This window comes from Bos indicus x Bos taurus, chromosome 19 (assembly GCF_003369695.1).
Source record: "Bos indicus x Bos taurus breed Angus x Brahman F1 hybrid chromosome 19, Bos_hybrid_MaternalHap_v2.0, whole genome shotgun sequence".
Classification (NCBI taxonomy): domain Eukaryota; kingdom Metazoa; phylum Chordata; class Mammalia; order Artiodactyla; family Bovidae; genus Bos; species Bos indicus x Bos taurus.
The window spans coordinates 7,905,155-8,481,870 of record NC_040094.1 but is presented as its reverse complement, the minus strand read 5'-3'; the positions used below and the strand labels follow the sequence as shown (position 1 = coordinate 8,481,870).

The following is a 576,716-nucleotide window of genomic DNA, read 5'->3' as shown; positions in this document are numbered from 1 at the left end:
GTGGAAGTGCAGAGACTCAGGGCGCTGGATCCGGCAAACAGTACTGAACACGATCACATGCCTAGAACTGTGCCAGGACCTGCAGAGGGGGATGTAGGATCCTACAGAGGGGGATGAGCTGCTGCCTCTGCCCAGGAGGGTCTGCCAGCCATGATCACCCCACGCCTCTCTGCAGAAAGTCTCACTTTAAAGACAAATCTGATGCACCTGCTTGAATGATGCTGCGAGCTATATTCAGGACTTTCTTTCCTGAGAGCCTGACAGTGTACACATGGTCAAAACCTCCCAGATTGTCATCTCTGAAGATCTAATTGCTCCTTATCAAGCCCATACTTATCTGAGCTCCTTAGAGAGGAAGCCTGAGCTTCCTGAGTCTGTCTCTGCTTTGCTAAAAGCCACTGCATGCACCCTGGCTTTGTCGCTCATTGTCTCTGTGATGGGAGGAAAGTCACTCTTTGGGGCCTCTTCTTGGTATTAGGTTGAGCTGTATGAAATTTGCTGTTTTTTGGGGTTAAACATGACCTAAAATGAGATGAAGGGGCTGATCTGTTTTTGCAAGTCCCTTCAATCACTGACATTTTAGGCTCAGTGCTGGTGATGCCCATTTCCCCCACCTCCACCTTCCACAAGTAGAGGTCACCACCGCTCCTCACTTACCAGCAGGGTACCCGCCTAGCTGCACAGCCGCCCCCTTAAGATGCACTTACTGTCTCAATGACTTTAAGGCAAGTCCCGCTCCAGGCTTAGGGGGTGGCTTATCTTTTCTGGGTCCAGATGCTCCTTTGCTGGAGCACTGTTTGCCCTTCAGTGCCAGCTCCATGTCACCTGCCTTCAGGCACTTCCTCCTTTCTTCAGGCTGTACGAACCGGTCTCATATTTTCTGTAACATTTTTTCTTGAAATGTAAACATGCGCTTTGCAACGTATTTGGAGCTGGAAAAGATATAAAGAGGGAAATAAGAATCATATGCCATCTGCCAACATCTAGTGTCAGCGTTTGATACGTTTCCTTCCAGTCTCTTTTTTATGCCTCGATTAAATGTGTTTTTTCCTAAACCGCCATAGCCCTTTATAGTAGGTTGTATTTTTAGACTTTTTTAGAGCAGTTTCGATTCACAGCAAAACGGAATGAAAGGCAGAGATTTCCTGTGTAGCCACAGTCCTACTGCGTGCGTAGCTTCCTACAGTCAACACCCTCGCCAGAGCGGCGATTTGCTGCAACCGATGAATCAGCATCAATCGTGATTATCACTCAGCGTCCACAGTGTGCATTAGGGCTCACTCTTGATGTACATTCCATGCTGCTGCTAAGTTGCTTCAGTCGTGTCCGAATCAGTGCGACCCCAGAGACGGCAGCCCACCAGGCTCCCCCGTCCCTGGGCTTCTCTAGGCAAGAACACTGGAGTGGGTTTCCATTTCCTTCTCCAATGCATGAAAGTGAAAAGTGAAAGGGAAGTCGCTCAGTCGTGTCTGACCCTCAGCGACCCCGTGGACTGCAGCCCACCAGGCTCCTCCGTCCATGAGATTTTCCAGGCAAGAGTACTGAAGTGGGGTGCCATTGCCTTCTCCGGTACATTCCATGGGTTTGGGTCAAACGTGGAATGACATATATCACTTATTATAACCTCATTCAGAGTAGTTTCACTGCCCTAAAAATCCTCTGTGTTCTGCCTATTCATCCCTTCTTCCTTTGAAACACTAATCTTTTTGAGTGTCTCCAGAGTTTGGCCTTTTTCAGAAGATCCTAGAATTGGAATCATACCGTAAATACTCTTCTCCTTTCACTTTCCACTTTCATGCCTTGGAGAAGGAAATGGCAACCCACTCCATTGTTCTTGCCTGGAGAATCCCAGGGACGGAGAAGCCTGGTGGGCTGCAGTCCATGGGGTTGTACAGAGTAAGACACGACTGAAGCCACTTAGCAGCACTCTTCTCAGACTGGCTTTTTTCACTTAGTAACGTGCATTTACACTTTCTCGGTGTCTTTTCATGACAGTAGGTTGCGTTTGGGGGGGGGCCCAATTCCTTATCCTCTTGATATTTATATCCTTTGTCCTGTGACCTTAGAGTTTCTCCTACTAACATGGGGGTGGAGTATATCCCCCTACCACCCCTTAACCTTGAGTCTGGCCATCTGACTTGCCTTGGCCAGTGGATTTTTATGGCTTGTTTACTCTGTCAGTGATAATGCCTTTATTATCATATTTATTTAGGTGACATAATGATCTGCTTTACTAGCTGACTCACAGACTGAGGGTATCTAGAGGGCATACAGTGCATCTTATTCATCATTTCTTTTTCCTTAGAGTCATTGTCACAGAGCAGCTGTTCAATAGGATGTCAGACAACCACATTAGTTATCCATGCAGGTATAATAAATGATCCCTACACTTAATGCCGGACGCAGCACACACTCATTATCTCACAGTTTCTCTGGAGCTGGCCTCTGTGTGTGGCTTAGCTGAGCCTTCCGGCCAGGCCCTCTGCTTCTGGGGCTACAGCTGGGGCTACTAACAACTCAAGGCTCAGCAGGGGGGGGTCTGCTTCCAGTCTCACCCAGGAGGTTGCTGGCAGGATTCGGGTCCTCACAGGCTGTTGGACTGAGGGCCTCAGTTCCTCCCGGACTGACGGCCAGAGGCTGCCCTTCTCCATAAGGCAGCTTATAACATCCCTAAGAGCAAGCTTGCAAGAGAGTTGAAGAGGCCAAACAAGACAGAAGCCAGGATCTTTGGAAACCAAATCTTGGAAGGGACATCCAGATTCTACCCACTGAAGAGAGTTACTGGGTCCAACCCACATTTAAAAGTAGGCAATTATGGAATACCACTAAGCCATAAAAAGGAATGAAATAATGCCATATGTCGCAACAGGGATAGACCTAGAGATTAACAAACTAAGTGAAGTGAGTCAGAGAAAGACACATACCGTATGATATCACTTATAGGTGGAAGCTAAAATATGACACAAATGAGCTTTCTATGAGACAGAAATGGATTCACAGACATAGGGAACGGACTTGTGTTGCCAGGGGGAGGGGCGTGGGGGAGGGTTAGGCTGGGAGTTTGGGATTAGCAGATGCAAACTATTAAATATAGAGTGGATAAACAACGTATAGGATGGAGAACTATATTCAGTATCCTGTGATAAATCAAAATGGAAAAGAATGTAAAGAAGAATGTGCATATATAACTGAATCATCCTGCTGTATAGTAAAAATTAACACGACGTTGTAAATCAACTATACTTTGATAAATTAATTTTTTAAAAAAGAAAAGGAGGACTTCCCTGGTAGTTCAGTGGTTAAGACCCCGCACTTCCATTGCAGGAGGCTCGGGTTTGATCCCTGGTCAGGGAACTAAGATCCTGCGTGCAGCATGGTGCAGTGACTGCAAATAAATAAAATAAAATAATAAAAAAAAAGAGGAAGGAATTAGATTAGGGAGTGAGTTCTAGGAGGCAGGGACCCTTGGGAGCCTCCTTAGAAACTGCCTACTACACTCTCAGAGGATGGGTCAGAGTTTATGTAACTTTGGAGAGCCCATCTAACACACATCTTATTGTTTAATTATCTGACAGTGACAAAGAGAAATGGGAGCAGAATCAACCATCTGAATCATTCACATCCTAGATACCTGGGCTATGAAGAGATGACACAGCCGAAACAGTGAATTTGCCAACAGTAAATAAGATCAGGGGGTCTTCAAAGGGAGTCTCTGTGTGCATAATTTTGTGTTTATGTACACTGGGGGCCTGGGGTCAAATAAATAGCTTTCAGCAAATTCTCTTAGGGTTCCCTGACCTCCAAAAGGGGACTTCCCTCAAGAGCTGAAGTAAAGGGTGGGTGAAGCAGGGCAGGGGAATACCAAGGCCAAGAGCTAGACTGGCAGCTCACTGGGATATTGCCCTCATGTGATTTGCTTTTGGGTCAAATAGTCTTCATGCCCTGTCTGACCCAGACCCAAACATCTCTGGAGAACAGGAGGTATTGGTTGGAAAATTCCAGAAAAGAAATGTGATGCATCAAGGAGACTGAATGAATTAGCAAATATCAGAAAGCCAGTTGCACGTGCCTGTGTCCTTGAGCAGGGGGTGGGCCCCCTTCAGAGTTGAAGGTGAGCAGGCCGGGCTGCAGTGGCCCCTGGAGAAACGCTCAGCCAGTTCAGTATGTCAGGGCTGTGGACAGAGCTTTGGGTCAACTCAGGCAAACTGAGACTGGGATCCTGGTTGGCCCCTTCTGAGCTAGAGGAGCTGTAATCTTGCATAATATTTAACTCACAGAGCTGGTGAGAGATAGTTTACTTGTTGAAACCTCACTTTGTTTACAGAGGATTTAAGGCAGCACTTGGGAAATTTAAAGGCATAAACACAAAAGTATCTACTACAGAATCTAGCATTTCACTCACCCTCCCACCATTTATCCACCCGTACATCCCTTAACCCATCCACCAGTCCAGCTGTCCACCACCCACTCCCCAACAGTTCATTCATCTACCCACCACTCACCCACCCTTCTGCACATCCCATCCACCTACCTGACACATCCATCCACCTACATAGATAATTATGCATCCACTTAGCCGCTTGTCCACTCCTCTATCCCTCTATCCATCCACCTACAGTTCGTCAGGATAAACTGAATTGGTTGGTTTGGTTTCCTTATGCTCTGGGGGAACAAGACAGCTTTGGTCCCTATTCTCATAAAGCTTACAATCATTTAACAACAAATGTTTTTCAGTTGCTCCAGCAAACCCTACGTGATAAAAATTAAGCGCTTGTTTGAACCACTGTGAAAGGATAGAAGGGTCCCTGGGATCCAGCACTGAGTCTCTCTGTGCATCACGCCATCTCTCCTGCGGGATTGGCCTGACCCACAGGTGGGCAGGTAAACGCTTTCTGCCTTTGGCCCCCAGCACCGCCTCCCCAACTACTCTTTGATGCCTGGAACACCACCAAGTGGAAAGTGTTTCTTGAGCTTAAGGCTTTGATCCCTGTGAAAATGAAAATCTCTGTAGGAGGGTCACAGTCTAAACTGGTGCTGGTTATTTACTCTTGATTGTGAATGAGTGTCACTTCTTTCAACGGAATTAAATGAATGGGCATTCATTGAGTGGGCTTTAGATCAGACTGGGGATGGTACTTGCCAATGCCAAGGCATGTCTGGAGCGAGGCCTGGATGAAGAATCAGGAGAAGCTGGTGATGATTCTTGCTGGGCTGCATTTGGGCTACCGAGACGTGTGTGGTCAGCTCCCCCTCCTCTGAATGGGTGCAGAAAAGGGGTGCTGAGGGCTGGCTTCACGGGCACATGGCCAGAGCAGTTGCACAGGGCCCTGTGCTTGGTTTAATGCTCTCCTGAGTCTGTCTTATGAAAAATAATTTTTGAACATGGACCCCGATATTTTCAGTTTGCCCTGTGTGGGCCAGTTAGAGGGTTGGTCTTGGTGGAGAAGGAGACCCGAGGATAAACACTGCTGCGTGTAGAAGGCAGCCTCCAGTCGCCCCTGCTCCCTCCTTCCCAGTGGGGCTCAGGACTCGCCTCCCTGAGGAAGCCATTTCTGACTATGCCCACCTGCCTGCATCACTCAACTCTCTGCAAGCCTGCAGACAACAGGCTCCACTTGGCAGATCATTCGTCTGTTGTCAGGGAGGAGCTGGCTGGACAAGCGTGTGTACCCATTTTCCTCCAGCACCCCGAGGCACCTGTCCCTTGCAACCCATGTCCCTGGCGCTGTGGCTTTGGTCCTGAGTGAGGGTTCCAGCCTCACCTCTTGACAGGTCGCATGCTGATGTCATAGGTCAGCAGGGTGCCCAGCTCCCACCGCCCTTCCTGGGTGGCTGCGAGGGTCTGCATTGCTCCTGGAAGGTCCTGGGCACACGGTAGGCAGCGATGAAATGCAAAGGTCTTCTGGACTTTCCTAGCCTCCTTCCTGACCCCTAAAGAAGAGAAGCCACCCTCATCCCTGGGGAGTCAGGCGCAAGGGCACCTAGATACATTATCAGCTAAAAATACCTGGACCCCCAGCACCCGCCCCTGGCTGCAAGGGAGCCACACCCGGGGGCAAAGCAGCATCTCTGGGGCAATCGTGCCTTGCGAGTTTCTAGCGCCTTTGAGCCTTTTGAGGTTTGAGTTACATTTTCGCTTGGCAGCGCCTAGTTCTCTGATTCAAAGAAAAAAGCTGTCAGAGACGGGAGGGTTGCGGACTGGGCGGGGCTAGAGGAGTAGGGGCGTGGGTAGAGGGTTGTGTTAAAAAAAAAAAAAAAGGCTCGCCGGGCTTCTCGGACTTGGAATGGAAGGGTTCTGTGAAGCCCAGGGGGGTGCGTGCAAATCAGAACCACACGTGCTAGGCGCCCCTCCCCGAACCCGCAGCTCGGAATGGAGGCACCGAGCCCTGATGCGGCAGAGGGCCCTGCCAGGCTTGGGCTGGGGGCACCTGTGTTCTCCCACCCAATCCTGGGTGAGGGGGAGAAATGGGAGCAGCGGCTGGTTCTGTGGGTCTGCTCGTGCACTCTGGAAGGACTTGAGGCCCCGAGACATCCTGGGTCAGGAGGCCAGGAGAGGCCAGAGGGGCCTTATAGAGACAGGACCTTCTGGTGGCAGTAAGCAGTGGGAAGAGCACAGACTTTAAATGTAAACTTTAAGCTTGATATTTAAGGTCAAGACAACTTGGGTTAGCTTCCTAGTGATGTCCCTCACTAGCCGTGTGACTTTGGGTAACTTACTTAATCTCTCTGTGCCTGGAATGTCCTCATCCCCAATGTGAGGACCATGATCACTATCCCAATAGGTTTGTGTGAAGATGAAACCAATTTTTTGCATTTTATTTATTTATTTAATGTCGGATTGATTAGGTCCCACAGGCTTCTTTTCTTTCCAGGAAGGATATTAGCCAGCTCCCTAAATGAGATGCAATAGATTAAAGAAATCACGACAGAAAGAAAATGAAATGAAGAGAAATACGAAGCTGGGGCAGTGTCAGTTCCCCAACCTGCACAGCATGGAGTCTTGCATAGTTGTTAAAATTGGTTAGTAAGTTTGTCTCTGAGCTTCTGCCTGGGCAAAGGAAAGCAGAAAATGTTCTTTGTAAGATTCATGTTGTGTATTTTAAAAATGTTTTCTCAGGAGGGCAGCTTTCCTTGGCACTGAGGCCACAGTTGTTTTTCCCAGGGGTCCTTAAAGGGGTCACAGTTCGGGAATAAACGGGCAGCAGCTCTTTGTTGCATTGACCACGCACAGAACCAGAGGTGGGGCGTCCTGGTGCCCAGTAGCTGAGCTCTCCGAGGGGCTGCCCAGGGCATTTGGGGGAGACGTCTCATCACAGGAGAACTGGAGATCTAGGGTCGCTTTTTCCCCACTTCCGGTTACTGGTGGCTTGGTTTCATCTCCTGCAACCCAGCCTCTCCGTCTCCCTGCCTCTGCGGGGCCACCTCTCAGGGTCTGTCAGCTGGAGATGATGTAGATCCGCTGGGCTGCTCTCCTGGAACTCTGCACGCTTGGCTCAGTGACACCCTGCTCTCTGGGTTCTGTCCCAGGGAGGAAACGTGTGGGCACTGTCTAAGGACTCGAGCACCGTTCCTTCCTGCCTTCCTCTCTTTGTCTTCCCTTCCTCGGCAGATGAAAGACAGGGTGGATGAACGTTTCCCTTCTGATGGGAAAGCACACTCTGGTGCTGTAATGAGCTAGGGTAATTGATCTGTGGATGAAAACCGAGGTTGTGTCAAAGCAGCCTGGATCACTTTGGGGAGCTGTTAGGCAGGAGTCCGGTGAGAAAGGGGCTGACTTGGGTGAAACGTGAAAAGGTCTGATTGTGCTGAGGCTCCCCCGCATGGACTACCACATTGGGATCTGGTTTCTGCTCTCCGGATCGAAGGTCCTGGCTAGTACTTGCTTTCTTTCCTTTCTCATGAGGGTAGAGACAGCTTGGCAATTGCCCCACGGTAGCTACTGTTTGAATGTGGATATTAATTTAATCTGGAGTTCTGTTACTCTTTAAACAGTTAGGGGTTTGGCTGAGGTCTTTGTGTTCTTAGGATGCGATAGACAGTGAAAAATGGAATTGGAATGTTTCTAGCTCATTTCAGAATGGAAAAGGATTCTTGGCCTCCTTTTCCCCAAATTCCCCCTCCCCTCACCCTATTCCTTGCTTCCATTTTCTCATCCTCTGGCTAAAGCTTCTGATGTGAATGAACAGCTATTTCAACATTTATGGACAGAGGCCATGGGGTGGAGGAGAGAGAGGATACTTTAAAGTCAGACAGATCCACGGAGGGATAAGTCACGCCCACCAGGTGGGAACTTCAGAGCCCCACGTCCTCATCTGCGAAGTGGGGCTCTGGACACCTACTCCTTAGAGCTGATACGAAGGTGTGCCGAGACTCGGTGAGCACGGAGAGCAACCACCGGAATTCTATTTTATGTAAAATGCCACTGACCTTCAGTACTCTGCTCCTAGAGCTTGCGTGTGGAATTCTGAGTGGCTACATTTCTTATAGGATGAACCTAGTTATTACGGAGGAGCCTGGTGGGTTGCAGTCCCTGGGGTCGCTAAGAGTCAGACACGACTGAGCGACTTCACTTTCACTTTTCACTTTCATGCATTGGAGAAGGAAATGGCAACCCACTCCAGTGTTCTTGCCTGGAGAATCCCAGGGACGGTGGAGCCTGGTAGGCTGCCGTCTATGGGGTCGCACAGAGTCGGACACGACTGAAGCGACTTAGCAGCAGTAGCAGCAGCAGTTATTCCTTGGGTCTTTTGATCTTGAGGAGTTTGTTGCCAACTGGAGAAGTCGAAGGGATTCAGTTCTGTCCTGTTGTCCAGAGAAAAGGCACAGAGAAGGCTTGAGGGTGCTGCCATTTAATTCTTCAAGGGGGTAGGGGCCTAGCTTCATTTGAAAGATGACAAGATAAACTCGGATGCTCTGAGTCGTAGGCTGCACGGGGACACGGAGACCCCAGGTCCAGTCTTATCACCTCCACATTTCCAGTTCTTTTGACTTGACTAAGATGCTGCTCGTGGCTTCTGATGGGGAAGGGAGGTGGGGGTCCTCCTCACCTCCACAAGGAGGCCCTTCCTGGGGACTCATTGTTTCCCTATTGGCTTATTTCCCAGATATTTATTAAGCATCTACTCCGTGCCAAACACTGGGAATTTAGAAGGAGCAAGGCAGAGCCCCCATCCTCAGGAAGCTGACAGTTCATCTAGAGAGACAGACAGACACGTAGACAGTTTTTCAAAAAGAAGAAAGAGGAAAATTTGAGAATGAGTATTGAAGGCTTCTCTCAGCTGCAACTGCACTGTCAAGCCCATGCACATAGTCGGTGTGCATTAAATGTCATCTGAATGAACGCAGTCTCTCTCCCCCATCGTCATTCCCCAGCTGCCAGAAATCTCACGCTTGGTTTCCCCGGGTTTAAGACACCAGGTGCTCGGTGCACGGCCAGCCCGTGGACTGACAGCCCAGGAGCCTTGTTTAACAGGAGCATCAGCTGTGGGAGCCAGGGGGTGCTTCAGCTGAGAGACGCACGAGAACAACCAGCGTTGCTAGCTGTCGGGCCCACTCGGGGTCCAGACGGGGCACATTCATTTCTTCCTCACAAGTGCTGGTGGCATGGGTGTTCTCATCACGCCAACATACAGATGGGGAAACTGAGGCACAAGGAGGTCGCTGTGTACATCTCCAGGCCCCCGACGGGGAGGGGAAGATGGACCTCAGGCCAGGTCCCAGGGGGAAGCTGGTGATGCTCGAGCACCTGCCTGTGGGCCACTAGGCATCTGAGGAGGAGAGAGCCCTCCTGGCTCCAGGAAGGAGGTCAGGAGCAGGGAATTTCCCAGCATCCTTTGGGCTGGCCCTGACACAGCCCTCCCTCCATCTTCCTCAGGCCTGCCCGTCTGTCCCCTGTCACTCCGTAGGCCCAGGTGGTGGTCTCAGAGTGTGCTGAGACAAAGGGGGCTCCGAGGCGCCTTCCTGGCTGAGCCCACACTTCCTGAGCCCAAGGAGCACCCTGAGAACTGCCAGTAAGCTAATGGTCTCGGAGAGGCACAGCCGTTCATCCTGCCAAGAAGAGACTCCTTCCTCTGCGTTTTCTCTGTCTCCTCTCCTGGCAGTTCTTTGACTCACCCACCCTTCTCCTCTTCCTCTTCTGATTTTTCTGACTGTATCTCCTTTTCGTTCTCCTCCTCCTTCACACCCTATTCCTCCTTCTTTCCACATTCTTCTTTTTGCCTCCTTCTTCTCTTCTCTTGGGTTCCAAAAGAGCTGTCTTTTTTTTTTTTTTTAATTTAATAAAGACTCTTTTATTTAATATTTATTTGTCTGGCTGTGCCAGGTCTTAGTTCGGGCATGCAAACTCTTAGTTTCTGCATATGGGATCTAGTTCCCTGACCAGGGATCGAACCTAGGCTCCCTGCACTGGGAGCACAGTGTTAGCCAGTAGACCACCAAGGAAGCGCAAGAGCTGTCTTTTATACACACACATGTGTAAACACATCCATGTAGGTGCATGTATAGGATATAAGATTTACTTCATTGTGTATTGCCTATGTATGCATATCACACATACACACCTATAAAATCAGGACATGTGCACTGCTGAATACGTCCTTCTGTGAAGAACGTGGGAGACTCAGAAGATCTGGGGTCAAAGTCTGGCCAGGGCCACACCCAGGACAGGCCGCAGAATGGGTGGGAAAAGGACAGCTCTGCAGAAGCGTGGGCCTCAAGCGTTAGACATCACTTGGGCTGGTTTCTTCTTTCTGATGCTCAGTTTTCTGGGAAAATTATGTTCTTTCCCTCTTTCTTCTTCATGTGGAAAAGCAGGGCTTCAATACTACACAGAAATGCGGTGATGCTCAAATAAAAGATGAGTGGCAGGAGAAATAAAAATGTGAGTCATTATTTCCATTACAGGTTTTTATTCACACACGCATGCACACACACACACACACACACACACACACACCCCACCCTGCTCCTTATTTGAGCTGCAGGACAGTTGTGTGAATGTGAAGAGGAGGTAGAGACAGAAGGGGAGGACGAGAGCTCCTCTTCATAAAAAAGGAGAGTGGTTTTTACATAATTCCGGGCAGATTGCTCACCCTCAGTGTCTAAGGGAATATTTCTTAATTTTCTTTTTACTCATGCCCAGCGGAACATTTGTTTAACTTTAGTAATTTGTATAATTTTTAAAAACCTATTTCTCTCTTTTTTTCTAAGTATAACGTCATTTTGCCATGTCCACTATGCTTTCTCAAAGTCCCCTTCCTTGACATGTGGCTGAGCCCCGGCTTTGGAAGATAGATAATTCATCCTGAATTGTTGTGTCTGTGGCTTTGGCTCAGCTGCTCACTTTTTCGGAGACTCAATTTCCCTCTTCTGTGAGATGAGGGCCTCCTTGGCACCTACAAGGCCTGTGGTGAGGAGACGAGTCCCTGGTGTCGGCATCCCTCATCTCGACCCATGGGGCTCAGGGCAGGCCTGTGGTGCGAGGCTGGGGGCCCGTGGCGGGGAGAGTTCCTCTCTGGGAACTGTCTCCTGGAGATTTAGTGTGACATTTTTTCTCACTCTCAGGAATCTGGCCAAACTGCAGGGCCGCCTTCATGAGCAGTCTTGTTTGCTTGCAATTTGCAGAGTGGAGAGGGTAAAGGACAGCTTGGACTATTCCATCAGTTGGGTGGGGTGGGAATTGCTGTAGAACAGAGATATGGGCTTTGTCCTCTTAGGAAACAGGGATTCCTACAGGATTCAGAGGAAGTCTGGGAGGAGTGTAATCCTTTTAGGGATGACATTCAGTGCCAGCCAATTCTTGGTGGATGTCCTCCTATTCAACATTCAATCATGCTGTGTGGTGGCATGAATATCCCCATTTCACGGATGGGGCCACTGAGGCTCAGAAAGTGGTACATAATTGTTCCTAGTCATGTGCCCAGCAGGATTTGCACCTACATCTGTGGCCTCTCACAGTTGGAGTATGGGATGGAGGGATGAGTGGTTCCAGGCGTTAAAGGACACATTTCTGAGGGTGTACGTTTTCTCCTCCCTGTTCACCCATTTCCTTGAGCAGAATAAATTTCAGGAGGTGGTGACGACAGTGAGCTGACTCCCAACTGTGTCCATCCAGTGTCCTGTGGGGACCTGCTAAATAGGGAGCCAGCCACTCAGGAGGGGTCTTCTTTCCCAAGCTATGGATGACCGTCTCTTCTAAGACCACGAGTTTGGAGCAGTGGGTTATGTTCCTGCTGGTCTTCTCCCACAGGTTTCACGGGCCTTTATTCCTTGTTCTGGCACACCCAGCATGGTGACTGTAGGGTAAAGGGAGTGAACGCAGGAGGAGGGAGTGAAAAAGCGAGAATCTATAGAGGCTGACATATCTAGGCTCACATCTTGTTCGCCACCTCCCATCTGTGTGGCTTCAGGCAAAACAGGGCGTGCCTTTGAGTCTCCATTTACCCATCTGTAAAATGGGGATGACAGTCTCCTACACAGTAGGATGAACTGAGACAGGGGATGGAGGAGAGCCCGAGATGAAGTGAAGCACAGGGGAAGCACTCAGAAGACGCAAGAGTTTTTGTTTGTTTGTTTTGTGGGAGAGAAGACGTGTGCTCTGAGGACCTTTTAGTACAGCTAAAGTGCCACCCTTCCCCGCCCCAGCTGTTCAGCGTTAATAGCAAGAGACATACATTGCATAAGCACGAAACTTCACTTGGAGAGAGAAAAGACGAGAGAGGGGAAAAGAAAGATAGATCTGCAAACAGTTAGTCATCACCAGAGTGATGCTCAGAGCTGATTCTCACGAAATGACTTTGTGATGAAGAGATTAAGCCTCAGTTACAGATCATGCCCAGAGGTGGCCGGAATGTTCCTGGGTCACCCCAGACTCTGCATGGTGCCTGCCGTGCAGTGGGACCCAGTTCTGAGAAGGGGACATGAGCCCTTGGCCTTCCCAGCAGCAGGGACAGGGTGAGCCACCCAGCCGGGGCTCCCTGCCCACTGCCTGCCGTCAAGGGACGGAGCCCGCTGAGCATTCCAGAGCCGAAGAATCAGAAACTCGCCAAGTTCACAGCTGCGGAGAAACACTTACCCAGTTTGTTTTTAATCAAACACCCCACACTGCCACTTGGGCTCCAATCAACCATTTAAAAAGTTCCGCTAGCAAATAAACACTTAGCCAAATATTTGCCCTTATGTGTTTTCAATCGTAAATGCCAGCTATATTGCTCATCTCCTTACAGTACCCTGATAGGGCCTGTCCCTGGTTGCTCTGGAGCCGAGTAGCTTCTCCAAGGATGGGTGGGAACTCCTTCCCGACCTCCCACTGTGGAGCCAAGAGCAGAGGACTGTCTGGTGGAAAAAGCCCCCTCTTACCTCAAAGGCTAGACCTGCTTAAGACCTTCGCCGGTGATTTGCACTGATGCATAGCTTAGCCTCCAAGCTCTGGACAAGTTTTCCTGTCTCCCTCTCTTTCCCTTGGGTGCTCAGCAGCCAGCCTGCGATTGCGAGAGCATCTCTCAGGAGCAGGTCAGGGTTCAGGGCTGCCTCCAACAGAGTCTTCCGACCCGAGAGGACTTCAGGGGAGTTTGGGAATGGGGGTGCAGAATGAGAGTGAGAGGGCTTCAGCTTTCACAGGTCCAAGAGTTTAAATTATACAAAACACAGTTCCAGAGAGGCATGCATGCACACACACTTTCCCACGCAGCAACCGTGGCACCGGCTAGCATCCCTTGGGTGCGAGTAACAGATTCCTCTGCTGGAGGGAGTAAGAGGGGGCTTATAAGAGGAGAGGCTGGAAACCTAGGTTTGGAAAAGGCAGTGCTGCCACTGGAAAGAATGTTCTATCATATTCAGTCTCGGACACTGTGCTTATGCATCAAGCAAGTTCCAGGGAGGAACCAGGGGAGAACTGGGCACCTTCATTAAAAAGACCCTCAAGTCTCAACTGAATTAGTTTTCAACTTTTTTTTTTCACCTTCCAACACATGTAAAAAGTATTTGCAAGACATAACAGAGTGAAAGAACAAGGCCGGCCTAGGCTGTTAGCCACTGCTCGACGCTGCGGCTTCCCAAATGGGCCCGGGGCTTCAGCAGCTCAGTCTGTGCCCATCACAGCAAGTGCTGGGAACCTCAGCTGTTTCCAGGAGGAGGAGGCAGTTCCTCAAAGTATCATCAGGATGCTATCCCAGCACGCACAAAGGCCTCCGTCACATCCACGGAATGATCAGAGCTGCTCCCCCGCTGTGGCCTCTGCCTCAGCTGCTCTTCATCTCATTCCGGCCACAATATACTGACTCTTCACCCAAGTCCTCTCTCAGTAAAGGGGTGGCGAGGAAACGAACTTATATCTCTGCTCACACATGACAAATCTCCCCTTCAAAAGACCACAGACCCAGCCTATGGGTCATTGGCTTTTCCCACTGGGATCTAGAATAGTGCTCTGCACACAAGACATATTTCAAAACGGACTCCAGACTTAGCTGAAACCTCTGCTCCAGACAAGCAACTTACATTCCCTTCCTCTTCTGTTTAAGGTCCGCTTGGGAGCTCTTTTTCCTTTAAGATCTCTGCTAAAGGAGTCTCTGGATGTATACTTACACAATGAATGATGAGAGAAATCAAGCAGACTCTCCCCAAAGAATAAGCAGGCCGAAGCACCAGATAATCCAAAGGTGTTCATGGTATTCTTTGGTTTTCAAAGCATGATATCTGGATTCTCTTACGAAAACTTAACCAGTCTGCCATATTCTTGGACTGGCAAAACTATAATGTTGTGGCTTTTTGCCAACTGATAACCCATGAGAAATAAAGGCAGAACTGCTCTGAGATGACCATGCACTTTGATGAAGAAATGGGACTTAATTTATAAAACCTTTTGACGAAGTCACAGGAAGCCTCAAGAAAAGAGAAACTAACTTCTGGGGAGAGCTCACCCATGGTAGCTAATTGCACTTGTATCATTTCATTCCACCTCTCATCTTCTCAGCCAACATTTAGGTAGATGTTATAATTCCCATTTTGCAGATGAAGATACTAAGGAGTGACTTAAAGACACGCGTGGGCTTGTGTATTTATTTATTTTTGACTGCACTGGCTCTCTGTGGCGGCGTGTGGGCCTCTTCTGCTGCAGCGCATGGGGCTTGCTGTCCCTGTGGCACATGGGATCTTGGCTACCCAACCAGGGGTCAAACCCACATCCCTTGCATTGGAAGGTGGCTTCTTAACCACCGGACAACCAGTGGGCTTGTTTCTGGGCTTGTTTTTCTAAGTGACTGGTCTGAGGCAGAGCTGGGGCTCAAACTCAGGTGTTTTATGTTTCTGTCAACCCACTCCTGTGTTCTTGCCTGGAGAATCCCAGGGACAGGAGCCTCGTGGGCTGCCGTCTATGGGGTCGCACAGAATCAGACATGACTGAAGCTACTTAGCAGCAGCAGCTACCACTGTAGCTCTTTGCATGCCCTCTCTCTAGGATCACTGATTTTTTTGGAGGTATGGTTTTTGATGGTAGCTGATATCAAAATTACATGACATGCAACGAGACTTCTTGCTTCACGGGAAAAAGAAACCCCTATTTGGTGCAGCTGTTGTTACACGTGATTATGGTGAACCTGGGGCTTCCCAGGTGGCATTAGTGGTGAAGAATCCTCCTGCCAACGCCGGGGACATAAGAGACGTGGCTTCAGTCCCTGGGTTGGGAAGATCCCCTGAAGAAGGAAATGGCAACCCATTCCAGCGTTCTTGCTTGGAGAATTCCATGGACAGGGAAGCCTGGTGTGCTGCAGTCCATGGGGTTGCAAAGAGTCAGACACAACTCTCAGTTCAGTGACTGAACTGATACAGACATACATTTTTAAAAATCATTCAACTTATGCAAATCTATATGTATTAGTGGGATAAAGTGATAGAAGGTTTTTGAAAGGAAAATATCCCACTTAATAATTCATGTGTTTTTGTAGAAAAGTATTGGGCACTACAAGAGGGTGTAAACTCAAAAATGAAGATTTTTCTGCTGCCATCTCCTCAGTACTTCTCTCCAAACGTAACCTGTGTATGAGCTCCAAACTTTTTTTTATGCGTCGGGATTGGGACCAGGGTGAAGCAAAGTGCCCAGGGGGCGAAACATAAGGCGGTGCCCGCTTGCAGGTCTGTGCAGGCGCAGCATCCATACCTCCATGAGCCTGGGTGATGGGGGGTCACCTCCTTACATTTTACTCCCCAGATACCTCGCTTGAGTCCACTCTCCTCCTGGCTTGGCTCCACGCTGCATATATTTATGTGGGTCCTTATACTAATTTTTAAAAAAACTGAAATCGCGTGTTTTATCGTGACTCTCTTTTACTTAATAATGAATCAGGATCCATTTGGGTCCCTTCCTATAAATGTAGCTCAAACTTCTAACACCTGTGTAGCATTCCGTACTATGAACGAACCATAGTTGGGTCATTTCCCTATCGATGAACATTTATATTTTAAACCTGCTATCACGATGTGTCTTAGTCAATTTGGGCTCCTGTAACATAATACCATAGAGTGAGGGCTTAAACAAGAATCTGCTTTGTCGTTTCTGGAGGCTGGGAAGTCCAAGAGCAAGATGCTGGCAGCTTTCTTTCTGGAGTGTCCTCGTGGAGGGGCCAAGCCTCTCCTGTCTCTTCTTAAACCAGGGCGCTGATCCCACCACAGGAAACCCACTGTCATCGTTGTTGTTCAGTTGCTCAGTCGTGTCCCACTCTTTGCGACCCCATGGATGGCAGCACGCTGGGCCTCCCTGTCTGTCACCAATTCCCGGAGTTTACTCAAACTCACGTCCATTGAGTTGGTGATGCCATCCAGCCATCTCATCCTCTGTCATCCCCTTCTCCCACCTTCAGTCATTCCCAGCATCAGGGTCTTTTCTAATGAGTCAGTTCTTCACATCAGGTGGCCAAAGTATTGGAGTTTCAGCTTCAGCATCAGTCCTTCCAATGAACATTCAGGACTGATCTCCTTCAGAATGGACTGGTTGGATCTTCTTGCAGTCCAAGGGACTCTCAAGAGTCTTCTCCAACACCACAGTTCAAAAGCATCAATTCTTCAGTGCTCAGCTTTGTTTATAGTCCAACTCTCACATCCATACATGACTACTGGAAAAACCATAGCTTTGACTAGACGGACCTTTATTGGCAAATAATGTCTCTGCTTTTTAATACGCTGTCTAGGTTGGTTATAGCTTTTCCTTCAAGGAGCAAGTGTCTTTTAATTTCATGATTGCAGTCACTATCTGCAGTGATTTCGAGGCCCAATAAAATAAAGTCTGTCACTGTTTCCATTGTTTCCCCATCTATTTGCCATGAAGTGATCGGACTGGATGCCATGATCTTTGTCTTTTGAATGTTGAGTTTTAAGACAGGTTTTTCACTCTCCTCTTTCACCTTCATCAAGAGGCTCTTTGGTTCTTCATTTTCTGCCATAAGAGTGGTGTCATCTGTGTATCTGAGGTTATTGGCATTTCTGGAAGTTCTCGGTTCATGTACTATTGCAGCCTAGCTTGGAGGACTTTGAGCATGACTGCTAGCGTGTGAAATGAGTACAATTGTGTGGTAGTTTGAGCATTCTTTGGCATTGCCTTTCTTTGGTACCGGAATGAAAACTGACCTTTTCCAGTCCTGTGGCCACTGCTGAGTTTTCCAAATCTGCTGCCATATTGAGTGCAGCACTTTCACAGCATCATCTTTCAGGATTTGAAATAGCTCAACTGGAATTCCATCACCTCCACTAGCTTTGTTCGTAGTGATGCTTCCTAAGGCCCACTTGACTTCACCTTCCAGGATGTCTGGCTCTAAAGGAGTGATCACACCATCGTGGTTATCTGGGTCATGAAGATCTTTTTGGGATAGGTCTTCTGTGTATTCTTGCCACCTCTTCCTAATATCTTCTGCTTCTGTTAGGTCCATACCATTTCTGTCCCAAATTCTGCCCTTTATTCTGCCCTTTATGCAAACATATCTTTGCATGAAATGTTCCCTTGGTATCTGTAATTTTCTTGAAGAGATCTATAGTTTTTCCCATTCTATTGTTTTCCTCTATTTCTTTGCACTGTTCACTTAGGAAGGCTTTCTTATCTCTCCTTGCTATTCTCTGGAACTCTGCATTCAAATGGGTATCTCTTTCCTTTTCTCCTTTGCCTTTCACTTTGCTTATTTTCTCAGCTCTTTGTAAGGCCTCCTCAACAACCATTTTGCCCTTTTGCGTTTCTTTGTCTTGGGGATGGTTTTGATCTCCGCCTCCTATCCATATTAGGAACCTCTGTCCATAGTTTTTCAGGCACTCTGTCTATCAGTTGTAATCCTTTGAATCTATTTGTCACTTCCACTGCATAATTGTAAGGGATTTGATTTAGGTCATACCTGAACGATCTAGTGGTTTTCCCTTTCTTCAATTTCAGTCTGAATTTTGCAAGAAGGAATTCATGTTCTGAGTCACAGTCAGCTCCCAGCTTTGTTTTTGCTGACTGTATAGAGCTTCTCCATCTTTGGATGCAAAGAATATAATCAATCTGATTTCGGTATTGACCATCTGTGATGTCCATGTGTACAGTCTTCTCTTGTGTTGTCAGAAGAGGGTGTTTGCTATGACCAGTGTGCTCTCTTGGCAAAACTCTGTTAGCCTTTGCCCTGCTTCATTTTGTACTCCAAGGCCAAACTTGCCTGTTACTCCAGGTATCTCTTGACTTCCTACTTTTGCATTCCTGTCCCCTATGATGAAAAGGACATCTCTTTTTGATGTTAGTTCTAGAAGGTCTTGTAGGTCTTCATCGAAGCATTCAACTTCAACTTCTTCAGCGTTACTGGTTGGGACATACACTTGGATTACTGTGATATGGAATTATTTGCCTTGGAAACAAACAGAGATCATTGTGTCATTTTTGAGACTGCACCCAAGTACTGCATTTTGGACTCTTGTTGACTATGAATGCTACTCCATTTCTTCTAAGGATTCTTGCCCACAGTAGTAGATATAATGGTCACCTGAATCACCCTCATGACCTCATCTAAACCTAGTCACTTGCCAAAGTCCTGTCTTCTTCAAACACCAACACATTGAGGGTTTGGGTTGCTTTTAAAGGAGACTCAAGGCCCAGAAAATGCCATGAAATGGATAACCTCAGGCAGAGGAACTTGCAAGTGCTTTCAGGTGATACATTTCTAGAAGTGGAAATGCTAGCTAAAGAGATGTTTTACATTCTGAAAGCTGTAACCAAAGCTCCCTTTGAGAGTTTGGCACCAATTTGTACGGCCATCAGCAGTGCAGAAGGATACAATGGTAGATACTTCACATTAGAATTATCTGCAACATTTCTTAAAATAGCCAGCTTTCTTGGTACTTATGACTTCCAGTTAGATTCACGTGCCATTTTCGAGCAGTCACCTTACTGACTAGATCCAGACACGCTGCCTGGAGCGTACGTGCTGGCTTCTGGGCCAGCCCTTTCCCTCTCTGCTGGGGAACTCCATGGGGACATGGTTGCTCTAGCTTTTCCTACAAGGCCTGAGGTGGGTCTGGTCTGGAAATGGGGAGCCAGGCACTCTGAAAGGCTTTCCCACGGGTCTGTATTTCACGCTGGCTCTCCAACCCCTCCAAAGATCAGTGCGGGGTCATGCCGGTCCTCAGGGGCATCAGGAGGTGACAGTCGTAGGGGACAACTTCTTGAACACAGAGGAGCTTGTGGAATCTCGATCTTTGTATTTTGGAAACAAATAACTCAGCCACCTTGGCAAAGAGGCAGGGTGCTGGACGTTAAGACCCTTTGAGATTCTTGAACTCCTCCTCCTCCCTGCAGTTCTGGATGTCAATCTCCATCCATCTACCTTTCAAATCTGTAGTTGGCAAACCCAGCCTATGACTCACGTGTGGCCTGCAACCTCCTGTTGTAATAAGGTTTGTTGGAACAGAAGCAGTGCTCATGTTCAGATTGTCTGTGGCTGCTTTTGCAAGTGTTGCAGTCGTTAGATCGCATGGCTCACAATAGCTTAAATATTTATATCTGGCCTTTTACGGACAGAGTGTGCTGTCTTCTGCTCTAAATGTCTTTTGCGTTTGTCCTCCTTCCTTAACAGTTCAGCCCATCCTGCCTGGGCCACTGCAGTAGTCAGCAAGCTGGTCACCATCGGCGTGAGCCTTCTGAGTGCAGATGGAAGGGTGGCAGGCCTGCAGATGTCTCCATTTCTACTGGTGCCTGCTGTTGGAAGTGGTTTGCTCCCTAAGATCCTCTGAGTCTGCAGGCTGTGTGCAGTCACCTCGCTGCATCATGTACGTGTATGTTCCATGAATACTCTACAGTCCGTTAATTCACCTGGAACATGGAGCTAATGGCATCTCCCTAGTGTTTCGGTTGCTGTCAGCTACTGAGCTTTCTAGACATGCTGCTTGCTGTCTCACCCTTGGCCCTGGACACGTGCTGGTTCCCTTGCCCCAAGGACCTTCCGGGTGTCCCTGGTAAACTGCCACTTTTTCACATGCCTTTTCAATTCTCTCATTAGCAAAAACGCCTTCCTCTTTGCTCCCACTAAACAGCTGCAGGGCTGCCTCCCTCCTCTGGAGCACTCACCGGCGTTACTGGTGCTTGCTTCTTTCCCTGTGTCCCTCTCTGATTTGTGAATTCCAGGGTGTGAGGAGCTGGTCCCATTCTCCTCTACCTCTCACAGGGCCTGGCCTGCACAGGCACTAAGGAGAGGCTAGTGGAACGAATGAACGCCAGTGCTCGCTAAGCACCTGCTGCGTATCCACAGTCAGGGTCTTCACAGCAGACTGTGTCCCACGCAGGGTTATAGCCGCACTTTACAGATGCGGCAGTGAAGGGTGTAGAGAAGCCCGTCTCAGAGCTCGCCAGATCGGAAGTGGGCAGCGAGGCTCCAGAGCGCGTGTTCTCACTCCCGTTCTCACAGGTAGCAAGCGAAGGGACGAATGAATTCAGTGAGATTCTCTGAAGACAGGAAAGGTAAATGTCACGTGGCTTTATGAAACCCACTGTTAAGGTTTCCAAAAGGAAAACACGATGATTCTAGGAGACCTGGCAGGAATGGAGGCTATGGGGGGATAACAGCCCACAGAGTTCAAGGAGAGTTTAACGTACGTGAAAAATCAGACCAGCCTGTGAACTCCTGGGTGTACTTGAAAAACTGAGGGGCCATAGTCAGACAAACAAGGCCTGCTCCTCTGCTTGTAGAGCAAAGCGGAAAACGGCACCAACCTTAACATTTATGGTGGGTCTTCTGCATGCTTAATACCGCACCATCTAACTTCATGTATGCTAGTTCACAGGATGAAAGCTGCCCCCTGCCCACAAAAGCTTTCTGGCTCCATATATCTTCTCTGAGTAGCTATTATGTGCCAAGCCCTTGAAGCAGATGCCAAGAGAACAAAAACAGATGGAACTCTAGGGGTCTCCAGCCTCCCAGGGGAGACAGAGGAGTGTACAGTTCTAGCAGCAGGCTTGGTGTGATCTGAGAGAGACACCCAGGAGTACCGAGGGGACCTGAGTCTGCCTGGAGATGCGGATTTCCAGGGAGCAATGACTGACCCGGATTCTGAAGGATGAATTGAGGTTTACCAGGTGGACAAGGCTGGGAACTGCTTCTAGATAAAAGGCACGGGCAGTGCCAAGGCACAGAGGCAAGGATGTCAGGAGCCTATCAGTACCTCACAGGGGAGGAGTGGCAGGTGGCTTTTCAGGGAGGCTCAAAAGGCATGCCGTGGAGACTAACTGTCTCTTGTGAGGTGGTGGGGACAGGGTGAAGGGATTTAATCAGATGGTAGTTTAAAAATGAGATGGTGTTTGCACAATGGTAGCTTGGAGGAAACAAAGAGGCACAATTGTTGCGGGGGCGGGGGGGGGGCGCCTAGCAAGGAGGCTCTTACCTGGTCCAGGTGGGAAGTAATGTGAGTCTGAGTTGAGGACACAGGGGAGATGAAAAGAGAAGCAGAAGACCAGGAAGTCTTGGCCTTGAAATGCTAGAATCTATACGAAGGAAATGGCAATCCACTCCAGTGTTCTTGCCTGGAGGATCCCAGGGATGGCAGAGCCTGGTGGGCTGCCATCTGTGGGGTCGCAAAGAGTCGGACATGACTGAAGCGACTTAGCATAGTATAGCATATGAAACACCTATTTCTTGAAAAGCTTAGTTATTAGGATCTTCATTTGAGGAGGTTGCACAGTGTAGTGGTAGAGTGGCCTGTATCTGGGGAGTGTGCACACACACACACACACACACACACACACTGCAGATAAATAATAGAAGGAAAACATCCAACAAGGGGAACAAGTACACACAGTGACCACCATGCTCGTCCAGCCTGAGATAAGTGGGTGTGTTGTGCAGGATGGAGAGAGGCAGGAGTAAGTGCTAGGGTACGGGTGGGGGAGGGGTCGGGGAAGGCAGTGGCACCCCACTCCAGTCCTCTTGGCTGGGAAATCCCGTGGGCGGAGGAGCCTGGTGGGCTGCAGTCCATGGGGTCGCCAAGAGTCGGACACGACTGAACAACTTCACTTCCACTTTTCACTTTCACGCATTGGACAAGGAAATGGCAACCCACTCCAGTGTTCTTGCCTGGAGAATCCCAGGGACGGGGGAGCCTGGTGGGCTGCTGTCTATGGGGTCGCACAGAGTCGGACACGACTGAAGCAACTCAGCAGCAGCAGAGCAGGGGAGGGGTGAGATGAATCGAATGCCAGGTAACAAATTATCCCCGAAGTTAGTAGCTTAAAGCAGCAAGTGCTTTTTAATGCAGTGTATTTGATCTACAATGGTTCAGGTGCAGAGCAAAGTGACTCAGATATATATATATATATATACACACACACACACACTCTTTATATATGTATATATATCTATATATATGTATATATGTGTATATATATATACTCTTGCAGGTTCTTTTCTAAGACAGTATGGTTCACTGTGCTACATAGTAGGTCCTGTATTTCTATTTTATACATAGTAATTTGTTTCTGTTAATCCCAAATTCCCAATTTATCCCCCATCTCTTCATCCTTTGATAACGCTGCTTGTTTTCTGTGTCAAAGGAGCAAGTATTTCTTATCTCATAGAATTTGGGAGTGGTTTGGCTGGAGGTTTGCGGCTCCAGATCTCTCATGAAGTTGCAGCCAGGCTGAGATGGAAGTCTTGAGTGGGGCTGGACCACCGATTCTGAGATGTTGAACTCATTTGCTTTGGGTGGGAGGCCCCGGATCCTCACCACAAGGACCTTTCTGTAGGGCGGCTTGAGTGTTCATGACATGCCGCTTGCTTCCCATGGGGAGTGAGCTGAGAGAACACGGCGGGTGCAGAAATATCTACGTGACCTGGTTGTCCCCACAGTGCCCCAGGGGTCATGCAGCCCTGCCCTGCTCCTGGGTGTTGTGGGTGTGGGAGGACAGGGTTGTTGGGGGCCATCTTGGAGGCATAGATGGGCCTGGAGCTAACTGAGGGCAGAGCAGGTGTGGAGGAAAGAGAGCAAGGCTTGGAGAAGAAGCTGTTGACAAATAGTCATCCTGCCTGCGTTCTACCATGAGCCTCGTCTGTGGAGTGAGGCTCACCATCCAAATGCTGGCGGGCAGTAGGGAAGGTCATTTGAGAGAAGGCATACAATTTGGCACCTGCAGGGCACTCTAGTGTGGTGCTGTGTAAAGTGATTGTGCAAGCAGAGATCCTTGTGAAGGTCTGGGTTCTTCTGGATGGGAGGCTTACACTTGCTGAGTCTGGGAGGACCTCACTGAGGACACTTGACCCTTTATTTCTGTGGCCGTGGAAATCCAGCAAATGCCATTTATTTATCGTCTGCTTCTGCATTCCAGGAGAGACACCATCGCAGTTCTGTTTCATTTTTCTCCGTGATGCTGACAAATGGGATCCACAAGCCACACTTTACAGGAGAGGATGCTGAGGCTCAGGGTGTGTAGAGAACTAGTCCGGAAATGGAGGGAGCTGGCATTACAAGCCCAGGCCTGCTGACCTCGATGGCGGTCGGGGGACGGGCTCAGCAGGAATGGCTCCTGCTGTCCATATCTGGGACCTGGGACGTCCTCAGGGTCGTTCTGCAGGTCAGCGACAAGGGAAGGGTGAAGTGGGGGGGCAACAGTGCTTCTCTTAGCTGCACCCCACCCCCAAAGCTCTTGGTCCTGAGCTGACGGCGGGTCTTCATGTATGCGTTGCATGTGTGACCAGCCCACCAGCTGCTGCCATCCCCAAGCTGGGGATTAGGGTGACGAAGCCCACAGGGACCTCCGGAGCTGGCTGCAGGCCAGAGCCGCACGGGGCTGGGGCTCCTGGGAGCTGGGTTCCCAGGCTGCTCTGGGAAAAGCATTTGCAGCGGGGCTGCTCCAGGTGCCAGGCGAGACCATCAATCCCTCAGTCTTTGGAGCAGCGAGTTTATAAAGTAGCAATTAAATAAGAGCTCTGTAAGTGCTTCTGGGAACTGCCCTGAATGCATTTTCCAAACATAAATAACAGGACCTCCACTGGGCAGAGCCCACGCAGACAGGCAGCCATGGCAGCCGGAAGGGAGCCCGGCAGAGCCTGCAGCCAGGCCCTGCGCCCCAGTGCCTGCTCCGGGTGGGTGGCAAGTCCATTTGTCTTGTCCGCCTGGGTGGCATCATGGCCTGTCAGGACAGGTCGCTGTGACGGGATGGTGGTGGTGACGGGCTGCTCGCTTGGGGAGGCCGTGATCACTGGCTGTCCCAGAGATGGTGAAGGCAAGAGAGCAGAGTTAACAGCAGTGACAGCCCCTACTCTGTGCCAAGAGCCCACACATCCACGTTACTGGGAGGTCTGGAGACACATCCAAGGAGACGCCGTGTCAGGTGGAGGGCCCCAGAGGAGGATCTTCAGCATCTCACGTTTACCGGTCTCATGACATGCGTGCTGCTGTTCTAAGCAGTCAACACTTTTATTATCCTGTTTTGCAAAGTGAGCGTGGCCCACGGGATCCCCACCTCGCTGGGGACGGGAGGATGTACACGGGGAGGCACCCAGGGGAAGGGGGTGGGCAGGGAGGCAGGGAGAAACCCCTGCTCTGAACCCCACACTGTGCTGTGACAGAGCCTGGGGCCTGAGCCCCGACACCCGGTGCCCCTCCACCTTTTCTGTCCTGACCGTCTGAACCAGCCCCTGCCCCGGGAGTGGTCCAGAGAACAGTTCTAGCAGCACCCACCCTGCCCGCCCCCTTCCCCTGGGTGCCTCCCCCGGCACATCCTCCCTTCCCCAGCGAGGTGGGGATCCCGAGGGCTGCGCTCACTCTATGCTCACAATCTCACACTCGTGCTCAGGCTGGCCTGTCTTCCTGGGTGCTCTTTCCTCACTTGTCCATCTCAGAACTAAAATCACTGAGGGATGTGAAGTCACCAGAGATGGGTCACTCTCTAAGTGTTTCCTGACCATCTGTCCCACTCCACCCCCACCTCCCGGCTGAACTGCGTGCTCCTCCTATGGGAACACCTCCATCAGGATGCACAGCAGAGTTTCATTCTTGCTGCTTTTCTCATCTGTGTTGATATTGCTGAGTGGGTAGATGGAGCCATTATTCAGAGAGGAAACATCATGTCTGATCCTGGGTTCCTGAAGGCTATTCTCACCCCATCGGAGCAGTGGGCTAGTAAGATGATTGATCTGAATGAGTGACTTTGGCTCTGCCACTGACTTGCTGTGTGACCTTAGCCAAGTCACTTCATGTCTCTGGGCCTTGGTATTCTCATCTGTAAAACAGGAGCAATTATATCTTCCTAGAGCCAGACATCCTGGAATTCTAGTTGAGCTATTTCAGTTCCTAAAAGATGATGCTGTGAAAGTGCTGCATGCAATATGCCAGCAAATTTGCAAAACTCAGCAGTGGCCACAGGACTGGAAAAGGTCAGTATTCATTCCAATCCCAAAGAAAGGCAATGCCAAAGAATGTTCAAACTACCACACAATTGCACTCACCTTATACACTAGCAAAGTAATGCTCAAAATTCTCCAAACCAGGCTTCAACAATATGTGAACGGTGAACTTTCAGATGTTCAACCTGGATTTAGAAAAGGCAAGGAACCAGAGATCAACTTGCCAACATCGTTGGATCATAGAAAAAGCAAAAGAGTTCTGGAAAAACATCTACTTCTGCTTTATTGACTATGCCAAAATCTTTGCCTGTGTGGATCACAACAAACTGTGGAAAATTCTTCAAGAGATGGGAATACCAGAACACCTCACCTGCCTCCTGAGAAATCTGTATGCAGATCAAGAAGCAACAGTTAGAACTGGACATGGAACAACAGACTGGTTCCAAATAGGAAAAGGAGTATGCTGAGGCTGTGTATTATTACCCTGTTTATTTAACTTATATGCAGAGTACATCATGAGAAACGCTGGGCTGGATGAAGCACAAGCTGGAATCAAGACTGCCGGGAGAAAGATCAATAACCTCAGATATGCAGATGACACCACCCTTATGGCAGAAAGTGAAGAAGAACTAAAGAGCCTGTTGATGAAAGTGAAAGAGAAGAGTGAAAAAGTTGGCTTAAAACTCAACATTCAGAAAGCTAAGGTCATGGCCTCTGGTCCTATCTTCAAATAGATGGAGAAACAGTGGAAACAGTGACAGACTTTATTTTGGGGGGCTCCAAAATCACTGCAGATGGTAACTGAAGCCATGAAATTAAAAGACACTTGCTCCTTGGAAGAAAAGCTATGATCAACCTTGACAGCATATTAGAAAACAGAGATGTTACTTTGCCAACAAAGGTCTGTCTAGTCAAAGCTATGGTTTTTCCAGTAGTCATGTATGGGTGTGAGAGTTGGACTATAAAGAAAGCTGAGCACCGAAGAATTGATGCTTTTGAACTGTGGTGATGGAGAAAACTCTTGAGAGTCCGTTGGACTGCAAGGAGATCCAACCAGTCAATCCTAAAGGAAATCAGTCCTGAATATTCATTGGAAGGACTGATGCTGAAGCTCCAATACTTTGGCCACCTGATGCGAAGAACTGACTCATTGGAAAAGACCCTGATGATGGGAAAGATTTAACGTGGGAGGAGAAGGGGACAACGGAGGATGAGATGGTTGGATGGCATCACTGACTCCATGGACATGAGTTTGAGTAAACTCCGGGAGTTGGTGATGGGCAGGGAGGCTTGGCGTGCTGCAGTCTACGGGGTTGCTAAGAGTTGGACACGACTGAGTGACTGAACTGAACTGAACTGATATCTTCCTGGCAGGATTCTTTGGAGGTCTAAATAGGATACAGAAAGCAAAAGCACACAGCACATGATGGGTGCTTAATAAACATTAGTTTCCCTCCCCTTTCCCTTTACCTGCAGAGGCTGGGGGTAAGCAGGGGGGCAGCATGACAGCCCTTTGCAGTGTTTGTCTTGCAGGCTTACAGTTTTTCCCCCACTTCACCACGGTGGGGTCCTTACTTTCTGCACAAGATCCGGTGGGCTCCTTTCTCTGCTTCTTCTGGGGTGATGATGCTGATTTCACCACCAGCCCCCTGTCATGTTCCAACTAAATGCAGTATTTCTTGAATGCTGTCTTCCCCGCAATCCCTCAGCAGAAGATCCCGTCGTAAAAAGCCTGTCAAGAATCCGGCCCCTGTTCATTCCTGAGCTGGGAGTCAGTGATTTCCCTGTCTCAGACGCCATCGGAGTTGCCAGTGATTAAGAAACTCATATATTTTCACACTCATTAAAAGAAACATGATGTTCATGATTCCAAGAAAAGCCATCCTTGTTTGTAGACCCTGTAATATATTGGGAACGCCTCTTAATTGGCTTCTAGGACTCGGTGTCAGAAGTCAGACCCAAGTTTGTTTATTGACACAAGGAAAAAAATAAAACGTCGTATAATTAGTTGAGTGACTGCCTCTAAATTCAGTAACTCCCATCGGTATGTGGCCTTGTCAGGGTTTAAGATTCCATTTCGGGTTATGAAAGAGGCCGGGTCCTAGGTAGTCCAGACGCGGGCCGCCCTTCATCATAGCTATTGTACAAATGGGCTCAGTGTGCTGTTTGTGTTAAGATGGAAAACTTTTACATGTTTGATTTTTATGCAAGTCAATTAACTTGTTTTTTATAACTGTAAGGGCTTGCTTTGCAAATAAGATTACTTACCACTATAAATTATGGGAACATAGGGGCCTATTCAGACAAAATGCTACACGCCCCTGAGCCGTGCACCAGGCTGCATGCCGGCCTTCTGCAGAGGGGACGGCCGAGGCAAGCGAAGTGCAGGAGGACCGAGGGGGTTATTTTAGTGCATCCTCAGGGGCCTTCCAGGAGGAATGCAAGGGGGCCTGGGGGGGCCTGGGGGTGGGGACGGGGGACTGAACCAGAATGCCCTTCTCTGTGCTGCTTACCTCCTACCCCAACTCACCCAGGTCGCACAGAGCTGGCCAAGGCCTTGCCTTACATGGCAACGGAGGAATCTGGTTTGAGCAGGCTTTTTGTTTTTGATTTTTGGGGTTTGTCGCGTGGTGACAGCACACCCCCTGGTCTGAAGTCTGGGGTAAGGCCGAGGCTGGGCTTTCTCCTCCCTGTGGTCCTGTGCGCCTTCCTGCGGCAACAGCACTGTGCCCATCCTGGCATTCGGTGGGCCACCCCCTCCCACAGGGTGAACGGAAGGGGTGAGGGCAGGGTGGAGGGAGCAGAGGGCACTCCTGCCAGCTCAGAGGTGGGGAGGGGGCCAGGCGGAGCAAGAAGGAGCGCCTTGGTTTCCAGTAGGGCGCTGTGGTCCTAGGTGGGAGGAGCTCCAGCAAGTGGAGGAGGGCTCCCGGCTCTCAGGCTCCTTGAGCAGGACAGTTCCTTCCGGTTCCGGGTCCCAGGTGTTTTCTCACCTGTGACAGGGAAACAGCATACCTTCTGGGGCAGGGGCAGCACAGGTGATTCTCCGCAGGGGCCATTCTGTCCCCCCGCCCAGCCCCGTGGGCATTTGGCAACGGCCGGAGGCATTCTGGTCGCTGCCGCCGCAAGCGGGTACTGGCATCCAGGAGTGAGAGGCCAGGAACGCTGCCAGCCCAGGACAGCCCCACAGCAAAGGACTCTGTGACCCCCGGTGTCGAGTACGTCGAGTCTGGAAAATTCTCGTGGGGCTGACCTGCTTCTTCTGGGGCATGTGAGGGAAAAGGAGGTCCTTTGGGCTGGCTGATTCATCTTTGGGATCTATTTGATTTACTGAGGAATCAATAGAGTCTCTGGTCACTGGGGAATCCAGGGACAGGCCATCAACAAAAACAGCAATGTAATTCTCTACACACAAACAGGAGGTCCTTGTGGATTCAGTGCTTGGGGATGCATGTTACTTCTATAAGACCCTCCCCATCCCCCCATCCCCCGCCAGCAGTCTAAGAAATTAGCTAGGGAAAAAGCAAATATAATGACAATAGTCCTAACAGAAGTTAGGATGATCATATTCCTATTCATTCCTGAAGGAAATCTTTCCTGAATGTACATTGGAAGAACTGATGCTGAAGCTGAAGCTCCAATCCTTTGGCCACCTGATATGAAGAGCGGACTCATGGGAAAAGACCCTGTTGCTGGGAAAGATTGAAGGCAGGAGGAGAAGGGGACAACAGAGGATGAGATGGTTGGATGGCATCACTGAGTCAACGGACAGGAGTCTGAGCAAATTCTGGGAGTTGGTGATTGTCAGGGAAGCTTGGTGTGCTGCAGTCCATGGGGTCACAAAGAGTTGAACATGACTGAGTGACTGAACAACAAATTCCTATTCTGCTGAGAAAGAAACTAGGGCTTAAAAGTATGAAGTCATTTGTCTAAAATCACACAGATAAATCTCCAAGTGGTTTACCCTTCTTACATAGTTATGGGAGGAATCAGGATGCATATGATATTCTCATGAAACAAAGTCAGATGTCATTGTCAAATGTCACTGTCAGGCTTGACTTCACCTAATTTGCAAATACTTCCCAAAGGGAGTCCTTCCTTCTTAAGATAATTGCACCCTCTTCCACACACCTTGAATACTTTGTAGCCACTCTTTTTGGGTCATAGGTCATGGCCTCCGTGTCTGTCACCTCTATTGAACTGGGGTCTCTTTGAGGGTAAGGACCATATCTTAATCATCTTGACAGATCTCTTTGAGCTTCAGTTTCCTTTTCCAGAAAATAAGAACAATGGCTCGCACCTTGCCAGGTAGGCCTCCATTAAATGTTTGTGGAACACCTGGATGAAGCAATAATGTTGACTTTCTTGCATGCCCTAGTCTCTGTGTCTCCCCCCCTTTTCTCTTCCTCCTCACTTGCTTGATGTCACATTTGGGTGCCAAATGTCAGAGAAAGCAAAAGTTCTGTGGAGACTGTGAGAAGCATCATTGTGCTCTGAGGGTTTTATTTTGTTTTTGAAAATGTGGTTTATTGGAACACTGAGGATCAATGGTATCAACAGCGACTGGCCTTTGAGAGTCCAGTTTTCACAACAAATAGGAACTGATGGTGAGATTTAAACTTGAGAATAAATTTCTGCTGTGGCTCTTTAGATCATCAACAAATCAAATGTCCCTAAAAGAGATGAGAATTTAGGTGGCCACTTGGCAACCCCACAGAGCTCTGAGTGCCCAGATGGACAGATGTGAATCTTGCTTATGTGCTCCCCGCTGAGCCACTCACAAAGTGTGTCCACTCGATGGAGGCCTTGGAAACTCCTTAGACATCTTGGCCTTTGCTCTGTTCAAGTCTGAGTCTGGTATCATTATGCAATCAGTTCTATTCTAGGTGTTGTGGGGTCAGAGCGTAAGTGACAAGGGCTTTGTTCACTAAATCATTAGTGGTTTTGAGGACACATCACTCATTCATTCATTCATTCATTTGACAAACATTTTTTAGTGCATTCTGTGCAAACAGCTGTGTGTTTGTGGGCAAACTAACCTCTGTGAGCCTTGGTTTTCTCTTCTATATAATAGGAATAGCAAAGCTCACTTCATAAGGCTCAGTGTACAATTTCAGGCATATGGCAGCTACCCAGCAAATGACAGTTATTATTATTAGATTCCAGAAAGCTGTGAATCTCACAGTTATCAGTTAAGGCATAAAAGATATTTATATAAATGTATTCAATGACATACAAATGAGTGTTATCATGTTGAGGACTCCAAACACTACCCCTGAATGATCTTAGAAGGCTCCACAGAGAAGGTTAGACATAAGTTTCAAGTAAGGAACAGCCCAGATCTTAGAGCTAGAATTAAGATTCAATAAGAAAGGTTGTTAGTAAGATCTCTTTGCCTCTAGCCTGGCACAGTACAATTATTGTTATTTTCTCATTTTCAAGTTGAAGAAACTAGAAGTAAATGAGATGAAGAATCTTATGCCCAAGAGTTAGATACTACCAATATTTATTTTCACGAATGAGGTAACTAAGGCAGAGAAAAAATAACTCTCCCCTAGTGACATAGACCTCAAAAGGGACTGCGGGTAGCCTGACTTCAGAGACTAGGATTGTGTGATCCCTGGACTCAATGGGAACAGGGGCTCATAAGAAGAACACTGGTTTTGGAGTCAGACCAACCTAGATTCTAATCTCTGCTCCAGCGAGTACTATCTTGTCAATCTGGGAAAGGCAATTAATCTTCTGGGCTCTGGCTTCCTTTCTTGGGAACTGGAAATGATGACACCCACCCTGTAGGACACTCATAGAATAATAAACAGATATGTGAAGAGTTTTGCATAGCTCCTTAGATAGAGTGGAATTTCCCTGGTGGTTCAGTGGCTAAGACTTCACACTTCTAATGAAGAAGAACCAGGTTTGATCCCTGGGTCAGGAAGATCCCTGGGAGAAGGTAATGGCTACCCACTCCAGTATTCTATGGGCTTTCCTGGTGTCTTGGATGGTAAAGAATCTGCCTGCAATGCAAGAGACCCGGCTTCAGTCTCTGGGTCAGGAAGATCCCCTAGAGTAGCAAATGGCAACCCACTCCAGTATTCTTGCCTGGAAAATTCCATGGACAGAGGAGCCTGATGGGTTACAGTCCATGGGGTTACAAAGAGTTGGACACAACTGAGCGACTAACACTTCATGACTTAAAGTAAATTATATCTCATATTGTCATAAACTCTTAAAGTTTACAAGAACTTTCGCAAACATGACTTCATGGAATTTTCTCAGATGCCCAATGAGGTATACAGGGGAGAGATTTTTATCTCCCTTCTGTGAATGAGGAAAGTGATCCAGAGAGGCAGAGAAACATAAAGGGAACTGTTTTACATTCTCCCAGCTGTTTATATCAGCTAAGCAACACAGATATTCCAGCATTACGTATCTTGAAGGGTATAAAGGATTGCTCCCATTTTTCTGGATGAGCAACTAAGGCTCACGGAAATGATATAACTTGCAATATGGAACCAATCGTAAGGAGTATTGAGATTTACACCGAGGTTTTGTGTGGACCCCAGGCAGGCCTATGGTGGAGTAATTTGCTTCTGGGTCACGAGGCAGAGAAGGAACGGCCAAGGAAGGCTCCCATCTTGGGCCCTCAGCTCCAAGTCTCTTCCTCCTTCACCTTACTGCATGGATTAAGCCCTCAAATAAGATGGATTCCAAATTCTAAGCAAACATTGGGTTATGCAAAAGGTTAAAAAACCAGAACCTCAGAGATAAGAAATATCACCTTCCTTGATTAAATCTGCCCATTATGGATAAGATTTGCTGTCTACAGGAAACCTTCCCAGACATAAACCGTTCCTATCTTCCAGCCAAAGTGATTTGGAGATGGCTTAACTAAAGAGACTTAAGCTGACTCACCTACAAGGTAATCAATGAAAAGGGACCCTGACTTTGGGAAATGTAGCCTGCTAGTAAAGTCTTTGAGAATGATGGGTGTGACCCTATGTTCTGTGTAACCAGAAGGTCTACATGGGTTGTGGGAAAGAGGGCGACCTGGAGCAAGAGAGATAGGTATCAAGATTGGGTTTCTCCACTCTTGGCTGAATCTCTCAATTTCTTTATGTATAATGGTGATAGTGATTTTCTTTTTTTTTTTGCCACCACAGGGTTATTTGAGACTCTGAAGACATAATGAATGGTGAAAGTGCATTGTATAATATCTCTGACATTCTTTCCTTGAGGAAGAGTCACGGAGAATAGTGAAAGGATTGGAGAGTAAAGATATCTCTCTGTATCACTAGTATACTCCAGAGGAGGGAGATACCACTTGGACTTTAGAAAAGAGCAATGCATCCGTGTCCTTGTGACGTGTTTCACCAGATCAGGCTTTATAAACATGATGATAATGATGATGACATAGTACTGGAGTGTTCACAACACACTTCCACATACAGTCATCATTTTCAATTCCCTGAGCTCACCATGCGCTCTCTTTCTTTCTGACCTTTGTACAACGTGGCTACTGCTGCCTGGAACATTTCTCCCCTTTCTTTGCCAGACTATTTATCCTTCAATATCAATTTAGGGATCTTGTTCTTAGGGAAATAGTTTCTGACCTATTCTACTCCCAACCTAGGTGAAGAGCTTTTATGAGTGTTTTTTGATGCCATCACTCATGTTGGAACTGCCTATTATTGGGGGCAAGAGGAGAAGGGGACGACAGAGGATGAGATGGCTGGATGGCCTCACTGACTCGATGGACGTGAGTCTGAGTGAACTCCGGGAGTTGGTGATGGACAGGGAGGCCTGGCGTGCTGCGATTCATGGGGTCACAAAGAGTCGGACACGACTGAGCGACTGATCTGATCTGATCTGGTTATTTGTCTATAGCTCCTCATCCTCTTTCCATGACAGCTGACATTGACCTTTGTTCATCTTAGGACTCCCACACCTCCTAGAACAGGAGTAGGCACATGAAGAGTGGTAATGGATATCGATTTAGGTATGAATGAATAGAGGAGTTTAACTTTCATGATAATCACATCAGGAAGGTAAGTAGGGCTGGAAGACACCTGAGAGGCGGTCCAAGCCAGTTCTCTATCTCAGACGGAGGAACCAAAACCCTCAAATTAGAGTCCTGAAGGCACTCTGCCTGTTAGTGGCAGAGGCACATTAGACACGGCCCTTTGGTTCACAACTGTTCTTTCTGTTCATTCTGAGTCTGGTCTCCAAGCAACCTCGGGATGATGTTAGACATTTAGGTACCTGGTTCTTGGGCTGGGAACGCTCCAGACAGTAAGCAAGGTTATGTAATGAAAAGGACACTGGGGTTATCCTCGACTCCTCCCCTCTCTGTACTCTCTGTAGCCAATCACCAAGACCTGTACATTCTACCTCCCAAGAATTTCTTGCATCAACTGTCTCCTCTCCATCCTAATCTTTCTATGACAAAAGACTACTCGATCTTGAGCCAAGACATTGCCAAGTTTTCTAATTGGTCTCTTCTTCCAATCTACCCTCTCCATGATATACAGAACACTTCCTTGGCTTCCAGTGAACCCTTCTGTGATGGTACATGAGAGTCTGTGCCATATGAACCCTTCAGTGGCTCCCAGTGACTTTGGAGAGCGTCCAAATTCCTAAATGTGGATTCCAAGGCCCTCTATTGTATGGCCCCTGACTTTGACCAGAGTTTTAATTTTCCCATCCTTCTCAGGGACACTCTATGTAACCCTGATCTATATAAGGTTCCCATTTTACACCGAGCTAGTTCAGCTGTCCGTGCCTGTGGTCATGCCATTTCCAGTACCAGGAATGCCTCATCCCTTCCCCTTTGCCCCCCTATTTTGCCTGACTCACTCTTACTCATTCTTTGACTTGTCAAAGCTCCCGGACTGGACGGAGAACTCACACAACAACATTTGCCCACCTCAAGGTCAGAAATCAGTCTTGCCGCCTCTCTATAGCTCCAGCACCTGGCTTAGCAGGTACATAGCAAATTATGCACCTCAGCACGCATGCAAGAGTTAAGATTGGAGTTTTAATCCTATCTTCATACAAGCTGTGTGGCCTTGAGCATATCACTTCCCCTCTTTGGACTTCAATAGTAATGGCCGTGTGTGCTGTGCTGTGCTTAGTTGCTGAGTTGTATCTGACTCTTTGAGACCCCGTGGACTGTAGCCCGCCAGGCACCTCTCTGTCCATGGGGATTCTCCAGGCAAGAATACCAGAGTGAGTGGCCATTCCCTCCTCCAGGGGATCTACTCAACCCAGGGACCGAACCCAGGTCTCCCACATTGCAGGCAGATTTACCATCTGAGCCACCAGGTAGACCTGATAGGAGGTTTCATTTCCTCCACTGTGAAATGGACGTAATCTTTAAGGTCCCTCCAAATTCTAAACGCCATGCTTGCCACATCAATTCCACAGGCATAGTATTACCATATCGTAGTAGTATCTACATGGTGTCCAGGATCAACTGTAGCATGAGGGCCCAGGAATCAGACTTGATCTCAGATGAAGAGGTTGTGAACAACTGATTGGTGTTTTCTTACAGACTCAGTCTCCTTGTCTCAAAAAATGGCGGTAATAAAAGGCCTACTTCGGGCAGATGGGAGGGCGGAGTGAGATGCTGTGTGTGACGTGGTATGTGGCCCCTTGCACGCAGGGTAACTGCAGAGGATGGCTCTGAGCAACCTACCTCACTTGATAGGGTGTCACAAGAGCTGTGAGGTCCAGCATCTGAGGACTGGCATTCTGTAATTCCAGACTTGCAAGGACGGGGCTCAGGTTTTTCATCCGGGGACCTCATCAGCCCAAAAGGCTGGAAATAGCAAGCCTCCCTTACCTGCCGCAGGGGCTGAAGACTCCAAGTAGCGTCACCAGTACCCTTGTCTGGGGAAGGCTCATCTAGGGGCTTGGGGTCTTTTGCTCTGTCTCCATCCCAGACAGAGGATTGTTTTATCTGCTTGTTTTTAAAGTGGAGGTTCTCTAACTGTGTCCCCTTTGCTTCCTCCCTTGGGAAAATGTCCCACTGCCTTTTGGGTGAGGCTAGCCCAGCCCTCCGAATGAGTTTGATGTGATCAGTCTTGATCAGCAAGATAAGCGGATGGGAGAAACAGCAACTATGCCACCTCCGCGTTGCTGCTGGGGTGTGTTGCCATGGCTACCAAAGGCAAGCAAGCAAAAGAAGCAGAAGAAAAACACAAGCCATAATATGTGTATACGTATGTGTCTGCATGTGAATGCTTGCACATGCCTACAAGAGAGCTGGAGAAAGGGGGAAGGTAGTCATTTTGGAAGCGAACAGACATTTTAACAACTGGATTGAAGTTGTCCAAGGTGCATCCAACATTCCCATTCCCTGAGTGAGGTGACCCCCTTCAGGATGCCACATGGTCAGAACAGGCCCCGGCATCCTGGCCCCTGTCTCTCCCCTTCTTCTTCCTTGCCATTTGTCTCAACCCCGTAAAATGCTCTTCTGAAGTCCCCACATATGGCAGGTATGGTGCTGGGCACCTACGTTTCTTACCTGCTTTCATCCTCGCAATACTCCTCCGAGGCAGGGAGATACCCCGCGAGGCAAGGAGATATCCCCGCGAGGCAGGGAGATACCCCTGTGAGGTAGGTGGTGCTGCTCCTGTTGTGCAGATGGGGGCTTAAGGAGGACAGCACAACCAGCTGTGAAGTCAGAAGGTCTGCGGGAACCCTAGATCTGCCTTCTCCTCACTGAGTAACCTTCGGTTGCTGCTGTGTCTCCCAGTTCTTTCATCTGGAAGCAGTGGTACCAGCTCTTCCCTTAGGGATGGGGATGGTTAGTACAGGCTGTGGCACGCGGTTAGCGCCCAGAAGATGACTGCTACTGGCCCTGAGTTTTCTCAAGGACGGACAGTGGGGAAGGAAAGAGTTTTTAATTCACTGTGAGTGCACAACCCCTGCCATGTACGGGGGAGTCGCATTACCATGGTTTCACCTCTGCTGGGGATGGGGAAAGATTGGCAGGGTTGTAGACAGTCGCTTCCCTCATAGCTCAGTTGGTAAAGAATCCGCCTGCAATGCAGGAGACCCCAGTTCTATTCCTGGGTTGGGGAGATCTGCTAGAGAAGGGATAGGCTACCCACTCCAGTATTCTTGGGCTTCCCTTGTGGCTCAGCTGGTAAAGAATCTGCCTGCAATGTGGGAGACCTGGGTTCGATCCCTGGGTTGGGAAGATCCCTTGAGAAGGGAAAGGCTGCCCACTCCAGTATTGTGGCCTGGAGAATTCCATGGACTGTATAGTTCATGGGGTCACAAAGAGTCGGACACGATTGAGAGACTTTCACTTTCAAGTCACTCAGTTGTGTCCGACTCTTTGCAAAACCCATGGACGACAGCCTGCCAGGCTCCTCCGTCCATGGAATTCTCCAAGCCACAATACTGGAGTGGGTAGCCATTTCCTTCTCCAGGGGATCTTCCTGGCCCAGGGATTGAACCCAGGTCTCCCGTACTGTGGGCAAATGCTTTACTGGCTGAGTCACCAGGTTCTCCAGGTGGGCTGCCCATCCAGAGAGCTGGCACTCTAAAACTTAAGCTCTTTCTGCTCGTCATGTGCACCTGACTCAGATGCTGGGCTGACCTTCCCAACCTGGAGAAGGTCGTCCCTCTGGAGACATTTGGAGGAGGAGGAGCAGCAGTGGCTGGTCTCCGAGACCCAGCCTGTGCCTGGCAGGGAGGAGAGTGCTTATCTTGGAAACACCCTGGGCCCCTCAGCAACACCCCCCCACCCACCTCAGACAGCTGTCAGGCCTCTGGAGACTCTAGAAGGGTCTCCTTGACATTGTGGGTGAAGAGGTCTAACTACTGACTAACTGCTTCATTCAGGAACACAGAAAAAAGATAATTATGACTAGTATTTTAAAAAGTGATTTGTGTGATATATATACAATGGAATATTACTCAGCCATAAAAAGGAATGAATTTGAGTCAGTTCTATTAAGGTGGATGATCCTAGAATCTATTATACAGAGTGAAGTGAGTCAGAAAGAGAAAGATAAATATTGTATTCTAACACATGTAGATGGAATCTAGAAAATGGTACTGAAGAATTTATTTGCAGGGCAGCAATGGAGAAACAGACATAGAGAACGGACTTACAGACATGCGGAGAGGGGAGGAAAGGGCGAGATGTATGGAAAGAGTAACATGGAAACTTATATTGCCATATGTAAATAGATAGCCAGCGGAATTTGCTGTATGGCCCAGGAAACTCAAACAGGGGCTCTGTATCAACCTAGAGGGGTGGGATAGGGAGGGAGATGGGGGGACAGGTTCAAAAGGGAGGGGGTATATGTATACCTATGGCTGATTCATGCTGAGGTTTGACGGGAAACAACAAAATTCTGTAAAGCAATTATCCTTCAATAAAAAATAAATTAATTTTGAAAAGTGATTTGAATACTGGGAGGACGGCAATCTGGCATGTCATGGGTTTCACTAGGTTCTAGTTCCAGGTCCAGTGTTAATCAGGTTTGTTACTTTGGGCAAGTCTCTGCACCTCTCTGGACCTTGGTCTCCCCATCTCTAACGCGGGAGGCCTGGAGCAATGGCAGTCACTTGGCCTCTCTAATGTCCCCACCGCGCTGGTCTTCTGCGCCTCTGACCTCAGTTGCTCCTGGTATAGGCTTCTGTTCCTCACTGTTGAATCTTCTGTCAAGTCTGCTTCTCATAAGACAGCAGCATTTACAGAAAAGCATCCCTATCTGGTGTTCACAGGCTTTTCCAATGAGATGCCAGTAATCTCTGGGGTTATCTCTCCCCGTTTTCCTTCTCTGTCTGGGTGGGGACAGGCTGAGTGCTCTTTGGAGAAGCACATATTAATAACAGAGACTTGTGTTTGCTCAGGGTTTTAGAGCTTATGAAGGCATTAATATTATCAGTCACACAGCTGGGATGGGGTAAAAAGCTTAGCGTCAACATCAAAGTCCCTGCTTTTAACAACCCACATTACCTATGTCTTCAAAAGATCTCCTTAAGTTGAAGTTGGAATTAACCAATGTTCATTAAACAAACCAACACATTCTGTTTGGATCTGATTTAAAAAGAAAAAGCCAGAACCCCTTCTCATATCCAGTTACTCAGTTAGTCATTCACCATATATTTATCAGATGCTTAATATGCACCAAACACTCTTTCGGATAACATGGTTAGAAGGTAGAATCAAATACAGCAGTTGCCCTCCAGGGGCTTCGAAATCCAGAGGAGCCACATATGGGTCCATCCCCATTTATCAGTGCTGGACTAATGAGGTGAGATGCAGTATGCAAAATTGGAAAGAAAATGGGTTCGGGAATTTGAATCCTGGTTTTGCATCATGATTTTGCCACTAACAAAGAGTCCATGGGCAGTTCACCAAATCTCTCTGAACCTATCCGTAGTAATACCACTTAGGATCTCGGTTGGAGTTTAAGTTACATGGTGCCCATAAAGTGCCCAGGACAGTGCCTGTCACCTAAGGGCAGTTAATATCTATTTATGCTTATTATTAATCATATGCTCTGTGGGAGGGCAAAGTGTGGCTTGACAATTCCACCCTGGCCAAGGGCTGAGGAGGTACCACGTGGGTTGTGCCCTGAAGGATGAGTGGGTCTTTCCTAGGTGGGAATTCTGGTTCGGGGTGATGGGGCAAGGGTGGGGCAGGGGGCACTTCAGATGTACGGAGAGCATCAAAGGGCTGGCAAGTTCGGGCGGCCATGAGTAAGGTGGTGTGGCTGGTTGGTGGGGGTGGGGTGGAGCAGAAGATAATGACAGATTATCGTGGAAGGTAAATTGGGGTCATAGACTGTAAAGGACGCCACGCTAAGGAAGTTAGCCAGGGTTTTACAGTAAAGGGGAGACCCTGGAAGTTTGGAGTGTGCTAGGGAAATAACGATGCAAGTCGCAGTGCTGAAGGTGGGACAAAGCTGGCGGTGAAGAAAGGGACTGTGAGGGTGTTCAAAGGCCAAGGCGAGAAATGATGAGGGCCTGAGCTATAGCTCCTGGGGGCAAGAGGACGGACTGAGAGGTGACTTGAGAGGTGCCGGTGGATACTTTGTTAGGGAGGAGAGGATGCTCACGAGAGGCAGACCAGGGTGATTGTGTGTCTTTTTTGTTTGTTTTGACCATATACTCGGGTGAATGGTGAGGACATTACTTAAGAAGGAGAAAACTTATTGGAAGGCTTAGGAATAATGTTAGGGTTCTGCTTTGAACTTGTGTTTGGTGTGGTGAAGTCTGGAAGGCAGGTTCAGAGCTCAGGAGAGAAGTGTGGTCCAGGGCAGAGATCAGGATGCTGGCCACCCCGGTGTGGTAGCCCCCATGGTGGGAAACCCAAAGTTTCCCGCTCAGGCTTCGTTTCCCCTATGAAAGGAGAAGAGGGAAGAGGACCAGAACTCTGGGAAGCATCGGTCTCCATGGGTCCAGCCAGAAAGGGGAATCACACTGGACACGGCCCCGTGGGTCCCAGCGGGCAGGGGCCACAGCCCAGGGCCTCCCCGCGGTACTGACTCCGAAGGGAAGATGGACAACAGAGCAGAGCCCGGCCCTTGGGCAGGGCCTTGGGATGTGGGCAAACTGCGGCACTTGAGCCCGCAGCTTAGTTTCCGGTGGTCCCACACCCACCTCGGGGCTTCTCGGCTTGCTGGGTCTCCAACTTGAGATGTGGTCTTGGACCGTGTCACTTCCCACCTCTGGGCCTCAGCTTCCTCCTTTCCCTGGGGGTGATCCCAGGTGGACAGATGCTCCTGGTCGTTCTCCATCCCCTGATGCCGCACGTTGACCCTTGATGAGGCCTTGGCCCTGCTGGCTGTGAGAGTCTCTGTTCCTGAAACGAGGTGAGCGTGATACCAGTCAAAACTGTTTCTAGAAGCAAGTCGTGTCTGGGTGATTCCTGCAAATAACAATGAAATAAGGGTGAATTTACCTGGGCTGAGTTCCTGTCTTGGTTTGTATAAAACAAATTCCCTGGTTTTCCAATTTCCCTTCACCCCGAGGTAACCCTTTTTCTCTCTACTCTGCCTTTGGCCACAGGTTTTCCTCCTCACCCACTCTGGGCTATAATAACATCAAAAACAACTGGCCCTAAATATGCAGCCTTTTCTGAGAAAAGAGGAACCTGCTGGATTCTTTCCTCCAGGAGTAGACCTTGCAGATTAAGACCTGGGAAAGGAGCTGGTCACTGGCTCTGCGTGGTCGGATGTTCACCTTTCCTCCTGACTCAGAAGGGTGATGCTCCGGCCCTGAGATTGGCCAGACGGAAGGGGACTGTCGTTGACTGGGCCCCTGCACCTCACCTGGAGCTGCCTACATGGAACCCACTAGAACACCCCAACAGCCCGGAAAGGTGGATATTACGCCCGCTTTAGATATGTGGAAACTAAATCTCAGGGAAGTCAGGCATCATAACTGAGGCCCACAACTCAGGGCCGTAGACCAGGGCTCAAACCTAGGCTGGTATTCACTTCCAAATCCAAGGGTCCCTCCCTACCCCCACATCAAGCTCCTTTCTCAGGCAGAAAGGCTTTTGCCTCCAGGGCAAGTTATTCTTCAAGCCTCAGTTTCCTTATCTTTAAAACGATAATAAAAATTCTGGCTGTGCACCCCTGTGAGGTCTGAAACAGATAATGGATGTGAAAGTGGTTTTAAACTGTAAAGCACTGGGTCTGAGTCAGTCATTGTGTAATGTTATTATTCCCTGGGCAGGAAAAGATCAAGTTTTAACTGTCCAGCAGATAAGGCAATCTGTCTGATTTTTAAGGATTTCGGATATGGGGAAAGGTGACTTTTCCGCCCACGCCTCAAGAGTCTTGAAATTTTCTCCAGGAATCCCTCATTGCTATCTAGCTCCTGATGGAAACTGTATTTTGGGGGTGGAGTTCCTTTTATTCGAAGTGTCCTTGATTTGGTAAAAGAGTGTATCTGGCAACTTATCCTTCCCCACATCCTCCAGTGAGCAGAGATCTTGGGCATCAGTAGCCTGGGAGTCGCTGTAATCCCCAGAACTGATAGCATCATCTGAACAGTCCTGGCTCCTGGCTCTATATCACACATTGGGGCACATTCTTAAATTTTCCCTGGATCACTATTTAACTGGACATGGACTTTGAGCTCTGGTATCCTCAGAGCCCCAGACAGAACATGGCTGATACCAGAAGCTGATCAGTTACTGCTGCTTCATTTATTCAGTGTGATCATTTATCCCTATGTATATATGAGCATCTGTATCTGCTCCAAACTGCACCAGAGCCCAGGGATACCACGATGAATAAAATGGAGGGAGGTGACAGTCTACTGGAAGAGACAGAGTAAGCAAAGAATGGCAAGTTATAACTACTAGCTGGGGTTTCCCGCCCTGGCTCAGTGGTGAAGAACTCGCCCACCAATGCAGGAGACACGGGTGAGCTCCCTGACTACTGAGCCACAACTACAGAAGCCCGAGGGCCCGAGAGCCCGTGGCCCACAAGCAGACAGGCCGCCGCAGTGAGAACGCCACACACCGCCCACATAACTTCGCAGAGTAGCCCCCGCTTATGCGAAGAGAGACGCCCATGCGCCGCAGCGAAGACCCGGCCCAGCCAGAAAAAGAGATACATGAAATTATGTACAAAAACACAACTAACTACCGATTGGGACTTATCCTGTGACGAACAGGTCCGGAGAGCCGAGGGAGCGTGGAGAGAGGGCCCTGACCTGCTTGCTGCAGGAGGGGGCTCTAAAGGGCAAGGTGGTGTTTAGGGGTGCTGGTGGCAGCGAGAGCACCCCTGAGTTGAAGGGGCAGCGGGGGTGCAGGCCCTGCACAGCGGGGAGCTTGGTATGTGAGCGAACCTGCTGGAGAGACTGTGTGCCTGGGGCGCAGAGGCAGGGGCGGGGGCCTCGGCCTGGGAAGGACTGTGGCCTTTATCCCCAAGAGTGATGAGAAGCCACTGAGAAGTTTTAAGCAGGGGAGTGACAAGACCACATGTGTGTCTTAAGGTCACTTGGGCAACAGCGTGGAGAATGGATTGGAGCTGGGCGAGCGTGGAATCAGGGAGACTGGCTGGGATTATGAACTCAGAGAGCACAAAACCCCTCTGCGTCCCCCGGCAGAGAGCTGAGCGCGGTTTGGATCTTGGAGCCACCATCAGCGAGTGTGCGAGGTCGGGAAAGTCACTAAGCTTCCTGTTTCCCCAGGCTTCCACATCTGTAAAATGGGGGAAGGACGACTTCCCTTGCCTGACTAATCTTTCCCCCTTAATTCCATAAGTTGAATACCAGTTGGGAGTCCTTTGCAACATGGGCTGGGAAGAGGCTGCCAAAACCAGCCACTGCAGGGCCTGTTTGCCTCGGCAGGTGTGCACCACCTGATCGTCCTTATGCCCGTTCCGTAGACCAGCTGCATGGCCACAGATGTGTGGCTGGTCTCCTGAGCCCAGCTCCAAGCAGAGAGAAATAACAGCAGCCGGATGTCCTGTTACTGATGGAGAAGAAAATGGCAACCCACTCCAGTGTTCTTGCCTGGAGAATCCCAGGGACAGAGGAGCCTGGTGGGCTGCCATCTATGGGGTCGCACAGAGTTAGACATGACTGAAGCGACTTAGCGGCAGCAGCAGTCCCGTTACTGACGGCCCCAGCTCGTCCTGCTGCCAACACCTGGAATGAGCCTGGGAGCATCCATCCTTTCCTCCACTTCTGTGAGCTTCAGCTCTCCTATCAGTGAAACAAGCCTGTGCACATCGATCCTTCCAGGCAATATCTGTGACGTGCTGCTATAGGTTAGGCCCTGGGGACACAAGACAGATCTATCTCCTTCCCTTGGTTCACTCTCGTTGCACATAAAACTATGTATATGAAAATGCTCTTAAAAATTCTAATACTCTTTGTGCTTAGAACAACTGTAAAGGGAGGGTTGAGCTAGAAATCTGGAAATTCTGCTTCTGCCCCCAGTTCTCTTCCAAGGTAAGTAGACCTTGAACACACATCAATTGACCTTGAGTTGACAGGCCTGTTTCTGCAGTCGGATGAAGGAGTTTAGATGTTGTAATTCTATCTATCCTTGAAATCTGGATCCTCTTCCCAAATTCTGTACCTGGCTTCCCTTAGCACTTCCTTTTTTCTTATTTTAAAGACTCGATATTTGCTTTTGACTCTCAGTCCCCTCCTTATATTGAGTCCAGGGGTCTCAAATGCGTGACGCCTACAGTGGCTCTGTAGGGAATATGATGAGTGAGGCATGCATGGGGAAAGCTGGGGCTGTGGTAAAAGAAAGGGGGTTTGTGCAGTTTGAAGGGGAGAGCTTCCTTTCAGCTCCAGAAAAATTCTTTTATTCAAAGAGGCGGGCTGGATCTAATTTCCGTTCTCCTTTAAAACATCTCGGTTTTGTCCTTTTCTCCCCCCCCCGTCCCCCATCACACCGTCCTCCAGAGCCAGATGACAGTAGCAGTCTCACGTGTGGCCTTCCAGCCCACTGTTTTACCTTTCTGAATCTCCCCCACTTCCTCCCTTCTTCAAGAAACGACAGTGACTCCCTGTAGACCCCAAGTCAGTTCACTGCACTTTGCCTGGGATTGACTGAACACTCACCAGGATAGGTAAGGTACTGGATGCTGTGGAAACCAAAAGCGTGAGTTAGAATCAATAATTCTGTCACTTAAAAATCACGTGGACTGGGAGAGGGTTTAACCTTTGTGTTACTGACCTTAGAGTCTGGTGAAAATGACAGACTCCACTCCCAGAAAAAAACACAATACAAATAGGTAACTGCAAATCATAAATACTAACTACAGACTGTGACACATCCTGTGAAGAAAAGGTCCTGAGAGCCAGCAGAGGATTAATAGAGGGGCCTGACCTGCGTCCCAACCTGGACACCCCTCTTCTAAGCACCAGAGGTTAAGAACCCCCTTCCTTAAGAAAGTGAAGCGCTCAGGGCTTAGTGTGATGCAGAGAAGGGGGATGCTTCATTCTTGCCAGGGAAGCCCTAATGCAGGAGACACAATGTCCCTTTGAAATCAGAGTCCTGGATTTGAGCTTCCACCTGCTGGATATGTGCCCTTGGGCCAGTCTCGTAACCTTTCTGAGCCTCACCTTCCTCATCTGTATAACGGCAGTAAATGCTCCTCCTTTCACAGAGAGGACAAAACAAGCAAGGCGAAGCGCGGGCTGGCAGCATCACTCCGAGTGTCGGGACCTTCTTTGCTCCTTGGCCTCTCTCCCAGCTTTGCCTGTGCTCCTTTCTTCATATCACCCCCAAATGCAAGTCCCTTTGGTGCTATCAGGACCCATCTGTCTGTTGGGGGAAATCCTACTGCTCCCCAAGCCCAGAATGTTTGTTTATCCCTGCCCTCTTTCGTTTGCTCTGTCCTTACGGTTCATTCATTCATTCACTCACTCATCTCGATGATAGACTGAAAGATTCTCCAGGCTTCTCAGATTCCTCCCTCTTCTGGACAAGCCTGGGATCTCCCTGTGTGTGTGTGTGTGTGTGTGTGTGTGTGTGTGTGTGCGCGCACGGGTGTGTAGGAGGGGGGTGGGGTGGGAGGAAGTGCTTCCATCTTAGATTCCTTGTCTGTGCCTGGTCCCTTGCAGGCCAGACACATCAGGTCTTTCTGACCTTCCTCTCAGTCCTCACTTCAAATCAGCCACCAAATCCTCTCCAGGCCTCTGGCAAATTATCTTTTCATTCACTGGCATTGCTGTTCCTCAGGTATCAACTCTTAACTGATGTTTTTCTGGACCTTGGCAAGTTCCTCCTTAACGAATTTTCCAAGCTGTTATCCCACTTCCAATCCATCCTGGACACAGGCACCAAACTTAATTTGAAAATGACAGTCTCTTAATTTGAACACACAGTCTCCTGTGTCTGGGGCATACAACACAGAGTTTAGCCGATAGAAAGTGATTATGGTAGATTAAAGACAGCCCCCGATTCTTTGTTATTGTTTCTACTGAGCAGTGATGTTCATGAAATTAAAAGACGCTTACTCCTTGGAAGGAAAGCTATGACCAACCTAGATAGCATATTCAAAAGCAGAGACATTACTTTGCCAACAAAGGTCCATCTAGTCAAGGCTATGGTTTTTCCAGTGGTCATGTATGGATGTGAAAGTTGGACTGTGAAGAAAGCTGAGTGCCGAAGAATTGATGCTTTTGAACTGTGGTGTTGGAGAAGACTCTTGAGAGTCCCTTGGACTGCAAGGAGATCCAACCAGTCCATTCTGAAGGAGATCAGCCCTGGGATTTCTTTGGAAGGAATGATGCTAAAGCTGAAACTCCAGTACTTTGGCCACCTCATGAGAAGAGTTGACTCATTGGAAAAGACTGATGTTGGGAGGGATTGGGGGCAGGAGGAGAAGGGGGCGACAGAGGATGAGATGGCTGGATGGCATCACCAACTTGATGGACGTGAGTCTGAGTGAACTCCTGGAGATGGTGATGGACAGGGAGGCCTGGCGTGCTGCAATTCATGGGCTCACAAAGAGTCGGACACGACTGAGCAACTGAACTGAACTGAACTGATGTCTAATTCCCTTCCCTTGGAATCTGTGCTGGTGTTAGACAACACTTGCTTAACCATAGACTGTGGCAGAAACAAGGTCCTGGGACTTTTGAGACAATTTCATAAGAAGTCTTGCAGCTTCCATTTAGATCTCTTGGAACACCTTCTCTTAGAGCCATGGGCTACCATGTACAAAGTCCAATTATTCTGAAGCCACCAGGCTGTGAGAAAACCCAAGCCACATGGAGAAGTCAGTTGTAGGAGTGTTGCTCAGCAGGCCAGTGGAGCTCCCAGCCCCCAGAGAGGTGAAGCCGTTTGGGAGTGGACCCTCCCGCATTCCGATGACTCCATGAGTGTCAGAGATGAACTGCCCAGCTGAGGCCTTCCCAAAGTCCCGACCCATAGAATCATGAGCAAAATAAAATGGTTGTTCGAAGACTGTCAGTTTTGGTGTAGCTCATTACATATCAGTAATAACCAAAATGGGCTTCCCAGGTGGCACTTGTGGTAAAGAACCTACCCGCCAATGCAAGAGATGCTGGAGACACAGGTTCGGTCCCTGGGTTGGGAAGATCCCCTAGAGAAGGAAATGGCAACATACTCCAATATTCTCTCCTGGGGACTCCCATGTACAGAGGAGCCTGGAAGGCTGCGGGTCATAGGGTTGCAAAGTTGGACACACTGAAGTGACTTAGCATGCACACAATAACCACAACAGCGCTCAAAAACTGCTGAGTGAATAAATAATTCTTTTGCTGCAGGGTGCTAATGGCGTCACTGCCCTACTCAAGAGTGCCTCATGGCTCCCTATTGCCTGAGCAATAGTGTTTTGTGCCCTTAGTTGGCATTCAAGGTTCTTCATCATTAGGTTTCAGCCTGCTTTTCAGACCTTACTGTCTGCTCTCACTTGGGGTGGATCCATCCTACAGTTGAAGTTTGAGCTGTTTCCCATACATGCAGACACTTTTCCAGCAATATGTTTTTGCTTATGCATGCTGCCTTTTCCACCTAAATGCCCTTTCCTCTCATGGCCTCACCTCAGTAGGTCCGCAATCAATTGTCCTTGTGAGTCAGATGCCTCCTCTGGTTGCCCAGGCCAGCAGGGAGCCCACCTCCTCTCTCTGGCCCAGGTTCATCTGCTGATTTGTTTAGCTCCTCTTTCAGCGCATACCCGGTTCTTTCTTACCTCCACTCCTTGTTTTGGGGAGGGAGTGAGTGAGAGAGGTCCTGGCACCTAACAGGGTACACAAAAATGTCCTGTGTGTCATCCCAGGCATGGATCCTTGCAGAGCTTGAGTTGAGCCTGGACAGCTTAACTCAATGCAGGAGTAGGTTCTTTACCATGTAATGTAGCAGGCGGCGTCTTCCAAGCCAGGTGTATGTGTGCTTGGATCAGGGAGGGGTATTCAGAGGAAGTGTAGGCTTTAGCATAAGCTCAGATTTTTGAGCCATCACCGTGCCAGTGACTGTATCACTTTGGGTGAAACGCTTCAACTTTCTGAGCTCCAATTTCCTTATTTGGAAACTAAAGACTTCAGATGAGAATGTGTATAAAGGGCCTAGCTCAGCTCTTGGCACATGGCAAGCCATTAATAACTGTTCGCTGAACAGATGCAATAGGATGGTTGATCACCTTCCTGATGATCAGTTACAATTATGGCAATATTGGACAGAACGCTCTCTCACGCCCCTCCCCCACCAATACATAAAAATTGGGGAGGGGGGAAGAGAACAGTGAAGAGGCGCCATGGAGACCGAGTCACCCTCAGCTAGATTAATCTGTGTGATCTTCAGCAAGACCCCCCTGAGGTCTCAGTCTTCTCATCTGTAAATCGAGGGGTGGGCATTGGAATCTAAGCTCCCCTCCAGCTTGGGCATTCCAAGAGCATTAAAGAAAAAGGATGAATCACCCCTTCAAAATACCAGTATGGGCTGGGCCCTCCGCCTGCTGTCCATGTCCAGCACAGCTAAGAGCTCTTAATGCACAGCCAGCCTCCCCCTGCAGCTGCCACCAAACTTCAAGCCCCTTTCCCAGGAGTCTCAGAAGCAAGACTGATAATGGACCCCTGGCCTTCTCCATCTCAACAGGGAACCAGATCCCATTCCCAGACTCCAGGGGCCAGAGGGCCCTCCCCTAAGGGGGCTGGCTTTCCGTGGACATTTGGCCTCGGTGTGCTTGTGCGTCAAGTGTGGGGGTGCTGGAAGGGGGAAGGAAGGGAAAAAAGGGAAGAGTTGAAAACAGAAGAGGGTTGATCAGAGAATTCGGGCAATCGGGGCAGGAGGACTAGGGTGCTGGGAAACCTTGCCATTCTCTTCCAGGATTTTGAAAAAGTAGAAGTGTCTGCATCAGTAATAGTGATAAATCTCCATTCTGGGGGGGGGGGGGGGGGGCGTGGTCCCTCAGCAGCTGCATAAATTCATAGACACGGGCTGTCAAAGCCTCAGAAGACACCGAGATCAATTTTCCTTCTTACAGGAGGTAGGCAAGAGGTGACCGCAGAGGACAGTTTCTGGCCTCTCTGCCCAGAGCTCTCTACTCCTTTCCGCGTTGATGCTATTATTAGTATTATCAACATTAATAATAATGGAGACGTAACCGGCTGTGCGTTAGTCACAAGGTTCCAGGAGCCAGCACCGCCTTCTCTCTCTTGTGGGGCTGGCTGGGTTCTGCTGGATCTTCTCTGCTGGTCCGGAACCCCTGCGGGTCTGCCCTTTGGTTCTGTCTGTCCAGGGGTCTGTCTATTGCTGGTCACTTCTGCAGCCCGGGTCCTCCTAGCTCCCGCGGACTCCCGCTCTGAAAGCCGAGAAGCTCGCCGGCTGCGAGCGGGTTTTCCAAGTGGGCAGGGGTGGGGAGGAGGGGCAGGCGGGCCTGAGGGCGGAGGGAGGAGGGGGCGTCGCGAGGGGAAGACCTCGCATTGTAATCCAATGACATTGCCAACGTGGGGGCGGGGGCGCTGGCCTCGGCGCGCTCTCCGAGTTTTGGCTGCCCGCCCAGCTGGGAATAACTCTCTTCGCATAATTCGCGTGTTTACCAGGCATGAAAATTCTTGCTTTCGGCTCCCCCCGCCCCGTAAGCCCCCTCCTCTCCCCGCCCGCCCCACCTCCCCCGCCCTGTGCAAGAGAAATTCTGTCTAAAAAAATATTGGCCCGGGGCACAGAAAGTTTTGCATAAATTCATAAGTGATGAATGGCTGATTTTAACATTATTTGGGTATTTGTCAGAACTTAACAAATATACATGGGGACGGCGGTTCATAAACTTAAACATCTCAATATCCCCTTTCTTCTGGAAATAAATTACGTTTGTTTGCCGGGCTTGGAGTCTTAAGGTAGCCGACATTAGGAATATTTTAAAAGCCATCATCCATCGAGCATGTCTCCCAGGCGCCAGGAAGATTAAATGAAAGAATCATAAGATGGAGGTCTTTAACTTTTAATCCTTTTACAATGAAGCCTCAGATAGTCGCGGGGGCAGGGTGCCCTCTCTGGGGGGAATAATGCCGTTATTCCTCTGCTCTCAGTTAATGAATACCCTAACGTCTGTCCCACGGCTGACGGAGGCAGCGCCGGGGAGGGGGTCCGGCTCCCGAGCCAGGCTATTGAAACGAGGAGCCACCGAGGCTGCGTCGGGAGGGAAGAAAGCGCCCGGCTGGAGGGACGGGGCGGGCGGGGCCGGGGGCTCGGCGGCTGCGCCGGGGACCAGCGCAGGTTTGAAATAATTAGCATAGATTCCCCGGGACTCCGGCCTGGGGGGCGGGACGCCGGGAGGGAGGCGCGGGGAGGTGGCCAGGGGGTGGGGAGGGAGCACAGGAGAGCGACTGCGGAGTCCAAGATAAATAAAAGGAGTGCTGAGCGGTGTCAGGAAGCCGGCCCACGTGGAGCGGCGCGGATGGGCGCCACCGCGGGCTGAGGCGCAGGGACGCGCGCGAGTCCCGAGCCGGCCTCGGGACGCTGGCTTCTCGAGGGGTGGGGTGGGGGACATGTTTTGCACGTCCCTTTAAGAGGTCACAGGCCTGTTGCCCACTATGGAACCCACACGCTCAAAGATCTGACTCCGATTTCGCCTCCCTATCCCACCCCCATGTGGAGTAAGTGTCCAGAGGGGGGCAAACCCGGTGCCCAGCTGCAGATCCCCGGGGGTGACGTCTTTTCACCCAAATTCGGACTCCTCTGAGCCCTTCTTAGGTCTCAGAGGAGGGAGGAGGAGGTGAGTGTCAAATCTCCCAGCTATCCCACGTAATTCTGGCCGAGGGCCTGGATTTCGGGGCCTCAGACCTGCAGGACCCTGGAGGCTGTGAGTGTAGATTCCAAGGGATCGCCTCCCCATAGCTTCCGGGAGTGCAAAGGGTTAACGCGGGCGGGTTGCTGGAGGGGTGGGGGGGGGGGGAATGTGCGAAGCGGGAGGGGTGGCGGGATCTGGGTGGGCGCGCTCTGATCTCCCTCCTCCACCCCCCCATTCCTCGGGGGTCAAGTTTCAGCGGCACTCCGCCCCCAGGGTAGGTGTGAAAGACACGTGTCCCCATTGTGAAGGGCCTGTCAGGCAGGACAAAGCGGCCGCCCACCCTCCCCCCCCACCCCCGCCCCTCGGCCCAGCCTGGGGTCAGCTCCAGGGGGCCGGCTGGGTGTCGAGGTCATGATGGGCCCGAGCTTTGGTGACATAGGGAGAAAAGGCTGGGAGACTGGGAGGAGGCCACGTGATGCTCAAGTGAGGAGTTTGAGAATAGCCCCCCCCCCCCATGAAAAACTGAGCGGTCACTTCCATCACCCCAGAAGAAGGGATGAGCCCCTTCTCCCAACAGGCAGCGTAAGCACAGCGGCACCCCCTACCCGCCCCTCCCACCCCCAACCCCCCATCAATCACCAACACAGAGAATCGCAGTGTGGAGCGCAGTCGGTTTTAGTGGTTTTCTTTAATCCTGCTCTGCACTTCTTTCTCATTTACTACACGGGATATTATAAAGAATAAATAGCAGATACTCTTAATTTACAATGATTAGTCATTCCATTTGTTCTCTATATTTACAATAACTGTAAAATAACATTGAACTCTATAGCTTCTTCGAGGTCCAAGGAAAACCAAAACACTTTCCGAAGAATGGAAAATAGCTTTTTAAAAGTCCCTCTACAAAAGTTCTCCCCTCTCTTTGTACTTTAAGAAAAAATAACTTTCCCCCCCTCCCCTGCTTCGCCATGCGAAGGGCACTGTAATATAAATAGCAGGTTAACATTATTAGCAACAACCAGAATAAGTCTCTCTTTTCTCTGTTCGTTTTTTCCTTTTGCTTAAAATTTTTTTAAAAATACAGTAGAAGCCGGTAACTTTTAACGTATAATACTGACCTTTTAATAAGTAAATTAAAACTGGGACCGTATATACACACAGATATACATTCCTACACAGTTAAACAGTGCATTACATGAACCAGAAAGCTAGGTCTCTGTAGCAAAAAAAAAAAAATAATAAAATAAAAGTTCATTGAATCCCCTCGCGAGAGGGTGGTGGAACTGGCTGGAGACCGTGCGGGGGGCGTCGGTGGGGATCGATCAAGTGTCCGGGTGCGGGCGGGGGGCCCTGAGTTCTAGCATGAGCACTTGCACTCGGAAATGATGGGGTACTGGATGGGAATCCAGCCGCAGCGCTGGCCCCCGCGCCGCTGACAGCGCCACCGCAGCACCGTGAGGTGCACGGACTTGGACGGCTTGCACACCATGCCCTCGGGCACCGAGCACGAGCGCTTGCTGAAACAGCTGCCCACCTTCACGTAGCGCGGCCAGAAGCGGCTGCCCAGGTCGTTCCACGCGTACAGCACCGGGCAGAAGGTCTGCGACCACAGCCACATCTGTAACTTCCTCCGCAGCTTCTTGCTCAGGCGCTGCTTCTTGCCTGGGGCCAAGCCCTCGGAGAACTCCAGCGCTTTGATCTCGCTCGGCATGGCCCCCGACGGCCGCTGCCGCAGCAGCTGGTCCAGCTCGGCTAGGTCCTCGGCGCCCCCGGCCGCCACCCCGCCCCCGCCCGGCCGGTCCTCGGGGGGCGAGGTGGCCATGAAACCCGGGTCGTAGTGGCCCCCGAGCAGCGAGCGCAGCAGCGTCTCGTTCAGATCCTTCTCCTTGGGGTCAAAGATAGGGTCCGGGTGTTCGATGAGGTCCACCAGGGGCAGGTTGTCGCTGGGAGCCGGGCGGATGTGGAGATAGTGCTGGCCGCCGGCCGGTGCCACCCGCAGCCCCAGGACCACCACCAGGGCGTAGAGGGTGACCCCCAGGCTGGGGCAGCGCTCCATGCCTCCGGCGCGCGCCCGGGGCTGCTGCTTCGTCCCGCGTCCCCGGAGGAGAGCACGCCGAGCCCGCGGCGCCGCCGCGCTCCCCCGTCTCTCCGGAGGCGGCTCACCCGAGGCTGGGCAGGCGCAGGGCCGGCAGCATGAGTCGCCCGCAGAGCCCTTCGCGCGGCGCCGGCTCCCACCCGGGCGGAAAGGAGGCGCGCAAGCGGGCCGCCACTCTCCTCCCGGCTCTACGCGGGCAGGCGGCCGCGGCGGGGCATCCGAAACCACTCCAGGGCGACCGCGGGCGCGGGGGGCGCCGGCTGCTCGCTGCTTTCCCGGGCCGGCGGCGGCGCGGGGCGCGTGGACTGGCCGCTCTCCCCGCCTCCTTCTCCCGCAGCTCGTCGTCCGGCCGCTCGGGGCAGCGCCGCGGCTCGGGCCGGTCCTCGGGGCACTTCCCTCCGCCCGCTCGGGGCTCGGCGGCCGGCTCTGCCCGGCGGACTCCAGCGGCGGCGGCGGCGGCGGCGGCGGCGGCGTCCGCGCACGTTGGCACCGGTTTGTCTGTCTCGCAGGGTCCAAGCCTTTAAATTTCCTGCACTTTCAGCTCCATCACCATGGAAACCACTGACTCTCTCGGCGTTGCCCCCTCCCCCTTCTTCCCCCCAAACAACAACCCCACCCCCCACTTCTCCACCCCCGAGGAGCCGGAGCCGCACAGGCTCCGGGGGAAGCCGCCTGCACTCGCCGCGGAGGCGGCGGCGGCGGCTTCGAAAGCGCCCGGGCTGTGCCCCGCCGGACCCAGATGCCCCGGGAAGCCGACAGCCCGGCTGCCCGCCGGAGCTCACAGGCGGCGGCGGCGGCGGCGGTGGCGCTTGGCAGGTCTCCGCGCAATTTTCTCTCTCCCCCACCACCCACCCCCCTTCTCCTCCTCCGGCAAAATGCACCGCCCCCCTCCTTTCTCCTGGAGCAATGCAACTGGGGCTCTAGGCGCCCCGCCAGGGCCAGTCCCGGGGAAGGCTCGCGGCTGCGCTGGAACCGGGCTGGAGGGTGCAGGGCCGGTTTTGGGGGGTGGTCGAGGCGGGGGTGGGAAGATCCTCACTAGCTGGGTACTCTGCCCCGGGAGGGGAGCTGCGGGGCGGTGCTGGGGGCTCGCTTCTCGGTGTAGTTCGGTGCAAGGAATGTCTCCATGTGCAGGGAGCTTTTTCCCCGGGCGCGTCTCGCCTTCTTCTCTCCCGGGCTCGGTCTAAGTCCCCTCCCCCTCCCCCCAACGCGCGCGCACAGACACACACACTCACACACAGACACACAGACACACACACACAGACACACACACACACACTTTGCGCCGGAGGACTCCAGGAGCCGCAGCGTTGCGCAGCGTGATGCAATTCCTAGGAAGCCTCCGGCCCGTGTGTTCCCCGGGCCCTCAAGGGGGTCCGCTCCTCACCCTCCCCGTCCCCTCGGCCGGGCCCTGCACCCTGAGTGGCCGAGCTGGAGGGGCGCGTCCGGCTTCAGGGGCTCCCCTCGCCCTCCCGGCTCCGCGCGGCCGCGTCTCGGCTCCCTGGGGGCGGCGCGCCCTCTGCCGGCCCTCGGCGAGCCCTGCACCCGGAGCTGGAGGGGGGGCCCGGAGAGGTGGATTTGTTTGCTGTCCACTTGGCCCGACTCGGTTTGTTTCAGTGTCCGCGTCGTTGTGTGGACGTGGACGTGCTGATGTGCGTGTGTGTGCGTGCGCGCTGACGAGTGAGTCTGTTCCGTTCTTTCGAAGAGGAACTGGCGGCAGGGCACCTGAGTCCTGGCAGGGGTCCGCCCTGCTGGGACTGTGTTAACCTCGGACGAGCCACTGTTGTAGCACCGCACACCTTACTTTCTGCGTTAGCGACATAACCACACGACTCTTCCGATCTGCCTTTCCGTGGTTCTGAATAAACCTCCATGATGCCTTCTCTTCCAGAAGTCTGTCTCTTATGGGAGGTGGATATTGAAATGACACTTCTGGTCATTTTTTTCCTTGAATGAGGGGCTGAATCCAAGCTTGAACACTCAAACTCAGGTTCCTTTGAGGGGCTGTGATTGGAGTCTGGAAAAAGCTGGAGAACAGAGACTCGGTGTGGAAGACTCAAGTATTCACAGCGTTCCACGGAGTGGAGTTAGAAGTCTGGTTTTGACAGCCTGAATCACTCCAGTTTCTTTCCCCAAAGACCTGTTTTTTTCCTTTCAACCTGTGCGGCTTCCCTCCCACCCCACCCCACCCCACCCCACCCCACCCCCACCCCCAGGAAATACACAGAAGTTTATCATCTAAGGAAACACACTTTGTTCCGAGGCACAGTATTTCTGGAAAACCCCAGCAATTGGGAGGGATGGCTAGTTTCAGCTGAAAACAGTTCCTTAAACTTTCAGGTCCAGACAGTATCTAGAATTAGACAATCAAGGTACTGCCTACAAGGAAATCTTGCTTTGATGAATACAGGAGATAAAAACAACCAATCGGTTGCGTGAATTGGATTGATTCTGAAATAAGGTGGGACTAGAACCTCGCACACAGTAGGGCTCTTAAACCGCACTCCTTTCTTTTTGATGTGCTTTAGGGGGCTTGGCAGTGGTTTGTTTTCTTAGGAAGATTAAATGTTCCAGAACAGTTCTGCCACTGCTGTGAATTAACTAAGAGAATAATTTTTCAGTAAAGAGTTCAAAAGGTTAAATTCTAGCCCAGCTTTCCCGAGATGGCGGGTTCCTGTTAGTGACGTTCTCTTGTGCTGTCTTCTCTTCCATTGATCTCCTCTCCTTTCCTTCAAATCACCTGTTTTTGTTTGAAAAGCAGCCCAGATCTTTCAGTCCTTTATTTAGATGGGGTAGAATGAAAACAATCCATGTCAGACAATAGATTGGGTGACCTGTTTATAGAATGTCCACCGGGTGAAGACTCTGGAGAGGAAACACAAAGGAGAGAAGGAACTCACAATCAATTGCTACCATCCGAGATGTTTGCAGTCCAGGGAAGGGGGATATGATAAGTGTATGAAGAAAACTTTAGCAGAGTGTGGGAAAAAAAATCTCTAAATTCCCCTAAGAGCATAAGACTAGTGTTTTGCAATCTTTTAAAACACTCATGCCCACTTTTGGTAAATATTGCAATTTCATGCTATCTTCTGAATGTTTGAAATTTTATAGTACATTATGATGATTCCCTGGTGGTTCAGATGGTAAAGAATCTGCCTGCAATGCGGGAGACCCGGGTTCGATCCCGGGTCAGGAAGATCCCCTGGAGAAGGAAATGGCAACCCACTCCAGTATTCTTGCCTGGAGAATTCCATGGACAGAGGAGCCTGGCAGACTACAGTCCATGGGTTCCCAAAGAGTCGGACATGACTGAGCAACTTCACTTTCACTTTCATGATGACCCAAAAGTCGAAACAATTATAAGCTATGGTCTGTTCAAACCACACTTCCTCTTTTTCAATGTGGAGTTCTGAAATGCCCCACTTGGGGCGCCTGCAATCACATCCCCACTCCCTGCCACACTAGCATAGCCCATATACTTAGGTACTGGGTGAATCTGGGCATGCTGTTTATCAGACGCTGCTGCTGCTGCTGCTGCTAAGTCACTTCAGTCGTGTCCGACTCTGTGCGACCCCATAGATGGCAGCCCACCAGGCTCCCCGGTCCCTGAGATTCTCCAAGCAAGAATACTGGAGTGGGTTGCCATTTCCTTCTCCAATGCATGAAAGTGAAAAGTGAAAGTGAAGTTGCTCAGTCGTATCCGACTCTTAGCGACCCCATGGACTGCAGCCCACCAGGCTCATCTGTTCATGGGATTCTCCAGGTGAGAGTACTGGAGTGGGGTGCCATCGCCTTCTCCGCTAAGTACTACTAATACCTTAATAGTGAGCTGAACTTTAGCTGGGCTTGATGAAGAAAAAGGGTATATTTGTCTGAGTAGATTGAGGAGGAGATCTGAGTTTGCATAAAAAAGGGAAGCACACCATATCAGGGACGGCCAAAAGAGCTGGGGTGTGGGGAATGGGACAGTAACTGTCATAAACAGAGAAACTCAGCATAAAGACAACCTTCGCACCAGGTGGATCTCAGTTAGAATTCTGGTCCTGCCACTCACCAGCTGGGCTACCTTCTCAACATGGGCATCTTAACTCCGAACTTCCATTTCCTCCTCTGTGGGACGGGGATCACACACCCCTCTCAGGACTGTGTTCTGTATCCTTTATAGCAATAAAGGAGGCTGTGCTTAGCTCAGTACCCATGGCAGAGTAAACAGTGGATGATAGGCTTCCAACATATATTAGTTCTTCTGGGAACCCCACCGCCCTTGACTGGCCATCTCTGATTTGAGCCAGAGGGCCTTGAAGGGCCTGTGCTTCTGTTGCAATCACCCCCAGCACTGTCGGGCCTGCCTTCTGTCCACTCAGCATGTGCAGCTGAGCTGTTCTCCGTGGCTCCTGGCCTTCAGGAGCTTAGGGGGCGGGGAGCTAGGATTTCTTGCGGGGGACTCAACAGCTGACCCATTTCCATGGCTCTATTTAAGAAGGAGCTTGCCAAGGGGGACAAAGTGGATATGTTTATTTAAAAAGAAGCTGTGAGTGGTGGGGAGATTAGCCGAAGGAGGGATGGTTATCAGTTTGCTGATCACATCCTGGGGTGGGAAGGGGAGCAGGTGAACATTAGTGGGATTGGCCAGGGCCCTGGGCCTTGGCAGCCTATGTGGGAAGAGTCTCGTCAACAGAGTGACTGCAGGTCCATTCTTGGAGATCTGCTTCCCAAGATTCTATCCCTGTCAAGTGCTCTGATCAAGGGAGACTGAGGCAGCCTTCTGAACAATGGCTTTGGCAACTCCAGGTCAAGGCAGCAGGACCCCGAGGACACTGAACTTATGCGTCTTTTCTTATTTTCAGCTGATTCGCAAAAAAAATTCAATAACCTTGTTTTATTCTATTTTTTGGCCCTGGAAGCGTAGCCCCGATGAAGCTGTGGGTGACATGCAGAGGATGTGGGGCTTGACTTTGGAAAACCAGCCACCTGCCAGCTCTGTGACCCTGGGTGAGTCACTGCACCTCTCTGAGGCCCCGTGACACAGAGGGGTCAAGGGACAGGAGGCACCGCAGAGGACAAGGCGTGTCAACAACCCTCTTTTAGGCCCCGCATCATCCCAGGCACAAAATTTCTCACTCTGATTCTGATTGTCTTTTCGGTCCCCTACATGTTGAATTTTATGGGCTTACTCTTAGTGAGACCCCAGATGGCATCTTTGGGCTTGACCCAACTGAGCAAAATGAAGACAAGTCAGCCACAAGGCTTGTAGGGTGGGAGATTGGTGGGCACCAGGTAGACTGCAGGAGGCCGGGGGAACCCTGGCCAGTTCAGGACCCACAACCAGGGTGGGGGCCAGTGCAGCTTGGCCATGCAGTCTAATATTTTGAGCGTGATTATTTCGGTGATGAGATGCTGGCGACAGCAGAGGAGTTCTCAGCAGCATAGGAAGGGGGGAGGGGTGGGAGGCGAGAAAGAGGAGATGAGGAGGGGAAGGGGACTCCAGATTGTGGGCTGCGGGGGGCGGGGCGGGGGCGCCGGAGAACGGATAAATAGATGGACAGTGCGTTTGCAGAGAGAGAGGCAAAGCTAAAGCAAAGGCCGAGGGAGGCAGCGAGAGGTCGCTGGGCCCTGACGGAGCCTCCCTTCCCAGCCTGGCTCCCGTGCCCCCGCCCCGCCCGGCTCGGCTGGGGAAGGGGAGCGCCTCTGGAGCCCGGTGGTTCATTCATCTCCTGATAAACTGTTTATCTGAGTTTTAACGAGGGCGCCTCTCTCCCAGCCCTGGAGACAGCAGCCTCCTCGTGTTTAGCCTGCACTGGCGTGGGGGGCCTGGGGCGGGCGGGGGAGACGCCGCGGCCTCGGCCCGGCTCGCGCTGGGTCTGCCTCGGCCTTTGGCTTTGCAGGGCTGGGGTCTGGGCCTCTCTGGACTCGAGGCTTTTATCTGGACAGGAAATCTTGTTTTATCGTTTCTCTCGGTTCACTGTGTTGTGTGCTCACACACGCACACACGCACGCACACACACATTCCCTCTCTAAATACACACACACATACACAAATACCTTTAAAAATCAAACACCACTTGGTTCTGAGGTGTGGACTTCTACCATAGGCGACCCAAAATTTCAAAAGGGAAATGAATGGAATGCCACCCCTACAGCAGGGGCAGCACAGGAAAGGATTCTCCAAAGTGAAGGAGGGAAATGCTGTTCTGTGAAAAGGCAACTGTCACCCATAACAGAAGCTAAAACCCCAGTTGTTCTAGAACTTGCTTCCCTCTTGCCATTATTCTCCCTTAAGAATCCACACGAGTGCACACTTTAGAGACACTGATACATCTGCTGAGGCGTGCACCTCCCCCATCACAACACACACAGACAGTGCACGCAGACAGACCAGGGTGCACATCCATGCGCGTGCACATCCATGCGCGCGCACACGCACACCACGCATGCTCCCCATCGCCCCCACCCCCCACCCCCGCCGGCCCTCCTTTGCTCCCCAGGCTGTAAGGGTTCCTGGAGACAGTCCCTCTTAGCCACCTACCATGAGGAATTTACACACAGCCCTCCCCCATCAGACACACAAGCACCCATCTCAGTTTAAGCTCACATCTCCCCCACATCCTCTCATCCTGCTGCCTCGATAGATGTTTATTGAGATAATATGGTCTAGCCTCCCTTATCCCCTCAAAGACTCAAGATAACAAGGAGACAGGAACTCAATGGAGTGAAAAATACAGTGAAAACCACTGCTATGTGAGTAGGGTGATTCACAGGTTCCAGCCACTGTTTCTGCCTAAACGCAGAAGTCTCACATCTCTGAATTTTTTCCTAGCCCTTACCTCTGTCTCCTCACCAGCCAAGCATCCATGCAGACTTGGAATGATTTGCTATGACTACCTGCTATCATCCAGGTCTTATTTCTCCATGTAGTCACCAGGCAGGTACCCTGATTGCGGATACTTTCAAAGACCGTTGGGAAAATAAAGAAAAATAAATGCGAGATTACAAGTCAGGATGTCAAGTGCCATGATGAAGCACAGAAATGTTGTAGTGCGGGTGGAGGATCCAAAAAAACCTTTTAGGAAATCTAATGTCCAGTGACCAAAGGGCCACTCCTCAGGCTGAGTGAGGAGGGGGCATGGGCTGGATGACACTTGGGGCAGTGTGAGGAGGGAACACGGTCCAAATTCTGTAACAAGCTGACCAGGGCAAGTGCTGGGGTTTGAGGACTAATGGCTGGAAGACTGGGGGCTTATCATGGGCCATCAAGGGTCTCAAGCAGTTTAAAAATCCAATTTGAACTTATACTTGAGTTTAGAAATACTTGAAAGAATATGGCGATCATTTTTTGCTAAGTCTTTTCAGTCGTGTCTGACTCTTTGCAACCCCATGGACTGTAGCCCACTAGGCTCCTCTGTCCTTGGGATTCTCCAGGCAAGAATACTGGAGTGGGTTGCCATGCCCTTCTCCAGGGGATCTTCCTGACCCAGAGATTGAACCCAGGTCTCCTGTAGCTGCTGCATTGCAGGTAGATTCTTTACAGCTGAGCCACCAGGGAAGCCCTATGGTGATCTTAGGCCCTCAATATTTTAAGACAGATTCTATTGAAAACAAAAACAAAACTTTATTCTGATCAAAGTCTAGACTGGTTCAGCCCTAGAATCCTTGTTTTTATTCTCTATGAAGGGATTATGTGAAGGGGAAAATCTCTAAAATATAACTCATTAATTGTAATGATTACCTCTGAAGAGTGGGGTAATTGGGTGAGGTGAGAAGGGGAGAGAGCTTTTCACTTTATGTCATTTGTATGTAAATCTGCTTAAAAAGAGAGCGCAATCATAAAACATTTTTGCATTTAAGGAAAAGTCAGCGAAAGATTAAAATCAGTGCATTGAGAGGCAACGACTTGCCCCAAAGTGACTATCAGGCACAAGTAAAGCTGGAAATGGCATTTAAGGTTCTTCATGTTGAAAAGAGTTTTGAAGTCAGCACTGGGCTGCAGGGCAGGGCTGACTCCTATTCTAGGAGGATCTTTGTTCCAGGGTTAGTTAAATGATTCAGCGCTCCTGTGTGGTGGTGAGGTGAGGGAGCAGCCAGTTTGAGGAGCTTTTTGTGTGCAGATGGGAGTGTTTGTATGCATGCCTGTAGGTATGTGATAGGTACTGTTTCATGACACTTTAATCTTCCATCTCCGGCATCTACAGAGAAATCAGATTGTTTTCAAAATAAAGTGATACCCTCATCAAAACCACCCACCACTGGGCTGAAAAACAGAACTGGACTAAAATGCACCAAAGCCCAATCTCAGGCTTGATCTAAACCCTGCAGTCTGGAATGAGTTTGGGGTGGGGGCTGGCGACTGGAAGGATGTCACCTCGGTTGAGGGTTTGGGGGACAGAGTCCCCAAGCGAGTACAAGAGAGGGTTTCTCTCCCAGCTGCCGGTCTTAGAAACAGGACTATGAATTTAACACGTGCCAGAAGTTTTTGTTGTTGTTTATTTGCTAAATCTCTTGCGACCCCATGGACTGCAGCCTGCCAGGCTCCTCTGTCCATGGGTTTTCTTGGCAAGAATACTAGAATGCATTACTGTTCCCTTCGGGGACTTCCTCTGTGGCCAAATGGTTAAGACTCCCAGTGCAGGGGGCAGAGTTTGAACCCTAGTTGGGGAAGTTAAGAGTTCATATGCCAGGCAGCCAGAGAATACTGGAGTAGGTTGCCATTTCCTTCTCCAGGGCATCTTCCCAACCTAGGGATTGAACCCACATCTCCAGCCTTGGCAGGTGGATTCTTTAGCACTGAGCCCCCAGGGAAGCCCTCCAGAAGTTTACCAAGTGCCTTATAAATAGTTTCTTATCTACATCTAACAGGCACTTCTGGAGTAGGAGTGATTAAACCCTCATTTTATAGATGGGGAAAAATGAAGCCCATAGAAATGAGGGCGATTCCCAAGGTCATTTTTGATTCTGAGATTATCTAAGGAGGTAGGGAGAGGACGCTTAGCTCAGAGCTGTGGGCTCAATGGGGCCTTCTTCCTAAGGCATGAATCTTCGCTGGTCCATTAATGTTCCCTTAGTCTGACCCATATCTGGCTTCCTCCAGAGGTCATCAGTGTCAACCCAGAAGGCCAGGGAGATTTACTCTGGCCAGTGACTTTTGACAATCTAGTCAGATCGGGTTGAGGGCTCATTTCAAACTCCCCATCCCCCAGCCTAAACACAGTCCCACCCTCCATAATGGAGCATGACTGTAGTAAAATGAGGCTTTTGATCAAGCTTTCTCACATCACTCTCAAGACAAACAATGTCTCTGAAACCCCCAGCTGCTTTTATTTTTCTTATATCTAAGGTTTCACCTTAGAATTGTTACCCAGCTTCATTTAAAAATGCCCTTAATTAAGGGAAAAAAACAGGACATTTCATTATTGTAACTCACAAAACATACCCGTAGTAATGAAAAAGAAGCTTCAAAGTTATAAAAACAACCTCTGTAAATTTATAAAACGGGTTTCTACCTTACCTTCTAACCCATCAGGCATCCCCCACCTATCACAATGATTTTCCAACCTTTTCTTCAGCACAGTTAGTTAAGATTGTAAGTAAACATTAATTAAAATACAAATAAAAGTATATAAGACAGTGGCCAGTCCTTCACCAGCACGGTTGGTGGGTGTATTTGTGTTTCAACACCAGACTTTTCTAAGATATGATTCATTATTTATAGGATTTTTAGGAAAAAAGCGAATTTTAGAAATTATCTACATGCATATATATTTAAAAAATTTCCCCATCCATGGTAGAAAGATGGATAAGGTTGGAGCTAAGTCCAATACTTCGGCCCCTGGGTCTCCTCCCTACCTCGTTACAAAAGGATCTGGTACGCTACAATTTCAGACAAGGGTTTCTCTCCTTACACAAAGGCTTAACCATGTTAACTAGTTAATGTAAAGCTTGATTAAACTTGCAAAGATAATCCCTAAAATGCTGGGAGAAGGGCCCTTGAAGTGCCTGGAGGTGGCAGGGAGAGGGCGGGCTGGTAATGAGGCAAGGTTGTGGCTCCAACCTCATTTTCACTTCGCTGTTTCAAAAGTGACTTACAGCAGCGGTTCAGCAAAATACATTGAGAAAAATGCAAAGCTGCCTCCCTCACCTCCTGGAGGATTTGAGTCACCACAGATGAGCCTTTAAATGTAATAAGAAGCATCGTAATTATCCTGCCACAGGGGTAAGAAAATCCCGGCAGATCCCATTTTATAGAACTCTGCTTTTCTTTCAAGCCCCCAGCCCAGGAGGAGAGGCAGCTACATTCAAGACTAAATGTTTATGGCTTAGGCTGCTTCAACAGCATGAACGTTTACTTCTGAGGTAGTCCTGTTGTTCTGTGTGTGATTTCAATATGCTTTTTCTAAATATTTTGACAGCCAGGCGAGCTTTGAGGTACTTGTCCTCTTTTAGGGACCACAGGGCCGTGACGGGGTGTGGGGTGGGGGATGGGTGAGGTCTCTGACTTATCCCTAATAGCACCTCTTCGTCATCCACAGTCCTGGGGGTCCTTGTCGAGACCCTCATCTCTCGCCAAGTTCCCACGGAGAAGGAGGGCTTGCCAAAAGGACTGGCCCGCCCAAGGCAAGAAGCTTCCTACTGAACTGCACTGAAGTGCCCTTCTCATTTCTCCCAAAGTCTTGGCATTCTTGAAGGAGAAACAGGCTGAAATAAACTCATATATAGAAATGGAATTAGTTACAGTTGGTCAAAAGCTTTTAAGGGATCTCTTGGTTATCCTCTGGATAACTTTACGACGTCAGAGGCCTTTTCCAATCTAACCTGTGCTCTACCTGCTCCCTTCCTGTTTCTCTCCCACTTTCTGCTGTCCACCTTCTATTGAGGGAACTCCTCAGACATCTCTACACATCGCCTGCTCTGTCTCATCATTATAGTTTCTGTATACTCTCTCTCTTTTGCAAGATCATTTGCAGCCTTCTAGATTCTGCTGAAGCATGGCCTCCTCCATTCTCGATTCTGATTCTCCTGGGCCATCAAGGAGCTCTTCCTTGAAGGTTGCGGATTACCAGATGGTAATCCGTTCTAGGCATTCTAGGCATTTGTCTGTCTTGACTACTAGTCTCAAGCTCTTTATGGGAGTTCATCTCTCTCATTCTGGTACCTAGGAGTCAGACACAACGGAGCGACTTCACTTTCACTTTTCACTTTCATGCACTGGAGAAGGAAATGGCAACCCACTCCAGTGTTCTTGCCTGGAGAATCCCAGGGACGGGGGAGCCTGGTGGGCTGCCGTCTATGGGGTCGCACAGAGTCGGACACGACTGAAGCGACTTAGCAGCAGCAGCAGCAGCAGCAGCAGCAGCAGCAGCATTGTGTTTGGCGTACCTACGTAGATGACTACGGTGAATGAATGACTTCCTGAACTTGTGAATTGCTTCTGGGGACAAAAAGCAATTCAGATGGATCCTGGTAGTGCGTAGATGGAGACTGTGGTGGGGAAAACTGTGCCCATCTCTGAATGAATGCAGCAAATCCAGACTGCAGTGGCTTATGTTTGATCTTCTTTATTTATTTGGTCATGCTGCTTGGCTTGCAGGCTCGTAGCTCCCCAGCCAGGGACTGAACCCAGGCCTGGCAGTGAAAGCGCTGAGCTCTAACCACTGGACAGCTAGGGAATTCCCTGGTGGATCTTTTCTTATAGACTAGGTCCCTCGTAGATATCTAGAAAATAAAAAGACCAACTTGTCCAAAATAGATGCCTTATTATTTAACTGGTACACACCAAGAACTTGCCTGTGCTGAACTGGAGACAGCCTGGTTGTTGTACCAACACCTTCAGCAGCCTGAATCCTCACAAATTAGCAGCTCAGTATCTTGAGTTCTGCTGTCTTTGGCAGCACAAGCGAGCCTGGGCCAGGCAGAGGGTGGGGCGAGATTGGCTCCGTCCCAGGAAGCTGCAGCTTGGGCTGGGGGTCGGGAGTAGCTGAGTGATCCCAGCTCTTTCTGGGGAGGCACAGCTGCTATGACATGTCAGGCTGAACTCAGTCCATGCCCTTGGAAGGGAAGATGGTGGAGTCTTCCACCCGCCACCCTTGAGACCCTAGCATCTAGTGCTCCTGGGAACTCTTTTCTCTCCTTTCTGCCCCTACTGCTCCCAGTCCATGCTGTCTTCTTGCAGAGGTAGATTCAGAAGAGTTTCCAAAAGGGCAGAAGAGCACTAATCTCTCTGAAGAGTAGGCTCCCCTTGTATCTGATTCTCCTTTGCGTAGCCAAAGAGCTTTGCACAACATCTGGCTCAGTCAACACTCACTGCGGGTGTGGCTGGATCAATGGCTAGGTTCACTGTCAACACCAAAGAGGTGCAATTCCCAAAACATCTTTTAGGTCCTCGAAGCTGTCACTCCATAGCCCCAACTGTCCAGATAACCTGGTCAGAGGCAGCCTGCCGGGTATTCTTTCCCAGCCTGAATGACACAGCCCGCTGCACAAGTTTCTCAGGGGCAGCTCAGCATCACTCGGGTTCTGTCCACCTGGCACGCAGGGCAACGCTTTGAAGAAGAAATGGATTAAGGTATTGGATTACAGTTTCTGCAGCCAGGCTCAGGGACTGAGCTGAATGTCCTCCCCCGAGTAGGGTGACTTGGCAGAACAGTTCAGGCGTCCCTCTCCTCCTTCCTCACTTTCCTCCAGTTGCCGCCGCTCTCTGGATGGGGTGAGGAGGGGGAAACGGGGGACCCTCATTCTCATAACTTCAATCGCCAGTTTCTTAAAGGGCGAATCTTGGGCTTCTGCAGATGGTCTGTCCTGCCTCATGGCAGCATGAAGATGTGGGCAAGAAGAGTCAGTGGGTGCTCTGTGTGCATGCCAGCAGGGCAGAGGCCCAGCTTGGCAAGAATATTGATGGCAACCTCTTTCTCTTCTGCTTTCTTACCGGAAGAGTTCTTGCTGTGTGCCTGGTACATTGCATTATATTTGTCATGTCATGTAGCCCTCAAAACATCTCAGTGTATAAGCAAGGACACTAAAAGTCAGGGAAGTCAAGAGACTTGACCAAGGTCACCCAGATAGAAAGTGGCAGAGCTGTGGTTTAACTCTGCCCAATCCCAAACTTGTGGTCTGTTCTTGATTACCCCTTTTTGCTTCGTCTCGGATTCTGCTTCTTGTGTTCCCTACACAACTAATAAATATGGAAAGTGGTGGTGAGGAGAGACACAAAAATGGAATTCAAGGTGACTTACAAAATAGTAGTATAAATTATTAATGGATTCAAACATATGTGGTAAAGCTTATAATGGGAATTTATACATACCAACTTGGAGACAGTGGTTATCTTTGGGGAGAGGGAAGAAAAGGGTAATCTGCTTGGTGGGTATTTACATGCATTTTTATTTTTTAGAAAGAGGACGAGAGCTACCAAAGCAAACACAAAACAGAAACAAATCTTTGGTGTCCCAAACCACAGTAAGATATCACTTCGTACTCATTAGGATGGCCATTAAATGCATATACACATAATGAAAAGAAGTGCTGACATGGATATGGAGAAACTGGAACCCTTGTGTACTGCTCGTGGGACTGTAGAATGATGGAAGTGCTATAGAAAGCAGTATGGAAGTTCCTTAAAAAATTAAAAATAGAATCACCATAAGATTCAGCCATTTCATCTCTGAGTATATATCCCGAAGAACCGAAAGCAGGGCCTGCCACTCACATACAGCCATGTTTGCAGCAGCATTACCGACAAGGGATCTATCCCTACAAAGGTAGGGATAGAATCGGACACGACTGAAGTGACTTAGCAGCAGCAGCAGGGATAATCCAAGTGTCGGTCATCAACAGAAGAATAGATAAGCAAAGTGTGGTGGATACATACAATGAAACATTACTCGGCCTTTAAAAGGAAGAAAATTCTGACATATGCTCTAGTGTGGATAAACCTTGAGGACACTATGCTGCATGAAACAAGTTCTATCACAGAAGGACAAATACTGCCTAATTCCACTTACACGTGGTACCTGGAGTAATCAAGGTCATAGAGGCCAAGTAGAATGGTGGTTGTCAAGAGAGAGAGGGAGGAGAAAGAGGGAGTCAAAGTTTAGTGGCTACAGAGTTTCAGTCTGGGGAGAGGAAAAGAGTTCTGGAGACAGATGATGGTGAAGGTGGAACACAGTGGCGATGTACAATGGCTAAGACGATGAATTCCACATGATGAGCATCTGATCACACATGTACACACGTCCGTGACTTCCAGCAAGGAGGGCGTGGCACTTCTTCACACACAGCTCCCTGTCCCGCGCCCCGCTTCTCTGGCTCGGTCCCATCAGGGGGCACTGGACGCTGGGTGGAGGGGAGACTCCCCTCCCCTGGGCACCCCCGGAGGGGCCTTCCTGACTCAGGTACGCAGGCAGCTCCGGGCACTCAGGCTCAGAGGAAGTTCATCCGAAAATAAAAGCCATCCTTCAGGAGTCTGTATGGATTGAAAGGCTCTGGAGGCCCACTGCAGCCAGCCCCCTGGGCATAGTAAGAGCCCTGTCAGCCACGGCAAAGCTGCCCGACCTCAAAATCCCAAATTAGCACCTGGCCCTTCGATAGGGCAACTTTGGTTTACAGTTTAAGTGAAACCTTGACAGTCCTGCTGCTTTGAGGGGAGGCCTTGGGCGGCTCTCATAGGATGTTCTTTCTTCGGAGGAATGCGATGGTGTGTACAGAGTGGTGTCTGCAGGCAGTTCCTACAACTGCAATTAGGGCCTTTCAATGGAGGCGTCAGCCACATTCAAAGGCCGAACGTCTCACCCATGAAATTCATAATGGGATGAAAGTTCCATTCTGGGACTGACAACTTCAAATGGAATTCGGTGTAATCGTTTATTTATTTACGGGGTTGCGGGAGTGGGGGATGGGGGCCATGTACGCCACCCCCACCCCCCCCCCCGCACCCAGCGCCTCCCATTCCACCCCCCCCCCCACCCCCACGTTTCCAAGGATAAAAATGAGGGTTGGGATTACATTTGGAGGGAAGCAAGGCTATATTTAAATAGGCTTTGGAAAGTGTGGCTCCATGTCGGAGGCAGTCCGGAGCAACAGCTCCATCCAGCCCGGTCTGGGACATTCCAGAGAATCGCATTGAGAGACCTTGTGCTAATTGGTTCCAATTTATCAGATGCGATGTGTCGAGGAGCCGGGCCAGGTCTGAATGCTCGGCGATCTGCGAGGACAGCGACCTGGATATACTCCAGGAGCCAGCGGGGCCTTCCCCCGTGCCTTTACCTGGCCCGCTCTGATGGCGATGGCCGTTTAATTAATTCTCGAATGCCTCCTTTTTAACCGAAGCTTACCCAAGTCATTATGCCATTAGCTGCCTCTTGGTAGGCCTTTCAGTAACTTGGGTTCGTCTTATTTACATAAAAGCCGAGGCTTTTTGCGGTATTAAGGGAGCTGGGAGAGCCAGGGCTGGGGGCGGGGGGCGGATTTATTTGTAATTACAGCGGGGTTCTCGCTCAGTCCCATCCCACCGTTCTGCCCATTCACAGGCTCCGGCCAGGGCTGGCGCCAAGGTCTCCAAGTTGCCCTGTGTTTATGTCATTGAGACGAGGACAATATTTCAGTGTGGAGCCAAGCCACAGGGATCCACTCTATAAAACCCTCACTAAAAATAGACGCGCCAACCCCCGCCCAGCCCCCTCCCCGCCTCCGCGGCTCCCTCCGCCCGCCCCCCGCGCGCAGCACCCAGCTTGGCTCTCGGGGAGACAGGCGTGCTAAATCGGCCGCCCCGCGCCGCTCCGGGCTTGGGGGGCTGGGGGGGACGCGAGCTCCTTTCTTCCCGAGGAGTTTGAACGCGGAATAAAAGGCGTCAATTAGCCGCCTTTAGAGCTGACAGGGCAATTAAAGCTAAATTGCAAGAGAGGGAGAGCTGGGCGAAGGAGGAAGGGAGAGAGGCAGAGGGAAGGAGCAGAGAGATCGCCAATGTATTTTTGGTGACAGCTGCATTTTTGAGGAGGGTGAACCTCTACAACTGGTTGTTTGGATAGATTTTCACTTGTGAAGTGATATTTTCAGTGAGCACTGATACTCCCCGTTTATTGCACTTTTCATGTTAGATCTGAGCTGCTTGGGAAAATGAAAACAACGTGAAAGGATCTTGACTTTTCAGTCTCTCCCAACAGGCTGAGTTAGATGCAGGGCGAAATTGTTAAGAGTAGATGGCCCGGTGGCGTGAGGCCACTGCAACAGGCAGCAGCTAATTTGGATTTGGGGGATTCCAGAGTTTAGAACTGGTGATTCCATCATAATGCCTTTGCACACTTTCCATCACCAGCCCAGGACCCGAAGGTTATAACACTATTGGGAAATGGTCTTTTTTGGTTAACTGTGGGGTAATCTTCCTGAAGGAGCAGCCAAGCTTTGGTTTGGGGTTTGGGAGGGGTCTGAGGCTGTCTTACACAGGTGGGAGTTGGTAACAAGGGTGGTATTGATTTTGCTTCACTGTTGCAACAAACCAGGTTCCAGAGAACGGATGCAAGAGGTGCTGTGTCCTAGGATGGACACAAGAGAGAAATACACTGCAATCAGAGGAGCAGGCAGCCTGAGGAAGCTAGAGTTCCATCAGCCCTTCACAAGCAGCCCACTTTCCCCTAGGCCCTAACACACCCGAGGAAGAAACAGTAACCACGGTTCCTGAGAGAATGCTCCCAAAGTCACCTTTGCGTTGCTGGACCTCACATCCCTCATCTGACCCTGTAATCCTGTTCGCTTTATCTTCCCTCACTCATTAAGAACTACCATTCCCACCACACCTACCCTGCTCCTGGCACTGGGTTAAGGACTTGCCAGGCACTGAAGGCAAGATGGATGTTATTCCTACACCTATTTTATGTAAGGGGAAATTGAGGCTGAGAGAGATTGAGTAACACGTTCCAGGTCATTCTGCTGGTCAGTGGGGGAGCTGGGATTGGAACCAGATCTTAAGTCTAGAGACTGTGCTCTTGATCCTTACAGTGTTCTCCCCGCTGTACAGGGCTCCCATGAATCTCCAGGAAAACTTACTTACGTGAGATCAGTGTTCATTTGGTTTGGGCTGAACTCTGAAGCCCTCAGGAAAGGGTGACTTGCAGTCTTAGGACCCTGGTGAGACTGCAAGGACAAAGGTCAACGTGCTTAGAAGCAGCAGTTTTGAGCTGAAGGGGCCTGAGAGTGACATTCAGTGGTTTGTGTCTGGAGCTAGGATCCAGAGCTCCTGGATTTCTTAAATGAGAATATAGTCTCAGGAGCATAATGCGATTATAATATTTTGAGACCATGTCTAGCTCGAGCATTGCCATTTTGACAGCTCAGGAGGGTGAGAGGTCAGAGCAGTTCACACAGCCGGTTATGACTGGTAAAGTCAGAACCAGGATTGCAACCCTGCCCGGGACTATGTTAACAAGTAGCATGTTCAAACACTGAATTTATGGGTCCACTTGTACTGCTTGATTGAAGCCCCTTAGGGGCAAGGACTGGTTTTAGGAGCTTTAATAGATATTTGATGAGCAAATGTGTACAAGCAATTTAGAAGTGGTTACAGGTAGGCAAACACTTGATATGCTAATTACAGACCAGTCTTAGCTGCGCTCAAAAGTATTGGTGTTTGGTCACAGTTTGGCCTCCTCATCTCAATTGCTTAAATCAAGTAAAATTGCCTTTCTGTGTATATCCCGAGTTCTTCTCTGTTCATTCCACATTCAGTAATTTTTTATAGAATGCATAATATGAGCACTGTACATATTACATACTATAAGCATAGTACTGTCCTGGACTTTAAAGAAATAGGCCAGTTCCTCACCCCAGCCCCCATTAACCTGGTCTGGAAGGCGTTGCTGTGCCATATTGTACGTAATTGGGATTTGGTCTGGTGAGGTTTGGACGGTGAGAGGTCTAGTTTAGTTTCTGCAACTTAAAGGCAATGACTGCATCTAATTTTTGTCTGTTTGTTTTTTCTTATTTTCTTCTATGTATGCCTAAATGAGTGGCTTGTAAGCTTTAAGTTTTTTAAATTAGAAAAATGACCAAATAATGCAGTGTTAAAAATTAAAATAATGACGAATACAAAAAGTAAAAACACAGAAGTGTCCCACATGCCTCCCTAGAGTAGCCAGTGTTAATAGTTTGATGGTTTATATTCTCCCCCTGGGGGTATGTATATATAATTGTTCAGTACATTATGTAAACTCATACATACAAGTGAAGAGTACAGAGTTGGGGCAATGCAGTCAGTGGGGCAGGATAATCATACTTGTAATTTTGTGATCTGCACTGTTGGTATCTTGCATAGGCCTCAAGATATCTTTAAGAAATCTCAAAATCAAATTTTAATGATGTTCAGAAAAGAGAAGTCAAGGGCATCCCCTTGCAGCTCCGTTTACTTGCCTCCCCTTTCCTGAAATCATAGGCCCCAGGGCAGCCTGGCCTCTATCTGAGGCCCAAGAGATGGGCCTCGATCTGAGTCTTTTTCCTTTTCTTTTCCCTTTTTTTGTATTTGAAACAAAAGTGGTTGATCCTATTATTCATGTTATTTTCAACTTGCTTTATTTATTTAACAAGTGGATATACCTCCATGACAGTACAAGCAGAGTCATTCATTCTTTTTAATGGCTGCTTGCAGTTTCACAGCATGCACATATCATGATAAAAATTTTTTTCTTTTGGACTAACAAGGAGCATTTTGGTTTTCTCCAGTGTTTGGTTTTTATAGGGAAAGTTGCTGTGGAACAGCTTTGATGCGTGTCCTGTGCTCACTTACCTGACTGTTTCTTTGAGATAAGTTTCCTGGAGGTGAATTGTTGGCTTTGAGGTTTTATACATTTATGATTTTGATACTGTGGATTTCTTTCTTAAAAAATGTTTCAGTTTTTCAATTGCTAAGTGTAGCAATTGACCAGGGACGGACCCCCTGGTGAGGAGGAAAGCAAACCCAGGCTGTCCTTCCCCACTTTTGCGTGTTTTTTTGGCACAAGGAATAATTATGTATTATTCCAGGCAGACATAATTTTGTTCCAATCCCAGCTTTGCCATGAACTTAGTTATATGATATTGGACAAAGTGCTTAACCTAGTTCAGCCTTGGTTTTCTCATCTGTAGAAAAGAGAGAATACTAGCACTTGAAAAGATGTTCAACATCTCTAATTATTAGAGAATGCAAATCAAAACTACCAGGAGGTGTCACCTAACACTGGTCAGAATGGCCATCATCAAAAAATCTACAAATAACAAATGCTGGAGAGGATGGGAAGGAAAGGGAGCCCTCCTACACTGCTGGTGGGAATATAAATTGGTATAGCCACTGTGGAGAACAGTATGGAGTTTCCTTAAAAAGACTGAAAATACGACTACCGTATGATCCAGAAGTCCCACTACTGGGCGTATAATCTGAGAAAACTATAATTCAAAAAGAGGCATGCCCCCCAGTGTTCATTGCAGCACTCTTTACAATAGCCAGGAGACATGGAAGCAACCTAAGTGTCCATTGACAGATGAATGGATAAAGAGGATGTGGTACATATGCACAATGGAATATTACTCAGCCATGAAAAAGAATGAAGCAATGGCTTTTACAGCAACACGGATGGATCTAGAGATTGCCATATTGAGTAAAGGAAGTCAGATAGAGAAAGGCAGGTATCATATGCCATAGCTGAGAGGTGGAGTCTGAAAAATGGTATGGATGAACTTACTTATAAAACAGGAATAGAGTCACAGATATAGAACATAAACTTATGGTTACCAAGTGGGAAGTGGGGGGGGATAAATTGGGAGGTTCAGGTTGACATACACACACTGCTGCTGCTGCTGCTAAGTCACTTCAGTCGTGTCCGACTCTGTGCGACCCCATAGACGGCAGCCCACCAGGCTCCCCCGTCCCTGGGATTCTCCAGGCAAGAACACTGGAGCGGGTTGCCATTTCGTTCTCCAATGCATGAAAGTGAAAAGTGAAAGTGAAGTCGCTCAGTCGTGTCCGACTCTTAGCGACCCCATGGACTGCAGCCTACCAGGCTCCTCCATCCATGGGATTTTCCAGGCAACGGTACTGGAGTGGGGTGCCATTGCCTTACTGTATATAAAATAAATAACTAATAAGGACCTACGTATAGCACAGGGAACGCTACTCAATACTCTGTAATGACCTATCTGGGAAAAAAATCTATAAAAGAGTGGATGTATACATAATATATGTATAACTGATTCACTTTGTTGTACAGCAGAAACTGTACATTGTAAATCAACTATACTCTGATAAAATTCTTAAAAAAAAAGAAAACAAAAGAGAGAATAGTAACTGTCTCGGAATTCTTGTGAGGTTTAGATGAAATGATGGCACACAATGCTATTTCAATGTTTATGTCCCACACAGTGAAGCATTTTAGGTCATCATTTTAGTTGAATGTTAATGATGAGAAGGCAATGGCACCACACTCCAGTACTCTTGCCTGGAAAATCCCATGGATGGAGGAGCCTGGTGGGCTGCAGTCCATGGGGTCGCTGGAGTCGGACGTGACTGAGTGACTTCACTTTCACTTTTCACTTTCATGCATTGGAGAAGGAAATGGCAGCCCACTCCAGTGTTCTTGCCTGGAGAATCCCAGGGACGGGGGAGCCTGGTGGGCTGCTTCTATGGGGTCGCACAGAGTGGGACACGACTGAAGCGACTTAGCAGCAGCAATGACGACAACAGTGAACGTTTTGGTGTGTTCTAGCTTACAAACCCCTTTAAGCATTTCCTTTACTTCCACTTTTATAAGGTGTCATGAAACCGTGTCTCAGGAAGGTGAGGTGACTTCCCCACACTCCTGCAGCTAGAAGTGGGGGGCGCTGCGTTCCTGCACCAGGCAGAATCCCTCAGGCTAATTCCATCATGCTTTCCTGATCCGCCCCCTGCTATGGCTTCAGAGGTCCACGGGCGTTTGTCAAGTTTGGAAGCAAATAGAATCCATCACCTGGGTTGGTGTGAAAGGACCTAGGATTTTCACTAGCCCTAATCCTGCTGAGTTCTACCTGGAGTTTTTCCTTGGAAGACCAGGGAGCTAGCAGAGGGTGGAGGCCCTTAGGTTCACAAGTCTCAAACGAGGGAAGGCCCGTCCCTGACTGAGCGTCCTTTTGAAGCCTGTGGTGGGAGATGATCTCATGGGGGAGAGGCCCCTGGGGAAGAGTTAGTCTGAAGACAGCCAGACGAGGAGTGACCTCTGCGTGCTGGCCTCCATCCATCACTGCCCTTTCTCCCCGTGTCCCCAGGCTCCTGGGGGATGGCTGGCTCCTCCTTTCTTTTCTCTGTAGCATCAGGGAAGATGACTCAAACACTGCCTTAGGGCACCGATGGCACCCACAAATTTGTCCCAGTCCCAGCCAGTCAGGAAGGGAGGGAGAGACAAGCAGGCCGTCCTGAGGCTTGGGCCGTGAGAAGAGGGGCAAGGAGGCAGCTCGCTAGGCCCCTCTGACCCCCACACGGCTCTAAGGCCCAAGCTCCTGACCTGGGCTGGTGGGTCAGGCTTTGCTAAAATGTCTTCTGTTCCAAGATGGTAAATACACAGATCTCTCTCCAGCCGCCCTCCCTCTTTTCACACATGTACTTTCTTACATCAGGTCAGACAGAGCAGAGGAGAGGTGAAGAGCACATCTTCCTGAGTCCCCACACTCCTAGTTTCCACGCCGGCCTGTCCACATGGAGCTGTGGGTCCCAGGATAAACCGGCTGGCCTTGCTAAGCCTCAGTTTTCTCATCTGTGAAATGGATGCGGCAACACTCATTTTGGAGAGCTGTGGAAAGCGGGTGAATTCAGACACGTGAATTGCCTGGGACCCAGTCCTTCAGGAAGTGGTACCCTTGATTATTTATAAAACCTCCTTCTGTTGACACCACGCCTGCCCCTCAACACACGCAATTTAGAGCAGGCAGCTGTAGAACTGCTTCAAGACCCGTTTCTCAGATCATTTGCTTTCTTTTACAATTGAACCTTGTATGACTTCTTGTAGCACGGACACCCTGATCTCCCAGGCTGAATTTCACACCCTCTCTATCCATTCATCTGCCAACGGACATTTACTATATATATATGTATGTAGGCTTCCCAGGTACTAATGATAAAGAACCTGCCTCCCAACGGAGGAGACCTAAGAGACATGGGTTCTTCCCTGAGTTGGGAAGATCCCCTGGAGGAGGGCATGAAAACTCATTCGTGAGGAGCTTGATGGGCTACGGTCCATGGGGTCACAAAGAGTCGACATGACTGAAGTGACTGAATACACATGCACACACACACATATATATTATATATATACACGTACATACATATAACTCAGCCATGAGAAATAATGAAATCTCATTTGCAGCAGCATGGATAACCCTAGAGATTATCATACTAAGTGAAGTAAATCAAGGATATTTGTCATTTGACATTGTTTATATGTGGTATTTAAGAAAAAAGTATACAAATGAACATATTTACAAAACAGAAATAGACCCCCAGACATGGAAAACAAATTCATGGTTACCAAATGGGAAAGGAGATGAGGGATAAATTAGGAGCTGGGATTTACATATACACTGCTGCTGCTGCTAAGTCGCTTCAGTCGTGTCCGACTCTGTGCGACCCAGTGGACGGCAGCCCACCAGGCTCCCCCGTCCCTGGGATTCTCCAGGCAAGAACACTGGAGTGGGTTGCCATTTCCTTCTCCAGTGCATGAAAGTGAAAAGTGAAAGGGAAGTCGCTCAGTCGTGTCCGACCCTCAGCGACCCCATGGACTGTAGCCTTCCAGGCTCCTCCATCCATGGGATTTTCCAGGCAAGAGTACTGGAGTGGGGTGTCATTGCCTTCTCCGTACATATACACACTACTGTATATAAAATAGATAACCAATAAGGACCTACTGTTTAGCATGAAGAACTATACTCATTATTTTATAATAACCTATAAGGGAAAAAGTCTTTAAAAAAATCTCTATATGTGTGTATGTATAACTGAATCACTGGAAACTAGCACAATATTGTAAATCAACTATACCTCAATTTAAAAATAATAATAATAAACACCAGAGAAACTCTTAAGGTCAGGTTGGCTCAGCCCATTCCCTCCAGTGACATGGGTGTGGGGGAGGGAAAGTAAGTAGCCAAATAATAGTCACGAGTGTTCTGAAATCTTCTCCACTAGTTGTGCTTTCCCCCATCACCCTGTAATCTCTTTGCACTTAAGGTGGTCCCCTTGGTTGATAAACTCAGATGATTTCCCTTTTCTTCACACCCGGCTTGAAGTCGGAAATTATGTTGGTAAGACTCATGATGGTGGATGTTATTAATGTGCTTACCGGGCACTCAGGCAGTTTAAAGATCTTAGCTTTTGCGCCGTGCTTTATCCCACCCTGGGGGTGAATAATGGAGATGCTAACGCAGTCTGTAAAGGGCAACCGAGCAGAGGTGGCCTGCCCGCTTCACGGGAAGGGGATGCCTTGATGGCTTGTCTGCAGGCAGGGTGATGAAACCAGCTTCCCTAGTTTTTCTACCCCTTTCAAAAGGCCAGTTCTCCCAACACAACACACATTTCCAAGTCATTTTTAATTTGGCAAGAAAATGTCCCCTTTATTCCAGACTAGAGCCAGTGGAGTTAATGGGAAACACACATCTGGGCAGCTGTGCTCTTCCAAGTGAGGAAGTGAGCGATGAGGGTAGGAGTATGATACGGCATTCAAGATAGCAGCTCCAGACCCCATTCAACCAACCAGGCTTTAAGCCGTCACACGGGAATTGTAAATTTTCAGAGCTATTTAGGGCTCCCATCAGTGGCCATAGTTCCCATCTTTTCCCCTGTGGAGGTGAGGTATGGGGTTGTAGGGGTGTCAGTTAACATTCTGGTGGTCTTTAGTTCCAGGCCCCAGGCTATGGGGGGGGATCTTTCTTTGTTTCTCTACTAAGTGAGTCCATGTGATCTGCTGGCTGGGTCCTCTTCTGCAGCAGATGGCCTCCACGCCTGGCCCTCTGTGTGAGTGCTGAAGATGGGGCACTTGGCAGAGGGATAGTGGGTAACTAAGGCTTTGAGCACACCCATGTCAAACTTTCAGGATCCCTCATGACTTGTTTTCATTCCTTTCCCTGCCCAGATTCATGGTGTGTGAATTCAAATTTGGAATGAACTTGTATCTATGACATGCAGGCAGTAATCCTGGTAGACAAGTGTATATCAATAGTGACTTTGTCTATTAATGCCTAAGATCCCGGGGTGGGGGTGGCGGGTGTTCTCTCTACTTAAACTTATCCCATCATTATTTTGGCTTCAAGTTTTAGGCATACTTTTACCATATTATGGTTTGCACATTATTGTTTTTGATTGCTTTTTAGGGCCGGATGTGTAACCCAAGGAACCCTGGAGTCTGTGAATTCCTTGGGATTGTCTGCAAAAAAATCTGTGTGCTCATGGCTTTCATCAGATTCTCAAAGGGGCCTCAAAGGCTAAAATTAGGGTGATCATACATCTTGGTTTGCTTGGGACAGTTCCAGTTTATACAAGTTGCCCTGGTATAATTGGTAGTAGTGACTCTTTTCACTCATAAAAAAATATCTTGACATGGATGATAAATTACAGTTGATGCTCAGCATGTGTAGATTCTGTATTTGCAAATTCACCTACTTGCTAAAATTTATTTGTAACTCCCAAATCAATACATACAGTGCTTCAGCAGTCATTTGTGGGTGCACACAGCAGCAAAAGATTGTGTTGCCTGATGTGTGCCTCAAACAAGATGATACTTTGCCTTCCTTCTCTTTCAGCTTTTGTAATGTGTCCCTTCTGTGGTCTATTTAATGCCAGATTTGCATCTTGGCTTTTGTTGGTGATTTCATTTACAATGACCCCCAAGCGTGGGGAGCTGAAGTGCTACCCTGTGTTCTAAAGCTCATGAAGGCTGCGATGTGCTATATAGAAAAAATAACCTGTATTAAATATGCTTTGTTTGGTTCTGAGTTATAGCGCTGTTGGGTATAGTTCAACGTTAATAAGTCAACAATATATATTAAATAAAATCTATTTGAGCAGAATCACATCTAAATGGATTGTTTGATTGACAGAAAAAAAAGACTCACAAGAATCTGTGCATTTCTTCAGGAGCTGGGGTTCAGTCTTCAATATTCAGGAGTCTTTATAGGACTACTGTGAATTACACTGCAAGGATATCAAACCAGTCAATCCTAAAGGAAATCAACTCTGAATATTCATTGGAAGGACTGATGTTGAAACTGAAACTCCAATACTTTGGCCACCTGATGTGAAAAGTCGACTTACTGAAAAAGACCCGGCGGCTGGGAAAGATTGCAAGCAAAAGGAGAGGAGATGGCAAAGGATGAGATGGTGAGATAGCATCACCGAGGCAATGGACATGAATCTGAGCAAACTCTGGGAGATAATGGAGGACCAAGGAGCCTGGCATGCTACAGTCCATGGGCTCGCAAAGCGTCAGGCATGACTTAGGGACTGAGCCATGAATAAGCCATGAATAATGACGATCACCTTGGTTAAAATTCACTGTTTTATAAGAAGATAACCAGACTCAAAGTGAACCAGACTTAGTTCCAGATCCCGCCCCGTTTCTTAGTAGCTGCGACACCTTGAGCTCATACTCTCCCTTAGCAGGTGTGTTTTCTCTTGGTAGGATGAGAATGGCATGCTTGGGGTTTCCTTCCTCTTTGCCTTGAGTTGAGGAGCCTGGTACTTCGCTGGAAAAATAGGCTCTCTGTGGAAGATAGCCCCAGATATCAGCCATAGGTGCCTACCTGGGCCCGGGACATACTGACCTCTTTGTTGAGGACTCTTGTGTCAATAACTGGAGTGATCCCCTCCGAGGGCCTCTTCCATGGGGGAAATGGTCATTACACGCTGGAGTGGGATCCATCCCCTTCACTGAGGCTCCTTTCTTGGACTAGCCACCAATCTGGAGAAGTTCTCAGTCCCCCAACAAATAGTCTTTCCATCCTGGGAACATCCTAGTCTGTTTAACAGGTACGCTATAAGCCGAGTGGGGGCCGTCCAGATGAGCCAGGGACAGCCAGAAAGACAAAGGGGTCGGACCTGTCGTGTGCTGAGTGCCCAGGGAGAGTTGGGCGCTGTGCTGTGTCCTTCAATCAATTACCCTATTTCCCATGGCAACTTCGCTGCTTAGACAATTTTATGTCCATTTAAAAACAGATGTGGAAACTGGAACTAGAAGAGGTAGAGCGTCTGCCCAAAGATATTCAGTAAGTAGTTGTGTGAACAGTTCAGACTCAGGACTATCTGACTCTGAATCCCAATCATGTCCACTTCCCTGTGGTGTTTTATGGGCTTCCCAGATGGCACTGGAGGTAAAGAACCTGCCTGCCAATATAGGAGATGTTAAGAGATGCAGATTCAATCCCTGGGTCAGGAAGATCCTCTGGAGGAGGGCATGGCAGCCCACTCCAGTGTTGTTGCCTGGAGAATCCCATGGACAGAGGAGCCTGGCGGGCTATGGTCCATAGGCTCACAAAGAGTCAGACACCACTGAAGTGACTTAGCAGGCACATGGTGTTTTACACTAAAGCCAGCTTTTGGAGGGTAGGGATTTTCCTTTGAAAACCCATGATCTCTGACTCCCCAGGGATCTTTGAGAAAGAAAAAGAGAGGGGATCATATTGCATAATGGAAGCCCCAGGGGTGTCAGTAATTTCTCAGGAACCAGGTTTCAGCGGCCAGTCTGCAGAGCCCCTTGCAAGAGTGACAGCGGACCTCCAAAGGAGTTGTGGCCCATGGGCCGCTGTCTGGGGAAGGTCACCCTTCTCAGCCTCACTTGCTTTTTGCTGCTTTCGAGCACCCTTTTTTCAGAACAGGAGCTCAGTTGCAACTCTCTCTTTTGCTTGGCCCCAGGACAAGTTTTCCACTGTCACCGCCCTGTAGCCTCAGCTGGCACAGAAATTCCAAAATAAATGAACGTGTTGTAAGTCGGGAGAAAATATTGTGTCCTTGCGGTGTTGATGTTGATTGCAGCTCAGCGGCTCAGGCAGCGATGACCACAGCTCAGGCTGCATATTTCTTTACCCAAACACGCAGAGGGCCTGCCGGGGCCAGGAGCTCTGCAGACGCCTCCGTTCAGCGTGCACTTCAGCTTCTAGGAGGTGTGCCTGCCGGGCTGACAAAGTGCCGTTGATCTGCAGCCCCCAGCCAGGCCCGGAGCCCGGCTGTCAAAGCCAGGCTGAGACCAGCCTTCAGGCTCGAAGCGCCTGGGAACAGAGGCCTGACGATAACACTTTGGCAGGAGACAGCTCCCAAGGCAGCGGGCTGCTGGCCTTCAGAGTGGCCCCCTGGCTGGGGTTTGATCGGGGCTGGCACAGCACAGTCTACAGCTCACTGAAGCCCTGTGCTAAGAGGCTTCTCGGGCTGAGGGTGGGACCCAGGCTTGCTTGTCAGGGTCTGGCTGCAGGCTCTGAGGGGGGTTTGAAAGTCTGACCACCCAGCGTCATTTTGGTAGAGACACGAATAAGAGAGAAACAGAATCTCCTTTGAAGAGGCCTACAGGCCGGCAGAGGGAGAAAGTGATTTGTCACAAGGATTTTTTTCCCTCTTAGCTCAAAGATCAGGCCTGAATTTTCCAGGGAGCAATGGGGATTTTTATGCAGAGCACTTTCCAGAGAGCTTTGGAGAAGACATCTGTTATTTTTTTTTCTGTCTGTCCAGAAACCCCCCACCTCCTCCTTTCAGACCTTGCTCCCAGTTTCCAATCACGTGACTCAGTGGGACAGCCAATCACAGTCTCTCACGCCCCTGGATGCAGAGATGGGGCATATTCTTGGTCTACCAATCCCAGAGCTCCACTTTTCTGGTGGGAATGGACATTTGACATTAGCTAGACCCCTCTGAGGGGCTTCCCAGGTAGTGCAGTGGTAAAGAATCCGCCTGCCAACGCAGGAGTAGCAAGAGACTCGGGTTTGATCTTTGGAGGAAGATCCCCTGGAGAAGGAAATGGCAACCCAACTCCAGTGTCCTTGCCTGGAAAATTCCATGGACAGAGGAGCCTGGTGGGCTACAGTCCGTGGGGTCGCCAGGAGTCCGACGTGACTGAGCACACAGACCCATCAGAGTCCTTCTCTGGAACTTTTTTCCCTTTCTCTCTGGGACTCTGGATCTGAAGAAAGTCCTTTGCATTTTAGGTGAGGGAGCTAAAAGCATATGAATGGAGGATGGCTAGTGGGCATCTTCTTTACACTTTGGGAAGGACTAGCTTGTGGAACAGGTGAGAATGAGGCCATACCCAGAGAGTGACAGTACTAAATGATGGGGGAGAGAGTGGGAAAGAAGGTTCTGAGGCTCACGCTTGAATTCCTGAATCTAGGTGTGCTTGGAACCAGGTTCATCCTTCGATTTCATGGTTCAGTGGGTCAGTATATTCCCCTTGCTCTTCTTTTTTAATTCTAAACTCATTTGAGTTGTTACTAAAAGAGTCTTGTCTAAAACCAAGTGGCTTGTGACTCAGCCCTGGACAAACAGAAGTGAGTTTCTGAGGGGAAGCAGAGAGGAACGGGGGAAGGAGTTGTAGCAATCATTTTATGAAGATCAAGCACCAGTCTCACCTCTATGCATTCCCATTCATTTATTCCACATAGAGTTTTTGGATGTCCGCTACACGCCTGGTCTGGGCTATGAAAATGAATAAGGTGAAATCTCTGCATTTAAGGAGCTCATAGTTCAGTTTGAAAAACAAACAGAGACTCTGATGGTGCAGTGGGATACAGTCAGTGCTAGGATTAGAGCCCAATGCTAAGGTGGGAGGCCTGGGTGTCTGTGACTGTGGGAGAACCCCACTAACCCAGGAGCCCAGGGAGCCCAGGACAGACTCACCAGATGGGGCAGCAGCCACCCTGCAGTGGGTGCTGGCTGGTGGGGGTGAGTGGGAGCTGATCTCTGGCCTGGAGCTCTTATTCTGGGCTTCGGGCTGGGTGGACTGGGGAAAAGACCAACACAGAAATCACAGTAACACACGACCAGCGGTGAGGTGATGGGGTCAAACTGATGACCGGTCAACAGTACAGACACTTAGCGGAACTTCTGATACCCTCTCAGGAGATGATCTTTCCTGGCCAGGCACCGTTCACCTGCTCGCTCCTCATTCCTCTCCTGCATTTACTCCCCTCCTTTAGGCCACCGACTTTGTTATCTTCCTGCTCCTTCCAGCACTGGTCTTCAAATGTTTTTGATCATGTTCCTTACTGGTAAAATGGTTTTGATGAGGCATTCACAATATTTGTATATTTACTTTGGTATTTATACATTATATTTATGCACGCCTGCACACACACACACACACACACACACACACACACACACACACACATAAGGCTTCCCTGGTGGCTCATTGGTAAAGAATCTGCCTCCCAATTCAGGAGACACGAGTTTGATCCCTTGGCAGGGAAGATCCTCTTGAGAAGGAATGGTAACCCTCTCCAGTATGCTTGCCTGGGAAATCCCAGAGGAGCTTGGTAGACTACAGTCCATGGGGTGTCAAAAGAGTCAGACACAACTTAGTGACTAAACAACAGCAATATACATGTATATGTATATATAGCTGCTGGGCAAGTATAATATGCAATTAAAATATATTCAGAAGTAAATTCAGTAATTCAGCAGGAAATTTAGAAGAATAAATTAGCAGTGTTTTAAATGTCTCGCTACCTGTACCAGCTAAATATACATTAAACAATATGCTTTTGTAGCGAGGCTAACTGTAAATGAAAGAGGATTTAAAGTTACTCATTTTGCAAATAGCCATCCTAACAATTTGATTTTTTTGGCAATATTCTTGTCATATCTGGTGATACAACCAATGGATAGCTCCATGAGAAGCAAGAAAAGTGAGAGTGTCACTTTCTTATTGGTCACTTGTCCTGGCACTATCAGTATTATCCTCTCTGTTCATGTTCTTTGCAAGAATCCTTTTAAGTCATTTCAATGGCACCCTACTCCAGTACTCTCGCCTGGAAAATCCCATGGATGGAGGAGCCTGGTAGGCTGCAGTCCATGGGGTCCCTAAGAGTCAGGCACGACTGAGCGACTTCACTTTCACTTTTCACTTTCATGCATCAGAGAAGGAAATGGCAACCCACTCCAATGTTCTAGCCTGGAGAATCCCAGGGACGGGGGAGCCTGGTGGGCTACCGTCACACAGAGTCGGACACGACTGAAGCGACTTAGCAGTGCATGTTGTAAAGATGAGTTTGGTTAAAATTAGGTAACTGTTATAGTCTGATCAGACTGCTATAAGAAAATAACACAAAGACCGGTAACTCACAAAAATAGAATCTTCTCTGCACAGTTCTGAAAGTGGAAAGTCTGTGATCCAGTTGTCAGCATGGTCAGCTTCTGGTGAAGGCTGTCGTCCTGGTTTCAGACTGCTGACTTCTTGCTGTCTCCTCACATGGCAGAAAGGTAGCCATGGCCAATTCTGCCTTCGTGGCCTACTCACCTCCCAAAGGCCCCATCTCCAAATACCATCACATGGAGGATTAGAATTTCAACATATGAATTCGGAGGGATGCAAATGTTCAGCCCAGGCTTCCCTGGTGGCTCAGATGGTAAAGAATCTGCCTATAATGCAGGAGATCCAGGTTTGATCCCTGGGTTGGAAAGATCCCCCAGAGAAGGGAATGACCACCCACCCACTCCAGTATTCATCCCTGGAGAATTTCATGGACAGAAAAGTCTGGTGGGCTACAGTCTGTGTGGTAGCAAACAGTTGAACATGACTGAGCAACTAACACAGATACGGTTACAAATGTACAGGCTTTTCTGTAGTACCAGAAAACGTTAGTCTGCAAACTACATGAAGGTGGTCTCAAATCAAGCAAACAAGTGAGAAGACCCTCAGTGTCAGCCTCTGTCCCCTGGGAATCCCGCTTACCCCTCAGTGCTGTTTGCTCTGGTCCATCATATGGACCAGAGAAGACTGCACTGCCAACCTAGGTATTAATAGTCATAAAGCTTAAGTCACTCATTTTTAAAAGAAAATAAACATGTATTGAAATGCCAATATTCTCTTCCAGTTCTGGGGATCATTGTGTGTGTGCCTTCTGGAATGTTAAACATGACTTGGGAGACCATTTGTTACATCAGGGTGAGGTTAGTTAAAGGTGGCTGGAAATTCTTTGCTTCTCGAAAGCTGGATCATATAAAGCCTGGAAGCCCTGGGCTAGACCTCTAAGGATACTCTCTGTGGGATTCCCAAGCAGTCACGTTAGATATTTAATTACCCTGATGCTAGTATGACCAGCCTAGCCTTCTGGCCATACCTGCACAGGTATTAGATGTGACAAAGAAGCTATCTTTGTCTGTCCACAGTCAAATAGCACTGAACTTCTTTTGCTGACATTACGTGGAACAGAATAACCAGTCAGCTGTGCCCTGCCCAAATTCCTGAGATATAATCTGTGAGATAAAATAAATCGGAGCTGTTTTAAGACACTGCATTTGGGGGTTATGTGCTATGAAGTTATAGAGAACCTGAACACATGTCTTTGGGCCAGATGCCTATGCAGTGTCTCTTGGTTTTTAGTGATGACTGCCTTCTTAGCCTCACTTTTCTCTCTGAATGTACTTCCCAGTGATGCCTGTAGATTGTGATTGCCCTCTCTGGGCAGCGGGGGAGGGCATCATCAGCAAAACTCCACATCTTCTCTGATTCACAGGCAGGCATGACCATTCCAATTACTCATGCCTAAGGCTGGATCTGATCTGGATCTTTCTGTGGGTCCAGTTCTGCCCAGTCTTCTCAATCCAGGGCTTTACTTCTTCCTCAGGGTGCTGACCATATGCAGAGATTCGTTTTTCTAAGTTCTCAGTGAACACAACTCCGTTGATGGAATTCACTGGAATTGATGAAATTCCAGCCTCACTTGGAATTTGGCCTTCAGGGCCTCTCTGTCTGATAGTCTCAAGACCACAGTCTTATTTCTTCCCTACACGGTGACTTTCTTAGGCCTGTAACACATGACGTAGGTCTGGTTTGGGCTTAGAAAGTCATTCAAGACCAGTTCCTTGGATTGTTAGTCCTTTAGTGAGGGACCATCAACTTGTCCGTTACAAAGAGTCCCTACCAACTCTTTCTTCCCCAGGTTCCCTTTCTTGCTCCCCTGAAGCAAGCCTGGCTGGGCAGGATTTACTTCCTTCCTGAATGAAAACCAATTAAGACATTGTATTTGTTATCTACCATCACAATGATGCTGTGTAAATTTTGACCCCAAAGCTCAGTGGCTTAAAAGAAGAAATATTTACTATTGCTCATGAACCTCAGGTTTACCAGATGGGTCTTGTCTCTGCTGGGGTCACACATACACTTCTTGGTAGGTCTGCTTAGGTGACTCCTCTGATCTTGGTTAAGCATTCGTATGTTTGGAGATGGGTGTGCTTTAGGCTGGTATCGGAAGGCTGGGCTGGAAGACTGGACTTTAAAAACAATCCCACAGCAGGTTAACTTAATCATCTTGTGAGACTATCACTGTTTCATGGTGATAGCAAAGAGGAACTAGAAACATTCAAGTGGTTTTTCTTTTTTTTTCCACCATTCTTCTTTCCCATTGGCCAAAGCAAACCATATGGCCAAGACCAGAATCAGAGTAGAAGGAGACCATGAAGTTACAGGGCAAAAGATGGACATGGGGAGGCCATTAACTGACCATTAATGAAGGCAGTCTAACAATATGCTAGATTCTCTCTTCTAACAAACAGCTGCTGAAATCTGGAAAAACAGTAAGGCAGTCACTTGGTAGAGGTCACTTTGTAGTCATGAAAGAATGCAGTTATTGGCAGAAACGCAGTGCTGAAGCAGGGAGGAGCAGCAAAGAAGTATCCTACCCACTCTCTCTCTGTCTGACCTCCAGTGTCCTACTGGTGCCTCTCAATGGCCAAATCCAGCCTGAAGACAGCCAGTGAAAGAGTCTGGAAGGCACAAGCCATAGAAGTCAGGCTCCCTGGGCAGAGGGTGAATCTGGGTGTGTGTGTCAAGTAGGTCATTCTTACTTTAATTGTACCACTGAAAAAGAATGGAAAAATTTGATTCATGATTCCAAGGTCAAGAACTTTTGAGATGGGCTCGTTTCTAAACTTGGCCATGCTCAACACCCTCCCTCTCTGTTACTTCCTCCCTCCCTACATTGGTTAGGTTCTCTGAGATGTAGATGCTAAGGGGATGGTGAGGGAGAAAGGGGAGGGGGCCAAAGCAGGTTGGGAGAGCCATTAGACCATGATCCAAGTCTGACATCTGTGAAGGAAAGAGGAATAAAACTTGGATATGTAGAATCTTACATGGCATTGTAGTTCTAAAAGAGTTTCAGCCAGGTCAGTGGGGAGTTCTTGAGCCAAAGTCCACATCAAAGGGATCCCACATTCCACAGGAACTGTGGCCTTAGTTCCCTGACCATGCTTACTCTTTGGCTGAAAGCAGTGATGGGGTGCATGGTCTTGGTGTCCACTCAGAACTCAGCAGCTGCATCTATCAGCTGCTGATTATGCTCTTGGTAGCAGGAGATCTGAGAGGCACATTTTATGGCTTTTGCCCCTTTCCCTTCTACCCTTCCTTTCTTCCTCCCTTTCTCCTTTCCTTCCTTCTCTTTCTCCCTTCCTTCTCTCTTTTTTTTCTGTTTTTTTTTTTTTTTTTTTTAAGTGTTGTTTAAGTTCCAGCCTTAGTGCCAGGTATTGGTGATATACAATGAATATGGCAAATATGATATCTGCTCTTATGGAACTTCATTGTTCATTCTTCTGTAGGACTTTGGGGTAGAGTTCTGTTGAAATAACTGAAAACATTCTTGATTTCAAGGAGGAAGAGAGACTTACCTAGCTCCATGCCTTCCCTCCCTACTTTATTATCCCACAGAGCCTGGTCAGTTGCCTCATACATCATTAAGATGACCGTATTTACTAAGTTCAAAACCAGCCCATTCTTATTCATGACTTTTTTTTTTTTTTGGCAGAAAAAGTCGTAAACAAGTATGAAAGTTAAATTGTATTTTTTTTATAGTTTTAATGAATCCCCTTTCAAGAATTAGGGCAAATTCGTGAAATTGGACTGATCCCAGGAAACCCAAGTTATATGTCAAACATAGCAAGTAGGCTGACTTAATCAGACTTGTTTGGGTGAAAAAAACCAAATTCATTCAAATTATTCAAAAGTTCGTCTTAAGGTTACATGTGTGTGGGAACTTGGGGAAAGTTATTCAATTGGCCTTGGGAAGATCAAGAACTCCGGCAGAATCTGGGCCACACAGAGACTGAAAGTGGAATTGTAAAGTCATTTGGAATCCTGGGTGGTTCCAGGAATGTTGGCCTCAGGAGTGTATGGATCGTGACTGCGGTGTTCCATCGCTTCCATGACTCATCTCTTCTTCATGGCTGTTTTCCTCTTCCTCCTGCCTGATTTCCTCACCTTCTGTTCTTTATATTTTCTTGACTTCCTAGTGTCTGACTCTCATTAGTGCATTTTGTTCATGATGTGTGTTACAGTCTCTCTGGTTTATTTCTGTCTCATAATCTTCTGTCTTCAGCTGCTAAAGGCTTTATTCTCCTGATATTTCTCAGTTTAACTTTTAGAGAGAGAAAAGAAATCTAGTTGGCCCAGGTCTTCTTTTACGACAGTCCATGGTAATTTGTGCTGGACTGGGGACTTTGTTTAGAATTTCAATTGTGTTCCGATCAACTGGGCTCAGTGGGTTTCATATGACTCTGTGTGTGCTGCCTGAGGCCCTCTTTTCTCTTAATCATTATGCCTGTTTCCCTTAGGAGAGAGCCATGACTTCATCGCTGAAGATATAACCTTTTAAAAGTCTTACTTTAATCCTGTACCACAGTCATGGTGAATGAAGTAGTGTTAATATATACCTGCCATTTCCCTATCATTTACATATAAATGAATCTACTCTTCCCATTTCCTAGATTGATGGAGGAGGAGTGGGTGTAAGGTTGATCAACTCTCCGCTACATGCCAAAAATTCTGCTAGAGGTTCTGCATTCATTGTTTTATTAATTGATGACAATAACCCTGTGAGGTGGGTCTACATTTTACAGATGGCAAAACTGAGACTCAGAGAGTTTCAGGAACTTGGCAGAAGTTGTAGAACTAGCAGGGAGCTGGCTCAGAATTCAAACCCATGTTTTTGACTCCATGCCTGTATTGCTTCTTCAACATCCTGCTATTTATGTTATTCCAGAGCTCTATTTCGCCTGGCTCAGACAGCACTCACACACAGGTCCCTCAGGGTTCAGAGGGCATATCTGCCCTGCTCTTTGTCCTTTACTTAGCTAAGGATTCTGGTGACCAGACAGTTCATGAGGTTAGTGACTCTGCTGTCTGCTCCCTCTCTGTGTTGTGCTGGCTCTCTAACTACACAGCTATCTGAGTGGGGATGAGGGTGGGTAAAATAATTTTAGATTAGAGGCTGTCCGAAGACCCGAGTTTGAGTCTGGACTCTCCTACTAATGAAATGGATGACTTTGGGTCCATGTTTTTCAGGTGACAAATGAGAAGGACATTTAAGTTTCTTTCAGTCTCAAGAGGCCATGCTCCAAAGAAAGCCTGGGTTCTTTCTGCTTCTCTCCACCTCTGAGAGCTAAATGATGTAGACTCTGGGTCCCAAACCTCTGAAGACTCAGGCCTTAGGGTAGATAAAGTCTCTTTCACAGTCTGCTGCTGATAGGAGCCACCATATGGAGTGTTTGGGAAGTTAGAGGATGCTTGCCTGCAACTAAAAAGGGCCTGAAGTTTGAGTAAATGCTCCTTGCCATCTGATTTGGGGCCTATTGTGTGGGAGGAATGTGAAATATAACTGAGTGGGAGAGAATAATTCTCCATAGTCTGAATTCATTTTCTCCAGCTGTTTCACAGGACCATGCTTTGGATTCCCCAAAGTCCCAGTTTCACACATATCATCCCAGCCTGCCTGGAATCCTAATCCAGAGATGCAGAAGTCTACCCGATGGGGAGTTCATTACCCTCACTTTCATTCGTTAAATATGGAGTACCACCATATAGTTCAGTCTAATATTCTTCCCTGGAGAATCCCATGGACAGAGGAGCCTGGTGGGCAGTAGTCCATGGAGTCACAAAGAGTCAGACATGACTGAGCAACTTACATGTTTGGTCCACACCATATAGTTCTGGGTTCCAGGTTTACAACAGTGAGCAGAACTGATACGGTCCCTTCTTGCCATTTCTCACATGCTGGAAGGAAAATCAATAAACAATCAATAAGTATGTGGTTCTAATTCCTTTTTTAAAAATTATTTTTTAACTGAGATAACATTGGTTTATAACATTATATAAGTTTCATGTGTACAACATTATATTTCTACCTCTGTATACACTACAGCCTCCCAGCACCAAAATTTTAGTTTTTATCTATCATCATAGAGTCGGTTTCCTTTACTCATTTTACACTCCCCCTGCCCCTTCCCCTCTGGAAACCACTACCCTGCTATCTGTATCTACATGTTTGTTCTGATTTGGTTTGGTTTGTTCATTTATTTTGGGTTTTGTTCATTTGTTTTTTTTATATTCCACATACGAGTGATTCTAATTTCTCAGGCAACCTTCTTTAGAAATCTCACAAGGAGTAAATCGAATAGGGCTAGTGTCTTTTAAAAAAACTGCCTCTGAGTATTATGCGTTGCAGCTAAGATCTCATTGTGAAAAATTCCTCTATGTAGCCAATGGAGTTATCACAGTCAAATTCAAATCCTAACGAAACCTAGTAAATCACAGCTCCATTTTAGAAGCTGATGCTAAAGGATGCTGCTGGTGTACTTTGATAATCACCCAAGAAGCAGCAAGATGTAGTTACACTTTCTTGGTTCTGTAGTCAGCCAGGCTTGTGTTTCGATTCCCATTCCTCGACTTACTAACTGTCTTACTGTGGGCAAGTTATGTAACCTCTTTCAGTATACATGTACCACTTATCAAATAGTTAGGATAACTGTTGTGTAGCTTTGCCTGAGAAATCAAATCAAAATACTTGGCACATAGTAGTAGGGTTCCTGAAGTATCAGTCTTCAATCTTTTCTCTAAGAGGGAACAAGTTAAGTGACAAGATGACCAACAGCAGAAGAAGGAAGCTATTATAGAGGTGGTTTTGAACTCTGCTCCATTCAATTATTAGACAACTTTTGCACTTATTCTAATTATTCATTAAATAATTAAAGGCTTACTTACAAAGCTATGGTTTTTCCAGTAGCCATGTACGGATGTGAAAGTTGGACTAAAAAGAAGGCTGAGTGCTGAAGAATTGAGGCTTTTGGATTGTTGTGCCTTGAGAGTCCCTTGGACTGCAAGGAGATCAAACCAGTCTATCCTAAAGGAGATCAACCCTGAATATTCACTGAAAGGACTTATGCTGAAGCTGAAGCTCCAATACTCTGGCCACATGATGTGAAGAGCTGACTCATTGGAAAAGACCCTGATGCTGGGAAAATTTGAAGGCAGGAGGAGAAAGGGGCGACAGAGGATGAGATGGTTAGATGGCATCACCGACTCAATGGGCATGAGCTTGGGCACACTCCGGTAGACAGCGAAGGACAGGGAAGCCTGGCGTGCTGCACTTCATGGGGTTGCAAAGGCCTGAACACGGCTGAGGAGCTGAACAGCACAAGAGCCTACTACGTGCCAGGGTTAGTAGGTTGTGCTAGGTTATGCGGATGGAGCGGTAAGCAAAAAAAACCTCCTATGGAGCTGTTTTTAAATTGTTCTTCGCCTTTGCTGCCTGTCCCCCTCTCTCACTCCTGCCCCATTCTTTCTCCCCGCCCCCACTTCCTTCCTCTCTCTGTCTCTGTCTGTCTCTGTCTCTCTATTGCTGTCTCTCTGTCCTTTCTTTTTTTTTTCCACCAGTGGGCTTTTCATGTGTGATGATGCTTTGTGAGCATGATTACGATGATTTTTGAAATCCTATGGAAAGTAGTGAGTACAGAGAGGGAAAATGGTGGAAACAGAACGAGAGGGCAGTTTTTCTTTCTCTCTTTCCTCTTGTATAATGAAGAGCCTATGATTAGAATACCACTGCTGCAGAGAGTGACTCTTACATAGAAAGGATCTAGAGAGAGTATTTGTCATATAGGAGCATTAATCACAACCATGTGGGCCAACAGTCTGTCATGGAAATAATCCTGTTATTTACGTAGCTCTTTACAGCAGTGGGATGTACCATCCTGGGAGCTGACCTGTCTTACTTTCTCCTGAGATGCAGGCCGGTGACTATTTACAAGTCTATATATTCTGTAGCTGCTCTAAACAACTGGTGACTGAGGTGATGAAGGGGCCGGGGCTTTGCATAAATAGAAAAGCAAATGTATATTTGTCGGCATTGCTCTCTTCTCCTTTGTTTTATCCTCTTTCCAAAAATAAAGTGCATTGTTCCCGGGGAGTGGAATTTGAAGTGGCAGCTGTCTGCCTGGCTGACTCCTTCCCAAAGAGCAGAACCCAAGGAGGTAACTAGGGTTAACTTGAGTTTGTTCTGTCCTCGACCGACGACACCGGGATTCAAGCTGCCAAAATAGCTGCATTTGTGGGGTGTGTCAGACTGAGCCTCAAATGCCCACTGCTCACACGCTTGCAAGTGACACACAAGCCTTGAGGGTGCCGATGGCCTTGGGTACCGCACACGTGTTGCTCATTGGAGAGCTTGCTCCCAAATAGTGCCATTTCTACGGCCACTGCTCTTATCCTTCTCTCACACGACAGACAAATATGGGCTGAAAATCATCTCACTCAGTCCAGATCAACAACAATTCAAACGAGGTTTGCTTTTGACTGCATTGTCTGTGAGCCTGTTAATCTGAGGGACTAGTCACATTTTGGAAGGTGAACATGTACTGCCTGGCTTTAAGAAAAACTTAGAATTCACTAGATGACAGCTCTAAGGTAGTGTGCCCAGGAGAGGGAACGTTTTGTTCAGAAAATTCAGGTACATTATCAAAGTTTCCTGGAACTGAATTACATTGATATGACTCAATACAATAAACATGGATTAAATCCTTTCGTGTAGTTATTACACCAAGATTTCTGTGTCAAATAATTTATCTTCTCTGCAAATGGCTGTTCCAGTATTTTATGTTAGTAGGGAAATGATGGAGGGATAGTACGTGTGTGATCCTGGGAGCATCAGTCTTTGGTGTGGGGAAAAAAGTTCCCAAGAGGTGGTATTAGCACTTGGGAGAAACTTTCCCAGCCACCTTTTGCCAGCAGGTGTTAACTCAATGTCCTAGATGTGGTTAGTGTCAGAATAACCACCCATTCCATTTAAAAAATTGACCTTATAGTAGATGTTATGGTTAGGTGTTTCTCTAGTGGCTCAGATGGTAAAGAATCTGCCCACAATGCTGGAGACCCAGGTTTGATCCCTGGATCGGGAAGATCCCCTGGAGAAGGGAATGGCTACCCACTCTGGTATTCTTGCCTGGAGAATCCCATGGAGAGAGCAGCCTGGTGGGCTACAGTCCATGGGATCACAAAGAGTCAGGTATGACTGAGTGATTGAACACACGAGTTAGGTGTTAGGGTAGATAGCAATAAATATGTTTCTACCTTCAAAAAGTATTCTTTATGGCAGGAAGCTAAGAGGAACTAAAGAACCTCTTGATGAAAGTGAAAGAGGTGAGGGAAAAAGCTGGCTTAAAACTCAACATACAAAAAACTAAGATCATGGCATCCCGTCCTGTCACTTCATGGCAAATAGATGGAGAAACAATGGAAACAGTGACAGACTTTATTTTCTTGGGCTCCAAAATCACTGCAGATGGTGACTGCAGCCATGAAATTACAAAACGCTTGCTCCTTGAAAGAAAAGCTATGACCAACCTAGACAGCATATTCAAAAGCAGAGACATTACTTTGCCCACAAAGGTCTGTCTAGTCAAGGCTATGGTTTTTCCAGCCGTCATGTATGGATGTGAGAGTGGTAAAGAAAGCTGAATGCTTTCTTTAAGAAGAGTTGATGCTTTTGAATTGTGGTGTAGGAGAAGACTTTTGAGAGTCCTTGAACAGCAGGGAGAACAAACCAGTCAATCCTAAAGGAAATCAACCCTGAATATTCATTGGAAGGACTAATGCTGAAGCTGAGGCTCCAATACTTTGGCCACCTGATGTGAAGAGCTGACTCATTTGAAAAGATCCTGATTCTGGGAAAGATTGAAAGGCAGGAGGAGAAGGGGATGACAGAGGATGAGATGGTTGGATGGCATCACTGACTGAATGAACATGAGTTTGAGCAAGCTCCGGGATTTGGTGATGGACAGGGAAGCCTGGTGTGCTGCAGTCCATGGGGTCACAGAGTCGGACACGACTGAGCGACTGAACTGGCTGACTGAATGACCATATAAAAGAGCATTTATTGGGACTTCCCTGGCGGCCAGTGGTTAAGACTTCAAGCTTCCACTGCAGGGGATATGGGTTGATTTTTGTTCAGGGAACTAAGATCCTGCATGCCGAGTGGTGTGACAAAATTAAATAAATAAATAAAAGCTTTAAAATAGAGCATTTATTGGGTTGAATGGCACAAAAGATATATATAGTACACTCCTAATGTCGGAAACTCATGTATGTGACCTCATTTTAAGAAGGGTCTTGCGTATGTAATTTAGTAATTAAATTACATATTTAATAACTAGAGTTAGTTAAGAACCTTAAGATGAGACCATTCTGGATTACCTGCTGCTGCTGCTAAGTCGCTTCAGTCGTGTCCTACTCTGTGCAACCCCATAGACGGCAGCCCACCAGGCTCCCCCATCCCTGGGATTCTCCAGGCAAGAATACTGGAGTGGGTTGCCATTTCCTTCTCCAACTGGATTATCTGAGTAGGCCCTAAATCCAGTAACAAGTGTCCTTATAAGAGGCAACAGGGTAGAGACACACACAGAGACTAGAAAAAGGCTGCATGAAGATGGAGCCAGAGAAGGAGTGGAGCCTCCAGGAGCTGGAAGAGACAAGGGAGGACTGTCCTCCAGAGCATTTGGAGGGAGCATGGCTCTGCAGACCCCTCCCTTCTAGATTCGTTGCTGTTGTTCAGTCACAAAGTCGTGTCCGACTCTTTGTGACCCCATGGACTGCAGCACGTCAGGCCTCCCTGCCCCTCACCGTCTCCCAGAGTTCGCTTAAGCCCATGTCCATTGAATCGGTGATACCACCCAGCCATCTCATCCTCTGTTGTGCCCTTTACTTCCTGCCTTCGATCTTTCCCAACATCAGGGTCTTTTCCACTGAGTTGGCTGTTCGCCTCAGGTGGCCAAAGGATTGGAGCTTCAGCATCAGTCCTTCCAATGACTATTCAGGGTTAATTTCCTTTAAGACTAACTGGTTTGATCTCCTTGCTGTGCAAGGGACTCTCAAGAGTCTTTTCCAACACCACAGTTCGAAAGCATCACTTCTTCAGCATTCAGCCTTCTTTATGGCCCAAGCGATTTTAGGTTTCCAGTCCCTAAAACCATGAAAGAACACATTTCTTTTGTTTTAAGCCACTGAGTTGGTGGTAATTTGTTTTGTCAGCCCTAGGAGACTAATACAGGGAATAAACTTGTCATTGTATTCTGGAAGTCCATATTGGGAAGCTCTTTCTGAGTTTTCTGTGATCTTTACCATTCATTCATTCACTCCCTCCACAAATGCACAGTCCGAGGCCTCTGTGGGCCGGGCACTGTTCTTGGTGCTGAGTAAACAAAGGCGAGAAAGACTCAGCATGGCCCTTCAGAGACCTCAGAGATGCAAGCAGAGGAATGACTACCCCATGGGGTGAGAGGGCCCCTCCGAGGTGTGCGCTCTGGGAGCAGAGAGCGGCGTCACTGTACTTGTGTAGGGAGATGAGAGCTTTATCGCCACAGAACCAGAAGCCCTAAGCTGGGCCTGTGCCCAGAACTAGGGCACATCTGCTCCCACAGAAAGCACTTCTGCCAGGGAGCTACGATTTCTCTCCCCTAACCTTAGGTTCATTAAAAAAAAAAAAAAAAGACTGTGGCTCATAATTTATGGGGGCCCATGGCGAAGCAGACAAAAGGGTCCTTTCTTGAGTAGCTGATGTGTGGGGAGTTTGTACAGTCCCTCTGACGTCGCCAGCCCCGGCTTGAGTCCTTCTGCGTTGGAGCTGGTCAGTGTTGGTGGTGGATGGAGGAGGAGAATGGGGAGGGAAGCAGGGGGCGTTCTGCCGGAGGAAGACATCCCCGTCAAGAGCGGGGCCTGAGCCCGATGTGAGTGAGATCTCCCAAAGACGCCGTGTTGTCTGTCAGACTTACTCAAGCATGGTCACTGGTGTATTCCTTTATGGAATACTGATGGACCCCCATGAGCTGAACAAGATAGTTCCCTGCTAGGGGGCAAGATGCAATGGTACGAAAAGGCAAGGAAACTCTCAGGAGCTGATGAGTCTTACGTGGGACCCCGTGGAGCGGGGTCAGAGCAGGTGTGCTGAACCTGCAATGTGAACCGTAAAGACAGACACGGAAAGGCTGTAGACTGTTAGAAAAGGGAGGTCACTTAGGCTGGCTTAGTCAAGAAAGGCTTTCTGGGAAGTGAGGAGCTCAAGGTGGGTGCTGAAAGATGGGGAGGACTTAGCCAGATGAGAGCAGATGGAGGCTGGATGGTTCTTTCTTGCTCCTTCCCTTCCTTAAGCCCCAGGTAAGAAGAGGATAGGTACCCAAATATCTACCATCAGAAATGATTGTTATCTGGGGGAGAAGGCACACTTGGGTTAGCTGGTGTATCAAATTCTGGTAAAAAAAAGATCTTGGGAGTCAAAAACATATAATTTTTAAAAACAAAATGTAATCTGTGGCCAGATAGGAGGTTTGCTAAGGTGTTTGTCTGCGATCCTAAAGATGGTGAGAAACAATTGCTTCTTTTTTATTTTAAGGACATAAAGTCTATTTTGCATCCTAAAAGTAATAATGTTCATTACAGGAAGTAGAAGGATTACAGAAAAGAAGAAAAATAAATCACCTATAATCTCCTCTTAAAGAAATGATTGCTGTCAGTAGTTTCCTTGTGTGTAATTTTGTAGAAATCACATATATACTATTTTATATCTCGCTTTTTTATCTTACCATTATAACACAAGCATTTCCTGATGTTATTTCAATACATCAGGAGCACAGTTTTTAATGCCCACATCTAGGAGATGTACATTAATTTACTTAATCTTTCCCCTATGGTTGAATATTTGATTTACTAGCATTTTTCATTATTATAAATCATGCTAGGATGAGCTTCTTTGTGTAATAGTCTTCTTCCATATTTATGATTATTTCCTTTGGCTAGATCCCTAGATGGGGAATCCCTGAATCAAAGGGCATGAACATCTTTAAGGTTCTTTGAACATTCTGCCAAATTGCTTCCTTGGGGGTTGCTGAGCTTTGGAAGTACATGATGAAAGATGAGTCTCATAGCTGAGGACAGGCAGGGCCAGGCCAGAAGAGAAAGAGCATTCCAAGCATTCTAGCAGAAGGAGACATTCCGGAGTCACCGAAGCCGCAGCTTGGTGATACGCTGTCCTGATATGAAAGCATTTCTGGTGGCCCTGCCATTTTTAGAAAGACAGTTTTGAGTTCTTCCCTACATGGATGGGGGTGCTGCAGACACCCTGGCCCTGTGTTTGTTCGTTTGCTCCTGGAGCACCTCAAGCTCGCTTCTGCCACAGGGCCTTTGCATTGCTGTGTCCCTTTCGTGGAAATGTTTTCCCTCACAATTTCTCATGACTGGTGCCTTCTCATTGTATGTTTCTCGGTTCCAATGTCCAATGCTCAGAGAGGCCATCTCCAAAGATCTGCTGTAAAGAAGCCAGACACCCTCTGCTACCAACACTTCTATTATTCACAGCATTTATTATTCCTGCCTAATGTCAATGTTCAATAGCTATCTGTGGAATGATTGAATGAAGTCATCCCCTCATCCATGTAATCTAGAGATATTTTCTGATTGCCACTTTAAAATATTCCCATTTTAAATACAAAGACTAAAATATATCATGTAGCCTATAGAAGGGTTTCTAGAACCAGTTCCTGCCCAGTCTCTCTTATTTTATCCTGGTCCACATCCTGCCTTCAGTTCAGTTCAGTTTAGTTGCTTAGTCGTGTCCAACTCTGCAACCCCATGGACTGCAGCACACCAGGCTTCCCTGTCCATCACTAACTCCCAGAGTTTACTCCAACTCATGTCCATTGAGTCGGTGATGCCATCCAACCATCTCATCCTCTGTTGTCCCCTTCTCCTTCTGCCCTCAATCTTTCCCAGTATCAGGGTCTTTTCAAATGAGTCAGATCTTCCCATCAGGTGGCCAAAGTATTGAAGTTTCAGCTTCAACATCATCCTTCCAATGAACATTCAGGACTGATCTCCTTTAGGATGGACTGGTTGGATCTCCTTGCAGTCTAAGGGACTCTCAAGAGTCTTCTCCAACACCACAGTTCAAAAGCATCAGTTTATCCTGCCGTAGTCGCTGCATTTCAGCCATACTCACTTTATGTACTTAAAAGTGCCACGCTTCTTACTGTCACAGGACCTTCACACACGCTATTTCCTCTTCCTAAGACACACGTCTTGTCTTTACTGTATCAATCCCTCCTCATCTATAAGGTCTTAGATCACTGACACTTCCTTGGAAACCTTTCCTGACCATGCATGCCAGGCCACGTTCTTCTAGTACGCACTCTTTGTGGGAGCTAGTTTCCGAAGATGGCCCCTAATGACTCACACCTTCTAGCATTTATGCTTTGTGTCGTCCTCTCTCTTTGAATCCACTCTGGCCCTGTGGCTCATTTTTTGATCAGTGGAATGTGGCAAAAGTAACACCATGCGGTTTCTGAAGCTAGGTCGTAAGGATCCGTGCCTCTTCCACAGGGGCCTCTGGGAATACTTGCTCTAGGAGGGATGTTGTGAGAAGCCCAGGCTACAGGGAGAGACTATAGACAGATACTGTTGTCAAAAGCCCCAGCTAATGCCTGGCTGAAAGCTGCATCAGCCAACAACCATGTGAAAAAACCGTCTTGAACTTTCAGCCCAGTTGAGCCTTCATGGGACTCTGTCTCTAGTTGCTGTCTGCCTACAACTATATGTGAGACTCCAAGTCCGAACCACCAGGCTGAGCCCAGTCAGGCTCCAGAACCATGAGGGGCAAAAGTAAATGGTTGTGTTAAACCATCAGGTTTGGGGGTATGTTTGTTACGCAGCAATGGATAGCTGAAACACACTTTAGAGCATTATATTCCTTACGGCATATAAATCTTCTCTTTCACTGTAGTCATCTACAGCTGTGGCTCTGATTTTCTTGCCTGATTATTTAATTTATGACTTCTTCCTTAATAGTCAACTTTATAAGGGCAAAGATCATGTTGATCTTTGTTTTCATCTTATTGGCTTACCATTTGTAACCGACAATTGTCACTTTGTGGCCACCAAGAAATGTTTGGGGAAACTTCCATGTTGTGAGCTTCAGGGAAGGCAGAATTAACCTCCCAGAAAGAGATCTGGAAAACCAATACTCTCTGTATCTCATGGCATGTGCCCTGAGCTCAGCTAATTGGATGTTTCTGTGTGGGTGTTTGAATCTTGAGCTACTAACGCAGAGAAGCAGGGGTTTAGGAGTTGTTCTAGCAGCCCTGGTGGTAGCATCTTCCGCCCAGTGGGGGCAGCCTGGACACTTATATATTAGCCATGCCAGACTCTTCTGAGGTACAGCTTTGCCTGGGCTCAGGCTGCCCACCTTCCCTTTGTCCCATCCATCTATTTTGCCAGTTGGTTCTCCAAACTTGCTGCTGATCCTCTGGGCTACTTCATACTCCTTCAGAAATTTTGTTTCTATGTAAGCTAGCTAGAGTTGGGTTTGTCCTGTACAACTGAGAATGCTGACAAGTTACATAGCCCCCAGTAAGGTATTTAATAAGGCAAGAAAGGTATTTAATAAGTACTATTAAGGGAATGAATGAGTGTGCCAGGGACCTGAGAGGACATCTGGGATCCCAGGTTAAATAAATCTGTAACTCAGAGGGGTTTATCTTTTCTTACATACATAAGCAAATATAGCAAATAGAAATTAGCTCTGCAAGAGTGATAGGCAAGTTATGAGAACTAACTGTATCTAGAAGCGGGGAGAGCACCCCCAACTTATGTCAATGACTATAATTAGATGAACAGTAAAGGTTTATTGATTGGATGAATAACAGAATGTAATGGTGAAGAAGTGTATACCAAAAATCTTGTCAATTTTGTTAAGTTCTAACACTTAATTTCTATATTAATTAGGACTATTTATGTAACAAGTATCAGAAAACGCCAAACTGGGTTAAGTAAAAGGACAATTGATTGGCTCCTAGAAAAGGTCAGGGTGTATAATAACTTCAGGGGTTCAAGTGTTATTATTCAGGACCTTCACCTCTTTGATTTTATCTGCATTGGCTTCATTGTTAGGTTCTCCCGACATGGTGGTTCCCAGACGTTCAAGGCTTTCCTGTCTCAGGTTCATGGTCAGAGGAAACAAACACTGTTTCCATAAACTATTTCTAGAAGTTCAAGTGTGGCTCCATGGGTTTGCATGGATTGGCCAAACTTAGTCTAGCATGGCTAATATATTCCTCTCTGAATCAATCACCACTGGAAGTGGATCTATAATATATGAAACTTGCATTGGCCAGACCTAGTTCATGGTCCTGTCCCTGGAATTGGAGTAGAGGTTAGCCCTAACCACTTATGGGCTTCCCAGATGGCTCACTGGTGAAGAATCTGCCTGTCAACGCAGGAGACACAGATTTGATCCCTGGGTGGGGAAGATCCCCTGGAGGAGGAAATGACAACCCACTCCAGTGTTCTTGCCTGGAAAATCCCATGGACAGAGGCGCCTAGTGGGCTACAGTCCAGGGGGTTGCAAAGAATCAGACACACATGTGCGCGCGCACACACACACACACATTAACCACAGTGGTTACAACCATAGCACTGGATGTGGATGGCTTGGATTTGTAAATCTTGCTTCTGCCACTTAAGCACAAAATAGTAAATATTTGTCTCTATTTGTCTCAATCTTAGTTGACACATCTCTGAAATAGGGATAATAATAGAGCCCACATCATGGAGCTAGTGTAAGAACCGAAAGAGTTGATGCGTGCAAAATGCTTAGACCAGTGCTTGGCCCACCGTGCGAGCTTCATGCCCACTCATTATCATTCTTAGGAATTACTGCAGGGATCAAGAATAGGGAATAGGCTCCCAAATGAAATTCAGGGAACCGTTACCAGAAAACCGTACGAATGAATGCTCCAAAGGCAAAAATAACAAACATCCACTACGCTTCATCCCTAAGTTCTCACCAATAAACCAGCGGAGGTGAGAAGCCAATAAGCTCTCGGATGAAGCCAGCTGGGATTCACAGCTGCTTCTTGGTGTCAGGCGTGTCCCCCAGGAGAAGTTCCAAAGCACAGTCATGCCCACCTGATCAACACCCAGGCAAGCCTGAATGTCTCCCTGGCAATCAGTCCTCATTTTTCCAGGCTTCACCTTTGGGGCAGTCTTAGAAAATCCACGCCCTGGCCAGCCTGAGTGCATATTAAACCATTTCAAAATGTTGGAAGAGGAAGTCTGCTTGCTTAATGTGTAATTTAGCTGAAAGAACTGGAACAACTTGCATTTTGGTATGTTCCTTATTTTGCAAATGAATGTTATTTTCGTAATGGACCATAATGGCTCTCTTAGAGTTATTCTGGTCCATTATATTAATGCGGATTGTGATGCTTTAATAAGATTTGACTTTTGACTCCTTCAGCGTGCATCATGGTTGCTTGGCTGCACAAATCATCAGCCATTCTTCTTCTTGTGAATTGATATTTATTTCTTATTTCACGACTTCCACAGGATGAGCAAGAATATGCACGATACAGTAACAAGCACCAAGATACGTCAATGGCTTGAAGAGACAAAGGACTGATTTTTAAGTCCTTACAAAATTCTGGTTGAGGAGGCATAGCGTCCACACTGTCTAACTTTGTCTGAGGTCACTATGTCCCCAACATTCTTTACAGCTCTCTGGAGACAGACTAGAGAGATGGTCCAGACCTCCAATTTTTCCCAGTTCAATTTGTTTCAGGATGGGGCACGGGGAGTGTTCATGCCATAAAATAACTGGGTAAGAAAGATATTCACAGGCAAGAATTCCTGGAGAGCGCTTTTGGCAGAGAAGTGGTTTTGAGCTAGGTTCTTGGAAAGAAAACATAAACCCTTTAAACTTTCTAATAGGAGTGCTGAAAAACCTGCCGACCCCTCTGTGCTTAGAGTCCAACACAGCCGCCTGGGGACACTTAGGTGGCGGCTGTGATAATCTATTGCTGCACAGCTCCTGGGACCCACCCCTGCCTCTGCCCAAAGCACAAGACTAGAGGCTTCCTTTGATCCCTTGGTGCAGCATTCCATGAGTGGTAGACCCGCTTCTAGAAAGTAATTATTGGCTTCCCTGTCTCCTCGGTCCCCAGCCTTCCGTCTTCTCTCTCTCCAGTAGGGGATACAACCCCAAGTCCCCTCCTAAATGACCTGTTTCTTCATGTTGTGCCTGTCCTATGGCCTCCCACCTCAACCCTCTCCTCCCTTAGGGGAATCACTTATTTTACATATTCTGAGGCGAATCCTATATCAGGTGTTACATGGTTTTGTTACAATGGCTCCCCACTCCAGTGTTCCTGCCTGGAAAATTTCATGGACAGAAGAGCCTGGCAGCCTATCGTCCATGGATTGCAAAGAGTTGAACACAACTGAATGACTAACACTTTTCGCTTTCATATAATAAAACTCTCTATCAATGACTAGTTTGGAATATATGATCACACAGTTCTCCCCTCACCAGTCCTGTTACTGAACAGCCCTTGCTTGCTGCCCCGTAGGATAGAAGACAGAGCCTGAAACTCAGAGAGACTTAGGTTCCCATCTCAGCTTGGTCATCTCACTGGCTGTGAAGTTAGAGACAAGTTCCTTCACCTCTCTGAGCCTCAGTATCCTCGTCCGTAAGGTGGGCGCAATCACATATACTCCAGAGGGCTTCTTATGGAAACTGAATGTGATTCTGTGGCTCACACACTGAGCGCGCTGTTTGACATGCAGCAGCCTCTCAGGGAATCGCTGGCCTTGTTATTTTAGACATCGTCCTCCAGACAGGAGGTCTCGTCTGCGGAGGACAGTGGTGCCTATTCTCCTCCTCTGCACTCCCCCGGACTCTTTCCTGTCTCCTTTTTTCCTTCTTTCTTCCTCAGCTTCTTGTCTCCTCCACCTTTTTCAGTCCCACCCACGACTCTGAGAGGAGGGAAGAAGATAGACTTGTTTATCTGGAGACTAAATTCAACATTGACCCTCAGAAAAAACAAGCCCTGCAATACACTCTATTACCACGTAAGCGCCACATTTAAACAAAGCCTTTTGGCCTAAACTGAAAATTACCGCCCCGCTGGGAGGGATATAACTGGAGGGGCTGCCTGTGTGAACCAGGAATGGGCGGCAGCGGGCAGGGCCATGTCTGCAGGAAGGAGAAGCCCAGCTCCTGGCTGTATGCGTTGATTCTACTCAGAAAACTGCACTCTCCTGTTCCTTCCACAGACAAGAAAACAATAGCAATCTGTTAAAGCATGGGAGGGCAGGAGAGCAACTCTCATAGACTGAAACCCATAAAAGCCCCATGTAGCTACCAGCTAGAGAATTCTGTTGGGGCTTTGGATGATACAGTCTGCAAACAGGACACAGATAGGATGACAAAAACTTCCCCCAGGCTCAAAACAGCCAAAGGAGAGTGCGAACAACAGTGGAGCTGAGGACTTTCCTTTCGCTTGGGTAATGATATTAACGCTACTGAAAGCAGACTTTTACTGAGCACTTATTATGTACTGGCACAGAAATAAGGGGATGCTTTACATCCAGGAATTCCTTTAATCCTCACAGCCAACCCATGAGGTAGAGCTACTCTTCCTTCTTTCCTTCCTCCTTCCCTTTCTCCCTTTCTTCCTCTCTTTCTTTCTCTCTCTCCCCCTTTCTTCCTTCCTCTTTCATTCTGACTATTTTAGGATGGATTTAGGTTCACAGTGAGATTGTGGAGAGGGTACAGAGGTATCCCATATACCCCCTACTCCCACAAATCCGTAACCTCCCTTATTATCAGTCCCCACTACCAGCGTGGGTAGATACCGTCTTTATGCTCATTTTTACAGATGAGGAAGGTGAGGCTCCGAGAAGTTTAGTATCTTATCTAAAGTCACACAGTTGATGGCTTTTTGCCCCAGCATTCTGGTTCTCAAGCCCACACTCCTAATCCCCGATCCTGTACTGCCTTATACTGCATGAGAAGCCCTTAGCTGATGACTCCGGATGAACACAAGCGAAGCTGCACAGACCTCTCCGATGGACCCGCCGCTCTATTGCCTTGGGTGCAGGCTGTCTTGTCATTCCCCCCTGAGAAACTGGAAACAGGTAGATGCTAAATTGGGTGATGCTGACTGTAAATGTGATCTGGACATTCAGAAAAGATGGAGATCAGGGAGGGATAGAGAGGCTGTAGGAGGCCTGTGGAAGAGAAAGAAAGGGACATAAGCCTTGAAAATTTGGGTAGAGAGAGCCCTTCAGAAAGGGCACTCAGGGTGGGAAACCCCATGGGCAAAGCACACATAAGGGAGCCCTCCTTCTTGATGTGACAGATGCTGACGGGGAGATCTGGTCAACCAAAGTGAATGCTCGGACTTAATATAGCTGGCCATCACCGGGGCAGGCGGAGGTTCTGGACCTCCTGTGGGGGGCGGGGGGATCATGGGCCAGGCTGTGTTTTCAGGAGACTCAGAGGCCAGTACCGCCCAGTGGTTAAGCACTTGGAATCTTGAGTCAAAGGCCACCTTGGCAATTTCCCCATTGTAGGATTCTGTGCCAGTCACAGGGCGTAGGCACCTCTCAGGGTGCCGAGAGGATTAACTGAGGCAATGTGTGGGACAGTGCCTAATGTCGTCCCACGGTAAACGGTGTCTGCTCCTGTCAGCTATCTGAAGCCTTGAGGCAGAGGAGGGATGGGACTGGAGAGAGACAGAGGAAGCTTGAGCGAGCCTGAAGGCTCTGGCAGTCATAACAACAACAGTGAATTCTGATATTAGGGACTTTTACACTCAGTTTCCTTATCACATAATAATCCAGGGAGGTGGGTGAGTGTGCTGTTAGGAGCTAGTGTCTGGTCTGGCCTCACATGCACTGCGGTTTTGGGGTGATGGCCTTTCCTCCATTATATCCTGCTGATGTGATTCAGGATGTGAAGGAGGAGGAGATTTTACTGGTGGAAACATCCCTGGGCTGTAAATCGGGGGGCATTGGGTAAGTGCCCTAACCTTCTGGAGGCCTATTTGAACTCCTGCCTTTTGAGAAACCCACCAGCCCCCACCCTCCACCCCAACCCCTGGAGGTTCTGCTGAGGCCACCACCCCTTTCCCTGTGAGGACGCCTGTCTCTATGTATCTCTGCTAAGTGTGGAGCATGGTGTCGAGCTTAACTTTCTGTAGTTTGCTTTGTATTTTGTTTCCATTTTTAAACAAATTTATAATTTTTACACATCTAGGACTAGAAGGTAAGCTTGGCCACAGTTTTATCTTTGTCATCTAGAATAGTGCCCACCACATAACAGGGGCTCAGTGAGCATTTGTTGAATGAACGAATAAACAATTAACCCTTGAACAATCTGTTGTTGGGATGGGAACCCTCTGTGTGGTCAAAAGTCTGCATATAACTTGTAGTTGGCTCTATGTAGCCATGGTGCCACGTGGAATGTGGATTCGACTACCAACAGGTCATGCTATACCATAATATTTACTATTGAAAGAAATTTGCCTATAAGTGGACCCATGCAGTTCAAACCAGTGTTGTCTGAGGGTCAACTGTACTTCCTCAAATAACATGTCCTTGGGAATGTCCCTGGCACATGTCCAGAAAATGGTAGCTAGTTTATCGCAATAAACTTGTTTTGCCAACCTCACTTCTCACAGTCCCAATTCAGTAGCTAGACTGTCCATTCTTCCCACTAAGTCCTGGGATCTTTAGGATATTTTACGTCTTCTTTCTGAATTTTGTAAGGGGTACTGCATGGAGTGGGCGTTCCGTCAATGCTGAGAGATTGGTTGGTGGGACAGGTATGTCTTGGGTACGTATGTGTTTGTGTGTGTGTGTGTGCAGGTAGGCATGGGCGTGGTTTTCTTGCAAGCCCCCATTCCCTGGAACTGACGATGTTTGCTGAAGTTAGTCAGAATGGCTGGGACTCAGGACTCTTGGGTCCTCTTCCTATGATTCATGGGCATTCTGGAGAAGTCTGTGAAGCCCTTAAACTACAGTGAGAGCTGGTATTTAAAAAAAGAGGATGACTTCGTTCCTCGTTCCCTTTTGTACATTTTTCCACTAGCACCACAAGCTCCTCCAGGAAATTTCAGATCTTTAACCATCTTTAGAAAAAGTCATTTTACTAGTAGTATTTATTTTGACTACTTTTTTTTTTTAAACTGTCTACTAACTGGGCGTTTGTTCATACCATTCATTCATTCATTGTTTTGACTTTCACTCTGTCCCTACTATGTGCCAAGCACTGGTCGGCACTGCGGAGGTGAGACACATCTTCCTTCACCTCCAAAGAAATCCCGGGGCTGGGAGACCAGCAAGGACCTGGGAGTGGAGATCTGGTAGAGATGTATGTGGGGTCAGGGAGGGAGAAGGTCAGGGAAGATTTCTAGATGAGAGTGTGCTCTCTGAATGAGAACCCACAAGGTGCCAGGAGTCATGCTCAGCACGTTGCAGACATTATCTCATCCGCTCCTCAGCCGTCTATGAGGTAAGCGCTCTTATCCCAGTGTTTGTGTGACCTTGAGTGAGTTCCTTAACCTCTCCAAGGCTCAGTTTCCTCATCTGTAGAGTGGGATGTGTAAAGTCTCAAAGAGTTGCGGTGGGAATTCTGTGTTTAAGATGATAGACAAGAACTCAGCCACGTGCTAAGTCGGAGTTACTAGGTGGCTCATAAGCCACCAACTGTGACTCTTACAGTGAAGAGATGAGGCCTGCAGAAGATGAATGACTTCCCTGAGCATCACGAGTAGCATTTGGTTCCTGTGCTTTTAAATACAAGCCCCGCCGTTATGTATGCATGTATAGAAGCTGGGAGTGGATTTGGAGAGTTTGTCCCGGATGGCAAGGTGTGTTATTGAAACATTTTCAGCAGGGTAGCCATCTCATACTTCCTACTCTGTAACCCCCTTCATAATAGCTATGGAAACCAGGAAGCTGGTAGAAGATCGAGGATTGTCACTACAGAACTCCTGGCCGGCAAATGACAAAAGGAAGTCATTTTAATAGGAGGAGTCAGGGAGGGAAAGAAAAGAGGAGAAAAGAGAAATAAAAGCAATCCATCTCTGACTCAGCACCGCTAACTGAAATTATTTTTTATCCTCTGTACAGAGTCACCACCCAGCTCTTCCAGGAGCCACCTCCCGGGGCAGTCGTAAGGAGCCCTGATAAAGATTTATGTGGTTTGTTTTCTTTTCCTGAGCCTTTGAAGATCAGCGGAGGAGGTAATGTTTATGGTTGGTTGGTTAACCCTACAGCTCTCTGGGGTCTCCTTCTGTGAACCCCGGGCTGATTCTCAAGGCAGGAGACAGCAGGCCAGAGCTGCCCCATCTGGGGAACTGGCCTTCTAAAGGCCAGGGTTGGAGAGGATTTCAGACCCAATAGTTCTGGAGGCCTGACTTACCACAACAGCGTCAGCACTGCAGAACGCCCCCACTGTGTTCGGAAGAGAACCAATTCATCCCACAATTCATCTTGTGTCCACAGGGGAGTGGACACAAGAAAATCGTGTCAAGAGGAAAAAAAAGAGGTTGGGGTGATGCTTGTAAGGTTGGGTTCAGCAGGCCCTGAGGTGCTTGAGCCTGATCAGGTGGAGGCAGAATTGTCTAGAGTTCTTTCATGTCAGGAATGTTATAGGAAGATATGTATATATTTAAAAAATAAATGAATCTCTGCTTTATTTTTTTAAAACTCTAATATTTTCCTGGCACTGCTCTTTAGAATTACTTATTTGTCTGGGTGTCCTGAACTCCATTTCAGGACCCAGCTGAAAACCGTGGACAGCTGGAAGGAAGCAGATACCTTGGAGATCCAAGATGTTTGGTATTCCTTTCTGACCTCATTAAAACAAATGAATCTGCTTGTTTTCTTCACATGTTCCTCCACATCTTAGGATAGCTACTTCAAGAACATTGGAAAAACATGTCTTTTTTGGAATTATGTTGGGGAGGAGAGGGCTTCGGTTCTTTGACTCATCTGGGAAACTCTGGATTTCTAGCTCCAAATTTGTCATTTCTGGTCAGAAACCTAGGAATCAGCAGGGGATTCCTCCTCTGAGTAACAGTGGGCTTCATTTGAAGAAATGTTTATCCATGTTCTCTCTCTCTTTTTTTTTTTTTTTCTTTCTTTAGTCAACAAACTGGCTGCAATCATCTGTTGATAATTTACTCAATAAATTTGTAAAGCATCTGTAAGATCCCTGCTGACCCATGACAGTCCTACCTAGTAAAGGTGGTCATTTCCCGCTTCACACGGGTGAGGAAGTTGGTGCACAGGGAGGCTGAATCACTGGGCTACATAGCATTTCTGATTCTTTTCATTCTTCCAGGTTGTCTCCCCCAGAATCTATAGTGGGGTGATCCTAAATGTGGAAGCCAGAGAGGCCGAGTTCAAATCCTGCATCTTCTTCACTCTGGTGGGGCCTTGGGCAGGTTCAAGCCTCAGTTGGTTCGTCTGTAAAATGGAGATCAAATCAACAATAACACCGTTGCCAGGGCTGTAGTGAGAATGGACACGGACAAGGGGTTCAGAACCCTCTACAATAGTTTCTCCACATGTGGGATGAATATTGGCATTATTAGGCCCAGGTCATGATCCATGCTCTGGTCCTGGGGCCTGAAAGGAATCTTTCAAGTTCACAGAGGAGCCTACCTAAGCCTTTGGAAAGTGTATATCCTGCCTTGGGTGCTGTGTTCTCTGTTCTGGGCAGAGGTGGCCTTGAGAGCAATCAGCTTCGGTTCCTCCACCAGGAGGTAGAAATATTTAACATAACAAGGTGACCTCATCAGGGGCGGACCAGATGCTATCATCCATAAACAGCCATTTATTCGTGCTGAGCAGGCCCCACACGCCACAGGTAAGCTGGGAAAGAGAGATGGAATTGTTCAGGTCTGCAGGAGTGGAGGTCGAACAGAAAGGCAACACAACCCTTACTCATAACTTCCAATTGCTGCAAGTGTGTGTGTGTGTGTGTGTTTAAAGCAGGTTAAACAGGTTTTCCATGGAAAGGTGTAGGACAGGCCGAAAGCAGGACAATGACATAATTTTCTTTTTCACGGAGTCATCTACCTCTCCCGTCTCTCAGTTCCGTCCCATCTTGACCCATCCTGTCCCCTGCTCCCCATTTCAGTCACCATCACTCCTCCTGCTTCCCATCCCAGGAGAAGCGTGTGAGGTTCCAGTTAGGCTGATTGAACTGCATAAAGGCACTCTCTTCCCAAACGAGCAAAAATATTCCCACTTAAAAACGTACATAAAATGTTTATGAAATGAGGGAGGAGATTCTGAAGTTATTGTAGGAGCTGGCGCAAGGCAGGGCCAGACGTGCGTTAGAGCACCTCTGATGGTTTTCTTCGCAATTGCCATTGAAAATATGTAGACACGCTCCTGCTCCCTCCCTGGAAGCCCCCCCACCCCCGCCCCCCGGCCCCACCCCTAGGCCCAGCTGCAAACGCACACAAGAGCTCGCATATATACACAGGCATGCTCCGACCCCAGTAATCCAGCCAAACACGGGGCTGTTCCTCACAGGCGGGAGCTTGTTGTTTTAGCCCGTTGTTTTCATTTCGGTGCACCTGCACCCCTTGCCTAAACCCCCTGCCACACTGCCCTTGCCTTGGCCAACAACACAGGGATGTGTGTTTCTGAATAAGCCACACATTATTCAATTCGGTTTCCCCAGGAATTCGGTAGGAAAACTGGATCCCAGTGAATTGGGCTTAATTGGATCCTTCAGGTCCTGAGCATGCTTCACCTGCCTTGAGCTTGTTCTGTGGACTCCCTCGTCCCCACTGACCTCTTCTTCCCCTCCATCCCCCGGGAGCTGCTTATGTGACATGGCAGAGGTCTCTATCCCAGGCAGGAGCAGGGCAAGGAGCTGGGGGCTATGTGGCTGGTAAGGAAAGCTTGGGCCGTCTGACATTCTGGTGGCTGAAGGGTGGGCGGAGAGGGTGGGCACCAGGCTCCAGGATGATGAAGAGCTATTCCATAATATTTGACTTCCAGCCACTACAGAATCCTATTTGCAAATGTTAAATAACCTAGCCAATATGGTACAAATTATCAATAGCAGCAGGGGGAATGTTGACTGCGGCAACTTGGGCTTTGAAGATATTTCTCTGTTCTGGGTGCAATCCAGGGCCAATGACGTCTTAAATCCAACTTCCACTTGATGGATCTCTGAATCATGGCAGAGATGGCATTGCACAAACAAAGCAAAGGCATCTTCCTGGTGGGGACAAGCCAATTTGGATCTAAATTAAGACCCAGAGGAAAACCATCCTAGAGTTGCCTTGCCACAGTATGAGGGTGGTGTCACTTTCTTAGCCAGAGAGAGGCATGAAGGTCAGGAAATCAATGGTGGCTTATTGGAATATGAAAGATAAAGATGAAAAAATGAAGAATCTGGGCTCTAAGCTCATCCTCAGGCGCCGAGCGTAGACATCACCTTTACAGTATCCCTGAGAGGTGGTGGCGGTCCTCCTGGTTGAACACAGGGAGCTCACTACTTCAGTGGTGGTACCATTCATTACACTCAGACAACTGGGATCATTGTGATTTTTTTTTTTTCTGTTAAAATTAAATTGGTCTCCGTGACAGATACATCTTGCTATTATGTTAGTTATCCAATGCGTAACACATTCCTCCAAAATTTAGCACCTAAAGACAACAAACATTCATTATCTCACAGGGTTTCTAAAGGTCAAGAATTTAGGAGAAGTTTAGCTATGTGGTTCTGGTTCAGAGCATTTCGTGACGTTGTGGCTAAGGCTGCAGTCAGGATTGTGGTCAACGCAGCTTCTATTGGAGGCAGGCAGGCCTGCGTGCAGGTGGTTCCTCCCATGACTGTCTCAATTCCTCGCCAGGTGGGCCTCGCCACAGTGCTCCTCATAGAGCACCATAGTGCTCCTCCACGCATCTTCACGGCATGGCAGCTGACTTTCCCCTGAGCAAGAGGTCTGAGGGAGAGCAAGGAAGAATCTATATGCCTTTTATGACCCAGTCTCAGAAGTCACCCGCTGTTACTTCCTTCACATTCCATTAGAAGGGAGTCACTGAGTCCAGCTCACATTCAAAGGGAGGGAAATAAATTTCCACCTTTTTAAGGGAAGGCATTTGAAGAATTTGTGGATACATTTTTATATTACTACAGTTGTAATCCTCCTAAATGATACCACGGGAAATAAGCCTATTGAATTATTACGGTAGCCTTCCAGATATTTGACTGCACACTCCTGGCTAAATATCCTCAATTCTTTTATCTATTCCGTGCATGACTTGCTGTATATCCCCTACTTTTCTCATGTAGTGTGTCCATAAAGCTGAAACAGGGTACCTTGAATTGGGCAGAAGACCCAAAATATGAATACAGAAGACTACGTAATTGTTAGAACTCATTAGCCCATGCTTGGTACACATAATAGGCATTCAATTAATGTTTGCTACTGAAAGAATGAACACATGGATTACTATAGGATAGACTTATTTGTACTAAAATGGCTGAAGACTGCATTAGTTTACTCACGGGTGTGTGTGTGGGGTCCTTTTTCTTAACAGATTTTCATACTTTTGTTTAATTGGGAGTTTGTTAAGTAAAATGCTTAAATCAACTTTTCCCCAATCCTTTGCCCAGTTACAATTCTCCCATCTCGTCCTTGGATTTTTTTAAACGTAAATAATGGAACTTTAATCCCTACTAAGTGACATCTGCGGATCAAGCTTGTTCTGAACCATGAGCCTGTCACCAGTTCAGGTTGTCTCTCCTACGTTTAGGTGGCCCAAAGCTGCATAGAAACGTTGATTAACTACTGCTTCTTCAGGCTACCAACTTATTTCGTCTGTGGATATTTTCTCTGCCACTAGAGCTCCTGATTTCCGGTCTCTCCTTCTCACTGATCTCTGCATGAAATCAGCGCTCCAAAAAATGGCAAGCCACCCATAACTAACTTGTTCTAACTTCAGTTAATCCAAGCCATCCCCCACAGATGCGCCTCTCTCGGTAAAGACCTTTAGAAAGCGAGATTCCACTTCCTCCCACGGTCACCCGTTTCCAGAGTTCACCATCTGGAGTTTGGGGAGAAAAGAGTGGGGAGAATGATGCATTGGTAGAATAATTGGGGTGGAAAGGATTTATTCTTGGCCTTTTCAGCAGGGACCAAAGTCTTTTTTGATTTGAGTGGGTGGAGGGAGATGTGGGGGTGGGGAAGATGGGCCTCAACTAAAGTCTGAACATCCAGCAGAGATGGCCATTTGGAAAACCAAGGCAGAGTGAGGAGTGGAGGTATTCCACACAGATGTCAGTGTCTGGGGCCAATTAAGAGAGTGCATTTGGATAAAGTCAAAGACGTTAAGGGCAGGAATCTGAGTTTTCTTTGCTCAAATCAGACTTGGCAAAATTCTGGTCTTAGTTTATTTTTTCTTTTATCTTGATCTGCTTTATTATGGTTTTAAATTATAGAAATAATAGGTACTCTTTTTTTAACCAAGTCAGATAATTCTGAAGTGTGCAAAAATGTTAATAATCTCCCGCTTCCCTCTTCTAGTCCAAAGTCAGAGGTTACAATTTATGTTTCTCCGCATATATATGTATCACATATGCATTAATAGAATTTAAAAAATTACTTACAGCAGGCTGGGTCATAAAATACAGTTTACACTTTCACTCTCCTTCCCTTCCCTCCCCTTCATCTTTTTTTTTTTTTCTTCCCCCTTCTCAACCCACCGTGGATATTTACAGGTCAATATAAGTGGCTCTTATTCTTGATAACAACGCTGTGTGTGCCACCTCAATCGTGTCTAACTCTGTGCAGCCCCATGGACTGTGGCCTGCCGGTCTCCGTCATCTATGGGATTTTCCAGGCAGAAAGCTGGAGTGGGTTGTCATTTCCTTCTTCCGGGGGATCTTCCTGAGCCTGGGGTGGAATCTGTGCCTCCTGCGTTGGCAGGTGGATTCTTTACCCTGAGCCACCTGGGAATCTCATAGCAACACTAGAGAAGCAGCATAGTTTGTCCAACGTTTCCCTGTTCACTGGCACTCAGGTTGCTTCTAGTTAGTTTTGCCACGAACAGCAAAGCTGCATTAAGCATCCTGCACAAATATTCTTATCTACTGATGCTTTTGATCACTATTGAGATTTCCCAAGGTGGGATTTTGGTTTTATTCGGTACCATGTCTTATATTCTTTTATGCTGATTAATGGTACAATAAACAATGTACTGTTTTCTCTACCTTAAAGCAACTCTCTAAACCATTTATTTTATTTTATATATGCAGTAGCCAGTTTCTCAAAGTGGCAGTGTGACTGAAGGAAAACCCAGGAAAATGCATCTACTCGTTGTCTAAGTTGGGATCTACGCTAAGTCACTTCAGTCGTGTCCGACTCTGTGCGACCCCATAGACGGCAGCCCACCAGGCTCCCCCGTCCCTGGGATTCTCCAGGCAAGAACACTGGAGTGGGTTGCCATTTCCTTCTCCAATGCATGAAAGTGAAAAGTGAAAGTGAAGTTGCTCAGTCGTGTCCGACTCTTTGCGACCCCATGGACTGCAGCCTACCAGGCTCCTCCATCCATGGGATTTTCCAAGCAAGAGTACTGGAGTGGGGTGCCATCGCCTTCTCTGAAGTTGGGATCCAGGGTAGGCTGATTTCTATAGACCCAGTTTTGAAGTGCATCCATGTGTGCCAGTGAGTGTAGATGTGAAGGTGTGTGTTGTGGTTTAAATGACTTAGCTGGAATGCAAGGAGTGAGCATGTCTAAATAGCATTTCATGTTAAATAAAATAAAGGGATTGTAATACTCAAGTGTGATGTACTAGACAGAGCATAGGATTTAAAGTCAGAAGACCTAGGTCTACATTTTCTGGTTCTCTGCTTACTGGCTATATATATTCTCTTAGACTTGATATCTTCATGAGAAAAATGGGCATCATCTCAATGACCACCTTGCAGGTTGTAAGAATTAAAAGAGAGACCACAATGTAAGCCATTCAGCCCTACGTGTGTGCATGCATGCTACTTTGCTTCAGCTGTGTCCCACTCTTTGGGATGCTATGGACTGTAGCCCTCCAGGCTCCTCTTTTCAAGGCATTCTCCAGGAAAGAGTACTGGAGTGGGTTGCCATGCCTTTCTCCAGGGGATTGTCCTGACCGAGGGATTGAACCTACGGTTCTTATGTCTCTTGCATTGGAAGGCTGGTTCTTTAGCATTAGCTCCACCTGGGAAGCCCATACAGCCCTACACATGTGATTTAAATGCATTTAATGGAGAAGGCAATGGCACCCCACTCCAGTACTCTTGCCTGGAAACTCCCATGGATGGAGGAGCCTGGTAGGCTGCAGTCCATGGGGTCGCCAAGAGTCAGACACGACTGAGCGACTTCACTTTCACTTTTCACTTTCATGCATTGGAGAAGGAAATGGCAACCCACTCCAGTGTTCTTGCCTGGAGAATCCCAGGGACGGAGGAGCCCCGTAGGTGACCGTCTATGGGGTCGCACGGAGTTGGACACGACTGAAGTGACTTAGCAGCAGCAGCAGCAATGCAATCAAAACACTCTAGGGGAAGATGCTTTTTTTTTTTTTTTTTAACAAACAACAAACACATAAAGTCAGAAGGGGCCACAGGGACCTTAGGAATCTTCCAGAAACTCAGGAGTGTACCTGAGATCCCAATGGCACCCAAAGCCTAGAAAAGGTTTGGCTGGGTTGAGTGGAAGATATCATAAGCTTACAATCAATAGTGTGTTTCAAAATAGTCATGCAAAAAAAAAAAAAAAAAAGAAAAAAAAGGCTGCTTTGGCATTTTCTGCATTTGAGGTCCCAGATTTTACCTGGCTGACAGGATTACTTTTGGAGAGCTGTCTGGTTTGGGATATAAAGATTCTTTCTAATAGACTAAAGCTGTTGCTTGCAGTCCTGTACCAAGAAGCCCATGGATAATTCTCAGGCTTCTCGAATTGACAGGAGGATTCTTTACCACTTTCATTAAGGCAACCAACGCAGTGATATGCCTGGGGCTGTCCTCAGTCCTGGGCACGATTAGATAGCCTTGCTCTCGTTGCTGGATCCCTTGCTCTGGGGAAGCCAGGCATCATGCCATGAGGATACTCAAGCAGCCCTATGGAGAGAGATACTTAGTGAAGAGCTGAGACCTCCTACATCTTGATCTTCATTCTTGAATGGCTAAAACTGTTTAAAGAAAAGAAAATATGTCACGATCACAAAAGTTGCCTTCCATCCCTTACTCCCTGGGGGGTTATTCTTGCTTCTTTAAGACTGAGATTCTCAAATGTTGCTCTTATGGAATATTGGTGTTCTGTGAACTAGAATGAGGAGTTTTCCATTAAACTTAAACAAGAGCTTCTTTTTTTCAAATATCAGAAATGAAAAAATTAAAACAGCGGTAGAATTTTATCAATTTTCAATCCTCCATCCAAATATGACATCACTTATGATTATAAGTGATAATATATATTAACACTATAACCTTACGATTTTTAAATATAAATAAAATTATATTTAAAATTACAATTTCATGTGTGACTATCATGGTATGTCATAGAGGGTTGTTACTTCCAGTGGGCTTCATGATATAGAATTAAGTTTAGGGCCATTTTTAAAGAATTATTTTAATGGAATATTATATAGGAACCCTTCAGAAAGTTATGGGAAGGGGGCTCATTTGTTCTAGTTTTCCAGAGACAGTCCCTGGTAAGCCAGTGTCCTAGGCTCTGTCCAGTTAGCATCCACTCTTACTGTCAAAAGTGTTCTGATTTTTATGACAAATTATGTTTTCATCCTAGTTATGGGGGAGAGGTCTTCCAGAAACCCAGTAGGAGGGAATTTTTTGTTATTGTTGGCTAGCTTTTGTTAGACGGAGAAGGCAATGGCACCCCACTCCAGTACTCTTGCCTGGAAAATCCCATGGACGGAGGAGCCTGGTAGGCTGCAGTCCATGGCGTCACCAAGAGTTGGACACGACTGAGCGACTTCACTTTCACTTTTCACTTTCCTGCACTGGAGAAGGAAATGGCAACCCACTCCAGTGTTCTTGCCTGGAGAATCTCAGGGACGGGAGAGTCTGGTGGGCTTCCGTCTATGGGGTCGCACAGAGTCGGACACGACTGAAGTGACTTAGCAGCAGCAGCAGCTTTTGTTAGATAGATGCCAGGCATTGATTTTTCCACATTTAATGCATTTTCTCAATTAACCCTAAGGATCATTAGTAGGTGGTATTAGAGGTAATCCAAGTCCCAGAGAGATTAAATAATTTGTGCACATTCAAAAAGCAACCAAGTGGCAGAGTCAGGATTAGAACCCATGTCCGGCAAACCCCAAAACCTGTGCGCTTAGCTGATGCATACTTGTTTTCATCCTCTGTATTAGCAAGTGGTCTGAGATGTTGGACTTCAGTCCCAGCTGCCTGAAATCCTCAACAATGCCAGCGAAGCAGATGAAACCTCAAGTGGCCAGTGGGGCTTCCTTCTGGGGGAACTCTGTTCCCTGGGTAGGGAAAATAAGGTGTGTGTACTTATCTGAGTATTTCTGATAACCCCAAGGGACACCCTGTCCATTCCTCATTAGTAGAGCTGCCTGTTTACAGCCAGGCTGAGATTTTTTTTTCCCCAAATTAAAGTATAACGAATTCGCTAAGACTTCATTCCACGTTGCCCTGCCAGTTGGATGTTTTGGGGGCAGATAGAATGCAGAAGTGTGAGTCCAGCGGCCTGCCCTAGGGTGAGATGAGAAAAGAGCTGAACTGTGTGCGTCCTAGCAGCCGAGAGCTCTCCCTCTGCTGTGGCCTGTTCTGGGACTGTGGGCCAAAGGAGCTTTGGAATTGCTTTAGACCTGCCTCTGTGCCTTTAGCTGTCCGGGTAAAAACATCACCTCTCTGGAGGCCTGTGCTGGAGCACAAACCCACGTATTGTCTGGCCCCTGGCAGGCTGGTCTGTGGAGGGGACACTCTAAGAGCTCTATTTTAATCTTTTGGAGCTGGGCCAGGGTAGGAATTCAGCTGCCAGCACCAGGCTCCCCACCCCCACCCTCTCCCCCTCGCCCCCATACTGCTACCCCTCCTCCTGGTTTCATTTGCTCTGACCTCCCATCATGAGAGGTGCTGGTGTTCTTTTTTTCTCCCTTTCTCTTTTCTAAACTACCAGGGCTCTTTCATTGATTTGACCTCCCAAAGTGAGGCAGACCAGGGCTCCTCAGTGGGCTACTCGGGGCTCAGAGCTGGCATGGAGCCAGCCCTTGAATCCCGAGATTTACCTCCAGATGTGTGTGCCTCTGTGCTGGTGTGGATGGGTGTGTGTGTGTTGCGTGTGTGGGGTGGGATCTGAGAGTGCTGGTGCGTCTGTGTGTGTTTTTGTATCTCTATGAGTCTTCTCTCCAGATGAAGAGAATGTATCGGGCGGGGAAACTGAGGAAAAGATGGCAGGGAGAGTCAGGGGTGGCCCGCAAGCCCACTCTTCTCCCACGGCCTAAGTCCTTCCCCGGTTGTCTCTCTAGGTGTGTCTTCTTGTCCCTCCCCGGCCTTTTCTGGGTAGGAATGAATGAGCCTTGTAGCCAGATCACATGGCATAGCCAGCAGGGGACTCCTTGAATTCTGGCCTCGGCCACTGGCTGGCTGGGTGATGTCAGGCATGTGATTCCCCTTATCCTGAGCCTCAGTTTGCCAACCTGGAAAATGTGGAGGGATACCACTACCAACTTTCACAGAAGGTGGGGACCCGATGATTCGCTGGCACTCCAAAGGTGGCCTGTAATGCCAGTTCCTTCCCAGCCTACCTGGCCTTTCCCAGGAATAAGTCCGAAAGCACCAGCGGGGCTGGGGCCCTGACCCCAGTGAAGAGGCGGCCCAGCTGGGAAGGAGGGGCCGTGTTCTTCCTGCAGGAGTGGGAGGGGGCGGAGGGTGGGGCCCTGGCTCTCCCCCCGGAATCTCCCACCTTCCCTCACCCCCATGCTGCGGGCCTCTGCCAGTGATGTGCATTTTCCCCTCTGCACCGGCCTCCCAAACTGACTCACTACCTCGACAGGGTAGCAACTTCCAAAACAAAACTTTTTCAACCAAGGAAAATATAACTGTGAAGAGGAAAACATTTCAGTATCAAGCCTCCTGGGACCCGAGGAAATGTTCTGAACGTTTGTCAGGGAACCGTGCTGTCCTGACCTCACAGGCTTTGCTGAGGATGGCAGGAGGACAATGGCTGGCACCTGGCACCAGCCAGGCCGAATGACCCATGCGGGGGCTGGGCTGGGGCTCGAGTTGCCCCGGACTCGAAAGAATCAAGTGTGTGTCTACCATCGTGCCTCAAAGCAGGCCCCACCATGGCAGGACAAACATCCCGCAGGACAGGGGCCTTGAGCTGTCCCATGCCAATCCTTCCACTTCCCTTCCAGCCCAAAGGAGATGCCCACGGCAGGCGTGCTGTCTGGCAGAAGGCCTGCTTGCTTCCCTCCTGGGTTCTGGGAAATGGCTGATGGAGAACATTCCACACTTTATAATAGTGCCCCCTGGAGTTGTGCAGTGCCTTGACCCTTTCCAGGACACTCCAGGGAAGGGATGGTAGGGCAGTGGTTGGGCAGGATCTAAGAGAACAGCTGGTGAATGGTGCTGATGCCAAGTCAGGATGCCAGGGCAACTCCAAGGGCTATTCCAGACCCTATCCACTGTAACTCCACAATGGTCTGGATGATCAGGGAAAGGGAAACGGAAATAAGCAAAGCTGTTTTCTGAGAGGGACTGGGGTCAGAGTGGAGCAGAAGGAGGAACTTGGGGGGGCAGGTATTGGAACGGGATGTTGAGCAGAAATCACTCAGCTGTTTTCCTTCCCCACTCTGCTCTGGGATAGACTCATCGTCGTGTCTACTATCCTCACCCACGTGCTCTTCCCCAAAGAGCAAAGGCAGCACCTTATAAACTTATAAACAAAACAGAGATGCTCAGAGAGGAATCATGACTCATCTCTGATATGTCCCCACTGTGAGTATTTTTTTATTTGAAATTTAAAAATTTTGTATTTGACCAATTTATATTTTTTTATACAACTTTATTTATTTAGCCTTGCCTGTGGCGAGTCTCCGTTGCTGCATGGGCTTTTCTCTAGTTGCGGCGCGGGGTCTACTCCCTATTTGTGATGCGCAGACGTCTCATTGAGCTGTCTTCTTTTGTTGAGGAGCACTGGATCTCGGGTAAGTGGCTTCAGCAGTTGTGGCTTCTGAGCTCTAGGGCACAGGTTCAATAGCTGTGTGGATGGGCTTAGTTGCTTCTCGGCATATGGGATCTTCCTGGATCAGACATCGAACCTGCGTCTCCTGCATTGGCAGGTGGATACTTTACCACCGAGCCCCTCATGAATATTTGAAATTTCAAAGCTGAAAACGATCCTGCGCATTTGATAGATGTCTTCATCTGTAAGTTCAGAGAGGAAAAGTGTCTGGCTTGTAGTCACAGAGTGCCTGGCCCTGAGCTAAAACATGTGCCTCCCGGGAAAGGGTCTGTGTGCTTTGCTATCTGACTCAGCTTCCTTTGTGGTCACTATCTTGGTTCATAATGTCCTCTGTGTGTCTGTCCACACAAGGTGTCTGTTCCAGAGACAGAGAGCTTCCGGTGGCCAATTCAGGCACTGTCCTTCCTTTCTCATAAGACCTAAGTCTACGGCATGGAGCATGCTGGAGAGTCAGGAGTCTTGGGCCCTGGATTTCACTTCATTGAGCCTCAAGTTCCTTATTTGCAAAATGGAGATAAAAGTTCTTGCTGTGATCACTTCACAGGGAGGTTTGTCAATCTCAAATAAAAAGGTGCTTGTGAAAGTCTTTTATAAATATATTGGAGAGTGCAGTTACCAAAAGCTTGGTGGGATAAGTGGTGTGGGCAAAAACGGCCTTTCGGGCATTGGGACAATACTTTTGCAGGTTTTCTGGGTGCTCCGAGGGTGCAGCTGGGATAGGTGACCAGCATGTATCCATCTCCACTGGACAGGATGCTGGGCTCTTGGATCCAATGGGCCGTCTGGACGGCAACGTTTCCCACCGACTTCCTTCAGGAGGCTGACCTCAATCAAAGCACTCTGGAGGTGGCACGTGGAGTTCGTGGTAGAGTTTTTCAGGAAACCCATTCAATGCAGCCTGAAGGAGCGTCCTCTGATCCATTATAGAGAGCCGCAGGCTGGTAAGCATTTGGAAAAGTCCTGGAGTTAATTTCTCTGTGGAGAAGTTAAGCAAACTATGACAATTAACCTGATTTTCAGTGGATCGCTTCATCAGTTTATCACCCATTTAACAAGTCTTTGTACCAGGAGCTACGAAATGTGCTGGGGAGATGAAGATTAAAAAAAGAAAAACCAAACAAAGCCAGGCAATTGCCAAGGGGGAAGGGAGTAGGAGAGGGAAGGACTGGGAGTTTGGGACTAGCAGATGCGACTATTACATATAGAATGGATGAACAAGGTCCTGTTATATAGCACAGGAAACTATATTCAATATCCTGTAATAAACCATAATGGGAAAAAAATAGGCAGTTAGAGATCTGATCTAGTCTAGTATAGACTAGTCTAGTATCCTGATCCAGTCTAGGGTACTGCTGGGGCCTAGCTTCCTCTAGTCTGTGTCTAACGCCAGTCCCTTCTGTGGCAAAATAACAGTACAATGATTGACGGAAGAGGGACTATATGATAGAATAAGGATTATTATTAGTAGTAGTAGTAGTAGTATAGACAGCATAAGAAGCATTATGCAAACGTGAGTGTGCCATGTGCTACCTGAAGAAGAAAATGCATTTGCACAGTCAAGGAATCATTGCAAAAATCTAACTTACTTGACAGATAATACTGGTTGAGAGAATTTCCTGGTGAGTGTTTTTCCTTGCCTGGCAGTCACTGTAAATCAATAAGAAACTCCTGGTTTCAGTTCAGTTCAGTCGCTCAGTCATGTCCGACTCCCTGCGACCCCATGAATCGCAGCACGCCAGGCCTCCCTGTCCATCACCAACTCCCGGAGTTCACTCAGACTCATGTCTATCGAGTCAATGATGCCATCCAGCCATCTTATCCTCTGTCATCCCCTTTTCCTCCTGCCCCCAGTCCCTCCCAGCATCAGAGTCTTTAATTCTCTAACATAATATTCAAAATTTTTCTGGAGAAGAAGAAATTATTTCTCGCTGGCAGATGGAAATACTGCATATTGCTTAGCATACCTTATCAAAAGGGCTAAGCAGTCAATGAAGGCTCACTTCTTACTTGGCTTGAATTTGAAAGACCTGCCCTTCCCAACACCTCCCCAGGAGTGTCCATAGAAGAAAGGGGATATCAAAGAGCCGTGTCATCTGTTTGGTTTGAAAAAGAAGGTAAACTTTTATTTAAAGGCAGAATTAGGGAGAGAAAAGTAATGGTTTGCTTAGAAAGATGACAATTTACATAGGGAAAACAGCACGTTTTATCAGGACAACAGAACAGCCTTCTTAGGCTGTCAGGAAAGCCGACCACAAACATGCCAAAAAAAGTTGAATTTGTGTGTGTGTGTGTGTGTGTATTTAAAAGAATTCTGTAAAACAACATAAGACAAATACATAGTCCAAATCAGTATATTTTCTGTTTTTGGGAATTCAAGAGGACCTTTGTGCAAGTTCCTGGGATTGAAGTAATCTGTTTGTAGTATTCTCAAACACAGAAGATATCTCAAATCTCAGCCAGAAGGAGTAGCGGTAAGGGAAGCGCTTTGTGGGTGTATTAACAAAGGCATAGAGAGGTAGAGATAGGACAGCGCATGCAGAAATGCACTGAAGACATTTAAACATGCACGCAGTGGAGGAGGGCTAAGGTCGAGATGCCTGAGCTCCTGGGTGCAGTCTGATGAGAATATTTGCCATGGTAATTTGCTGCTGTATTTTCATACTTGACACCAACCAACTGTACAAGAGAAATTACTCAACTGCTATTGATCGATAGAGGGCCAACAGGTTAGAGTTTTCCAATAATTGTCAAGACAATGCCCTAAATAGTAACTCTTTCAAAGTTTCAGTGAGATTTTAAAAACTCAGACTGAAAAATCTTTGTCTTCATAGAGACTTGGGAAAAACAGGTAAGGCAAGTACTGACAATTCTATTAGTTTATTATTTAATTGACATTTTTCCACACTGCAGACAAGGGCTTGGAAATTATCCTTTAAACAACAAAATATCTTATGAAGAATCAACAATATTTTTGACTTCTTCCTCCTTGAACTAGGTTTCAACAACATCAAATTAGATATAAAGTATATTAGTAATATTTAATGCTTATGAAATAAAGTCATTCCCTCTGACGGGTAAGATTTCTTCTGTTGACAATTTTTCTTTCAGATACAATTAGGCAGGTAGGAAATTATCAAAAATACTTGCCATTAGAAAAATTATCTTAATTCTTATTAACCCCTGACCTCATATAAATTGGTAGGCTCAAGAGGCATGCATTTCACCAGTGTTGGTTTTGACTGAGGGTACTGGCCAGTTACAATATCTATTTAAAATGCTCAAATAGTCTGCAAAAGTACATTCTACAAAATATTATTGTTTCAAGATTGGAGGTCACATTTAACACACCGTACATGATTCTTCTGTACATTTACAGAGGTTTAAAGCACACAAAATTGTGCAGATAACATACTGAAGTCTAAACTTTTACATAGACTCAGTTGCATATGTAGCAACGAGATACAATAAATTCTGAACAAATAACAACCAATAATCAGCCAAATTACTATGTACACATTAGGCAGAAAGCAGTTAAACATTGCCTAATAGAATGTCACTTAAATTATTTTTTCTATAAAACACTCCTACTCTCCTACCCCACCCCCACACTTCTTTAAATTCATTTTCCATAAAAAACATTAAACTGATGCTGTGATAATATACATAAGTGCTCCCAAATGTCAGCTTTGTCACAGGGCAAGAAGCAACACAGCAACTCAGAGTGACTTAATGCAACAATTTGCTGGTCTTGGTTTTATAAATCAGCTACTGGATGGTGGTAACTGTGAAACCATATTCAGACTTTTACGTCATGGGATGAAGGAAGAGGAGCAGAGTATTAACTAATAGCTTCTTAACATTTGCCACTAAGTTAAATATTGACTTTTCCTAAAATAAAAAAAATGTATATATCTAGAGAGTAAAGACCGGAGGATAATATTGAAAACAAACAACAACAAATCTCCTTCCTTTATCCAAAGAGAATATTGTCACAGTCTACTTACATGATTATTTAAACAAAACCAACTCTCCTGTTGAATAAACAGTTTACAAATTCATTAATAATGGAAATGGAAGAAATAATTAAAAAAACAAAACAAATATAACTACTGTGTGCAGATGTGGTGGAAAAACCAGAGACCTGAAATATGGCAAAATCAGTGCTTCATAAACAGTCAATGGATTTTTCTAAAAATACTTTTTGCTAATGGCAAAGTTCAACACCTCAGAAAAGCTCTGAATTAAGATCTTAGAATAAGTTTCCAAGCTGTACACATAGTTTCAAATACACTACCTTTGTTGTTTGTAAGGCCGCATTGAAGTTTAGCGTAACAGTCATAAGCCATGTGTTTGAACATCTTATGAGAGGAGACCGGCAGAGAAACAAGTTTTTGCCTTGTTCACCCTACTACCTGTGAAGAGGTATCATTGCTTTCCAAATAGCTCCTTTAAAAATTTCCTTAAAGGTATGACCAGAAAAAAGCTCCAATTTGCTTAATTGAATCATCTGGAAAAATATTTAGACTTTATAAAGTGACAATGTAGCACTTTCAATTCTCTGAGAGTGCTCTCTTGTTAATCTATAACTACCCTCTCTAATTGGTATGTTATAGTCCAATAAATAAATACACCAAGAGATGCACATTGTCTGCTGTAGCTCTGCTACATGCAAAGTTGAGTGAGCTGCAGAATAATGCCATCAACTTTCGAACAAGTATCAATCTTAAAAAGCCAGTGAGTTCTGTGTGCTGTTAACAGAACTAGGGAACTGAAACGCCCTGCAGACCCCCTAACAGCTCGAGTTGACGGTTGTCCAAGAGAAAGGGAGTGTATCTAGGGTGGAGCGTGAAGAACGAGACAGCGCCAAGGAGGTGGGGTTATCTTGTATGCCTACTTGTCTAAAACTGTCTTCGAGGGAAGAGCTCAGCGTTCACCAGGGCGCACATTCATGTGGCAGGAGAACAATGAATGAGAGGCCAGTCCTCTTTCCCACTTGTCTGGCATGATCTGCTGGCAAGGATGGCGTAGGTGTTTGCCAGGTGGCTCCAGGACAAGGTCTTTTTAGGGGAGTACAACAAGGCTTCAGTCAGTGCTTTTCATAAAGTGCTTTGAGATCCTTCAGGAATGGGGGCTGGAAGAATATTATTACTAACTGGCTTCAACTTTCAAACCACATGGAACCATTTTCTCCAGTGCAGTTATTGCTTTGAACATTAGTGAATGTTCTTAAAACGGAATGGTTCTTATCTTAAATAATCACTTCTTAAAATACCCACTCCCCAGAGTGGACGTTTTTGATGACTGTCTCCCAGGTACCTTCACCAAGAAAAATGCTGTGATAAGCTTGTAAATGATCACTGAGCCTAGGTATTGATGAATTGCATTTTCCAGGCTATCTTCTTTTATGAATAGATAGCAAGAGTGAAACCAAAGATGTCGAGCCCAACATACACTGTGTGGGCCTGGTTGAGGCGACAGGCTCCCGCTTCTCCTAAGACATGCGTAAGGTAATGGATGATGATGACGGCTACACTCAAAGCAATATGTGAGCTCCCTGCAGCCTGGGAATCTGTTTCATACTTGATAACTTTGTTTTCTGTGGGACTTAGAAGAGAGTCCCAGGGAAGACTTTGACCAGTGATTTTTGAGGGTTTCATAAAGGTGAAAATTAAGCATGGGAGAAACACTGTGGAAAAGAAGATCTGAATCAGGAAAGTTTCCTCCAGAGGCTCCCTGGTTGGACTTAAAAAGAATAAAAGACAAAAGTCTATCACATCCGAAACAAACAAAACAAAATAAAGCTGATAAGACAAAGCAAAAGAAACAAACAAAATATCCTTAAACTTTGTAAAGACTCTAAAATAAGAAGACTGGACAGCTGAATAAAGGACTATGATTTGGAGAACACAATTATTTCTCACAAGAAGGTATTAATTGAAACTAGGCTCACAAGGAGTTGTAAAGTGGAGGTGGAGGTGGAGGGAAGCTCCATGAACAAACAGTGGATTATCGAGGATATAATGTCTACTTTTCTAATAGGAATATTGCTAGGAAAATGCATTTTCAAGTTGATTGAGTATGCCCGCTGAAATCTAACATTCATTTATTTACTTCACCGGCATGCTTCTCTTTTCCTCATAGAAAGTGAAAAAAATCCCCCATGTCCATAATATAAATTAGTGAGTTTGAATTTAATGCCATTTTACTTAATGAGTCATTATTTGGCCTAATATATCAAAATGTGCTGACTGAATGAGGGGGTCAGAGGGATAGGTCAGAAATTGAGTGGAGACAATTCTGCGTTATTTTGTTTTTAAACTGGAGTCATATGGTAAGCAATTTTAAATGCATTTCTCCTGATTAGGTTTTAACTTAATTATAATTAATTAATTTGCTTAGCGGAGAAGGCAATGGCACCCCACTCCAGTACTCTTGCCTGGAAAATCACATGGATGGAGGAGCCTGGTGGGCTTCAGTCCATGGGGTCGCTGAGTCGGACATGACTGAGCGACTTTACTTTCACTTTTCACTTTTATGCATTGGAGAAGGAAATGGCAACCCACTCCAGTGTTCTTGCCTGGAGAATCCCAGGGACAGTGGAGCCTGGTGGGCTGCCGTCTATGGGGTCGCACAGAGTCGAACACGACTGACGTGACTTAGCAGCAATTTGCTTAGATATCTATTGTATGAAATTTGCATTTTCTAGCAACAAGGAGCTCTGTGATATTGGAAATTTGTTAGATAAAGGTGGAGAAAAAGAGTTGAATTTGGAATTAGAAGTAGATAAATGATCTGTAAACTAAGTAAGTAGAATACAGATAATCCAAAGCTGATTAGGTATTTACCAATTACCAATGGGACAGTCTGCCCTAAAGGAAATGGTTCTGGGTTCTGATCCTAACTCTAAGACAAAACTAGCTCTGTGACCTTGAATAAGTCACTTAATCTCTCCGGGCCTTAACTGTCTCATCTGTAAATGCCAGAACTTAGACTAATTTTATGGTTTATTCTAGTTCTAGAATAGAATTCAATCAGAACAGAATAAAATTGCATTTTAAAATCCTTTCAGGCTTGGGAAAGGAGTTGCAGTGATTCTGATCAAGATTCTTTGGGTGTGGGGAGTGGTTCGTTGAGTATAAAATCTCTTAAAACAAAGACTGAGCTGGGCTTTAGTTTTCTAATGACCATAGGCCACAGGCCAAATCTGTACCTATACACCAGGATAATTACTTATGTTTAAATCAAATGTTTTAAAAATGGAAGGGATCAGAATAACATTGTGAACAGGTGACCTTGTATGAATTCCCATGAGAAGGAATGGCAGAACTGTGGGGACAGGGGTAGGACCATAAAGAGCAATATTTAACCAAAGTGCCTGTGAAGCAGAAAAGGACTGTTTAGAGAATCAGTGAACTGAATGGATCTTGGCTCCAGGAAAGGAGAGAAGACTCATGCCTATTTTGAGTGCACAATGTAACTGCTCTTTGATTTGGGTTTCTCCTTTGTGAGAAAGGCAGGTGGGAGTCCTTGAGACCAAAGCAAGGTTTTTGGGTGTCTTTGGGCATAGCCATGGAACCACTGACAAGGCCTTTTAAGATTTTTCCTGAGGCCAATGGGGCAGCTGATCTAGGAGCAAAACTGAGGATTGAAAAAGGGAACGCAGAGTGTCTGAAACGCTGGACAGTCTTTCCGATGACCTGTGTGGGGGTGAGGAGATGTGCCTGAGTCACTGAGAAAATTCCATCCCTGCCTGGCCACGTCTGAAGGGCACTTTCTTGTCTTTCTATCACCTAAGAACCTGCAACAGATCCATTATCATTCTCAGAGTCACAGCCCCCATGGCTTTGCTTATTTTAGGACTGGAAAGGAAATACAATTTTGCACATGTCTCCATCTCCCTCCCCTTGTCTTGTCTCCAATCCAGACTTCCACTTAACTCGGCCATCTCCTTGCACCCAGGAATAATTCATGGCCCATTTTCATGCTTGAATGGGATCTGAGTGGACAGAATGGCCTGCTTCCTGGCCTATTTTATCTTTGCAAGAAAGAGCTAGAAGAGATGCCTCCTCTACTTTCATTTCTGGAGGTTTCCACACAGCACTAAATTGAAGAAAAGGCCTACCCAAGGCCTAATAATCAGATCAGTGCTGATGGACAGATTGGATTTGATGAGCTGCTGAGAAACACTCACTTTGGAACAACTTGGTTTATCTGACAGGGAACCCAGGACAAGGCCACTGACCCTATTCCCTAGAGACACAACTTGGGCTTCTTTCCTCAAACTCTTCTAAAGGTTTGGAATGGGGGGGGGGGTGGGGGGCGGGAAACAATGCTAATCTTATTTTCATCTGTAAAACTCCTTCCTATCAATCACAAATGCTTGAAAGAGACTTAACTCAGGAGTCAGACTACAGAGCCAGCTGCAGAGCTGAGGGTGGCTCTTGGGTTGTCCTACTTCAGCCAAGCCCTTCGTGGATCACAGCCTTGTCATGGTGAAGGGGCTTTCATAATCAATGAAGCTATGAGCTGGGCCATACTGTGCAGTGCCACCCAAGACAGATGGGTCATAGTCAAGAGTTCTGACAACCTGTGGTCTGCTGGAGGAGTGGCAACCCATTCCACTATTCTTGCTGAGACACCCCCCATGAACAGCACTAGAAGGCAAAAAGATATGGCACGGGAAGATAAGCACCCCCAAAGCAGGCAGCCAATATGCAACTGGGGAGGAGCAGAGGGCAATTACTAATAGCTCCAGAAAAAATGAAGTGGCTGGGGCAAAGCAGAAATGATGCTCAGTTGTGAATGTGTCTGGTTGTGAAGGTAAAGTCCAATGCTATGAAGAACGATAAGGCATAGGAACCAGGAATGTTTGGGGCCATGAATAAATTGGACACAGTCAAGCACGAGATCACAAGAGTGAACACGGGCATCTTAGGAAGCAGTCAACTAAAATGGAGAGGAATAGGAGAATTTAATTCAGATGACCATCATATCTACTACTGTGGGTAAGAACCCCTTAGAAAAAAATGGAGTAGCCTTCCTAGTCAACAAGTCTGAAATCCAGTGTTTGGGTGCAGCCGTAAAAATGACAGAATGATCTCAGTAAATTTCCAAGGCAAACCATGTAACATCATAGTAATCCAAGTTTATGTCTCAACCACTGATGCCAAAGAAGCTGAAGTTGACTGATTCTATGAAGACCTACAACACCATCCAGAAATAACACCAGAAAAGATGTCCTTTTCATCATAGTGGACTGGAATGCAAAAGTAGGAAATCAAGATTCCTGGAATAACAGGCAAGTTTGGCCTTGGAATACAAAATGAAGCAGGGCAAAGGCTAACAGAGTTTGGTCAAGAGAACATGGTTTGTTTGTTCAGAGCAAACACCTGTTTCTAGCAACCCAAGGGATGACTCTACATGGACATCAATAAGATAGACAAAACTGAAATCAGATAGATTATGGTCTTTGCATCCAAAGATTGAGAAGCTGTATATAGTTAGCAAACACAAGTCCTGGAGCTGACTGTGGTTCAGATCACAAGTGCCTTATTGCAAAATTCAGGCTTAACTTGAAGAAAGTAGGGAAGATCGCTAGACCATTCAGGTGTGTGTGTTAGCTGCCCAGTCGTGTCTGACTCTGTGTAACTCCATGAACTGTAGCCTGCCATGTTCCCCTGTCCATGGGATTCTCCAGGCAAGAATACTGGAGTGGGTTGCCATGCCAGACAACCAATTCCAGACCCAGGGGTTGAGCCTGGGTGTCCTGAATTGGTGGATTTTTACCATCTGAGCCACCTGGGAAGACCATTCATGTATGACCTAAATCAAATCCCTTATACAGTGGAGGTGATGAATAGATTCAAGGGATTAGATCTGGCAGACAGAGTGCCTGAAGAACAGTAGATGGAGGTTTTTAACATTGTACAGGAGTGAGTGACCAAAATCATCCCCCAAAAAGAAATGCAGGAAGGTAAAGTGGCTTTCTGAGGAGGCTTTACAAACAGCAGAAGAAAGAAGAGAAATAAAAGGCAAGGGAGAAAGGGAAAGATATACCCAACTGAATGCAGAGTTCCAGAGAATAGTAAAAAAAGATAAGGAGGCATTCTTAAAAGAGCGATGCAAATAAATAGAGGAAAACAACAGAATGAGAAAGACTAGAGATCTCTTCAAGAAAACTGGAGACATCAAGGGAACATTTCACGCAAAGATGGGCAAAATAAAGGACAGAAATGGGAAGGACCTAACAGAAACAGAAGAGATTAAGAAGAGGTGACAAGAATACATAAAAATATACAGAAAAGGTCTTAATGACCCAGAGAACCACAATGCTGTGGTTACTCACCTAGAGCCAGACACCCTGGAGTGTCAAATTAAGTAGGCCTTTGGAAGCATTACTACAAACAAAACTAGTGGAGCTGATGAACTATTTAAAATCCTAATCTAGCTGAACTTAAAATTCTAAAAGATGATGCTGTTAAAGGGCTGCACTCAATATGCCAGCAAATTTGGAAAACTGAGCAGTGGTCACAGGACTGGAAAAGGTCAGTTTTGATTCTAATCCCAAAGGACAATGACAAAGAACATTCAAACGACTGTACAATTGGGCTAGCAAGGTAATGCTCAAAATCTTTCAAGCTAGGCTTCAGCAGTATGTGAACCGGGAACTTCCAGATATACAAGCTGGATTTAGAAAAGGCAGAGGAACCAGAGATCAAATTGCCAACATCTGCTGGATCACAGAAAAAGCAATGGAGTTCCAGAAAAATATCTAATTCTGCTTTATTGACTATGCTAAAGCCTTTGGCTATGCAGATCACGGTAAGTTGTGGAAAATTCTTAAAGAGATAGGAATATCAGATCACATTACCTGTTTCCTCAGAAACCTGTATGCAGGTCAAGAAGCAACAGAACCAGACATGGAACAACTGTTGAGGTCAAATTCGTGAAAGGCGTACAAGGTTGTATATTTTCACCCTGCTTATCTAACGCCTATGCAGAGTATATTATGGGAAATGCCAGGCTGGGTGAATCACAAGCTGGAATCAGGATTGCCAAGAGAAGTATCAATAACCTCAGATATGCAGATGATACTACTCTAAAAGCAGAAAATGAAGAGTCTCTTGGTCAAGGTGAAAGATGAGATTGAAAAAGCTGGCTTGAAACTCAACATTTAAAAAACTATGATCATGGCATCTGGTCCTATCACTTCATGACAAACACAAGGGTAAAAAGTTGATGCACTAACAGATTTTATTTTCTTGGGCTCTAAAATCACTGTGGATGGTGACTGCAGCCATGAAATTAAAAGATGCTTGCTCCTTTGAAGGAAATCTACGACAAACCCAGATAGGGTATTAAAAAGCAGAGTGATCTCTTTACAGAAAAAGGTCCATATAGTCAAAGGTATGGTTTTTCTGGTAGTCATGTACAGATGTGAGAGTTGGAACATAAAGAAGGCAGAGCTCTGAAGAACAGATGCTTTCAAACTGAAAGGCTGGACAAGACTCTTGAGAGTCCTTTGGACATCAAGGAGATCCAAACAGTCGATCCTAAAGTAAATCAACCCTGAATATTCAGTGGAAGGACTGATGCTGAAGTTGAAGCTCCAATACTTTGGTCACCTGGTGCGAAAAGTGGACTCACTGGAAAAGACCCTGGTGCTGGCAAAGATTGAAGGCAAAAGGAGAAGACGGCAGCAGAGGATGAGATGGTTAGATAGGATTGCCAACTCAATGGACATGACTTTGAACAAACTCCAGGAGAAGGTAGAGGTCAGAGGAGCATGGCCTGCTGCAGTCCATGGCATCACAAAAAGCTGGACACGCCTCAGAAACTGAACAACAAACCTCCGCCACAGGTGCGCCATCAGGATGGTATGCTTGCACTCTTGTGTCCAGGACTCCATGTTGACACCAAAACTCTTTTATGTCCTTTATAGGCTGAACTGGGTATAAGACTGGCCACTCTTGCCTCCACTCCCAACTCTAAAAAAGAGGACCTTGAACCTCTAACCTTTGGATTTTTAACCTGGAAAGCAGTTTAAATTGGGTGAAAACATGGGTGGAGGCGGACTGGAGTACGGGGATGGAAAATGCAGGGACTCGCAGTGAAAAGAGGACAGCCAACTGTAGACCTCCCTAAAGCATGCTGCTGAGTATCTCTGACACAGGGGAGGTGGTAGGGTCCTCTGGGCTCAACTCTGGGCCCGTGGCGCTGGGCAGGCCCGAGTGGCCTACGATGGCAGGACTCAAGGCGGCCCAGGGTTTGGTGTCCACCAGGGCTGCAGGGTAGGCCTCCACGTAGATGCGGTGCACCGCAGGCCTAGGGTCCTGGAGGCTGCTTTTCCTCTCCTCCGGGAGGCTGGCAGCATGGGCCAGAGGCAGGCCCCGTGGCCCCTCTGGGGCAGGTCCTAGTCGCTCGGCCTCCTCAGGCTCCTGGGCCAGGCCGCAGGCCCTGGACAGGTGCTGTGTGTACACGCCCTCTGACAGCGACAGCGACTGCGTTTCGCCGTGCATGCGCAGCCAGCGGTGATGGCGGCTGAAGCCGCCGTAGTGCGGCTGCTTGGCCGACTTCCGTTTTCCCAGGAAGCCCAGCGGCGGCCGTGCTCCTGGTGCCATCTTGGCGTGGTTCTTGGGCGGGAGGCTTGTGAGGGTCAGGTTGTGCAGGAGCTCGGCGCATGAGTGGTCGGTGTCCTGGCCTGGCCCCGAAGGAGCCTTCATATCGTGCACCTGCAGGACGTCGGGGGCACTGCCACTCAGTCCGTTTCGGGACTGCTGGGCAATGTCGTGCGATGACAGGTAGACCAGGTCCAGGTCTCGGGGGCTCAGGGCGTCACTGGAGTCATAGTCGCTGTCGGTGGGCAGGAAGACTTCTGAGCAGCCTTCTTCATCAGAGCAAGGCTGTGAATCTGCAAAGCCAGAGACTGTGCTTAGAAAAAAAGAGAAACTCCTAGCCAGGGCTCAAGTACGGTCCTATGTTTGAGGCCACACCCCCGTGCCTAGAAGGGCCTACGCTTTGTTTAGTGGTCTCTGCTCATTTCTTGATATTTTAGTAAGTTTTGAGCAAGGGGTCCCACATTGTCGTTCTGTGTAGGACTCTATAAGTTATGTAGTAGGTCCCGTTCTTAGCTAAAAACAGGAGGGAGAGGAGTCTGACTGGACCAACCAGCCTTGCAGCAGCAGAGGGCAACATGCCCTCCCTTGCTCACACCTAATTTTATTATTCACTTTTCCCTGGACTTGTGGAGAGAGGGTGAAACGGGAAATAAAGCTGGATGTCATTCATTTATTCGTTCCCTAACCTTATTTCAGAGGTGATTTTTACAGTTGATAAAATAGCAGAAACTTAAAAGGGGGAAAGAAGAGGAGGTCCTATGGTGGCAGAAATGAGGGAAAGGTGGATTCAAACCCTGGTTGTCCTCCAGATTGCTCTGTGATCTTGGAAGAGTTACTTAACCTCGTTGAGCTTCAGTTTTCTTATCTGCAAAATGGGGGTGATAATAGAACTTCTTACTTAAAGTGACTGTAAAAGAGTCGTTTATGCATATTAATAGTTAACCTTGTTGTCAGTGTTTAAAAAGAAAAAAAATTAAGGCCAAAGGAGAAAATAAAACAGAAGTAAAATCAGAGGCGAAAATCAGCCTCAAAGGGAATGCTATCCTGATCATAAGTGAACCAGAAGTTTAGTTCTGTATATACAGTATTTGTAATTTAATGCAATACAAAATGATTATATTTTTTCCCCAACCAGGTTGTACATTTCTGTAGGACAAAAACTATCTTAAAATCCTTTGAATTTTCCACAGAATTCAGCCCATATTGGGTACTTGGTAAATAAATATAAGCTAATTTTGAAAACATTCAAGTCCTTTTAAAAAGAACAAGAAATCGCTCCTTTTCAAATCTGAGCCAGTCCCATTCAAAAATCCCCATAGGATTATTTATTTATTTGGGTGCACTGGGTTTTAGATGTGGCAGGAGGGACCTTTACTTGCGGCACGCAAGATCTAGTTCCCTGACCAGGGATCTCACTCGGGCCTGCGCCGAGTCTTAGCCACTAGACCACCAGGGAAATCCCTTCCATGGGATTTTTAAATGGAATTTAGTAAGTTGATTTTTAAATTTATCAGGAAAATAAAATGTGTGAAAATAAGGTTTTTTTAAGGTCCAATAGGAAAGAGCCTGATTTATGAGGTGTCAAAGCATATAGAATTTTGGTAATTAAAACTTCTAATAGAAATTGATGTATAATGGACAGATGGACCTGTAAAACAGAAATATAAAGTTCAGGAACTGTCTTAATTCAGTGTGATGATTGAACGTATGGTAAAATAACACTTCAAACTAGGGGAGTGAATAGAGTTTTCAGTATATAGTGTTGGTACAAGTGGTTATCCTTTAGTAAAATAATTTGAGAATGTCCTCTGTCATCTCACATATAAAAGTAAATTCCATGTAGTTTAAATATAGCAAGCAAACTCTACAAGTATTAGAAAACAGTATGTTTGTAATTTTGGGTAGGAAGGTCTTTCTAAGCAAGATAAAACCCCAGAAGTCAGAAAAGAAGTAACTGATAATTTGAATATATGAACGCTTAATACTTTGAAATGATCACATAAAGTAAAGGTAAGGGATAGATTGAAAGAAAATAGTGATAATATGTATAAGAAAAGATTAATTTTACAGACTACATAAAGATTTCCTGTAAATTAGAAGACAATCCAGATGGGCAGAAGATAACCAACACTTCAAAGAATATTTAATACAAGTGGCCAATAAGCATAATAAAGCTATTCAACCTAGGTAGACTATAATTACTAATTAGGTAGTAATTTGGGAAATGCAGTTGAAGTAAAAACAGGGCATTTTTTTTTTTTTGCCCATCAGATTTGCTGAAAATAAATAGAATGATCAACTCCTGTGTTGAGAAGAATGAAGTCAGGGACCCATATAATGGTGGTGGGACTATAAGCTGGTCTGGCTCTTTGGATAGCAGCTTTGTAGAATAGATTAAAAATGTGCATATCATTTGTCCCAGCAAGTCCTTTTTTTAGATATCTATGTTTGAGAAATTGTCACTATGTGTACATGGAAGCATTTACAAATTGTTTACTGTAACATGATTTATAATAGTGAAAAACTAGAAATAACCTTGTGGCTGAGACTCCTGTGAAAGGAAGACTTAGAGACACAGAAGCATTAAGAAAAGAAAAATAGTTTAAGAAAAGAAAAATACTTTACTTGGCAAAGTTCTGCAAGGGAGTCCAAATTCAGTACTGGCTTGCTGATTAAAAAATACAACAGGTATTTGAAATGAAAACCCACAGGGTTATAAGGTTATAGTTAGTCTGTTCATGGTGGAAAATCAGACATGATTATCAGAAGACTATTGCAAGCTTCAGGGGAAAAAAAATGTTTTGTTAATGGAGTGAGTAATTTACACAAATGGGATTAAGGTTTCTTCTATTTTAGGGACTAGAACCAGATGTAATATATATTTTTTGGTTGTTTGTTTATTTCAGGGTCAGGGAGTGAAGTGTTTCTTTTCCTTTTTTTCCTGGCTGTAGAAGATGACATTCCTTACTCATTGGCAGGACAAGATTTCAGTTTTGTTCACTTGCTGCTGGCTGCTACCCAATATCCATTATCCTTTTTTAGTTACAAAATCTTAAATTTTGTTTGAGACAGCAGTGCATTCATGTAAAAGACCACTTTTTTTTTTTTCAGCTTCCTTTGCAGCTAGGCATGGTCATATAACTAAATTCTGGCGAGTGAGATAGAACTGAAAGTATGGTACGAAGCTTTTGGAAGGCTGCATTCAAGGAGCTGGCTTAGCTGGGAGATGGACCATTTTGTTTTTTCTTCCAATTGCCTGTAACAAGATGTGTTGGCTGGGCTCATGAGGCAACCTTGGAAAAGGAAGCCATGTTCTAGGATGGTGGAGCTGAAAAATGGAGCATGGTGTCTGAAGACCATAGAGTCTACGAACTGTCCCTGATTTGTCTTATCTCTGGGCTTCTTTCACATAAGAGAGAAATAAAGTATCTTGTGTTAATGACACCCTTATTTGGGTTTTCTGTAACACAGATTCAGACTTAATCCTAACTGATGCAAATCTAAATGTTTTTTATTAGGGGAATGGTTTAAAAATTTGGGCACATCCCTACTATGGATCCAGCTACAGAGAATGAGATCAACTCATATGTTGTTCTTTAACTAATGTTTATCAAAAAGGACTCCCTTTATTTATTTATTTTGGTTCCACTCATCTATTCAAGGATTCTCTCAAACAAAGCCTTTTTTAGAAAGTATCTCTCAACTGTCCCAGAAAGGATGGCTCATTTCTGCACTTCTGAAATATTTTTTGCTTCTATTATCTTTTGGCACTTAGCTTGTATAGACTTGTATTGTTAGTTATCGTTTTAATGCAAATATAACATTCTGGTTTCCTGGTTGGACCAGAGCCCCCTTCCGGCAAAGATACTTAATTCATCCATTTGTTCAACAATGAAGATTTTGTTTTGCTTGAGCTCCTTCTCTAACAGAAACACCATGTTTAGTGGCTGACTGAATGTAAAATTAATAAGAAATGATCTGTTTCAGGGATTTTACTGTTTTAATGGAAGTGGGGTATATGCATCTATAAGACTGTGGAAGAACATACCTTTTATAAAAGAAGTTTAGCAAGTAAGATGCAGGTTTATAGAATAGATCATATTTTATTGGGACAGGATTGATAAAACACTATTGTGTTTATTTTTTCTCTCCATTCATTCATCTCTGTTTCTATGTATATTAATTTATTTATTCATCTACTTTCAAAAAATTATTTGAGGCAGCTTTTAATAATAAATATACAAATGTTGAGGAAAGGATTAGAAAACAGAGTGAAAGGAAACAGTATAAGTAGTCCTGATGATGGGAATAAGAGTGGAATTTGGGGAAAATGGGGCTACAAAAGTAAGATGCCAGCATTTTCACTCTAGGAATTTATCCTAGAAAAATTAAGGTTTATTTTCATGCAGGAACCTGTATATGAATGCTCATATAACAGTTTTATTGGTATTAACCCCAAACTGGAAACTACCCAAATATCTTTCAATGGATGTGTGATTAAACAAATTGTGATACACCCATTCAATGAAATGCTACTCATAAATACAAATAAAGAATTCTATTTATGTAAAATTCCTGAAATAATTATAGAGATGAAGAACAGATTAGTAGTAGCCAGGGTAGGGGCGGGAGTGGGGTGTGGTGTGTAAGGTATAAAGGGGTAACAGGAAGTTTTGTGGATTTGGTACAATCAACTATGGTGGTGATTACCCAAGACTATACATATGACAGATTGCACAGGGCTATGCAATCGAGCCTACATGCTTATGTGCATACACACACTACACACACACACACACGAATGAATATAACTGGTGAAATTTAGATGAACAGTAGATTGTACCAGGTTCTTGGTTTTGATATTGTACAAGAACTGTATAAGATGTGAACACTGGAGAGAGCCTGGGGAAGGAGAACATGGAAATACCTGTACATTTCTCTGCAACCTGATGTTCTTACAATTATTTTAAATACATGTTTATTTTTTTTAAAAGACAGGATAGAGCCAGAGGAGAACAGTGAATGCCTAGATAAGGAGTTTGTACCTAATTTTGTAGCCAATGGGTAATTTATCAGAAACATTTAAAGAAATAATTAGCAAGATGAGAGCTGAAATTTATAATAATTATGTTGCAGGTAGGATGTAAGATGAACTGAATCAAGAGGAAAGAACAGGGAGGCCAGCTGGGGTGCTGTTGTCCAAGATACGTTTTTTCCTTTAAATATCTACCCTTTTTAGGTTGTGGGGTTGAGCAACACTGGTGATTATGAGGACGAAAATAGAACTCCAGGAAAGTCATTCATTTGAAGATGTTTACCGAGCACCTATTTTATGATAGACGGACATGGTCTCTGCTTTCAAGAAGTTCATAGAGGGTGGAGTAGACAATACGTAAGTCAGAATATACCTAAGATTAATTTCAGAGAGTGTAAAGTTCTATGAATAAAATGAAACTGGATTTCAGCTAGAGAGTGACTTGGGAGGGAGGTTCTTTAAATAAGGTAGCCAGGGAAGGAATCTCTGGAGTCTAGATGAGACTTCAATGATCAGAAGGAACCAGCTTTATCAAAATTTTAGGGAATAGTGTTCTAGGCAACTTGGAGAAGCAAGTGTGAAGGCCCTGAAATGACAAATATGTTTCTAGCCTTGGTGCCTGGAAGATAGGAATAGCATCAAACCAGAGGAGTTTAACTGCAAGAGGGTCGGGCAGTGGAAGACACGGTAAATTTGATTTGGGACAGATTGAACTTAAGCGGTTGGCCAAACCATCCTGGAGGGCTGGAACGGGAACATGGTGGGTAGCACAGTTGAGGGAAGGTGTTTGTGGGCAGAGAAGACACTGTTGGAAAGGGAACGACTGAAGATGCGAGCAGTAAGTTGATGGAAATAGCAAGGAGGATCACTTGGGAGCGCCGGTGCTGTCATCGATCTTTAGTGAAAAAACGTAAGGACTCCTGGTTAGGGAAGAAGGCAGACACAGCTTTTCAAGTTAAGAGAACTGGATAAAGGCTTGGGCTGAATGCTTTTCTTAAAACAATTTTTAGACAGTCCTTTTCCCTATCTTTTAAAATTTATTTATTAAATTGATTAATTAATTTTAATTGGAGGCTAATTACTTTACAATATTGTAGTGGTTTTTGCCAGACATCGACATGAATCAGCCACAGGTGCGCATGTGGAAACAGACAACAGTCTCAGAACTCTTAGCTGTTTTTGATGATGGTAGTGGTAGGTGCCATAGAGCCTTGATGAAGAGAAATTAATTGAAGATTTGACACTGGGCTGGAAGTAAGATCCATGCAATTAACTGGTAATTGACTTTAGTCAAACTTCCTTCTCTATTTGATCACTGACGTCTATTCAGCTATCCATATATACTATTCATTTGTATCCACAATAATAATAATAGTGCTTGATGTTTACTTAGTGCTCACTGTGAGCCAGCCATCATGCTCAGTGTTCTGGGAGCTTTATCTTATTTAATTCTTACACCAGTTCCCATTCGGACATAAGGATACCGGAGCCTAGGCTTATTAAAATTTCCAGCTCATATAAGCTGATAAGTGGCAGAATAGGAACCTATATGCAGATTTGTGTCACACCAAAGACCAAAGACTCAGAGGTTAAAACGTATGCCTGCAATGCGGGAGACCCAGTTTCGATCTCTGGGTCGGGAAGATCCCCTGGAGAAGGAAATGGCAACCCACTCCAGTATTCTTGCCTGGAGAATCCCGTGGACAGAGGAGCCTGGTGAGCTACAGTCCACAGGGTCGCAAAGAGTCGGACAGGACTGAGCAACTTCACTTTTTTCTTTCTTTCAAAGACCTGCTCTACTGCTATTCCCATGGCTTTCTGTGGAAGCTTCCTGCGGGCTGGGACCTAGTTCATGTGATCCACTTGGTGTGATGCCCACACAGTTATGTTAAGCTTTTAGTGAGAGAAATATGTTAGGTTTGTATTAGTTTCCTGTGGCTGCTGTGACAAATGACCACACACCGTGTGGCTGAAAACAACAGGAATGTATTCTCTCACAGCTTTGGAAGCTGTGAGGGTCTGAAGCCATGGGAGTCAGCTGGGTGGCACTCCCTCTGGAGGCTCTAGGGGAAAATATAATGTCTTGCCTCTTACTGGCAATGGCACCCCACTCCAGTACTCTTGCCTGGAAAATCCCATGGACAGAGGAGCCTGGAAGGCTGCAGTCCATGGGATCGCTGAGAGTCGGACACGACTAAGCGACTTCACTTTGACTTTTCACTTTCCTGCATTGGAGAAGGAAATGGCAACCCACTCCAGAGTTCTTGCCTGGAGAATCCCAGGGACGGGGGAGCCTGGTGGGCTGCCATCTATCGGGTCGCACAGAGTCAGACATGACTGAAGCGACTTAGCAGCAGCAGCAGCTGCTGGTGGCTGTGTATACCTTGGGCTGCATCACTCCAGTCTCTGCCTCTGCCTTCACATGGACCCTCTTCTGTGTTTTTTAAGGACATTCGTAATTGGATTTAGGGCCCACCTGGATAATTCAGGATGATCTCATCTCAAGGTTCTGAAATACCTCTGTGAAGACTCTTTTTCCAAATAAGGTCACAGGTTCTGAGAGTTAGGACACAAACATGTCTTTTGGTTGGCCACCGTTTAACCCACTAGGTGTCTGATAGTAAAAATGTCTAGAAGCAAGTGCTAAGGGGGTTGTACCGCTAAACTCTTTCCAGCCTGTAGTCAGGTCAAATGCTCTACAAGAACAGTTTGCACTTTGACACCACAGCATACAGATAGTGACTAGTGAGTATATGAAGGTATGCTTTAAGGGCTGACATTCTGATATTTTGATTGAGAATCACATTTTAAGACTCAGTCTTAGGAAGAGCTGGTGCTGATGTCCCCAGGTTGAGTTAGTTGCTCAGTTCTCTTGGCTCATAAAGCATTTTATTTATATCTCTGTTACTGCATTTATGAAGATTTATTATAAATTATTCTTTTATATTTTTATCTCTCTCATTAAGTGTAAACTCCAGAGGGCATGTACCGTGTCTTATTCAGCTCTGCTTAGTAAATGTTGGAGAAGCCAGTCAGTGAAGGAAAGGACTAAGGAAGGAGTTAAGCTAAGGGACATACATCCTCTATATTTCCCAGATCTGAACATGGACATATGAACAGACCATGAGGAGTAGAGTGTGAATTCATCATCATTGTATTATTAGCCTCTTGTGCTATATCTGATACGTACAAGAATCTCAGTAGAGAATGCTGCATGGAATTGAAACTGAAACAAATATTGAAATCTGAAAGCTTAAAGAGTGAGATTTGATTGCTTCCTAAAAACAATACTGAAAGCAGTCTGAAAAGATCTAATTTAATCTGCCACAGAAATAGTCTGAAAACAATCATCTACATCATTTAACTTCATTTTGTGTTTTTCATTTTGCTTCATATTTGGTGACTCTTAACTTGAGTCAGCAGAGTTGTAGTAGAAAGAACAATTATCTGAAAATTAGGCTGAAGTCCTGCCTTGCTCCTTACTGTGTATATGATGTTGAACAAATCACTTAGCCCCTCCCAACTTAGCCCCTTTATCTGTAGCATATAGGTAATCATGTTACCTATTTTCTATAGGTGCTATAAGGATTAAATTAGTTTGTTAAACATAGTTTAAGTGCCTTACAAACAGAAGGTGTTAATATTGAAATCTTTTTCACTTTTAAATAGAGAATAGCTAGAAAACGTATTAAGAGGTGACTCATTAATAATACAAACCAGTAATAAAGAAACTTCAAGATTTTGCTATGAGAATTACATTGATAATAAAGAACAATAATGTCTTGAATGGTGTCTTGTATTAGTCCAGTACTGTATTTCTCATCCTAGATTTAGCAAAGAATTTGTAAATTATGTAAATTTTTACTATAACTCCCAAGAGCAAGGGAGATAGGAGATAAATCAAGAGAAAGAGCAAGTTATAACTGTGCTAACCCAGGAAAGAGATGAAAAAGGGCTTAAGTATGAAGTGGTAAATATTATATTGTAAGTTCATGGACCTTTGGAAACCCTGCTCTAGTGGGAATCTAAATATTTGACTTCCATGGTGGTTGTCTTATTTATTATAGGACTTAGTGGAACCTATTGCTTAGAGTGGGATACCCCTCCCAGAACAAGCTGGGAAAATCTCCAGGATGCCAGCCAGGGCACCGAGGAGAGTTTCCAGGGATTTTAGGCCACTGCCACTCCCTCCCTTCCTGGAAAAGAATGCAAAGTGCAGCTTCCATCCCCAGATCCAGGCCATATGCTCCATTAAGCATCGTAGGCGCCTTGCCCGGTTGTTATTTTAATAAAGCTGGTTGTGCTCCTCAATTTCCCTTAGAGGGCCCACTGGGCAGACCAGCGCTGGTAGAGCCTCGCGTTTCCCCTCTGCTTGACCCACGAGCTGTCTGATGGAAGTTCTGCCCATAGTATTAGTGCTGGCTCAGGAAGCCTGGCTTTCTTGCCATCGTAATGGGTGTTGCAACTCCTGGCCTCTGCGGACCAGGCCAACAACAGCAGAGTAGAGTTGATGTGGATTTTGAGGGTGTTATGGGGAGATGACACTGCAGGAAGGAATACCTGATTTAAAGCTATTGCTTTTCTCTTAGAGGCAAGGGACATGGCAGGACAGAAAGAAAGGAAAAAAGAAGTAGTATTTGCCCTAAGAATCTATCTGCACATTTTTAATATATCACTGTTCAAACTGGTACTTTCTGTGTGTGTGCTTCACTGAATTTATTTCCACTGTATTTGGGTAGAATTTAGATAATTTAGAAACAAAGAATTTTAATAAATCATCAAGCCTTGAGTAGAAGCTCACGGGTTTGTTCACCTTCTAATTTCCCATCTTCAGATTCCTGTTATTTATTTATTTATGTATTTTTTTGGGCTGTTTAGTTTACACCACAGTGTTCTTAATCTTAACTTCATCTGGGGGAAATCTTACTGGGAAGATTTACATTTGGAAGATCAGGATAATCTTCACATGCATCTGAAGGAAACAACGCCTCCCCTCCCCTTTGTTGCCTCACCCATGCATCACTAGGAGAAATAGCAGTATCGGGAAAAAAAAAAAATTGCTGCTGTCTGTGACCACTATACCCACAGAAAAGGAGTGGGAGAGAAAATACCTAGCCATGGACCAGGCATTCCACCCCCTGCCTTGTGCTGCCTTTGCTAGGAGCCAACTTTCCCCCTTGGGTCTTTGGGAGATGCTTAATTTTAATTGACTCAGAGGAGTTGTACTTTGTGTCTGAAAACCACACAGAAATGGGAAGTAAAAGAGTTCCACTGACCTCCCACCCTGCCCGTCCAACCACATGCACATATACACACACAAACAAATCCAAGGTACTCAACAGCCTTCAAGCGGAATCTTGGGCTGGTACCAGAGTCTAGGCTTGTGACAGGCTTTGCATTTCCAGCAGACTTCTCAGAAATTAGGTGACCCCTGCTCACACTGAATGAAACTGTGTTGTAAACTTTGACCTATGAGCAACCCAGAGGGGATGTACCTCTAAATTGGATTTTCCCCTTTTCATTAATGGTTTCCAAGCAATTAAAAATAGTCACCCTAGTGGAGAGGACAGAGTATGCAGGTGCAGATTCTGTTGCTCTGAAACGCTTCTGCTTTTGTGCAGGGATGCTAAATGTTTCTCCCCGTTCCCATCAGTTTCCCGGTCCCCGGGTTCCATTTTTCACTTACTGCCCTCCACATCTTTGTGTTTCACAGCCCATGGAATCTTGGCTTCAGAGAAATAAATGGACCCAAGAGAGAGTTATATTTTAAGAAACAGAATGATGATCGCTCACATTTTAAGTTAATAATAAAATCCAAGTGTAATTGGCCAGATCTTCCCAGCAGGGAGTGTGTGTAACCCGTCATCTGGGCAACGTGAGAATTTGGCACTTACGTGGCACAGGAGAGAGGCCACCCGCATACAGCCAGGGGGGACCTACTTAGGAGCCTGTGGCTAAGAGAAGATTAAACACTGAGAAAGTTCTGTGAGCAGAGAGGACAGACAACGGCTGTGAAGGTGGGAGTAAAACTGAAGAGCTGTTTGTAGAGTTATGTGAATTGGGGAACAACAGAGGGTATATGTGTCCTGCCTTGTAAACATGCCCTTTCAAGCTCACACCTCCCCAGCTACAAGATTCTGAAAAGGGTATCCTTACTGGTCCCATTTTTTTAACCTCCGGGTTACTCCCTGATCGATTTCTATGTGGTTTCTGTCTCCTTTCCTTCTCAAACTGCTGTCATCAAGGTTACTGACGACTTTCTTGTTGAAAAGACGAAACAAAACAATAGAAGCTGTTCAGTTTTATTTAACCTTGTCTACCATCATTTGACATGTTTTAATTTTTGTGACACTGCTCTCTTTTTTGTCTTCTTCCTCTTGTCTTCACTTCTCAGTTTAAGAAGTTTTGCTGCTCTGTTCCACAGACATCTTTCCTTCTCCTCTCTTACTCTACCTACTCTCTCTAGGGAATATCAAGCATATTCATGGGGAATATAAAACATTTTCATAGGGAATACCAAGCATTCATTTGTCAACAATTATTAAATCTATATTATTAGTTCATTTATCTTTTCTGAACTTCACACCCCATGCATCCTATTTGCTTTTGAATGTTTCTTTTTGCATGGAATGCCCTAAAACTCACCTAAATTCACCATACCCATTTGCTCAAACTTTTTCTCCTCCTGTCCATCTGTTTTTGGTAAATGACATCATAATTTCCTGATGCCAGAAAACTTGCTATCTTCTTTGTTAATAGCTTTCTGATTGATCTCCCTGTTTCCAACATTGGTCTCTTCAAGCAACAGACAGATTTGATTCTAAAGAATAATTCAATCCTTGCTTAAATCCTTGCAATAAATCCATCCTTGCTTAAAAGCTTTCAGTGGCTTTCCATCACAAACAGAATAAAATTCCAGCTTCCTTCCACGCCCGGCCTGATCTGCTCCTTGCCTTTCTCTGTACCCCTTCTCTCACCACCAGCCCCTTTGTTCAATCTACTCCAAAGACTTCCGCCATCTTTTCACCCCTCGCTCACCTCAGGGCCTTTTGCTGTTTTGTTGCTTGGGATATTCCGACTCCAGGTCTTTGCATAACTGGATCCCTTTCTTTTTTTTGGCTGGTTCAAATGTAACTTTCACAGACAGGTCTCTGCTGTTTATCCTAGTGAATTCAGCACCCTTCCTAGCCACCTTAATTGCTGTTTTGTATTATACTTTGGAATTTTCACTATCTGAAATCATCTTGTTTCTATTTTCATTGTCATCCTAGAATGCCAGCTCTGTGGGAGCACACACTATATCCTTTTTACCTTTAAGAGTGCCTGGAACAGAATGGGTGACCAATAAATGCTTTTTAATTGAAAAAAAGAAAAAAAGGATACTATCCTTAGATCCTGAGTTCAGCCAGACTGCTTACAGTTCCCTGAACTACAACACACGTTCACCTTCTGCCTCCTCTGCTTATATGCTTTTTTCTTTTTCAGTTCAAATTCTGCTTATCCTTCAGTACTTGACTTTATCACCTCCTCCAGGAAGCTCTCTTTGATTTTATGAGTTCCTGGTTAACACTCCCATTAGATTCTGTAGCACCCTGTGCGTATTCTTATTATACCAGTAGCACATATGTAGTTAGTTAGTATGAAGTTGTTTGTAATGTGTCTGTCTCCCCCATTAATTCGCTTTTGGTAGGGATAGTGTTTTATTTGCATCCTGAGCTTACTGGGAATCTATAAAAACCTACCTAATTATTTTGTTGAATTATTTGTTAAGTGATAGAACCCTTTGGTAATATAAATAGGTGTCTCTCAAGTTCTTACACTTGCCAAGTTTTGGTTTTTAGACACTGAAGTTTTTTAGAATGTACATAAACTTCCTTATAGAAAAGGTTCATAACCCCGCTAAAGTTTTCTGAAATAAAAATAACATTAAATACTATATTACAATTTATTGTCTATTATGTTCTGTGAGCCTCTGACATAGATTCTTATTCACAAGTAACTTTTCAAGGTGTATATAGTATTATTCTCATTTTACATACAAAGAAGCAGACTCAGATGTAGTAATCTGTTCAGGCGCATATAGCTAGCAAAGCAAAGCTGGAATTTGAATCCAGGTCTTTGATTTCTAAGGCTCTTTCTGCTACACCATGCTGCCCCCTATGGGACAAGGTCACATTTTAGAACTGTTTATTAAAAATATCAATTATTATCATTGTAGAACATATAAAATTGGCTCCTATAAGATATAGAATAAAGATGCCTTAAATACCATTTTTAATTGATTAGAAAAATGGCATTTGTTTCAACATGTTCTAGGCAAGAACATTCATTATATTGCCTTTGACTAGTATGTTTTCTCTCTGTTTATAAGTATAAAAGGGTTTTGCAGAAGTTTGTGTTAACTATGATTTTCAGTTAGTATTTACCACATAAAGTCGAATTTAATTCCTAAGAGTGGAGGAGGCTTGCTAGGCATCTCCTGCAGCTTGTCAGTAACGTTGTCTCCAGATTGTTGTATCCATGATGAGACCAAAGGATTCTAGTTTACCCACGGTTTCTTGCTTTCCCGTCTTCACCCCGGGACACTGGTGCCATGCTGGTGGGAAGTTTGCCTGGACCTCCTACCCAGGCTAGGACCTCCTTCCTGCCTCATTCCTGTTAGTCCCTATTTTACTGGAGACTGGGCCTGTTTTCTTTACTCCCTGGTTTTGGTCAAATTCCTTTTGTATATGGGAAGCTTGAATCAGAACTGGCATGAATCTTCCCCACTCCTAACTGGATATGATCTCGGGTCATTGCCTGAGCTTCCTACCCTCCCCTGTTCTGATTTTTTTCTTCTCTGCTTCTAGACTCTTACTGCTGAGCAATGTTTTCTGCTGCTTGCTGAGTCTAATGACTCAGCACAAACCTCATCAGTGGAGATTAGGACCGAGCACCCGGTGACCGAAACACAGAATTTTGGATCTTATTGCTTACCACTCACTGCCTTTCTTCTGTGCATCTCTGGGGATGGGGATGGTGATGGAAGGCAGTCTATATGTGATGATGTAGAATTGATCTTCTTTAGGTTCTGCTCATCTGAAGTGTCTATCAGCTTAGTGATGGATAAGCCAGAAACAGGTTGCTTGTATCTTGCATAATGTAGAGCATCCATGATCCACCTCATTTCACGCCAAACTTCGTCTATTTGCTTTGGAATAAAATGGTAAAATACACCGAATTAGCTTCCCAGGTGATGCTAGCGGTAAAGAACCTGCCTGCCAATGCAGGAGACAGCAAGAGATGTGGAATCGATCCTTGGGTCACGAAGATCCCTTGGAGTAGGGCATGGCAACCCACTCCAGTAATCTTGCCTGGAGAATCTCCATGGACAGGGTGGTCTGGCAGGCTACAGCCCGTGCAGTCGCAAGGAGTCGGACATGACTGAAGCAACCTAGCATACATGCATGCATTGAATTAGTGAACAGCTTTAAAAAGGCGTTAAGTTTCCCTGAGGGTCCAACATGATACATTTTCTACAGTATCTGGTTTTGAGCATGGGTAAAATATTTTCAACATAGATTTACTAAACCAGAAAATACCTCATTTTTATAACCTTTTGTGTCTTGCATGTTTTTTACCCAAGAGGCTATTTCATTTAAGGCAAATAGTGAAACACTTGGCTTCCAGCTGGGCTCTGCAACTTATTGGTTCTAGAACAACCTTTGGCAAATCACTTGACCCCTTTGAGCTTTAGTTGCCTTATTTGTGAAATGTGGACAAAATATTTCTTTTATACGCCACAGGACTGCTGTGATGATTGGGTGAAATGATAAATTTGAAGGTGCTTTGTAAAACTGCAGGGTACATTTCTCACACATGTAAACTGCTATTAATTCTCAGCATGTAATGAAATATTCCTCATTAGGATTTATGGGGAAGGCATATGATAAAGTCCGAATTTCAGAACAGGTGGAGAAAGAAATGTAGTTGTAGTCTTGTGTGAACTAGTAAAGCATTACTGGAATAAACAGCTTTGCATCTAATTTCATGGGGTGCCTTGAGCAAGCCATTGACTTCTGACCCATTTACCTCGCTGTGAAAAGAAGAAGCTGGGCTGGATGATGTCTAAGGTCCCTTCCAGCTCTGACACTTTATGATTTATTTTTGAAGAACCCTTAGAAAGTTGGGGTTCTCAGTTTCCGGCTAGAAGATGTTTATTGTATGGATACTACACGGTTAGGGTGTCTCTGATTATAGAAGGGACTATCTAATGTTCTATTTTCAAATTTCAATTTTTAGAGTCTTAATATGTACTTCAAGAATACTCTTCAAAGAATATCCACAAACCAGATGCTTCCAATTAATACAGAGTGACTTCTGAAACCGTGAGAGTTCAGAGTGACAGGCAAGTCTGAGTGAGCTAATGCATGGATGGCACTGTGTGGTTGGTTGCCATTTTCCCTTGCTTTCTGGTAATGTTCTATCCTGGAGTGACAGAACTGGGCAGTTTTTAGTGTTGTTAATGAAAGCATGAAATTGAGCTCCAGGCGTTGTCAGCCAGTGAGTTGGGCTGAAGGTTCAACGGTGGCAGGCCCACTGAACATTATATAGGGAAGAATCTGAAGTTCAAGGGGTAAATAGAGTGGAAGTTCCATTTAACGCTTGGACACATTTTCTTAATGAGATTGTTGCTTTCTCAGCTAGCTTTTACTGATCCCACCTCATGCAGCATACTCTCATCTCAAAGTGAGGCACTGCGTGACTATGGACAGCTTTTAGAGGTCCTGCCAAGGCAGGTACTGTGCTTCTGTGCCTTTTACTCTTGGCTGTGCCAAGAATAGGTACTCAGTAAATGATTGCTCAGCCAGTGAAGGTATGAGTGAATGGTTATCTAATACTTGAGATCTCTGTCCTTGGACAGAATTATTATGAGGATTAAGTAAGATGATGTAGGTGAGTGCACATTGTAAGCTGTACGTTCTTATAAAATTTTCAGTCATTACAATGACAATCACGGTTACTGTAGTGGATAGAATGTGACCTCCCAAAACATATGTCCACATCCTAATCCCCGGAACCTGTATTACCTTATATGACAAAAGAATGAATGTTACCTTTCATGGCAAAAGATGTGATTGGTAAGGATTTTGACGGGAGGATTTTATCCTAGATTATCTAGGTGGGCCTTGATTCCAGTGACGAATGTCTGCATGAAGACATCCTTATGACAGTGAGGCAGATGGAGACGTGGCCGGCGGAAGAGGAGGCTGTGTGACCACAGAAGCAAAGATTGAATTGAGGTAGCCCCAAGTCAAGGGATGCCAGTGGCCACCAGGAGCTGGAGGAAGCCAAGGATAGATTCTCCCCTTCTCCAGAGGGAGTGTGGCTCTGCCGACACCTTGACTTTAGATTTCTGGTCTTTAGAACTGTGAGAGAATAAATTCCTGTTGTTTAAGCCACTAGGTTTGTGGCAATTTCTTGCAGCAGCCTTAAGAAATGAATACAATTATTAATAACTCGTCCTCCACTTGTTCTCTTTGGATAGGTTGTTTTAGCCTTACTACTGAGGATGGATAGTGAGATTTAGTATAAAAATTTGAAAACTTATGTGTAGAGACAATGCTTATTTCTTAATTTTCTCAGTGATGCAGTGACGAAGTGTTAACTGAAGAGAAATCAGAAACATAGGTAGAAGGAAACCTATGGACTGAGTTTAACGGACTTAGTTAAGTAGCTCTAAAAGAAGCACAATTTTCACTCATTTTACCTTATACTGTTGATCTAAAAATAACTGACAACATAATCCCCTTGATTTTAAGGTCCAAATACAGCTTCTAAAGACTTGCTGACATGTTTTTAAAAAAGAAAGACCATGAACTCACTAGGTCTGTTGGTTAAAAGTTTTGCATCCATTTCTCACTTTGCCCTTTAAAAATTTTGGTTTTCATCCCATAAATTAAACTCCTTTCTCTGTACTCAGGCAAGATAATATTTTTATTAAAATGTAAAGGTGATTGGTTTTCTCACAGTACAGTTACAAGGTGCTTGAGGGGATGATAGATTGGCTATATTTAATGAGCTGTGTTTCTATTACAGCTTAGGAGCATTTGAAGCATTCCAGTATATAAATTATAGCCTAATTGCCCTTTCGGCTTTAGCAGCTCCAAATATGCCCAGTGCCAAGTCTCCGCACTCTGACATTTCTGCCGCATGTGTTGTCTGTAAAGGCTGTATACCTTATCTGTGATTTTCTACACCTCCCCCGGCCCAGCCCTTCCTCTCTGGCTGCACTGCTTGGCTTCTTTTCCCAACTGTATTTACATAGACTCCCTTGCTCTTTACAATGTTTGGTTTGTGTAGTGCCTTCAACATTGTCTTAGATCTGGAATCACACAAACGCTCCCACAGCTGGCACTTGCCTCTGCCGATTATGGTGTGTGGTGGACTGAGCGGTGGATGCCAGTGGGTGAATGGCTGCAGCTGGTTTTCATTCTGAGCAGGAGAGACTGAGAAGCCCAATCTCATTAAGGAGCGAGATGATCCTGCATTAACTCTAGTCAGTGAAATTATCCATGTTGGATGGAGCAGGGCAGTCCACTGAAGGCTGTGGGTGCAAGATGGTCTGGTTTTAGCCTGGCCAAGAAGTGCTTTCTTGAACTCTTGGAGAACTGGCTTTCATCCAAGTCTCCGTTTACCTGGCTGGCTAGCTGGAGAGTACGTACAGAGGGCTCTCAAGTTACCTGCTTTAGGAAACCAGAGCAGGCTAGAACTTTAAAGAATTCCTGGCCTCGCTTGCCTTCATCCATCCCACTTAATGGTGTGCTGAAAAGGAAAGAGAAGAAAGCAGTGGAGCCATAGGCTAGGTGAGAAGGAAAGGGGTGAGGACTGTCATCTGGAAGTAAGAATGAAGCCAGGGACTCTTGGAGTATGTGGCAGGCTAAAGAAAGTCAGTGTTCTTGGCTGAACGTAATGGATTCAGGGGAGCCTTAGTTGGAATAAAGTGGAAATAGAACCTAAGGTAAAGTTAAAGAAGTGCTTCTATCAAACTAATTATGGCTGTTAAAGAAGCCATGGGATGTTAGAGCCAACTCGGTGCTTGAGAAGTCATCCAGTCCAGTTCTTACAATTGAGGACCTTGAATCAAATGAATTGTCCAATAGTCCAAGGTTTATCAGTGGAAGATTCCAGACTAAAAATGTATGCTAACTGAATTCTGGTCATTCTTCTTCTTACCATGCTCCCCTATTCCTTACATTGGGTTCAAAAGATATGCCAATCTTTCCTATCCTCCTTCTGCTTCTTTCTTCTTTTTCCCACCCCCTTACCCTATCAGTATTTCATTTTTACTAGAAATAAAATAAATGATGGAAATGGTTTTGATTTTTAAATACTGTGTTTTCAGGTCAAGAAAGCAAGTAAGTTCTTGAAAGGTTTATTTTTTTAGTCTAAGAGGTCACCTAAAATATCTCATTTAGGATGAGAGAAGTAGGCTAGGACTTGTCTGGCTCACACTTTGCAAGCATATTACAATATCTTCTTCATGAGTACTTAATAAACCCCTAATCTTGCATATCATGCTTTAAAGTATTTTCCCTTCTTATTAATGAATGAATGTATAATTTATTGCATACTTATGTGCAGGCACTTCAGTGAAATCGTTATATGTATTATCGTATTGAATTCTCTCAGTGACACAGTGACCTATTATTATCATCCCTATTTTACAGATGAGGAGATTGAGATTTAGAGAACTTTATTTGCCCAGAGTTCATAGCATTTTCTCATCTTAGGTCCTCGTAACTTGCTTGGAGGGTTGTGTAATAGCTTTGTATCTGGTTTCCCTGCCTTTAGTTTTCTCCTTAAGTCTAGGAATGACGTGCAAATTATTTAGTAGCCAATGAGAATGAGCACTTACTGTGAACAACCAGTGTGGCCACACCAATGCGAATGGGAGGAATATCCTCTGCTGCTTGAATCTATCTTGAACATCTGTGAGATCCTCTTACTGACTTTCTCCAACACTTTGGCTGGGTACCTATGGCCTACAGCATCAAGTACAAATTTCTTACTATGGTCTCTAATAAAGCCTCATGTGATCTGATTTCATTGCTCCTTTCATTCGTACCTTATTTTTCACTATTGTCCTTTACTCAGTTTATGCCCAAACTAATCTTGATCACACATCATTCCCCAGGTAGGATTTTTCCGCTCTTTCTCCCTTATCTGTTTATGCTTCTTCTTTGGCAGTTCTTCATTCTGTTTCTTGTCACTAGAGACTAGCCTATGCCACTAGGCCAAGCTCACATATCAGTTACATCCTCTACGGCATTTTTTTTATGCCCACAAATGTAAGTAAATTTTTACTTCTTTGTGTCGACACAAAACATTTTTACTTTATTTTTTTATATTTCTCATTTGGTACCTTGGAGAAGGAAATGGCAACCCACTCCAGTATTCTTGCCTGGAAAATCCCATGGATGGGGGAGCCTTGTGGGCTACAGTTCATGGGGTCACAAAGAGTTGGACATGACTGAGTGACGAGGCCAGAAATTTGGCACCTAAATCATTTTTACAGATAGTATTTGTACACATTTCTTGTTTACCCTAATGAATTTTAAACGGAGTTCAAGGACCATGTGTAATTCAACTTTGTATCTCCCTTACAGTGCCCGACACTCGTGTCCAACAAATACTGTATTTATCAGATTGATCTGAATGTATCTCAAAGTGATATTCACGATGGGGCTATTGCTGCTGTAGAAGTCCCCTCTTATTCATGGTTTGCTTTCTGCAGTTTCAATAACCATTGGTCAGCTGAGGTCTGAAAATATTAAATGGAAGATTCCAGAAGTAAACAATTCATAAGTTTTAAATTGCCACTGTTCTGAATAGCAGGATCAAATCTCCTGTCATCCTGCCCAGCATTCCCAGGACGTGAATCATCCCTCTGTCCAGCGTATCCCACCCTTTAGTCACTAAGTAGCCACCTTGATTATCAGATTGTTGTGGTATCATAATTCTTGTGTTCAAGTAACCCTTATTTTAATTAATAATGGCCCCAAAGTGCACGAGTGCAAGATGCCGGCAATTTGGTTGTGACAAAGAGAAGCTACAAAGTGCTTTCTTTAATTGAACAGTTGAAAGTCCTCTACTTAATAAGGTAAGGGAAAAAAACGTGTATGATGAAATTGCTAAGATCTATGATAAGAATGAATCTTCATTCCATGAAATTGTGAAAAAGGAAAAAGAAATTCCTGGTAAGTTTTGCTGTTATATCTCAAATCGCAAAAGTCATGGCCACAGTACATAATAAGTGTTTAGGTAAGATGGAAAAAGACATTAAATTTGTACAATAAGCTATTTTGAGAGATAGGACATTCACATAATTTTTGTTACAATATATTGTTATAACTGTTCTGTTTTATTATTGTTGCTAATCTCTTACTGTGCCTGATTTATAAATTAAACTTAGCATAGGTATGTACATATAGGGAAAAGTAGTATATCCAGGGTTAAGTACTATCTGCAGTTTCAGTCATCCAGTCTTGAGATGTATTCCCTGAGGTTAAGAGGGGACTGTGCATTCATTTTGTGAATTGGGTTATACTGCAGGCATAAAAGGGCTTCCCAGATGGCGCTAGTTGTAAAGAGCTTGTCTGCCAATGCAGGAGATGTAATAGACAGAGGTTCAATCCCTGAGTCAGGAAGATCCCCTGGAGAAAAAGATCCCATGGCAACCCACTCCAGTACTCTTGCCTGGAGAATCCCATGGAGAGAGGAGCTTGGCAGGCTATAGTCCATAGGGTCACACAGAGTTGGACACCACTGTGGCGATTTAGTATGCATGCACGCACAGGCATAAAGATCCTAAGATTTGTCCAAGGGATTTAGGGGCACTTTCAGACCAGATCCATATTCTCTTGATGACTACTCTGTCCCACTGTCTCAAGACCCTGAGACATCACCATAGGGCTCACACATTTTTAAGCCTTTATAGCTATGCATTAAAATATCAGTTCTGCCAGAAAGAAGTCCAAAGAATGAGAAATCTTATGTCTTGAATTTGGGTTTACATAAGCCGATGGATCATTCTGTTCTTTTTCTCTGTGATATTGAATTAATTAATACAGTTTTTCTTCCTCTTGGAATTATTACTGGGCTACTGGGTACTGCTATTCTGATCTCTACTTCTTCTGGCAGTTGTTTTTCTGTTTAACGTAGGAGACTACAGCGACCCACCACAGGGGCCGATAGAGCTCTTATTAACACTGATTTATCTGTAGCTTTTTCTTAAGCCTTTGTTTAAAAACTTGTATTTCCCCGAGTTCCGCATTTTAACCAAATTAACAGTCTATTTGCACATCGTGGTCTTTCGCTCAGACTGCTGTTGTTTCTCATGCTAGGTTCTCCTCACCACCCTGTCCCTTCCTTCTTCCTTTTACCTCCGATAAAACAAACTGTTACCTGAATGAAATCTAAAACTTGCTGGTGTCTTTGTTTGGCAGCTGCAACTTCGCTGTCTGAGATTGCTTCCCTCAGGGACTGTTGGGTATTCAGAGAATCCAGCTCCACGACAGCAGAAAGGCGGCAATACAGACTAATAAATTTCTCCCTGTAGCTGCAAAAATGAACTGGAAAATGGACAAGCAAAATAAAACATGTTAAGATCTGGTATCAAAATAGAGAAATTCATACCTCAGAGAAAACAAGTTGAATGAAAACATGATTTATTAATCCTATCATTGGAAAATATTAGGCCATAAATAAATTATAAATGTGCTCTTAAGGGGCCAGTTGTCTGGCTTTAGTCAGACAGTATTCCCTTTTAAGGTTTACCAAGTCCTGGTAGGGTATGGGGAAGTGGAGTTGGCTAAAGCTGCAGTTTATGTTCAGCCCCTAAAGTTGGGCTACTACTGGGAAAATAAGTTTGCTTACCGATTTAAAGAGAGAAAAATAAAGAGGCAAATATCCATCTGAAACCCAGTTTTGATTACCATGTCTGATGTCTAGTGTGTATCTTGCATGCTCCTTTCCAAGGCCAGAAGTCCCAGAAGATAAAAGACATGTTTTTCTCAGGGTGTGTTTTGTGTTTTGTCTGGCTGGAAAACTTCCTAAGGACCTAGTATGATGAGTTTTGATTCCTCTTCTGCCTCTCAACTCCTCAACTCCTCTGGAAAGATGATGGAGCTAGTGCGCTGCAGACCATTTATGTTTTCCCCTTCTCCTCTTAAAAGATAGTGGGCTAGAGGCCAGTGGAGACAGCCTAACCTTCATCTCTGCTGTGGAGAAGGGAGAGAGGGGTGGGTCTCAGCCTGACGCAGGCAGCCTGAGGTGGTCAGATTTTTCATTCTTCTCTGATCGGCTCTGCTCACATGCCATAACTTCAGAGTCCAGTAAGATGAGGCAAGCATTCGGATTCAGACTTGTGTAGTACCAGACTCTTCCTGGCATTGCTGAGTTTGGAGAGTCACTTCCCAGGAACCTCACTCACTCTCTGTACCTCTGACCTGTATCGGTGTGCTTCAGGCTTCAGAAATAGGGCTGTAATAACTCACCAGATCTGTGGAAGCATTTTTATTCTGGCTTCTTTGGTGAGGAATTCTAGGAAGAACATCTAATTACTGCCCTCAGGCCTCTTTGCTATTGATTCCGGAGACCTAGGCCTGGCCATTTTGGGAAGCTAAAACCACACTACCTCAAAACGGGGCATCTGGTCATCTCCACACCTCACTGAGGAAGCCCTACTTCTCTGCACATTGAGAGATTTTGTGTACCCTACAATTCCCATCTTACCACTGCCTGCTTCCTTGCTTGATTTTCCCTCAGGATGAAACTCAGGTGAGGGTAAGGGTGACCTTCTCTGTTGGATCTCCTTGTATTGAAGGGGTAGAGAAGAATGGAGTGACAGCTCCAGTGGCCCATCCTTAATCCAGCTGGGCACTGTTTCAAGGAGTGGTTTCTGATTTTGGGTAGTTTTGGTTTTGGGTTTTTTTTTTTTTCCTTTCTCTCTTGTATTAGATCCCTCCTTCTACTTCCTTTGCTCTAACACTTCCTTGTCTAACACTGAGAAGAACTGATCTCAGTAAATGCAGATTATTGAGCTCTTCCCAAATGATCTACATTTCATGCTTTCCCTTGATTATACACCTGGAAGGCAATGGCATCCCACTCCAGTACTCTTGCCTGGAAAATCCCATGGATGGAGGAGCCTGGTAGGCTGCAGTCCATGGGGTTGCTGAGGGTCGGACCCGACTGAGCAACTTCACTTTCACTTTTCACTTTCATGCATTGGAGAAGGAAATGGCAACCCACTCCAGTGTTCTTGCCTGGAGAATCCCAGGGACGGCGGAGCCTGGTGGGCTGCCGTCTATGGGGTCTCACAGAGTCGGACACGACTGAAGTGACTTAGCAGCTGCAGCAGCTGCTTCTTGACTCAGGATACAATCCAAACATCACAGTAAAGCAAGCTCCTTGAGATCTAGGATTTTAATATATCTTCAGTCATATCTTCTGTCATGCCTTCCACCCTCTGCCTGCATTGACCCTATGCTCTGGTCAAGCTGAGCCAACTACAGGTCCTTTCGTACTTCCGTGTTTGTGAACATGCCATTTCCTTCTCCTCCAGTACTTTCTCTACCAATACCTTCATGTCAGCTTCTCCTCATACTTGAACATTCAGGTTAAATATCTTCTCCTCAGTGAAATCTTAACTGGTACCTCTTCCACTCCAGGCAGAATTAGTTTCTGTCTTTTGTGACCCTAGACCACTTGTTTTTAAATACACCGGGACATTTATCCTGCTTTATTGTAATAATGTGTTTACTTGACTGATTTCTTTGAGGGCAAAAACCATATCTCCTGTTAATTTTTATTTCCTCAAAACCTGGAACACTGTAACTTCTCAAGTCAAGTGTTAGTTGCTCAGTTGTGTCTGATTCTTTGTAATCCCATGGGCTGTAGCCTGCCAGGCTCCTTTGTCCATGGGATTTTCCAGGCAAGAATACTGGAGTGGAGTGGCATTGAAACATGTAAAATATCATGTATGAAATGAGATGCCAGTCCAGGTTCAATGCACGATACTGGATGCTTGGGGCTAGTGCACTGGGACAACCCAGAGGGATGGTATGGGGAGGGAGGAGGGAGGGGGTGTTCAGGATGGGGAACACATGTATACCTGTGATGGATTCATTTTGATATTTGGCAAAACTAATACAATTATGTAAAGTTTAAAAAAAAAAAAAAAAAGAATACTGGAGTGGGTTGCCATTCCCTTCTCCAGGGGATCTTTCTGACCCAGGGATCAAACCTGGGTCTCTTGCACTGCAGGCAGATTCTATGATGTGAGCCACCAGGGAAGCCAACTTCTCAAAGTTTATTGCCTGAATGAACAACAAAATGTATGCCATGATCTAAAGAGAGCAGACCTTTATTCCAAAGTCTCCTTTCCCCCTCTATTCTCTCTCCTCAAGATGCGTTTGATTTTCCTCTTTCAAAAGGTATATTTCAAGTCTGATATTTACTGGCTGCTCTACAGGAAAGAGTCAGGGTTACTTTTCAGCTTACTCTTGACCCTTGTAGCTCCCTGAATGTGTCTTCATGCCTTTCAAGGAGGAATTATATCCTGTTTGCGCTTGACAGATGTCCTCTCTTGGCTGAAGAGTGAAGTGTCTCACAGTCTGCCTTTCCAAACCAAGTTGCAAAAAAAAAAAAAAAAAAAAATCATCTTTTTTCCCTTCTTTCTAAAATATGACTGGAAGATAGAGGCCCTGAAGAATTTCTTTAGAGGAAATGCTATAAGTCCCGTCTGAATTCTAGAACGCCAGGGTGTCCACAGCTCCCTCTCGCTGCGTCTCTTTGTGGTCAGAGCCTCGGATCAGTGGGTGGTCTCCCAGCTCCCACACGGCCGCGCCACCCGCCACAGTGAGCGCCGAGGACCTTCCGACGACAAGGACGGTGCTTCACTTTCCCACTCTAGTGGTTTTCATCCGGAGCCTTTAATGTCACTTTAACAAATGTGACTTTAACATGGTCTTTTGTGGTTTAGCAATGATACATTTGGTAGCCATCACTGAGAAGGGGAGGATAGACTGGAAGCTTCTAATTTTTTTCCTAATGTGAATCACATGCATTTTGCAGTCAAAATGGTATAAGGATACAAAAATGCATTATCCCAGACCGCATGATTTGTTAGTAATTTACAAAGGAAGACTAATTTTCTGTGGTGTTTTCTCTGTCTTTTTTCTTTATAAGATAGTGACAGACTAAAATGCCATCAGCACCGACACTGGAAGTCAGATTAGGGGTACTGTAGGGCAGAAAGTACTCAGGCTTCGGTATAAGACAGAACTGGATTTGAATTACACTTCTACCACTTATTACCTTCATAATAGGCATATAACCCCAGGGAGCCTCAGGTTTTTTTTTTTTTTTTTTTTATAGCTAAGACGAGGATAATAATGTCTACCTAGGATAAAACAACTGGAGAAGGAAATGGCAACCCACTCCAATATTCTTGCCTGGAGAATCCCAGGGACAGAGGAGCCTGGTGGGCTGCCATCTGTGGGGTTGCACAGAGTCGGACACGACTGAAGCGACGCAGCAGCATCAGCAGGATAAAACAACATAATAATAAAGTGCCTAGACAGCATGTGGCACATATCAGATGCAAAGTGAATTTTTGTTCACATCCTTTCCCCATCCCCCTGGGAAGAATGGGGCATTTAGTAGTTTGAATATTAGAACAGGATTGAGGTTAGAATATTCTTCCTAAAGGTCTCTTACTCAATAGAGTCCCATCAGTCTGGGCCATGTAGCCTAGTCTGGAAGCTAAGGAACCAGTAAGATTACCTCTTAAGGTCAGTTTAGTTCTGTGGTTCTCTGCCAAGGTATCAGAAAGAACCTGGGCATAAGATGCCTCTCTAAAGATTCCTGGTAGTGAACGAGTTGACAGTTGGAATTCAGGAATGGTATCCTAAATCATGAAAAATGGGCATTAGGAATGAGGGTTGGGACTGTGCCATTTCTTATAAGCTTGTGGCCTGGATTCCATTAGGCTCAATGCCTGGATATCCCACAGGCACCTCAAACAAAACTCATCATTTGTCAAACTGAACTAACTCATCATCTCTCCCTTCCCCCAAACCTGTTCCTCCCCTCTTATTTCCTGTTTTGGTAGATGGCAGCGTTATCCATTTCAGCACCCTATTCAGACTCCGTGGCTCCTCCATCTTTCTCTTCAACCACATTGAATCAATCACAAAGTCCTATTGATTTTAACTTCTAAATTCCTCTTGCCCCTGCCTTCTCTTCTGTCCCTCTGCTGTGGCAATCTCCATCTGAGTTCTTATCAATGCCCACCTGGGCCGGTCTCTTAACTGTCTCATTGCCTCCAGGCCCAGCCCTTTTCTCGTTGCCCTGCAATCCACAGAGTGGTTAAAACCCAGTAAGACCATATTATTCTTTTCCTTAAAAATTTTTAATGACTCCTTATTGCTTATAGAATAAAGTCTAACTGGCTTAGCCCTTCGTGATTGTTCCTTTTTTCAATTTTAGCTTTGTCTCCCGTCACACTTGCTCAGATGCTTGAAGCATCTGTCACAGTGAGCTACTCAGAGTGTACTTAAGTGAGATGCGTTTTTCCTAGGTCTCCAAACCTTTGTGCAAGCTATTCCCTCTGCTTACAATGATTTTCCTTTCCTGGTCTACCTTTATTTTTTTCCTGAATGTTTACTTATACTTCAAAGTCTGTCTTAGATCTTATCTCTGTAAGAAAGGATTAGGTGTTTTTCCTCTGAAATTCAGCAACTGACCTCTCACAGAAGAATTTTCATTGGATTGGGACTGTTGGTATAGATAATATCCCCCACTGGGTTCTAGGTTTCCAGTGGGCAGACTGTGTCCTATTAATGTCTGTGTATCCAGCCCTAGCATAGTACTGGCGTATAGTGGAAACTCAGTAACTGTTTGTTGAATGAAGCATGTAGCCGAACACTGAAGTATAAAATGCATACCAGGCTTCAAACTGGCTTTAAAAAATTTCCCAGTTTCTTAATCTTGCTCATCGAGGCAGTCAAAGTCATAGAGTCAATGAAATCGATAAAAGTCAGCTTTCCTCTTCATAGGCCTACAGTCAGCTGTGACTGCCCATGAGGTCAGGGCAGGGTGACCTCCTCAGTATAGGCAAATCCCCAAGAGGCCACATCTCAGGACAGTTTCTAAGGGCTTTTCCTTTTATTTCTGGGGCAGCATGGATAGTGAGCCTTGTTGTCCCCCAGACACATGCTTTATAACTGCAGAGGAGTGCTATCCTCTTCCTCTCCAAAGGGTTGGGGATATCAGCCCTCAAGCTGTGGGGGGCAGTGGGTCTATGATGGTACCACTTTGCACCAGCTCGACCCTGCTCATAGAGTCTCACAGCATCCTCCTGTAGGACCGTCTCTCTCCCCCATCGGTAATCCTAGGAAGGAACACCCTATGGGACTACTGTATTTTGCAGAGCTTGTATTAAAAGTTACTTATACTAAAGCTTATATTAAAAAGTCATGCTACTCGAAAATCTCCATTGGATTTCCAACACACTTAAAATAAAATCCAAAGTCCTTATTATGATCTATGAAGCCATGAATGATCTTCTGATGCTGACCTGATATCATTTCCTCTCTTTGTTGCTCGTGCTTACCTACATTCCATCTATACTGATGTCTCAGCCAAGCACACTGTTACTGTTAACGCCTTTGCGTTTGCGATTTTCATTTCATGGAAATCTCTCATCTCTGCTCAGATTATCTTCTTCAGAAAGGCCTTTTCTCATCATCTTATACAAAAGTGCAGTTCCTGTCCTTTCAGTCTAGTCTTTTATCCTGATTTATTTTTGTTTCCAGCTCTCGTTACTGTCTGACATTTCCAATATTAATGTTTGTTGATTGGTTTACTGTTTGTCTCCCCCACTGGAATATTATTAGCTCCATGAGGAGTTTGTTCATTGATTTTTCAATACCTGGAAGAATGCCTGGCACATAATTAGTTGCTAAGTTTTAGTCGCTAAGTTGTGTCTGACTCTTTTGTGACCCCATGGACTATAGCCTGCTAGTCTCCTCCGTCCATGGGATTTCCCCAGGCAAGAATACTGGAGTGGGTTGCCATTTCCTTCTCCAGGGGATTTTCCTGACTCACGGATTGAACCCGCGTCTCCTGCATTGGCAGCAGGATTCTTTACCACTTAGCCACTTGGGAAGAGGGGCACATAGTGGGTTACTTAATAAATACTTATAAATGAATTAATGAAGAAATGAGTGAAGAGAGGAAATTGTAGAATGGAGAGTAAAGGCGGTAGGATAAAGTGGTTGCCCAAGAATAGTGTGGGAGCCTCCCAGGAAGAAAGATAGGATGCTTGCAGGGCTTGGTTTTCCAGGGTCTTGGGAGTCGTGTACTATCATGATTGATACTAAACTATTGATTGTTCCCACCCAGGCCACTGAAACATCGAGAAATGAGCCTCATGTATTATTTGTCTGTGATCATGGAACAGTGTGGCCTTTTTATGTAGAATGGGCTCTCAGTTCACTCTCCAGTAAAGGGTTTTCTTTAGTTCTTTTCTCTGTCATTTATCTACCCATGGGAAATCACTCACTTTCATGGCTTCATCTGTTATCAGTAGAGTCCAGCCAAATTCCTGTGTTTAGTAACCAACTCTGTCTCCTGCATTTCTACTGCCAGTTGCATATGTCCGCTTGGATGTTGAATTAACACCTGCAGACTCGAGGTGTGTGCATGCTCAGTCATGGCTGACTCTTTGGGACCCTAGGAACTATAGCCCGCCAGGCTCCTATCTATGCCCATTGAACTTTCCAGGCAAGAATACTGAAGCACATGTCCGTTTCCTACTCCAGGGGAAATCTTCCCACCCCAGAGATCAAAACTCCATCTCCTGCTTTGGCAGGTGGATTCTTTACCACTGAGCTCAAGATATTTAGAGCTAAGAGCATCATATTCTTCCCCACAGCATTTTCTTTTCTGATTTCATTATTTCTGGTAATGGTAGCAATATCCTCAGGGTCTTTGAAACTGAAAACCATGGGGATGCTTAGATGTCTCGGAGCTCTGACTGTCCTCATTCAAACAGCTGCCCAGTCTTGTCGGTTGCTTCCCATGCTTCTCACATCTACACTTGCTTCCTTTGTATTTGTTTCTGCTGTGACATCAAAATATTATTATAACCTCTGAATTATCTCCCCAATCCTGCTTTCAGTTCATCTTAAATATATTCCTCAGCCTGATTCTTAAAATACTGCCCAGTATGGCTGCAGCTTGTCCTCACAGGTTTATGGCTACTGTTGCCTCAAGTCCTTTCCCAGATCTAGCTCAACTGGACCACGTGTTCTTTTTCTGATTCTTTCTGAGTTCTTCTATTATGTCTTTGCTCATTCTGCTCCCTTTGACAAAAGAGATTTCATTATCCTTGTTCTTAGCATCCAGTCCATTCTTTAACACCTACAACAAATATCCTCTCTCCAAGGTGGCTTTCTGATACCTTCTTTAAGAAAACGTGCTTTCCTTTCTTTTTTTCAGTATCACTTAATACTTAAGATTTAAGCACATTATACGTATTTTAAAATTTAATTTGTATTTTTATTTCACTCCTACCACTGTACTAAAAAGCCCCTTGAGGGCAGAGTCGTTGTCTTAACTCCTCTCTTAATCTCCACAGTAGACCCCTGATGTGTATGTGTGGACCTGAACTGAAATACTTTGACTCAAAGGATGTTTTGTAACAGCAGTGCAGTTATATCATAGACTAAAAATGTTCACTAATGGGGAACTCATTAAATGGTCACATTCACATCCAGGTATCTCGGGAGTGGTATGACCAATATTATCAGTCATGTGGCACAGAAAAGGTACAGGAAAGCTAACTGATTGCCAGTGCCACACAGTAGGGGACCTAGTACCCTTGAGTCTCCGTCTGCAAGTCCGATTCAGGCTTCTCTTAACAACTTTCCCTCCTCTGGAAAGTAACAATTGCTGTTCATCAGCTTTTGAGCATGTAAACTCCTTGGAGCAAGGGAAACTGGGTGACTTCATCCCTTTATCCTGGAGATAAATTCAAATCCAGATGCCCAGGTCTCAAAATGAAACATCAGGCAGTTGCCTTGTCTCTTTCTAAATCTGGTAGCTGGGGAGCAATCCAAAGAGAGACTGCCTTCATTTCACCCACCCATTCACTCCCACTCCCACAAATCCTACAGTCCATTTGAACTGACGGAACTCTTGTTAATTGCCTCTTATTGGCCTGTTACAAGATGAAGCATGGGGAGGAGACAAAGCCTCCCTATTCACATTTTCAGTGGGCAGCAGGGGTCTCTGTAAAAATAGAGAACCCGGGGCCCAGGCTACCCATTTTTGAAAGTCAGGATGAGATCTTCTACCATTGAGAATCCCACATTATAATCACAATATTGCATCCTGGGAGACCCTGTCAATTTCTCCAATGGTCTGTTAGAAATTTAGAGTCTATTTAATAAGTTAGCACTACTTAAAGTTACAGACCTTTTTCTGCTTTAAATTGACACACGCTTTACATTTTAATTTCAGGTTTTTTTTTTCCCAGTTGGAGGAAAGAGGGGGCAGGAAGAGGGGGAGAGAGGAAAAAAAAGAAAGAAGGGGCAGTGCTTTTCATGAAAACATCAGTTCTTATATTTATGCTTTAGGAAAGCAAGGGGGAGGCAAGAACTGCAGCCTGATAACTGAACTTTCTGTTTAGAAGTCCCTCCTCTCCATTGGGCCTTAGCTAAGTTTCAGTAATTATTGCTCAGGCACATAGTCTTGGAGCTTTGCTTTCTCTCAGACTTGTACACAGTTCTAGGAAGGGTTGTTGCCAAAGCCATCATGTGATTTATTGACCCTCCACTGGGACAAGGGGGAACAGATATAACTTTGTGATTTTATTATAAGGAGGCTGGGTTAATATTTCTAGGTGAAACAAGCTACTATACCAAGTTCAAACATCTGAAGAGGGAGGTTAAGAAACCCTGAGTGTGGGGTGTAAGGATTATTCTGTCCTGGGGCTGTACAGACGTCGTCTGAGGCAGGGAGCAGGAGAAGAAAGGAGACATTGTGACCCATTTCCAACACCTCCTGTGTGTAGAGGCGGAAGTTCCTTGCCTGCAGAGGGACACGCGCGGAGGAAAAAATAGGAGAGTTACAACATGGCACTTACATAAACAACACCAAACTGGCATAAAACATCTAACAAAATTACATGACTTTAAGCTTGGAATTTTTATACAACATAAATATTAGGGTTCAGTCCATTTAATAATGCTATATAAAATCGAGATTTAAGGCAGTAATGTTCCACATAAACTCTGAAAACAACATTTATGCTTCTTATAAAAGCAGAAAATGATTGCGTTCTGTGGGCTTTTCAAAATGATGAATATAATTACATGAAGCAACAAAAATGGATTGAATTAAAAATCCACTAGTTTCAATTTAAGTTGGTTAAGGGGGGAAAATGTAGTTTCTGGCCAAGGACTGAGAAAATTTTACAAGTACCAAAAAAAAAAAAAAAAAAATGTTGTATGTACTCTTAGGCAGTTGGGCAGCCTGCTCCCAATGTATGCGTAGCCCAAGAGTCACCAATGAAATATGAGCTGCTTCAGACCTGCTAAGCCCAAGAAACCCTTTAATGGTATCTACTGTCAGAAGTTGAGCTGGCATTTTTTTCCCTCCTCCTGAGTATATGGCCACCCCTGGAATAATCCAGTTAACTCCCCTAGTGTCTTTATGGCATCTTGTGCAATTTATCCTTTTTCAACGTTAGCTGTTTTGGACTAGCTTTGCAACATTGACTTGTAATCAGAGTAGTGCCTTAACGGAAGAACACTCTTGGAGTCTTTCATCTATCCTCTTGTCTCCTTGGGTCAGAGGCCAATTCAGGTTGTCTCTCTGTTATTTAAAGAGAGCCAGTCACTCCTGTTACCGTCTCCCTGTTTGCAGGCTAAACTTGGCTTATTTTACTTGTGTGTGTAGGAATAGTATGTGTGTGTATTGAGTGCAGAGAGATGGTACATGCAGATCAAAAACAAGAGAATCTAATGCTACATGATATTAGCTCACTAAACAGAGCCTAGTAAACCTTCACTCTTGTCTTCTAAGCCAATGGTTTCTTTTTTTAAAAGTTGCTTATTAGTGGAGGTAAGATTTGCACATTTGGACTTAGACAAGAAAGTAATTTTGACAGCAAATTTTCTGTTTGTGGAAAGATAGCATGGAACAACTTTGGCCACTGCTCTAGATTTATATTACCAGTAATCTTCTGTTCTTAAGGAAATCATTTGCAAATCTAACTATACACTTATTTATTTACTTCCCTTGCTTCACGCTCTCCTGAAGCTAAGAGTCGATGTCTTTCAGGGTGGGTTAGCCAATTTTTCCTTGTTTGACCAGACCACAATAAAGTGGGGTCTGGGAACTTTGGAAGACGTCAGCGTGGAAGAGCTAGAGTAAAGGCACAGAAGTGTACTCAGTGTCCACGTGTAGGCATCAGACTGAAAATGTGCATGTATGTGCAAAGCGACATGTAAATCAATGAACAAAATGTATATATGTGTAATTTTTCACCTCTTGAGTTTTACACCATAATGCAGTTTCCATGAGTCATAAAAAGAAAATAAAAATAATGGTAAAGACTAGTACCTGATATAGAGGTATATTGATCTGCTTAAGGAGAGCTTTCACTGCCATCTGGAGCTCGTAGAAGAACAATTGCATGGGGCAGTCAGAAGTATGATCCACACTTTCCATAGATTCAGAGCCAGAAAGCTTTTGGACCCATTCCCACTCCTCTCTGTATGTTGAGTCAAGTTAAAATTAGAAATACAACAAAAGTTCAGAACACAGCTCAGAACATTTTCAGTGTATATGTCCAGAACCTGAATAACCAATTTTTGGTGGTTAAAACTTGATGCAGTTCATGAAATTTGAACTTTTTGCCACCCAAAGAGAGCTTAAAATGAGTTCTTTTCAAGTTTATTTCACCTATCAAACCACATATACCTCAGAACAGCAGGTCTGATTTGTAATGAATCAGTTTTTGAGATTGGAGCTTTGAAATATTTTGAAATAAGTTTTCTTTCCCTGAAGATCCCCTGTAAGTTCGAAGACCCTACATTCTACCACAGGGGCATCTGCTGGTTAATTCAGCAGTTGGGTAACCGCAGGACTCTGCTCCAACTCAGGCAAGAACCACACGGCACATTTCAACCCTGGCCTGTTGTAATCGTGGGCACTATTTTGGTTTCCTTCCCTTTCCAAAAGCTTGAGGAGAATCACAAACAGGAACACCAGGCAATTCCAATAAAAGGAACCAGGGGCCACACATCCCTGATCTTGTCCTCTTTTCAAACCAGTCATCTGTGTCTTTATTCTGCACGCTCTACCATCCTTCCCGATGAACTTTTTCAAATGTTCTGCAAAAAGGAAGGGGAAAGAAGGGAGGTGGGGGGAAAGCACATCCAATTTGTCCCCCAAAAGCTGCTCTTCGAAAGGATCTTGAAAAGATCAAGGGAAATACCTCTTGGGCAGCACTGCTTCTGTAAGGTGTTTTAGCACAAGTCTCTAAACAGATTCATTTGGCCTATTTGCTCCTGACGGCAAGGAGAAGCAATGTGCTCTCGGGAGCAGGCTAGGGAGGAAAGGAAAGCCCTGTTGTTCTGGGATGGAAAGAGAGGAGGTGCTAACGTGTTTTCCACCCTCGTGAAAATCCTCTGAGGGCTCTCCCTGATGGGTTATAGTCACTGGGGCTCCAAGCTATGAGCCAGAAAATGAAGTTGATTGTGACATAAGCTTTGCATCAGAATACACGCTCTTTTAACCAGCTCCCCTCTTAGAAAAGTTTCTGTTTTCATGATATCAGTTTCATTTCAATTCCCACACTGGAAAAGACTATGGAAAAATATACCCTTTGTCTCCATAAGAGGGAAAAAAAATGAAAATTAAATCCCACTTCAATCTGGGCATACTGTTGGCTTCACAAATAACTGAAATCTTTGAGAACCTGCTTGGGAACTGTATCTTTTCTTCCATCACTGATACCAAACTAGATGAGGGATTCTGACTAGCATAAGTATGCACAAAATCTAAAGGACCACATTGCTAAAATAGTATCTGTAATCAAATTAGAAAATAAATTACCAGGAGGATTACCATTAAACATCTACCACTAACTAATCAGTTTAGCCTTTAAGGATGAGGGCGATGGAACTGGCACAGTGAAGGCTACTGGAATCTTTTGTAGAAATGAAACTTGGGTCCTTGGCACATGGAAATTAGTTGGTACAACCACTAAAAGATAGAATCTAAACCTTGAAGACACAAATCTAGAAAATGGATGAAAGTAACCGTTGCAGAATCCACCCACAAATGAGCCTCTTGGGAAGGCCGGAGATAACTACTGCTGATTGTAGAAGTGGCCACCAGATGGCAGACTTAAAGTCTGGGTGTGTGTGATAAGGGAAAGGAGAATATGGCAGCTGGCGAGTGCTCTAAAGACCTCATGTGTCATCCTCATCGCCTTCACTGTCAGCAAGGAATATTTAGTATATACTGTGAGACACTACAGTTAATAAGTCCTTCGCACTTTAGGGACCAGATTTTAAATGATCAAATTAGAGTCTCCTTTGGTTAAGGAAATTTGTAGGTGCAATTAGGATGATCTCAATTGTCACTGAAGCCTGACAAAGCCTTTTCCAAGTTCTTTTTCTTTTCTTATCTAGTCTTTGCATGTTGAGCACAATTCAGTTCATTTTAGTAGACTTTCAGAGGGCTACTAGAGGGCTAGTTGTAAAGCTGGGTCAGATTACCAAGATTGGGTAGCTTTTCCAAAGTTAACAGGGCAATTCACCATAATGCCAAACCATAGAGAAGTTTTCAGAAACTCAGGCCTTGTTATGTCTTTTCTTCCCTAGAAAACCATGTAGAGCATAGGAAACATACGGAGTCCTTAGGTCAGGGGATTAGGAGTGGGAAGAATGAGAGTAGGGAGGGTCCTTTAAGATTAGGGGGAAATCAGTTACTCTCCTAGAACCCATTCACACAAGTGATTTTTTAAAAATATGACTTTTTAGGTTATGGAGAAAAGATTTTGGAAATAGAAGTGTTGAAAGAAAAGGGCATCTGTTCACTAACCTGAATGTCAGTGGCTGCAGAGAGGAAAGTGAAAGGAGAGCATCCTGTTTAAATGGGTGCACTGCTTATCCTAATGTTAAAACCGAGCTATGCCTTTAACGGTAATGTGGGAGACCTGGCTCTGATCCCTGGGTTGGGAAGATCCCCAGGAGAAGGCCGTGGCAACCCTCTCCAGTCTTCTTGCCTGGAGAATTCCATGGACAGAATTCCAGGAACTATAGCCTGACGGGCTTACCCTAATGTTAAAACCAAGCGATGCCTTTGCCCCAGTGTGCTGGCCCCTGAAGGCGTCTCATCATAAAGACTTCACCCGCAGTCACATTTCAGATTCCTTCTGGCACATCAAACCCATCCCTTCAACCATTGTTTCATCATAAGAAAAACCCAAACTTATAGCTTACTTGGAAATGTTATAGTTTTCACGGATCTTCACATGACAGAGAATGTTAGGCAGCTTTTGGGTAACAAGAACTTTGATCTGGTCCACAGAGCTACACAGCTTTAGGTAACCCAGATATAATCCAGGAGAGAGACGCTGATGACTCCTTTTGTGATAGGAAAGAATATCCTGTAGGATGAAAAATAAAACAAAAAATACAGTAAAAGATAATCTCTTTTTGTTTCTTAGGTACACTGTGTCATGAGTTAAAGGAGCTCTGGCTAAGTGATTAGTTAGAAAACTTGGATATCACCATCATGACTGTTGAGAATGTATTGTGGGTACAGCCATCTTAACCTTCAGGAGAATTAGCCTCCAAGTCAGGTAGGCAGTCAGTAATATTTTCTGCATGCTTATTTTCCTCAGATTTCTGCTCCACAAGTAGATGTGTGAGTTGTGATTTGGAATGGGCTGGTGGTGGTAGAAGAAGGTACTAAAGAAAAATAGAATTCATAATTTCTATCCTTGGAGTGTTTATTGTTTAGCTGGGGCATAACTGTAAGTGTAAAAACTGATAAAGCAGTATAGAAAAGCCTCATTATTTCAGGACAATTGGTGTCAGGAAAAGGGTCAAAGTTTTATAGTAAGTAGGAAAAAAGGAGAATTTGACTGATTATCTTGAAAAATGAAACAAATAATAGCAATATATCTTATTAACACTTGAGTTATAATTGGTCACTCCTAAATTATGTGATAGCTGGAATGTGCTTCCTAATATTTGACTTTCACACTGTGATCATGAACAGGATAATTTTTGCAAAAGGATTTGAAGGCTCCATATATTTTTTTCCCCTCTGGCATAAAAAACTGATCTTCAAGTCAGTCTCTTACATGATCCTTGTTCCTTGTGTGTACTTCAGTTGTTAACTGGCCTGCCTTTGCTAGATTCTCAGTTGTCAGTGACCCTTATGGCAGATAGTGAAGAGGGCCTAAAAAGCCTGTTGATGAAAGTGAAAGAGGAGAGTGAAAAAGTTGGCTTAAAGCTCAACATTCAGAAAATGAAGATCATGGCATCTGGTCCCATCACTTCATGAGAAATAGATGGGGAAACAGTGGAAACAGTGTCAGATTTTATTTTTTGGGGGCTCCAAAATCACTGCAGATGGTGATTGTAGCCATGAAATTAAAAGACACTTACTCCTTGGGAGGAAAGTTATGACCAACCTAGATAGCATATTCAAAAGCAGAGACATTACTTTGCCAACAAAGGTCCATCTAGTCAAGGCTATGGTTTTTCCTGTGGTCATGTATGGATGTGAGAGTTGGACTGTGAAGAAAGCTGAGCACCGAAGAATTGATGCTTTTGAACTGTGGTGTTGGAGAAGACTCTTGAGAGTCCCTTGGACTGCAAGGAGATCCAACCAGTCCATTCTGAAGGAGATCAGCCCTGGGATTTCTTTGGAAGGAATGATGCTAAAGCTGAAACTCCAGTACTTTGGCCACCTCATGCGAAGAGTTGACTCCTTGGAAAAGTCTCTGATGCTGGGAGGGATTGGGGGCAGGAGGAGAAGGGGACGACAGAGGATGAGATGGCTGGATGGCATCACAGACTCGATGGACGTGAGTCTGAGTGAACTCCGGGAGTTGGTGATGGACAGGGAGGCCTGGCGTGCTGCAATTCACGGGGTTGCAAAGAGTCAGACACAACTGAGCGACTGAACTGAACTGAACTGATGCATGTTATTTGATTAGGTCTCCTTGTCTTCATCAGCTTCACAAAATTTTGTAACTTTTACAAGATTTTAAAGTTTATCTTGTAATAGATTTGTGCTGAATTTGCCTTGAATTGCCAATTGTCCCATCACACTGTTCCGTAGGCAGCAGAGACCGAATGAAGTTGGGGCAGCAAGAAGTGCCAGCTTACTAAGGTTGTGACTTTTGCTTCTCTACACGACTGCAGGGACTCAGATAATAAACATTTGGTGATATAGATGCTCCCTTTCCCCCTCCATCAGTAGGTAAGACTTTGTATACATTTGAGCAGTGTGGTGGTGAAATAAAATAGGCATGATGACTCAGGAAACTTATTCTAAGAGAAGGATTCCTATATGCCAGAGTTTAGCCTGTTTTCAAAGGGGGTAAAAAAGGAGGGAATCAATGCTACCTCTAGGAAGGCAAAAAAGAAGAGGAAAAGAAAAGTATTTAGAATGGTGTAGAATTCAGTATGGAACAGAAATGTATGAAGGAGTGACCCCTCCTCTGTAGATGAACCATTTGTAACATCTAACATGGGCTTCCCTCCTGCCTGCAGTGCAGGAGACCTGAGTTCAATCCCTAGGTTGGGAAGATTCCCTGGAGAAGGGAATGGCTACGTACTCCATTATTCTTGCAGTGAGAATAACATATGTCATTTTGTATTGTCTTCTTTGTCACATCCTTATCAAGCATACTGAGATTCAGGTCCTATAGGAGACACTGGGGTTTCAGGTGAACCTGATATAATCCCTACTTTTAAAGAGGTTAAGAAAAACAGGTAAGTAAAGGAATGATTACAATATACTGAAACCCGCTTATAATAGAGGCAATGTAGGCATACAGAGGAAGGAGTATTTAACTTATATTTTTCTTATGTTGTTTGGTTGAACTAGATTATTAAATTAATGGCAGGGCTTTTTTTTTTTTTTTTTAATTGCAGTTTCTTTAGTACCCAGTATTATTTCTGCATATAACAGGTATGCCACATGTGGCAATCAGGCCTTATCTTTAAAACAGAATGTATGTCGTTCTAAATTCCATATATATTTCTCCATCTATTAGTGGAGGATGCATGTTGATGTATGGCAAAACCAATACAATATTGTAAAGTAAAAAAAAAAAAAAAACAGAATGTATGAGAAAAGCAGAAGAGGGACAAAATAAGAATGATCACAATTGGGAGGAGGACGTACCTAGCATTATCGGAAAGCAAATAGATAACTTTTATGATATATGGCAAAAAATAGACTTGAAAAATTTAACTTCATGATTAAGAAGGAAGGAACTCTTATATCAGGTGATTGATAGGCTGAATGTTTTCATCTTGTCTCTTCAGAGCTGATCGCAGATAGTTAACTAGAGGAAGTTCAGTCAAGGTGAAATACTGAGACATGAACAGGTAATCAAAGAGAAAGAAACATTAATGAGAGAAGGAAAAATGGAAGTACTCACATCAGCAGAATTTGATGACATGCACCCTAGGGGTACTTTGTGTACAACATGTGGCCACAGACCATTTTTGAGAAGTAACTGAGAACTGGAAAAGTCCCTAAAGACTGGAAAAGGGCAAATATGCCTATCTTTGAAATAGGAAGGGGAGAAACACAGAATGACCCTGGTAATTAAAGACCACCAACTTATTGATCTTTGGGAAGAATGAGAGTGAGCTATCAAGCAATCAATTTGCAGTCACTAGGAGACCCTGAGACACTACATAGGCGTCAACCTGGTTTTGTGATGGGCAAATCGTATGGACAACTCTAATTTCTAATAGCAAAAGAACAGAATCCATAGACCAGGGAGATGTCTCCAGTATAATCTGTAAGCTGAACACCAGGGTTGAAGATTTGTGGGTGATGGGATATTATGGCGATAGCAGGACATATTGAGTGATGCGCAGTGGAGACTGGTCTTGAGAGCCAGTCTGTTCAGCATATTTATTGATGTCCCAGACAAATAAAGAATGTGTGTATCAAATTTGTGGGTCCCAAATTTGGTGTGGTTTTGATTTTCTGGAAAATAGTAATAAAGCTCTGAATGACCCTATGCATTGGAAAAATAAGCCTATCATAATTAGGGTTGAAACTTAATAAGAAAATGTGCTTGTAAAGACCCAAACCCAAGAGTAAAAATATAGGATGGGTATGAGTATAAGAAAAAACATGGGGTCAGAACTGACCACAAATAGAAAGTGAGTTGGGAACATACTGTGGTTATGTAAAAAACAATGTCACTCTGGGATGGAGTAATTCACTCTTCCATTCAGTTTTGTGATGACTATTACTGAGCATCTACTATATGTTTTCCTGCCTTCACATAGTCATTTATCCTTCGTTAGTCAGAATGTTTTCGGAGTCTGTGAAATGCATGAGAAGAGAAAGAGATGTCCTATTCACATGATCTGAGGTACATTAGAACGGCCTCCTGAGTGAGTGAGTGCAACTCGCTCAGTCGTGTCCGACTCTTTGCGACCTCATGGACTATACAGTCCATGGAATTCTCCAGGCCAGAATACTGGAGTGGGTAGCCTTTCCCTTCTCCAGGGGATCTTCCCAACCCAAGGATCGAACCCAGCTCTCCCACCTTGCAGGCGGATTCTTTACCAGCTGAGCCACCAGGGAAGCCAGAAAGGCCTCCTAAGCCAAGTCAGATAGATGCCTGTGGGTTTATGTATTGCCTGCTTTGACCTCTAATCTCCATTTCTAGTCTCTACTTCCACTACAGTCCTCTTGAGTCTCTTACCTCCAACCAAAATGGATTGTTTTTCCCTTCCTCATATATAGCCTAATCTCTCTTCTTTGATTCTTTATTGGTTCATGAATTCACTCATTCTGCCAACTTTCACTGAGTACCTAGAGAAGAAAATGGCAACCTACTCCTGTATTCTTGCCTGGAAAATCCCATGGATAGAGGAGCCTGGTGGGCTACAGTCCATGGGGTGGCAAAGAGTCGGACACGACTGAGCACACACTACTACTTCTGGGTATCAGGCGTTATGCTAGGATGTCAATGACATCAAGGTCAATAGGACATGATCCTTCCTTTCACGGAACTCGTATTTCGGTTTGTGAGAGTGACATGTAAATTTTTCTTAGCCTGGTGTGATGAAGGTTGTGTAATGTGCATTGTGGACGCAAGGGAGGGTGGGATCTACTTTTCCAGCTTCCACCCTCGTTTCTTTTTTAACCATGCCCTCTATTTAATTACCTATTTAATTTCTTCCCTCCTCCCTTCTTTTCTGTCTTCCTTTCTTCTTCCCTCCCTCTCATCTTCTGCTTTTTTTTCTAACTGCCCTCCCCCCGCCGTCCTTCTCTTTTTTTCTCTACCTTGTGAACTTACACTTCACGGCTCAGCCAAATGTCACCTCTTCTACAAAGCCTTCCCTGATATTTCCAGGTAGAATTAATAGTCACTTTGTCTGTGTTTTCATAGTACACTGTTTGTGCTGCTATCAGGCTCTGGTTTAATTCTGCCTTGTATTACCTTGATTTGTTTACATGTCTGTCTCCCTCCCTTGACTGAACTCCTTGAAAGCAAGGACCTTGACTTAATCATTTGTTTTTTCTATAGCACCTAGAAGAGTTCCTGGCACATAGTTGGTGCTGAAAAAAATGTTTATTAAATATGAAGTGAGAGGCCCAGACGTAGTAAGGGTCTGGGGCTGGACCTTGGGGAGAGAACATGTGGTGCTGGTACAGAGGAGGGGCTACTCATCTTCTCTTCATTGACCAGATAGCCTCAGAGCTTGTTAGAGGAGCAACATTAGTTGCTTGTCCATTAACTTTTGTTTGGTTGGATAAGTCCTGGAAGCTGAATTGTCCAGGGTTAGCAGAGGTCATAAAATGGTGGCCGGTGGCCCAAGATTATACAGGCTGCCAAGAATGTAAAGTTTCTGAATTATTTTCTAACTTTAAAAAAATAAAGAAATTTAATCCAAAATTCTGGACTTTTGACTTCTCTTTAAAAATTGAAAAAGATTTCAACATTGGGACCACTTTCTTCCACTGCAATTAGCTGCGGCTGAATAGGGCTGTTCTTCAGATGAGACAAGGGCTCTCCAGATAACCTTAGTCTTTATTACTTCCACTTTTTTATATTGAGATATAACTCATATACTGTGAAATTCACCCTTTTAAAGTATGAAATTCAGTGGTTTTTTAAAGTCACAGAGTTGTGCAACCATCAGCACTATCTAATTCCAGATTATTTTAATCATTCCAGAAAGAATCCTTGCATTAATTAGCTGTCATTCCACAGTCCCTCCTCTTTCTGCCTCTGGAACCACTCATCTACTTTCTGTCTCTATGGATTTGCCTGCATTGGGTATTTAATTGTGTAGCATTTTGTGGCTGGCTTTTTCTAACTTAGCATAATGCTTTCATCCACGTGAGCATGGATCAGTACTTCATTCATTTTATGGCTGAATAATATTCCATTGTATGAATTACCACTTTTGTTTATATCCATTTATCAGTTACTGGACGTTTAGTTTTATCCACTCTTTGGCTGTTGTGAATACTTCTGCTCTGAACACTGAGGAACAAGTTTTTGTGTGACCCCAGTTGTTTCTTATTCCCAGTCCAGTTGACTCATTTCCATTAATCTTGCTGATTTCAGTAGTGTTAAACCCCTATGATAGGTGATCCTAGGAGGCACAGCAGGAATGTTCAGGAAAATAGCAGAAAAGGACAGAAGAGATAGTTGGTCCTGAGCACCTCAGGTGTAAAAAGAAGATACTGGGTGTCTTCAGGTGCAGGAAATGCCTAAGGAGAACAAGAGAAGGAAAGCAGGGATAGGAGGAAGATACAGGCAAGCTTCATCATAGCTTCTCTAGGACCACAGTTTTAAAAAGGGTCTAGAGAAAAAGAGGGGGACGGTGAGTAAAGCATCCCTGCAGATGGGAAGGGCACCAGGCTAGGAGTCAGAAGACTTGGGTCCTAGGCCCACAGGCTCATTTTTGGCTGGTATGACCTTGGTGAGTTACTTCCCTGAAATCCATAGCTTCATTTATGAATTGGACACAGTTTTCCCACTCAACCTCACTAGGTTTTCATGAGGGTCAAATAGATGTGACAAAGTGTTATAAACTTTAAAGTACAAGCGTGAGAGATTAATCTTCAGAAAAAAACTTCACCGGTGAAGTTTCTAGTTATTGAAGTGATCCCTGAAGATTATGGTCAGAGAAACTCAGCACCCGAGAGAGGCCTTTCTGATGGAAGTACAGATGACCCTTAAACAACATGAGTTTGTATTGTGTGAGTCTACTTATCAATGGATTTCAGTAAATATGCAAATATACATGTGTAGGATAATGTATACATTTGTATTGTACAAGACTTGTATTGAAGTGGATAGCCTATCCTTACATAGGCATAAGGTGAGGAATATTTAATGTAAAATTAGTAATGTTTTAGCTTTCTTACTGGTTTATAATTTTGCTTTCAAAGAATTACATTACCATATAGTATATTTTGTCTCTCATATTTGGAGAAACTGCCTATAAGCCTATCATCACATTAGATTTTTTTTAAAGTAACAATGTTTCCTATATTGTATTATGAATGTGACTGTAATACTGTATGCCATAAAAGTTTCATGACCATTCATAGCCTATAGGCTAAGCTGCTGCTGCTAAGTCACTTCAGTCGTGTCCCACTCTGTGCGACCCCATAGACAACAGCCACCAGGCTCCCCCATCCCTGGAATTCTCCAGGCAAGAATACTGGAGTGGGGTGCCATTGCCTTCTCCGATAGGATAGGCTACTGTGAAACAATTGGATTGATTCAGTTCAGTTCAGTCGCTCAGTCGTGTCCGACTGTTTGTGACCCCATGAACTGCAGCACGCCAGGCCTCCCTGTCCATCACAAACTCCCGGAGTTCACTCAGACTCAAGTCCATCGAGTCAGTGATGCCATCCAGCCATCTCATCCTCTGTCATCCCCTTCTCCTCCTGCCCCCAATCTCTCCCAGCATCAGAGTCTTTTCCAATGAGTCAACTCTTCACATGAGGTGGCCAAAGTACTGGAGTTTCAGCTTCAGCAACATTGGATTGATTAGGCTACCACAAAGCAATCATACTGCTGCTTCTTTATTATCAATGTGTGAATTATTATACTTAATAAATAAATATGAATTTCTTTTTCACATTATCTTTTCATTTTTGATGTCTAGCAAGGACAGGAAAGCCTGGCCTGCTGCAGTCCATGGGGTCGCAAAGAGTCGGACATGACTAAGCAACTGAACATCAACAGTTTGTAATGGGCATAACATCTACAGTGTTTTGTATAAGACAGTGTTTTGATAGGTACTGACAGATGGAGGTTTCATCTTGTAAAGAGATGATATCAATTTACGATATTGATAAATACAGTATAGTACTGCAAGTGTATTTTCTTTTCCTTATGATTTTCTTAATAGCATTTTCCTTTCTCAATCTTATTATAAGAATATACTAGATAATACATATAAAATATGTGTTAATCAATTATTTATGTTATTGGTAAAGCTTCTGGTCAGTGATATGGTATTAGTAGTTAAATTTTGGAAGTTATATGTGAATTCATTGCTGGAGGTGGGCTTATCAGCACCCCTAACTCCTGTGATGTTTGTTCAAGGGTCAGCTGTGCGTTCATCGCCAGTTACTTTGCTCAGGGGGATTCTAACTTGTCTGTACTAACTCCCTTTTCCTTCCCAGGAAACTGTGGGAAGGGTTTCTCTTTCACTTCCAGATACATGAGAGAGGCCTGTTATGAAGGTCTAATACTTGAGAGGGTCGGGAATTTGAATGGGTTAGACCCTGGAAGTTCCCTGGGGCCCTAAAGGATTAGTACATTAGTTGTGGGTCCAGATTGTGTTAAAGCCCTTATTTGTTTTGAAAATTCCATTGTGGATCAGATAGTCTTTATTTTTAGTTTAAATTTATACAGTTTTTCCTTACTTCTATGTAAAGGAGAGGAAGTAGTGAAATACTCCAAGGGTTGAATGAACCAGTACTTAAGGTCTCCTGGGAGAGTAGGGATGAGGAGGAGATGAACTGGGTGTGCCCTGAGGAGAACCTAGTATTGGTTGGATTTTTCTGAGTAGAGAAATAATAAAAATAACTAACAGCTCATCTATTTAGAATACTAAAAGATGATGCTGTTAAAGTGCTGCACTCAGTATGTCAGCAAATTTTCAAAACTCAACAGTGGCCATATGACTGGAAAAGGTCATTTTTCATTCCAATCCCAAAGAAGGACAGTGACAAAGAACGTTCAAACTACCATACAATTGTGATCATTTCACAAGCTAGTAAGGTTATGTTTTAAAATCCTTCAACCTAGGCTTCAGTAGTATGTGAACCAAGATCTTTCAGATGTACAAGCTGGGTTTCAAATAGGCAGAGGAACTAGAGATCAAATAGCCAATATTCATTGGATTATAGGAAAAAAACAAAGGAATTCCAGAAAAACATCTACTTCTGTTTCATTGACTGTGTTAAAACCTTTGATTGTGTGGATCACAATAAACTGGAAAATTCTTGAGAGATGGGAATACCAGACAGACCTGTCTCCTGAGAAACTTGTATTCAGGTCAAGAAGCAATGGTTGGAGCCGGACATGGAACAATAGACTGGTTCAAAATTGGGAAAGGTGTACGACAAGGCTGTCTATTGTCACCCTGTGTATTTAACTTGTATGCAGAGTACATGATTGGAAATGCCGGACTGGACGGCTCACAAGCTGTAATCAAGATTGCCAGGAGAAATATCAACAACAATATGCAGATGATACCACTCTAATGGCAGAAATTGAAGAGGAACTAAAAAGTCTTCTGAGGGTGAAAGAAGAAAGTGAAAAAGAGGACAGTAAAAAAGCTGACTTAAAACCCAACTTTAGAAAAGCTAAGATCATGGCATCTAATGCCAATCACTTCATAGCAAATAAAAGGGGAAAAAGTGGAAACAATGGCAGATTTTATTTCCTTGGGCTCAAAAATCGCTGCAGATGGTGACTGCAGCCATAAAATTAAACGGCACTTGCTCCTTGGAAGGAAAGCTATGACAAACCTAGACAGTGTATTAAAAAGCAGAGATATCAATTTGCCAACAAAGGTCCATACAGTCAAAGCTATGGCTTTTTCAATAGTCATGTACGGATGTGAGAGTTGGACCGTAAAGGAAGGGAGTGCTGAAGAATTGATGCTTTTGAATTGTGGTGCTGGAGAAGACTCTTGAGAGTCCCTTGGACTGCAAGGAGATCAAACCAATCAATCCTAAAGGAAATCAATCCTGAATATTTATTGGAGGGACTGATGCTGAAGCTCCAATACTTTGGCCACCTGATACGAAGAGCTGACTCATTGAAAAAGACCCTGATGCTGGGAAAGAGAGAAGGCCAAAGGAGAAGGGGGTGACAGAGGATGAGACAGTTGGATAGCATCGCCAACTTAATGGACATGAATTTGAGCAAACTCCAGGAGACAGTGAGGGACAGGGAAGCCTGGCATGCTGTAGTTTGTGGGGTCACAAAGAGTCACACACAACTTAGCGACTGATGAATAACAACAACAACAGCATTTGCTAAGCATTCACTTTGTGCTGTTCTTCTAATGCTTTATATATTTAACTCATTTAATCCTCATTAGAGACCCGTGAAGTTGGTTTTATTTTCAGATGAGGAAGGACAGGAGGTAAGAAATTAAATAACTTGTTCTAGTGAGAAGGCAATGGCACCCCACTCCAGTACTCTTGCCTGGAAAATCCCATGGGCAGAGGAGCCTGGTGAGCTGCAGTCCATGGGGTCGCTAAGAGTCAGACACGACTGAGCGACTTCATTTTCACTTTTCACTTTCATGCATTGGAGAAGGAAATGGAAACCCACTCCAGTGTTCTTGCCGGAGTTCCCAGGGACGGGGGAGCCTGGTGGGCTGCCGTCTATGGGGTCACACAGAGTCGGACACGACTGAAGCGACTTAGCAGCAGCAGCAGCAGCAGCAGTGACATAAACAGGAACGGTGGAGTCAAGACTCATCCTGTCAGCCTTATTCGATAGCAGTGCCTCAGAATGTGGTGTGATGAAACAGAAAGAAGCTCAGGCTTCCAATCAGAAGGCTTAGTGGTCATCACTCTAGTGACCCTAAGAAAAAAGAATGGTCTGTGGCCTGTAATTGTGCGAATTATCCAGCCTCCTTTGGTCAATACCATGATCTATCTCTATGTTGAATTGGTGGGGCTACCTCCTAACGTAATTAAATGTTAAGTCTAAGAGTGATTACCCTAGGGATTTTATTCACCCACTTCCTCTTTAGTGTGAGACCTGTGTGGGAAGGAGGGGAGAGAGAAAAAGTAGGAGGAGGAAAAAAGAGAAGTAGGGGGTGGGTGGGAATGACATCAAGCAGGAATGTGCCAGTCAGCGGGGGTAAATTTTCCACTTGGATCCGTGTGGAAACCTGATCTTGCCTCTATTTTTGGTCTCCTTCTCTAACAACTTTTTGCCAGATTGGAATTTTTCTGCACCTGTAACACATTTTTAATGTAATAAGTCTAGGAGAAACCAGGTATTATATCATGCTGGGGCCTGTGATGTGTTTCGTTTTCTAGGAGCAAGGTAGCCCAGACTCCAGTTTATCCCTATAAGGGATTAGTGTATTAGTCACCCTGTAAAAGCCCAATTTATTATGATTTTTAAAATGTTTCTTTTAGCACTTACTTATAAAAGGTGAAAGGGGAACCACGAATGTGTCTGTGTTCTCTGCTCCCACCTACACACACACACACACACACACACACACACACACACACACACACACCATCACCCTCTATAAATTTCATATGAACCCAAATTCCATGAAACCAAATCCAGAGGTATTGGCTTTGACCAGTTAGCTTACCTTTGCTGTGATGGACTTTATCCTGATCTGGGCCAGAGAAGCATAGAAAGATGAGATTATTGTACTAGCCACCCCTCGGTGGAGGATGGACCTAAGTCAGCAGGTTAGGGGTTTAGCTGTTTAGGGTGATCATGTGGGGTTACTGGGTCAAGGCTTAGGTTTGGCTTGTGAGATTGAGCCCTTTCCCATTATTCCAGATTGGCCGTCTTGTGGATATATGCCATTGGTTATGTAGGCCTTAAGGCAGTTGTTTCTCCTAGCTTTACCACACGACTGGAGAGCTCTACAGAACTCGTTCTCATCACTGGGTTTAAAAGAAGGAAAAAACAAAACAAAACCACAGCTTGAAGCCCATGTTCACATAAGAACGTGTGAGGGCACTTCCCTGGTGGCCCAGGGGTTAAGAGCCTGCCTTATAATGCAGGGGATGTGGGTTTGATCCCTGGTCAGGGAGCTGACACCCCACAAGCCGTTAGGGCAACTAGAGAGCTTGCGCCCTGCAGTGAAGACCCAGCACGACAAAAAAGAGAAGAGAGTGTGTGTGAGAGAGAGAAAGAACACCCGAGGCGGTGGGGTGGCATGGAGCGAGCACGGAACTTGGAGCACAAGATGCAGGTCTGCATTCCAGCTCTGCCGTCCAGGTGAGAAACTGGATCTCAGCTGCCTGGTGTTTGCATCTCCGTGACTATTTAGTTCTCTATCCCGTCCCCTACTCACCAAAATCCTAACTCCTGCCCCCAAATGTGATGTTATAACAGCAGGAAGAAGCCTGCTTCCAACAGAAGATCTGAATTCAGATTTCAGCTCTGCCATTTTCTAGCTGTATGTTTAGGGGCAAATCCAAGTCTGATGGGGCCTGAAAATAACTCCATTTTTGATGCTTTCCTTAAGGAAAAGAATAGAAAATTATAAATATGAAGTTGTTTGGGCCTTTGAAGGGGCTTGTAGAAGTGAAGAACTTAAGGATGTTTCTGAATCTTTCCTATGTGTGGAATGCAAACAATGATATGTCTCTGGACCTCTTCGTTCCATTACTGCATATGTAAATGGCTCTTGGTATATTTCACTAGAACCTCAGTTAAGTGAGTTTGGAACTTTAAACGTTTTAGGAAATTGAAAAGACTACATACCTGGATGGTTATCAGTAAAATGTCTAAGGCTGTTGGCTCCTCAGGTGTCGAGAGAGACTTCCTCTGGCTTTGCAGTTTCGAGATCTGCATCCATTTTCCACTGAAAAATGAATAGAGCATCTCCACTTCTCTGATGGTGACTATGAGGATGTTTCCATGTCGATCTTTAATGGGTTCATAGTAAACTCTTCCCAAGTTGTGTGTCCCAAGTAAATTCTAGAAACGAACAGATTTCTGGTAGCTTTGATCATGTGCAAACAAAGCAACATAACTGCAACAGAAGATGTTTCTGAGAAGCTGTTTTGTTGTTGTTAAGCAGATTTAAACTTAGAATATGTAGCATCATAGAAATGTACTTAGCAGAAGCTCAAAGAAAATGTCTTTACCATAAGCCTGCGAAGATTATAGCAAGAGGCACAAAAATTATGTTTTTTTAAGCAAATTTAATGTCTGTAAATATCTCTTACCCACATAGACACACCAGCACATAAACCTCAGTTACCAGCACTTGAAGAGAATCCCAGATGTTTTAAAGAAAAATGCCTGATATTTCAAGTATGCTACTTGTGGAGTTTTCAGGAGATCTACGGTAAGCTGGTATGAAGTGGGGTTGTTCAAAATGAAGAAGTGAATTGACAATGTAGCACATTGTACAGGTCCCCAAATGACTGCACATTCCCTTCAAGATACTTTAATTGGAAGATTGGCCTGGTTTGACTTATCTGCATTTCAGAGAGTTCTATTTATTTAAAATTTTGTTGAAATTGTTTGTGAGCTGGGTCAACAAGGTAGACAATACTTTTAGAAAGGTAAGAAGAGAAGGATGCCACATTAAATTTTGGAGAGGCCCAGGCAGATGTTATTAAAATAAGCAATTTTACAAATATGCAAAGTTTAGACATTTTTAACTTAGAGCAGTGGATGAATAGGATAAAATCCCCCTTTCCTTTGAATATCTATGTTTTTTTTTTTAAATTATTAATCATCTCAGAGCTTAGCTGTGATTTTTGTGAGCTCACATAAGTGCTGACAAGATAGCCTGTTAGCAGGAGAGCAAAAGTAGAACTGGAATTTGTATAAGTAATTAGGATGACCTAAAAATGAATGAGCCAGCTGATCAGTATCCACATTTACAAAAACGTTGGCATGATCCTCATAGGTAGGCACTGTGTCTTTTTCTTCTTCTTAATTTACAAGGACAGAATGCATATTGAGAAATAAGAAATTTCATAAATAATTATTGACATTATAAAAATTTATTTGGCAGGCTTACTATTTTAAAAAATGGCCTAACTACTCAGTCAGATTATTGCTTTCCAACAATTAACTTATATATCATAGGGAAATATTTGGGTAAGGCTCTTACTACAGCCTTATATATAAAGCAGTTTGCTGCAAGGTCATACTGGCTTAATCAGCAATGGCATGCTGGTAAACCAGCCATCAAAAAAAAAAAAGTCCTGATATATAGAATATGCCAATTTTTGTGGTGTAAATACTCTTGCAATATTTTATTTCACGTTACCAAAAGTTTGATAGCAGGCTTTGAACAGTTCTGACTACTTAACAGTTGGCTCTTCTAAGTGAGGACAAGTTGACTCTAGCACATTACTGCTGTTAAGTCTTTAGTTATCCTGGTGTTGAGTTTCAGGCTGGCTGCTGTTCATTAACACTTAGACTTTTGAAAAATGACTTACTCTTTCTGGCCCCGAGCTTCATCAGCTAAAATTAAGAGTCCTTATAGCTCAGACAACCCTTATGCTAATCCTTACCTTAGAGAGTGATGGATTAAATCAAGCAATGTATGAGAAACTATTTTGTACACTCTCAAGCTTGATACAGGTAGGTAGGGTATAGGCTTTCTTTACTGCTCCCACTGGAAAACAACACTTACTTATTTTTAAGATTCATCTCAGGTTTCACCTTCTCTGGGAGGACTTTCTCAACTCTCATAGGTAGAATTTAGCATCTCCTCTTTTGTCCCCTACTGTTTCTGGTACCGACTTGTATCTTAGCATGACCCTGGCTCTCCTGTGGATTGATGTAAATGTCGTGAGATCCATCTCTGTTTCTCTGGGTTCCTTGCACAGTGCCTGGTACGTAGTAATAGCTCAAGAAATTTTTGTTGTCTGAATTCACGTATCATCATTAGGACACTGGAAAATATGATTTGCTTTGGATCCAAGTGGGTGGGTAGACATTGAATGAGATGGTCATTTCATTTAGGCAGAGTTATTATCATTGGTCCACTCTTAGCTTTGGATGTGTTGACTAAGGGATTAAACAGAAAGTGCTAAAAATCTTTCTGAAATTCTATGTTGATAGTTAATTGAATTAGATAGTTAGCTCTGGGAAGAGCCCAACGTGAAAGAAGAATATCCTTGTGAAAGTAAATTGCAGCCATATCCTAAGGGGACAAACGTGGGGTTCTTTAGAGCCTGAAGGAAAAACAGACCATTTAATACCTGTCATGCTATGCAGTCAAGATTAGGAGATCTGGGAGCCCTGAGGATTCTACATGGTGAAGAGAGATAAAAGCCATATGATGGTTCACCAGCAAGCGTCTAGGGTGTAACCACAGCACATCGCAGGGCTGTCAGTAAGCCCTAGACAGATGCACAACACTTAAAGATCTGTATTCAGTTTGGAGTGCCACGGGAAGTTGAAGGAAGTCTGGAATAAGATATGAAGGCCTGGAAAACAATAAAATTGGGGGAAAATCCTTTTGCCCCCACCTTGAAAAATGAAAAAGACATAATATTCATGAATTGTTACCTGGCTTTAGCTCATTAACACTTATTTCTAAAAGCTGTGAAGGAATCTAAAAAATAATTGTAGAAATAAATTTATTTACAAAACAGAAATAGAGTCACAGATGTAGGGAGCAAACTTATAGTTACCAAGGTGGAAAAGATAGGGAGAGATAAATTGGGAGATTGGGATTGGCATTGGCATGTACACACTTCTATATATAAAAATAGATAACTAATAGAGACAAGACCTAGAATATGGCACAGAGAACTCCACTCAATATTTTTTAATGATCTATATAGGAAAAGAATCTGAAAAAAGACTGGATACATGTAAGTATATAACTGGTCCTCTTTGTTGTACACTTGAAACTAACTCAACGTTTTCAATCAACTGTACTCCAATAAAAATTTAAAAAATAAAATAAATGAATTCACAACAATAAAAGCTGTAGAGGAGGGAAGTTTAATATAACCCAATCTATAATGTCAGATTATTATATTTTGAGGATAAGTAGTTGGGACATCTCTCAATGTAGGAGGAAGGTACACCTCTGCCTTTTGGGGCCTCTGCCATTTTCCTAAAAGTAGGGAAAAAACATTGTGGGGTCTTGGTCACTTACAGGCTTTCTAATCTTTCTTCTTCTTTTTTTTTAATCCAAATGTTGGCAGATATGTATCTCTCCTGCTCAGGTAGTATTCATATTTTTTGTGTGTGTGCTCAGTTACTGGGTCACATCTGACTCTTTGTGATCCCATGGACTGTAGCCTGCCAAGCTCCTCTGTCTACGGAATTTTCCAGGCAAGAATACGAGAGTACGTTGCCATTTCCTACTCCAGGGGATCTTCCCAACCCAAGGACTGAACCTGCATCTCTTGTGTCTCCTGCATTGGCAGGTGGGTTCTTTACCACTGTGACCTTCAGTTTAGTTCAGTCGCTCAGTCGTGTCCGACTCTTTGCTACCCCATGAATCACAGCACGCCAGGCCTCCCTGTCCATCACCAACTCCCGGAGTTCACTCAGACTCACGTCCATCGAGTCAGTGATGCCATCCAGCCATCTCATCCTCTGCCGTCCCCTTCTCCTCTTGCCCCCAATCCCTCCCAGCATCAGAGTCTTTTCCAATGAGTCAGCTCTTCACATGAGGTGGCCAAAGTACTGGAGTTTCAGCTTTAGCATCATTCCTTCCAAAGAAATCCCAGGGCTGATCTCCTTCAGAATGGACTGGTTGGATCTCCTTGCAGTCCAAGGCACTCTCAAGAGTCTTCTCCAACACAACAGTTCAAAAGCATCAATTCTTCAGCACTCAGCTTTCTTCACAGTCCAATTCTCACATCCATACATGACCACAGGAAAAACCATAGGCTTGACTAGATGGACCTTTGTTGGCAAAGTAATGTCTCTGTTTTTGAATATGCCATCTAGGTTGGTCATAACTTTTCTTCCAAGGAGTAAGCATCTTTTAATTTCATGGCTGCAATCACCATCTGCAGTGATTTTGGAGCCCCAAAAAATACAGTCTGCCACTGTTTCCACTGTTTCCCCATCTATTTCCCATGAAGTGATGGGACCAGATGCCATGATCTTTGTTTTCTGAATGTTGAGTTTTAAGCCAACTTTTTTAGTCTCCTCTTTCACCTTCATCAAGAGGCTTTTTAGTTCCCCTTCACTTTCTGCCATAAGGGTGGTGTCATCTGCATATCTGAGGTTATTGATATTTCTCCCGGCAATCTTGATTCCAGCTTGTGCTTCTTCCAGCCCAGCATTTCTCATGATGTACTCTGCATATAAATTAAATAAGCAGAGTGACAATATACAGCCTTGACGTACTCCTTTTCCTATTTGGAACCAGTCATTGTTCCATGTCCAGTTCTAACTGTTGCTTCCTGACCTGCATATAGGTTTCTCAAGAGGCAGGTCAGTTGGTCTGGTATTCCCATCTCTTTCAGAATGTTTCACAGTTTATTGTGATCCACAGTCAAAGGCTTTGGCATAGTCAATAAAGCAGAAATAGATGTTTTTCTGGAACTCTCTTGCTTTTTCCACGATCCAGCGGATGTTGGCAATTTGGTGTCTGTGACTTTACCTTCTTCCAAATAAAGTTTCCTGGGTCAGGAACATCTGCTGGAGAATGGCTAGGCTACCCACTCCAGTATTCTTGGGCTTCCTTTGTGGCTCAGTTGGTAAAGAATCCGCCTGCAATGTGGGAGACCTGGGTTCAGATCCTGGGTTGGGAAGATCCCCTGGAGAAGGGAAAGGCTACCCACTCCAGTATTTTGACCTGGAGAATTCCATGGACTGTATAGTCCATGGGATCACAAAGAGTTGGACACGACTGAGTGACTTTTTCACTTCACTTCATTACTAAATAGACTCCAAATGATGCAGAACAGACTTTCACTTTTTCTTTTTAGACTATAATGTAGATAATTTGTTCTTTTCAAAATTTTTGTTTGCTTTTTGTAAAATGAATACACGATAAGATGATGAAATAGTGGGAAAAAAACGCAGGCTGTGGAGTCGTATATGTCAGAGTTTATATCCATACTCTGCTATTTCGTATTTGTGGAACCCTGGGCAAGTTATTTTCCTTTTTTAGGACTCAGTTTTATCCTGTGTTAAGTGAATGCCAATAATAGTACTTTCACATTATGGTGTGGTGACGATAATGAGCTATAGTTTGTAAAGAACTTAGCACAGTGCCTGGCATTTACTCTGTTAGGGAAACGAAAGTTGTTGTTTTGTGATTGTTATTTATTATCATGTATTAAAGAGCCTCCCTATAGAGTACAAACTGGAAAATAAGGCTCAGAAGGCACAGCGGTTTGCATGTGCTATGATGACGGATTCACAGACCCCTGAGGGGGAGAAAAATGGCAAGGAAGACCTGTGCGTACCATGGTCAAATGTCTGGGCCGCTCTCGAGAAAATGGAAGTCATGGAATGACATGGTCAGGACCTTTTATTGGCTACTCTGGCAGGAGTATGGAGAATGGATTGGAGGGTGTGAAGACTGGAAGCAGGAGGATGACTTTGGAAGCTTTTGCTATACGTGGGGTAATGAGGCGGTGATAGTGATGCTGGAAATGGGAGGAGATTAAAACGAGATACATCATAGGTGAAGCAACAGGGTTTATGTATGGCTGATGCCAGTCGAGCTATTTAAGAATGCTGTTTCTCAGAACACTGTAAGAAATGTGAGCTTAGTAAGGAGACCTAAAATATTACATATAAATCTCCCCAAATTTATCCTTCTTCCTATTTTGTGAAGTTTTTCCTGTGCCCTGTCACCCCCTGCTCTCCCCAAAAGAGTGGCTTCACTAAGTCCAGACATTTTCACTTAAAGATCAGTAAGGAACTTGGGCAATATTTCCTACAAAAAAAAGATGAAAGTGACTTCTATTATTTCAGTAGTCAGCGCTTTGGCCTGTGGCGCTGCAAGGGGTAACTATTTTGAATGCTCAAAGGCACTGGTCACTGTGAGGGGCTAGAGAACTATCCAGCTGTTAACTATGGCAATCTATGGTAAACTATGGTAATCCCTTTTCCCTTTGGTCAGATAGAGTATCCTCAAATGTGATTTTAGGGGTACAGAGGTTGGACTGATACATACATTTATCTAGGAAGTAGGTAAAGAGGATCTGCCATGTGCCACACATGGTGGATATAGTGATAACCAAGACAGAGATGTGCTCTCAGGGACTCACAGTCCCAGTTGACACTGACCAAAAATGATATGAATAATTAACAGATGGGATTCTGGTCACCATTCTGAATGAAGAATACAAGGTGCTCTGCGAGTGATTCACTTAATTGGGAGATCAGAGAAAGGCTCCCTGAGGAAGCATAAAAATGAAGCTGAATAAAGCAATTATCCTTCAATAAAAAATAAATTAATTTTAAAAAATGAAGCTGAGATCTGAAGGATATGTAGGAATTAGTGAGACAAAGAAGCAGAAGCAGATTCTAATCGGAGGAAATAGCATTCAAGCTAGCAAAGGAGACTGAGCCAGACCAGAGAGTTGGAAAAATATGGAAAGTGTGGAGTCATGAAAGCCAAGTGATGTGACAGTTTAAAATTTTAAAATGAATAAGACCATTGTATCAAATGCTACTGAGATGTCAGCTTCAAAGAGGATTTAAAAGTGTCTATCGGATATAGTGAAACTGAAATCATTGGAGGGATGGATGCAAGTTTTTTAGGGGCCAGTACCACACCACCCCACCCTTATGGCAGAAAGTGAAGAGGAACTCAAAAGCATCTTGATGAACGTGAAAGTGGAGAGTGAAAAAGTTGGCTTAAAGCTCAACATTCAGAAAACGAAGATCATGGCATCCGGTTCCATCACTTCATGGGAAATAGATGGGGAAACAGTGGAAACAGTGTCAGATTTTATTTTTCTGGGCTCCAAAATCACTGCAGATGGTGACTGCAGCCATGAAATTAAAAGACACTTACTCCTTGGAAGAAAAGGTATTACCAATCTAGTTAGCATATTCAAAAGCAGAGACATTACTTTGCCAACAAAGGTTTGTCTAGTCAAGGCTATGGTTTTTCCTGTGGTCATGTATGGATGCGAGAGTTGGACTGTGAAGAAGGCTGAGTGCTGAAGAATTGATGCTTTTGAACTGTGGTGTTAGAGAAGACTCTTGAGAGTGCCTTGGACTGCAAGGAGATCCAACCAGTCCATTCTGAAGGAGATCAGCCCTGGGATTTCTTTGGAAGGAATGATGCTAAAGCTGAAACTCCAGTACTTTGGCCACCTCATGGGAAGAGTTGACTCATTGGAAAAGACTCTGATGCTGGGAGGGATTGGGGGCAGGAGGAGAAGGGGACGGCAGAGGATGAGATGGCTGGATGGCATCAATGACTCGATGGACATGAGTCTGAGTGAACTCTGGGAGTTGGTGATGGACAGGGAAGCCTGGCATGCTGCGATTCATGGGGTCGCAAAGAGTCAGACACGACTGAGTGACTAATCTGATCTGACCACACAGTTTGGGGGCCCTCTTTAAGATAAAGAATAAAAAAATTACAAACATGAAGGTTAGGTATAAAAGTCACTTTAAAAAAATAAAAGTGAATATTTTAGACTGAGAAAGAAAATCTCCCCCAATACTGGAGTATTTGGAATTTTTGATCTGGGATTTCTTTAGGCATGCATGCATACTCAGTCTCTCGGTTGTGTCCAACTCTTTGTGACCCTATGGACTATAGCCCACCAGACACCTCTGTTCATGGAATTCTATAGGCAAGAATACTGGAGTGGGTTGCCATTTCCTTCACCAGGGGATCTTCCCAACCCAAGGATTCAATGCTGTGTCTTCTGCATTGGCAGGCAGATTTTTACCACCGAGCCACCTAGGAAACCCTTTCTTTAGGTAGTTTACCAGAAATGCTTGCTGGTTGTAACTCAGCTTCCCCTCCCTAAACACTCCACAATTCCCACACCCACAGGGGATCATGCAAGTGAGGGACCCTGAAGCTCAAGATTTATGAACGTCATCTGCCTCTGATTATTGGTGGCCTGAGAGAGCAGTTTGGTAGGCATGACGTTAGCAAAATCAGGGAGAGAGCTTGGAACTAAAGGGGAAGTGAGGACATGAATGGAGAAAGAGAATGCTGGCTACTCTTTCAAGTTTGGGTCTAAGGAGGAGAAGAGTGATTGTGGTTGAAGAAGGGAGGGAAGAACTGAGATCTAGAGCACATATGAGAGATGAGCCTTTGGTAAGAGGAGTGAGGCTTTGTCTGTTGGAATGGGGAGAAGAAAGAGGAAGAGTACAAGGAGGCTTTGCAATTTGGTCATAGACAAATAATTATTTCCCATTTATTTTCTTAAAGAGTTATACAGTAAACTATATCCCGATGTGGGGATGGAAAGTGTGGGGAAGGGGAGGGGATGTGGTAGAATGAAGAAGGTTTCAAATAGTTGCCTTGTAATTTGGGAAAGTGAATTTAGTAGAGAAATGGAACGTGATCAGTAGGTAATATTATACCTGAGAATTGTAGTAATAACATAAGCTATAAAGCCAATCATATTCCCTGTCCCTGTTTAGTAATTTTATTTTTTTTTTAACGCAGCAGTGTGCAACTGCTCCAGAGTAGTGAATGCATGTTGGATTTATCCAGGCTTGGATCTTTTCCAAATAAATAATGTGGAGGGAGTGAGTGGTCAGAAATTTAGAGGATTTTCAAGAGGGTAATTATTATTGGCCAAATAATCTAAGTTAGACAAAGAGGAAAATGACTTCAGAAAAGGGCAGATGCATTATGAAAAGTGATGGGGGCCGATATATCGGGGGCACCAAATCCAAGAGCTATTTCAATGGGAGTAATAGTTGAGTGGTGTTGAAGAAGACTCTTGAGAGTGCCTTGGACTACAAGGAGATCCAACCAGTCCATTCTGAAGGAGATCAACCCTGGGATTTCTTTGGAAGGAATGATGCTAAAGCTGAAACTCCAGTACTTTGGCCACCTCATGGGAAGAGTTGACTCCTTGGAAAAGACTCTGATGCTGGGAGGGATTGGGGGCAGGAGGAGAAGGGGACAACAGAGGATGAGATGGCTGGATGGCATCACTGACTCGATGGACGTGAGTCTGAGTGAACTCCGGGAGTTGGTGATGGACAGGGAGGCCTGGCGTGCTGTGATTCATGGGGTCGCAAAGAGTCGGACACGACTGAGTGACTGAACTGAACTGAACTGAACTGAATTGTTGAGTAGGACACACTGACCATTATGGCTTCTCTCTAGCCCCTCAGTGTTTAAATGCAATCACTTGAGACAGCCTAATCCTTCTCTGATATTAGATGAAGGTGTTCTGGGAAGAGTCTAATAAACATAAAATAAAGAGCCCCATTTGAAATTCTAAAGTTGTTCAGTTTGTAATCTAAACATTCCTGGGTTGTATGGTAGGCTAATGGGAGAGTCTGCTAAGGACTCCTGAGAAAGAACTTTACTAAGGGACCAGGGGGCCTACTGAGAATGAAGTTTATCCTAAACAAAGAGCTGTTTTTGAGGTATAGTGGCTTAGTCCAATTATAGCTGGTCAGTGAGGAAAGGAAAAGCCTCTTTGAAATTAGCACAGTCATCATGGCCCAGCTCCAAGAACATCTTGAGTTGAAGGAGAAGATTATGCAATCAAGAGTGAGTTGAACTTGCACTGGCCATCATCTATTTTACATATGGTACTGTATATGTTTCAATGCTATTCTCTCAATCATCCCACCCTTGCCTTCTCCCACGGAGTCCAAATTCTATTCTGTATGTCTGTGACTCCTTTGCTGCCCTGCCTGCAGGATCACAGTTACTGTCTTTCTAAATTCCATATATATACAGCAGGGCACCCAAAGCTGGTGCTCTGGGGTCAACGCAGAGGCATAGGGTGGGGAGGGAGGTGAGAGGGGGATTCAGGATGGGGGGAACATATGTATACCTGTGACCAATTCATGTTGATGTATGGGAAAAAATCACAATATTGTAATTATCCTCCAGTTAAATAAATTAATGAAAAAAAGAGTGAGTTGAAATTGAGGGCACTTTTTGTTTTTTAGACCTTACTGAAGACACAAGCTGAAGACAAAGGAGAAAAGGAAAGGTATGCCCATTTGAATGAAGAGTTTCAAAGAATAGCAATGAGAGATAAGAAAGCCTTCCTCAGCGATCAATGAAAGAAATACAGGAAAACGACAGAATGGGAAAGATGAGCTCCCTATGTTATACACTAGCTTTGTAGGTAGATACCTATCACGGTAAGTGAAAGTGTTCTTTGCTCAGTCATGTCCCAGTCTTTGCGACCCCATGGACTGTAGCCCACCAGGCTCCTTTGTCCATGGAATTCTCCAGGCAAGAATCCTGGAGTGGGTCGCCATGCTCTCCTCCAGGGGATCTTCCTGACCCAGGGATCGAACCTGGATCTTCTGCATTGCAGGCAGACTTTTTACTGTCTGAGCCACCAGGAATTGATGCTTTCGAACTGTGGTTCTGGAGAAGACTCTTGAGGGTCCCTTGGACTGCAAGGAGATCAAACCAGTTAATCCTAAAGGAAATCAACCCTGAATATTCATTGGAAGAACTGGTGCTGAAGCTCCAATATTTTGGCCACCTGATGTGAAGAACTGACACACTGGAAAAGACCCTGATGCTGGGGAAGATTGAGGGCAAGAGGAGAAGGGGGCGACAGAGGATGAGATGGTTGGATGGCATCACTGAGTCAATGGACATGAGTTTGAGCAAACTCTGGGAGTTAATGAAGGACAGGGAAGCTTGGTGTGCTGCAGCTCATGGGGTCACAAAGAGTTGGACACGACCCAACAACTGAACAACATCACCAACCCATCTCTGATAAAGCCTCATCGATACCTTAAACATCCTAATTCTATGTAGCAGAGGTTTTCTTGTGCTAAGAACCACAAATACAGATAATATTGAAACAAAAACAGAACAATGAAAGGGAAACCCAGAAATGCCTGGCTAGAATTCAATGTCATTTCTAAGAGGAGCTCTGTAACCGACAAAGATTCTTGCAGGGCTTGGAGATATGATCTGATTGGGTTAATAGTACAGAAGGGTTAAATTCAGAATGAAAGATAAGTCTTTAAGAGTTTTTTGTTTTTTGTTTTTTTTTTTGGTTTGTTTTTTAATTATTAAAAATGTATGCAGATAGATTTGTTTTCCCATAACATCAAGCGAAGAAGCTCTTTAAAATATCTGAGGGTCTCTTTTTCCATCTCTGTACACTCATACAGATCCACAGGATGCCAAAACATCCAGAACTCATCAAGAGAGCTAGTCAAACTCTTATCGTGCAAATGATGAAACTCAGATCCAGAAAGCAGAAATGAGTTGATCGATTAACATCAGATCCAGAATTCAGGTCTCTTTACTCCTTGTTTACTTCTAGATTCTTCAAGATAAACCTCTGTTCCTCCCCCAGGAGAGTGTCAAAAGCACAGGTTCACTACAAAGACAGCTGTACCGCTCAGAGTATCCGAGAAGACTTCATACGTCTAAGGATCTAAACCAGCAAGGAGCCCACCCTTTCCCTTTCCAGGTGGGACCGGTAACTTAACTGACATGTGTTTCCAAAATTTCCTTGGAGGTCTGTGTTGAAACCTAGCCCCTCACCTGTAGCTGGGCTGTTGCTGCAAGCATCTTCTGCCGAGTTTGTAATACTGTGGACGAGGACATGGAGATAGGTACGCTTTGCCGCAACCACCTTATATCTTCCCACATACAGGACAGCTGCAAAAGAACTCACGAGGTCACATCATCATCCAAGCCAGCGCATGATTTAGGTTGTGGCATCAAAGCAAAGCAGGGGGAAGGAAACCCGACACCCGATGTTTGTTCTCCAGTCCATTTTCAGATACATGCAAAACAACTTTTTGATCTCTGTCCAATTGGAAAAAGATCTGAATGTTAACGAAACAATCAGATCCCCATTTTAGTCTTTGCCAAATGATCCCATAACTCAGAATAGTGGAGACACAATCTGACAGGATGGAGGCTTCTTTGCTTTGAAAATGTAGTGTAGACACTATTTTAGCATTTTAATGACAAAGGGCATATTGGGCCAGAAAGAGACCATTGAGATGATTTACTCCCACTCCAATATTTTGCTCACTGGAGACTCCTCAACTTCTCAACTAAAGTTTTAGAGATTTATGTGAGGTACTGTTGGTGCAAAGTGGGGAAGAATAAAATTAGAACTCAGGATACCTTTGTGAACCACAGAAAATCTTGTGTAATGGAACTGGTGTGAGAGTCGTCTATTTCAACAATCGGTATTTGATCTTCATTGGTGACTAACATATTGTCTTTGTAATAAAATATAACAGCTATGTAGAGTCCCCTGAAAAGAAAAAGCAAAATAAAAATTGTCCTCAACCATCTTCTCCACGCCTGAATCATGGAAATAATATTTTGGGGCATGATAAATGATAATTTGAAATATACCTATGAAAAGATTCCTGTTAAGTACCACAAATTTACTGGCTAGAATTCAAAGAAATAACTCTTTTGTCCAGATTCTCAGAACAAAGGTGAATTTTATATTCTTTTAATAATAAAACAGAAATATTTACCGGGTTTCCCCTCAGAACCAAAATCAGTAGACTCCTGAGACGCTAAGACTTCCTGGAAAAACTACAAAGGACCCACCGTTTCAAGGTCTTCACAAACTTGTTTGAGGAATGGAATAGGTGTTTCAGGCTCCTGGAGACTGACTGCTTACGGCCCGAGGTTTGCAATTTTGAACTTTCTGGAACACAGAAAAAAATACAGTGTGAATTTCACCGGAAAAAGAGCACTCTCAGAGCCTTCTTCCCATCTTTTGCCTTTCTCTCCCCTGTCCTCTCAGTGTACTTATGTTCAGTTTCAGAGGGACTCAGCTCATTCACTTTGTCCAGAGGCTTCTGTATCTTGAGATGCCAGTAGTTAACTCAGTTAATGAATAGCTCCTCAAAAATGTTGAAGATGAGTAACGTTTATAACTCCAGGGGCAATCACGCAGGTGTTCTGTTTATATCCTCCTTATTTATTATGAGGTGGGATAAAAAGAACCGACTTTTGTCCCCGGCCCATATTGCCTTTTAATATTCACTTCTCAATGTTGGCAAAACTCTTATTAGACTACATATTCCATTAATTTTTTTTTCATTATAAAATTAATATAGGCACATTACAGGAAGTCTGGAGCATAGAAAATGAACAAAACCCCACACATGATATCCAGCCACTTTAGCAGAACCATTGCTAATATTCTGGGGTAGTTTTTTTTTTTGCAGTGTGTATGTTGGCTTACAAAAATAGCTGTAGGCACGCTTAATGTCCTCATTATTCAGAAGAAGATACTGACATAGAGAGGTTAAGTGGTTTGTCTAAAATAAAAGATAAACCCGTACCCAGAAGAATACATTTATTCACTGAACAAATATTTATTGGGACACTACTATATGTTAGGTTCTGTGGTTACTGTGATGAGCAAATCATCCATTGCTTTTGTTTAGCTCTTTTATTTACAATCTGGAGCTCTCACTGATAAAAGTAGTACCACTGAAACCTATACATTACCATATGTAAAATGACAGCTGGTGGGAAGTTGGTGTATAACACAGGGAGCTCAGCGATAACCTAGGGATAGCTTACTGCTACTGCTAAGTCACTTCAGTCGTGTCCGACTCTGTGCGACCCCATAGACGGCAGCCCACCAGGCTCCCCCGTCCCTGGGATTCTCCAGGCTAGAACACTAGAGTGGGTTGCCATTTCCTTCTCCACTGCATGAAAGTGAAAAGGGAAAGGGAAGTTGCTCAGTGGTATCCGACTCTTCACGACCCGATGGACCACAGACTACCAGGCCCCTCTGTCCATGGGATTTTCCAGGCAAGAGTACTGGAGTGGGGTGCCATTGCCTTCTCTGAGTGATAGGTTATCTGGTGCTATCTGTGATAACCTAGAGGGGTAGAATGGGGTAGGGGGTGGGAGGGAGGGGACATATGTATATGTATGGCTGATCCAGGTTGCTGTATGGCAGAAACCAACACAATATTGTAAAGCAATTATCCTTCAATTAAAAAAAAAAGTAGTAGATTACCTGTAACAGTATTTGCAAGCAGTGCTCCCTAAAGCTGAACTAGATGATCACTGATTTAATTGTTAAGTATAATTAATGAAGGGAAGATGAGGTTGTTGGGGTCGTCACCAGGCTCTTGACAGACTTGTTACTGGGGATGAGAACAGTCTATTACTGCTCTTAGACATGGAAACCTGGGCAGATGGCCTGTGCCTGAGGCCCACTGTGGCTCTGCCTATGATCCTATAGGACAAGCTGGGAATGAGCTGACTGATGCAAGCTTTCATGCCAGCTTCAAGCTTGTGCTGATAGTGGTTAGTCCTGCCAGGACAAAGCGAAAGCATTTTCTTCTAACTTCAACATGAATTTGGCTGGCCATATCCTATTTGAAATGCTGCTGGGAGTTCTGATTAAAGGCAGCATACTGAACATATTCATCACATGCTACTCTCTTCCAAACCTTACTAAAAGCAGAGCTGTTGTTGTTGTTCAGTCGGTCAGTCATGTCTGACTCTTTGTGACCCCATGGACTGCAGCATGCCAGGCTTCCCTTCACCATCTCCTGGAGCTTGGTCAAACTCATGTCCATTGAGTCAGTGATGCCATCCAACCATCTCATTCTCTGTCATCCCCTTCTCCTGCCTTCAATCTTTCCCAGCATCAGTGTCTTTTCTAGTGAGTTAGCTCTTTGCATCAGGTGGCCAAAGTACTGGAGCTTCAACTTCAGCATCAGTCCTTCCAATGAATATTCAGGGTTGATTTCCTTTAGGATTGACTGGTTCAATCTCCTTGCAGTCCAAGGGACTCTCAAGAGTCTTCTCTAATACAACAGTTCAAAAGCATCAGTTCTTCAGCACTCAGCCTTCTTTATGGTTCAACTCTCACATCCATACATGACTACTGGAAAAACCATAGCTTTGACTAGATGGACCTTTGTTAGCAAAGTAATGTCTCTGCTTTTTAACATGCTGCCTAGGCTGGTCATAGCTTTTCTTCCAAGGAGCAAGCATCTTTTAATTTCATAGCTGCAGTCAACATCTGCAGTAATTTTGGAGCCCAAGAAAATAAAGTCTGTCACTGTTTCCATTGTGTCCCCATCTATTTGCCATGAAGTGATGGAACTGGATGCCATGATCTTCGTTTTGTGAATGCTGAGTTTTAAGCCAGCTTTTTCACTCTCCTCTTTCATCTTCATCAAGAGGCTCTTTAGTTCCACTTCGCTTTCTGCCATAAGGATGGGGTCATCTGCATATCTGAGGTTATTGATATTTCTCCTGGAAATCTTGATTCCAGCTTTTGCTTCATTTAGCCCGGCATTTTGCATGATGTAGTCTGTGTATAAGTTAAAGCTGGGTGACAATATACAGACTTGATGTACTCTTTCCCTAATTTGCAACCAGTCCAATGTTCCATGTCCAGTTCTAACTGTTGCTTCTTGACCTGCATACAGGTTTCTCAGGAGGCAGGTAAGGTGGTCTGGTATTCCCATCTCTTCAAGAATTTTCCACAGTTTGTTGTTATCCACACAGTCAAAGGCTTTAGCAGAGTCAACGAAGCAGAAGTAGATGTTTTTCTGGAATTCTCTTTCTTTTCCAATGATCCAACGTATGTTGGCAGTTTGATCTCTGGTTCCTCTGCCTTTTCTAAATCCAGCTTGCACATCTGGAAGTTCACGGTTCATGTACTATTGAAGCCTGGCTTGGAGAATTTTGAGCATTACTTTGCTAGATTGTGAGATGAGTGCAATTGTGCGGTAGTCTGAACATTCTTTAGCATTGCCTTTCTTTGGGATTAGAATGAAAACTGACCTTTTCCATTTGAAATAGATGTTTTTCTGGAATTCTCTTGCTTAAGAGATTTAAAAATTTAAGAGATTTAAAAATTTAAGAGATTTTAAAAGAGGAAGGAATGTAAATCTATAAAGACAAAGAGATGGGAAAGGAGATAAAAGCAAGTGAATTTTGATAGCCAGGAAGCAGATGGACAGAGGGATTTAGTAGACTTGAGGAAGATGAATCCTTAACCAACAGTGGAAAAAGTTGAAAAGTAACATGACTCACCCCATGGGCATCATACACTGCTGGAAGTGAATGGTGAATGTGGAGCTAAAATGAGGAAGGTTTGTTGAAATCTGTTTAAAAAGTAGTTAGAGGTCTAGATGGCCTTCCCTATCCCTTCCTCATTCTAGATGAAAGACCATAGCTTAATTTCAGGAAAGAATAAAAACAGAGCTCTCTGGCGTGAAAGACATGATGTGTGGTTATAAATGGAAGAGGAGAGTGGTATGTACTCAAAACAAGTGGATTAAATGAAAGCTTCCTTACAGCGTATTTCCCCACTGGATTCTGAGAACACTGGTACTCAAACTTCTATCCTCCAGGCAGAACACTGGAAATAGTGTCTGTCGAGACTCTGATTAGCATACGAATGCACCTAAAGATTCTGACATTGGCTTTATTACTTTCCTAAAGATAAAGCTATGCCAGATCACCCTACAGTTCAGTTCAGTTCAGTTCAGTCACTCAGTCGTGTCCGACTCTTTGTGACCCCATGAATCGCAGCACACCAGGCCTCCCTGTCCATCACCAGCTCCCGGAGTTCATTCAAACTCATGTCCATTGAGTTGGTGATGCCATCCAGCCATCTCATCCTCTGTCATCCCCTTTTCCTCCTGCCCCCAATCCCTCCCAGCATCAGAGTCTTTTCCAATGAGTCAACTCTTCGCATGAGGTGGCCAAAGTACTGGAGCTTCAGCTTTAGCATCATTCCTTCCAAAGAAAGCCCAGGGCTGATCTCCTTCAGAATGGACTGGTTGGATCTCCTTGCAGTCCAAGGGACTCTCAAGAGTCTTCTCCAATACCACTTAAAAACTTCCAGGGCAGGAAAAAGTAGCTTTCATATAAAACTTCTGGAATCAGAATAGTGTCAGACTTTTTAGTGCTAAAGGCTTGAAAACGATGAATATGAAGGAAAATTATTTCAGTTGAGAATTCTACATGTATCCAAATCCTTAAGTAAATACTAAATAAAATAAATACATCTCCAGACACTTAATGTATCCAAAAATTAGCTCCCAAGGATCCTATGAGGAAGCTACTAGAGGAAAGACTCCACCAATGACAGACAAATCCCAGAAAAAGGAAGAGATGGTAAACAGAGAACTCTAATATTGGAGAGCGGCAAGAACAATCCTCAATAACAGACACGGAGGCACCCAGTAACCAGTCTAGACTGGAGCAGGTTAGAGGACTTTCTGAGAGGTTTCTTTAAGAAGATGTACTTGAAACAATACTTATGTATCTGATTGTACTGAGAAAAAAACTGATGGATCCGGAGAGTAGCTTGGGGATTAATTAGTTATAACATGGAAAGACAAAAAAAACATAATAAAAGTTGAGTATTATCTACAGGGGAAATAAAAGTTTATGTAGGAAAGGAAAATGATCATAAAATTTATATGATCTTTATAGCATTAGCAGTAAATATTGATCTTATTAAAATTACAATATTAGGAGGATGCATGCATGCTTAGTCACTCAGTCGTGTCAAATCTTTGTAACCCCATGGACTATAGCCCACCAGGCTCCTTTGTCCATGGGATTCTCCAGGCAAGAATATTGGAGTGCATTGCCATTCTCTTCTCTGGGGGGTAAGGAGGATAAGGGGGTAGGAATTATATGTGCTTGTAAGAGAGTGGAGGGATAAAAAAGAAATAATTATCTTCCTTAGTGAAATAGTAACTATAATTTTTAAAAATCAGGAATTAGCAATATAACCCTGTTATTTAGAGATAGAGAAAAAAAAATAATTGAGCCTTTAGGAAATAAAAAACAGATGATGGGAGAAATTGCTTTTTCTTTAATACTAAAGCTTTTCTTAATGCTTTATTTATTTTAAGTCATTCAGTTCTCAAATAACTGACAGGTTTACATAATTCTTATTTGCATTTTACAAGTGAGCAAAGTGAGGTATAGAGAAGGTGGGAATTTACTTAAGATCACACAGCTTTGTAAATGTTCAGCCTGTGTTTGAACCCACATAATCTGGCTTCAGAGTACAGTCATATATAACTTAATTAAAAATGAAGACTAAACTAAAAAAAAATTAGGCTAAAAAAAGAGAAAATGAGAAATGCCGCTACTAGTTGGGGAAGGAGCCCATGAAAATGTCAAATGCTCCAGGTCTCCTCCAGTTTGGGCAAACAGTAGAATTACACTTCGTGGAGCTCTTGTGGTTGGGTTGGGGCCATGTGAGTAGTTTTGCCAATGGATTTTGAGTGTGAATGTTAGTCTTGTCCCTATGAGACCTTCCAGCGTCTTTTCCCCCCGTGGGTTCTGACAAATATTTCTAGAAAGAGTATCATGACAAGACTGATAGATAGCCAGCCCTCAGCTCACCAGTGACATATAGTAGTAGCACACGGGAGAAATAAATGTTTTGCAGTTCATTTGGATACCGCAGCATGACATAGCCCATCTTGACTGATGAAAGTGAAAGTGTTAGTCACCCAGTCGTGTCCAACCCTTTGCAACCTCAGGAACGGTAGCCCACCAGGCTCCTCTGTCTATGAAATTCTCCGGGCAAGAATGCTGGAGTGGGTAGCCATTCCCTTCTCCAGGGGATCTTCCTGACCCAGGGATGGAATGCAGGTCTTCTGCATTGCAGGCAGACTTTATTTTTTACTGTCTGAGCCACCAGACTGATACAAGATTTAAGCTCACTTCTCTCCCAAGAACACTGTGGCTGCCATTCTGTTTTTGCTTAGTTCAGAGTTCTGGAGCAATGATTAGGTTTCTGGACTCTGAATGCAGCTGGTCTTTAGCTTTCAAGTGCTTAGAGCATAGAGAGTTTATTTTATTCATACCAGTACATCTAGCACCTAACACGTAGTAGACAATGTTTCAGCTGATGTTTGCCAGTTGAAAAATTGGAAAATAATTGAAATTCACTCCTGTAGGGGACTGCTTTAGTGAACACAGTTGACTCCTTTATATTTCATTATGTATGTCAGGGCATTAACCTTGTGAACAATAAAGGCCATGCAATACCTCCACTGAATTTCCATCTCTAAAGCTGTGAATTAGCTGTGGCCAGTTCTTTAGCCAAAAATAAAGAAATTAATGTGGGTTTTGGTATCTTCTGTGTAGGGCTTTGGTAGGAGAAGGAATGTTTTGTTATTAGTTCTGCATTTAGAATATGCTGTTGTGTTTATTGAGTACTACAGCCTCATTACAATTGGTCAGTGATTCCATTTTAATTCCAGGACATAAAAAGCGCTGAGGATGGAGGGTGCACCATTCTTCAACTGGAAGAACAATGGGAAAAAAGAAGCTAGAGTTTGCCAAGATGAGTTTATGCCACTCTATGCCACATGAGTTTAATCCATTATCTAATTTAACGCTTATAACAATCCTGAAAGATAGATATTATTATGTTGGCTTTTTCTGATAGGGAAGTTATGGCTCGGAGAGGTTAAATGTTCTTCTTAAGTATGCACAGTAAGTGGTAAAAATGGGATTTTTAAATAATTGTTTGTTTCTAATTACGAAAGTTGTAAAGCACATAGTATCAATGTACTCAAATATTTTAAACTAAAGTTTTATAGTTTTCTGTATGCCATACCTAATTATCCTTCATTTATCCTTTTAGACTTAGAAAGATTTATGTTGTATCATCTTGGAAGATCATTTGTTTTATCCTGGAGTATGGCAGGTCAATGTTCCTCAAAGTTTGTGCCTTGGAACACTAATTCTGTGAAAAATGTTTTACAATGGCCAAATAAATTTGGAAAATGCTGGCTTAACCAAATTCAAAATGTCTTTTTATCAGAGTCTTTAATATTTAATGTCTATTTTACATTCCAGTAAAGGGATATATAATGTAACAATTCCCACATTTACTTGACCAGAGACCCTCTTTCAGCTGAGCAAATTATGCAACCACTGTTCTTTGGAACACACTTTAGGTACTGTTTAAATATCCAATGTTCATTTCAATATAAAAATACTCTTCTCTTTTGGGAATTCTACTTAATGCCTTAAATCTTGCTTGATGCTATATGTATATTTACATCCCTGTGGGGGGAAAATATGTACATGATAAAAGTTGAATGGCAACTATAGAAATGACTGAGCTGTCAAGACAATCATTTTCCGATTATTGGACTGTGACCCAGTGGTATTGGAGAGAGCATCTAAATCCTCAGATAATATAAAAAACAATCCCTCATTCCACGAGTAGTGTTAGCTTTGCCCCTCTGATCTTTATCAGAAAACACAAAATGGCTTATGAGTTGCAAAGAAAAATCTATCCAATTGCTTTATCAGTTTTGCATGCCATGCTGGAGCTGAGGGACAGGGAAATGATGGAAAGGCAGAAGAAGAGAAAGGAGCCTAGGTAACACCTGACTTGGTTAAATGGGCCCTGGATAACTGAGAACTAAGGGTATTTTGGCCAGTGTGGAATGTTGAAGGCTCTTTTCTGGCTGAAGTTTTCCTAGAGATCCAAGAATGAAATTCCGCTTGGGTTTCCTTCTCAAAGCTTCCTCCATGCATATTCACATTTCCTAATGAACCAGCCACTCATTAGAACATGATTTTCTTGCAAACACTTGCCCTCATTTCTAGCTATAGCTGGCATTTCTTAACAGCTCTGTTGTCATGGCTATATAGCAATTGGGAACAACTTTTGCTAGCGCTTAATATGATTTCCTTATACCCAGTCAAAACCTGTTTAGCATTTCTTAGTTTCAACCATAGATTTCTAACCTAGCTGGTCTAGCAGTGCCCTCTTCTAGAGAATACAATGCAGTTAGAGTTCTGATGGGTGAAGGAGCATGGAAAATGAAAACTTTATGGAACTTTTAATTCTCCAAATAAAACTAAGTGCCTGCTCCACAAATCATTACACCGATCAGAAACCTGACCCTGTCCCATTTGAACAGCCCAAGTAGAAAAGAATCTTTTTAAAGCTTCGCAGAGATTTTCTGGGTATAGTTAGCTATGTCTAGAGAAGGTGTGCCCTACTTTGTTGTGAGCACTAGTACAGGGAAAGATGAAAATTCAGGGGGAGAGTAAAAGCCAGCGCCCCGTCCTGATGGAAGAGTGGGACACAAATTGAGGTGTCACAAGAAGACTGGCTTGGAGACAGAAAATCTAGGTTGGTATCTTGATTCTGCTTCTTCTTGGCATTTTGACCTTGGTCAAGTCACTTAGCCTCAGGGATAATTTCTAAAATGAGGATGAAAAGAGATATTGAATGTGAAATTGCGTGTAAACTTTATTATAAATACACACAAAAGTTTGCTGATACAATTGGTTGGGCTTCCACAGGATGCTCAGAGAATTTTTGTTGCGGGTGAAAAGTCTGAGGGTGAATGTCCCAAAGACCCAGCACATGGAGAGGCTCTGTGAAGGTGCAGTTTAAACAAAGCTAGTGGCAGTTGCTATTTTTCCTGTGCTTGTCTGCAAACTGTTCCTATGGAGTGAGGGTGCGCAAGAAAGAGGAAGGGAAGGAAGGGAGAGTCTCTTCTCAAGGGTTAAAGCAAGATAGTGCTGTAAAGTGATTCCAGATGTACAAATATTAATATCTCTCTCCCTCCTTGATGAATGAGAAGGTATGACCCAGTTAGGAAGCTGCTAAAATTACCGGCGCCACTGAGACCTCAGTCGATGGCCCGGAGAAGATTTTTATCCTTACCCCGGCAACTATAATGCTGATGAAGGGCTCGGACCTGCTGCAGCAGACCTTCCAAAACTTCACTCTGTCCCTTGTGTCTGGGCGCTCTGTCGTCATAGTCTTTCCAGTCTATTGAACAAAAGAAACAAACAGAGTGAAATTTTCAAGTAGGAGAGGCCTCCTCCCTGCCTTGCCTCGGGAGCTGAGTGGTACTTATACTACCCACAGACTCTGTGGATGAGCACCCAGCACTCGCACAAGGAGCAGGGACTGCCAAGCGTCTGGAAGCTGCCATTGTTCAGGCCCTGTACAAAACAGTAATTGTGGTTGGTGTCTTGTGTTGGGCCATTTTAAGGCAAGAGAAAATGGTAATTGAAAGCCAAAAGAAAATAGAGGATTTGGGAGTCCAGCGTCCCCTCCCGCAGCTCCTTACCCTCCTTTGCAGCATCCGTGTCCTAATCAGTTCCCCTGTCGCCTCTCCATTCAGCACCCCAGGTCATGACTGCATTTCCACAGAAGGAAAGAAAGGGGTGGGAATGTGCAGACTAGATGAAATCCACAGTCCCAATGCTTTTATTGTAGGTTTCACACTTTTGGCCAAATTGACATTTCTTTCCAAGGAAAGAGCCCATGTCAGATGCCAAGAAATGGAAATCTACATTTTAGCTCTAATGAATGTCTGCTTTGGTTAGCTGGCACGGCAGCTCCTGCACATACTCTGAGCCACCAACCACCCTGTCTGCTCAGTCTCTAAATATACAGTATTAGCTTACATGGCAAATTTAAATTGCAATACCCACTGAGATTTTTCTCCCCCTTCTATTTTCATTCCATTTGGCTATGATGATATCAAAAGTAATAATCCGTATGGGACTAATGTCAAGATTATAATTCTGCTGTCTCCAATTCTAGTTTTTTTCTTTCTTTTTTTTTTTTTCAGCAGGTCAGTCATTTCAAAGTCCATCCCTTTCCTCCTCTAATCTCTTCCCCCCTGGCTTTTACTTTCTGGATCTTTCAAAAGCAACAACTTAAAGTGCTTCTTAGTTTAAATGCTTTCTCTAAAATTGGTAGACATTCTTTTCAAGAAAAGCCAGTTAGTTCATGAATATATCTGAGGCTTAAGTTCTAATTGAACAAGTTTCAAGTTCCCGCCACCTAGAGTTATTTTAAAATAGCGAGTCTCTCTTGTTCAGCCTCTTGTTAAGCTGATGCCATGATAGTTGAAAGTGAAGTGAAAGTGAGAGTCGCTCAGCTGTGTCTGACTCTTTGTGACGCCACAGACTATACAGTCCGTGGAATTCTCCAGGCAAGAATACTGGAGTGGGTAGCCTCTCCCTTCTCCAGTGGATCTTCCCAACCCAGGAATCTAACCGGCATCTCCTGCACTGCATGTGGGTTCTTTACTAGCTGAGCTATGAGGGAAGGCCGCCATGACAGTTATGTTCAGTAAAAGCATTCTGGACTGGTCCATCCTAGGCCAAGCAGTTCAGCATAGTCAGAAAGGACTCAGGTTATGGAGTCAGATAAGTCTGGTTTTAAACCCTAACACTTCGGATTCCTAGTTTGGTATCTGTAAGCTGACAGCAACTTGACTCAGTAGTATGAAAAAGGGGTAGAGTATCTATCTGGCAGGATTTTTGTGAGGATTAAATGAGAGGTGTATTATATTAGATATTCAGCAGCGTTACATGGCAAGCCTTATGTAAGTAATAATTTAAAAAGAAGGGGCCTCACTGATGGAAAGTGAACTCCCTGAATGGTGTATATGGAAACATCATTTCTCACCTTAGCAGATAATTCCCTTTGAAGGGGAAGGCCTCGGAGATTTTCTAATCCCTCTTCCTTCTCATCTATCCACCATGTGCCCATCTTCCTTTTGCACCTCTCAGAAAATAAAGGCCCGGAGATAGCCATTCCAGTTCTAAATTATTCAGCTGGTTGGTGGCGTAGCCAGGACTATAACATATCTCATGACCCTCTGTATAGCGCTCATTCCCTTACACCATGGTGGTGTTTTTGTTTTTGTTTTCTGTTGAGAAGGAGGGTGGGAGTCTGGTTGGAGTCTGCGTGCTGTGGCTTAGCTGTGGTCGACTCGAGACAGGGAGCTGGCATAGGTGCTTTCTGTGGACGCTGTGCCTTGTTGGCAGAAACCATGACTTAATTTCTCTCTGCCTCAGGGCCCTTCTCTGTAAAGTGAGCTTTTGAATCTCTTTTTTAGGTTATTTGTGGTTTCAGAGGAATAATGTAAGTAAAGCACTATTCTGGGCACACTGGAGATGCTCATTAAATGTTGGTAAAGCATTGTGACTTGAAACATGATGGTGTTCGTGTAGAATGGGCTAGGAAAGAGCTTTTACTGGGAAATTTAGAAATGTCCGAGGAAATAAATTCCAAGTGGCCCTTGGACTATCTATAGTGTCCCTGGTATCTGGACACAGTGAGAATAAACAATGCTTGTTTTTTCTCTTAGGTGAATGTATCTGAAGTACTCAGATAAGATGAGCAAAGCTGTTTGCTTGAGCAAGACTCCTGGGTGGCTGAATTACTACATGACTCTGAACGTACTCATACATTCTAATGAGTGTTAATACTGCCATCAATGCAGGGGGAGATGAATTAGACCTGGCCCTTTCAGCTGAGCCCTATTACATCAGAGGCGAGCTTGAACTGATGACTTTATGATACATTAGAAAATTGCTAATGCTAAATTGCAGCCTTAGTGAGCACTGGACATGATGCCAAGGTTTTTGGAAAGAATGAGTTTTTCTCATAGATGTTTGGAAGGTTCTGATGACTACATAAAATAGGAGACTTTAGGGATGAGGAAGAAAATTGAAAATATATTAAGAAATCAGGATCCTGACAGGAATAAACTTAGTGTGGTAGGAAAAGAGCAGATTGTGCCACATAATACTGTTCACTGTTCTGGTAACAAGAACACTCCAGTTGCAACACAACGCAGAGCTTACATTCGCTGGCGATATCAGGGCTCTCCTGATCGTAACTCAGACAAGCCTGTCTGGGTCCTGTTCTCTTGGTAGGTACCATGCCGTTTAACATCAGTCTATAAAAACACATTAAGGCCTTTTGTAAAAATATTTTAAAAAGCTTTATAGCTTACTGGAACATATTACCAAATTTCCAATTACTCTGTCATGTTAGAATCCATTGTCCCCTAGTAAATATCTGAATGCTGATATATGTTACATCACAATGTCATACTCTGTTTATAAATAGAACCAGAGTGTTTTTATATTGTTCTTTCCAAGTGACATGGCAAGTCTGCAGCGACTGTAATGACATGTTTCGATTTCAGTTCTTTGCCAGATACCCCTACTAATCAAATGTGCTGTTTTAGAAAGTGTTGCCATTTGCTATGTTAATTACCGAGTAATAAGTAACTCTTCCCAGCCCTGGACAACTGTTCTTTTCATTCTGGAGAAAGCTCTTCAAATGGGCTGTGAGGGAGAGTATCTGAATAGAATTTGAGGTTTGCAGAACCAGGATCCATCTGATGTTTATAAGTAAACACATAAGCCAGAACTTGCGTGGGGTATGCATTTGGAGTGGGTTCCCCCCTGTTCCACCTTCAGGCATACTGTTTTTTCCCTACTTTTTTTGTTTTTTGTTTTGCTTTTCTATTCCTGCTATCCTTCCATCTTCAAAAATACACATCCTTCCTCTCTGTCCCACCCTGGAATGAGATGGGTTCCTTAAGTATCTTAGTATACTAGACAGTATAGTAGTGTCTTATCTTAATCTTGCAATATTCCCCACACGTGTTTCTGGCAAGCCTTCAGTAAGAAAGATGCCCAGGTAAGACTGGAATAGTTAAATCATCAAACGCTGGGGGACTCAGGAGTCTTAGAGATCTTTCGTATTTGTGGTCCAAGGCTTTGTATGGTCTGATTTAGCTATCTGAATCCACAAGAGGCAAGAACACACAGAAGAACTCTACAAAAAAGTTCTTAATGACCCAAATAACCATGATGATGTGGTCACTCACCTAGAGCCAGACATCCTGGAGTGTGAAGCGGGCCTTAGGAAGCATTACTATGAGCAAAGCTAGTGGAGGTGATGGGGAATTCCAGCTGAACGATTTAAAATCCTAAAGGATGCTGCTGTGAAAGTCCTGCACTCAATATGCCAGCAAATTTGGAAAACTCGGCAATGGCCACAGGACTGGAAAAGGTCAGTTTTCATTCCAATCCCAAAGAAGGACAATGTCAAAGAATGTTCAAACTGCTGCACAATTGCACTTATTTCACATGCTAGCAAGGTAATGCTCAAAATCCTTCAAGCTAGGCATCAGCAGTACGTGAACTGAGAACTTGCAGATGTACAAGCTGGGTTTAGAAATGGCAGAGGAACCAGAGATCAAATTGCCAACATCTATTGGATCATAGAAAAAGCAAGAGAATTCCAGGAAAAACATCTACTCCTGCTTCATTGACTCTGCTAAAGCCTTTGTGTGGATCACAAAAACTGTGGAAAATTCTTGAAGAGATGGGAATACCAGGCCATCTTACCTGCCTCCTAAGAAACCTGTATGCAAGTCAAGGAGCAACAGTTAGAGCTGGACATGGAACAATGGACTGGTTCAAAATTGGGAAAGGAGTACATCAAGGCTGTATATTGTCACCCTGCTTATTTAACTTATATGTGGAGTACATCATGTGAAATGCTGGCCTGAATGAATCACAATCTGGAATCAAGATTGCTAGAAGAAATACCAATAACCTCAGAAATATCAATAACCAGGAGAAATATCAATAACCTCAGAAATATCAATAACCAGGAGAAATATCAATAACCAGGAGAAATATCAACCTCAGAAATATTGATAATCACCCAGTGGCAGAAAATGGAGAGGAATTAAAGAGCTTCTTGATGAAGGTGAAAGAGGAGAGTTAAAAAGCTGTCTTAAAACTCAACATTCAAAAAACTAAGATCATGGCATCCGGTCAGATCACTTCTTGCAAATAGATGGGAAAAAATGGAAATAATGACAGACTTTATTTTCTTGGACTCCAAAATCACTGCAGACATTGACTGCAGCCATGAAATTGAAAGATGGTTGCTCCTTGGAAGAAAATCTGTAACAAACCTAGATAGCATATTGGAAAGCAGAGACATCATTTTGCTGAAAAAGGTCTGTATAGTCAAAGCTATGGTTTTTCAATAGTCATACATGGATGTGAGAGTTGAACCATAAAGAAGGCTGAGTGCTGAAGAATTGATGCTTTCTAACTGGGGTGTAGGAGAAGACTTCTGAGAGTCCCTTGGCCAAATAGGAGATCAAACCAGTGAATCCTAAAGAAAATCAACCCTGAATATTCATTGGAAGGACTGATGCTGAAGCTGAAGCTCCAATAATTTGGTCACCTGATGTGAACAGCCAACTCACTGGAAAAGAGCCTGCTGCTGAGAAAGGTTGAATGCAGGAGGAGAAGGGACGACAAGGATGAGATGATTGGATGGCATCTTTGACTCAATGGACATGAATTTGAGCAAACTCCAGGAGACAGTGAAGGACAGGGAAGCCTGGCGTGCTGCAGTCTATGGGGTCATAAAGAGTCAGACACGACTGAGCGACTGAACAACAACAGCAATAATCCACCGCAGGCAGGAGTTGGTATCAGCTGGCTGGCTTTTAGTCTGATTGTCTGCCTGATAGCAGGGCGCTAGTTACTGCACAGAGTCTTGACTAGTTGCGACTTAATCCTGGCTCAGCCATGTACCAAAGTTGTGATCCTGGGCAAGGCAACATCTTCTCTCAATCCTAATTTCCTTATTAGTAGAGGAGGAGAGCGTGATGGTTAAGAGCAAGGGACACAGGGTTTAGACTTGGCTTCAGTGCTTGCTAATTTTGTGTTGTTGGGCTATATGTGTGTGTGTTATGTACATCAACATTAATAGTTCCCTCATCAGTAAAATAGTAAAAATCACCTCAACAGGTTTGTTATGAAGATTGACTTAATCAGTATAAAATTCTTAGGTCAACATGCAGCGTATGAGCAGCTTTAGAAATGTCAGCGCTGGTGTTGGTAGTGACGCAGAGGATAATGGTGATGTTTGTCCACCAGATGGGAACAGCAACTGCTGTTGGGGTTGAGTGACATACCGACTCTGAGAGCTCATAATGTACCACCTGGTTCATGGTTTCTCCCAGGTAAGCACTATTAGAATACTTGAAAAATGCATAAATGTATAAAAAGGAAACCAAAGAGCCTATAATCTTGTAGCCTAAATATCCACTGTTAAATTTTAATAATTATCTGCGGACACGCCTACCTGATTGTGGTCAGACTCACAGTTTAAATGAGAAAAAACTGTGAAATCTGTTTATATAAAACTTATACTATACGAATGTCTTCTATACAATGTTGGTTTTTTAAAAACACCATTTTAAACGGTTGCATATTGCTCTATAGTGTGGATCCCTATACATCGTTTTATTTAACCATGAAGTTGATATTGGAATTTGTTCTCCCCATCACACATGATATTTCACTATATCAATATATTGCTGCAGTGCCCATGTTTGTTTATGGTTGTGTGTCTGCATCTGTTCTTTAGGTTATATTTTTAGATGTATAATTATGGGATAGAAAGAAATGAATGTTCTTTTAGCAGTTGATATAGTATAAACATTATTTTCCACGAAGGATGGAGCAGTTTGCACTTTCACAAGAACATGTGATACCATTTAAAATGATCACATTAGTGAAGATTTCTTTTTAAATTAAAATATAATTCAGAGCAATAGATTTATTATACAGAAAAATCTATCATATTGTGGTATGTCTGGAGATATTTCTTCTTATTAAATTTTCTGGTTAATAGAGAATTACCAAATATGCCACACATAAATTATTAATTTTAAACTAAGGGGCTTTACTGGGTTTTTCTGCCACCATTACAAATATTACAGATTTTGTTTTTGGCAGAGTGTAGCAGAGTACCTGTTAATAAGAAAGCTTTCCTTCTGATGGAATGTAAGTAAGATTTGCTAGATTTTTGGTGAGGGAGGGGAGGTGAGAGCTAAAGTGGATTGCATGTACTCGGGGCCAGCTGGTCCTAGTACGACATTTCAGTACCTCCCCACAAAAGCCCCGTGAAGGGTATGATCCGACCCATTCTACAGATGTTGAATTGAGACCCAGAGAGTTTAAGGGAATTTTTAAGGCCATGCAGCTAATAAAATATATAATGGGTATCAAATTCAATTTTGCTGGCTCCAAATTCCCCCTTCTTTCATTCCACTGAGTTGCCTCCCAGGGAAACATTTCTGCAGAGGACTCATTCATTACGTGGCCAGATGCTACTCTGAGGAGGTCTTGTTAGTCCGAAGCAGTGGGGAGAGGGAATGGCAGTGGCATTCCGAGGATGGAATTGGAGTTGGAGCCTGGCCAGGCTTGAGAGAATTCACAGCCACCACCTACTAGAAGGAGAGGCACATGCTGGCGTCGTGGTCTGAGCAGGTCCCCATCCTTTCATGTTATAAGCCGACACTTGGACAAAATACTGTTGGCCCTGCAAAGTATTGAAACAGAGAGAATGATGCACTGGGAGTTTTATTCAGTCCGTTTTACTCTGTGTCTGATGAACTCATTCATCCCATGACCCACACTTTAACTTTCTAGCTTTTCTTGACTACTATGGTTTTACATGATAATAAATGTGTTTGGGGTGCCCTCTTAATTTCTTTGTGCTTTCTTTTTTCCAAAATTGGAATATCATAGTTGCTTTTCCTGACCTCCCCCCAAATATTATACACCGATTTTTAAGTCATAGTCCTATATGGTTTACCAAAACCTGCAATTTCTCACCCTTTATCTGTTTTTCCTTTTTTTCTCCTCCCTAGTGGCATATGCTATCACCTTTTTCTAACTGATCATCTTGCTTTATAAAATTGACAAGTTGTAATGAACACATTTTCAGATTAATAATTAAAGATCTGCTCCATTCTTTCAGTGGTTGCATAGTACTCCACTTTGGTTAAACACATTTATTTATTTAACCAATCATCGGTGGACAGATCGTTTCCACATTTTACGATACAATAAATAATACTGTAATAAATATTCTTTACTCAATTATTTTTTTAATTAAATCTTTGATGTTACTTCCTTTTAAAAACCATTATTAAAACAATAGTTTATATCTTTAATGTCTTAAGATATCAAGAATTAAGGAGTTGTGGCTGTATGGAGGTTCCTCAAAAAAAAAAGAAAAAGAACTTCAATATGATCCAGCAATTCCACATCCAGATATTTATCCAAAGAAAGCAAAACACTGATTTCAAATCTGAATGTTCATAGCTGCATTATTTACAATAACCAAGGTATGGAAGCAATCTGTGTCCATCGGCATATGAATGGATAAAGAAGATGTGATACACACACACACACACACACACACACACGACAATGGACTCAGCTATAGAGTGAAGTTTTACCATTTGCAACAACATGGATGGGCCCAGAGGATATTATACTTAGTGAAATAAACCAGAAAAAGATAAATACTGTATGATATCACTTATATGTAGAGTCTAAAAAATAAAACAAACTAGTAAATATAACAAAAAGGAAACAGACTCACAGATACAGAGAACAATCAGTGGTTACCAGTAGGAAGAGAGAAGTAGGGAGGAGAGAGAAAGGAGAAGAGAATTAAAAGGTACAAACCACTAGGTAAAAAATTAAGACGATACAGCAAGTATGTAATGTACAACACAGGGAATACAGCCAATATTTTATAACTTTAAATGACGTATGATCTATAAAAATATGGGATCACGACTTTCTACACCTGAAACTAATATAACATTGTAAATAAACTGGACTTCTCTGTATTTATTTATTTTTGGCCATGCCCCTGGCGTGTGGGATCTTAGTTCCCGGTCAGGATCCAACCTGTTCCCTGTGCCGCTGCAGTGGCAGCGTGGAGTCTTAACCACTGGACCACCAGGGAGGTCTCATATGCTTCAATTTTTAAAAAAGAATTAAGTTGTTTTTCGTTTGATTATAGTATTTTAAAATGTTTTGTATGGTTTTATGTTTTCGCTTTGAGGAATATTTTTTTTCCCCCAAAAGGGTATTTCAGAAGTCAACACTTGTTAAAACGTTGCTTGTAAAAATCTGTAAAATAGTGTTTGAAGTTAAAAAAAAAAAAATAGCTATCTTTGTAGAGCCTTTGCTAGGGAGTTAATAACAGTGGCCTTACCTATTATAAACTTAATTTTTATAACATTAAAAGTGGGTCTCTATGTACCTCAGCGTTATGGAGATTCTGTAGAAGTGTAAATCTGCTTCTAGGCTTTTATGTGATTAGGATAGTGTCTGCATTACTCTCATTGGACGGCCAAGTGGAAAAACTTAATCCCTATAAAAATTAGTTCAAATATTAGAGAATCCTCTGTGGAGAGTTTTCCATTTTTATCACCATATCACTTTTTCTTTTAAGCAGTGGAAATTCCCTTGGGTTCTCTCTGGCCCTCTTCCATCGTGTGAGCTGTAGTGTTGGGAATCAGATGCCGATAGCATCTCTGGGGGCCACCCACTCAGGGGTTTGTTTGTTCTGCTAATCCATAGTTTTGGCCCCTGGTGTAGACGTGTAAGTAAGATGAAAAGTTAAGATTCTGTGATGATGACCCAACCACCAAGAATTCTCTTAGAATAAGCTGGTTCAAACTTGAAGAAGTGCAACCTAACACAGCTTTTTAATTCTGGGCTTCAGGATTATGCTTTACAGATAACTGTTTTAGCCTTTTAGAAAAACAAGAAAATTGTCCCTCTTCCTCTCACATTTGAAGGTCCTAAGATATTAATTATTTGAGTTGGATAGAAACTAATACAGGTTCAAGTTTACCTGAAACCTTTTTTAGTTAAAACAAAATTGATGATCCAGTTTAGTTGCATTAATTGTTTGAGGAAATATAGGGTTTGTTCCAGTCTGAACTGAGTTGTTAGGTGTTTTTTATATACTGCATTTCATATGCTCATATAGTTTGTAGTTCTATAAATAATTAACATTTAGATTGGTTAAACAAATAAGCACAGTTTGTTCCAGTTTTTCATTCACAGTTTAAATTGGTTCAAGTTACTGAGAAGTGTAGAGCCACCATATATAATTTCTTTTTTTGTGAAAGCAGATTTAGACACACTTTTTTTTTTTTTTTGGTAATCAGGGGAAAGGATTTCTCTCAGGAAATTGTGTGACTCCAGTTGATGACTGATCTCAACCGAGGCTGTCGGGGTGAGGGTTAGTTGAGGCTGTTATTTTTACCATCAGACAGGGAGTCAAAATTGGATCTTTGAGAGCCTTTGATCCCTCCCCCCAGCCCCAAGATTAAACTGTGATCCAGAAAGCAGCAGCTTTCAAGGCTTGCATGAGGCCAGTCTTTTTCTGATCTCTGTAGAACATGGCAGCTTACAAAGTGGTTCATGCTGTCTGCTCTCTCCTTTGTGGGGTTCAGATTATGGATACCAGACATATCATGCTTAATGAGTGGCAGTTGTTGCCAGAGGAATGGGCGTTGGCTGTTGCTTCCAAAGTAGGCATTTGCTACGAATATCCCAGCACAGACATCAGGGGCAGGGGAGCAGGGAGTGTGACGGGAGGACATGGCGTTTACCGTTGTAAGTCCTGTGATTGTGTATTTCAGGATCTGCAGGTTTTCCATGATGATTTCTCCAGCCAGAGGACAAAAGTCTTTAGACATGCTCCATTCCACTGGATGGAAACGGGAGGGTGGGGGGAAAGAGAGGGAGAGAGAAAAAATAGGGAAAGAAAAAGGAAGAAGAGTTATCTATCAAGAATCTCTCTCAAAAACAGTGAAGTTTATCATCTTTCCCCTATATTGGCAATCTAACAGTTCTCAGGATAAGGCAGTTTCCACGTCCACCATTATTGTTTAAAACCAAAGCAGGAAAAAAGCACTCACTCACTCAATAGTGATTGTGTGCGCTAAGTCATTTCAGTCGTGTATGACTCTTTGTGACCCCATGGACTGTAGCTGGCCAGGCTCTTCTGTTCATGGGATTCTCTAGGCAAGAATACAGGAGTGGATTGCCATGCCCTTCTCCAGGGGATCTTCCTGACCCAGGGATGGAACCTGCATCTCTTAAGTCTCCTGCAGTGACAGGCAGGTTCTTTACCCCAGCACCACCGGGTATGTATTTATGTGTATAGACACGCACATGCTAAGGCATATTATATACAAGTTTGTTGTATATAGAAGATAAGTTATTTATTACATGTTAGAAGATCCCAGGGGTATTCTCACAAATAAGGAAGCCTCCTTTCATGCCCTCCTGCATAATTTGACTCCTCCTTCTAGAATAATTCTCTTTTTTTTAGTGTCTTATGCTCTACTCCTCTGGCTTTGCTTCTCCTCCATGAGAGTGTCTTCCAGGATTTTTCATTGGTTTCTTTTCAGCTGGAGAATTTGGGATTTGTGGCTGACCTCTTCAGTGCTCCCCACACACCTGACATCTCCAGAGCGGATGTTCATTCACAGTTAAACCTAACACTCAAATTGTAACACCCCATTTTACTGTGAGACATGCTCTTTCCTAACATTTTCCACTGGTTGGAAAAACCCATGGTCAGGAGAGAGACATTGTACATCATCAGTAAAAAGCGTCTTAAGTGACCGTTTACACATGGCAGGATTTGAGGCAACCCTAAATGAAGCGTGAGCTTAAGTCACATGGAAGACAAGGCCTGCATATTTCTAAACCTCATGATGACAAGCTATAAACCTTAAGATTTAAATTATATTCTCTATGACACTTAAATACTTCAAAATTAAGCCAAAGCGTCTAAATCCTGCTGCTCCCCCAGACTCAGACAATTCCTCTGATAGTGGAAGTATTCCACTAAGTACTTTTTCTTATAGGAATGTTTCTCTTCTCTTTTTCTTAATTCCCACTCGTGACTTTGCCACACATCTAGTCTACCAACCTAAAACTCGGTGCATCCTTTCCTCCTCTTTTTCTCCAGTTCCTCACAACCGGTTGATTACTATACTCAGTAAATTCTATTTTTAAATGCCTCCCATAAATTTCCCTCTCTTCCCTCACTGAAGCTATTCTAGAGCAGACTCTCATAATCATGAGCATCAACTCTGCAATTGATTTTTTTTTAGGCCTAATTAATAAACTCTCCTAATTGATTTTTCTGTTCATATCCATATCCTTATATACAATCTTCTTATTATAACCTGCATTATAGTTTTAAAATATAGATCAAATTATTTAGTTTCTCTGCCTAAAATCTTTTCTCGGTGTCTAGTTGATTTCAAAGTGAGATGTAATCTTAACAAGGCATTCAAGGACCTTCACAGTCTAGTCTCAACCTTATTGTACTATGCTTCTGTTCTGCCCTTTCCCAAAGCAAAGTCCTTGCTTTATAAATCTCTGTTGCCTGGCTATTATTCTGCATGTTTTTATGCCTCTGCCTTGTGTTCATCTTCCAACTTTGCTTGTCAAAACCCTACTAACCCTCTAAATTCCTCAGGAATAATTAATTAAATACATCTTTTTTTCTGTGTTCCCAAAGTACTTTATTTGTATAGAAATAAGGTTTAATGCACATAATTATGCTTTATTCTAGGCGTCTCTTTTTCTTGTTAGACGTTGGGAAATTTAAGAATAAGAGAAGTGTTAGTCATTTTTTCCCTCTAGATCCACATGTGGACCTGTGTTCTTGGTGCATAGAAGATGCTTACTTTAGTATTTATTTAGTATTTAGTATTTATTTATTTATTTCACAAATCAAATACATATATATTTGTTTTATTGTGTGCATTTGCATGTGTACACATGCTCACACACACACAATTCAGAATAGACTGGTTTTCCAACATAGAGATATTTTTCTCATGTGAATCTTCTCTTTCTCCAAATTCTTGCCCTTTGAAGCTCTCAGGCACATTATAAAGTCTAATTAGAATCAAATGATTAAGGTTTTGTGTGATACCTTATAACACAGCCTATACCTTATTATAAATACATATTCTAAAAATATATCTATGGATGTATTTTGATATATGTGTTTTATATGTGTGTGTATATATGTATAATTTTTTCCCAAATGTTTTATTTTGCTTAGGAGCTCTTAGCTCTTGAAAAAGCCAAGTTTCCTAAAGTCAAATTAGAGAGAGTTTGTAATCAGAGAATAATGTTGCATATTATTTTAAGCTAAAGAAAAAAGAGCAGTCACTGAGGGAATTATCACAAACAAAATGAAAATCAGTAGCACATGTGCAAGAACATTTATAAAGAACAAAGAATATAGGAAAATTCTAGAAACAAAAATATCTTTGGTTGCCATTGAGACATATATGGTTGACTGATGTGGTGAAGCCCCAAGTCCAAGGCTGAGGATCAACAGCTTCTGATTTTGGGCTGAGGATTCAGGGTAATATCCAAAAGAAGGGCTAAGGATTAGTGGGAACAAGAGCAGATTATTTGAGAAATGATTAATGAAAAGTTTCTCAGAGATGCAGTCTTTACAATTTCTGAAGAAACAACAATTTATTTTTGAATAAGTGCTGTCATGTTCTATTGAAATATGTTCTACAAAGCATGTTTCAGATGGAAAAGAGGGCCTGGCTTCTTGAAAAACAGCACGCAAAAAAAACCCAAATAGAAGCAGTTTTGTAGGGAGGTATGGTCCTCTTTAGGAGTTAATAGAAAGGTTTAAGTGTTTAAGTCTAATTTGGTTTTATAATGTGTGTAGATTTCAACAGGGCAAGGATTTAGAGAAAGAGAAGACTCACGTGAAAGGAAAAAAATTCTCCACGTTGGAATGGCCAGTCCATTCTGGGACAACCTAGAATGGACTGGGAAAAAACCTAGTTTTTTTTCCCTCTTTGTACTTCCTTGGGTTGGTGGGCTCTTTTGACATACAGAAAGGTGATTCTGCTCACTCCTGGAAATAGAGTGAGTAGGAATCACTTTGAGAGTCAATTGGGAGTTCTAAGAAGGCAACTTAGTAAGGTCTCTCTGGAAAGTTATGTGCAGGTAGTTTAAAGATTTAATATTAAAGCCATGAGAAAAATCACTTATAAGTCTGCTCTAAATCCCTGAAGAGTTGGAGCTCTGTGTATGAAGTTTAAGACTATATAAGACTTATAATTTTCAGATAAGGATTAGGGCAACTGTTTCTACTTAGGTCTGGGAAATAGAAGCAGGGTTCAATCATGCAATAGCTCACAGCAGTTGAACATTAGTAAAAAAAGTGCCAGACAAAACCTAGGTGTTAGTATTTCTTAACATTTGGCTCTGGCTCAAACTGGGAATCAGTGTATTTATATCAAATAGCTATGAATATTTTAAATGTGATTTGCTATTTTAACAAATATTTCGCTTTTATCTAAGCTTTAGAAATGTCAGCTGGGCGAGAGAGTTCTAGCTGAACCATCACCATTTTCCTGATGACAGTTATGTAAACCACAGACTGAAAGCTTAAGAAGAAAAAGAGCTCCTAATGGTTTGGCCTTGTCACTTGAAGTCTATAATGTAGGGAGAAATGTCCCAGGGAGAAGGGTAGAAAATGCATGACTGGAAGCCTTAGGGTATGCAAGCAGAGAACTTAGTCAAAATGCAGGTCAATTTCATGCCTCATGGTGTGGCTTGAGGGATTAACAAACCCTGGAGTTGTAACAGTGTTATAAATGAAGAGGCCATCCTGAGTCTGCAGGAGCCTCAGTGAGGCATGCTCTACTGTGTAGAAGGAAAGGCATAAAGAGGTAACATTGCAGCAATGTCTAGTTTCTCTTCAATTGATTAAAAAAAAAATCTAAAACTTGCTGTTGTCCAGCTTCTCCCTCAAATCTCACATGACTCAAAGTCTGGAGAAGTTGTTTTACCCTCTTCACACATCAGCAGGGCAGACTGTAAAAGGTATCCTCTTGTCCAGGCCCTAACCAAGCTTTCCGCTTGAGCCTCACCAGCCACTCGACTTCAGGCCCATTGCTTATGCTGTTTTCTCTTTTGGTATGCTCGCCTTCCCCCAAATCTTCTACCCACTTCATTCAAACCCCTGGTTCCAGGACCCTTCCTTTTCACAGCTTTTCTTGGCTTTCCAAGGGAAGCCCCTTTGAAAAGTTCCCCATAGCAATTGTAATACATTGTTACATTGCACTTGCTTTATTATTTTGTATCTAAGAGATCTGTCTCCTCTTTAGTCTATGAGCTCTCTGAGAGCCTGAACCAAGCTGCATTAATACCATGCATCTATCATAGCACCTAGCACAATCTAGGTGGCTCAGTATATATTGGGTGAACTGAACCCTTGATTCATGACTTTGGAATGCTTGAAGACTAAGATAGACAGAAATCTGACCCTGGTACTTAAAGAATAAGAAAACAGTGTTAGAATAGAAAAAATTACACTCAAAAGAGAACAGAAGTTGCTTGAACTGCTTAATAAGTAGTTGAGATGGAGATTAATTCCTGGCTTTAAGATTCCCAGCATCCCAGGCTGTTCACTTGTCTATACTGCCTCTGAGGACCCCCAAAATTAAAGTTTATTTCCTATTCCCTATCAGCGCTTCTATGGAACCAAAACAGCATTTTTACTGGCCACACTCACCCGGTGCCTTAGCTAATGAATGGAATTTGGCTAGACTGCCCAGCCCAGCACCAGAGCATTATGAAATCTTCCCTTGATCCATCTAGTTGTGCAGTTTCTAACCTTTCAGGCCAACCATAGCACAAGAGGAAGAGAGAGGGAGAGAGGAATATGCCTAGAAACCTGGAGAAAGATCAAATATAGTCATTTCTAGAGATGAGAAGATCTGTCTTGCTAAAGCATGAACACACTCCACACTTGTGAGTTTTAAATTGGGAACTGACGTGAAAACTCTGAATCTGGGAATTCTGTTTAGGTCTGGCAACATACGAGATTGGAGCCGCTTGCATTTTTTATTTTAAATTCCCTGGGTAGTTCGAGGAGCAGGGGCATGCATTACTTTCAAACAAGAATCTTTATTGTTTGCATAGCACACAGTCTTCCAGTTAATTAGAAAAACATTTTTTTCCCAAATTAAATTTCCCTAGAAAAACAATGATTTAAATTAAGGGCAAAAGGCTTTTTTTTGGGGGGGTTGGGGGAGACACTAGTAAATCCTTCCTGCACCTATTGCTTCTAGAAGACTAAAAGTACAGTTGGAATTGGAAGGCTATATTCAATTCTTTATTGTGAGATTCTGCCATCCATAAAAATAATATGCCTCTACTTGTATAGCTTATGTACTGTCTTAGTTTCGCCTGCCATATGACAGACTACCTATAGATACAGACATGATGAGATTCTAAATGTTCAGGGTTTTGACAAGTGCGTAACACTGCAAAAGAGTACATGTGTCAGCAACAAAACTCAGCTCTACAATCTGATCTATTTGCTTCTGTATCTCCTAACGGCTTTCCTCTTATGGCTCTCATCTGAATTCGTACTTTCTCTCAATCCTCTTTGCTTTCTAAATAAAATATATAATTTTTGTGAGTCTTACTACTACTAAGAGTTCTTTCTCTTTTTCCAAGCGTGGCATGAAGTGTTTGTTGAAGGAACACCAGTCTTTCAGAGGCCCAGCTGCCATCAGGTTAATGTCTTCAGTGAGATTCAAACAGCTTCACCTCTTGTGCTTTTTTGGTCTCTTAACCAGAGGTGCCTTTAAGCACCTCTTAAAATTTCTTCAGTAATTTCTGCAGTTTGGGGATGAGAAAGTCTAGATGATCTCTACTACTGGAGTTACTAGAAGTATAAGTAAGCCCCCAGTCCCAGATCATATAGAAATCACTTTTTTTTCTTTTCATTTATAGGATCTCTTTCCTTAGTAGAGTCATCTACTGGATTTTCCTAAAACATTAAATTAAGAGTTAGGAAGGTCTCAGATTTATCACAAACTACAAAGTACAAAATCTCCTTATGTCATATCTAAGATTAGGTGATACGATAGGGTGTTTTAGATAGATAGGGTGTTTTAGGTGTTTTAAATTAAAGTTAAATTTTAGATAGAGAGGCAGAAGGAGAAAGTCAGAGCTTGGTTCCAACCATATTTAGATCAGATAATTCCAGTGAGTGCTGGAGTTGACCCATATGGCTTCCAAGAGCTGATTGTTAAAATTTCAGGAATTTTTCCAGCTAGAAGTTAAACATAGCCATCATTAAAAATTAAATTGTATAAACTTATAGTTAAATAAATTGTGTTAAAAAGACAGTAAATAATCAAAACTCATGGCTTCCTAATTTACTGCGTTTTATTATTAGTTATGCTCTTAAGATTATTGATACATGTTTTATCAGTATGGTAGAAATAGGATATAATGATGTACTACTACACTTATCTCCCCAGTCTGTTTACTGACATCACATTGGTAGCTTCAAATTGGGTGTGGTGGGAATATGTGCAGTATAGAAGTCAGCAAATGCTATGAAACCAAAGCTTGATTTTTTATTTTGTGGAATGTCTAAACCAGGTATTGGCAAACTATAGTTAAAAGCCAAATCTTGCCAGAGGTCAGGCTTTTACATTTTTAAAGGACTGTAAATGCGTGCATTCACACACACACACACACACACACACACAGAATATGGGACAGAGACCACATGTAGCTCACAAAGCCTAATATGTTTACTCTCTGGTCCTTTGTAGAGAAATTTGCTGACCACTAGTCTAGACTTAAGAAAGTGATGGAGAGTTAATAATTCAAATTAAAGTTAAATGTCTCTGTGACTGTTATATTATGAGTAAAACAAAATAATTGAGGAAATATTCTTCCAGTATTCAGAACTATTACTTGATTCTCCTCCTGCCCTCACTCTTTCCCAGCATCAAGGTTTTTTCCAATGAGTTGGTTCTTTACATCTGTGGCCAAAGTACTGGAGCTTCAGTTTTAGCAGTAGTTCTTCCAAGAATATTCAGGGTTGATTTCCTTTAGAATTGATTGGTTTGATCTCCCTGAAGCCCAAAGGACTCTCAAGAGTCTTCTCCAGGACCACAGTTTGAAAGCATCAATTCTTCAGCATTCAGCTTGTCCTTATGGACAACTCTCACATCTGTATATGACCACTGGAAAAACCAGAGCCTTGACTCTCTGGAACTTTGTTGGCAAAGTAATGTCTCTGCTTTTGAATATGCTGTTAGGTTGGTCATAGCTTTCCTTCCAAGGTGTAAGCATCTTTTAATCTCAAGACTGCAATCACCATCTGCAGTGATTTTGGAGCCCAAGGAAATAAAATCTGTCACTGCTTCCACGTTTTCCCTTTCTATTTGCTATGAAATGATGGGACTGGGTGCCATGATCTATATTTTTTTAATGTTGAGTTTCTAGCAAGCTTTTTCACTTCCCTCTTTCACTCTCATCAGGAGGTTCTTCTTTGCTTTCTGACATCAGGTTGGTACCATCTGCATATCTGAGGCTGTTGATATTTCTCTGAGCAATCTTGATTCTAGCTTGTGATTCATCAAAGCTGGGATGATGTACTCTGCATAGAAGTTAATTAAACAGGGTGACAATATACAGCCTTGTCATACACCTTTCCCGATTTTGAACCAGTCCATTGTTTCATGTCCAGTTCTGATTGTTGCTTCTTGATCTGCATACAGGTTTCTCGGGAGGCAGGTACAGTGGTCTGGTACTCCTATCTCTTTAAGAATTTTCCACTTTGTTGTAGCCCACACAAAGGCTTTAGCATAGTCAGTGCAGCAGAAGTAGATGTTTTTCTGGAATTCCCTTGTTTTCTCCATGATCCAACGGATGTTGGCCATTTGATCTCTGGTGGTTCCTCTACCTCCTCAAAACCCAGCTTGTATATCTGGAAGTTCTCGGTTCACACACTGCTGAAGCCTAGCTTGAAGGATTTTGAGTATAACCTTGTTAGTATGTGAAATGAGTTCAATTGTATGGTAGTTTGAACATTCTTTGGCATTGCCCTTCTTTAGGACTGGAATGAAAACTGACATTTTCCTGTCCTGTGGCCACTGCTAAGTTTTCCAAATTTGTTGATGAATTGAGTGTAGCCGTTTAACAACATCGTATTTTAGGATTTGAAATAGCTCAGGTGGAATTCCATTAGCTCCTTTAATTTTGTTCAAAGTAATGCTTCCTAATGGACTTTCCTGATAGCCCAGTTGGTAAAGAATCCACCTGCAATGCAGGAGACCCCAGTTTGATTCCTGGGAAGGGAAGATCCACTAGAGGAGGGATAAGCTACCCACTCCTATATTCTTAGGCTTCGCTTGTGGCTCAGCTGGTGAAGAATCTGCCCACAATGTGGGAGAACTGGGTTCAGTCCCTGGGTTGGGAAGATCCCCTGGAGAAGGGAAAGGCTACCCCCTCCAGTATCCTGGTCTGGAGAATTCCATAGACTGTATAGTCCATGGGGTCACAAAGAGTCGGACGGCTGAGCGGCTTTCACTTTCACTTTCACTTTCAATGCTTCCTAAGGCCCGCTTGACTTCTCACTCCAGGGTGTCTGGCTCTAGGTCAGTGATCACACCATCTGGGTTAGCTGGGTCATAAAAACCTTTTTTGTATAGTTCTTCTGTGTATTCTTGCCACCTCTTCTTAATCTCTTCTGCTTCTGTTAGGTCCTTACTGTTTCTGTCCTTTATTGTGCCCATCCTTGGATGAAATATTCCCTTGATATTTCCAGTTTTTTGGAAAAGATCTCTAGTCTTTCCCACTCTATTGTTTTCCTCTGTTTCTTTGCAGTCTTCATTTAAGAAGGCTTTCTTTTTAAAAAAAATAATTAATTAATTTTTATAATTAAGGCTTTCTTATCTATTTTTGCTATTCTCTGTATTCTCTGGAACTCTGCATTCAGTTGGGTGTATCTTTCCCTTTCTCCTTTGCCTTTCACGTCTCCCTTTCTCAGCTATTTGTAAAGCTTCCTCAGACAACCACTTTGCCTTCTTGCATTTCTTTTTCTTTAAGATGGTTTTGGTCTCTGCCTCCTGTACAATGTTATGAGCCTCTGTCCATAGTTCTTTAGGCACTCTGTCTACCAGAGCTGAACTCCTGAATCTATTTGTCACCTCCAGTGTATAAACATAAGGGGTTTGATTTAGGTCATACCTGAATGGTCTAGTGGTTTTCCCTACTTTCTTTAATTTAAGCTTGAATGTTGCAATAAAGAGCTCACGATCTGAGTCACAGTCAGCTCCAGATCTTGTTTTAGAGCTTCTTCATCTGTGGCTGCAAAGAACATAATCAATCTGATTTTAGCATTGACCACCTGATGACGTCAGTGTGTAGAGTCATCTCTTGGGTTGTTGGGAGAGGTTTTTTCTATGACCAGAGTGATCTCTTGACCAAACTGTTAGCCTTTGCTCTGCTTCAGATTGCTCTCCAAGGCCAAACTTGCCTGTTACTCTGGGTATCTCTTGACTTCCTACTTTTGCATTCCAATCCCCTATGATGAAAAGGACACTTTTCTTTTTGGTGTTAGTTGTAGAAAGTGTTGTAGGTCTTCAGAGAATAGGTAAACTTTAGCTTCTTTTTCAGCGTCAGTGACTGGGGCATCAGTTCAGTTCAGTTCAGTTCAATCGCTCAGTCCTGTCCAACTCTTTGCGACCCCATGAATCGCAGCACGCCAGGCCTCCCTGTCCATCACCAACTCCCGGAGTTCACTTAGTCCATCGAGTCAGTGATGCCATCCAGCCATCTCATCCTCTGTCGTCCCCTTCTCCTCCTGCCCTCAATCTCTCCCAGCATCAGAGTCTTTTCCAAGGAGTCAACTCTTCGCATGAGGTGGCCAAAGTACTGGAGTTTTAGCTTTAGCATCATTCCTTCCAAAGAAATCCCAGGGCTGATCTTCAGAATGGACTGGTTGCAGTCCAAGGGACTCTCAAGAGTCTTCTCCAACACCACAGTTCAAAAGCATCAATTCTTTGGTGCTCAGCTTTCTTCATAGTCCAACTCTTACATCCATACATGACCACTGGAAAAACCATAGCCTTGACTAGACGGACCTTTGTTGGCAAAGTAATGTCTCTGCTTTTCAATATGCTATCTAGGTTGGTCATAACTTTCCTTCCAAGGACTAAGTGTCTTTTAGTTTCATGGCTGCTGTCACCATCTGCAGTGATTTTGGACCCCCCAAAAATAAAGTCTGACACTGTTCCCACTGTTTCCTCATCTTTTTCCCATGAAGTGATGGAACCAGATGCCATGATCTTCATTTTCTGAATGTTGAACTTTAAGCCAACTTTTTCACTTTCCTCTTTCACTTTCATCAAGAGGCTTTTTAGTTCCTCTTCACTTTCTGCCATTAGGGTGGTGTCATCTGCATATCTGAAGTTATTGATATTTCTCCTGGCAGTCTTGATTCCAGCTTGTGCTTCTTCCAGCCCAGCGTTTCTCATGATGGACTCTGCATATAAGTTAAATAAGCAGGGTGGCAATATACAGCCTTGACGTACTCCTTTTCCTATTTGAAACCAGTCTGTTGTTCCATGTCCAGTTCTAACTGTTGCATAGACTTGGATTATTGCAATGTTGAAAGGTTTGCCTTGGAAATGAACAGAGATTCTTCTGTCATTTTTGAGATTGCACCCAAGTGCTGCATTTCAGACTCTTTTGTGGACTATAAAGACTACTCCATTTCTTCTAAGGGAATCTTGCCCACAGTAGTAGATATAATGGGCTGCTTAACTAAATTAGCTCATTTCTGTCCATTTTAGTTCACCGATTCCTAAGATGTTGATGTTCAGTCTTGCCCTCTCCTGCCTGACCATGACCAATTTACCTTGATTCATGGACCTAGCATTGAAGGTTCCTGTGTAGTATTGTTCTTTACAGTATCGGACTTCACTCACCATCGGACACATCCACAGCCAAGCATCATTCTTGCTTTGGCCCAGCCACTTCATTCTTACTAGAACTGCTGGCAGTTGCCCTCTACTTTTCCCCAGTAGCCTATTGAACACCTTCTGACCTCAGGGGCTCATCTGCATGTGTCATATCTTTTTGCCTTTTTATACTGTCCATGTGATTCTCTAGGCAAGAATACTGGAGTGAAAAGTCGCCATTTCCTTCTCCAGTGGACCACATTTTGTTAGAACTCTTCACTATAACCTGGCTGTCTTGGGTGGCCCTGCACAGTACAGCTCATAGCTTCATTGAGTTACACAAGCCTCTTTGCTAGGACAAGGCTGTGACCCATGAAGGGGATAGGCTGTGAGGGATTTATAAGGAAGTGTATGGTATATTTCATTATTATTATTTTAAAATTGTGTGCTACATATCCTATCAGTAAAATTTATTAAAATACTGGTGTGTGTATGTGTGCTTTTTTTCCTCAGAGATCCGATTGTTTAACATTTACCATCATACCGCTGGATAAATCCTAGACGGTTGCTCAGATAAAAGTATGAGTGTGGATGTATCCTGACTAGCAGGGTATAGTGTCCATTGGAGGGTAGATTTCTCAAGGATAACTTAGGTAACATTCTGTTATCTAAGATGAAAATGAGGTATGTAAGCCTCTTAAGAGGCAGGAGTGGCACAGTGAGGGAATCTGGGAGAAATGTTCATTTCCTAAGGAATTACCATTTGGGAGGTCTGTCCAGTGGCCAAGACCCAGGCACTGGTCTGTACAGGCGCTCAGACTCCTTGCATCAGTGCTGCTTGCCCAAGCCAGGACTAGCCCAGAAACCAGCACAGCATGCAGCTTGTAGGGCAGGCATCTGTGGACTTGATTGTCATGGACTGGCCAACCGAAACCTCAGTGTTGGCTGTATGTATGGCAAAACATCCTAGCCTATTCCCTCTGATGGCCTGTAAGAGCTCTATGCCTAAACAGGGTCATTGGCTTTATATTGGTAATTATTGGTCATTATTATTATAGTCTTTATTACACTTTATTATTATACATTATTATTATTAATATTTTATTTCATGATTATCTAGGTTTTATGAATGGGCACTTTTAAGACACTGTGGCCTGAAAATGGAAACATTGGTCATTAATTCCTACAAACCTCTCACTTTTCCTTTTTCTTTGGAACACTGCCATATAAAACGCCCAGCAGATTACTGCTTTTTTAATTCATTGATTATTCCTTGCCATTTCTCAACTTCAGCATGGTTGTGACATCATTTCTTGTTTATCGTAGCTATTAGTTTTTATATTCTTTGTTGTATTTTCTGCATCACTATTCAACTGCGTTCCTTTCCTTGCAGCCTTTTCCCGTGAGAAATAGTTATTAGTTTCTCTTATTCTTTAATTTGTGCAAATTGAAGGAGTAGCAATGTAAAAGGTCCTCGGCCAAATTTACTTCAAATTCTTCTCCTTTTCTAATTTTTCTTACAAGATCTCTCTTTTTGCTTCATTCTCTAGGATTAGGGAAAGCCTTTGTTACTTGTTATTTTATTAGCCTTATTAATTTCAGCTTTCCTCAAATATCTGAGATTATCTGTCTCAAATATTTGGGAATTTATGTTATGTATGTATGGGTAAACCTGAAAGCCACTGTTGAGTCAAGACTGTATAATAAAATCAGTACAGTACTTTTCAATGGAATGATTTGTCAAATCAGATTTTAGGTTACTTATAAAAATATTCTAAGAAGATAGTGCACCCATATGTACAAATGTGTGTGATAATTTGTTATTTAAGGGGTATTATGAAAATGAGAGCTTTTTGGTTTGATCTGTTTGTCTCAAATATGAAGTAACTAGTAACATTTTACATCAAGTTTATAAAGTTTGAATTTTTTCTCCATGAATGAAACTAATTTTTATAATTAAATACTGAGTTTTATGAGCTTTCCCCATGGCCCAGTGGTAAACCTGCTTCAGTAATCTTGCCTGGAAAATTCCATGGGCAGAGGAACCTGGTAGGCTATAGTCCATAGTGTTGCCAAGAGATGGACACGACCAAGTGACTAAACAATCCAGTTGAGCTATTTCAAATCCTGGAAGATGATGCTGTGAAAGTGCTGCACTCAGTATGCCAGGAAATTTGGAAAACTCAGCAGTGGCCACAGGTCTGGAAAAGGTCAGTTTTCATTCCAATCCCAAAGAAAGGCAATGCCAAAGAATGCTCAAACTACCGCACAATTGCACTCATCTCACACGCTAGTAAAGGAATGCTCAAAAATTCTCCAAGCCAGGCTTCAGCAGTACGTGAACCATGAACTTCCAGATGTTCAAGCTGGTTTTAGAAAAGGCAGAGGAACCAGAGATCAAATTGCCAACATCTGCTGGATCATCGACAAGGCAAGAGAGTTCCAGAAAAACATCTATTTCTGCTTTATTGACTATGCCAAAGCCTTTGACTGTGTGGATCACAATAAACTGTGGAAAATTCTGAAAGAGATGGGAATACCAGACCACCTGACCTGCCTCTTGAGAAACCTCTATGCAGGTCAGGAAACAACAGTTAGAACTGGACATGGAACAACAGACTGGTTCCAAATAGGAAAAGGAGTACGTCAAGGCTGTATATTGTCACCCTGCTTATTTAACTTCTATGCAGAGTACATCATGAGAAATGCCGGGCTGGAAGAGGCACAAGCTGGAATCAAGATTGCTGGGAGAAATATCAATAACCTCAGATATGCAGATGACACCACCCTTATGGCAGAAAGTGAAGAGGAACTAAAAAGCCTCTTGATGAAAGTGAAAGAGGAGAGTGAAAAAGTTGGCTTAAAACTCAACATTCAGAAAACGAAGATCATGGCCTCTGGTCCCATCACTTCATGGCAAATAGATGGGGAAACAGTGGGAACAGTGTCAGACTATATTTTTGGGCTCCAAAATCACCTCAGATGGTGATTGCAGCCATGAAATTAAAAGACTCTTACTCCTTTGAAGGAAAGGTATGACCAACCTAGATAGCATATTCAAAAGCAGAGACATTACTTTGCCAACAAAGGTCCGTCTAGTCAAGGCTATGGTTTTTCCAGTGGTCATGTATGGATGTGAGAGTTGGACTGTGAAGTAAGCTGAGTGCCGAAGAATTGATGCTTTTGAACTGTGGTGTTGGAGAAGACTCTTGAGAATCCCTTGGACTGCAAGGAGATCCAACCAGTCCATTCTGAAGGAGATCAGCCCTAGGATTTCTTTGGAAGGAATGATGCTAAAGCTGAAGCTCCAGTACTTTGGCCACCTCATGTGAAGAGCTGACTCATTGGAAAAGACTCTGATGCTGGGAGGGATTGGGGGCAGGATGAATAGGGGACGACAGAGGATGAGATGGCTGGATGGCATCACTGACTGGATAGACATGTGTTCGGATAAACTCTGGGAATTGGTGATGGACAGAGAGCCTGCAGTGCTGTGATTCATGGGGTCGCAAAGAGTCGGACATGACTGAGTGACTGAACTGAACTGAACTGAATAGCTAGCATATGCCACCAGGGCTTCCCTGGTGGCTCAGACAGTAAAGAATCTGCCTGCAATGCAGAAGACCTGGCTTGATCCCTGGGTCGGGAAGATCCTTGGAGAAGGGAGTGGCTACCCACTCCAGTATTCTTGCCTGGAGAATGTTATGGCCAGAGGAACCTGGTGAACTACAGTCCATGGGGTCTCAAAGAGTCAGACATGACTAAGTGAATAACACTTCACTACTTTATAGTAGGTCTCTCTCTCTCTCTAGTTGCTAAGTCGTGTCCAATGCTTGTGACCCCATGGACTGTAGCCTGCCAGGCTCCTCTGTACATGGGATTTTTCAGGCAAGAATACTGGAGTGGGTTGCCGTTTCCTTCTCCAGGGGATTTTCCCAACCCAGGAATCGAACCCAGGTCTTCTGCATTGCAGTAGGTCAATAAATATTTATTGAATAGATATTAGATTACTGTTCAGTTAGGTTGTGTGTATATAGAAAGACAAGTGCCATGGCCCCTAGCCTTAAGAAGCTTACACTTTAATATTATCGTCCATTTTTTTAGATAATGACAGGAGATACGGGGAGATCAAGTGTGTCTCAGACCAATGTGCTTACTCCATCACCATGCCAACTCTCAGGAAACAAGTTGTCTTTCCAGCCTGAAGCCTCTCCCATCTCCTTTATCAAAACCTACTTGAGTGAAAGGATCATGCTCCTTCAACCCTGGTTATTCTCCCTGATTCCTCAGAGTAATTTTATCTGTCCTTCTTTCTGACATTAATGCTCTCTATTTTGTATTAGAATGATTCATGGACTTCATGTTCAACTCTAGCTGCACAACATATTTCAAGTTTTTCTCCTTTTAATTTTTTTTAAACTCAATTATTATCACCTTCATCCAAGCTACCACCATTTCACACTGGAACTCCTAGGACAGTCTCAGAGCTGAACCAGATGGTCTCTCCCTCTGTTCATACCTGCTCCCCCTTCCCCCAGTCTACTGAAGCCAGAACAGTCTCTTTGAAACATAAATAATATCACAATACTCTCCTTCATTGAAACCTTATAACCTTATGAAATCTAAACACCTTAACGTAGTCTACAACAGGGGTTGGCAAACTGAGAGCCTGTGGGCCAAATCCAGCCTGCCACCTGTTTTTGTTCTGTGAGCTAAGAATGGTTTTTATACTGAAAAAAGCATCAAAATGTACTTTAAGTTGTGAAAATTATATGAAATTCATATTTCAGTATCCATAAATAAGATTTTATTGGAACACAACCCCCGCTCATTCTTTTACATATTGTCTCAATGGCAGATTTGAATAGTTGCAATAGAGACCATATGGCCTGCAAAGCCTGAAATATTTACTATCTGATCCTTTATAGAAAGAATCTGTAGACCCCTCGTCTACAAGGAGTCATGATCTGGCGCCTGCCTACTTCTTTGGAATCCCCTGTCCTACTTTCTACCCATTTTGCTTCATCTGCACTCTCTTTCTCTCAGTTACTAAGTTATTTCTCCCAAGCTCATCAGCATCTCTCTCCAATACATTATCTTTCTTTCTTTAGGGTTCTTGCTGCTGTTGCTGCTAAGTCACTTCAGTTGTGTCCGACTCTGTGTGACCCCATGGACTGCAGCCTACCAGGCTTCTCTGTCCATGGGATTCTCCAGGCAATAACACTGGAGTGGGTTGCCTTTCCCTTCTTAGGGTTCTTATCATTATCTAAAATCATCTTGTTTAAATTTATTTGTTTATTCAAGAAATACGAGCTTCATGTTTTGTCTGTTTTTCCCCGACTGTATCCCCGGGGCCTAAAAGAGGATCTGCACATCGTGGGCATTCAAAAAACCATGTTAAAGGACTTTTCCCTTAATTTTCTTCAGGGAAGACATTGTATCTGACTCATTTTTGTATCCCCAGTAGTGACCAACATTGTGTCCTGTATGGAATAATAATAATAGTTCCAAAAATAGCTGTTAACTGAATAAACTGCCAGACACTTATTTCCTCTTCCTCCTGAGTTAAAGTGAGAAAACACCTGTAGTCAGCTGGACCCTAAGAAATAATAAAATGTGTACAGCATCTTTTTCTACCTTATCTACAGTGCATTGTTTGAGGGCACATTTTAATGAGGGGCCATGAATTCTAGCATATTTCTCAGAGAACAGTAGCTATAGGTACCTTAAGTGCCCCAAGAAAGAGTATTTTTTGTTGATGGTGAGTTAGGCTCAGTGTTTTCTAATAATGGGAAAGAAACATTGGCAAAAGATGTGTTGGCAGTTTTTCCTATGAAAATTGCTCCAGTTATTTTTCAAAAGGTTATGGATTGCCTTTTAAAATATTGCATGTGCAAAATGCTACACACACAAAAAAAAGGTAAAAAGAAAATCCTGAATTAGACATAAAGAGATGATGGTTTATGAGGAAGCTAATGCCCAGTGATCTTTGGAGGACACTGGGAAGATATTTATTAATATTTATTGGAGTACTTTGATTTATGGGGTATCTATGATCCTGTATCACAGATAATATTTGTCTCATTTTACAAATGAGAAAACTGAGACCCCAAAGAATAAATAGCTTAAGGATATATAGCTTATCAGCACATATAAGCTATATATGGATTTGAACCTCTGTCTGTTTTGTCTTCCTCCCAAGCCCATACGAAGAGAAAGTGATAAATGGACTAATAGCCATGTTGAAGTCTTTTAAGCTAGAGAAAGCCCCAGCTATGAAGAGTTTGTAGAAAGTATTTATAATATTTGACTTCCAGTGTGAACCTAAGACAGGGCTCCAGGTTGGCAGCTCTGTCTTGTTTCCCCAAGGGCCAGCCTTGTCTCCAATCCTGTGATTTCCTTGTTGTGGTTTAAGAGGGACTGAGGATAGTGGGCAGTGACTGCCTAGCAGGACAGGAGCTGTCCTCCTGCTGGGGACTGTGAGGCTCATGAAGGTGTTCTGTATCTCCATGTCAGCCACACGTGGCTGTGGTTGCCATGACACGTACTGATTTAGAAGGAAAAATAGCAATGTAAACTGTCACAGAAAACTCATGTGAGTTGCTGGCATGTATTCTGAGCCTGTTTCATCTTATGTAACCTCATTGGTGTCAGATACTCCTTCACCTCCCTCCCCACCTCTCCACCATGACCTACTCTGTTCCTCCCAAGTCCTGAATAAGGTCCATGTCCTCTTTCACCTGTTTCTCTCTCCTCTGAATAAGACACTTAAGCCGAGATAAGAGAGTGCACGTTATTGATAATTGATTGAAAGTCGTTCAGTCATGTCCAACTTTTTGCCACCCCATGGACTATACAGTCCATGGACTTCTCCAGGTCAGAATACTGGAGTGGGTAGCCTTTTCCTTCTCCAGGGATCTTCCCAACCCAGGGATTGAAACTAGGTCTCCCGCATTGCAGGTGAATTCTTACCAGCTGAGCCACAAGGGAAGCCCAAGAATACAGGAGTGGGTAGCCTATCCTTTTTCCAGTGGATCTTCCTGACCCAGGAATCAAAACCAGGGTCTCCTGCATTGCAGGTGGATTCTTTACCAACTGAGCCATCAGGGAAGCACAACATGGGGATAAACCAACTCCAAAGCAGGAGTGGTTCCTTAGGATCCAGAGGAATTTGTGGGCGAATAGAAATAAGTAAGGAAAGGAAGGGATGGAAAGAAGGGAAGAAAAGAAACAAAAGAGAGAGAAAGAGAGGGAGAAAGAGGACTTCCCTGGTGGGCCGGTGATTAAGAATTGACCTGCAAATGCAAATTCCACATGCCCTGGAGCAACTAAACACTGAGCCACAGCTCCTGAAGCCCCTGTGCCCTGGAGCCTGTGCTTTGCAATAGGAAAGGCTACCAAAACGAGAAGCTTGTGCACTGCAACTGGAGAAAAGCCTGCATACAGCAGTGAAGACCCAGCACAGTCAAAAAGAAACAAAATTTAAAAGAAGAAAGGAGGAAAGAAAAAGAAGGAAGGAAAGGAAAGGAAAGGAGGAAGGACGAAAGGAGGGAGGAAAGGAAGAAAGAAAAGGAAGAATAAGCCACTTTAGGGCAGCTAACCACAGTCCTCCTTCCTTTGTATCTCACCAAGGGGAATGTGTGTTTGGGGTACTTCCCTTCCGTATTTGTTTTCACATTCTACTGTGAATTACTCCACAAGGTGCCTGTATTGATCCTGAAAAATTCAGTCTTTAGATTTTAAGGCAAGAATAAGCCCTTCAGAGATTCTGAGGGAGACAAAGAGCCCTGTCCCCCATCCCCAGACTCAGATTCTGCTTCTATGTGGAGGATCAGGCTAGCTGATGATGAGGGCATGAACCTCAATATGCTCATAGAGGGATTCTTTGCTTGAGTTCCAGAAATCCCAAATGGGCTTCAGAATATTAAAGAAAAACCTTCATATTGTAAGAAACATACATGTATTTTTTTCCCCCACAGCTCCCTCTGAAAAGTTATACATCACAATGTAGAATGTATTCCATAGAATCTAGGTGGAGCTATTTGAAGGGCATAATCCCTTTCCTTGGAGGTAATTGCTCTAGTTATCTTTATTTTGTTTGTTGTCTTTGGTTTCAACATTTCTACTTATATGTGATATCTGTAAGTTGTCAATACTTACAAAACATATTTGAACCAGTAGCTTGGACCTAAAATATGTGTTGAGTGTTTTACAGCTCATCTGTTTAACTGGCAGATTCACCCATGCCTTTTATCTTGGCCCTTGGGGACAAATGGAACTTAGTGGGTTTCCCATAAAGATGTCGGAAATGAATGATTGCGATGATTTATTTAATAGAGATTTTTTCCACATTCACAGTTAAAAATGAGGAACAAGACTGTTATTTTGCAAACATTCAAAAGAGGTCATCCACTTGTAGGGATGATAAAGCTCTCCAGAGTTTGAAAACCCTTTTATCTATTTTAATATAGATAATAAGGCAGGGAAGGAAAGCCATTGGCAATATTTAAATCCATAATAAGATACCTGGCCCATAGATGGTGAGAAAAAGAATTATGTGGATTGATTAGAAGGATACATACATAATTGGATCTCAATAAATACAGTTGAGTTTATTGAATTTTGTATCTATTTGTCCAACACCCAACACCATGATAATTGCTGACATATTTGGGATAAGAAATCAAGTTCAACTTTCAATCTAGTACTGTTTGGCTGATTGACAAGACTTGCAATGCTGCCCTGTTAGACACCAGATGATGTAAAGTGCTGGGGATATGGATGTGAAGAAGCCTAATCTTAAAACTCAAGATAATTACAGTTCAATGGGGGAGAAAGACAAGCCGATAAGTTATAATGCAATGAGTGCTGACATAGAGGCAGGCTTAGAGGGGGGTACCCTCAGAAATCTGAGGAGAGGGTGGTTAGGAATAACTTTCTGGACAAACTGGCTCTGGGCAGATTCCTGAAGGATGTGTTAAAGGCATTCTAGCAGAAGCTTCTGGGTATGCAAAGACACAGAATCACAGCTGGTCAGGGGATGGCAGGGCAGTTATGGAGAACAGAAGAGGTGAGTGGGATGATAGTGTGACTTTAATCAGTGATGAGATTCCATAGGGAGGCAGGAGCTCATCATGGTAACAAGTATCAACATTATTTTGAAGGCATTTTGTAGCTATTGAAAGATCAGGCCTTCATATGATCAGATTTACATTTTAGAAAGCCCTCTATTATGATTTATGGGAGAAAAACTGAAGAGAGGCAAGGCTGTAGTCAGGGAAACCAGAAAGATTCTACTGGTGCTGTGATTCATGTGAGACAGGGTACCAGCTCAGGGCTGGCATTATCTTGCCCTTTGTAAAGAGGAGGACAGTGCCTGACTTCTCGTTAGCCACAACGATATACTTTTTCCTATTCATTGAGACATTTATGAGCCAAATTTTTATGTAAATTCAAATATTTGGCATTTCAAACTCTCATAGGAAATGGTAAATACTGGAGTTCTATTCTTTTTTTTTTTTTTTTTAACTAAGAGCTATTAGCAACACGGTATACTTAAAAATTTCCAAATCAAATATCCTGGTGATATCAAAAACCATGCTCTCCCTTCAGGTATATTTAATGAGTCTCAGCTTGACTCAGAGTTCAGTTGCAAGCAGTAATAAAAACATTGACATCTCATTGCTCTTTCAATACTTATGTAGCTGTCCCCATCTCGTTTTTCCACATGCAAAACCTCAAGAGCTGATTGAATTTGAGGTGAGCTGAAATCTTCTTTGACAGTAGGTTTCTTGGAGGATACTTTCATCCTTAAGTAGCTTTCCAAACAACACTCAGAGAGTGGCAAGAGATCAAAGAAATGCTTTGTTACCACAGGGGCTGCTGAAATTGTTATTTCCCTTGCAAAAGTTCTCCTTTGCAGAGAAGAAAGTAGATCACACTTACTGGGCGCTGGAGCAAATACTCCTCTATGCAAAAGCAGACCCAAGCCCATTGAGATGTATATCCATACTGTGGGTCCTCTGCAAAGAATCCCAGAGAGAGAAATGGGGGAAGAAGTAACAAAAGAAGGTGAGCATGTGGCTGGTAAGTCTACTTCTCATCAGGAGAATAACAACTTACAGTTCCAAAACATTTTTAGTTTGCAATACCTTCTTCCACATTTTTCTCATTTGACTTCCACAAGCCTTATGCATTTTTCTCATTTTAGAGGTGAGGTCAAAGACTCTTCAAGACTGAGTACACTGGCCAAGGCCACACACGGAATGAATGGGAGGGTCAGATTTCAAGCCTGTGTCTGTCTGGTCTCAAAAATCCAGTGCCTCTTTCCCTCATAGTTAAATGAAACTTCAGCATGTACTGAGAGGTGACGAAAACAGTGGCTGTAGCGAGGAAAACATAGAGGTACACAGATCTGTGAGTTTTAATTTTGAGAAAATCAGGGAGATTCCTTCTGAATCTTCAATTACCTGTCAGATGAAGGTATTGTTCCATGGACCAACTCTGTCCCACAATGAAGATTAGGGTGTGCCATGCCTTGTAACACCAAGGGGCTCACCTGCTTATGCACCCACCCATTCCTCTGCAGGGTTGTGGGAAAACGTGTGGCATCTAGAACAAGAAGTGTTCTGATACAAAATTCTGGGGGCAAATTCTCCTTATTGCTCAGATTCTTCACCTTTGTGCATGCGTGCATGCTAAGTCGCTTCAGTCGTGTCTGACTCTTTGAGACCTCCTCTGCCCATGGGATTCTCCAAGCAAGAATATTGGAATGGGTTGCTGTGCCCTCCTTCAGGGGATCTTCCCAACCCAGGAATTGAACCTGCATCTCTTAAGTCTCCTGTATTGGCAGGCAGCCTCTTTACCACTAGTGCCACCTGGGATGCCCTCTTCACCTTTACTAATGCTAATCAGTTTCCAGTTTCAAAACGCCTTCGTGTATTTGCATTTCCATGTACGATTACATAATTCTTTGAGCATCTTTAAGATCGGAAGGCACTGTGCTGGGTGATGGGGATATACACAGGAATAAGACATCACCCTTGCCCTAGGACTCACAAACCAATGGGCAGATGGATGAAGATACAGGCAATTACAGTAAGATGTGATCTTGTAGGTGAACAAAATGTTGTCGAAGTTCTAAGGACCATCAAAGCTGGGAGGGGGTGGAATAAAGGAAGGTGATATTTGGTCTGGGTTTTGAAGATTGAGTGGGATTTTGCCACACAGAGAAGGGCATTCCAGGGGAAGAAATTGAGGGTTGAAAGAGTTGAGCATGATAAGTCACAGCAGAGTAAAGAAGGATGTGGGGGCTGAGGGATGGGCTGATACGTGAAAGTCCTTGATGCAGTTCTGAGGGTTGGATTTTATCTCTTGGGGGCCAGTGAAGGTTAATGAGCAGGGGAATGACATGATCAGCTCATGTTTTAACTTGATGACCAGTGTCGGTGTAAGGAGAGTAATGAGAGGCATTTAGATCTCACAGACTCTGCTTATTCTTACATCTTAAGTAAGAGAGCTAAGTCCTGAGAATGTTTCACTGACTTTCACACAGCTAGTAGGTGCCGGTATTACAACTCAGCTGCACAATTTCTGACTTTGTTCTTACAGAAACTACATGCCTGTGTGACACATGGCCCCCAAACTCTTTCTTTTCCGTAGGGCCTATGGTTTATAATATTTGGAGTGTCTGCCCAGCTCATTCACTACCAACACTGTGCCCGGATAACTTAGATTTCCCATGAAGGTCTGGCATGCCTGAGAACTGTGACCTTTCTATATAGTTCTTCCCCCTCCCCCCACCCACCTCATTTCGACTCAGTTACCAAGATGAATCTACTCGGAGTAACTGTTGAATGGTGCTGACGGATGCTTGAACCACGTCATATAATTGCTGCTGTTCAAACACGCTGTTGCTTTCACCCTCGTAGGCGAGGACCAGGCCCCTGGGAGCCTGGACAACTGCAGCTCTAGACCTGGAACATGTCTCTCCCTGTGGCTCTTCTTAAAGTTCACAATTGCATCACCAGTTTTGCCATTGAGCTTCAGCAGTAAATGAAAGTCCAGTCAGAAGCCAAAAACAATTACACAGCTTTAGCTTTCCCCTCTGGGGAATAGATTCTTCCATTTTAATAGAAACTGCAAAACCTACTGGAGTTGGGTCACAGCTGAAATTAAGCGTTTCCGGCATCTTAAAGATCACCACTCAATTTATTTGGAATCGTTTTGAATGGTAAAGTGTCACATTAAGGTATTCATCATCACTATTTGTTTAAAAATGTCCTACCACTTATTTTATTTTATTTTTTTATAGGTTGAAATACTTTATTATTATTATTTTTAAATTTTATTTTATTTTTAAACTTTACATAATTGTATTAGTTTTGCCAAATATCAAAATGAATCCGCCACAGGTATACATGTGTTCCCCATCCTGAACCCTCCTCCCTCCTCCCTCCCCATACCATCCTACCACTTATTTTATTTCTTTAAGCTTTAAAATAGAAAAGTAATAAGCATCTCATGATTCAGGGTTTTGATTTTTAAATAGCATGTATGATGAACTGATTATTTAGTTACTTTTTTAGTTAATTTTTAGTTATTAAAAATTTTAATAGCACACAAAGAGAAGAAATAGTTAAAAATGCATGTGTGTTGGAGTTGGGGAGGTTTGGCTAAATGCTGCCTGAGACTGGAGAATGAAGAGAAATTTTACTTATTTTAGTATTTACTGTATCAAAAAGTCTGGCATAAAACTGCACAGTCCAATAATTCTACTGAAAACTAATTTGCAAGTAAAAAGCCAAGGATACCCAATAAAACATTTAATTGTTACATATATAAGTGACATATTTGTGAGATACCATCTCACCATGCTGCAAAGATATTTACTTTTAAAATGTATTATTTACCTATAAATTATCTGACTAGCGTTGGGAGATAAGTGATTTTAAAATGATCTATAAATTTGTAATAAAAGCTTTCATTTTCAGAAGACATTGAAAATATTTGATTTTTCTAAGTTTTCCACCTATTGAAAGGGATGAAAATGCAAATTTGAAGTAGGAGATCTGATATCTTTATTATTTTTTTTAAGTGACATCATACACAGAAAATATACAAACACTACAGAAAGTTATATTCTCCCTTAACTTGCTTCCCAGAGGCAACCACTGGTACCAGTTCCTGGCTTTTCCTCTAGGTATTTTCCATATGGATAGTGATAGAGGATATTCTCTGAAAAACCAGGCTGATGTACTACTTCCTCATGAGTAAGACGACAGAATGCCTGATGAACTGGGTTGTTAAATGACATAATGATGCAAAAAACACTTGACAAACTTTGGAACAGTCTGCAAATATGTAGTCCAGGCATGAAGTCCTTAACCTAAAGTTAATGGACTACTATAAAACCTACAAGTCCTGGCTCCACAGTGTCTATGAAAGTCCAGAAGTTATAGATAAAATATACTGGGTATACAAAAAGTGCATTTTTTGGTTTGTTTTGGTCTGTGTTTTTCCTGGGCAGGCAAAGCCATTGTGTCCACGAGGTTTTCTAAGGGAGAATGATATCAAAGTTGTTTAGAACCAGTCTTCTAGAGCCTGAGTTCCATTTTTCATGGGATTGTGCCCTATTCATTGAATGTGCATCAAAGGAAGGAAAGGATGAAGACTGTGAAACAATTTCGAATTCTCCTTGGGGCCTTCTGACTCCCCTTTTCCTGGGTCTCTCTCTCCTGTTCACCCAGAGCAATGTCTATATGTTCCTCACTGAGTTATCCCATTCCTCTAAATAAGCCTACTCTCTTGCACCACTGTGCCAAGCTTCCAAAATCACCACCTTGTCTTCTCCCATCATCCAAATTCTGAACCCAGCTGGCACAGAGGAAAGTTCAACATCTAATAAAAATGAAAGGCACGTCTGATAATAAATTGCTTTACATCAAAGTATGAATGATGGTTAACAGTGTAAAGACATGCTGTGAGACTATTTTCACTTATATATTTTGATTATTCGTTTTTCCCCCAAAGTGTTTTTATTTTAAAATAGAAAGTCAGAAGATAAAACATAGGGCATTATTTCATTATTACTACAAAGTTTTCAGACTTGTTTCCTCTACTGGAAACATAATGGGTTACAGGTATATGCTGCACTCCCATGGAAGTATCCAGGGTTATGCCCAACTACATGCACCCTAGGTATAATTTCACATCTTTTGTGCTCAAGACTCCAACTGCAATATCATAATCATTATTTAAACTATATAAACACCTCGTGGTTGATAATAACAACACTGGCATGATACAAGAAGGAAGCTGAGACTATTCAAATAATAGAGGCTTAATTTTAATTTTTTGAGTGGGGGCTGGAGCTGCTTTAAGATGACAGGTTTTTCTGGTGCTTCTCAAATTATATTCATTCATTCTCTCATTTATTTGCCATTCGTTCATCCATCCAGCTGTCTATTTGTTCAGTCTAGATGTTGGGAGAAGGTGGGAGGGCATGTCTTACAGAGGGAACAGCATGTGAAAGTGCATGAAGGCATGAGATTGTATGATGAACCCAGGGTAAGGCGAGCTGCTCTGTAGTTTTGGCTTTAGAATGCAAGATGATAAGAGGTGGGAGATGCAGATAGAAGGGAATGTTGGGACCAGGTTGTGAAAATATTGTCTATATGTCAAGGAGGATGGACCCATGTCATCACCACTTAAAGCTGGTTGTACTTGAGAGAAACTATATAAAGAGGAAAATCAATCTCTTACATTTATGTTTCTTTTTCAAGTTCTGGAGAGGGAAGGCCAGTGGGCTAGTCCTGTGCATTGGTTGAGGGTTGACCAGCTGTCTGGAGATTCTGACCTGATGTATTGGTTACCATGATCTATACCAGTTAGAAATGCAAGAATCTGAGGCCTGAGATGTAAACTTCTGATGTCAGCAGAAGTAGCAAGCATCTAAGGGCTCTCAGCATTTTACTCTAATCCCAAGGGGATCAGAATTAAACAGGCTCCTTTTGTTGAGAATTCTCAACCTCTGCAAACTCAAGAAATCTCACCTCAGTTCTACAAATTGCTCAGATTATGGGCCAGGTGCCTTAACCCTTGAAGTTCCTAGCTGAGGCTTCAGACCTCTGTGTGATTTCTGGTGATTTTTTCTTGGGAAGTAATATGCTATGGGCAAAATAATAGTGAATTAGGAGGAGGAATCTAGGACTTTTATCTTGGCTCTGCCAGATAGTTTTGTGACCTTCAGCAAGTCTCTTCACCTCTCTGGGTCTCAGTTTCCATAGTTTTAAAAGATTAAGTTGGTCCACATGATCTCTGATTTTCTTTGGTTATTAAATTCCAGGATCCTGGGTTTTTCTTTTATTATGTACTATGCATATCTTATGTGGCTCCTAGTATTTTACTATTTTGTTGCTGTATTTTGGCTCTCACAACATCACCATTTTAAGTAAAACTCTTTTCTAAAATTGATTTTATATATTTTTATATTTATACCTTAAAATCTTTAATTTTATCCTTTTTATCACTCTGTTTTAATGTTTTAAAACAAAGGGTCATCTCTTAAGACCATTAAAGGTATCCAAATCCTTTTGCTAACTTTGACTGGGTTTTGATTTTCCAGAATTAGATCAGAGGATATGAACCAAAGATCCTTAAGTCCAAATCTTTATCCTCTGATCTTAAAGAACATCCAGCCAACACAAACACATTCCTTAGCTTTATTAATTAACAAAGAAATTACTACCACAGTGTTAGGTAGATTGGACTGTTTAAACATGGAAGAATAATATCAGAAAAGAAAGATAGGTATCATTTAAAAGAATATCTTTACTTAGAAATCATGGGGAAGTTTTAGCAAACTATTTCTGTTGGGAAGTTAAAACTATTCAAGTGAAAATCACTGAGATAGAATTAGCAAGAAATTATATTCTCTCTCCCTGATTAACAAACCAAAGTATATTCTGATTCAAGAAAACAGTCATGTAGGAACGGTGAAGCCTATAAGGAAGTGCTCTTTCTCCTTTGGGACAAAGCTATCTTAAGACCTAACTTCTTGGAGAAAGAAAAGATGTGGACTTTGGAGAATTCTAACGTGTGTGCTCAGTTGGGTCCGACTCTTTGTGATCCCATGGATGGTAGCCCGCCAGGCTCCTCTGTCTGTGGGATTCTCCCCGGCAAGAACACTGGAGCAGGTTGCCATTTCCTCCTCCAGGGGATCTTCCCACCCAGGATCAAACCCAGGCTCCTCTGTCTGTGGGATTCTCCCCCACAAGAACACTGGAGCAGGTTGCCATTTCCTCCTCCAGGGGATCTTCCCACCGAGGATCAAACCCGTGTCTCTGGTGTCTCCTGCATTGGCAGGCAGATTCTTTACCACTGAGCCACCTGGGAAGCCTGGGGAATTCTAACAGCTCTCTGGTGATAACAAGCAGATGCCTCAGGGCAAAGAAAATGTCCTTTGGGGCTTCACCTCTCAAAACTGGCTCGACTTTTCTTCTCCTTAATAGTTATTGTGCTTTCAGTTATTTTAGACTGTATATCATTGAAATAATTGTGGATCGATTTTATGACTGAAAATAGCGCAACCATTGCCTTCCTACTTTAGGAAGAAACTGAGGCCAGAGGAATTAAGTACTTGCTCAAAATTTAATTCAGATGAGCATTATATCTACTATTGTAGGCAAGAATCACTTAAAAAAAATGGAGTAGCCCTCCTAGTCAACAAAAGAGTCTGAAATGCAGTACTTGGGTGCGGTCTCAAAAATGACAGAATGGTCTTGGTTCGTTTCCGAGGCAAACTATTCAACATCACAGTAATCCAAGTCTATGCCCCAACCACTAATGCTAAAGAAGCTGAAGTTGAATGGTTCTCTGAAGACCTAAAACACCTTCTAGAACTCACACCAAAAAGATGTCCTTTTCATCACAGGGGACTGGAAGGCAAAAGTAGGAAGTCAAGAGATACGTGGAGTAACAGAAAAGTTTGGCCTTGTAGTGCAAAATGAAGCAGGGCAAATGCTGATAGAAATTTGCAAAGACAACATGCTGGTCAGAGCAAACACTCTCTTCCTACAACACAAGAGATTACTCTACACATGGACATTACCAAATGGTCAATACTGAAATCAGTTTCATCATATTCTTTGTAGCTGAAGATGGAGAAGCTCTATACAGTCAGCAAAAACAATACCTGAGCTGACTGTGGCTCAGATCAGTTCAATTCAGTTCAGTTGCTCATGTCTGACTTTTTGCGACCCCATGGACTGCAGCACACCAGGCCTCCCTGTCCATCACCAACTTCTGAAATTTACTCAAACTCATGTCCACTGAGTTGGTGATGTCATACAACCATCTCATCCTCTGTCATCCCCTTCTTCTCCTGCCTTCAATCATTCCCATGATAAGGGTCTTTTCAGATGAGTCAGCTCTTTGCATCAGGTGGCCAAAGTATTGGAGTTTCAGCTTCAACACCAGTCCTTCCAATGAATATTCAGGGTTGATTTCCTTTAGGATGGACTGGTTGGATCTCCTTGCAGTCCAAGGGACTCTCAAGAGTCTTCTCCAACACCACAGTGGCTCAGATCATGAGCTTCTTATTGCAAAATTCAGGCTTAAAATGAAGAAAGTAGGGAAAACTACTAGACCATTCAGGTTTGACCTAAATCAGTGGAGGTGACAAATAGCTTCAAGGGATTAGATTTGGTAGACAGAGTGCCTGAAGAACTATGGACAGAGGTTCATAACATTATAATAGGAGGTGGTGATCAAAACCATCCCAAAGAAAAAGAAATGCAAGAAGGCAAAGTGGTTGTCTGCGGAGGCCTTACAAATAGCTGAGAAAAGAAGAGAAGTGAAGGGCAAAGGAGAAAGAGAAAGATATACCCAACTGAATGCAGCATTCCAGAGAATAGCAATGAGATATAAGAAACCCCTCTTGAGTGAACAATGCAAAGAAATAGAGGAAAACAATAGAATAGGAAAAACTAGAGATCTCATCAAGAAAATTGGAGATACCAAGGGAATATTTCATGCAAATATGGGCACAATAAAGGACTGAAACAGCAAAGACCTAACATAAGCAGAAGAGATTAAGAAGAGGTGGCAAGAATACATAGAAGTAGACAGAAAAGTTCGTGTTTGCATGTGCTTAGTCATCAGTCATGTCTGACTCTTTGCAACCCCATGGACTGTAGCCCACCAGGCTCCTCTGTCCATGGGATTTTCCAGGCAAGAGTACTGGAGTGGGTTACCATGCCCTCCTCCAGGGGATCTTCCCAACCCGGGGATCAAACCCAGGTCTCCTGCATTGCAGGCGGATTCTTTACTGTCTGGGCCACCAGGAGAAAAGTTCTTCCTGACCCGGATAACCATGATGGTGTGGTCACTCACCTAGAGCCAGACATCCTGGAGTGTGACATCAAGTAGGTGGTTGGAAGTATTACTACACATAGAACTAATGGAGCTGATGGAATTCCAGCTGAACTATTTGAAATTCTAAAAGATGATACTGTTAAATATGCCAACAAATTTGGAAAACTCAGCAATGGCCACAGGACTGGAAAGGTCAGTTTTCATTCCAACCACAAAGAAAGGCAATGCCAGAAATTGTTCAAACTACGGAACAGTTGAGCTCATCTCACCTGCTAGCAAGATAATGCTCAAAATCCTTCAAGCTAGACCTCAATAGTATATGAACTGAGAACTTCCAGAGGTACAAGCTGGATTTAGAAAAGGCAGAAGAACAAGAGATCAAATTGCCAACCTCCACTGGATCATAGAGAAATCAAGGGAATTCCAAAAAAAACATCTACTTCTGCATCGTTGACTACACTAAAGCCTTTGATTGTGTAGATCACAACAAACTGTGGAAAAGTCTTAAAGAGGCAGGAATACCAGACCACCTTACCTGCCTCCTGAGAAACCTTCATGCAGGTCAAAAAGCAACAGTTAGAACTGGACATGGAACAAGGGACTGGTTCAAAACTGGAAAAGGAGTACATCAAGGCTGTACATTGTCACCTTGTTTATTTAACTTCTATGCAGAGTACATCATGTGAAATGCCAAGCTGGATGACTCACAAGCTGAAATCAAGATTGCAGGGAGAAATATCAACAACTTCAGATATGCAGATGATACCACTCTAATGGCAGAAAGTGGCTCTTGATGAAAGTGAAAGAGCTGACTCTTTGGAAAAGACCCTGATGCTGGGAAAGATTGAGGGCAAGAGGAGAAGTGGGTGACAGAGGATGAGATTGCTGGATGACATCACCAACTCAATGGACATGAATTAGAGCAAACTCCAGGAGATAGTGAAGGATAGGGAAGCCTGGCATGCTGCAGTCCTTGGGGCTGCAAAGAGTCAGACACGTCTTAGTGACTGAACAACAGGGTCACACAGCTAACAAGTAGAGGAACTGAGAACAAATTCAAAGACTGAGGAAGGGAATTGTGATTGCATGCTGCTAAAGCTGAAACTCCAGTACTTTGGCCACCTCATGCGAAGAGCTGACTCATTGGAAAAGACTCTGATGCTGGGAGGGATTGAGGGCAGGAGGAGAAGGGGACGACAGAGGATGAGATGGCTGGATGGCATTGCTGACTCGATGGACGTGAGTCTGAGTGAACTCCGGGAGTTGGTGATGGACAGGGAGGCCTGGCGTGCTGCGATTCATGGGGTCGCAAAGAGTCGGACACGACTGAGCGACTGAACTGAACTGAACTGAACTAAAAAAATAAATAATACCTGTTTCTCCTTCATTAAACTCATGTTTTAGAAAAAAAAATAGGGATAATAAGAGAGAGAACATGATTTAGTTATTTGTCGATAACTTGCTGTAAGGAGGAAGGAGGAAAAGCAAGGTCATGAATGAGCTATTTGAATCTCATTGAAAGAGATACTGATAAACTTCCGTAGAGCTCTCTTCATCATAGAGTTGTTAGGATAGGGATTTATTCACAAGCCACTAGGAAGAGGCTTTTAAGTAAATGAGACTATCATTCTTTCCATAGTTAGTTAGCTAGTGTTAGTTGCTCAGTCGTCTCTCTTTGCGACCCCATGGACTGCAGCCTGCTAGGCTTCTCTGTCCATGGCATTTTTCAGGCAAGGATACTGGAGTGGTTGCCATTTCCCTCTCTAGGGGATCTTCCTGACCCAGGGATTGAACCTGGGTCTGCTGCAGATTCTTTACCGACTGAGCTACCAGGGAAGCCCATCGTTCTTTCCATAGAAATATCTAATATTTTAGGCATTCTTAAAAAGAGTTTTATAATCATTAATTATGGAAATCATATCATTCATTGACTTTTTCTACAGCGTTGAAGAAAATATTTATTTTTTAAAATAAGGAACATAAGATTTAAAGAAAATAAAAAGTTGCTCGTGATGTCAACAAATTAAAATAGGTTTAATTTTTTCTATTCCTTCCCATATTTAAGTCCATGTTTCATTTCACCTTAATTTTTGAACAAAGTTTGAATCCTAGAGTAACATTTCTTTTTTCCCCCTCAGTGGACATCCAATTGCTCTAGCACTATTTTTTGCAAACATTATCTCCCCGCTACCGAGTTGCTTTCGCACCTTTGTCAAAAAATCAGTTGAGCATTTTTGTGTGACTCTAATTCTGGGGTCTTTTCTGTTCCACTGATCTTTGTGTCTGTCCTTCCACCAACAACAGCAGTCTTGATTATGGTAGCTATACAATAAATCTTGGAATTGGGTAGACTAATCCCTTCTACCCTTCACTAATTAGTTCTGGGAGAATTATTGTAGCTATTTTAATTTCTTTGCCTGTCAATATAAATTTTAAACAGCATTGTCTACATCTACCAAGAAAATCTTTGATAAGTAATTTTGCTGGGCATAGGATTCTGAGTTGTCAGTTCTTTTCTTTCATCATTAAAAATTATTATTCCACCTCTGTCTGAAGTCCATGGTTTCTGGTGAGAAATCCAGTGCCATTTGAATGCATTTGTTCTTAGTGATTTCAAGAGTTGTTTTCCTTTGTCTTTAGTTTTCAGAAACTTGACTGTCATGTGGTATGGATTTCTTTTGGTTGATCTCGTTTGGGTAGCTTAGCTACTTGAATACAGATTTCCATCCTTTGTCAGAGTTGGGACGTTTTCAGTCATTATTTCTTTTAGTACTTTTTCAGCAATGCCCTTCCCCCTCCCCCTTTCTGTTACTCTAAGAACATAAATATTAGATCTTTCATTATAATCCCACTGGTCTTTGAGACTATTATTTTTTTTCAGTCTGTTTTAAACCTACTTTTCAAATTGGGTAATTACTATTGTTCTGTCTTCTAGGTCACTAACTCTTTCCCCCTCTGCCCACTCCATTCTGCTGTTAAGTATATCCACTGAGCTTTGTATTTCTATAATTGCCTTTTTCAGTTGTACAGCTTGCATTTAATTTTTCTATACATCTTCTATTTCTTTGCTAAGACTTCTTATTATTTTGCTTTAGAATTTCTGTTTTTTGTTTGTGCCAAGCATCTTTGTACCTGCCTTTGAAACATCACTGCTGAAGTAGACACTGTCAGAAAACTCTTCATCTCTGGTGTCCTGATACTGACATCTACCGACAGATTTCTTTCTTTCAGTGAGTGATTTTCAAATGATGACTAGACATTTTTGTATTATTTGATGAGACTTGGGGTATGTTTTAAACTTCTATTTGAGCTGGCTTTCTCGGATATCACTCCAGCAGGGGAAGCAGGGAACTCCCTCTAACTGCTGGAACTCCAGGTTTTCCACTTGGCCTCCACTAATACCCGAGGAGAGGGGGTCACCATCGTCACTACTGCTGGGCAGGGTGGATGTTCCAGCTTCCTATGTGGTCTCTACTGACATGGTCAGGGTGACTTTAACAATGAACAATGGTGAAATTTCCCACATTTCACTAGACCTCTCCTGACTCCACCCCGGAAGAAAAGGGGACCTTGTTACAGACCAGCAGGGATGAAATTTCTGTTTGGTTTTCTCTGACACTACCCTGGCAGAAGTGTGTGGGTTCTTCATTATAGTCTGGCAATGGGGGAAGTCTGGGTTCCCCTCTTGGCCTTTATTGCCAAGGCTGGGGATGGGGGTCACAGTTTTTTCGTATGGTATCTGGTTGGAGTAGAGCCATTATTGTCTAACGTTTTTCTGTCTTGCTAATCTGCCCCTTTCCTGGTTCTTTGGCTAGAGAGAGCTTTTGTTGGGCTTTTTTTTTTTTTTTTTGGTCTGCAGCCAATAGTGCTGGCTTCTTTAGCTCCAAGTCCTGAATAGATAAGTCAAAGGAAAACCCAGGGAAGTGACTTCTGTGTGGTTCTTGAGTCCCAAAGTTCTTAGACAGTCTGCCTTCTTTTCTTTCAGGATCTTCTTATGCTTTTTCTGTAGAGGGTATCTAGTGTTTTTAGTTGTATTTAGTAGGAGGAATTGGGGGAAAGATGTCTACTCTGTCTTTTAAGTGTACATTGTCCCTGGGTGAGATTTAAAGTTTATTGCAGTCCAGTTCCTTCTTTGAAATCTCACAGGAAGAAGAAATAAGTTATATGATGCAAATTAAAAAAAAAAAAACACAACACCTTAAAAACACTTAGCTTTACTGTTTCTAAGTAACATGGTCTCATGACTTCCTCCCAACCCCCAACTATTAGTTATTTGTCCTTTTTAATTCCTTCAAACCCAGTCTGAAGTGGAGAAGCTTTGGTTTTGTATCAGTTTAACTGCCTCCACAGAATCTGTTATGCTGATCTTTCAGAAACTGGTTATGTTTGTAACCAGGAAGGATGTCAATACTAGAGACTACACCATAGGTTAGTTCTCTCTTTACTTTTTTATATTTTCAAAGTCGTAAAAGAAATGAAAGCTTTTGATAACCCAAACATCTAATCTTAGTTTTTCTGACTCCCTTCCCTGTTTTATTTGTGAAAATGAGTCTGTGAATTAAATGTAGTTTTTGAGAATAAAGAATCTGATTGCTGTCTTCGTCCACAACAAAGATAATACAGGAGAGTATCCCTGGCAGGTCTACATAAAAGCTCCCATCATTTCCACAGGTGTCTTTATCCTAATTCACTAGCAATTTAAACCTCTGTTAATTCATAATAGGAGTATAGATTTAACAGAATGTCTCAAAGAAAACAGATGGAGGAAAGATAAATAATAAATGTACATAGGGAGAGAAAACTCCCATAAATACCTATTACAATTTTCAGAAAGACACCCAAAATACTATGGTGGACCAGCTAATTGGTCAATAAGAAATTTAAATATGTAGCTATTTAAGCTTAATAAAATATTTTTTTCTAGAAAGTTCATATTGAAAATAGTTGCAGTAATTACAGTCACTGAAGAAAGCATCCAGGCACTTTGCTAAAATATGGTTCTGAATTTATTCCAGTCTAACATTTCTTTACTGATAAAGGTCTATATAGTCAAAGCTATGGTTTTTCCAGTAGTCGTGTATGGACGTGAGAGTTGGACCATAAAGAAAGCTAAGTGCTGAAGAATTGATGCTTTTGAACTGTGATGTTGGAGAAGACTCTTGAGAGTCCCTTGGACAGCAAGGAGATCCAACCAGTCCATCCCAAAGGAGATCAGTCCTGCATATTCATTGGAAGGACTGATGCTGCTGCTGAAGCTCCAGCACTTTGACCACCTGATGCAAAGAACTGTCTCATTGGAAAAGACTCTGATGCTGGGAAAGACTGAAAGGCTTTTCATGCCATTCAGAGAATGGGATGACAGAGGATGAGATGGTTGGACGGCATCACTGACTTGATGGCCATGAGTTTGAGCAAGCTCTGGGAGTTGGTGATGGACAGGGGAGCCTTGCATGCTGTAGTCCATGGGGTTACAAAGACTCAGACACAACTGAGAGACTGAACTGAATTGAATTTGTTTCTGATATGGACATATGGAATGGAAATAATCTACAGAAAATATAGCCTAAAATTCTTTGTAAGTTCTAAATTGTTTTCTATCTTGAAGTCCTCTGATACTTTGGCAGCTTTGTGCTAGGAATGGTTGATATTCCCTTATTTCAAGCCTATGTTTCAGAAGCCTTAATCAAATACAGAGAATCTATTGATTATGAGTTAGCTCTGACCTACTACAGAGCAATAAAAGCTTGTATATGTTTTAACATAAATGGAGGTCCAATGTGCTGTTATGGGTATGTTGTTTGGAGAAATGTATTTATTCTGACTTTATCACCTATTAGCTGTACAACTTGGGCAACTTCTTAATTTCCCCGCACAAAATGAAGAGAAGAATAGGTCCTACCTCATAAGACTGTTGAAAGGATTAAATGAGATAATACAGATTAACCATTTAGCTTGGCACATTGTAAAAAATTCAGTAAACATTTCCTACTATTAGTGCTACCATTTTTACTACATTTCTTCATAAACCAATCTAAAGGATAACACTTTGTTCAATATGCCGTATATGCTAGATTGGTGGGGGTTTTTTTTGTGTTTTTTTTTTTTTTTTTATCAGATACAAATTTTTTTTTTACTCTGACAGAATAATTAAACTCTTTGCAGATTCCATGTCCATGTCCAGGTTTGAAGGTAGATACTGTTAGACATCTTTAACCCATCAAATGTTTACTTTTGGGATCCCTAAGCTGAAGGATCACCCACTTTTTCTTCCCTTTTTATTTTGCCATATTTATTTGGTCTCATGTCAGAGACTTCTTGGAGGTAGCTCAAATTTGCATCCATTACAGATCAATCTAGAAGAGGGTAATTATTTATTGTCAAATGAATACATGAAACTTGGCAGTTTCAGAAACCATTGTTAAAGTGATCTTATAAAGTTCCAGTTAAATCAACACAGTGACGTGCTAGTCTCATGATGAATTTCATGAAATTACCTCTGAAGTGCTAAGTATTTTCCCACTCAGAATCTCGTTCTGATTTTCCAAAGATAACCCTCTACTTGCTCTTAGCCTTGTAAGTCTTACAAAAGCCCTTGGCCAAAAGCAACAAAATTTGACCTGACCTAATCTTAGATTAGGATAGGATAATGTGTATATTTTTCAATCAATAATTTAATGTGGAAATTAACTGCATGTGTCATATATTCCCTGTCTTAAAGAGAGAGCTTTTACCGTTCTAATGTTACACAAAAATTAAATATGTAAACACTCTTGTCATTTAAGACTCTTCATTTTCCTGATAGCTTAAATAAGCACTACAAAAGACTCCTTTGGAGAAATTTGTTATTGAATAACATGGAAGCCTGCTCCATGGAATTCACCCACTATGGTCATGGAAATGATAGCAACAGATACTTTTCTCTTTCCCTTTAAAAGATTTGAAATAATTTTCCCACTTTGGTTTATGTATTATTCTCTCACGATTGTAAATACATACAGGAAAAACATTGGAAATTTATAGAAAAATTTTGTTCTCTTTCTCATTTTTTAAAGGATTACTTTTGAGCATTTCTTCTCCCAGGTTTGGGGAGAAAACTGTCTCTCTTCCTGGCCTCACTTTTTCCATAAAGGCTATCACTTCATGGTATCTTTTGTCTGATAGGTCTTTTTTCATTGACTCACATGTTTTTCTCTGTATCCCATGAACTTTATTTATTTATTTCTGGATCTTTTTAAAATTAAATTTAATGTTTTGAATAGATTCATGTGGTTCAAAAACCAAAAGGTGTAAACAATATTACAGGGATAAGTTTCAGTCAGTTCCTCGTCTATTATCTTGTCAGTTCCCAGATTTGCCCTTCATGGGTATACACTGTTCTTAGTGTCTTATATAACCTTCCAGAATTTCTTCATGCATATGTAAGCAAATAAGAATATGGATCAGCACCCCACCCTCATTTTACACAAAAGGTAGTATATTTATATGTACTCTTCTAAACTTCTTTTAGGCTTAATTTTTCATGGACATCTTTCCATTCAATATACATTGATTTTTACAATGTATGGTCATTTAATTAGAATAGGTGGCACTAGTGGTAAAGCCCTGGAGGAGGAAATGACAATCCACTCCAGTATTCTTGCCTGGAAAATCCCATGGACAGGGGACCCTGGCAGGCTACAGTCCATGAGGTCGCAAAGAGTCGGACACGACTTAGCAATCACACAGTGCTAAAGAATCTGCCTGCCAGCGCAGGAGACACATGAGACATAAGTTCAATCCCTGGATCGGGAAGATCCCCTGAAGGAGGGCATGGCAACCCACTACAGTATTCTCGCCTGGAGAATCCCATGAACAGAGGAGCCTGGAGGGCTGCAGTCCATAGGGTCACAAGGAGTAGGACATGACTTAGCACGCATGCACATTTTTGATAGATAAGTCTATATTTTACTCTTATAAACTGAATATGATGTATTTACTCTTTTTTTTTTACTCTTACAATCATGTGAATAATCTTGTGCGTATTTTATATTATACATCTTTAAGTGCATCTATAGGATAAATATCCCTAATACGGATTGCTAGGTTAAAAGCATTTGCTATTTGCATTTTGTAATTGTTTGAATTTGTAATTTTGATAGATATTGCCAAATTGCCCCTTATAAGGGTCATAAAAATTTATTATTCCAGCATTATTATATGAGAGTTACTATTTCCTAGAATCTAATCTACAGAGTGAATATTAAAACTTTTGGATTTTTGCCATTCACAGAGGTGAGAAGTGATATCTCAGGTCAGTTTTAAATTCCATTTCTTTAACAATGAGAGAACTTGAACTTCTTATATGCTTAGGGACCATCTGTGTTTCTGTATGAACTATCCATCCTTCATTTTTTCTTACAGATTTTAAAAGCTGTCTATATGTTAGAAAGATGGGTCTGTGTCTATTGTAAGAAATTTTGTATTTTTTATGTTGCTTATAGCTCTTTCTGCTGAAGATTTTTTTTTTTTAATGAGTTTGACTTTATTCTAGATTTTGAGTCATGGTTGTAAAGGCCATTCCTATTTTAGTTGTAAAAAATTTCTCTTATGTTTTTGTCTAGAACTTTTATGATTTCATTTTATTTTTACACTGAAATCTCTGCTATTTTTATAATTTATCTGGAAATAAACTGTGAGATGCTAATTCTATTACATTTTATTTTTCTATTCAGTATCCCTCTTATTGAATTGTGTACATCTTTTCCCCACTGATGTGTGAGACCTGAGAGATCATAGACTATCCCAGTCATTTTATTAAAAAAAGGATACCGAAGTTCAGTGAATCTGTGATCTTTGTGCCCAAGGTCATGAAGTTTCTAAGAAGTAAGGGTCAAGTCAGAACTCAGAGATAGTTGTTTTCACTTGATTTATCAATGAAGAGAAGGACAAAAACACTCTATGTATTTTACTGAAACTATGGTACCACATGCCAACAATTGTGCTTGTGATTGAGTTGATAATAGTGAACTAAATAGGCATAGCCCTTGTCTTCATGGAGATTATGGTCTAGAAAGAGAGATAGATAGCAAGGAAATGATATATGGATAAAGATGTAATTACAACTGGGAAAAGACTGAAGGGAAACTTACCCAGTACTCTGAAAGACCGTAATAGGAAGACAATTATTTAGACTGTAGAGTCTGGAAAACCTCCTGCAGTTCCGCCTGCCCCCAATCCTGCCCTCCCACATTGTCCTGAGGCATCTCTGTGGAGACCTAGGAGTCCATTGGAGAAGGCGATGGTACCCCACTCCAGTACTCTTGCCTGGAACATCCCATGGATGGAGGAGCCTGGTGGGCTGCAGTCCACGGGGTTGCTAGGATTCAGACATGACTGGGTGACTTCACTGTCACTTTTCACTTTCATGCATTGGAGAAGGAAATGGCAACCCACTCCAGTGTTCTTGCCTGGAGAATCCCAGGGACGGGGGAGCCTGGTGGGCTGCCATCTGTGGGGTCGCACAGAGTCGGACACGACTGAAACGACTTAGCAGTAGCAGCAGCAGCAGCAGCAGGAGTCCATGGATCAGTTTGAAAACCACTGGTCTAATCTTATGCCCTCATTTGTTTAGAGGAGATAACTATGGCTCAAAGAGGAGACTTGGCTTACCCAGGGATGTTACCTAGCTAGTCAGAGCAGAACCAGGACTAGAACAGCAGCCCCCTGACTTGCTGGTTAGGGCTTCTCCTACCATACAAGGAGTGACCTATTCATGCAGACTCGTGCTCTGCCACCAGAGTTTGCAAGGACACAATCCTTCATGGATCATGGGCTCCCAGGAGACGGTGTTACTTTGACACTTGACTTCAGTTATACCATGCCATAATCAGCACACTGTAGAGAAGAGGCAAATCAAGATTTTGACAAACGCTTGCCAACAAAGCTAGGTAGTTTTTAGAATATAGCTTGCCTCATTTTCCTTGAGTGGGATATTGATTATTGTACGTAAGAGTGGTGGGATGAATGTCCCTAAACCCAATGCACATTTTTAGAATTTAAGGCACTTCATGGAACATCCTACATCTTTCCTTTGTCAATGGAAAACTCTTCTTTGGCAGTTAGCAGTCTGACTTCAGTTTTCCTGGTGAATTGTTTTTATCCATCAGGGTACTCTGGCAGAGACTTAATCAGAATTAGAAGTGGTTGATGAGAATAGAAAAGATTTAATGCCATTCACTTAGATTTGGTTAATGTGTGGACAGCCCTTCTTGCGTGCCCTACACTCACTGCTCATGGTCGTATCCCCACTTACCACCTGGGACACAGGGACTGAGCAGGGGTGATGGATCCTCAATCTATTTAGAAGCTATTTCTTGTAAACTGAAACTCCTTTTGCTTTGAAGAAGTCCTGCTTTAATCCATACTTAACATTATATGGAATACATATTTTCCTGATTGTTGGCTATTCAACTTGCTTCCAACCATTTCAGTACTATACATGCTGCTGCCATGAACATCTCCTGTTCATGCCAAGCCTTATTATGCTTCCCTCTCGCCCCCCACACTTTTATTTTTCTTTTCTTTGGGGGTGGGGTAGGTGGTAGAATAGGAGAATTTTAATATTATTTCCCATGTCCACAGTTAGCTATTTACAACTTTGTGACTCAGAGGCAATAGAAAAGTCAAGACTGAATTTAAAATGGAGGAAAAATTAGTAGAATTTTGCTTTAAAAAATATTCCAGAGTGCAGGAAAAACTCTAAGTACAGAGATGTTCATGGCAGCAGCATGTATAGTAGTGAAATAGTTGGAAGAAACTTGAATGGCCAAGAATCAGGAAAATATGTATTCCATACAATGTTAAGTATGGATTAAAGCAGGACTTCTTTGAAGCAAAAGCTGTAACACGGGGATGTGAAGTGGAAAAGGCAGTGCAGTATAGTCATCAGGAGTAGAGGCTCTGGGACAGATGACGGAGGTTCCGTTGAACTCTAGTGTGGCTATAAGGACCTCCAGCAAATTCCCCTCTTTGCCTTAGGCTCCCCATTTATGAGGAAAGGGTGATGACTGTACCTATTCCATAGAGTTGTGTGAGGTTTAGGAGAAGCAATGCTCGTAAAGCCTTGACCCAATGCCTGGCACATGGCTTGACAAATGTTCATCATCATCATTATATATATGATATCAGTTTTAATGGATATGCCAAGAAATACTGGGCATTCCTTTAAGGAGGAGACTTCTTTGGGATGTGGGATTAAGGATGAATGATTTGTTTCTTTGTTTAAATTTTCTTTGTAATGTTCTGTAATTATTATGCTTGTTTTCGCTTCTTTCCTTCCACTCTCTTTTCACCCCAGAACATTTTTTTCACCTTTTCTGTGCTGCTCTGTGTCTCTCTAGAGGCTGACCTCTATGGATGCTTCCTCCAGCGCCTTCTAATCAGGCTCATCCAGTGCCTCAGTCAGGGGCTAGTTGTATCCTTTCATACAGCAGCTCCTGCCTGGTGTCCCCACCCTGGCTTTTCCCCTTGCTCTTTCAAGAGTAGGGGTGATAACACCTTCCCAGTGTCGCTAGTCTTGCATGCTTTGCTATTCTTCGTTCACTTATAAACACTGTTCAATTCTATGTAAATAATCCCTTTCTTCAAAATTCATGCTGAGTGTGTTTTCTCCTGGGACCTTGGGTGGTATAAGGAACATATGTTATTTTTATAATTGGAAAATTTGTACTTAAGAAGTACAAAGGACCACCCCCTGCCTCCCACCTCCCAAAAGGAAGCACTCTTTACAGCGTGGAGAGCCCCCTCAGTGTTCAGGCTGCAGGGTGATTATTTTTGTTTCATTTGTGAGCCCTCACATGAAATTAGGCTTCAGGCTACAACACCTATTTCTTAGAAAAACACACTTTCTCCTGGAGAGAAATTCTAGAAAGCAGTCGCGGACTATTGACAAACTATAATGCTGCAAAGGGTTCTGGCCAAAAGCGAATCAAGAGAAAATCTCCGTGGGGAGAGGGTGGCTCAGAAAGTGGCTCATCATCTGTAGTGCCAGCTGTGTGCTTAGTTGGGCAGTTGTGGACAGAGCTGGGCCTTGAGCGGAGACCTGCCTCTGTGACCCCTGGAGACTCAGCAGCCCCTGTGGCGTCTGGGCTCAGCAACTGCCAGGCTCCCGGGGGTAAGTGACACAGTGTGTTCAGTCCAGGGCTGGGCATGGTGGAGTGAGGTGGTGATGTGACTGGTTGAAGGGGGAAGCGGGGCTTGGCACCTAACTGTGCACTGCTCCACTGTTAAATCTCGACTGGTAGGCTGATTTTTCCTCAGGAGGAAGTATGAAGAGGAATCTCACAGTTGCAAGGCAATAAAGAGCTGCCTGGTAGGCTTCACTCTCTGCCAAGAGGTTCATGGCTCCAAAGTTCCTGGAGGGGTGTGTGAGAGGGAGGACGAAGAAATAAACTACAGTACTCAGTAGTGACGTGATCACCTTTGCAGAAACGTTCCAGCAGCGAGTGTGTTGAAGACAGTGAGTTTAGGGGAGACAGCACAGTACAGAAGAATGAAACTGAAGGCAAGGGGAGACGGTAGCTGAGAAGGGAAATATAAACTATATATAAAGCACAGGGTGAAGGGTGAGGCTCAATAACTGGACAAAGCCAATTAAAAACTCCAGCCTCAACACTTTGGTCTATGACAAGCCCTATTTTCTTTATACTGTGAACTGAATTCTTATGTGGGTGAGTTTTATTTTCTCCACTAACCTCTAAGCACCATAAACAAGGGAAACTGTGTTTATTGTTTTCATCATGCCAATGAATTGAGTACCTACCATAAAAGCTTTGAGTCCTGTGCCAAGTTCTAGGAGCACAGAGATGAAAAAAAAGTCCCTGTTCACATGAGGCTTACAGTCTGAAGGGAGGTGCAGATATAAAAAACATGACCACACATTAACAACCAAGCTGCATATTAGAGCCATCTCATAGCTCTTGAAAACTATCTGTGTTTGGGTTGCTGCTGCTAAGTTGCTTCAGTCGTGTCCGACTCTGTGGGACCCCAAAGACGACAGCCCATCAGGCTCCACCTTCCCTGGGATTCTCCAGGCAAGAACACTGGAGTGGGTTGCCATTTCCTTCTCCAATGTATGAACGTGAAAAGTGAAAGTGAAGTCACTCAGTCTTCGACTTAGCAACCCCATGGACTGCAGCCTACCAGGCTCCTCTGTCCATGGGATTTTCCAGGCAAGAGTACTGGAGTGGGGTGCCATTGTCTTCTCCTATCCTTCTCCTTCTCCTGTTTGGGTTCCTATCCTACAAAGACTCAGATTTGATTGGTCTTGAAATCAACCCTGGCATGGACCCTAAAGTGATCCTATCATTCAGCTTAGTCTGAGAATTACTATCCTAAATATTCCCAGGACTTGGTGAAACACTATTCCCATGAAACCTCCAGTGATGCTCAAACTTGGGAAATAATTTATTATATATACTAGATATTAATGACTCTAATGAGTTATACAATAAAGAATAATGAATAAAGATATACACACACACATATATGCATACAAAAGAATGTTGTTGTTGTTTAGTCACTAAGTCATGTCCAGGTATTTTGTGACCCCATGGACTATTGACCGCCAGGCTCCTCTGTGCATGGACCAGACAAGAATAGAGGAGTGGGTTGCCATCTCCTTCTCCAGGAGATTGTCCCGACTCAGGGATTGAACTTACATCTCCTGCACTGGAAGACAGATTCTTTATCACGAATAACCAAGGAAACCCACAATTAAATATTAATAGACCATAAAAGAGAACAAAATAATACCACTTGCAGCAGCATGGATAAGCCTAGAGATTATTGTATGGCGGGAACAAAGTCAGATAGAGAGAGACAAATACCAAATGATATCACTTATATGTGTAATCTAAAATATGACACAGTGGAATTATTTATGAAACGGAAACAGACTCAGACATAGAAAATAAGATTTTGGTTACCAAAGGGGAGAGAGGTTTGGGGAGGGATAAATTATGAGTTTTGTGTTAGCAGACACAAGCTACTATATATAAAATAGAGGAACAACAAGGTTCTACTGTATAGCACAGGGAACTATACTCAATATCCTATAATAAACCACAATGGAAATGAATATAAAAAACAATATATATACAAATATAAATGTATAATTGAATCACTTTGGTGTACACCCAAAACTAACAAAACATTCTCAGGGCCTCAGGAAACCATTATTCCCATGAAACATTCAATGATGCTCAAGTTAAATTTGGGGAATAATTCATTATCATATATAAGATATTAATGACTCTAATGAGTTCTATAATAAAGAAACATGTTTAAACTTAAAAATGTATCACAAAATTAGAGATATTTATAATCCAACACCGTTACTTTGGAGAAAAGGTGAAAGACATAAGAGAACTTACAATAGGCTGATTTATATTAAAGACTAGAAGATGCTTCTCTGAAGAAATTACTTTTAATAGAGACATGAACAATCAGTGGGCAGAGAATGGGAAGCAATGTTCTAGGCAGAGGGATCACTGTTTTTTAAATTATAGTTGATTTACAATGTTTTGTTTTTGTTTGTTATTGAGTTGCGTGGGCTGTTTATATATTTTGGAAAAGAATCCCTTGTTGGCCTCATTGTCTGCAAATATTTTCTCTGAGTCCATAGGTTGTCCTTTTGTTTATTCTTTCCTTTGCCATGCAAAAGCATCTAAGTTTCATTAGGTCCTATTTGTTTATTTTTGCTTTTATTTCTTTTGCCTTGGGAGACTGACCTAAGAAAACATTGGTATGATTTGTGTCAGAGAATGTTTTGCCTACGTTCTCTTCTCAGAGTTTTACGGTGTCATATCTTATATTTAAGTTTTTAAGCCAGTTTGAGTTTGTGTGTGTGTGTGTGTGTGTGTGTGTGTGTGTGTGTGTGTAAGTGTGTGTTTGTGTGGTGTAAGGGTGTATTCTAACTTCATTGATTTACATGTGGCTGTCTAGTTTTCCCAACACCACTTGCTGAAGAGACTTTCTTTTCTTCATCGTATATTCTCGACTCCTTTGTCAAAGATTAATTGACTGTTGATATGTGGGTTTACTTCTGAGCTCTCTACTCTGTTCCATTGATCTGTATGTTTTTGTGCCATTACCATGCTATTTCGATTATTGTAGCTTTGTAGTATTGTCTGAAGTCTGGGATGGTTATGCCTCCAGATTTGTTCTTTTTCTTCAGAATTGCTTTAGCAATTCTGGGTCTTTTATGGTTTTGTATAAATTTTAGAATTATTTGTTCTAGTTCTATGCAAAATGTCATGAATAATTTGATAGGGATTACATTAAATCTGTAGATCACTTTATCAATATTTTATAGTTCTCAGCATATAAATTTTTCAACCTTTTTTTTCTGCTTTCCATTTCTGATATTTCATTATTACTGTAAAGAAATGCAACAGATTTCTGTATGTTAAACTTGTATCATGCTACTTTGCTGAGTTTGTTTATCAGTTCTACTAGTTTTTGTGTGGAATCTGCTGCTGCTAAGTCACTTCAGTCGTGTCCGACTCTGTGTGACCCCATAGATGGCAGCCCACCAGGCTCCCCCGTCCCTGGGGTTCTCCAGGCAAGAACACTGGAGTGGGTTGCCATTTCCTTCTCCAATGCATGAAAGTGAAAAGTGAAATTGAAGTCGCTCAGTCGTGTCCGACTCTTAGCAACCCCATGGACTCCGGCCCACAAGGGTCCTCCATCCATGGGATTTTCCAGGCAAGAGTACTGGAGTGGGGTGCCACAGGGCTATAATGACAACTCTACCTTTTTTCTTCCAACTTGGGAATCCTTTATTTCTTTTTCATATCTGATTGGTATTGCTGAAACTTCCAATACTATGTTGAGTAAAATGTGAGAGTGAGCATCCTTATCTCACACATTGGCAAAGTAATACTCAAAATTCTCCAAGCCAGGCTTCAGCAATACATGAACCATGAACTTCCAGATATTCAAGCTGGATTTAGAAAAGGCAGAGGAACACAAGATCAAATTGCCAACATCTGTTGGATCATTGAAAAATCAAGAGAGTTCCAGAAAAACATCTACTTCTCCTTTGTTGATTATGCCAAAGCCTTTGACTGAGTGGATCACAACAAACTGTGGAAAATCCTTAAAGAGATGGGAATACCAGACCACCTGACCTGCCTCTTGAGAAATCTGTATGCAGATCAGGAAGCAATAGTTAGAACTGGACATGGAACTACAGACTGGTTCCAAATAGGGAAAGGATTACGTCAAGGCTGTATACTGTCACTTTGCTTATTTAACTTATATGCAGAGTACATCATGAGAAATGCTGGGCTGGATGAAGCACAAGCTGGAATCAAGACTGCTAGGAGAAATATCAATAACCTCAGATATACGGATGACACCACCCTTATGGCAGAAAGCAAAGAAGAACTAAAGAGCCTCTTGATGAAAGTGAAAGAGGAGACTGAAAAAGTTGGCTTAAAATTCAACATTCAGAAAACTAAGATCATGGCATCTTGTCCCATCACTTCATGGCAAATAGATGGGGAAACAGTGGAAACAGTAACAGAATTCATTTTTGGGGGCTCCAAAATCACTGCAGATGGTGACCGAAGCCATGAAATTAAAAGACGCTTGCTCCTTGGAAGAAAAGTTATGACCAACCTAGACAGCATATTAAAAAGCAACCTTTGCCAACAAAGGGCCACCTTGTCAAAGCTATAGTTTTCCCAGTAGTCATGTATGGAAGTGAGAGTTGGACTATAAAGAAAGCCGAGCGCTGAAGAATTGATGCTGTAGAACTGTGGTGTTGGAGAAGACTCCTGAGAGTCTCTTTGACTTCAAGGAGATCCAACCAGTCCATCCTAAAGGAAATCAGTCCTGAATATTCATTGGAAGGACTGATGCTGAAGCTGAAGCTCCAGTACTTTGGCCACCTGATGTGAAGAACTGACTCACTTGAAAAGGCCCTGGGAAAGATTGGGAAAGATTTAAGGCAGGAGGAGAAGGGGACAACAGAGGATGAGATAGTTGGATGGCATCACCAACTTAATAGACATGAGTGTGAGTAAACTCCAGGAGTTGGTGATGGATGGGAGGCCTGGTGTGCTGCACTCCATGGGGTCACAAAGAGTCAGACATGACTGAGTGACTGAAATGAACTGAGCATCCTTGTCTTGTTCCAGATTTTAGCAGGAAAGGTTTCAACCTTTCACCATTAAGTATTATGTTGGTTGTAGGTCTGTCATAAGTATCTTGTATTATGTTGAGAGATGTTCCCTGTTTACCTACTTTGATAAGACTTTTTATCATGAATGGATGTTGAATTTTTATAGGTGCTTTTTCTACATCTATTAAGATGATCATGTGGTTTTGTCTTTTCTTTCATTGGTATGGTTTATCACATTGATGGGTTTGCATAAGCTGAACCATCCTTGTGACCCTGGGATGAATCCAACTGGATTGTAGAATATGAGGTGTTTTTTTTTTTGTACTGTTGTATTTGGTTTGCTAATATTTCGTCAAGTATTTTTGCATTTATATTCTTCAAACATATTGCCTGTACTTTTCTTTTTTGTATTGTCACCTTCTGGTTTTGGTATCAGGTGATGGTGGCTTCTTAGAATTGCTTTGGGGATGTTCCTCCCATTTCTATCTTTTGGAAGACTTTGAGAAGGATTGGTATAAGTTCCTCTTCATACGTTTGGTAGAATTTCCCAGTGAAGTCATTTGGTCCTAGATATTTGTTTGCAGGGAGGTGGTTTGTTTGCTTTTAATTACAGATTCTATCTCACTTCTAGTGACTGGTATGTTCAAATTATCTATTTCATCTTGATTCAGTTTTGGTGGGTTGCATGTTTCTAGAAACAAGTACATGTCTTCCAGTGTGTCCAATTTGTTGACATATAATTGTTCATAGTATTCTCTTATTATTTTTTTTATTTCTGCAGAGGTTATTTCTGCTCTTTCATGTCTTACTTTTTTCATTTGGTTCCTCTCTCTTTTATGGATGACCCTGGTCAGAGGTTTGACAATTATGTTTGCCCTTTCAAAGAACCAGTTATTGATTTTATTGATTTTTTCCTACTGTTATTTTTGCATTTAACATCACAGTAATCCAAATCTATACCTCAACCACTAATGCCAAAGAGCTGAAGTTGAACCTTCTAGAATTATTGCCAAAAGAAATGTCCTTTTCATCCTAGGGGACTAGAATGCAAAAGTAGGAAGTCAAGAGATATCTGGAGTAACAGGCAAATTTGGCTATGGAGTACAAAATGAAGCATGGTGAAAGCTAACAGAGTTTTGCCGAGAGAACTCACTGGTCATAGCAAATGCCCTCTTCCAACAACACAAGAAATGGCTCTACACATGGACATCGCCAGATAGTCAATACTGAAATCAAATTGATTATATTCTTTGCAGCTGAAGATGGAGAAGCTCTATACAGTCAACAAAAACAAGACCTGGAGCTGACTGTGGTTGAGATCATAAGCTCATTATTGCAAAATTCTGGCTTAAATTTGAAGAAAGTGGAGAAAACCACTATACCATTCAGATACGAGCCAACCAAATAAAATCCATTATGATTCTACAGTGGAGGTGACAAATAGATTCAAAGGATTAGTTCTGGTAGACAGAGTGCCTGAAAAACTATGGATGGGGGTTCATAATATTGTACAGGAGGTAGTGACCAAAATCATCCACAGGAAAAGGAAATGCAAGAGGCAAAGTGGTTGTCTGAGGAGCCTTACACAGGTGGCGGATTCATGTCAATGTAGGCAAAGCCAATACAATACTGTAAAGTAATTAGCCTCCAATTAAAAGAAATAAATTTATATTAAAAAAAAGAAGAGAAGCTAAACGCAAAGGAGAAAAGGAAAGCTATACCCATCTGAATGCAAGAGTTTCAAAGAATAGCAGGGAGAGATAAGAACACCCTCTTAAGTGAACAGTTCAAAGAAATAGAGGAAAACAATAGAATGGGAAAGACTAGAGCTCTCTTCAAGAGAATACCAAGGGAATGTCATGCCAAGAATGGCATAATAAAGGACATAAATGGTAAGGACCTAACAGAAGCAGGAGAAATTAAGAGGTGGAAAGAATACACAGAAGAAGTATACAAAAATGTTGTTAATGACTTGGATAACCATGATGATGAGGCCACTCACATAGAGCCAGACATCCTGGAGTATGAAGTAAGGTAGGCCTTAGAAAGCATTACTATGAACAAAGCTAGAGGAGGTCATGGATTTCCAGCTGAGCCATTTCAAATCCTAAAAGGTGATGCTGTGAAAGTGCTGCACTCAATATGCCAGGAAATTTGGAAAAGTCAGCAGTGGCCACAGGACTGGAAAAAGTCAGTTGTCATTCCAATCACAAAGAGAAGCAAGGCCATAGATTGTTCAAACTATCCTACAATTGTGCTCATTTCACATGCTAACAAGATAATACTCAAACTTCTTCAAGCTAGGCTTCAACAGTACATGAACTGAGAACTTCCAGATATACAAACTGGATTTAGAAAAAGCAGAGGAATCAGAGACTGAATTGCCAACACCCACTGGATCATAGAAAAAGCAAGAGAATTCCAGGAAAAAAAATCTACTTCTGCTTCATTGACTATGCTAAAGCCTTTGACTGTGTGGCTCACAACAAATTGTGGAAAATTCTTAAAGAGATAGGAATACCAGACTTCTTTACCTGACTCCTGAGAAACATGTATGCAGGACAAGAAAAAACAGTTAGAACCAGACATGGAACAATGGACTGGTTCAGAATTGGGAAAGGAGTACATGAAGGCTGTATAACTTATGTTTAACTTCTATGCAGAGTACATCATGTGAAATGCAGGGCTGGATGAATCACAAGCTGAAATCAAGATTGCTGGGAGAAATATCAACAACCTTGGATATGCAGATAACACCACTCTAATGGCAGAAGGTGAAGAGGAACTAAAATACCTCTTGATGAGGGTGAAAGAGGAAAATGAAAAACCTGGCTTAAAACTCAACATTAAGAAAACTAAGATCATGGCATCTGGACCCATCATTTCATGGCAAATAGATGAGGAAAAAGTGGAAACAGTGACAGATTTTATTTTTTTGGGCTCCAAGTCACTTCTGATGGTGACTAGAGCCACAAAAATTAAAGGATACTTGTTCCTTGGAAGAAAAACTATGATAAACCTGGACTATGTATTAAAAAGTAGAGACATCACTTTGCCAACAAAGGTCCATATAGTCAAAGCTATGGTTTTTCCAGTAGTCATGTACGGATGTGAGAGCTGGACCTTAAAGAAGACTGAGAGGCAAAGAATTGATGCTTTTGAACTGTGGTGTTGGAGAAGACTCTTGAGAGTCCCTTGGACTGCAAGGAGAAAAATCAGTCAGTCCTAAATGAAATCAACCCTGAGTATTCATTGGAAGGACTGATGCTGAAGCTGAAGTTTCCACCTCATGGGAACTGCTGAGTCACTGGAAAAGATCCTGATCCTGGGAAAGTTTAAGGGTAGAAGGAGAAGGGGATGGCAGAGGATGAGATGATTGCATGGCATCTTTGACTCAATGGACAGAAATTTGAGGAAAATCTGGGAGATAGTGAAAGACAGGGAAGCCTGGAATGCTGCCGTCCATGGGGTCACAAAGAGTGGAGGGAGACTTAGCAACTCAGCAACTTTTTAAAAATATCTGTTTTATTCACTTCCTCTCTGATCTTTATTATTCCTTCTGCTGTCTTTAGGTTTTTCTTTTTTTCTTTTTCTAATTCTTTTAAATGGTATGTTAGGCTTTTTATTTGGAATTTTTCTTCTTCTTTTTTTTTTTTTTTTTTTGAGGAAGGTCTGGATTGCTATGAACTTTCCTCTGAGATCTGCTTTTGCTGCGTCTCATAGATTTTGCAGGATTGTGTTTTCATTGTTACTTGTCTCAACATATTTTTAATTGCTCTTTGATTACATCATTGACCCATTGGTTTTTCAGTAGTTTATTGTTTAGTCTCCATGTAATTTTTTTTCTTTGTTTCTCTTTCTGTGGTTGATTTTTAGTTTCATGCTGCTGTGATCTGTAAAGTTGTTTGAAATGATTTCTACCTTCTTAAAGTCATTGAGGGGATATTTTATATTTTATGTCCTTGTATATAGTCAGTCCTAGAGAGGGTTCCATGTACAGCACTTAAAAAGAATATATATATTCTGGGTTTTTTGGATGTAATGTTCTGGAAATATCATAAGTCTAACTGTTCTGTTGTATCACCTAGGATCTCTGTTGGTTTATTGATTTTATGTCTGGAAGATCTGCCTATCAATGTGAGTGGGTTGTTTACATCTTCCATCGTTATTGGATTTGGTAGAGGGATCATCATGTGTAAAGAACTCACAGTGGGGGGAAATGGTTTAGGATCAGAAAGAAGGCCAAGGCTGCTGGAATGTAGGACGTGAAGGGAAAAGTGAAAAACAAGATTTCTGCCTTCAGCAAACACCTCATACATTAGAGAAAAATGTTCCCCAAAGTCATTACTCTAAGGGTCTATCATTTTCCAAATATAACAAGAAGAAGACATCAGTGTTAGGAATAATCTTTCACTAGCTGAGTAAAAACCCGTTTCAAGTTTGTCCTCACCTAGCTCACATAATTTTTTGAAATAGGAGTTATGATTTCATTAGTATGTTGGCTTAGGATAATGTTAGTCTTAGGTCATGTTTACTGAGCATACAGTCTGGCTAAGAAAGAGAAGTGACTTAGAGATTGAGTTAAGATGCTAAACTGACACGTTTGCCTACCCCTTTTCTCTCCAAATCTCTTAAAAGGTAAATAAGTATGCTGCTGCTGCTGCTAAGTCGCTTCAGTTGTGTCCGACTCTGTGCCACCCCATAGACGGCAGCCCACCAGGCTCCTCCGTCCCTGGGACTCTCCAGGCAACAATGCTGGAGTGGGTTGCCATTTCCTTCTCCAATGTGTGAAAGTGAAAAGTGAAAGTGAACTTGCTCAGTCGTGTCCGACTCTTCCCGACCCCATGGACTGCAGCCCACCAGGCTCCTTTGTCCATGGGAGTCTCCAGGCAATAAGTATGCTAGAATATATCAATTCATTAGAAAACCAAAAAGTGAGTCATGCATATTCATTTATCTCCTCCTCATTTCCTCATTAATTCCTGCAACCACTAATCTGTTCTTCACTTACTAATTTTGTTATTTCAAGAGTGCCATATAAATGGGATGATATACTATGAAGCTTTTGTGGACTGGCTTTTTACTCAGCATACATCTCTGGAGATTTACCCAGGTTGTTGAGTATATCAATAGTTTTGTTCCTTTTTATTGCCGAGTATTATTCCATGGCTTGAATGTACCAGCGTTTGTCTAGTCATTCACCTGTTGAAGGACGTCTGAACTGTTGCAGTTTGGGACAATTACAAATAAAGCTGCTACAAACATTACATACAGGGTTTTACATAAACACAAAATTTGCAGGATAAACGCCTAGTAATGCAGTTGGTAGGATGAATGGCAGTTTCATGCTTAGGTTTTGAAGAAATTGTCAAACTGTTTTTCAAAGTGCCTGTATCATTTTACATTCCCACTAGCAATGTATGGGTGACCTGATATCTCTGCATTCTAGTCATTTGGTGCAGAGCTTCTGCTACTGTGATATACATGCAGTAATATTTCATTGTGATTTGAATGAGCCTTTCCCTAATGGAAACCTAATGAGCTATTATTATACAGTGGAACATGAGCAGAGAGTATTCTGAGAGGGAAAGTAAATACCACTCTTGGGAAAATAGATACTACTCTTAAAGGACCATTTGAAATGAATTTTGAATAAGATAATGGTAAACTCCGGGAGTTGGTGATGGACAGGGAGGCCTGATGGGCATGTGCTGCCGTTCATGGGGTCGCAAAGAGTCGGACACGACTCAGCGGCTGAACTGAACTGAACTGAAGTAGGGTAAGAAAGAGAAAAAGAAAATTAGAGAATTGAGAAAAATACATAGAGAAGGAAATATAATCAAATATACTATTAGTACTTTATTTTGGAATGTCAAAAGCTTATAGTGTATATAAACACTGTTGCCTTAACTAAAAATGGAAATATAATTAAATTGAGAGAATAAGAAAGTGTGTGGTATGGTGAGAGTTAAATTCTGTTTTAGTTCTATTGCATACATAAAACCTGCAATTGATAAAAAATAGTGATAGAAGCATACTAATTAAAGAAGACGAGTAACCATGAGTGGAGAAGGCAATGGCACCCCACTCCAGTACTCTTGCCTGGAAAATCCCATGGACGGAGGAGCCGGGTAGGCTGCAGTCCATGGGGTTGCTAGGAGTCGGACACGACTGAGCAACTTCACTTTCACTTTTCACTTTCATGCATTGGAGAAGGAAATGGCAACCCACTCCAGTGTTCTTGCCTGGAGAATCCCAGGGACAGTGGAGCCTGGTGGGCTGCCGTCTCTGGGGTCGCACAGAGTGGGACACGACTGAAGTGACTTAGCATAGCATAACCATGAGTGGTAGAGGAGTTAAAGGTGGCTGGCTCTGAGGGGAAGAAGGGCGGTAAAAATGGAGCAAGTAATGGCTGTTTTTTCATACAAATTTGCCTTTTAATCCTATTCTTATAAGGATACATCACTTGGGACAAAAAAAATTAAAAGTGTATAGAAAGAGACTCTCAGAGTATATGAATTTATTTCTATACTTTTTTACAAGAGACAAAGGTATTTCAAATGTCATGGAAAGTTGAAAATAAAAGAAATACAAAAAGACAGAAGGCAAATGAAAACATAGAAAGCAATATTAATCATAAACAGAAACTGAGGGTATTAGGCAAGACAAATAAAACAGCTTCTCAGAGATCAAAGATCAAAGGGACAAGTACTTTAGAAAAAGACAGGGATTTAAATAACACACACACATTCACACTTTATACCCAATGGAATTGTCTGCATTTCAAACACCAAGTGTGGTACATATATCCACTGATTCATTGGTTAGCCACAAGTAGGAATCAAAAAAAAAAAATCTCAACAGAATACAGTCCACATTTTAAAATGTTCTTATTATAATAGAATAAAATTATAAATTAACAATAAAGCTATAGTAAAAATGTATGGCCAGTTACAAGTTTAAGGTGACTCATCTAAAAACTTTGATTCAAGTGGAAATGAAACATATTACAGATTATTTACAAATAAATGATCATTATAGCCATCCATTTTAAACTTTTTGGATATGGACAAAATATTAATCAGGGGATAAATTATAGCTTAAAATCCATGAATTAGAAATGAAGACAAATAAACAAGTAAATTAAGCTTTCAAATAAAAAAACACCACAAAACTAGGAAAGAAACACTAAAGTAAACCCACAGAAAGCAATAGCACTGGCAAAGACAAAGCCACAAATTAATAAAACAGAAAATAAGCAAGTAACAGACTTTATGAATCAAACAGTCAATTCTTCAAACAAACCAATAAAACAGACAAATAATCAAAATTCCAAAAGGAAACTCACAAATATATGACTTTTGAGGTTCTAAAGGGGCTCTAGCCACAGATGATATTTAAAAATTGTGTTCACCACTATATCAATCATCATAATCTAAATTAAACTTTTATAACTTTGCAAAAGGTATCTACCAGAAAATTACCGTAGACATCATACTTAATAGTAAAATATTAGATACATGTTGACAAAGAAGGTAAGAGAGAAGAATACCTACTATCCTAGTTACTATATGCAATATAGTGGGAACTAGAACTCATATTGATTCTAGTTAATAAAGTGATATCTGAAAAGAAATGAAAAGTATTAGAAAGGAAGGGACAAAATGATTCTTTCTTGAAGATGAAATGACAAAATTCATGAGATGCAAGACAATCTATTGGGACGAAAGAGGCTATCTAAGTTTAGTAAAGCAGTCAACTAAAGATTGTTCTAAAATTAGCAAGAGTTCTTCAACTGTCCCACAATAGCCCATTAGAAAATATCTTGAAAAGAGAGTTCATTTATAATGAACTGTAAAAATACATTCAGCACGAAACTTTACAGGAATGAAGATCAATAAATAAATAGCTATTAAACTTTCCTGAAAATGTAAAATTCAGCTTTGTTGGAAATATATGTCATGGGTGAGAAGTCTCTCCAAATTAATTTAGGAATATGATGCAGTTTAAAAATTCATTTTGGAGGAACATATTGCCATGCTGCTGCTGCTGCTAAGTCGCTTCAGTCGTGTCCGACTCTGTGTGACCCCATAGACGGCAGCCCACCAGGCTCCCCCGTCCCTGGGATTCTCCAGGCAAGAACACTGGAGTGGGTTGCCATTTCCTTCTCCAACACATGAAGGTGAAAAGTGAAAGGGAAGTCGCTCAGTCGTGTCCGACTCTTTGCGACCCCATGGACTGCAGCCTACCAGGCTCCTCCGTCCATGGGATTTTCCAGGCAAGAGTACTGGAGTGGGTTGCCATTGCCTTCTCCATTGCCATACTAGATGTTAAAATATACTATGACATTATTATATGGTATTAGGATAGGTATAGGCAGTGAGACAGAGTATGGGACTATATAAATATTTCCACTTCCAGTTTAAAATCCCAGGAAAAAATATTTCCACAGGTAAAAGAGACACATACAAGGGCTGAAACATTGTAAAATAGGAAAAAAATCAAAACCACCTATATTCAGCAGTGGGCGAATGATTAAATACACTACGACCCCTCTGTCTATGGAATAGGAATATTATATAACTATTTAAAAGGATGAATATTCAAACACACTGACATGTATATTGTTGAACTGAAAAAACATCTAACTGTATGACTAGACAAATAGCATGATATTTATCTTAGAGTACACAAACAATACTATACATCTGGGTGTATATACATATATGTGCACATACATCAAGAAAGGTTTTGTGAGTCTACACATTAAACTCATAACAGAGGATAACTTGGTGATAGAGATGTAACCTTGAGAAAAGGGTAAATCTCAACTTTTTCTTAATTTTTTAAAGTCTTAAACCTTTACTTTTATTTATTTTTTTAAACTTTTAATTTTAAATTGGAGTATAGCCAATCAACAATATTGTAATAGTTTCAAGTGGACAACAAAGGGACTCAGTCATATATATACCCATCCTCCCCCAAACTCCCCTCCCATCCAGGCTGCCACGTAACACCAAGCAGAGTTCCCTGTGCTACACAGTAGGACCTTGTTGGTTATCCATTTTAAATCTAGCAGTGTGTACCTGACGATCCCAGACTCCCTGACTATCCCTTGCCCCCAACGTCCCCCCAGTAACCGTGAGTTCCTTCTCTAAGTCTGTGAGTCTGTTTCTGTTTGGTAAATAAGTACCTTTGTATCATTTTTCTTTTTTAGATTCCATGTGTAAATGACATGACTTGATATTTGTTTGATTTTTTTCTTTTGTATAATTCTGGACTGTGTGTTTTGAAAGTTAGATTTTTTTTTTTCTAAATGAAGACAATGCAGAAAGGATATGATTCATGACATATGTTACTACAGAAAACTTTACAGGTTGGTTGGAGAGTAAACTGGCTGGATGCTGACTACTGAGTTACTAGCAGAGGAATGACGGACTAGGATACAAAGGCTCTCGCAGCTCAGAAGAAATGACTTTTGAGTAGTGTAGGCATTCTCTCACTCTCACGGGATCTTCTCTTTTTCCTCATCATACATGTCACTCAACTTGCTTCCACATTTTCACTTGTGTGCAAAAAGTTAATGCGTTGCATTGCATTGCATGTCCTCTGGATGTAACAACTTCTGCCTCTCTGAGTTGCTTTCATTGCATACTTTAGGCTTCACTTCTGCCCAAGCAAGCTAAATAAAGTTATAAATATCACTTTGTGGGATGACATCACTTCAGTCTAGTAATGAGGGTAGTCCCCTCATGCTTATGATCAGATCAATTCTTCAATTAATTAAACATGGAAAATAAATATATTTCCTATGCAATATATTTTTCTATTTAGACGAGTATCTTTCCAATTACAACATATAGGAGGAAAAAAATAGAAGGGGTAAAAAATAGTATAAAGTACTGAGCAGTGTGTACCCAAGTCCTGTGAAGTCAGATTTTTCTTAAGTCTTATGAAAAGACAGCCCAAGTGATCAAGTCATAATCAAGTTCACACTGTCATTGTAAATGATCAACCCTGAGGGTTTTAATGTGCAGATGCTGGGCCTTCCCTCCTAGAAGCTGCAGTGCCCCCAGACATCTCTCTGGAATCCTTTGGCTTCCTCTCCTTCTGAGAAAGAAACTGGAGGAAGTGGTTGGCAGAAGCACCAGCCTGGTCTTTGAAGAAGCAGATACACTACCAACTCCCAAAAGGTCCTGGCAGTCTCTGCGGGAAAAAGTGCTTTTTTATTTATTTTTGAAAATGCCATGAAATGAGGAGCAGTTAAATAATTTGCTATTCAAGCCTTTGTAGGAAGGAATCAGGGAGGCAGTTTCTAATCTCTTAGGGAACAAGATGGGAAGAGAGGTGGGGAAGGACATCATCCAAACCAAGGTACTGCCCACATGCACTGGAGCAGCTACAGCATCTTGTCATTGGCAGATTGCAAAGTGTCACCACTTCAAGGCCTGCTTTTTTTAAAAAAAAAAAAAGCTAGAAAATGAATCATCCTGTAGATGGAAAACAGATGCTGCACTGCACCTGTTAAAGGATACCGTCCTATCCACCCTCAGCCCTGCAAAGGGCAGTAAAGTCACTTTTGAAAAAACTTTCTGCTTTGGGACTGCTGGGAAATGACATATCCTCTGCAAATGAGAGCTCCGGGTAGGTCACCCAAGGCAGCAAGGAGAAAATGTGGAACGAAGTTCTGGCACTTGTCTAAAGCATCAGAGCATCTGAAATAACTCTTGTTTTGCTCTGTAAGCCATGAAAACTGGTGAGATGGGACCGAAAGATGTAAGCACTCTTGGAATCTAAGGAAGAAATACTTAGAAACAGACTAGCTCTCTGAGCTCCGTTTTACTGTTTTCAAGGAACATGCAGGCAGAGAGTCTAGAGAGTCTCACTCAAGACCGTTTTCTGGGTTTTGAGCTGAAATGGATGACTTTAATCTCCAAGTTGTGATGCCTGTTGGCCTGGTATATAAAGAGATGCTCTATAAAAGATTTCTGGATATCAGTGAACGTTTTTTGAAAACAAAAAACAAAACAAAAAACCACATGTTGGTGCTGCTGCTGCTAAGTCACTTCAGTCATGTCCGACTCTGTGTGACCCCATAGACGGCAGCCCATCAGGCTCCCCCGTCCCTGGGATTCTCCAGGCAAGAACACTGGAGTGGGTTGCCATTTCCTTCTCCAATGCATGAAAGTGAAAAGTGAAAGGGAAGTCGCTCAGTCGTGTCCGACCCTCAGTGACCCCATGGACTGCAGCCCACCAGGCTCCTCTGCCCATGGGATTTTCCAGGCAAGAGTACTGGAGTGGGGTGCCATTGCCTTCTCTGACATGTTGATGAGTTGAATGTAAATAAGAAGCAACAGAAGGATTCAGATTTTCTTTCAAAAACTGGCTTAAGCATGAAGGGGGAAAATATCCAGTTGTCAAAATAGGCTTGAGGTTTTGCTGAACCCAGTTCTGGAGAGCAATATGTTTTTGCCAAACTCTAAATACTGCAGGGTTAAACCTTCCCTCTAACCAATTAGATAATTGTCACTTCATTTTATGGATTTCTTAATGGTTTCTTCTTCTTTTTAAATGCAAAGAAAACAATTAGCCTTGTCTCAGTGTAGTTTTGTTAGTATTTCCATAATTAAATAATTACTTCAACCCTGAATTAAAAACTGTCCTGCTGTCTCTAGGTACAGTAAGCTGGCAGCTGTTTTAAATAACCCTTGAGAGTGGTCAGGTTAAGGACTCAATTTATGACCTTATAAATTAACACAAGGAAACCTACTCCATAATGCAACAGACAATTCTATTTATAATACTTAATTAAGCCTCTCCAGTCTCTAACAAAACCCATTTGTGACCTTTCATTTCAACCTCACCCAAATGCAAGTCTCCTGAGATGATACGTGTTAATATGTGAATGTTGATTGAATTTGCTGGCATTATGGTTGGGCATTAAATAGCTGACAGTCTGGATAAATTAGCTCCTGATAGCTCACTAATCAAATGTAAGAAGAAAATGTCAAGTTGGGCAGCATTGATGAAACTCTTTATCAAAGCCCTGGGCTGGAGGGAGGTAGAAAGAAAGGAAAATGTCATGTCTAACATTGCCTGCAAACACTTGCTCTGAATTTCAGAAAATCTTGGCATCCAACAGAAAGTATCAGAATTGAATTGAAGGATGGCTGTGGGCAGCCATTCTTGGTGGTCTCATTTATCTGCTGTTTCCTCAGGCTGCCCTCTCTTAGCTTGATACAGAAAACCCAAAGTGATAAACAATCCAATGCTGTTTTACCTAAGATATAAAAAATAGTGGAGATATCTGGAAAATTGCAAGTAACTCAGAAAGCTACAAATTGTGGGTAATTTGGAGACATAGAAAGTCCTCCTGGGAACAGGCCCTAGAAGGAGAAAGGAAGCATATACTACGTGGACATTTCTGTGGTCCGTGGGAATTGCAGTGACCTGAACACAGAAATTCAGCCTTGTGGCCTGGCATTTCAGAATATGTGTGGAGAGTCTCATCAAGTTTTAGAATTGTTCAGGGAATTTTCATACGTCTTCCTGAATCAGGAAAATAGATTTCTTTCTTTTTTGTCCATCATATTCAAGAGTCAACATAATGTGATATTTCTGGCTCCACTGTGAGTCTTTAGGTAAGTTCGTCATTTCATTGCTCCAGTTTTCTCATCTGCAAATGGGAACCATAACAGCACCTACTTTATAAGGTTGTTGTGAGGAATAGAGTTAATACATATAAAGGCTTTACACAGTGCCTGGAGCGTGGTAAGCACCATGTAAGCCTTGGCTGTTATCCTCATAGCATCTCCATAAAATCTTTCTCCTGTGGGCTCTCTCCTTTCCCAGGGCCACTATAGCAGTCAGGTCAGGCTGTCATGACCTCTCTCCTGAATAAAATAGCTTCCTAATTTATTTCCTTATTCCAAATCCACATGTCTTCCAATACACTGTATGTGCGTGTGTGCTAAGTCACTTCAGTCGTGTCTGACTCTCTGCAACCCTATAGACTGTAGCCCGCCAGGCTCCTCTCTTCATGGGATTCTCCAGGCAAGAATACTGGAGTGGGTTGCCATGCCCTCCCCAGGGAATATTCCTGACCCAGGGATTGAACCCGTGTATTTTATGTCTCCTGCATTTGCAGGTGGGTTCTGTACCACTAGTACCACTGGGAAGCTACATCACACACATGCTGGAACCTAAATGCTTGAAAAATCTACTTCTGATTTTGTCCCTATCTTATTCAGTGGTCTGCAGAGTTCATCAGATAAAGCCTAAATTCCTTAACCTTGATTTCAAGCCTCATTCTATCCCTCCCTTCTAACCCTAGTTCCACTTTCCAATTGTATATTTCACTGCTTCTTCTCATGAACTCTGTCCTGGAGCCACTTGGAGCTTGCACTGCAAGCTCCCTTGCTCTCCTCTACTTGTTATGGTATGTTTTTGCTTTTGTATGTGCGCTCACTGTTCCCTTCACTTGGAGTTCACTTTTCTTTGAATATCTTCTGGCTCAAATCTCAGCCATCCGTAAAAGCCAGGCCCAGTTGCCACTGCTTCACTGGGGCCTTTCCAGTTCTATCATTTAACTATCCCTCTCCTTCTCTGATCTCCAATATTATTGTTGTTTTAATTATCAACCCTAGTTACCTGCTATTACAGCTACTAATTCATATGCCCCCTATTCAGTATGTGCTATATCTTTAACCTCTGAGCCCTGTAGACAGAGGTGGCTTCTTTAGCGTGTCCTACTCAGAACTGTCGACAAGTGAATGCTATACACAGAGGAGGTGCTTGCTCTGCAAGCAAGAATGAAATATTAATACTATTAGTCTGTGACACTCTCCATCACCTTATCACTCTCTGTGTGAATGCCTATGGAAATACTTCAGCTTGAAAAAGTAAATGGGATGAAAAAAATCTTTTCAGCAGGAAAAACAAACATGCAAAATGTGCAATTGCTCCTCAAACAGCAGTTCGTATTTTGAGGAGAAGCAGTGACAAAAATATTTGGAATCCAGTACCTTTATATCTGGTTACTACAGCTGCATTGACACTGAGAGGCTCTTGAAAGCTGACAGTGAGTGATGTGCTGCTGGTTACCATGAGACAAGCACTGGTGGGTGCTTCGGGGGCTCCTGGGACAGAAAGAGAAACACAAGGATCTTAACAGAGCAAATCCTTTTCAAACAATGTTCCTGTCTCTTCAAAGGATACCCTGAAACACACACGATGGAGACATTTGTTTGTAGAGCCTAATAGCTTTTGCCTTTGAGCATTTTCATTAGAAGTCTCAATGGCCTTTATTTGTTGCCATCGTGGTCTTATTTGAGCATTAGAACATCTTCTGAAGGGGTAAATAATACCAGTTAAGCCTTCTCAAAGTATCTTAGAAACACAATAGAAGATTGGGCTGGACCAGTGGAGAGGAGGTCAGAAAGTGTTAGCAGGAATCAATATTGTAGGTAGAACTACTTTTATGTAAATCATTTCACTGGAGCCTTTTTGCAACCCTGTTGGGTAGAAAGAATGAGTAACCACATCCACACTTTTAGGATGAGGAAACTTCAACCCAAAGAGGCCGAATTACTGGTTCAAGAACACAGTAAAGATATAGCTAGGATGAAAGTCCATGGCTTCAGATGCCCAATTCTGGGCTCTTCCCAGTATGGAATGCTAACTTGACTTGCTCTCACTCTGCCTTCCATGACATCAGATACTATTTTTCTAAGAAAGACTTCATGGGCAAATGTCATGCCCACTAACCCCAGGTTTTAAAGGACGTCTGTTACTCAGGGTACTTTTTGACACCCAGAAGATGTTTTTTAATTTAGAAAAAAATTTTAAAATGGCATCAAGTTAATGATTTGATGATTCTAGTATTAATTCTAGTATTAATCTATCCTAAATGAGATACAATGGTAAATGCATTTATTGAAACAGTTGCTTAAAATAATTTCAACAATTATTGAAATGCTTTTTATTTAAAGCATGTTATTAGCATTACTAAAGGGATTGTTAATATTAAAAGCAACCTTTCATGAATGTTACTTAAGCTATTTGCTTCAAGAGAAAGGATTAGGCCTAGATTTGGTAGTTAGAATACCATACTACAGAAAACAAGAATTTCTCTGCCTTTGGTGTTTATCACGAAGCAGAGGCAGATAGTTCCCAAACTAAGGAACTGAGCTTTTCCTTATATTAAACATTTCAAGTCTAATTTTTTTGTTGTTTAAATAAGATCACCTTTTGGAATAAGAGTTTAATGTTTTACAAGTGTTCAGATTGTATATGAATTTTTATATTAGGGTGACACTAAGCCGTGCCTTCCAATGCTAAGGAGTATTATCCCGAAACAAAGCTTTTCTTGAATTAACAAAAAGAACTGGTAAAGAGAATGGAAGTGCAGACAAAAGCATAATTCATAGGTTGGTTATCCTTCTCTGTTGGCTGTAGTAACTGAAGGTCAGTTTATATAAGCTGTATATAGTAGAGAGTTGAAAACAACTTAATCTTGAACTTGAAGCAGAAACTGGACAGATAGGCAAACAAGTATTTTTCCACCTCCACATCTCAAAATGAAGCCACTTAGGGAATCAGACCATCCAGGCCATTAGACATTAGGGTGTAGCGGGAGGAAGGAGCTAGATGAGTGTGACACGATGGAGGGCAGCCAACAGTATTAAAGCCTCATGGCTGTGGTCAAAGAACCTATCAGGAGCCAGAAAATCAAGCAAGACAAAAGCCCCTTTGACAGCCTCCCAGAACCCCTGCTCAAAGAGGCTGACAACGGCCATCCGTGATCCCTCGAGTGGCAAAAAATCAGCGAAAGAAGTCCTGCTGTCTCAAACCAGGGTTCAGTTAGTTAAACGAACAAGTCCTCTGCTTATACTCACTGGCATGTTCAAAGCCTGTTTTCATGCGTCTGTAGAGTCGGTACCTCCACTCCCAAGCTTTCAGCTGTTTCTCTTTCTCTGTGTTGTCCAGACTGAATCCTTCATTCTCCACCTGAGCAGACAGTTCGCTCACCCTCTCCTGGGCTTCCTGCACCAGTGTGTTGAGGTGTATAGATCGGCTTTCCAGGCTGACAACTGGAAGGAAAGAAATGGGCTGACTCGCTTTTTCTTTCTGGGCAAACGCTGCTTTGTTGACAGGGTATCTGGGAGTCTACTACGAGTTTTTAAAAATGCCTGGGGCAAGTGGAATCTATATTCATTATTAGCTATCTTACTGTGATAAGGTCTAATTGGTGACACAACTAGATTAAATGGTAAACATATCAGTTTAAGAGATTCCCATTGCCCTCTGGCCCAAATAGCTGCCTAGCAGAGGTCATTAGAATGCCGCTGGCAGAGGCCCACTTCTCTTTCATGGTGCACGTACTTGTTTCCGGATCTTCAGAGGTACAAACACTTACGGGCAAAAGATTGTAGGACTAGCAAGGTCTTAAGGAAAGTCATTCATGAGGCAAGTTGCATTCTGCGGAAGATGTGTTTTTGGTTTTTGCTGTGTTTTTGTTTTTGTAGAACCTGATCAAATCTTCTGTTTTTATACTCTTTCTAGCTCATAGGGATTTTACTTAGTGGTAATTTTGTTATTGTTAGTCAATTTATTTATTGCTCACAGAGAGTCGCTCAGTCGTGTCTGACTCTTTGTGACACCATGGACTATATAGTCCATGGAATTTTCCAGGCCAGAATACTGGAGTGGGTAGCCTACCCCTTCGCCAGGGGATCTTCCCAACCCAGGGATTGTTAACGAAGTGTTCCACTATTGCTGCCACAATAGAACCAGTGAGTCCTGATGGTTGGATGACTTGGGTGTGATCTTTGATCAATTCTACCCTTTAATTGTGCTCTGACTGTGCGAATGATTTCTAGAGATGCCCGTGCCCAAGAGAGCAAGTTATACTAACTCCTCTTGCCAAGAAAGGTTGTCAGGCTTGGTATTTTTTTTTAATTCAGTGTGTGTAATAATCTTTATTTGATTCACATCATATTATTTACCCAACCTGTGTGAGTGAACGTTCATGTCAGTGACAGAACATTTCAAATTCTTATGTCAGGTTGGGAGTCTGCTTCTTGCTGTCCAGTCATGGCACTCATGCATGTGAGGGCCTGCCTAGGTGGTCTCTTGGCCACTTCAGTGGAGCTCTTCCTGGTTAGTGATAAATAAGAGAAGAGAACCTTAGCATGCATAGGGTAGAGGATTACACAAATAATATAACAGAGCAGAACCAGGTTCTGCAGATCTGTCACCAAAACGTGTTTGACACCCTCTGTGACCAAAACAATATTTCCCCCTGGTGGGTGGGAAAGATATCTAACCATTTTATTCTTCGAATTAAGAGGGAAAATATTATGAAGATAACACCAAGTGAAAAATTTTAGGTGTATTTTGAAATGGAAATTACGTGGTTATATATTCATATTGTCGTGTGTTCATAGGCATGTTTGCATTAATTACAGGAAATGAATACTAATTTATTATTGCCCCTGCTTACCATCAATCTAAATTTATTTACAGATGAAGTCAATGAAAAATTAGTTGAGTCTTTTTCGTTTTTTCTTTCTTTTTAAAGTTGCTGTTTAGAACACTCAGGACTGTGTTTTGCTGCAGATTTGTCATGGTTAATGCATGTTGCTGTAGCAGTCAATCATGTACTCTAAATACTGTCACACTTTTTTTTAAAGCCTCAGTCATGAGCCATGACAGAAAAATAAACAAACAAATATAGAGCTAAAAAACTCTTTCACTGAGAAGCTACACTATGCAGAACCCCTTGGGAAGGCTAAAGGAGGCCAGAATAAATGATAATGTAAGTGCTGTGGGTGTAGGGAAGCAATGATGCTGTATGAACACAGAGGTTCTGGAGAAAAAAAAAAATACACATTCCCACACGCAGGCGCATACTCCTGTGGAAAAATTGGCAATATTAGTAGCCTCAAGGTGCAATTTCCTGAAGCAGTGAGATTGACAAGTCAGTACTAAATGCTGTTAATTTAACTAACTTCAGATTAATGGTAGAGTCTGCTATGACTGAAGCCCTCAAACACAGTCTCATTATAGCCTTGCTGGGAAGGTCCTAAATATAGGCATTGACAGTTTAAAACAAATTCGTATACATTTGTGTATTTTTAGACATAGGTTAGGCGTCAGAGTTTGTGTCACAGTTTTCAGGTTGATTAATTGACCCAGTAACTGCACCCTTTACCCACTCCCCCCACCTTCTTCCACTCCAAATTATGGACAAAATGGGGGAATTGTCCTTGCTAAGTCATTCAGTGAGCTTTTTATTGTGAGCCTGATGTTTGAATTGCATGCATGCGTCAACACTTGGGCGATAGACACATGATTTATAAAAATAAATTTTTCTAATACTATGAAATCCCCCCTATTAATTTTTATATCCACAACAGTTATTACTGGTGTGAATTCCAGGTGGTATTTCAGATGGACAGCTTCTCTTGAGCTGTGCTTGGCTCCCCCTGAAATTTTTCCTGCTTTTCCTAGCACAACACATTTTGTTTCTAGACTTTTCCTTTATTCCTAGACTGAAGACTTGATGCTGTTTGAGTTGTAGGGGTAAAAGGACTCTGAATCTTTAAAATAAAGCATTCACCTCTTCATAGAATAACAAGAAAGATACAGAGAATTTTATGGCCGAGTAAGTTTTCCAAGATGGTTTAGCTACTTGTGCTTCTCAAACTGAGACATCTAACTTACAACACAGTATGGTGGTGGTATTGTTGGAGTTCAGTGGGTATCTCTGAAGTCTCAGAATAAATATGTCTGTCTTTCAGGAACATTGAAATTTCTAGGCAGATTTTGATGAAAGCAAATTATTTAGAAGTTAAAACAAGCTCTTCTCTTACGGAGAAGAGTGGAACATATTCCTAAAAAAATGAAGATTAGAAAAGAAAGATTATAGATCTCTTTCTCTCTTTTTTTTCCAGGCTAAGTTCCCAGGTGCCCCTGGGAATATACCTACTCACTTGCTTCCGTTAGAGGTAATTTCATGCACGAGTTGGAGAGGCACTAACTCAGCCAGTGGTTTCAAACCATTTCACCAAGCAAACCTTTTATTATTTTTATCCTATGGATTTTTTAATAGTTTAATAAAACACTCTCTCTTGAAAGATTTTCTTTATTGACTGCCAAATCAGCTGACTTAAAGTAATCATTTTTCTCCCTATTAATAATGACCTATATAACTACCAATAGAAGCATCTGTTCGGCATTAGATAATCAAACCTAACAAACTGAGTTAACGTTTTAAGGAAAAGCAGGTAAACATGATAATCATATTTAGACTGTGTAGTTTTATCTTGAGTAATGATGTGTCTGTTCAGCTTTTTGACACCTTGGAGATTGTTTGGGGAATCTCATTCCTATTTTTTCCACCCAGAATGAGAACGTTTTCAACCCCCTTATTTTTAAAGATAAACTGATATCCAGGGAGGTGGGATGATGTTCCAACTTAAAAACCTTAAACTCGGTGAACTTCCGCTAAACCCAAATGGAATGCAGATCAACCTATTCTTTATGTATTGCTCTTTTCTAAGTGCTATCTATTTGGCGCAAGATTGGTGAGCTTATGTTGGTGGTTCGTTTGGACAGAGAAACTAGGAAGGTTAACATCTATTCTGTGATCAATTTTCCTGCCTGTGACTTCCCTTCTTGGATCCATTCTCCCTTTACTTCTACTCTCTGAGTATTTTCCCCTTGAGTCCGGAACTCCGGGACCTGTTTGCGAGGTTTGGTCTTTTCATTCTTCCTGCAGTTGATCCCTTCCCCAGTCAGGCAGCTATCCCTCTGTGCAGCCATAGCCAGCATAATAGAGGGTCTGTGAGTGTGTGGTGAGCGGTTCGGCTGGGGCAAGACCACTTGGCTCCTGAAATAGGCTCCATGCTATTGTGGTGTTTAATTATCAACAGCATTTCTACCACCCAGTGTTTCTGAGTGGGTATTTGTTCTAAGACCTGCCCAGCTAATTAACTACTGGGGTGGGAACGGGGGGAGGGGCAGGAACTTGGTGTTCAAAGAATACAATTACGGTTACTGTTTAAATCCTGAGATAAGTAATAATCAGACCGAGTGGATTTTCTTCACCATCAGAATCTAACCTACTGACTGGCAACTACTTATTAGCCTTACATTTCTTAATTTTTTTCTTTTACCTTGCAATTGGTGAATTGGGGCCTAAATTGCTTAAAGCTTGAAAAATATAAAGAGTAAAATGTAAACTAATTTTAATTTTTTATTGACAATTCCAGGGAATGATTCATTTGGCTTACTTAAAAAAAATACATTTGCCCATTACTAATGATACGCTATTTTGCAATGTAGTGATAACTTTTCTATTGTCATTGGCATTTCCCTTGTTTTCACTGATGAGAAATACGGGGCAATAAGAGAATCATTTAAACTCAGTGGTAGAAGGATGTTTACCACTAGCCTTAGGTGCCTCTTGTATAGTACCCTTGGTTCTGTGTGATTTTCTTCATGAGGGGAACTCATTGCTCACCAGTGATTGTACACGGAAGACTCTCAGTTAGTACAGGTTTATATAATTTTTATTAAACCCATTGGTCTGTGTTATAGTTAAGAGGCACACAAACATAAATCAAATACTTGTTTTTATAAAATACCTTTGTGTTCTTCCATCAAAAAATAAAAATCTCTTGCCCCAGATACAAATGCTCTGTTTTAGCTTCCATTCAAAAAATATATTATATACTCAGTGGTGTCAATTTCAACCCTATCTTTAATTTCAAAGGAGAAAACAAGGTCACTTATGTATAAACCTTGCATTGTAAGCCAATATCCTCTGGGCCAACAAGAATAGCAGTTAATAAAATTTATCTTTGCTGATCATAAATGACTTGTGATTTCTAACAACCTCACAACTGACTTGTTTCCAGCTAGGAATGTCAAAAGAAGTAATATAGAGATATTTTAATAATTAAATGTTTTTTAATTAAAAAAAACTCAAAACATAAGTTGCAATTTCCCTGTCTTAATAAGGTTCAGGGCTCAAAATTCACCTGGGTCTCAACCCATTGTCTAATTTTCAGGTTTTCCCAAGGACTTTGAGAGTGTGATTCCCAAAACGTTTTAGTGATTTGGAGATTGAACGTTTCATTTCAACTACTGTGAACTTTCTTCTCTTAGAACTCATTACAACTTGGACATGGGGCTCTGGAATGTTTTTCTCTGCTACTTTCAGCAGAATGTGGACACACAAAGTCCACATTATATAGTGTATGTTGTAATTGTTGCTCTTTAAGAAGCTAGAGCTATTGACATAGAGATTTTCTGCCCACGTCTCCCAAACTCCAAGGGGCAAATGGACATTTTCTCTGAAACAAACACACAAAATAATTGAAGAACTTATTTAGAATATCCAAAGCAGATTTCTCCATAATGTCATAGAGGGGTTAAAGATGAAATAAGATAGCTGTAACTTCTGCTTATTTTTTAGTACTGTCCAATAGAAATACAGTGTGTCACATCATTTAAAAATTCCAAGGAGTGACATTAAAAAAGCAAAAAGAAATAGGTGAAATTAATTTTCATGATATATTTAACTTAATAGATCCAAACAGTATCATTTCAACGTGGAATCAGTATAAAATTATTAATTATATATATATGGTATTTAAGCCCTAAAAATTCATTGTAATTTTACATTTAAAACACATTTTAATTTGGACTGGACACATTTCAAGTACTCGACAGTCGTATGTCTATGCCTGACAGTGTAGTTTTAGAACACAAAATCCTACAAACTTTAAAAAGTACTTATATTGGACAGTGTTTTCACAGCACAGACCATACAACAGATGGGTAAAATATTTAAATTCTCTACCAGAAAATCCTGGCTTGTTTTATTTTGTTTCTGAGAGTTATATTGGCTAACAATTTATTTGACCATTTACAACGTGCCAGGGAAATGTTTTAAACCTATTGCGTTTGATTCTCAACAATCTTAGATAGGTAGTAGAGGAGCCAGCCTTTAAGAGACCCCTTAGTGATCTCGCTGTCCTAGTTTTCACACCTTGTACCAGAGCTGATCTGCGCTGGGCATCAAGATCAGCAAGATTCAGCAAAAGTGATAACATATCACCTCTGGTGTTAGGTTACAAAAGAGACTGGTGCTTCCATCTAGGTTGGTCTCTCCCTCTCTTAAATAATGTCCTCTAGGGGAAGCCAAGGAGAAGGCAATGGCACCCCACTCCAGCACTCTTGCCTGGAAAATCCCATGGATGGAGGAGCCTGGTGGGCTGCAGTCCATGGGGTCGCTAAGAGTCGGACAAGACTCACCGACTTCACTTTCAGTTTTCACTTTCATGCATTGGAGAAGGAAATGGCAACCCACTCCCGTGTTCTTGCCTGGAGAATCCCAGGGACGGGGGAGCCTGGTGGGCTACCGTCTATGGGGTCGCACAGAGGCAGACACGACTGAAGTGACTTAGCAGCAGCAGCAGCAGCAGGGGAAGTCAATTGCCATGGTAGGGAGCAGTGCAATGCAGAGGCGCATACAGGAAGGAACACAGACCTCTCACCAGCAGTCACTGGAGTAAGTTTGGAAGTGGATCCTCTGGCGCAATCCTGTCTTTAGAGCAGACCAGTGGTTATGTTGGTCGAATTGAGGGACAGAAGCCTGGACAGTGAGTGTGTGCATGTGCACATGTGGTGTTGGGTTGGCCAACAAAGGTATCTTTATACCTTATGCATGTTTTAATTTTGGGAAAGGAGAATACATTCAGTGTTGCAGGAATATTTAAAAATTAAAAAGAAAAGAGTGAAAGAACAGTTATCAACTCTTGAAAAGCAAGTGACTGGAACTTAGGCTATGGACACCTGATGTCTAAAAAATTATTTGGAAGTAAAAGAGGTAAATTCACTTGATATTTAGTAAAATTATTCCCTTCGAAATTAATAAGGTATTCACACCCTTCAAAAGAAGTAGAAGTAGTCTTGGGATTTATTCAGTTCAACTAAACACATATTTATCAAGTGCCTACTCTTTGATGGGGATAGAGTGACCAATGAGACAAATTTTGCTCTTTGGAGTTTACATTCTAAGGCAGAGGAGAGAGAAAATAAGGAAATCAAAACAGTGAGAAAATATTGTATAGTGATTTCAGTGCTATGCAGAAAACTAAAATAAACTAATGTGATCAGAAGTGGTTACTTGCAGAATAAACTCTTCAGACCTATGTACAACTCTATGCCACCCAGTTCCTCTCACTCAAGCATGGAGGTCAACTGCCTAGGGAGGATGGCCTGAACCCAAGCAAGCTTGCATGAGCCATACATAAACCTCTGTGGTAAGTTCACTGAAATTGGGGGAGGGTATTTTTGTTACTACAGCAAAGTCTAGCCTAATACACTTATCTACATAAAAATGAAATAGGTAAAATCTTGTTTAAAAAATTGGCCTCCCATGCCCAAAACAGTGGATATGGAGAACAGTTCTTGCCTTACATCCTTTTTTTTATATACTTTCTATTGCTGCTCCCAACATCTTTAAATTGCTAAAAGAGACTAAAGATCCCCATAAACTCAAGGTGAAAAAAAAAAAAAAAAGAAAGAGACTTTAGACCTTGGACTTGGTGGCCAAAGAAAGCCTCTCTTGAAGATGTGAAATTTGAACTGAAATGTTAAGAAGGAGTTGGCAATGTAATGATCAAGATTAAAAGCACTCAATCTTTTCAAGCATGGAGAATAGCCATACAAAGGCCCTCTAATAAGATAGTGAGGTGTGTTTAAGGAATGGAATGGAGGTTTGCGTATCACAGGTGAGGGCTTAGCAGTATGGGATAAGGTTTGAGGAGGAGCAAGTTCATAAGTCAGGGTGATGGTTTGTACATCTATTTTAATGAAGCAGACAAAAATATCTGGGGACACATTCTAGAGACCTGCTTAAGCCTTGTCCTTTACATAGTTTTAGTGGCTGAAAATCATTGTCTTTTGAGGGTGGATTTGATTTCAGGAAACCTCTCTAAATCATTGGAAGCCACGTCTGGTAAACAGGGAGGGTGATGACGCTGAGCAATGCTGTTTTGGAACAAAAATCAGGTGTGACTCTGAGCAACGAGTCAGATTTTCTCATAAACTGGCTCTGAGGACAAATCTCGAAGTGTTTAGGGCAATGGCAGCACTGTTGAGGCAAGCGTGGGGTCTCCCATGAGGACCCTGTTACAGGATAACGTTCGTGTGGACTGTAGCCTTCCTGGTGTGTTTGTTTACATAAAGCCAGCCTCATTAGTTTATAGTCACACCTCTTAGACGTGCCCTGAACCAGTCCCAGCACCAGCATGGACCCTCGACTACTGCAGAAACGAGTGGTGCATCCTGACAAGGCTGCCAGATTTTGACATTGGTGTCTGCACCACACTCAGATGACAGCTACTCTGCGATCGCATTTTATGAAGTAACGGAACATAACTAATGCTGGGAGACATTTCCTAGTGCCACAGGCAGTATCCAAGGGAAAGCAAGAGAGAGGAGTTCACAGTGGAATGCAGAGAGGGAGGAGAGGGTCGGGGCAGAAGGGAGAATGCAGCTATAGGAAAGGGCAGAAAGAAGAACAGTCTGCCATGTGATTAATCAGTGTAAAAACAAAAAGTCAGGCTATGTCTGCAACCAAATTTCAAAACAGTGCCTGGAAGACACAGTAATAGCAGCAACAGAAGGTTCCCCACAGTGTAAATTACTGGAAGACAAAGTTTTCTTCATGCATTGTGTGTGTGAATGCGCATGTATGTGTGCTAAAATTCAATACCTGTGATTCCCAACAGCATAAGACAGGTCTTAACATTTCACCTGAAAATTTCTCAGCTCCTACTGTGTGCCAGGTGTTGGGATCGAAAGATGAGATAACATTCATGTGAGTGGCCAGATTTGCATATGGTAGGTGTCCAAAAATAACTAGTTTCTTTATGATCACTGTTTATACAGCCTATGCTGTGCTGTGCTCAGCCACTCAGTCAGGTCCGACTCTGCCTCCCAGGCTCCTCTGTCCATGGGGAAAGCCTAAATGATGCCAAGTAGGTAGCAACCTCAGAAAAGCACCGATGATTCAGTAAACTCCTCTGGAGACTGTGGAAGTGTGAGTCCAAGGGGAGGGCAGGATAGGAGTTGGAATAAGGGAGGGGTTTATGACAGGGGACTTTCAGATACGGAGCAAGTCTTTCTCAGATAGCAGTGGTTCAACTGAGTATGTGTTATAGCAAGGGGGATACTGAGCGGGTAAAAAAATCAAAAAGATAGTCCCCAGGTATCCTGAAGTACCTCTGTGCATTAGTTTTCCTAGGTCTGGTCCTTTGAGATTCTGGGCCTGTTTCCTAAGCTCGGCACACCTATGTGGGATTCTACTTCAATAATGGCTCATGTTTTCTTCTAGAAGGAATGAATATTACTTTGTGCTGCTCACCTAAAGGTGGGAGGAACAGAAAAAAGTTGCCAAATAAAGACAGTTGATTCATCTAACGAGCAGGCTGAAGTTCTGTATATATTTAACCTTGGGGCAGTGTGCAAATTTGGGTGGCCGCTTCTGGCGCTTCGCTTACGAATAAGGAAATGTTCATGGCTGAATTTTGAGCCATGTTTATTAAGAACAGCTCCATATAGCTCTATGAATGGAGGGGTTAAAACCTGGACAACGTGCCTGACCAATGGCTTAGGAGGTTAAGTCCCCAAACACATGTGTGTTTTTATGATTCCTGTTTTGAAATGGAGACAAATACAGAGGACTTTCTTCTGAATTATGTCCAAATCTTTGGTTGGCATAATGAAAAGAGTATTGGGCTGTTTTCAGAAGGGAACACACAGGGGAAGGGAAGACAGAAATTTTACCCTGTTAGAAATCCTGAATATTTGACAGGCAATAGAAGACGAACAGGTGGAGGAGAGTCAGGGAAGAAAGGAACTGAATACCCACATTGTGTCAGGAAGTGGGCTAATACTTTTCTACAAACACCTAAAACATTTAATACTAAATACTAAATACATTTAATACTAAATACCAAAGCATTTAATATAGAAGATCTGGGTTCAAATTGTGGGTCCACCACTTATTAGCTTTGGAGCACTGGATGAATTATTGGTCTTTTGTTATTTCGGGCAACTCTCATCTCACAAACCAGTGGTCAGGATCAAATGTAAGCAAAAGCATTTTCGCAATGTGTAAAATACTCTAAGAACTGAAGACCTCATTGTTAGTGGTATTATTTTTACTCTTCTATCCTGCCTCTACTGCTTCTGTGGAACAGTTTGCAACAGGTGCTTGCTTACCTGGTTCTAGCTGCCAGACTGTTTTTCTCATGGGCTGACTCATACTCACGCACAGAAGCAATTTGATTTCTTTTATACTTGATATATAAAGTGAATTAAAAATCCCTGAAAACAGATTGTGTTCTTCTATCCTGCTTTTTTTCCAACAGAAATGGCAGCTCAGGGCACAGAACAGAACAAAGAAACACACAATGGAATTTTAGCAAATAGCAAAAAGGAAAAGGGAAAGGGGCCCAGTGGCCACAGCCTTCCATACTGGTTACTTGCAAAGAGAATAAATTAGCACAGCAGGACCCCAGGTATGGTATCCCACACACTTGGACTTCAATCCTTGACGCCCTTATTCATTTGCTCGATGTGTGACCTTTGGTCAGTCACATAACCTCTCAGAATCACAAATTCCTCTTCTTCAAAATGGAGTTAATAACATTATCCTGAAGGGCCAGTGTGAAAACTGGAGAGAATGTACGTGGAGATTTCATAGGCCCTCAATCAGCTGTCCTTTGCCATTCTCCCACACGTGGGAGTCTATACACGATCCTGTCTCTTTAACTTTTTGGGTGGCCGAGGTGACTTAGGTATCATATTACCCGGAGGCTAAAAGCTGGGTTTCTCTCTCACTATCCTTTACAACTTGGTGATGATAATGTGGTTATCATCCCACAGGGAATGAGGAAAAACCAGGGATCTTTTCAATGAATTTTCTTTTGGTTTAACTAGATATTTAGTACTTGGGTTCTTTTATGGAGATTTAATTATGCACAAAGGGGATTGAGGGGGATTGGGAGTCTTACTGGTTTCGTGGAAAATGCAGACATTTTTTTGTAGCGTCTCAGGTAAGTAAGAGTAATGTTTCATCCAGCTCGGTGCAGGCAACATCTGGATGAATGGTCTCCTTGTTCCTATAGAATGGGGCTCAGTCTGCATTCTCTGTGTTCAGACCCCTTGATTCTCTCTCCACTGCTCTCTCACTGACATTATTGCAACATAAATTGGAAGGCAGCAAATAAACCTTTCTCATTTCTTCCATCCTTCTTTGCCCATCCATCCAAACCCTCCAGTTCCACTAAAAAGAAGCTGCACTTTTGACGAAGGAGCTCTTACTGAAGAGCCCCATGCTACTGAACCCAAGTCCTCATTCTTTTTGACATGGATGTGGTGAGCTTAGCATTTTTAAAAGAAAGAGTTTTCTGATACAAGGATCTGCCTCTGTACCTAGTCTTTGGGTGGCGGGGTTTTATGAAATTTAGGAGCATAGATGTGACCTCTAATTATATATTTCTTCTCTTTCAGCCTTCTGGGTCTCACCACTTGGAAGTGAGTGAATCAGTATTAGTCAAACTAACAATTTGATGAGTTTACTTTTTTCTTTTAGGAAACATAAAAACGGTGGCTCAGAGCCACTGTGGTCATTGGGTCAGAGAGTTTGCACCTAGGGGAATGTGAGTGCCTACCTCAGAATGTTGTGTGAGGATTAAAGGAGTCAATACATGTAAAGTGCTCAGAATAGTGCCTGGCACAGGGCAAGGGCTGTGTGATTTTATCCCATCCACTCCTGGGCAGGGTCGATGGCCCCAGAGCAGCTCCCTTTGGCAAGTACTATCAGCTCTACTTCAAAATACATTCAGAAAGAAGCCATTCACAAAAGACCACATATTAAATGCTTCCATTTATGTGAAATGTCCAGAATAGGCAAATCTATAGAAATACAAAGTAGCTGTCCAGGGCTGAGAGGAGTGGGCAGTTGGGGGTGTGATAGCAGAAGGGTATGGGGTTTCTTTGGGGGTGATGAAAATGGTCTACAATTGATTGTGGTGATGGTTGCACAAGCCTGTGCAACTAAAAATCTTTACATTATACATGATAAGGGGGTGAATTGTATGGCACGTAAATTATATTTCAATAAAGCTGTTAAAAAAGACATCCAGAATTCCACCCCTGCTCACCATCAATGTCACCACTGTGGTAATCCAAGTAACTGGCATCTGTCTCCTGGACCATTAGAATGGCCTCCTAGCTGGTTTTTACAATTTCACAGTTGCTCTCATCACTGTGTCTTCTCTGCAGAGCACTGCAGGGATCTTTTAAAACGTAAAGCAGAATGTCTTTCTTTTTTTTTTGCCACGTCATGTGGCTTGCAGGATCTTAGTTCCCCGACAGGGATTGAACCTGGGTCCTAGCAGTGAAAGTGCGGAGTTCTAACCATGGGACTGCCAGCGAATTCCCCAGAAGGTGTCTTTCATCTGCTTAAACCATTTCCCTATGTCTCTATCACACAATCAAAGTGAAGCATCTCACCATGGCCTCTCTAATCCCGAACGATCTGGTCCTGGTGACGTCTCCCTCGGCCATCACTCTCCCCTGTGTTCATTTTGCTTTAGCCACTCTGGCCTTCTTGTTCTTCAGAAACATGGCAGTCTCATTCCTGCCTGCCTCAGAACCTTTCTACCTGCCATTCACTCTGCCTAGAATTAGCCCCCAGATCTTCTCATGGATCATTCCTTGCTATCATCTAGGACTAGGAGCAAGTGTCACTACATCAGAGAGACTCCTCTTGCCCAATTCTATTAAAATAGTCCCACTCTATCCATCTCTACCCATTCATTCACTTTATTTCTTCATAGTGTTTATCACCATTTGAATTTATATTTGATTTATTTTCTGGCTTGTTGGAAACCTCCTCCACTGGAATATAAGTTCTATAAATGCAGAGATTTTATCTTGCTCACCACTACACTCCAAATACGTAGAACATGGCCTTTCTTTGGTGTTTGTTGATTAAGTGAATAAATGAATGGAGCCACCATATTGACTGTGAATAGAAAGACACTAACACACACACACACTCATTCTTTTTTCTATCTCATTCTTTTCTCTGTGTATACTTCCTGTGCTATATAGCCTTGTTTGGAGTATTTTGCATATCTTAAAACTTGCATTCAATTCTTAAGAGGAAGTTCCTTTGAGGTTCCTGTTCAATACCACTCCGTATACTCTATTTAAAGTGTAACTGGATGTTTAGACATATAAGCACCATCACTATCTGCATGACAGTTTATGAAACGTGTAAAGGATTTCAGAGCCTATGGTTAGTCAATCATTCTTTCCAACGGCCAGTAATGACTACTTCCGTGGTATAAAACTGGGGTCTGGCCTTAATAGTATATGTTTTATTCTCAAGTTTACTTACAGTGTGGACTTTCTCGGGCCCCTGTCTTCAGAAGAATCCTAGCAATGGGTACATTGTTGGTCATGATGGCAATATCCAGAGGTGTCAACCCCTCACTGTTAGGTGTGTTGAGATCTAGTTCTTCTGGTGTGTACTGATACAGGAGGATCTGCACAGCATCCATATCTTGCTGTTCAACTGCTTCAAACATGGCTTCATTGCCCTGGAAGTTCTGGAGAAGAATGAAGTAGGTTAGCACAGTTTCATCAACCAGCTTGTCTTCGTGGCCTGGCTGTTGTAGATTTCAGGGACTGCTTCAGGGACTACATTTCCACTTGTAAGTGGTATGATGGTGGTGGTGGTTTAGTCACTAAGTCCTGTCCGATTCTTGCTACCGCATGGACTGTAGCTGACCAGGCTCCTCTGTCCATGGGATTTCCAAGGCAAGAATACTGGAGTGGGTAGCCATTTCCTTCTCCAGGGGATCTTCCTGACCCAGGAATCGAACCTGGGTTTCCTGCATTGCAGGCGGATTCTTTACCGACTGAGCCACCAGAGAAGCCCCTTTACGCCCAGGTCTCTAAAGCAAACACTGTTGGGCCCTCCCTCCGTCTTTCTAACGAGCACTGAAAAGATCTGTACACTTGGATGCATGGAGACAATTCAGTATACAGTCCATAGATAAGAGCAGACATCAGTTTTTCTCAAACCAGTCTTCTGTGGAATACTGTTCAGGAGGCCATTATGAGGTGTTCTATGAAGAAAGTAACATGTGGTCAAATGAATCTGGTCAATATTAGATTACATCAAGTTATTGCATTATTTTACTGTAAGACCTCTCAAAGTCTTTGCTAATTTTTTAAAATTAATTACATTACATAATTTTCTGTATATTATTATTATTTTTAACATCTTTTAAAAAATAATTTTATTTTATACTTTGGACACCTGATGTGAAGAACTGACTCACTGGAAAAGACCCTGACGTTGGGAAAGATTGAAGGCAGGAGGAGAAGGGGACGATGGAGGATGAGATGGTTGGATGGCATCACCAACTCCATGGACATGAGTTTGAGTAAGCTTTGGGAGTTGGTGATGGACAGGGAGGCCTGGCGTGCTGCAGTCCATGGGGTTGCAAAGAATCGGACATGACTGAGCGACTGAACTGGACTGAACATAATTTTCTGTATACTATCATGTTTTAACATCTTTTAAAAACTACTTTTATTTTATTTTTGGCTGTGCTGGGTCCTTGTTGCTGCATGGGCTTTTTCTAGCTGTGCTGCTGTGGGGGCTCCTCTCTAGCTGTGGTGCATAAGCTTCTCATTGCAGAGGCTTCTCTTGTGGAGCACGGGCTCTAGGGCGCATGGACTTCAGGAACTGTGGCTTGTGGGCTCAGCAGTTGAGGCCCGCTGGCTCTAGAGCAGGGGCTCAATAGCTATGGTGCATGGACTTAGTTGCTCTGTGGCAAGTAGCATCTTCCCGGATCAGGGATAGAACCTGTGTCTTGTGTATTGGCAGGCAGATTCTTTGCCCCTGAGCTACTAGGGAAGTCCCAAGGCCTTTACTAATTTTAATATGCAATTATGATCCTCTCATAGGTGAGAAATATGACCTGTTTCAAATAATTGTTTCCACAGAACATATTTTTCATTGTGTTTGTTTTAACTGTCTTGGAATAATGTTCTACAAAACATAGTATGGAGAATGCTGGCATAGATAACATAGCACGGGTAACTTACATTATGACTAGCTTGCGATTGAGGGTACATGACCTTTCTCTGTTAGCCCCTCCTCTTCCATCCCCATGTCTGGACTGTTGCTCAGACTGTTCCCAGATTATGGCAATGACCTACCTGTTTCTTGTCTGAGACTCCTCCATCACTACTCCATACAAGGGTAATCTTTCTAAAATGTACAATGCTACATGTCCCTTCGCTATTTACACATTTCTACTAGGTCCACACGGCCTGCAGACTGACTCCCTAACTCCTTTGTACTAACCTCTGCGCTTTCTCAACCTGGAGTCACAGTCACTGAATACCTCGCATTTCTGAAACCTCAGATGAGGGAATCAAGAGGTAGTGTTCAGGGAAGGTTTCAGTGGATTAGGTAACAAACTGCTTTGCTGCCTGAGAGGGCCAAAATTTCAATATTCATAGGATACAGATCACCTATAGAAAAAAAATAGCTAGAGACAATATATTTCCTTTGAAAGTTTCTTTCAGAATATTAATAGTAAACAAAGGAGAAAACCTTTAGAATTCTCTCAAATACATTTTTTTATAGCTCATGGAAGAAGAGCAACACATATACTATCCATACATTTATCTGGTATCTTCTCCAGGAATTGCCTGGTGGTTAAACATGTTGAAATACCAGCGGTCCTGACCTAGCGTATGGGTTGTCTGATTAAACCTTTAGTAACCAAATACTAAGGTTGGCAGGTTTTATTTTTAGTCTCATCAAAAATCTATTTTTTCCTTCAAAGGCTGTAGGTCAGCTTAACTGAGTGCATAACACATGAATGAAATTTGAGGAAAACACAGAGTTATGATAAAATACTTGTTTTGACAATGGGGACCCAAGGGGTGGAGCTATTTGGTATGCAGTTCTCTTTGCCACATGGCAGTCTGCTGACTGGAAAAGTGTTTTGTCGACAATTTGCTAAAGCTGAAGAGCCTCTGATGCTTAGGCCATAGCTTAACCAAGTTCTTCTAGAAGATGTGTTTGAAATGAGAAAAATTAGAAACCAAAGTGCAAAGTTAATATGCTTCCCTCTCCAAACAACACAGTTGTGTATTTGTTTGTGATTCTTAGTATGTCTAATTTCTCATATGCCATCGTGTTTGTCTCACTCTTAAGTCATTTCCTTCTCCATGCTTTTTTTGGTGAACTCCAGTATGCTTCTATCTGGGAAGGCTAGGGCTTTTTTCTGTTTTAAGCTCAAACAAATGGTGAAATAAACCCCTGCACAGACATCCTTCCTGATCATGTTAATGTTATGCTCTCAGCTTTTACCGAGGGGCAATATAAGAACCTCCCATATGAGAATGTCTATAACATCCCCAGTACTACTCTTTATTCTCCATTACATAATTCTGCTGCTGCTGCTAAGTCGCTTCAGTCGTGTCTGACTCTGTGCGACCCCATAGACGGCAGCCCACCAGGCTCTCCCATCCCTGGGATTCTCCAGGCAAGAACACTGGAGTGGGTTGCCATTTCCATTCACTGTATCTTATAGAGGCCAGAGGACTTACAACAGGAAGGTATCATTTGCTATACTTTCAATTATTAGCTAATGGAATGCTTTTACCAACTGTCCTTCCCTTTCTTCTTTGACCGACTGGGAACTCAGAGATAAACGTAATGATAAATTTCAGGTACTGTATTTGCCTAGGTTTTTAGTGTATCTATTTCTCTTTCTAACCTCACTATTTTCTTTTTCTAGTTTTTTTTTCTTCCTTCCTTTGTCCCTCTCCTACTCCTTTGCTGTCCCCCATTATTATCATTGATCCATTTATTACCATTATATAATATATTTGCATTTTTTTTTGCCTGGATTTTGTCTTGAAAGCCTTTGGAAAGCATATAGGGTATACATTATAAGTAAGTAAATAGAATATCGTTCATTGTTTATTCAGTATTTGAATGAACACTGGATCTCCCAAGAAAGTCTGTCTGATCTCAAACTCTCTATTTGTCAAATTGCTCTTTTGGGAGTTCTTCGGTTTATTAGAGAGAGAAAAACTAAGGGGAAATAAAGGAAAAGAAATTAAGAAAAAGAAAGGGAAAATCTCCCAGTCAGTCCAACTTTGGCTAAGATATATATGTGCAGTTCCTGCCTTACTTGACTCTCAACATTTATAAACTTGCAAACATCAGGTTCAGAAGTTAATGAGGATCATCTTAAAATCTTCTTAAATCCAAACACAACTGCACAAATCAAACCAAGATGGGAATAAAAAGAGTTTTATTACCACCGAAGTCTTTCTGAGACTCAGCCGGTCAGTTCTTGTCCTAAAATAGGCCTCATCAAATGAAGAGTGGCTGCCTTTCAATTTCTCTGAGAGGTTCCGGTACAGGCGTTTGGCAGCATTGGGAGACGAAGGGGTGCTGTGTTTTTTTGACTGAGAAAGATGTAAATTCTGCATTTGTTGGGTCATCTTCACACGACAATTCCTAGGAGGAGAAAAATCAAATGTTATAATAATTTACATAGTGTAATTATAAGTTGACAATGAATTTTATCATCTCCAGTAACCATCTGGAATCTTAATAAAATATTATAGCTTGAAGGGAACTTAGAGATCATCAGATCCAGCTTTTTCACCTTATAGATGAGAAAGCTGTAACCCCGGGAAGGGAAACAGCTTGTTTATGGCCATACAGCTAATTGGTGACAAGAATGAAATGACAACATCCATTTACTATATAAACAAATACATTCACATACAAACATATGTATGATTTGAGCCTCTACTCAAAATCTTTCGATCTCTGTCCCACTGGGAGGTAATATCTGAATTCTCTAAGCCAGGGTGTCTGTTCAATTCTTCTTGGCTTTATATAATTGGAATTTTGCCACTTATACTTTACATGCTATCTTCTGTTGGGTGTATAAGAGAGTGTGGTTTTTTCCTGAAGATCTTCTTCTCTCAAGGTGTTAAACTGTGCCTGTTATCTGAGATTCATTGAACTACTCTAATGCCCAGACTTTTGGGGAATTTGTACTCATGTACCCATAGGCTCAAAAAACTAAGATCATGGCATCCAGTGTCATCACTTCTTAGCAAATTGATGGGGAACAATTGGAAACGGTGGTAGATTTTATTTTGGGGGGCTCCAAAATCACTGCGGATGGCGACCGCAGCCATGAAATTAAAAGATGCTTGCTCCTTGGAAGAAAAGCTATGACAAACCTAGACAGCATATTAAAAAGCAGAGACATCATTCTGCTGACAAATGTCCATCTAGTCAAATTTATGCTTTTTTTCAGTCGTCATGCATGCATGTGAGCGTTGGACCATAAAGAAGGCTGAGAATTGATGCTTTTGAATTGTGGTACTAGAGAAGACTTGAGAGTCCCTTGGAGTGCAAGGAGATCAAACCAGTCACTCCTAAAGATAATCAACCTTGAATATTCATTGGAAGGATTGTTGCTGAAGCTGAAGCTACAATACTTTGGCCACCTAATGCGAAAAGCTGACTCATTGGAGAAGACCCTGATGCTGAGAGAAGAAGGGCAGGAGGAGAAGGGGACGACAGAGGATGAGATGGTTGGATGGCATCACTGACATGAATTTGAGCAAACTCCGGGAGATACTGAAGGACAGGGATGCCTGGCATGCTGCAGTCCATGGGGCCACAAAGAGTCGGACACAACTTGGTGACTGAACAAATACACCCAAAGGCTCATCCCTAGTCACCCCAGATACTCCAGATAGAGTCCTCCAGGATACTTACTGCTGGCATTCTCCAAGTAGTATTAGACTACTATTCCACATATCTGTAAACAGATCCTCACCAACATCATCAGTTCAGTTCAGTTCATTCGCTCAGTCGTGTCTGACTCTCTGCAACCCCATGAACTGCAGCACGCCAGGCCTCCCGGTCCATCACCAACTCCCGGAGTTTATGCAAACTCATGTCCATTGAGTCGGTGATGCCATCCAGCCATCTCATCCTCTGTCATCCCCTTCTCCTCCTGCCCCCAATCCCTCCCAGCATCAGGGTCTTTTCCAATGAGTCAACTCTTCGCATGAGGTGGCCAAAGTATTGGAGTTTCAGCTTCAATATCAGTCCTTCAATGAACACCCAGGACTGATCTCCTTCAGAATGGACTGGTTGGATCTCCTTGCAGTCCAAGGGACTCTCAAGAGTCTTCTCCAACACCGCAGTTCAAAAGCATCAATTCTTCGGCACTCAGCTTTCTTCACAGTCCAACTCTCACATCCATACATAACCACTGGAAAAACCATAGCCTTGACTAGATGGACCTTTGTTAGCAAAGTGATGTCTCTGTTTTTCAATATGCTATCTAGGTTGGTCATAACTTTCCTTCCAAGGAGTAGGTGTCTTTTAATTTCATGGCTGCAGTCACCATCTGCAGTGATTTTGGAGCCCCAAAAAATACAGTCTGCCACTGTTTCCACTGTTTCCCCATCTATTTCCCATGAAGTTATGGGACCAGATGCCGTGATCTTTGTTTTCTGAATGTTGAGCTTTAAGCCAACTTTTTCACTCTCCTCTTCCACTTTCATCAAGAGGCTTTTGAGTTCCTCTTCACTTTCTGCCATAAGGGTGGTGTCATCTGCATATCTGAGGTTATTGATATTTCTCCTGGCAATCTTGATTCCAGCTTGTGCTTCTTCCAGCCCAGCATTTCTCATGATGTACTCTGCATATAAGTTAAATAAGCACAGTGACAGTATACAGCCTTGACGTACTCCTTTTCCTATTTGGACCCAGTCTGTTGTTCCATGTCCAGTTCTAACTGTTGCTTCCTGACCTGCATACAGGTTTCTCAAGAGGCAGGTGAGGTGGTCTGGTATTCCCATCTCTTTCAGAATTTTCCACAGTTTATTGTGATCCACACAGTCAAAGGCTTTGGCATAGTCAATAAAGCAGAAATAGATGTTTTTCTGGAACTCTCTTGCTTTTTCCATGATCCAGCGGATGTTGGCAATTTGATCTCTGGCTCCTCTGCCTTTTCTAAAACCAGCTTGAACATCAGGAAGTTCATGGTTCACATATTGCTGAAGCCTGGCTTGGAGAATTTTGAGCATTACTTTACTAGCGTGTGAGATGAGTGCAATTGTGCAGTAGTTTGAGCATTCTTTGGCATTGCCTTTCTTTGGGATTGGAATGAAAACTGACCTTTTCCAGTCCTGTAGCCAGTGCTGAGTTTTCCAAATTTGCTGGCATATTGAGTGCAACACTTTCACAGCATCATCTTTCAGAATTTGAAATAGCTCAACTGGAATTCCATCACCTCCACTAGCTTTGTTTATAGTGATGCTTTCTAAGGCCCACTTGACTTCACATTCCAGGATGTCTGGCTCTAGGTGAGTGATCACACCATTGTGATTATGTGGATGGTGAAGATCTTTTTTGTACAGTTCTGTGTATTCTCGGGGCTTCCCTTGTGGCTCAGAGGTTAAAAGGGTCTGCCTGCAATGTGGGAGACCTGGGTTCGATCCCTGGGTCGGGAAGGTCCCCTGGAGAAGGAAATGGCAACCCACTCCAGTGGACAGAGGAGCCTGGTGGGCTACAGTCCACGGGGTCGCATAGAGTCGGACATGACTGAGTGACTTCACTTTTCACTTTCTGTGTATTCTTGCCACCTCTTCTTAATATCTTCTGCTTCTGTTAGGTCCATACCATTTCTGTCCTTTATTGAGCCCATCTTTGCATGAAATGTTCCCTTGGTTTCTCTCATTTTCTTGAAGAGATCTCTAGTCTTTCCCATTCTATTGTTTTCCTCTATTTCTTTGCACTGGTAGCTGAGGAAGACTTTCTTATCTCTCCTTGCTATTCTTTGGAATTCTGCATTCAGATGCTTATATCTTCCCTTTTCCCCTTCGCTTTTCACTTCTCTTCTTTTCACAGCTATTTGTAAGGCCTCCTCAGACAGCCATTTTGCTTTTTTGCATTTCTCTTCCATGGGGATGGTCTTGATCCCTGTCTCCTGTACAATGTCACGAACCTCTGTCCATAGTTCATCAGGCACTCTATCAGATCTAGTCCCTTAAATCTATTTCTCACTTCCACTGCATAATCATAAGGGATTTGATTTAGGTCATACCTGAATGGCCTAGTGGTTTTCCTTACTTTCTTCAATTTAAGAAGCAATGTTCACCAACATCATGCTTCTGCTGCTGCTAAGTCACTTCAGTCGTGTCCGACTCTGTACGACCCCATAGATGGCAGCCAACCAGGCTCTGCTGTCCCTGGGATTCTCCAGGCAAGAACACTGGAGTGGGTTGCCATTTCCTTCTCCAGTAAGTGAAAGTGAAGTCACTCAGTCGTGTCCGACTCTTCGCGACCCCATGGATTGCAGCCTACTAGGCTCCTCCGTCCATGGGATTTTCCAGGCAAGAGTACTGCAGTGGGTTACCACTCATACCTGATGTCAATTTTCAGGTGGTCAGCCATGGATTTCAAAAGCCATCCACCATTATGTCAGTATTGCTATTGAAATACTAATGTTGCCAAGGCTATGGTTGCCTAGCATATATGTATTGGGTGAACAAATGCAAGAATGGCATAGCTGGCTAAGGCAGTTAGTGATGTGCCAAGTGCCTCTATCCTGGTGCAACCTCTGGTGTATTGCACCCAGGTCTCTGGAACATGCTGCTGCCTTCCCCACCACCTGCCCTCAAATTTCTAATAGTGCCTTCTATTTGTATTGCTACCATTTAGCTGTGACCTGGACATCTCCAGCTTTTGAATTTTTTTTAGCCTTATGGACTCTGAAATAATATCTTGTAAAATCTCTTTTATTGACCAAACTCTTCATAGGATAGAGTTCCATGATTCTCCAGTTCCTACAGATATTACCTACCTTCTTCAGCCTGACAAACAAGTGCTTGCCTCTCCAGCTTCATCTGATACTGTACTTCTACTTTTTATGTTTCAGTCTTTCTGACCGCCTTAGAGTTTCCTAAATAGTTCAAACTCTTTCCTACCTCTGGGTCATTGTATGCACTGGTTGTATGTATTAAAATTCCATCTGTGCCTTCATCCCCTGGGAAAACAATTGCTGATCCTTAAAGTGTAGGCTCAAGTAGTTTCTGACACCTCCAGGCAAATGTGTGTGTTTCTTTACTCATTCACTCAGTATATGCCTGTTACAGTAAATATTTTATCCCACCCCAACTGTTTGTTTGGCATTCTTTCTCCCAGCTTGTCTATATGTTTCATAAGAACAAAGACTGCCAAGTATTAATTTTTATCTCCCCACTACTTAAAAGGTGCCTGTCTCAGGGTAAAAGAAATATAACACAGATTAATGAAAGTGAAAGAGGAGAGTGAAAAAGTTGGCTTAAAACTCAGCATTCAAAAAACAAAGATCATGGCATCCCGTCCCATCACTTCATGGCAAATAGATGGGGAAACAATGGAAACAGTGACAGACTTTACTTTCTTGGGCTCCAAAAATCACTGCAGATGGTGTCTGCAGCCATGAAATTAAAAGATGCTTGCTTCTTGGAAGAAAAGTTATAACTGACCTAGACAGCATATTATAAAGCAGAGACATTACTTTGGTGACAAAGGTCCATACAGTCAAAGCTATGGTTTTTCCAGTAGTCATGTATGGATGTTAGAGATGGACTATAATGAAAGCTGAGCACCGAAAAATTGATGCTTTTAAACTGTGGTATTGGAAAAGACTCTTGAGAATCCCCTGGGCTGCAAGGAGATCAAACCAGTCCATCCTAAAGGAAATCAGTCCTGAATATTCATTGGAAGGACTGATGCTGAAGCTGAAGCTCCGATACTTTGGCCACCCGATGTGGAGAACTGACTCCTTGGAAAAGACCCTGATGCTGGGAAAGATTGAAGGCAGGAGAAGGGGACGACAGAGGATGGGATGGTTGGATGGTATCACTGACTTGATGGACATGAGTTTGAGCAAGCTCCAGGAGATGGTGAAGGACAGGGACGCCTGGTGTGCTGCAGTCCATGGGGCTGCAAAGAGTCGGACGTGACTGAGCGACTGAACTGAACTGAAGATGTGAATTGTTCCTCTTCTACCTACTGACTATGTGATATTGAGTCAGTTGTTTTAATGTGTCTGAATCTCATTTTCCTCATTTATAAAATAGGGACAGTAACAACAACTATGTATTATGGTTGTGGGGATTTGATGAAATAATGAATGTAAAGAGCTTAGAATATAAGAAGACTCCTGGCAGCTATCATTTTTGTTGTAGAATATATTCAGTAGATACTTTGGAGAAAATAAATGCACATCTGAGAATCTATTATATATTATATAGTAAGGGTTGACCCAGAAAGCTTATTTCTGCTCATGCCTCTGAATTGGGTTCCATTTCCACTAGTACCAACTAACCTTGACTTATTTGCAATTTAATGAGTGGAGATCCCTCTTCATTACATTGTTGAACGTCTTTAGGCACCTATTAAATCTTGCTTGTAATTTTCTTCAACACAAAGACTTCTTAGTGCCTACTGAGGAGACTAGACTTATTTGATATTAATAGTTTTCATCAGGCCCTACCTAGTCTTAGCTAAATGGCCATATTTACATTTAGAAAGAGGATGTAAAGCATTGTCTGTAGTAATGTATGTACCTGGGGGTGCATTTTCATTCATCTTCAATAATCTTTTAATTTACACAAAAGCAGAAATGGAAAGGGCAGGTGATATGGCACCTTTCTCCTTCTGTCCACAAATCTTTTACCTATAATTCAATAGCAACTATAGCATTTCCTCTATATCTTACCATTCTCACAGAAATGTCAGATATCTGATGTGCAAGCTAGCTCACATGGGGATTGTCTTATTTATTTCTGCCTCCTCTTGCCTCTAGTCATTTCCTTCAGCATTACTGCCCCAGTTCGAGCCATCTGTCTTGTCCTCATCATTATCATTCCCCAAATGAGCATACATTCTTTAGTATCTCTCAGTGCCCAGGAGTCCAGTAAATACATTCTTGTCGATTGATCAAATTCTAGTGGCTTGGCCTCTAACTGATGACACCTACCCACGTGGCCTCTTTTGTCTTTGCTCATTTCCCATCTGTTCCCTTCACTCAGAAGAGACTGGCTTCTTCTCTTTCTTTGACTTCCTTCTCATACCATCCTAGCTGTCCCTTCCTTCCAGGCCATCCTTTAGCATGTTTCCATGTTTCTAGATTTCACCCATCATATTTTCTTTTTCTCCTTTATACATAGAATTTTGTCTGATGAGAGATACTTAGAAGGACAACTTTTTATTATCTGTTCTCATAAACATGTACACCACCACTGCCCCCCTCCCAACTAAATGTGCTCTTAAATTTTCACCATGGAAAGGGGCAAGCATTTGGGAAGCAGAGTAACTTTGGCTCTGGAATTTGGAAGAGCCAAGCTTGAACCATGATATTGTTATCTGTAATTGATGTAACTTTGGACACTTTGACAAAATTCTCTGAGCTAGTCTAATTATGTATAAAAAGATTTATTACAGAGTTGTGAAGATTAAATAAATTCACAACTGAAAGGTTAGCATCCTGTTTGGTGCATAACACTCACTCAATAAATAGCAGCAATTATTAAAGTTACTGCAAGTCTTTTTCCCAAGGTAGAAACACCAAAGTACACTGTAATAATTTAGTTTTCTTTGTTTTAAACATTGTCTTGAAATCTGATTTTATGTACTTATACTGCTGCTGCTGCTAAGTCACTTCAGTCGTGTCCGACTCTGTGTGACCCCATAGACGGCAGCCCACCAGGATCCCCCATCCCTGGGATTCTCCAGGCAAGAACACTGGAGTGGGTTGCCGTTTCCTTCTCCAATGCATGAAAGTGAAAAGTGAAAGTGAAGTCACGAAGTCGTGTCCGACTCTTATCGACCCCATGGATGGCAGCCTACCAGGCTCCTCCGTCCATGGATTTTCCAGGCAAGAGTACTGGAGTGGGGTGCCATTGCCTTCTCCATGTACTACTTAGCCTTTATTGTGATAAAAATACATTTATATATTTTAATCTGTATGTTTATGGTAACTTATGGTAAAACAGAAATAGTAAGTAGAGCTTCAAACTATTAGGGGGAAGGGGGGAATGAAAATAAGTCTAAAAATACTTGAAAAATAAAAAGAAATAAAAGTAGAAAATATAATAAATGACATGTAAAATGAAGGAGTAAGGTTAAGACTGAATATATTATTAGTGAGCACAATACATTCAAATGGTTTACTTTTCCTAATAAAAGATAAAATTCTCCAATTGAGATTTTTAAATTGCCATTTACAAGTGGTATACCTAATTAAACATTTTACAGAGATATTAAAAGCAAAAGAAAAGTATGACAGTGGGACAAAATTAGGACCGCTGAAGATCCTCTTCTTAGCAAAAATTGTCTGAATTAATTTTTCAAAACCCAGGAAATTAACCAAAGTTTTGCATCAATGCAGGAAGTGTTTATTCAAGAAAAGTAACTGAATTTGCTAAGAATAGTGCGCTTTGTGGCATTTTAAAACATGCTTCACTCCTATCAACTCAGCGGTAGCCTTGAAGACTAAACAGTAGTCTGGTAGCCAACGGATGGTGCAGAATGGTGATAGAGATAAAACCCGTCTTGAGAGAACTGTCATTTTTTGACATGTCTGGTGGTTCCCTGAAAGAATTCACTCACAAGGCTTTTTAAAATTTGATCTAACTCAGAGCTCACCAGGTGCAAATAACTTTTCCTCTGGGGCATGTGTTTGAAAACAAACACCCGTGGTGACTTAATATTATAGCTGTCTGAGGTGGCAGATAAGAGTGGTAACAAACAGTAGATAACCAGAAAGCTTAAAATAAAATGTTGGAGAATTAGATGTTCAAAGAAGACTTTGAAGAGTTCTGACCCATTCCTGGGGATGTAGCAGATCACAGGCATTCCCAGATGAGAGGATTCTCGTAAAATACCTGAGAAGGTCCTAAGCTCTCATCTCTGTCTGAGTTTGAGGTCTGTGCCAGCAGGATGTGAAGGCTAAGTGTTGTGTGTGCCTAACTACTCAGTTGTGTCTGACTCTTTGAGACCCCATGGACTGTAGCCCACCAGGCTCCTTTGTTCATGAAATTTTCTAGGAAAGAATACTGGACTGGGTTGCCATTTCTTACTCCAGGTGCTCTTCCTCACCCAGGGATTAAACTCACATCTCTTGCGTCTCGTGCATTGACAGGCAGATTCTTCACCACTGTGCCAGTGAGAATGAAGGCTACCACAGAGCTGCCAACTGCCTGATGAGTATTGAAGGTGTGCCCCAACATACACATAGAGCCACTCTGCCAAGATTGGTTCTAGCCCTTTAATGAAAATTTTATTTGATCATTAGCTGACCACTTTTTCTTGGGCTCCAAAATCACTGCAGATGGTGACTGCAGTCATGAAATCAAAAGATGCTTGCTCCTTGGAAGAAAAGCTATGACAAACCTAGACAGCATGTTAAAAAGTAGAGACATTACTTTACCAACAAAGATCCGTATAGTCAAAGCTATGGTTTTTCTAGTAGTCATGTATGGATGTGAGAGTTGGACCATAAAGAAGGCTGGGCACTGAAGAATTGATACTTTTGAATTGTGGTGTTGGAGATGACTCTTGAGAGTCCCTTGGACTGCAAGGACGTCAAACCAGTCAATCCTAAAGGAAATAAATCCTGAATATTTATCGGAAGGATTGATGCTGGAGCTGAAGCTCCAATAATTTGGTCACCTGATGTGTAGAGCCAATTCATTAGAAAAGACGCTGATGCTGGGAAAGATTGAAGGTGGGAAGAGAAGCGGACAACAGAGGATGAGATGGTTGGATGTCATCACCAGCTCCATGGACATGAGCTGAGCAAGCTCTGGAAGATAGTGAAGGACTGGGAAGCCTGGCATTCTGCACTTCATGGGATCGTAAAGAATTGGACATGGCTGAGCGACTGAGAAACAACAAAGTTAACCAAACAAAGACTTCAGAGGCCACATATGATGAAAATACAGACTTTACAGATTTAGTTCTGGACTTTACAAGTTCAGTTAGGGGACAATCTGATATCTAGAGTTGCCACATTATATTGTTTAAGATGCCTAGTTTTCAACAGAAAAAAGTATTAAATATACCAAAGCTATTTTCCATTCACAGGAAATAAAGCAATATGTTAATATTGCCCTTGAAGAAGTCTAAATGTTGGACTTGTTAGACAAAGACTTAAATTGGATATCTTAAATATGTTCAAGGAACTAAAGGAATGTATGTCTAAAGAAATAAAGGAAATCAAGAGAATGGATGTCTCGCCGTATAAAAAATATCAATAAAAGGTAGAATTTATTAAGCAAAGCCAGAACCAAACAGAAATTCTGGAGTTGAAAAGTACAATAATTGGGACTTCACTGGTGATCCAGTGGTTAAGAATCCACCTGCTGATACAGAGACACATGTTTGATCCCTGATTTGGGAAGATTCCACAGGGCAGGGGATGATAAGCCTCTGCGCTACAACTACTGAGCCCAAGTACTGCAACTTCGGAAGCTCACATGCCTGGAAGCCGTGCTCCCCAGCGAGAGGAGACACTGCAATGAGAAGCTCATACACCACAACAAAGAGTAGACCCCACTCTCTCACGGCAACTAGAGAAAGGCTGTGTGCAGGAGTGGAGACCCAGTGCAGCCAAAGATAAACAGAACCAACAGCAGCAAAACCCCATAAAACTAACAAAAAGAAAAGCACAATAACTGAAAGGAAAAATTGATGAGAGGGACTCAACATCAGATTGGAAAAGGCAGAATAAAGAATCAGCCAACTCAAAGACAGGTCAATTGAAATCAGTTTTAGGAGCAAAAAGGAAAAAATAATGAAGAAAAATTGTTTTGGAGATCTTTGTAACATCATCAAGTATACCAACATACATTTAATAGGAGTTTCAGAAGGAGAAAGAATATTGAAAAAATAATGGCCAAAAGCTTCCTCAAACTGATGAAAAACACCCAAGAATTTAGTGAACACCAAGTTGGATAGAGTTAAAGAGAATCACACCTAGATACATCATAATTAAACTTTCAAAAGCTAAAGACAAAGAGAAAATCTTGAAAACAAGCAAGAAATAACTCCTTATGTACAAGGAATCCTCAAAATGAATTAGAGCTGACTTTTCATCAGAAAATCATAGAGGCCAGAAGGATGTGGTTTTAGTACAGAATCGAAAGTAAGGACTTTGATATAAGTCTGATCTACTTTCAGGTTTTGGCTTTTCAACTTATTAACTGGATGATATTTAGCAAAATATTAGCTTCGATTTCCTCATTTTAACGGTGTTACCATCTCAATTTTAATAGTCATGTCTAAAGGGGTATTAAAGTTTTAAGTGAAGTAACACATACCTTGGAGAAGGCAATGGCACCCCACTCCAGTACTCTTGGCTGGAGAATCCCATGGACGGAGGAGCCTGGTGGGTTGCAGTCCATGGGGTCGCTAAGAGTCAGACACGACTGAGCGACTTCACTTTCACTTTTCACTTTTCTGCATTAGAGAAGGAAATGGCAACCCACTCCAGTGTTCTTGCCTGGAGAATCTCAGGGACAGAGGAGCCTGCTGGGCTGCCGTCTATGGGGTCGCACAGAGTCAGACATGACTGCCGAGACTTAGCAGCAGCCGCAGCAGCAGCACACATACCAATAGTTTAACAGAATGCTTGAAATAAATAGATGTTCCATAAATATTTTCTGAATATATATTTATTTTAGGTCCACTGTTCCCAGGCAATTACTGGTCTACTTCTGTTGGTTCCATTTTCCAGAATTTCATAAAAATGAAGGAATCATTATCATTCACTCTTTTTTTTTTTTTTTAACTTTGATTCTTTTTTATTTTGAGGGCCAATTTTTTAATGGTAGGGTTTCTTTACTAATTTTAATTTTTAATGGAACTATAGTTGATTTACAGTGTCATGTTAGTTTCTAATGTGCAGCAAAGTGATTCAGTTGAATATAAGATTATATATTTTCTTTATTCAGGGTTTCTATTATAAGTTATTATAAGATAATGAATATAGTTCCCTGTACTATACAATTGGTCCTTGTTATTTATCTATTTTACATACATGTGGGTCCCCTACATATGAATGAGTTGCGTTCTAAGAGCACATTTGTTAATCCAGTTTGTTGGTAGGTCTAACAAAGTTAGGTACCCAACTAACACAACCAACTGTATAGTACTGTACTGTAATAGGTTTATAATACCTATACACAAACATATATTAAAAAATAAAAAAATAAAGCACTATATATCTTACAGTACAGAACCTTGAAAAGTACGGTAGAACAGTACAAAAGATGGCATTCAGGGGCTGGCAGTGAGTAACCAGGCAAGAGGAGTTACTGCCTGGAGAAGGAAGAGGGGGTGGAGACGGTAGAGGTGATGGATTGCCAGCCAAAGGAGATGGAGGGCAAGCTGCAGCTTCACTCACTCTTGACCCTGCTGGCACAGGCTCTGGTTCTTTGTTGGATTCATTTCTATATACACTCTTGAAAAAACAACCCAGTGATGTTTGGCAGTAGCTATTGTTTGGTTTTTTTCTTATCATAGATGACATGGTAGCTCTGGATTGCGTTCCAAATAGCTGCTGCAACTTTCGTGTACTGTTCTATATTCAGCTCCTGTGTCACAAACACGAACACTGCTCCTCAAATAAAGAAAATCCCCTTGCCATTTGCTGCACTGTGACTCTCTTCAGTTACTTCCTCCTCTTGTCTTTCTTTGTCCTTTCTCTGGGCCTTCGATTCCATCAGGTCTTCTTTAGTGAAGTCCTCATGTTGCATAGCAAAGAGTTCAATGAAGCTGTCCTCTTGCAGGTTTAACTTGAAATAAAGATGTTGTAGCAAGTGTCTTTTAATTTCATGGCTGAAGTCATCATCCATGGTGATTTTGGATCCCACCCCAGACAAATAAAATCTATCACTGTTTCCACTTTTCCCCATCTATTTGTCATGAAGTGATGAAACTGGGTGCCATGATCTTAGTTTTTTGAGTGTTGAGCTTTAAGCCAGCTTTATCACTCTCCCCTTTTACCTTCATCAAGAAGCTCTTTAGTTCCTCTTCGTTTTATGCCAGTAGAGTGGTATCATCTGTATACCTGAAGTTGTTGATATTTCTCCTGGCAATCTTTATTCTAGCTTGTGTTTCATCCAGCCTGGCACTTCACATGATTGTACTTTGCATATAAGTTAAATAAGCAGGGTGACAATGTACAGTCTTGATGTACTCCTTTTCCAGTTTTGAACCAATCCTTTGTTCCATGTCCAGTTCCAATCGTTGCTTCTTGATCTGCATACAGGTTTCTTAGGAGACAGGTAAGGTGGTCTGGTATTCCCATCTTTTTAAGAATTTCCCACAATTTGTTGTGATCACAGTAAAAGAGTTTAGCAAAGTCAATGAAGCAGAAGTAGATTTTTTTTTTTTTCCTGTAATTCTATTGCTTTTTCTATGATCTGGTAGGTGTTGGGAATTTGAACTCTGGTTCCTCTGCCTTTTCTAAATTCAGCTTGTACATTGGGAAGTTCCCACTTCATGTACTATTGAAGCCTAACTTGAAGGATTTTGAGCATTACTTGCTAGCATCTGAAATGAGCACAATTGTATGGTAGTTTGAACATCCTTTGGCATTGCCTTTCTTTGGGATTGGAATGAAAACTGACCTTTTCCAGTCCTATGGCCACTGCTGAGTTTTCCAAGTTTGCTGGCATATTGAGTGCAGCACTTTCACAGCATCATCTTTTAGGATTTGAAAGAGCTCAGCTGGAATTCCATCACCTCCACTAGCTTTGTTCATAGTAAAGCTTCTGAAGGCCCGCTTGACTTCACACTCCAGGATGTCTGGCTCTAGGTGAGTGACCACACCATCGTGGTTATCTGGGTCATGAGAACTTTTTTGTACAGTTCTTCTGTGTATTCTTGCCACCTCTTCTTAATTTCTTCTGCTTCTGTTAGGTCCTTGCTGTTTCTGTCCTTTACTGTGCCCATCTTTGCCTGAAATATTCCCTTCATGTCTTCTTGAAGAGATCTCTAGTCTTTCCTATTCCATTGTTTTCCTTTGTTTCATTGCACAGTTCACTTAAGATTTTCTTATCTCTCCTTGCCATTCTCTGGAACTCTGCATTCAGTTGGGTATATCTTTTCCTTTCTCCATTGCCTGTTCCTTCTCTTCTTTTCTCAGCTATTTGTAAGGCCTACTCAGATAACCACTTTGCCTTCTTGCATTTCTTTTTCTTTGGGATGATTTTGGTCTGCCTCCTTTGCCTTCTTGCATTTCTTTTTCTTTGGGATGATTTTGGTCACTGCCTCCTGTACAGTATTAAGAACCCCCATCCGTAGTTCTTTAGCACTCTGTCTACTAGATCTAATTCTATTTGTCACCTCCACTATAGAATTATAAGGGATTTGATTTAGGTCATATCTGAATGGTCTAGTAGTTTTCCCTACTTTCTTCAATTTAAGCCTGAATTATACAATAAAGAGCTCATGATCTGAGTCACAGTCAGCTCCAGGTCTTGTTTTTGACGACTGTATAGACCTTCACCTGATGTGAAGAGCTGAATTCTTAGAAAAGACCTTGATGCTGGGAAAGATTGAAGGCAGGAGGAGAAGGGGATGACAGAGGATGAGATGGTTGGATGGCATCACAGACTCAATGTACATGAGTTTGTGCAAGCTCTGGGAGATAGGGAAGGATGGGGAAGCCTGGTGTGCTGCAATCCATGGGGTCACAAAGAGCTGGACATGTCTGAGTGACTGAATGACACAGACCTTCTCCATCTTTGGCTGCAGAGAATATAATCAATCTGATTTCAGTATTGACCATCTGGGGATGTCCATGTGTAGAGTCATCTCTTGTATTGGAAGAGGTGTTTGCTATGGCCAGTGCGTTCTCTTGGCAAAATTCATTTTGTATTGTTTCAGTTTGTACTCTAAGGTCAAACTTGCTTGTTACTCCAGGTATCTCCTGACTTCATACTTTTGCATTCGAATCACTTATGATGAAAAGGACATCTTTTTTTTGGTGTCAGTTCTAGAAGGTCTTGAGGTTCTTCCTAGAACCATTCGATTTCAGTTTCTTTGGCGTTAGTGGTTGGGTCATAGACTTGGATTACTGTGATGCTGTATGATTTGCCTTGGAAATGAACTGAAATCATTCTCTCATTTTTGAGATTGCACCCAACTCCTGCATTTTGGACTCTTTTGTTGACTATAATTATGGACTACTCTATTTCTTCGAAGAGATTCTTGCCCACAGTAGTAGATATAATGGTCATCTGTATTCAATTCACCCATTTCCATCTATTTTAGTTCACTGTTTCCTAAAATATTGATGTTCACTCTTGCCATTTTCTACTTGACCACGTCCAATTTACCTTGATTTGTGGGTATAACACTCCAGATCCCTACGCAATATTGCTCTTTACAGCACTGGACTTCACTTTCACTACCAGACACACCCACATTTAGCAGTATACAAAAAGCATAATATCACGATCAGTCATGGCTTATTGCAGGAAAGCAAGCTAGTATAGCATTCACCATAATTTGTTGCACTAACAGAATAAAGGGGAAAAGCCATATGGTCATCTTTATAGATGTATATAAAATAGCATTTGATAATGTCAACAACCATTTATAAATTAAAAAAAAATTAGGAATATAAGAGAAATTCTTCTACCTGATAAAGAGAATCTACAAAAACCTATAGCCAACATTATGTTTAATGATTACAAACCAACTCCTTCTTTCCAGGATCAGAAAAAATGCAAGACTGTCCATTCTTACCTTTTCTGTTTTACTAGGCATCCTTGCCAGTGAAGTAAGATAAGAAAAATAAAGGCACATAGATTGGAGAGAAACAAGGAAGACAGTCTTCATTTGTAGATGACATAAAACCTCTGTAGAACAATCTAATAAATACACAAAAATCTACTTAGAACTAAATACAACAAAATATATGCAAAACTATAGTTAAAACTACATGACATTAATATGTGAATTAAAGAAGACCTAAATAAATAAAGGTAGACCTTCTTCATGATCAGATCAGAAGAATTAGTATTGTTAAGCTGCTAGTTCTTCCAAACTGAGCTATAGATTCAATGAGCTCACAAGTAAATTCTAGCAGTCTGTTTTTCTTTCTAGAAATTGACAAGCTGTATGAAAATGGAAAGAATCCAAAATAGTCAAAACAACATTGAAAAGAGAACAAAGTTGCTTACACAACCTTATTTCAAGACTTATAAAGCTACAATAATCAAGATATGGTACTGGTATAAGGATTGCTGTATATATAAAGACAAAGGCATAAGGATAGACATATAGGAGACTGAAGCAGCATAGAGAGCCCAGAAATGGCCTCAACATATATGGTCAGTTGGTTTTTCACAAAGGGTCAAGATAATTCAATAGAGAAAAATTATTTTTTCAACATTCTTTTGAAACAATGGGTGATGGCACAATGGGATATACATATGCAAAAAAGAACCTAACTCCTACTTCATATCATATATACAAATTAACTTGAAATAGATCATCGACCTAACTTTGAAAGCTAAAACTAAAACTTCTAGAAGGAAACATAAGAGAAAATCTTTGTGAACTTGAATAAGATAATGATTTCTTAGAGGAGATCCAAAAAGCACAAACCATAAAATAAATTGATAAACTGGACTTAATGAAAATCAAAGACTTCTGCTCTTTGACATATTATGGCCTGGACCTGTGAATAGCCGAGCTGTAAGGCAAGAGTGAGAGTAGCCTGGACAATGCACGTCCAAAATGGCAAGAATAACCTACGGAGAGTGGAGTCTGTTCAGATTTATTTCAAAACTACCTGTTTCCTGGGCTTTGGCTGCTTGCTCAAGCAGAGAGCTGTGGCCGCTGCTGTTGACCCATCTCTTATGCCCCCAGCTGTCACAAGTGAAGGGCGGGTCTATCATGCTTGTTGTGACAGTAGCTTCAACAGCTCTGACCCAACTAGACCCACGGAGGGAGGCTCCAGCCTCAATCACGGCTACAGTGAAGGACTGGGTAACATTATCCCGATATGGGAAAGCTGGATCATGAGAGACAGGAGACTGGGAGCATCCAGCAGATAGTTTCCTCTCCATTCCTTCCCTGTGGACTGTTTTGAAGGCTTCTTGGAAGCAGTCACCAGCAAACAAACAGCCATATGTGTTTTCTTGTGATGTTTTGGCTAGTTCAGCTACAAACCACCTGTATTTGTTCCCCCTCATTCTTTGGCTCATTTTCTTTTATTCCTTCAAGTCTGATGCCCTCAGGTTGCATCTGTCAGTACCAGATAGAATATTTGCAATTGACTCTGCCTCAGGCTTTGTTTTCATAGGCTGAGACAAAATATAATAACAATCCTATGAGGAAATTATAGGACCACTGGGACGTTCCTGGTGGCTCAGATGGTAAAGCGTCTGTCTACAATGCAGGAGACCCGGGTTCCATCCCTGGGTCAGGAAGACCCCCTGGAGAAGGAAATGGCAACCCACTCTAGTATTGTTGCCTGGAAAATCCCATGGACGGAGGAACCTTGTGGGCTACAGTCCATGGGGTTGCAAAGAGTTGGACATGACTGAGCAACTTCACTTTCACTTTCATGAGGAAATCAGCACTACTAATACATCATCATTTTAAAAACAAGAAAACTGAGGCCCAGAGAGGTGAGGTAATTTGTCCAAGATCCTGTAGCTAGTAAATGGAGGAGGTAGAATTGGAACGCTGACTCTAAACCTCCTGCTCTTAGCAACTCTGCTATTTTTCTGGTCTGGCTGCCTATCAGCTTCTTAGACCTTGATTCTGAAGACAAGATCTTGCCCTCATTATGAGTTCTGGCGTGTCCAGAGTCCCTGTCTCATAGGCGCTTGGTTGTGGAACTTTCTTGTTGTATTTGTACTGTGAAAAATGAACTGAGCCAGTTTGAATGAGGAGCGGTGGTAAAACAAAGCATATTAGAAACAGGAATTCTAGCCACTTCTGACAGCTGGGTAGACAGATACATTTAGTGAAGGGGACATTTCTGACTGGGACAAGATTGCTCTTCAGGCTGTGAGGTGAACTAGGGACCTTTAGACTCCAGCCTGCCTGTCACTAGACAGAAAAGTATGACCCCTTCCCACATTCTCCGCTGCTTAACATGACGAGTATGTCTTCGGTTGCTAACGTGTGGCCGATTCTATTACACTGACGGTATATAACAGGGTGGAAGCATCCTTTTCAGTTCCTGTGCATTTTTCAAAAAATAATATATTCAGCTATTCAGTGATAAGTTTTTAAAAGTCAGCTGTGACTTCACAGCAAGAAGAAGACTGATTTTTGAAGTTTGAAAGTATATTTATGAGGTAGAAAGTGAAAAGACAATACTGATTCTATAGTTCAGTAAATCCTTATGGATAATCTACTTTGTAACCTATGCACCCTATGTCAGACCCTTATTCAGAGGAGAACACATAGGGTCCTCACAGGGCAACCAGTTGGCTTGGTTTGCCTGGGACTGAGTGGTTTCCCTGGTTGCAGGACTTACAGTGCTAAAACTGGAAGAGTCCTGGGCAATTTGAAACAGGTTGATTGACCTACCTGTACCCCAAGGGGCTCATAGGCTAAGAATGAAGGCAGTTATACAAGTATATGCAGCTATGAAATAGTGTGACATGTGAAATTATGTAAGAATAATATATTTTACTTCCCTGGCACCTTCTCTGATACAGTCACTGTTTAGAATAATAATATATGTATCAGTTCATTGAATCCCACAATAGCCCTGTGAAATAAGGACTTTTCTCATCCTCACTCGACATAGAAATTGAGGCAGTACTAAGGCACAGATCTAGGTTTCAGACCCAGGAAATAAGGGTCTGTATCTGATAAATTAATGTCTAGACACTGGTCTCAAATGTCTAAAAGACCAAGAAGTAGCAAAAGGAATAAGTGATTAACTTTGTGGGTGACAGAAGGTGGTTATGGGAAAAGGGGGTAGGGGGAAAGGGGTTAGAGAAGGTGGTGCCCAAGCAGGAATGTAGGAAGGAAAGGAAAAGGCATTCTTGGCAGGCTGGGTCAGGTTAGGACATGGAGATGTGAACCATCACGGTGTTGCTGGTAGATCAGTGTCTATAGGAGCTCTGATGGGAGTTTTCTGGGCTCTGACATGGTCAGTGGTACATTTCACCCACTGTTCCAGGACCTTGAGAAAGAAGCCAGGAGAAGTCATAGGCTCGGGTCATCAAGGACTTCACATGCCACGCTAAGCAGCACAGATTTCAACTTGTTCATAATAGGAATCGCTAGAGGATTTTATGGAGAAGGCAATGGCACCCCACTCCAGTACTCTTGCCTGGAAAATCCCATGGACGGAGGGGCCTGGTAGGCTGCAGTCCATGGGGTCGCTAGGAGTCAGACACGACTGAGCGACTTCACTTTATTTTTTCACTTTCATGCATTGGAGAAGGAAATGGCAACCTACTCCAGTGTTCTTGCCTGGAGAATCCCAGGGACGGGGGAGTCTGGTGGGCTGCCATCTCTGGGGTCGCACAGAGTTGGACACGACTGAAGCGACTTAGCAGCAGCAGCAGACGATTTTAAGACAAAGCTGATGCTTGCACTTTTAGAGAATTTCTCTGGAGGCATCCAGAAGGGGAGAGGGTGGTGATAGGACAAGTGAAAACCAAGGTCTTGAAGAAGCCCCCCGGGAGCCGGTGACTTCAGCTACAGTGTGTGGCAGAAGAGATGGAGAGGGCTGGGCAGGTTAAACATGCGAAGAAGATAGAATGAACCAAGCATGGTGAGTGATTGGACGGAAAGGCCAAGGAATTAGGAAATTGACTTCTGTGTTCTCTGCTTGGCTAGCTAGGTACATAGGCCTTCCACCAATAATCAAAAAAAAAAAAAAAAAAAAAAAAGAACACAGGAGGAAAAGTGGATTTAAAGAAGGAAGATGGTGAGTCCAGCTTTCCACAGTGTGACTCTCAAGGGCCTAGAGGAAGTCTAGATGATACTGTCTAATCCAAGCATTTCACTAAAAAATGAGGCAGCTTGTCCTAAGGGCTACTTAGTTTTCTGTTCAAGAGTGAAATAATAATTATGAAGGAACCTCTTGGAGACAGGTATAAAATAGATAGAAAGCAATACAATTAATATAATATTAATGTAGCATTCTTTGGGTTTCCCCTGAGGTACAAAATATTTAATACATTCATTTAAATACATTTAACACATACATTTAAAATATTTAATACATTCATTTATGGTAAGATATCAGTGACTGGGCCTTCCCAGGTGGCGCTAGTGGTAAAGAACCCACTTGCCAATGCAGGAGATATTAGACATGCAGGTTTGATCCCTGGGTTGGGAAGATTCCCCTAGAGGAGGGCATGGCAACCCACTCCAGTATTCTTGCCTGGAGAATCCCCATGGACAGAGAAGCCTGGCGGGCTACAGTCTATGGGGTTGCAAAGAGTTGGAGACAACTGAAGGGATTTCATATGCATGTGGATCAGTGGCTTAACTTATTATCTGTCCTAAGAAAGAGGAGAGTGAAAAAGTTGGCTTAAAGCTCAACATTCAGAAAACGAAGATCATGGCATCTGGTCCCATCACTTCATGGCAAATAGATGGGGAAACAGTGGAAACAGTGTCAGACTTTATTTTTTTTGGGTCCAAAATCACTGCAGATGGTGATCGAAGCCATGAAATTAAAAGACGCTTACTCCTTGGAAGGAAAGTTATGACCAACCTAGATAGCATATTCAAAAGTAGAGACATTATTTTGCCAACAGAGGTCCGTCTAGTCAATGCTATGCTTTTTCCAGTGGTCATGTATGGGTGTGAGAGTTGGGACTGTGAAGAAAGCTGAGCATCGAAGAATTGATACTTTTGAGCTGTGGTGTTGGAGAAGACCCTTGAGAGTCCCTTGGACTGCAAGGAGATCCAACCAGTCCATTTTAATCCATTCTAAAGGGGATCAGTCCTGGGTATTCATTGGAAGGACTGTTGCTAAAGCTGAAACTCCAATATTTTGGCCACCCTATGTGAAGAGTTGACTCATTGGAAAAGACCCTGATGGTGGGAGGGATTGGGGGCAGGAGGAGAAGGGGATGACAGAGGATGAGATGGCTGGATGGCATCACTGACTCGATGGACGTGAGTTTGAGTAAACTCTGGGAGTTGGTGATGGACAGGGAGGCCTGGCGTGCTGCGATTCATGGGGTCACAAAGAGTCGGACATGACTGAGCGACTGAACTGAACTGAAGAAATATCTGTGTTTCATAAAGGACAGCAATGCTTAACTGAATCCCAGATAAAATAATTTCATTTATTTTCGTCCTGGAGATGGATTTTTTTTTTTTTTTTTTGAGAAGATGAACCTTCTAGAACACCTCAAATCATAATACATTTGCAGCTGCTAATTCCATGTACATAGGTACAGGGGTAATTTGAACATCTTAAAGTTGTCATAAATTCATTACATGGAGTTCTTTCATCCTTGAATTAACTCTCCCGAAGTAGTCACATTTGTTTATTTCAAACATTTAAGACCTTCAGTATCTTGTTATCCAAGTATAGAAAATCAGTTATTACTGTGCAATATAATGAAAAAATTATTTACATGACCAATTTATTTGAATTTTAAGTTTTTAAAAAATGCCATTTTTCATCTCTATGCTCCCCTTCCAATGCTCTAAGTGTAATCTCTGTTAGATGAAGGAGGGGGCATGCATCTCCTCGTCCCCACGTAAACTCTCATCTGTAGGATTTTGGTACACAGGCTCTGGATTAAAGCGCATTAATGGTGATCTTGATTGCCTATTGCATCCTTTAACAAGAAAGATTTAAGTAGTAACTCATAGATACATTAATTGACCCTAGTGTGTCTTCTTTGAAACAACTAGAGATGGAAAGAGTGGAGGAATAGAGATTCAGGGAGAGTAAATGAATTCTCGAAGACACACACTTCACTGGGGAAATAACCAAAAGGGACTGGCTTTCCTGACATCTCTAGCCACTAAACAATGCTGTCTCCCTCCTGTTAGGATGCCATCATTTGCTGAAACAGCCAAATCATGCAGGAGAATGACCCTGTTCTTATGACTGAGTAGCCTGGGGATACTTTCTACTAGGCAAAAGGCCACCCATCTCTCAGATTTCTTAACTTTGCTTTGTATTTAGAGAAACATGCTGTTCACTGTTCCAACATCATCCATCCTTGTCAGCACTCAAGGCCACAGCTTCATCTGAACAGCCAGTGATATACTGCAGAGAGAATGCACCAAAGACAACAAACTCTGTATGACATTTATGTAGACTCTGAGTCCACCAGAAATGGATTGATGATGCCATAAAGTCTTGCAGTAGCCAGGCAAACAAAAGACTAAGGAGAGATAGTGGTGGTGGTGATGGTAGGAAAAACAATAATTTTCTCCATTCACTTTCCCCCTCTGCAGAAATTCGTTTATGTCTTATTTAGAACATGAGAAAATTAAATGAGTACAGGGATTTTGGAGGCCCAGCACAGAAGCAAACTCAGTCTTGTCAGTGGTACTTCCAGCACCTTGGCTGGGCCAACAACCAGCATGGGTAACAGGGCACTCAAAATATTCCACTTTCAAACTTAAGACTTCCTTCCAACTATATATATTCATGGAATAAAAGACTTAAGAAACATGGGTGTAGAAGTGGCAGTGATCAGGCAAGGGTTTGCATGCATGTTCACTGTGTCCCCTTGGCAGGTGTCCTCAACATCCAATCATGATGTTATTTATGATCATGCCAACCCAGGATGGACAGAATGCTAACATTCTGCTCTGGATGTCCAGCCTGCACACTGGATTAAAGACAGCAATGTGCCTAGATTTGTATTCAGGATTATCAGCGTGATGGGATCCATCTTTTCCTGATCCCACAGGTATTTTGTAGGTACTCAGGAACCCCAGTCGGAGAAGGCAATGGCACCCCACTCCAGTACTCTCGCCTGGAACATCCCATGGATGGAGGAGCCTGGAAGGCTGCAGTCCATGGGGTCGCTGAGGGTCAGGCACGACTGAGCGACTTCACTTTCACTTTTCACTTTCCTGCATTGGAGAAGGAAATGGCAACCCTCTCCAGTGTTCTTGCCTGGAGAATCCCAGGGACAGGGGAGCCTGGTGGGCTGCCGTCTATGGGGTCACACAGAGTCGGACACGACTGAAGCGACTTAGCAGCAGCAGGAGCAGCAGCAAGAACCCCAGTGGAAAATGATCTCACACAACAAAAGAACAGCATATTTTTCGTAGCTAATGCTAATCAGTTATGCAAGCACAAAATATCCTTAAGCTTGCTACAAACAAAATGCCCAGTTATCAGAAATGGGGCTTCCCTATCCCCATTTTTACCTATTCACATAAACATGCATGCGTTATTGCAGAACCACTGTGTACGGCCTGTGTGTAATCTTCATGGGCTGCCTGCAGCTAACTTTGGAAGATGCACATTTTTTTTTTACATCATTTAAACCATAGCAACACGTACATATTTTAAAAATAATCAGTAACTAAAAAAGCCTCACATTCACATGAAGAAAGACAACAATAAATTGGACTTACCAGTTTAGGTTGTTTGAGGCAGCAGAGGAGCAAGTTGCTGGTAATTGTCCAGTGCTTTCATTCAATAAATCACATTGGCTCTGCTTTCTCCTGTGGCTCAGCCTCTGCGCAAAGCAAGCAAACCTCCTTCCTATTCTGTGTAAAGAGTGAAATGCAAGGAGGATCACTACAGGCAAGAGCCGAAGTCATGATCACTAAGGTATCTCAAGGCAAAATAAAAGAGCCAGTGATGTACAGAGAGAGGATGGGGGAAGGAAACAGCTTGGCTCAGAATCTAGGTGTATTCTCAGGACTGCAGCCCCGGGAGGGATTGATTTCTCAAGCCCTTGTGCACGTAGTGAAAGGGTACTATGACTCCTGTGCACCTTTAGCCTATTGTAACTGTGAGGTCCATTAGGAATGGCCCACGGGGAAAATAAGCTTCATGGCAAACAAGACTGAATCGGAAAAGATTGTTACTCAAGGATGAGCAAAGGGGCGATGAGGCAGCCAGTTAGCTTTGCCCTGTACGAACTGCAGGGGAAGAAATGTCGCCTGGCATCCTGGAGCCCTTCCAGCAGTCTGTGACTGCAAATGGTCCACAGCCTCCTGGGGCCAGATACCCTCTTACACCCACAGCTGCTTGGGACCAGAAGCCACAGGTGGCAGCCGTATCCTCTCACCTCGTGGCACATGAGCAATCCTTCTCCTAGTAGGAACAAGGGGCATCTTTAGAAAGGTCCCAATCCCCCTGGGGCTGCTCAACCAATGCCAGTTTTTGTCTGAGCTGGGTCTGAGAAAGTAATCAACAGACTTGGGACTTAGGACACCTAAAGGCTCAGTTTTTAGGAAGAAGATTCCAGTGCTTTCATTACAGACACATCTGGATGCACCTGGCTCCCTTCACGGGGTTATGCGTTATGCGACGAGTAAGACACACAGAATGGATTTCCTAGAAAGCCACTTATGTAGGCATTTTTCATATTTCTCTCTGAAATAAAATGGCAAATGACCTCCACAGGCTGCTTATTATGTTTAGGGAGGCATTGTTGATTGAGAGCACATGTGAATATGCACACACACTCACACATATACACACATAGATACACACACACGTCCCTAGCAACAGCACTGAAAATCTTTCTAAAGCTCTATTCAGATTCTGTTTCTGCCAAATGAAAGCTTAGCTTCTGTAATGACTTTAGAAATAATTTTGGACCCTTTTCCTAGGCACTGACCCTGGCCTGTGATTTATACCTGGAGCTCAATTAACTCCCCTATTTCGACTGTGACTTTGTAACAAACCAGGAGAAAGTCTCTTGGTTATAAGCAAGAGGGTGGAGTGTTAATATATGTCCTGGTTATCAATTAGAATCCTGGGAGTGGCATCTTGTATTCTTGAAAGTCTTCCCGCTTTATAGAGACCGCACCTCATCCTGGCAGCTTAGTCATCCCCAACAAGTAGTTGTTCTGGGGCTGAGATCCGAGATAAGGCTCAGTGACATAAAACCTGGGTGTCCAAAGGAGGAGTTTAGTTTGGCTTTGCACAATTGTACTTTTTTCTCATTTGAAAGGGAAAGTTTCTCTCTGGATTTCTTTCTCTTTTTCTCTTCTTGAACTTATTTGTCCATGGAGGCATTGATAGAAATAATCTAGTTTGGGAATATGCATGCCCTTGAGGTTGAGAAGGCTAATTTTTTCATTAAGGATTAAAAAAGAGTCAGGCTACCCTCTCACAGCTTAAACCTAAGTGATTGCCAGGTAAAACTTTACCCTTATCTCTAGGAAGGCTTTGATTTTTGATGCAGATTGACTTAAATTCCATCTGCTGGGGTAAACCAGGTGACTCTCAGTAATTCTCCTGAGGTTAGGGGCTGCCTCCCAGGGGTCATTAGTTCAATCTGCTATGCAAAACTAAGTGGGTGATGCCTCCTATACTATTGCTGCTGCTTTTCGGAGCAAACACTTGAGACTGAGTCTATTGAAAAGGAGAACCATTCGTCCATTCATTTCTTAATCCACTCTTCAACAGACATTTATTATTACTTAGTAGGCTAGATGCACTATGCCAAATATGTAATGTTATGAAAAAATTATCAATAAATAATAACCCCCATCATACTTTCACAAAATTCTCCCTAGTCTGGCTCTGACTGTCCCTCTAGCCTAATTTCTCGTTACCTTCCTACTTGCCCTTCATGCTGTAACTTTTTTGAATATCTTTCAAGTCCTTGGACATGCAATGCTGTCTCTTAACTCCAGAATTCTGCATATGATTTTCTTCTGTCTGAATGCTCAGTCCCTTTTGTCTGGCTAACTAATGTATGGTTTGAGTCTCAATTCAAACATCATCTCTCAGGGATAGTTTTCTAGTCCCTGAGCTTTTAGGGTTCCTACTCTGTAGTCCTATAGCACTTTATACCCTCCCATCATTATATCCATCACAATTTTTTTTTTTTTTTTGCATTTTGTTTGACATCAATCATTCCCATTTACTGTAAGAGTTTAAATACAAAGTCTTTTATTCACTGCTCCATCGTGAGTGTCTTGCAGAGTTCCTGGCCTATAGAAGGTGTTCAAAATATACTTAGAGAGTGTTTTGTTGAAGCACTTAGCGTGTATTTATTGAATGATGAATAAGCCATCTCAAAGAATAACAGGGGTCTGAGAACTGAAAGGAACCCTAAAGTTCACTTAGTACGTGTAATTTTTCTTGCCAAGTGGCCATCATTGAGTGCTTGTCTTTTCTGACTATTCCGTCTCCATTAGTCCAATCACACATTTACTTTGTCCCATACCACCTCCAGCACTTTCACAGCATGTTCTTGCTTTTTGTTCTCCAGCTGTTTCCGGGAGTTTGTCTCATCCCTACAAACTGGTATTCTCCATAACACCTAACAAAAGCCTGCAATTATTTGATGCTGATTCATTTAACAACAAACATCTGAACAGAGAGTTAAGTGATCATAGTCCCTCTTTGGGAAGGTTACTCTGGTACTGGGGGGAAGGATGGGTTGGACCAGTCAGACCTAATAATGACCAGAGCCCAGAGATAGCATTTTTTGTTGTTGTTTTTTTTTTTTGAATCCCATAATGATTTTATTTTCTAAATATTCTGTTTCATACTCTATTCAATAGTCTCTTCCCTGTAGGTGTTGTACATGTGCCTCCATGTATACAGATCAGCACATTCAATTAATTAACAAACATGAGTTCCTTTCTAACTCTGCCTGCTCTTTGATTTTCTTTCTTTCTTTCTTTTTTTTTTTAAAGCAGCCTTGCTCTTTCTTGGGCTTCTTGCCACTTGCCCTGGTGGCTCACCTGGTAAAGGATCTGTCTGCAATGTGGAAGACCTGGGTTCAATCCCTGGGTTGGGAAGATCCCCTGGAGGAGGGCATGGCTACCCACTCCAGTATTCTGGCCTGGAGAACTCCATGGACTGTATAGTCCATAGGGTCACAAAGATCTGGACACGACCGAGTGACTTTCACGTACTCTTTCTTTTCCTCTCCCTCTCCTCCATCGCCCCACCCTCCATATCATAAAATCAGAGTTCTCATTTGGAACACTGAGAATGTTTGGTCCATACTCAGCACTTCCCCTCCACCCAGTTCCACCCCCACAGTTAGTTCACTTGCTTAGGTCATTCATGAGTGTGTCTCACTGATTAAAGCTCCTTTGAAGACAAGGATTGCATTTTACTTATTTAAAAAAATTTTTCCCTCCAGCCCTTACCCTGCCTGGCCCAGTGTCTTACAGATAGTAAATGCTCAATAAATTTTTTTTTTCAATAAATATTAAGAAAGAAAAGTGCTTATTATGTGCAAAGATTTGGATGGAACATTATGGTGAGGAGGGCTACCAAGATGAATGAGATACCTTTTGAAAGATAGGAGAGATCTATTTAGTGAGGGAGATGTGACTTATAATACAGGGCAGAATTAAATACATGTCGTAAAAGTATGAGCAATGTGCTAAGGGAACAGAACAATTATTACTTCCTTCTGGGATACATAGGGAAGATTTACAGAGAAGGTTGCATTAAACTGGATCTGGAGGAATGAAAACCTCCAAACATTGGAAAGAAGAGAAAGGAATGGAGACAATGCACAGAATTCCTGGAATATTTGGGGATTGACAAGTAGTCCAGTTGGGCTGGGTAAGTGGTAATGGGAGGACCTAATGGAATTTAAGTTTCAAAAGTAGGCAGGGGCTAAAGACTGTGTTAAAGAGTTTGGACTTTATGTACAGTTGACAGAGATTTGAGCAGGAGAATATCAGTGCAGTTGACTAAAGATCCTTCTGGTCTAGCCATCATGGGCCATGAACTAACGTGGTAAGAATCTGTAAGCAGGAAGACATTGCTGTTGAGGGTCTGTGAGTGTACAAATTAGGAGATGAACACGGGACATTCTTCGGAGGTAGAGCTTATAGGATTTGTCAGTGGTACAGGTGGAGGAAGTGAGACGGTGAAAGAAGTTGAGTTTTAACTTGCATGATGGCAGATCATGATGGCATTACTCAATCCCAGTAATCAAACATAGAAATAACTTAGGCATTCATGTAATGTTCTGAGCACCTTTTGAAGACAGAGAAGAGAGCAGGAGACCAAGTCCTTGGAGTCAGATGAATGTGCCTAGGTGGCTTTGAAGAAGCCATTCAGCCACAGATAAAGTTGCAGGCACTAGTGGTAAAGAACCCGCATGCCAATGCAGGAGACATAAGAGACATGGGTTCGATCCTTGGGTCAGCATGGCAACCCACTCAAGTATTCTTGCCTGGAGAATCCCATGAACAGAGGAGACTTGCGGGATACAGTCCACAGGGTCACGAAGAGTCAGCAACAACAGAAGTGACTTAGCACACGTGCCTGCAAAGATCCAGGGCCATTTGCAAGGAGACGGGTGTAGAATTTCCCTTGAAAGAAGATTTCCCAATTAAATGTGAGGGTTTGCAATTTCCCATCTCTGAATTATTTACAGTGGAAAGAACCCTGGTTTGGGGTGTGGACTCTGAGCTTGAGCCATGGAGCTCTCCTCATCAGCTGTGTGACCTTGGGCAAGTTACTTTCTATTGTGAGGTCTCATTTTTCCCACTTGTAAAATGAGGGAGCTGGGCCAGTTAAATTCAAAGGTTCCTTTTAGTACTATACTGGTCTCTGATTTGTGAAGTACCACGTTTAGAATTTCAGAACACTTGTGAAATTAGTCCAAAACCCGCCAACATCAGAGGCGACTGATGTCCAGTCTCTCCTGCAAAAGCATGCCCATATTTTGAGAATATCCATTGCCAATACACATCTGCCCTGCGGTTAATTCCATGTGGTTTGTTTGTAAGACATAAATTTAAATTGATCACTTTTTGATGATCATTTTCTAACAATTTTTCACTCTTTTTTTTTTTCCCCAGCAAAGAATTTTTTAAGGGGGTACCTTTTCACCAGAGTCTCAAAATTAAATTATGGGAAGAAAGCAGCAGTCCCTTACTGTGGTCAGCAAAGAGTTTGGCCAGCCTACTTCCGCTCCCTAATCTCCTGACCTTCCTTAGGGCGCGGCTGCTCAGTAACGGCTCTGATTCTTTTTTCAAAAATAAAATGTGCTACTTATCGAAAGCTGCTAAAAAGGAGACAAAAAAAAAAAAAATAGGAAAAGAAAACTAACACCCCAGGGTGTATCTGAACATGCTTATTATGTGTGAAGTTGTTAGTAATGAATGTGAAACTCTTCCTCCTCCTCCCTCTCAATTTCTAAGCCCCAAAGAAAAAAGAAAAAGGGATGGGGGAGGGCATTGGCTATTCAATCCCAAGCAGACCTTTTCAAAAGGTGCAAACTGTTCATAGGCATGGTATTTCTTGATTATTTTGTTTTAAGCACCAGTTGACCTTTCAGACTAAAAGTAAAGGTCCTCAAATATCCTGAGATACCCTCTTTTGGTTTTTTTTTTTTTTTTCTCTCTAAGTCTTGGAAACTAGACTCATGACATTCAAAAAGACTCTTCAAAAAGAGATGGTCCGTATGACTTCTAGTGTGATTTGATGACAGGGTGTTTATCTGAACTAATCATGTGAGATTTTCCAGCGTTGCATTTTTGAGAAATGGGATTCTCTTAAGGAGGTTACAAACACTTCACTGAAAGCTTTCCAAGAACGGCTTCATTCGGCCTCTCAGCAGCCTCTCGCTGGGCTGTAGCACCAATGTGATAATCAGGGTCCTGCTTCTGAAAAGTCTTCTTGTTCTGGCTGCCACCCTCCTTTCAGTCATCATTAGAATTCTCCAGCTATGAATCCCCTATTGTCTGTGTGAGCCCAGGATCCCCCCACACCATGCAGAGGCAGGAATGTGAACCTCCTGGATCTGACTCTAAGTCTCCACCTTATCCAGCAGGTCACAAAGCCCCATTTATACACAACTCCAAAGTTTTTATCATAATTCTTTATCTGCTCAGCCCCATATATCCTCTAGGGCAGTCCAGAGACATTTGGTAATGAAGCTCATTTATCCTCATTTTCTCAATTGGCACACTTAAAGTTCTAATATTTATGTTCACACTGTCCTAATTTTGAATGTCAAAGATACTATACTAGACAAGCAGCATTGCTGAAGGATAATTGAACCACACAGAAGAATTCACCAGAGTCGGATACATGATGTGGTTTGTCATATTACCAATCCCTGCATCAGAAATAGTTACTTTTAATAACTCTGTGAAAAATAATAATAAATGCTGCCATTTATCAAATGCCTCCTGTGTGTTATGCAGCAGTATCACTGAATCCTCACACAAAGAGGATTATCCACTTTTTCCTGATGAGGAAACTAGAGTTCAGAGAGATCAATTAACTTGTTTATGTGCTGAGGGGCTGAGCTGGGACTCAACCCAGATCTCTGATTGCAAAGCTCATGACATTTTTACCTCATTTCTACCTCACTCCTTTGCCTCTTACCAGAAATATAATTTGTGAGTTGTTTTAAATTAGTATAACATACTTATTTTTTTTAACTCACAAATACATGAAGAATTATGAACTTAGGGCTGTTAAAATGTTTTGGCCAACTGAGTAATGAGATCTGCTCTGATAAACATTAATTAGTACAACACCACATCAGAGTAGGATTTTGTGGCATATATTTCACCTATCAATAGGTGGCAGCATTCACCTAAATCTCTCCAAGAGGAATTAGCACAGGTTACTTCTCCTTACAACCACCCCCAAGACCATCTACCTTCCTTGATATACTGTATTTTATCATAAAGAAAAGCATTTACAGTAAATTGGTTGCTAAATGGATCTTGATCATGCCTCTGTGTAGTGAGATTTGGGCTATAAAGAGGTTGTTGGGGAGGATGATGAACCATCTCAGAAACACTGGGAATCCTCTCCATTCACAACTTTCATTTCTGCTAATTCTCTGGGGAGATCTTTTGTTTGCAACTCAAAGCCAAAGGCATTTTTGTGTCTTTACTTCCTCTAAGAATGTTGTGTAGAATCCTCAAATAATTTTAAAATGTTGATACTGTTTATGCACTTATAATTCAGTGAAAGAATTTGTTTAGATCAGGACAATAAAGCGACTTTCAGAATATATGATTTCAAAACCTTGTGTACATGTATACCTACCCATGAAATCATATCACTCTTTATCAGGAAGCATGGAAACCAGAGTCCATAAGGACTTGTATAAGGATTCAGCATACAAGTTAAAGTAGTCAAGCTGATAAATCAAAATACTGAAAGATACATGACTTCTTTGGAGAAGGAAGTGGCAACTCACTCCAGTATTCTTGCCTGGGAAGGGGGCCTGGTGGGCTGCAGTCCATGGGGTTGCAGAGTCAGACAAGACTTAGCGAATAAACAATAAGAAGATGACTTCTGAGTTATAAGTATGCTCTTTTTCCACTTTCTCCTATTCTCTGTTGTATTCTTTTTCGCCTCCTATTTTTTTTTTAAAGAAAATCTTAATATGAAAATATGTAGTTAAATGTATTAGCATAGAATCTGTTTCTACTTTGCAGCTGCCAATAAGACTCTGTATAGTAGGATTTACTTTTATGAAGTCAAGAAAGCAGGTGTGGTAGTAGAAACAAAGATAAGCTGCCCTACTTTTATGCTGACTTCTCCATTTTCATTTGGGATACTTGGGACTGATCATCATCGATGATGACTGGAAAGCACTTAGAAATCACATAAGACAAAGAGTCCTAACTCTGAGAAATAAGAAGTTGACTCCAGTAAGATTCTAAAGAAGAACAGAATTTCTCAAAAGAATTCAGATTGGAAAGTAGAAGACCTTGGAGACGGCATGTTAACCTTTTTTTTTATGTTCCCCAAATGGAATAAGCATCTTTCTCTTCTGTCTCTGTGGCATCTGTAGCTATTTTAGTACTGTTAGCACAGTTTAACTTTCTTAGAGTCACTTGGGTCTCTTCTTTCCTTACTGTATTGAGATCTCCAAGAGGGCAGGGCTCAGATGTGCCTGACATTTGGGTCACTGAGTCATGTCTCTGAGCTCAACCTGTGCATGGTAAATGATGTTCAGTACATCTATGTTTAATTCAACTGAATTGAATAGAACTCAGAGGAATGTAGTTTATACTTTGCTGTTGTGGTTCAGTCACCAAATCGTGTCCGACTCTTTGCGGCCCCATGGTTGCAGCATGCCAGGCCTTCCTGTTCTTTACCATCTCCCAGAGTTTTCCCAAGTTCTTGTTCAATTTTATACTTTGTCCTTAATTTAAAGAAAAATTGCAGCGAGGGTGTTGGATACTACCCATGGGTCACATTTCTTATTTTTCCTGTAGTTCTTCCATTTCAGGACAGCATTGGTAAGTGACTGTCAAAGCCCACCACATCTTTGGAACCATTAATTAACTAATTTTACATCATTGGCAAGACCGCTGTATTTTGTAGAATACAGTCGTGGCCTTAGAAAGGTTAAATGCAGAGGCAGGTAAAAAGGTCATTACAAAGGACATGAAGTGACCCACATCTAGTGTGTCATTTCAATCACTAATGTTTCCTGCCTTTGTGGTTTGGTGACCCAACCTGCTCTAAAAAGCTGAACAGTACAATGCTGTTTCCAAATGGCAGCTATCATTGTTTCCCATATTAGGACAAAGCTAAATGCAGGGTAGGCTTTCATTTTGAAAAGCTACAAAATTACATTCCACTTATTAAGCGTATCAGGAGATATTGCCATACTCGGGAAATGAATTACCCAGCTGAATATCACAGGCATAATGAAGACATCAGCAGCAACAGTGCAGCTGTAGATTGTCTGATTATATGTTGACTGTTCTGGCCATTCAGGGATACCCCAGGCAGGAAGTTGTTGTCATATTGTCCACCACATTCCTAGCCTTGTCCACAGCCTTGGTGATAAACCTGCTCTTGGAAGCACAGGGGAAAACAATAAAAATAACAAACCAGAAAGAGAATCCTCTTATTCCTGGCAAGGGTGGAATCTCTCTCCTCCTGCAGGCCCAATCTGTCATCTTCTTAAAAAAATGATCATGACAAAGAGTGTAAGTTTAGTTCTGATTTTCCAAATAGTGCTTCACAATGGGCTTTAGTTTGTTAACTTCAAAATCAGCAACAGTCTAGCAAGAAAGCCAACTACGTGGTTGGAATTCACACTTTTCTTATGAGTCAAAGAGGAAGGCATGCTGAATTGTTGTTCCTTTCTGCAGAACAGTCTGAGCAGGTTGGTATGTAGTGTCTCTTGACATCAGCTCGAATCTTCTGAAAGATTATCTTGCCCCCCACTCCTTTTTAAAACCAAACAACCCTTTCAACTTTCTTCTCTATTAATTGAAGGGGTTAAACTAGAATATCTTGAAGGGCACTTCTGACTCTAACATCTCATGATATCAAAAGACCTCTGAGAGCACTTTGCACATGCTGCTGCAAAGATAAATTGCTTTATTTCCACTCAGCTACTTTTGGTCTGTACTGGAAATACAGTCGTTGCTCTGTATCTGTATTCACAGGAGATTGTTCCATGACACCCCCCACCCAGTGCTCCAGTCCCTTATATAAATGGTATGCTGCTGCTAAGTCACTTCAGTTGTGTCGCACTCTACGCAACCCCACAGACGGCAGCCCACCAGGCTCCCCCGTCCCTGGGATTCTCCAGCAAGAACACTGGAGTGGGTTGCCATTTCCTTCTCCAAAGCATGAAAGTGAAAAGTGAAAGTGAAGTCGCTCAGTCGTGTCCGACTCTTAGCGACCCCATGGACTGCAGCCTACCAGGCTCCTCCGTCCATGGGATTTTGCAGATGAGAGTACTGGAGTGGCTTGCCATTGCCTGCTCCGATAAATGGTATAGTATTTGCATATAACCTATGAGTGGGTTTCCCTGGTGATGGTAAAGAATCTGCCTACCATGCGGGAACTGCAGGAGATGTGGGTTTGATCCCTAGGTTTGAGAGGTATTGTGTCCCCTGGAGGAGGACACGGCACCCCACTCCAGTATTCTTGCCTGGAGAATCCCATGGACAGAGGAGCCTGGCGGGCTACAGTCCATGGGGTCGCAAAGAGTTGGACATGACTGAAGGGACTTACATGGCACAACACAACCTATGAACATCCTTCTGTATACCTTATATCCCCTCTAGGTAGTTTATAATATTGAATACAATGTAAATGCTATGTAAATAGTTGCTGGTTCATGCCAAATTTGTTTGCTTTTCAGACCTTTTTGAAATTTTTTTCCTGAGTATCTTTCATCAGTGCTTCCTTGAATCCACAGATGCAGAGCCCATAAATATGGAGAGTCTACTGTATGTTCTAATGCTGCAGAATTTATATAGGTGAACTTTCTTTCCCTACAGTACAATGTAATTTTGCTTGTAACACATGTGTTCTTTATCAGGAATATTTGTTTTTAAAAAATGATTAGATGTCCTTCCTTTATTAATAGAGCCCTGTATTTATTCACATTTTCTTTGGAGAAAGTCAACAAGATATTGCTGTTGATAGGGCTGATGCTTTTGTACGCGTTTACCACACTGCATGGGAGCATTTGATCCTTTGATTATCCTGGGTCCTCACTCACTGAAGAATGATTTGCATGAGTAATAGTTGGTAGTTTTGGTGGTCAATCAAGCCACAGAGGAAATTCTCCTTCCACCTTCATTTATTTTTTTCTCCTGAATGCCAGCCAAAAATGGAGTTTCATAAAATCATATTTCAAAACTAGAAATATTTCTGTTTGGAGTTTGAGTCTTGTTAAGTTGAATTCTAGGTGCCTGTGACCAAATTTCATAACAGGTCCTCTTATCCTTGGTTAGCTGATAAATAAATGAACCTCTGAAGAGGCCTGCCCTCTTTTATAGGCTGCTTTCTCCATCTCATTTTCAGCCTGTGTGTTCCTTAGATGATAGCTGCATGGATGCCTTGGGATCCAGTCCTCACCAGATTGCCCATCTGCCTATCTCTACAAGGAATACCTCCCAGCTTGACAAATGGTTTATTTTGATAATTTCATGATACCACATCTTCAGAGAGAAGACAAAAGTCTTTGTAATTAATCACAAAGAGTTGAGAATTCAAAATAGTAATGGAAAGGAAAAGTGAAGACCTAAATTTTATTTGCTCATTCAAACATGATAATGGAGACCTATAGCTGCAGGACAGGACCCATAAATGATGAAGGCAGTCTACACTGCCATGTAAACCCTGCACTGTAAACGCCACTTTAACCATTAAAACTACGCTTAGCAAAAAGGAAAAACTTCTTTCCCTTTTTTCTAAAAATGCCAGATCAAGTTTGCTGTGCAAATGTTGGAGCTTCTGACCCATAGTGCTAAAGAGGTATTTAATGAAGAAGAAAGACAAACAGGAAGAAATAAAAGTAAAGTTAAAGAATTTGTAATAATACTTTAAAAGAAGGCTTTAAGGATCCATCTTGTTAAAATTTAGCCTCATCTCTATTATTCCCATTTTCTCCTTACAAATGTTGGCACAGCCCTTTTATTTCTGGCCTAGTTCTGTCTTCCGTCTTCTGTCCCATTTCCCTTTCTTTACTGTGTCCCAGACTCTGAAATCCCATGAGAGCAGACGCAGGAGGGGCCAAATGAGGTGCCCTGGCCACTTTGTAAGTTTGCTCAGCAGAGCTTTTTTAAGGACTACATATGCCAAGTACTCAATGTAATTCTTCTGTGGCATTGTCAAACCTACCGGATACACCTCGCAGGAGAGCAAAGGCATTGAATGGAATTAGAGGCTCAATGGCTTATTCACTTCATTCATTATTTAGGGGGAAAATCCAAGACTTTACTCCGAGAGGATTAAAAGGACTGCAACAGGCGCCTTCCGTCTGCGCTGCCAATCTAACTAGGATAGTCTCCACTTGGTTTGAAAGGGAGGTCACAAAGTCCCACTTATTTCTCAGATCCTCAACACTCAAACTCAGCATATCAAATACAGCCAGAGCTATTAACAGTCATTCAGTCTCACTGCTCCTTCAGTGATTTACCTTCAGCATCAAAGTGGGCATTTTTCGTATAGTCCAGCTCTCAAATACATTTACTTCTTAAATTAAAACACACATACACCACACTACATATTCTCCTTTAGATATATGAGTGAGAAAATCAAGAACTTAAAAGCATTTACACTTCATCAGCCAAATATAAATTTAGTGCAATGTGACATGTGGGTGGAAGAAATTGTGGCTATTTTAGCTGATTAAAACTACATAGACTGAAGAGAGTTACATGCAGGCCAGTGACACACACTTGCTCTTGAACAAGAAGAGCTAATTTTGGGTTTGGCAGCACTGAGTAGTTGAGGCTGCAAGTAGATTGCTGCCTGAGATGGCATCGGACATCACACAAGGACCCCAGAATTAGCGTGCAATTGTTTGAGTTCTGTTTGAAAAAGACACTGCTGCATTCAGGTAACTTAAAATCATTCCCGCATCTGTACCTTCTTCTACCAAACCTTGTCAAATAGGCCCTCATGTGCTGTAGACTGGTACAGATAAAGAAAGCTGAGGTCAGGGATCTGATATATAAAAAAAATTACAGTACTTGGGAAATGAAATACCAGTCAGATTCAGGAAATGTGGCTAAAAAATTTGTTTGCTAATTTTTAGCTATGAATCTTTGGCAAGTGACTTGACTTCAGACTCAATTTTCTTGTCTATAAAATGGAATTAATAGTAGTTCCCCTGCTAAAGGCTTGAATAGACACATCAAAACAGAAGATATACAAATAGCCAATAAGCATGTGGAAGCGTGCTCAACTTGACGAATCAACAGAGAATTGCAAAACAAAACCACACTGAGATACCAGTTTACAGCTACTACAGTGGTGAACATCAAATGCTAGTGAGGATGGTAAGGAATAAACTGAATGCATTTGGATTGCTGAAGGGAGTGTAAAATGGTATAACAATTTTGGAGAACTGTTTGGCAGTTTCTCATAAATATAATATATAAGAAAATATAATATAAGTCAAATATAATATACTTTTGACTCTACTATTCTACCTTGGTTTTTATCCGAAAGAGAAGAAAATAAATATCTACAAAAAGAGTTGTATAGGACCATTTACAGTAACTTTGGTCAAAATAGCCAATCTGGAAACAGTCCAAAGATCATTAGTAGGACAACAGATCAACAGATTATTGCTTAGTCATCCTATGGGACGTTACTTGATAACGTGAGTGAATCTCAAAACTATTTTTTAATTTTGAGAGGATTTTTTTTGCTGATGCAATTATCATTGGACCTCTTAAAAGTATTTTACAGGTTATAATAATATTTGTATACATTTTTGATAAATCATTTTGAAATCCACATATTCATACATCTATAGGTGATGATTCAGAACAATTTTTTTCTGAAAAGATGTAGCTCTTTATAAAAATTGATGCTGTCTGAATTCAATTTTAAATGTACATAATTATAGACAATGACATTTTAATCTTTCCTCTGATATTTCCTATAACTTATGGAGGTCATTTAAGACGCTAAAAGTGGCTTCATGGTTCATCTATTACTGTATTTTAAACTTCCTTTCCTCATTAATAAGCAGATCATTTTTCATATGAAAATAATGCTCTTATGTTCAATGAAATGATCTTTGAATTTAATTTCTGTTTCTAGAAAAATAAGAGCAAAATAAAGTAAGCAAAAGTGAGAAGATAATAAAGATATGAGCAGAAGTCAATGAAATCAAAAATAGAAAAACATTAGAGAAAATCAATGAAACAAAGAGATGCTTCTTTGATAAGGTAAATAAAATTGATACCTCTATTGACAAAGAAAAAAATGACACTGGTTAACAGTATCAAGAATTAAATGGGGAACATTAGTGCTATTAAAAGAATAATAAAGAAATTGAAATCTTAGGCCAAGGTAGTTTCACAGGAGAATTTTACCAAATTATTAGAGAAGAATTAGTGCCAATATTATATAATCTCTTTCAGAACACAGAAAGGAGAGAACACATCTCAATTCACTTTAAGAACTTAAAGTTACTCTGATGTAACCAAAGACAGTACCAACAAAATTAAATCACAAAATAGTCTCATAAATGTTTATGCAAAAATCATTAACCAAATGTTAGCATTCAAATCCAGCAATATATAAAAAGAATTAAACAACATGACCAAGTGGCATTTATTCAAGGCATGCAAGGCTGGCTCAATATTTGGAAATAAAACAGTATAATTCACCATATGAAGAAATTTTAAAAAATTCATGTGATCACATAAATTGATGCAGAAAAAAATATTAGACAAAATTCAACACTCATTTATGTTGGCAATTCTCAGAAAAAAATAGTTATGGGGGACATACTCAGCTTGGTAAAAAAACATCTACCAAGAAATGTATTGCTAACATTATATTACATACTGAAAGACTGAATTCAGTTCAATTCAGTTCAGTCACTCAGTCATGTCCGACTCTTGTGAAAGGCTGAATATTTCCCCCTGAAAAATTGACAGATCATCCAGACAGAAAATCAACACAGAAACACAGGCCTTAAATGACACATTAGACCAGATGGAATTAATTGATATTTATAGAGCATTCCATCCCAAAGCAGCAGTATACACATTCTTCTCAATTGCACGGGAACATTCTCAAGGATTGCTCACATGCTTGGCCACAAGGCGAACCTTGGTAAATGTAAGAAAATTGAAATCACATCAAGCATATTTTCTAACAACAATGGTATGAGATTAGAGATCAACTAAAAGAAAAAAAACTCTAAAAAATACAAATGGAGCCTAAACAACCAATGATCACTAAAGAAATCAGAGAAAAAATATACCTAGAGACAAATGAAAACAAAAGCACAGTGATCCAAAACCTAAGGGACCCAGCAAAAGCAGTTCTAAGAGGGAAATTTACAGCAACATAATCTCACCTCAGAAAATAAGAAAAAATGCAAACTACCTAACCTTGCACATAAAGGAACTAGAGAAAGGAACAAACAAAACCCAAAGTTAGTAGAAGGGAAGAAGTCATAAAGATCAGAGCAGAAATAAATGAAATAGAAATGAGGAAGATAATAGAAAAGATCAATGAGACTAAAAGCTGGTTCTTTGAAAAGATAAACAAAATGACAAATCTTTAGCCAGACTTACCAAGGGAGGAAAAAAAAGGAGAGGGCTCTATTCAATAAAATTAGAAATGAAAATGGAGAAGTTACAACAGACACTACAGAAATACAAAGGATCATAAGAGACTACTACAGGCAAATAGATGCCAATAAAATGACAACCTGGAAGAAAGGGACAAATTCTTAGAAAGGTACAATATCCCAAGACTGAACCAGGAAAAAATAGAAAACGTGAACAAAATCAATCATAAATATTGAAACTGAAACTGTGATTAAAAAGCTCAGAGCAAACAAAAGTCCAGGATGAGATGGCTTCACAGGCAAGATATATCAAACATTTGGAAAAGAATTAACACTTAGTCTTCTCCAAGTATTTGAAAACATTGCAGAGGAAGGAATACACCCAAACTCAGTGTATAAGGCCAACATCACTCTAACACAAAACCCAGGCAAAGATACCACAAAAAAGAAAATTACAGACCATATCACTGATGAACACAGATGCAAACACGCTCAGCAAAATACTGACAATCCAAACACAACAACACTTTAAAGGGATCGAGCATCATGATGAAGTGGGATTTATCCCAGGGATGCAAAGATTTTTCAATGTCCACAAATCAATCAGTGTGATTGATTAATAAATTGAAGAATAAAATCCATATGATAATCTCAATAGATGTAGAAAAAGCTTTTGACAAAATCCAATACCCATTTATGATAAAAAAAAACTCTCCAGAAAGTGGGCATAGAGGAAACCTTCCTCAACATAATAAAGGACAGACCTACAGATAACATCATACTCAACAGTGACAACCGGAAAGCATTTCCTCTAAGATCAGAAACAAGATAAAGATGTTCACTTTTATTCAACATAGTTTTGTGAGTCCTAGTCACACAAATCAGAGAAAAAAAAGAAATAAAAGAAATCCAAATTGGAAAAGAAGAAGTAATAGTGTCACTGTTTGCAGATGATATGCTATATACATAGAAAATCTTAAAGGTGCTATTTTAAAACTACTAGAGCTTACAAATGAATTTGATAAGATGCAGGATACAAAATTAAAACACAGATATACGTTGCATTTCTATGCATTAACAACAAAAGATAGGAAAGAGAAATTAGAGAAACAATCCCATTTATCATCACATCAAAAAGAATAAAATGCCTAGGAATATACCTACCTAAGGAGACAAAAGACACATACTCAGAAAACTGATGCTGATGAAAGAAATAAAAGACATCACAGATGGAAAGATACATTATGTTCTCAGACTGGAAGAATTGATATTGTCAAAATGATTTTTTTCCCAAGGAATCTGCAGATTCCCTATGAAATTACTCTTGGTATTTTTCAGAGAACTAGAAAACATTTCTAATTTTTATGGAAATACAAAAGACCCAACTGGCATGGCCAAAGCAATCTTGAGAAAGAAATACAGGGATGGAGGAATCAGGTTCTCTGACTTCAGACTATACTACAAAGCTATAGTCATGAAACAGTATGGTGCTAGCACAGAAACAGAAGTGAAAATCAATGGAACAGGATAGGAAACCCCAAAAAAAGCCCATATGACCAATGAGTTCATAACAATGGAGGCAAGACTAATAAAATAAAGACAAGACAGTCTCTTCAATAAGTGCTGCTTGGATAATGACAGCTATGTAAAAAAAAAAATGAAATTATAACTTTCTCTAGTCAGTTGTTTCATTTGCAATTTTTTTTTCCCATTCTGAAGATTGTCTTTTCACCTTGCTTATAGTTTCATTTGCTGTGCAAAAGCTTTTAAGTTTAATTATATCCCACTTGTTTCTATTTCCATTACTCTAGGTTATAGAGGTTCTTGCTGTGGTTTATGTAAGTGTTCTGCCTATGTTTTCCTCAAGGAATTTTATATTTTTTGATCTTGCATTTAGGTCTTTAATCCATTTTGAATTTATCTTTGTGTATGGTGTTAGGAAGTGTTCTAATTTCATTCTTTTACATGTAGATGTCCTGTTATCCCAGCACCATTTATTAGAGAGACTATCTTTGCTCCATTTTATATTCTTGCTGCCTTTGCCAAAAATAAGGTATCCTTAGTTGTGTGGGTTTATCTCTGGGCTTTCTCTTTTGTTCCAAGGTATCCTTAGTTGTGTGGGTTTATCTCTGGGCTTTCTCTTTTGTTCCATTGGTCTGTATTTCTATTTTTGTGCCAGTACCATACTGTCTTGATGACTATAGCTTTGTAGTATAGTCTGAAGTCAGGAATGTTGATTCCTCCAGCTCCATTCTTCTTTCTCAAGAGTGTTTTGGCTATTGGGGGGTCTTTGTGTTTCCATATGAATTTAAAATCTTTGTTCTAGTTCTGTGAAAAATGCCATTGGTAATTTGATAGGTATTGCATTGAATCTGTAGATTACATTTGATAGTATAGTCAGTTTCATAATATTGATTTTCCAATCCAGGAACATGGAATATCTCTTCATCCATTTATGTTATCTTTGATTTCTTTCATCAGTATCTTGTAGTTTTCTGTATATAACTTTTTTGTCTCCTTAGGTAGGTTTATTCCTAGGTATTTCATTCTATTTGCTGCAATGGTAAATGGGATTGATTTCTTAATTTCTCTTTCTGATATTTAATTATTAATGTTTAGGGATGCAAGTGATTTCTGTGCATTGATTTTGTATCCTACCACTTTGCTAAATTCACTGATTAGCTCTATTAATTTTCTGATGATATCTTTAGGGTTTTCTACATACAGTAGAAACTGCATCTGCAAACAGTGAGAGTTTTACTTCTTCTTTTCCAATGTGGTTTCCTTTTATTTCTTTTTCTTCTCTGATTGCCATAGCTAGCACTTCCAAAACTATGTTGAATGATAGTGGTGAGAGTGGGTACCTTTGTCTTGTTCCTGATCTTAGAGGGAATGTTTTCAGTTTTCACCATTGAAAATAATGTCTGGTATGGGTTTATCATGTGAAAGTGAAGTCGCTCAGTCGTGTCCGACTCTTTGTGACCCTGTGGACTATAGCCCACCTGGGTCCTCCATCCATGGGATTCTCCAGGCAAGAACACTGGAGTGGGTTGCCATTTCCTTCTCCAGGGGATCTTCCCAACCCAGAGATCGAACCCAGGTCTCCCACATTTCAGGCAGATGCTTTAAGCTCTGAGCCACCAGGGAAGCATGGCTTTTATTATATTGAGGTAGGTTCCTTCTATACCTATTTTTTGAAAGATTTGTATCATAAATGGGTGGTGAATTTTGTCGAAAGCTTTTTCTGCATCTATTGAGATTATCATATATTTTTTATCTTTCATCTGTTAATTTGGTGTATCACATGGATTAATTTGTGTTTCTTGGTGAATCCTTGCATCCCTGGGGTAAACCCAACTTGATTATAGTGTATGAACCTTTTAATGTGTTGCTGAATTCCATTTGCTAGAATTTTGTTGAGGATTTTTACACCTATGTTCATCAGTGATATTGGCCTGTAATTTTCTTTTTCTTTTGTGTTGTCTTTGTCTGGCTTTGGAATCAGGGTGATGGTGGGGTCATAGAATGAGTTCGGAAATGTTCCTTCCTATGCTATGTTTTTGGAAGAGTTTTAGAAGGATAGGGATTAGTTCTTCTCTAAATGTTTGATAAAATTCACTTGTAAAGCTACCCAGCCCTGGGCTTTTGTTTTTTTGAGAAATTATTCATCATAGTGTCAATTTCAGTGCTTGTGATTAGACTCTTTATAATTTCTATTTCTTCCCAGTTCAGTCTTAGAAGATTGAACTTTTCTAAGAATCTGTCCATTTCTTCCAGGTTGTCCATTTTATTGTCATACAGTTGTTTGTAATAGTCTCTTATGATCCTTAGTATTTCTGTATTGTCTATTGTAACTTCTCCTTTTTCATTTCTAATTTTGTTGATTAGATTCTTCTCCCTTTTTTTCTTGATGGGTCTGGCTTAATGGTTTGTCAATTTTGTTTATCTTCTCAAAGAACAACTGACAAAGTATCACTTTCAAAAATATACAAGCAGCTCAACACCAGGAAAAAGGAAGAACCCAATCAAAAAATGGGCAAAAGACAAAAACAAACTTTTTTCCAGAGAAGATGATAAATGGCTAATAAACACATGAAAAGATGCTCATCATTACTCACTATTCAGTTCAGTTCAGTCGCTCAGTCGCGTCCGACTCTTTGTGACCATATGAATTGCAGAACGCCAGGCCTTCCTGTCCATCACCAACTCCCGAAGTTCACGCAAACTCATGTCCATCGAGTTGGTGATGCCATTCAGCCATCTCATCCTCTGTCATCCCCTTCTCCTCCTTCCCCCAATCCCTCCCAGCATCAGAGTCTTTTCCAATGAGTCAACTTTTTGCATGAGGTGGCCAAAGTATTGGCATTTCAGCTTTAGCATCAGTCCTTCCAAAGAAATCCCAGGGCTGATCTCCTTCAGAATGGACTGGTTGAATCTCCTTGCAGTCCAAGGGACTCTCAAGAGTCTTCTCCAACACCACAGTTCAAAAGCATCAATTCTTCGGCGCTCAGCCTTCTTCACAGTCCAACTCTCACATCCATACATGACCACAAGAAAAACCATAGCCTTGACTAGACGAACCTTTGTTGGCAAAGTAATGTCTCTGCTTTTGAATATGCTATCTAGGTTGGTCATAACTTGCCTTCCAAGGAGTAAGCGTCTTTTAATTTCGTGGCTGCAATCACCATCTTCAGTGATTTTGGAGCCCAGAAAAATAAAGTCTGACACTGTTTCCACTGTTTCCCCATCTATTTCCCATGAAGTGATGGGACCAGAGACCATGATCTTTGTTTTCTGAATGTTGAGATTTAAGCCAACTTTTTGACTCTCCTCTTTCACTTTCATCAAGAGGCTTTTTAGTTCCTCTTCACTCTCTGCCATAAGGGTGGTATCATCTGCATATCTGAGGTTATTGATATTTCTCCTGTCAATCTTGATTCCAGCTTGTGCTTCTTCCAGCCCAGCATTTCTCATGATGCACTCTGCATATAAGTTAAATAAGCAGGGTGACAATATACAGCCTTGATGTACTCCTTTTCCTATTTGGAACCAGTCTGTTGTTCCATGTCCAGTTCTAACTGTTGCTTCCTGACCTGCATATAGGTTTCTCAAGAGGCAGGTCAGGTGGTCTGGTATTCCCATCTCTTTCAGAATTTTCCACAGTTTATTGTGATCCACACAGTCAAAGGCTTTGGCATAGTCAATAAAGCAGAAATAGATGTTTTTCTGGAACTCTCTTGCTTTTTCCATGATCCAGCGGATGTTGGCAATTTGATCTCTGGTTCCTCTGCCTTTTCTAAAACCAGCTTGAACATCAGAAAGTTCACGGTTCATGTATTGCTAAAGCCTGGCTTGGAGAATTTTGAGCATTACTTTACTAGCATGTGAGATGAGTGCAATTGTGTGTAGTTTGAGCATTCTTTGGCATTGCCTTTCTTTGGGATTGGAATGAAAACTGACCTGTTCCAGTCCTGTGGCCACTGCTGAGTTTTCCAAATTTGCTGGCATCTTGAGTGCAGCACTTTCACAGCATCATCTTTCAGCATTTGGAATAGCTCAACTGGAATGCCATCACCTCCACTAGCTTTGTTTGTAATGATGCTTTCTAAGGCCCACTTGACTTCACATTCCAGGATGTCTGGCTCTAGGTCAGTGATCACACCATCGTGATTATCTGGGTTGTGAAGATCTTTTTTGTACAGTTCTTCTGTGTATTCCTGCCACCTCTTCTTAATATCTTCTGCTTCTGTTAGTTCCATACCATTTCTGTCCTTTATCGAGCCCATCTTTGCATGAAATATTCCCTTTGTATCTCTAATTTTCTTGAAGAGATCTCTATTACTCAGTATTAGGGAAATGCAAATCAAAACTATGATGTGATATTACCTCACACTGGTCAGAATGGCCATCATCAACAAATCTACAAACAAAACATAGTGGAGAGGGTGTGGAGAAAAGGGAACCCTCTTTCACTGTTGGTGGGAATGTAAATAATACAACCACTGTGGAGAACAATATGGAGATTCCTTTAAAAACTAGGAATAAAACCACCACGTGACACAGGAATCCCACTACTAGGCATATATCCGGAGGAAACCAAAATTCAAAAAGACACATGTAACCCAATGTTCATTTCAGCTGTATTTACAATAGCTAGGAAATGGAAGCAACCTAGATGTCCATCGACAGATGAATGGGCAAAGAAGCTGTGGTACATATATACAATGGCATATTACTCAGGCATATAAAGGAATGCATTTAAGTCAGTCCTAATGAGTTGGATGAACCTAGAACCTATTATATAGAGTGAAGTAAGTCAGAAAGAGAAAAACAATTATTGTATAACACATATATATGGAATCTAGAAAGACGGTACTGATGAATCTATTTGCAGAGCAGCAGCGGGGACACAGACAATGAGAATGGAGTTAAGGACACAGCTGGTGGAGTGGGGGAAGAAGGACAGGGTGGGAGGCATGGGGAGAGTGACATGGAAATATACAGTACTGTATGTAAAGTAGATAGCCAATGGTAATTTTCTGTATGAGTCAGGGAACTCAAACTGGGTCTCGATAACAACCTAGAGGGGAGGGGAGAGGGATGTTCAAGTGGGAGGGGGCATGGTAAACCCATGGTTGATTCGTGTTGATGTTTGGTAGAAGCCAATGCAATACTGTAAAGCAATTATCCTCCAATTGAAAAAAAAAATTCTCTAACACCATACACAAAAATAAGCTCAAAATGTATTAAAGACCCAAATGTAAGACTGGATACTATAAAACTTCTAGAGGAAAACATAGGCAGAACGCTCTTTGTCATAAATCACAGCAATATCTTTTTCAATCTGTCTCAAAGAGTAATGGGAATAAAAATAAAAATAAACAAATGGGTCCTAACTAAACTCAAAAGCTTTTGCACAGTAAATAAAATCATAAACGAAATAAAAAGACAACCTACAGAATGGGAGAAAATACTTTCCAACAATGTAACCAGCAAAGAATTAATCTCCAAAGTTTACAAACAGCTCATATGGCTCAATTAAAAACAATAACAACAACAAACCCAATAAAAAATAGGCAGAGGACCTCAAGAGATATTTCTCCAAAGAAGACATGTAGATGGACAAGAGAAACGTGAAAAGATGCTCAACATCACTAATTATTAGAGAAATGCAAATCAAACCTACAATGAGATATCACTTCACATCGGTCAGAATGTCCATCATCAAAAAATCTGCAAACATTAAACACTGGAGAGGATGAGGAGAAAAGGGAACCCTCATACAATGTTGGTGGGGATGTAAATTGGTACATCTACTATGGAGAACGGTATACGGTTTCCTTAAAAAACTAAAAATAGAGTTTCCATATGATCCAGCAATCCCACTCTTGGGCACAAACCCAGAGCAAAACACGATTCAAAAGGATACATGCATCCTGATATTCACTGTAGCATTGTTTACATTAGCAAAGACATGGAAGCACCCTAAATGTCCATCAGCAGATGAATGGATAAAGAAGATGTGGTCCATATACACAAGGGAATATTACCCAGTCATTAAAGAGAAAATAATACCGTTGGCAGCAACATGGAATGCCCTAGAGATTGTCATACTAAGTAAAGTAAGTCAGACAAAGACAAATGCCATTTAATATCACTGATACGTGGAATCTGAAAAGAAATTATACAGTTGAACTTATTTGCAAAATGGAAACAGATTCACAGACTTAGAGAATGAACTTCTGGGGAAAGTGTTGAGGGGAGAGACAGATTGGGAGTTTGGGATTGACATGTACACACTGCTACATTGAAAATAAAATTCTTTTCCATGAAAAACAAATGCAATAAAATGCTTTGCTATGAAAAAAACAGAGTAAAGATGCAAATTTCACCCAAGTGGACATAGAGTTTTAATATAACTACTATAAACATCCCAGCAAGAATTTTTGTAAGTATAGAACAAATTTTTCCAAGATGTAGGTGGAAAGACAAAGAAACTATTATAGTGAAAAAGAAAACATTTTGAAAAAGAAAACTAAGGTGGATGGAGTCAGGCTACTCAATTTCATATACCTACAGACTCATCAGATAGCCACGGTAATCAAGGCTGTGTGGTATGGGCAAAATAGACACACAGATTAATGGAAATGAATAGAGAATTCATAAATTATCTCACACAAATATGGTCACCTAAGATCTTTTGACTAAGGTGCAAAAATAATCCAGTGGAGGAAAGAGAGTGGTACTGGAACAATTAGGCCAAAAAAAAAAAAGAAAAGAAACTTGAGCTAATTCTCAGACTTTATGTGAAAATTAACTCAAAATGGATTATGGACTTAAATGTGAAAAATATAACACTTCTAGAAAAAATATAAGGGAAAGCCTTCAGGATCTAGGACTGGGCAAAGAGTTCTTAGACTTGATGCTCAAAGCACAATACACAAAAGGAAAATTTTATCAAATTTTCCTTTTCAAGATCAATTTTTGCTTTGTAGATGTTACTGTTAAGAGGATAAAAACACAAGCTGCAGATGGGGAAAAAAATACTTTCAAACCACATGTCTGACAATAGACTTCATATATGGAATATATAAATAGTTCTCAAAACTCAAAAATTAAAAACCAAACATTTCAACTAGAAAATGGGCAAAAGATAAGAAGAAACATGTCAACAAAGAGAATATACAGATAAAAAATAAGTAATAAACATGAGATTATGTTCAACATCACTAGCTATTAGAGGAATGCAGATTAAAACCACAATGGGATATAATTACAAACATCAAAATGGTTGAAATTAAAAATAGCTGATAACACCAAATGCTGGTGAGGATGCGATGAATGTGTACATATTTTGCTCAGTCACCCTGGAAAATAACTTACTCAAAAATCAAAGGAACTATAATGCCAAACGAAGCCAAAGGAAGTGGCCTTGTATAGTAGACAGAGTGTAGGCTGTATAGATTTCATTTTGGTTGTATATTATTCATGTTTCATTCATTCATTTTGGGTTTATTTTTGTGTTTGGTATTAGAGAATATTCTAACTTTATTCTTTTACATGTAGTTGTTCAGTTTTTCCATTACCACTTATTGAAGAGACTGTCTTTTCTCCATTGTATATTCTTGCCTCCTCTATCATAGATTAACTCACCATAGATGCATGCATTTATTTCTGGGCTTTCTATCTTGTTTCATTAATATATATTTCTGTTTTTGTGCCAGTACCGCATTGCTTTGATGACTGTTATCTTTGTAGTATAGGCTGAAGTCAGAGAGCTTGATTCCTCCAACTCTGTATTTCTTTCTCAAGATTACTTTGGCTATACAGGTGGGGTTGTTTGTGTTTCCATATAAATTAAAAACTTTTGTTCTAGTTCTGTGAAAAAATGCCATTGGTAATTTGATAAGTACTACATTAAATCTGTAGATCCCTTGGGCATTATAGTCATTTTGACAACACTTATTTTCTCAGTTGAAGGACACAGTGTATCTTTTTATCTGTTTATGTTGTTTTTTGATTTCCTTCATCAACATCTTATAGTTTTTAGAGTATCTTTTGCTTCTCCTGGATAGGCTTATTCCTATACAAAAGGTTTTATTCTTTTATATGTGATGGTAAATGGAATTGTTTCCTTAATATCTCTTTCTGATCTTTTGTTGTTAGTGTGTTTCGTTAAGGGTGTTTTAAAGAAGGAGCATGGGCTTTGGAGTTGGACTGACTTGTTTCTGAATTTCATCACTTTCATTAACTATGTTAATTTGTACAGGTTACTTAATCTCCCCAATAAATGAATCTAGGAGCTCCGGTTTCCTCATCTGTAAAATATGGATAATGACAATTAGCTTATAAAGTTATCATGTGAATTCATGTGTTAAGCATTTTACCTAGGTTTTGGCTCAAACAGGTAATTTTTAAAGAACATTTGATATATTTATCACTGTCTAGACTGAAAGAATGAAGGGATGGAGCAAAGCAAAAACAATACCCAGTTGTGGATGTGACTGGTAATAGAAGCAAGGTCCGATGCTGTAAAGAGCAATACTGCATAGGAACCTGGAATGTCAGGTCCATGAATCAAGGCAAATTGTAAGTGGTCAAACAAGAGATGGCAAGAGTGAATGTCGACATTCTAGTAATCAGTGAACCAAAATGGACTGGAATGGGTGAATTTAACTCAGATAACCATTATATCTACTACTGCGGGCAGGAATCCCTCAGAAGAAATGGAGTAGCCATCATGGTCAACAAAAAAGTCCAAAATGCAGTACTTGGATGCAATCTCAAAAACGACAGAATGATCTCTGTTTGTTTCTAAGGCAAACCATTCAATATCACGGTAATCCAAATCTATGCCCCAACCGGTAACACTAAAGAAGCTGAAGTTGAACGGTTCTATGAAGACCTACAAGACCTTTTAGAACTAACACCCAAAAAAGATGTCCTTTTCATTATAGGGGACTGGATGCAAAAGTAGGAAGTCAAGAAACTCCTGGAGTAACAGGCAAATTTGGCCTTGGAATACGGAATGAAGCAAGGCAAAGACTAATAGAGTTTTGCCAAGAAAATGCACTGGTCATAACAAACACCCTCTTCCAACAACACAAGAGAAGACTCTACACATGGACATCACCAGATGGTCAACACCGAAATCAGATTGATTCTATTCTTTGCAGCCAAAGACGGAGAAGCTCTATACAGTCAGCAAAAACAAGACCAGGAGCTGACTGTGGCTCAGATCATGAACTCCTTATTGCCAAGTTCAGACTTAAATTGAAGAAAGTAGGGAAAACCACTAGACCATTCAGGTATGACCTAAATCAAATCCCTTATGATTATACAGTGGAAGTGAGAAATAGATTTAAGGGCCTAGATCTGATAGATAGAGTGCCTGATGAACTACGGAATGAGGTTCGTGATGTTGTACAGGAGACAGGGATCAAGACCATCCCCGTGGAAAAGAACTGCAAAAAAGCAAAATGGCTGTCTGGGGAGGCCTTACAAATAGCTGTGAAAAGAAGAGAAGTGAAAAGCAAAGGAGCAAAGGAAAGATATAAGCATCTGAATACAGAGTTCCAAAGAATAGCAAGAAGAGATAAGAAAGGCTTCTTCAGCGATCAATGCAAAGAAAAAGAGGAAAACAACAGAATGGGAAAGACTAGAGATCTCTTCAAGAAAATTAGAGATACCAAGGGAACATTTCATGCAAAGATGGGCTCGATAAAGGACAGAAATGGTATGGACCTAACGGAAGCAGAAGATATTAAGAAGAGATGGCAAGAATACACAGAAGAACTGTACAAAAAGATCTTCACAACCCAGATAATCATGATGGTGTGATCACTCACCTAGAGCCAGACATCCTGGAATGTGAAGTCAAGTGGGCCTTAGGAAGCATCACTACGAACAAAGCTAGTGGAGGTGACAGAATTCCAGTTGAGCTATTCCAAATCCTGAAAGATGATGCTGTGAAAGTGCTGCACTCAATATGCCAGCAAATTTGGAAAACTCAGCAGTGGCCACAGGACTGGAAAAGGTCAGTTTTCATTCCAATCCCAAAGAAAGGCAATGCCAAAGAATGCTCAAACTACCGCACAATTGCACTCATCTCACACGCTAGTAAAGTAATGCTCAAAATTCTCCAAGCCAGGCTTCAGCAATACATGAACCGTGAACTTCCTGATGTTCAATCTGGTTTTAGAAAAGGCAGAGGAACCAGAGATCAAATTGCCAACATCTGCTGGATCATCGAAAAAGCAAGAGAGTTCCAGAAAAACATCTATTTCTGCTTTATTGACTATGCCAAAGCCTTTGACTGTGTGGATCACAATAAACTGGAAAATTCTGAAAGAGATGGGAATACCAGACCACCTGACCTGCCTCTTGAGAAACCTGTTTGCAGGTCAGGAAGCAACAGTTAGAACTGGACATGGAACAACAGACTGGTTCCAAATAGGAAAAGGAGTACGTCAAGGCTGTATATTGTCACCCTGCTTATTTAACTTCTATGCAGAGTACATCATGAGAAATGCTGGACTGGAAGAGGCACAAGCTGGAATCAAGATTGCCGGGAGAAATATCAATAACCTCAGATATGCAGATGACAGCACCCTTATGGCAGAAAGTGAAGAGGAACTAAAAAGCCTCTTGATGAAAGTGAAAGAGGAGAGTCAAAAAGTTGGCTTAAAGCTCAACATTCAGAAAACGAAGATCATGGCCTCTGGTCCCATCACTTCATGGGAAATAGATGGGGAAACAGTGGAAACAGTGTCAGACTTTATTTGTTTGGGCTACAAAATCACTGTAGATGGTGACTGCAGCCATGAAATTAAAAGACGCTTACTCCTTGGAAGGAAAGTTATGAGCAACCTAGATAGCATATTCAAAAGCAGAGACATTACTTTGCCAACAAAGGTTCGTCTAGGCTATGGTTTTTCCTGTGGTCATGTATGGATGTGAGAGTTGGACTGTGAAGAAGGCTGAGCGCCGAAGAATTGATGCTTTTGAACTGTGGTGTTGGAGGAGACTCTTGAGAGTCCCTTGGACTGCAAGGAGATCCAACCAGTCCATTCTGAAGGAGATCAGCCCTGGGATTTCTTTGGAAGGACTGATGCTAAAGCTGAAACTCCAGTACTTTGGCCACCTCATGCGAAGAGTTGACTCCTTGGAAAAGACTCTGATGCTGGGAGGGATTGAGGGCAGGAGGAGAAGGGGACGACAGAGGATGAGATGGCTGGATGGCATCACTGACTCAATGGACGGGAGTCTGGGTGAACTCCGGGAGTTGGTGATGGACAGGGAGGCCTGGTGTGCTGTGATTCATGGGGTCGCAGAAAGTTGGATACGACTGAGTGACTGAACTGAACTGAACTGAACTGAACTGAGACTGTTGAAGGGAGAAGGCAATGGCAACCCACTCTAGTACTCTTGCCTGGAAAATCCCATGGGCAGAGGAGCCTGGTAGGCTGCAGTCTATGCGGTTGCGAAGAGTTGGACATGACTGAACAACTTCACTTTCACTTTTCACTTTCATGCATTGGAGAATGAAATGGCAACCCACTCCAGTGTTCTTGTCTGGAGAATCCCAGGGATGGGGGATCTGGCGGGCTGCCGTCTTTGACGTTGCATAGAGTCGGACACGACTGAAGCGACTTAGCAGCAGCAGCAGCAGGAGCAGCAGACTGTTAAAGAATGGAAGATTTCTGACTAGCCCACTTGCCTAAGACAATAATTGTATAAAACCTTGCTATCCATCAAGCCCCACGGACTCAATGAATTTCCAAAACTGGCCACTTCCTACCTTTTCTTTTCTTATCCAATATCCAAAATCAAAGCAACATGCAGTCTCAGTACCCTGGTTTGGTATTCACCTGCCTTGGACATGCCCATCTTTTACCCTTCTGTCGGCCATTCTGGTCTAAATTTTCACTGTTTCATCTCTCTATCATAAGCTAACTCAGTGATAGAAGTACTTCCAAACTCATCATTCAACGATTCAAACTCTTCTGTACTTAACCCCATTTGGAAATGACAGAGCCACCAGGACATTTTTTGATTGCATTTCCTATTAGCAGTTTTGTTTTGGGAGTTGAATGTTAATATAGCTTTTTGGTCCACAGGGCAGAGAAAGTCTCAGTTTGACCCATTGTGTTGCAAAGGCTAAAATCATATAGTGAAAATGGGATAGAATAAGCCAGCCATATGGTTTTAGGGCATTTTGGATTAAACTGAACCACCGTGGTTGGTCGGTCCTAAACTATCACACGCCATGCACTGCGAGATGAGATTCTGTGATCCCGAGTACCCAGAAGACCCAATCCAGTCCAGCAGTGAACATGCTGCCAGAAAGAAGCCTGTCTGGAGTTTAACTCCAGCTGATGGTCGAAGAGGCAGCGTTGCCATAAACCTGGGTCTGATGCAGGTCAAACAACCCCAGATAATCCCTCATATGACTGAGATGTGGTGCCAATGCATGGCATATTTCTACCTGCACTGTGGATATCTGAGATTGTGTGATCCTTCTTGCGAGAGCAGACTCACTAACCCTAGGGGTGTGCCATCTTTACAGAACTCTGTGAGAACACTTCTTCTGGCGATTAATACAAACATGCTAACTTCTGTTTTCTCTCTCTAAGAATGATGTGGCAAACTAGATTAGAAAACAATTACTGTGTTTTAGAATTAGCCATCTCACTTCTCTTAGATTACTTCTGTGCATGAATTTGTGATGCTAACTTCAGGATTTGACCAAGGCAAAGGGAACCAAATTCTAAGCAGCAGATCTCTCAATACAGAACTATGGATGGGAGAGGGACTCTCAGCTTGATGGGCAAACAATCAAATATTTGAGGACTCTGTCACCACACACTGCCAATACCTGCCATCTGCCTGCATGTGAAATTGATCTTTCTCTCACCCCCAGAGTCCTGCAGGGGCAGCAGTGGAAGATGCCATGTTTGCAAATGCTCAGTTCCATGAGATTGTGTATCTGACCCATCAACACTGACCTTGAGACTTTCAGTTTGATTCATTTTCTTTTAAAAAATGCAATTTCCTGTGTCTAAGGGAGGAGGGGGAAAGGTTAAAAAATATCATTATAAAGGCTCCAAAGATTTTTGGGACATCAAATTGCCCTGACAAACCATTTTTATGAGTTAAGTGTAAAGGAAACAGAAACATACGGATTAAATTTCCCTTAAAATACACATGAGCTTAAAAATTAAGGGGGAAAGGAGGACTTGGCAATGTGGGTTTCAGGCTTTGCCAAACCCCAACTCCTGAGAAATAACTTGAGATGCTTGACAAACCCAAAAAGCAGCTGGTTTTGCCCTGTGCCCTCACTGAGCGACATCTAGAGTCCCATGTGATTGGAAGCGCTCTAGCTCAAATATGCTAATTTACAAATTCATGCTCTGATTCTTCAAATTACCCCCAAACAGTCTCTGTTTATAAAATTTCTCCCTAAAGGCCTAGTCCTCCTTGGGTTCTCTTTGGGTCTAGGCAAAATCATAGACCAACGTTCTAATTCCCATTTCATGGATGAAAACAAAGAGCTGAATGAGGTCTGAGCTAGATGGTTGCGGGGCAGCTTCTTCAAGACAGAAAATTTACCCAAACGGCCCCCATATCTGCCTTGAGAATAAAAGAGAGTCTTGGGTTCATTAATGGATTCATAGACAAATTGCAACTACAAACTCCCCATTGAGCACTGAGAATTCAGAGTGGTTATGTATGAACCTAACTATAGTATTCATTCATTCATACATTCAATAAAAAAACACTTACGGAGCAAAAATGTATTATTGGAATCACAATGGAGATAGAAATAAAAGCAGCTCATGTTTACTGGAGTTTACTATATGCTGCTGTGCTGTGCGTGTACGTCATTGTGTCCAACTCTTGATATTCCATGGACTGTAGCCTGCCAGGCTCCTCTGTCCATGGGATTTTCCAGGAAAGAATGCTGGAGTGGGTTTCCATTTCCTCCTCTAGGGGATCTTCCCAACCCAGGGATTGAACCTGTGTCTCCTGCATCTCTTGCAATGCAGGCAGATTCTCTACCTGCTAAGCCATCAGGGAAGCCCTTACTATATGCTGGATATTGCATTTGCCCATTACTGTGCAGGGTCTCCTTTAAAGCCACTTGAATTTTCAGAAGTTGGTATTGTGACCATCCCTGTTTTATGGAGGAGGAGGGAAGTACAGAGGGATTTAGAAATGTTGGCTAGTTAAAATTGGCTAGAAAGGGCAGATCTAAGATTCAAAGCCAAGATTGGTGTGAAAGATACTTGAATTCAGCTTTGGGAAGCCCAGAGTTTCTTGGACAAGCTAAAACACACTTAAATACCAGTACAATAAAGAGTGATTAATGTCCTAGAGACATTCAAAGCATGAAGGGGATTGCTTTCTACTGAGATTAGGAAGGCTTTGTGCAGAAGGAAGTTTTTGCAAAAGATTTTAAAGGATGGGTAAGATCGAAATACCAGGGAGGAGGTCAAGAGTCATGCCTGGAGCACATATGCGAGGAGGATGAGAGAAGGATGCTTAGACACAACAGGAGATACTGCAGACATGCAGGGAAATCAGCGAATGGCAAATGTGCATTTCACTTAGGCAAATGCATTTATGTATCATCAGCCAAAACACGAAAACAAATCCTCCAATATAATTTAAACAGCTCAGGCAATATAATCTGCCACTTCCAGAAAATGAGTGCAAGGTAGGAGGAACAGTCTGTTATTTTCTTATTCAGATCCAACTCTGAGAGCCTGCTTATGTGGTGAGCATCTCACAGCACTAAGTAATTCTGTACGTGAAAGGTGTACATTTTTGCATAATATGGCCCCTAATCGTGTTATCTAGTACTAGGTGAAGTCTTTTCCAGGACTTGAGGAATAATGGTCTGTTACTGAGATGGAATGGACTTCCCTGGTGGCTCAGATGGTAAAGAATCTGCCTGCAATGCAGGAGGCCTGGGTTCAATCTCTGAGTCGGGAAGATCCCCTGGAGAAGGGGATGGCTACCCACTCCAGTATTCTTGCTTGGAGAATTCCAGGGACAGAGGAGCCTGACAGGCTACAGTCCATGGGGTTGCAAAGAGTTAGACACAAATGAGCGAATAACACACACACACACACGGAGATGGAATAATTTTGACTATATGTGATATCTACCTTATTTGCTCATTTTAGAACTTAAACCCCCTGGTATGAATGCAAACACAGTATCTGCTTACTTTGTAAATGAACTCTTGAAATTAGAGTGGTATAGTTGTTAAAAATGCTTTGAGTTGATGTAGTGAAAAAAATCAATCTAAACAAAATGTAAGTTGTGTGTGAAAATATATGCAGAAGCTAAAAATTGTTACTAATGCCTGAAAGTGCGTTAAACTCTAAATATATAAAAAGGGTTTCCCTGATGGCTCAGATGGTAAAGAATCTGCCTACATTGAGGGAGGCCTGGGTTCGATCCCTGGGTTGGGAAGATCCCCTGGAGAAGCGAATGGCAACCCACTCCAGTATTCTGGCCTGGAGAATTCCATGGACAGAGGAACCTGGTGGGCTACAGTCCATGGGGTCACAAAGAGTTGGACACAACCGAATGACTTTCACTTTCATATACAAAGGAAATATCATGCTTAACCCCCTTCCGCCCCGCCAGCTATTTGCTTACTTGTGACAAACCAAGCATACAGACTTTTAACAGTCTCCAAATCCTATTTTTTATTACTAGCAGAGACTTCAAGACTTGAGGGTGAGAAAGTCAGTAAAAAGGCAGCAGAGATGAGAAAATTCATTGAAGAAAATATAAGAAGGTAGAATTGTAAGAATAAGAAACGGAGGAACACTGAAGGTGTATGAATAGTTGTCTTCAAGAAAATGTTAATGTTATGAATTGATGTAATATACGTGTTACGTGTAAAAGAAATATCTGACAATTTTACTCCTACTTTTTCTCTAAATATAAAAGCTATATATGCTCATTTTAGAAAAAGTTGCATATATGAAAACCACAGAGGATAAACAGGGAAAAGCAAAAATCAGCCAAAATGCTATCACAGAGAGAATCACTTTACCTTTCCGTGTATATTCTCCCATATGCATATATTTTATGTGGTTACATTGATTCATACTCTCTATCAGTGGTTCTCAAACTGTAACATGGCACCAGATTCACCTGTCTGGGAAGACACATTGCTGTGGCTCATTCCTTGAGTCTCTGATTCAGTAGGTGTGGGTGGGCCTGGCGATGTGCATTTCTGTTAAGTTTATAGGCTCTGCTGCCGCTGCTGGTGAAATCCACACCCCAAGATCCATTGTTCTGTAAGGCTTTCATTCTCGCTCTTTTAACTTCGCATTGCATCGAGTATTGAAATCACTTGAAAATATCTTTCCCCATATATAGTATTTTATTACATGATTTGTTAACCACGCCTCTATTGTTTTTCCAAACTGATGCATTGGAGGATGTTCTGTTTCTTTAAGACAACACTAAGCTGTACCTCAAGCCTTGAGACAGAAGCACACACACCAAAGGCTGTGAGATATTTACACTCTTATGGTTAATTTGCATATTAGAGGACAGTAATGATCACAGCCCCGGTAGGAATGGTTCTGATAAATCATTTCAGGGGCTCAGCAAGGACTCTGTAAGCCTCTAGAACCTATATCTGTCACAAAGCAGTTATCACTGACTTCTGAAATGTGCCATGTAGTTCTTTTGAAATACGTAGAAAAAGAGGATCAAGACAAGAGTCTAGGAGACCGATGTTATGACATGCAACTAGCTAAAATCTCCTTCCAGAAGCCGCTTGATAAGCTTATGGTTCCAAAGAAACCTTTGGCTCTCTTGGTAAGCAGCTCTTACCACGAACAGAATCACCACATGGAATGCTCTGGCCCTCCTGCCTTTTTCTCATCCTCAGCAATGAGCATCAGAAACAGTTAAACTGCCAGCAGCTCCCAAACAGCGGTTTCCGCCCTTAGCGACTGCCAGCCCCTGCAGGCTCGCCACACACAGCCTCAGAGGTCTGGCTCCGGAGCGCCTCTCTGCCCAGACGCCATTAACAATGAGAAAGGAAAACTGCGGCCACCGCAGAGCTTCGGAGGCCAAAGACACAGGGCAGCCTCCGCCCTCCCCAGTCCCCTCACCCCATGCCTGCGCCCTGCTTCCCATCCCCAGGCGTGTCCGGCTGTGCGACCCCACGGACCGTAGCCCGCCCGGCCCCTCTGCCCCGGGTTCTTCAGGCAAGGACACTGGGGTGGGTCGCTGTGCCCTCCTGCAGGGGATCTTCCCAACCCAGGGGTGGAACCCGCGCCGTCTCTACGCCCCCTCATTGGCAGGAGGCTTCTTTACCACTAGCGCCACCTGGGAAGCCCTCTCTTTGCCAACCGTTCCCCGAATTTTCACAAAAATCTAAGGTTCTCGTCCTCGTTCATTGTCTCATCGTCTCACACAGTCCCTGAGGAACTGGAAGGAGAGCCAATGAAGCTACATTTGGTAATGAGGAATCTCCAGACATCTGATAACACTTGCTGTGGATGAACTCAGTAAAAGTATCAATGAGACCAAATGTTTGAGGGATGATACCTATCAAGCATGCTATGATGTGTACAATCCAACTTGGTCCTCACATCCGGCCTAAGAAAGTGAAAGTCGCTCAGTCGTGTCCAGCTCAGTCCTGTCCAGCTCTTAGCGACCCCATGGACTATAGAGCCCACGGAATTCTCTAGGCCAGAATACTAGAGTGGGTAGCCTATCCCTTCTCCAGCGGGTCTTCCCGACCCAGGGATCGAACCTGGGACTCCTGCCCTGTGGGCAGATTCTTTACCAACTGAGCTATGCGGGAAGCCCCAGTCCTAAGAGCTCGGTATTATCAGTCTTCCTATTTTATCAATGAAGAAACAAGTGAAGGGCTTACATGCAGAGCCAGAGGGGTTGAACACTTACCCAGTTTCACTCGCTTGGCAAGTGCCAGAGAAGGACTTAAACCCCAGTCTATCTAATTCCAAAGCCCATGTTCTTTACCACTATTCTGATCAGCTTCTTTGAAGAAGAAAGCCAATATTTGTTTAATTTTCTGTTCACCAGACTCATCTAAATGGCAAAGCAGCCCAAGCATTTCACTTTTTTAGAGAATCTTAAATGGTAGATCAGATTCCTAATAGTTTGTTTTAAATTGGCCAAAAGAAAGTCCCCTGATTTCCTGGGTCATTTGTTTAACCTCTCTGGCACTCAGACCACAGGAAGCATGTGGAGGTAGTCCTCCAGGGACTCAGCATTATCACATCAACTAGCCGGAGTTTGCAATAAAAGTTACTGTTGTATGTATTAAACTGACTTTTTGAAAAGTCAGTAATTTTAGTGCTTATGTATATGGATGATTATAATATGCATATAAATATGGTAGTACTAAGTATACATACACACAAACATATATACACTTAGTATGACTTAGACTCAGTCACATAAATATGTTGTGGTTCTCCCACATCAGCGTGTGCTGGAATTACCTGGAGCGTCTGTTAGCCCACGACTCTTGGGCCCCACCCCAGAGTTCCTGAGGCAGGGCATCTGGGTAGGACCCAAGAAGCTGCCTTTCTAACAAGTTCCCAGGCGATGCTGACACTCCAGGTCTAGGGAGCTCCTCTGAGTGTCGGGGGGCAGAGGATCTGCCAAGGCCCTACCCTTTGGGGTAAAGAAGTACTTGCCTCAATGTTTTAAAGAAAATTGCCTTTCTTGGATTCCATGCCATGCTGTCTTTCTGCTGAGATGACAGATTGGTGTGTTCGATCCAAGAGCATGTTCACCTGAAGGACTGGGCCCACTTCATCCTGACTCTTCCATATCATGACACAGAGGGTTTCCCAAGGAACCGGTGTGGCACTTGAAGTCCCAGGTGTGGTCATTAACAGATAAAAGCCAGAGGCCAGAGAAGGCCAGTGTATTTGATTGTCTCCTTTACATCAAAAACAGGACAAGATATATTGACTCCTTTGTTACTTAATGTAATTTTAGAGATGTTTGCAAACAAGCTTAGTAGTTTTCTGTAGCTGTCCTAGGAACTGGATGTTCCTTCTGCTGCTGGAAAGATCATGTGCGTTTGCTAAAAGTGTGATTGCTTTCTCAGATTTGGCCATCAAAATGCCCTGTGAAATGTTCCTTAGCCACTTGCTAGCTCAGGTCTTGTCCTGTGTACATTGCTTCCGGAAGTTTCTTGGCCTATTGGAGTAGAGGGAGTTTAGAATCAGTGTTCCCTCGGTAATATTTTCATCTAAATTAACAGGTTGAGTTCTGTGGCAGAAAATTTCAGCTATTTCTGCCAGATCTGGGCTGTCCCTGAATGACACAGCCTTGAATAGGCAGGTCAGGTCCTAGCTCCAGTTTGAAATTCTTTGTGTCTTGAGCTGTTTTGCTAAAGTAAATCAGCATGCGCAGTTCTGTACCAGGCCACACATTCGGTGGTATCAAAGAATAAAATTCTCAAATTTCTACTATCTCTTCCCAGGATGCAGAAAGCCAGGCTAATGTCCAAGCTCAAATTCCGAGAGCAAACCAAAAGGGCCGGAAAATGTCAGTCTGTTCTCTTCTTTGATAAGCTTCCTTGGCAAAGTGCGATGACCTGAATTACGGTGTGGCCTGGGGCCCAAGAATCCTGAAGTCGACTCTGGCTTCTCCTGCCTCCTGCTCTCTTCAGGCAGTGGTGTCTGGCCCACAGTGCCACAGATCACTCACTAGGTCTCCAGCGGCAATCATGTATCCTCTTTATGAGGACGGGTGCCACCAGAGAGAGGGGCACAGCACAGATGACTCCAAAGAGAGCTAACACAGAAGCCAATCTTACTGTTTGCTTTGGGAAGGCGTTATTCAGCTTCTCTATATAGCTTATTTTGCCTTTCTAGCTGATAGCAAAACAAATTCCCTGGGAACATAAGGCTTCATAGTGGGGGGAGATGGATCAGCAATTTGCTAACTGGGAAGAAAACAAAGCTTGGAGTTTAAGGAAAAGATGACTGAGTATGCCTATAAAGGATGCTAGGCTTGCTGAGAGAGTCTGCCAGGTAACTAAACCACAAGAAGATGTTTCTGTCTAGAATTTTTAGAAGGGAGCTTGGGTATCCTCTAATACAAAGGCTTTCAGACTTTCCCTGGTGCCCTGGAGAGGGCTGGAGCCCTGGGAATACAAGGCATGAATAAGGCCCAGCTTGTACTTTCAAGAACCTCAAGGTTCAATACATGGTTGAAGGATTATTTAATCATTCATTTCACAAGTATTTTCTGAATACTTAGAAGGTGCCAGGGAGATTGTTTTGGTAATGAGAACTCAGAATAGAAAGAGACCCTAGACCAGGGATCAGTAGTCTCCTGGGCAGCAGCATCTCTTCCGTGCAGTCCTTGGCAGCTCATCGCCTGACCTCTGACCACATACTGGGGTGAGAAGCTCGCCAAGTCATGAGGCAGCTTATCCCATTGCTCCCCAGCAGTCATGGCTCAAAGGTTCACTTTGTGCTTACGGAAACCGTTATCTGCCTTCTTAGATCCCACCCTGAATGGGACCTGTGTCTCCTTGAAGGAGCCCCGTGGAACTAGATACCACTGCCCACCCACCTGAAACCCTCTCACCTCTCCCCCTAAAATAACCACACACACACAAACACGCGCATGTAAGTCCCCAAAATTGTTGGGCTTGTTTTTCCTTCTGTGCTTAGCAGTGGTGATGATGGCGTATGTGTGATAAAAGGAGTTAAAAAGAAGGTAGAGAAGGAGAGGATGAACGTGTTTGTCACCATGCCTGATATGGTGCCTTGCACACAGTCTCCAGCAAATATGTGTCAGAGGAATGAGTAAACGGATGCATGACTAGATGAGAGACTAGAGCATGAATTACTAACTAGACTATACATTTTTCATATTATGAATTATGTCTCATACATTTAGCACCAAGACAGTGCTTGCTCCATAAGTAGGGGTTTAACAATAAGTACTTTCTGAATGAATGAATGGAAACCTGAAATTGAAAACCACTGGAGTATAAGTGGATGCTAAATAAATGTTTGGTGTCAGGACAAATGAATGAATGAACGTGCAAGCCAAGGAGTGAGGCTTCACTGGGAACAGTTACTCCTCCTGCAGTTATAACTGCTAAGTTATAGGTAGGTGAGAAAAATATGACTTTATTTACTAGGGCTGTTGGTTGCCTTTTCAGCATGAGAAGCTCTTTCCTACTGTTGACTCAGCAGCCCAGGCAGTCTGCCTTTATCCTGCGGTCTTTTCTCACACACTAGGGTTAGCTAGGTGAGGTGGCAGTGCTTTATTTTGTTTCATTTTTAAATTAAACTCTGCTTTGCTAAGAGAGTCTACATTTATTTGGTTGGCTTTCCAGTTGCTTAAGGGAATGTGGATGTTAATTAGAAATGGTTACAGATGCTAACAAACTCTCTGATTTGGTAACAGAAAAAAAAGTTCAAGAGAAAATGAGTGCCACATACTGATGTCTGGACCCTCGTCTTCCTAAGACCACCTAGAGATCCCTTGCAGATACAGAAGAGGAGTGGATACTCCATTTCTCCCAAGAGGCCTTCTTTTGGGCCTGGCCCACCTTGCTAGAGCAAGTCTGTTCCCCCAAACATGGGCCTGAGTTTCTCAGAGCCACACTCGGTGAAGATGAGACCACATGCTACTTTTGATCACATCCCTTCTGTCTCCTGGAAGGTAGCTCCAAGATGGCAGAAGACCAAGAGTACTCAAATCTGGTTTGTTTTGCCTTTTGTGATGGTTAGATCCTTAGCCTCTGAGTCAGTTTGCCTGTACTTCTTAGGAAATCGAGTTTTGCTTTCTTATGGTACGAAGCAGACTCAGCCTCTGCCTCTTTGGAAGGTACTGTGATTTCCATGCCAGTGATGAAAAGAAGAACCAGCGAGATACAAATGATACCCACTGTGTGGCAACCTATGATCTCAGCTCCTTCAAGAATGCCATCTGATTGGCTCTCTTCGACCCTGCTGAAATGATGAACCAAATACTGGCAGTGGTTCTAAAGAAGACAAAGAATCGGTCACAAACTAAGAAAGCCCAGAGATAAATCCACGCACATATGGACACCTTATCTTTGACAAAGGAGGCAAGAATATACAATGGATTAAAGACAATCTCTTTAACAAGTGGTGCTGGGAAAACTGGTCAACCACTTGTAAAAGAATGAAACTAGAGCACTTTCTAACACCATACACAAAAATAAACTCAAAATGGATTAAAGATCTAAACGTAAGACCAGAAACTATAAAACTCCTAGAGGAGAACATAGGCAAAACACTCTCCGACATACATCACAGCTGGATCCTCTATGACCCACCTTCCAGAATATTGGAAATAAAAGCAAAAATAAACAAATGGGACCTAATTAAACTTAAAAGCTTCTGCACAACAAAGGAAACTATAAGCAAGGTGAAAAGACAGCCTTCAGAATGGGAGAAAATAATAGCAAATGAAGCAACAGACAAACAACTAATCTCAAAAATATACAAGCAACTCCTACAGCTTAATTCCAGAAAAATAAATGACCCAATCAAAAAATGGGCCAGAGAACTAAATAGACATTTCTCCAAAGAAGACATACAGATGGCTAACAAACACATGAAAAGATGCTCAACATCACTCATTATCAGAGAAATGCAAATCAAAACCACTATGAGGTACCATTTCACGCCAGTCAGAATGGCTGTGATCCAAAAGTCTACAAGCAATAAATGCTGGAGAGGGTGTGGAGAAAAGGGAACCCTCTTACACTATTGGTGGGAATGCAAACTAGTACAGCCACTATGGAGAACAGTGTGGAGATTCCTTAAAAAACTGGAAATAGAACTACCTTATGACCCAGCAATCCCACTGCTGGGCAAACACACTGAGGAAACCAGAATTGAAAGAGACACGTGTACCCCAATGTTCATTGCAGCACTGTTTATAATAGCCAGGACATGGAAGCATCCTAGATGTCCATCAGCAGATGAATGGATAAGAAAGCAGTGGTACATATACACAATGGAGTATTACTCAGCCATTAAAAAGAATACATTTGAATCAGTTCTAATGAGGTGGATGAAACTGAAGCCTATTATACAGAGTGAAGTAAGCCAGAAAGAAAAACACCAATACAATATACTAACGCATATATATGAAATTTAGAAAGATGGTAACAATAACCCTGTATACGAGACAGCAAAAGAGACACTGATGTATATAACAGTCTTTTGGACTCTGTGGGCGAGGGAGAGGGTGGGATAATTTGGGAGAATGGCACTGAAATGTGTATAATATCATATATGAAATGAGTCGCCAGTCTAGGTTTGATGCACAATACTGGATGCTTGGGGCTGGTGCACTGGGACAACCCAGAGGGATGGTATGGGGAGGGAGGAGGGAGGAGGGTTCAGGATGGGGAACACATGTATACCTGTGGCAGATTCATTTTGTTATGTGGCAAAACCAATACAATATTGTAAAGTTAAATAAAATAAAATTAAAAAAAAAGAGGATTTCATATAGCCAAGTTAATCAAGTACCCATCTCTTAATTAGGTTCCCTGATAGCTCAGTTGGTGAAGAATCCGCCTGCAATGCAAGAGACCCAGGTTTGATTCCTGGGTTGGGAAGATCCCATGGAGAAGGGATAGGCTACCCACTCCAGTATTCTTGGGCTTCCATTGTAGCTCAGTTGGTAAAGAATCTGCCTGCAATGCGGGAGACCTGGGTTCAATCCCTGGGTTGGGAAGATCCCCTGGAGAAGGGAAACACTACCCACTCCAGTATTCTGGCCTGGAGAATTCCATGGACTGTATAGCTCATGGGGTTGCAAAGAGTTGGACATGACTGAGTGACTTTCACTTTCATCTGTTAATTAGCTACTGATTCTTTGTTAAAATGAGGTCATTTGTCAATTACTTTTCAAGGCAAGCATTTGGCATTAAGAAGATACTTCAGAGAAATAGGGGATCAGACTACAGAAATTCAACAGATGTCTCTGGACCAAGTGACAGAAGCCACAGTTCTTCCTTGTTTCAGAGAAACCCTGGAAAATTTCTTGATGGCCCATGTGAAAAGCAAATAGCATGCTGGGTGGCCAGGCCATCTACTGCTCTTGATATTAGGTTCTAAGCCCCTCAGCAAAGGACTACAGGCTGGATTGGGCAAGAAGTGAAGGCTGCCCAGGCCCACCATAACAGGCAGCTGTCCGGTGTTCTCGCTGGCCCAGTGAGAGGAAGCCAGGGTTGGATTAGCTGGGCTAACACCAGGAATAGCACACTGAGGCCCCTCACTGTGCTTTGGGCTATTATACATCTGAGCATCAGAAAGTCAGTGTTGTGTAGTAGGGTACTCCACGTCAATTGATCCAGATCATGGATCTAGACTGATTTGCTCTTCTTGAACATGGTTTGTGTGTTCAGTCGCTCAGTCATGTCCGACTCTTTGTGAGTCCATGGACTGCAGCACAATGGTCTTCCCTGTTCTTCACTATTTCCTGGAGTTTGCTCAAACTCATGTTCATTGAGTTGGTGATGCGATCTAACCATCTCATCCTCTTTTGTTCTCGTCTCCTCCTGCCCTCAATCTTTCCCAGCATCAGGGTCTTTTCCAATGAGTAGGCTCTTCGCATCAGGTGTCCAAAGGATTGGAGCTTCAGCTTCATCATCAATCCTTCCAGTGAATATTCAGAGTTGATTTCCTTTAGGATTGACTGGTTTGATCTTGCTCTCTAAGAGACTATCAAGAGTCATCTCCAGCACCACAGTTTGAAAGCCTTAATTCTTCATCTCTCAACCTTCTTTGTGGTCCAACTCTCACATCTCTGCATGACTACTGGAAAAACCATAGCTTTAACTATATGGACCTTTGTTGACAAAGTGATGTCTTTGCTTTTTAATACATCATCTAGGTTTGTCATAGCTTTCCTTCCAAGGAGCAAGTGTCTTTTAATTTCATGGCTGCAGTCACTGTCCACAGTGATTTTGGAGCCGAGGGAAAGAAAATCTGTCACTGCCTCCACTTTTTCCCTTCTATTTGCTGTGTAGTGATGGGACTGGATGTCATGATCTTAGTTTTTTTAATGTTGGGTTTTTAAGCCAGCTTTTTCTCTCTTCTCTTTCATCCTCATCAAGAGGCTCTTTACCAGTCACTTTTAGCAGGCACCTTGCAATTCCCTGATGTTATGAGGGAATATATTCAAAATAGAAAATGTCATGCTGCTGCTACTGCTGCTGCTAAGTCGCTTCAGTCGTGTCCAACCCTGTGCGACCCCATAGGCGGCAGCCCACCAGGCTCCCCCGTCCCTGGGATTCTCCAGGCAAGAACGCTAGAGTGGGTTGCCATTTCCTTCTCCAATGCATGAAAGTGAAAAGTGAAAGTGAAGTCACTCAGTTGTGTCCGACCCTCAGCAACCCCATGGACTGCAGCCCACCAGGCCTCTCCGTCCACGGGATTTTCCAGGCAAGAGTACTGGAGTGGGGTGCCATCGCCTTCTCCAAGAAAATGTTGTATATTCAGTCAATTAATGAGTTGAAACATATTCAGGGCCTTTGGAGAGAGGAAATCAGATGAGTAATTTAAGGAAGATATAAAATAGATTTTGAAAGATATGGGAACAGGTCAAAAAGACACACAGACCCTTGCAATGATCCAGTGATATTGTCTTACAGGCATTTTGACCCTAAGGAATTATTTGCAATCTCATCAGGGTTCTCCAGGTGGTGGCCATTTCTCAGGGTGGAATGACCCAGACTCTTATTTACAAACTGGACCTCCAGCTTTTAAGAGCCAAGAGACATGGTTTTGAGATATTACCTTTCTTTGACTCTCTAGATTAGCTTTGAAGTATTTAAATCCTCATAGTGAGTCAATGTTCTCCAAGCATTACAGCCCTCACAGACTGGAGGCTGGAGACAGGCCCTCATGAAATCTTGTCTTCATGTCATTAATTTTCACAGGAGGGGAGGAAATGAGATCAGACATTGTTTGGAGTAATTTCAGTATCATGTAGGCCTCCAACATCTTCAAATCAATAGCAGTTGAGGTGAGAGGAACTGTTAGGAGGCATTGGTGCAATGATTAATAAGGCTAGTTATCAACTGCCTAAGCTGGATTTGAATTAAACAATGTTTCAAATTGCTAAGATACTCTTATTTAGGACACCAAGTAGGCTCCACTCTTCCCTGGACCTTTGAAATAGTTTATGTGTCTCTTCAAGTAGAAAGGGTAGTGTGGGGAGAATGTTCTGGATTTGGCTGCAACTCCAAGTGCTCTAATCAAACATAATTCCAAATTCTAAAAGGAGACAGTGAAAATTCTATGTCAAGGCACACATGAATTTGACCTAAAGAGATACAGGTTGCATGTCTCCTACTTCAATATTTCTCTGGGCATGTCTGGCTTCTGTTTCTGTTATCTTGTATTTATCCACATGGCATCCTTACTTCATAGATGGAGAAAACGAGTCACAGAGAAGCAAAGGGATTTCCATTGAAAGATGTGTAAGTTCTTGTTAAAGTCACTGGATTAATAGTGACATTGGCTCTATAATTCTGTGTTGTTCATGGTCCTGCCTGAAATCCTTGTTGGAATAAGGGAGTTGAGGAAAGTGTGGAGAGAAAGAGATTGAGAGAGGGGACAGAAGAAAGAAGGGAGGGAGGGGACATGGGGAGGGGGTGAGAGAGGGGAAGGGAGAGGGAAATCAGCAGAGAAGGGCAAGGAAGAGAAAGTAACTGTCCGTCATTGTGGGAAAGATGCAATGGCTAGGTTAAGACCCAGCCCCAGGAGGCACCAGATGCATGATCAAACTGTATGAGTCTCAGTCTTCTCATCTGTGAAATGGACTAATAACATCTGCTGTGCCTCCCTCACGGAGTCTGCCAGACCACAGGAGACCACAGCTTCTTCAAGTGTATGGAGAAGCTATGGAAAACACAGAATGCTGTTCAGCTACAAGCAGCAGGATGGCAGACAGTCAATTATTCCGTTAGGGAATTCAGGGATTTGGTTACCCTAGAGGGTCACTGAAGATGTTTGGACTCCCCCTTGCTGCCGAGTGAGGAGCGCCGCATGCTACAATGTGGGCTTAGTTTATAAACAGGGAGAATTCCAAAGCAACCCCGGGTAGGGGGTGGGTAGCCTCTCCAAAGAGCCGGCACTAGGCGCCAGAAGAAATGGAGCTGTCTCCCTGCCTTTTGATGCCAAGACATCAACACTTAAAGCAGCCACAGGGCGAGTTTGATCGAGAACCAGCAAAGCAGAGAAAGAACTCAATTGAGGTGCCCTGCCCTGTAGGCAGGCTTCCTGCTAACATGAATGAGAACTATACCCAGTAGGAGCTGAGGAAAGCCTTCTGCATTTTAAGTATTCCTTGGGCTTTCTTATGAGTGAATCTGCTGTCCTTTTGGCCCTGGAAGTAGAATTGAAGCCTCAGAGCCAAGTGATGGGACAGAAGAAGGAGGAAAACAATTTCTGAACTCTAACAGAATGCCTTTTTCTCAGGGTCTAACGAGGCAGCTTCTCGGACTTTCATCTGAGACTCCCTGCCTCCCACAGTGTAGATAAATTTCTCAGAGGCTGTAAACACTGACTCATTTAGTCTCTTCACTTGTTACTCATTGATGACAAATATCTAGTAGTCTTTGCCATTGGATAAAGCAAAACACTCTATTCTCTTTAAACATGAAGAGCAAAACGTTAGGTGAATGGGGATCCATCTTCACAGAAATGGATGCCATACATTTAAATAACATAGGAGAGTGTTTTGCTGAGAGCTTCTCAATAGTGTTGATCTCACGCTCTGCCCCAGCCATCCAGGGCTGGCCAAGTCTCAAGATTCTTTACTAGTAACATGGATTCCTGCTCTGCAAAACAGAGAAACCTCCCATCACCTGCAGCCTTTTGAGCTGGTGATTTAATCATTAGTCTATATTCCATTTAATAATGTTTGCATAGATGAGAATTGGATTCCGTTTGTAAGGTTTCTTCTTCAAATTACTGAACACTATCTCTATGAGAAAGATCTAAGATGATTGGCTTTTAGATACAAATTAAGGATGGTTCCCCATCTATATGCAGATGTAGAGCATCTTCCTTTTCTTGTGTGTGGCCAGGATTAGCATTTGTTTAAAAAAAATTGTTTGTTTTTTGTTGTGCTGCATCTTCGTTGTGGCTTGGGTTTTTCTCTGAAAATCCGAGGTTGTAGTGAGGGGGCCATTCTCTAGTTGTGGTATGCAAGCTTCTCATTGCAGTGGCTTCTCTTCTCTTGTGGCTCTAGGGCACACAGGCTTCCATAGTTGCAGCTGCCAGGCTCTAGAGCACAGGCTTAATAGCTGTGGTGCACAGGCTTAGTTGCTCCATGGCATGTGGGATCTTCCTGGACCAGGGATCGATCTTGCATTGACAAGCAGATTCTTTACCACTAAGTCACCAGGGAATTCCCTAGCATTTGCTTCTTAAAAAGCGGCTTCTAAATAGGTAGTGTCACCCATGAGATCACAATCATCATTAACTAACTTCTTAGCTACTAAGTTCCCAAGATGCTTTAGGCACTGCTCTAGGCACTTAATTATCGTTTTTTAATTCCACAAAGTAGGTTTTTACTGCTTTCACTCTAGGGATGAAAGGGGAAACTCAGGGAGGTCCACTTGTTGTCCAAAGCCACCAAGCTGGAGAACCAGGACTCAAGCTCAGGCTTGTTTGGTCCAAAGTCCAGGCTGAGAGGCCCTGTGCCATGCTGCTTTCTCATTGGCAGAGGTTAGTTGGTGGTGCAAAGAAACCTGATTCCACATCAGAGCGACTGTACTGAGTCTCAGCTCAGTGACTTTGGGTGAATTACCGATGTGGCTGTGTTTCCCTTGTGTTTGCTTAAAAATGGGGAGAGTGAGGTCTGCTCTGTCTTCTTCACAGGCTTATGAGGATCAGATGCAGAGACTTATGAAACTTTAACCAGCATATCAACTACAGGGGATTGTAGAAGCATTTTTGATTGGAAAATTATCACTCCATGTCATTCTATCGAAGGATTTCTTGGAAAATTTTGAGAGAAGGTGTTAACAAGAATGATGACATCCTGCCTATGGCTGGTGGGGTGCTTGGAAGAAGTGGCTGGTTATTTTCCAAGCACGGATATAGACATCCCATCTCACTTGATCTTCTCATAGGTTGACTGCACTTCTGCTAACGGAGGTGGGAGTTGAATGTCCTTTGCCCTTGGGTCTCGGCTAACATCTTCCTTGGTCAATGGAATATGGTGGAAGGAGGCTGTGGAGGGATGTGAAGTGAACCTCGGGTTGGCTTCCACCTGGCTCAGGGACTAATCCTTGAAACCCTGCCACCATGCGGCAAGGAAACCCTCATCACATGCAAAGGCCATGTGTGAATATGGCCAGCACCGAACAACCAGACCTCGACTGACCACAGCATCCCTGTACGAGTGAATATGCCTTCAGATAATTGCAGGCCTCAACGATCTTCCAGCTGAGGCCCCAGACATTTTGGAGCAGAGACAATCTGGCCCCAATATATCCCCTTGGAATTCCCAAACCACAGAAACCATAAGAGATAATAAATGATTGTCATTGTTTCAAGTCACTAATTTGGGGTGGGTTGTTCAGCAGTAAAAGATACCTAATATGAGAAAACATTAAAACAGAGTCACAAAGACTCTAAGATAACATCACAGTTTTCTCTAAGTTTCCTCCTGCCAGGACAGCTTTCCATTCTGGAAGTTCAAGAAGATGCTGGGAGATAGGAGATGCTGAGTCTTGGCCAACCTGGAATCACAGACCTAAGGGATGGGCCGCTGCAGGCCACAGGAAGGGAGTTAACCAAGCAGGCTGAGTGGAAAGGTGATTTTTCACTCTAGAGTGCTTTTGAAAATGAAAGGGCGTGTTATTAAGCGTTACTCTGGAACAGCAGGTGTAGATAAGGGGGTCCTAGGTAAGCTGGGATTTAGGGACTGTTTGACAGCAAGGAGATGATGAGAGTTCTGAATGGCTTGCTGACTATAGCAGGGGGTGGGGTGGGATTTAGGAAGCAAAGTTTGAAGATCTGGACAGGCAAGCCTGTGTTTGTAGCAGTAAGACACGAAGTCACACAGCTGGGTACAGAGGCAGGATTCAAGGCCTGGGTGGGCTGAGGGAGGCTTGCTCTTAATGACAGACTAAGAGGGGAGACACATGAGCATTATGTGGCTCCAACTCTGAGACCTCTCTTAACCAAGAATGTGAATTTCAACTATATATTTTGTTTTGAGAAACTCAACTAGAAGTGGAATAAAGATGGAGAGAGGCATGAGTCATCTGGAGTGTGTGAGTATGTAGAAAAAGAAGAGAAGTAAGAAAGGGGACAGAATGAACTTCTGGAGGATCGCTGGTTTGGAGCAGACCTGGGCTGGGAGCTGGTAGCTCTTGACCTAAACACCCGAAGGATCGCAGTGACGGGGGGAGGCCATCTCCCGTCCAGGAGCTCGAGGGCATAAACCCTCAGCAGTCTGTCCAGTCTCTGCCTCATACTCTTTAAAGAATAGGAATTTGTCTGCAAGGGAAAGACCACACACAGTCCCCAACCACACCCCCCTGTCACCCTAAATGGCACTGGCATGGCTCAATTAAAATTTTGTGAGACGGAACAGATTATAAGGCCATCACAGTTGTAGATTTCTCCATGAGATGATTTACCGAAGGAGTCAAAGATTCCTTTCTATCAAAAAATAGCGCAATATTTATATAGTCACCAAATAAATAGAATCCTGACTTGTGCTTCATATTTTACATAGCTCATTCCAGGTAGTTTGAGTTCTTTCTGTCGTTTCTGACAGTTATACCTTTTCTGGGAAGTGGAGGAGGATTTTTCTGTTCTTCTTCTTTACCTCACTAAGATTGTCTCAGTGAACTAAATGAAGTCTCTCTTTAGGTTGCCTGGGAATTCCCTCTTTCCCTTCCACGCACGGATGTATCTAAACTCTTGTTCTTTTACTGGATTTGCACTGTCTCACCTCCACTGTTGCCTGGGTGTTTTATGCTGTTGTATAGAGCAGTGGCCTTCAAACTTCTTTGACCATGACTTACATTAAAGAACACTTTTTACATTGTGACCCACACACATCACAAATATATAACTGAAACAAAATTTCATAAAATGCTATCAATGTTCACAAAGAATCCTCCTTTGCACTCTGATGACATCCATGCCCTTCTATTCTAAGGTATGCTTCCCTATGCTGGCCTATACTAGTAGATCAAGAAAATTCAATCAAGATAACTTGGAAATCATTGGCTTGATTAGATCTTTGTTAGACTTAAGACTGACTGTGTTTGTTTGTGAAGAAAAAGAAGAAAAATGAACGATCTTATGAGTATTTTTGACAATGTACCTTCTAAAAGTGAAAGTGAAATTGTTAGTTGCTCAGTTGTGTCCAAATCTTTGCAATCCTGTGGACTGTAGCCCACCAGACTCCTCTGTCCATGGAATTCTCCAGGCAAGAATACTGGAGTGGGTTGCCATTCCCATCTTCAGGGGATCTTCTAAGACAACTTTGAAAGGCAGATTGTAATTGGAAATTTTATGATAGTTTTTTAATTTTCTAGGAGTGGAATTTATAACACTTAAGTCCATTGCTGGAATTTTACAAATCAATCTTTCTCATACACTCATACATGTATATGCATTCAAGCTCATTACACACACACACACACACACACACACACACAGTATTTCCAGATATCTCTGGAAACTCTTATCAAATATTAGAGTATAGGGTATTTTGTTCCCCAGTTAAAAGTGTCTAAAAGTCCATTACTGGGTGAGGAAGCATATAAACCATAATATGGCCATAAAAACCATAATACTTTAAAACATATAAACCATAATACTTTAAAACATATAAACCATAGTACTTTGGCCACCTGATGTGAAGAACTGACTCACTGGAAAAGACCCTGATGCTGGGAAAGATTGAAGGCAGGAGAAGGGGACGACGGAGGATGAGTGGTTGGATGGCATCACTGACTCAATGAACATGAGTTTGAGCAAGCTTCGGGAAGATGGACAGGGAAGCCTGGAGTGCTGCAGTCCATGGGGTCGCAAAGAGTCAAACATGACCGAGCAACTGAACTGAACTGAATTGTCACATCATCAGAGTGTCATCAGTCTTTTGATAGCTATAAATCATATCAGATTATTTCCTATTTTTGAAAGGGATTGGGTTGTGGTGGTTAAAACAAATGAGATCTAGTCATCTAATAAGAGGAAGCAGCTTCCTGAACGGAGAAGGCAATGGCACCCCACTCCAGTACTCTTGCCTGGAAAATCCCATGGACAGAGGAGCCTGGTAGGCTGCAGTCCATGGGGTCACTAGGAGTTGGATATGACTGAGCGACTTCACTTTTTACTTTCATGCACTGGAGAAGGAAATGGCAACCCACTCCAGTGTTCTTTCCTGGAGAATCCCAGGGATGGGGGAGCCTGGTGGGCTGCCGTCTATGGGGTCGCACAGAGTCAGACACGACTGAAGCGACTTAGCAGCAGCAGCTTCCTGAAGGAGGAAAAATAGTCTGCATAGAGAAAGGGGGAAAGGAGTTGAAGTTCAACCTAGATGTTAGGTGTTCTGCTAACACTTGGAATGTGTTCCTTCTTTTAATAGTTAAAATGAACTGTTACTGTCATGTCAGTGCCCATTCACCGAATCACAAACTCTAAAAAATTTATGTGGCTCCTACTATGCTTTAGATCCTGGGATTGATAATGACCAAAGCCGGCAAAGACCTTGCCCTCTACCAAGGGATATGCTTTTATGCCTAGTCAAGAGCTGAAGGAGAGGCTTCTTGTGTTTAATCAGTAGACCTGACCCTAGGGCAGGGCATCCCTGACAGTTTAATTTTGGCTCTGGGGAGGAGTGTGTGGAGAGCACTTAGGATTTAACACCTGCAAACTATGCTACTCCTGGTACTTTATGGAAGGTGCATAGGAGTCTGTATTGCGTGTTAAAAAACAGAGGGAAGGGAATTTGGTTCCTGGAGAATTTATTTTTTTCCTAAAATTTATTTTTATTGAAGTATAGTTGATTTACAGTGTTTCTGGTGTATAGCAAGGTGATTCAGTTATACATATATATAAGTATATATATGTATTCTTTTTTAGATACTTCTCCATTGTAGGTTACTACAAAATATTTGATATAGTTCCCTGTGCTATGCAGTAAGTCCTTGTTGTTTATCTATTTTATATACAGTAGTGTGTTCAAGCCGGTTTTAGAAAAGGCAGAGGAACCAGAGATCAAATTGCCAACATCCGCTGGATCGTGGAAAAAGCAAGAGAGTTCCAGAAAAACATCTATTTCTGCTTTATTGACTATGCCAAAGCCTTTGACTGTGTGGATCACAATAAACTGTGGAAAATTCTGAAAGAGATGGGAATACCAGACCACCTGATCTGCCTCTTGAGAAACCCATATGCAGGTCAGGAAGCAACAGTTAGAACTGGACGTGGAACAACAGACTGGCTCCAAATAGGAAAAGGAGTATGTCAAGGCTGTATATTGTCACCCTGCTTATTTAACTTCTATGCAGAGTACATCATGAGAAACGCTGGGCTGGAAGAAGCATAAGCTGGAACAATATTGCCGGGAGAAATATCAATAACCTCAGATATGCAGATGACACTACCCTTATGGCAGAAAGTGAAGAGGAACTAAAAGACCTCTTGATGAGAGTGAAAGTAGAGAGTGAAATAGTTGGCTTAAAGTTCAACATTCAGAAAACGAAGATCATGGCATCTGGTCCCATCACTTCATGGGAAATAGATGGGGAAACAGTGGAAACAGTGTCAGACTTTATTTTTCTGGGCTCCGAAATCACTGCAGATGGTGACTGCAGCCATGAAATTAAAAGACACTTACTCCTTGGAAGGAAAGTTATGACCAACCTAGATAGCATATTCGAAAGCAGAGACATTACTTTGCCAACAAAGGTCTGTCTAGTCAAGGCTCTGGTTTTCCAGTGGTCATGTATGGATGTGAGAGTTGGACTGTGAAGAAGGCTGAAAGCTGAAGAATTGATGCTTTTGAACTGTGGTGTTGGAGGAGACTCTTGAGAGTCCCTTGGACTACAAGGAGATCTGACCAGTCCATTATAAAGGAGATCAGTCCTGGGTGTTCTTTGGAAGGACTGATGCTAAAGCTGAAACTCCAGTACTTTGGCCACCTCATGCGAAGAGTTGACTCATTGGAAAAGACTCTGATGCTGGGAGGGATTGGGAGCAGGAGGAGAAGGGGACGACAGAGGATGAGATGGCTGAATAGCATCACTGACTTGATGGACGTTAGTTTGAGTGAACTCTGGGAGTTGGTGATGGACAGGGAAGCCTGGCGTGCTGCAATTCATGGGGTCACAAAGAGTTGGACAGGACTGAGAGACTGAACTGAACTGAGTGTGTATCTCGGAGAAGGCAATGGCCACTCACTCCAGTACTCTTGCCTGGAGAATCCCATGGGTGGAGGAGCCTGGTAGGATACAGTCCATGGGGTCACTAATAGTTGGACAAGACCAAACAACTTCACTTTCACTTTTAACTTTCCTGCATTGGTGAAGGAAATGGCAACCCACTCCACTGTTCTTGCCTGGAGAATCCCAGGGATGGGGGGAGCCTGGTGGGCTGTTGTCTATGGGGTCACACGGAGTTGGACACGACTGAAGCGACTTAGCAGCATCAGTGTGTATCTAATCCCAAATTTCTAATTTATCTCTTCCCCTATTCCTTCCACCTTTGGTAACCATAAGTTTGTTTTCTATGTCTGTGAGTCTATTTCTTCTTTGCAATAAGTTCATTTGTATCATTTTTAAAAGACTGCACATGTAGGTGATATCATATGATATTTGTCTTTGACTTAGTTCATTTAATATGATAATCTGTGTGTGTGCATGCATGCTCAGTCCTGTCTGACTCTTTGTGATCCCATGGACTGTAGCCTTCCAGGCTCCTCTGTCCATGGAATTCTCCAGGGAAAATTACCAGAGCAGGTTGCCATTTCCTACTCCAGGGGATCTTCGTCCCCCAGGGATCAAACCCACGTCTCTTACATCTCCTACATTGGCCAGTAGATTGTTTACCCTTTCACCACCTAGGAAGTCCCTATGATAATCTTTAGGTCCATATTGCTGCAAATGGCTGAGTATATTATTATTTTACTATCAGTGAGGAATATTCCATTATGCATATACATACATATGGCCAACTCTTGGCAACTCTATGGACTGTAGCCTATCAGACTCCTCTGTCCATGGGATTCTCCAGGTAAGAATAATGGAGTGGGTTGCCATTCTCTCCTCCAGGGGATTTTCTCAACCTAGGGATCAAGCCTGGGTTTCTTATGTCTCCTCATTGGCAGGCAGGTTCTTTACCACTATCTCTTAACTGCACAGGAAACCCCATATGTGTCCATGACTTGGCTATTACAAACAGTGCTTACTGTGAACATTGGGGTGCATGTATCCTTCTGAATTAGAGTTTCCTCTAGATATTGGTATATGACCAGGAGTGGGACTACTGTTCAGTGGCCAAGTAGTGTCCAACTCTTTGTGACCCCGTGGACTGCAGCATGCCAGGCTTTGCTGTCCCTCCCAGAGCTTGGCCAAATTCATGTTCCTTGAATCAGTGCTGCCATTCTCTGTCACCCTCTTCTCCTTCTGCCTTCAGTTTTTCCCAGCATCAGGTTTTTTTTCCAGTGAGTCAGCTGTTTGCATCACATGGTCAAAGTATTGGAGTTTCAGTTTCAGCATCAGCCCTTCCAAGGAGTACTCGAGGTTGATTTCCTTTATACCTGACTGGCTCGGTCTCCTTGCAGTCCAGGGGACTCTAAAGAGTCTTTTCCAGCCCCACAGTTCGAAATCATCAATTCTTTTGGTGCTTTGCATTCTTTATGATTCAGCTCTCACATCCATACATGACTACTGGAAAGACCATATCCTTGAGTATATGGACCTTTGCAAAGTGATGTCTTTGCTTTTTAATACACTGTCTAGGTTTCTCATAGCTTTACTGGATCTTATTGGAATCTATTTTTGTTTTTTTAAGGAACCTCCATACTATTCCTGGAAAATTTAGTAGAGATTTTATTGTAAATTGGTATATTTAAATCAGTTTTCATCTTTTAGCTGTATTCACATACTTTCATATTGTATGATTATTAATAGAATTTGCATTACAGTATGTGATATCTATTGTCCTATCTTAAACTTCCATTTTTTTTCTACCTCAATTCAAGGCTTTTCTCTAAAATTTTCAGCAATACATACAGTGAATATGCCAACACTTTTATAAAAGTTCAAGGTTCTTTGTATTTTCATACAGATCACTCTTGGTACCAAGCTTTAAAAAAAAAGAAAAATTGTTAGCTAGGGTGGTTAGAAGGCACTGTATATTCATTTTTTAAGTCATGAAACAAACTCATTATATTTTAGCCAATCATATCAAATATCCAAATGAAAATGAGATACTCATCGCTATTTGATTGTTTAGCATCAGTTCAGCACTTTAACCGCCTCAAACACATCTTTTTCTCAGAGGACTTTAAAACCTAAAACATTTTCTAGTATTGTATAACACTCTGTAATTTACAAAAGTGGTTTTTAATGTTAATTTTTGAGGTATAATTTAAATACAGATCATAAGTATACAATCTTAAGTACATGGTTTTTAGAAAGTGTTTTGACAAATATATGCACTCATGTAACTACCACACCTCAATCAAGACAGAACATTCCCAGCACCCTAGAGTTCTAGTCTATTGCACAATCTCCCTTCTCATATGCAAGACAACCATTGTTCTGATTTTATTATTATACAAATACTGTCATACTGTATGTATTCTTTTGTGTCTGGCTTCTTTCAGTCAGCATATTTTTGAGATTCATCCATGCTGTAGTTTGTATTGGTAGTTCTCTCCTTTTTATTGCTGAGTATGAATATACCATATATTTAGCCATGCATCTGTTGATGGACATTTGTGTTATTTCCAGTTTTGGGTTATCATGAATAAGGGTACTCTGAACATTTGTGTCTATGTTTTTGTATGGTCCATTTCTCTTAGGTAAAGAGTTAGGAGTGGAATTGTTGGGTCCTAGGAGAAGGCAATGACACCCTACTCCAGTACTCTTGCCTGGACAATCCCATGGATGGAGGAGCCTGGTAGGCTGCAGTCCATGGGGTTGCTAAGAGTCGGACATGACTGAGCGTCTTCACTTTCACTTTTCACTTTCATGCATTGGAGAAGGCGATGGCACCCCACTCCAGTACTCTTGCCTGGACAATCCCATGGACAGAGGAGCCTGGTAGGCTGCAGTCCATGGGGTCGCTAAGAGTTGGACACGACTGAAGCGACTTAGCAGCAGCAGCAGCAGGAGACGTATATGATTAACCTTACAAGCAACTACCAAACAGTTTTCCAGTGTAGCGATAACACTTTATTTTTCCACATTTCATGTATATGAATTCCAGTTGCTGTACTTCTTTGCCAACATTTGGCATTGTCAGTCTTTTAATTTTAGGCACTCTAATGTATGCGTTAAGCTTTCATTTCAGTTTCATGGAGAGTTTTACTTGCATTTCTTTGATGTCTAATGAGTTTGGGTGTTTTATTATGTGCTTACTGGTTATTTTTCTGTCTTTTGTGAAGTGTTACATATTTTGCTAATTTTTAAACTGGGTTGTTTGTCTGTTTGCTATTGAGTGTTAGGAACTCTTTATATATTCTGAATACAAGTCCTATGTAATGTAAATTTTCTTCCTCAGGCTGTGGCTTATTATATTTTTAATGTAGTCTTCTGAATTTTTAATTTATCCTTTTAATGGTTAGTATTTTCATTGTCTTGTTTAGTAATTTACAGGGATTTTATCTTATATTTTCTTTGAGAAGATTTAAAGTTTTAGCTTATACATTTGTGTCTGTGATTAATATAAATTAATTTTGTATTTGGTGTGAAGCAGAGATTGAGATTTATTTTTTCCCAAATTATTATCTAGTTGGTACAGTGTTATTCATTGAAAATGTTTTCCTTTCCTGACTGAATGGCTTTGGCACTTCTGCTGAAAATCAGTTGATTGTATAAGTGAACGTAAAGGGTTGGACCATCTATTCTGCTCTATTGATCTGTTTGTCTATCCTTATGCTAGTCAATAATACCGTATGTCTGGATTGCTATAGTTTGATAATATTAAGACCCTCAGCTTTTTCCTTTCTTTGTAAGATTCCTTTGACTATTCTAGATCCATTGCTTTTCTATTAAAATTTTTGAATTAATTTGTCAAGTTTCACAAAAAAAGTCCACTGGGATTTTGACTGTTTTTGAACTGAAACTATAGAAAATTTGTTAATAGCTTGAGTTTGCTACTGAAGCTGAAGAAGAGTCATGGACGCTCAGAGAATCATGGAGTTTAGAATACTAGAGTTGGAAAAGACATTGGATAAATCAGTTTTCTGCAGAGGTTCTTTAACCTTGTTGCATACTGAAATCCCCTGGGGATCTTTAAACAACATATATGTGACTCCCACCCCGATATATTCTGATTTAATTGGTCTGGCTTGCAACATAGGCATCAGGATTTTTAAAAGCTCTCCTGGTAATTCTAACATGCAGCAAATTTTGGGGACCACTGGTTTAGTGCTCAAATTTATAGATGTGGAAATTGAGGCCCAGAAGTTTTAAGTTGCCTAAATTTTCAAAAAACCTTAGAAAGTGACTCACTTAAAACCTAGTACTCTTCACACAATGTCATATAGTTGTTTTTAAAAAATTATGTAAACCTTGCAAAGCAATCACCGCCACAGCTCCCAGCCAAGACTAAATAGCTGCCTCTTTCTTGCCAGCAGAGAATGTTATCTAGTTCTTTGTGTCATACTGAGCAAAGTTCTAAATGTGAATTTCCTCAGGGAAGTACCAAAGCAAAGGAATAGAGAGGAGAAAAGACTGAAAGAAACAACACAGGCGTTAAGGCCAGGTGCGTTATAATACCACTGGATGCCAACTGAATTGCTGTCTTTTCAATGGTTGTCAATTTTCAAGCTACAAAAACAAAAGGCTATTTGGAGAAACACGATGAAGCCTGAAGTCTTATGCTTCTCGGGGAAAAACACATAATAATATTATTAAGTTCAATATTAGCAATTTCTATTTAAATTTCATTTAAAGGAAATTGCTTTTAAACATCATAAGAAAAAGAACATTGCTCAGCATGCAGATTTATTTTCTCTGGGGGAGTCAACATCCTTCTATTTGGAAAGTAGAAATTTAGGATAACAGACATAAAAACTGGTGTTATGCAGTTATTACTTCTTTAATTGAGTATATTAAAGGCTGTAGCCCCTCTTTTTCCAACACACTTTTTAAGCTCTTTGAGGGCAGGAACCATGTTTTTCTTACTTGGTAAACTCTCATTAGCACAGTGCATGGCATGTCTCTGCATGGCTGTTGCTGAGTGTTAAATGGAACTAGCTTCCAGAAGAAGAAAAGCTAAGGGCCACATTAGATTGTCTCTAAGAAAAGTCCTATAGACTTTAACAGTCAGGCACTTCTCATTTCAAAGGTTTAAAGCAATGCATGCTAAGTGGATCTTTCATCTTCAAACTTCATGTTGACCATTTTTCAGGGTAAATGTCATCGTTTCACAATTTTTCTCATTTCAAGGTGTTTGGAGACAAGAGAAGACTGTTCCCATGTGCCCATTTAGTTATGAGATTTGGGCTTTTCTAAACTGTTTATCACGGAGAAAGCAATGGCACCCCACTCCAGTACTCTTGCCTGGAAAATCTCATGGACGGAGGAGCCTGGTAGGCTGCAGTCCATGGGGTTGCTAAGGGTCGGACACAACTGAGTGACTTCACTTTCACGCATTGGAGAAGGAAATGGAAACCCACTCCAGTGTTCTTGCCTGGAGAATCCCAGGGGCGGGGGAGCCTGGTGGGCTGCCGTCTATGGGGTCGCACAGAGTCGGACACGACTGAAGTGACTTAGCAGCAGCAAATTGTTTATCATTATTTGTGTTTTGTCATAAGGCATCTTTCAAACTGTCCTTAAAACTGCTTACTGGCTGTCAATTCTCAGAATTACTGTTGTCAATAAGTAACCCATTCCCTACTTTTGGAAATAGAACCAGTTTAAAAAAATAGTGGTGATGTGCCAGAAACATATTCAGAGTCAGTCCACATATTCCTAAAACAACAATAATTTTTCTAAGCTGGAGCTGTACGTGGGGTCCACCCTCGAAGTGCTCCTGTTTGGACTGGGCCACATGAATGAAGAGGAGGCAGGAGATGGAGCGATTCCCAAGTTTACTTTAGGGATGGACAGCAGAGGGTAACATGAGACTGCAGACATGTCTCTGTTATTTTTATCTCCCAGATTAGAGGAGAAAATCATACTGGAATAAACATGTACTTAATACCTAATTTGGGGATTTTGGAAAACTTTAGATCCAAAGGGATGACTGAGACAGGGAGTGATTAAGGGTGGGCAGGAGGCAACAGAGAAGGAAAAGTTCCTTGGGAGCCATCCTGCAAGAACCGGAGTTGTATTTCATAGCTGTCATCATTAAGCCTGCTGGAGAGTAATATGTGTGAATCCCAGTCTCCCATTCCATCCCACCCTCTTTCCCCTCTTGGTATCCATATGTTTGTTCTCGTCTGTGTCTCTATTTCTGCTTTGCAAATAAGATCATCTACACCATTTCACTTTCATGCATTGGAGAAGGAAATGGCAACCCACTCCAGTGTTCTTGCCTTGAGAATCCCAGGAACGGGGGAGCCTGATGGGCTGTCGTCTATGGGGTCGCACAGAGTCGGACACGACTGAAGCGACTTAGCAGCAGCAGCAGCATACCATTTTTCTAGATTCCACATATATGTGTTACTATATGGTATTTGTTTTTCTGACTTAATTCACTCTGTATGACAGTCTTTTTATATACACTATTTTGTATAAAATAGACAATGAATTAGAACAGACTACAGCCTAGGGACTTCCCTAGGGCTTCCTGGTGGCTCAGACGGTAAAGCGTCTGCCTGCAATCCGGAAGACCCGGGTTCGATCCCTGGGTCGGGAAGATCCCCTGGAGAAGGCAATGGCAATCCACTCCAGCACTCTTGCCTGGAAAATCCCATGGATGGAGGAGCCTGTAGGCTGCAGTCCATGGGGTCGCAAAGAGTCCGACACGACTGAATGACTTCACTTTCACTTTCACAGCCTAGGGAACTCTAGTCAATGCTCTGTGGTGACCTAAATGGGAAGCAAGTCCAAGGAAGAGGGTTTATAATACCTGTGGCTGATTCACTTTGCTATACAGCAGAAACTAATAAAACATTTTAAAGCAACAATACTCCAATTTAAAGAAAAAAAGAATGCTAGAGAGATTGGCAAAGAATCATTTAGAGGAGATAGGCATTAGCATGAGATATAAGCTGCTCTGATCATTTTGACATTGCTTTGGATGGGTAATGAGATGGCTGGATGGCATCACTGACTCGATGGACGTGAGTCTCAGTGAACTCCTGGAGTTGGTGATGGACAGGGAGGCCTGGCGTGCTGCGATTCATGGGGTCGCAAAGAGTCGGACACGACTGAGCGACTGGTCTGATCTTTATTGGGTATTGCTTTTCAGAAGTCATTGATGATAAAGAGCCAGTTGATATCTACCTGATAAATGATTACTTCCTTACAGGATCAAGGATTTTTCAATGCCCTCTGCCCCAACTATTTCAGACGTGCTGACACAGGGTGGGTGTTATCCCTTGCTCTCGCTGGCAGAGTGGTGAACTGACAAGTGTGAGGAGGCCTCTGACAGCGACACCACTGTCCCATGTTACTGGATACACTACAGATCATATGACTCAGTATTCTTGCATAAACACTTCTCTAAACCACCAGCTTTCAGGCTTTAATCAAATCACTGTTACTTCTTTGGACTGACCATGGTGAGCCAGCTTTTAAAAACTCAACCTCTGAAGGACTAAAACCTTGATTCTAAAACAGTGTAGGCTTTGGAGTTAGCCATATTTGGGTTTGGTTCCAGTCCTGTTCTTATTATCAGGAGAATTTGTACACAATTTTTTTAACTTGAATGTCCCCCTCTGTAAACTGGAGATAGGAGTACTTACTTCTCAGGGTTGCTGTGAGGATTACATGAGAAGATGTGTATACAGTACTCAGGACAGCGCTTGGCAGATAGGAGGCACTCAATACTTGAGAGCTATTACTACTATTATTATTATACCATTATCATCACCATCATTATTCTACTACTATAGGAAAGTTCCATAGATCGATAAACAAACAAGAAATGCTCTTAAATAAAAACAAAGAACTTATAGCACTGACATCTTGCAAGTGAAGCTTTAGAGTTTGGAATTGTAAATTCCTATACTTCTCACTACCAAAGTTTGTCTAGAAAGTGTTTAGTTATCACTTTAAGAATGGGATGAAAATTAATTACTAATATTCAAATAGTGATTTTCTTACTGAATATTACTATTGATTGGTTGAATATTGTAGACGAAAATTAGGATTAGGTAAAAAAAAAAAATATATATATATATATATATATATATATATATGACTCTTGAGAATCAAGAGTGAAAAGAATCCTGGAATTGACCCATGAATTTAGATATATTCCTGGAGAATTTCAAAAAGAGAATTTACAATTGTTTATAAATAAATCTTTAAACAAAAACTAGACATACCAAACAGCCACCAATTAGTGGCTATTTGCTGAATGGATTCTATGTAGTATATCATTTTTATATCTAGGATCTTAGGAGTTAGGGTGTGATTGTTACTTTTTGGATCAATTGACTGGGCTAAGCTTAGGATGCCAAGATGGCTGATAAAACATCATTTCTGAGTGTATCTGTGAGGGTGTTTCCAAAAGAGATTAGCATTTGAATCAAAAGAAAAAGTAAAGATCATCCTCCCCAAAGTGGGTAGGCATCACACTATTTGTTGAGGGCCCTAAAAGAGCCAAAAGGGGGAGGAAAGGCAAATATGCTCTCTGCTTTAGCTGGAACATATTATCTTCTCCTGACACTGGTTCCATGGTTTTTAGACCTTCAGGTTTGGATTAGAAAGAACTATACCACCAGCTTTCATGGGCCTCCGGCTTTCAGGCAGCAGACTGTGAGACTCCTTATCCTCCATAATCCTGTGATCTAATCCCTCATTCAGTTCAGTTCAGTTGCTCAGTTGTGTCTGACTCTTTGTTTGCGACCCCATGGACTACAGCATGCCAGGCCTCCCTGTCCATCACCAACTCCTGGAGTGTTTACTCAAATTCATGTCCATTGAGTCAGTGATGCTATCCAACCTTCTCATCCTCTGTCGTCCCCTTCTCCTCCTGCCCCCAATCCTTCCCAGCATCAGGGTCTTTTCCAATGAGTCGGCTCTTTGCATCAGGTGGCCAAAGTATTGGAGTTTCACCTTCAGCATCAGTTCTTGCAATGAACATTCAGGACTGATCTTCTTTAGGATGGACTGGTTGGATCTCCTTGCAGTCCAAGGGACTGTCAAGAGTCTTCTCCAACATCACAGTTCAAAACCATCAATTCCTTGGTGCTCATCTTTCTTTCTAATCCATATATGACTACTGAAAAAACCATAGATTCAACTAGACGGACATTTGTTGGCAAAGTAATGTCTCTGCTTTTTAATATGCTATCTAGGTTGGTCATAACTTTTCTTCCAAGGAGTAAATGTCTTTTAATTTCATGCCTGCAGTTACCATCTGCCGTGATTTTTGAGCCCCCAAAAATAAAGTCTGCCACTGTTTCCCTATCTATTTGCCATGAAGTGATGGGACCAGATGCCATGATCTTAGTTTTTTGAATGTTGAGATTTAAGCCAACTTTTTCACTCTCCTCTTTCACTTTCATCAAGAGGCTCTTTAGTTCTTCTTTGCTTTCTGGCGTAAGGGTGGTGTCATTTGCATATCTAAGGTTATTGATATTTCTCCCGGAGATCTTGATTCCAGCTTATGCTTCATCCAGCCCAGCGTTTCTCATGATGGACTCTGCATAGAAGTTAAATAAGCAGGGTGACAATATATAGCCTTGATGCACTCCTTTTCCTATTTGGAACCAGTCTGTTGTTCCATGTCCAGTTCTAACTGTTGCTTCCTGACCTGCATACAGATTTCTCAAGAGGCAGGTCAGGTGGTCCAGTATTCGTATCTCTTTGAGAGTTTTCCATAGTTGGTTGTGATCCACACAGTCAAAGGCATTGGCATGGTCAATAAAGCAGAAATAGATGTTTTTCTGGAACTCTCTTGCTTTTTCGATGATCCAGCGGATGTTGGCAATTTGATCACTGGTTCCTCTGCCTTTTCTAAAACCAGCTTGAACATCTGGAATTTCACAGTTCACGTATTGCTGAAACCTGGCTTGGAGAATTTTGAGCATTACTTTACTAGTGTATGAGATGAGTGCAAATGTGTGGTAGTCTGAGCATTCTTTGGCATTGCCTTTCTTTGGGACTGGAATGAAAACTGACCTTTTCCAGTCCTGTGGCCACTGCTGAGTTTTCCAAATTTGCTGGCATATTGAGTGCAGTACTTTCACAGCATCATCTTTCAGGATTTGAAATAGCTCAACTGGAATTCTATCACTTCCACTAGCTTTGTTCGTAGTGATGCTTTCTAAGGCCCACTTGACTTCACATTCCAGGATGTCTGGCTCTAGGTAAGTGATCACACCATTTTGATTATCTGGGTCATGAAGATCTTTTTTGTACAGTTCTTCTGTGTATTCTTGCCACCTCTTCTTAATATCTTCGCTTCTGTTAGGTCCATACCATTTCTGTTCTTTATTGAGCCCATCTTTGCATGAAATGCTGCCTTGGTATCTCTAATTTTCTTGAAGAGATTTCTAGTCTTTCCCATTCTATTGTTTTCCTCTATTTATTTTTTTAATATTCTATTTTATTTTTTAACTTTATAATATTGTATTGGTTTTGCCATATATCAACATGAATCTGCCACAGGTATACATGTGCTCCCCATCCTGAACCCTCCTCCCTCCTCCCTCCCCATACCATCCCTCTGGGTCGTCCCAGTGCACCAGCCCCAAGCATCCAGTATCGTGCATCGAACCTGCAGTGATCACCAAGAAGGCTTTCTTATCTCTCCTTGCTATTCTTTGGAACTCTGCATTCAAATGTTTATATTTTTCCTTTCCTCCTTTGATTTTCACTTCTCTTCTTTTCACAACTATTTATAAGGCCTCCTCAGACAGCCATTTTTGCTTTTTTTCATTTCTTTTTCTTGCGGATGTTCTTGATCCCTGTCTCCTGTACAATGTCATAAACCTCTATCCAAAGTTCATCAGGTACTCTCTGTCTATCAGATCTAGTCCATTAAATCTATTTCTCACTTCCACTGTATAATCGTAAGGGATTGATTTAGGTCATACCTGAATGGTCTAGTGGTTTTCCCTACTATCGTCAGTTTAAAGAGAATCTGGCAATAAGGAGTTCATGATCTGAGCCACAGTCAGCTCTTGGTCTTGTTTTTGCTGACTGTATAGAGCTTCTCCATCTTTGGCTGCAAAGAATAGAATCAATCTGATTTCGGTGTTGACCATCTGGTGATGTCCATGTGTAGAGTCTTCTCTTGTGTTGTTAGAAGGGGGTGTTTGCTATGACCAGTGTGTTCTCTTGGCAAAACTCTATTAGCCTTTGCCCTCTTTCATTCCGTATTCCAAGGCCAAATTTGCTTGTTACTCCAGGTGTTTCTTGACTTCCTACTTTTGCATTGCAGTCCTCTATAATGAAAAGGGCATCTTTTGGGGGTGTTAGTTCTGGATGGTCTTGTAGGTCTTCATAGAACCATTCAACTTCAGCTTCTTCAGCATTTCTGGTCAGAGCATAGACTTGGATTAGGGTCATACTGAATGGTTTGCCTTGGAAATGAACAGAGATCATTCTGTCATTTTTGAGATTGCATCCATGTACTGCATTCTGAACTCTTTTGTTGACTGTGATGGCTACTTCATTTCTTATAAGGGATTCTTTCCCACAGGAGTTGATATAATGGTCATCTGAGTTAAATTCACCCATTTCAGTCCATTTTAGTTTGTTGATTCCTAAAATGTCAACGTTCACTCTTGCCATCTCCTGTTTGACCACTTCCAATTTGCCTTGATTCATGGACATAACATTTCAAGTTCCTAATGCAATATTGCTCTTTACAGCATCAGACCTTGCTTCCATCATACTCACATCCACAACTGGGTGTTGTTTTTGCTTTGGCTCCATCCCTTCATTCTTTTTGGAATTATTTCTCAGTTGACCTCCAGTAACATATTGGAACCACCGCTTGCCACTAATCCCTCATAATATATCTTTTTCTATTAATATATATATCTATATACTATACCCTGCTGGTTGTGTTTCTCTGGAGAACCCTGACATGGGGTAACCCACAAACATTACCTGTGCATAGAGTGCACTCTTTTTAAGAAACCTCCTTTTCCTCAAATAAATCTTGAAAATGACCTCGTCACAATTCAAGGAAATGGAATGAAGCTGGGACTCTCTCAGCAAAAAGAAAACTGCCTCTTCTGAGGCTTGTAAACACAGCCTATGATAAGTCAAAATACATAATGAATAAGAAGAATTCAGGAGGAGCAATAAGCTGTTAAGAATAAAAGGAATGAAGATTTTGTGAGTTACGAATAAACTCTGATAACATTCACCTACTTAATGATCAGCAGAAATTCCAGTTTGAAGCAGAGGTTAAATCCTCTGCTATGAAAGCATAATTTTTTTTTATTGTCTCACTATCATGTATTGCATTGAATTTTTAAATTTTATTTATTTATTTTTGGCTATGCTAGGTCTTTGCATTTCTTTTCCATGGGGATGGTCTTGATCCCTGTCTCCTGTACAATGTCATGAACCTCCATCCATAGTTTATCAGGCACTCTGTCTATCAGATCTAGTCCCTTAAATCTATTTCTCACTTCCACTGTATAATCATAAGGGATTTGATTTAGGTCATACCTGAATGGTCTAGTGGTTTTCCCTACTTTCTTCAATTTCAGTCTGAATTTGACAATAAGGAGTTCATGGTCTGAACCACAGTCAGCTCCTGGTCTTGTTTTTGTTGACTGTATAGAGCTTCTCCATCTTTGGCTGCAAAGAATAGAATCAGTCTGATTTCAGTGTTGACCATTTGGTGATGTCCATGCATAGAGTCTTCTCTTGTGTTGTTGGAAGAGGGTATTGCTATGACCAGTGTGTTCTCTTGGCAAAACTCTATTAGCCTTTGCCCTGCTTCATTCCATATTCCAAGGCCAAATTTGCCTGTTACTCCAGGTGTTTCTTGACTTCCTACTTTTGCATTCCAGTCCCCTATAATGAAAAGGACATCTTTTTTGGGTGTTAGTTCTAAAAGATCTTGTAGGTCTTCATAGAACTGTTCAACTTCAGCTTCTTCAGCATTACTGATTGGGGCATAGACTTGGATTACTGTGATATTGAATGGTTTGCCTTGGAAACGAACAGAGACCATTCTGTCGTTTTTGAGATTGCATCCAAGTACTGCATTTCGGACTCTTTTGTTGACCATGATGGCTACTCCATTTCTTCTAAGGGATTCCTGCCCGCAGTAGTAGATATAATGGTCATCTGAGTTAAATTCACCCATTCCAGTCCATTTTGGTTCACTGATTCCTAGAATGTCGACATTCACTCTTGCCATCTCCTGTTTGACCACTTCCAATTTGCCTTGATTCATGGACCTAACATTCCAGGTTCCTACGCAATATTGCTCTTTACAGCATCGGACCTTGCTTCTATCACCAGTCACATCCACAACTGGGTATTGTTTATGCTTTGGCTCCATCACTTCATTCTTTCTGGAGTTATTTCTCCACTGATCTCCAGTAGCATATTGGGCACCTACCGACCTGGGGAGTTCCTCTTTCAGTATCCTATCATTTTGCCTTTTCATACTGTTCATGGGGTTCTCAAGGCAAGAATACTGAAGTGGTTTGCTATTCCCTTCTCTGACATTCTGTCAGAAATGCAAAAAAGCAAAATGGCTGTCTGGGGAGGCCTTACAAATAGCTGTGAAAAGAAGAGAAGCGAAAAGCAAAGGAGCAAAGGAAAGAGCTAAACATCTGAATGCAGAGTTCCAAAGAATAGCAAGAAGAGATAAGTAAGCCTTCTTCAGCGATCAGTGCAAAGAAATAGAGAAAAACAACAGAATGGGAAAGACTAGGGATCTCTTCAAGAAAAATCAGAGATACCACAGGAACACTTCATGCAAAGATGGGCTCGATAAAGGACAGAAATGGTATGGAACTAACAGAAGCAGAAGATATTAAGAAGAGATGGCAAGAATACACAGAAGAACTGTACAAAAAAGATCTTCATGACCCAGATAATCACGATGGTGTGATCACTGACCTAGAGCCAGACATCCTGGAATGTGAATCAAGTGGGCCTTGGAGAGCATCACTACGAACAAAGCTAGTGGAGGTGATGGAATTCCAGTTGAGCTATTCCAAATCCTGAAAGATGATGCTGTGAAAGTGCTGCACTCAAGATGCCAGCAAATTTGGAAAACTCAGCAGTGGCCACAGGACTGGAAAAGGTCAGTTTTCATTCCAATCCCAAAGAAAGGCAATGCCAAAGAATGCTCAAACTACCTCACAATTGCACTCATCTCACACGCTAGTAAAGTAATGCTCAAAATTCTCCAAGCCAGGCTTCAGCAATACATGAACCGTGAACTTCCTGATGTTCAAGCTGGTTTTAGAAAAGGCAGAGGAACCAGAGATCAAATTGCCAACATCTGCTGGATCATGGAAAAAGCAAGAGAGTTCCAGAAAAACATCTATTTCTGCTTTATTGACTACGCCAAAGCATTTGACTGTGTGGATCACAATAAACTGTGGAAAATTCTGAAAGAGATGGGAATACCAGACCACCTGATCTGCCTCTTGAGAAATCTGTATGCATGTCAGGAAGCAACAGTTAGAACTGGACATGGAACAACAGACTGGTTCCAAATAGGAAAAGGAGTTCGTCAAGACTGTATATTGTCACCCTGTTTATTTAACTTCTATGCAGAGTACATCATGAAAAACGCTGGGCTGGAAGAAGCACAAGCTGGAATCAAGATTGCCAGGAGAAATATCAATAATCTCAGATATGCAGATGACACCACCCTTATGGCAGAAAGTGAAGAGGAACTAAAAAGCCTCTTGATGAAAGTGAAAGAGGAGAGTCAAAAAGTTGGCTTAAAGCTGAACATTCAGAAAACGAAGATCATGGCATCCGGTCCCACCACTTCATGGGAAATAGATGGGGAAACAGTGGAAACAGTGTCAGACTTTATTTTTCTGGGCTTCAAAATCACTGCAGATGGTGACTGCAGCCATGAAATTAAAAGCCACTTACTCCTTGGAAGGCAAGTTATGACCAACCTAGATAGCATATTCAAAAGCAGAGACATTACTTTGCCAACAAAGGTCCATCTAGTCAAGGCTATGGTTTTTCCTGTGGTCATGTATGGATGTGAGAGTTGGACTGTGAAGAAGGCTGAGCACCAAAGAATTGATGCTTTTGAACTGTGGTGTTGGAGAAGACTCTTGAGAGTCCCTTGGACTGCAAGGAGATCCAACCAGTCCATTCTGAAGGAGATCAGCCCTGGGATTTCTTTGGAAGGAATGATGCTAAGGCTGAAACTCCAGTACTCTGGCCACCTCCTGGGACGAGTTGACTCATTGGAAAAGACTCTGATGCTGGGAGGGATTGGGGGCAGGAGGAGAAGGGGACGACAGAGGATGAGATGGCTGGATGGCATCACTGACTCGATGGACGTGAGTCTGGGTGAACTCCGGGAGTTGGTGACGGACAGGGAGGCCTGGCATGCTGTGATTCATGGGGTCGCAAAGAGTTGGACACGACTGATCGACTGATCTGATCTGATCTGATCTGATGGGAATTTAATTATTTTCATACTTTTAGATTTTTCCTTTATATATATATATATTTTAAATTTCCCTTAAGTCTTAGTAATATTCTTCATGTAATGATGAAGTGTTGTAGCTCAAAAATAAGAAAAATCTCATGCCTAACTTACTAATCACATATATAAATAAAAATGAGATTATCTGGTTATAACATACAATTGTATTGTATTCTTGAGATCAATTTGATAACACTATAAAAAGTCATTAAAGTGTCCAGTGTTTTAGATCTAGAAATTCACTTCTAACACACTCACTCTTATGGAAGCTATATAAAATTCAGACAAGATTTATGTATCACAATATTATTAATAACAGTGAAAATTGGAAAGAAAATCCTAATTGCTTAACTGTTGTTCAGCCATTGAACTGTTGCTTCTTAGCCAGGGGAATGGCTAAGAAAATTATAAACCAGCCACAGAACTGAATATTTTATATCCATTGAATAAAAATATTTACAGACAGCTGTTTATTATAAGGAAAAATGAACACACTATAATGTTAAATGGCCAAGGGATACTGAAATATGTACATATTAAGAATTTATTCGTATGAAAAGTTTTATGCATATTGTATCATATATACACAAAAAAAGATGAAAGAAAACACCAAAGTATTTACCAGAGAGGTTCTGAGTTCCAGACACATGCAACATCCTGTATGAATTAGAGTTTACCCTCTTCTGTGTCAGAGTGATGACTCAGGCTCTTAAGATGCATTAACAACTATTTCTAGAAAAAATATTTGGGCTTTTGAACCAGGGGCCCAATTCAGACTCATCTATCAGTTTTCCCTGGCAGGGACATAAAGGACATAAACTGAAGAACGTTTTCCCAGACAGCTGTGGTGAAGTATGAAATTAGGATCCCTTCTAAGTGGTATTCCACTCATCCCTCGCATTTCCCTTCTTCAGATGCCAGTTAAAAATATACTGGTAGGTGGAGACAATCTCCAGCTTACTCTAGACCAAGGATGTATCTATCCTAATATTGTAACAAACCCATGTTTCCCTGCTTCATCATGAAGATTTTTGCACCTTCCCCTTCCCAATAACAATAGTTACTATTGATTAAATGTGCTTTTTCTATCAGACTCCGTGTCTGGTATGCTGGGTTTGCCCAATCGCTCAGCTGTATCCAACTCTTTGTAACCCCATGGACTGTAGCCTGCCAAGTTCCTCTGTCCATGGGATTTTCCAGGCAAGAATACTGCAGAGGGTTGCCATTTCCTACCACAGGGGATTTTCCTGACCCAAGGATGGAACCCGCCTTTCTTGTGTCTCCTGCATTGGCAGGTGAATTCTTTATTGCTGTGCCATCTGGGAAGCCTCCCAGTGTTTGGTACTTCATTCTTTTTATGTAATACAACATTCTGTGAGTTAGATATTATCCTCACTTTACAAAAGAAGAAACAGGCTCAGGGAGGGTCAATGACTTGCCCAAAGCCATAGGGATGAAGCACAAGCTGGAATCAAGGTTGCCAGGAGAAATCTCAATAGACTCAGATATGCCGATGACACCACCCTTATGGCAGAAAGTGAACAGGAACTGAAGAGCCTCTTGATGAGGTGAAAGAGGAGAGTGAAAAAGCTGGTTTAAAAGCTAAGATCATGGCATGCAGTCCCATCACTTCTTGGCAAATAGATGGGGAAACAACCAATTTATTGGTTTTAATGAATGTATCAGGAGGTTGTGAATGGTTTTTAGATGGTACATCCAGCTTATCTGTGAGTGCTATTGATCGGGGAAGCAGTGAAATGAATTTGTGTTTTCTTCTTGTTTCTTATGCTGAGAGGGTGAGGATGTAATCTAAGCTGGAAAGAGATAATTAGAGGTGAGTTCAAGAACAGAAAGACTTTATTTTCTTGGGCTCCAGAATCACTGCAGATGGTGACTGCAGCCATGAAAAGACACTTGCTCCTTGGAAGAAAAGCTATGACCAACCTACACAGCTTATTAAAAAGCAGAGGCATTACTTTACCAACAAAGATCTGCATAGTCAAAGTTATGTTTTCTCCAGTAGTCATGCATGGGTGTGAGAGATGGACCATAAAGAAAGCTGAGCACCAAAGAATTGATGCTTTTGAACTGTGGTGCTGGAGAAGACTCTTGAGCATCCCTTGGACAGCAAGGAGATCAAATCAGTCAATCCTAGGGGAAATCAACCCTGAATATTCACTGGAAGGACTGATGCTGAAGATGAAGCTCCGATACTTTGGCCACCTGATGTGAAGACCTGACTATTTGGAAAAGACCCTGATGCTGGAAAAGACTGAAGGCAGGAGGAGAAGGGGATGACAGAGGATGAGATGGTTGGATGGCATCATAAGTTTGGGAGATGGTGAGGGAGGCCTGGTGTTCTACAGTTCATAGGGTTGCAAAGAGTCAGACATGACTGAGCGACTGAACAACAGCAAGAAAGAAGTTCACGGACATTTTTTTCATGAGCTCAGGGCTTTTGATAGCAAGGACTGACTGATCTTTTAGACTATGCTGCAGTCTTAGGAGCTTGAGCAAGGGCACTCTCTTGGCACCATTCAGAAACCCTTGCGAGCTCCTTTGACTTAGAGCAAGACAGTAGTTAAATATTTCAACCTTAGCTTTCTTGTATGTAAAACGGGGACAACTCCTGAAACTCAGGGCTTGGAAGGACCAGGCAAAATTTCAGAGCACATTTAAATTAAAATGATTGGTTTTAATGAATGTATCAGGAGGTTGTGAATGGCTTTTAGATGGTACATCCAACTTACCTGTAAGTGCTATTGATCGGGGAAGCAGTGAAATGAATTTGTGTTTTCTTCTTGTTTCTTATGCTGAGAGGGTGAGGATTTAATCTAAGCTGGAATGAGATAATTAGAGATGAGTTCAAGAACATCATCCCTTCTGACTCATAGTATCTGGCTGTCCCTGAATTAGAAACTTAGAGTTTTAGAGCTTGGAGAGCATCTCTTTGTTTCACACTTAAGAAATCTGAGGCCCAAAGGGGAAAGTGACTGACCTAAGGGAATATAATTATCTCACTAAAAATTGGTACGATGCCTATGTTGAGAGAATAAGGTCTGTTTTTAACGGGGGGAATGTCACAAGAAATGGGGTCCAGTTATTTGTAAATAAGCAAGGCATATTATCCAGCAAGGCATAGTATTCCAGTGGTAGGCCTATGGTTTTTCTCTGTCATTAAGGCTTCCTTGAGTCAGTGGGCTTATGACTCAAGCTGTAAAATCCCCTGGGGCAACACTCTTGAGCTCTTGGTACAGGGATGGGCATGTGACCTTGGAAACAAGGCCGGACACGGTACCCCTGCACCGTGCAGTATACGAACAGCAGACAGAGAGGGTCTGTCTTCCTTTTGGATCATTAGTCTGCAGCATGCATGCCGGGAGCCGTCAGTGGCCTTCATTCCCAATGTGCAGAGAGATACTAAGATGATACCAATGAACAGTCAGAAGTGCAGCCAAGAGAGGAAGAGAGCAGATACGATGACTGAATTCACGCCCCCGGACTCAGCCATGACTTAAGACCAGGTATTCCAGCCAATGAAGCTCTTTCTGCACTTTATTCTGAACAGTTGAACGTGGTTTTGAAGGAGCTCTGGAGACCTGTAAGGACTGAGTGGGGCAGCTGTCTGAGCCGATGAAGATGAACAGATCGTTTGTGGAAGCCTCGGTTTCTGGGGAAGGGATTCAGTGTGGAGGGATGAGTCGTGAAGAAGAGAGCAGTTACCTCCAGTCTGATCTGGGGAGCAGGTAAGGCCACCCCTCCATCTCCACACTGATCCGGTACTCGAAAGAGCCACCACTGGAATCCACTATTTGGATGAAGTCGGACATCCTCGAAGTATATTCTTCTGAATACCCCGTATTAAATGCCCCATATACAAGGACTGTGTGTTCAAATACATTTATTTTCTTTTGTTGTTGTTGCGTAGTCACTAAGTCATGTCTGACTCTTTTTGTGACCCCATGAACTGCAGCCCACAAGGCTTCTCTGTCCATAGGGTTTCCCAGGCAAGAACACTGAAGTGAGTGGCCATTTCCTTCTTCAGAGCATCTTCCTGACCCAGGGATTGAACCCATGTCTCTTGCATTAGCAAGCGGGTTCTTTACTTCAGAACTTTTTAGATGTAACTCTCCTAATGCTCTTTGGGAATCTCCAAGAGGCAACTGGAGTATATATTCTCTAACCTTTTAATTCAAAGAACTCTTTGTTTTGTTTTCCTTTGGCTGGAGGCACCTCTCATAAGAACATCCTTTGATGGGTCTTGGATTAAGGCATCGTTTCCCAGGAAGACCCCTGCTAAGTAACATGCTGCTAGGGCAACGGAGCATTATTTTATCCTCTATTCCTCCCACAAAGTGCTGGAGGTGCAGAGAAGAGAATGGAGCAAATGGCTAAGAGACCAAGGATGGAGTGTGGAAAAAAGGAGGAGGAAGGAAGAGTGAGGGGCCAGTTCAGAGAGGAAGTAAAGTGAAGTGATGACACCTGGGGGAAGTCGAGGCCCTGAGCCTCTTGATAACCACGGCAGACAGACAGGTGAGGACTTTCTTGAACTGAGTTTTGTGACTCTGCTTCTGCTGCTGCTGCTAAGTCGCTTCAGTCGTGTCCGACTCTGTGTGACCCCATAGATGGCAGCCCACCAGGCTCTGCCATCCCTGGGATTCTCCAGGCAAGAACACTGGAGTGGGTTGCCATTTCCTTCTCCAATGCGTGAAAGTGAAAAGTGAAAGTGAAGTCGCTCAGTCGTGTCCAACTCTTAGCAACCCCATGGACTGCAGCCCACCAGGCTCCTCCATCCATGGGATTTTCCAGGCAAGAGTACTGGAGTGGGGTGCCACTGCCTTCTCTGTTTGTGACTCTAATTACCTCTTAAAAGCGAGTGCAATAGGTACTTGAGAGAGACAAAGAATTATTTTTCATTTTAACACTTAATCCCCCAAAAAGCATGGGTCATATGGCTTCTTATATAAGAGACATTGCGAAACGTAGCAGAGTCTTCAGTAGGGAGTTTACAGAAGGCGCAGAGACATCCTTCATGGTGGCTGCTTCCTCTATTCACGTGCAACCAAAAACAAAGGCTTAACATGAAGGAATAGCCTTTTGTCCTCCTAGGTAGCGCTAGTGGTGAAGAACCCACCTGCCAATGCAGGAGGCATAAGAGACGTGGCTTTGATCCCTGGGTCAGGAAGATCCCCTGGAGAAGGGCATGGCAACCCACTCCAGGAGAGGGGCAGCTAACAAGTTAACCCAGTGGAGATCAACGGTGTGCACAGAGTAGATCGTTACCTTCATTACTGCTACTGGAGGGAGGTGAGAATAAGAGTGAGCAAAAGGTGCAAACCTACACACCTGAGCGAAAGGCATGGAGGGCAGAACCACTTTGAAAGCAGGGGGAGGAACAGTAGGGAGAAGGGGAAGGGAGGGTGGGAGGGCTCGGGTGGAAGCAGTGTATAGACGCTTGATGATTCACCAAGGAGGTGTCTTGGAGGCCATAGAATTAGATTCAAATGTGGGTGAAATTCTCAGAAAGTAGATAAGATACAACGAAGCCTAGCTCTGAAGCCACGAATCAAAAACTGTAGGAAAAGTATGCAACCCAGGATTCAGAATGATTGTATTTCCAAATGGAAGAGACCCCCAACACTCAGATTAAATATAATGACTGAGTCATTAATTTACAAACGACTCAAGCACAGTTGAAAACTGTCACAAAAGCCAAATTTCATTGTTCGCTGATGTAAATGTTCTACACCCTGAGTGTTTCACAGAAAAGCTAACAACCTGACCCTCCTAACAGTTACAACGGCACTTTTGTGGGTCCTTCCCTTAGAATACTGTTCCCTCTGGTCACTTTGCATGCACAGTCCAGTACTGGGCTTCCAGGTTGTGGTGGTCTATTCAGGTTCCCCAAATCCCTAAACTCCAACCTGATCAATCATCGTACCATTTGCCCAAATCTTGGGTTTCGTCTCAGAATATCGGGGAATCTTTAGTTCCCACAAAACCTATGAGCTCTATCAACACTGGTTGAATTTTAATAATATGAAACTAGTATGAAAAGGGAGATGTGGCAGAGAAAGAGGCAGTGGAAGTTGCTCAGAGTGGCCTCAGTTTACATGAGCTTTCATAGGAAAATGCTAGAAAAGATGTGAGAATGGGCTCAGAGGGCTGGGGAGTGGGGCTTGGCAAGGGCAAAGCTGTTTACTCCTCCAAACCAAGGCTGTGTAGAGGGGAGAGGACAGTACTAACAGGTTTCGTGGGCTCCAAACAAGAGGAATCATGGAAGATAGACCGTGAGTCATGGAAAGGTCACTTACAGGTGAGAAAACTGAAGGCCACGTAGACTGGCATTTCTCTTTGCCATCAGATAGTGGCAAAGCCAAGATTAGAGTCTAAACCTCTGGACTCCGAGGTTGTGTTGTGTTTGCAACACAACTTGGACAGATTGCAAGTGCAGAGAGAGCTGTTTTGCTGTCCTGAGAACCAGGCTGATTCTGAGGGGGCAGAAAAGCACAGGGGAGATTGGTTACACTTGGGAAATCTCCCCAGATCAACAGAAAGAGAAGGGAGACGTGTGTTTGTAAACTGCAAACTTTTTGAAATTTGCTTCCAGTGTCTTAACGAGCTCCTGAACACCAGGAAAAGACAGAGAAGCCTCTCCATGCGGGAGGTCTCAGAGGCAGACAGACGATGCATGAAGAATACTCACGCCAGCCTGGCGGGCATCCGTTCATATTTCAGGAAAAGGGCAATGATATCGATGGAATCCTGCTGCAGAGGAAAAGAGGCTCCACACGCTGAGTAAGTTACACAGTTCAGCCTCTTAACAGACAGCATAAATCCTCTGTGGTCACTTGACCTCACTCTGTGGCTTCCTCCTCGCGAGTCTGACCCACTTTTACCAGCCCTCCAGAGAGGAGATGCTCTTTTCCCAGTAAGCCCCAGCATCTTTCCACCACTCTAATTTGTGGGCAGTCCCTATAGGAACCTGAGTTCCCATCACCAGCTTCAGTGAGACTCCAGTATTGCCCAGCTGGAAGGGGAAAGAGTATCCCCCCAAACACTTCCTACCCCCTTATCCACCCCCTTTTGATATTTCACTAAATGTAATGTCCCATGATGTAATATCACCCTCATAGGTCAGGCTTTCTCTGTTGGTTGGTCCCTCAGGGGGTCTTTAGGTTGAGAATTGTTGGAAGCCCTTTGGGCTGGAGGCTAAGGTACAGGTATCAGAGCGACAATGACAAATGAGGATGGTGCCAACAGAGACTGTTCAAATAAACAGTTGGATGCTTGGAAGTACAGCCCGAAGACCTCAGATCTTTCTCTCTGCTCTGTTTCTTTTTCTCCCAAAACAGAAGATTAAGTTTGCTGTGAACATGAGCTGATGAAAAGAATTCAAATAGTGCTTTGAATAGGACCCCAGTCAGACCCACAGGAGAGCTACAAATTGCTTTTGGAGACACCAGTCTCCCTTTACAGAAAGTTAGCATAAAGCCCACATATCTTCTTTCTATAAGGTACTAACTTGTAAATTAACCTTTAATGGTGTATAAATGATGTTCTGAAAGAACTGCTTATGCAGCTATATTTATGATCTAGAAAATTGCAAATATTTACAAGATTATAGGTGTTAATGGTCTGTCAAAAATGTTTGTATATTGTACATACATTAAACCCCGGTTTCAGACCACCCTGGTATAAAAGACCACCACTCTCCAGTCTCATATAGTGTTTCGCTTTGATTCCATATATGCCAATCCCTATAATTAGCCTGTTCCCTAATATAGATCAAGTCCACTTTATAGGGAATTCTCCCGATAGTTTTCATTTAGTTTAAATCCAGGACCCAGGCCGCCTATGTAAACTGTTTGCTAAATGGCCCGGGATGGCCAATCGATCTTATGTCAACCCTTTGGAGGCTGCTGGGCCATGGCCTGTGAACTTGTCCGTCTTGTTTCTGAGTGGGCCCCACTGCAGGGACTAAGTGCCTCTGGCTTGACTGCTTTCCTGAAATAAAATTAAGCATATGTGTGCGCTCCCAGGACTCGGGCTCTGCTGAGGTTCAGTCGTTCATGCCACAGACATAATTCATTTCAAAGAGCGACAACGGCACCTTAACTCTGGTGCTGGACACCCGAAAGGAAGGAAGGGGACCCTCTCCTTTCTCCTTCACTGTTAATCCCGTCCCTGTGGTTACTGTGGCTCCTTTCTCTGGGTGCAGCAAGAAGGAAAGAAAAAGGGTCACAGGTTGTTTGGAAACGGTTCTTCCAACCTAGTTTGTGATCTCATTTGCACATTTTCATTAATGTCAAACTGTCTCCATGGCTGTCTCAAGATGATGGGTCTCCCAAGGATTTTGCCAGAGTGGTGTCTGCTTCACAGGAATTCAGAGAGCAGAGCTTCTTTTCAAATGTTATGAGAGGAGCTGCCTTCCCACCTACTGCCCTGAAAACTTGCAGGAAAATGTTTGCTGAAGTTCTGAGGTGAAGAGATGAACTTGTGAATTTTTACCTGGCTCGTCACACAGTCACTCCCTCCCATTCCCTTCATCCCCCTACCCCACCCTCAAAAAACAGAGCAGGGAAATAATGGAGTCAATTTTTCTTTAAAGCCCTCTAACGAGCCTTGACGACTCACACTTAATTGTCTTGAAAATAAAATAGGTGTTTGGGTTTCTGCGGAGGGACTGAAACCACTAAAGCCTCAGCAGAGGTCCTAAATGGAGCCAGCCTGTCGGCTCTGGGCTCCAGATGAGGAATAGGATGCTCCAGAGAGAAGAGGAGACGCTCTGGGCCCTGGGAGGTCTGTGTCAGGGAGGGTGGCCTCAGCCGTCCTCAACTCTCTCTGAGAAGGTTCTCAGAGCAAGCATGTCTTTGCACTTGCCCAGCATTTAGGAAAGATACCAGGGTACTTTCGAGCTCTTCCCTACAGAATTCCACTGGCGCTGTTCTGGACATCTCTCTACCTTGAAATGCCTATCAGACCCTTTCAGTTAATGATTCACTACCTAGGATTTTGATCCTTTGGGGACCCATGCAGGAAGAGACGTGCTTCTCAGAGGTATTCCCAATATGTCAGAAACACCCACTAGAGTTACAGAACCAACTGGGTTCAGACCACAGAGGAGAACTGACGCCTATTTAATTCAATTTCTATCAACTCAGGATGTTTCTGTTGGTTCTGTGGCAACGGCAGTTCTTTTTATTAATAACAAAATGAGGAAATGATTTCTCAATAAGTGTATCTGGTGTATATCCATCAAACTATGGACTTGGAGAGGAAAGGAAAAATAACAAGGTCCATGGAGGTGAAAAGTGAGGAGCCACTGGTTTAGGGGGGCTTTGTGTGGGCTACAGAGCACCAAGTCATCACTCGTTTTATTCAGATGCCAAGCGAGGAAGCTGAAAAGTAAACACAAGATCAGATCCCAATTAGGGACGGATTCCAATCTCTGTTCAATTGCCTCTTATGTTTATCGAGGAAAACAAATGACTGAACAGTCAAATGTACTATATTTGCATATTCTCACAATAGGGTTATAAGTATGCTAGCTTCCGCTCTTACTCAGGAAGTGATCTTCTGTAAGATGGACACTTAAAATTAGGGAGAAGTCTGGGTACCAAAAAGTGATGCCGGGCCCTGGCTGTTCCCCAGTGTTGTTTAAGAGGGAGGGGCCTGGAATAGTCACACAAATAACCATGCCACTATTCCTCCTGGTGAGAATGGCAGGGCCTGGGAGGAATTCATCAATTGTTTCAAATCTTTTCTTTCTTTTTTTTAATACAAAAAACATTACGGGGCTTGGCAAAATTCCAAACATACTTTACCAAGTGCTTTTTTCCTTCATTTTAAAATCCCCAGTGTATTTCAAATGCAATCCGTATGTTACTGATTCATTTACGCTTAACTCATCAAGAATGCTGGTTGGGATGAATTAGTTGATGCCCAAGAAGAAGGTTGGTCCCCTTTTAAAGAAGATGTTAGGAACCTTTGCCCCACTCCACCACTGTTTGCCAAATACAGTTCAAAGTGAATCAGCACCCCGGCGCCTCCCCCACTGCCATTTTTAAATAACATTAGAAAAGCTGTTTGCAAAGAGCACTAAATTTGGGGAAATTCTTCATTCCACTCTCCCTCATTTAAAAACCCTTGTGTATTTTAAGGGAAATCTAAGCCATATGCTTCTGATTCATTTACACTTGAATCATTAAAATGTTGTTTGGAACAGCCACTTGGTGAACAGAAATGCGTATGAGCCTCTTTTATTATTATTTCGTCAGACTCTTTTCTGCAAAACAGGAAGTCACACTAGGGAAGATGTCTATCCGAAAGTTTAAATTTGGTATGATAATTTTTAGGCCACCATGGTTTCGATAAATCTATTTTTGGTTATCCTCACATGAAACCCAGGGCAGCTCTCTGCTTGAATGGCAGATGCATGGTCATAATTGCACGTAATGAGCCAAATTGCATCCATGAATAAGTTACTTCCTTTAAGTAATTTGAACGGAGTGTGTGTGCGTGCGTGTGATAACAAATTCTTTGGATACTAAATACACCTGGTAAGATGGGATTGAGAATTGAATTGCACGCTGAGAAAGAGGAGAGAATATACATGAAACAGTTTATGTGTTTCCACAAACATTAATGGGGTAACACCCAGGATATAGTCTTCTTTAGTTCTAGTTGAAGACTGCTGCTAACCTGCTAAGTTGCTTCAGTCGTGTCCGACTCTGTGCAACCCCATAGATGGAAGCCCACCAGTCTCCGCCATCCCTGGGATTCTCCAGGCAAGAACACTGGAGTGGGTTGCCATTTCCTTCTCCAATGCATGAAAGTGAAAAGTGAAAGTGAAGTCGCTCAGTCGTGTCCGACTCTTCGAGACCCTATGGACTGCAGCCTACCAGGCTCCTCTGTCCATGGGATTTTCCAGGCAAGAGGACTGGAGTGGGGTGCCATTGCCTTCAAACCCATGTCATCAAGATCACCGATGAACTAGAGGGGAAAACAGTTACCATCTCGTGTTCTTTTTCCTCTATGACAATGCGTGCCAGTGGACTTTACTGTCTTTTTAAATCCTTTTTGTCTTTCTCCCATGAATCTCTTGATATAAGTTATACTGGGAACACTCACCTACTCCAGCCTTTTCCTTTTACAGAAGTCAAAGAGTTCATAACAAAAATTATGACATAGAAGCTTTGATTCTTGAAGTCTAATTGTGATGCAGTGGTTAAAACTGAGGACTTGTGAAGTGCTTTTGAATACTGACTCTGCCACTCAGTGGTTGGTGATTTTAGGACTGTTACTTAACTTTGCTGTGTCTTTTTTCTCTCAAAAGTAGACATAATAATAGTACCTAAACTATGGAGTGGTTGTGAAGATTACATAAGCCACTCCATGCAGTGATGTCCAGATGCAATAAACACTCAAGAAATCATGGCTGTCTTATCTATATGACATTTTAAAATAAAACCTCAGTACTTAAGAAAGCAGAAAATTCTTAGCTTTTGTGGCAGTTTACAAGTAATTTGCATTATACCAAGATCACAGTGATGTTTATACAAAAGTACCAGCCGAATTTTTTCAATTACATTGTTGGTTAAAAAGAAATAGTCTAAACAAATGTCAGATTGTTCAATAAATATTTATGAATAGTCAAGAAATAAGCAAGCAAAAATCATGGCTGACACTCTTTCTGCTCCTCTTCATAGTCACTCTATATCACTAATAATTTGGGATTTCATCAAGGCAGAAGGATGTGCCTACTATTTTATGAATAAAGAGAGCAGAGTAGCTGCAGTGAACTGGATAATTTGTGTATGTTCCGAAGTCCTCTCTCTACCAGCACTTTACTCCAAATCCTGCCTTGTGATGGGTAGGCTCGAGGTACACTCAACTCTGCAACACAAAGCATATGGATGGTCTCAGCACCTTCCCATGGAACCTGAGCAAAACCCTCACATGCCACAGCAATGAGAGTGAAAACAAAATGCAGGTTATTTGGAGGAAAAAAATAGCATGACAGCCATCATTTATTAATGCTGTTATTATTTTCATATCTGCACTCCAGTGTTATATTTGAAAGATGATTTTTAAGCCACAGTAAGGAATAATATCATGGCTGAGATGGTAAAGAATTTGCCTGCAGTGTAAGAGACCTGAGTTCAATCCCTGGGTCGGGAAGATCCCCTGGAAAAGGGAATGGCTACCCACTCCAGTATCCTTCCCTGGATAATTCCATGGACAGAGGAGTCTGGTGGGCTAAAGTCCACGGGCTTGCAAAGAGTCGGACACGACTGAGCAACTAGCATATTTGGGGGCTTCTCTGGTGGCTCAGATAGTAAGGAATCTGCCTGGAATGTAGGAGACCCTGGTTCGATCCCTGGGTTATGAAGGTTCCCTGGAGAAGGGAATGGCAACCCACTCCAGAATTCTGGCCTGGAGAATTCCATGGACAGAGGAGCCTGGCAGGCTATATAGTCCATGGAGTTGCAGAATCAGACACAAAGTGTCATTATAGTTTGGAATTATCGTTTCTAGTTTGGTCTATGGGTCATGAAAGTTCCTAAAATCTCACCTATCAGATAAAGTGAGGTGAATCCTATTAGAACTGTGAGATGGGGATTTCATGGCAAATGAAAACACTGTGTCATTTTAATAAAATCATCATGTGCAAGTGAACACAAAGGAAGGGTTAAATTTGTAAGCCTTTACCCAGCTCTTATTCTGGCTAATATTCTACAATTCCAGCAGAGACTTTTAGTAGTAGCATTATCCGTCTGCTACAGAATTGGTTAGTTCTAGATGTTTGTGTATTTTAGGTTGAGGAATTACAGTGAGGTTTCCAGGGTAGCATTTGAATACGGACAGGATGAAAGTGCTCTGGGAAGGTGGGTTAGTGGAAGGCAAGACAGGTTAAGCTAACCAGGGAATGTTTCCCCTTTGATTCCAAAATCCCCTCCTGGAGGATTTTGCTACTGGAGGAAACTGATGATGACCTGTTTTCTAGATCCAGGGTGACACATCCTTTAATATTAATTTCTTAAATTGTCCAAAGGAAATTGTGACTATGGCTGTCTCCACAGTGCCAAAAATCTAGATGAAATTTGCAGGGGAGGGAATCCCCTGAATAGTCCCCATATCCTCGCTTACTTGTGGCCTGGAGGTTTGGTGACTGTGAGTAAACTGGCAGGGCTTCTGAGGAGCGCATGAGTCTGAGACAGGGCTGAGAGCCCAAGTGGAGGCTTTTACACACTGTTGGAAAATGCTCCCCACCATGTCACTGGGGTGTCTGCAGGCCCTGGAGCCTTTGGGATTGATCCTCTTTTTCCAGAGTCATGGGCAAGAGAGAGAAACTATTACTGTTCAAGGGCTAGTGAATAAAATCAGCTGCATTGCATGCGGCATTGACACGGCGCTGTTGTTTATGGCTCCATCTGCAGCCGAAGGCAGAGGAGCAGATGAGTCCCCAAGGTCCCTATCGGTTCCAGGATTCAAGTGCCAGCTTTCCCTAGCAGAGAAAGAACATTTCTACCCCCAAGACCCCATTGCCACCATGACCACCACAGCCATCAACACAAAGCTAAGTGAGTGCTGACTATATCCAGGCACCAAACCGAGGCCTTAAGTTATCATTTAATTTAATCTATAGTAACTTTCTGAAGTTGGCACCATCATGGTCTCCTGTTCATAAATGGGGCTTTCCTGGTGGCTCAGAGGGTAAAGAATCTGCCTGCAATGTGGGAGACCTGGGTTGGATCCCTGGGTTGGGAAGATCCCCTGGAGGAAGGCATGGCCACCCACTCCAGTATTCTTGCCTGGAGAATCCCCATGGACAAAAGAGCCTGGCAGGTTATAGTCTGTGGGGTCACAAAGAGTTGGACACGACTGAGTGACTCAGCACAGAATGCACACACAGAATTCATAAATCAGGAACCCACGGTTAAATGAGTTAACCAGGCCACCAGCATAGCAAGTGATAGACCTAGGGCTTTACCGCAAAGCCTGTGGCTCTGGTCAGGATGCAGTTAGGTGATCCAGGCCTAACTTGAATGAATGAGTGAATGAACAAATAATTACAGACACCCATTTTGACTTAACACACTTCTGATGATAATCTTGGAAGATAATATCGTTTGGCAAAAGAGATAGAATTAGGTTAGAACTCTTGATTTGTCGCTTGGTAGATGTATAGCCTTAGGCAGGTAATTATGTCTCTGAGCTTGGTTTTGTATCTGCAAAATAGGGATAAAATGAACCATTCTGTAAACTTGTTATTAAAGTTTTCACACGTATCTTAATAGCATAATAGAGAAACTGTCTGGTTCATAGTTGGTCACTAATATTTGCTACATATCAATTTTAAATATCTTAAATGTTTATATTAATTGATTGTTACTTGTGGCCTAAAACTAAAGAAAAGAAAGCTGGATAGGTCGGCAGGCAGGCGAAGCTGGCCTTATTTTCTGTGCTCCTACCTCTGACCATACTTAAACTTTCAGAACGTGACCCTCCCCTACTGTTTACTCCAAGTTCTCAGCCTCAAATAATGAAAAAGCAAGCCGGATGAATCCGGGCTTCCTTTCATAGGTGAGAGAACTAGAGGAGGGAAGGCTGTGTCTGCCCTTCCCATTTCCAAGGGGAAAATGCCCACATTTTGAGAGACTAAGGGAAATATCACATATTTCTTATTTGGTAGTCTGCAAATACTGATTTCCTTCCAAGCTCACGGATAATGGATTAAAATCAACCCTTCTCTACCCCCCAGTAAAACGGCTTGACTTGAGTTTTTGCAAATGTTCTCATTAATCTTTTCTAACTCCTAGCAGACTGTTCTCAGACTAAGGCTAGCATGGGTAGTTTACGCTACTGGACAATGGAGGGATTCAGAATGGAAACAACCACGCTCGTTAGGTCTCACTTAGCTCATGACACATTCTTTCTTTAGGCAGAGTCATTATCTACTAATTCTTCTCCATAGTAAATTGGAAGTTCTTACATAAATTGCTCTTATTAGATTATGGAGTCTTAACCAGTGATGAGAAACTATAACCAAGGCAATCAAAGGTTTTAGAGTCAATTGTCTTGAATATCTAAAATTTAACAAGCTTGTGTAAAAGCTGTGTTATATACAATAGTCCAGGGAAAAGATGACCATTTACAAAGCATGATTGGATTACACTTACCACACTGACCTTCTTGCTTTGTAAACAGGCTACTTTTTCACTGGGGAAACAGAGAGATTAAATTTCCATTAAAAATTAGCCACTTTTAAATTCATACAATTAATTTGGACTTCTTTGAGGGTATGGAGGAAAGGATGTAAAATGCACTTTTCTTTTTACAAGTGTGTTTCTCCCAAGGACTCTCCCCTTCCACACAGCCTGAGCTTACAGGGAGTAGTGACTGTCGTTTTCTGGGACAAAAGTCTGTGCTTGGTGGACTGTGTTGGCAGAGAGAACTAAAGCCTACATTCCAGGCATTTGGAGCTGTGCTGTGACTTAAAAACAGGAAGCCTGAAAAAAATAGGACTTATTCCCACTCTCTCTGTACCCAAAGGCACAGTGCTCCTTCCAGTATATTCTATAGTTCTAAGCGGGTGTGCAGACTCAACATAGAGCAAATATCACTCTCAATAGGAAAAACCTGAAAGCATTTCTTCTAAGATCAGGAACAAGGTAGAATGTCCACCTTCACCACTAATATTTTACATAGTTTTGGAAGCCCTAGCCATGGCAATCAGAGAAGAGAAAGAAATGAAAGGAATTCAAATCAGAAAAAAGAAGTAAAACTGTCATTGTTTGCAGATGACATAATACTATACACAGAAAATCTTGAAGAGGCCACCAGAATACTACTAGAGCTCATCAATGAATTTGGTAAAGTTGCAAGATACAAAATTAATACACAGAAATCTCTTGCATTCCTATATACTAAAAACAGAAGATCAGAAAGAGAAATTAAGGAAACTATCCCATTTGCCATCACAACAAAAAGAATAAGCTACCTAGAAATAAATCTAGCTAAGAAGGCAAAAGGCCTACAGTCTGATAACTGTAGGATACTGACAAAAGAAATATGCGGGGTTCAGGATGGGGAACACGCGTACACCCGTGGTGGATGCATGTTGATGTATGGCAAAACCAATACAATATTGTAAAGTGAAAAAAAAAAAAAAAGAAATCAAAGACAACACAAACATATAGAGAGACACAGTGTGATCTTGGATTGGAAGAATCAATATTGTGAAAATAGCTATAATAGCCAAAGTAATCTGCAAATTCAGTGGAATCCTTATCAAAAAACCAGTGGCGTTTATCACAGAAGTTAGAATAAAACTTTTTACAATTTGTACAAAATCCCAAAAGACCCTGGATAACCAATGCAATCTTGAGAAAGAAAAGTGAAGCTGGAGGGATCAGGCTCCCTGACTTCAGATTATACTACAAAGCTGCAGTAATCAAAACAGTATGATCCTGGCACAAAAACAGAAATATAGACCAATGGAACAGGATAGAGCCCAGAGATAAACTCATGTACCTATGGTCACCTGACCTATGACATAAGAGGCAAGAATATATAATGGAGAAAAGACAGCCTCTTCAATAAGTGGTTCAGGGAAAACCAGGCAGCTACATGTAAAAGAATGAAATTAGAACGCTGCCTAACACTGTAACAAAAATAAATTCAAAATAGATTAAAGACCTAAATGTAAGGCTGGACACGATAAAATTCTTACAGGAAAATGTGGGCAGACTCTTCGACAAAAATCACTGCAAGACTTTTTTAGTCACCTCCCAGAGTAATGACAGCAAAACAAACAATGGGGCCTAGTTGAACTTAAAGGCTTTTGCAAAGCAGAGGAAACCCTCAGAGTGCGAGAAAATATTTTTAAGTTCAACTTAAAAGATTTTGCAAAGCAAAGGAAACCCTCAGAGTGCGAGAAAATATTTGCCACAAAGCAACCGGCAAGATATTAATTAACAAAATATACAAACAGCTTAAGTAGCTCAATATCAAAAAGCAAACAACCCAATGGCGGGGGTGGGGGGGGGTGGGGGGCGGAAATAGGTGGAAGATCTGTACAGACATTTCTCCAAAGAAGACATACAGATGACCAATAAACACATGAAAAGATGCTCAGCAGTCCTCATTATCAGAGAAACGCAAATCAAAACTACAGTGAGGTATCGCTTTACATCAGTAAGAATGGCTATCATCAAAAAAAGCTACAAACAATAGATGTTGGAGAGAGTGTGGCAAAAAGGAACCCTCCTTCACTGTTGGGGTGGGCTTCCCTGATGGCTCAGACCGTAAAGAATCTGCCTGCAGCGCAGGAGACCTGGATTCAAACCCCGGGTCAGGAAGGTCCCCTGGAGAAGGACATGGCAACCCACTCCAGTATTCTTGCCTGGAGAATTCCATGAACAGAGGAGCCTGGCGGGCAGGCTACATTCTATGGGGTTACAAAGAGCTGGACATGACTAGGCGACTGACAGCAATACACTGTTGGTGGGAGTGTAAATTGGTACCTTCACTATGGAGAACAGTATGAAGGTTACTCAAAAAACTAAAAATAGAACTACTATATGACCCAACAATCCCACTCCTGGGCATGTACCTGGAGAAAACCATAATTTAAAACGATACACCAGTGTTCATTTCTGCACAATTTACAGTAGCCAGAACAGCAACCTAAACATCCATAAATGGAGGAATGGTTAAACAAGATGTGGTACATGTAGACAGTGGAATACTACTTAGCCATAAAAGGAAGGAAATAGTGCCATTTGCAGAGATGTGGACAGACCTCGAGACAGTCATACAGTGTGAGGTAAGTCAGAAAAAAAGAAAAACAGCGACCGTATAATATCACTTACATGTGGAATCTAGTAAAATGGTGCAGATGAATTGACTTGCAAAGCAAAAATAGACATAGAGAACAAACTTATGGAGGCCAGACGTGGAGGTGGGATGAACTGGGAGATTAGGATTGAAATATATTCACTCAGATCAGATCAGATCAGATCAGTCGCTCAGTTGTGTCCGACTCTGCGACCCCATGAATCGCAGCACACCAGGCCTCCCTGTCCATCACCAACTCCCGGAGTTCACTCGGACTCACGTCCATCGAGTCAGTGATGCCATCCAGCCATCTCATCCTCTGTCGTCCCCTTCTCCTCCTGCCCCCAATCCCTCCCAGCATCAGAGTCTTTTCCAATGAGTCAACTCTTCGCATGAGGTGGCCAAAGTACTGGAGTTTCAGCTTTAGCATCATTCCTTCCAAAGAAATCCCAGGGCTGATCTCCTTTGAAATATATAACTAGTGAGAACCTACTGTCTAGCACAGAAGACTTATCTCAGTGCTTTGTGGTGACCTAAGTGGGAAAGAAATCTAAAAAAGAGGGGATATATCTGTATGTAAAACTGATTCACTTAGGTCTACAGCAGAAACTAACAGCACTGTAAAGCCACTATACTCCAGTTAAAAAAAAAAAAGGATTGTGAAAATGAAAGTACCAGTTGTGACCAGCTGTCTCCACCTTTAATGCAGAATTACACAGAAGAGAATCCATGAATCAAATGGCCATGCTCAAGGATAGGCTGGAACCCAGGACTTCTCTTTCCTGCTGCCGTTTTCCCCACCCTCTTTCCTTCCCCTCTGGCCTTTCACTCTTCACTCCCCCTCTCCCTGGCTGTCTCTCACTGTACTGATTGAAGCCTAGTGCTCGTGGATGTCGAGGTAGGGCTGTTCTGGGGGCAGGAGGCAGGATGCACAGAAGTGGGGGAGGAACAGGGTTCTTCACGTCTGGGAGCTGGTCTACATTTGCAGCCAGAGTCACAGGATCAGATTCCTCTCTGCCGGGCACAAGCTTCCAGCCCTTTGATTGGTCTCCTTCTTCACTATCTCTTCCATCCTCACCTGCTTCCAGGGTACCAGGGACCTGGGACTCTGTCCTCTTTTTATCTCCATCTTTGTGTTGTGAGGGTTCTACCCCCAGAGATTCCAAGATCCTTGGGCTGGGGTCCAGCGTGGATGCTGGGCTCTTTTGAAGCTCCCCTGGTGATTCTGATGTGCAGGGGGTGCTGGGAAGCTCTGTTGTGGAGGAGTTGTCTTTTTTTATGAGGACCCATCTTGGGTGTTAGGGAAATCGGACTGCATGCAGTCCAGAGGAAAACATCCTGGAGACGTAACCATGGGGAAGGAATCACCTGGAAGTTCTGGCTGTAATCACTTATGTGAGCTTGTTAACAGGCTTAAATAATCATTTCATATGTATGATGCTGGGAAAGATTGAGGGCAGGAGGAGAAGGGGACGACAGAGGATGAGATGGTTGGATGGCAGCATCGACTCAATGGACATGGGTTTGGATGGACTCCAGGAGTTGGTGATGGACAGGGAGGCCTGGCGTGCTGCGCGGTTCATGGGGTCGCAAAGAGTCGGACACCACTGAGCAACTGAACTGAACTGATCTGAATGGTACACAGAGACAAGGTAGTAAGAGCAGATTTGCTGTCGCTTTTATTTGATAAAAGCACTTAGTTTTTCCATTGAAATGTAGTTAATCTGCACTATTATGTTAGTTTCAGTCGTATTACATAGAGCTTTGACATTTGCATACATTTTGAAATGATCGTGACAGTAAGTCTAGTAACTGTCTGTTCCCATGCAAAGTTATTACAGTATTATTGGCCATATTCCTTATGCTGCATATTCCATTGCCGTGACTTATTTATCATATAACTGGAGGTTTGTTTCTTTTAAATCCCTTTTATCAATATCACCTGTCTCTCCACCTCCCTTCCTTCTGGCAACTACCTGTTTGTTCTCTGTCAATTTTTGTTTCTTTTTTTTTTTTAATTGCAGATTTATTTATTTATTTATTTTTAAAATTTTATTTTATTTTTAAACTTTACATAATTGTATTAGTTTTGCCAAATATCAAAATGAATCCACCACAGGTATACATGTGTTCCCCATCCTGAACCCTCCTCCCTCCTCCCTCCCCATACCATCCCTCTGGGTCGTCCCAGTGCACTAGCCCCAAGCATCCAGTATCGTGCATCGAACCTGGACTGGCATCTCGTTTCATACATGATATTTTACATGTTTCAATGCCATTCTCCCAAATCTTCCCACCCTCTCCCTCTCCCACAGAGTCCATAAGACTGTTCTATACATCAGTGTCTCTTTTGCTGTCTCGTACACAGGGTTATTGTTACCATCTTTCTAAATTCCATATATATGCATTATTATACTGTATTGGTGTTTTTCCTTCTGGCTTACTTCACTCTGTATAATAGGCTCCAGTTTCATCCACCTCATTAGAATTGATTCAAATGTATTCTTTTTAATGGCTGAGTAATACTCCATTGTGTATATGTACCACTGCTTTCTTATCCATTCATCTGCTGATGGACATCTAGGTTGCTTCCATGTCCTGGCTATTATAAACAGTGCTGCGATGAACATTGGGGTACACGTGTCTCTTTCCCTTCTGGTTTCCTCAGTGTGTATGCCCAGCAGTGGGATTGCTGGATCATAAGGCAGTTCTATTTCCAGTTTTTTAAGGAATCTCCACACTGTTCTCCATAGTGGCTGTACTAGTTTGCATTCCCACCAACAGTGTAAGAGGGTTCCCTTTTCTCCACACCCTCTCCAGCATTTATTATTTGTAGACTTTTGGATCGCAGCCATTCTGACTGGTATGAAATGGTACCTCATAGTGGTTTTGATTTGCATTTCTCTGATAATGAGTGATGTTGAGCATCACTCATTATCATTTTGTTTTATTTTTTAGATTCCACATATATGTGAAATCATATGGTATTGGTCTACCTGACTTATTTCAGTCTGACTTATTTCACTTAGCATAATACCCTCTAGACTCATTCATACTGTTGCAAATGACAAGATTTCATTTTAGGATTGAGCACTATTCCATTGTGTGTCTATACCACACCATCTGTATCCAGTCCTCTATCAGTGGACATTTAGGTTGCTTCTGTATCTTGGCTATAGTAAATTATGCTGTGGTGAACATAGGAGTGCATGTCACTTTTTGAATTAGTGTTTTTGTTTTCCTTTGGGTGTGTACCCCAAAGTGGAATAGCTAATTTGACACTCAGGCCTTGTAGCAAGTTCTCATAGCCATAATCTTAAAATCAGTGAAAACATTCATACCTTGCATTCTTATAGATACTGTGAATGTGTGTGTGTGTGTGTGTGTGTGCGCACGCACGCTCAGTCATGTCTGACTCTTTGTGACCGTATGGACAGCAGCCTCCCAGGTTCCTCTGTCCATGGCATCCTCCAGGCAAGAATACTGGAGTGGATTGCCATTTCCTCCTCCAGGAGAATCTTCCCGACCAGGGGATTGAGCCTGTGTCTCCTGCCTCTCTCGCACTGGCAGGCAGATTCTTTACCACTGAGCCACATGAGAAGACGCCTCATAGGTGCCGGAGTGCCTCAAATACCATAAATTCCCAATTACCTGCCTTTTTCGTGGAGACAGGACAGTGGCTCAGTGGTCCTAACCTAATATGTTGAAGATTTTGTCTTTTCTCCTCTGAACATTTTCTGCCATATGTTCTGATTTCCATAGAAGATTACAGATTCAGCATTAGAAAAAAAAATTCTGCAATACTGAATATATATTTTCCAAGTTCTTGACAGAAAATATGACCTTTATAATGTTGAAACTTCCATTGCTCAGTCCTTAATTAAAAACTCAGTTTCAAGCAACAATATTCACTAGGTCTGTGCAGAAGATGTGAAGATAACATGTAAATGCTCAGAACAGCCTGGGCACATGGTGAGGGTTTATCACGGTGGATTGTTTATTTTTCCTCCAGGCAGGCTAAATGCTATCCCTGATGAGGCCAGACCCTCAGTGAGCTGTGTGCCTGGAACAGAGTTCTGGTCTTTTGTCCAGATGTTTTTACTTTCCTGGGCACTACCGTCCCCCTGGCTTCTACGAAGAATGGCTCAGGAACTAGACTGTTGAAATTTACTGCTGAATTCATAGAAGCAATGCCTTTTCTGAAGACCCATGGGAAAAACTTCATTGTGGTCTCAAGACCAAGAGCCATGGAATTTCTCCTGAGAATCAAGATTTTTTTTTTCCATAAGCATTTTACTTTTTTAAGAGCAGTTTTATGTTTATAGAAAAATTAAGGAGTGTACAGAGATTTCCCATTCACCTCGGTGCTCCCCCCACACGAAGAACCTCCCCTGTAACCAACATCTCCCATCAGAAGGGCACATTTGTTACCATCAGGGAACTACCCTGGCATGTCAGAATCACCCAAAGCCCATAGTTTACATCAGGGTTCATTCTTGGTGTTGCATGTTCTATAGGCGTGGATAAATGTACAATCACGTATATCCATCGTTACAATCTCTTAGGGAGTTTTTCACTGCTCTAAAAATCCACTGTGCTTCAACTATTCATTCCCTTTTCATTCCCCAGCTCCTGGCAACTTTAGATTTTTTTTTTTACTGTCTCCATAGTTTTATCTTTTCCAGAGTGTCATATAGTTACAATAACAGAATATGTAACCTTTCAGATTTTAGACTCTTTTCATCGGATGCCTACCATGAATTTTGTGTCCTTCTTTCCTTGGCTGCTAGGAAGTAAAGCCTTCATTGGTGACCCATTTTTACTAATTATTATGTGGAACTTTTTGGTGCATTTGGTCTACCAAAGTAACTTCTTGTTTCATTTAATTTTTCTCACCTCCTCTCTCTCACTCCAGATTCCCTCAATTGCTATTTTTATTTTATTAATTCTGTATGTACTTCAAATTAAAAAAAAATAAAACCCTTGAGGAAGTGGAAGGAAAGTAAGCAATAAATAAATAAAAAATTAATGCAATTGGTCTAGGAATGCATTTATTTATTTTTTTTTAAATTATAAACTGCATATTTTTATTTTAAAGCATACATATATCATGTATTTATTGTTCATCAACTTAGTTTAACATTATTCTCTTATAGATGTAAAAAATAGGTATCTTTTTTAAAATCATAAACTGCAAGTATTATTGGCATTTAAATAATTCTTTTGCAAATTTGCTAGGGCTCCTCTGGTTGCTCAGATGGTAAAGAATCTGCCTGCAATGGAGGAGACCAGGATTTGATCCCGGGATCAGGAAGATCCCCTGGAGAAGGGAATGGCTACCCACTCCAGTATTCTTGCCTGGAGAATTTCATGGACAGAGGAGCCTGGCAGGCTACCGTCCATGGGGTTGCAAAGAATCAGAGATGACTGACCCTTTCACTTTGCAAATTTACTACCCTCATTTTTTTCTGTAGTGAAAAGAATGTAATAACAAGAGTTCCAGCCTTGATTCCATCACTGGTGAAATGGGTAACTTTAGAGAAGTCACTTTATCCCACGGGCCTCCTCTTATTCTATCTGTAAGTGAAGAAGTAGAAATATATGATTTTTTAAGTCCCCCTCAGTGGTGACAACCCTGGATGTATAAAGGAGTCCACATTCTCTAAGCATATATCATCAACCCAGAGAGGTACTGAATGGAAGGTAGAGGCCAGCTTGGGAGCTGTGTGCTGTGATCACGCCACAGAGCGTAAACGAAACATCTGACAGCTAATTGCCTTGAGCCAACTTGTTACCTTCCCTCAAGGAGTTTATGATCTGATGGAAATCCCTAGAATTTATTCTCAATATCCTGATATCCATTGGCCAGCATTTAATAACTAGTTGTTGAGTTTATAAGTGGAGGGATGAATGAATAAATCAATACATTCTCCAATAGCTTCTCAAACTTTGGATTTTTTCCTTCTTATTTTTTATTTCATTTATTAAAAAAGCATATATATATATATTTAGAGATGGCTACATTAATATGAGTCATTCAGTAGACAAATAATTCTTGATGTGGATATCGATTCCTAGTCCTTTTATAACTCTGTGGGGTATTGACCATCTCACTCCCCAACCCCAGAAGTAGAGAACTCCTTCTAAATGTTTATGATGATACTTCTGAAAAAATATTTCCAGTTATTCTTCCTAATTAACATTTAAACATCTATCTATTCATATGTTGTTACAATTAAAATTGAATTGTTAGGCAAACTTTATGGTATTTAAAAAAAAACCCTGTTTTTATTGATAACTTTTTCATAAATGATTCTTTTTTTGTTTATTTCTGAGGGAATGCTTCAGATACTTTATTATATCTTCAAAGGTGTCCATAACTCAATACAAAAAGATATAAACCACTGATTTCAAGTCAGATTTGTAACTCAGCTCCAGCATCTGAATTAGACATCTTGATATTCATGTTATTAAGCTCTCCTCAGCCCTTGATTCATTTTTCCTTTAAATCTTTTTTTAAATTTAAATTTATTTAATTGGAGGCTAATTACTTTACAATATTGTATTGGTTTTGCCAAGGATTGGGAACATGTGCACAGTTTTAGATTCTTAATGCTCACATACTAGGAGTCTTTTCATGGACCCCAAGATCTCTTTCCACAGAAGTTAGGCATATTGGTTACTTTCTTCCCTTTTAATTCTCCAGATAGAACATGTGTTTCCATGTTCGCCTTGAAGCTTCATCTAGGGTGGGAATTACAACAAATGAGATGAGGTCAAGTGGGTGATCTTTAGCATCAAAGCAATAAGTGAAAATGAAAACTGTGCAATTGTAAGATGAATGCCTAACCTGAAAATTTGGACATCGGAGAGAAAATCTTTAGGGCAGCAAGAGACATATACTCTCTGCCATTTGCAAACAAAAGTCTTTGCTGATATAAATGCAACTAAGTCCAATGTTGGCTTAACTAGCATGAAAACTGCCCGAGAGACAGAAACTTCATTTAAAAAAATCACAAACCTATTCTTTCATGAGATTATGTTTATTACTTTATTTCTTGAGTCACAGATCATGCTTTTAAGAGCCTCCTGTTATAAATTTCAGTTGAAACTTTATTTTACAGTATTGCAAAGCTATGTAAAGCTCCCATATCAAAGAAACCAATTAAAAATACTGTGTAAACACAATTTGGCTTTATTTGGAGAAAAATGACCAATCTATTGTCATTAACAAGCCTATCTTTTTTTTATTAACAAGATTGTATATGGCTTTTGTTGTAAGTGGCTCCAGTTTTTTCTTTGATAGAAGTGAAACATAAATATTTTCAACAAATAAAATGATGTACCAGGTTTAGGTTGCCCTCCAACTTTCCTGCATGGGAAAAATTGTTCAAATTGTTTAAAAGTAATAAAGTTTCGAGTGATTATTGATGAAGGCTATAGCATTTTAGATATACGATAAAACATAATTTTATCATGTATATCTTATTTAGAAGGGAAACCCTGGGCTGCATATCATATTCCCTAATCAACTGTTGGCTTGCTTAAGCCAAATAACTATTGAGGGTAGGCTCTCCCCTTTCCTTCTCGAAGAGCTGCAACATTATGGACAAATCTGGTTTGTGCAGCATATTCTAATCAGGTGCTTTATGAAAAAATACCCTGTGGGCAGAAGTTGGTATTGATTTATTTGAATTATAATATTAATCTCCTTAGATCAAGGACGTAAGAATATGCTTATATTTCTGGATAGAAACACATCAAATTAAAGAATGATAAATTCTTGGCCTGCATACTGTCACTTCCCTATTGTGTCCACGGCAGACATTACTAATCAGCTATGATATTCTTTTTTATGAGTTGGGACTTGGCTCCGAAAGCATTTGAACTACTGTTTCAATGGACAGATAAGATGAGACTTATTTGCCTTGCATTTTGAAGCAGCCAAAATATAGCAGAGGGCCTATAGAACACTGGAATCTAAACAAAGTAAAACTGAGTGTTATGAAACTTAAACTTTCAAAGGAAAAAGAGAATGGAGGATCCTGAGGTTTTATTGCCTCTCTGCTCCGTTTTTATGAGAAAACAAGCATTCTATTCCTATGGAGGTTCTGGGACAAAGGAAGGTTATTGAGATGTTCAAGGTCCAAACCCTTGTTTCAACCACTGTATAAATACATATAATAAAACCATTTCACAGAAGCTTTTCTTTTCCTTAGGAAAAAAATGCCAACAGTGGTATGGCAGAAAAATCCCAAAGCACTGGAAGCTGCCCCAGTGATCAACCTCATTAAGTACTGTGGGACTATTGGGTTTTCATATGGAAAAGAGTGAAACCCCAGTGTAGTTTATCTCCACATGAAAAGTCAACAGACCCACATCCCTTACTGAATCAATAGTCCACCTCTCCGCTGAAGTCTTAAACCTCCTCCTTTACTTTCCATTTTTGAGATCACCTCTTAGTGCCGTATCTATTTGTCTATCCGTGTGACAGTACATACTATCTGAATGACTGCAACTTTACAAGTCTACCTATCTGTTCATGATGAATCTGCCCAACTTTTATCCCTTTTCAGAATTGCCATGGCTATTGTTCTTGCCTTTGTTTTCTCTTTGTTCTTCCATACGAAGTTTAGAATCAAGCCAAGTTCTCTTAATAAACCTGTGGATATTCTGAGTTTCTTTTTCATTTACAGATTAGGAGATCACTTACATTTTTATAATGTTGAGACTTTCTGGGCATGAATATGATAATTCTGTTCTTTCATCAAATCTATTCTTATATCTTTCAACAACCTTATCTTGTGAAAATCTCAAAGGTCAGAACAATCATAGCTACGGGTGACTTACTCACTTAATGATATTGAAGCTGTTCTGACCAGACTGGACATGACTGGGGAGTTTTCAGCTCCATTCTATGCTATTTCCAATGGCAGTGTGGTCCTCACAGCATTCTTGTCTCCCAGTGGGATTAAGTTCCAACTGTCCACATGTTAACTTGTTTGATAATGCACCTTTTAACCTTCCCTTCTGTGTGTGTGTGTGTGTTAGTCATTCAGTCGTGTCCAACTCTTTGTGATCGCATGGACTGCAGCCTGCCAGGCTCCTCTGTCCATGGGATTCTCCAGGCAAGAACACTGGAGTGGGTTGCCATTTCCTACTCCAGACTATCTTCCCAACCCAGGAATCAAACCCAGGTCTCCTGCATCACAGGCAGATTCTTTACCGTCTGAGCCACCAGGGAAGCCACTTTGCCTTCTGTGCTCCGCTTCTTCTTTTTTACCCGTATTTCCTTCAATCACCTTCTAATAAACCACATGTACCAAGTCGGGAAGATCCTTTGGAGGAGGAAACAGCAACCCTCTCTAGTATTCTTGCCTGGAGAATCGCATGGACAGAAGAGTCTGGTGGACTGTAATCCAAGGGGTCACAGAGCTGGACATGACTGAGCATGCAACATGCATGCACATACAATTTCATCCTTGCCTTAGCCTCTGCTCTTGGGAAACCTTGACAAGTATTACATAGATTTCCATACCAAATGTAATAAAGTCTAATTTCCAGAACCTGAAAGCAAAGACACTCCACCTGCTGTAACTTTCAGGTAAGGTCTTTCAGGGGAAGAGCCTGATAGATACTTGGATTCCAGCTTCCTGATTTTTTCACTGTATGGCTTCAACAAACCTCTGTCTTCTACCTACATAAAAATAGTAACTTAAGCCTCATAATACTCTTCTGATTATTTAAGAATGTTAAATTTTACATTCTTTCAACGTTTATTTCTCCAGGTATAACTTCTATAAGTAATTTCCCCGGTGGCTGAGTGGTAAAGAACCCCCCCTGCCAATGCAGGAGATGCGGGTTCAATCCCTTGGTTGGGAAGGTCCTCTGGAGAAGGAAATGGCAACCCACTCTAGTATTCTTGCCTGAGAAATCCCATAGACAGAGGAGCCTGGCAGGCAATAGTCCACGGGGTTGCAAAAGAGTCAGACACAACTTAGTGACTAAAACAACAACGATAACTTACATAAGGAACATAGTTAAGTAGCCAGCACAGAGAGGTGTATAATAAATGGAAACAGAATCTGTTGCTGTACATTGATGAATGGATGGTGGAGCAAATCTTGGGGACTTTATGAGAAACAGGCATTTAGACAAGCCCAATTTAAATGGGCACTGTTCTGTCCAATTCTCCAGAACTGATAGTAGTTAAAACCGAATACATGACAAACAGGACTTTGCTATCCACTATTTAAGTTTTCTAGAATGTAGCTTTAGAGAGAAACATATTGAGGTTATGTTCAAAGGCAGGAGGATTTAACAGTTCTATTCAGTCTCAATAAGCAATCTTAAGAGGACATTTAACTGTGGAAAAAAGAACATGGTTTTTAAAGTCAGATGAACTTAATCTTAATTCCAGATCTTCAATTTTGTAGGTGCATATGATCTTGGGCAGAATGCTTCATAGTTGACCTTTGGTTTCTATAGTAAAATGCTTAAAAAATCCCATTTTTCAGTGTTATTAATAAGATTAAGTCAGATAATCAGGAAAAAACATGTGAAAACAAATATCTAATTTGCACACACATGGGTATACAAATTGGGTGTTTGTATGCCCACATACTGGCACATAATCAAAACTCTATAAGTGGTAATAACTGGTATTATGTAGCTAGTATATTAAAAAATATTATAAAAAGCTGAAATATTAAAAAGCTATATATTAATAAGCTGAAATATTTACTTCAGAGTTGTTTATTTTTTACATAGAGTTGTTAGTCTAAGACATGAAATATACATAGGAAATCTGTATCTTACTTCTGATACTTTAGTTCTCAACTTTTAAAATTTGACTTTCAAATGACTTACATTTCTGTATATTATATATTTAAGTCCCTAGGTCTCCTTTCCTCTACCAAATGCAGACTTATACCTTACCAAACAGCCATGTCAAGTTTTCTTTATGGGGTGCTTCTTGCCAACAAGCAAGCAAAGCCATCATTGCCTGAAAAGTAGCATTTATTGGTCAGTTATCTGAGTAGTGTATTTTATTTCCTTATTTTATAAACATGAATGGAAAATGGAAAGTGAGGGATATGATTCTAGCGATAAGCACAGGTGTCAGAAGGCAGCTGTTCTACCTACAGAAAGTGGTGGATCTTTTACCCGGGTTTGTGGTTCCCTTGGCTCAAGGTGGTTAACTGTGTGTTCTCAAGTGAAGAGAATTAAACAGCACCCTGAAATGAGTAATTCATGTTTGTAGCTTGTGCCTGAAAGGCAAGAACTAAGCAGAGATTTTATAACGTTCTTAAGGTCTCTGAATGGAAACTCCCTTATAATGTGGATAACTACCCTTAGACCTTCATGTATTATTAGGCTTCAGCATTTTAATGATGTATAAGCCAATAGAAGACTGCCTACATTTCTAAAAAGTCTAATTGAAAATGCAAAGTTTCTTTTTTTCTTTAGAGGACTGTAATAACTCACGTGGTAGTGCTGAACACGTCCGCAAAATCAAAGTTCTGATGGGCAATTTCCCATTTTGGTTCATAAAAATTGTAACACTTATTTTTCATTAACTGTTTGTTTAATAAGCTAAGTTCTTCAAAGCATGAGACCCACAAGGGAAAAAATACAAAAGGGGTTTGTAAAGAAAATAATGAGAGAAGGTTGGAAATGGAATGAATCCACTAAACAGAGCTGGGCAACCTTGTAACTTGAGCTGCAGCCGTTAACTAGAGCTGCAGAGATGGGTTAGAGACTGACTGATGTTATTATGTCTCTGGAGGGGCTTGGTCTCTTTGAGATTCTTTTCTTGGAGGCAGAACAGATTAAAAGGTCTCTCAGTTCAGTCCTTACTGAAGCCTTTGCCCATGATGATGCCATGAATGAGGTAGGTTTGCTCCAAACATACCAATTAGGAAGCGGACTCTAGTCTGGGTAGCCTATTTCCCAAGTTATATTTCCAATGCAATTTGGAATCGCCTTGCAATTACTACTGAATTTCTTCCTCATCTGATTAGAGGTGGTGGTTGTGGTGTGGGAAATAGAAAGGAGCAACATTGATTACAGATGCCTCTTTTGGGGTGAATAATGAATTCTTCAAAGCGATGGCTTTCTTGACAGGCAGGACCATTTTAACCTGATTCAGGGGAAGAGACCCATCTGCTTTTTTCTCTCTGACCTTTTAGTAGGTTGATGCTGTCTGTCTTCCCTTTTAATAAATTGCAACACAGCTCTCCTATAAAAGAATCCATAAAACATGACTTAGTGCTGTAGCAAAACTATAAAAACCAATTACCAGCCCAGCTCCTGCAGGTCTGTGTTAAAATTTCAAAATAAAAGTAGGATTCTCCAGTTTCCGTAGAGAATTGCTTTTCTGTTGATAGTGTTTCTTAGCCCCTATTTCTATTTCGTCTTCATTTTCATGACATAATTAAAATGGACTAGAATGTGCTTTCCTTTAAAACACTGTAAATAAAATTATCTCTCTTGTCTGCAGATAAAATAGTATTACTTTAAGTGTTTTTATCCGCTTAAAAACAGTATTGACAAAAGTGAAGAACCACACCGAAGTCACAGACCACGAGAGATTTAGGTTTTAAAATTGATGTGTAAGGTACAAAATTGCTAATTGTCAAAATTAGCCTGTGAAGATTCGTTAACTTACCCATAACACACGGTGGGGCCATCTTTTAATAAATCTAAGCATTTAGTGTGGCAGGAAAGATCACTGTTGAGCACCAAGTAAAGGGTTATCTCAGGTTTAGGCACCATGATAGGCAAAAGAAAATCTTTAAACACTGGGATCTCTCTCCACTTGGTGAGACCTTCACTCCAGGAGAGTCATTAAAGTGCATGAAACGAATGGCCTGAGGGACCTGCAGCTTTGGCCCTTCAGTGAGTCTTGTGCCTGAGAAAGGATCAGTGTGTGAGAAGGTGGGCAACATTTCTCACATGATTTAATTTTTTTTTTTTTGCTTTTTGCTGAATATTATACAGTTAAATCTGCAGATGGCAAAAAAGAAAGGACCTCTGAATATTAGAAATTAAAACACAAGTAATGTCTTTTTCGGGACCAAGACCTAGCAAATTTCAAGAGGCTACAGACAAGTAAGCAATCAGCAAATGTTTGATAATTCAAGTACTCAATACTATTGAAAGCCTTTTTTTTGGAAAACACATACTGAAATTAGAAGAATCTTAGTTACTAAGATTAAAGAAGTACCCTCAAGTTTTAATGAACAAAAGGTTGATCCTTCTCTAAGTAAAACCTTCTCCAAAGCAAAGCAGTGGCTTAAATTTTCTGTTTCACTGAGGGGTGAGTTGAGACAAGCTTCAGAGGGTCAAGCTGAGTCTCCAAGCAAGCTTGTTCTCTTAACCCTCCACTCCCTGGTGGTTCTCTTGTTATAACTACAGCTCTAGTTCTGGGTGTTAGGGTCTCTGGATCCAGTGATATTCAGCCCTTCCTTGCTGACTGCATGCAGTTTTTCTGGATTTATGAAAGGACTGGGTATCTAATCTCAGGTATAAAAATTAAAAAAAACACACACCCCAAAACTTAAAGATGAACAGTACCATCATTTAGTCATTCAGCTTTCTGTTGATCTGTTTTTGAGAGGGCCTCTCAGAGCTGAGTAATTCTACTCTGTACTTAGGTTGCTGGGCCCTGAAGACCAAGGCCTAGGAATCATGATGCAGTAACTTTGAGTCATTGAGAGTGTTTACTCTGGGCATGTGACTTGGGGTACCAAGCACACGAGGAAGGAGGTGAGAATCTTGAGAAAGACAACAATCTAGGAAAAATGATTAAACATGGTTTCTCCTCCATTTGGGGAAAATTTTGCACAAGAAGTTATTCCCTTAGAGTTATTCTGTCCTATCTTCACCTTGATGCCTCCACTGGAATGAAGAGGAGCACAGTCTGTCTTTACTAAAGGATCTTCACCTGTCTTACTTAGTGCAGTGCTTGACAATTAGCACATGCTGGACACGCATTTAAAAATTAATATGCTGCAGTTTATAGGTTATGAATAGGAAAGGAAAGCTGATCGTGTACACAGTATTTTAAGTCACACTTCCTTCCCGCCGCACCCTGTGTGCCCTTCAGAACTTCCCTCTGAACAGCATCTTGGCCCTCCTTCCTGCTTTCTGCACTCCCACGCCCCACCCCATCTGTGATATTTCATGACGGGCTATAGCCGAACTCTGGCCAACTACAGTGAAGTTTCACTGAACTGAAAATGTATTTAAAGGCCCAGAATTATAGAATATAATAATTATATAGGTTTTTTTTTAATTGAGGTACAGTTGATTTGTAATACTGAACATAGCATAGTGATTCAGCTTTTTTCCAGATTATATTTTATTATAAGTTATCATAAGATATGGAATATATTTCCCTGAGCTGTATAGTAATTCTTTATTGCTTATGTATTTTTCATAGAGTATTTTGTATCTGTTAATCTCATAATCCTAATTTATCCCTCCCTCCTCCCTCTGCTTTCTGCTTTGGTAACCATAAGTTTGCTTTCTATGTCTGTTTTCTGTTTCGTATATCAGTTCAGTTGTATTTTTTTTAGATTCCACATAGTGATATTATATAGTATTGTGATATCATCTAGTATTTGGGGGCTTCCCAGGTGGCACCAGTGGTAAAGAATCCACTTGCCAATGCAGGCGATGTAAGAGACATAGGTTCAGTCCCTGGGTTGGGAAGATCCCCTGGAGGAAGGCATGGCAACCCACTCCAAAACTCTTGCCTGGAGAGACAAGAGGAGCCTGGAGGGCTACAGTCCAGAGTCACAAAGAGTTGGGCATGAATGGAGCAACCTAGCATGCACGTGTAGTATTTGTATTTCTCGGTCTGACTTACTTCACTAAGTGTAACATTCTCCAGGCCCATCCGTGTTGCTGCAAGTTATATTCATTCTTTTTTATGACTGAATTATGCTCTATTCTATGTATGTGTGTGTGTGTGTGTGTATGTGTGTGTGTGTGATAAGTATGTATGTATATCTCACTTCTTCCTAACCCAGTCATCTGTTGATGGGCATTTGGCTTGTCTCCATGCCTTGGTTATTGTAAATAGTGTTGCTCTGAACACTGAGGTACATGTATACTTTGATTTAGAGTTTTTGTTTTTTGGATACTGACTCCCTGTTGGTTGCATCATTTGAAAACATTTTCTCCCATTCCATAGGTTGTCTTTTATTGATGGTTTCCTTTGCTGTGCAAAGCATTTACATTTGCTTAAATCCCATTTGTTTATTTTCACTTTTACTTATATAAGTTTTAAATTTTAATGGCTCCAAAATCACTGCAGATGGTGACTGCAGCCATGAAATTAAAGGACGCTTACTCCTTGGAAGGAAAGTTATGACCAACCTAGATAGCATGTTCAAAAGCAGAGACATTACTTTGCCAACAAAGGTTCATCTAGTCAAGGCTATGGTTTTTCCTGTGGTCATGTATGGATGTGAGAGTTGGACTGTGAAGAAGGCTGAGCGCCAAAGAATTGATGCTTTTGAACTGTGGTGTTGGAGAAGACTCGTGAGAGTCCCTTGGACTGCAAGGAGATCCAACCAGTCCATTCTGAAGGAGATCAGCCCTGGGATTTCTTTGGAAGGAATGATGCTAAAGCTGAAACTCCAGTACTTTGGCCACCTCATGCAAAGAGTTGACTCATTGGAAAAGACTCTGATGCTGGGAGGGATTGGGGGCAAGAGGAGAAGGGGAAGACAGAGGATGAGATGGCTGGATGGCATCACTGACTCGATGGACGTGAGTCTGGGTGAACTCCAGGAGTTGGTGATGGACAGGGAGGCCTGGCATGCTGTGATTCATGGGGTTGCAAAGAGTCGGACATGACTGAGTGACTGATCTGATCTGATCTGATAACATTCTTCAATACCCCTTAATGTACCTGGAAATTAAAACTGTAATTCCAGATTTGAAATGCATATATATGTATATATATATATGTATATATAATAAATACAGCCCTTTAAACATTTTTCCTGAGTTGGTTCTTATGGTGAGAAGGTTATGGTAGTCCTAATGATAGTCCAGTCTATCTACCTGAGAGCTTCTTGATGTATCTGCTGTGTTTAGGGAAGGCAGTCCCATTTCTGGCTTCCATATCACTTTATACCTTCTAATCTTTCTCCAGCTATACTTTGCCTAACTTTACCAGGAGATGTGTGATTTTGGTCTCAGATCAGGGTGTGTTCCTGTTTTGCCACTGTGTGGTCTTTCTTGTAAGTATGGGATCCTCTTTCTTTCCCATCTTTGGGTGGTTGAGTATTTAAATGGCAACATTAACTCACTGTATGATCCTTTTCAATTGTTTTGAATTTTCTTACTGGCCTTTAGCCTCTCTTTTCAAGTTTCACTTCTTGTTTATGTTTTCTTCATTGCCACAGAGTCTCTGGCTGAGAACATAGCCTCATTCACTGGATATCTAGTATTCCTCTCCTATCCGAAATCACTGACCTCTTCAGATGGAAACTCTGCTGTCTTATAGTCTTTCTAATAACTTTAATCTGCTCCAACTGTTGCTGATATGACAGCATTTGGTGGAAAAAAGATAAAATGGAAAAGGTTCAACAGGTATCAGTTCTCCCCAAATGAATTCATAATGCGTGTTAATTGCATTAGCACTTTCCAATGTCTGGCTTCTTTCATTCAACATTGCGAGATTTATTCAAGTGGCTCCACGTAGTTGCAGATTGTATATTTTCATTGCTCTACAGTTATTGCGCTGTGTGAATATACCACAGTGCGTTTCTCTTGGGTGTAGATAAAATAATAGAATCTCTAAGTTACAGGTATGCCTATGCTCATCTTTAGGAGATATTGCTAGTTTTCCAAAGTGGTTGTACCAAATGTTTCATCTACCAGCAGTATATGGGAATGCCAGCTATTCTACATTCTCTCTAGTACTTGGTATTTTCTGTCTCTTGTTATGTTCATCTGGTGGATGTAATTTTACTATCTTTAATTTGATCCAAATATTGGAGTATATGCTAGAGGTTTCCTGGAGGTCCTTTAACCCGGTATCTATTCATGATCTGAACAGTTAGCTTTTACAGTGTCTTTTATGTAGAATTGTATCTCCTCCTTGGTCTGCCTCTCTCCTTTTAAAAGATGAGATGCTTCATAAATCAGGAATAAAGTTACTTTAGCCACTTTAAAGTTTCTTTATTTTAGCCTTAAAATTGAATTAACATGGAGACACAATAATCTGCTGTTTCTTTTTAAAATTAACTCTACCATAATAGTCTTATTCTGAACCATACACTGAGACTTTAAAGATCACTCTATACCAACAAACTGTTCTATAACTTCTGTAATGGCCATTGACAAAAAGCAATAATAGCTGACCTTAAAGTTACCTCTTTGTTTGCTCTGGTGCCTTTTACCCTACTGCAGTATGAAGACTATTTAATCCTGTGTGCTCTGGGATCCCTAGCTTAATGTGTGAATTCAAAGACATAAATAAGAGAACTACAGGATATATATTCACTATCTTCATGGTTCTTTCAGAATTGGGGAAACATGATTAATCCATGTGTACAAATCATAAAATAAGAAAATGAGTATGTAATCAGTTGTAAAATATGATGCTCTAATAGTAATTGCTAAGGTCTTTAATATTATTATCCTGTACAGCAAATTTTTGTTTAGCTGTTTCCCATACTAGACACGGGTTTTCCAGGTGGCTCAATGATAAGGAATCCACCTGCTGATGCAGAAGACATGGGTTTGATCCCTGGATCAGAAAGATCCCCTGAAAAAGGAAATGGCAACCCACTCCAGTATTCTTGCCTGGGAAATCCCATAGACAGAGGAGTCTGGCAGGCTACAGTCCACGAAGTGGCTAAAGAGTCGAACACAACTTAGAGACTAAACAATGAAAACACTAGATACACGTTCCATGAAGACAAGTACCATGCCTGTCTTCTTCATTATTGTATTCTCAGTGCTAGTATAGTGCTTGATATGTTGTAGAACTTAATATATATTTACGAGGCTAAACTGAAGTAAGACAAAACATGAGTTAGAGTAAGTAGCCAGAGAAAAATTATTAAGATTCAGGTAGACAAAAAGGAAAGGGGGTGTTTTCTAGGCAGAGACCATACATCAGCTTTATACTAGCGTTTCCTTTTATTGCTGTAATCCTTTATATTTTAAAAAATCACATAATTATCCCAATTCATTTCCCCAGAAAACCATATAAGTATATGGGACTCAATGAAGTAGATAAAGTATCAAAAAGATACAGCCTTGCTCACAGAGAAACTCACTACCTTTGAAGATAACAAATAATACAGGAACATAAAGAGGTAAGTGGAGGGGTGAAGCCCCCTAGCTGAGCTTCAGTTTGGAATCAGAACAAGGGAGGACTAGAATCAGGAGGCCCAGGAGTTCTGCTCCTGCAGTTTCTGAGGGTTGCAGTCTTCATATCAAGTGGGAAGCTAAAGCTGGGCTCACTGATTGAGGCCAGGAGGTAATGTGAGTCTTCTCAGCTTGTCAAAAGAGGAAGAAAACTGTTGCTTGGGATTCAGTTGTGGCCTAGGGAAGCTGAAGAAAATACACTCAACTTTATCAAATGACTGAGCTTGGATGTCCTCAATAAAGCCATGGAGCAGGAACATAAGCCTCTAGCAGATATTTGGTTGGATTGGGAGTCCTGGTGAGGCAGGTGGAGCAGAGGCAACAGAAAAACTTATAGAGAAGGCAATGTGAGGAGAATGGGATGGAAGGAGGGAGAGAAGGAAAGTCTCAAGAAAAGTGAGATTCACGTAAAGTTTTCAAAGAACAAATAAACTCAATACTAGCTAAATTTAAAGGAGAAAAGAATGCAAAACAAACAAACAAACAAACAAACCTACAGTTGATTCTTGAACAATGTGGGAGTTAGGGGTGCTGATTCCTTGTGCAGTAGAAAACTTACATATAACTTTTGACACCCCAACTTAATTACTGTTGACAAGAAACATTACCAACAACTCAAACAGTTGATTAACATATATTTTGTATGCCATGTGTATATCTACATGTTTTATGCATTCAGAACATACTAATTTCTCTTTATTGTTATTTCTAGGCTGTACAATTTGTGATTTTTTTCAAGTTGTTGCAATATTGTTTCAATATTTATTGAGAAAATCCACATACAAGTGGACTTGCACAGTTCAAAGGTCATTGAATAGGTTATTCTCATGTGTGTGTGTTAGTTGCTCAGATGCCATTTCCTTCTCCAGGGAATCTTCCCAACCCAGGAGTCAAACCTAGATTTCCTGCATTGCAGGCAGATTCTTTACCATCTGAATCACCAGGGAAGCCCCAGGTTACTCTCATAAGTGAACCTAAATGAAAAAAATTTGAATAGACATCTAATACTCAAAACTCATCACTTCATATCTGTTTTATGACATTTTATTATTACCTGTTCTTCTGTGGTTATTTGCGTCTATTGCATGTGTATGGTAGAAACACCATATGAAGGTATTGTGATCCTTTCTTGATTCCATGTTCAGTGATGTCATGTTAGTTGCTTGAAATTGGCCATGATAAAAGTATCTACACCAAAAAAATCAATAAACATTTCAAATCCTGATTTATTGTTATTGGTTGTCTAAATTTAAGAAAGTGAGGTAGAAAATATTAGTAAAGCAGAGTAAGCAAAAAGGAATATTGAGTTTATAACTCAATATGTTGTGAGTTGTGAATAATACAGAAACTTGAGGAAATATTTTATAGTATTAAAAAAAATATTATCCAACTTAGTAAAGAAGTTGCTCACATTCTTAATGAATGGGTGGATCTGTGACACACAGCTTTGTTTGACTTTTGTCTTACTCATTGAGTGTTGTGCTCAGTCAGTCGTATCTGACTATGCAGATTATAGACCATCGCCCACAAGCCACTCTGTCCATGAGGTTCTCCAGGCAAGAATACTGGTGTGGGCTGCCATTTCCTCCTCCAGGGGATCTTCCTGACCAAGGGATTCAACCTGTGTCTCCTTAAATTGGCAGGTGAGTTCTTTACCACTGAGCCACCCGGGAAGCCCTGCTGAGCTACTGGGGGACTCTCTGTCTTACTCATTAACATAAATATAAATATCAACCACATTTATATGTAAACTACATTTATTCATCAATTACAGCCATTGGTTGACTACAAGTACAAGATTTAGCAAAAATTAATGGAAAGTGTTGTGTGAGAATCAATTGGTTATATGAAATTTACAATAAATAACAGGACGAACAGTATGAAAAGGCAAAACAATATGACACTGAAAGATGAACTCCCCAGGTCGGTAGGTGCCCAGTATGCTACAGGAGAAGAGTGGAGAAATAAGTCCAGAAAGAATGCAGAGATGGAGCCAAAGTGAAAACAACGTCCAGTTGTGGACGTGACTGGTGATGGAAGTAAAGTCTGATGCTGTACGGAGCAATATTACATAGGAACCTAAAAGGTTAGGTCCATGAATCAAGGTAAATTGGAAGTGGTCAAACAGGAGATGGCAAGAGTGAACATCGACATTTTAGGAATCAATGAACTAAATTGGACTGGAATGGGTAAATTTAGTTCAGATGACCACTGTATCTATTACTGTAGGCAAGAATCCCTGAGAAGAAATGGTATAGCCCTCATGATCAACAAAAGAGTCCAAAATGCAGTACTTGGGTGCAATTTCAAAAATGACAGAATGATTTCTGTTCTTTTCTAAGGCAAACCATTCAATATCACAGTAACCCAAGCCTATGTCCCAACCAGTAATGCTGAAGAAGCTGAAGTTGAACGTTTCTATGATGAACTACAAGACCTTCTAGAACTAACACCCCAAAAAAAGATGTCCTTTTCATCATAGGGGACTGGAATGCAAAAGCATGAAGCCAAGAGATATCTCGAGTAATGGGCAAGTTTGGCCTTGGAGTACAGAATGAAGCAGGGCAAAGGCTAATAGAGTTATACGAAGAGAACACACTGGTCATAGAAAATACCCTCCTCCAACAACACAAGAGAATACACACCACCAGATGGTCAATACTGAAATCAGATTGATTATATTCTTTGCAGTAAAAGATGGAGAAGCTCTATGCAGTCAGAAAAAACAAGACCATGAGCTGACTGTGGCTCAGACCATGAAATCCTTATTACCAAATTTAGACTTAAATTGACAAAAGTGGGGAAAACCACTAGGCCATTCAGGTATGACCTAAATCAAATCCCTTATAATTATACAGTGGAAATGACAAATAGACTTAAGGGACAAGATCTGCCTGATGAACTATGGATGGAGGTTCGTGACACTGTAGAGGAGGCAGTGATCAAGACCATTCCCAAGAAAAAGAAATGCAAAAAGGCAAAATAATTGTCTGAGGAGGCCTTACAAATAGCTGAGAAAAGAAGAGAAGTTAAATCAAAGGAGAAAAGGAAAGATATAAGCATCTGAATGCAGAGTTCCAAAGAATAGCAAGGAGAGATAGTCCAGGTTCGATGCACGATACTGGATGCTTGGGGCTAGTGCACTGGGACGACCCAGAGGGATGGTATGGGGAGGGAGGTGGGAGGAGGGTTCAGGATGGGGAACACATGTATACCTGTGGTGGATTCATTTTGATATTTGGCAAAACTAATACAATTATGTAAAGTTTAAAAATAAAATAAAATTAAAAAAAAAAAAACCAAAGAAATAGAGAAAAACAACAGAATGGGAAAGACTAGAGATCTCTTCAAGAAAATTAGAGATACCAAGGGAACATTTCATGCAAAGATGGACTCAATAAAGGGCAGAAATGGTATGGACCTAACAGAAGCAGAAGATATTAAGAAGAGGTGCCAAGAATACACAGAAGAACTGTACAAAAAGTATCTTCATGACCCAGATAACCACGATGGTGTGATCACTCATCTAGACCAGACATCCTGGAATGCAAGTCAAGTGGGCCTTAGGAAGAATCACTACAAAAAAAGCTAGTGAAGGTGATGAAATTCCAGTTGAGCTATTTCAAATCCTAAAATATGATGCTGTTAAAGTGCTGCACTCAATATGCCAGCAAATTTGGAAAATTCAGCAGTGGCCACAAAATTTAAAAAAAAGGTCAGTTTTTATTCCAATCCCAAAGAAAGGCAATGCAAAAGAATGTTAAAATTACCTCACAGTTGCACTCATCTCACATGCTAGCAAATTAATGCTGAAAGTTATTCAAGCCAGCCTCCAACAGTACATGAACCAAGAACTTCCAGAGGTACAAGGTGGATTTAGAAAACGGAGAGGAACCAGAGGTCAAATTGCCAACATCATCTAAAAAAGCAAGAGAGTTCAAGAAAAAACATCTACTTTTGCTTCATTGACTATGCCAAAGAATTTCACAGTGTGGATCACAACAAACTGGAAAATTCTTCAAGAGATGGGAATTCCAGACCGCCTTATCCACCTCCTGAAAAATCTGTATGCAGGTCAAGAAGCAACAGTTAGAACTGGACATGGAACAATAGACTGGTTCCAAATTGGGAAAGGAGAACACCGAGGCTGTGTATTGTCACCCTGCTTATTTAACTTATATGCAGACTACATCATGAGAAATGCTGGGCTGGATGAAACATAAGCTGGAATCAAGATTGCCAGGAGAAATATCAATAACCTCAGATACACAGATGACACCACCCTTATGGCAGAAAATGAAGAACCAAAGAGCCTCTTGATGAAAGTGAAAGTGGAGAATGAAAAAGTTGGCTTAAACTCAACATTCAGAAAACTAAGATCATGGCATCCAGTCCCATCACTTTATGGGAAATAGATGGAAATAGTGACACACTTTATTTTCTTGGGCTGCAAAATCACTTCAGATAGTAACTGCAGTCATGAAATTAAAAGATGGTTGCTCCTTGGAAGAAAAGTTATGAACAACCTAAACAGCATATTAAAAAGCAAAGACATTATTTTGCTAACAAAGGTCTGTCTAGGCAAAGCTGTGGTTTTCCAGTGGTCGTGTATGGATGTGAGATTTGGACTGTAAAGAAAGCTGAGCACTGAACGATTGACGCTTTTGCATTGTGGTGTTGGAGAAGACTCTTGAGAGTCCTTGGATTGCAAGGAGGTCAAACCAGTCAATCCTAAAGGAAATCAGTCCTGAATATTCATTGGAAGAACTGATGCTGAAGCTCCAATACTTTGGCCACCTGATGTGAAGAACTGATTCATTGGTAAAGTCCTTGATGCTGGGAAAGATTGAAGGCAGGAAGAGAATGGGACGACAGAGGATGAGATGATTGGATGGCATTGCTGACTGATGGACATGAGTTTGAGTAAGCTCCAGGAGCTGGTGATGGACAGGGAAGCCTGGCGTGGTGCAGTCCATGGGGTCGCAAAGAGTTGGGCACGACTGAGTGACTGGACTGAACTGAACCGAGTATTGCATATTTTATTATTATTTGTGAACTTTGTGCTATACATCCATTACATCAACAAAATTTATGATATCTACATATGTTTATATATACATATATATATGTATATATATATTCCAGGAATAGGCTGGAAAGACCACATTGAAATTACACAAGAAATGTAATTGTTGGAGACTAAAAATAGACTAGTTGCTTATTAATCCTGCAGAATTGGACATGATTAAGACAGAAGTGAGAAAAAAAGCAACACAGGCTAGGATCCTGTTATATAAGCAGTACGGAGAAAGAGGTCAGATTTTTGAGAAACTGCTATGAGGAATTTGGATAAAGAAGATCTTTAGCGTAGTTTGCTGTGGAATATAACATAATTCCTCTTTGAATTTAGTAAAATTTACATCGTTTTCATCTTTTTAGATACTTGTGGTTCTTTTGAATACCTAAACTGATAGGCATGAAGCAGTTGAGTTCTATATAATTAGATTACATAGCATTTTGGTAATACAGGTATTATTTGAAAGCAATATTGGTTCACTGTGAACAAATAATGCCAAACTTACTTTGATTCCCCTTAGGATAGGGTAGCTGCACAAGCATGTCTTGAGAACAACAACAAAACAAACAAGACTATTATTACTACTATTAATTATCATTTTTAAATTTTTGGCAGCTATTCTACATTCTTTAGATGACATTGATTCGTTTACTTAATCATCGCAACAAACAAATGAAGCAGATACAAATAACTTAATATCATCATTTTACAAATCAGGAAATAGACCCAGATGGGGAGACACTTGCTCCAAAGCACACAGGTAGCAAAATCTAGTGGGATTAGAATCCAGGCAGCTTACCCCTGAGGGCCACACTATAATGCTACAAAACCACCAAGCATTACTACAGTAGCATAAAATTCCTCTTGTTTTTGGTTTGTAAAGGGCCTTGATGTATATCAGAAGATGGTTCTCTGTCCAGGTGTTGGAAAGTTGCCTTATTTGATTTTATTGACTGGTTTCATAAAAGCATTTCTTGAACATCTGTTTGTTTAACAGGGGAGATACAAATGAATAAAATATGACTTCATGTTTGAGGAGCTTGAAGTCCCAGACACTTGCTTTTGTTGTATACCCGTGGCGGATTCATTTTGATATATGGCAAAACCAATACAATATCGTGAAGTTAAAAAATAAAATAAAAAAAAATCCATTTCTTGAATGAAGTCAAGAGGCAAAGCAAGTATGTCCCCAAACTGGCACAGGATTTTAAAAGAATTCAAATTCAAAAAACTGCTAACAGTTTCCACTACTAATATTCTTAAACTAATCATTGTCACCAGGATAAGCTTTAAGGTTTGCATATTCAAACCAAGTACAGGACTGGGGAAAAACAATCTGCTTTCGTGTCTGCTTCTATGTAACATAAGAAGATGTTTTAGCATCAATCTCAGGACTAAAGTGTTATTGCCATTTGCAATGTGCTCTTAGGTCATAGTGAGAGAAATAACATGCCCAGAATGAGAGCTTTTCTTTTTTTTTTCCCCCTTGGTGCTCTGCAGTGGTCAACCACCTTGGCAATATTCTTTTCAGTTCGGGCTGTAACATTTTAAGAGAAACATTGAAAAATGTGACTGGGACACATGCAAAGGGTAACTAAACCAAGTCATATGAAGAATGATTGAAGGGATTGAGGATGTTTAGCCTGGACATGGAAGAGTCACGGAGTACAGAGGATCAGATTCCAAAATATTTGGAGCATTGTCTTGTGGAAGAAGCAGTGAACTTCTGAGCAGCTCCAAAAGTAAAACTAGCACAAACCACCTGAAGGTTATCTTAGGTTAGCAAAATAAAGCTGAAAGGGTTGAGCTACTAAAAAAACAGATTGGACTTCCATAGGCTGGAGACTCTGGAGAGTGCTGTAAGGAGGGAGGCTTGGGGAGGGGGCGCTGTTGAACAGCATCATGTTGAAAGCATCTTCCAAAATTAAAAACACATGATTTATAATGATACAAACAGTTCCCTAGGGAACATATAGGAAGACCATATATTACACAAATAAGTGAAAATTACACAATTAATCCACAAGTAATAATTATTCTTCCTAGAAGCAAAAGAAGCAGTGATGTTTAAGTCATAGAAAGAGAAGAAATAAGGGGCCTGTGCAATTGCCTTTGTGCATCAAAAGTCCAGGAACAGTGGGCATAAGTCCTGGGATATCTACTCCACTCCACGGAGAACAGGGTTTCTTTAGATATAAAGAAGTGAACAGAGAAGAAATACAGTTCACCCTGGATGCAACTTTAAATCCTTCAGGACAATGCCTGCTGCTGCTGCTGCTGCTAAGTCGCTTCAGTCGCGATGCCTGGCAGTCATAAAAAAGCAAACACAAGTCAGCAAAGCCTTTCCAGAGATGATAAACAGAAACAGAACAAATTTCTCTCATCTACATAAAAGCTACATCCACGTGCTACCTCTGCTAAGAGATAAGGGCAAAAACTCTGGCACACGGATCTTCAGGTAATTTACAAAAGCCAAGTTAACCTAACTGGCAGGCAGACACTTAAAGATGGAGTATTTAAAGACAGTCCCATCAAGGCCAGAAGACTGATGGGACCTGGTAGAAGAGACTGTTCTAGGCTTATCAAATATAGGAAAAGAAAATAGATTGATATTGCAATCTAGACGAAGCCCAGTGGAGAGTCAAGAGGAGTTAAGGAGTTTCATCAGCTTTGCGTAGCTGATGAAAGCCCCTGACTGAGTGAGTGAGTGAAGTCGCTCAGTCGTGTCAGACTCTTTGCGACCCCGTGGACTGTAGCCTACCAGGCTTCTCCATCCATGGGATTCTCCAGGCAAGAACACTGGAGTGGGTTGCCATTTCCTTCTCCAGGGCATCTTCCCGACCCAGGGATCGAACCCGGGCCTCCCTCATTGGAGGCAGATGCTTTAACCTCTGAGCCACCAGAGAAGCCCCTGATAAAATCCCAACCACATTTGGCTATTTATTAAAAGTTGCTTCTTCCCTACTAACCAACCAGGTTCCACGAGTCTCAAGCATTCTTTCTGACTTATTTCATTAACATTTCCTTCTTTTTCTGGAGTGGATAGAGCCCCAGGGAATCTCTCTCTCTTTCTCTCCTCCCCTCTTGCCCCCAACCAGTGGGGCATTGAATGAGAGCCAGAGTGTTGTCTGCGTAAAGAAAAATCGCAAAACCACAAATTGCAGAAAATCGTTACTGCCAAAAATCGAAAGGAACACACAATATCACCAGGCCTCTTAAAAAGCAATTGTGCATTTTACAGGCCTCTGGATAATTCAAGTTTGTTTGGCAACTTTCTCATCCATACCACCCAGAAGACAGTTCTTCCACCAGAGGCAGTGGTCCTAAAGAGTATGTGTAATTGAAAAGAAACAAAATATGTGGGTACAAGTCTTTCCAGGGGTACGTTATGGCTCCATATAGTTCTTTTTCTTCTATTGTGAAATATTGATTTTAAGACCTAAAGTTTGCTTCCAGAGTCCCTCGGACTTCCACAGAAAAACAGCAAGTGCCTCCGATAATTAATAAGAATCCTTTGAAGATAGAAAGCATTTTTAGATGATAAAATCTTTCTGAAATGTTATGCTGTTATCACAACCACCCTTAGACGGAGGTAAGAAAATGTTTTTCTTCCCTGTTCATTCTCCACCCAGCCATAATACGGATACTTAGAAATTGAGAGGTTAACTAAAATTCTCAAAAATCATACCATTTCTGAGAGAGTGATCCGGGAATCAGACATGCACCTTCTTGTTCTTTCTCCTGAGCTCCGTTCATCACCTGCCCTTTTGCTGCAGTGAGCACACCTTCCTGACTTGCGTAAGGCTGCCCTCCCTCCCCCACAGTGGGCCTGGGGTTTTACTTGGCGCATATACATTCCCAGGACCTTTACTTGCAAAGCCTCCTGCCAGTCACTGGGGATGGAAGCCTTGTTTGAATGGAGTGCTGATTAGGTGGTTCTCCATTTGTATTGACTGTATAATACAATCATCATTAGGACACAAGGCCAACTCCAGAGGGGCCTATTGAGTCTGGCTGCCAAAATGAACCCCAGTCACAATAGCCTGATGATTTGAACGCGTTTCCATGACTCCACAGGTCAGACCAACTTTGAGCCAGTTGCTCTGAGATGATGTGGAAAGGTACATAGATGGTATAAAATTCTAGTGCAAGTTTGCTAAGAATTAATAAACTAGGTCACCAAGCACTTTGTATGTCTTTGAGAAAAAAATGTAAAAATAAAATGATCATAAATTACCCAAAGTGACATAACTAGATTTCCGCCCCCCACCCTCAATCTAGGTGTTTTCAACTGAAATTTTGATCAAGAGATCTTGAGCTAACAGTCATATATGTGTTTGCTGCTGCTGCTGCTAAGTCACTTCAGTCGTGTCCGACTCTGTGTGACCCCATAGATGGCAGTCTATCAGGTTCCCCCACCCCTGGGATTCACCAGGCAAGAACACTGGAGTGGGTTGCCATTTCCTTCTCCAATATATGTGTTTATAGTTGCATATTTGCATATAATGACTTAAAATGCTGCTTTAAATTGCCCTTCACTTAATTTTTACCATGAACATATATCAACCATGTTTTAGTATTTAACATTAAATTATTTAAAAGCAGTGTAAATGTAATAACCAGACTCTGTATGAAAAAGATCTGCCAAATATGAATATTCAGGGAAGAAACACAGGTGGTGTTTCCCGAATGGCATTCTATGTTCAAAGGAGAGAGTACAGTCAAAAGTTACCCTTTATACAATACTCATGATAGCACGTGAAAAGGAAGATTGCTCATAAAATCTAGAATGACTCTATTGGGAAAAGCTGCTTAAATCATGTATAGCATGAAGGTGTCTTGATAATGTAATAAATACCAAAGCAGTATAACACAGAACTTGACATTTTACAAATTCCAGTGAGTGCATAATACTTAGACATAAAATGTAAATGATTTTAAGGGTGATGTTTCTTGTGCTGACATTTAGATATTTGGGGAATAGCAGTGGGATCAATTTCTTCTAGAGAACAAACAGAAGACATCATCCAGGGAAGTCAGTAAAACCTAAGTTTTTCTTACAGTTCACCTGAGCACATCATTGCTCTCAGGGTCTGAATGATTCAAAGAGAATCTATTAGAACATGCATAATATGTAAAATTTAAGTGAGACCTCTGGATTCTCTCTGGTCCAAGATGTCTAATTAAATGCTTCAGTGACTGCTGAGATGGACCTTCCAGTAGAGATTCTGTGTGAATCAGGAGCTGGGCATTGTTGGTCTCCTACTTACTTATCCAGAGTGACAAGAAACTCACTACCACTTAAACTACTATTGAATATCGAGAGTCTTCATACTGAATCCACATTTATCCTCTGCTTTTTGAACTTGCACAATAGAGTCTAGTGTGACTGGTGGGACTTTCCTGTTTTAAGGATTTGTGATATATGTTGCAAGGTAAGGAACACTAGATGTCTTTGTTCTTAGATTCTCATAATCAAATTATTCCAGAGGCAGATGGAATGTTCATATTATCTGGCTAAAATTATTAGATACATTTTAATTAAAAAAAAGAAAAAAATAGTCACATCCTAATTCTCAAAGGCAAAACTCTAAAATACTCAGAACTGCCAGTTCAGACCTGGTATAATTTTATTTTGTCTTTTAAAATAGAGAGGGGTTGTAATTTGGGTAGGGACGCTGAGAGTACCAAGAATAAAGGAATGTAATACTCAAGAGAGTCATTCTAGAAAGAACACCAGTCTAGAGAGTGGCTATAATGCAGCATACATAGGAAAGAATTATTAAGATAACTACAGTATTGTTAAACGGAAAACAATCTGTGACTCCAAGGGTCACCCAGACAAAGAGTAATAAAGAGTAGTCAGCCATTTGCGAGAGAACTTGAATATTCAAAAGCATGCTGTCACACTCTCATAATGTCTAAAAGAATGCTGTCTAATTCTTTCCTCCTTACTTTTTTTCTAGCCTTCTTTTAGAGGTAACCTGCTCACAACCACAGCCAGGTTCAATCTGCTTCCTAAATGGTTTATAAAATGTTCCACAACATTACACAAATCAAGAGTGTGAAATATTAGATTTAAACTGCATTTGTTGAGCCAGACTTGAAAAATTCAGCAATGTGGGATGGGAGCCTTAAGGATTAGGAGCTTTTAGGAATTAGAGCTAGAAGGAGATACATTTCAAGGAGGAAATGTACTTACATTTTACTGCAAGTGAAATGCCTCTCTTTAAGTGGTAGCCTCTGAAACAAAGAGAGAAAAAACTGTGTTAAAAAAAATGCAGAGTGACCAATTACAAGTGAAGAGGGCATTGAATTGCCTCCAAAGGTGCAGCCTTCGAATATGTTTTCTCGTTTGAAAAAATGAGAAGCTTAGAGATGAAACCATTTTTTCTTGGGAAACTCTTCTTGGAGGCACAGGGACCTGCAGTCCACAAAGAAAGCACGTGAGTCAATGGTGATGCCTCACTGCACGCTCAGCTCCCTGTCCGGAGCATCCTCCAATTTTGAGATCCCTTGATGCTCACTTGTCTCCCAGGTCTGATCCTGGTGAGAGGAGATATGGAGTCTGGTTGCACAGGCTGCTGGCTCAGTTCATCACCCTCTTGCTCCTGGTTCGTACTCACTGCATACCCTGTTCTAGAAGGCCCAGGTCCGACCTTTTGTTCCATTAACTGAGACTCCTCCTGAAAATTACGATTTTCTCAATTCATGCTTATTGGGATAAGTGGACAAGTTTTCTTTTCCAAGAAAACTTTTCCAAGTCTTCTGGGGGCAGGGGGAGGTTGAAATAAATGCCAAGTTTCTCTGCGTTCAAGACAGCAGTGAAAAAAGAGGGACAATTAGACTGTGCCCATGCTTGGAGGGAGTCTGCTGGGTGTGCCGGCAATTTGTTCAAGGTGGCAGCCCACCAGACAATTCGCTTCCAAATCCATTTTTAAAAAATCCATTGTGGCTATATCCAAAAGGGTATTTTTCAGGGTGGTAGGTTTATTGAGAATGGCAGGTAAGTCACCATGATTGATGTGAAGTGTTTGGGTTGTGAGGTTCAAATGATCCCAGTCATCTCCCAGCCTGAGCAGTCAAGTCACAATGTCCTCAGCCTGACAAAAAGATCATGTCACTCGTCACGCCACCCACATGGATCTGGATGAGTCAGATGAGTCACCTCGGTGAGCAATATTTTTCCAGCCTCTGCCATTTTTAGTAATAGCGTGACTTTGGCAAATTGATTCAATGCTTTGGGATGGAGAGAAATAAAAATAGTGGCTATTTCAAAGAACTGATGTAATGGTTAAATAAGATAATACATGTCAGGTAGTAATATAAGGCTGGCCCATACTGAAGAGAGTGCTACCTGGTATTGTTACTGTTATTGTTATTATTACTATCAGAAGGCCAACTTGGAAAACCAACAAGTTCATGGAATTGGAGCTAGGAAGGTAGCTACAGAGACCATTTTGCTTGGGTGGGAATGTCTCCACTCTTGGCAGTCAAAACTGTACCATTTTCCCAAATTTCTCTCCCAGATGGCCTCCCTCGAATCTTCATTTTTTCCAACTGCTGAGAATGTTAATAATTTGAATTAGATCCAAATCCACATTGGAAAATCCCTAAGTATTTTAGTAAGCCACCTAATTCCTTGTTTATAATCATAGAGATGATTGGGGTTGGGGTTCCTAGATTGACAATGTACTAAATTATTGAATGGCCGGGCCCAGGAAAAAACAAAACAAAACAAGGATATTCTTCTTTCAGAGCTTTTACGTAAGGCAGGTGCATGATGCATTTTTATTGAGTTGAATTTTTTAGATGGACCCTATGGTGAGATTCAGAAAAATGTCACATGTATCACTAACTTGAAGGAATTAGGATCACTTGCCCTGCCCCCTACATACATTCCCCTCACTCCCCTGCCACCCAGCTCTTGCCCCTCAAACAAAAAGTGTATCGAGGATTCCTCTGAAATTTTGAGCTCTTCAGTTCCTTTGAGGAAATTGTTGCTAGGAAACAGACTTAGAATGTTCTCACCTACTGAGAAAAGTTTTTACTACTGCCTCACATAACAGCTTCTTCTTTAGCTTTGAAAGTATCAGTAAAGAAAACTGTCCCTTACTTCACCGATTCACTGGATAATAGCTCTTCATTTGGGCAACAATTTCACAGAAATATCATTGATTACTTTGAAAACTATTCAAAACCATCCTTGAGACTAACTTATGTAGCTACCTAATGCGGTAGGACCAGTCGTTTTTCTTGGTGTACAAAATAAATAAAACCATTAAGAACATTGTGGTGGTGAGGTTTTACAGACCATTAAAAACCATAAAAACTTGCCTTTGCTTTTCTAAGCTTACTTCCACATTTGAAAAAGAAAACCTGAGTTCTTAAAGGAGAAAGAGAGCCCTTCACTTTAATGATTAGCTCATTTGCTAAATGTTCCTTCAGTGCCTCGTATGTGAAGGACTCTGTGGTGGGCACTAATCATACACTCCCTGCCCTCATGATAATGTGTGATTGAAGAGATAACTAAACACTTGGAAAGATCATGAGGTGACACAGTGCAAAATTACAAGGTGCTCAGTGAGGTGGGAAGGTGGTCTTTGAGGATTCAATCTAGAAAGAGAAATCAGGGAATTCTAATTGGGGAAGTGTTAGGATAATATCTGATGAAAAGTCCATATTAATGATAACAGCTAACACTGCTAGTGTGATGAGTCCGCATGCCTACAAGAGGTGCTATTGTGGCCACAGGGTAGGAGTTAAGAGAGCAAATGCGGAGAGCAGAGCACACCAGGGGAAGGGACATCATCAAGGGCACAGGCGCCGGGCAGGAGGAACTGGCTCCTTTGAGAATCAGGAGACCAGGCCACCATTTGCCTTACCCTGTATGCATCTCAGCAGAGTCCGTCCTTGCACCCCATGGGAATCTTCAGGGGGTCACGGATGGGCTCTTCTGATATCAATCCTGGATTACCTTAGTTATGGAAGTTGAACCTTTGCTCCCGCCTTGGGGAGACACAGCACACAACGTGTCTCTGCCTGTACCCAGCACAGGAACCACGCTCATAAGATGTGCAAGGACAGCAATCTACCATCCTCAGCTCATGGTAGTGCTTGGGTCTGATTCAATCGCCAGGTCCACAGGCATGGGCCTTGTCCAAAGCACTCGGATACCATCTCCGGTCTCCTTGTTAGAAATCCAGTCTCCTACACTCTGGTGATTACTGAGATCTGTCAACTGACAGCCCTGGAGCTCTAGGCCAAGGTGTCCAACCAAAGGATTCTCTGCATCACCTATCTCTCTCAACTTCTCCCAGTCTGCTTTTTGTGGCTGATACCATCTGGTTATGATCTGTAACTTATGATTGACACTTTTTAAGAAAATGCATGCTTATGCTGATTGAAATATTTGACTTGAGTTGTCTGCTGTTTAAAATTTTATGACAGCAAAAAAATTCATCAGTGCCAATGTCATTGTTTGAGTAATATCACACATGGAGTCAAATCAGTATACCTATTCCTCTCGGTAATACACAATGTTACTTCCTGCTAGTCCAAGATTATAAATTTTGAGATGAAGTGGCTACCACTTTCTTATTCTGAATATAGAACTAATTCTATTTTATGTTAATTTAAAGTATTTGCTTATTGGCATGGTAGGAATAGGGCCTTCCCACATGGCGCAGTGGTAAAGAATTTGCCTGCCAGTGCAGAAGATGTAAGAGATATGGGTTCAATCCCTGGGTTGTGAAGATCCCCTGGATAAGGAAATGGCAATCCACACCAGTATTCTTGCCTGGAAAATTCCCCTGGACAGGGGAGCCTTGTGGGCTACAGTCAATGGAGTAGCAAACATTCAGATATGACTGAGGGACAGAGCGTGCGTGTACACACACACACACACACACACACACACACACTCACTAGAATACTTGTTCTTTATCTCACTTAATCCCAGGAATGCTGGGAACCAATAGTCTTTTAAGTTACATGGGAAAATAAGAAAACCAATGCAGGTTTCATACAAGTAGAATACGCCAGTTACTGGGTAAAAATGATCATTTGTGAACGGTGGATCCTCTTCACTTCTTCATGTGCTGGGCTCTTGAGAGTTTGAGGGTCTCTGCCCACAGCTCCCACACTGAAGGTAGAGACAACAGCATTAGAGGCTGGTAGTTCAGTGTCAGATCCTCCACTGACCCCCTGTGTGACCTCTAACAGTCATTCAACCTTACACTTGTTCAGTTTCTGACATCACATGTGTGTCCATCAGTCTTTACGTAGCTCAATGCCTTTCCTGTAACATGCGGCACCTACATCTCTCCTAAGATTGCTGTGCTTATCAGAGGAATACACATATAAAGCCCTTGGCAGAGACCTTGCCCATTCTAAGCACTAACATAGGGTGCTTATGACTGTCTTTACTGAGTACAAAGTGAGGAATCAGCAGACAAAGAGCTGTACTTTCTATGTGAGTCAAAAATATTCCTTAACTGGTTATAAAATATGCCACATTCAATCTCTTTTTTCTCTGACCTTGGGTCTTGATTTAACCCAAAGTGGGCTTGTCTTTAAAAAATCATAGTTGATTGGCTTTTCATGATTGTTAATAATTCTGTTAACAGTAGCTCATTTATTTATTTGCTGTAGTGTTTTATGAATTTTATAAACATTTCAAATAGCTTCTGTTATGGTATTGGGATTTCACTGTTGTTTTTTTCCTAGTATTGACTCTGCCTTTGCTGAGATCTCAACAAACCCTTCTTCCATTGCCTTGCCAAGTTTACTTATATGTGACTTCTTGTGTTTTGATTTCTTTCTAGCTTTAAACAGTAAATGTTTAATTAAATAAGCTATTTTCATTACAGAAATTTTGGAAAATATGAAAGAGCACCAAAATGAAAAAGTGTTCAGAACCTCCCAGATTTATTCTAAAGTATACAAAGAAGTGAATGTTCTTGTCCAACACTCCAGCCTCATTTCCCAGAGGTAAAGTTGTCAATAGTATGTGAAGGCATTATTCCAAATTGTTTTTTATGCTTATGAAAGCAAATATACATACATAAACCTTTAGACATATACACAAATATCATTAACATTCTTTCAACAAAACAAGGTCATACTATGTAATTTTGTTAAATATGCTTTTATCTTTTAATAGTTTTTGTGGACATATATTTCAAGTCAGTATATATACATCTCCTCATTTTTTTTAGTGACTAAATAGAAATTTATTTATGTAATGCTCTAATTTATTTAACCAGTCCCATATTGATGAACATTTAGCTTGCATGTGCTTTTTAGCTACTACAATAAGCTTGCAATGAGAAAGCATTTTGAACTTCTTTTTTTAGACTCACATGCCTATACTTTAGGGTAGTTCTTAGAATTGTGAACACTTTATTGACAGGATCTTTGCAGCTTAATATTAAATGGAGGTTTTCAAGAAGATTGAATCTATTCACCCTCTACCAACAATAGGATGCATCCTCCATGTGTAACTTTCATTTTCCACTCATAATTTCCATTTCTTTGAGATTTTTTTTTCTGTATGTGATAATTCTTCCATCTGAGCTTCAAGGTACTTAATTCCTTTTTCAGCAATGTTTTTGAGTTCCAAGAACTCTTTCTTTTCCTCAGATTGCTCCTTTGTAATAACTTCTGTAGTCTCCTTAGAAATTTATATTATTTTCTTTTAGAGTTCTTCTGGCTTCTTTTTTTAAAAGGTTCCTCACGGAGAGCTACATTTTCTGATTATGTTGTTTTTACCCCCTTCAAGCTGCTAAGTTACCATTAATGCTTTGTACATTTTCTCTCCCCACTGTTACTCGTCTGGACATCCAGATCTCCTGACTCATAAGAGAGGCGGGGTCCTCAGCCCATATGCAGGGAGACTCTTGGGGTCTCCTAAATAGTAGGGAGATCTGCCAGTGGTGAGAGGTGAAGGTGGAATCTTTTCCTGGGGGATGAGCTGGTAGGCTAGAACCTCTCAGCTGAGCGGTAGGGTCAGTCTCCATGTTCTCAGGACCCTCAAGCCAAATGTGGAGTTTAAGTGTTCTCTTCAAGTTAAATACACTTTATGTATTCTTTAGTCATGGTCTTCTCAAAAATAAAACACAAAGCAACAGCAAAAAATCTAAATATGGGTCCCAAAACAATTAAAAAACGTCTTTGAAGCCAAGCTGACATAACAGACCAAGGTAGACTCTCATCTTAAAGATAAGGGCATTAAGAAATCTTTATAAGCATGTCATTCTCAGAAAACATGTCAATAATATTATGAATTCTATTCCATGCTGGATATGGGGATATTCTGGCCAAACAATTTCATTGCACACCCTATTCAAATAGTATACATTAATTGTCAATAGCAATAAAGTAGATGGTCCTTTTGGTCAATAATGTGTTTATTAACATATACCAGATACTTAAAATGTGTCCCAGGTATTGAACATCTAACATTGGCAAAAGTGTGGTGATTATATAATCACCAAGGTATTTACATGAAAGGTGTTCTAGAAAAATGACTTTACAATTACAGTGACATATATGGTAAGTACTGTGATACTGCTACATGTGGGGTATTATCAGAGAAGGAGGTTCTTCCTAAACCAGATTAAGCCACACTTTTCCAAAGAATGGTGATGATGGATTTGTGAAAAGAAGTTAAATGTTCAAGTAAGTTTGGGAAATGCTGGGTTAAAGATATTGAAATAGGTCTTTCTACAGCAATCTCAGACCTTTTAATACTTTAATATTTATTATAAATTTCAAAGAGAAGTAATGTCCCAAATTTACATGTCCAAAGAACAAGCATGGACTTCTTGCCAAGCATTTTGAAGGCTATGTGGGGGAACAGTGGCCAAAGTGATGCAGAGAGCTCCCCAGAGCAGTAATAGCAGAGCTGAGATTTCAAGATGAGCAAAACAGGTTAGGGAAGTCTCAGCAGGACAGCATGTGCACAGGCCCAGAGACAGGACAGGAGCTGAGGGAACCCTAAGTAGCTCAAAACAGTTATACCAAAAAATTCCATAGGAAAAAGTGGCCAGAGGTGGGGACAGAGACAAGCAAGAGTTAATTAGAGCATTCCTTCCTGGTAAAGGACTGAAAGCCTTCTTGAACAGAAAGCCAAGAAGCTTATTTGAAGGTTTCTAAAATAGGGGAGAGATATGAATGGATTCTTGGGCTCAAAAATCACTGCAGATATTGACTGCAGCCACACAATGAAAAGACACTTGCTCCTTCGGAGAAAAGCTATGACAAACCTAGACAGAGTATTAAAAAACAGAGACATCACAGGTATACATGTACCTGTGGCGGATTCATTTTGATATTTGGCAAAACTAATACCATTATGTAAAGTTTAAAAATAAAATAAAATTTAAAAAAATAAATAAATAAATAAAATAAAAACAAAAAACAAAACAAAACAAAAATAATGCTATATAACAAAATTCACCCCCCCCCCCAAAAAAAAACCACAAAGACATCACTTTGCCAACAAAGGTCCAGGCTTGACAAAGGTCAAGGCTATGGTTTTTCCAGTAGTCATGTACAGATGTGAGATTTGGATTATAAAGAAGGCTGAGTGCCAAAGAATTGATGCTTTTGAACTGTGGTGTTGGAGAAGACTCTTGAGAGTGCCTTGGACTGCAAGGAGATCCAATCAGTCCATCCTAAAGGAGATCAGTCCTGGATGTTCATTGGAAGGACTGATGCTGAAGCTCCAATACTTTGACTACTGGATAAGACTTGACTCACTGGAAAAGACTCTGATTCTGGGAAAGATTGAGGGCAGGAGGAGAAGGTGGTGACAGAGGATGAGGTGGCTGGATGGCATCACTGACTCATTGGGCATAAGTCTGAGCAAGCTCTGTGAGACAGTTAGGAAAAGGGAAGCCTAATGTGCATAGTCCATGGGGTTGCAAAGAGTTGGACACAACTTGGCTACTGAACAGCAACAACAATAAATGTATTTGTTTTGTCAAAAATATCTTGGTTGCAGCATAGCTGTGGATTGCAGCTAGGTCAGCCTGGAGAAAGGAAGCATAGTCAGAAGAAGTTATTAAACTAACCCAGATGACGGTGTTGAGGGACCGAAGTAGAAAAAGATGGGTGGATAGTTAGAAAGGTTAGAGAAATCAAAGAGATTAATTAGATACATTGACAATAGGTAGGTAAGTAGATAAGGGGCTGAAGAGAGTGGGCAGAACCAGGCAGCAGATTGGCTGTGGGGTGAGTTGACATTAGGTGATTTTTGGGGGACTGGGTGGGGAATAACTTAGAAAAGGAATATGGGAGTGAAACAGGAGGGAAGGCATAACCTTTGAAAGAATGACATAGGCCAAGGACATGACATAAACTGATTAGAACCAAATAGGTCCAAGACGGCAGATGATTCAACTTCCATTAGACCTTGAGCCTCAGAATATGCTTATTGTAACATACCAGCAAGCTAAATTACACACACAGGTGCCATGACAATTCCAAGACTGACCATGAAGGTTAAAAAGTGAGCAGTGGCCCAGTTCCTGGAAATCCCCATCCCTTTCCCAAAATAACTGGCATACTGTCTCATTCATTGTTGTTCAGTCACTCAGTCTTGTCCAACTCTTTCTGACCCCATGGACTGTAGCACGCCAGGCTTCCCTGTCCTTCACCATCTCCTGGAGCTTGCTCAAACTCATGTCCATTGAGTTGGTGGTGCCAGCCAACTATCTCATCTTCTGTTGCCCCCTTCTCCTCCTGCCTTCAATCTTTCCCAGCATCAGGGTCTTTTCTAATGAGTCAGCTCTTTGAATCAGGTGGCCAAAGTATTGGAGCTTCAGCTTTAGCATCAGTCCTTCCAATGAATATTCAGAATTGATTTCCTTTAGGACTGACAGGTTTGATCTCCTTGCAGTCCAAGGGACTTTCAAGAGTCTTCTCCAACACCATGGTTCAAAAGCATTCATTCTTTGGCACTCAGCCTTCTTTATTGTCCAACTCTCATATCCATACATGACTGCTGGAAAAACCGTAGCTTTGGCTATACAGTAATTTCATAGGCTCTCACTCATTAGCCTATGAAATAACCCAGCTGTGGAATATACTTCTCTCTAAATAAATCCTCTTCTTACCTATCACTTTGTCTCTCACTGAATCCTTTCTGTGATGAGACATCAAGAGCCCACATTTCTTTCATTAAGTCCTGAGACCAGGGTTTCAAGTCTCAAACTGAGTTACATGGTTTCAGGGGGAAGAACAGATTTGCATTGAACCTAATAGGTTCAATAGCATAGGAGGTAGAATTTAGGTGAGAAGGGAAGGAGGCCCGATCCATTGCTATAGTCATACTCTTTGACATGTTGATTCGAAGGGCTATTGAACATGTAACTTTTCAGATCCTAATATGTAAATCTAAAAGAAATAATAGCAGCGCTAGGAACCCAGAAGTCATGTTTTTATTCCTTAGGAAACACAGAACTCACTTAGAAATTCTATACCCAAAACCCCTCAACAGGAATCTCTCTGGTGGTCCAGTGGCCAGGACTCTGCATTCCCAATGAAGGGAGGCCCAGGTTTAATCCCTGGTCAGGGGACTAGATCCACATGCTGCAACTAAGATCCCGCAGACCACAGTGAAGATCAAAGATCCCTTCATGCTGCAGCTAAGACCCAGTACAGCCAAATAAAAATAAGGAAATAAATGTAAAAAATTGCTCATATGTTCTAAAATATTTATTTAAAAAAACCCTCAACAGACAAGAAGAGTATGAATTTTAAATGAACGTAGATGAATGGATAAAGAAGTTGTGGTACATGCATACAATGGAATATTATTCAGTCATAAATAAAATGAATCAGTTGAACTGAAGTGGATGAACCAAGAGTCTATTATACAGAATGAAGCAAATCAGAAAGAGGAAAACACATATGATGAACCTATTTGCAGGGCAGGAATAGAGATGCAAACTTAGAGAACAGACTTGTGGGCACAGCAGGGGAAGGAGAGGAGGGGGCAAATTGAGATAGTAGCATTGGAATATGTACATTACCGTGTGTAAAATACATAGCTAGTGGGAAGCTGCTGTATAACACAGGGGGCTCAGCCTGGTGCTCTGTGACAACCTAGAGGGGTGGCTTGGGGGGTGTGAGGGAGGCTGTAGAAAAGGGAATATATATGTATGCTTATGTCTGATTTGCATTGTTGTATGACAGAAACCAACAGAACATTGTGAAGTAATTATCCTCCAATTAAAAATAAATTAAAAAATGAACATTGAATGGTTACAAATTCTTTATTTAAAACCCATACTGCCTAACCTCTTCTTCCTTCTTAGGGGGAGAAGGGGATGAACTTATTCAGATTAGTGGATTAGTGGATAACAACTCTCGGGGCTTCTCAGCCTTGGCACTGTTGGCTTTTGGGGTCAGATATTCCCTCCACGTTGTAGGCTAGCAGCATCCTGGCCTCTACCCACTAGATGCCACTCTTAGCCCTTCCTTCCCCAGTTGTCATCATCGAAATGTCTCCAGACTTTGCCTGATACCCCTGGGAGGGTCATACCTGTGTTTTCTCTGCTGCCTCCTACTCAGACTGAGAACCAGTGCTCCAACTATTCCTCTGATACCACGTGGTGAAATTTGGAAGACCTCTGCTAATTCTTTTGTACCAGGGGAGGGTGAAACCTAGAGAAGGCCTTTTGTTGATCAGAGAACATTAATGAGTTCCTGGCCTAGACCTTGAGTAGATGGTGTGGAAGTTAAATTCTGCGACAGAAGAAAGTGAAAGGAATTCGATTTCTACAGTAAACTGAAAGGAACTTGCTGGGCAGCAGGAGGCTAATATCTTGCAGAAAGGAGAGCGGTGAGAAATCCCTGATGGTTGGGAGGATGTAGGGTCTTTAGTTACAGGGATGCTTAGCATTCAGTCCTAAGCTAAGCTGTTTCCTGATCTGTGCTATAAGACCGTTCCTTTATTTTAAAGTCCTGAGGTGGAACCTCAGGCCAAACATAGCTGTAAGGATGTCATCTCCCAGGACTTTGTAGAGAGGTTCAGTGTGGGGCTCAGGCTTTTAAGCTCTGTCACTGTCCTCACCATTGCCATCTTCTTTCTTTTTATCATTTCTTCCTTCTTCTCTCACATCCCATAATAAAAACTTTCATTCTTGGAGGTTAATTCCTTTGCTTGGAATGACCAGTAAGGGTAAATTCCCTGAGGGATGCTGAGTTTCTGAAGCTGTAGGAGGCCAGAGATGCTCTTTGGGATGGACAGGGCAGAGCTTGGCGTAGAGACAGACATCATCAGCAATATGGGGCCCTCTCACTGATGTCTCCTAACAGATGGGTAAGCTGAGGTCCAGAAGGCCACAGGGCTTTGTTTTAGGAACAGGGTCTTCTTTGGCTCCTGGTTCAGTACTTTCTCTAGCAGAGCACACTAGGAAATCATTTCTCTCAGATTACCTGGCACTGATATCTAGAAAGGTCTCTGATTTTTGCACTGGAAGCTCCGAGGTAATCACCTTGCAAGGAGAAAAAAGCAGAGTAAAAGCTCTTTAACTAAAGGTTCACTCAAGGATGTTTTAAAGCTTGGCTTATCCTCAAATCTTTTCTCCATGACATCAGTAAACTATTATTTGGCTCAAAATATTTTGTAGTTTCAAACATCTCTTTTCAAATTTCTATCTTCTGTCAGCTGACAATACAGGCACATAAAACCCTTTCATGTCTCCCAGGCCACTATAGTTCAAATCTTATCATTAAATAATGAATTTCTGAAGATGAATTATTCAAATTTCAAAAAGATGGTTTTAGGCAAGGAATGAAGTATCTTTCAAATCTGCAGTAGATAATATGAAAGCTGATCAATGGCCAGTGTTTACATTTCTAGCTATCAATTTTTAATGAAACATTTCCTTTGAAGTTACAAGAACATACTGCTACTGCTGCTAAGTCACTTCAGTTGTGTCCGACTCTGTGTGACCCCATAGATGACAGCCCACCAGGCTCCCCTGTCCCTAGGATTCTCTAGGCAAGAACACTGGAGTGGGTTGCCATTTCCTTCTCCAATGCATGAAAGTGAAAAGTGAAAGTGAAGTCACTCAGTCGTGTCCGACTCCTAGCGACCCCATGGACTGCAGCCCACCAGGCTCCTCCATCCATGGGGTTGTCCAGGCAAGAGTACTGGAGTGGGGTGCCATTGACTTCTCTACACAAGAACACAAGAACATATGAAGTCTGTAAATATAAAACCTGAAAATCACACTGAAGTTCTGTTTCACAAAAGGTGACCTCAATTGATACTGTTCCAAAACTATTCCAATAGGAGAACAATGGTTCAAATTCCTTATAAATCAGAGCATGAACCCAAACAATTTCTTATCCATCTTTTTATCTTCTGCAGTGTCTAGCAGATATTGAGCTCATAGTGAGTTTTCAGCAGATAGTCATTAAATGAATCAACCTCCAGACTTCCCCAGCAAAAAGATTCTGCCTGCCCAGCAGCCGCCCGCATCCACACCGCCTCTATCACCCGTTCGTGTGTCCTGGACCAGGAATGTCATGTGCAGGACTCAGTGCAAAAATGAAAAGGTGGAGTCTCTTGTTGCAAAATGATTAAGAACTTCAATGCAGTGACAGCAGAGCATGAACCTAAGGCCCGAGGCCATGTGACTGCATCGGGTGTGTGGCATGCTCATAGAGCCAGCATCGCAAGTGTCCAGCCTGCTTCCCAGTCTTCTGAGTCCTTCATGCTGCTGGTCGTGCCGCCTGGGCCAAGAGTAGACCCAAGTTGTTCTGTACTTGGCCCCTTCTTTCCTGTCTTAGTCAAAAAGTCAAAAAGAATATCCTTCCTTCTAGGGTACGTGGTCTTCTAACTTTCTCGCGTTGTCTTTTTCATTGTGCTTTCTGGACCCATGTGCTAAGGTGAGAGACCCCGCCTCGGTCTCTATCTTCTCAGTCCACCTCCTCACCAGAATGGAAACAGGGCTTTCCCACCTCTCCAGTCTGCTCCAGCATGGACCCCTATTGTTTCTGACTCCAAAGTGCCCTTGAACCTTAGTGGCTCTTCTAGACCATTTGTTACCTTGCCCTTTCTAACATAATTTCTGCACCCTTTTTCCATACCCTACCACACATCATTAGATACTTTTCATGATGCATTAGATACTTAGATACTTCCTTCTGCCTCCCTTCTGACTCTAGCTTGCAGCTCCCAGCTTTCTCCCCCTCTCCCAGCTTTCTTCTTCTCTCCCAGCTTTCTTGGTATTTGTAATGTTTGCCACAATGATCCATCTGGGTCTCTGACCTTGCAGCTCAATGATTCCAAAAAGTCTCTGATCTTCATTACTACTGACTCCAAATACTCACTGGTATACCTCAACTTACACTATTACCAGGAACTACTCCAGATGTATATTCCAAGCATGGGGCCATTTGGAAAATGTAGAAAGCAAAAACAAGCAAATAAGAACAACAAAGCAAATCAACCAACCAAACAAAAATAACTGCCATTCTATCACTCAGTGATCTCACTGATAGAATTTTAGAAACTACCACCCCCAGTCTTTTCTCTATGCATAGAAAATAGAAACTGTGGGAGTTGTGATGAGTCTTATCTGCAAAAATAAAGATATTGATCTAATCTTGGATATCAGATTATGGATGTTTAACCAGAGAGCTCTAATTAAGCTGAAATCTGAAAGCTGGGTTGGAACATCTCATTGAAGGAGAGAGGGAAGATCGTCATAGCTTGTGCAAAATCCTGAAGCAGGAAAGAGCATGCCTTTTTTGAGAACCTAAAAGAAAGCCACTGAGTAAGAACACAGTGAAATGAATCACCTGGATTCAAATTATTTACTTCAGCCTCAATTTCCTCCTCTGTAAACTGGAGATTATATTGGTCTTCTCTGAGGTTTATTGGAAAGATTAAATGTATTCTTGTAAGGAAAGCACTTAAAAAAGCACCTGACACATAGTAAAGCTTTTTTCAAACAGGGAAAAGAAAGTGTAGGTAGCCTGAAGAGTCAGCATGGAGAAGGAGCCAAACCACCTCTGCCTCCTGTGTTCTCCATGAGGACACAGCCATGAGGGACCCCTATCAGCATGAGCATGTCTGGCTTCTCTCTTTACCCTCGAACTGTCTTTTCCAGCCAGGAAGAGGTGGACTTCCCAGACTATGGGAAGACCTGTGTCCACCAGGCCATTTTCCAGAGAGGGACGTCTTCCTGGCTGCAGGCCACTGCTCTCGTGTACAGAGCAGGCTCCTGTGTTAACGCTGTAAGTCAGGGGTCCTGCTGGGAGTGGACAGGCAAGTGACAGTTGTGTGGTGATGGGCTCTAGGTTCTTCAGTTCAGAGGAGAGGAAGGGAAGCCCTTGGTTTGGGTTCTGATGTGAAGTTTCCTTGGAGAAGGAAATGGCAACCCACTCCAGTGTTCTTGCCTGGAGAATCCCATGGATGGAGGAGCCTGGTAGGCTGCAGTCCATGGGGTGGCACAGAGTCGGACATGACTGAAGCGACTTAGCAGCAGCAGCAGTGAAGTTTTCCAGTTGTTGTGCATTTTGGGGTTATTGGACACTCTCCAGCTATCAATGAGGTTGGGACTTTGATATCCACTTAGTGGAGAAGACATGGTGAAGGATTAGAATCCTAGTCCTCAACAAGTCAATGAACTAGACATCTTAAGAAAACTACAGATATTTGGAAAGCAGAGAAGACTCTTGAGAGTCCCTTGGACTGCAAGGAGATCCAACCAGTCCATCCTAAAGGGGATCAGTCCTGGGTGTTCATTGGAAGGACTGATGCTGAAGCTGAAACTCCAATACTTTGACCACCTGATGCAAAGAGCTGACTCATTGGAAAAGACCTTGATGCTGGGAAAGATTGAGGGCAGGAGGAGAAGGGACGACGGAGGATGAGATGGTTGGATGGCATCATCGACTCAATGGACATAGGTTTGGGTGGACTCCAGGAGTTGGTGATGGACAGGGAGGCCTGGTGTGCTGCAGTTCATGGGGTCTCAAAGAGTCAGACATGACTGAGCAACTGAACTGAACTGAACTGAAAGAATCTGAACACAAGACCACAGATCCTAGTATAGCTATTTATATTATGAACAATTTGGTGTGAGTGGGCAGTGTTAGCTTTTCTTTGACTTGTTTGATGACAATGGCTTGCAGTCAATGTGAAGCTGAGGCCAATACTGAATTATTTGGACTTTAAGTGGAACAACAACAATAGCAAACCCCAGGATACTTTCCATCAGAGTAGAGAGAACAAGGGAGAGGTTTTGGTTGGCAGGGTAGTGGTAGGCACTGGGAACACTTGCTTAGCTGATCCAGCTGGGGTTCCTGTTGATCTAGTCTGGAACAGCACAGGCTTGAGGTGGGACTGTGGAAGGACCAGCTTCCTAATTCAAGGAGCTTGCCCACAGAATCCTGGGGCTTTGGGGCAAATATTTTCTAAATGGCTTTTTTCATAAGGCTTATTTCTTAAATGAGATATGATGTCTTAAATCCATAGCTGATTATGATGTGAATTTAAGAAACTCTGTCCCATCACTTCATGGCAACTATATAAGGAAAAAATGGAGACAGTGACAGACTCATTTTCTTGGGCTCCAAAATCATTGTGGATGGTGACTGCAGCCATGAAATTAAAAGACGGTTGCTCCTTGGAAGGAAAGTTATGCACACCTAGACAGCATATTAAAAAGCAGAGACATAACTTTGCCAACAAAGGTCCATATACCCAAAGCTATGGTTTTACCAGTAGTCACGTAAGGATGTGAGAGCTGGACCATAAGGAAGGCTGAGAACTGAAGAACTGATGCTTTCAAACGGTAGTGCTGGAGAAGACTTCTGAGAGTCCCTTCACCAGCAAGGAGATCAAACCAATCAATCCTAAAGAAAATCAACCCTGAATACTCATTGGAAGAACTGATGATGAAGCTGAAACCCTAACATTTTGGCCACCTGATGTGAAGAGCTGACTCATTGGAAAAGACCCTGATGCTGGGAAAGATTGAGGGCAGGAGGACAAGTGGGTGACAGAGGATGAGATGGTTGGGTGGCATCACTGACTCAATGGACATGAGTTTGAACAAACTCTGGGAGATGGTGAAGGACAGGGAAGTCTGGTCTGCTGCAGTCCATGGGGTCGCAAAGAGTTGAACACAACTGAGCAATTGAACAACAATGACCTAGGTAACGATTGAAGAGGAGCTGGATCCTTGGTTTATCTTTAGGTAGTCAGCTAGGAAGTATACTTAGAAGACCATTTTGTTGAACTGTCTGTTTCTAGGGTAGATTTGCTTACAGAGTGAAGGAAGAATGAAGTTGTTTAAAAAAACAACAACAATAGGCTTTGATCTTATCGTTAGAATACAAGCTGTTAGAATTGAAAGAAAAATGAAGAAAGACGCTGTGACTGAGTGGGAAAAAAGAAAGGTCTTACTTTAGGAGAAATGCTGAGATTTTAGAGGCCAAATTGGACAGGTACAAACCTAAAATGTTTAAATGCTTTAAAGTTCATGTTAGAAAACAAGCATTGTTGCTGTTTAATTGCTTAGCCACGTCTGCCTCTTTTGTAATTCTATGAACTGTATGTGGCCTTTCAGGTTCCTCTGTTCTCTGGTCCTCTCCCAGATGGCTCAGGGAGAATGAGCTATCTGTGAGAAAGTTGGTTAAACTTTAAATCCTTTTTTGTTAAATTTATGGAAGTGCAGTTATTTACGGGCTTCCCAGGTGCTGCTGGTGGTAAAGAACTCACCTGCTAATGCAGGAGATGTAGGAGACACAGGTTTGATCCCTGGGTTGGGAAGATCCCCTGGAGGAGGAAATGGCAACCCACTCCAGTATTCTTGTCTGGAGAATTGCATGGACAGAGGAGCCTGGAGGGCTATAGTCCACGGGGTTGCAAAGAGTTGGACATGATTAAAGTGACTTAGCATGCACACAGAGTTATTTACAATATTGTGTTTAATTTCTGCCAAATGGTGAAGTGACTTAGTCATACGTGCACACACACATGTCTATATACATTATATATATTCTTTTGGGCATTCTGTTTCATTATGGTTTATCACAGGGCCTTGCTGTTTATTCTATATACAATAGTTTGCTTCTGCTAATCCCATGCTCCCAATCCATCCCTCCCCCATGCCCCTCCTTCCTTGGAGACCACAAGTCTGTTCTCTATATAGATGAGTCTGTTTTTGTTTTATAGATATGTTTGGACCATATTTTAGATTCCACATATAAATATCATATTTTTCTTCTTCTTCTTGACTTCCTTTGATAATGTTCAAGTCCATCCATATGGCTTCCACTGGCATTATTCCATTCTTTTAAAGTTCTGAGTAGTATTCCATTGTATATATGTAGCTCTCCTTTATCCATTCATCTGTCAATGGACATTTAAGCTGTTTCCATCTCTTGGCTACTGTGAATGGTGCTGCTATAAACACAGGGGTACATTGGCCAACTTTGAGTGACGTGCACCTCACATCCTTGGGCAACATCTGGCATTACCTAGGAACATTCTTCTTTGATTACCATGATTTGAGGGTGGGGCTTGTTGTTGTTGTTAGGTTGCTTAGTCGTATCCAACTCTAACAGTCCCATAGACTGCAGCCCACTAGGTTTCCTTGTCCTTCACCATCTCCTAAAATTTGCTCAAAATGAAGTCCATTGAGTTGGTGATACCATCCAACCACCTTGGCCTCTGTCATTCCTTCTCCTGCCTTCAATCTTTCCCAGCATCAGGATCTTTTCCAATGAGCTGGCTCTTCACATCAGGTAATCAAAGTATTGGAGCTTTAGCATCAGTCCGTCCAATAAATATTCCAGATTGATTTCCTTTACAATTGACTGGTTTGATTTTCTTTTTTTTTTTTCTTTAATAGAAAATTATTTAATTAGTATACATGTGTTCCCCATCATGAACCCTCCTCCCTCCTCCCTCTCCACACCATCCCTCTGGGTCGTCCCAGTGCACCAGCCCCAAGCATCCAGCATCGTGCATTGAACCTGGACTGGCATCTCGTTTCATACATGACGTTTCACATGTTTCAATGCCATTCTCCCAAATCTTCCCACCCTCTCCCTCTCCCACAGAGTCCATAAGACTGTTCTATACATCAGTGTCTCTTTTGCTGTCTCGTATACAGGGTTATCGTTACCATCTTTCTAAATTCCATATATATGCGTTAGTATACTGTATTGGTGTTTTTCCTTCTGGCTTACTTCACTCTGTATAATAGGCTCCAGTTTCATCCACCTCATTAGAACTGATTCAAATGTATTCTTTTTAATGGCTGAGTAATACTCCATTGTGTATATGTACCACGGCTTTCTTATCCATTCATCTGCTGATGGACATCTAGGTTGCTTCCATGTCCTGGCTATTATAAACAGTGCTGCGATGAACATTGGGGTACACGTGTCTCTTTCCCTTCTGGTTTCCTCAGTGTATATGCCCAGCAGTGGGATTGCTGGATCATATGGCAGTTCTATTTCCAGTTTTTTAAGGAATTTCCACACTGTTCTCCATAGTGGCTGTACTAGTTTGCATTCCCACCAATAGTGTAAGAGGGTTCCCTTTTCTCCACACCCTCTCCAGCATTTATTATTTGTAGACTTTTGGATCGCAGCCATTCTGACTGGTGTGAAATGGTACCTCATAGTGGTTTTGATTTGCATTTCTCTGATAATGAGTGATGTTGAGCATCTTTTCATGTGTTTGTTAGCCATCTGTATGGTTTGATTTTCTTGCAGTCCAAGGGACTCTTAAGTGACTTCTCCAGCTTATTTACTACAGTCAAAAGCATCAGTTCTTTGGTGCTCAGCCTTCTTTATGGTTGACATCCATACATGACTACTGGAAAAACAGCAGCTTTGATTATATGGAATTTTATTGGAAAAGTAAGGTCACTGCTTTTAATATACTGCCTAAGTTTGTCATTGCTTTTCTTCTAAGGAATAAGCATCTTTTAATTTCATGGCTGCAGTGATTTTGGAGCCCAAGAAAGTAGTCTGTAACTGTTTCCCCCTCTACTTGCCATAAAGTGATAAGACCAGATGCCGTAATCCTAGTTTTTTGAATGTTGAGTTTTAACCCAACTTTCTCACTCTCCTCTTTCACCCTCATCAAGAGGCTGTTTAGTTCCTCTTTGCTTTCTGCCATAAGCATGGTGTCATCTGCATATCTGAGGTTATTGATATTTCTCCCAGCAATCTTAGTTCCAGCTTGTGCTTCAGCTAGCCTAGCATTTCTCATGATGTACTCTGCATATAAATTAAATAAGCAGGGTGACAGTATACAGCCTTGACATACTCTTTTCCCAATTTTGAAACAGCCCATTGTTCCATGTATGGAAACTGTTGCTTCTTGATCTGCGAACAGGTTTCTCAGGAGGCAAGTAAGGTGGTCTGGTTTTCCTGTCCCTAGAATGTTCCACAGTTTGTAGTGATCCACACAGCCAAAGGCTTTAGTGTTATCAGTGAAGGAGAGTTTTCTGGAATTTTCATGCTTTTTCCATTATCCAATGGATGTTGGCCATTTGATGTCTGGTTCATCTGTCTATTCTAAATCTAGCTTGTACCTCTGGAAGTTGTTTGTTCACATACTGTTGAAGCCTAGCTGGAAGGATTTTCAGCATTACCATGATAGCATGTTGCTGCTGCTGCTAAGTGGCTTCAGTCGTGTCCGACTCTAGCAACCCCATGAACTGCAGCCTACCAGGCTCCTCTGTCCATGGGATTTTCTAGGCAAAAGTACTGGAGTGAGGTGCCATTGCCTTCTCCGTGATAGCATGTTAAATGAGTGCAATTGTGAGGTAGTTTGAAGATTCTTTAGCATTGCCTTTCTTAGGGATTGGAATGAAAACTGACCATTTTGAGTCCTGTGGCCACTGCTCATTTCCAAATTTGCTGGCATATTGAGAGCAGCACTTTAACAGAACAATCTTTTAGGATTTGAAATAGTTCAGCTGGAATTCCATCAGCCCCACTAGCTTTGTTCATAGTGATGCTTCCTAAAGCCCACTTGACTTCGCAATCCAGGATGTCTGGCTCTAGGTGAGTAATCACACCATCATGGTTATCCAGGTTATTAAGATTTTTTTTTTGTACAGTTCTGTGTATTCTTGCCACCTTTCTTTAATTTCTTCTGCTTCTGTTAGGTCCATACCTCTTCTGTCCTTTACTATGCCCATCTTTGCATGAAATGTTCCCTTGGTATATCTAATTTTCTTGAAAAGATCTCTAATATTTTCAAATTTCTTGTTTTCCTCTATTTCTTTGCATTGTTAACTTAGAAAGGCTTTCTTATCTCTCCTTACTATTCTTTGGATATTTTTCCTTTTATCCTTTGCCTTTCATCTCTTTCTTTTTTCAGATATTTGCTGAACTCCTTATTGTAAAATTAAGACTTAAATTAAAGAAACTAGGGAAAACCACTAGGCCATTCAGGTATGGCCTAAACCAAATCCCTTATGATTATACAGTGGAAATGATAACCTTAGACAACCATTTTGCTTTTTGGATGTATTTTTCTTGGGGATTGTTTTGATCACCACCTCCTGTATAATGTTATGAACCTCCATCCATAGTTCTTTAGGTACTCTGTCTATCAGATCTAATCCCTTAAGTCTATTTGCCGCTTCTACTATATAATCATAAGGCATTTGCTTTAGGAAATGATAACTACAATCAAAGAGAACTAACCAGTCTGATCCCATGGATCACAGTCTTGTCCAACTGAATGAAACAATGAGCCATGCTGTGTACGGCACACCCAAGACAGATGGGTCATGTTGGAGAGTTCTGACAAAATGTGGAACGCTGGAGAAGGGAACGGCAAACCACTTCAGCATTCTTGCCTTGAAACCCCATGAACAGTATGAAAAGGCGAAAAGATATGACACTGAAAGATGAACTCCCCAGGTCAGTAGGTGTCCAATATGCTACTGGAGAAGAGAGGAGAAGTAGCTCCAGAAGGAATGCAGAGGCTGAACCAAAGCAGAAAAGTGCCCAGTTATGGATGTATCTGATGGTGAAAGTAAAGTCTGATGCTCTAAAGAACAATATTGCATAGGAACCTGGAATGTTAAGTCCATGAATCAAGGTAAATTGGAAGTGATCAAACAGGAGATGGCAAGTGTGAACATCAACATTTTAGGAATCAGTGAACTAAAATGGATGAGAATGCTCAAATTTAATTCAGATGACCATTATATCTACTGTGGACAAGAATCCCTGGGAAGAAATGGAATAGCCCTCAGAGTCAACAAAAGAGTCTGAAATGCAGTACTTGGGTGAAATCTCAAAAATGACATAATGCTCTCTGTTCATTTCCGAGACAAACCATTCAACATTAGAGTAATCCCAGTCTATGCCCCAACCAGTAATGCTGAAGAAGCTGAAGTTGAATGATTCCATGAAGACCTACCATACTTTCCAGAACTAATACCAAAAACGATGTCCTTTTCATCATAGGGGACTGGAATGCAAAAGTTGGAATTCAAGAGATACCTCAAGTAACAGGCAAGCTGGCTGTGGAGGACAAAATGAAGCAGGGCAAAGGCTAACAGAGTTTTGCAAGAGAATGCACTGGTCATAGCAAATACCCTCATCCAACAGCACAAGAGATGACTCCCCACATGGACATCACCAGATGGTCAATACCGTAATGAAATTGATTATACTCTCTGCAGCCAAATATGAAGAAGCTCTATACAGTCAGCAAAAATATGACCAGGAGCTGACTGTGGCTCAGATCATGAATGCCTTATTGTAAAATTGAGATTTAAATTGAAGAAAGTAGGTAAAACCACTTGGCCATTCAGGTATGACCTAAATCAAATCCCTTACAGTGGAAGTGACAAATAGATTTAAGGGATTAGAACTGATCAATGGAGTGCCTGAAGAACTATGGATGGAAGTTTGTGACATTGTACAGGGGGCAGGGGCTACTGGCTGTTTAACATGTTGTTACATAGAAGAAAGCCCTCTGGACAAAGAATTACCCAAACTGAAGTATTAGTAATGCTGAGATTGAGAAACGTCCTTAAGGAAAACCAGCCTGGGCTACAACACTGAGTGTGCATGGAGTCAGTTGCTGGGCTGATGGGCAGACTCATCCAACTTGGAGACCTACACATGAAGTAGATTTGTTTTAAATGGGGATATTTTGGCAGCTTCTGAAATGGCTGACTTCATATCTCTTACTAGGGAGGATCTCAAAAGACAAAGTCTGGAAGGATATCATGAAGAAAACAAATTGAATGAGACTGAAAACAAAGAGAAAGAGGAAGGAGAGAACATACTGTGATCCAGCCAAGCGTATCAGCACCACAAAATACAGAAAAGGTGGGGAGCCAAGTATTACACTTTCAAAAACAGCTGACCTTGTTTGAAAAGAGTGCAGAATGAGAAAGAAAAATGAAACACGAGAGGCATTTGCTACTGAATAGGGACGAAGGTGGCATAGATGAATGTCCTCAATACCAATGAAGCAGCATAATTCACTCAAGGCCTAGAGATTTAAAAATCGAGGAAAGGCAAGTTTTGGGGGAAGAGCTCACAGTAAAAAAGACATGAGTTTGAGTAGGCTCTGGGAGTTGGTGATGGAGAGGGAAGCCTGGCATGCTGAATTTGCAAAGAGTCAGATAGGACTGAGCAATTGAACTGAACTGAGCATTATTTCTACTAAATGTTTAAGGTTTTGAATAATGTGAATTTGTGTTTAATCAAATTAAATCACCATTCTAATAAAAAAAAAAAAAGATAAGCTTCCCATCTGAGTGTGCAAAGTGCGGCTGCCTCAACAAGAGTTCATGTGAGAATCTGTTGAAGACAAGTGCCCCCCTGAGATAAACATGAAGCAAAGAAGGTATATCATTCAAGGATAAGTCTACAGCAGTGGTTCTCAAGCTCAGTATCCATTAGAGTTGCCAGGAGAGATAGTCATAACCCAGATGTCTGCATTTCACTCCCAAGGTTCTGATATAATAGATATGAGTGGTGCTTGAACATCTGTGTTTCTAGTATACTGTCAGATAACACACTGATCACACATTTAAAAAAAACACTAGTGTACAGAATTCCAGTGTAGGAAGTGAAGACAGTACATGCTGCCTTCTTGGGATCCTGAAACAGATGGATAAATACAAAAAGTAGATCAAGGCACACGAGACAGTTGCCTCTCCCTTTTGAGCACCCTGCTTTAAGCAGAGGATTCTGAATCATTGGAAAGGTCCCACCCAGGATTCAGTACTGGAGAGGGGCAAAATGTGGGGCTCAAACCTGGAATGGAAATAAAAAGAAATAAAATATGCAGCATAGAAAATGAGCCACAAGAAGATCTGGAGATGAGGGCCACCATTGCAATTTCTTTATTTTGCAAGTGTCTCAGTGCCAGTCTGTGAAGGAGGAAACGGGATGCATGAACAGATTACCTTCTCTCTCCTTGCCTTGAAGGATATGGGGAGAACAGGTTCACAATGGACTTTTCCATGTGTATTGGCACAAAATTTCTGAGTTCAATTGTTTATGCCCCAGGTTATAGATCCTAAATGGATTATGCATTCTAAATTGTTTTGAAACTGAAACCAAGAACATTCTTTTTTCCTTCTTGAAACTTTAGAGTTAACGATTCTCCCTTGATAACATTTAGCATTCTGTTATGATCCATAGCTGGTAACTACAGTGTGGATCAGAACTTTGTGCTCCATCTGTCTCTTCATGCTCTGTGCATATTTTCTATCCACAAGGAGAAGAACTGAGCACTCAGATTCAGGCACCAAACTCCATCCTATGCTTCTCAAATCCAGTGAGAGAAGATCCAGCTAAACTATGGCACACATATTTACTAAAGGACTATCATGTAACCGTTAAAAAAACCTAAAGCTTTATTAAGAGGTATAATTATGAAGAGGTATAATTGAGGAAATGGTTATGATAGAGTGGGAAGTGAAATTAAAACAAAAAAATGAATATTAAAAGTCACATGAACAGTACAAAAAGAAAAAGATATGACACTGAAAGTTGAACTTCCCAGTTGACTGGGTGTCCAATATGCTATTGGAGAAGAGAGAAGTAGCTTCATAAGGAATGAAGAGGCTGAGCCAAACCAGAAACAATGCCCAGTTGTCGATGTGTCTGATGGTGAAAGTAAAGTCCAGTGCTGTAAAGAACAATACAGCATATGAACCTGGAATGTTAAGTCCATAAATCAAGGTAAATTGGAAGTGATCAAACAAGAGATGGCAAGTGTGAACATCGACATTTTAGGAATCAGTGAACTAAAATGGTTGAGAATGCTCAAATTTAATTCAGATGACCATTATATCTACTGTGGACAAGAATCCCTGAGAAGAAATGGGATAGCCCTCATAGTCAACAGAGTCTGAAATGCAGTACTTGAGTGAAATCTCAAAAATGACATAATAATCTCTGTTCATTTCCAACAAACCATTCAACATCAGAGTAATCCAAGTCTATGCCCCAACCAATAATGCTGAAGAAGCTGAAGTTGAATGGTTCCATGAAGACCTACAGCACTTTCTAGAACTAATACCAAAAACGATGTCCTTTTCATCATAGGGGACTGGGATCCAAAAGTAGGAACTCAAGAGAGTAACAGTCAAGTTTGGCTGTGGAGGACAAAATGAAGCAGGGCAAAGGCTTACAGAGTTTTGCAAAAGAATGCACTGGTCATAGCAAACACCCTCATCCAAAACACAAAAGATGACTCTACACATGGGTATCACCAGATGATCGATACCAAAATCAGACTGATTATACTCTTTGCAGCTAAAGATGGAGAAAGTTTATACAGTTAGCAAAAACAAGACTGGAAATTGACTGTGGCTCAGATCATGAACTCCTTATTTTAAAATTGAGATTTAAATTGAAGAAAGTAGGGAAAACCACTAGACCATTCAGGTATGACCTAAATAAAATCCCTTATGATTATACAGTGGATGTGACAGATTCAAGGGATTAGATCTGATAGACAGAGTGCCTGAAGAACTGTGGATGGAGGTTCATAACACTGTATAGGAGGTGGTGATTAAAACCATTCCCAAGAAAAAGAAATTCAAGAAAGCAAAATGTTTGTCTGAAGAGACATTGCAGATAGCTGAGAAAAGAAGAGAAGTGAAAGGTAAAGGAGAAGAGGAAAGATATACCTATTTGAATGCAGAGTCCCAGAGAACAACAAGGAGAGATGAGAAAGCCTCCTAAGTGAACAATGCAAAGAAATAGAGGAAAACAATACAATGGGAATCACTAGAGATCTCTTCAAGAAAATTAGAGATACCAAGGGAACATTTCATGCAAAAGCAGGCACAATAAAGGACAGAAATGGTATGGACTTAACAGAAGCAGAAGATATTAAGACAAGGTGGCAGAATGCATAGAAGAACTGCACAAAAAAAAAAGATCTTAATGACCTGGATAACCATGATGGTGTGATTACTCACCTAGAACAAAATGTCCTGGAGTGAGAAGTCAAGTGGGCCTTAGGAGCATTGCTACAAACAGAGCTATTTGATGGAATTCCAGCTGAAGCATTTCAAATCCTAAAGGATGGTGTTGTGAAAGTACTGAACTCAGTATGCCAGCAAATATGGAAAACTCAGCTATGGCCACAGGACTGGAAAAGATCAGTTTTTATTCCAATCCCAAAGAAAGGTAATGCCAAAGAATATTCAAAGTACTGTACAATTGGGTTTATCTCACATGCTATCAAGGCAATGATCTAAATCTTTCAAAAGTATGTGAACCAAAAACTTCCAGAGGTAAAAACTGGATTTAGAAAAGGCAGAGGAACCAGAGATCAAATTGCCAACATCTGTTGGATCACAAAAAAAGCAAGGAAATTCCAGAAAAATATCTGCTTCTGCTTCATTGGCTACCTTAAAGCCTTTGACTGTGTGGTTCACAATGAACTGTGAAAAATTCCTAAAGAAATGAGAATACTAGACCACCTTACCTGCCTCCTGAGAAACATGTATGCAGGTCAAGAAGCAACAGTTAGAACCATAAATGGAACAACACATTTGTCAAGGCTGTATATTGTCATCCTTCTTATTTAACTTTTATGCAGAATGCATCATGTGAAATCCAGGCTGGATGAAGCTCAAGCTGGAATCAAGATTGCCTGGAGAAATATCAACAACTTCTGGTATGCAGATGACACCACCCTTATGACATAAAGTGAAGGAGAACTAAAGAGCCTCTTGATGAAGGTGAAAGAAGAGAGTGAAAAAGCTGGCTTAAAACCCAACATTCAAAAAACAAAGATCATGGCATCCAGTCCCATCACATCATTGCAAATACATGGGAAACAGTGGAAATGGTGACAGACTTCATTTTTCTTGGCTCCAATATCACAGGGGATGGTAACTTCAGCCATGAAATTAAAAGACACTTACTCCTTGGAGGAAAAGCTATGACAAACCTATACAGCATATTAAAGAGCAGAGATATCACTTTTCTGACAATGTTCCCTATAGTCAAAGCTATGGTTTTTCCAGTAGTTTTGTATGGATGTGAGAGTTGGACCATAAAGAAGGCTGAGTGCCGAAGAATTGTTGCTTTCGAACTGTGATGTTGGAGAGGACTCTTGATGTCCTCTCTTTGATTGGCAAGGATATCAAACCATTCAATCCTAAAGGAAATTAGCCCTGAATATTCATTGGAAGAGCTGATGCTGAAGCTGAAGCTCCAATATTTTGACCTCCTGATGTGAACAGCCCACTCTTCGGGAAAGGCCCTGATGCTGGGAAAGTTTGAGGGCAGGAGTAGGGGGCAGCAGAGGATGAGATGGTCGGATGGCATCACCGACTCAATAGTCATGAGTTTGAGCAAACTCTGGGAGATAACAAAGGACAGTGAAGCCTGCCATGCTGCAATCCATGGGGCTCAAAGAGTCAAACACCACTGAGCAACGGAACAACAACAACAATGTCACAGTTATATAAAAACATAAAAACAAATAAAATACTCTGCACAGATCAAACTGTATATAGAAATGCAGCACAAGTGTATACTTGGGTCATTCTCAAATGCTGGGGATTTTCTCTTTCATTATTAAATTAAATGTCATATATAATAGGAATAATAAACTTAATCAATTTTAAGTATCTTAATGCAAGAGCTAGCATTAGAAAGCCTGAAGACACTTATTTCTAGAACACAGGTGAGACAAAGTAAATAAATATCAAAATTGTAAGGAAGATGTTGGTAGAGATGTGCTTTGAGGTCAGTGAAAGACTTGGAACTGAGGGAGGATTTACAATGGGGAGAGAAAGATTATTTCTCCAATAGGAGGGCATTCTTAATATTTCAGATCTCGCATAAAGTTGATGTGCAGTAATAGAAAAGATATAAAGCAATCCTGGGCTGATACTGCTAACCAACTGCAGAAATATGAAGAAAAGTTTTAACACTCTGGGGGATATAATGAAAATCAACGAAATTGGTTTAATGAATTCCACATGGGAAAATAGAATGAGCTGGCTAGGAAAAAAAAATCAAAAATCTCCCTTTGAAATGATGGCTACAGTATCACTTTCCATTATAAGTGAGGAATATAAACACATTGTCAAAAATACACATTTAAAAATGAATTTGAACAAAAATATTTTAGCTTTCTGTCAGCTGACTAGAATAAGTTTAGATTTTAATTTAAGCATCAAGAGAAATGATCTAATGGTTTATGAGCAGCTTTGCAGAGACTAGAAGTGATAAAAATTGCAAACAGATGATATGTAAATAAATATTTGCATCAACTGGTATAAATATTTAGAAGTGCTGACAACTTCCAATTATCTTGTTTTAATTGGTTCACATAGAAACTAATTTTTGACAATCACCCTTGGTCAATTAACACTTTAGTAACTCAGCTAAGGTCTTTGATCTTAAGAGTGCTTTGGGGGACAAGTCTCCCTTTGTATGTTGGAGAAATAAACTCTTCATTCAGTCATGAAAATGCAGTGGTTTGTGAGCCACCTTCTACAGCCAAGGAAGTCTTAGTCAAAGAGAGTGGAGCCAGAAAGATTGTAATATTAAATTGTCAAAACTAGTGATGCTGGGATTGTGGGTAGGGAGGACAGAAAGGGACAAAGCTCATGGGAAGTGTTGGACATTGGCTTTTAAATGTATATATCACAACAGCTGTTGCCAATAAGTTATATGCAATCACAAACTGTGTGCAACTGTCTGAAGAGACACGATTTAGGTATCATTTCAGAGAAAAATCAGGCATTAGTCTGAAAGTTCACCCATTTCCCCCCCTTTTCTCTCTCAATTTATATCTCACTACCAAATTTCTTGGCTAGCTACACACATTTGTTTTTAAAAAAATAGATATCCTGAGGGAGAGGGTTTAAGATAGAAGCATAAGAAGATCCTGAACTCACCATCTCCCAGAGACACAACATATCTACAACTACACCTGGAATGATTCCCTTAGAAATGAACCTAAAAACTCGAGGAACAAAGTCTCCACAACAGAAAGAAAAAAGATAGCAAGCAGGGTAGAAAAGGTAGCGATATAGTCTCACCAACAAACCCCAGCCATGGTGATCCCTAGTGGGGAGGGTCACAGAAGGATCTTTTTTGCTGAGGAACAAGAGATTCAAGCTTCATTCATACCACCCATACAGGAGAGACAAGCTCCCTAAACACATTTGAAAAGAAAAGTAATGAGGAATATGCCTAGGAACTGTAGAACTTGAGGAAAGGAAAACCTTCTCTGAAAGAGTTCACACATATACTTACTTCACCAGAAAACCAGAACAAAAAACACCAGAATAAAAAGCCTATGGACCGTAGATGAAGGGGACCCACTTACTAACCTGAAAGTATCTGTTATCAAGGAAGTAGCCAACAGGTACTTTCCCTGGGTACTGAGACAATGGTAGTTACCATTTTTGCAATCTGAGACCTCTTTGCTAATATTAGTACTGACAGACGCCATTCTAAAATTCACCCTCTAGCCTATTAGTTCGGAGAAGGCAATGCACCCCACTCCAGTACTCTTGTCTGGAAAATCCCATGGTTGGAGGAGCCTGGTAGGCTGCAGCCCATGGGGTCGTGAAGAGTTGGACACGACTGAGGAACTTCACTTTCATGCATTGGAGAAGGAAATGGCAACCCACTCCAGTGTTCTTGCTTGGAGAATCCCAGGGACGGGGGAGCCTGGTGGGATGCTGTCTATGGGGTCGCACAGAGTCGGACACGACTGAGCGACTTCCCTTTCACTTTTCACTTTCCTGCATTGGAGAAGGAAATGGCAACCCACTCCAGTGTTCTTGCCTGGAGAATCCCAGGGACAGGGGAGCCTGGTGGGCTGCCGTCTATGGGATCTCACAGGGTCAGACACGACTGAAGTGACTTAGCAGCAGCAGCAGCAGCCTATTAGTTACAGTGGGCAGGCCTAAGGGAGATGAGTGGGCATCCCTGCACTTTAGCTGGGGTGCACAGTCAGCTGAATGATAGCATCATACACCTGAGTGCACAGCAATTGCAGGCAGGCCTCAAAGCTGGGCTGGGGGTTTGTCCTGCCTGCAAGCATCCTGTGGCAGCTGTGGCCAGGCTCTGTAACCAGTCCTTGTACACTGAAGATGCAACTACAGCCCTGCCACAACAGGAAGGTGCATCCATCCCAGACAGGGAACACATACGGAGCACCTGGCTTCGATGGCCAGGTCAGATTTCACCCTGAGCCCCATAAGACATCTCCTAAATAAGTCTACTCTTTGAAAGCCGAGAAGATAGCTGATTTACCTCATAAACTGAAGCAAATGCAGAGAACTAGGCAAAATGAGGAGACAAGGGAATATAAACCAATTGAAAGAATAAGACAAAAACCTCAGAAAAATAACCAAGTGAAACAGAAATAAGCAATCTATTTAACAAAGAATTCAAAGCAATGGTCATAAAGACGCTCACTAAACATGGGAGAAGAACGGATGGACACAGCAAGAACTTTGGCAAAGTGATAGAAAATAAAAGAAAGTACCAAACAGAAGTTAAAATTGAACTGATAAATATACTACACGGGTTCAACAGCAGACTGGATGAGGTAGAAGAATGAATTAGTGAATTGGAAAACAGAACAGCACAATGAAGCTAGAATTTTGAAAAGTAAAGATACCATAAGGGATCTCTAGGACAATATCAAACAGAATAACATTCACATTAAAGAGGTCCCAGAAAGAAAAGAGAAAAGGTCAGAAAAATTATTTGAAGAAATAGTGATTGAAAACGATTTCAATTTGGAGGGGGCTAACAGAGATCCTAAAGGAGACCAGTCCTGGGTATTCATTGGAAGGACTGATGCTGAGGCTGAAACTCCAATACTTTGGCCACCTCATGTGAAGAGTTGACTCACTGGAAAAGACCCTGATGCTGGGAGGGATTGGAAGCAGGAGGAGAAGGAGACAACAGAGGATGAGATAGCTGGATGGCATCACCAACTCGATGCACATGAGTTTGAGTGAACTCTGGGAGTTGGTGATGGACAGGGAGGCCTGGCATGCTGCAATTCATGGGGTCGCAAAGAGTTGGACACGACTGAGTAACTGAACTGAACTGAACTGAACTGAACAGAGATCCAAGTCTGGGGAGCTTGGAGAGTTTCAAATAATACAAACCCAAGTAGATATACTCAAAACATTATAATTAAAATATTGAAAATTAAGGAAGAAGAGAGAATTCTAAAAGTATCAAGAGAAAAATAGCTTCTCATAAGACTATCAGCAAAATTTTCAGCAGAAATTTACAGGCAAGAGGGATTGGCTTGACATATTCAAAGTGCTGAAAGGAAAATACTTATAAGAATACTCTGCCCAGTTAGGTTATCACTCAGAATTAAAGGAAAGATCAAGAATTTTCCAGACTAGCAAAGGCTGGAAAAGTTCATCACTCACTAAACTGACTCTATAAGAAATGTGAAAGGACCTTTTTTAAGCTAAACAGAAATGGAACTAAATAATAAGAAAACATATGGGTATCCCAGGTGGTGAGAGTGGGAAAGAACCTGCCTGCCAGTGCAGAGGACTTAAGAGGCAATGATTCGACCCCTGGGTTGGGAAGATCCCCTGGAGAAGGGAATGGCAACCCACTCCAGTATTCTTGCCTGGAAAATCCCATGGACAGAGGAGCCTGGTGGGCTACAGTCCATGAGGTCACAAAGAGCTGGACATGACTGAAGAGACTCAGCATGCAGTAAGAAAACATATGGGCTTCCCTGGCAGATCAGATGGTAAAGAATCTGCCTGCAATGCAGGATACCTGGGTTTGATCCCTGGGTGGGGAAGATCCCGGGAGAAGGGAATGGATAACCCACTCCAGTATTCTTGCCTGGAGAATCCATGGACAGAGGAGCCTGACAAGCTACTATCCATGGGACTGCAAAGAGTCAGACATGTCTGAATGAGTAATAATTTCAATTTCAGTTTTTTAAAAAAAACATATAAAATTAAAAATTTCACTGGGGAAAGTAAACACATAATAAAGTCAGTGGATCAATCACTTATAAAGCAAGCATAAATGTTAAACGACAAAGGCAGTAAAATTAACTAAAATTAAAATACTAGTTAAGGGATGCATAAAATAAAAAGATGAAAAATGTGTCATTGAAAGTTAAAAGGTGGGGAGTAGTTAAAAGATAAAGCTTTGGAATGCGTTCAGATTTAAGTTGCTACCAACTTAAACTGCTGCTGCTGCTGCTGCTAAGTCGCTTCAGTCATGTCCGACTCTGTGTGATCCCATAGACGGCAGCCCACCAGGCTCCCCCGTCCCTGGGATTCTCCAGGCAAGAACACTGGAGTGAGTTGCCATTTCCTTCTCCAGTGCATGACAGTGAAAAGTGAAAGTGAAGTCGCTTAGTCATTTCCGACTCCTAGCAACCCCACGGACTGCAGCCTACCAGGCTCCTCCGTCCATGGGATTTTCCAGGCAAGAGTACTGGAGTGGGGTGCCATTAGGATGGTATATGTGAACCTCATAGTGATCACAAGGGAAAAACTCATAGTAAATATGCAAAGGAATATGATATATGAATCTAAAAATAACACTAAAGAAACCTACCAAAATATAAAGGAAGAAAGAGAAGAAGAAAGTAACATAGAACTACGAAACAATTAAAATGGTGATAAATGCATACTTATCATAATTGAATTAAATTCTCCAATCAAGACATAGAGTGGCTGAATGGATATAAACAAACCCAAGACCCATTTAAGGCATCTCTGGTGGCTCAGTGGTGAAGAATCTGCCTGCAATGCAAAAGCAGCAGAATACACATTCTGTTCAAGTGCCCATGAAACATTCCCCGAGATAGATCACATGTTAGGTGACAAAACAAGTTTCAAAAAATTTAAGATTTAAATCATATCAAGCATCTTTTTCAACCACAGAAGTATAAAACCAGAAATCAATCTCACACACACGTGCATATGCACACACACACACATGAATGGGGAAAAAAAATCACAAAAAAACAGGGAGATTAAATGACATCTACTGAACAACAAAATGGTCATTGAAAAATCAAAGGAGAAATAAAAAATACTAAGAGACAAATAAAAACAGAAATGCAAGATACCAAAATCTATGGGATGCAGCAAAAGTAGTTCTAAGAAGAAAAGTTTCATAGCCATTCAGGCCTGCCTCAAGATATACAAAACTTTTCAATAAAGAACATAAATTTACACCTAAAAGAACTAGAAAAAGAAGAACAAACAGAGCCTAATATTAGTAGAAAGAGAGAAGCAATAAAGAGTAGAGCAGAAATAAATGAAATAGAGACTTAAAAAAACAAACAAACAAACAGAAAAGGTCATTAACACCAAGATGTAGTCCTTAAAGATAACCCAAATTGACAAACCTTTAGCTAAAGTAACCAAGAAGAAAGAGAGGGGGCTCAGATAAATAAAATCAGAAATGAAAGATGAGAGCTTACAACAAAGCAAAGGATGCATTTCTATAGCATACAATTTCCCAAGGCTGAATCAAGAAGAAATAGAAAATCTAGATAGACTGATTACTAGTGATAAGAGTGAAATAGTAATAAAAAATCTCCCAGCAAACAAAAACTCAAGACCAGATGGCTTCACTGGTGAATTCTACAAAACATTCAAAGATATAATACCTATTCTTCTGAACTCTTCCAAAAAACTGAAGAAGAGGGAGACCCCCCCAAACACATTTTATGAAGCCAGCATGACCTTCATACCCACACCAAAGATACACACACACACACAAACTATAGATGTGTCCTTGATGAACATAGATGCAAAAATCCTCAACAAAACATTAACAAACCAAATCCAACAATACCCTTAAAGGATCATACAACATGCTCAACTGGGATTTATCCCAGGGATGAAAGGATGGCTCAACGTGAAACATCTCATTAAGAAAATGGATGCAGAGAAAGCATTTGGCAAAAGTCAATATCCATTTATGATTAAAAAAAAAAACTCTCAACAAAGTTGGCATAGAAGGAACATACCTCAATCCATATATGACAAACCCATAGCTAACATCATACTCAATGGTGAAGAGCTGAAAGCTTTTCCTCTAAGACTAGGAAAAGGAAAAGGATGTACACTCTCACAGCTTTTGTTCAACATAGTTTTCAAAGACCCAAACAGAGCAATTAAGGAAGAAAAAAATAATATGTATCCAAATATTGTGCGGATCACAATAAACTGTGGGGAATTCTGAAAGAGATGGGAATACCAGACCACCTGACCTGCCTCTTGAGAAACCTGTATGCAGGTCAGGAAGCAACAGTTAGAACTGGGCATGGAACAGACTGGTTCCAGATCGGGAAAGGAGTACATCAAGGCTGTATATTGTCACTGTGCTTATTTAACTTATGTGAAGAGTACATCATGAGAAACACTGGGCTGGATGAAGCACAAGCTGGAATCAAGATTGTCGGGAGAAATATTAATAACCTCAGATATGCAGATGACATCATCATTATGGCAGAAAGTGAAAGGGAACTAAAGAGCCTCTTGATGAAAGTGAAAGAGGGGAGTGAAAAAGTTGGCTTCAAGCTCAACATTCAGAAAACTAAGATCATGGCATCTGGTTCCATCATTTCATGGCAAATGATGGGAAAACAATGGAAACAGTGACAGACTTTTATTTTCTTGGGCTCTAAAATCACTACAGATGGTGACTGCAGCCATAAAATTAAAAGATGCCTGCTCCTTGGAAGAAAAGTTATAACCAATCTAGATAGCATATTAAAAAGCAGAGACATTACTTTGCCAGCAAAGTTCCATCTAGTCAAAACTATGGTTTTTCCTGTTGTCATGTATTGATCTGAGAGTTGGACCATAAAGAAAGCTAAGCACAGAAAAATTGATGCTTTGAACTGCGGTGTTGGAGAAGACTTTTGAGAGTCCCTTGGACTGCAAGGAGATCAAACCTGTCAATCCTAAAGGAAACCAATCCTTAATATTCATTGGAAAGACTGATACTCAAGTTGAAGCTCCAATACTTTGGCCATGTGATGTGCAGAACTGATTCATTGGAAAAGACCCTGATGCTGGGGAAGATTGAAGGCAGGAGGAAAAGGGGAGGAGAGAGAATGAGATGATTGGATGCGATACTGGATGCTTGGGGCTGGTGCACTGGGACGACCCAGAGGGATGGTATGGGGAGGGAGGAGGGAGGAGGGTTCAGGATGGGGAACACATGTATGCCTGTGGTGGATTCATTTTGATATTTGGCAAAACTAATACAATTATGTAAAGTTTAAAAATAAAATAAATTAAAAAAAAAAAAAGAAATCATCGACTCGATGGACATGAATTTGAGCAAGTTCCAGGAGCTGGTGATGGATAGGGAAACCTGGTGTGCTGGAGTCCATGGGGTTGCAGAGTCAAACATGACAGAGTGACTGAACTGCACTGGAAGACTCAACAACAAAAAAATTGTTAGAGCTAATATCAATTCAATAAATTCACAGGATTAAAAAAGGCAATATGCAGAAATTTGTGGAATTTTTATACATTAATAATGAAAGAGAAATTAAGAAAATAACCCATTTACAATTGCAGCATAAAGAGCAGAATATCTAGGAATAAATTTAACCAAGAAAGTGAAAGACCTGTGCACTGAAAACTCTAAGATACAAATGAAAGAAAATAAATAAGACACAAATATATGGACAGATATTCTGTGTTCATGGATTGGGAGAGTCAATATTGTGTCAAAATGTCCACACTGCCCAAAGCAATCTATAGATTGAATGCAATCTGTACGAAATTTCCAATGGCATATTTCACAGAATGATGATAGAGATGTCATATTCCCTGGTTTTAAACTATACTACAAACTATAGTAATGAAAGCTGTATGGTACCAGCACATAAAGAAGCACATAGGTCAATGGAACAGAATTGACAGCCCAGAAAAAGCCCACACACATATAGATGATTAATTTATGACAAAGGAGCAAAGAGCATACAATGGAGAACATCTCCTCAGTAAATGGTGCCAGGAGAATCAGGCAGCCACATGCAAGAGAGTGAAATTAGACTGCTGTCTTATACCACCCACAAAATTAACTCAAAGTAGATTGAAGATTTGAAACCATAAAAATCTAGAAGAACATGTAGGTGTTAATCTCACTGATCAGCATTTTTTTTTTTTTTTTTTTTGGTGTATCTGACTCCAAAGGCAATGGAAAGAAAATAAAAAACAAACAAATGAGACTACATCAAACTAAAAATCTTCTGCATAGCCAAGGAAACCATCATCAAAGTGAAAAGGCAGCCTCCTGAATGGAAAAAGATATTTGCAAATCATATATCTGATAAGGTGCTGCTGCTGCGTCACTGCAGACGTGTCCAGCTCTGTGCGACCCCATAGATGGCGGCCCACCAGGCTCCCCCGTCCCTGGGATTCTCCAGGCAAGAATATTGGAGTGGGTTGCCATTTCCTTCTCCAATGCATGAAAGTGAAAAGTGAAAGTGAAATCGCTCAGTCGTGCCCAACTCTTTGCAACCCAATGGACTGCAGCCTACCAGGCTCCTCAGTCCATGGGATTTTCCAGGCAAGACTACTGGAGTGGGATGCCATTGCCTTCTCTGATAAGGTGCTAGTATTCAAAATACAGAAAATACTCAAGTAACTCAACAATAAAAAAATGAAACAGCCTGATTGAAAAATAGGCAGAGAATCTGAAGAGACATTTTTTCCAAAGAAGACATTCATGTGGGTAACAAATACATGAAAAGATATTCAATATCACTAATTATTAAAGAAATGTAGATCAAAACCACAATGAGATATCACCTCACACCTGTTAGAATGGCTGTTAATGAAAAGATAAGAAACAACAAATGTTGGAGAGGATACAGAGGGAAGAGAACCTTCATACACTATCGATGAGTCTGCATTTTGGTGCAGCCACTATGGGAAAGAGTATGGAGATTCCTCAAAAAACTAAGAATAGCACGACCATATGACCTAGCTGTTCCACTTCCGGGTACTTATCCAGAGAATTCCTGTGCCGTCCCACCTGCCTGCACCGCCCACCTCACAGCAGCACCATCAAAGGCTGCAGAGGCATCCTGTGGCACAGTGCCCACCTGCACCCGTGGTGTGGCAGGCACGCTGAGGGTTGAGCACCAAGGCCACTAGAGGCCCTAGGATATTGGAGAGAGGGGGGCCAGGAAGGCTTCCAGAGCCTGGGCCCAACGTGGAAGGGACTCCTGAGAGGCAAAGCTATGGCAGGGAGCACCCTGAGTTATACGTAATCACTGATGCACAGCACCATAGGGAAGACAAGAAGATCAAGACCCCTGCCTCCCCACAGCTTATACCTAAGCAGGTGGTGCAGCAGTAAAGAGTCCGCCTGCCAGTGCAGGAGATGTAAGAGATGCGGTTTCGATCCCCGGGTCTGGAAGGTCCCCTGGAGGAAGGCAAGGCAACCCACTCCAGTATCCTTACCTGAAAAATTCCATGAACAGAGAAGCCTGGCGGGCTACAGTCCATAGGATCTCAAAGAATCGGATGCTACTGAGCAGACATCTAAAGAATACAGGAAATCATTCAAAAAAGATACATGTACCCCTATATTCATTGCAGCATTAATCACAGTAGTCAAGATATGGAAACAACCTCAGTTGTTCAGTTCAGTCACTCAGTTGTGTCCGTCTCTTTGTGACCCCAAGGTGAGGGGTCCCCCCAACTTGACTTACAGTGGTGATCATTTTGTAGTGTATACAGATGTCAAATTAAAATGTTACATACTTGAAACTTACATAATTAAAAAATGGTATCACTGGCTAGCTTGTGCCTGTTTTGTACTTTAAAGCAATAACTAACTTTTATTGTGCCCCATAGTACTCATTCATGCTCTTTGCCAAAACAATTTTGGGTCTACACCTTCTTGGCATGTAGAGAATTGCTTTCTTAGTTCCTTTGTGGGTGAATGAGATCATATGAATAGTTTTAGTTGGGAACAAATGTAAAGAGCAGAATGTCACATCCTTGGCAGGTCATTTAATTTCCCAAGCAAGTGCCCCAAGGACTTTCTTTGCCTTCTGACAGGGCAACCAGGCGTTTCGAGATGATGGTCATTCTATCAGCCTGGGATCCTAAGTGACTGATGAACAGAGCCCCCAAAGACTGTGATATGCATGTAGGGTGACAAAGCCCCTTTGAGCCAAGCCCTGTGTCAGCTTCTGAGGGAGATAAAAGTTCATATATGTGTATATATATATAAATATATACATATACATACATACATATAATATATACATATATACATACAATGCATTATATAATATATATTATTATTGTTGTTAATTAACACATTATATATAGCATAGATATAATTATATTGTCTTTATCCTCAAGGGGTGTTCAAATTAGTTGCAATGATAAGATATAAAAATTCAGAAGGTATATAACAGGAGTTATTTTTAGGTGGAAAATAATTAAGGCCAACAGTAGGAGAGATGGCACAAGGTTATGGGCCATAAGAAGGAAAAGGAGAAGAAGGAAGGGAAGATTACCTGAGGAGAAATCTGCACTGGGTAGAATTTAAACTTCTGAAGGCTGAAGAATTTATATAATTAGAAGAGAGGGAAATAGCCCTTCAGCTGAGAAAAAGCAGGTAAGCAACAGTAAATCAATGAGAAATTAGGAGGTATTAAATAAACCCATTTCACTGACACCAAGTTTTGTTTAAGAAGTATTAAGCTGGCTTGCAAGTCAAGCATCATAAGCTCAACAGTTCATTAATTAATTCACAAATATTTATTGGATACCTCTATGAGTTCATCGCACAAAACTGACAAGAAAATCCCTGTCCATATGGTAAGTGCATTCTAGTGGAATTGAGTACTGGCAGAGTCAGAATCAGATCCAGAGTCTCCTGACTATTCCAGTACTTGTGGCTTTTTCCAGTGATGAAATAAAATGATATATTCACTTATTTTCTGGATTAAAAAAGTTCCCGTTCTGAAAATTTGGAAAAGTGGCTGTCCTTTTCTCTTTCCCCTGGATGGTTTGGCCCTGAGTGCAACCACACACCTGTTTGTTCTTCTATTTAAAATTCAAAGTTGTTACAGTCCATGTGCTCCAGTGATGCTCAATGAATATTTGATGATCCGCTTGGTATCGTTCATGCATTCAAAAACTTCACTTAACAAACATACATTAAATGCCTAAGATATTCCAGCCACTACTAGGTTCTGGGGATATTAAATATATGTGAACATATGATTTTAGCAAAATATTAAAGAAATGGTAATAGATATATGTACATATATGTGTAGAACTTTGGGATCACAGAGGTGAACTTGGCTTAGTGGGCTTAGCAATTAGAAATGGCACTGTGCTTGCCAGATTTACCAAATAAAAACAGAGGTGACCAGTTAAATCATAAGTGTGTCCCAAATATTACATTGGACGTGCTTATACCAAAACATATTTTTTGTGTATTTGAAATTCAAATTTAAGTGGGAGTCCTGTGTTTTATTTGGCCACCTTAGCTGGCATAATTGGACGGAGTAGTAGATGAAGTTCCAGGGGTCAGTGTGGGAGAGTTACCAAGACACCAAGAGATGTTGGAACTCACTAAGGAGAGTCTAGCAGAAATGCCAGGAAGAGTGGGGATGTTCAGGAGTCGGGGTGGGGAGAGAGGTGCTTTGAAGGTGGGGGATCAAAACTGTGTTTATGATTTCACATTGTTCTGGAAGTTGAAGCCAATATAATGAGAACCAGAACAGAAATGAGGAGTATGACCTTTGCCTATTGGAAAAGGGAGAAAAAAAAGTCACTATTTTTGGAAAATATCTTCTTAAAAAACCCGTGAGAATCAGCTGAAAAAAATATTGGAATAGATGAGGGTTCAATAAGGTCATTACATATGAAATAAATATTAAAAAATCAGTAGCTTTCTTTTGTAGGAGCAATAGCCAGCTAGAAAATATAATGAAAAAAGATCGCATTTGGTATACCTTCAAAAACATAAAGCAACTAAAAATAAACCACAAAACCATGAAATGTGCTGAACTTATATAAAAAAACAAGTTTAACACCTTTAGAGACGTGAAAGGAGATGAAAAGATGGAGAGTCATGGCATCTTTCTAGTCAAGAAGACTGAAGACTGTAAAGGTGTCAATTTTCTTATAGTTTATTTTTTGGGCTAATGAAATTGTAACCAAGATGTTTGTAGGAAGCACGAGGAACATCAACAGCCAGGGGGAGTTTGATGTGTGACACAGGGGCCCCAAAGCTAGTGCTCTGTGACAACCTGGAGCGATGGGATGAGGAGGCAAGAGGGAGGGGGCTCAGGAGGGAGGGGACACAGGCATGTCTACAGCTGCTTCATGCTGCTGTGTGTGGCAGAAACCATCACACTATTGGAAAGAAATCATTCTCCAAATTAAAATGAAAAAAAAAAAAGATTCCAACATTTACATGTAAGAACAAAGTCATAAAAACAGCTGGAGAAATTTCAGAGAAAGTACTAGTGAACGGGTAATTAAACCTACCTGATATTAAAACATTCCAAGAGCTCCATTCCTTCCATCACAGTTGCATTTGGGAATGAATGAACAGAGAAGGCAACAGGATGGAGCTGAGAACCCAGGAACCCCCTGGGTCTGGAACGCTAACTTACAGGACAGCAGGGAAAATAGATCAGAGGGCAAGAGCAGGACAGTTCAAGAAAAGTGCCCAGAGAGTTGTGCTGTTGTTAAGTCGCTAAGCCATGTCTGACTCTTTTGCAACCCTGTGGACTGTAGTCTGCCAGCTCCTCTGTCCAGGAGATATCCCAGGTAAGGGTACAGGAGTGGGTCGTCATTTCCTCCCCTAGGGATCTTCCTGACTCAGGGATCAAACCTGCATCTGCTGCATTGCAGCAGATTCTTTACTGCTGAGTCACCAGGGAAGCCCAAAGAGTTGTGTATCTATCTGGAAAAAAAATTTTGTTTTTCATCTCATAGGAAACACTCCAGATGCATTTAAGTTTTAAATGTGAAAAGTAAACCAAACAAAAGAACAACAGAGCAAATATATATCTGATCTTTGGACTTAAATTATTTTCTGGATGGCTTAAGGGGCTTTGAGTAATGTAAATCCAGCCAATCAGAAGACTCCAGGGGGTTTTGGTAGATTTATTCTTTGCAGAGAGTTTGCTCACTTGTAGAGGAAGGCTTGCCTGAAGACTAGTCAGAAGACCACTGGAGTGATCCTGGCCAGAGATGTCAGGAGTCTAGCTAAAGCCTGGCAGTAGGAAGAGAGAGCTGAAGACGGGTATGGAAATGAACAGCAGCCTCCCTAGGAATTTGCCATATGCACTGTGTGTCTAGAGGCAAAGGAATATGCTCGGGATCTCTCTGTCAGATGGTTTGTAAAGGGTAGTTTTTTGTTTTTTTTTTTTTAAAGGGTAGTTTTTAAAGTAAAATCTATTTTTATTATTCCCGCATACAAGACCTCCCCGCAATTCAGGTCTTTTAAACTCCATGCCTGGCACAATCAAATTCAGTGTTTCCCACTTTCTATGTTTTCTTTTCACAGTCTCTGGAAATGTGATCTAACTAAGTTTCACTGTAATCGATAAAATATTGTACGGTATGTGTGGAAACAGATATGCCTGTGTTTTTATAAGTGCACATGAGAGGCGGGGATAGGAGGGGTGCAGAACAAGGTGGCTTGTTCACGCTTTTTAATATCGACAGACTGGACGAAGCAGCATGATCTGTCATAAAACGAAACCTAATATTCGAAAATGAGATCGCCGTCTCTGCGTGTTTAAATCGTTTTCCCGGGAGACAAATCTTCTTTCATTTGAACAAACACACGCAAGTGTTTTTTATGGACTACTGGGAAATACTCAGCAGTCGGTTTGTGCCGGTGAGGTCAGAGCGGCTGGCCGACGGTTTGAGTGTCTTCTCACCAACACGGTTGCAATCAAGCTACCCTCTGACCCACTTGCAGTATCATTCTGAGGTGTCAGGTTAGAAAGCAGTATTTGTGTGATATAACGCACAAATGGTCTTGCTTGTTGGCCACAACTTCTTCCCAAAGTATTTCCTATCCAGTTAGCCACCAGAGCAGCCACAGTGGCTTAACATGAAAATGGGCACCGGGGGTGTACATCTCAGATCTGAAAGGCACTGGATCCAGTCTGACTGGATCTGGCTTTGGTTCAGTTTTAACGGCCCATTCTTTGTTCCTTGACTGAGCACATGGAGGAAATAATCTTTCCACTGACAGGTTCCCTAAATGGAGTCATGATCACAAATTTTGGATGTCCTATTCACTACCATCAGAGAAGGCAATGGCACCCCACTCCAGTACTCTTGCCTGGAAAATCCCACGGATGGAGGAGCCTGGTGGGCTGCAGTCCGTGGGGTCGAGAAGTGTTGGACACGACTGAGCAACTTCACTTTCACTTTTCACTTTCATGCATTGGAGAAGGAAATGGCAACCCACTCCAGTGTTCTTGCCTGGAGAATCCCAGGGGCGGGGGAGCCTGGTGGGCTGCCGTCTATGGGGTCACACAGAGTCGGACACGACTGAAGTGACTTAGCAGCATTCACTACCATCTTTTTAAATTAAGGATCGCTTCTATTTTAATAAAAGGCATGGTTAAAGTATCGAGGGGGGAACTAATTAAAATCTAATGTGATGTATCACATACATCACAAAGTATTTGTAGGCAGTGCCCAAGCATTTTTGTTTCTTCCGCTTTATTAAGATATGCCTGAGAACACCCATCATTAGAGATGCACTGTTATTGAATGGAAGCGGAAAAGCTGTAGGCACTCACGCAGCAAAGAGAATGACGTGCTGAGTGAGTCGTTCTCTCTGACTCTGGCTACTGTCAAAAACCCTATCTTCTACTGATGGGAAAAAAGGAAATAGAATTTTTTTTTTTTTTTTTGGTTTGAATGTAGAAGCATCTGCTTTCTTCTGGGTTTTCATAGAGAACCAGTTGTTTCAGTAAAGATTCGGTATTTGACAGGTGGCAAAAGGTTGTGGATAATGACACAGTAGAATGAGGAACCTAGAGATAGAGACCCAGAAATAGGAGGCAGGACGAACTGAGTTTTCCTCTGGCACCGTGAAGATATAAATTAAATCCTCTAAAATACACTCACCCTGCAAACATTGATCAAGGGCTTGTCTGCCAGAACTGGGTAAATCCTTGAATATACAGAGATGAACTAGACATAGTGTTCAGGAGTACAGAAGGAGAAAAACATGATTTCTGGATTACAATCAGTTTTTAACATTCAAAGTGTTAGGTACTGTATTTGTGTTGTGTACAAAGTGCAGGGGGGCAAAAAGAAGGCCCCAGAAAGATGCTAATCTAGACAGGAGACTTTGAAGGCCAAAGGAACACTGACAGCTTCAGGGTAAGCTGTTGAAATATGCTTTTAAATGTTTTCCTTAAAAAAGAGAGGCTAAGAGATGCAACTCACATGCCTGCTTCTAAGTGTATAAGCTGACTTCTGTCTGCCTCTTCTCTCATTATGAAATGCCTTTAGCTGTTTGCATAACAGACAACAGACATAGATGGTGGGGAAGAGGGGAAGGAGGGCTGGTTTATACTGTTGAGCCTTGTCATTCCATTTATGAATAGAGAGCAGAAATTACAAATTCAGTCTTGACTTTTTTAAATCCCAGCTGTGGTTGGCTCAATAATGACTCCCCAAAGATGTCCAGGAGCTGACCCTGGAACATATATGACTATACTACCTTACATGGGAAAAGGGGCTTTGCAGATGTGATTAAATATCTTGAGATGGCAAGATTGTGCTGGATGTGCAGGTGGACCAAACGTAATCACAAGAGTCCTTATGGGAAGGAGGCAGGAGAATATAGTAGGAGTTGTGATGAAAGAAGCAAGAGGTTGGAGTGATGTAAGGAAGGGGCCACAAGCCAAGGGATGCAGGTGCCTTTAGAGGCTGAAATGCAGCCCTGCTGATACTTGGATGTCAGACCTCTGACGTCCAGAATGATGAGAGAACAACGTTGGGATGATTTGTGACAGCTGCAATAGGAAATGAATACACCAGCCTCCTCATTAATATGGGCAGGGAAAGTGGTCTGCAGGCCACTGAGCTTCAGAAGGCACCAGAACTTACATTAGCTTTATGTGGTTTTCAGTGGCACCATTAGGAAGTGGAACACCATATATTAGTTCTTCATTTTGTACACGCGTCTTAAAGGGACACACACCTAATTTGTGTCAGAACTGGGCTGCCTAAGACCTTGGTCCTCTGCTTTCCCCCATTTCTCTGATATCTAGGAAACCAGGTGATAAGTTCATTTCCCATGTCAAAGATTTTCTTCTACTTGGAATGGCCTTAAGATTTTTGCTCAAATTTATACGTCTGCTCCCGTGGGTCATAGCAGATACAGTGGATGCTCTGAAACCAGAAGACTGTGGGAAGCATGACTGACTTGGCCATGATTTGGTCAAACCACTTAACTTCTCTTGAACTGTAAAATGGGATAATAACACACATCGTGCCTGACTTACTGGGTTGCTGAGGATCAAACATGATAATATATGTGAAAGGGCTTTATAAATTCTATAATGCAATTCAGATGTGAAGAATTATTTTTATATGCTCTAGAAGGCTGGCACAGCCCCTCTCCCAGGTGACCAAAAAGCATGTGAGATTTTATTTGCTCCAATAATTTTATTCTTATTAGTACTTGTTCAGTATACTACATGGGTACTCACAATGCACAAAGCATTTATTCTTCTGGCTAGGGTAACTACACCCCCCTCCCTCCAAACTTACCCTTGTAAAAACAAATACGACTCATAAAAAAAAAAAGGCAAAAAGCGGGGATGGCTGGTGGCATCATTCATGAGCACCGTGTGTCATCAAAAACACTCACCTGTCACTCTGCAAACGAGCTGCTTTTGAGAGTGGACAGTTAGTTCTTTTAACCAAATAACTACCTAAACACACAATCTATTGCTTTTGCTTCTTCTTTTTTTTAATTTTAATTTTTAACGTGATTTCCTAACCCTCCACTTCAAGAGGTAAATACAATTCTGGCAGAGTTTTGGTCTAATTTAGTTTATTAGGGTTTTTACTACAAGTTTTTAAGCACTCGCTGATTTTCAAAAACATATTAAACTGGCCATGGCCAATCTCATCGATTGGTTGCAAGTCCACATTTCCCGAACGACTTAATAGTCTGCAACTTGTGCCGGACGGAGAATGATTTCACCATTCTCTGTCCTACAACCTGGAGGTTGGACATTGGTTTTTAACTCTGTGGCGGGAGGAAGCAGTTTGTTTTGCCATATTGATCTCCTCCCTAGAACCACCTCCTATGGGTTTTATAGGTTCTACTGTCCTGGAGAGCACATTAAGTCCCCAGAGAACCTCTTTGTAGGCCGTTTCTAGGGTCACCAGCCTTGCCACGGCCTGTTCTTGGAAGATGGAGCTCCTAGGAATTTTCCCCAAATTTGATCTTTAGGGCAGGGGGATTGGAAGAGCTATGGAGAGCCTATCATGGCAAAATAACTAAAATTGACACTTATGCTTCTGAATCTTATCCCTTTTCTCTTTCTCCATATCTTTTTCACAGTTTTTTTTTTAAACAATATTTTTATTTATTTTCAAGATATTTTAAAAATTTATTTTTAACTGGAGGATGACTGCATTACAATGTTGTGTTTCTGCCATACAGAAAGGAGAATTACTGCCCCCCGCCCCAACCCCTGCCTCCATCCTACCCTTCTAGGTCTTCACAGAGCACTAGCTAAGCTCCCTGCTCTATATAGCAACTTCCCACTAGTTATCTGTTTTACATATGATGATGCATATGTATCAGTGCTACGCTCTCACCTTCCCCTTCCCCCACTGTGTCTCCATCTTTTTCAATTGCCAATGACAAATCCAGCAAACGTTTACATACAGCAAATAAATAAATGGCTAAATATTTGTGCACTTCCACTGCGGGGCTCCTGTGCTGAAAGTAGAGTTGAATTCATAATCTCGTAGAGGGAAATCACATCATTGTATATGTCTCTAACTCCTAGGGTGTCAACTGGATTAGTTTCGGTGCAAAGGAGACATGGTTAACTACACAGTCAGAGACGGAGGACAGCAAAGATGACTGATTGCTCAGGAGGACACAGTCACTAGGAAACTCTGCTATTCAAGCACTGTGTCTGAGATTCATGCTGCAGATCTTTCAGGACAGTTATTACTTCATTTGTTAAGCCCCTGCTCAGCCCAGAGAGCGACTGTTTACCTGCTGTCCACAAGCAGCACAGCACTTCGATATTCTGAAGCAACAGTGAAGGGCTGTGCAGGTCTGGTCTGAGCTCTGCTCCAAGGGGTGGACTCACCTGGGATAAGTCACTCCACTGCTAAAAGAACGCAAGATCTTCCAGCCTCTCAGGGCTGATCTCAGCATCAAATGAGATCATGAGAACTCTGCTTTATCTGAAAATGTGTATGAGAACTTCTAAAATAACACCAAAGCACAAAGGAATGTATGTGTCTATCACCTAAGGAACTACAGCTAGAAGTATAATGGAGTGGTTTTGAATACCAAAATCAAAGTGACACTTTATGTTCTTCCCATGTAGTATGTGTGTAGGCATATAAACATATATTGTGACACATATACATAAATACGTGTGTCATATACATACATACATATGTACAAGTATGTGTGACATGAAGTGAAAGTGCTAGTCGCTCCGTCGTGTCTGACCCTTTGCATTCCCATTGATTGTAGTCCACCAGGCTCCTCTGTCCGTGGGCTTCTCCAGGCAAGAATACTAGTGTGGGTTGCCCTTCCCTTCACCAAGGGATCTTCCCAACTCAGGGATCGAACCTGGGTCTCCTGCATTGCAAGTAGACTCTTTGCTGTCTGAACCATCATGTAATCCTGCATATGTGGCATGCCCGTATATACTTGTTGGTCGATTCTGAGAAAGCAAGCCATGGGAAAGGGGCAAGCAGTACTGGTCTGAGCACTGTGGGTTTCCGGTGACCAGGCTGCAGCTTTAAGCGGTGCCTACAAATTCGTTCTTGGAAGCCAGATTGCCTGGGCTACGATCTACTACTGTGTCATGCTGGGCAAGTCATTTCCCTCCCTCTCCAAGCCTTCCTTTCATCATCTGAGGAACTGAGATATAATAAAGGTGGCCTCGTCAGGTTGTTGCAGACATGAAATATATACATGACAAGTTAAAAAAAAAAAGTGCTTTCTAAAGGGTCTGGCACCTAATAGGTGCTCAATAACTCACATCCATTACTATTATTCTGGAAATTGCTTTCTTTTTAAACTTTTGGAAAAATCCTCCCATTTCCGAGACCAGGATGCAAAAACAATACTAAATACTGAAAAGATGTAGGAATGGATTCTAAAACTTTCCAGATAAAAGAGCATTTGTGTAAAAGGGATAAAAATTCTTTGTTATGTTTTGCTTTAGACATGTTATCAACCTTTTACAGAATAGCATTATTTTTATAATAATAACAGAAAGCATCACTCATTCTCTAGACTCAAATAGCCAACCAGACTCTGGGTAAAGGCATATATTATGTGAGCAAAGTGGAATAGCAACTCTTTTGAAAGCTGCTCTTTATTGCGGGCATTTATATATAACATAGGACAACCTGTTTTGTAGTTAATGAACCTGGAAGCTAAAGCCAGTGGTATGGCTGAAAAGAGCAGAGTTCCTTCTTCGATGCTACAAGGTGAATTAGCATCAAGTCCTCTGTCAAGAACCTTCCAATAAAGAACCGATTATATAAGGCATTGAGCCTTTCTCTAATTACAGCTATAAATATAGATAATCAAGTCATTTTAAGTACTAAAATCAGTTTCACTGTTTATGCTCTTGCCATACTATATATTTAGCTGCTGACTTTTAACTTGAAGACATAAGCAGCTGGTGAAAAATATCCTTAGCATACTAATTAAGTTGTCATGGGGGATACCAATAAATGTGGCCTGTGTTAACGAGGACTGAAAACAGTATAATTGTTTTACCAACTAAAACACTGTATATGAGGAGAGCCTAGGATTTCATCTCATAAATTAGATGCTAAATACTTTTCTCTGGCTATTTTCAAAAGTGTCATCTCTGTAATAAAGTTATCTTTAAGTGATTTTTGCTTGGGCAGGCCTGGGGCTCTGAGACAGCTCTCTGGCCTGAACTATGGGCTTTGCACAGTTGATTACAGGAAGGGAGGTGAGTGGATGATAGTGGAGACTTTCAACCCCTCTCCCGATCACAAGTGGGCGGGGCCCCAGACAAACTCACATGCCACATCACAACAGTACCTGGATGGCTGTCCTGCTAAAGCAGGTTCTACTTCTGTCTCAGAGACAGGAAGTGACCCTGCCTCTAGAAGAATGGGATCCAACAAAACATCAGAGTGACCACCCTCCCTCTCTTGGGGAAGGACAAATGACGTGTAGAAAGAGTCCCAAAGCGTTCCCACCAGCACTCCACTTATGAAAATAAGGCAGGCTACAAGGACCCCTTTATCCCTTCCTCCTGGGCAAATCTAGGGCTCTTCAAGTTGGTGTTTTAAAATGTATTCATATACAAGTACTCAGTCACAACAGTTTCAATTGAACACCTTGTCTGGTCAGGTATTAAGCATTCAGTCATGTGATTTCCGTATGGTAGTGTTCATAAGTGTGCTTGCACAATTGAAATCAGGCTAAAGGATGTTGCTTTCGCCTCCAGATTTTGGGAGGAAGGAAGGAACATTTTATTTGGCTTCTTAGGTCTCTACTCAGCCCAGGGTTCTGAACCTGGTATCCTAAAATTTGATTTCATTTGTTACTCAAAGAATCCCCAAGTTGATTTTACAGAAGTAACTGAGATTCAGAGTGATTAAGTGACTCGTCCAAGGTCACAAGCTTGTGAGAAGTGCACGCGTGCTAAGTTGCTTCAGTCGTGTCTGACTCTGTGCCCCACGGGCTATATATAGCCAGCCAGGCTCTTCTGTCCATGAGACGCTCCAGGCAAGAATACGGGAATGGATCGCCATGCCTTCCTCCAGGGGATTTTCCGGACCCAGGGATTGAACCCATGTCTCCTGTGGCTCCTGCATTGAAGGCAGATTCTTTATCACTGAGCCACTGGGGCAAATTAAAATCCAAATTCAGGCTGCCTTCCTTCTTTACATTCAGCTCCTTCAGTTATCTGTTCCTGGCTGGTCTAACGGCAGAAAAATCAAAGCCCATTCTACTGTTCCTGCAAATAACTCTTGTCCCAGTAAGTGTGTTCTCTTCGAGTTATTGGGACCACTGGGTACAGCATTTCAAATGAGGCTGGGGACTCTTCAATCAACACCCGGGGGAGGAGGGGTGACCTAGCCAAAGTCTGGCCTACTGCTTCTAGTTAGGGAAACACAGTGAGCTTTGCTTTCTACTCTCCTGAGTTAGTAGCTCAGAAAGTGTTACCAGGAAGTCTTTCTATTTTGTCTTCTCATTTCCTTATCCTGGTGTTTCCTAAAGTAAGTTTCAGGGACACTACTCTTATGATAAAGGAGCCTACATTCAAATAAGTTTGGGAAGTGCTACGTTACACCCCCCTCCCCTACTCCATGATGATCAGATGTTCATTGGCATATAAAAGGCTCTGAGAAGATCTGCAGCAAAACCCAAATGAAATACTGCATCTTACTTCAACCCATGCCTTTCAAGTAAACCGTTATGACCCTGGAATACTTTTCCCACCTACTCCAAGGATTACAAGCCCTACTTACTCTTTAAGGTTGAATTTTAAAAATATATAGTTCCCCAGCCTTACCCTCAGAAAGTCTAATTTGGAAGAAGCCCAGGAAATGGCACGCACACACACATGCACAGGAAATGGCAACCCTCTCCAGTGTTCTTGCCTGGAAAATTCCACGGACAGAGGGCTACAGTCCATCGAGTCGCGAAAAGTTGGACGTGACTGAGCATGCACACACACACACACGCATACACACACAGAATTTTAAGCACCTTCTTAGTGTACAGATTGGAAGAAACTTCCAAGTAATTCTGACAACCAACTGTGAAATTAACAGACAGTGCCTCAGAACTGAGTCTAGGTTAGTGCTCTATTCAAGAATCCAGGGACCAAGATGTGTTCACATCAGCAAAACTAGATTATGCTGTCAATTATTATAATTTTATATAGCCGGCAATACAGTTTACAGTGGGGCATGTTTAAATGGATGCCCTTCAGATAACAGCTGTATTTGAAAGTACTGCAGTTCTGCTGTTTTTTCAGTGCCCTCAACAATCGCATGATATCTGAAGCAGCCAAAATCTGGGAAGATTGATAGATGAGACAATCCTGGGGTTCATCAGACTTGCTCCTGGCCCAGTTTATCCAAGTCTGTATCTTTTCCTTTGCAGAGTGTAACATTTTAGGATCTTTTAACTTGGTTACAACAAAATGCCGAGGACCTGCAGGGGAATGGTGAGTGACATCCTGCCCCCATTTCCCCCAAGAGCCCAGTTACCAACCAACATCAAGGGCTCCTTACATTAACATACAGGAAAAATGTATAAGTATGAATTTCTTCAGCAGTTGTTTTGTGTTTATAATCAATTCCGTTGTGACTTCCTTCCCTTAATCACAATGAAATCTCAACTACATCATGAACCTAACTGGAAAATGCTGCCTTGGGAGTAACTTAAATATTAATAACATACTGGAAAACAAAACAGCAGCTTATAAAAAATAAAACCAAAACTTGTTCTGACAACTATGGTAAAATTAGGAGCTTAGGCAATTAAAAAGATAACATTGTAGAAAATATTTTCACATCTTTGTTGCAAACATCATGTACTATAGCTTATAAAAGGCACATGTCTTCTTAAATGAATGTTATGTTGGTTTTTTATCTTTGGAGGCAGTTTCTGAGTGCAGCAAATAAGTTCAGAGAAAACACTGGAGTCGCCTCCCAGAGGCTTGAGACCCAGATGAAACAGGACATGAACCGTAGGCGGATTATGAGATGCATCCCTTTGCAATCTCCTTTTCCAGGGCAGATGGGCCAGGAACCTCCACTTACTCTTCACCCTTGCTTCTAAGAAGCTTCATCAAGCCCTAGGTGAGACTGTTTTCCACATCATGAAAAAATGGGCACTCATTCCCATGCAAGGAAAACAAAACCCCAGCTGCTTTGTGGGACAACAGCCTCAGGGTACAGTGGTCCCTGGCCATGCCCACTGACACGGGGCCAACGCTTGACAAGGTCACGGGGCTTTGTCTGTGGTTGAATGGGGACCCCCTTGGGAAGACCAGTCCAGACTGTTAAGTGAGACTCACGCTGACCAGTTAGTCATCCACTTCTGCCAGTGAATCCAGAAGGATGCTGACTTTCACCAAGGACAGAGGTCAGAGAGGTCATTTTACCCAGCGGCGGTGGGGAAGGTGTCCAGTCAAAGAGGGCCAGGGTGGCCTGAGTTCCTGCAGATTACAATCTGGCCTTTGTGGAATTACCCAGCTTGCTGGTTTTGCTACAGGGATTGTAGGGTGGGGGTGGTATCATTTAGGGCAATATCAAGTGTTTTGACTCTGGCAAGAGGCATTGGGTCCTAAGAGAACCCATGTTTCAATTGATAGGATGAATCTTCTACTATAGATAATCACGACTGAGCCGGAAACCTTATATATATATATAATAGGACATGAGTTTGAGTGCATTGATTTTCCCGGGTCTCTCTCTCTCCCATGCCTCTGTGCTTTGCAGAAGATCCCCTGCTCTCTCCTTGGAGAAGTTGTTTTCCTGCATGGAAGGCACGTGATATAGTTCCAGGATTCGTGCACGTACGAGTCTAGAGAAAGTGTGTCTTGTGCTGTAGCCAAACTCCCCGTCTCGCTCCTGCCATCCAGGTTCTGCTTAGGGCCAACGCGGTTCAGAACGTGGGATGCAGCACAGACTTTGCCACCGTGAGCACGAGGCATGGGGAAGACAGTCTGCTTTGCTATAAATGGAGTTCTCTTAACTCCTTGTGCACATTGAACGGGTTCCAGCATATAACAAACACTCCAGTCCTGTGCATTCCCAAGCGCATAGCCGTCAAATCCAAACTTTAAACTTGAGTAAATGTATCTGTCTTACAAAGTCCAAGGTATTTATTACAGGGATCACCCACTTCAGGAATTTAAACAATGTTCAGACCAAGGAAAATTTTCTTACCAGGGGTTTTAAACTCCATTTCCCCTCTCTGCAGCTGGCGAGCAGAGCCTGACATGAAAGCAAGTGAACCAAGCAATCCCCACTCTTCCTTCCCTCAGTCCTGGACTCACTGGTCTCTTTAACCCCTCCCTGCCCAACACAGGGATTTGCATCATTTACCAAAAAATGTAGTGGGTGGGTTGGTGCCAAGCTGGCTGGTATCCCCCTTCCCTGGGGGACTCAGAGCAAGGCGTTTAAACATACCCCCACATCCATTGTCACATGACGTTCTTCAAAGTCCAATTAACAGATTTAAATGAGAAGGTCGTAAAAAGGTGTTTTCTTGTCTCTCCTTCTCTTGCCTCCCCTCCCTTCCCCCAGCACACACACTGTCTAATAATAGGCTATTAATTCCAGCCCTTTCAGACCGTCCGTAGTGTGGTGTGTAAACTGTGGCCGCATCAATCAGAGTTGTGTGTCTGGTTATTTCAAGCATTCCCTGTTGGCATAAAGAAAGGCTGGTTTGTCCGCTCCTGCTCAACTGCCCCTGAGATCTCCATTGATGGATAACTGAATGCATGAGCTGGAAACTTGACAGCTGGGGCAGCAGGAACCCAGCTGCTGAGTGATCAGAGTGGGGGATGGGGAGAGGTTGGGGCTGGGCTGGGAAAGGTGGGGCTGGCCAGTGACAGGGTGTTTCATCCCCTGAAAGTGGGTGGGGATGTGGGCTTCACTGTCTGACTCTCATGACTGACCCGGCTGGCTCCAGCTTGGTGACTTGGTGAGCTGAGGCACCATCCCTGGTAACGAGCACAGGCGCCCTGCAGGGTGTGCAGTGCACCCCTCCAACACTCAGCCCGCCACTGTCACCAAAGTCAGAGGCGTGACCTTCCTGACACAGCGAGGTTTCGGCAGGGAGAGACCCAGGTTCGATGCCTGGGTCAGGAAGATCCCCTGGGGGAGGGCATGGCAACCCACTCTAGTAGTCTTGCCTAGAGAATCCCATGGACAGAGGAGCCTGGCAGGCTGCAGTCCATGGGGTTGCACAGAGTCGGACACGACTGAGTTGACTGAACAGCAGCAGTACAGGGACCAAGGACCTCCTTGGTGGCTCAGTGGGTTAAGAATGTGCCTGCAACACAGGAGACACAAGGAGATGTGTGGTTGATCCCTGGGTCAGGAAGATTCCCTGGAGAAGTGCATGACAACCCACTCCAGTCTCCTTGCCTGGAGAATCCTGTGGACAGAGGAGCCGGCTGGTCTACAGTCCATAGGGTCTCAATGAGTCAGACACGCCTGAAGCCACTGAGCACACCCAAGAGCTGCAAGGGTGGCAGTGTCTTAACTGCCAGCAAGTTATAGGCAGGGCTGCTTTTTCCTCCCTCCTTGTAAAACATCTTAACTGAGTAGAGCTTAAAGTTCCTACCCTGTTATATCTTTAGCATCACTTCTAGTCTAAAAATGACACTAGGAAGGACAAAGAGATAGTGCAGCTCATATTTTGCATATTTTGATGACTTGTTTTGTGTAGCTAAACTCCTGTAGACATCAGGAGACCCAGTTTTTCTTAGAAAACGGTGTAGAAAGTGATCTGGGTCTAAACTTTGGAAAATACTTATTTAATACACACATGGATAGATTTTTCTTTCTCTGATTATTTTCACCTCAAAAGCTGGGTGGCGGTGGTCTGGGCACAAAAGAAAAAATAATGGCACAGAGAGGTAATGAACTCCCTCTTACTTAATAAAAACAGAAAACCTAAAGAAGGTCCGTTTAAACTTATATGCTTTGTAGACTCATTTTGTCATGAATAAAACCCATCCTTGCCACCACCTGCTAATTCTCCAGGGTTAAGCCTTGCCTTTCAAATGAGGACTTCCAGTCTGGGGGAGGGGTCAGTGAGCAGGGAGGGTCTGGGGAAATCAATCTCGGCTCATCCTTGCTAATGAATAGACGTGAGAGGGGATAGGCAGGGGTCTGAGTGCCCCCGGAGGCTTCTTTGGGCAAAAGTCAAGCAAGGAGCTGCAAGTCTTGTGGTCTAATTATAGGACCCTTAGCAAGAATGCACAGCTGACCCTCATGGCAGAAAGCAAGCATGAATCACCAGAGAGGATGGTGGGAAGGGGAAGGGGCCATCCCAAGGGCACCGGGGGCCTCACAAGGAAGAGTAATGCAAGTAATTGCATCAGGACTAGCCCAAGAGGCCTCAAGCAATTCACTAGAAATACTGCTCACTGGGGAGGTTTGGAAGTCAGCCTCGACCTCTCTCTCCTCCTCTCATCCAGCTGTCCCAGGACAGGACTGCTCCACATCCTTGCTGGGGTTTCAAGCAGCATCAGCTCCACTGTCGTCTGGCTGAGTTGTCAGAGGCTCTGCAGGCAGGTGTCACTGGAGGGCCAAGGGGGCATGCAAACTTTGCAAGACTGCTGGCAGGGGATTGCCGCCCCATTGGGTTCTGGCTTGCTGGCCAACCCGGGAAATGGACGAAGGCGGGCAAAGAGGCAACAGACTCTAGGGAAAGAATGCACTCCCTCTCTGCCCTCCCAGCTGCGGTGCCCACGGTGGCAGCCTGACCCGAGGATTCCTGGAAGGCAGCACGGGCACCAGATAGGGCAGCGAGCACAGCGCCATTGGTCAGGGGCGGGGAGGGACAGCAGCTCACCTGCTGCTCCCAGGACTCAGGTGTTTACGGGAAAAGAGGGCGGAATCTACTTTGACCACGAAGGCACATTCAGGGCACGTGATTAATATTTGGGATCATAATCTCTGTAGTGGGTCCCAGAGATTGGTATTTCGAGGTTTCCCAGGTGATTCTTTCATATTAATTCATTCACCAAATATTTCTCGAGTACCTTCTCCGTCCTAGGCATTGCTCTTAGTGCTGGAAATACAGCAGTGAGGAAAACAGGCACATGTCCTTGGCCTCTGGGGTTTGCATTCTAGTCGGGGGGGACTGAGGCATATGGCTAGACGGAAAGTGCTGAGTCCTCCCGGGAAGCTCAGCTATCCAAGCAGTGTGAAAACAGGTGGTGGGGAGGAAAGCTCAGTGCCAGGTGATAGTTAAGCACAGGCTTGAGAGTGGTGAGGAGGTGAATGCTGCCAATACCTGGGGGAAGTACACTCTGTGCAGAGGGAGCAGGTCAGGCCAAAGCTGAAGGCAGGACTGGGCAGGAGTGGCGACCAGCTGGCAACGCGGCCGAGCCCAGGGGCCGCGGGGAGGGTCACGGGGGAACAAGAGGAAGCAGACACCGGACATCTGAGGACACTCCTCTGAACCGTGACCCTTGATTGGTAAAACACCGACTGATTTCCAACCGGTCGTGGTAAAGAATCCAGTTTCAGTGGTTTTGTTTGGAATCAGACAGGGAAGGTGATGACGTGAGCTGATCAAGGTTTGAATGCAGAAGCCTTGCTCCAGGCTAGGTTCTGGGCTAGATGCTGGTTTCATAAACCCCAGTGAGGCACCTCCTGCCCCTGACGACCTTTCAGCCTAGTGGCAGGGACTAGAAATCAAGCACACGGCCCAGAGCTTGCCGAGAGCTGAATGCGTGGGGCCAAGCAGACGCTCCGAGGGCCGGCCCGACCCCTGTGGCTGGCTCCTGACAGAGGACTTCCTGACCAGAAGTCTGACTGGTGCCTTCAAGCTTGCGTGGGACCAGCCAACTCCCTCTCGGGTACTCTCGGGGCCAGGTGGAGCTGCCTGGCCCACAGCTTGTCCCAGCAGACACCCCCCCGATCCCGGCCCCTGTTCCTCGGAAGCTCCCCAGCTCCCAACCCCAGCCTGTGCTGAACCCTGAGCTGGCACCTGCCACTTCTCATGATCAGGTTCCCACTGCTACCTCCCAGCAGGGCCCTTGGACACTCCAAGGACTCTGCTTTTTGTATCAGACCCAGAGGCAACTCGTTCACTTCTCCTTGGTTCTGAATCTGCTGGATATAGGGCTCCCCAGCATTTGGTGTGATAACTTAAGAATCAAACAAGTCAACAGTGGGGAAAGACCTTACTTACTGCCAAGGAGGCAGATGAAGGAAGCTCCAGGAGATTTTGAGGGAATGAGGAATATGCCATCCTCCCTAAAGTTACAAGGTACACAGGAATGGAGTTTTGTGGCCTACTCTGAAAGGCCTAGTTCCTCAAATCAGATAGACGTGGTTTTGACCCAGTTCTGCCACCTTTAAATGTCTGATCAGGAGCCGAAACTTACTTAATCAGACTGAGTTATTTTCTCACTTGTAAAATAAGGATATGTGAAGAATATAGATGAGAAGGATAATCAGTATAAAATTCTATGGATGTTACAAGAACATAGGAAGCATGCAGTGAAAACTGGAGTCATTCTTGTTTCTGCTATCGCTGTTGACTGAATGTCCCCCCAGCAGCCCCAGGCTTAATCCTAACACCCAGTGTTTGAAGGTTGGAAGGTGATTAGGTTATAAGAGCACAGCCCTCATGAATGGAATTAGTGTCCTTAAAAGAGATTTTATACAGGCCCCAGGAAGTTTTCTGCACACCCCCTTCCCACCTTCTGCCATGTGGGGACACAGTGAAAAGACTGTCTATGAACTAGGAAGAAAGTCCTCAAAAAACACTAGATCTGCCAGTACCTTCATCTAGGAAACCCAACCTCCAGAACCATGAGAAGTAAATTGCTGTTGTTGATTAGCCTCCCAGTCTACGGCACTTTCTAATAGTGGTCCAAATGAACTAAGACAGCTGCTATTATTATTCCGGGTAAGACCAAGTACAAACGGAGGATGGGGGCTTCCCTAGTAGCCCAGGGGTTAGGGGTCTGCCTTGCAATGCAGGCGACACGGGTTTGACCCCTGGTCCCAGAAGACCCCATATGCCATAGGGCAACTAAGCCCAGGCACCACAACTGTTGAGCCTGTGCTCAGCAACGAGAGAAGCACTGCAGCTAGAATCCCACCCACTGCAACGAAGAGTAGCCCCCACTCTCCACGACCAGAAAAAAGCCTGCGTGCAGCAGAGAAGACCCAGCACGGCCATAAATAAATAAACAAGGAAGCCGAGGGTCATATTCTAGAAGATCTTGATCAAGGAGGCTACATCTCGGAGTGACAGATAGCAGAGCCAGGACAGAGACCCTCTTCCTTGATTCCTCTGCGGGCTCCTCTTCTGGGAGTTTCCTCCTCAAGCCCGAGACGTTGGGCTGGGAAGAGCCCACATTTCAGTCGCGCAGTTCCGTGCTGTTTCCTCTCTTTTCATCAGGGCTGACATCTGTGCCTGGGTTATCTTTATGGGTCTGGGAAGACCCAGACCCAGTAGAAGGCAATGGCACCCCACTCCAGTACTCTTGCCTGGAAAATCCCATGGACGGAGGAGCCGGAGGAGCCTGTTGGGCTGCAGTCCGTGGAGTCGCAAAGAGTTGGACACGACTTAGCGACTTCACTTTCACTTTTCACTTTCATGCGTTGGAGAAGGAAATGGCAACCCACTCCAGCGTTCTTGTCTGGAGAATCCCAGGGACGGTGGAGCCTGGTGGGCTGCCGTCTATGGGGTCGCAGAGTCGGACACGACTGAAGCGACTTAGCAGCAGCAGCAGCAGCAGAAGACCCAGACCCAGGGTGATGTGACCCAGCTGTGGACAACTTCTTGTTTCAGAGACTTGGCGTCTTCTCAGAGGGATGCCAAAATGAAGAAAATAACTTTTCTTTGGCAGTTTCCACAAAGTGAAATGCCAGTCCCAGGCTTTGGATTTTTTCCCCTTCTGTTCACCCACGCTGTTTATGGAAAATGAATCATGCGACTCATTTACACACAAATGGAGAGGTAGTTTGGGGATAAACAACACAACTTCCTGGAACGCCACTGGCTGCCCTCACTTGGCTGTTATAACCATTGCTGCAAAACCTCGGTTTGTAGGGAGCCTCCTGGGGTATAAGGTGCGGCTTAGGTCAGAGGGGAAAACAGGCTCTGGGCCCATCTGCTGGGCTAATTAATGCTGGAGACAGGATTCTCGTCTGCACATTGCTCTTGCCCTGGCGTGAATCAAAACCATTCACTCTAGTTTCTCCAGCTCTAGCCCCTCCCCTCTGCCCAAGGACGGAACCCCTGCAAAGGCCCAGGGGAAAGACAGAAGGCCAGGCCCTGGCGGCCTTCTGCCCTCCAGGGGAGGCCTCATGGTGAAGTCCCCGAGGCCAGTGCTCTCTTAGTGCATTCGTGGGGTCTGTCCTGCTTCCGTCAGGGATTCAGAGCTTCTTACTTCTGCAAATCTCTTCCTCCTTGGGGTCCAGCTGCAAACATGCGAGCCCCTCTTGCTTCCCATGCCCTTTCGGCTGCAGAAGATAAGTTTAGAAGTTATTCTTATTTCCAGGATATTTGAGGACATTTCAGGTGGCTTTCCTCATAGCTCAGTTGGTAAAGAATCCGCCTGCAATGCAGGAGACCTGGGTTCGATCCCTGGGTTGGGAATATCCCTCGGAGAAGGAAATGGCAACCGACTCCAGTATTCTTGCCTTGAGCATCCCAGGGACAGAGGAGCCCAGCGGGGCTACAGTCCATGGGATCACAAGAGTAGGACACAATTTAGCGACTAAACCACCAACCACCACCAGGTGGCAGTGGTAAAAACCCACCTGCCAATACCGGAGACTTAACAGACACAGGTTCAATCCCTGAGTCAGAAAGATCTCCCGGAGGAGGGCATGGCAACCCACTCCAATATTCTTGCTTGGAGAATCCCCATAGACAGAGGAGCCTGGTGGGCTACAGCCTGTGGGTTTGCAAAGAGTCAGACATGACTGAAGTGACTTAGCACGTATGCACATGCATGCAAAGACTGGCCTGCTTCTTCTAATGACCCACTCGGCTCAAACATTCACTTAGCTTCCCATGGACTTGATCGCTTGCTCCTCTGTGTTCCTATAGCTCTCACAACTAGTTCTGTATGCGTATCGGTGATTATTTGCTTGAGTATCTATCTACCCTCTGGGCAAGTAACCCTGCAGGGACCAGGGCCTGCCTTATTCTTTGAGTCTTTGGCAGTACCTGGAACGGAGTAGAAACTCAGTGCACACCGGCTGAGTAAGTCAAAGTGTGCTTTCACTCATCATCACTTTCTTTGACCTCCAAAATCATTTTTTGAGGATACTTCCATTTTTGTTTTTCAAGATGAAGCATGGAGGGAGGGGTGCGTGTGAACTCCCACGTATCAGGCCAAGAGCGAACTCTCAGGACCCAGAATGGGGGCCTCAAAAGTTTCTTCTCTTCTCGAGGGCTGACAGTGACTGCCACACATCTTCCAGATGGGCCTAATCAGGGCCTTTCCCCTACTAACCAGTGTCTGCAGCCTGAGCTTCCTGATGGATCATGAGATAGGCTGGAGTGAGTGAAACTACTCCGTTTCACTCTGTCATCTGAGGGCCGCCTCCCAGAGCAGCCCTTCTCTCCCCAGCATGAGCTGCCTCCCAGCACCAGCGTCCTCAGGGTCTCCGCTGAGGCCACTGGTGGGGCACAGACTCATCGCTCCCCCGTGATCCTCGCCTTCAAGCTGGCAACGTCTCTAGGCATCTCCAGGACGCTTTCTCTGCCACTCTAGTCATGGCTCTTTCATCGTCCTGCTCTCCTCAAAACTCCTGCTCACTGTGCAACCTCCACCCTCTTCCTCCTCACCCTTGGCGGACGCGCTACCTCGTACTTGATACAGAAGTCCGGAACTCCCGAAAGGAAATGCTTTGTTTCCCCTGCCAGGTCCATAGCCCACTCTACCTCTTTCTACCATAGCCTTCTCTTCCTCTTTCCTTTTGTTACAGTGGTGAGCGCTGCTCGCCACGGAGCCACGGCCAGCCCCCTGAAGGGATTCCGGATGCCCTCAGGGCCTCGTTTCTGGAGGCCACTCTCTCTTGGCATTTCTTTCCTCCTGGACTATCCCCCACACTGTTTAAGCACACTCTGTTGTTATGGTATTAACGCAAAAACCACATAAGACTCCCTTGAGACTACCACCCCACAAAGGTAACCATCTCTATTTTTCTTCACAGTCAGCATTCTAGAAGCGATTTTCTAGAGCCTACAATCTCCACTTATCCAATTCACTCCTCAACCTCTCCAAGGAGGTCTCCACCCCTGTCTACAGTGCCGTTCTGGCTAGTATGACAGATCAGAATCATATATACACGGAGAAGGGGTTTTCCGGGTAGCTCAGCAGTACAGAATCCATTTGCAATGCAGGAGACACAGGTTCGATCCCTGGGTCCAGAAGATCCCCTGAAAGAGGGCATGGCAACCCATTCCAATATTCTTCCCTGGAGAATCCCATGGACAGAGGAGCTTGGTGGATTACAGTCCATAGGGTCACACAGAGTCTGATACGACTGAAGTGACTGAGTAGGCATGCATACAAGGGGAGAGAGTTGGCATATAACCATTGGAGAAATGACTGTAGCTCAGACCAGGGTGGTCACAGTGAAGAGAATGAGAGAAGTGGACAAACTCTAAATAGATGTTGTGTGGTGTGTGGCCAAACAGATGTGCTGAAAGATGGAGAAAGAAAAGCATGGTCCTAGATGGAGAATCCCAAGGACGGGGGAGCCTGGTGGGCAGCCATCTATGGGTTCACAGAGAGTCAGACACGACTGAAGTGACTTAGCAGCAGCAGCAGCAGCAGCAGCAGCAGCAGCAGCAGATGACCCCAAAGTTTCTAGGAAGTTCAGCTGTTAGATGGTGCTGTCAACAAGGCAGACTGCAGAGGGCGGGCTTTTGGTGCGTGCCTGTCTCCCCTTCTGCACTGTGAACTCTGCCAGTGGTCGCTGTATCTCAGTGTTCACTCACCACTGTTTCCCAAACACCCGATGCGGTGGGCTCGTACTTGTATATTTAATGAGTGAGTAAATCTTAATATATAACGGTTTTAGTTCCAATTAGGATATTTTCAGCTAGAAGTAATAGAAAATGTTAACTCAAATTAGTTTAAAAACAAGCAGTTTATCATCTCATAAAACAGGGAGTGCAAGCTCCAGGCTTGACTGATTCATCTCTGCATCACTCTGCTCTGTGGACCTCAGCCTTGGACTCATCCTCGGGCTGCTGGGCAGTGGTTCCAGAGTCACATTCAACCCAACCAGAGAAAGAAGAGGCAGCACCTACCTCTTTCTGTCTCTCTCACCTTCTCTCTCTTTCTTAACAAGGGCCAGAAACGCTCCCCCACAAGTCACCCAGCACATTTCTCCTCATTTCATGGGGAAATTGGGCACAAACTCCTTCCTAAGCCAATCTGGGGAAAACAGGCCCCTGTAAATCACTCAGGTCCTCCCCTGGATCCCACCTCCCCTGGGGTGGGATCAGCTTGCTACAGGCACCTGGTCGCAAGGTGATGAGGAGGGTACCTGAACCAAGTCTGGATTTTGTTAGAAAGGAAGAAGCAGGAAACTGGCACTTGTAGGAAATCAATGCCCTCATGCTGACAAGATGCTTTGTAGTAATAGTGAAATACAGGTTTATCAACAGGTTGTGTGAATTCTGAAAGCATTTGTGGGGGAAAAAAGCTAAACTAAACCAGACCAAAACAAAAAAAGCCAAAGCAATTGCTTTTATGCCTATGGGTATTCTAGATATAACAATCACCCAAAATATTAAATGAGTCTTGCAATTGATGATCACTTTACAACCACACATTTCCTATGAATTTAAGATACCTTATGGAAAATAATTGCAAGAGAATCCCATGGACGGAGGAGCTTGGTGGGCTACAGTCCACGGGTCGCAAAGAGTCGGACACGACTGAGCGACTTCACTTTCACTATGGAAAATAATTGCAAATTTCTTATGAAAGTTACTCAGCAAAAATTTCTTGAGCATTATGTGCAAAGACATGAGATCGAAATGGGAAAGGAATAACAGTAAACATACAACCTGCCCGAGTTAATCAGGAGGGAAAGAAGGAAGGCGCTCACAATCGCTGAGATCTGTCCTATGTGTTTGGTGAGGTGCTTACATTTCTTTCTCCCAGGAGTCCTTGCAAGTAGTCACTATTATCCTCATCAGAGATATCTAATGATCACCAAGGTCTGGTTCGCTTCTTCTGTGTTCATGGAAGGCTGTACTTCCGAGGTCCACTGAGGCTGAGTCTGTGAGTCACACAGGTCCCTTCTGTGTTGGGCGCTAATCGCTGGTGTGAGGACTTCCAGTCTCTAGCCCTAGGGATTTCAGATGATGCAGTGACAAGAGGTTCATGCCCTGGGTCCCTGAGTGATTGTGTGGAGCAGAGTCTCCTGCTTGCCTGCCATGGATATGTAGCATGATTGAGATGCCTCTGTTAGGAGAAGCACCCTCAAGATTTGGGAGGTCTTACTGCACCACACTGTAGTTTATCCTCATATAAAACACGAAGGTACAGAGGAGTCAGGCGACTCACCCAAAGCCACCAAAAGTGAAAGAACAGGGCGACAAACACAGGTGAAGCTGGCTTCCAAAGCCTGTCCTGCTTTTCTGTAGCATGTCAGAGTCTAAATTATGTTATTTTCACAACACTGGCACTCAGTGAATGCTTTATCTAGTATTATTGGTAGTGATAAAGTGCATATTTCTATCATGCTTTTGACATTTGAGACAAGGTTTTCAAAGTTTTATATATACATATATAAAAGCATACGATGTTACATGTGTGTATATATATTCACACACATATGTATATTATATATATATTCTTATTTAACCCTCATCAAGCTCATCAAATAAGTCTTGGTAAATTTTTTTGTGTCTGTTTTTTCCTTTATTTTTTTCCTTCTGCTAAACCAATAATTATTGATTTTCTAGGATGTACCAGGCACTCACTAGTAAACAGTAAAGGCTATCCAAGAATTAAAAGATTTGTCTATGGGCTCACAGAAACTAAAAGGAAGAAGTAGAATTTGAACACAAGTTGCCTGTTTTTAAATGTCAGGAGTTTATAGTCTAGTGGGGTCACACAGAGTTGGACACGACTGAAGCGACTTGGCAGCAGTGGCAGCAGAGGTGGAGAAAGTCACACAAATATCATTAAATATAGCAGCCAAAGGAGTTAGCGAGGTGGCATAGAGTTTGTCCTCAATATACGCTTATAGTTGAATGAAAAACTACTACTGGCATTCCGAGTGGAGGATGGGAGCCCTGCCAGCTGGGGTCACCAGCAAAGCTTTCATGGGAAAGTGCGGCCCACCTGAGCTTTGCAGGATGAGTGGTATTTGGACCAGAGACTCAAGTGCAGGTGTGTTCAAATGGCCTCAAATGTTCCACATGTCTTGTAGAAAATATTCAAGTGCTGTTGGGTACAGTGTGGGCCTTACATTGGGAGCAGTAGGCAAATCTGATGGAAAGAAGACTATAGACCTGTGCAATGTGGTAGGAAGCCATCCCAGAGATCATCCCATCCAGGGAGTTAGAAGTGCTTTGATCTCCAGGGTTAACTGGGGTCTACTGGACATGACCGCACGCATGTTCTGAAGCTCATTAGTGCTCAGTGGGAAAAAGCCTGAGACTGATGAACGATGAACTGCAAGGGCACAGCAGGGAAGGGCTGGTGCCTGAATGCCACTCAGCTGGTATCTCTGATCTTGTCCAATCACGTCATGTCCCATGCAAGGAAACTATGATCCATAGAGGGAAAGTCACACAACTTGGCTATGGTGCAATCAGAACTAGAACAAAGACCACCTGATTTCTTTTCTTGGGCTTTTTCTCTCAGTATTAGGCATCAGATTCTGGAAGACCTTATCCATTTGAACTATTGTGTAAGTCAGAGGGGGGCTCTGCAAGCTTTTCAGAGGGCATATTGCATTGAAATGATGGTGAAATTGCAGTGGGCAGATTGACATGTGGAAGGCAGAGGCAGGGAAAGGGTTAGGTAAATTCCAAAACTGAATTAGGCATCATGTAACAGGGCCTGAATTAGGGCAATGCACAGTAAAAGGATGGATAAGCATGATTACAACAGAAGAGAAAGAATTCTTGTTGTTACTAACAATACTGACAATGCTGTTCATAAACAGGATCAGATCACTGTTCTAGAAAGTGATGTTAAAAAGAACATTTCCCCCGAGAAAGCCCAGGCTAATCCCAAGTTTAAACAATCCTTGGTTGTTGTATTCCAGGCTGAAGTTGGCTGTTTCTCTAAGTGCCAGATACTCAGATGAAAATTTAAAAAAATGAGTCCAACATTTGACTGTTTGGGCTATATGACACCAAGCGTCCCACACAGCTGATTCCGAGGCAACAAGAGGGCATGTGGTGCTGACTGCTGGTATGGGCGTTTTATGGATTCCACTAGGACTCTGAAAAGTTGTGGATGTAGAACACAGTACCCAGACAACACTTATTTGTATCTTTTTGGCAAATCTACTTCACTTGACAAGGAGATGAGACCTAGGAAACACTCTGTCTCATCCACATAAAATCCTGCTTACAATAATGAGTGTTCTGTGTCATAATCTATATTAGAGCAGTCTACAGAAATGGTATGGACCTAACAGAAGCAGAAGATATTAAGAAGAGATGGCAAGAATACACAGAAGAACTGTACAAAAAAGATCTTCACGACCCAGATAATCATGATGGTGTGATCACTCACCTAGAGCCAGACATCCTGGAATGGGAAGTCAAGTGGGCCTTAGAAAGCATCACTATGAACAAAGCTAGTGGAGGTGATGGAATTCCAGTTGAGCTATTCCAAATCCTGAAAGATGATGCTGTGAAAGTGCTGCACTCAATATGCCAGCAAATTTGGAAAACTCAGCAGTGGCCACAGGACTGGAAAAGGTCAGTTTTCATTCCAATCCCAAAGAAAGGCAATGCCAAAGAATGCTCAAACTACACACAATTGCACTCATCTCACATGCTAGTAAAGTAATGCTCAAAATTCTCCAAGCCAGGCTTCAGCAATATGTGAACCATGAACTTCCTGATGTTCAAGCTGGTTTTAGAAAAGGCAAAGGAACCAGAGATCAAATTGCCAACATCCTCTGGATCATAGAAAAAGCAAGAGAGTTCCAGAAAAACATCTATTTCTGCTTTATTGACTATGCCAAAGCCTTTGACTGTGTGGATCACAATAAACTGTGGAAAATTCTGAAAGAGATGGGAATACCAGACCACCTGATCTACCTCTTGAGAAATTTGTATGCAGGTCAGGAAGCAACAGTTAGAACTGGACGTGGAACAACAGACTGGTTCCAAAAAGGAAAAGGAGTTCGTCAAGGCTGTATATTGTCACCCTGTTTATTTAACTTCTATGCAGAGTACATCATGAGAAACGCTCGACTGGAAGAAACACAAGCTGGAATCAAGATTGCCGGGAGAAATATCAATAACCTCAGATATGCAGATGACACCACCCTTATGACAGAAAGTGAAGAGGAACTCAAAAGCCTCTTGATGAAAGTGAAAGTGGAGAGTGAAAAGGTTGGCTTAAAGCTCAACATTCAGAAAACGAAGATCATAGCATCCGGTCCCACCACTTCATGGGAAATAAATGGGGAAACAGTGGAAACAGTGTCAGACTTTATTTTTCTGGGTTTCAAAATCACTACAGATGGTGACTGCAGCCATGAAATTAAAAGATGCTTACTCCTTGGAAGGAAAGTTATGACCAACCTAGATAGCATATTCAAAAGCAGAGACATTACTTTGCCAACAAAGGTCCATCTAGTCAAGGCTATGGTTTTTCCTGTGGTCATGTATGGATGTGAGAGTTGGACTGTGAAGAAGGCTGAGCGCTGAAGAATTGGTGCTTTTGAACTGTGGTGTTGGAGAAGACTCTTGAGAGTCCCTTGGACTGCAAGGAGATCCAACCAGTCCATTCTGAAGGAGATCAGCCCTGGGATTTCTTTGGAAGGATTGATGCTAGAGCTGAACTCCAGTACTTTGGCCGCCTCATGGGAAGAGTTGACTCATTGGAAAAGACTCTGATGCTGGGAGGGCTTGGGGGCAGGAGGAGAAGGGGATGACAGAGGATGAGATGGCTGGATGGCATCACTGACTCGATGGACGTGAGTCTGGGTGAACTCCGGGAGTTGGTGATGGACAGGGAGGCCTGGTGTGCTGCGATTCATGGGGTCGCAAAGAGTCGGACACGACTGAGTGACTGAACTGAACTGAACTGACAGTCTATGTAATAGAAATTGTAACGTCATGGAACACACTCTTTGGGTAATTTTGATACATTTTCTAAAAATAATTTGTAATTGTTAAGCGATGAACTTGAGAATGACAACATGTGAAAGAATAGAAAGAAACTTCTGCAGCTTTGGGGAAAATCTGCATTTGGGTGTACCCACCTTTAAGCAATGTTAGGCACATAGCAGGTACTCAAGGAGTATTAATTTTCATTCCATCATATTGACACAGAACTTAAAGGTCATAAGGCCATTTGAGTGAACTCCACTTCACTTGACAAAAATCAAGTCAGGTAAGGTGTGAAATACTAACTAACTCCACCGAGTGCCACCCAACTAGCAAAGAGTGAAGACCAGGTTTAACTTATGCCTTTTGGCTCTAAGGCCAGTGTGCTTTTCACAAACCATGATAATGAACATGTTATGTATATTACCACTTCTGCTTAAGCAGGCTATAATTCTGGCAGTACATCCTGGATTTTATTTTCCACTGTGGCTTGTGCAATAGTTACCACCACTGAGTACTTTCAACTGACAGAAGATTTCTACTGAGAAGCAAATTGATGCACTACGTGGAGAAATGGTCTTAACTTTGTAATATGAGGCCCCAAGAATAACCTGGGAATCACAGACCATTTTCAGCTTTAAACTTGGTGGGGGACATTCATCCATACTGAAAGGACTCTGATGATACTTTCAAATAAAGAGGCTTTGAGAGCTTCCAGATTGTGGATATTAATAAAGCTATGTCTCCAATTGTTCATCTTTAAAAAATTTAGCTCATAAATGTGTTCATTCATCTAGTCATTAAACAGCAAGTGTCAGGTCCCATGCTAAGGGCTGGAGATGAAGAAGTGATATACACAATCCTCTTCTGCAAGAAGCTCACAGTCTGGTGGAAACAGATTAGCAAACAATGAATTATAAAACAGTGCAAGGACGGACTCAGTGTAGACAGACGTGAAACCATGGGATGTTGGGGAAGGGCCTCTCACTAAGACTAAGAATCAGGGAGGCAGGCGGGGGAGGATTCCCCGAGGATCTCCTGGCTGGACTGAGATGCAAAACATGATGAGAAGTTAGAAGTGTTTAGAAAGAGCTGAGGCATGGTGGAGGTCTTCTCCGGATGGAGGGGCTGCCAGAGGAAAAGGTGCAGAAGGGTGGGGAAAACGTGGTGAGTGGGGTGTGGCCATAGCAGAGAGGAATGAAAAGATGTTGGTGAGACAGATTCCGAGAGACCGTGGAGCCTGCATTCTTACTGTTTGATACAGATAGTTCAGTTCAGTCGCTCAGTCATGTCTGACTCTTTGCAACCCCACGGACTGTAGCCCATCAGGCTCCTCTGTCAATGGGATTTCCCAGGCAAGAACACTAGAGTGGGTTGCCATTTCCTTTTCCAGGAGATCTTCCCAACTCAGGGATCCAACCTGGGTTTCCTGCATTGCAGGCGGCTTCTTTACCATCTGAGTCACTAGGGAAGTCTCACTACTGATGAAGATTCAGCCAAATTCTGTGATTATGTGTAAAACACCAACATACATACACCCCACAAATCACATCACATCACGTTTATACACTGAGTAAAGAATAATAAAAGCTGTTTTAAATTTCTAGAGGATTTCTTCTCCAGAGATGGAGTTGGTGGTTTCCATCATGTACCTTTTTTGTGTCTTTGGCTTGCTTTTCCAGGTCCAGAAGGTTAATATTAAATATCTGAAGGCATTGAAAATGGAGGCAAAGGAAGGCAGACGCTGTGAGGTTGGCTGGACAAAGACCCAGTGCTGTCCAAGTCTCATGGCAGTCTAGTGCTATCTCACCCATGCAAAGATGTCAAGAGTACAAACTACCTCTAAAATTTTAGGAGCCAACTACCTCTTTAGCAAACGAAAGTTTCAGAAGCAAAGTTCCTTGGTGAGTACAGTACATCTTTCCAAGCAAACATAGGTATGGAGGATGAAGTCTAGCAAAAGTGGACATTGGTCATGGAAGAAAACCACAAATGTGTGTGTGGAGAACATGTGACTCACAGGACCATAAACTCCGAGAGCTGAGAATTCTAGGACACAAGTGTAGCTCAGGATTCAGCCAGGGCTTTCTGCATCACCACATGAATATCATTTGCTTTGTGTATTGCTCAAAGCTGGACAACGTCAGATCTAAACAGTGGCCACAGTCAAAGAGAAAATTTGTGTGTGCAGTGGGAGGTAATATTGAGTCATTTCTGTCTGCTTGGCTCTGCTCTTAGAAAAATCTCTGAAAAATTTTACAGGCAAAATTGGCATCTCAGATATAGAAAAGCCCCCAGTTCTCATTTTTCAGGTTTCAAAATATGCTTTTATTTTAATTTATTTTCAATATTAGAAAGCTAAGATTTATTATTGCTGCTTTTAATTTGTCCCCAAAGAAATATGTATGCTGTTACGGTAGTCTCCAATAGCAACTGTATAGCAAAGGATCAAATATGTTTTTAATAGAGAATAATGAAGAGGAGAAAATCTGTTTATTTCTGTTTTTATTAGCTCAACCAGTAAATCTGAAGCACCAAAGATTTCTGCAGAGTTTGCTGAATGATTTTTCCATTTTCACTAAAAAATGCTATAGACACAGTGGGTATGTCCATTGACAGTTCTGCTCAGTTTGATTAATTTAGTAAATCAGTGTGTTTATAGCATGTTGTTATGGGCCGAATTGTGTCAGCCCACCCCTTGAATTCCTAACTCCCTATCCCCCAGTATGTGAGAATGTGCTTGTATTCAGAGACAGGGTAATTAAATTTAAAAAGATCACTCAGTTCAGTTCAGTTCAGTCGCTCAGTTGTGTCCAACTCTCTGCAACCACATGGACTGCAGTATGCCAGACTTCCCTGTCCATCACCAACTCCCAGAGTTTATACAAACTCATGTCCTTTGAGTCGGTGATGCCATCCAACCATCTCATCCTCTGTCATCCCCTTCTCCTTCCGCCTTCAATCATTCCCAGCATCAGGGTCTTTTCAAATGAGTCAGTTTGTTGCATCAGGTGGCCAAAGTATTGGAGTTTCAGCTTCAGCATCAGTCCTTCCAATGAACACCCAGGACTGATCTCCTTTAGGATGGACTGGTTGGATCTCCTTGTAGCCCAAGGGACTCCCAAGAGTCTTCTCCAACACCACAGTTCAAAAGCATCAATTCTTTGGTGCTCAGCTTTCTTTAGAGTTGAACTCTCACATCCATACCTAACTACTGGAAAAACTATAGACTTGACTAGGTGGACCTTTGTTGGCAAAGTAATGTCTCTGCTTTTTAATATGCTGTCTAGATTGGTCATAACTTCTCTTCCAATGAGCAAACGTCTTTTATTTTCATGGCTGCAGTCACCATCTGCAGGGATTTTGGAGTACCCCCTCCAAAATAAAGTCTCTTACTGTTTCCATTGTTTCCCCATCTATTTGCCATGAAATGATGGGACCAGATGCCATGATCTTAATTTTCTGAATATTGAGCTTTAAGCCAACTTTTCCCCTCTCCTCTTTCACTTTCATCAAGAGGCTCTTTAGTTCTTCGCTTTCTGCCATAAGGGTGGTATCATCTGCATATCTGAGATTATTGATATTTCTCCTGAAAATCTTGATTCCAGCTTGTGCTTCTTCCAGCCCAGCGTTTCTCATGATGTACTCTGCATAGAAGTTAAATAAGCAGTGTGACAGTATACAGTTTTGACGCACTCCTTTCCTGATTTGGAACCAATCTGTTTTTCCATGTCCAGTTCTGTTTCTACTTGACCTTCATACAGATTTCTCAGGAGGCAGGTCAGGTGGTCTGGTATTCCCATCTCTTGAAGAATTTTCCACCGTTGGGATCCACACAGTCAAAGGCTTTGGCACAGTCAATAAAGCAGAAGTATACGTTTTTCTGGAACTCTCTCGCTTTTTCGGTGATCCAGTGGATGTTGGCAATTTGATCTCTGGCTCCTCTGTCTTTTCTAAATTCAGCTTAAACATCTGGAAGTTCACGGTTCACATACTGTTGAAGCTTGGGTTGGAGAATTTTGAGCATTATTTTGTTATCGTGTGAGATGAGTGCAAGTGTGCAGTAGTTTGAGCATTCTTTGGCATTGCCTTTCTTTGGGATTGGAATGAAAACTGACCTTTTCCAGTCCTGTGGCCACTGCTGAGTTTTTCAAATTTGCTGGCATATTGAATGCAGCACTTTCCCAGCATCATCTTTTAGGATTTGAAATAGCTCAACTGGAATTCCATCACTCCACTAGCTTTGCTTGCAGTGATGCTTCCTAAGGCCCACTTGACCTTGCATTCCAGGATGTCTGGCTCTAAAAAGATCACTAAGGTGGAACCTAATCCGATATGTGTGGGTGCTAATGTCTGACTCTTTGCAACCCCATGGGCTGTAGCCTGCCAGGCTCTTCTGTCCACGGGATTCTTTTGGCAGGAATACTGGAGTGGGTTGCCATTTCCTCCTCCAGAGAATCTTCCTGACCCAGGGATCGAACTGGCATTCTCTCATGTCTCCTGCACTGGCAGGCAGGTTCTTTACTACTAGCGCTACTTTGGAAGTGGTGCATAATCCAATATGATGGTGTCCTTACAAGAAGAGAAAATTTGGATACAGGCATGTGTAGAAAGAACATAAATGGAGACACAGGGAGAAGACAGCTATCCGCAAGCCAAAGAGAGAGGCTGGTACAGAGTCTTCCCCCAGGACCCTCAGAAGGTGCCAACCCCACCAGCACCTTGATCTTGAAATTCTAGGTATGAGAACTACAAGACAATTTAGTTCTGTTGTTGAAGTCAGCCAGTCTATGACGCTTCCTTGTGGCAGCCCTAGGAAACTAATATATATGTAATTTGTTGCATCTCTATATTAGTAAGTTTATCATGTGAACATTTATTTTCTCGCATCTGCTTGTTTTTAGTTTGGTTGCAGCATCCTGATTTCCTCTAGGAGCATGGCCTCTCCTCATTCTGTATACTCTTGATGGGACTATAAATTAGACCTCCACCCTACCGTGGGGATGTGATGGACATGCGACCCAAGTTAGGCCAATTAGTCTCACTCCTGTGGCTTTGACACTTAAGTGGAACTAGGATGAAAATAATGATCAAACTGACCAAGGAGACCGCTACACAGAATCTGCTACACAATCCAGAGCTGCTGCCTGGATCCTGCCTTTTTTCAAGCATGGTTGTCTCTCATGGATTCTGAGAACTGCCCCAAACCTTCCAATGGCTTCGAGTTAGGAAAACACATTTTCTATAGCTTGCAACCAGTTATTTTTCTAATTCAGCCATGCAATTTTTCTTCTATTGAAGTCTAAAAGAAAAGTTAACAAAATGTGTATTTAAAACCCTTTCCTTGCTTATCTCTCTCTCTTATTTCCCTGTCGGTTTTATGCATTCATTCATCATTCAAAAAACGTTTACCGACAGAGAAAGACAAATACTGTTTATCACATATATGTGGAATCTAAAAAACACAACAAACTAGTGAATATAACAAAAAAGAAGCAGACTCACAGACATAGAGAAAAAAAATCAGTGTTACCAGTGGGAAGAGGGAAGCAGAGAGGGGCAATCTACGGGTGGGAAAGTGGAAGGAACAAACTATTGGGTGTAAGATATGCTCAAGGGTGTATTATACAACGTGCAGGATAGAGCCAATATTCTGTAATAACTGTAAATGGAGTGAAGCTTTAAAAACTGTATCAAAAATTCAAAAGTTAACTGTTTTACACCAAAATCAAGCCAACTATTGCTGATGAAGATTTAGCCAAATTCTGTGACTATGTGTTTTTTATTATGTGATTATTATTAAAAAAAAAAAACAACTGTTTACTAAGCACTTATTAGGTGTCAGTTATTGTGTTAGTCAATTCCATCAAACTGGAAGCTGAAAGATGTTCCCTGTAGTGTGGGGAATTATTGAAGAAGTGGAAATTACATATTTCATATATTATTAGCCTACCTTTATACAGAGCCTGTATACATTTATATCAGCAGCTCAGATTAAGTGGAAAATCCCATCTAAACATAAAGAATTTGAAATCAGACAGCATTTATTTAGCATCTGCTGCTGCTGCTACTGCTGCTACTAAGTCACTTCAGTCGTGTCCGACTCTGTGCGACCCCATAGACGGCAGCCCATCAGGCTCCACCATCCCTGGGATTCTCCAGGCAAGAACACTGGAGAGGGTTGCCATTTCCTTCTCCAATGCACGAAAGTGAAAAGTGAAAGTGAAGTCACTCAGTCATGTTTGACTCTTAGGGACCTCATAGGCTGCAGCCTACCAGGCTCCTCTGTCCATGGGATTTTCTAGGCAAGAGTACTGGAGTGGGGTGCCATCGCCTTCTCCTATTTAGCATCTACTGTGTCCAAATCCATATCAACATAACAGTATAGGGTGGGAGAGACAGAGCTAGATGGCCTTCCCCAGGGGCACTTAGCAGAATCTTGGCAGATACAGCTGACAGTTAGAAAAAAGGATCATGTTCAGTGTTGAGCACCAAACCTTAAGAAAATGAGAAAAGTCATTCTGCATCCTCTTAACCCTAGTGATGCCACCTCGGGAGAAGCTGCTTGCTCACACTGCCTTGAGCCCTTTAACGCTGGTCTCATTTAGTCCTCACACCACACCTCTGAGTGCAGTACTAGTACCCTGCCCATTTCACAGTGACAGAAACAGAGGCTAGGAAGACTTCCTAGAACCTCCTGGCATTCGTTATAGCCCTTCAAGGGGCAAATGAGCGCCTCTAATTCCAGTTGCCCTTTGCCACCAGTAACGTCTGAATTTTTAGAGGCTCGGAGAATCCTCTTATAGCTAAGGAAATAAAACCACCTCCACCTCAAGATTCCAGGAGTTAAGATCTGTCCGCCATGTGTCCCCATCTCCTGTCCTCTCCTGGCTTTACAGCTTTTTTTATTGGATAATTCCTTCTTCACATTTGAGGCATCCTAACTGTTCATTTCTAAGCCTGCTTTGCTAAGAGACTACCAAGATGAGAGTCTGAGCTATGGAACGCACTGCAATGGGATTTTGTACTTACCTGGCTCCCAGACTCATCTAACAGAGGCCAATCGGCGGCTCCCATCTCTTACAATAGTTTCCAGAAGACAAAACATGAGAGCTCTGTTCCATTTTTTTCCTGGGATTCTTTATCTTGCATGAGCATCAGTAATCAAAGTGGCATTTACTAGCTTAGCAAATGAATAAACCTTTGCTTTCCCACAAGTTCAGTTGTAGGCGTCAGGCTCTCTGAAAGTTTCCAGAACAAATAGGCTGCTGAGTGTTTGTGCAAAAAGGGAGAGACAGAGAGGGAAGGAGAAGAAAAAGGATAGGGAGAGAGAGAGGAAGAAAGGAAGGAAGAGAGAGACAGAGAGAAAGAAGAGAAGACAAAGGAAACCTATGAGGAAAAATAGTATCACAAGGACCACACTGATCCTACATTAGTTTCTTAGTGCCTTGAAGAGTTTGTAATTTTCATCATTTACCTTTCTCTCCACTACACCAGTTCCTAGGGGAAGGTTCATTTTTTATTCATTCTGAAAGTTTACCATCAATCATCCTCTTAAAGAGCTTGCCAGAAACTTGGACAGAGACTCATAATAAGATTGCAAAGACAGAGGACTAATTGATTTCTATAAATAATGTTTAGCTGTAAAGATATGAAAGGTGGTTAGAACCACATGTATTAATCTCCCTCTTGCTCCATCTGTGTCTGCAAATGCAGACTGTGCCTTGACAAAGTGCCCTCGCCATTTCTGCCCTGCAAACACAGCAGGCGATTAACACCAGATGGCTCACCCCTCCCATCTCCCTGTCCTTGCCCTCTGCCCCACCCCCACCTCCTCTGGCCAAATCCTCTAATTACTCCTCCCCACTGGACCCCAGTTTCTATCCCATAATTTAAAAACTCTTTCCCATCACCATCCCCACACTGACAACACGCAGAGAGGATGACAGCTCCCCACCACTCTCCACCCTTCTGCCTTGCAGGACAATAAACAGCAATACAACCCAAACCCTGACCATGAAAACTCTTCTTCAGGCTGACAATATTTAAGAAGAACAGTAACTATTGGTGCTAAAGAATCATTAATGTGTGTGTCTTGGAAAGAGGTGGTTAGAGAGATCCCTCGGAAAGAAGCTCTCATGCAGTACTAGCTTTAATCACATCACGCAGAAACACCCAGAGGTTACTACTTGTCAACATCATGTAAAAAGGGAACAAAATTATATCTGGCAAATAACTGCTGGCTGGACAAAGATAAGGCTCCAACTCTCATACTTATTTAAGAGTTGCAAAAGACATGCTGAGAACTTGCAGAAACACCATCTGTTCAGCCCAACTGTGATGCGTGGAAGTAAAAAGTGAACTGGAGACAGGGCTGGGCTGTGTGATAGACGCCTAGTTCCGCTTTATGAATATTAGGTCATTACATCTCAAAGGCTGATACATAACGGCACAATCTTAGCTGATTCCAATCCTGGTTAAACACAATACGGAATGCCAAACTTGGCCCTGGATATCATTGTTTTCTGGCTACAGATTAAATACAAAATGATTGTTTTCACTTGGGAAACAGGAAAATTTTTGCACTAGACAGAATTCTGTGAAACTGACCCATTTCTTCTTCCTCCTCTTCTCCTTCGTCTGTTACCGCTATTTCTTCTACTACTACTACTTCTTCAGTTTTAACTTTTTAATATATTTTACCTTTGGTTGTGCTGGGTTTTCGTTGCTGTGCACAGGCTTTCTCTAGTTGCAGCGAGCAGGGTCTATTCTCTAGCAGTGGGACGTGGACTTCTCACTGCGGTGCTTCCTTATGTTGCCGTGCATGGGCTCCGTTGCCCCACAGCATGTGAGATCTTCCTCGACTAGGGGCCGAACTTGGTTTACCCCGCATTGGCAGGAGGATTTTCAATCACTGGATCACCAGGGGAGTCCCTACTTCTTCCTCTGATTTTCCTTCCTCTTCTTTGAGTCTCCTAATTCCTCTCCTTTTCTTTCTTTTTCTTTTGTCTAGACTGCTCCTAGATGAGGGTAGATGGATGTTTCCCATAAATAATAGTGCTAGGGAGTCTTTTGAATGGGGCAACACAGATGACTACATTGATTTAAGTGGTTCCACATCAGTTGACTTCTGACAGCATTAAATACTCCTGATGATTATCATATTCAAAATAGTATGATTTTAAAGGCTTTCACAGACACTTTCCTTTTCTGTAACTTTTTATGGGAGGCAGATCAAACTTTCTCAAAGCTTTTATTTTGTGGGGGAGGGAGTGCATGCTGTGTTCATAATTTTAAGTCTCAGTTAAATGAACCACACTTGTAAAAAATCATTTATTTTTTGCAAGGCCTCCTTCTATAACATTCCCTTCTTCTCCACATGCTGTTTGGTTTCCCATATTTACGTCCTTGGGCAGGCTTGCTCATTTCAGTGGGTTCTCATTTCCATGGTAAGCACCAAGAAGGTAGGAACTGTTCTAGTTCCACTTGTTTTGAGTTCCCAGTGGCTTAGCAAAGGTTACTAGCTCTTCCACTACCCACCAGGCTCTCGGATTTACTGTTTTTTTGTTACAGTTTAATTAACCATTTTGCAGTGGCCCTAACCTCATCTAAGCACCAGTATGGAAGAAGAAAAAAGGACGGGAAAAGATGATAGACACTAAGAAAGTTTTCTTTCTTCCATGGTGCAGACGGCAAGCCAAGTTGGAAATGAGCTGCCATGCCACTCAATCTCACAGCTACTGAACTGCTGCTAGAAATTAGGCAAGATAACCTTTGGAGTGAGGCAAAGGGAATTACTTGGTCTGTGAATTCGTGAGGATGTCAGGACGCAGCATGGCTGATTCAGTCCTCAAGTCCATGGTTTTCAAATAGCTGAAACATTCTGAACAAGTGAAAAATCAGCACATCTGTTCATTGGATCAGTGGAGGGCGCCTACTGAGCTCTGAAACACTAAGGCTGATGAGTCTGGTGAATTATTCAGCATTCCAAAAAGCTAGGGTGCTCTCCATGTAGGCTGGTTGGAAAGTTTAGAGTGCCAAGAAATACATGGTACTGTATTTATATTACCTGGAGTTGAAAACTGTGTAACCCAGTTTCCACTGCTTATGGCAACAAGCTGAAGTCTGAAACCTGGAGTCTAGAGGAACACCTAGGGATGAAGTTCAAGCTCAGATTCCACAGGTTCAATCAAGTGTAGCCGCCACTGCTTTCTGACCAATAAGTTTACACCTATAATAATGGGCCCGCCAACACAAGATGAAAACCTTGAAGTAAGTAAATAATCATGGTTGGGGATCGAGTGCATCAGTAGGCTTATGGCCAGTGGAGTCCTAGGAGAAGGGTCTACTTAAGTGTATCAGTGGAAACCTGGAGATCAAAGAGACTGAAGCCAGTCTTCCTGACTGCCAGGCAAGGAAATGATCCCTGGCAAGACACCATCATCACCGTTTCCCTGAGCTTGCTCAAACTCATGTCCGCTCAGTTGGTGATGCGGACATGCATCAGTTGTCCTCTGTTGTCCCCTTCTCCTCTTGCCCTCATTTTTTCCAAGCATCAGGTGTCCAAGGTATGGGAGCTTCAGCTTCAGCATCAGTCCTTCCAATGAATATTCAGAGTTGATTTCCTTTAGGGTTGACTGGCTTGATCTTGCTGTTGAAGGGACTCTCAAGAGTCTACTCCAGCACCACAGTTCCCTACATACTACATACTAAAGTCTTGAGAGAGGAAGAGAAGACTCGTGGGAGGTCCAGGAGAACTTGAACCGTGGGGTCTGAGAATAAGCAGGCACTCTTTCTCAGCGTGGTGGTGATGGTCATCTGGGGGGATAAGGTAATGGACCCTATAGTGGTTGCTCCCTGATAGAGTCTCCCAGACACACCCAGTTATCAGTGCATATTCAAGCCAAGATGATCAATTAGAGCTGCTGCATCTGCCTGTTTCCAGGGTCCTCGAGTTTCCTTCAAGTTTCCTCCTAACCTGAGTTTTAGATAGTTGTCTCTGGGATCTGAACTAGCTGAGGGCAAGGACACAGAAGTTCTTTTCTCCCCACTCCTGCCCCTTTGGCCAGAGTCCTCATCCACTTCCTTTTCTGTCCTCCCTGGGTGACCAGTGCTCCCTTGCTGGTTCCTAGTGGCCTGAGGCCCTTTGCTGTGTTATTACACCAAGACCATGACCCCCACCCCACCCCCATCCCCGCAAGAGAATCTCTCAGTCCTGCTGTTTTGGAGACCTGGAGATGTGGTCCCCTTCTTAGTCGATGATAACTAAGCTAAATATAGGGCTTCTCTGGTAGCTCAGATGGTAAAGAACCCACTGCCATGCAGGAGACCCCAGTGCAATTCCTGGTCAGGAAGATCCCCTGGAGAAGGGATAGGTTACCCACTCCAGTATTTTCAGGGTTCCCTGGTGGCTCAGGTTGCAAAGAATTCACCTGCAAGGTGGGAGACCTGGATTCGATCCCTGAGTTGGGAAGATCCCCTGTAGGAGGGCATGGCAACCCACTCCAGTATTCTTGCCTGGAGAATCCCCATGGACAGAGGAGCCTGGCGGGCTACAGTCCATGGGGTCGCAAAGAGTCAGACACGACTGAAGCAACTTAGTACGTATGCAAGTACAAAAATATGGGACAAGTTAGATTCGGCTTGTGGAGCCACAGTTTGCTGACTCTTGGTGTGGAAGAAAGAATACTAGGCAGGAAAAAACCTGCCCCTCCATCTCCCAATACAGCCCAGACCTTAACCAGCTGTGTGTCTTTAGGCAAGTCACCTCCTACTTTTTTCCTACTTCTCACTCCTCAAAGGAGTGAGAGGTAGGGAAAAAGATTGACTTAGAGAGGGTGACGTGGGACTCCAGCCACTCACCTGACACACTCGTCCTCCGGTGTCCTGTTCATCAGTGGCCAACAAGGCAAAGGCAGTGGAATCAGTGTTGATACTAACAGCTCGGTCACCTTACACTTCTGTTACAGTGTACATCCTTTCCCTTCATCTTCACCACTCACCAAGGCAATAGGATCCCTCTTCAATAGAAGAGGAAACAGAGATCAGGGATGTTAACTAACTTTCCCAAGTTACAGAATGGGGAAGTCACAAGTTCAGGATTCAAGTTCAGGTTCATCCAGCACACTCAATTTTCTCAAATCCCACGTGCTTTCCCTTGTAGGTTTCACTGCCGTTCATTCTCATCATTTTGTGGATGTTGTTTGTCTCTGGCTACACTGTTTTCCTACCCAGTTGCTGGAGTGATCATATCTAACCACCTCCATGTGAAATCTATTCAATTCCTTCCCCATCATACTTTGGATGGAATCAAGCCTTTCTAATTAAAGAACAGAATGAGGTAGCTTTAGAGTCCTCACTGTGCCTTATAAGACCCCTATGATCTGTGCTATCACATTCCCACCCTTCTGACCTTTCCTCTCTACCCCACCTACCCTATTCCAGACCCAGACATTTCGCTTTGTCTAAAACATGTCAAGGAGACTTGCACACCAAGATCTTGGGACTCCTAGTTCTCTAGCTTGGAACACTATTCTCTTAGTATCCAAATGGCTCATTCTCTCATTTAACTGATGCCTCAACTTAAATGTCACCTCCCGAAAAAGAACTTTCCTGGCAATTTTATCCATCAGCTCATCTCCTTATGTTGCTTTAGTGTTTCTTGTAGCACCAATCATACTAAGCAGTAATCATGCCTGTCTTTTTTTTTTTCCTTCTCTCTTGCATGGCGAGGGCAAAGAATTTGTCTTGTTCGTTGATAAATGGTGCCTGACTTCACAGACTTTCAATAACTATCTGTTGATTGTGGAATAAATGAAAGAATATTTTGGAGTGAGGTGACGGAGTCTGATTGGCTTGAGTTCATTGCTTACCACTCTGAGGGCAGGGATTTAAATATATAAGCAGTGAGAAGCCTAGTCTCCTAGACCCCTAGTTGAAAGAATAGTGTGCTTGCCTCAGTCAGAAAAATCAGGGTATTACCTTGTCCCATCCTTAGAAAGTACCTGATATAAGAGGTGATACAAAATTGGGAAAGATTAGTCTCATATCTCTGAATGTCAGAGGTTGTCTACTCCAGAATTTTCTAGCTTCCAATCTCTGAGCCACTCCTTGCTCCATCTCTACAGTCTGCAGCACCCTTCTCTGCAGGGGTGTTTCTGACCAGACTGTATCACCATCAACCCCCACCCACCAGATTCTCTTCTCCCCAGGCTTGAGGGCAGCATGGAGACTTCAGATCAGTGCTTCTTGTGGAGAAATGCTATTTTCATCCAAGCTCTGTCATCTGATGGATGAAGGGTCAGAGAGCTGAAGTAGCTTGGCTAAGGCCCCACTGCCACATCCTGGTCCAGAGCCTAGGTCTCCTGATCACCAAGTGTGTCCTGGGGCCACACTCCATGCAGCACATGGTGAAGGTTAACAGCCAGTAATACCTCAAGCTGCTCCTTCAAGAATCCACTCAATTCCACAAACACTGGTTCAGCACCCAAAGTGTGCCTGGCCCTGTAACTGGTTAGAACCTGAGGGTAGCAAGGAGCGCAGCAGAGAGCCTGTCCTTGAAGAGTTTCCTGGAAGTTCAAACACAGAATGAAAGAAGTAAGATTCTTAAAATTGAGATATTGATAAATAGGTGAAGGCAGCAATCAATATTTGAGTTTAACCTCAAAGAGGGCTTAAAGCACCTTCTCAGAGCCTCCTCCAACAGTCATGCCTAGGCTGGACTCTGGTTATGACAGGTACGATTTTTTAAAAAGAGGCAGAGAGGGAAGAAGGAAGGAAAGGAGAGAAAAGGAAGAGAGGAAAACTGAATAGTCTGTGGCTTCCTCCTCCCCCTCCCCTTACTTGGACACATCTCTGCTTCTTTCAGACTTTTCAGAAGGGACCTCACTACTCTGAAGTCCTATGATGAAACGAAAGAGCTGAATTATTTTTTCCTCTAGATTTTCCTTATCTGGCCCTCCGCCCAGACTTCAGCGACAAACTTCTGCATAATTATAGAAACTTGATTACTACAGAACACAATCAATGACAGACGTTCCCTCCATCAAAGGCACAATGAGGTCTTCTGGATCAATCTGTGTCAGTGACGGGGATGCAGATACGTAGGGGGACCTGTCAGTGAGTCCCATCTGTGCCCAGTCCAGGCTCAGCCACACAGAGGTCACCACTCTACCAGAAAAGTTCATGCTGCACTTTAGTAATCTTTACAAATCTTTCTTCTCCACCGTGACAACAATAAAATCCAAAAAGAAAGAAAAGGAGAGAGAGAGAGAGAGGCAGTGTGCAAGTGCACTGGCAGAAAAATTGAGCAGGAGTTGACGTTAACATGGAAACAAGTAATTTCTGATTTCCTTCTCTTTATATAAGCAAAAAGCAAAAGATAAGAGAGAAAGCAGAAAACAAGATAAAAGCTTGTCTCCTGAGCGCTCTCTCTTTCCACCCTTCCCCTTTCTTCCATCTTGCAAAAGATTAAGATACATCCTACAGCCCCAAACTGTTTGGGACTGAGACTTGCCTGTGTACATAAAGGAAACCAGCTTTCCCTCGGCCCGACCAGAATGCTTGCACCCGAGTTGATTCGCCCACTCTGCCCACATTTTCCTGCCTATTGCATACAAAAGCAGTTGTCTCCAAACGCCAATTACCAATATTCAGAACTGTGGTTTTCCTACCCTGGTTAGAGATTCCTCCATGAGAGCCTGGGGTGAGCTCCTGAGTTCAAAGAGAACCGGGGTGAGGGTGGAGGGAAACCCCTTCTCCAACCTCCACACGGTTCTTGTTGCCAAGGGAACCCTTGCTTTGTCAGGGAGGCTAAGAATGGCCGCCTCTCCAGGGCCTGGCTCCAGGAGTGGCCGAAGCACCGCACAGGGCTGGGGCAGAGGGAGGGAAGCTCCGCACACGCTGGGGACAAAGAAATCACTTTCAAGGAATGAAAGCAATGGTGAAAAACACAGGGCCTTAGGAGGCGCCCGTGGGGGGAGGCAGTAAGTTTATCGATGATGCTGCGATTGGATTTGAGTTGGCTTTTGTGTCCCTGAAGGGAGTGAAAATCAAATCTGTATTTCAGAGGAGTCGGGGGCGGGGGGTGGTGGCAGGGTGGAAGGGGTGTGTCTTGTCCTCCTGCAGCCGTGCTGAGCAGTAACCAGATCAAAATCTATTTTGTTAACAGGCTTGCTGCTGCTGCTAAGTAGCTTCAGTCGTGTCCGACTCTGTGCAACCGCATAGATGGCAGCCCACCAGGCTCCCCGGTCCCTGGGATTCTCCAGGCAAGAACACTGGAGTGGGTTGCCATTTCCTTCTCCAATGCATGAAAGTGAAAAGTGAAAGTGAAGTCTCTCAGTCGTGTCCAACTCTTAGCGACCCCATGGACTGTGGCCCACCAGGCTCCTCTGTCCATGGGATTTTCCAGGCAAGAGTGCTGGAGTGGGGTGCCATTGCCTAAGTTAGGGATTATTATTTTGTCTAGGGATTGGTTGGAGGAGGATCTGGCTGTTTCCTAGAAATCATGTGGAGTCTGGCCAGGAGATGATGGTATAATTTTTTTGATGAGCAAGCATATTCTCTTTTGCCCTGAATTTTAGGTACTGATTTGGCTTTTGTCTGAGGAAGAGAGTCTTTCGGAGAATGGGTCGAAGGAGCATGTTTTATGCATGCTTATTTTGAAAGCCATTTGTCAAGGGTAGGGCAGGTTAAGTGGTGGTTTAGAGAATTTGGATGGACTCTAATTCCTAGCCTACTGTCTGGCATGGTGTAGGTGCTCAATAAAGAATTTGCTTTCCGAAGAAGTTGTCAAAAGACAAGCGTCTTGTCTTTCTAGCAAGGTAGGGAGATAAATATTTGACAGATGGTATGGTTAAGGCTGAAAGGACCTGGCTTAGCTGTGGACCCATGATGAAATGGTGGTAGCGAACAGACTCCAGCCCATAGCCCACTACTTTTGACCATGGTGTCTAATGACTTTTTTTAAAACAGAGTAATCGAAGGAACTCTGCATCCAAATATTGCTCTACAGTAGGAGAGAATAGCACAGAGGTAAAGAGAAACAAGAACTGGTCACCTCCTCATCTGGTCTGGGCTAAAGATGGGGTGAGGCTATTCACAGTGAGTTACAATGAAGTGTCAAGAAAACACGTATGTGCACACACACACATACACACATCTGTCTCCCTGTGAGCTGGGGAGCTGCTTCCATCACGCATATTCTAAGCTCAGACCTGGCATTTGTTGTTCCAGGCATCTCCTGTTGCGGTCCGAAAGCTCAGCTTCCATAGAACTTTTTAAAGATCTTCCTCATGATACTTATCACACTGATTTAGTCATGGGAGCCCGATTTAGGCATTAGTGTGATCACAGGATGGCCCTCTACCAGAATAAAATCTCCCCGAGGAAAAGCACCGGGCTTCATTCCTTTTCTGTCTCTTAAGCACCTAGTAAGATTCCCCAGCACAGTAGGAGCGTGATACATTTACTTGAGTCAGGGGTCATGAGCCCATTTGTAAGTGCTGTGTTGAATATCATCTATATTATGCCCCAGGGAGGATTCAAGAGATGTTGGAGGTATTGTATCTGCCTGCTTTGAAATGTTTCGGCCCTAGGTGAGATGAAGGACTCGGTCCTTCAATATAACTTAAGCCTATTGCAGTAAGTGCAACTGAAGATAATAAACGTCATCATTTACTTAATGGACAAAAACTCACTCTCTTGGTGGCTTTGTCGGTCAAATTGTGGCCCAGCAGTCCTGAACTGCCAACAGGCCCAGTCAGGCTTGCAGTGGCCATGCTTTCTTCTCATCAATACCCCTGACTTACTTAGCCTGTCTCCTTTAAAGAGATCCTGGTCTAGGCACTTTACCCAGTGGTAGAAGGGCCACAATCAGCTCCATCTTGGAACTTTCTCTACTCCAGATGCTACTTCTCTTTCACAAGAAGACCTGTCTAAATCCATTGAAGCTCACCATCAAAAAGCACGAGTCACAACTGTTGCGCAACCACAAAAAGATGGCGTTTTGAACACTCTGATCTGTTTCGGGCATCTGGGCCCCAGTTTCCTGCTCATTCTCTCAGGGTAAGCTGACACAGCGTGCCCTTTGCATGGACGAAGAGCTAGCTGGTCAACCAGGGGAAAGGTCGAACCAGCTGGGGCAGGGTCTTGTCCTCACCGCAGCTTCACGCTGGAGACAGCAGGTGGACAGTGCCAGGTGCTGAGGGCAGGAGGAGAGGGCTGATGCTTTTCGGGCCACCTGAAGGTCGCAGAGGAAGACTGAGGCCCAGGGTCACATGCTGAGTGAGCAAAGACGGGATCGGAGCCTGAACCCAGGACACCCCTCACACCTTCCTGAGCCTGTCTTGCCCTCAGGTCCCCTTCCCTCCAGTGGGCCCCTCCCCACCTCCAGCCCCAACAGAGTGATAATCTGAGCTCTTCATTCCGCCTGGTGACACTACTCTTCACAGTAAGATGCTGCCATGTCTGTCCATTGCCTCAAGATCACCTCCATCTCACAGGCCTTCTGTGCCTGGGCTTCTCAATCTTTCCTCAGAGGCTCCATTCACTTTTCTCATGCTCACCTCTTCTCTAAAATACTCAGAGACGTTATTTCACCTCACCACCTTCTCTTGCATTTTCCTCCTCTGAAATGTGACTCAAGTGACGGCCGTGTCACGGATATGGTCCCCGATCAGCTTGTGAGATCACTTTGCTGTGCTAGGGAGCGGTGAGGAAGCACTTTGGTGGAGGAGGCTAATAGGGACCCTGTTATGCTGGAGGGATGGGCACTGTCTTGGTGCTCAGCCTTCATCACAAGTGCTGAGCATTTTGGGGAGAGGGTGTAAATAGGAGAAGGAGACGTAAAGAAAGGCAGAGGAATTAGCATACATCCATATCTACTGATCAAATGCATTCATTCTTCTGGGCACCAAGTAGCTTCTATTTGAATCAGTACCATTACCACACACTGAGGCCTCAAAGGCAAATGCCTATAGGGGCCAGATAATGAGGTAAATGAGGGCAGAAGACCTTACGTCAGACAGTAAGGAGTGGTGGAGACTGGGGTAAAATAAAGACAAAATGCCATGTGTAAAGAGGGCTGTGGTTTCTCAGCCCCAGCTGTTGACTGACATATGGGATTGCAGCCCTGGATTGCCAGAGCTTTTTCTGTTTTAAGAGAAGCTGGAAATGTGTGAAATTTCACAATTTAAAGCTGCTGATTCAAAATATTAACAGACATTGTGTAGGGCAAGCAAAATATATTGGTGGGCTCTGTCCAGTTCATGAACTTCCACTTTGCAACCTTTGCCCAATAGTGAGCTTCCCGAGTCTGTGCACAGGCATCTGCAGGCAGGGGTGTATAGCTGTCATCAGTAACCAGGATCACAAAAATTACTGAAAACACCCACAGGGTAACCGGGAGAGCCATAAATGATCTCAACATGCTACTTAGCCTACCAGCACTTAGAAGGTGCTATAGTGATCAGACAGAAAAGAATGGAAGAAAAATAATGGAAGACGGAGCTGCTTCTCCAGAGATGTGATTTTGTTTGAAGAGGCGATAGGATTGATGGGAGCTCCCATCTAACTCTGGGAGGTGGAGAGTGGTCCTCCCAAAGCCCCGTTTAGCACAGGGAAGCTGGGTTTGTAGAGGGGGCGTCACCATGGTGAATAGGATGCTGCTCCAGGTATACACACACACCCTGGCCTCAAGCATACTCTCCCCAGCTCTCAACCTGCATAAACTCAAAGTTTCATATCTGGGGATGGGTTGGCAGTGGTGACATCCTCCTTTCCAAGGAAGACCTTTCTTCGCCCCTAGCTCCCTGTAGAGGCTCTGGTGTGACAACTGTTGTCAATGGCCACTCTGCTGGACGCCAGGAAGAAAACATCCCTGCCTTTCAAATCCCTTTTCATCATCACACCTCCTTTCTCTCAGTTACGACACGGAGAAGATACCTCCCAAGAATCTGCCTCCCAAGTCTCTTTCAATTCTTCCCTTCCTTTTGGTTATCATTCAAACCTCACTAATTACTTTTTTTTTTTTTTTCATAAAGCCTACTGGCCCTGAGACATCTTTTCCTATTTCTACAGCCACCATCCCTACCCACGTGTTGAACATTCCAAATTCCTATTGCGATTCATGGCCTCTGAAGAAGGTTTTTCTTGCCTTCAGTCTCTCCTCACCTGCCCCAAGCACCATTTCCATCATGTCAGCCCCTTCCCTATTATTTATTATCTTAAATTAAAATACACAAACATGACCTTAACAGATTCTTTTTTTTCACTTCCTCTGTGTAGAACTTATCCAGTTACCTTCAGCCAACGGAAAGGGGATGGATTTCAGAATCACGCAGACCCCCATTTCCATCCTGGCTTTGCCATTTACGCTCTGTGTGAACTGAATAAATTATATAACCTCTCTTGGCTTCAGTTACCTCATCTTAAAATGGGGATAAATAATAGCTACCTTGCACAGTTGCTGAGGCAATTATATAAGCCAATGTAGGCTTTCTCATTGAAAGTACTTGAAAAAATGGTAGCGGTCATTAATATTACTCTCCACAGATGTAGCATTAGAGTGGAAAATAAGAGGGTGTTTAGATCTGTCATCAAGATGATGGATGTATCAAAAGAACCTCAAGCAAGCTAGATAAATTATAGAAATTTGCACAGTGCTATGTGTTCTGCTATAGTGCAAAAAAAAAAAAAAAATCTAGTGAGAAACGGAAAACATACTGTTATTAAGTTCCAGCAATTTTGTTCCTTGAATGTTTTAGCTACATTACCTCCATTCGCCAGTACATATGGATGTTACAGGCTTTATGGACTATGGTCACCTTTCACCTTTATGGGGCCAGTAAGTACAGCAGAATGGAGACATCTGCGTTGTCTGAGGTCAAATAATCTGAATCCATTAAGATTCATTAAGAATCTTAATTAAGATTAAGATTAATTAAGAATCCAGCTGTGGACTGTGAGCAAGGTATGTGACCCTTCCAAGCCTCAGCCCCTTACCTGTAGAACTAGGAGAACCAAGCCATCCGGGTACAGAGCATTAGGTTAGTGGCTCTTCCAAAGGGCCTCACCTGTTTTAACTGTCCATGTTACCTTATGTAACATTCTCCAAGTTCACTTCTCTAAGAAATTGTCTTGCTCAAGCTCTTCTGATACATAACCACTGCTTTACTCTGTATCCTCTCAGCAAAAGAAATCTTAAAATCTATAACTCCAAGTCGCCAGGAAGAGTCTTTTAATTTACATAGGCTTGGTTCCGAATTCCGGTTTCCACATCAACTAGCTAGTCTCTTTATCTGTAAGACAGGAGTAATAACAGTACTTTCTTTTATTTTTTTTAAATTTTATTTTTTAACTTTACAATATGTGGCAGATTCATTTTGATATATGGCAAAACCAAAACAGTACTTTCTTTTAGAGAATCCTTGTCAAGATTCACTGAGATAATGCAGGCAAAGTGTTTAGACCAGGATCTAGCGAGAGAAAAGATCCAACAGAGATCAACTGCTTTTATTGAGGTAGAAAGTGCCAGAAATGGTAGCTATTAGGAAGAGATGTCGGTCCCACCTTGACACAAATAAGCCGTGTGCCCTGGATCCAGTCATATCACCTCTCTGTTTCCATGTCCACAAAATGAAAGTCATACCACCTGCCTTGTATCCCAGGAGTCTCATGAAGATGAAATAATGTTGTGGATGGGAAGATTCTTTGAAAAATGAAAAGGAACAGTTTTTTGCTGGCAAAAAGTTATTTGTTTTCAACTCGGTGTGTGTGTGTGTGTGTGTGTGTGTGTGTGTAGCTCTTTGAAGGCAGGGGATCCTGTGATTTCTTCTGCGCCCATTCCACAGTTTCTAATTGAATTCTATTTCTTGTTCCCATCACATTCAGTGCTTTTGCTCACCCACAGCTACCATGTAGAACAGGCTACAATAAAAGGCACCTACCCATTCCATGGGGGCATCATCTCTCCCAAGGCAAAGATTCAGCTCCTTGGTCCAAGGGCCTGAGCTGCCCCAAGGAGCGGGTGAGATGAAGCATCCATCATAAATGTTCTCCAGGCAGGGAGGGAAAAATCACCTAACACTCTTGTGGCTTTTAGAAAAAAAAATAGAGAGAAGCAGGAGGGAAAAGAAAGCCCTGAGCTTAAACAAGTGGCCGCGCTGTTTGTCATCTGTAAAATGAGGCGATGGAAAAGCATGAAAGGGCAGCGGTCACCACGTCTGCCTCAGGGATTCGTGCCTCAGACGTCTGCGCCAAGGCTCCCGGGCTGTCCCCAGCTGTGATTTCTTTTTCTTTAACAAAAACAGAGAACTCTCACTGGGCTGAAGTTTCCCACCTGGCTCAGGAGTTTTCAGACCTGGCCTAGGTGGTCTCTAAGTAAATATTTTCATCCTCACTCACCTCCTCCCAAGGAAAAAAAATCATCTCTTTGCTCAGCTAGAGAAGAAAGCACCCAAACCAAACAACAGGTTATTTGCACCACTGGAACCCTCATTCCAGGGACTCCCAGGGGGGGCGTGTGGTTTAAATCAGAGTTCCAGGCTACTTGTCCATCTTCTAGACAAATCTGGTTAACACAGACCGGGAGAGAGCATTTGGACACAGGCCAAAGCACTTCAGCGCCTGTGCAGATTGGCACCGGGATGCCTTCCACCACTCTTAGTTCTAGAAATCCACCTGCAGGCAGAGAGAAAAGAAACTGTCTAAAGCACGAACTCAACTGCATCCCTGCCTGTGTACGTGGAGATTGAGCCCTTTGTGATTTTGCCATAGCTAGCAGGTCTGACAGAAATCCTGCTGTTAAGCTAGTTTCAGGGGCTTCATCACTTTTGAATTTGGTCCATTCAGGCTGAGCACATTTTTCTGAAAACACTTTGGGTGTTCCCTATTTATGTTTGGCACTGTGCTAGGCTGTGGGAATCTAAAGACCCAAATACAAACTCTGCCTTCCAGAAGTAAGCAACTCTTGTGATGAAGACAAAAATCTAGGTAGACAAGTGTAAAGATATTAGCTTCCTAGGATTTCTGGAGCAAATTATCACAACTTTGGTGACTTGAAACAATAGAAGTGTATTCTCTCACAATTCACAAGCTATGACAAACCTAGACAGTGTATTAAAAAGCAGAGACATCACTTTGCTGACAAATGTCTGTCTAGTCAAAGCTATGGTTTTTCTAGTAGTCATGTATGGATGTGAGAGTTGGACCATAAAGAAGGCTGGGTACCAAAGAATTGATGCTTTAGAACAGTGGTGCTGGAGAAGACTCTTGGGAATCCCCTGGACTGCAAAGAGACCAAACCAGTCTATCCTAAAGGAAATCAACTCTGCATACTCAGTGGAAATACTGATGCTGAAGCTGAATCTCCAATACTTTGGACACCTGATACGAAGAGCTGACTCATTGGAAAAGACCCTGATGCTGGGAAAGATTGAGGGCAGGAGAAAGGGACAACAGAGGATAATATGATTGGATGGTATCACTGATTCAATGGACATGAGTTTGAGCAAACTCTGCGAGATGGTAAAGGACAGGGAAACCTGTTGTGCTGCAGTCCATGGGGTCACAAAGAGTCGGACATGACTGAGTGACTGAACAACAGTTCTTGAGACCAGAGCGTGAAATCCAGGTGTCAGTAAAGTTAGTTCCATCAGGGAGCTTTGAGAGAGAGTTGACTTCTCACCTCTTTCCTGGTTGCTGGGCTGTTGTTGTTCAGTCACTGGGAGCCACTGGAAATCCACAGAGAAGACTCTCAAGAGTCCCTTGGACTGCAAGGAGATCCAACCAGTCCATCCTAAAGGAGATCAGTCCTGAGTGTTCATTGGAAGGACTGATGTTGAAGCTGAAACTTCGATACTTTGGCCACCTGATGTGAAGAGCTGACTCACTTGAAAAGACCCTGATGCTGGGAAAGATTGAGGGCGGGGGGAGAAGGGGATGAGAGAGGATGAGATGGCTGAATGGCATCACCGACTCAATGGACATGGGTTTAGGTGGACTTCGGGAGTTGGTGATGGACAGGGAGGCCTGGCGTATTGCAATCCATGGGGTCGCAAAGAGTCGGACACAACTAAGCAACTGAACTGAAATGAGAAATCCATGGTGACACCTGGCTTATACCTGTAAAACTCCATTCTCTGCCTCCACCTTCACAGGGCCTCCCTGCTGGGTCTCTGTGTCAAATCTTTCCTTTCTAAAATCCACTGGATTTAGGGCCCTTGTTAAATCCATGTTGACTTCATCCTAAGATCCTTAATGACATCAACCAAGACCTCATGTCCAAGTAAGCTCATGTCATAGATGCTGAGAACTAGAGCTTAAACATATCATTTGGAGATGCAGTTCAGTTCACTGCAAAGACCAAATGCGATAACTGCTGTAAAAATAGAGACTAGCACAGGACACCAGTGAAATGGACAGGGGGATGGTCTCATGCAGCTGAATGGAGTCTAGGAGAGCTCCTAGAGGAGGTGATTCCTACAAGAAGCTTCAGATGAAAGTGAGAATCTGCCTCTTGGAACAGCTGCTTGTGTGAAGGCTTGGAAATTGGATAAAGTGTCCTTTTTTTTTTTTTTTTTGCATTTGAACTTCAATGGGCTCTCTGGATCCTCTCCCTGCTGATCTCTGCACTACATCCTTATCCCAACCCCTATTCTGACAAGAAAGGTCAGTGTGCAGAGGTGCCCAGGATGGAATTTCAAAGTATGTAGGCTTAGCCCACAGCATGGAGAGCTCCTCACCTTAACCCACATCACAACCACAGAAAGAGCCCAAAGCCACCCCCATCTCATCCTCCTTTTCTCTCCTTCTCATCATTAGACTCTTGTAAGTCCCCCTGTCTTCCTGAGAATCCCAACCTGCATACTAAATACACATTTGTTCATATCCATGAGTGAGTGTCATCTATCTCAACCTTTAAATGCATTCCTGGGTGGGTGATCAGAGCCTGCCTCTGGGCAGACAGATCAAACCAAAGAACTGGTGGGACTGGGGAATACCTTAGAGGTTTGTGTGAATGGGGTGTGCAGTGTGAGTAGAATGGAGAGGAAGTAACTCCATCCTGGACAGGTAGACAGGAGACAGAGCACGGAAAGCCTGCAAAGAAGATGGGCTATAGCAAAGCACAAACTATGTAAGGCATGTCAAAGCCAAATAGCCCTCACTCAGCTGTGAAAACCAAGAAGAAGATGATGTTTGGGGACCATTCTCAAGGGGTGAAGACTTTAGCATCGGGAAATATAGGCAAAGATGAACGTGTAAGTAGAAAACCTGAAGGACAGGGAGCTTTCTTGAGGTGTGGCTGACTGTCCTTACAACCAAAATTTTCTAGGGTCTGAATTTACTTCTGAAAGCCTGTCTTCAGGTGAGTCAACCCTTCAGGTATAAGGTGCCTATGAATGAAGTTCTTATGCGGTGTGCTTTGAGCCCATTACTAACTTATGAGGTTCCGTGCTTCCAAAGCATCTCCTGTTTGGTCAGAGGAAGGACTAGTCTTCATGGAGTGAATATAGCCAGTAGCTAATGTTGGTGTAAACTTTGGAGGCAACCTGGAAAGGATACTTCCAACCTGTCATTTCCATCTAGTTGATGGAATTCTCAGAGCTGGCTTCTTCTTTGACGCCCATGGAACTGACTGGACCTTAAAGTAAGACCCAGCAACGCTTGGCACAAAGGATGAGAGTGTGTGACCCAGTGTCGGTAAGGCTCCTTTGATAAGGATAGCAAAGCTTCTCTCATGCTGAACAATTCATCAATACGTGGATATGAACTACCTCCATGCTGAGTGCTCTGCCTAAGCAGAGATTACAGTTCATGGGTGGGCATATTGTGTAGAAAAACAAACTGCACTGGGACCATTCACTCCAAAAAAGCTTTTTCCCACCACACCCTGATAAATGTTTTTTCTAATGGTCCTTTATCTGAAATAGCCCACCAAGAACATTGTACGGCTAATGCAGAAGGCCACATCCCAGGCATTCTTGTTACCATTCCAAACTTATTATTTATGTGTGGCTTTGGATGCTCTTCAGAAGATTCACTGAAGCATTCACACCAGTTCAGTCCAAAACATCAACCTTTAGCTAGACCATTCTTTACATGACAGTCCTGGCATTGTGAATCATTTCAGAGTTGAAATGTCAGGCGCATGATCTCCCAAAGGAAAAAAAAATAGAAGGAAAATTGCCAGCAGTCCCTGACCCTCAGCTACTTCTCCTTAAAGGCCCTATGGTATTCCATATTAGAGGCTTGGAAAACAACCATATGACTGTCAGCAAACTGCAGGAATTGTACTGGCAAGATTGACTTGTGGTGGCTCTGTCTACAGATTGTGTTTCTTGTCTGACTGCCAAGACCCACTGTCCCTGATAAATGTAGCACTCAGAGAGGGCCCGTGAGAGAGGTGCGTTGTACCCCAGAAACCAGCCCTCTGCAGAAGGTCAGTGAGACCACATCTAGAAACCAGGCAAAGACGGTGGACAGAGGATTGGAGAATCCAGGGGGTCACTTTTGGAAAACCTGAGGCATATCGGTGTGTAATCATCGCTTGCACATTGCCAATAGGTACAGCTAGTTATAGGGATTGTGGGGGTACAAATAAATATCTGATGTGAACTTGTCCTCCAGAAACTGTCAGTCTATGTGGGTAGCTAGTGGACATTCTATGTGAAAACATAAAGTGAAACATAATTTAATAAATGGGGCAGATTAAACATTATATCTATAAGTTATTAATGCTGAGAGTATGGGAAATGATAGCTTCCAATTTGGAGCAGCTAGAGAATATATGCATTTTTATTTACTTAATGTTTTGCATAGCTTTTAATAGTTCTGAGTGCCCTAACTGATACTAGCTCATTTAATCTTCTGCACAGTCTGATGATGTTACTTTCTGTTAGCATACTCAAAACAAAAATGTTAAGTAGCCTTCCTAAGGTCATGGCATCTGGTTCCTGGTTCCATCACTTCATGGTAAATAGAAAGAAAAAAATGGAAGCAGTGACAGATTTTATTTTCTTGGGCTCCAGAATCACTGTGGATGGTGAGTGCAGTCATGAAATTAAAAGACACTTGCTCTTTGGAAGAAAAGCTATGACCAATCTAGATAGCATATGAAAAAGTAGAGACATCACTTTGCTGACAAAGGTCAGTAGAGTCAAAGCTATGATTTTCCCAGTAGTTATGCATTAGTGCGAGATTTGGACCGTAAAGAAGGCTGAGCACTGAAGAATTGATACTTTTGAATTGTGGTGCTGGAGAAGACTTTTGAGAGTCTCTTGGACTGCAAGGAGATCAAACCAATCAATCCTAAAGGATATCAATCCTGAATATTCATTGGAAGGACTGATGTTGAAGCTTCAATACTTTGGCCACCTGATACAAAGAGCTAACTCACTGGGAAAAACCCTGATGCTGGCAAAGATTGAAGGCAAAAGGATAAAGGGGCAGCTGAGGATGAGATGATTAGGCAGCATCACTGACTCAATGGACATGCATTTGAGCAAACTACAGGAGACAGTGGGAGGCAGGAGTCTGGTGTACTGGAGTGCGTGGGGTCACAAAGAATTCAACGCAGTTTAGTGACTGAACAACAACAATGAGGTCACACAGCTAATAAGTGACAGGGTTGTGATTTAAAACCCCATGGAAGGAAAAAAGAACTTAGGTTAGCTTTTGAAAGTAGATTAGAATTTGAAATGCAAGAAGGACATTGGTGAGGAAGGGAGTGACATGGTGGACGATTCATACTCTTCACTTTTGAATAGTTGATCTGTTGGTAAAAGTAGGGAACATTGTAAAGGGAGATGGTGGAACGACTTAGTCAACACCGGATATAGATCTCGGTTTCTCCTGCTGCTGCTAAGTCGTTTCAGTCGTGTCCAACTCTGTGTGACCCCATAGACGGCAGCCCACCAGGCTCCCCCATCCCTGGGATTCTCCAGGCAAGAACACTGGAGTGGGTTGCCATTTCCTTCTTCAATGCATTAAAGTGAAAAGTGAAAGTGGAGTCGCTCAGTCATGTCTGACTCTTAGCGACCCCATGGACTGCAGCCCACCAGGCTCCTCCATCCATGGGATTTGCCAGGCAAGAGAACTGGAGTGGGGTGCCATTGCCTTCTCCGATAGATCTCAGTTATGGAAACAGAAATGAATGGAGAAATGCAAAAGAATCTATACATGATGAAATGACACAGATTAATGACCAAGTGGATATGAGAGAACAGGATGTAGAAAGTCAAGACTTCTCTCAAGTTTTGACCTAAAAGCTAGTGGTACCATTGACAGAATTAGGGAAGATAAGATGAAGCATGGGTTTTGAGATGATTGTAGGATTTCCAAATACATGCAACCCTCAAGCAATTGCTTAAAAGTGGAGCTTGGCCTTAGGAATGCAGTCAGGCTTGGATTTATGGACTAGGGAACTATTTATGGGCTGTGAATGTGAGTGTGATACAGGTGCTCCAAGGGAAGGTGAAGAGTAGAAAGCAGAAGTTAGGGACTGAACTCTGTCCCAATGCACTTACCAGAGGAAGTGAATTAACCAAAATGAAACAGAAAAGAGAAGATAGAAGAAAGGTAAAATAACTAGGATAGTATACCACTGTGGAAACCAAGGGAAGATGCTCTCAGAAAGAAGAGGAGAGTTATCAGTTTGTAATGCTGCAATGAGGTAATGGAAAATAGGGAGTGGGGCAAGAAAAAATAATCGTGGTGACTTCTGGGCAGCCAATATAAATGAGGTGTCCCTTTTCTCACTTCTGTAGGCTGAGTTTTGACTTTTCTGTCAACATTTCCTGATATAGAAAGGCTTTAAACCGCTCATCCTCCCATCACTGTCCTCTGTCTGTAGGAAATGCATAATGAGAAGATAGCATGGACTCAAATGGAAAGGCTCTACTGATAAAAACAAAATTGGCAACTGTTAGAGTAGGTCATGGTTAGGGATAGAGCCCTCATCCTACAAAATTTCTTCCAGACTGTCACGGTCTTTGAGTGCAATTATTCAACCAGCTGTGAATCCACTTGGGGGATTTGCTGAATGACTGGCTGAAATGAATAAGTATTATATTTTGAGTGGTGTTTTAATTTATCAACATGGCAAATTTTAGTTCAATGGTGAATGAAGTTAACCATGCTATAATTTGTTCCTAATGAGCAAATATGAGTTCTTAATGATCACTTTATTTTTTCAAAAAAATCTGAACCTACACCTAAACATTCTTTCCTAGAACTTTGCCAAGGATAAATTTTAAATTCAAGGAACTAAATTTCAGTAAATTTGGACATCTTCTGATCACTAGTCCTTTGAGAACACTCCCATTCATTATATCATCTCAGAAATAATAAGACTACTAAGAGGATATAGGGATATATATTTTCATCATAATTTTTTTCAGATAAAAATTTTCAAGGCCTAAAATGCTGAACTTGAATTCATAGGTACCTAATTGTTCCCTCTCAATGTTGACTTGGATTCTTTATATTTCTTATTCTATATAATTCTTTATATCGCTTATTCTATTCTTTCAGATATGATATATCTTGATAGAAAATCTGATACTTCCCTGGTGGTCCAGTGGTTAAGAATCCTTGCAATGCAGGGGACGCAGGTTTGATCCCTGATTGGGGAACTAAGATCCCACGTGCTGTGGAGCAACTAAGCCTGAGTGCCACAACTATTGAGCTGGCATACTCTGGAAAAGTTCAATTCTGAAAGACAGAGCTAGAGAGTCTGCATGCTATGACTATAGAGTCTGTACATCACAATGAAAGATTCTGCATGATGCAACGAAGATTGTGCATGCGGAAACTGAGACTTGAAGCTGCCAAATTAATTAATTAATCAGAAAAATCTGACACCCTAATACAAGTTGAAAGTTGAGTGTCCTTCCTTCTCTCTGTTATTCAGCAATGCAATGAAGACATACTTCATTCTGATAGTTAGCTTTCCCAGCAGCCAGAAAATGAATGACATGGTTACTATATCTTCTGATTCAACTCCATTTTTTGAATGGATTCTTTTGAGATCTAAATGGAGAACCCCCCCCACCCCCCATCATGTATCTGCCCAGTTCCATGGGCTATCTGTCCTCTTTTGTTCCAGTTGGGATTATTTTCAACTGAACAGCTGGAATTTCAACTTTGGGATTCTTCAAACTTAAAAATTCCCATTCACTTTAGAAATCTTCTAGATATAGACCTATTTCTATCTATCTTTGAATTTATTAAAGCCTTGGGTATGTGTTCAAAAATATTCCTTGTATCTATAAATTCCCTGGCATGGTTCTCTCAATATTCCTTCATTTTGAAGGCCAATATTAAGTATAAGGGGAATCCTCTTTTTTTCCCCTGTACTTTCTAAAAGCTGAAATTGTTAATGAGGTAAATGATTGTGAGATAATCTAGTTTTAATGGAGTTAGACTTTTGGTAAATTTATGGAGAGACAGGGTTTCCCAGGTGGCAGTAGCGGTAAAGAACCCACTTGCCAATGCAGGAGATGTCAGAGATGCTGGTTTGATCCCTCAGTCAGCAAGACTCCCTGGAGGAGCACATGGCAACCCACTCCAGTATTCTTGCCTGGAGAGTCCCATGGACAGAAGAACCTGGTGGGCTATGGTCCAAAGGGTTGCAAAGAGTCAGACACCACTGAAGCCACTTAGCATGCACATGCACACATGGAGAGATAAAATCCCTTATCATATTGGGATCACTTCTACATTTTTAAATATAAGTCTATATTTTAAAATAATTTCTCAAATATAGGGCTTCCCAGGTGGCTCAGTGGTAAAGAATATACCTGTCAATGCAGGATGCAAGAGACACAGGTTCAATCCCTGGGTTGAGAAGTTCTCCTAGAGTAGAAAATGGCAACCCACTCCAGTGTTCTTGCTTGGAAAATCCCATGAACAGGGAACGTGATGGGCTATAGTCCATGGGGTTGCAAAGGGTCAGACACAACTGAGCAACTGAGCATGCACGTATTCGAGAATAAGTTTTAACATGATTTGTATTTAATATTAGGAAAATATCCTTTAACACTACCTGACTAGGGAGCCTGCAGTATTATGCCACCAAAGTTGAACTTTGGATTCTCTTTTTCACAATTGAAATGCTTTTCACTTTACTTCCCCTATAGGATCTATAAATTTTTGTGCAGTATATGATTCCACTTTATACAGACCTAAATTCCTCTCTGTTTCCTGTCTCTGTTAGGCAACATGCCATTGAGTCCCTCCAACCAGGATTGAAACAAAAGCTCTACAATAATTAAGGACTAGCTACAAGCCAACACGCAACAAGAAAGGCTTGAAATGCATATATTGAAAGTTTCTAGAAGGACACATCAAGCTCACAGTAACTGAGAGGAAGCTCTGTAAAGCCATTTACCTCATGAGAAATTTCTTCAGAGGTGGCCAAATTGATCCTCCTTAAGCATACAGCTACTTGCATTTTTCAGATTTTGTGTCTTAGGTCCCCTAAGGGAATACTTTTAGCCGCAAACCTCCATGATCTTTACTCAAAGGGAGGGCTATACTTTCTGCTGGAACACACACTTTCTTCTTTATCCTTTAGGATTTGTACTTATATCCCCACAATTCTTACAATTTTAAATATTTTATTTTCACATCTTTCTTCTCTACCCAACTGTAGCTTCCAGGACAGCAGACTGTGTCTGACTCATCTGTGTATTTCCACCACCCACCACATGGTTGGTGTTTCCTGAATAAATGGTCTGGGTCTGTCTGTGGGTGTGGTGTGGTGGGTCCTAGGAAAGGGTGTCTGAGTTTGTGAAGAGTGACGCTACTCCCTCAGAGCAACAGAATTTTTATCTTTGGTGACTTAGGGCAGGAAATTGGGTCACAGAGATCTGACATTTAAATATGCTTACCTGGATTGGGTTAATATTTTGTTTTTTCCTTTTCTTCAAAGGTTAACATATTGTTTATTCCAACCATAGGCTTCACTACATAAGTCGAGGGATATTTAGGAGATTGCCAATGTCTTTCATGTATCTTAACATCTCAGTTCAACTGCTTGTTCCCTCTGCTCCATAGGGTTGGCATATAAATGTAATTTGTCATTGCCTAAGACATTCTAGGAGCCCTTGGCCTTGTTCTGTGGCTCCTTGCCATGTCAGACATGACAACCTCCATACCATCACATTTTGCAGTTTATTCAGACTTTTATTTCTCTCTCTCTGATAAAAGCTCTATTTCGACTCTGTTGATCAGCTTAGAATTGTCTGCCAAATACATTCTTTGCAGTCTCTGTGAAGTGTACTCAGATTCTAGCCAGGACCCTTTGTTCTGGGGCTGCAGACCACAGTCTAGGAAACTAACATCTCTCCAATACCATCTTCAGCCATCACACACTTCATCCTCCTTTCTTTTCCAAAGCCATGATCTTCAGCTGGGAGCAGAGATGAAAACAACACCTGGGTCCTGAGAATCCCTCTGTGATTTTCTATCCAGAACTTGAAGGGCTCTGGGGACCCTTCCTACCACTCATTCTTACAGGAGCCAATGGAAGAGGGTAGTGAACCATGGGTTCAGGAATCTTGTCTGGCATATTGCCATTTGCCCTCCACGGTGGCTGTTTGAATGGCTGTCCATAGACAGGTGCTTCTGAAGAGCACGGTCTGAACTCTGTCCAGCATGTCATCTGTCTGAGAGCCATAGAGTTCTTCTACATGATGGTTCCTGTAAATCTCTTTTGCTGTTCTTTTAGTAAAGGGTGGCACTTTTCTAAAATCAGAATTCACTCACCAAAAGAATCTCTTTGTAGAGTTTCCCCTTTTCCCTTCATTCATATAATTTTGACATCTATTTCTATTAACAACTTCAGTATATGTTTCTATCAGGGTGCTTTTCTCCTGAATTTTTTTCACTCCATATTATGTTCATTGTCTATAATATAGAGTATAGCAAGGTGATCCTCACGCTTTCCATCCATTTTTAGTAGTCACTGGAGCTTGAATACAGTGCAAATAGAACTTAAACCATAACTTGGGGGATGGAGAAACACAAAATAGATTCTGAAGGTCAGAAAACTCTAATCAATGTGAGTCACTTCCCACCCTCGAGAATAAAAAAATATTCTGGGTTGCAGGGGACAGTTGTTTTCAAGTTTTACTGACTGAAATGTGTTAATGTTTCATGATCTCATTCACTTGTTCTTAAAAATAATCTATGTATTGAAGAATCTTCATCTAGCTTCTCAATAGCTGGTACTGAGATATTACAAGGCTAACAATAAGATTTATGATGTTGTAGAAAGAATACCAGGCGAGAAATCTAGAGAACTGGGTTCTAATCCAAACTGTAACCTGCATGGTTTTGGGCTATTTACTTGAATTGTGAATCTCATTTCCTGACTGATTAAACTGAGGCAGAAAATAGTCCCTGCTTTTCACTGGGTTTTTGTGAGGGCAAGACACACACATACATATCTGCATATATGTATAACACACACACACATTTTACAAATTGTATAATGCTGTGCAAATAATACATTTTAGGTAATTATCACATCATTTTAAAGCTAGTGTGGCAACCCAGAGCCCTACAAAAAGAGCAAGCTAGAGTAAACTCTGTGATTATTCAAGCAAAGCCGTCTATATGAGATTGAACAGGTAATTCATCCAGTTTGAGGAATTTCCCCTTTTGTGAAATAAGGGTGGTGATAATTCCTGGCCATCCTCCAGAATGCTCTGCTTTCTGGCCCCAGGCTCCACCTCTTCTCTTAAAGGGTGTTGCCTGGAAGGGTCACCCTTCAGGACACAGTGCACTCAACTCAATTGTCAACTCACAATTTACCCTAAGAGTTCACCCAGACAACACATCAGTAGGTGAAGCAATAACACCAATATCTAAGCAAAACATCCCTGCTTAAGAGCTGGGTAAGATGGAGGTAGGAAGAATTTACATTTCCTTACACTAAGTCATTTTATACCAGGGTATAAAATTTTGTACTTGAAAATTTTACAGTATGGTATCAAATAACTTGAAGTTGATTGCAAGTCATTTGAGATCCTCTCAGCTTGAAGCTTTGAACACCCATACCATTATTAATTCATTCATTTATTTCCTACCTATAATTCTTTGTAGTCAAAGATGGAGAAGCTGTATACAGTCAGCAAAAGCAAGATCTTGAGCTGACTATGGCTCAGATCATTAGCTTCTCATAGCAAAATTCAGGCTTAAACTAAAGAAAGTGGGGAAAACCACTATGCAAGCCTGGTATGACTTAAATAAAATCCCCTGTGAATATGCCGTGGAGGTAATGAATTGGTTCAAGGGATTAGATCTATTAAACAATGTGCCTGAAGAACTATGGACAGAGGTCCAAAATATTGTACAGGAAACAGTGAACAAAACGATCCCAAAGAAAAAGAAAAGCAAGAAGGCAACAATGGTTATCTGAGAAGGCTTTACAAATAGCTGAAGAAAGATGAGAAGTGAAAAGCAAGGGAGAAATGGAAAGGTACATCTGACTAAATGCAGAATTCCAAAGAATAGCTCGGAGAGACAAGAAGGCCTTCTTCAATGAACAATGCATAAAGCTAGAGGAAGACAGCAGAAGGGGCAAGACTAGAGATCTCTTCAGGAAAATTGGAAATATCAAGGGAATAGCTTACCCAAAGATGGGCACAATAAAGGACAGAAATGGTAGAGACCTAGTAGGTGCTGAAGAGATGAAGAAGAGATTGAAAGAATACATGGATGAACTGTATGATAAAGATCTTAGTAAACTGGATTACTATAATAGTGTGGTCAGACACCCAGAGCTGGACATTCTGGAGTGTGAAGTCAAGAGGGCCTTAGGAAGCATTGCTGTTAGTAAAGCTAGTGCATGTGATATAATTCCAGTAGAGCTATTCAAAACCCTAAAGCATGATGCCATCGAGATATTTCACTCAATATGTCAGCAAATCTGGAAGAACCAGCAGTGGCCACAGGCCTGGAAAAGGACAATCCTCATCCCAATTCCCAAGAAAGAAATTGAAGTCGCTCAGTCGTGTCTGACTCTTTGCGACCCCATGGACTGTAGCCCACAGGCTCCTCCGTCCATGGGATTTTCCAAGCAAGAATACTGGAGTGGGTTGCCATTTCCTTCTTCAGGAGATCTTCCTGGCCTAGGGACTGAACCCCGGTCTTCTGCATTGTAGGCAGACGCTTTACCATCTGAGCCACCAGGGAAGTCCTAAGAAAGGTAGTACTAAAGAATGTTCAAACCACTGATGCTAGTAAGGTCATACTTAAAATCTTGCATTCTAGCTTTCAGCATCTTGTGAATCAAGAACTTCCAGATGTCCAAGCTGGGTTTATAAAAGGCAGAGGAACCAGAAATCAAATTGCCAACGTTCTCTGAATCATAGAGAAAGCAAGGGAATTCCAGAAAAACATCTACCTCTGTTTTATCAACTATTCTAATGCCTTTGACTGTGTGGATCATAACAAACTGTGGAAAAGTCTTAGAGATGATAATACCAGACTATCTTACCCATCTCCTGAGAAACCTATATACAGGTCAAGAAGAAAAACTTAGAACCCTGTACGGACAACCAAGATTGAAAAAGGAGTGCAACAAGGCTGTCTGCTGCTACCCTGTTTGTTTAACATACATGCTGAGCACATCATAAGAAATGCTGGGCCAGATGAGTTATAAGCTGGAATCAAGATAGGTGGGAAAAACATCAATAACCTCAGATAAGCAGATGATACCACTGTAATGGCAGAAAGCGAAGAGGAACTGAAGAGCCTCTTGATGAGGGTGAAGGAGGAGAGTGAAAGAGCCAGCTTAAGACTAAATACTAAAAAAACTAAGATCATGGCATCTGGCCCCATTACTTCATGGCAAATAGAAGGGGAAAATGTGGAAGTAGTGACAGACTTCCTTTTCTTAGGCCCCCAAATCACTGTGGATGGTGACTGCAACCATGAAATCAGAAGGCGATTGCTTCTTGACAGGAAGGCTATGCCAAACCTACACAGCATGTTGAGAAGCAGAGGCTTTACTCTGCCAACGAAGGTCCGTATAGCCAAGGCTATGGTATTCCCAGTGGTAACGTACAGTTGTGAGAACTGGACCATAAAGAAGGCAGAATGCCAAAGAATTGATGCCTTCAAACTGCAGTGCTGGAGAAGAATCCTGAAAGTCCCTTGGACAGGAAGGAGATCAACCCAGTCAATCTTAAGGGAAATCATCCTCAAGTACTTGTTGGAATGACGGGTTGGGAAAGCCCCTGATGCTGGGAAAGATTGAAGGCAGAAGGAGAATAGGGCATCAGAGGATAATAAGATGGCTGGATGGCATCATCGATGCAATGGACATAAACTTGGGCAAACTTCAGCAGATGGTGAGGAACAGGGAGGCCTGGCATTCTGCTGTCCATGGGGCTGCAAAGAGCTGGACATGACTTGGCAAATGGACAACACCAACACAGTTCTTTTATTGTATTGTTTAGCTAGGATTGCAGATTCAACTGTGATCCACATGGACAAGCCTTGAGAATCATGGAGAATATTTTCTATACCTATACACTGACAGGTATAGACTCAGTATGTGACATTGGGACACACAGCAATGCCATGGACCCCACAGCTGAAATCTGTGAGCAGAAGGAGGGCATGCAGGTGTGCGCACACACACACACACACACACACACACACAGGGGCACACATCCAAATGGCATCAGGACTGAGATCAAATTTACTTGGCTACTTCATTTTTAAGGCTGTCATTTTTCTGCAGACCAGAACAAAGGAAAGCTCAGGAGGACAAAGAAGTGCAAAGAAAGTCTTATTGCTTTTTTGAAGTCATCTGTGGAGGAGTCAATTGTTATCTAAATGTGATGTTGTTTACTTTGGGGGTCACGGTACACATGCCAGCTGGGATGGCCAGCAGTGACCTGTCACCATGTGAAAATGGAGCCCATGTACTTGGAGAAAGTCTGCTTTGTTATTTTTTCATCTGAAAGAAATTAACCAGCCCATTCAAGGCGACACAGGCTTAATGACAGTGACAAAAACGAGACGGCATTTTCTTTTTTTACTTCTCCAGCAGATGTCATAGGCAGTGTTGCTTTCCTGGACATCTAAAAAGATAAGCCCAAATGACTCTAATTTTCTAATGATCTCTTATATGAAAATAGAATTTATTTCCCTGTTTTGTGCCTGGTCCTTGCACCAACATAGCAATTTTAAGGGAATAGCCTCCTCATGGGGAGAAGGAAATGGCAACCCACTCCAGTATTCTTGCCTGGAGAATCCCAGGGACAGAGGAGCCTGGAGGGCTGCTGTCCATACAGTCGCACAGAGTCGGACAAAACTGAAGCGACTTAGCATGCATGCATGCACTGGAGAAGGAAATGGCAACCCACTCTCGTATTCTTGCCTGGAGAATCCCAGGGACAGAGGAGCCTGGTGGGCTGCTGTCTTTGGGGTCACACAGAGTCGAACACAACTGAAGTGACTTAGCAGCAGCAGCAGCAGCTGCCTCCTCATGACCTATTTCAGTGACCTACTCCACCTGTGGTATGTTGCTATGTTTGGATTTTAGGAAAGCCCATCAGAGATGGTCCCTGATTTATAAAATTGCTTGGCAAAATTGAAAACTTATGAGCAAAGAAAACATTGGTAGATTGAGTCTTTTATGAAATGCACCAAAAAGCCCATTACAGAAGAGCCTTCCCCATCGCAAGAGATTCACCTGGAGAGCAGGTGGCTGCCGGGGCCCTGCAGGTGAGTTCTGCCCATCAGCAGGGCATGTCCTGGAAAAGACCTGAGTGTAGAGTAGGGTAGGGTGTCAGCCCACTCTGAGTTCTCCAGAAAACCCTAATTTCATGTCTCCTCATTTATCAAATGAGAGGATTGAAAGACAACTTTATATTCATCGAGAACAAAACTGGGCAAAGATGAGGGTTTCTGTTTGTACCGAGTGAGCAGCCTCTGTGCACCATCCCCCGAGTTGAGAAGACTGAAACTAAAAAGAAACAACAGACTACCTTTCACTTACAAACAGCTCCGACCACAGACAGTAAATGAAGTCATGCATCTCCACGTATCAAGAGGGACCCATGGTTCTTGCTTTTTATTCTAAGAATTCACATAATTGGATTCTGAAAGTTAGAATCCACATCTATAGATTTGAAGGTAATAATTTACATCATTGGAGGAGTCTTCTCATGACCAAAGATTCATCAGAGCATTTTCTTAGTGGTGAGTATTACACCTAATTTGAGGTCACTTTGAATCATCTGATTTTGTAGAACCATCAGTGAAGTGAATTCTTGCTACAGCCCTGTCCTAGAGGGAAATGCTATTGATCATATAATGAGGTGGTTCTGGATCCTTTTTAATTAAGGCCCTTGGAACCAGTCTAAGATCAGAGGCACTCTGACAGGTTCAGCTCTAAGGAGAGACAAGTATATTTTATAAAAAATAGATACACTGCTAGCTAGAGTCAGACATTAAGGCAATTTTTTCCCAATTGAAGCAACTATGGTAGCTACAGAGACTTCTGATTCAGTGGCCTGATGTGTTTTATGCAAACTTTTATTGGGACATTCCTCAGACCTCCAGGGCATTCTAAATGTAGAAATGGGGTATTTAAAAAACTACATCTAGAAATCTCCTGAAAATTCTGCATTTCTACATGTCAAGGCTACACAGATGCTGTGATGCTCTTCATTTTAAAACATAGGGAACAGAATGATAAACACCATTAAGGAGGATGAATTGGGAATCATTATACTATGCTTCAGCTGCCTACACAGTCAAAATATTCAGTTGCAAAATATTCAGTTTTCCTTTATCTGTCTGAAATTTTTTGACAGTTGCCTCCAGAGACTCTGCGTTCTTCAGTATCACGCACATGTAACCTTTATAAGACAGAGCTGGATTCATTTTAACCTCGTCTCTGTCTCAGATGCTGCATTCAATTTGAGATTTCTCCGATGGTGAAAATGTATTTCTTTTAAGTGGCTCGTAGAATTAAAAAAAAAAAAAATTGAGTTGGAGGTTCTGACAAACATCCAGATCAGCCAGCCTCACCCGATTCAATCCAAGATTTGACAAGTTGCTATACAGAAAAGCAGTCTTTTGGAGGCGAAACGGCTTGCCAGCGCGCGCGTCAACTCCGGGAGAGGGCAACGCACCAGCTGCCTGACCACTCAGGCTGCATCTCCAGGAGCAAAAAGGACTCTTCAGTTTCAGCACAGTGAACTTTCCCCCAGCTAATCAAAATGCCTCTTGCTTGGCCGATTGAAATACCCTCCAACCTGGTAAGGCTGCACCACTTTTCACCACTAACCTCTGCCCAGGGAGAAGTCAGTAAAGAAACAGAATGCAAATAAATTAGCATTCATCACTGCTGATCTAGTATAAATATTTATAAGGGAAAGATGCGGTGATTTTGAGCGATACCATGATTCTGGGCCTCTCATCAACGGTTAAAAACAGTCATACTTGGGAGATTGCACTTTGCATTTTTTTTTTTTTTCCATTTCACATCACCATAATCACCTAATAAATATTTAAATGGACCCATTTGCCGTAACTATAAAAGAACCGTGTAAACTTGTTGTCATCTAGACACATTAGCCGTGGTGGAGTCAATGAATTTCAACAGTCACTTAATACTGCAGCCATGAGCTACCTTAAAACTGCCAGCCCCGGCCTGCCAGGAAGCTACTGTAACAGCCCTGCTCACTAACTCCGAGCAAGACACGAGTTTCATTATGAATGCGCGCATTGCAGCTCTAATTAGGCCTGGGAGAAGTTTAACAACCATCCTACAGTCTTGCTGCTGACAAATATAAAAATAAAGCCTTGTTCGAATTAGCAACGTGAAGTGAGAAGGCCTGGAAGCACCGAGTGTCTGACGGGCCCTGGAACAGCTCTAACCTATAGTGAGGTTATTTTGGTTCATAAACTGCTAGTATGTTACCTGCAGGAGGTCGCCCCTGTAAAATGAATTATAGTCAGCTATATGTGATAATTAACCATGCATTAGCAAATATCTCGAAACAGGGAGGCTCTGTTTTCTCTGTATTTTGACTAATAAAAGCATGAATTTGTTCAACAAATGATCATTTAGGTTGTGGAATTCTAACCATATTGGAAGGACAGAGTGAGCAATGCAACATTGTGCCGGCCTCAGAGTTTCCTTACCCAAGCAGGCTGCTTAATAGGCTGGCTCCATACTATGATGCTATTCAGACTAAAAACCACAGCGCTGAGAAGACAAATACAATATACATTTAAAATAATATGAACCTTGTGCTCTTATTTACTTTAAAATCACCCTATATATGACAATTAAAAAAAAACATGCATAACGTTCTATTTCAGAAAACAACTTTATATTTCATTAAAAATAATTTTGAAACAACTCCCATACCTTTACAACAATTAAAAAATACGTTTAACTGCACATTTTTTTTAGAGCGAGTTTCTAAGAATTTTCTTTAGAAGCCTTCAGACATGTTCTGAAAATCAAAATCAAACTCCAACATTAAAAAAAATACTGTCTTTTTGAATTAATTCATCATCCAAAAGAATACTCAGGAATACAACTGGTAGGCATCAATGACTTGGAAAGAAGTGTTTTGGGTGCTGGATTAGAAGCAGAGGGGCAGGCTCTGGCAGGTTAATGAGAAGGGGTGTCATCTTTGATTGTCTGTCATTCACTGAGAGCTGGCCAGATGTTTCCACCATTGTAGGAAGCTGTGATCAGTGGTTGCCGGCAATAGGAGATGGCGATAATGCCTTAAAATTTACAAACTTTCCCCTTCCCCGCTCTTAGGACACTGATTGCTTTTGTATAAGAAGAAATATTCCTTGCTTCTTTTTTTCTTCTAACCTCGAAGTTAAAATGCATATTTATACATAGTATATATAAACACGTGTACACACACACACACACACACAGATCTAAAAATAATCCAGACAGACCACTAAGGCAGCTTCAGATTTTATCCCAAATATGTGACCCATAGTTCTGCTTTAAATAGTCTACCCAAACCCAATAGGTTGAGGTTATCCTTTCTAAGCAGTTTCAAGAGTTTATATGTTTATAGCCAAACTGTTTCCATGGGATATTAATAGGCGCTATGCTAAAAGAGTTCTGTGGTCAGATACATATGAGAATCTCTGGATTAAGTAAAGTGACATAGGTTTCTTTACTACAGGACTTCTCAGAGCCTTTTCTACCACCTTGGGAAATACTGGCCCAATGTAATCATTAGATATACATAGCTAGTTCTCACTGAAAAGAGAATCTAGCTTTATTAAAAAAAAAAAAATCCCAATGATGCAGAGAGATGGAAAGAGATGTGGATTCTGAAGATCTCCTTGAAGGACCCTGTAGGCTGAGGCTTGAAGGGAAGTAAACGCATTAGTGACTCAATTGTGTCTGACTCTTTGTGACCCCATGGACTGTGGGCTGCCAGGCTCCCCTGTCCATGGAATTCTCCAGGTAAGAATACTGGAGCGGGTAGCCATTCGTTTCTCCAGGGGCTCTTCCTGACCCAGGAGTCAAGCCTGGGTCTCTTGCATTGCAGGCAGCAGATTCTTTACTGTCTGAGTCACCAGGGGAGCCCAAGCTGAGACACAGCCTCCAGTCGCTCCAGGACAGAGCTCACTGCAGTCTGCAGAGCACGTCTAATCCTAAGTGGGGCTGAGGGCTTTCTTAGTTTGGCTAAGGGGCTATCCTCTTGATAATCGAAACATCCTTTAGTTGCAAGCCATTTACCCAGTTCCTGTTCTCAGGGACAATCACAAGGCAAACACATTTTGTCATCTCAGCAAAGAATCGCCTTTTCTCTTTCCATGCGACGTCACAGCATTTCTACTCTTAATCCTTGAGCACCTAACGAGGAAAGAACAGGTGGGGAGTCATCGGTGAAAACACACCCTACTCTACAGGATATTTCTGAGTTCAGATCGTCCACGCATCCTGGCCTGAAGCATGAGCGTCACCTTTTGGGGGAGATCTCTCTCTCATTTAACCTCCCGACATGCTGAGTGCTTAGAGCACCGGTTATAAACCCCTACAAAAGCAGAAACCAGCAAACTGAGTGAAGATCCAGAGAGATCTGTATTCAAATTGTGCTTCTGCCACATACCAGGGCAATATAATTTGCCTCCCTGGGCCACATTTTCCGTATCTGTAAAATCATGATAATAAGATAATACGTGCAAAGTGCTTGGCAAGCAGTAGGGGTTGAGTGAACAATGGTTATCCCTCACTCCCTGTCTCTTCCTGCCCAATACAGAAATTTATTCCACTATCATACCCAGTGCTCCGGGCCAACCTGGGCCTAGATGAGGTGCCCCTACTAAGAGGTAGAAATGTCTCAGCACACATGCGTGAACAATAGCTGCTCTTTCTGAGCATGTATAATGTCTATGCCCAGGCTTTGTGCAAAGCAGTTTTTAGCAGTGCATGTGTCCTATTTAATCTTAACAATCTCCCTATGATTTGGGGATGCCCTTTCTAGTCAACAAAAGTCAAAGATTAAAAAAAAAAAAAACAACCACATTCCTAGTGATGAATGTGGGCTCTTTCACCCCATTCTGCTGCCATCAGGACTGATGTTAAAGCGCTACACCTTCTCTACTGTTTATTCATGGGAACGGTATTACTGAGGGGGCTTGGGAGCGAGTGTTAACAGTGCCCCCTTTTGGTCTGTGAGAGCCTTACAGCCCATCTGGGAGAATTAGGTGTGAAGCCTCCTCAGGCTCTTTGCAAGCCCATTCAGGGTTATTTGTGTCTCATGCTGTTGTTGTCCCCTGGTCAGTCTGTATGTGGCTTTTACATTCCTTAATAAAGTAATAGACATGAAAGAATTCTGTGGCTGACGCCAGCAGCCACAGAGAACACCAGGTCTAAAGTCAGCTAAAGGTAAACATATGGAGCCATCCAAGGAATGTAGCAATAAAAACTGGAACATATGATGGAGCCTCCCCTCCCCCTTCTATTTTTCTGGGATAATTGTGTCAAGGAGGGGAAAAAGCCGCTCTTTGCAGACAGCAAGCCTTCATTGCGATCTGCTGTCTTCTGGCAGGGGGAGCCAGTCAAAGAATCTTTCAAGAAATAGTTAGCTTTTTTTCCTCCCGACTGAGTGTTCAACTACCAAAAATCTCTCAGATCAAATCCAAAGACAATTATTTATTTTCCAGACTTAATTTAATAGCAAAAACACCCCTGGAGGACTGAATGTGGTATTTGACTTTTATTTGGGCCACTCTGGGCATCACCAGCGCCTTTCTTCTCCAAAGTGTGACTTTGCAGCAAGCTCCGGGGCCCCCAGAGCTGTCCAGGGCTGCTGGCCGGGAGCCCCATTGCCCTCGCAACAGCGCCCCGGGGGCCGGGCCAGAGACAGCACATAAATAACGCTTCTCAGTGTAGGTTTGACTCGGTATTTCTTCTCCACGGCTCGTACTCTTCACTCTCATCGAGGGAAAACATGGCCCCAGTCTGTCCCCAGACCACCTTCCCAGCCTCGTCTGACGCCACAGTGGCCCCACCACGGGTCTGTTCTGCCCCGTCCCGCGGGGGAAATTGATGCTGGCCCTTCCCCTCTCCCTTTACTTCCTGCCCTGCTTTACGGCGTCCTAAAGCATCCCCGTCTTTACTCACGGCATGCGGTTTTAACATGTGCTATGGGCTTCCCTCGTGGCTCAGACGGTAAAGAGTCTGCCTGCAATGAGGGAGCCCTGGGTTCGATCCCTGGGTCGGGAACATCCCCTGGAGAAGGGAACGGCTACCCACTCCAGTATTCTTTCCTGGAGAATTCCATGGACAGAGGAGCCTGGCGGGCTACAGTCCATGGGGTCACAAAGAGTCAGACACGGCTGGGTGACTTTCACTTCTGGGACTTCTGGGATGGAGTCTGAGAGATGGATTCAAATCCTGACTTCGTTACTTTCTAGAGAAAGTCTAGAGAGACTTGTTCTAGAGAAAGTCTTTCTGTGTGTTTCTTAACCTGTAGAATGGAAACTACAGTATACACAACAAACTTTATTTATGGGGCTTTGTCACCATGAAATGAGCACTTGATTTAGCCAGTATCTGGCATGTGATAAGCACTCCATAAATTTAGTTTTCATTATAATAATTATTAATCTCACAACAGAAATCCAACTCAAATTTCAAAAGACACATCAACCCCGTTTCCTCAGAGTGGGATCTGCAAGGGCTCCCCCTCTCCTTTCCCAGCCTTCTTTTTACTCAATTGTTCATCCATCTCTTAAGGTCTTAATTCCTCTATTTTACTATTTACTAAATTGACCTGACGGAGAAGGCAATAGCACCCCACTCCAGCACTCTTGCCTGGAAAATCCCATGGATGGAGGAGCCTGGTAGGCTTCAGTCCATGGGGTTGTGAAGAGTTGGACACGACTGAGCGACTTCCCTTTCACTTTTCACTTTCATGCATTGGAGAAGGAAATGGCAACCCACTCCAGTGTTATTGCCTGGAGAATCCCAGGGACGGTGGAGCCTGGTGGGCTGCCGTCTATGGGGTCGCACAGAGGCGGACACGACTGAAGCGACTTAGCAGCAGCAGCAATCTGACTTGAAATCACTTCATGCACTGAATAGCCATTTATTAGGTGCATCCAATGTGCACCTTCCTTTGCTGGAGACAAAGATGGGCCAGGTATAGAACCTCCTTCCAAGGAGGCAAAGATATAAGGGAAGGCCTGGTCATGGTCGACCACAGTGCAACACTGAAAGTGCTAAATGCTATGAAGGTGAAAAAGTGAAAAGGTTAGTAGCTAAGTCAGGTCTGACTCTTCGTGACCCCACCGACTGTAGCCCAACAGGCTCCTCTGTCCATGGAACTGATTCTTTGTGACCCCATCGACTGTAGCCCAACAGGCTCCCCTGTCCATGGAATTCTCCAGGCAAGAATACTGGAGTGGGTAGCCATTCCCTTTTCCAGGGGATCTTCCCAACCCAGGGATGGAACCTGGGTCTCCTGCATTGCAGGCGGATTCTTAACCATTCACACCACCTGGGAAGCCCATGACATATAGGAGACAAATGCTATGAGACAAAAAAGTTTTGATTGGGTAGGGAGGGGTCTAGAGGAAGGAGAGGTCAGTGTCATTTGAGGTGAACAGCAAATGGCTTTTGGAAGAGATGGTGCTTTCAGTGGTTCCTTCAGGCTCGGAGTGCTTAGAGGTGGGGAGGAGACGGGAGAGGGGTAAAGTAGACTGGTGACTGGCTATCTGCCTCTGTCACTCCAACTCAGATGTGAGCTCCTGGAAGCCAGAGACCATTTCAGAAGTGCAGTCGTCACTAGATGTGTTAAGGCAGGGGTCCCCACCACCGGGCCTCAGGCCAGTAGAGGTCTGAGGCCTGTTAGGAACCCGGCCACACAGAAGGAGGCGAGTGGCCAGTGAGCAAAGCTTCGTCTACCAGCCCCCATCAGTGGCATTACTGCCTGAACCGTCTCCCCTGCCACCCATCCATGGAAAAAGTGTCTTCCACGAAACCAGTCCCTAGTGCCAAAAACGTTAGGGACCGCTATGTTAAGTGGTTGTGGCCCGGCTATGAAGGGGAACTGAGTTAAGCACGGAGTAAAGGCTTGCGAGACTGACAGCATGGGGGGAAAAGGGATGATGGGTCCTTGAGGCTAGGCGCGGGCAGACAGAGCAAAACATTAATCTCAGGGGAAGGCTCCGTACACTCCAGGTGATATTCTAATCCATGACATCCAACCCGAGGGGTAGGGTGAGTGCGTATTCTCCTATGCCTCTGGAAAAATAGAAGTGGGTCAGGAACTGGCAGAGATCCTGAAGAGGGTTCAGGTCAGTTCAGTCGCTTAGTCATGTCCGACTCTTTGCAACCCCATGAATTGCAGCACGCCAGGCCTCCCTGTCCATCACCAACTCCCGGAGTTCACTCAGACTCACGTCCATCGAGTCAGTGATGCCATCCAGCCATCTCATCCTCTGTCGTCCCCTTTTCCTCCTGCCCCCAGTCCCTCCCAGCATCAGAGTCTTTTCCTATGAGTCAACTCTTCGCATGAGGTGGCCAAAATACTGGAGTTTCAGCTTCAGCATCATTCCTTCCAAAGAACACCCAGGACTGATCTCCTTTAGAATGGACTGGTTGGATCTCCTTGCAGTCCAAGGGACTCTCAAGAGTCTTCTCCAACACCACAGTTCAAAAGCATCAATTCTTCGGTGCTCAGCCTTCTTCACAGTCCAACTCTCACATCCATACATGACCACAGGAAAAACCATAGCCTTGACTAGACAGACCTTTTTCTTGGCAAAGAAATTCTCTGCTTTTGAATATGCCATCTCGGTTGGTCATAACTTTCCTTCCAAGGAGTAAGCGTCTTTTAATTTCATGGCTGCAATCACCATCTGCAGTGATTTTGGAGCCCAAAAAATAGGCTGGGCTTTTAACTCCAGCCCTAAGGACCTTGGAAGGAAGGTAGTGGACTGAGTGAACTGGTTCTGTGAGGGCTCAGATGGGACCCAGCACCAGGACCATGCTTGTAGGCCACCACGTTGAGTCTCTGGGCAGCGGCTGCTTGAATGTGTGTGTGGACTACAATGATGCCGAACAGTGAAGCATGGGTTTTGGAGCCATCAGACCTAGATTCAGCTAATAAGCACTGTGACGTAGCAGACCATCCTCAGTACTTTCATCTGTCAGACGTGTCAACTCACACACATTATATTAGGATCGAAAGAGATAATTATGTAAAGGGCCTAAAGTACGATCCACACACCAGCAGTATTGGCATCACCTGGGCACCTGCTAGAAACGGTCTCAGGCCCTATCCCTGACCTACAGCATCAGAAACTGTATTTTAAGTGGACCCCCAGGTGACTCCTATGCACCTTGCATGCGTGCATGCTACTTTGCTTCAGTTGTGTCTGACTCTGCAGCCCTATATACTATATACTGTAGCCTTCCGGGCTCCTCTGTCCAGGAGATTCTCCAGGCAAGAACACTGGAGTGGATTGCCATGCCCTCCTCCAGGGGATCTTCCCAACCCAGGCATCGAACCCACGTCTCTTATGTCTCCTGCATTGGCAGGCAGGTTCTTTACCACGAGCACTGCCTGGGAAGCCTATCCTATGCAGCTTAGAGTTTGTGAAACACTGGACTAGATTAGTAGGTGCTCAACATTGCATGCCTCTGGGCTGCTGGTCGCCAGGTGTGACTAACTCAGCCAAGATTCAGAGCAGAAGAGATGCTCTCAGAGGGGTCCTTACTGGTTCCAGGTCTTAGTGGGTCTGACCTTCATAAGTTCCTGTAGAGCCTGCCCAGTGCCACACACACACTCGCATGTGATGCACGTTGGGCCTTCTTGAGCAGTGAGGGCTCTCACTTTATGTCTAATGACTCCTATTTTTGCCTCATTCTGTTGGTTTCCATCCCAGCACACCTTGCCATTCCACAATTTCAAACGTGCTTTCCACCCGCTGTGCTGGGAACACTTCAACCCGGCTGTCCTGCCTCTCTCTGGATAAAAGCCCACACTCTGGGTGGAGTGAAAACCCCCTGTGTCCTGGTGGGCGGCCCGGGTTGGGGGCTCTGCTCGAACCAGAGAACGCAGTCACCAAGTGTCCTTCCACACTTTCTGCTCCGGCCCATCCGATGTTTCTGGCACATTGCCCCAACACCTCTGAGCCCAAATCATCATCAAACCGAGCCATTAAAGTCCACTCTGTGTAAGATCAGCTCCAGTCCTCCAGAGGTGCTCAAAGCAGAAGCTGTGCTGTACTCGCAGGCTTCGCGGATGTACGATGCAGTCAGCCTGGACCACACCACGCAGGGAGAGAGAGGTAAGCACTGGCTACGGAACGCAGCTGGTGGGTCTAGCACGGGCTTAAATGCCTTGGACCACGTATTTAGCCACTTATTATATGATCTTGGCTTCCCTGGTGGCTCAGAGGGTAAAGAATCTCCCTTATGTGATCTTGAGTAAGTAACCTATCCGACCCAAGCCTCAGTTTCCCTCTGTACAAAGTGGGGAAATAATTATACAGGATTCAATGATATCATCCAAGCAACATGGTTAGTATAGTTCCTGGCATATTATGAGTACTCAATAAATGTTTGCTATTAATATTAGACTCACCTTATACAAAGAGGTTACTCTCTGCCCTTCTTTTCCCATTTAATAAGCAAACAGACAGCTCAGACTTGGAAGGGAGTTCTGGTGAGCTCCACCCAAATGGAAGCCAAGTGGTGCCTCATAATCCCTGAAAAAACAACAGGTAACCTCCAAACTACACACCCCGAGGAGCCAAGACCAATGCTTTAGTGCCCATTAGTCCCCGTTTGGCTTTCTATAGGAAATATGACCACTTTTTTTCAGCGACTGTAATTTGTGGATTAATTAGACTATTTGATTTTCTTTTTCTTTCTTTCTGATGGCCAGAGGGCCTCATTAGCACCTCTATTAGCGTTTGGTCAGGGAAGGAGGAAGCAGTGGTAAGTTCCAATAGCCTGAAGCAGAGAAAAGAGGAGGGCCTGAGTTAGGTTTTCTCTCTGGATCCTGAGTTTGAGGTGTAGGCAGGGGTGAACAGTTTAGCCATTCGCCCATTGCACGTTACCTGAGTCCCTGCTGTGTGCAGGGTGTGGTTCCAGTGCTTGTAGGGAGGGGAGGAAGAAAACTACGCTTGGGGACAATGAGAAAGGTACATGGAAAAAAAAAGAAAAAACTACCAGGTGGAAGTCAGTGGCAAGAACAAAGCAATCGCATTCACCTCTGCTTCCTGAGCGTTAGTTTCCTCTTCTTCTAGATGAAGATATGGGACCATAGCAAAATTATACTTTTAAGCTTGAAAGGGAGCATGTGTGTGTGTGCGTTAAAATGATTAGGTCACTTCTGTCGTGTCCGACTCTTTGCGAATCTATGGCCTGTAACCCGCCAGGCTCCTCTATCCCTGGGATTCTCCAGGCAAGCATACTGGAGTGGGTTGCCATGCCCTCCTCCAGGGAATCTTCCCGACCTAGGGATCAAACCCACATCTCTTACTTCTCCTGCATTGGAAGGCGAGTTCTTTACCACTGGCGCCACCTGGGAAGCCCCTGGCAGGGACCACAGAGGTCTACTATACCAATATTATTTTCTGTTAGAAAATAATGACATATCAGGGGTTGACAGATCTCCAGAGATAGGACACTTATTCTCTCAGGAGAGAGCTCTTAGTTGTATTAAGATTTTATTTTACTAAAAAATAAATCTCCCTATAACTTCCTCCTCATGGTATCATTTCTGAAAGCTGGCCAATGCTCAGAAAGCCAGTACTCAGAATGGCCAGTTCTTCTAGTGGTAGATTCCTTCTATTCCAGTTTTCAGAAAGCCAGTCTGTTAAATGGCCACACCTGATTTTCAGCTGGTAGGTCTCAGTATGACTATGTCAGTTGTTAAAGCACTGATGTATCAGTGATTGATAACAACAGTTCAACTTACTTCCTCCAGAGGCCCCCACTACTACCCTGGTATCCTGGCACCTTCCCAATCAACCTCATTAACCTTTTCATGATCCAGAAAGCAAAGATTTAGTGCCTTGGAACATCAATAAGATCCTCAAGTCTCTATGCCAACCCTATCTCCAATATACCTTCTGCTTGGTCCTTGCTTACATTGTACTGATTGCTAGTATTTTTATATCTCTCCTATGAATGATCTCTTTACCTTTTATTCTCTGGACCAAATCGGCTAAACATAAGGATCTTTGTGTATTTGAGGACAGCTGTCCAATCTGCTAACTCTGAATATTCCCATTCTCTCTCTCTTTGACACTCTCCTTCTGAATGTGTTGCATTTGGCCACTCTTCTGCTTTGGTGTGATATTCCTGGTGGAAGTTGAATTGCACAGAATGGAGCAGAAATCCCCTTGCCCTTGTAGTGGATCCTTTACCTCTAGCAGTGTAGACACAGATAATGTCACCCCTAAGAAGCGTATCAGATATAAAATTCCAAGAGACCAAAGAGGGCCAAAACACAAGGCATTGCACGACAAATGTCCAGTTCAAGATTACGCGATTGTGCCCTCTTAGCTTATGCGAGTGGGGATCGTTAACAGCTAGGGTGTCGATTCTCCAGAGGTTGTTTAATTGAGAATATTGAGGAGGAGCAGAGAAAAATGATTAGAGGTGGAGGAAACTACATGAGCAAGAGAGAGAAAGCAAGGACATCCCCAGAATGACTTTAGGAAAGAGTGAGTCAAGCACAATGGAACAAGATCTTCTTTAAGGAACTAAGGAGAGATTGAGAAGGTGAAGAGGTGGGGTAGGGTGAGGGTCTAGACATGATTTTGCAATGTGGAGTCACAAAGATTTTTAACCGGGTAGGGATATGGTCGAAATGAAGTTCTAAGAAAAATATAATACTAAGTTTTATGACAAAGGGACTAGAAGGGCAGGGGTGTCAGTTAAAATGTCAGGGGGAAAGAGAGAAAAAGAGATAAACCAAAAGAGCATTAAAAACTTGGAAAAGATGTGGATGAATGTCTAAATGGAAAATAGTAGATGGAGTAGGATGGGGTAAGGTTGCAGGAATAAAGAAAATACTATAAATACTATACTTCTGAGTGTAGGGGACTGGAAGAATAAGTAGCATCCAGAGAAGAACAAAATATTCCAGAAAGGGAGCCTGATATTAACAGCTTTTTTTTTTTTTTTTGATATTAGCAACTTAATACACACATCTGAATTCAGTGTGATGGTGTAATCCTCTTTAGAGGTGTTAAGAAGTTGGAATTCTGAAACAAGTACTACATTCCAGGAAATTCTCTGTTAGGGTAGATTACTCATTTCATGTTAGCTTTCTGCTTTTCTTTTCTTTTCATGTCAGTCTAAGTATTACCTGACAGAGCTAGGGTAACTATGGGAGGCTATTTCCTGGGATACAAGGGTCCTAAGTGTTAGATTTAGTTGGGAATGAAATATCCCAAGATTACCAATGGCCATTCTGATAGAAAGTATTGTAATAAGAAGCAAAGTCAACACCAGGAAGAAAATGTGATGAGTCAAGTTCAAAAGGGCTTAAGAGGATGGGGAAATTTGGTTATGGAAGAACAGGATGCAGTGAAATATTAATAGATTGTCAAACAGTGTAAACCCAAGGCTGTGAATGGCAGGCTGATGCCAGGGAACTCCCTTTTCTGGGATGATAATTTCAGTGATGACAACAGCAGGTGATTAAAATATAGCTGAGTTGGGTGATAGAGGTGGAGAACCTGTGTTGAAAGAATGAGTACATGTTGATGATGGAATAATGCAGCATCATTTGAGAATTAGACTTAGGGATAGGAAACCCGGGTAGCTGTTTGAGCTTAAGCAAATGGGCACAACATTCCTGCCAGCAGTTAAAACATAAGACAGAAGGATTTGGCTAATACATACTGCCTGGTTGTGTGGATTCAAACAGTGAGTGCTACCTTTTTTTGGGAGCTGACTGAATGCCAAGTGAGGTGCTGATTTCTTTCTATATGGTATTTCTTGTACTTGCAACAATGTTGACAACTAAGATGAGGAAACTGAAGTTTAAAATGATTAAAGAACTTCATCTAGAAATTGACAGATCCAGAATGTAGTTTATGATTTTCTGTAACGCCAGGCTTAGTAAAGCTTTCAACATATTGCTCAAATCTGCGTACAAAGAGTATGGGGAAAATTATTAAATTATGATTGAACTTAGAGCATAAGTCATTACCCTGACACTGTACTGAATTCGTACCAACAGTACTTAAATATGCGTCAAGTTTTCCTATCAAAGACAAAACAGCACTTGTCAAATGTGCCTTTTCCTGGCTTGTTACAGCCCTGCTTGGGGGTCTGCTCCACGCGGCTTCACAGGGTCAGAACCTTTCGCCTCCATCCCATCATTTTCCATTGGCTGTTGGGCCCCGCCACACTGCTGCACCACAGAGCTTTCCAGAAGGTCACCAGGGACTTCTGAGACTCTCGATCCACAGCGCCTTCACTCTCCTTGCCCTCTGTGGGGCATTCAGAACTGTTGACAGCTCCCTTCCTTGAAATGCACTTTTGGCTTCAGGAACTTTATACACCCCTGGTTTTCTTATTTATTTACTTGGCAGCTTCTTTGCAGTCTCATCTCTGCTTTTCTGTCTCTAAAAGTCAAAATTCCTCAAGGTCCAGCCCTAGGGTCCTTCTCACGTCGATTTTACCCCACCCCTCGGCAATGCCCACGATTTTAGTTATCATCTATGTGACCATCCCCAATTTATATATATATATAGTTCAGATCTCTGTTTTAAACTTCAGATTCACATGCTGGACTGTTCATTACATGTCTTACAGATCCTTGTGGATCAACATGCTCATAACTGAAATCATCTTTTTCCATCTTTTGCCTACCTTTTCCAGCTCTCAAACCTCCATGGTCCTTATCTCAAGAGATAATGGCAAGCTGTCCTCTACTTGCCAAAGTGTGAACCCTTTCCCTGAATTCCTTTCTGCATCAAATTAACCAGTAAGGTGTCTTGATTTTAATTCTTAAATATCTTTCAAATCAACAGATTTTAAGTTCTGTGAGGGCAGAGACAAACTCTTTTGCTCACAGCAGTAAACTCAGTACAATGAGTACTGAGTACAGTGAAGGTTCAATAAATATTTGTGGATTAAATGAATAAATAAGTGACTCAATCTATTCACTTCTTACTTGTTTTCTCTACTGCTCTTCCAATACAAGCTACCATTATTTCTCAGCTGGGTTGTTGCTGCTGCTGCTGCTGCTAAGTCGCTTCAGTTGTGTCCGACTCTGTGCGACCCCATAGACGGCAGCCCACCAGGCTCCCCTGTCCCTGGGATTCTCCAGGCAAGAACACTGGAGTGGGTTGCCATTTCCTTCTCCAATGCATGAAAGAGAAAAATGAAAGTGAAGTCGCTCAGTCGTGTCCAACTCCTAGCGACCCCATGGACTGCAGCCTACCAGGCTCCTCCGTCCATGGGATTTTCCAGGCAAGAGTACTGGAGTGGATTGCCATTGCCTTCTCTGCTCAGCGGGGTTACTTATCTCAATTTGTTGCTGGGAGGATTAAATGTATGTTAATATATGTAAGACACTGAAATAGTGTCTGGAGTATTGTAAGCCCTCAACAAATGTTAGCTGTCATCAGCAGTAGCAATAGTAGTAGCAGTGAGGGTATGCATACTGATAAGGAACATACAGAAATGTGTTGTCAGAGTTTCTAAGGTAGAAATGCATCTACTTAATTTTATAACAGAGATATTCAATCCTATGCAAGTCAGACATAACAAGTAAATGAAAGGACTTTGTGGGAAAACGGAAATCCTCACACATTATTGATGGAAATGTAAATTAGTGTGGCCACATCAGAAAGCACTTCAGCAAGTAGTTCCTTAAAAGGTTAAATGTAGATTTCCTATAGATCCAGCAATTCCATCCCTAGACATCTATGCAAGAGAAGTGAAAACATATGGCCCCCTAAATACGTGTACATGACTGTTCCCTGTAGCGTTTGTCATAATAGCCAATAGAGCAAACAATCTAAATGTCCATCAATTGGTAGGTGGATTTTTTCAGTTTTGAAAAACGTATTTATTTATTTTTTTTTGTATTGGGGTATAGCTTATTAACTATTTTGTGAAAGTTTCAGGTGAACAGCAAAGGGACTCAGTCATATATATACATGTATATATTCTCACCTAAACTCCCCTCCCATCCAGGCTACCACATAACACTGAGCAGAGTTCCATGTGCTATCCAGTAGGTCCTTGTTGACTATCCATTTTAAATATTGCAGAGTGTATATGTCCATCTGAAACTGCCTAACTACCCTGTCCCCCCATCCCTCCCACCAGCAATCATAAGTTCATTCTCTAAGCCAGTGAGTCTCTTTCTGTTTTATAAGTTCATCTATATCATTTATTTTTAGATTCCACATATAAGGGATTTCCTTCTCTGTCTGACTTACTTCACTCGGCATGACAATCTCTAGATCCATCCATGTTGCTGCAAATGACATTATTTCATTCTTTTTTGTGGCTGAGTAATATTTCATTGTACATATGTACCCCATCCTCTTTATCCATTCCTCTGTCAATGGATGTTTAGGTTGCCTTCACGTCTTGGCTATTGTAAACAATGCTGCAATAAACTTTGGGATGCATGTATCCTTTCATATCATGTTTTTCATATCATATCTGGATATATAGCCTATAGTGTAATTGTAGGGTCATATGGTAGCTCATTTGTTTATTTTTGTTTTTAATCTCCATTTTTATGGAAGATGGATCAAAAAAGATATAACTGTGATTTATGCCAGAGAGTGTTCTTCTGCCTATGTTATCCTCCAGAAATTTTATAGCGTCTGGTCTCATATATAGGTGTTAATCTATTTTGAACTTATTTTTGTGTATGATGTTAAAGAATGATCAGAAATCTGTTGCATTTCTATACACTAACGATGAAAGATAAGAAAGAGAAATTCAATAAACAATTCCACTTACCATCACATCAAAAAAAAACAAAAATAACTAGGCATAAACCCACCTAAGGAGACAAAAGACCTCTCTGAAAACCATGACATCATTGAAAGAAATCAAGGATGACATAAATGGATAGAAAGACATGCCATGTTCATGGATTGGAAGAATCAGTATTATCAAAATGATTATACTACCCAAGGCAAACTACAGGTTCAATGCATTCTCTGTCAAATTACCAATGGCAATTTTTCACTGACTAGAACAACAATGGAGAAGGCAATGGCACCCCACTCTAGTACTCTTGCCTGGAAAATCCCATGGATGGAGGAGTCTGGTAGGCTGCAGTCCATGGGGTCGCTAAGAGTCGGACACAACTGAGCGACTTCACTTTCACTCTTCACTTTCATGCATTGGAGAAGGAAATGGCAACCCACTCCAGTGTTCTTCCTGGAGAATCCCAGGGACAGGGGAGCCTGGTGGGCTGCTGTCCATGGGGTTGCACAGAGTCAGACACAATTAAAGCAACTTACTTACCAGAACAACAACAACAAAAATCTCAAAATTTTATGGAGACACAAAAGACCCTGAAAAGCCAAAGAAATCTTGAGAAAGAAAAACGGAGCTGGAGGAATCAGGCTCCCTGACTTCAGACTATACTACAAAGCTACAGTCATCAAAACAGTACGGTGCTGGCACAAAACTAGAAATATAGATCAATGGAACAGGGTAGAAAACCCAGAAATAAACCCATGAGCCTATTGCCAATTAATTTATGACAAAGTAAGCAAGACTACATAATGTTGAAAAGACTGTCTCTTCAACAAATGGTGCTGGGAAAAGTGAACAGGTACATATAAAAATATGAAATTAGACCATTCTTTCACACCATACACAAAGACAGATGGATTTAAAAAATCCCTGAAAATGGGTCATCCATACAATGGATAGCTATACAAGGAAATTTTATTTCAACAACAGAAAGTACTGAAACATGCAGGTGATGAACTGAGTTTTGAGAGGTTTCCATTCCTCATACAGGCCAATGCCTCCTATATAAATTAGTCAGCATATTTGGGAAACTGAACTTTCAATGTTGGTCTCAAAAATGCAGCAATGTAGGTAGTAGACAAGGTAGTAAAGAGACAGACCAGGCACTCTGACTCCAGCCTTGATATCCAGAGGTCCAGGAATTTCCCATGACTTAGAGTAGCCACCAGCACTCTCCTTACAAGAATTAAGAAAACTTAGAATCCTTTGAATTAATCCCCAGTGATAATGCAGATTTTAAGAATTATCCTTTCCTCTCATATGCTGGATCATTAACTTCCTAGATATTAGATTTTTGAATTTTAATACTAGGTCCTTTATAACATGCACCGAACCAAATGAAGAGTGTATGTGACTTGGGGAGGGACAAGCCTTCAAATGAGCTCATTATTTTTCAACTAAATTTTTTCATTTTATTTTATTATTTTTTTTAATTGGCAGATAATTGCTTTACAACATTCTGTTAGTTTTTATTTAAGAATTATATGAGTCATAAACTTCAAATTCAGTTATTTCCCTAGGAGTTAAAATTGTTTGGCATACATTCTTCAATTCAGATATAAGGACTGTTAAAAATATGTAATTTTGTTCTTGGGAGTGCAACTTACTTTTCTCATGCTTTATTTTGGAGACAGTCCTGTCGCATTCACCAGGTTCTGCTTCCTATCCCATTTCATGGATAACAGGCTCAAGTCCCTGCAACCATTCTTCATTACAAGCAATGCTTCAGCAGATATTCTTGTCTGTGGATCTCCATACATATATGCTAGTGAATTGATGAGTCAATGAACACAATGTTTTAAATTTTAATAGAGCTGTATTGATTTCTGTGGCCACTGTAACAAATTGCCAGAAACTAGTGGTTTGCAGCAGCACAAATTTATTATTATATCTTGTTATATCTTATTATCTATATCTTATATCTTATCATTATATCTTATTATATCTTAAAGAGTTTTGCAAGTTGTAAGTCTGACATTGGTCTCACAGGGGTGAAACCTAGGCTCTTAACACTGTAACTGCATTTCTTACTGGGGGCTCTGGGAGATAGTCCTTATCTCCACCTTTTCTAGCTTCTGAAGTCTGTCCACACTCCTTGGCCCATGGCCTCCTTCCTCCACCTCAAAAGCCAGCAATGTCAAGTGGAGTCCTTCTGGCATCACTCTGACCTTGCTTACATCATCATTTCTCCTTCTCTGACTTTGATTCTTCTGCCTCCCTCTTCAGCTTTTAAGGACCCTTGAGAGTACAGCTGGCTTCACGTGAATAATCCAGCATGTTCCCTAAATTAAGATAGTTGAGAAGCCAGTCTCCCAAGGTAAAAGAATAACACATACATAGGGTTAACAGGCACATGAACAGATGCTCAGCATTTCTCATCTGAGAAATGCAAAAGAAAATCACAATGAGGTATCATCTCACATCAATAAGAATGGCTATCATTAAAAAGTCTATAAATAAGGCACATTGCAGAGGGTATGGAGAAAACGGAACCCTCCTACACTGTTCATAGGAATGGAAATTGGTGCAACCACTATGGAAACTCCTTAGAAAACTAAAAATAGAATTGCTATATGATCCAGCAATTCCGCTTCTGCTAAATATCCAGAAAAAAAGAAAGAAAACTCTGATATCTAAAAATGATATCTAAAATGCACCTTAATGTTCACAGCAGCACTGTTTACTATTGCCAATATATACAAGGAACTTAAGTGTACATCAACAGATGAATGGATAAAGATGTGAGAGAGAGATATATAATTGAATATTATATACATTATAATATTATGTTATTATATAATAATATATAATTATAATATATTTAATATATTATAATTTTATTCATATATATTTATATAATTATTATAATATATATAGTAATGATATAATAATTATAATATAAATATATATTATATAATTGTATATTATATATAATATATCTATATTATATTATATATCATAGATATATAATATAATTGTATATAATATATTATATAATATAATTATCTTAATTATATTATATAATGTATGCTGCTGCCAAGTCGTTTCAGTCGTGTCCGACTCTGTGCGACCCCATGGACTACAGCCCACCAGGCTCCTCCATCCATGGGATTTTCTGGGCAACAGTAGTGGGGTGCCATTGCCTTCTCCCATATAATGTATATTTATATATAAATATATATTTATATATAATATAATATAATACATATATAATTATATTATATATATATAATATAATAGTATAGATCTATTATATTATATATTATATTATATACAATTACAATATATTATAATAATATATTATTATAATCTATATCCAAAAAATGTATATCCAAAACAGAAACAGGTTTACAGACATAGAAAATAATGTTAGGGTAGCCAAAGGGGATGTGGGGAGGGACAAATTAGAGTTATGGGATTAACAGATACAAAATCAAGAAGGATTTACTGTATAACTCAGAAAATTATATACATTATCTACAAAATCTATAATGGAAAATAATCTGCAAAAAATGAATTATTATGCTGTATACCTGAAACTAAAACATATTGTAAATCAAGTATACTTCGGTTTAAGAAAAGATCCACTGATTGACAATCTTATTCCATCGGCAAACTTAATTCCTTATTACTATATATGGACATCTTTGAGGAAGGGGCATTATTCTGCCAAGAGTAATATAGCTTTACAGTTGTGTATAAATCCCCTCACCACTCACACAGTATATGAAAGTACCAGTTTCCTTATATCCTCACTAATACTTGGTCTTAGCGAGAGACGGAAAATAAACTCCATAGTAGTAACCTAGCTTATAGTAGTCACTCAAAAATTCCTTTTGATTGAATAAATGAATGAATGCCCTTTAAAGTTGTGTTTCCCCTATCACTGAGTTGAGCATCTTGTCATATATGTGTTGGCCGTTTGTACTTTCTTTCCTGTAAATTGCCTGGTCTTCACTTTTGCCCATTTTTTCCTTTGAAGCATTATTTCCTTATTAATTTGGTTATGTTTAAGTCATCATCCCAAATAAGACACAAAGAGCTTTTTCTGCAGACCTGTTTCTCATTACATTTTTCTTGAGAGGTGGAGAATGGTACAGAAAACATAAATATGGAGGCAACATGGACTTGCAGTTAGAGGTGCGGTTCCTAGGTTCAACTCTGTTGCTAGAGCAGGTGTGTGACCTTAAGTAAGGTCCCTTCTCTCTGTTTCCCTTCCACACAATGATGTTTTTACACTCCGTAGCCTCTAATACCGGAGAAGGCAATGACAATCCACTCCAGTACTCTTGCCTGGAAAATCCCATGGGCGGAGGAACCTGATAGGCAGCAGTCCACGGGGTCGCTAGGAGTCGGACACAACTGAGCGACTTCACTTTCACTTTTCACTTCCATGCATTGGAGAAGGAAATGGCAACCCACTCCAGTGTTCTTGCCTGGAGAGCCCCAGGGACGGGGGAGCCTGGTGGGCTGCCGTCTATGGGGTCGCACAGAGTCGGACACGACTGAAGCAACTTAAAGGCAGCAGCAGCAGCAGCAGCAGCAGCCTCTAATACCCCATTTCTGTTATGATTATCAGTTAGTTTACAAATTAAGGGATTATTTATCATTTCTCTCTGGTTAACTGGATCCTGAGGGTCAGTGGAATTCCACCCTCATCTCTCCCAGGCATGTAGTCATCTGATCTGCTCAGATGCCAGTTAGTCACCTGTGGGTATGTGACTGTGTCTCTTCAATTTATGATAACAAATAACTGTCATCATAGCTACTATTTTGGCAAACTAACAGAGTCCAACACTTATTTCCCATGCCCTCTGCACTGTATTTTTACAACAGTTCTGTGAGGAGGCTAACATTAGTGTTCCCATTTTACAGATGAAAATGTTGAGATACGGAAAGTGGCATAGCACTTTCTGAGGGCAACGTGATGGTCTTTAACAGTGGCAAAGTTTAATTGCCCATATAGTTTAACTCAGTTCATTCCTTTCCAGGGAATTCATTCTACAGAAATCTTACAGAGATGCATACACACACACACACACACACACACACACACACGCACACTCTTATGCCCACACACACATATTTGTGTGTAGGTCAGTATACATCTGGTATGTTTGTAGCAGTAAAGAAATGGAAACAATCTACACTCTAGCAATAGGACAAACAAGAGATAAACTATGGTAATTATAGAATGAGACACGAGGAGATTGTTTAAAAGAATCAGGTGTATCTATGTACACTGGCTTGAGGAGGGCATGGTGATCCACTTTAGTATTCTTGCCTGGAGAAACCCACGGACAGAGGAGCTTGGCAGGCTACAGTCCATGGGGTCATACAGTTAGATATGCATATGACTGGAGTGACAGCTGGCATGCAGAAAGCACGAGGACATATTATTAAGTGAAAAAAAAGCTAGTTGCAAACCAAAATAATATACACTGTGATGCTATTTACCAGTTTGGAATAATCCAATGTCATTGAGTGCATTTGCTTTTATATATAATCTACAATTACATGTATTTTTGTATATTTTTAAGAAAAAAGTTATCTACAGGTTATCCACCAGCTACTGGTGGTTTTTCTGAAAGGGAAAGGAAGTGGATTTGGTCTGGCGGTATGGGTTAAAAATTTTACTTTTTTTTCCTCTATACATTTGTTCTGCTTGGCTATTCTACAATCATGTATTACTCTAATAGTTTAAGAAGTTAAAGTTGGAGTGAAAAGAAAGAACCAGAGGCTGTAGAAAACTGACTTTCGTAGAAAGCAGACTAGCTCTTTGTATTAATGACTCATAAAAACAGTAAATCAGATTAAAGGAGCAACCACAGCTAACCTTTCGTCTTCACCATTCTGGACAGAGGCCACCTTTCAGGAAGTCAGGTCCCTCAGAAATGAGCTTACTGCATTCTTTAGCCCATGAACAAACTCCAGAATTAGACAATGCATAACTCATCCTGGATTTGTAAAAATAACTTCTTGCTGTAATAAAAGACTCTGGCCTTCATTGTAATAGCAATTGCCCTAAATGATAATTCATATAACACTAAAACCATTTTATTTTGTACAATGAAATTCCAAGAGTGGATTGAATCTATGAAGCAAAGACAATTTCACCTGTAGTTAGCTGCCTGAGGAGTTGCCCTGGCTTTAAGTCAAAATATATGTCCCAGAGACTATGCCCTAGATTCGGACCATAGGCTCCGTGCTCTGATGACCAGTTCCATCCCTGATTCAGTGGCTGGGCTGCTAGGGGAGCAGCCATTCTGCTCATAATGCTTTCAAGCTCTTCAGATTTAATGGAATAAACTCCATGAGTTCTGCCCCCAGGGCCTTCTATCTTTTAAGCCTATGGGCTCTCTCCCCTCATGCCCAGAGCAGAGCCAAAGGTGTGGCTCTATTTTCTTCTTCATCTCTTTTTGTTTGCTTGCTTGTTTTATTTTTCCTCCTGTATGCATTTGTATCAAGAGATTTGTTCCAAATAATCCAGCTTTGTGGCCATAAATATTTTTTGCTAGTGATGAGAAGTGTTGGTTTAAACACTTACTGGTATGACTTTTAAGTACGTCACGCTGCAGCCTCAGCAAAAGTAAGATCTTATTTCAAAGAGAAAGAGATTCATAGTTGCCCAGAGAGAGCTGTAAGCCCCGACTAAGGGGCATTTGAGCAGGTCTGATAGATCTATGCCTGGCAGAGACTTAGGGAAGCAGCTCACCAGGTTTTTGTAGATCAGGGTCCAGTTAACCAGACAGAAACTACTTGTGGAGGTGGAGAATGTGGGGGTGAAAACAGGCAAAGAGCCAGGAGCACAGAGATTTGGGTCCCCTCCAAGTCACAGGAAGGAAGAAAATGGATGCTTATTCAAGTTCGAAAGGCCAGCAGCAAGAATGCCAAGGGGCAGGGTGTGTGGGCTGACAAAGGAGACCAGGAGCCAACCCCTAACCCTGGGAAAGAAGGGAAGACTTACCCCAGGTGCTCAGGATGGCCAGGGTCAGCGCCCAGGGGCCCGAAGGCTGGTCCTCCGGACTCCAGGGTGAAGTTGCTCAGCTCTGTTTATACTCCTCACCATGGTTCCCAACCAGGAACTGGGAGCTCTCTGCTTTCTCTGAAAACACAGACGCTGCAGTGGCAGGCCGCTCGGGCACTGCGTGTGCAGGGGACATACCCCTGCTAGAAGCGTCCTTGTAGCAGGTGAGGAATGGCACTTTAGGCTGGCACTTCTTTCCCCTTTCCTTCCCCCAGGAATCTACTGGGGCCGGTATTTTGTTGCCTGCAGCATGGCTTGAAGGAAAGAGTTCAAACCGAGTGTCAGTGGATCCAAATTTTATTCTTGGCCTTCATTAATTCACCATAGACGTATTGAGTGTCTATGTTATACCACACACTAGGCTCTGGAGTTATAAAGTGAACAAAAGAGAGAAAGACACACCTGAATTCACAGGCCAGTATGGGAGACAGACTTTAATCAACTAATACCACAGGAAACAGAATCGTAGACTGGGTGATGAAGAAAGGTCTTCAGGGCAATGCATTTAGAATGGGAGCAGAGGAAGGAACACCTAGCCTGATAAATCAGGAAGGCTTCCCTGGAAAGCAGGGGAAAAAAAAAAAAGGTAAAATTAACTAGATGGATGCAGAGGCAGCATTCTAGACAGAAGGAATAACAAATGCAAAGACCCTGAGATAGGAAGGATGGTATACGATGTTTAGGAGAGAAGTCCAAGTGGTTAGCACATGACAATTAGAGACAATCTCAATCTGAAGTTGAAGCCTGGCAGGGTCAGCCAAGCATTTTTTATTTGTTTGCTTGTTTTAATAATAGGAAATTTCAATTGACCAACAATATTGTTAATAGGAGTACTCCTTGCAAACAAGCACCACAAACTAACCAACCTCTACTAGCCTTTGGGCTTCCCTGGTGACTCAGACAGAAAAGAGTCTGCCTGCAATGCAGGAGACCCAGGTTCCATCCCTGGGTTGGGAAGATCCCCTGGAGAAGGGAATGGCTACCCAGTCCAGCATTCTTGCCTGGAGAATTCCATGGAAAGAGATACCTGGTGGGCTACAATCCACAGAGTCACAAAGAGTCAGACATGACTGAGCAACTAAGCATGCACTGGCCCTGAGATAAAGGAAAGTTCAAACACGTGACATAGAAATTCTGAATTCTTGTAAAGGGGCTGTTGGTTGAACTACCTGCCTTTGTATTTTAATATGAACAGTCTCCAAGCAGTGAGCCCTTCTAATTAGCCAGCTGCTGCTGCTAAGTCACTTCAGTTGTCCATCTCTGTGCAACCCCACAGAAGGCAGCCCACCAGGCTCCCCCATCCCAGGGATTCTCCAGGCAAGAACACTGGAGTGGGTTGCCATTTCCTTCTCCAATGCATGAAAGTGAAAAGTGAAAGTGAAGTTGCTCAGTTGTGTCTGACTCTTAGCGACCCCATGGACTGCAGCTTACCAGGCTCCTCCACCCATGGGATTTTCCAGGCAAGATTACTGGAGTGGGGTGCCATTGCCTTCTCCGAATTAGCCAGGCACTGTGTCAAACACATATTCATTATTTCATTTAACCCTTTCAATGATCCCAGTTGGCTATTTATTAGGACTGTTGACAGGTATTCCTGATCTCTCCCTTTCTCAGGATAGAATTGATGTGATAGAATTATACTTCCCACCTTCTTGAAGTTAAGTATGGCCACATGGCTAACTTTAGTCAATCAAACAGAAGGCAAAGTATGTCATTTTCATGGAGAAACATTTAGTTGCCAGTGTTTAAGCCTCAACCTTTCCTTTTAAGTGCATTTCTAGATCATTTGAGTACAGTCCTCAATCGGTGGTAATTTTGTTCCCAGGGAACATTTGACTATGTCTGCAGATAGCTTTGACTGCTATAATTGGGGGTGGAGGGGTACTACTATTGACATCCAGTTTGTGAAGGCCATGGATGTTGTTGAATATTCTACAATGAAGACAACAACCTCCACAACAAAGAAATATTGAGCCCCAAATGTCAATAGCTCTGTGGTGGAGAAACCTTGGTCTGGGTTGAGTCTCCATCCTCCTGGACTGCTGAGTAACCAGGGACAGCAAGTCCCCTCTGCTGGTGGGTACTAACCATGAGCTTGAGTGAAAAACACACCTTTGTTGTGTTGAGTGACTGACAAATGCAAGATGCTTGTCACCCCAGCATAAACTTCTCACTCCAGCATCCAGCATGACCAAGACAATGATTGCTCACATCTTGTAAACCAAGAATCTGAGACTCAGAGATGGGAAGTAAATTGCCTGAGGCCATACAACTAGCAAAGCTGGGACTTTTACCCAAATTATTTGGATTCCAAAGCCTATATATTAACCATTCTATTAATGATTAACCAAATGTTAGTCATTAAGGATCCTGTTCACAGACCGCAGGGGAAAATGGAACTTTAACCAAGATCCATGAACCCCTCCCAAGGGAAGATAATGGCCTACAAAAGTGTTCTTATTTATCTGAGAGCTATTTGTTGAAGGAATTCAAAAAGATGTTGAGTAACAGATTTAGCTTATACATGAAGATGACATCTCAAAATTTCAGTACTTTGCTTTTGCTCCAGGTACTTTCTTATAAATACAATCCTAATTCTAGTGCTTTGGAGGTTCTCATTACCTCCAGAAAAATTAGGATATTTAGTCACTGTTCAGGACTTTGGAATTGGGTTTAAATGCCAGCCTGCCCTTTCCTGGCTGGGTTATGAAGTTACTTAGCCTCTATGACTCAGTTTCTTTGTCTGTAAAATTAGACGGTGTATCAATAGTATTACTCTCATAAGATTGTCAGGGGATGTAGCATTTAACTTTCTCACATAGTAAGCATGAAACTTTCTCACATAGTAAGTATGATATAAGCATTTATTAAACAAGAGAAATTTTTGGTAAAGAATTAAATAAGAAAAGCAGAGTTCAAGAAAAGAAGTCTCTGTTGCCGTCTAGGATGATGCAGTAATCATCAAAGGGCTGTGGTTGTACAGTTGCAGCCCATCTATTTGAAGGTGGCTGGTAATGTCAGAGACAGTATTGAAAAGAGTCACCACTTGGGCCAGCTCTTTGGGAAAGAGTAGGAGTTAGCTGGTGGTCACAATTCAATGGCATATTTGGGTGAGGTGGGGTTATTTCCCCAGGTAACAAGCTCAGATTCTGGATGAGGTACAATACTAGTAAGCTCTTTTGGGATCTGATATTAGACAATTTTGACTATAGCATAAAAGTTTCCCAACAAGCTCCTTACATGCAACCTCTTCGGTTCAGTTCAGTCATTCAGTTGTATCCGACTCTTTGCTACTCCATGGACTGCAGCATGCCAGGCTTCCCTGTCCATCACCAACTCCCAAAGCTTGCTCAAACTCATGTCTATCGAGTCGGTGATCCATTCCAACCATCCCATCCTCTGCTCAACTACTGCACAATTTCACTTATCTCACATGCTAGCAAAGTAATGCAATCTCTTAAAAATAGAGAAAACAGAGCTAGACACTGAAGCTGTGGAACACGGGAACAAGCAATGAATAATTTCCCTGTGTTCATCCAGGTACTGCCTTACATGACCTGTCCTGGGAAATTCACTTTTGTGACTTTAAAAACCAATGAAAATTAAAAAAGAAAAAAAATTGTGGTTAGACATTTGCCTTCTTTTGGGAATGTGAGTAGAGTTTTTTTGAAAAGGTTTGCAACCCTCAAGCTGGGAGGGGCAGAATCCCATCTCCACTCATGTTTTGAGTTCTTGGGCATCCTGAGGTCTCACTAGGTCTTCGGTTCTCTCAAGGTTGGTCACTTAAGTGCAGCTTCCCTATTTCACTCTCAGAGTAGCTAGTGCCTGGGATCCAAGGTCTTTTCAGCAGCTGAGTTGCCTTCTATCCAGGCTTCAGAGGTGGGAGGAAACCAAAGCCTCCCAAATTTGATCTCTGACATTGAAGAAAAGGAGAACTTTGCCCTTGGATTTTCTTGAGGTTATATTCTTTGGAGCAAGGCATGAGACACATGCAAAATCAGTTTCATGGGATGTTCCTGAGCACAGCAAGAAGGTGAAGTGGGTATTTCAATTTGCAGTTGGGTAAAAATTTCTCAGCTCCATCTCTCTCCAATAGAGGAATGCCCACTGCTTCAGTCACTCAAGTAAGAGATTGCCCAATAATAACCATTTGTATTTCACTTTATAAACTCTCAATTATTCTCCCTGGAATTTTCTGTTTATTCCTTATCAAAATCCAGAAGGAGGATTTGGTAGGATTGTATAGACTTCAAGATGAAATTTTTGAGGAAGAAACAAATATTGTTCATCCTAGATGAGAAGATGAGAAAACTTAGGTGCAGAAGAGGAAAAGGCTTTCCAAAATTCTATGACAGAATTAAAACTGTTCTGGAATCAAAAACTGAGAGTTAAGATTCAAATCATCAATCTAAGCTGCTAAAAGATGAGCCCACTGATTAATACGGCATCATGATTATCTAGCAGTTAAATCAGTTCACAAGCGTCCGTATCATATGTAACCAGGAAAATGCAAATTAAAGCAGCAGTGAGATACTACTACACCCTTGCTGCTGCTGCTGCTGCTGCTAAGTCGCTTCAGTCGTGTCCGACTCTGTGCAACTCCAAAGACGGCAGCTCAACAGGCTCCCCCGTCCCTGGGATTCTCCAGGCAAGAACACTGGAGTGGGTTGCCATTTCCTTCTCCTGTGAGGATGTCCCAAATCTAGACCCTTGACAACATCACATGCTGTTGAGAATGTGCAGTAATGGGAACTCCCATTCATTGTGGACAGAATGTAAAATGGTGCAGCCACTTTGGAAGACAATTTGGCAGTTTCTTAGAAAGCTAAACATACTTTCACCATTCAATCCAGCGATTGTGCTCCTTGGTACTTACTCAAATCGATTGAAAATTTATGCATATGGATGTTTATAGCAGCTTTACTTATAATTGCCAAAATTGGGAAGCAACCAAGATGTCTTTCAGTAACTGAATGGCTAAACTGAAGTACATACCAACAAGAGAACTTACTCAGTTTTTAAAAGAAATAAGGTCTATAAAACCATGAAAAGACATGGAAGAATCTAAATGCGTATTACTAAGTTAAAAAGTCAACCTGAAAAGGCTGTATACTGCATGATTTCAACCACAAGATAGTCTGGAACAGGCAAATTTATGTATAAGGATCAGTAGTTGCCAGGATTTATGTACCACTCTGATGGATGATTCAATAACAGCAAAGCCATGCAGGTGTCGAGGCATATGGCAAAACTCTGTATCTTCCAACATCACTGTGAAACTAAATTGCTCTAGAAATAGTCATTTTAAAGAGGAAATAACATATAAAAGAAACTATTATGTCTTTATTTTTTAGTAAGTAGGTTTTTTTTTTATATAAAACGCAGTAGTTTCTTTTCTATTCTATTTCCTTTTTTAAAAAGACAATTTTTAGAGCAATTTAAGCTTCATAGCAGTGTTGGAAGATACAGAGAAGGAAATGGCAATCCACTCCAGCACTCTTGCCTGGAAAATCCCATGGATGGAGGAGCCTGCTGGGCTACAGTCCATGGGGTTGCTAAGAGTTGGACACAACTGAGCGACTTCCCTTTCACTTTCACTTTGACACATGTTAAAGTGCTGCACTCAATATGCCAGCAAATTTGGAAAACTCGGCAGTGGCCACAGGAATGAAAAAGGTCAGTTTTCATTCCAATCCCGAAGAAGGGCAATGCCAAAGAATGTTCAAACTGCCGCACAATAGCATTCATCTCACATGCTAGTAAAGTAATACTCAAAATTCTCCAAGTCAGGCTTCGACAGTATGTGAACTGTGAAATTCCAGATATTCAAGCTGGATTTAGAAAAGGCAGAAGAAGCAGAGGTCAAATTGCCAACATCGACTGGATCATCAAAAAAGCAAGAGAATCCAAGAAAAACATCTACTTCTGTTTATTGATTATGCCAAAGCCTCTGACTGTGTAGATCACAATAAATTGTGGAAAATTCTTCAAGACATTGGAATGCCAGACCACTTCACCTGCCTCCTAAGAAATCTGTAAGCAGGTCAAGAAGAAACAAAACCGGACATGAAACAACAGACTGGTTCCAAATTGAAAAGGAGTACATCAAGGCTGTATATTATCACCCTGCTTATTTAACATATATGCAGAGTACCTCATGCAAAATACCGGGCTAGATGAAGCACAAACTGGAATCAAGATTGCTGGGAGAAATATCAATAACCTCAGATATGCAGACGACACCACTCTTATGGCAGAAAGTGAAGAGGAACTAAACAGCCTCTTGATGAAAGTGAAAGAGGAGAGTGAAAAAGTTGGCTTAAAACTCAACATTCAAAAAACTAAGATCATGGCATCTGGTCCCATCACTTCATGACAAGTAGATGGGGAAACAATGGAAACAGTGAGAGATTTTATTTTTTTTTCGGCTCCAAAATCATTGCAGATGATGACTGCAGCCATGAAATTAAAAGACGCTTGCTCCTTGGAAGAAAGGCTATGACCAACCTAGATATGGTATTAAAAAGCATACATATTACTTTGCCAACAAAGGTCCATCTATGTTTGACCAAAGTCAAAGCTATGGTTTTTCCAGTAGTCATGTATGGATGTGAGAATTGGACTATAAAGAAAGCTGGGCACCTAAGAATTGATGCTTTTGAACTGTGGTGTTGGAGAAGACTCTTGAGAGTCCCTTGGACTCCAAGGAGATCCAATCAGTCCATACTAAAGGAAATCAGACCTGAATACTATTTGGAAGGACTGATGCTGAAGGTGAGGCTCCAATAGTTTGGCCACCTGATGGGAAGAACTGACTCATTGGTAAAGACCCTGATGCTGGGAAAGATTGAAGGAAGAAGGAGAAGGGGGCTACAGATGATGAGATGGTTGGATGGCATCACTGACTAGATGGACATGATTTCGAGCAAGCTTCGGGAGTTGGTGATGGACAGGGAAGCCTGATATGCTGCAGTCCATGGGGTCGCAAAGAGTCAGACATGACTGAGCCACTGAACTGAACTGAAGTTTTTAAAAATGTTTATTTATTTATTTATGTTTGCCTGTCCTGGGTCTTCATTGCTGTGCAGACTTTCTCTAGTGGCAGCCAGAGGGGGCTACTCTCTGGTTGCAGTTTGTGGGGTTCTCATTGTGGGGGCTTCTCCTGTTGCCAGAGCATGGGCTCCAGGGTGTGCAGGATTCAGTGGTTGCATCTCAGGCTTCAGGAGTTGCATCTCAGTTTTCAGTAGCTGTGCCTGGTGGGCTCCAGAGCAGAGGCTTCGTAGCTGTGGTGCACTGGTTTAGTTGCCGCAGGGCGTGTGGGATCTTCCTGGATCAGGAATTGAATCCATGTATCCTGCATTAGCAGGCAGAGTTTTAACCACTAGACCACAAGGGAAGTCCTATAATGTCTTATACTTCATAATGGCAAGTATTGACAGATGTTATTTCCTATGTGAATATGTGTGTATGAAATTCATATTTTACTATGGGTTGTAGTAAAGTTTAAGTTTCCAAATTCCCTTTCAATGCCAGTCCTTTTATTCCACTTTAGAGCTAGGAAGAAGCAAAAGGGCATCCTCAGGGCAGTAGGGCTCCCATCTGAGGATCTCAAGAGTCTTTTCTGCTGCGGAACATTATTTTATGTTGCAGACACAGAGGATATTTACATTTGCTGAGCACACCATGAACAGCTGATCCATTTCCTCTGCCAAGAATATCCCTCCTCTCTGCCCCTATCTCCCTGTCCCCTTCGTGTACCTGATAAATTCCCACGTTTCCTTGACAATCCAGCTCAGTTATTAGTTTCCTTTCACAAATTTCCCTGGTGACCAGGCAGAATGAGCTGCTGCTTCCTGGGTACGTCACACAAGTTTGTGCATACCCATCCTCCGGCTCTTGTTTTATTTTAGGCAGCTGCTTCCATGCCTGCCTCTCCCTCTAGACTGTGGAGTCTTTGAGAACAGAAGTTGTTTATTTCATTTCTGTATCATCAGCCTGGGACACGGGTTTGGAACATAGCATCCACCTGATTGCGCCCGTTGAATTAAACTGTATTCTCTTTCAGCGCATCCTACATCCACAGGACGATCCAGGGAAAGACATCGCTTTCATCTCTTGGAAGGATCGAGCCCTGGGGTGAGATCAGCCAGAGGCCTGCTGTCCACCTCTCAGCAAGATCCCGTGCTGCTGCTGCTGAGGACCAGCCAGCGAAGGAGCCCCCTCCCACTCACTGCACACAACGCCTCAGCCTTCCGCCAGCAGCATGGTCCAGGGAAGCTGCTCTTTTCTGCAGTGCTTTTGGCTTTAGCTCAGTCTAGACTTGATACGTAGGAACTGCCACTGACCGGGTTGTGCACCTTGATGCTGTTCGGCTCTGCTCCTCCCTATTCTGCCAGGCAGGAATCCTGCAGAACGTCAGGTTTGGGCAACTCCACGCTGGGGTGTACAGCGCAAGAGGCAAGAGTCTTGTTCAAGTCACTCATGACCTGAGTTGCCTTGCCCTCTCCTTCAGTGCCGATTGACTTTACAAAGGTGACTAAAACTGGCACATTCACTCATTTTACAGATATTCCAGTGGGCACTGTCTCTCAGATCATCAACATAAAGCCTATATTAAGGGGCCCAAATTGTTAGCTGCTGCTGCTGCTAAGTCACTTCAGTCGTGTCCGACTCTGTGCGACCCCATAGATGGCAGCCCACCAGGCTCCCCCGTCCCTGGGATTCTCCAGGCAAGAACACTGGAGTGGGCTGCCATTTCCTTCTCCAGTGCAGGAAAGTGAAAAGTGAAAGTGAAGTCACTCAGTTGTGTCTGACTCCTAGCGACCCCATGGACTGCAACCCATCAGGCTCCTCTGTCCATGGGATTTTCTAGGCAAGAATACTGGAGTGGGGTGCCATTGCTTTCTCTGAATTGTTAACTACTACATGGTAAATGGTTTTTTACATATTTGGCTGTATACTGTTATGAAATATTTAATTTTCAAGGGTGCATGTTTCCCAGAGCCTTAATTTACCTGAACCTAGACCCAATTTTCTCCCTAGGATGTCCATTTTCAGGTTATCATAATACTGTACTAGTGTTGTTAAGTCAACAATTCCCAAAAACATCCTCCATGCCAAAATCACAAGGGGAACTGAAAATACAATTTCTCTGAACCTTACTTTCCAGGAGCCTGAGGTTGGCCAGGATGAGCTGAAGCATCTGTGGCTTTCAGAAGCTTCCCAGGGAATTCTAAAGCTTGTCTGTGTTGGAGAGTCACCTCTTTACATAACTCCATCAAGGAATAAGAGATCCAAAGTTTGTGGACTCCTCAGATGAATAAAATTTATGAATTCAATAGTTTAAACAACTTACCCATTTATGCCACACTGTTTTAAAATTTAATTTATTAAATATAAGCAGAAGGTAAACGGACATACCCCTTCATGGATTACAGCCTTGTCATGGGGAAGGGGCTTGAGTAACTCAATGTAGCTATGAATCATGCTGAGCAGGAGCAGCCAAGACACACAGGTCATAGTGAAGAGTTTTGTTCTAAAACGTGGCCCACTGGAGGAGGAAATGGCAACTCACTCCAGTATTCTTGCCAGAGGAACCCCATGAACAGTATGAAAAGTCAAAAAGATAAGACAACACTGAAAAATGAGCCCCTAAGATCAGAAGATGTCCAGTATTCTATTTGGAAGTGCAGACGGCAACTGCTAATAGCTTTGCAAAGAATAAAGCTGCTGGGCCAAAGTGGAAACAATGCTCAATTATGGAACCAGACTTGGAACAGCTAACTGGTTCAAAATTGGGAAAAGAGTATACAACAAGGCTGTATACCGTCACCCTGCTTATTTAACTTATATGCAAAGTACATCCTGCAAAATGCCAGGCTGGATGAATCACAAGCTGGAATCAAGATTGCCAGGAGAAATATTAAGAACCTCAGATATGCAGATGATACCACTCTAACAGCAGAAAGTGAAGAGGAGCTGAAGATCCTCTAGATGAGAGTGAAAGAGGGGCGATGTAAAGTTAGCTTGAACCTCAGCAGTAAAAAAGTGAAGATCATGGTATCAGTCCCTTCACTTCATAGCAAATAGAAGGGGGAAAATTAGAGACAGTGACAAATTTTGCTTTCTTGGGCTTCAAAATCACTGTGGATGGTGACTGCCGCCATGAAATTAAGACATTTACTCTTTGGGAGGAAAGCTATGGCAAACCGAGACAGTATGTTAAAAAAAACAGAGACGTCATTTTGCTGACAAATGTTTGTATAATCAAAGTTATGGTTTTTTTCCAGTAGTCATGTACGGATGTGAGAGTTGGACAACAAAAAAGTCTGAGTGCCAAAGAATTGACACTTTCTAATTGTAGGGCTAGAGAAGACTCTTCAGAGTCCTTTGGACAGGAAAGAGATCAAACCCATCAAGTTTAAAGGAAGTCAACCCTGAATATTCATTGGAAGAACTGTTGCTGAAGCTGAAGCTTCAATAATTTGGCCACTTGACATGAAGCCAACTCATTGGAAAAGACCCTGATGCTGGGAAAGATTGAAGGCAAAAGGAGAAGGGGGCGGCAGAGGATGATCTGGTTACATAGTGTCACCAATGGACATGAAATTAAGCAAACCCCAGGAGACAGTAGAGAACAGAGGACCCCAGGCTGTTGTCCACGGGGTCCCAAAGAATCAGACACGACTTTAGTGACTGAACAACAAAGTGAACATAATTTGTCTATTTATTTATGATGAATGATGCCTTGAACGTTAAGTCCTATACTGTGCTCTCATGACATGCTCATGTATGATTGGCTGTATAATTTATCATTTTCCCCTTTACTACTTGGCCTTATAAGCCTGGTTTCTCACACCTTTTCAGCGTTTTCCTCTCAGTGTATGTTTCTGAGAACTTAATATTTAAAAAAGTAGGATCTCCAAATTTGGTGGCCAGAGGGCGACCACATACATTACTAAGTGTTTATATATACATACTCTCTTCAATGAATTGCTTTTTGTACATAACTATGATATGACTTGACTGGAATATGGATGTTGGTGTATTTTTCCAGGGTTGCAGATGGATTCCCAGAGGCACTCCTTGGTGCTGAATGTAGTCTTGTGTCTCCAAGGACAAAAACTGGTTGACATGAGAATGGAGTCTTTCAAAACTATATTCTAATCAACATAACCAACTGATAAATGATTGTGGTGCTTTTCAAACTTTAGTATGAAGGAGCCACTAGGTTGCCTGTTTAAACTATAGATCTCAAACCCCTACCTTCAGAGATTATGACATTAAGTCTCTGGGTTGGTCCAGAATCTGCATTTTTAATCGGTGTTCCAGATGTTTTGATGCAAATAGCCAATCAACCAGTACTTTTTTGACTAGGTATGGTCATCAGTCAGTTTATTTTTGCATCCAAATCTTCCACTGACCTGACCCCTCAGCTCGAGAGATATACAATTTATCACACAAATTTGACACCATTTTACACTGGTCTGAGTCCTAGCCCATGAGAAATATATACTGAACATGTTGGAGGTTGTGGCAATGACAAGGCTAAAATTTTCTAAGCACTCACTGTTGAGGACTCACTTAGATCCATGGACCTCATTTTAAATATCACCAACATATAGCTCCAGGCTAGAAAGGTTTCATCAGATTGTGAATTGCTGAGAGGTCCCTAACTCTGGCAACACTAGGGGTCCCCATAATAAAGGTTTAGAGAGCAATGGATATCTAACTGGTTAAAGTGTAAGTTGATGAGCAGGTGAGTTTTGGGGCATGTGGTCCAGCTCTGGGAGATGAGAAGGGATGTATTCATTTGTGACGGTAATTCCTTTCCCTTTTGATGAAGGAGAAGTGGGGAGGGAGGGGTTCTGATGAGAAGACAGTGGTGCGGAGCCCTTTCTCAAGAGTCTGCGTTCTTAATCCAGGAAGATCCAGATAGACTCTAAACAACAGCTGGTCATGGAGTCCAAACTGATAGGTTGGCCAGTAAGTGATAATAAAAACCTTAAGTTTTAGCAAACTGAGAATGAGACTAGGGCAAAGGCTTCAGGTGGACAGCTGGGCTTGGTGAAATGAAGAATATCGAGATTACTAATGATTTGTTACCTTTCTGCCTCCCAGGACCTTCTCACCCTCTGTGGTTTAGTCACTAAGATTTGTCTGACTCTTGTGACCCAATGGACTATAGTCTGCCCAGCTCTTCTGCTCATGGGATTTTCCAGGCAAGAATACTGGAGTGGATTGCCATTGTCTTCTCCAGGGGATCTTCCTGACCCAGAGATTGAACTTGGATTTCCTACGTTGCGGGCAGAATCTTTACCAACTGAGCCACCAGGGAAGCCAATCTGTCTTTGCTGCTGCTGCTGCTGCTGCTGCTAAGTCGCTTCAGTCATGTCTGACTGTGCAACCCCATCGACAGAAGCCCACCAGGCTCCCCTGTCCCTGGGATTCTCCAGGCAAGAACACTGGAGTGGGTTGCCATTTCCTTCTCCAATGCATGAAAGTAAAAAGTGGAAGGGAAGTCACTCAGTTGTGTCCGACTCCTAGTGACCCCATGGACCACAGCCTACCAGGCTCCTCCATCCATGGGGTTTTCCAGGCAAGAGTACTGGAGTGGGGTGCCATTGCCTTCTCCGAGTCTCTCTCTCTAGGTGATGGCAAAGATACTGGCATTCACTTCAGAAATAAAATATCAAGAACTATCATTAAACAACTGTTTACTATTACTGTTTAATTAACATGCCATAAATAATTATTATGTGCTTTGCTAGATAAATGCCAGGGGAAGTTAGATTACTGCACTAAAGTTCTCTCTGTGCTATAGTTTGCTTATGTAATGCAAGTGTGTCCCACAACCTAAGAGGAAATACTGTCTCCAAACAATTTTGTTCCCTAGGTGATGTTCACTGACTAGCTCTGAGAGATCTCTTCTACTTCACCAACTGTAATGATCACTGGAAAAGTTGAACAGCATCTAACCATAGAATCCCAGGACCCATCGTAGACTCCTTCCTTCATCTCATTTCCCATATTTGCTTGGTCTCTAAATCCTGTTACATCTTCCTTAATGGCCTTTGAACCATCTCTGTGTTTATCATCCGTTTCTTTGAGTTTCAGCTCTTCTTTCTGAAATCTTGCTTTACTCACCTCTGTTTTTGTCTCACTCATCTGTCTTCCTTATACTATGAGATAGGTGAAATGATTAAGTCACTCACCATGTAACACCCTCTGTTGCATCACCCCCAGGGGAGAGTCCAAATGTCTTGGCCTGCAGGATCCCTGGTCCTCTGATGCCACTCAGCACCCCTCACCCCTTCTTAGCATATTTCACCCCAGCCATTTAGACCTATATGCAGTTTATCAAATGGAACCAACGCTTTCCTCAATTTCGTAGACCCTCTTTCAGTTACATCCTTCTCTTTATGGTCTGCCTGCTGGATTTCTACTCAAGCTGAGTCCTATGGACTCGGTACATTGTTATAGCAATTTGTCTAAATTTCTGGCTTCTCCAGGAGAACAAGAGCCCTCTGGCAAATGGAAACTGAGTTTAATCAACCCCTGCATCCCCAGAATGAAACACCAGGAGGCATAACACCAATAGGCACTTAATTTACACTCCTGGAACACCTCCAGAGGTGTCATGGAAGAACTATGACCCAGAACAGAACTATGAATTGAGAAGAAGGGAAAGACAGAAGACTTGGAATTCCAGATATTACCAAGTCTTTCCAAACGAAGATTTTCAAAATGTGCTAAAAGAAACACTGGTGAAGGAACAAAGCCAGGAAATTAAGCCCTTAAGTAACTTGTGATCTGATCCGTCACTCCCTTAAAGTGTGCTTTAAAGTGAAAATCTCAGTTGTGCCCTGTCTGACTAACAAGTCTCAGCATTTAAATAGAAATTGCTTTCTCCCCACTTAATCCACTGCTTATAAAGGCTCCTAGGGTAGAAAATTGGTACACAGGAAAATAGCATGTCACTTTTGAGTTGTGACAAGGTAAGACTACCCAACCATTTTCCAAACCTGCTGGGCAAATTGCAAAATGGCAAGAACAGCCTGGCAGGTGTGAGCAGGCTGAAAGCGGTGGCTCTCTCTCCTCCTAAGCTCAGAGCATGCGAGCTTGGCACTGTTTAATAAAGATGTCACTGAAAAAACACTTTGTCCTTCTTTTCCTCCCACCTCCCTTTCAATGCACACATGCACACACACACACATTTTCTGACTGCTAGAGATTTGCTTGGGATAGCAGTAAACATATTCATTGCTAATTTTGTAGTTATAGAGATGGGGTGAGGTTTGCTACGAGGTGTTAAAATATAAATTGTAATTTGAGAGCTTCTTCTGCTTCTTTATGCAGTTAAAAGCAAAATCCTCCATTCGCTTATTCAGTCATTATTTGGAGAGATTTCACTTTGAGTGCATACTTTTCTAGGCTTTGTAAACACACCAGTTAATAAAGTCCCCACCTTTATGGAGATTACAGAGTAGGAGACAGACAATAATAAATAAACTGGAAAGTATATCATATACCAAAAAGTGCTACATGCTATGTACAAAAATGCTATGAAAAACATTAAAACCACAGCTGTAATGGAGATAAAGTGTCGTGGCGGTGGGGTGTGTGTGTGTGTGTGTGTGTGTGTGTACAGGTGCATTCACACGTGAGCACACCCAGCGCAGGCAGAGAGGGCTATTTTATGTGGGGTGGTCATAGGACATCTTTTTGAGTTATATTACACCCAAGAAAAGACTGTGCTAGTTTACTGGGGCTGCTGTAACAAATTACCACAAGATGGGTGGCTTCAAACCCTAGAAATGTATTCTCTCACACACAGATCTGAAACCAGAACCTAAAATCAGAGTGTTGGCAGGTTCGTCCTCCCTGTCAAAGCTCTAGACAGGAATCCATCCTGGTGGCTATTGCCAGTCTCATGGCCATGTCACTTCCTCTTCTACATGCATATAATTTCCCTCTGCCTCTCCTTTATAAGGATATTTATGAAGCATGTAGGACCCACCCAGATAATCCAGGATAAACTCTTCTGTTCCAGATCCCGAACCAAAACACATCTTTTTCCATGTAAGGTAACATTCACAGATTCCCAGGATTAGACCACGGATATAACTTTTTTGGAGGGAGTCATCATTTATCCCACGATAGAGATACACATAATATGAGAAAGACATAGGAAATCCAGAGTAACAGCAAGTTTATGGGGCTCTGAACCTGGAGCAAACCCATCCTAGGAAGAGAAAGCTAGGAAAGCCAGCATGGCTGGCTCAGAGAGCACAGCTGGGAAGGTGTGAATGGGGCCCGGAGGTGTGCACTCTGGGGGTTATGTAGGGATGCAGAGGACTTTTGACTTTATGCCTCAGTGAGAAATCACTGGAAGCTTCTGAGCACAATAATGACATGATCTGACTTGTGTTTCATATAAGCTTTCTGCTCAGATTGTATGGTGGCACAGGCTCCAATTTACCAGCCATTTATGGAGTTTTAAAGATGCATAGATATGCCTAGAATGAGACTTGGGGGCATGGGATATGAAACACTAAAACTTTCTGGTAAGAAAGAAACAGGCATTTGGGCATTTACAAACAGGTGTCATAGGGGAAGGAAGAGAGGAGAGGGAGAGTGATAGGGAGAGGAAATGACAGGACAGCAGGCTGGGAAGTAAAGTAGGGTGGGCTGGGGGCATGACTAGCAAGAACCTCTTGCTGGTAGGTAAAGGAAGGAGCATGATTTTTATGGCAGAGATATCTCACCTTTTGTTCTGCTTCTACAAGCCCCCTCCGTCATCTCGAACCTTCAGGGAAAGTCTGCTATTAAACATTCCAACCTTGGTTAGGATTTCTTCAGATAAAAGCAAGCCTGACTTTTCAAAGTACTTTGGGACTACCAGGCAGATTTGAATTCAAATTTCAGTCTCAGCACTGTTTGTGGTGAGCATGGGATGGCAGAAGATCCTGAGAAACAAGTTGAACATAACAGGATCTTGAGTGAGTGTGTGTGTGTGTGTGTGTGTGTGTGTGTGTGTGTGTGTGTGTGTTAGGTCACTTCAGTTGCATCTGACTCTTTGTGACCCTGTGGAATGTAGCCCACCAGGCTCCTCTGTCCATGGGATTCTCCAGGCAAAAATACTGGAGTGGGAATGCTCTTCTTCAGGGGATCTTCCCAACCCAGGGATCGAACCTGCATCTCTTCAGTCTCCTGCATTGGCAGGCCGGTTCTTTACCACTGATGCCACCTGTGAAGCCCATCAGAGAATCTTAACTAACCATCAAGAATGTAGGACAATATAGTCCCAGGCATCAGATCCTTGTAACCCCCTCCTACTAGATGCCATGTGGAAGAGCTCTGCCATTGGAAAAGTGGTTCAAGGCAGATGTGGAGAAGGGACAAATGTGGACCTATGTTTTATTGGGCACTTAGCCTGGACAGCACGTCTTATTTTCTTTAATTTAGTGCTAACTTACAGCCTCAGATATAAACTGTTATTATGGATACTCTACAGACAAAGAAACTAAGGCTTGGGAAAATAAGGTAAACTCTCCAAGGTCTCCCGAGCTGGGAAACTCTGGTACCAGGATGTCTTATTTCTCTGGGCATCTAGTGACTTACCTAAGTCAGTCAGTGAGCTGATACCCCAACATGTGCATACCCGCGGCTCATCACAGAGGCCTCCCATCCTGATGTCCTCCTGGCTCTTGTACGGACTCAGCATCCTCCCTTTCAGGGCATAGGTCCTCCTTTTAAAGGCAAAGCCTGGCTTCTTTCTCTGGGGCTTTGCTGGCTTTTTAGAATATGTGTCAAAAGTAAGGAGTTCAGCACCCAGCTAAGTGGGTTTCCTCCAGATTTGTCCTGATGCTAATCAAAAAGTTTGAAAATAGTGATGCACTCTTAAAAGACCTATTTTTCCAAATTATCAACCTTTCTTACCAGTTTCTACACTGGTAAAGTGTTTAAGAGACCCCCTGTGTTTATTGGTAGCATGACTATTCTCTTGCTTGCACAATCCGTGGATCTCTCTAATGGGCTGTTTCTGTAAGTCTGTAATACTGAATGCCATTGTATGAAGATTTTAAACTGAGTGTTTGGAGTCCACTTAACCCTCAGGGTTGTTGTTTACAGTTGCTCAAAATTCAGTTTGCACTAGACATTCTAATGGTGATAGCAATGGTAGCTTGCACTCTTGGTGCTTATTTCATTCTCAACTCTTTGCATGCACTATTTCATTTAGTCCCGACACTAATCACACCAAGACCCACTTAGTAAAAGCGCAAACTGGGACCGCATATAAGTAGAGTCATTTCTGCTATAGGGCAGCACATGCATTGCTAAAAGCTACTATACTGTCACTATGCTAAGAATTACATATGCTGTGCAAAATCATGCAATAAAAACCACAGGGCTAATGAGAAAGTACAGATTGTGGTACACACTAGTTTCCTAGGGCTGCCACAGCGTGTGAGTGCTCAGTCGCTCAGTCATGTCCGACTCTCTGTGACCCTATGCACTCTAGCCCACCAGGCTCCTCTGCCACACAAAGGACCACAGATCAGGCTGCGCAGATCTGGAGGCTGGAAGTTGGAAATCCTGGTGTCAGCAGGGCAGGTTTCTTCTGAGGACTGCGGGGCAGATTCTGTCCCATGCCTCTTTCCTAGCTTCTGGTGGTTGGCTGACAATCTTTGGCATTTCTTGGGTTGTAAATGCCTCGCTCTGATCTCTGCTTTCGTGCTCATGTGGATTTCTTCCTGAGTGTCTTCACATAGACGTCCCTCTGTGCACGTCTCTTTGTATACCGATTTTCCCTTTTAATAAGGACACCAGTGTTATTGGATTAGGGCTCATCCTAATGACTTCATTTTAACTTGATTACCCCTGAAAAGATCATATTTCCAAATAAGGTCACAGTTCTAAGCACTGGAGCTAAGGACAGGGGATACAATCCAACCCATTCAAAAACAACCAGTGACACATTCAGTAGAGGTAGGAAACCAATAACATCAGTAGGATAGTTTTAAGCATGTGAGATGGTTAAAAAAATGCCTTAAGTATTGCATAAATATGACACTTCACCTTGGAAAAGATTTAATGATTACTTGTGGAAGCAGCCTTGGAATGGTTACAGCTCATGTGTGAAGTGGTGAAGGCAGGTAATCTGAACTCAGAAGGAAAGTAAGTCATAATCCTTCTTGGATGGGTATGGCTCAAAACACAAGCAAGTGGGCTGAGGCCGTTGTTTGAGGTATGTGTGTTTTAAGTATTCTCACATGGCAGTTTTTATTCCTGGGTGTGGTATTTCTTGAGAAGGAAATTATGTGTAAGCAAATTTGTCTCATGCTTGAATTGTTCCCTAATATAGCAATGTCTTTGGAACAATTTGCATATTCAAAACAAACATTTTAGCAGAAGGGACTTTAAATTGCCCAAGGTCACAGCCATGTTTGAGGAGTTGGGTTTTAAGCCCCAAGTAGACTGACGCCACAACCCGCATCCTTAGCTGCTAAGCTGTCAAAGTGTTAGCACTGGAAATAAAGCAAGAAAAGCAAACAACTTATTATTATGCCACTGTGACATTAGTAGACCATTCCATGGTAGGCAGAAGCCTAGGATGTCAGTCTCCTTGAGATTCCCCGCCCTGACTCCTGGACCTGCTCACATGATGAGCCTTCATGGCTATGCCTATGTTACATTATGTGCAGAGGGGATTTTGCAGGTGTTATTAAGGTTACTAATTGACTGGCTCTGAGGTAATCTAAATAAATGTTATCCAGGTAGATCTAATTTAATCACACAAGTTCTTTAAAAGTGCAGAATTTTTTTCTGGCTGGAGGCAGAGCAGTTCAAAACACAAGATTTGAAGAACTTCTGCTAGCTTTCATGATAGAGAGGACCACACACCAGGACTGGAGGAGAATGGCGTCAAGTTGAGAACAACAGCAGTGTCTTCAGTCCTACAATCACTTGGGACCGAATTCTACCAACAACCTAAATAAGTCTGCAGCAGAGTCCTCCCCAGATCCTTCAGACAAGATGCAAGCCAGCCAACAAACTTGACTTTGGCCTCGAGGCCCTGTTCAGAGCATCCAGTCGAGCCCATCAGCTCTGACCTGTAGACTTTGAGCTGATAAACTGATGCTGTTTTAAGCCACTAAGTTCATGATGCTTTGAAACAGTTTAGAAAACCAACACACTGTGTTTTCTGTGCCTAGACTGTGAGGCCTACAAGGTAAAGGGAAGGAAAGAGCAAAGCCCTTGCTGGCTCCTCTGGGCAGGACAGAGAAACAGTGCAGACACCACCCAGCTTGCACCAGCCCTTCTTCCTAGCCCAGTCTGGGCCTTTGTACAGGAAAGCTGCATCATTTTTCTTTTGCAAAACATGCTTTATCATAATATCTTCTATTTTTTTTTTCATGTATCTTGCTGCAAACCTTCAAGATAAGTACTATTTGGAAATGTCATCAAGCAAGGCTGGTTGCCATCAATGACACATTTTAATTTTATCTGAGCGGGTTAGGGGGACCACCCCTCCATGTGCCCATATGAAAGGCACACACACATTGAAGGACTATTTCCCAGTTAAAGTGGTTAATAGCTTTCACTGAAGCTCTTACTGAAGTCACAGTATTTTTGAAATATTAACCATAGCATCCTCTGGCTACTCTGAGTTAGGCCAACCCCGAGCATCTCCCTCTTTGGTTGGAGGCACTCGTGTCTGAATGTTAGCAACATGGAAAAACGAGCTTGCTCACAATGTGCTTAATAAAGAAGTCAGTGCTTTGAACACAGTGTTCACTTCCCTTCAGGGAACAACAGCTCTTGATAAGTGGAAATATTTTTCCAACAAAGAAACTGCTGCTTCAGATTTGTTAAAACTGGTTCAACAATCTGTCTCCATGCCTGTGTCTAGTGTTGGGGTAAAAAGAATGTTGAGTATTATGGGTAATTAGTGTTGAGTTAGTGAGAAATAACAGTGTGTGTATGTGTGTGTGTGTGTGTGTGTGTGTGCATGCATGTGTACACATGTGTACTTCATTTCTTTGGAAGGAAAAATGAAATGTTTGAAAATAAATTTCAGTGGATAAGTAAATCATATTTTAAAAAATATGTGCCGGGCTATCAATTGCACAGTTTTACTCAGTGACTTTGCTTTATCATACTTACAGTTGCATTTTGTTTTGCAATTTTGATTAAGGTATTTTTATTTTGTGTCTGTCATTTGTGTTGAACGATTTGGTGACTTCTTGGCTGGGATGGTACAGGACTTTAACTGCATCTCCATTTTGGGTGCTACCATTATCTACAGAGCTGAGTACTTCATTTACTTCAATAGACGTTTTTTGAGACACTTCCACGTTCTAACTGAACCAGCTTTCAGAGAGACAGGAATGAAAAATGCAGCCTCTGCCCTGAAGATGCTCATAGTTTATGACAATGTTCTCCAGTGTGTCCCAGGGATGGAGACCTAGAATTCCTCATGCTCATTGTAAATACCACAACATATTGGTAATTATGTTAAAATAAAGCAAACATTCTTATGGTAAGCCAGACATGATTTTATATTAGAGTCTAGCCTAGACAATGTCTGTGTGTACCAAGACTTAGAAAAAAAGAAAAAGGATAAAAAAAAAAAAAAACTTAGACACAGGGACAATTCTACATTTAAATTTTTTCCTGTAG

General features: G+C 42.7%; 2 protein-coding genes and 2 long non-coding RNA genes across 5 annotated transcripts; 2 read left to right on the top strand and 2 right to left on the bottom strand.

The window, feature by feature from the left end:
• Positions 1 to 51,199: 51,199 nt before the first annotated feature.
• On the bottom strand, positions 51,200 to 52,814 carry NOG (noggin). The gene has a single exon (XM_027519023.1). It carries the CDS (start codon positions 52,584 to 52,586, stop codon positions 51,888 to 51,890), a length of 699 nt encoding a protein of 232 aa, XP_027374824.1. The 5' UTR covers positions 52,587 to 52,814; the 3' UTR covers positions 51,200 to 51,887.
• Positions 52,815 to 104,547: 51,733 nt separating this feature from the next.
• LOC113878234 lies at positions 104,548 to 108,378 on the top strand. Its single transcript, XR_003506945.1, has 3 exons — positions 104,548 to 104,760; positions 106,070 to 106,182; positions 107,286 to 108,378. It is a non-coding gene; the product is annotated as an uncharacterized LOC113878234 (long non-coding RNA).
• Positions 108,379 to 115,041: 6,663 nt separating this feature from the next.
• On the top strand, positions 115,042 to 134,241 carry LOC113877646. The gene is made up of 4 exons (XR_003506783.1): positions 115,042 to 118,142; positions 118,532 to 118,728; positions 118,933 to 119,121; positions 133,909 to 134,241. It is a non-coding gene; the product is annotated as an uncharacterized LOC113877646 (long non-coding RNA).
• Positions 129,959 to 429,951, bottom strand: ANKFN1 (ankyrin repeat and fibronectin type III domain containing 1). 2 transcript variants are annotated; one of them, XM_027517947.1, is made up of 19 exons: positions 429,911 to 429,951; positions 315,278 to 315,412; positions 291,943 to 292,144; positions 287,984 to 288,194; positions 274,386 to 274,580; positions 272,514 to 272,627; positions 211,779 to 211,876; positions 208,582 to 208,672; positions 201,158 to 201,265; positions 192,049 to 192,148; positions 191,608 to 191,740; positions 191,014 to 191,130; positions 179,136 to 179,351; positions 166,402 to 166,568; positions 163,511 to 163,661; positions 161,806 to 161,974; positions 152,279 to 152,445; positions 144,809 to 145,022; positions 129,959 to 131,090 (listed from the first exon to the last, which is right to left on the bottom strand). In XM_027517947.1, the coding sequence occupies exons 3-19, from the start codon at positions 292,126 to 292,128 to the stop codon at positions 130,321 to 130,323; spliced, it is 3,207 nt and encodes a 1,068-aa protein (XP_027373748.1). In that variant the 5' UTR covers positions 292,129 to 292,144; positions 315,278 to 315,412; positions 429,911 to 429,951; the 3' UTR covers positions 129,959 to 130,320. The 2 variants fall into 2 exon arrangements, with proteins under 2 accessions (XP_027373748.1, XP_027373746.1); XM_027517945.1 differs by lacking the exon at positions 429,911 to 429,951 and having other exon boundaries at positions 291,946 to 292,144; positions 315,278 to 315,354.
• Between the last annotated feature and the right edge of the window lie 146,765 nt (positions 429,952 to 576,716).

What these genes read in the sequence shown, in the direction of transcription:
- NOG (XM_027519023.1), bottom strand. Translation starts at nt 52,586, where the DNA reads ATGGAGCGCTGCCCCAGCCTGGGGGTCACCCTCTACGCCCTGGTGGTG.
- ANKFN1 (XM_027517947.1), bottom strand. Translation starts at nt 292,128, where the DNA reads ATGACCCAACAAATGCAGAATTTACATCTTTCTCAGTCAAAAAAACAC. An exon ending in GGCCCGAGAAAGTCCACACT is followed by an intron (nt 274,581 to 287,983) that starts GTAAGTAAACTT and finishes CTTTCCTTCCAG; the next exon opens with TTGTCAGCCTGGAAAGCCGA. An exon ending in TGTAGTAACCAGATATAAAG is followed by an intron (nt 211,877 to 272,513) that starts GTACTGGATTCC and finishes GTTTCCATCCAG; the next exon opens with TGGAATGGAGCATGTCTAAA.